Source organism: Aulonocara stuartgranti (assembly GCF_965226115.1).
Source record: "Aulonocara stuartgranti genome assembly, chromosome: 6".
Taxonomy (NCBI): domain Eukaryota; kingdom Metazoa; phylum Chordata; class Actinopteri; order Cichliformes; family Cichlidae; genus Aulonocara; species Aulonocara stuartgranti.
In genome coordinates, this window is record NC_138944.1 from 21,699,163 (window position 1) to 22,242,647 (window position 543,485).

Consider the following 543,485-nt stretch of genomic DNA (forward strand, 5'->3'; position numbering starts at 1 on the left):
TGGTTTGTAATGGATGACTAGATAGTTGAGTGAAATAAGAACAGAGGGACCATTTGTCATGAGTTCTGGGGATATTTTTTTTAATTAATTTCTGTGTATTTTCCATCTCTGTTCTTTATGGTATATGAAAAGTCTGTATGATGCATTACTGTTACAACATAGCAGGCTTATAATACATAGTTAAACACTGTACAAATGATATGTAGAGGACAGTCAACCATCTCAATCAAGCTTGAGCTGAAACCTAATCACAAAGCTTCTTTGAAACTACTTAGAGATAAATGGTTATCATTTGAATCCATCCATCCATCCTTTTTCTTTTGCTTATCCAGGGCCAGGTCGTAGGGTCAGTAGCAAAAGCAGAGAAGCCCAGACCTCCCTCTCCACATAGACCTCCTTCAGTTTATCCAAAATTACACCGATGTAATCTCACCAGCATATCTTGGGTCTACCCCGGGCCTCCTCCCAGTAGGACATATCCAGAATACCTCACCCAGGAGGCATCCTGAACCACCTCAACTGGCTCATTTTAATGTGGAGGAGTGACAAATGACTGTTCTCTTCACCCTATCTCTAAGAGAGAGGCCGGCCAGCCTTCAGAGAAAGCGCATTTCTGCTGCTTGATCTGCATTCATATGACTGGGAAGGCTGAATTCAGGTAGAGTAGCTGGGTTTATGAGTGAAGCTAAGAAGGATCTGGAGACTGTGAAGTGGACAGATAACACACCTGTGGTAATCCAGGTTCTGTTTTGGGGTATCAGTGTGGTAGGGGAGTTTAGCCCAAAAGCAAAGCTCACAATTAAACCCATTATTCTGTGTTCCAAATATCACAAATGGTCATGAGCTATGGGCAGTGGCTGAAATGAGTTTCCTTTACAGTGCATTTGGGCTCACCCTAAGGGACAGTGTGGGCAGCACAGATAACCAGAAATAGCTCCTCCATTCTGTTACATGGAAAAGGACCCAGATGAGGGTGTTGCAACGTCTCGCCACTATTGTCAAGTGATACTGGATTTCTCTGTGCGATGTTGACAAATCTTTACCTTGCAATGTAAAGTGGCACAAGATGAATTGACAAATAAAGCTCAGTTGTCTTCTGCTGATTTACCATACATAGAATCTAAAAGCATCCCATGAGGTTGTTCCCGCCGTAAAGTCAAAGATCACCTACCAAAAACCTATAGCTGGTAGTGCAGGTTTATGCCTTATCAATAATTTGTTGGACAGTGACACCATTTTTGTAGTTTTATTTCTGTACACCACCATAGTGGAAAAATCAATAAAAATCAAACAATCCAAATGTGCTGGGGGTGCTGGTTAAGTTCACATGTTGTGCAGACAACCATATGCCCCAAGGCAAATGCCTCCAACCCAGGGCCCTTTGATGGATGACTGCCCTCACACCTTTTCTCCCTGCTTTATTATTTCTTCTTTATCTGCTATCTATTCAAGGAAAAGAAGATCCAAGAAATCAAAACAAAAGTGACTGAAGTGCAGACTTTCAAATTTCATTTAACATTTAACTATGATTCAGAAATTTGACAACCATTTAAGTATTACAGTCATTTTTTATAGAAAGTCTCCCATTTTCAGAGGCTCAAAAGTAATTGTACAAACTATCAAAATTTTAAATACATGTGAAGGTATGCAAATACTTTCAGGTCAAGAGTGATGGTAAATGTATTTGTATAGCGCTTTACTTTGTGCCCCAAAGCGCTTTACACTACATTCAGTCATCCACCCATTCACACACTGATGATGGCAAGCTACATTGTAGCCACAGCTGCCCTGGGGCTCACTGACAGAGGCGAGGACCACCACCAGAAGGCAATGGGTGAAGTGTCTTGCCCAAAGACACAACGACCGGGACTGTCCAAGCAGGGGCTCGAACCAGCAACCTTCCAATTACGAGACGAACTGACAACTCTTGAGCCACGATCACCACAGATAACCAGGGGACTGGGAAAAGAATGCATATAAAAAAGTTCCAGTAAGGCTGAAGGTACATATGACAGTATGTTACAGGGTTTTGGACTGGGTGAGATAAGGTCCGTGTTCCGTATAGAAAAGATTAATAAACCTTTTATTATTAGAATATTCTTAATGTGTAATAATGTGTTAGTCCCCATAGGGAAATTGCTCCTCTGCATTTAACCCATTCACCCAGTGAAGCAGTGGGCAGCCACCAATGCAGCGCCCGGGGAGCAGTGTGTAGGGATGGTGCCTTGCTCAGGGGTACCTCAGGGTAACCATTCAGTGGAGTCGAACCCCCAACCTTCTGATCATGAGGCCACCACTCTATCTACTGAGCTATCCCTACCCCCAGTTGATTTTGTTGATTTTGTTGATTTCTTGATTTAAGTTACAATTTTACTACAATAAACAAAGGACTTCAGTCAATAAATGATATAAATGTGAACAGGAGGAGTGGGAGCCCTTGTAGATTTTTTATTTTCATCTCTTCAGTATTTCTTAGAAAGCAAAGGCACAGCAGTAAAAGTAATGTAAATAATACAATTACTGTTTCAGCTTCAGGGTCCTTCTGCGCATAATGGGTCCTTGTCACACTTTTCCTAACTTCCTGGAAAACGAATTCCTGAAGATTAGCTGTGAAAAAGAAACTGTAGCTGTAGTTAATAGAGGTGAAAAGAAAAAATTAACTTGGTAGCTTGCTAAGAAAAACAAGGAAAGTCTCAACTTTGGCTTTGGTGCATATTGATTTGATGAGGATATTTACATTACTGTAAATGATAAAAGTGTTTGCTTTTTTTGTAAAAGGAAATTGCAAAACCTATTCCTAATAATGTTTTTTTCAACTATTAATAATAAACTAAAACAGGCAAATTCAATCCAGAAAGATCCAGAAAGAACAAAATGTGATTTTGAAACAAAAATAAAGGGAAGTAAATAATTTTTTAAAAAAATCTAGTGAATCATGCAAAACTATTATAACTGCCAGGCACACATTAATTCTTTATGTATCACGCACAGCGCTGGCTCTCAAGCTGGTGTCACACTATCAAAATATCGAGTGTCTATCCTGTCTAAGATAATCAGTCATAACTTTCTGCAAATCACACCTAGTGTTATCCACACAGCTAATTTAGTAGGCTTGTTATTTATTATTATATTATTATATTTATTTCTTCAATTTTGATGATGTCATAAACACAAATACAGTATATTTTTGCTTAATATTACCAACAGCTCCATCCCGCTCTCAGAGTCCCAGATTTCCTACACCCCGTAGAAGCGCTCGCACACAGGAAGCACGCATGCGTCAACGACGGAGACTCTCCTGATTTGACAGCCCTGGAATCTACCACACACACAGTCCACTATGTTGCAAGGCTTTCCGTTAGTAGCGCACCATCATCTGCACCTGCCTACTCCGTTGTTGTGGTTGGAGCGCTGGGAGGGGTCATTATTTCGCAGGGAGCTGTAGGAGGAGGAGGCACTTCCGAGACACCGACAGAAGCGTGTAGCTTTTAGATTCAGCACCACAAGACTGAGGAAAGCGTCCGGATTGAGTCTATTTGCACGTTTTGCTGTGGCTTTACTGAATAGGAGGCCCCCCCACCCCCTTCGTTTTCTGTTTGGGAAATACTCAGTGAGAACAGGCGCCGTGAGTAGTTTGTGGACCTACAAGAGGTGTCATCTCCAACGGTTAAAGGTATGTAGTTAGTTGTCAGCTGAGAGATTTTTGCTGCTAGCACATTGGTAGCATTACACTTGCTGCACTGACTGACCCGCCGTGCTGCTAACATTAGCTTAGGCGAGGTCCGGCTTTTCATTCATCATTGTGCTTTAGCCAGTTTGGCGGGGCACTTGACTACAACCCCTCGTCGAAATACTTTACGCTTCATTATTACCATAGCAGAATCAAGAGACTTTTATATACTGAGCTGGAAATTTCTCGTTAGCTAAAAATCTCAGTGTCGCCCACTCTGCTAACGTTATCTAAACCGCACTCCCGAGAGCTGCTATCCAGTGAACCCAGTGCTGAAAGCCTGTCTGTGGGGCAGAGCCATGCTAGGCTGCTAGGCTAGTATAGTAGCTAAAGCTAAAAGACACCGGGGTACTTTATTGCCAGTAAAATAACGGACCCACACCTGCATTGGAAGCTGCTTAATTATTCAGGGGCTGCTTAGAACACCTCCCGTTTCTTGTTTTACGCTGAGACAGTGAAGCATGCACCCGCCGTGTTGTTAACAGCACTGTTGCATTTCTTAGATAATTTTAATCCTCTTTGTTTAGCCGAGACTGTTACTTTGTTACTTGTGAGCTCATCACTCTTTTTCTGCGGCAGCCGAAGACTTATTATTAGCTCGCAGCTGATTTTGATTCCGTTATTATAACACCGTCTTCGTCCGAGTCGAGGATGTGAAGTGAAGTGGCAAAGTGACGCTACACAGCTTTGCTTTGTCTCAACGCTGCAAGTGCAAACCCTACTTTTAACGCCAAGTCCGTTTCTTTTTAAATGAGGAATAGCTGTTTTAGTAGCCTCTTTATTTAGCCCACCCGAGTTCACTTACGCATAGACTTTTCATGCCCTTAAATCGCCCTATTGTCACATTATGGCACAGTGGAATAAACTAAAGCGCTCTATTCAGCGGAAGCACTCATACATAGGAATAACATACAGTCGAGTGAGGGTTTGGCATATTATACATTTTTGAGTTTCTGGTTATTTATTTATTTATTTATTTATTTGTAAAATTCTAAGTTTGTGTGTGTAGTGTTTGCGTTCATTTATTACTCTGCTTGGTGACCCAGTGTAGTTTGCCTCATTCCTTTCCTGTAACTGGAGATCTGAGATCCCAGAAGCCTCTAGAGTTCACACAGTGTCTCGATTTAGAATCTGAACTTTTGATTGGCAAGGGGGCATGCTGAGCTGACACTGATGGGCTGTGCTGGTCTCTCCCTCCTATGTTTATCTTCACATTTTGTTTGCTAGAAAGGGGAAGCCTGGAACAAATGAGACAGTCGAAGTTCAAATCAAAGAGGAATCTTGTTTAGAGTGTTAATGATTTGGATTTTAAAAGAAGTCTTGAGGAAGAAAAAAAACTATATGTGTGTCCTCCAAAGGCATCAACAGATGTTATGTTTGCCAGCTGTCACAGTGATTACACCTATAGTGATTATTTATATGTTCAGGTAATTCATTAGTTATTTTCAAATACACAAATTAATCATTTAGTTTATACAGTTCCAGAAAACTAGTAAGCAATTTTATGTAAAATGTGCCTACATTTTAATTTAGTTTAACATTTAACAGTATTACACATATTGAGGATAAATTAAATAAGGCAAAATGTGGAAGATGAGGCAGTCTTGCCTGTAAAATAACCTGAATGATAGCGCAAGTATGAAAACTGTTGACAAAACTGTCACATTAGTTTCTGAAGAATAGTTATCAAATAATCAGCTAATGATTTCAGCACTCAATTAGATTCCCGTGCTTCGATTTGATGATCAAAGAGAAGACGTGTAGCTGCACTAATTTTGCTATGTAAAACTATAAGCACTAAATATGTCTTTTACACAATACTGACAAGAGACAGCCAAAGCAAGAGCTGTGATTCCACGCTGCCAAGAATGGACAGACTCTGTTCTGCCCTTTGGGAAATGCTGCATATGTGTGTCACTGTCTAACCATCTGCCTTAGACCTTATCTTTATGCAGGGCTTATTTGTTTAACCTTTGTGATTTATATATATTTAATTGTTGTCATTTTAACCAATGCTAAGTGTGCTTTAGTCAGTAGCATGACATTGTTTATTTACAGGGTTTTTAATCACATTGATCTTTTGGAAAAACCTAAAGGGGAAGCTCAGTTTCTTTGAAGTAGTTTTGTATGAGGTACTTACCCTTAATCACTGTATTACCTATAGCTTATGCTGGCACTCCCTAGTTTGGAGAAGCAGTTTGTAGTATGGGGACAGAAACTATGCAGTGCAGTGCTGTAGATAAGGTATGTCTGCTGTGATTTTGCCAACAGGCATAAGTAAAATGATTAGCTGGAAGTGACGCAATGCTTTTGCTATTGTCTATTGCGAGCTTGGCCCTTTTCAGAAAAGGACAACAAAAAGGTCTGGTTAAAAAAGTTGCTAAATAGACAACAATGAGATCAGCTGGAGCATGGTGATAGATTCCTTGAGTGAGAGGATTGTCAGCACTCAAGCTGAGAGGGTCCATGTTTCCTTATAAACAAAGCAAACAAGAATATCCAAATTATGAAACCTAACATCAATCTAACAAGCAAATATCTGAAGAGTCTGATAATGTCTAATGATTGGCTAAGTGGTCTAGTGCAGTGGTCCCCAACCCCTGGGCCACGGACCAGTAACAGTCCGTGAGTCGTTTGGTACTGGACCACGAGAGTTGAGGCTCGGGTGTGAAATTTATGATTTTAAGGGGTTTTATCGGTTTTTAGCGTTATTTTTCTATAGTTTTTATTGTTAACTCGGTGGCCCTGGGTCTTTTCCCGTGTGTTATGAATAAATCCGATTTTTTTGGTACCGGTACTGGTTTTATTTTGTTGTATTTATCCGCGACACCTTAAAGGCCAGTCAGTGAAAATATTATCAGACATAAACCGGTCCGTGGCGCAAAAAAGGTTGGGGACCGCTGGTCTAGTGGCTTTTAAGAGATTATAGAAGTATATAACGTTCTCTGTTTCCCGATGGAAAGAGCCGTCTGATGGCAGGATAAAGAGGTGAAATAATACAATTAACACTTTAAATGATATCGTTACATTTCTTTTTAGATAGACCTCTTTTTCGTTGGCTTAATTAGAGTTTGTTTGAGTCCACCAGCACGGCCTGCTGGATTTCAAACTAGAGTTGTTGCATGTGAGGAATACATTTGCTGCGGATAAGTACATCATACACCACTGCTTCGAAGAACTCAAACCTTTCAACAACAATTTGAAATCAAAGTCACACAATCACAATCAGAACATTGTCCATTGTTGAGCAAAATTAATTTGAACTAATTGTGAGACAATTAAACTCTTTTCTTATCCAAATAACAAAAATTGTAGTTTTTTCCAGCCACCTTTATGCAATCATGGAAATATTTTGGCTCATTTAGTGTATGTCATTTACAGTATAAAATCCCGTTTCTGTCACTGGGGGATAAGGAAAGGCCATAATTTATGGGTGTGACTGTGCAATCAATCGCAGCCAGGAGTGCATTGTGTTCTCTGTCTCCTGGGAGAGGAAGTGATATTGGCTGACTACCATGGAACCCCCTGTTGTTGTTATACCGAAGCAGAGCTTTGAGGTAGCCATGGTTCCCCGCTAAGTGGAACACGACTGCTTCTCCTCTTAAGCCCTCTTTCACTCCAGCTCTTGCACAAATATTTGATGGTGTTTAAGAGATGAGGGATGAGGCAATAGCAACAACAGCAAACAATCGATTCTTGTAGCACACTTGTCCACAGTGTCGATTTTAACTCTCCTAAAACTAGGGTTTATATTATCCTGCTGTGCCTTCATGTAGAATTGCACTGTCCAGACAGCAGGCATTTTCACTAAGCATTCATTGTCTTCTATTTTCAAGGCATAATACTGTGCTGCTGCGAAACAGTGTTATTGGTCTGTGTGTGTGGGGACAGATAACTCTTTTTCAGCCTACTCAATAGTATATGACATGGGCATATGTTGCATTGGTTAGATTAATCCTTAACTTTTTATAGAACATTATTCCACAATGGACTATAGAGGAAAAAATAGGACTGAGATCTTTATTTTTTCAAGGGGGACAATAAATTAGATGATCCAGCAGTACTTGAAAATATCGTGTCAGCAGCAGTTTGGCACAGCCACAAAGAACAGGGGTATTCTCTTAATTTACTTTTCATGTCTATTATTCTGCAAAAGACCACAACTGCAGCTACAATGCCGGGAAAAAGGGCCGTTTGAGTGAACATTTATAGTATTCCAGCCAAGCTTGATTCTTTACAAGACTGTCATTACCAAAAAAGAGAAAAAAAAGAAAAAGAAAAATCAATAAACTCAATCTCAATTACTGAGGATGGTCTGTGAGTGGGTGTGGTCGAATAACATTTCCTCCCATAAAAAAATGCTCATGAAGTGTTGGAAGCCATCAGGAGACTCAAGAAGCTAATAAAATTTAAATAAATGAAAAGTGCAATGTATGTGCATCTCTTGTGTCATCACGAATTGACTTGTGTGGGAACAATTGTTAAATTTTAATGTTTTGAAACGTGGATCTTAAAACCAGGTTGCAGCTAAATTTTTAACAGCACTTTGGAATTATAGGAATCCTGCCCTTTTCAGCCACTGTAAGCTGCGAACAGATATTCACAGATTTTAAGGTGTGGGATGGCTTCAAAATCAGAGTGTGATAATATTTTAAAAAACAAAACAAAAAACATCCATATAACCATCCATCTATTTTCTTTTGTTTATTCGGTTCTGAGTTGCAGTGGGCCATGAAACTTATTCCAACTGCCAGAGGGTGAGAGGCAGGGTACACCAGGGACATATCACTAGTCCATCACAGGGCTAACACAGAGAGACAGATAACTATTCATGCTCATGTCCACATCAATGGCCAATTTGGCACTGTGCAAAGGGCTTGAGCCACCGCTCATTTCTTTATATTTTGCTTCCAAGGAGCAAAATATAAAGAAATGGTCCTGAGCAATAGTTCTTCAGATATTTTGAAGGTCTTTCATGGTTTTTCTTTGGACATTGGCTGCTTATTCACCCAATGACTATTTTCAGAGGAATGGTTTGTTTGTTTGTTTGTTAAGCCACTCAATACTGATCTATGAAACATTCAAGCGTACAAGAGACACCTAGTTCAAAGGATGAACTAATGTGCTTGAACATAACAGACAACTTTGCAAGAAGACTGTTTTAAATTGTATCTTTAGGCACCTTTTACTAGCACACTGTCACAAAATTATATAATTTATTCGCATTTCTTTAGTTCAAACTACAAAAAACAAAAGATAACAGGTTGACATTTAAGATAATGTTTTTTTGCCATTAAGGTGATTCGAAAGAGAACTTGGCATATCTCAGCAGGGTGTTTAATATCCTTAAGAAATAAAAGGTAAATGGACATGTGGAGGACAAACGAAGAATTGGCAGGCCTTGAAACAATGTACAACAGAGGAAAAAAGTATCTGGAAGAAATAGGAAAATATAGAGAAAGGATCTGACACAGGACCCGAGAAATGAGCTGACCCTTTAGTTGATCTGTTTAATGATCGCTGAAGCCATGTCAGAAATAATCACAGTGGAACGGTGGCTGTCACCACACAAGAAGTTAACATCAGTGGCATCAGGTGCATTAGTCTCTACAGCCATGCATGAAACATAGTGGTCGTGTTTGGAGCTGCATTTCAGTCAGTAGCATTAGAGATATTGTCAAGATTAATTGAATTATGAACATGAATAAGTGCGATTCTAGTTTAATCCATCAAGCAATGGAAAACGTGGAAGACTGCAGACTTTTGCACACTACTTTGCATTGTCCTACACACTGTATTTGCACAGTGGTTTAATAGAGTCTGCAGATAAACGGTGCATACAGCAGCAGTTTTAACAAAAGTGGATAACATTGAAAGCTTCAGTTTATATTATTGACAAGCTATTAGCAAGTTAGATAGACTGTTACATTCCCCCTGTTTTAAAGTCCCATTGCAATACAGTGAGGTAGAAGGTAAAATTAGATTTTGCACTTATTTTAAAATTCCATTCAGCACTCCATTAAAAATCAAAATATAACTTGAGATTTTATCCTCTTAGGCTGAAAGGTATCCAGGCAGCTGTCACTGCTTTCTGCCCGGTTTTTATAGACTCAAACAAATGATGAGGTTTTTTTTTTAATGATTGTAAGAATTTGAAGTAGTAAGACTGACTTATGGGAATTTTACTGGTAAATATTTCATCACTTTAGTGTTTAATGTCAAGTTAATGTCAGGATGTAATGTTCAGGACTTCACAGGGATGCTCCCTTTACACTGTGCTGATCTACTAAACTATGTACTTTGTTGTAGTCATACAGATACTGTGTTTACTGTGGCCAGCTGCCTGTAAGCATATAGCGCTTATAGATTCAGTAGCAGTAACAGCCCCTTGGGCTTTTTGCACAAGAGCTCTTTTTCAAACATGGTTTTAAGTTTCATGTCAAATTGGAGAAAATGAGAGAAACTTTTGGTGGCCATCTGGTAAACCAGGTTTTTCATAAGTATTCTGCTACAGCTAACCCAATTTTTTTAGCTCATTTAACTGATGTGAATTCATTCGGGAAGTCAGCATAAGGATGGGAAATCTGGAATGTTATATATAATATTTCTGCACAACTGGCCACAGAAAGTAGTGAAATCCATCATCTATATTTTTAAATGAGTCACTCTTCCAAAAGCAAACAAAGATGGCAATACTGTATTTTAAAGATGTTTTTTCATTGTATACCTTGTTGTTTAACTGATATCTGAGACATTTATATTCCTTCATTTAGGTAGTCACGCCCACACTCGTGCCAGCAGCTCTGCCACACAAGGTCATTGTAGTTGACTAAAAATAAACTAAAATTATATCTGGAAAAAACCCCAAAACAGTTATCTAGGATCTGCTGGAGCCACTCGTCCAGTTTGGGGGTCGATGCACCGAGTGCTTAGATTACCACTGGGACCACAGTTGCCTTCACCCTACACATCTTCTTGAGCTTTTCTCTCAGTCTTTGGTACTTATCGTGTTCCTTTTTCCCGATGTTGCTGTCATTGGGTATAGCTATATCTATCACTACGGTTGCCTTCGTCTGCTAATATGTCGAGATAGAGAGAGTTGGGTATGTGTGTGTGTGTGTGACTTTGGATATCTACAACACTGTGATCAACTGCTTTCAAAGGTTCTGTGTTTTTATTGTAATACTTGCACTAATTTCCATAAATCTTGTCTCAGACATATGCTCTCCATATAATAAAATGTAATAAAGACTTAAACTAACACTTAAATTAATAAAAACTCAACTGAAATGAGCAAACTCACCTTGGAAAAGCAAAAAGTGGAACAAAATAAAAATAAAAACTAATTAGACTCACAGAACTAACATAACTTTGCTGCCACACAGTATAAACTTACCGTGGATAGTGTGGCAGCAGCTGGGTCTAACACCAAATATAAGTTATGTCAAATGCAAGTTTTGTTTTTATACAATTCACTGATAAACCCAAAATTTTGTAATCGCGCGTTTTGTCAAGGGAACACTTGCATCTGGGGAAAATGCAGTCTGCTTATTTCACAGTGAGCTGCTAGTTAGATAATGGAAATCTTTTGAATCAGCAAAACATAAAGACCAAGGAGCTCCCTTTACAAAATTAAAGCTGTTCTTTGATAACAACTTTAATTAAGAAGTGGAAACAACCTCTAATGAAATTTTAGTCGTATCAGTGGAAAACAGAGTGGACAGTGGACAGAGTTCAGTTCTCCCGAGAGCTGTATATTTTTTCACAGCACAGACGGCACCTTTTCTCATAGAGGTTCTGAACTAGAGTGTTATGCCACGCTGCTGCCAAGTGTCACACTACTGTTGTAATGAGTCTCCCCCAGCCTCCCACAGATGTCACAGTCTCTTGGAAGCAGTTATTGATTCTGACAAAATTGAATTGTTAATAGCATTTTTCTTTTTGTCTGCTGGTGGCCCTATCGGTTTGAGCGTATAAAATAACAACAAAGCCTAAGTTATTTTCCAGAATTTGTCCAGGTGATTTGGATCTCTCTTTCACCTTCAGAGGAGTGCTTGAAAGAGTAAAAATGAAATGCATTCATGCAGATAATTCATGTGAGATGTTTTTATCGATTGCATCTGTTATGATATTGTTTTGGCATAATGTTGTATTTCAAAAAACAGAAAATTTTATGTCTATTCTTTGAAAAGATATTTGATAGTGACATGTGGAAATTGCCCAAAATTGTGATAACTTTTTCATCTGTTCAGAGATTAATGAACAACTAACAAGCACGTTAGTTTCAGTAGGACTCAACAGCAGGGAGGTATCGCTGTAGGAATCCGCTGTGTTTTGCAGATGTAGCATGTGCATCAATGAATGAGCACTAACAATGTTGTTTGGTGAACTGTATGTAATTTCAGAAATTCAGGGTCATCCTTACTTGCACATTTGTCATTTCTCTAGCCATGCAGTGCCATGTCAACACACTCAGGTTGCTAGAAGGTTCTTTCTCGCCTTCTGCTTTGTCCCTATCCTCTATCATGCGACCTTATTGTTTTGATCATCAATAACGACGCTGTGTGGAAAGTCTTGCTAGAGGGCTTTCAAGTCCCTCATCTTCTCAGTTGTTCTGTGCTTCTGGGGCCTCTCTTCTCTCTCTCTGATTCTTCTTACACCCCCACCTCAGGCTACATCTGGGACCAACATGGGCCCCAAGTATTTGCTAGCTCCTCCCCCACAGTGTGTGTGTGCGCTCTGTCTTGGTGAATTAACTTCTCTATTGTTAGGTGACTGCTTTTCTTCTCTTTTCTTACAGAAAATCTATATGCTGACCAGGAGCAATACATTCATAGCTTAGCCTAGAAGCTTGGAATGAGTGGCTGGGGAAATAATTCTCCCCCCCCTTCAAAAGTTGATTTCAAATGAACCTCAACCTCAGTCAAGATAAGATGGATCTTTTCTATAAATAAACCAAAAACTGGGGTGTTAAAGGCTTAGAATCTGCAGCTGCTTACCGATTTTCACAGAAATGCCCTACAGTGCAGTGGCTGAATGCAGCTTTCAGCGTCTTTCCCAATTTCTCAGAAATTATTCCCATACTTCAGTGTACTGTGCTTCCTGCTGTTCCTTTCTCTCTTGCCTACAGTCGTTCATAGTTACCCAGTATTAACTCACTGCTTTAAAACTTTACAAGAGCTAGTGATCCTGTGTGTGAGTTTTTAAACAAGAGGCTAGCTTTCTTTTACAGTAACTTCAGTGGACAGTTTCAGTTGACTTAGTTTCTATTCCTGTTGATTTAGTGCTGTCTTGGGTGTGGGTTTAGGGTGGTTGTCCTGTTAAAAGATGCATCTTTGGTCCAGTCAGTCAGGTGCTTTGAAACACTAAAAAAAATGTTTTCATGAGATTAAGAACATGTACATTCTTTGCTTTGGTCAACTTTAGTAACCTTGGCTAAACAACTTGTTTCTGGACATTGATCACGTTCGCCATTTTTCTCTGGTTTAAAATAAAACAAAAATGAAGCCAGTTTCTGTTGAGGTCTGTAAGAAAACGTTTACCCTCTTCACATGCTGTAATGAACTAAGTAGGCACTTTTTTAGTTAGTTGATCCTCCTAATTGCTTGTCTAATTGAACACAACATGATTCATTATGTAAGCTATAGTATGGTCCCTGGCCTAAGGAGCCCAGTCACAGCCATATGTCATGTTCCAGAATTTCCATCAATGTATTGCAAGACTGGTGGTCTGGATTGACCTCCAACCGGTTCTTTGGACTAAGGATTCTTTAAAAAAAATCTTTTGTAGACAAAAGTTACCCTATTTCAGTTACCTTACAGTTTCAGTTACCAATTTTTACTGGAGCCAATCCCAGCTGTTTTAGGGTGAGAGGTAGTGTACACCCAGTCTGTTACAGGGCTAACACAGAGACACTCACATTCATACCCGCATTCACACCTCACAAAATGTTTTAAAAGCATTTTAAAAAAATAAAAATTCAAAGAAGAGTACTCAACCATGAAAGATTTCAACGTATTACTGTTCAGCAAGATGGGGGCTTGAGGCTTTAAGACTAAGTTAAAGTTTAAGTTATGTAGCAGGGGACATGTACATTATGTGCATCATGAGAAGCCCACTTATATGTCTTTCAAGCTGACCTGATAATGACCATTATGTTGTTTTGCTACAACGTACAGGGCTATGGTAATAATATTAAATATTAGATGGCCATGGAAAACCTGACCCATGACCTGCACACATACATGTTCAGCATCCATGAAGAACATTTATTACTTTCATTGTCCTGTTTGCTCTTTCCTCCCATCACTTTCTCATCTGGCCAATGAGTTTTGCTGTGCTCAAGTTCTACAGTATTTGAAATTAAACACAAATCAGGGAGCATTCCCCAAATAACATTTAAAAAATAAAATAAAAACAGTAATAAAAAACAAACAAACAGTGAAGTGGTTTTAGTTATCCACTAGATGGTTTGATTTTTTTTTTAGAAGTTGCAGATTGCATGCATCTTCATTCTTTTTAACTGTATTCCACTTCCAAAGGCAAACCTCATGTCTGATGTGGGATTATAAATCTTTATTTATATGTGACCTATTTATTCTAAACTGCTGTCATTAGTTAATCCCAGACAGTAAACCATAACTAAACTGTCATGGGCTGCCATACATCTAGTAATAATATCTATGATTTTAAGTATATAGCTCTGTATTTTAGTGTATGTGTATATGTACATATTTAACTTAACTGAAAACTCAATCGCTGGAAACAAGCTAGCCTTTGCCTGCCTTGTCTTATGTTTCATTACCTACAGGCTGGTCTGGTTGCTGCTGTGGTGGTCATTGATTTCATTCAGCTGTCTATCCAGTGAATCTGTAATCTTTCTTGTGTTCTGTACTTGCGTGCAGCATATCCAGTTCTCTTCATACTTGGAAGATCTGGTTGGCATAGCCTATAGATTGCAGCAAATCACTGGAAACAAATATTACTGTTGCCAGCTGCATTCTAGGACTGTGGATCTGAGCCTGTTTGTGCAGCAGACTCACCATAGAAAAGTGACAATGAGAGGAGTGTTAATAATGATAATCCTGACAGTTTTAAATGACGTGACTTCAGCTGACTGAATGTTTAGATATGGTGTGATGAAGGTCTGACAGATTTTAGACATTTGTTCTAATGAAAATTTTTTTTTTTGACATAATTTGGATTAAATGAAAACAGATTAAAAAAAAAAAAAAGCCCATTTGGGGAATGGCAATGGTAAATGGCAAACCACTTTGGATATAAAACATGAATTGTTTTAGTTGAGTTTTCCAATGTTCAAGTTAATTTGGGTGCACTGAATAATGAGAAAAACAAATTCCTGTTTGTTAGGGAAGAGAATAACAAATTGATTAATGAGTAAAAGCCAATTAGTCTAGGATTTGTTTTTTTTGTTTCTTTTAAGTATTGATGGACTTCACCCTGTGTGATGTATTGTTTTAGTTGCAGTAGAAGGGAGAAATGCCAGTAACCCTTTAAAGGAACATTTGAATGATAATTGCACATCCAGTGCCTAGTCATCCTTTTAAGAATTAGGTATTAGTTGAAAGCTACTGAAGTATTCAGCTCTACGAAGTACATAATGCATTCTACAAGGTATACACACTCATTGGTTTTTTTTCTATGATACTCATCTTCTTTTGTGTTTTCATGATAAAAAAACAAAACTTTTACATTCACCAGCTGTCCTGCACCTTATACTAAAGCTTCTTTTCTTTTACTATATTTCTAGGGTTGCCACTCAAACAGATCCTGATGAGTGGGGTAAAATGCGATATACTCAAGATTACAATTTCCCTTTCTACTAACACCGACTATATCCAAAGGACAAAATGTGACTTTTTGGAAAAGTGTTTCATTTGATTGAGGGATCACTTCCAGTCAGTTGGGGGTAGGTTATCAGAAGACGTTGTAACTCAGCTTTTTGTTGCAGACATTATGTATTTAAAAAAGGGTTTTGAGTTCTTTAGAGAACATGACTGCTTTGAGAATTTCACAGTTTGTGCTCTACTTTGATCAGGCTTTTTTGGACACTCTGAAAACACGGCTCTGGAGAACAGCGATATGACAGTTTGAGCCTTGACTTCTGCATTTACAGATTCCCCTGCTGCTCCACGCATCTGTGTGCATGTATTTAACTCTGCTTTGAATCTGGGTCAGTGCAGTGTTGGCATATTAACTTTACATAATGGCAAATGACAGGGATTGTAGTCACAAAGTTGGTGTCAGAGGGTAAAAAAAGAGCTGATGCCCATTTTATGCATTGCAAGCAGTGTTTAAATGTTGTTTTCTACCTTTGAATAATATGCATGTTCTCAGGGAGAAAAATGTGCAATTTATGGTCCTTTATAACCATTCAGATATTTCATTTGAAATGCATTTTAAATGCCTCAGCCTTGTAAGCGCTAATACGTTTTTTGACTCGCCACTAACTTTCTTTGTTGGAGAGTTTAGCAGATGGTCTAGCAGTAAATAAGACTATAATTTTCCTTTTGAGTGTTAAAAGTATTGCAAGCTCAACTTCGAGGACCTTCCTCTTGTAGCATTATTTTTACCCGGCTTCTCGCCCATGCTTAAAATAGAAATTAGTCAGTACTGATAATATTATATATTACTGATATTAAAACTACTGTAAACATACTGAACAAGGGGCTGGGAAATAAATATGCTTTAGCATTTACCGTTTATGCATTTATATATTTTTGTTTTGCATTTTTGTTTGAATATAGTGTTGTAAATGTAAATATTATGAGTAATCCCCACTTGTTTTAGCACTTGAATTTGTCCTAATTTCTCTGCTCCTTAAATGCTTATCATGTATTAACCTCATTTGTTAATACATTCAGTGTAGTGACGTTAATCCATGTTTACACGCACATGAGGCAGGGTGGCATCTTGATTGTGATTCTGCCTTTAAGACCATCACAGGAGAAAATAGTCAAATCACACATAAGGACTGTAGTGAGCTTGAATATTCTTTTTCATCACTTTGAGATGCAATATGTGTAACTCATGAGACTTTAACATAAATGTCTTTTTAATTGTTTCTTTTTATGCACTGCACTTTGCCAGATTTACAGAATCTGTTAAGAGCTGAAGAGGCAATCCAAAAGAACAACTGAAAAAAGAACAGATTGGAAAAGGATCTATTCAATTTAGCAGTTTAAATGTTGCAGTTGTGGTAAGTGGGGAAGTGGTTCAAAGTTAGTTGTAGCTGGCAGTGAGGCTGGGAAATATAGGTTTGGACTGTTAACAGAGTGAGTTGAGGAGGGTGTCTGCTGGAATACAGATGGGAGAGGCAGGCTTGGTAGCTGGTGGAGTGAAGCTTGGCTGGTGTTGGCAAGAAGCAACTACACTACCTAAAGCACAGGAACAAACAAAAGTTTCTAGAAGGTCAAACAGTATTGGAAAAATGTTGCTGAACCTGAATTTAGTTTGTTGCATTTACACCATACTGGTGAACTTAATCCTCTCAGGGAGAGTGGAGTAGGGATAGCTCAGTAGGTAAAGTGGTCGCCCCGTGATCGGAAGGTCGGCGGTTCGAATCCACTTAACGGCTACCCTGAGGTACCCCTGAGCAAGGTACCGTCCCTACACACTGCTCCCCGGGCGCCTGCTTAGTGGGCTGCCCACTGCTTCACTGAGTGAATGGGTCAAATGCAGAGAAAAGCAAGTAATTTCCCCATGGGGATCAATAAAGTATCCATTATTATTATTATTATTATTATTAAATAGTTGGAGCAGATATAGGCCTACACTGCAAGAGCTTGATTTGTGGGTGAATCTTTGGTGTACAGCTGGATTCTAAATTCAAACATATTATCCAATATTAAATAATATTGTCAGGCGCAGTGGCCCGTGGACATGGGATGGACTCAAGTGCAGATTCAAAACCGGAGGCCAGGGGTGAGGTGTAACGAAAAGAGATTTTATTTTACAATGCTCAGAGGCTAACAGAAAGTGCAGACTAGAATCAATGAACATAAACTAGATGTCTGAGGCGAGAGAAAAATACTGTGATGATAACTAGATGGCAGGGATAACTGGGTGCAGGTACTGGGCAGGGGAAACTGTGGCGGGCCAGGGCACTGAAACAGAGGACAGAGCAGTCAGGGGAATCCCACAGAGGGTTGCGAGTGAATCTAAGGATAGTACACTGAGCTGTCTTACAAGCTTGCAGGTGGGGGTTGCGTGGAGGGGGGAGGCAGGAGAGGTCCAGGTGGGTGCTGCATTCAATGCAGGGAGGCAGGCAGGAGAGAATGGCAGCTCCAAAACGGAGAGGGATTACCGGCGGCAGCAAACTGGTATCCAGGAGAGCTTGGTAGGTGGGTTTCAGAGGCTGACGAGAAAAACAGAGATACGGTTAATACACACGATTAGTCACCAAGGAACGGACGTGAGGCCGAGAACTGACTAAAGTTGGCAGATAATCTGGCGAAGACCAGTTGAGTGCGCCGGTCATAAATACTGCTGGTACGATTGCCATCTGGTGAGGAACAACAAAGACTCCACCCAGTGGGGAGGAGCTGATGCTGTGGAAAACCACCCAGACCATGACAAATATATGTAATAACCTGCAGGCAGAATCTAGAGTCATCAGCATAGAGGAACATAACATTCCTTAACACCTTCAAGTTCCAGTGCACATGTTGGTGACAGCGGCCCAAACCGGCCTAATGGTGAAGAGCAGTCATGATAGGCCTACTGGCAGCTCTGAAGATTGTCTGGGTAGAGAGCCGTATGCTGTATTGTCCAGCAAACATGATTACAAATCTGTAGACTGTGTGCTGACAGACTGACGAAATGGTCTTTTTGTGGTGTTTCTCCCTGTGGGTGCCCACTTATTGGCCTGTCTTTGATGTTGCCTCTCATATGGCCTTCATTTTGGAGATGATTTCAAGGCTCATTCCAAATATTGGTGCAACTTGATTTTGCAAAAAGAACAGCTTGAAGTTGCCCTGTGGCACGGGTCCTACCCATATCAGTGAAATCTGGGATGCTTGGAGCAGACTCGAACTGTAGCAGGGTTCTTGCTCACAGGTGCTGCTAATTAAGCACCAGTCAGACACCTGATGAAATTCAAAACAAGAGTCAAAGCAGTACAAGCTGTTTAGCATTGACAGAGTTCTTTATGGGGACAACCCACATACTGAACTCTGCTGCTCAACCCATAAAGTGCATTTTCCATAAAAATCTGGCACCGTTTAAGGGGAAATAAACAGACTTTCCAAAGGTATAAGATTTACTGCCAAGGAGAATTGTAACAAAGAAATGATCAACTAAACTTCCTAACTTCCTTCATTTTTTTTGTGCTAAGTTTATAAGGTTTGAGTTGATCATTAATTGCAAAAGAAAACATATATAGCACTGCCGATGGCTGTCTGTTGTCTAGGTGCTCAATTATGTGTTTCTTCCCCCCCCTTTTTTTTTGTTTTGTTATATAGACAAAAAAATGTGATTTTTGGGCAGTTGAGACCTGTGTACAGGTGAACTGGCAGCAGTGCAGAAATAAAATGCCACAGTTGTAAACATAAACAAACCCAGAAAGGACAAACACGGAAACCAAAGAACACGAAGAAGAAAAATGCAGCAGAAACACTACGAATCAGGGAGATGCACAGCTGGGACCATGACAGAATTGGATTCTATTTGTGGCTATAGCTGACGGGTGCGTGTGGAACTGTTGCTTCTGCCCTTGCTTGCTCTCCCACAGCAGCATGTTGGCTGCTGTACTCCTCTCCTACATCACTCTCTTCATTAGCTACAGCTTTCTCTTCCTGAACCTCTCCTGCTGCTTCAGCTGCTGCTGGTTGGAGGCTGGAAATATTCAAAACAAATGAATTGGATAGATAATTGCATTGCTTAGACTTTTCATATGCTTGGCACTCTGTTTAGCTAATAACTCTCGTCCAGACTGTGTCTGTCTCTCCTTGGGGTGAGTTTTTTTTTTTATAAGTCTGTCAAAATAGTTATCAAAACATTCTGTGAGAGAAAGGATAAACTCTCATAACTCTTACCCAGTCCACTCTTTTCTCAGTCAATTTAGGCAGCTTTGTGTACAGCACTGTACTAGTCAGGACTGCTCTATTGTTAGTTAGCAAGTGTTTCTAGATAAGTTGGCATTTTATTCAGGTTGTTTTTATATCAAACTATTGGTGAAAGCCTCATTCTGCTAGCAACCAAAGGAACCACATGGATATTTTTGGTTGTACACCCTCTTTGTGACCAATTTCACACAACTTCCAGAAACCACTCACTAACCAGTTAGAGAATACACATTTTTCCCTTACAGGTTATCAGGCCATGGCCCACCAGTCTCTAGGCCTGACTGAGGCCACAGTAGCATGATATGAACATATGCTACCCTGCCAGCATCAGCTTGAATCCACTCTGTTTTGGATACATTTACAGTGGGGCAAAAAAGTATTTAGTCAGCCACCGATTGTGCAAGTTCCCCCACTTAAAATGATGACAGAGGTCAGTAATTTGCACCAGAGGTACACTTCAACTGTGAGAGACAGAATGTGAAAAAAAAAATCCATGAATTCACATGGTAGGATTTGTAAAGAATTTATACGTAAATCAGGGTGGAAAATAAGTATTTGGTCACCTCAAACAAGGAAAATCTCTGGCTCTCACAGACCTGTAACGTCTTCTGTAAGAAGCGTTTCTGTCCCCCACTCGTTACCTGTATGAATGGCACCTGTTTGAACTCATCATCTGTATAAAAGACACCTGTCCACAGCCTCAAACAGTCACACTCCAAACTCCGCCATGGCCAAGACCAAAGAGCTTTCGAAGGACACCAGGAAAAGTATTGTAGACCTGCACCAGACTGGGAAGAGTGAATCTACAATAGGCAAGCAGCTTGGTGTGAAAAAATCAACTGTGGGAGCAATCATCAGAAAATGGAAGACATACAAGACCACTGATAATCTCCCTCGATCTGGGGCTCCACGCAAGATCTCATCCCGTGGGGTCAAAATGATCATGAGAACGGTGAGCAAAGATCCCAGAACCACACGGGGGGGACCTGGTGAATGACCTGCAGAGAGCTGGGACCAAAGTAACAAAGGTCACCATCAGTAACACACTACAACGGCAGGGAATCAAATCCCGCAGTGCCAGACGTGTTCCGCTGCTGAAGCCAGTGCATGTCCAGGCCCGTCTGAAGTTTGCCAGAGAGCACATGGATGATACAGCAGAGGATTGGGAGAATGTCATGTGGTCAGATGAAACCAAAGTAGAACTTTTTGGTATAAACTCAACTCGTCGTGTTTGGAGGAAGAAGAATACTGAGTTGCATCCCAAGAACACCATACCTACTGTGAAGCATGGGGGTGGAAACATCATGCTATGGGGCTGTTTTTCTGCCAAGGGGACAGGTCGACTGATCCGTGTTAAGGACAGAATGAATGGGGCCATGTATCGTGAGATTTTGAGCCAAAACCTCCTTCCATCAGTGAGAACTTTGAAGATGAAACGAGGCTGGGTCTTCCAACATGACAATGATCCAAAACACACCGCCCGGGCAACAAAGGAGTGGCTCCGTAAGAAGCATTTGAAAGTCCTGGAGTGGCCTAGCCAGTCTCCAGACCTCAACCCCATAGAAAATCTGTGGCGGGAGTTGAAAGTCCGTGTTGCTCGGCGACAGCCCCAAAACATCACTGCTCTCGAGAAGATCTGCATGGAGGAATGGGCCAAAATACCAGCTACTGTGTGTGCAAACCTGGTAAAGACCTATAGTAAACGTTTGACCTCTGTTATTGCCAACAAAGGTTATGTTACAAAGTATTGAGTTGTATTTTTGTTATTGACCAAATACTTATTTTCCACCCTGATTTACGAATAATTTCTTTACAAATCCTACCATATGGATTCATGGATTTTTTTTTCACATTCTGTCTCTCACAGTTGAAGTGTACCTCTGGTGCAAATTACTGACCTCTGTCATCATTTTAGGTGGGGGAACTTGCACAATCGGTGGCTGACTAAATACTTTTTTGCCCCACTGTATATACAGGTTCATGACCATTTGGGATTGATTTTATTCAGGGATTCAGCTTCCTGTTTTCTTACAGGGGTAAAGCGAACAATAATCCTTTCTTCCATAAATGATCTTGTTTTGATTCAGTCTGCATAGAGACTGTTCACACAAACATACAAAAACAGAGGGTGGGGGAGAAAGAAAGAGGGAGCTGCTGACCAAAATCAATGCCCAGTGTAGAGCTCTTCACTGGGATTAAAAAGTCTTCAAAACAAAAACAAACAAAAAACTCTATATGGTGGCCTGTGATATTGGTACTGTCACCACAAAAACCATAAAATATGTAAAACACTAGCACTGGCATAGAAATATATATCATATAACTAGCAGTGGCGTTTAGCACTGTCACCTAACCGCAAGAAGGTCCTAGGTTCAAATCCCCCAGCTTTGTGTTCTCCTTGTGCCTGTGTGGGTTGTCTCTGGGTATTTCAGCTTCCTCCCACAGTGCAGAGACGTGCATGTTAGGTTAACTGGCAATTCTAAATTGGTTGTAAGTGTGAATGTGATCACCCCGTGACAGCTGGGATATTGCTCAAGCCACCATGACACTGCATTGCATAGTCAAAAGAAAAATGGATGAATGAGTAGCAGGCAAGTGTTTAACAACAAATGAAGAGGATTGTTCAGTGGCATCTAAATTCATAGCAATAATGATGGACATGTGGGACCTCCTAAACTATTAACCAGAGGGGGAGAGGCAGTGTAGAGTCCAAACAGGTCACCAGTCTGTCAGGGTTAAATCATGTGCCTTTTGTCTGTGTCAAGAAATACAACTGGATAAAAATTAAAAATGGACACTTTGATGACCTTTGACAGTGTGATTTCCTGTTTTTGTTTTTTTTAATTGTTTTATTTATTTATTTTTTACAGTTGAATCATTTGTTAGAGTGCACTTGAGTGTGTTTTGAGTATGTGGATTGTAACATTCATGCACCGTGGGGGATAGCGATATTGTTTTTAGACAAAAATGAAAATTCTAGCTTTATATGCATTTAGATAAAGATACTCTATTCAGCATTTGTGTTATCTGGTAGATGACAAAAATGTATGGGCACATTGTTCTGAAGATGTCTTGCCTCTCATCCAAAAATCCTCTTCAGTTCTAAAACAACTGATGATGAGTCCAAGGTATTAAACCCCTAGTGGGGGTTGTCCCCTTGGAGGTAGTCCACTATTAATCCTGTGAGTCATCACATGAGCCAGAAAAAAACCACATGGCCATTACCATCACAGAGGCCAAGGTGTGAATCCTCTGCAAAACACTCCTCCATCATGTGAGCTATTATCACAGCGCTAACATAGCAAGAGTGACAATCATTCAGAGTTACATCCATATGGGCAATTCAGACTCACTAATTAACCTAAACAATCATGTATTTGGACTGTGAAAAGTAAACAGCAGCACCCAGACAAAACCCATTTAGGCGAGAACACAAGATTAAAAAAAGAAAAGAAAAGAAAAAAACCCTAAAAAAAACCCCCAAATACCTATGCAAGTTCACAATGCTTGAGAAAAGAATACTTCATGCAACCTTGGTGTCTATTTTTATATATTTTATATAATAGATACATGAATCTTTCTCTATATATTTGTATAATATTTGAAATTCTGACCTTAATACAGGAAGTAACCACAAACAGTATATCCGACAGATCCTGGGGTTTGCATGTCAGCAATACATTCGATGGTTGTATAATCTTGAGTTGAACTAAGACAACTTCTGTCATTAAGTGGGAAATTAACACAATTAACAATTAATTATCTTATTCCTTATTAGGGAAAATAAATGTTCATGACATTTAGACTTCTTGGATGCCATAATTTTTAAGGCAGGCAGACTTAAACCTAGCACCTTGATTACTAGCTCTGAAATGCTTCTTGTGGCCTTAAAAATCTCTTCACCATCTTCCCCCTGGAGATTTTGGATTTCTACTCAGTGGTAAGTTCACACAAGCTCATACCAAGGGGAAAAAAAGCCTTGCTATCTCCTCGACTTTGTCTTGCTGCAGTCTAAAAGCACCACTTTTCATTTAGTGCTTGATTTCCTCCTTTGACAGAGTGCTCATTTTAGGTTAATGATAGGACCTTCCTGCTTGATCTTTTCGGCAATATGTTCTTCAGGTGTGAGAGGCATATCATTTGATTTGTCATTAATCAAAATGTCACTAATATGTAAATGAATCTTTCTCTGACAAGATTTAATTCAGGAGTCGTTGCAAGGGCTACTGGTGTTTACTGAGTCTGAAAGGACATCTTAATGAACTGTCACAGCCCTTGTCTGCATCTCTCGCTGCTACTTATTGTTAGTGCAGTTAAATTTATATTGGTCTACTTCTAAACAAGATCCTCAGGTCTAGAGATGTGCATAGTCTGTCACAACTAGGCATTCACAATGCAAGAAAGATCTGTGAAGTGTGATAACCGTATTCAATTTCGCGCTGACAGTGTGACTCGGCATGAATAAATACAGAAATGTCTGCTTTACTACAGTACTACACATATCTGTTTTGATAGGTACACTAGCCCAGTTATGTGCAGCAGAACTCAAGCCTGTGCTCACTGAATAAAGACATGGAGCAAATTATTTTGAACACACTTTATTAAAAAAGGTTTTATTTTTGAAATTTGTTTGTCTCACATTTTAAATATTGCTGTGACATTGAAAATGAAATGAACCAGACAAAACTAGATACGAGCATGAAAACGAGCTAAAAGGTCATACCTGATTAATGTTTATCAGCTTTTACCACAAAAACAACACAACAGCCTAACAACTTTAGCAATTTTGTTCATCTTCAGCAATTATTTATTGGTTACTTTGTTACATAGAATTCGTCAACAAAGGATTTGATGAATTGTCTGTTATAGTAGCTTTCTTATTACTATTATTACTATTAACTTTGTTATTATCAGCTTTTTGGGATTTCTTTACCTGGATGTTTGAGCGTGCATTGTTGAACATTGTTATTACTGGGATTTCTTCATTTTGGTTTTGCTCAAATAAAATTGAATTGGCTTTTGCACATCTCTCAGTTTTATGGGGTGCTTTTTTTTGGTAAAATATAAAATAGGATTCCTGTTGCTGGATTAACATTTAACTCAACAATTGCATTATTTTTCAATAGGCTAGCTAATTGCTTTTGGGTTGTTATTTTGCTGGTTAGTGATTGTATAGCTTAGGTCTTTGTGAGATACTGGTCGGAATCTCAGGGAATCGGCAGGGAATTCCTTGACCAGTATAAAGGGTGCTAGACCAAAACCCTTGTTGTCATCTCCTTGCTTGGCAGTAGAGCACCGCAATGGCGACTTGTCTGTAAAAACTCGCCAAGTATTGACCAAATAGTGAAACTAGTGAAAAAATGCAATGCAAACTGGAAACACAGAATGTTCTCTTTCAAAATAAAAAATGGGTCTTAATGCTGAAATCAACATGTTTCAAGAGGTACAACTTTTACTTTGAAAGTTAATGATTTCTTTTTCCAGTTTCATTTTTCACTATTTCACTAGCACTCAGTGAGCACTCGGCCAGTGTTTCCAGTGAAGTCGTCATATTCCACGCGCACAGACAACTACAGCAACAGGCTAGTGACCAGCTAATGGTGTGGTTATTTTTCTTAAAGCACCAAATACTTTTTTTTTGACCCATTACACTTAGTGATAGCCAGCAACTTTCAGCAACTACTCGCCGCCAGTTGGAGAATATCTATATTTTTCCCTAGCAACTGGTGGTTTCCAGAAGGTCAATTAATGGTTTTAGATGTGAGTGGTTCTGGCTTTAGCAATACTTTTTACAGACATCCAGCCACTACTCATTAGCTTGTTGAGTAAAACATTTTTACCAGCAGCCAGTGGTTGCTAGGGGGTCATCGATCAGTCTTTAGGCCTACAACACCTCTCTATCTTCTGGTATCATTAATTTATATTAAGGTTAGGTATTCTGATCACACCAACTTATGAGGTGATTTGAAAAAGGCAGAAATATAAAGATTCAGGCACAACTGAGTGCACAGAAACCCACCTTTTAAACCCAGACAATACCCAGTTCACATCTGGCTGACTGAGGTAATTACTTTACATCCGTTTTCAGTTGTCTCTCTGCCATGTCATCAGCGTTATTTCAAAGAATAGCTGACACAAGCACAACCAGAGGTAATAATATTGTTTAATGGGCAATAAAAACAGACAGTATCAAGAACACCCTACATTAGGTGACAAATGAGCTGACTTGCAGAGAATGGCAGCATGTGGCGAACTTGCTACGGATGCCATTGTTGCCACTCCCGCATTGCTGCCATCTCTGCACACTAATAATAAAACATGTCATTCAAGCTGAGAGAGAGCACTAAATATCTGTCCTGGTGCTCTCTCCCTCTGTGTACATGACCCTCAGCTTCACAGTTGTTGCTCACTTTCACAATTTTCATTCTGGTCGGAACATTTTGGCTAAAATTAGTTAAAAGGGGAGTTTTGAGGAAGCAGAAGTCAAAGTCACAAAAAAATGTTGGTGTTGTTCTGAATGCTTTTTAATAACACATTCGAAGTTGTAGGAGGTTTTACAATTTGTGGTTGACTTTGTTAATGTCTTGGTCGTCTTAGTTCTTGCTTCTGTGTTTTATTTGTGCTAAATTCATTACCATTCCTAGGTTAGATAGACAGAAGAGGCATGGAAGTTGGAAAATCAAAAAGAACAGTCTGAAGCCCCAAGATAATACACTGGAAATCATGTGTGTTTTGCCACTGCTACATAAAAAATTCTATGGTTAATTCAGTGTTTTAGACAATTTATGAGTTCCCGCATATGGCTTTCAAAGTGCATCTGAAATACTGTCAGTCTGCAGTTCATGCTTGTATTTTAATCCATCCGTTTCCGGATATTATTTTTAAGTAGTCTGGATTCGACCAGACCAACACTAAGAATCCTTTAGTTGAAATAGCTCACCATATATGCCTTTAGACTTAAGCGGAAACCACAGTACCTGAAGGAAATACGCTCTAATAAGGAAGAGTATGGAAATTCCACGTGAGCCTGCTGTCACCGCTAAGCATCTGTGCTGCCCATCTGTGTGAGTGTGTGTTTTAATCAGAAGGTGTTTCTAAGCAACATCACAGATGAGCAACACTTAACCTAATAAACATCTTGATTAAAGTTATGTATATATTTTAGTTGCTCCGGCCTACTGAAGGTTTTCTAATGAGTGCAATTATTGTATAGTACTTAACACTACGAAAATAAATATCTTATTTAATCCATTTTTTTATGTTTTTCAGGGCGAATCCATAATGCTGAAAAAACTGTGGTTCCACAGTAGTTTCTTCAACCGGTAAACAGAAACCTATATTAACGATCGGGCATTGAGTGGGCAGACATAATTAACGTACTAAGACAACTGAAGTATTATAAACACCAACACACAAAACAAGAAACCTAATTAACAACAAAGCTGCAATTTGGTGTGCACTCTTTGCCAAACTCGGAAGGCACAGTATCTGCAAGCTTGTGATTAATTGAGCAGTGAGGATGCTGCTTTCTGGCACTGAAATGAATTGCTGAACAGCAGCGCTTGATAAAACTAGCAGGAACTCCACTTGTGAAGTACTGAGTTAAGTTGGAGTTTGCAGTATATTATATTGGCTGTTTAACCTCTGGGTGGCTTTTTCTAAATTTAATTCAGAGGGGCTTCTTTTTACATACATAAGTTATTATGTACTGAATTACTTTGTGAACGTGTGTAACGTGTCAACTCACAATTTAAGCAGGGAAGCCTTCACCATAAAACTAACACATAAACATTTAACACATTACTTGATAAAAACTGCCCAGTAATTGAAATCAATAGGAAACACAATTATGCAGGAAGACCATGGATGACAAAAGGACTACAAAATGCCAGCAAAAAAAAGAATACCCTATATCGAGAATTCATAAAACAGAGAACAATAGAAACTGAAATGAAGTATAAAACTTACAAAAATAAATTAACTAATATAATGAGATCCTGTAAAAGAGAGTATTACATTAAAAGGTTAGAACACAATAAAGATAACACAAGAGATATATGGAATGTATTAAACAGAATAATCAAAAATGAATCAAGGAATAATGATTACCCTGGGTACTTTATAGAAGGGACAAGAAGTATTAATAACATGGAAGAGATAGTAAATGGCTTTAATGAATTCTTCGTAAACATAGGGCCAAAACTGGCAGAAGAAATAAAGGTTGATGGAATAGAAAGGGACACTGGTGAAAATATTGAAAGGAATAGTAGCTCAATGTTTTTAAGAGCAGTGGAAGAGAAAGAGATTTATGACATAGTTAGAGGACTTAAGAACAAAACCAGTACAGACTGGAATAATATTGATATGGTAACGGTAAAGACAGTTATTGATGGTATCGTAAAACCATTAAAATATATATTCAACTTGTCGTTTCAAAAAGGAGTTTTTCCACAAAAAATGAAAGTTGCTAAAGTTATTCCCATTTACAAAACCGGTGAAAGACATCATTTTACAAACTATAGACCAGTGTCAATACTCTCCCAGTTCTCTAAGATACTGGAAAAACTCTTCATAAAAAGATTTGACAGTTTTGTGGAAAAATATGAATTAATGACAGATAGTCAGTATGGGTTCAGAAACAACAGATCAACAGCTTTGGCACTGATAGATTTAATGGAAAAGATAACGGAATGTATGGATAATAAGAGGTATGCGCTCGGAGTTTTCTTAGATCTAAAGAAGGCGTTTGATACTGTTAATCATGAAATTCTATTAAAAAAAACTGGAAAAGTACGGGTTTAGGGGAGTGGTTTTGGAATGGTTAAAAAGCTATGTAGGGAATAGGCAACAATATGTACAAATAAATGAATATAAATCTAATTTGATGGATATAGCTTGTGGAGTACCTCAAGGTTCAGTACTGGGTCCAAAAATGTTTATTATGTACTTAAATGATATCTGCAGAGTATCGGAGATTTTAAAGTTTGTAATATTTGCAGATGACACAAATATACTGTGTTCAGGTGTGGAGTTGCCACAGGTTTTGGAAATGATCACACAGGAATTAACGATATTAAAGAAGTGGTTTGATATAAATAAATTATCATTGAATCTAGATAAAACCAAATTTATGTTGTTTGGAAACCAAAAGAAAAACATCGAAGTAGAAATATGTGTTGACAATGTATATTTAGAAAGAGTAAATGAAATAAAATTTCTTGGGGTGATCATTGACCACAAGCTCTGTTGGAAGCCACACATTACTTATGTTCGGGGGAAATTGGCACGGGGCATTGCCGTCCTGGGGAAAGCAAAGCATATGTTGGATCAGAAAGCACTGCACATTTTATACTGTGCTTTACTACTGCCATATACAGTGGGGCAAAAAAGTATTTAGTCAGCCACCGATTGTGCAAGTTCCCCCACTTAAAATGATGACAGAGGTCAGTAATTTGCACCAGAGGTACACTTCAACTGTGAGAGACAGAATGTGAAAAAAAAATCCATGAATTCACATGGTAGGATTTGTAAAGAATTTATTCGTAAATCAGGGTGGAAAATAAGTATTTGGTCACCTCAAACATGGAAAATCTCTGGCTCTCACAGACCTGTAACGTCTTCTGTAAGAAGCTTTTCTGTCCCCCACTCGTTACCTGTATGAATGGCACCTGTTTGAACTCATCATCTGTATAAAAGACACCTGTCCACAGCCTCAAACAGTCAGACTCCAAACTCCGCCATGGCCAAGACCAAAGAGCTTTCGAAGGACACCAGGAAAAGTATTGTAGACCTGCACCAGACTGGGAAGAGTGAATCTACAATAGGCAAGCAGCTTGGTGTGAAAAAATCAACTGTGGGAGCAATCATCAGAAAATGGAAGACATACAAGACCACTGATAATCTCCCTCGATCTGGGGCTCCACGCAAGATCTCATCCCGTGGGGTCAAAATGATCATGAGAACGGTGAGCAAAGATCCCAGAACCACATGGGGGGACCTGGTGAATGACCTGCAGAGAGCTGGGACCAAAGTAACAAAGGTCACCATCAGTAACACACTTCAGCGGCAGGGAATCAAATCCCGCAGTGCCAGACGTGTTCCGTTGCTGAAGCCAGTGCATGTCCAGGCCCGTCTGAAGTTTGCCAGAGAGCACATGGATGATACAGCAGAGGATTGGGAGAATGTCATGTGGTCAGATGAAACCAAAGTAGAACTTTTTGGTATAAACTCAACTCGTCGTGTTTGGAGGAAGAAGAATACTGAGTTGCATCCCAAGAACACCATACCTACTGTGAAGCATGGGGGTGGAAACATCATGCTATGGGGCTGTTTTTCTGCCAAGGGGACAGGACGACTGATCCGTGTTAAGGACAGAATGAATGGGGCCATGTATCGTGAGATTTTGAGCCAAAACCTCCTTCCATCAGTGAGAACTTTGAAGATGAAACGAGGCTGGGTCTTCCAACATGACAATGATCCAAAACACACCGCCCAGGCAACAAAGGCGTGGCTCCGTAAGAAGCATTTGAAAGTCCTGGAGTGGCCTAGCCAGTCTCCAGACCTCAACCCCATAGAAAATCTGTGGCGGGAGTTGAAAGTCTGTGTTGCTCGGCGACAGCCCCAAAACAGCACTGCTCTCGAGAAGATCTGCATGGAGGAATGGGCCAAAATACCAGCTACTGTGTGTGCAAACCTGGTAAAGACCTATAGTAAACGTTTGACCTCTGTTATTGGCAACAAAGGTTATGTTACAAAGTATTGAGTTGTATTTTTGTTATTGACCAAATACTTATTTTCCACCCTGATTTACGAATAAATTCTTTACAAATCCTACCATGTGGATTCATGGATTTTTTTTTCACATTCTGTCTCTCACAGTTGAAGTGTACCTCTGGTGCAAATTACTGACCTCTGTCATCATTTTAGGTGGGGGAACTTGCACAATCAGTGGCTGACTAAATACTTTTTTGCCCCACTGTATGAGCTACTGTGTAGAGGTCTGGGGAAACACATACAAAAGTAACACACAAACAATAACTATAATACAGAAAAGGGCCATTAGATTAATAAATAATGTAGGGTACAGGGACCATACAAATGCACTCTTTGTCAAAATGCAAGCTATCAAATTCCAAGACTTGGTGAAGCTTAAAACAGCGCAGATAATGTATAAAGTAAGAAATAAACTGCTTCCCAAAGAAATCTGTAAATTGTTCATAGAAAGAGAAGGTGGGTATAACTTAAGAGGGAGATGGAATTTAAAAATACAAAGTGCTAGAACAACTTTAAGAACTATGTCTATCTCAATTGCAGGAGTTAAATTATGGAACAGTCTAACAGAAGAAATAAAAGACAGTCAAAACATAAAACAGTTTAAAGTAAAATATAAAAACCTAATTTTAAATAAGTATAAGAATGAAGAAAACGGGGTTAACCCAGGACGGTAATGTTGCTGGAAATGGTGTTGCGGTTCTTTTTTGTTTTTTTTGTTTTGTTTTGGTTTGTTGTTTTTCCATAACTTGTGTATCTGCAAATATACACATTCTGTATTTTTCATATGAAAGAAACTATACTGTGGTGGGGCTTGCTAATTTCTTGTTTTGATTTATGTATGTTATGTTTTGTTTTACTTCATATGTTTCATATGTTTCATATGTTGTTTGTTTAATTTAAGACAAAAAAAAATTTAATGAATGAGAGGTAAAACTTGAGGGGGTAGGGACAAATAAGTAAATACTTCAGCCTACTCCTTTTCAAACAAATAATGGAATGATATTTTGTAATGATTGTGAAGGCACATGTTTGAAATGTTTGAAATAAAAATGAACTGAACTGAACTGAACTGAACATGACATGGCATTATTTTATCATTTGGTAGAGAGCATTTCAAAACTGGAATTGATCAAGCACGTGCTTTGTTGATTATAATAATTTTTGTTTTGTAATTTTAATAACGTGGCTAATTAAGACCATAGAAACAAGTTTATAACGAGCCATGGTGCTGCTCATAAAACTTTTCTGTCCCTGATTCTAAAACTTTTTAAATTTCCATTGATAGCTGTTACTGTTCAGCCTAGAGGGTAGATTATTTATGCAAGTGTTGGTGCATCACAGATTTTTTTTTTTTTTTGAATAAATCTAAAAATTCTAGCACATGGCCCATTTTCCTTCTTTGAATTGTGCTACTCTAAACCTTCTGAAACCTAATTACTCTTCCCCAAAAGCCTGTCCTGAGGCAGGAGAAAACCGTTGTGTAATGGGAACGTGATGGTAAACAATTCTGCAAAAACTGGTACATCCCTAGATTGTGTCTGCACATGTGTCTGTGAAAAGACAAAAACACACAAATTTATAGCATGCTGAAAACAGTGTGTGACAAAACTGTAGATTTCTTGTGCGCTTTAAAAAACCTGAATGTGCTTTTTCTGTATTTGCTTTTTTTTTCTTACTCATGTGTTAAAGGCAGTCCCCAGAGCTTTAGAAACTTTTGTGACATCCTCCGTTCTGACTGTATCCCGCTCATCTCAGTGCAACAAATGACCCATTCTGGGTTACGCCCTGTGCTTTTCTTTTTCTTTTTCCTTTTCTTTCTTTTTCTTTTTTTTTTTGAATAGATGTTGCTGTATATTTTGCATACCATTATGCATCTTAGTGATTCTCAGTGTCCAAACAGTTAAAGATAACACAAATCTTCTACATGTTACAAACTTTTTAAAGGTCACTGTGGACTTTCTATTTCTATTTATCAAATAACCTTAATTAAATGATTAACTCCACAGACAAAAAAATGTTAGATGGCTAACTCAAAGGACAATCAGTGTGGACTGAATTTATTTTTATTGCAGATTAACGTGCAGATTATTTTCATGATCAGAATGTTTGCTGTTTGCTCTATAAACTATCAGAATATGGTTAAAAAAACTGACTACCAGAAAATATTCAAAATCAAGAAATTGGAGTTAAGAGATTATCACAGTAGCTTCTGATTGATTCAGCAACCAATTCATCATTGTAGCTTTGGATCAAAACCCTTCATCATGTTTATAGGCAGGTAATTTCTTGCTTTTAATGTGGTTTTTCCAGTCAGTCGAAGACACTTGAGATGCTTTTGAGTAAAACATACTAATTAGACAAAATAGATCCACAAGAAAGAAAATCTGTGCCTTCACAGAGGACACTCTCCCTGGGGTGTTGTGGTACCCTGGAGTTTATTTAAAGTACAAAGCTATAATTGTAGCAAATGTAGTGCCACAATGACAAGTAGATAAACTATTGTCCCACTTCTGTAGCTATCTCTGGTAAATCTAGAAGCTGTTTGTGATGATACTCTTTTTGTGTCATGTTATCTCTTCTATTTTGAATGTGTGCACCTTTTCACAGTGTTGTTAGTTGAGAGCATGATGCCAAATCATGAAAACTGTGAAACAGAATGCAAGTCACTTAACAAACTAACACTTTATACTTGTTTCTTTAATCTCGGGACAGCACTGTTGAGATAAAAATGTGCAGTGAAATGAGAGTGGCTGCATAATATGCACTTGTGGTTCATTTTTATCAATATTTTTCAATGACCTCACATAATAGGCCCCAATCTGGGGCATGGCAATTTATTCCATTGTCCATTACGTATTGTTTTTGCCTGTTTGGTTTGCCAAAGCAGTGGGTAGTTATAAATAAGGCTATATCCAAATATTCCTCTGTTCAGCTATTTGTTAGTTAAGCGGGTATTCTTTTTTGGGACTGGGATCACCAGTCCCAAAAGAGTTGATCTCATTGTTTTTTAAACAACACCTTTTCATACACTTTTAGTGGGCTAACTAAACACATTTCAAAAGTATGTGGGGACATTATCATGGTGCTGTCCAATAGTGTCGCACTCTCAAGCCTAGAAATACTACTCTCTCGTTCTCTCTGCTGTATACATTGTGAAAGGAAGCAGCTAGGCTTCAGAGTGACAGCAGACATGCATGGTGAGAGGAAAAATTAAGGAAAGCTAAGAGCTCCAGGGTTCTTTCTAACTTTATCCCTAATTGACCATTTTATGTATAAATATATCTGAAATCACAGCAAATTAGAGCTAACCTCATCTCACTCACCTGGTGAAACGTATATTATTTGCTGTTGATTACTACTGATGCTTTAAACCCGCCCAAAATTGTATTTGAAATGGCCCTAATGAGATGCACCAATTGCCAGCTATTCAGTTTGTTAACTCATGCTGGTGACGTGTGTGTTATAACATTGCATGCAAATTGCACACTTCTCCTGACACCTGCTGTACATGCATAGTGGTTAAATGACCAAATCTTATCAGTAACCCAGGTTGTCAATTAAGGTTCTTTTGGATTAATGTCATATAACCTTTAAAATACATTACTGTGTCACTACTCCTCCAGAACTCTGACCACATTGACCCTGAAACTAATGACCAATTGATTAACATTAGCTACCTCTGTTTGCTAATTAGCACTCACCCTTGCTGTGACAGTGACGAATTTTGTGCCCTTCACCTGCTTAAAGGGAGCGTTATTGACCTATCCAGATTGAAAATCCTTACAACTGCCTGTACCTTTGTACGTTTTCACTGTGGAAGGATCCTCCGTAAGATATATGTAAACACAGACAAAGTCAAGCTCTGGCAGGGACTTCACTGTTTTCAGTGATTGAAATAATGGAGTTGGTAATTTGTTTTCTTCATTTGTGGTTTAAATGGTAGAAAATTAATGAGCTGGTGCTGCGGTACTATGAAGTGTCCAATGTTGACCAGTTCGTTCCGTCGTGTGGCTCTCAATACCAGCCACCTCATTGAAAACTATGAATATGTGACTCCATTCAGTCAGATGGCAGTACTGTATTACTGATAAACATGAGAGTCTGATTTTTTTCTTCAGAAATGCGTCCCCACATATCATTCTGTTTCATCATATTTGTTGTTACACTGTGCAGCTGAATGTGGTGAATAATGATGTTATAGATGACATCTCTTTGACAGATGGCAGTCGCTCAGCTGTTTATATTCTGGCTCTGTGAAAGATGTAATCTTGTCGAAACATCCTGACTGAATTTCTACTTTCTTTCCTGCTTCTGCTTTGCATCATCGGAAACCCTGCTTTGGACTATTTTTGAAACATTTTGATTTATTATTAACATAGGTGCATTACAGATACGTGGTAGATGACAGTGAACTTAATATTAATAAAAAACAACCCATAAACCATCTGAACATTCACCTTCACTGGCTATATTATAGTAATGTTATTCACTTGCACACGTTGATTGTGATTTATTGTTCATTTGTGGTGTTGCAGTGATGAGTAGTGTGTAGTCATTACTGTGGAAAGCATGCTTTCTTTACTTTTCTCCATAGCTTATACTAATTCAGTGTAAAAACAGGAAGGGCTATCATTATCGGCATGACTTAATTATTGCACTGCAATTTATTATGGTTCTGACTAACCAATTAATTTTCTTTCAAATGCTGCTTGCTGTTCAGACTCTGTTTTCATGGGGTTACCCTAGTAACCAAATGTTTGGTGTTTAAAATGTCATTAAAATGTCAGAGGAAGATGAAAAATGTTCATAACCAACATTAAACGAATCCTAGGCGACATATGAAATGTCATGTTTGGTATGAAGAGCAGTCCACAACTAAAAGATGTTTAGTTTATGATTACAAGGCTTGGTAGTATTTCTATAAATACAAATAACCTAGACAATATGTTGAATATCAAAGTAGCTGGCAGATCGACTACTCGGCCGATTCAGTCAAAATAGTTATTATAAACTTTATAAAGGCTATTTATTTTCAGCACTTTTACTTTAATGCAGTCACCACTGATTTTGACATTTTCCCTTCAGTTGTAACTACCATCTGTGACTTAAAACCAATAGCTCAATAGACACAGTCCCCTTCTTTTATGGCTTGGTTAGATAAGGTATCACAAATAATTTGCATCTTGGTGTTTGAGAAGTTACACTGACATACACCAGTGAACTGTTTATTACATTACAATAGGGCACTGGTATTTTTCACAGTGCTGCTGTTTTCCCGTCTATGGCGTGTTCTTCTGCCTCAAGCATTCACATCACTTCTGCTTATTCTTATTGTACATACAAAGCTCTGCCAGGAACATTTTAATATCATAAAAACTGTCTAACTAGTTTTGACAAGAACAGCTGTCATTTGCATTATCTTGACTCTAAGTAGCAATCCATTACTATTATTAAGTGTTTTAAAATACTGTAGAAATGATGATGTTGTTCTAAATAGCAGACCGTATAGTTTCTTCCTTTACAAAGTCAACATAATGATGTAAAGAGTGAATTTACCAGAAAATGGCAAAAAACCCTTACTCATATTTCAACTAAGTACAGCGGATTAAACCTACTAGTAACACATGTTACGTCATCTAGTAAAATCAGCTATTACAATGAAAGCAAGCTTGCACTCATTTAAATACTGGATTATGGATCTTAAAAATATCTGCCTCATGTTCACTGCAGCAGTAGTTGCACAAATGTCTGTCTTTCAAGGAAGTAAGTGAGAATTCTGCCATATTACAGCCAGCCCCCTACTCTTACCTGCTAATACAAGTTTGTTACATTTTGAAAATGTCAGAGCAGAGAAAGTACATTCATCATTCCCTTAGGTTTTGTCAAAGTGCTGTGCATGATAGATTGATGAGCTGACGCACAAGGTCTGATTCATTGTCCCTCACATTTCCTTGCAGGCGACAAAAATGTAATGACATGAGCATAAGTACAGGCCTGCAAACTTTTTAAAAATAAAGGTCCACCATTATCAGTAGTGCCAGGTTGCTACATTTCCTTCTGTCCATCTATCTTAACCTGCTGTGTGTAGTGTTGGGAGCCTGTGGCCCAGATCTGTCATTCCTATTCACATTATTTATTCCCCTCTGCCTCATTGACATTGGCAGTAGACTTGGCCAGTCCCAGTTGGCCCATTCTGAAATTGCTTACCGTAGAAACATCCCCACAGTACCAACAGACTGCTACCCCCCATACCAGCTGTTCAGTAGTCACATTCACCTAATGTAACCTACTGAGTCCCCCCCAAAAGAACCCTCCAAAAAACAAAAACCAACCTACCCTCAAAAAAATAGTTCTAGTTTAGTACAGATTGTCTGAAGAACTGCCCAGTTGAGACTCATATTGCAGAGCTTAATGTGACTTCTGGTTTTGCCCTTTTCTGCAGAGGAAGCTCTTGAGGAGGTGGTCGGATTAACTGAAGGAGCTGAACTTGGGGCTTAGTTTGTTTCCAAGTTTTAACAAGCTTTCATCCCATTTCCCACTCCTTCTTCACTGTTTCTCTTCATTTGCATTCTCTCATTGTACAGTTGCACAATAATGCAGTGTTTGTACCTGAATACTTTGACGTAATCAAAATGCTGCTCAGATTCTTCTAAAGGAGTGTGGACAAATGTAGGCCAGAACTCTACAGAATGACAAATACCTTTAAAGTGATACACAATAGAGTTCTCTCTGAATTTATTACAGCTATACTCAGTAGATTACAGATTAGCAGACATATATTGTACTGGTGGTGTTAATTATTAAAGTTAATTACACTGTCTTAAGGTTAGAGAAGTGACCACTCTTTCATTGATGGTTTGATGGGATTGTTGACTGAGCTTTTTTTATGTGCAGAGCCAGCATTTGCTGTTTTCAGACTCCACTGAAACTTTGCCTTCCATTGAAACGATCCACAACACAATGCTGCTGTAGAAAGGCTACCCCCCCATCAAAAGCCTGACCCACTCTGAAACCTATTGTGTTTGTGCACTTATCATCTGGCTGGCTTTACATACATACATACCTGCACGTTTTTAATTCTGCCCCCCTGTACCATTATCAGCAAAACATTGCTTTTTGAACACATTATATATGTAAATACCCCAGAATACCTTCAATAGCACATGGGGAAATTTACTTTGTGCAAATTGTAAGATTTTTTTTTCATGTCCAATACATTTTATGTTATGTTTCTAACTTTTAATTATTTTGTTTTTAACAGAGACCATGACGACCGCCACCTCCCCTATCCTATTGAAATGGGACCCAAAGAGTCTTGAAATTCGCACCTTGACTGTGGAGCGGCTTCTGGAGCCCCTGGTGACACAGGTAGATAAATCTATGACATAAACATAACAAACGGTTTTAAGTTACCAGCCATAGCCAGAGCAAAGTCATAACTTTTGGTAATCCACTCATTTGTTTGCAGTAAATAATGTTTGGAGAATTTCTGAAGTCTAATGGTGTCAATATTAATGAACAAGTAAACAAGCTATAATTGTTACAGTTCAGTATCAGAGCAGCAATTACTTTCTGGTTGCACCTTGGCTGGATCACTTGTTACAAGGTTGTTAAACTGTATTGGTTTACAGCCAGGGACTTTGGCTCATCGCAAATGACTTTGCCTTTTAAGCTGAACAGATGGCTGAAGCAGACTTTGATCACGTTGGCTTATTGTGACAGAGTTTCTGACTAGAATTGAATATTGTTTCTATTTAGTAGATTCACTTTCAGGTTCTTGTTTTGTCTATTATAGTATTATATTATATTATATACAGAGATCCCTCGCTATAACGCGGTTCACCTTTCGCGGCCTCGCTGTTTCACTGATATTTTTTTATTGTATTTTATTTTTTTAACAGCGCATTGTGTTCTGCGTCTTGACTGGCTGTAGACCATTGTCAGTCAATCTCGTGCTGTGTCTCCTTTACAGTAAAGAATGCGTTCAGCTTGTCAAATTTACATAAATCTTCGATTGCTAGCAGTGTGACTCTGAAGTGCTGTACTGTATGTTTGTAAGTTTTCTTCTCAACAAACACAACAGTGTCGATAAAATGCGGTAGCACCCAAAGGCAGAGGAATATGCTAACCATCGCACAAAAAGTTGAACTTCTAGACATGCTAAAGGAAGGTAGAAATTACCGTATTTTTCAGAGCATATGGCACAACTGATTATAAGGCGCATTAAGCAAAACAAAACAGTCAGATAAGTCAAACTTTACTCAACTCATTCTTCTTGCTTGCTACTACCATTGATTCATTAATGTTGAATTCTCTCGCAGCTGCTCTATTCCCATGTTCTGGGCCCTGAATATGAACCCCTCAAAACAGGGTTTGATCTTTGGTTTCATTCTATAATACTGGACTTATTTTTCTACGAAGGTTTGAACTTTGAGAGTGTTTAAACAAGAGAGAAAAGTGTGAAAATGTTCCCCAAAAACTTCCACAATAAACGAGGGACCACTGTATAGTAATGAGTTCATCACTGTCGAGTCTGTTAAAGGTAAAATGATTCAAAAGTGTGTCACCTTTCAATAACTGTAGTATTTCCAACAGTTTTCTCTGTTGAAGAAGCAAAAGAAAGACTTTGTAGAAACTATACTGAAATGATAAAAAAACAAAATATACAGTGGGGCAAAAAAGTATTTAGTCAGCCACCGATTGTGCAAGTTCCCCCACCTAAAATGATGACAGAGGTCAGTAATTTGCACCAGAGGTACACTTCAACTGTGAGAGACAGAATGTGAAAAAAAAATCCATGAATCCACATGGTAGGATTTGTAAAGAATTTATTCGTAAATCAGGGTGGAAAATAAGTATTTGGTCAATAACAAAAATACAACTCAATACTTTGTAACATAACCTTTGTTGGCAATAACAGAGGTCAAACGTTTACTATAGGTCTTTACCAGGTTTGCACACACAGTAGCTGGTATTTTGGCCCATTCCTCCATGCAGATCTTCTCGAGAGCAGTGATGTTTTGGGGCTGTCGCCGAGCAACACGGACTTTCAACTCCCGCCACAGATTTTCTATGGGGTTGAGGTCTGGAGACTGGCTAGGCCACTCCAGGACTTTCAAATGCTTCTTACGGAGCCACTCCTTTGTTGCCCGGGCGGTGTGTTTTGGATCATTGTCATGTTGGAAGACCCAGCCTCGTTTCATCTTCAAAGTTCTCACTGATGGAAGGAGGTTTTGGCTCAAAATCTCACGATACATGGCCCCATTCATTCTGTCCTTAACACGGATCAGTCGTCCTGTCCCCTTGGCAGAAAAACAGCCCCATAGCATGATGTTTCCACCCCCATGCTTCACAGTAGGTATGGTGTTCTTGGGATGCAACTCAGTATTCTTCTTCCTCCAAACACGACGAGTTGAGTTTATACCAAAAAGTTCTACTTTGGTTTCATCTGACCACATGACATTCTCCCAATCCTCTGCTGTATCATCCATGTGCTCTCTGGCAAACTTCAGACGGGCCTGGACATGCACTGGCTTCAGCAGCGGAACACGTCTGGCACTGCGGGATTTGATTCCCTGCCGTTGTAGTGTGTTACTGATGGTGACCTTTGTTACTTTGGTCCCAGCTCTCTGCAGGTCATTCACCAGGTCCCGCCGTGTGGTTCTGGGATCTTTGCTCACCGTTCTCATGATCATTTTGATCCCACAGGATGAGATCTTGCGTGGAGCACCAGATCGAGGGAGATTATCAGTGGTCTTGTATGGCCTGGCCTGTATTTATATAGCGCTTTACTAGTCCCTAAGGACCCCAAAGCGCTTTACATATCCAGTCATCCACCCATTCACGCACACATTCACACACTGGTGATGGCAAGCTACATTGTAGCCACAGCCACCCTGGGGCGCACTGACAGAGGCGAGGCTGCTGGACACTGGCGCCACCGGGCCCTCTGACCACCACCAGTAGGCAACGGGTGAAGTGTCTTGCCCAAGGACACAACGACCGAGACTGTCCAAGCCGGGGCTCGAACCGGCAACCTTCCGATTGCAAGGCGAACTCCCAACTCTTGAGCCACGATCGCCCAATTGTATGTCTTCCATTTTCTGATGATTGCTCCCACAGTTGATTTTTTCACACCAAGCTGCTTGCCTATTGTAGATTCACTCTTCCCAGTCTGGTGCAGGTCTACAATACTTTTCCTGGTGTCCTTCGAAAGCTCTTTGGTCTTGGCCATGGCGGAGTTTGGAGTCTGACTGTTTGAGGCTGTGGACAGGTGTCTTTTATACAGATGATGAGTTCAAACAGGTGCCATTCATACAGGTAACGAGTGGGGGATAGAAAAGCTTCTTACAGAAGACGTTACAGGTCTGTGAGAGCCAGAGATTTTCCTTGTTTGAGGTGACCAAATACTTATTTTCCACCCCAATTTACGAATAAATTCTTTACAAATCCTACCATGTGAATTCATGGATTTTTTTTTTTCACATTCTGTCTCTCACAGTTGAAGTGTACCTCTGGTGCAAATTACTGACGTCTGTCATCATTTTAAGTGGGGGAACTTGCACAATCGGTGGCTGACTAAATACTTTTTTGCCCCACTGTAAACCATGTGCAACCACTGATACATAAGCAATAAATAATTATGAAAGCAATGAATATGAGAAACTCCACATGGAAAATATTTACCTGTACGAAATTGGAAAGGTTAGTGACCAGGGGAACATTAGTCAAAACATAGTTGTAGCTATGTTTAGCAGGTAAACAACAAGTCACAGTGCCACTAATTCTAACGTTCAGTTTAAGGAAGAGGAGCCAAATGTAAACCAAAGAGCAGACAAGTTGGTTTAAAGAAAGAAAAGGAAAAAAAAAAAGATAGTATTTAAGTATTTGCCATAACTTGTTGAGCTAGTGTTCTGGCTGAAGAAAAGGGACTGTAACCATAGATCAGAAAGTTAAATCAGAAAATGAATACCACACACAATAGTGTGGAACAGGAACATGTACACAGACAGGTAACAAAAGAAAAGGAAAGAAAACAGTGGAATAGTGAGAAAAGATAAACAAGGTAATGATGCAAGGGGAACACATTTTGCACCAGAAAAAACAAACCAAAGTAAACAAACAAAAAGCCAAACTAAAGAAAAACTTTTTATGGTCTTTGGTACCCCCCCCCACACACACACACACATACACCCAAACAAACAAACAAACAAACAAACAAACAAACAAACAAACAAACAAACAGACAGACAGACAGACAGACAGACAGACAAACAAAAAAACCTTAGTTTCCTCTGCTAAAGAACAAGAAAATGAGTTGTATATTGGAATTATTTTCTATGGTCAGGTGACATGAAGATAAATCTCTCTGTATAAGATTTGATCCAGCACACTTACTGTGAACCTGGCCAGAACTGCCACATTGTTGCATAGTTCTGACAGTGAAGCATTGAGGTGAGAATGCAGCAGTACAAGGCTGCGTGAATGCCAAAAGCTTTTGTGGAGATAGCACTTTGAATTCCTATGGCTATACCGAAAATATGGGTAACAATGTCAGAAGCTCAACAGAACAGGAATATTTCAGCATAACAATCCCAAAACACTGTCAAAAGACTCACTACAGAAGAGGAAAAAAAACAAGTAAAAACCATGACCTCGCTATGTGTGTTGCCTGGAATAGAAGAACTTTTGGGTGTTTTAAAGAGGTAGAGCATCATAACCCCTCCAGCTACAAGCTGCTGAAGAAATCACATCTTTTTTTCCAGAAAATGTATGAAACACTACAATCCTTCATGCTGAGGAGGATTCACTCCTCCTTAGTACAGAGGGTTTTATCAGAGACGTTTTGTCTGACTTCTAGCATGTGTTAAATATGGTTTAAAGGCTCAAACCTTGAACAATAAGCAAAACAAAATGTGTATGTGTTACAGTGATTAATGCTTTTTAAAGAATTGGTTCAAGCACATGAATATGGCATGAACTGCTGTTTCATCCTTGGTGATTGTACTTGTGTGATCACCAATTGTAAAATACAAAATAGTAACACGTTCAACTCCAAATTTTAATCACTTGAACATTTCAAATAGATTACTGACTAATAAGAGTTTGTTAGAGACACACCAATTGCAATTTACTTGTCCAATTCCAATTTAAATTTAAGAACTATACCTGGAAGTATAAACAGAAACACTTTTCTTGAAGACAAATTATTATTTTCATAATAAAAGTAATTCATTATAGTCATTATAGCAATAAAGTGCTTTATAGCTTAAAGTGAAAATAAAGTGGTCTATTATTATTGGTACAAATATTTAACTGTAAATGAGTACAAATGTTGTACTTATTTAAATCTTTTTAAACAAAAGCGAATTTATATAACAATGCAAATGTGAGGTTTCTGCATCATTATTCAGTATGTTTATAAATTTACCAAATAAGATGACATCAATCCTTTTCACTTTTTCACTTATCTCCATAATTTTCCTCACAACTGCTTTTATCTTTTGCTCATACCGAGGCTGCTGGCTTGCAACTGGCTCTGATGAGCTTTAGCTTTAGCCACTTTGCCTTTGTTAGCTTTATTAAAATATCCATGTTTAAGTCATTGAAGGTTATTTAAGTTTCTCATTAGGTTCCTTTGCACACATTGAAAAGTTCCATGCTAACAACATGTTAGCATATGGCTGTGAGTGTGCACAGATCTATTTGCATTGCTGTTTTGCTCATGCATGAAGCAGACTGGCTCATCATCAGACATGTTGGAGGCTGACCATCCGGTCACAGGTCCAGGCCTTATCATCTGATTTTGGTTCCTGGCCATTTAGTGCATCTCTAGAATTTGTATTATTTATTTCCACTCTGAGTGGTTATCAGTGCAATCAGCCCACTTGTGATTTAGGGAAGGTAATGGCTCATAGCCAAAACACATTTGTCTTGCCCAACAATAAATATTATAATTACAAATTCATTATCATCAAATGTTCCAGCAGCCTTGACCAAAGATCCAAGCTTCTTTGCTTGGCTGCACTGTAGGGCTGCACGATTTTGCATAAAATGAGAATCACAATTTTTTTTGCTTAGAATTGAGATCACGATTCTCTCACGATTTTCTTTTCCAATATAAATATTTATTGCACTTATTAACTGCACATCAACTTCGTAACAGTTGAGACTGAACACAAAAACAATAAATGTCTCACATTTTGTCGTTGCCGCAAAATGTTGTACTGTTTGTAATTCCGTCTCCACGGTTGCTCGACACTGCGTGTATAGAGCAGATAGTGCAACATTTTTAAAATAGTTGCGGGACAACACTGTGTAGCGTTTGTCTAGGGTGTTGATCATTTTCCAAAATCCCTCGTTTTCAACAGTGTTGATGGGAGCCATATCTTTGGTCATGTGATAAGTGATAGCCTCTGTAATTTCTTTGTGCCTGCGGGAGTTCGATGGGTATGGGGAAGCGCTGTATAAGGTTCCCGTTAATGATGTTTGGGTGGTTGACCGGGATGGATTTTCTCCTGTCACTCTTGGCCTTTATCATCTCTCACGTGCTTTTTTCCCTGCCAGCTGACTTCTGTATCACGTGGTATAAAGCTCCGCCCTTGTCATTTATTGAGCAGGAAGAGTGAGCGCTTGTTTTCATGCAGCTTATGTCCCGGATCAAAATGTGGTACAATCGTCATCTTTTTTTTGTTTTGTTTTTTTTTGTTGGTTTTTTTTAGTTGTTGTCATTTCGAAATGAGATCGCACATAAGTATGAATTGAGATCGCGATTTTCTGATGATTAATTGTCCAGCCCTACTGCACTGTGCTTTGTACTTTTAACCAAGCCCCTTTCCTCTAATGAATGGTCTCTGCAATGTTATGATAGCTTAGATCTTTTCTTTGAATCTCATTCCTTTCGTCAGCTTTTGCTGGGGCTGTATTTCATTTGCTCCTCCTGCGAACCACTATGTTGTTGTTTTTTTTGTGTGTTTCGTGTCAACATTTGTTAAGACTACTACTTTCTCTTTCTCAAATTCTATTTGGTTGTTGTGTAAGATTTCTTTGTTTGTTGGTGAAGGATATTATATTTTGCAGGCAGAACTATACAATGCATTTTCACATGTTTCAGTGAGTTTTTTCAGAAATCAACAATGAATTTTCAAGAGGCTTATTCACAGAAATCCTAAAATTACAAATCCTAAAAATACAGAATCCCACTGAGTCTGTTCCAGCAGGCATACTTTCTTTCCCCCAAGATGGCCTAATAAAGTTGCCTTATTGCAGGGCCGACCCACTGGCAGTTGTGGATATTGGATCTGTGAAGGTTAAAATTTCCTCACAGGCTGGGGCTCAGTTTGTTTACTGTTTGGTTCTCCAGAGAATGTTTCAAGTATTGATTTTATACTTTTGCCAGCTTTATCTGTTACAACCGCACTACATAGCCCTTTCTTCTCCTATGTCCAACCTTTACTGTTTGCTATTGTAAGCAAAAGATTACTATATTGTCTAGGTTTATCTGAACTTTGAGCTTTTCTGTCAAACCATTTTAAAATCCTTCTGTCTGACTTAAAAGTGGGACCAGGTCTCGAAGGATGCCTTCCTCTTCCTCTTATGAGGCTTTACACTAAAGTCACATAACGTTTTATTTACTGTTTTCCAACTATTTGTTCCCTCTTTTAGTGGCCAGGGGAAAAACAGAAATCTTCATAAAAATAAGTGAACAGTTGAAAGTTTTCATTACATCAGCTTTGAAAATCTCTGCATGATACATATGAAAAGTGATGAAAGAAAGAGTCTATTTGAAATAAGACAGATCATTGGTATTAAAGTACAGACGGTGTTTCAACAATGTTCTGCTGAAATCAAACAAACATAGGATTTTTTTTTAATTTGGTCCGATGACTCGAGGTGAAGCTTGTTGTCTTGTTTGCTGTTAGGGCCTGACCAGTATAGGATTTTTAAGACTGTTACGGATATTTGGTGATTTAGATATGTGTCATCTGTTTGCACATATGAAACATAAACATAACAGTTGTTATACGTAGTTATTTATGATTCCTTATTAAGATAATATGACAGTGTAATTTGTTACACCCCGGCCTAGGCAACCGGCGTGCAACGCAGGAAAATAAAAATAAGGAAAAAACACACGACAAAAAACCCCACTAAAGCTCTCCACCAAATTCCCAAAACGGAAGTGTCTCAAAACGAAAGTATTGACAAAACCCATTTACAGCTATTTGCAACAAACTATTTATTTACAACACGGGGGGAGATCGCGACCATGACATACTGAAACACAAGGCTTAAATACATAGAAGGAGCAATCAGGGAATGGACCACAGGAGGGAAACACAGCTGGGGCAAATTAGACCTGACGAGACAAGGAAACGTAAACTGAACACACTAAGATAACACAGACTTTCAAAGTAAAGCAGGAAATACATGACAGTCACGCAAAAAACCAAAAAACTGACAACACCGAAACGTAACAAATTTGAATATTGTTTTATTATTGCAAGAACTTGGATGGATTACTCACTTCGACTCTGTCCAAGTCTGCTGGAATCAGCGGGTTGTTGTGCATGTGCCATTCCAAACACATGTTGCCAAAAGGGAAGATGTAGACTATGCAACATCATCAGTTAAAACGTAATGAAAGTGTGCTGTGTCTGTGGGCTTTTGTTTGTTTGTTTGTTTTTTCATTTTGTAAATTATTATTTATCAGATGTTATAAATACAGATACTGATACATTGGCAAATAACTAATATTGGCAGATATGATGCTTGGTAACATCTTAGTTTAATGACCAAAGTGTATATATGTCTGTTACCTAACTCCTCCAAGAAGCCTTTTTCAGTATGGAAGGGACTTACTATATAAACTACTTAGTGTGCTAAGATTATCATGGGTCATGGAAATTTTCTTGCATATTTGTAAATAAATGTTCACCTAAAAGTGATGCCAATTGTGCTTTTAATTGATTACTTTGTTCTAAATAATAATATTTAGCTTGTAAAGGAGATGAGTATGTATATATTTTTATTACTCATTTGTTTTGCCATCTTATGATATAAAGTGATATAATGAACATAAAAGGAGTACTATAATGAATTAACATACATGTCTGTTTTTTCATGCATGAGTGAAGTGAACAAAGTCCTGTAGCCCTTGAAAGCAAAATCACCTATAGGGTGTTTTTTTGCTACTTAAAAAAATGCAGAGAACTACTCTGCAGTAAAATGAGTTTCTTCAGGGCTCTGATGTTCACATCAATGTCAAACCAAAAAAAGCCTTTGACAGGGTAGTAAAAGTATTGAATAGGATCAGTGCAACCATGCCTCCATTTTCTAATCCACTAAAATAACCTTGAAGATGACATGAAGTGCCACGTATTGAGTAAAAATTAATCTGTAGCCTATTCATCTGCAAATCCTGAACATCCTGCAGTCACATTGGTGCTGGGCATCATTGTTTTCTTTTTCCTGACACGGCTGACTTTGTGCCTTTCCTGCACCAAAAACTCCAAACTAAAAACAGAAGAAAAGGTAAATTCCAAATAGAATAATATGATTAGCATTAATAATGTTTTTGTATTGTTTCTTATGTTTCATGCAATGAAAGGGAGACGATAACTGTATATGCAGCATGAGTTCAGTCTTTTTAAGCCTGAGTTATTGCTGACCATCAAACTTTACCATCCTTCTGCTTTTCTCTGCCTATAAACTTTATGGGTTTTGGCTTTATTTGTTTTAAAAGGATTACATTAAAATTAATAATGTACCACCATCGCTGTTTACCTGGAAGAAAACCCAGACGTGCATTTTGAACTGGCAGAGTCTCTCTAGTTTTCTGGCATCAAATATCTGAACTTTCCAAATGACTGTGTAATTTCAAGTCAGCCTGAGGTTACAGTAAGTTGTCTGCAGGTAGGAAGTATTGAAAATTTGAATTGCTGGTTTCAATTTAGTGTTGCGTTTTGTGTATTATTATTTTTCCAACATCTGTCAGTCACATCCTATGCTTCTCTTATGCATGGTCATCTAAATGACAGCTAGGTAATTGCTTACTGTTACTAGGACAGAAAGCTGATGAGCTTAGAGTTTTAACATGAAGTGATCATTATTAAATCTTAAATGATGTGTCTTCTGACATAGTCATTTGTTTTTGCTGATTTATATTTAGCTGTTTTTGCTTCAGTGACAACCTAGGTTAATCTAAAAAGCTTCATTCTGATTGTGTGAATTTAGTAAGATGATAGTTATTAATTTAGCCAACATATGAAGTCAGTTGATGACTGTTTTCAGGTTTTCTGACATTTTCCTTTGACTTACTTAGAAAAATCATAGAAAAAAGAGCTTGTATCAGTGGGTGTGAATAGGTGAATGAGGCAAGATTTATAAAGTGCTTTGAGTGCTCAGGTAGAGTAGAAAAGCGCTATATATATAAAAACAAGTCCATTTACCTTTTTGAAATGATCGATATTACAGTTCACATTATTCATCATTTATTCATCTTGTGTGCAGCAACAGTAAAAAGATCATACTCTGGCAAAATCCATTCTCCACACAACCAGGGGAATAAGCACAATAGCTAACTATGGTAGTTCATCTTTTCTGCAATTGCACTGGAAGTGTGAAACATTTTGGGATACAAACCAGACACTGTGATTGTTTTTCTTGTCAATTTGGATGATTCAGTGTGTGATGGAATAAAAGGTTGCCTCAGGAGGATAGACAAACAGGCTCACACTGGCATTGCTGGAGATAGCAGCCTCATTTATCAAGACCAAGCCTCTCCCACCTCAGCAACAGTACTGGGCAAGTCCTAACTAATAAAACAGAAAGGCTTACTTTATCACTGTGTATGAAAGCAGCATGCCTCTGATATAGTAAACATTTTTTATGCTGCAAGCGATGGCATTGTTTTTTTTTTTCTTTAAAAAAAAAAGAAATATGCAAAATTGGCCTTGAGAAGCAGGTACAAGAAGTTAGGGTATTTTCATCTACTGCAATGCAAACTTTAAGCATCCTGGAAGGGGAATATGGGAGTCAAGAAGAGAAACCAGCCAGAATAGTAAATAGGCTGTGTAAAGTGGAAAGGCTTTAATATACCCAGAGAAAATGATAGAAACTGTGAATTTTTAAACTGTAACTTTACTTTGCTTTATTCACAGCCGGACTGTGAATATTTTCCTGAAGTGCTGTTAGCCCTCTTCCTCTGTACATATCAATGAGAACCCCAGATGTAGTAATGTCTTCAGTCAAGACATAGTTGTTGATTCTTGAGGAACGAAGGACTAATAGCCATTGATTATGCAGATACATTTACAATCAACAATATTCTACATTTGGACACCATGGCGCCAGCTGCTCAGGCCCAAGGCTGGTGCCTACCAAAACAACTCCCTGATAACGACTGTGTGATGACTATTCTTCCCATCCCATGAAGGACACCTGGATCGGCTGGAGGACTGTTTACTTAGCCTGATAGGCCGAAGGACACTGTCTCAGCTGAACTCTGGACACGCACACACATACACTTACACTAATAAGCACGCACTCATCCCCCTCCCTTCCAAACGCCTTCGATGCTTGTTCCTGCGGGGGAGGACAGCAGGTCTGTGTGCCGCGCTGAAATGATAGCATGGTGCAGGACGACTGCTGTGTTCCTTCGGATTGCCCCCCCACCACCCTATCCATCCCCTGTGGCTTGTCATGTGCTCTGATGTTGTGATGTGGACATTAATGTGCTCTCTGTGCAGAGGAGTTTTTTTGTTTCCTGTTCTCATGCTGTCCTCCCATAGGTTGCCCAGCGTGTGAAGAGGTCTCTTTTTTTCCTCTTGTACTTTTCCCATTGTTGTGTAATTTTTTCAGTGTTATTCTCCCAACGCTGCCGATCTCCGACTGTATTCCCATGTGATGTCTTTGTTGTTGTGTGTGTAAGTCGGGGGGGGTCCTATTCCTGCATATGGCAACCTGCATATGGCCAATAAAGCATTCATTCGTTCGTTGGTCATAAAAAGATTAGAAATTATTTGTGTGTCTCTGCTTGCTTTTAACTGTAAGGGAGCCCATGTTCATGAAAGGAAAGTACATTTCCTGTTCTTCGTCTTCATTATGAAGTCACTCATACTGATCAGAACTGAATGGAGCATAAGACGTCTGGAATGACGTTAGTTGGTGCATTAAAAAAGTGTATTTAAAATGGCTGATACTATTCATAACTGCTCTTGCATAATAATGTTTTTCTCATTTGATGAGGTGAATAAGTAAAAAATAAATTCAGCGGTTTGTAGGAGATCTTCTGTGCTAGGCAGTAAATTTTGGGGGCTATAAAGAGTAGTATTGACTCCCTGTCAGTGAGAGTGTCCTTGCTGTGCAGTATATCTTGCTTCTTGTATTGCAGAGAAAGTAGACTTATACTTTAATATATGTTTGCTGAGTCCAGGGTTGTAATTGTTTTGCAGCAGGAACCACTAATGAGATTAAAACTCTCCAACTCAAATACTGAGGTTACAAGTTGTTGTCTGTCAAATAATATATCATCAGAGAAAATACTGTTCTTCTCTTTGTCACAAACACACAACACATTGTACTCAATTTTTACTCACTTACATAAGTAAGTAATGCTTTTTTTGTTTGTTATGAGTTCATAAACCACTGACAGGACATCAAGGTATCTAATTTTTGAACAAAAAAGAGATGGACATATTTGGACTGTATTTTTTAAGTTTGTATTGCTTTCAGTCATCTACAGTAGTATATTCATGGAGATGTTTGGCTTGCTTTGGTAATGATCAAAATGTAACATTATATGTAACGTTTTGTTATTACTCTTTAGGTGGCCAGCTGAAAACTGCATTCAGCTAATTTTGCCTTTTTGTTCTAATATAGATTTTTTATTTCTGTCCTCAGCTGGATGTAAAACCACAAGAACACTTTTACCTCTTTAGAAGTGTAGTTTTCCTTCCTTCAGATTGTTTTTTTTCCTCATTCAAGATGAAACTGTCGTCTAAAGGGGTTTTGTACTTCGTTTTATGTTTAATTATAATTCAGTTAGATGCATTAGCTTTGAAGGTCTTTTGCACAGTTCAGTGCGTTCAGCCCGATTCTTGTTATTGTGATGTACATGCCAAATTTAATAAAAAATATTCAGCTGATCTAAACTCAGACAAAGCAGTTTAAACTTTGGGTGTAGATTTTGTGCGTTCCTCTGTTGTTAAGCTTAACATAATAATGACGTGAGTACCATTTGTACATGACAAAAGTGGATTTACTACCTGGTGTCGCCTCCCTAATTCCATCTTTTAGATGGATTTTCCATTATTGGGATATATGATCACTGATGTGACATTCTGCCTTAATGTGGTGTATTGGAGAGCCTCTCTGCTGTGCGGTCTGTCCAGTTTGCCAGATCACAGAGAGCTACTTAGCCAGCTCCTGGTTATGGTTTCTTCCTTTAGTGGTCTCTGACTCCCTAGTTTATTTTTGTTACTCTAATATGGATCAAATCATGGTGAGTAATCATGCTTGGGTTACACAGGAAAAAAATGCAAATAAGTGTTGATTGCTTTTGGTGTTCTTATGGTGTTATTAAGTTGAAAGATCCTTTTCCTTGGCATATTAACTCCACAGCCTGGTAATAGGCTAAGGAAGAGCCTTAATGGCTGTCAGCAGTTGATGCTTTAATCACCTTTGTTTTTGTATGTCATCCAAGCTAACATTTGGCTGCAAGTTACGGTTGGCACCTGACACACATAGACACACTCTCTAGTCAAGGGGCTTAACATAAAGGGAGGGGAGACGACGACGGCGAAGGGATTAAGGCTTCATGCTGCATCACTGTCATAATCCATTAAGCTAGCGGAAAAGGAGGAAGCCTGGACCTCAAACAGACAATATTCAGAGGCAAGAAGGGATGCTTTGCTTCTCCTCAGAGTTTTAGAGTGAAAACACAGAACAGTCACTCTCAAAGTTGGGTAATTTGATCTAAGTTTGGAGAGTAGTCCTAACAGCAGTGTGGTAGGAAGTTGTAACACCTTACTTTTTCTGGCGGTAGAAACTTATTTATTTATTTTGTTTAGGAAAAAAAGAAAATCACTTTAAGAGGTGACTTTTTTGTATTATCCTAGAAACAAGTTTGATGTAGTCTTCTAAGTATTTGCTATTGGAAGACATCCACTTTAATTACCTGAGAAATACACATCTGTCAGATTACACACAAGCCATAGTCATGTGATATTACTCGTCTGAGTATTGCTGCTAAAATAGCTCTAGCGCAACACTTTTGCATCATTTGTGAAAGCTTGGACTTAAGAAAGGAAGAAAAAGTTCTCCTCATTTGAGGCTGAGAAGTCATCCATTCTCTGTACTCTTTTTTTAGATTTTTATTTTATTTATTTATTTTTTAATTCGTTGTTTGAATTTGGATGACAGTATTTCGAAGAGGCTTTGAACACTGTAAGTGATGTTCAAAAGCCAGTCTGGATCCCCTGCTTCTTGGCATACTGCTCACTGAACTCCTGCCATGTTAGAGGAAGGAATCATTAAATTCTTTTGGTGGGGGGATAGAAAGGACATCTGGATTATCAGTGACATCTTGTAAAGGCCAAAGTATGGTTTAACAATGGCTTGACAGAAACATGTGAATAATAAGATTGTTGACAGTTCAGATTTGGTGTGGTATAGTAATGACCTAAACATGTTTTCAATAGACTAGTATTATAGATGTTAAAGTTAAAGGTTCTTTGTGTAATATTTACCAAATCTTTGTTATTTACGAGACCGGTTAACTGAACTGTAATAGACAGGGACACGTGTACAAGTATTCTGGGCAAGGCTTGTTGTGATCAACTCAAATCTATAATATTGATCAATCCTATTATTGCCATCTTAATAAAGGATCTAATTCTAAAAAAACTGTATTATTAAAACATGTTAGAAACTATATTTGTCTCTTCAGCACTGACATGCAATTAATAGAAGATGCTGTACAAAAAAAAAATAAAAAATCTCAAAACATTAGACTATTTTGCTTCCAATTACTCTTCCGATATCTTGTAGTCTTGTTCAGCACATGCAACCACAATCTTAGCAAAGACCACTGACATGGCACTTTCCAGATGGTGATCCTTCCTAGGATGGTTGTTCACAGAGTGCTGTAAGAAAGCACATTAATGGAAAGTTGACTTGATGTAAAAGTGTGGCATGAAAAGATATACAAGTAACAAGCTTGTAGAATGACTGGCAAGAACTTAGGAAAGCTTTTCAAGGAATACGCTGAGGCTGGTGTCTGGAGATGAAGAGCAACTACATGCACATGTCTTCAGGAAAGGGACTTCAGTTGTCACATTCCTAATATCAAGCCACTGCTTCTGTCGAGATAATGACAGAAACATCGTATCTGGGCTAAGGAGAAAAATAACTGGTCAGTTTCTTAGTACTCTAAAGTCCTCTTTTCAGATGAAAGTAATTTTTTGAATTTCTTGTGGAACTCGGTCTGGAGGAAGAGTGGAAAGGCTCATAATTCAAGGTGTTTGAAGTCCAGTGTGAAGTTTCTGCAGTCTGTGATGACTTGGGGTACCATGTTTCTGCTGCTGTGTTGGTGGTGTTTTATCAAGTCCACAGTTAGGACACGATTTAAGAGCACTTTGACTTTCCATCTGGTGACAGAGTTTACAGAGATGCCAATTTTCTTCACCATCAGGACTCGTTACCTGCTCACAAAGTCAAACTCCTAGATTGTTTGCTGACCATGTTATTACAGTTCTTGATTGGCCTGCCAACTTGCCTGAACCCCACAAAGAATCAATGAGGTATTGTAAGAGGAAGATGAGAAATACCCGACCCAAAAATACAGACGAGCTGAAGGCTGTTGTCAGAGTGTTACAAGACCATCACTTCTATGTCACGCTGTAATTTGTAGTCGGGGGTTTCCAACCAAATGCTGCTGTGTACAAATGAACATACTTTGAAGAGTTTTAAATGTAATTTATGAGCTATAAGCCATAATCAAAATAATAATAAAGGCTTGAAATATTTGACTTTACGTGTATTGAATAGAGCCCTTATATGAAAGTGTGTACATTTCATATAAACAAGGGCAATTTCTCAAGTAGAAAATAGGACCATTGAAAACTGTACACATTATGTTCTGTGAATGTCATTTTTCAGCAAAGACATTGTGTCTCGACAGAGATGTTGCAGTTTTCTAAAAACTGGATTTTCCTCCCCTGTTGGGGTGAAATTTTAGAGCAACATTTCCAATTAAATCTATCTAAAGCAAGGACCTAATAAAATTGTTTTATTAAAACTGTCACTGTTAGCTTTGCTACTTTTATTATTTGGAAAACTGCAGGTGGTCAGTACATTAAGATATTTGCTAGCCAGGCAGTGAACTCACAACAGTTTTAGTGTAGTGTTTGCATTCTGATGAAAAATCAAACCACTGGTGTTTCCTTCATATGTGGCTGTCAGACTCAAACACTTCTTCACCTGCCCGTGAGACAAAAATACACATGTGCGAAGGCATAGCACATTTTTAGCTGATGCCTTGACAAAGGTGGTAATAGTAAGTAATGCTTCACCTGTATGATAAGAATGACAGCTGTGTCGTTATGCAGATCGCCTCCTGTTAGCGTATGTCTTCTCATTACTTCTGCCATTGCCTGGGGGTCATTGCTGGATCTTGTGAAACAACACACTCATCTGTCTTTGGGCAGTATCTTCTGACACTTTACTATGTCAGCATATGGCTTGCCCCAGGGTTCTGAACAGCAGTTCTGCACAGATGCTGGTTGCCTCGTTGCCTCTCTGCTACTCTACCAGAGAAAATGCATCACATCAAAAGAGATTGCCTCAGAAACACAGCCCTTCTAGTTTAACTGTTGTTTTTACTGTTCTCTTACCACTATGCCCTCCAGTCAAGAGAAATCTCGGCTTTATTATTCTAAATATAGTGCCATATAGAGGTTTGAAATAGTATTTCTCAAAAATAAGAGGTCTGTGTGATAAATACATACATTTTCATATCTGATAGAAATGATAAGTGGACGACAGGGATCTTTTTCGTATCTAATAGATGTCACAGAAATTAAGCTATACATGCAGCAACAATATAGATGACTGATATTTGACACAAACTTGTTTGCGATGTAGATTAAATAAATCTCACTAAGCAATATGATTAATTATGGCTCGATCCAATTTAAGGAGTGCTATGATATATGAGTTTGGCCATCAAGGAAGCTGAAACTGAAACAGCTAAAGGGAATTCAGCCATTATTTATCTTATTACCTATATTTATGCTTTTCTTACTTTGACGTGTGAGAAAGTCTTTATTAAAATCACATTTCTTTGAAAACTCTGCATTGCAGGGTGTTATTAGGTACATTTACTTATAGGTAGGTAAAAAAATCCCTACAGTCACACATTTTGTATTTTTGTCCTCATGGTTGTCCATTGGAGTGTGAGTAAATTTTACTGAGAAGCACAGCTCTGCATGTTTTATGAGAAGAGCCTTTGGTGGTTGAAGAAAAGCTTGTTGCTAGTTATATAAGGCTGTCTCTTAAAATACTTATCTTTTTCTCCAAAGTAAAATCGGCAGGTCTGGGCCATCTATGCAAATGAGACTGCATGATTGCAAAAGTGTTTTACTTTCCACAGCTCACAATCTATCTCTGTCTACTAGAGCAGGGCGATATGGCCAAAAATATTTATCACGATATATATTTGAAAATTTGCGATAACGATATAACTGACGATATAATTGATGCGAGACAAAATACAACTCCACAACATTACTAGCGCAAAAAGACAACCTTCCATTTATTTTCACTTAAACAAGAAGCTGGTTTTTATGTACATTAAAGCTTTATAAAAATGTAACAGTGCAAATGCAAATTCCTTGCTGAAAGTTTAACCAAAAGGCATTTCCAGTAGAAATGGGCTGACATATCCTGAGCATAACCATGTATAATATCCACTGAAGTTAAAAAGAGGTGCTTTGCAACATTAAACTGCAGTGTGCAGTACGTATTTTTTGGACCATAAGGTGCACGGGATTATAAGGCACATTAAGCGAAACAAAGCAGTCAGATAAATCAAACTTTATTAAACTCATTCTTCTTGCTTCCTCCACTTCTGTACCATTGATTCATTAATGTTGAATTCTCTGGCAGCGGCTCTATTCCCATGTTGCTGCAGTATATTAATGACTAACCTCGTATTGTGGATGGATTATCTCAGTTGTTCTCCTGACTGAAGTTTGGTCCGTTTACAGCATCCTGCCATGCGATTGCATTTGTCTCTAACCATGAAGAACCTTCACGTTCACTTTTATAAGTGGAAAAGTGTTAGTGTTCGTCCTTCAGCTTCACTGTTTATGTTATGCTAACATAGCTGTGTCGCTAGCGATCACGTAGCACATCATTATATACCAGCTAGCCCAACTTCAGTAACCCTTCAAACGTCACTGCTGTTTAGTTTCCTGTCTTCATTTATGTTGGAAGTGATAGCAGAGCTGTACGTTTGATTTTTTTCAGAAATCTCTCAGTCAGAACATGCAATATCATGCTTAGGTAACTAGCGAAACTAGCGAGCTAACTTCCGCTAGCTTCCTGCTAACTTCTAACTCCGTTAAATGTAATAACTTTTGTTTTCATGGATGCCTGGAAGTTAAACTTTATAGTTACACCTGGTAAAGCAGCAATGCTGATCGTTTTATTAAAGATGAAAGAATTTAGACAGTTTTTAACTCTAAGTGATGCTGCAGTGTTGTTTGACCTGAAGTATACGGAGTTTACGGCCCAGATTACTCCCAGATTTAAGAGCATCTTAGTCCGACAAATATGACAATAACAACGGCCGCTTGCATGTTCTGCAAAAAAATGTGCTTTGTTGTGTATCTGACGGACAAACACCAAACCAGTTCCACATCACGGAAGTTGCACCATTTTTACAAACCAATTCTGGTTCATCAGTTTCACTCAACAATCGGCCATGTGCGTATGAAAACAAAGGCACTGCGCATGCGCGTTTTACTCCCATTCTATCGCGATATTTCATTTTCCTATCGTTGCCTAACATTATACCGGTATTACCGTGAACGGTATAATATGGCCCAGCCCTACTGTCTACATTATGGTTAAGCACAACTTATCTCCGTGAAGCATTTTTCTTAGAAAAAAAAAGGTTGACGGTTTTTAAACATCCACTTAACCATAAGATTAACCAAACATCCCCAATTACTTTTTTTTTTTTTTTTTAGCTAAATTTCATTCAGCTTCAGCAGCCACAAAGTATTGATGCTGGTTCACTCTGCCTAGAGTTCATGTGATCTGTTTTTTGTGTCAAAGCTGTAATTTTCCTGATACTTATAGATATACTTTTCCATGTCAGAAGTGTTTATTCATTCTATGTGACAAAACTGTAGAAGTATGTGGGTGCAACAGCGGAAAGCCCAAGGTCAGTATGTCTTGTTTATGTTTGATAATTTGTGAATCAATTTGCTGCTAAATACACTCATGGTGTATCAATATAGTTCTGGAAAATCAGATGTTTTGTGAACCAACACAAACATGATTTTGCTTGTCTGGTACAGAGCCTGGACTGAATAGAGAATGGCAATATGCCAGCCTATGTTGTTTGCGTCTGTGATAATGAGCCCACAGGGGTCAATAATCCGAGATTCTGGCTGGTAGTGGAGTTTGCACAGATGTGGCAGAAATGGGTGTCTGCTTTTTTGGGGGTGATATTTCCTCAATAAGAAAGTATGCTTTTTACAATTTGTTTGTCTTTTATTTCTTGCAGGCAGCCATCCTCTTCCCTTATGACCTATAAACCTGGTTTACCTTGATAAAAAAAGGGTCTTATTATCGTAAGAAACAGACACCAAATAAGCCAATTTTCATGAATAACTGCTGAACAACTTTGGCCTCTACATTTTCTGTTATAAATATTCTTTCAGCGTTAGTTGGTGTTACACTGCTTGAAGGTGGAGTTAGTAGTCGATATAGGTTATTACCTGCACAGGAGTGAACCTAGTAATTATAGGTATTATTTTTCCACATATTGTACAGAGAACTGAATCATTAGATGTTGCCCTCAAACTATATTAGTGTAGCTGTATGTGATTTTGTGCTCACCATCTGGCCAGTAAAAAAGGCCTGAGCCAGTGTGGTAATGGTCTACATTCTTTTTCCATCATCGTAATCTTCACTTTAAACACCTAAATATTATAGTGGACAATAAATAATTCCCTAAATAGCAGACAGAGAGTAATTCATCTACACAGTTGTTGCGTGTCTGATCTGTGTCTTTAAATTCTCGGTTCTCTCTCTTGATGACAAACTTGGGGCACCTGTGGGCATATTTAAGTGGCCTCTATAGCTCCCTCTCTCTTGCTTTTTACCCCTTTCACTTTCCTCATCCTTCACACAGGGTCCCTTTGTTACACTTTTATTTTATTTTATTTTATCAATAAACTTAATTAGAATCTTAACCTGTCTCTTGTCCTAAATGTTTTGGCCCTTTGAGCTTTTTGTAGCAAATCTAAATAAGTTGACGGCTAATCTATTTTTCTGTGATCATAGTTTTCTTAGAGTCTGATTACTATATTTATCCAATGCATTTAGTTTCTACCTTGAGGAAACCTATAGTCTGTTGATTGAGCCAGTGGGAACACTAGTTAGATTTGTAGGACTTTCTGTGTAGCAAGCATACAGCCAGGCCAATTTGTGACTCATGACAGCACTGTTCACATAGTGTGTCCAGTTTTCATTCTTCTTGCATTCTTGTCATGATAACATGTTCACCTGAACTGTTTTTCTTAATAAAATTGCTTTTCATTAAACTTACTACGTTGCAATCTGTAGGTTTATTGACACTTTACATAGTCTATAAGATACAGTAACCCCAAGAAACATGAAAATCAAACCCGACCTTCAGTGTATTGATCCTTTAAGCCCATGTTATATTCATTTAGTACACTGTAGAAATGACTCAATTATTTAGCAGCTTCTAAAATTGAAGCGGCAGCCCTTTATAATATCAGCAGGCTTAATAAAATATGGAACTGCGGTGACAACACTAAGCCTAGTTTAGGTTTTTACTTTTTTGGACAGGGATCCTATTAATAGCTTCATGTTCACAGGGCTTTAAATAGCGGGTAATGAGCATGCTATGCTGCTAAAATGGGTAAATACATGTAGATTACTTGCAATAAGAAAAAAATAAGATCTGTTTGTGAAGTTTCATCATTAGATTAGTGCATGCTGCAGAGCAGTCATATGCAGTCGTTCTAAATCCTCTGATTATTTGTTTGAGTCTGCTGTGAAGAAGGCACAGATACTGTCGATTCAGATGACTTCTGTTGTTAATCATCTCAACATGATATAAAATCCAAACTTTGTTGTACTGTAGTGATATTATTTTCACACACTCCTCGAAGCCCCCTTTTTTCCCCTGAGGATTGCTGCACTGATTCCTTTGACACTGATCCTTGTGACCGTACCCATACCATTTCAGAATGAGATTTAAGAAAGCTTTTATGTGGTTTGTCTTTGAAGTGAGCATCATTTTGGGTGGCACATATTTTGGCATTTGTTATGAAGATTATGCGCCTCAAGGGGTGTCATGCAAAGAAATGAACCCGAGTCAAATGGGGACTCACTGACATTTTCACTAAAGAATAGGTAAATCTACTAAACTTTCTTTCTTTTTTCCTATAGAGGTAGTTGAGAGTTTGACAGTTAAAATGAATGCGCTGTTGCTGAAATGTTCTAATTGGCCAGCCTTGCACACAGATTTAAAACCCACTCTCTCCCACTCTTTGTTTTCCTTAGATTAGTTCCCAAAGGCCTAATCATGGGCTGTTTTGCACACTAGTTGAAATAATATGTTGATATAGCTCTTTTCATCCAAGCATTTTCTTAGGCTTGCTAATAATTTTCAGTGCGCTACACTCAGAGTATGTACATGTAAGCTTTGACTCCTTTTAGACCTGAATGCAAATGTGTTAACACATCAAATGCTCCACCTGAAAACTGCTTCTACCATTTACTGCCCCACTCAGTTTTGTTCTGTCAGCTACACATCACATTGTCCTGTCATTCCTCAGAGTGAAGAAACAGCACTGATACAAAGATATCTGCAGTGAGAATGATAATGAAGGAGTAGGAGGATCAAACAGGGATTTGAGCTAAGGGGTTACTAATGAGGAAATATTATGGGGAGACTGAAAGCCTATTGCTCTCAAAGCAGAATGAATGAATGCTGTTCTTAGAGGTTCACCTTGGGGAATTAAATGTGCGAATCATTATCGCAGAAAATGCTTTTAATTCATTGGCTCTGCTGTTCTACTGAATCATGTTTTCCTGCACTTATTTGTTCAGTTCTGTGAGTGTTCACGCCTGCAAGTTAGAACCACCAAATATGTTCTTGGAGTATAAAGATTTGGTGCAAATATCACATATCAAGAGCAAACACTTGAAAGAATTCAAATTCAAACCTGGCAGTTTTTAGGTGCATGGATATCTTTATTTGTCAGAAAATAAACCAGGAAGTAGAAAAATATTTGACAGCAATGCCATTTTTTATTTTTTAAATTCATACATTTTTTCCCTTCTTATTCATTGTTATATGACACAGTTTCTCTCCAGCATTTGCGTTTAAGTAAGCTGCCAAGAGACTTTTAGAGGATATAGCTGCAAGAGCACATGTTGGGGTTAAGAATGTCAGAGCTTGACACCATTGCAGTGTGACACTTCCTGCTAACATTCTTCCTCTTTGCCACCCGAAAACCTATTCAGGTACCAATATTAATGCTGGCTAATCCTTCTCGCCTTGCACTTCAGGACTTGTTAACTTCAAAATATATTTTAAATAACACAGTATAACACCAGCTAAGCAAAGTCCTCGGGGACAAGGTATTCAGCCTTGCTGAATTTTAGAGCTGTAAAGCCGCCTCTCTGCCTATTCATTCGGTTTGACTCTGTAGTTTGTGTATGAATGGATGTTCAGCTTCCTGGTGATTAAGCGATTAGTAGTGTGTATTGTTCCTGCAGCCAAACACTTGGTGGTCAGCTAGTGTGTAATATGTGGCTTTAGGTCGTCACAGCAGCTACACACGTTTTAGTACAGTCACAGCGAGGCGACTAAGTTGTAGAAGGCCCCATCTTGCTTTCGTCCCCTGGGCTTTTGGACACATTATGCTCTTTACACATGTCTATAAATGGTCTTGTAAAAAAAGAACCTTGAGCACTGTATATCAGTTACTATATAACATGATAAAGGTTAAAATAATCTCTCTGGATATGTGTACAGGATCTTACATGTGTAGTTGGCTATTACGCACGCACACATGCACACGCCCTTCTGTAGTGTTCAGTGGTTAAATCATCACTCATCCTTTGGATGCGAGTCTTAGAGGTTGAAGGCGGAAAATTGAATGGCTACGCAGAGTCAAGGGGATTTACTACTGACGGACGAGTCCACTGGTCAGTCTCTGCAGAGGAGTGGCCACATGGCATTTAAAACTATTGATCAGCAATAAAACTGGAACAAAAGACACAGCAACTCTTTATAAGTAAAAGGAGGCATAAACCTCAGGACTTCTGCAGCATAACTATGATTATAAGTCGTTTTTTTTCCTTTTGGATATTTAAAGGATAAATTATTTCTGTTACTTTGGAGTTAAAATTGTTAAAGTTTGATGAAAAAGCATGGGTAAAAACTGAGGTTTTTTTTGTGTCTACTTGGGTATGGCCAGGAAATTTTGTTTTGGTTTTGTTCTAAGCTTGTTTCTTTCTTGCTCAGTGTCCGGGTCTTGATGTTATCACCCCTGTGCTCATCTCTCTTTTTTCCCTAATCACTTTTTAGTTCCATCTTATTACTGGCAAAACAATTACATGAGCGCCTGCGTTTTATGAAATGTATGTTCAGCTGAAATTTGTTGAAGATGACTCAATCCTTGTTGATCTTCTCGTGGTATCACAGATAAAGCTGTGTATCCATACAGCTCAGGTATACACAGATCCATCGCTAGTTTACTGGCTGTTTCCAGGGTTGTGTTCTTGTGGGTTAGCAATAACTATAAATCAGACACATTTTTAATTCAATTAAATTCAAGTCAAGTCAGATGACTCCTATAAGCAAGCACTTGGCAACAGTGGGAAGAAAAAAATCCCTTTTAACAGGAAGAATCCTCTAGCAGAACCAGGCTGGCATGACCAGTTGGGGGTGAGGGAAGGGAGACAAGACAAAAAACACACTGTGGAAGCGAGCCAGAGATTAATAATAACTAATGCTTAAATGCAAAGTGGTGAATAAACACAGAAAGCGTGAAAGAAACCCTCATGGACACCAATGTCTATGAGGGTCTCGCAAAAGTACCACAGTTTAAGAAAACCTCGACCTTTTATACTTCACATTTTTCATTTCTTACATTGTGCTCAGCTCGCACTAGACATTTGTTGTAAGCAGAAGAACTTTATTTTATACATGCCAGTAAATAAATGGGATCTGACATATTGTGTTTACATCTGGCTGCTGGAGAACCACATAATGTAAAATAGCATGTTGCAGAATCACCATCTGTGTGGAGGGCCCCTGTGGTTCAGCACATAACAACATAATGAACCAAAGCGCTCAGTGTGTCTCTCTTCACCCTCAGGAAGTGTTCAGACAGAGATTTTAATTCTTTCCTCATTCGGAAGCACTAAACCAAATGAGAGTCTCCCTGCTTAGTTGGTTAAGAATAAATATTTTACATTGGTGCATCATCTGTGCAGAATGACTATGCCCCTTTTTTTAAATTTTTCTTTTTTTTTTACATACCACCAATGATGCCATAATTTCTGATCATTTAATTCTAAATCTACTGATTAGACATCTATATTTAGGCTTTCATGTGATTACTAATGTTATGCTGGTTAATACTTTTATGCGCTTAGCGAAAGCCAATTTTAAAATTGGCTTAAGTAAAACTGACAAGTCGGTTCACTGACACGTGCACCTCCTGTCGTTTTAACAATGTATATCATTTCACACATGACCTCAGAGTTGATGCGTAATCTTAAAGAATTAAATACCCTACTAAATATCTTGAAAGAAATACTCACTATTTCTAAGCTTAATGAGACAGATCTATATGGGTGTGCTTTACAGGTTGCATAGAGGATTATAGTCTTGCAAAGGCTGACTGTGTCTCAGCGTTGTGCGTTAAGGCTGAGAGGAGGACATAACTTGTGGTTGTTTGGAATGAACCTCGGTGTGGTCTTGCATAAAGTCCAAACAGTGCTGCTAATATGCACGATAAATGGGCTTACCAAGGGCCAATTACCAGCTGCCAGAAAGGGCAAGGCTGCCTTGCGTAGACAGTGAATTTATTTTGTTTTGTGTCAGAGCATATTTGGATGCACTAGGGAGACATTATTGTGGCTCACTTCATTTTTTCATTTTGCAAACTACTTGTTTCTAACTCTTTCCTTGGGGCATGCATTCGATTATTCAGTGAGCACAGTTCTTATTTTGTGCTTGCAAGTGATAATGTATCATTCAGACTTTCTTGTGTTAAAGTCATGATGTTCGGAAAATATCTTTAAGCCAATGAGCTGAGTTATGAGTTGGTGTCACAGTGCTACAGCAGGTACTATACCTCTCTATGATGTGTACCTTTATTACATACTTTTCCCCCCGATAACAGCTTTAGATGAGCAGCAAGTACCGGGTTATGTTTAATGTGACACACGCTGCATTTAAAGATGGAAACAGCACATAATTTACATTCATTACAAGTCTTAGAGAGTGGCTTTAAGGTCAGCACCATCTCTCCTGGTTGGAGCCAGAACCCTCCAAATATTTTTCCCTGTTTCTTGATTGGCTGAGAATGGCAATGGCTTTTTGTAGTGCACCATATCAGCGTGAAAGTGACCGTGATTGAATTTAAATGACTCAGCCACAGTAAAAATCTTAAGTATCTAAGGACATCAAATCGCTATGTCATTCAGCCTCATGCAAAAGCACTGAAATACCCCCTGCAATGCTTTTTGCTCCCAGTAATGTTTGTTTGTTAAGTCTGATGCAAATTCTTCGCCTAATTAGCATTATCCCCACTGGCCGTTCATGTAGGTCCTTAAAATTAATTATTTGTTTGTGCTTCTTGGAGTAAATAGCCTGTGTAATACATGGGTAACAGTTTTTAACTGTTATTGAAGTTAAAGTTATTTAATATGAACTGAAAATGGTATAATTTTTGCTTCTCTAGAGCTCATTCTTGGGATATTCAGCTAAGCATATGAATGCATGGACAGTTGGGCAAAAGCAATACAGCTAAGTCTGTGTGAAGGTAATGGAGTTGATTCCAGCTCGGGGCCTGCTGTGAGGTTATCACAGATATAATTAAATATACATAATTTTTTAAGCTACTGCTGCAGAACAAAACATCACCTAGGTTTGACTTTAGTGATTCTCTCCCTGTGGAAAGCAGCTTGGCTGATACAGTAGTGATCGCTGTGTGTATTTGACAGGCCAACCCTGTGTTTATGAATGGATGAGGGTTTGAAGAGCAGATAAACCACACAGATTCATAACTCAGTATGTTGTTCTCTTCCATGGAAGAGTTACATAAGACATTATATCAACACTCAAGTTCAAAAAGGGCTGATCAACTTTTAATGCAGGCAAGATAAGAAGGCAACTCTACAAACTTGGCCTCTAATAACTAGTAAGAGAAACGAACAGCAGCTGCTTGCATTTTAGGATAAACTTAATTTTTGCTTATTGGTATGTGGACTGGTTCTGACATAGCTCTTTCTACCCTAGCGGAGCATTCAAAGAGCTTTATAATGACTGTATATGACATGTAACTCTCATAAATCAGAAATGTGTTGAATGTGTATGCATATAAGAGACACTTGACTCTTAACATCAGTTAAATAAAAAAGGACTGTGGGATTGTTTCATTACCGTATCCATACTCTGCAAAAACTTAAAGACTGCTTGGAGTGTAGGTATAATAATATGGCACCGTTAATGGGTTAATAAAATTAGTAATACCTTATTCACAGGACTGGAGCAGAAGTTATTTTAATGTAAGCTTGCAAACTGACATTGGACATATGTTACTATGTGATGGACGACAAAGGGTGAGCTGGCCTCTTCTTTTTCAAATGCTGCAGTAACATGGTGAACTGTCATCTGCATTGTGTGTGCATGCATGCACACAAGCCATTGACGCTAGGCTAATGACTAATCGGCAACAATAGAGCTGGCTAAGCTTAGCTGTTGTGTAACTTTATCTGTAGTCATGTAATTGTAATATAACTGCATTAATTAACTTACAGTTGTTTTTTGGGGTTCTTATCTTTGTCAACAATCAAAAAAACGTGTTGGTGATCTGCTTGAAAAAACCAGATAGTTATTTTTTGATTGTGTTCCTGTGTTAATGAATGGTTTTATTTGAGTGTCACTTAAGGCTGCACGATTTTGCATAAAATGAGAATCACGATTTTTTGGCTTAGAATTGAGATCACGATTCTCTCACGATTTTCTTTTCCAGTATAAATATTTATTGCGCTTATTAACTGCACATCAACTTCGCAACAGTTGAAACTGAACATAAAAACAATAAATGTCTCACATTTTGTCGTTGCCGCAAAATGTTGTACTGCTTGAAATTCCGTCTCCACCGTTGCTCGACACTGCGTGTATAGAGCAGGTAGTGCAACAATAGAAAAATAGTTGCGGGACGGCACTGTGTAGCGTTTGTCTAGGGTGTTGATCATTTTCCTAAATCCCTCGTTTTGCACAGTGTTGATGGGAGCCATATCTTTGGTCATGTGATAAGTGATAGCCTCCGTAATTTCTTTGTGCCTGCGGGAGTTCGACGGGTATAGGGAAGCGCTGTATAAGGTTCCCGTTATTGATGTTTGGGTGGTTGACCGGGACGGATTTTCTCCTGTCACTTTCTCCTCATCCCTGACGTGCTCTCCGTTGTTTTTTCCCTGCTAATTTTAGCATCACACGGCACAGCTTCTGTATCACGTGGTATAAGGCTCCGCCCTTGTCATTTGTTGAGCAGGAAGAGTGAGCGCTTGTTTTCATGCAGATTACGTCCCGGATCAAAATGCGGTACAATCGTCGTCGTCTTTTTTTTTTTTTTTTTTTTTTTTTAAATCGTTGTCATTTGTAAATGAGATCGCACATAAGTATGAATCGAGATCGCGGTTTTCTGACGATTAATCGTGCAGCCCTAGTGTCACTAACTCTGAGTGTTTCCTTATCTCTGAGGTGAAGGGAGTTTTTGGTATTATAGACGAGTGTGAGTTTGTGCGTCTGTGTGTGTGTTTCTGTCCATTCATGTGTAAATATAATGATGAGTTATTGATTTATAACAACCAGGATTGAAATAAACACATCATTGCACTTCATATTGAGCACTAATTCCACTGTGCCAAGTGGTGCTGAACAGATGACCTGATGGTTAAGATGTATCAGAGTTTCTAAATCCTAAAATAATGCTATTGAATCATGAATTCGTTTCTAGACAAATACACGATGACCTAAAAGTTTAACTTGGTCTTTTATCAGCTTTACTATTCCTGGATCCATCATGAGTGAAGCCATACATCATTAACGCTTATATTGCAGGCTAGAAGCCCTGAAGTAATGCCGCCTTGACAGGACATAACTTTGCTCTTAGGGGCTTTTCAGAGTGAAAGCTTCTGATATATTCCTCAAACTAATCATATCACTCTATTGTGCAAGTTCAGCTGCCGTCAGACAGATAGTCCAAAGGCAGTCTCTGACTGGAGTGTGGAATGAGCAATTCTGCCCATGTACGTTCTCCCTGGCTTCAGATGGGAGTGTATAATTATGTACAGCAAATGTGTCACCAAGATATAAGCAGCCAAATGTTTCTAGTCCCTACTTGCCTGTACAAGCAGCAATGATTGGTTATGCTCTTGCCCTCTAAGCTGAGTGACTTTAATGTATTCTTTGTTTCATTATTTTGTCTTAATTATGCTAAAAGTAGGATGTTATTCTTTTAGAGGTGATCATTTTGTTTCTATGATGATATCACTTTTGATACAGTGCAGTGTTTGGTACTTTACACTGATAGCTAAATGGTTTTTTAATGTTGTGAAAGAATCCATAACTACAGTGCTGTGCAAAAGTCTTAATATATACCCTCAGATGTACTCGTAATTGTTTTAAAGGTTTTTAAGGTCTTTGAAAGTTTTTCTTTGTGCATTGGCTGCTTTTTTAGTCTTGTCTTTTTACCTGAAAATCTTCAGAATTGTTACTTTTGCTAGTTAAGGAAGCTAACTCAAGGGATGAACCCGTGTTGTGTCTACACAAAGATGGAAACAGCACATACACAAAATAATCAACAGCAGAGATCTTGTTTTAATAATTTATATTTATATTTGTTATCAATTTTTCCTTTGCATCTATTATTAAAAAAATACCAGAGAGAACACCTTTTGACAAACATGAAGCACTAATCTGTGCACCAAGGTGATTCACAAAGAGCTATTTACTAAAAAGTTGGCACATCTCTGCGCGATGTATACTGTGTCCTAAAAAATGTGCAACTGGACAAGTGGAGGACAAAAGAAGACTTGGCAGGCCTGCAGACTATCTGCAACAGGTGAACAGTATCTGAAAGTCATGGATCTAAAAAAATCCAGCAATCAAACCTGACACAGGACCTGAAAAATACATTTGATCCTTGGGCAAATGTACCTATCTACTGTTCACCAAAACCTAATCAGAAATGCACTCAGTGTAAGGGTGGCTCTCAGAAAGCCATTCATAACGATGGGAAAGAAGAAGATAAAGACTGGTCTAAATCAGTGGCAAAAGGTCTTATGATAGCCATCTGTAACACACAATGAAAACTGTAATGGTTTGTGGTTGAATTTCAGCCAGTGATGTTGGGAATTTTGTCAAAATCCACGGAGTTATTAACATAGAAAATTGCTGTCAGATTTTGATCCACATGCAGTACTATCTGGAAAGTGTCTGATTGGCAAAAGCTTCATTTTTCAGTGTGACAAGGATCCCAAACACACTGCCAATACATTAAAAGCCTACCTGGATAGAAAAACAGAGAAAGGAACACTATCAGTCATTGACAATCCTCCCCAGAGCCAGGACCTCAACAAAAACAACATAATCCTGTAAAACACTGAAGTTTTACTAATACAGTTAGATGGACTAACAGTATTAGTAAAATATATCTGTGTTTGTGCGTTCCTGCAACATTCCTGCAAAAGCACTGATGGATATTGTCAGTGGTTGCAGCCCAAGACAGGTACTTGACTGATGCTGCACACAGTTTAGCAGTAATAGAATCTAGAATGAATAACCTCATTATTGTTGTGAAGGTCCAAATTATGAACGAAGCTTGGACTATTTGTCATCTTGTTTTCGTTCAACTTTTTTCCTTTGTGCAAAACCAGCACAAGTCATACTCCCTGCATTATTATGGAATGTACAGAAACATTATTATTCAGAAAAGAACCAAAGAAAGAAGATTAGTGTAATTACATTTTTATAGGATTGGGAAAATTGCCCATATTGTGTTTCAGTATTACACTGGGTACCATTTGTAAAGTGTTTAGATAACAGTATGTTTACAGAGCTAATAATACAGTTTTTGACAAGATCTTCTTTTTATGCATAGGAAGTCCCGTATCTCTCTCCCCCCCCCCCCCCCTTTGTGATCCTGATTTGCAAAGTGTTGAGATCAGAATATTATAAATCACAGTAATATAATGCTCCCCTATATAATCCCATACTCAAACCACTATCATCTCAGTGGCACTGATCACCATGCCCAGAACAACTGAACATCTCTGCCATCAAGCCTTGAGTAATAATTATATTACTGACTTATTATACACTATATGAACTTGAACCCAGTAATTACTCATGACCTCGTTACTGTTTACATAAGAACATTATCAACATTTCAGCCAGATTGGTGCTGAATAACACAGTAGGGTTTTCACTGCTATTATTTCATAGTCATTTCCAAGGACCAAATGAATAGAAATAAAAATATGTATAAAGTGGGTAAAATGAACTGAAATGTTACTTAATGGTAATAAGTATTTTATATAAAAGAGAGGGTTTAGATGCATTATTATGCTACCATATCAGTGGCATAATGTCATTAAAATTACATAATTACTACTAATTATCACATAATAGCTATCAAAAATATCCTCTGATGGTTGGCAGTATGGCTGTGAGGGGGTTTCTTGGACTGTATTTGGTTTTGGAGGCTTACATAATACAGTGGCTTATGAATGTATAAAGATTATAATCAGCAAGCCCTGTAACAGATACTAGGTTGTAGCAGTTTTTAATGTTTTAGAATAATAATAAAATAATACATACTGGATCTTCCTATTATTTTTGGTGTTCTCATTATCTTTAATTGCTGGGATGTGCAGGTTATGTGCCGTAACCTCAGAAACAACGATGACCATACACCATAGCAACAAGCAGCAAATCAGTGTGTTCAGTAAGTTTTATATTTTCCTCTCCTGTTATGAAGGTGACTACTCTGGTGAACACCAGCAACAAAGGGCCATCCAGTAAGAAGAAGGGACGCTCTAAGAAGGCCCATGTCCTGGCAGTGTCTGTTGAGCAGGCTACCCAGAACTTTCTCGAAAAGGGAGAGCAGATTGCCAAAGACAGCCAGGACCTCAAGGAGGAGCTTATTGCTGCTGTGGAGGATGTTCGTAAGCAAGGTAACTGTTTGTGCTTTCATTTTTGTTTTTAAATTGTGACTGGTCAGATAACAAGATTGTTAGTGTGTGTAATTCCTTATGCTTATTCACTGTTAGACATCTAGTAAATTTTTCTAGATCATCAATTTCTAGAACATCAGTTATTGTCTTTAACCTCCTAGGACCTGGCATCCACATATGTGGACATAACACTTTGGGTTATTTAGACCAAAATATTCAATTTTGCTCTACAAGGGCCTGATATCCACTTATGAGGACATTATACTGCTACTGTTCTATCAAAATTTTAAATGAATATCCTCATATGTGGCTCTTATTTTTCCTAAAAATAAAAGTAAGGTAAAAAAAAAATTGGTAATTCTTTGTTTTTACAATCATTGGGCAGAATGATGAAAATGATGAATGATGAAGAGAAATTTAAAATGCATGCAGTGGAAGAGTTCGGGTCTTAGGAGGTTAAAATATTTTTTCTTCAAAACACTTTAAAAGACATAAAAAATGTTCCTTTATTTCCAAGCATCCAGTTTGGATATATTTACAATGGAATGGAGACTGGGTTGTTAACCTGTTTATTCTCTGTAACATATGAAATCAAAATCTCTGTCATTCATTCTGCTTGAAGTACTTTCATTTACATATGTTTAACTGAGCATCCGTACAGACCACATCTCTCCAGGTTGCAGCTACACATGACACTACTACAGATGAACAGTGAGGAAGTGTGAGATGCATGTGGAATTCAGAGTGTAGTCACATTAATGTTACTGATATGTAGTTGACAAAATCATTCCAATAATCAAAAGTAGTTCTGTATGGGTTATTTAAGGTCTCACTCACACAGGACTATAGACTGGTTGGCAACCACCTGGCAACCTTTAGTTGGTGGGGAAAAATGTGTATTACTCGACTGAATGATTAATGGAGGTTGCTTCCTGCTGCTGGGTGAAATCAGTTGCAAGAATGGTGCTACACCCCAAACCTACTTACGATTACTTTGCCTACTAGCAGGAAATCACAAGATTGAGAAACCAAATGCAGAAATGAAATGAAGGAAGACTCAATAAACAGTCTAGTAATGAAATCCATAAACAAAATAACATAAATGCAGAGGCAGGAGTAACACGAGGAACCACACTGGGAGTTTAAACACACAATGTGACAAAGAGAAGACAGCACTATTTAAGGCAAATGAGAAACACTTGGATAGCAAGACAACGAGACAGCAGAAGTCAAACTAGACATGACATGCTCAAGACTATCTGCTATCTAAATAAAACAGGAAATCACAGACTAGCATACTCAAACTTGAGCTAGAAAGACGCATCGGGGAAGGCTAGAAAAATAACAGAAAACAACAAAATCACAGATCATCGTAGTATCTGGTATAACCATTAAGTCACCACAAAAATGGTGTTGGGAAATGGCTTATGCTAAGACACTGTATTAATTTACAACACCCATGTTCACTACTATTATGACTGAAATAAGGACCCCTACTGACTTCTCTTGCTGTGTAAGTATTAGTATTCTAGATGAATAGGGAGCGTAATTGACATAAATGTAATGTTTTGGGAAAGTATTAAGTGTTTTGAATGTCATAGCAAGTCAGCTGTCTGCTCAACTTTAGATGAATGGAGAGTTAAAAGTGGCAAGCCAAATCCATTAAATATAGCAGATTAGTACCCATTAGATTTAGGCTTCACTTGCAGTGCATGCAGCCTCACGAATGTAATGAGTCTAGTTCTGGAGTTGTTTACCCTAAAGTCATGCATCGTTAAAGCTTCGACTGTCTGTAATGTTGAGGGACCTTGCTGAATTTAAGGGTTTTATAGATGCCCATTCTCATTAACGATTTGAAACTTAGTCGCTGAAACTTCTGCATGGATGCAGCACCTCACTCGAACAACAAATCATACTCTACTTTCTGGCGGCTTACACAGATGGAGCAATGTCACAGTACTTTGTAGTTCTCCGAAGTTTATTTTCTGTGCGGAGTGCAAGTCAGTGAGCCTTTATGTGAATCAAATGTTTGTCCCCAGAATGGAATTGGATTCCCTGTTCAGAAACCACATCAGCAGAAAGAGCAAATGGAGCTCAGCATATGTTGTGTTGTAGCCGTATTCCTCATCCTGCTCTGTCAGCGCGTACTTGGCTGCTGGTACTGTTGAATATTGACTTGACTGCTTTGGCACACCGCTCTTCTGAGGTGTGAAATAGACTGTTACCATACAGGTCATCACCACAGCTGACATCAGAAGGTTCAAGATTAATCTTCTCGCTTGTTAGGCATGCAAAGTGAAGTGACAAGGTGTGTTAAAAAATATTCTTGGACATTTAAAAAATGTAGGACATGCTTTCAACTAACACTGCAGCATTTTTGTGTGCAAATGGCCATATTTATACTGAAGCAAATTTACAGTCCTTTCTGACGCTTAGAAAATATGTCCCTGAAAAGAATATTAGACTAAAATACTTACTTCCTGACTTTAAGAAAATAATAGGACGTCAGTACTAATACCCCACATATTTGGTAGGTTGTATATAAGTACTGTACATACCAGGTCATCAGGGAGAACAGTTCATATTAATAATGTTAAACTTATGAGCATGAGGATATGCTATGTTGTCTGTATCCCACAGACTAAAAAATAATATCGCAGTTTAAGTGACCTTTAGCAGCTGCTGGAAGCGCGCCCCTTTGAAAGGAATTGTCTGCCTAGTTAAAGTCATTGTGAATTATAAAATGGTTTTAAATCTGTCATCGCCTCATCAGGCTCCTCTCAATGTGACCTCAGGGTCCCAGTCCCCTTCATCTTGTCATAAATTAAATTAGAGATGCTGATTTCAGACCATGGAGGGGTTCAGTAATACGCTTTTCTCTGTCACTCTTCACTGGGCTAGACAGACGTATGGCACTACCAGTATCATCATGAGTTCATTTGCAGTTCTGTGTGTGTGTCCCTGTGTGTGTGTTTAGTTGAACACATGCTGTGCATGTTTGTGTTTAACATGCTGAGTTCTGTTTATCTGATTATGAGGTTTTCACTCTGGCATAACATAAACAACTTTGTTTACTCACTAATTCTTATTTATGTTAAGAGAAGTGGTTTGCCAGTTTTTGCCTGTTGCCAGGTTTCTCCTGATCCAGGTGGAACATGTCTAATTATTTAGAGTACCAATGTTTGCATGCATGTGCGTATTCAGATTCATTAATGTTGGAGATGTGGGGGATGGGTTTTGCTCAGAAATATGAGCCATATACATACTAGTATATTGTCTGTACTACCCGGCCTAAGCTGAAATGTCTAAGGCTTACTGTGGTTGCCATGCTAGCAAACTACTTGTTAAGTAGCAGTAAAACTTTGGAAATTTCAATGTAAACTGCAGAAGGAGAACATTTGTCTTCAAACTAAAAGCTGGGTCTTTTGAAATGGAAACTGTGGGTGACTGCAGCAATCAGTTAGCAACCAAAGCAATCCGAAGGTGGTTTTTGGTGCAGCACCCTTTTTCTGATTGATTTAACCAGCAAGCAACTTCTCTCGTGACTGGTTGGGGAATACATATATTTGCCTAGCAACTGGAGGTTGTCAGCAGGTTGCAAACTGGTTGCTAGGACAAGCTGTTTTAATAGAGCGATCGTGGCTCAAGAGTTGGGAGTTCGCCTTGTAATCGGAAGGTTGCAGGTTCGAGCCCCGGCTTGGACAGTCTTGGTCGTTGTGTCCTTGGGCAAGACACTTCACCCGTTGCCTACTGGTGGTGGTCAGAGGGCCCGGTGGCGCCAGTGTCCGGCAGCCTCGCCTCTGTCAGTGCGCCCCAGGGTGGCTGTGGCTACAATGTAGCTTGCCATCACCAGTGTGAATGTGTGCGTGAATGGGTGGATGACTGGATATGTAAAGCGCTTTGGGGTCCTTAGGGACTAGTAAAGCGCTATATAAATACAGGCCATTTACCATGTAGTTTTTCTGACAAACTGCTTCATGACCTCTGAGCTTTATGAGAAGAAGCGTAATTACACTTAATCTCCAGTCAGTTTTAACAATATGGGTGATGATAGTCTGCACACACAGATAATATCTTACTCTCTGCTCCACTTACTGTTTTCTTTTATCCATTTTGCAGGAGAAACCATGCGTATTGCCTCGTCGGAGTTTGCCGATGACCCGTGCTCCTCTGTGAAGCGTGGCACCATGGTGAGGGCTGCCCGCGCCCTGCTGTCTGCTGTCACTCGCTTGCTCATCCTTGCTGACATGGCTGATGTCATGAGGCTGCTGGCCCACCTTAAAATTGTAAGTGCAGTTAACACCCAACCAAGTATACTTCTTGGTTACGTTGTGATGGAGCTGTACTTAGAACTGCAACACTTTAAATATATATATATGTGTAAAAAATACCCACTCTCCAAATCTGTACGTGGTTTTAAGTTTGCTTAAAGAAGGTCAGTAAACGAAAAAGACTTCCTGTTGGTGTACAGTCCGTGTAGTCAGTGCAGACTTTTATAACAACCTCTGCACACATTTGCATTTAGATAAGGGAATAGAGGAGCATCCTGGAAACGGACATTATAGCATAGTGTGATGAACTACTCTCAGTGTAGTCATGTGAAGAACGTGAGCTGTTCATTCACTTAGACAGTAGCTCTGGGCTTTATAACTCGAGTTAATACAGTGTGCCAGAAAGAATGATATGTATTTGGTATAATCTGACTCAAACTCATGCCTGCATCCATCTGCAGTCACTCATTTTGTCCCTGTCTCACAAATGCACAAACACTAAAAATCCTTTTTTCCAGTCTCATTCATCAGGCCCACATAGGGACTTAACTCAAGCCTGTATAAGCCCCACCATCAAAGGCCACTTAACATTATCTCTGTCTCTTCTCCCGTTTTCATTACATCTTCCGCAGCATTTTTAACAGGGATAAACAGTTTATAGTTAGGATATATCAGAAAGATGGATTGACACTTACTGAAATTACACAACTACTAAAAACACATTAGAAATTACAATTACAGAAAATAAATGCTTTAACTAATATTGATTATTTAAGACGTTGTCTACTGGTTTGTGCACAAAGTTTTTGAAAGACTGTGTGCGTATGTGTGTATCAGGTGGAAGAGGCCCTGGAAGGAGTAAAGAATGCTACCAATGAGCAGGATCTGGCCAACCGGTTCAAAGAGTTTGGGAAAGAGATGGTGAAGCTTAACTATGTGGCAGCCCGGAGACAGCAGGTACCTGGAATTCCAATGTCTCATGCTCTTTCAGAAAAATAACGTGTCTCTCTTGGATAAAAGGTCCTCCAAGTGTCCGCCGTTCTTCTTCTGTCTTGATAAACGAGGGAATGTCACAGTTGAAGCCTCAGCCTGTAAAATATTAGAAACTCGAACTCAATTCAAAGCTTTAATCAATCAGATTGCAAGCGTTGTGCAAACAAATGTTGCTATAATCTGACATCACTCTCTAGCAGATGTTAAGTGTTTGTTTCAGACAGCAACCAGTTTAATCTGTTTTGCATTAAGGACATTTGTCTCATTAGAGCCAGCTTTAATACATCCAAATTCTTCGTGCCATGGAGTAAAATTGAAAGATTGCATAGGATAGGATAAAAAAAATACAATAGCCAACACACATTGTTTAAAAATGTATTGTAAAATTCATCATTTTAAAGTCAGAAATATTATACACATTTCTTTTAGATTTTTGGTCATTAACATTTAACACTAGAATTCACAGCTGTTGTAGATTTGTAGCCACATTTGTGTAGTCTCCTTTGTAATGTTTTGGCAAATTATAAATGGTGCGGATTATTAGTGTGTAGGATTTGTTTTAGCTGGGATGTAGAGTAAGCAAAATCTCTGCACCAGCGCTTATTTGATCCTGGAGAATTACACATCAAAGTGATTTTTAATATGGCCCCCAGTGTGACAAAAAGCTTATAGAGGATTTTTTCCTGCATGTGTCATGTTGGCAAGCGCCCATGCTGCCGAGCTGAACCAGAGCAAAACACTGAGGCTAATTCTGCCCAGCTCTATCGTTGCTGATCTGCTGACGCTGCCTTAACTTTGTGAAGTTGAAACAATACCAGTTCATCAGATTCAATTCATCAAATGGGACATGAACTTGTTTTTTAACAATATAGTTCTCCAACTGTGACCTGTTCCTCACACTGTTTTCAATTTCTCAAGCAATACTCCAGGGTTTTGCAAGTTACATTGTTATTATCGCTTGTCTGAAAATCAAAAAAAACCCTTTGCTATCTTCTCAGGAGCTGAAAGACCCCCAGTGCCGAGATGAGATGGCAGCTGCGCGTGGGGCCCTTAAGAAAAATGCCACTATGCTGTATACGGCTTCTCAGGCCTTTCTGCGCCATCCAGACGTGGCAGCCACACGGGCCAATCGAGACTATGTGTTTAAACAGGTCCAGGAGGCCATAGGAGGCATCTCAAGTGCTGCACAGGCCACCTCACCCACTGACGAGAAGCATGGCCATGCTGGCATTGGAGAACTTGCTGCTGCCCTTAATGAATTTGATGTAAGTCAACAAGCATTTTTGTACTGCTTTAAAAATACAAGACTAAACCATACATATATATATCACGTCTCTAGTACAGGACAAGGCTTCTGCATGATATGTTGATACAAAGAGTACTGCGTGATATAAAAGGTTGGGTGTTTATGTGGGCAACTTCTTACAGGTTATCACTGATGCTATGACTACATGGACAATAGTTATTATGTATTTTACCTTTCATTTTGACTATATTTTGACAAAAAACTCACTAGAATATTCTTTCTTTCAACATATAACTCAAAATAATAATAATCACGCACAGCGATGGTTAATCATCTTTATTCAGATTATACACAATCATAGGCCCAATTATGGCCAGAAACCTCCATGAAAAGCATCATCTGCTGCCATCTAGTGGCCAGATGTTAACAGTGCTGTATTGCTGGATGGGCTTTTTGCATCATGTCCTTCAGATGTTGAAAACTATCAGTCCTCTTTTTTTAAATTCCCTGAAACATGTTCTGACAAAAAATATTAACTGGGCTTGAAATCCAGGAATAGTGAGTCACTAAGCCACTAAGGAATAGGTTTAAGGACCCTTATTTAAGGATAAAAGTATTATTCAAGCTTGTGCCATCACGATCAGGATCACACTGTCTTCACATGTAGATTTACTGAAAGGTATATTGCGGTACACGGTATTTAACACATAGCTTTAAGACATGAAATGTTGCAGTGTGTAACAAATTTATTAGCAAAGCCACCCAATGTAAGGTTTATGACACAGCTGCCTTAACTTAACAGTACTGGTAATTACCAAAATAATATTAAAATAATATTCTTAATATTTTTTTGTATTGCTGAAGTCGAGTCCAGTGTTTTGACTCAAATTTGGATACAAACAAACATGAATTCAGTTTATTCTTTGCCATTAAACCAGCTTTGGACAGATTTCTGCATCAACATATGGTGAATTTAATATTTTTCAGTTTTCACTCACAGCTACAACAGTCAGAGTAGAAAAGCGCAATGTTCCACTTACTGTGTACATACAGTTATGTTAATTAGACATAAATAAATCCTATTAAAAAATTCCTTTCTTATCAATGAATGGGTTTTATTGCTGTCTGCATAAAATGTTTTATCATTGATTTAAGTAACTATAATCCTTGACAGTATGAGTCCCAAAAGCTGAAAGAATTAACTAACAAAATCTCTCTCAAATCTCTCAAATCTCACTTAATCTGCTTATCAAAAAACCCATACAACCATTAAAAATCCCTGCAGTCTATTACCTATCACCCAGTACACTAATGATAAACCATTATACCTGATAATGTACGATTCTGCTCGACTGTATTTCTCTGTTTGGTGTTACTGAGCTGACACAACAAGTTAGTTACCTGACAGAAAATCATTTTTTCATGATGAAAGAATATTTAGCTTTGGATTTGTTTTTAATATATTTATAGAAGAAACAAACTGTTAAACTTTACAGCTTCACCCTTTAGGGGCCTAAGATATGCAACCTTATGTGTAATATTATTTAAATACAATTTAGACTTTAAGGATGACAATTTGGTTTGACCCTTCAGAACGGGAAGTGCAATAAACAATGGCCTTTTTAGATCCCACAACCTTGTTGTTTAAAAAATTTACATTAGAAAACTCTCTGTGTAAACTGTCTCCTTAAATGTGAGGAGATAAATCACAATAGACCCTGTGGAATAAAAATTGACTATAATTATGCATTCTCTAATCTCGTTAGCCCCACTTTCATATATATTGTTTGATGTATTTTCAGGGAGATTGTGTTCCATGTAGGGCTTTGAGTAATCAACATTTAACTCGGAGGAAGTGATCTAATCTAGCTTATGTCTTTAAACCCACACTTACATGTTGGAGCTTTCTCTTCCAATTTGATTTATATTTCCAGCTCTTCTTTATCTCTTTGGCAGCTCAGGTTTCCACCCCTTCAAACAAACTGTGTGTGTGTGTGTGTGTGTGTGTGTGTGTTTCCACAGTAAATGAAATATAGTCCCCCAAGTGCCATTTTCAGTACTTTCTTTTGGCCCCAAATATTGCTGGTTTGCATTGTGTTAGTGACACCTTGTGGTAACAGTTGGGAATTAAAAATGCAATGCAGCAGCTTTGAAGAGAACTGAGGGTGAAACACAGGCAGCTGAATATTAGAAAATAAAAGCTGTCTTGTGCTGAGGGATTAGACAGAGACCTATATTTTAGTTTCTTCTGAACTTCCTATCCTATTATTTTGCACAGGGCCATGGCCTAAAGTAATCACATTGACTGTGTTTTTATGTAAAACAGTAGGACTTTTTAGAACAGCAAAAGACGTGCATAATTCGATTCTATTCGGCAGGCAGACAGCCAGCAGTTAAATGAGACAAATTGCCCTTTGCTAGGCCCTCTGTGCTGCCCGAAGCTGGTGCATGTTTAATTCCTAACTTACAACAGAGACACAGACTATGGTAAGGTCCTCTCAGAATAGTAATGAACTGATATACTAAGCTATGAGGCGAGATGCTTAAAGGGTTTTGCGTATGCACATGCAGCACATGTTTAGTGCGAATATATTTAATAACGGCTTGTTCTGAGCGGTAAAACACATGCACGCATACCCACAATACTGTATAGAATATTCAGTTTATATATTCTTCCAATGCAAAAATAGCTGCACATCTTTTTTTTTATACAGTGATTAACATTCATTCCTGTCGGTGCGCATGTGTTTTCGTGTTTCCTGATTTTATCTGTTTTGGAGAGATAGTCCCCGTCTTGACTCGCCATTGATCGGCTTCTAATCCTTTGACTCTTGTGCATTGGTTTGACACATGGATGGAAGAGCAGACTGTAGCACTGACTGCTGTGACAGATATACGGTAAAATGTCTCTTTCCAGTGGGTGGGTTTTTGGAGGAAGGGCTGCAGTATAATGGTACTCATTTCGTTTCACTAATGGATATGAGTGACTACATATAGACAAGTTGTTCCCTCTACCAGAGAGATCATAATTTTGCCTAGACTATCAGCTTTGACTCATTGATTCTGTACTCAGTTACCGCAGTTTCCCACAGTCTCCTTTTAGACACTGACATTATGAAATAAAGGTAATTTGGTTGCACAAAAATGTAGATATATGACTAAAGGGTACAGTGATTTATATCAGTCTCACACTGACTTTTGTGTGGTCTCTATAACATTGACTTTCATTTTGGTTAGAATGAAAGTAGAGTACCCTTCATCTCTGCCATCTTAATTTCAAGAATATCTAATTACCTATAAAAGAGGTGAGAGCATGGAGTACCTGCTGTGTGGGTAGTTATTCGAAAAAAAAGAAAAGAAAAACAACTTGAAGACTCTATACATTTGTGGCTAAAGAAAAACTAGCAAGGATGCCTCAACAAACCCTCAATATCTTTTGACACTAAAGGTTAGCTGAGATTTTTAAATGCTGGGCACAGAGATAGGTCTATAGCTGGAGTGAAAAGGCGGCTTAGGAATAAGACAGGAAAGAAGGAATGACCTCATTTGTTCCTAGACACCTGGAATTACTGACACCTGGAATTAGTTTGAAATAAGTCAACATAGGACACAGACATATAAGATCTATTTAGAGAGAAAAGGGAGGTCAGCGTTAGTTCACATTTACTCAGTTTCAGCATCTTTTGGCATACAACAAAGAGGTTGTATGCTCCCTGTCACCCTTTTACCTTTAAGAGCTCGCCATCAAGGACTTCCTCTAGAGCGTCTTTTGAAATACACTGAATGTCTTGGGAAGAGGTTTAATTTAAAGTACGCAAGTATGAATATAGCTTTCATGTTAGTGACATTGAGTGTTAACACCAGTTTTTGGTTTAGTATAGAAAATTAATATGCTGTGGAAATTCCTGTTGCTTCTAATGATAAATGTGTGATCCGGGATTTTTCCAGGCTCACAATGATGGCAAAGAACTGATTGAACATTAGTGAAGTTAATTAAATTTAATGAAGGCTGCTAAAGAGATGTGCGTGTTTGTACTGGATTGACTATGACAGAGATAAACACAGTTAAGTTTAAGTGGAGCTGCTATCAACAATCTTCAAACGATAAATATCAAAGAGTATTTACCGATTACCTCATACATCATATAAATGCCATCCAGCATGGACGATAACTCACGCCGAGCCTTGAAGTAAGTCAGCTAACGTTAGCAAGATTGACAACGCGTTCTGTTGTGATTTACGGCTAAAATACAGACGGGACTCTCTCTTTTAAATCACGTGACCTCATTTTTACTAATAATACGAGTTATGTTCTTAATTAGCCATCTGCTACCTCGGTCCATTATCTCTTCAATTTTCCACCGGCCCCAGCTGATTCCTTTTCTGCAATAATAGTCGACAGTGACAGATTTAACACCCTTAAAATAGGGGGGGTTTTTTTATATTGCAGACATGGTCAGGCTTTGGGAAAGGCAGCACAGCGTTTAAGAGTGGCTACCTTTAAATTCGCTATGCAGGAAAAACCCTGTCATGTTGGAATGAAAGTCTTTATTCTGAGGATCTGAACTCAGCGGGAGGACAGATGGCGTTGAGGCCCTACAGGGAATGTGGGTAAAGACACACTGTAGCACACACATGCTTTGATTTTTAGGTCACAAACCACATACACAATGTAGCGATTCTATTAGACCTCAATATATGCCAAGGCAGTGTAGGTATGAATTCATTTTAGAAGATGTTCAGACTTGCTATGGCTTTTTATTCATGCTTCATGTAAGCTGTTATAGCACATGCACACATAGAAATGACTTCCTCTGTGGGGAGAGAACGGTCACTCGCTATGAGGATTTATGCACAGGGAGGAAACAGACTGTTGCACTCACCCAGTGTAAATTTTAATAAGCAATCTCTTATTGTCTCGCTGCCTTTCTCCTACTCTGAGCCTCCTTATCTCTGTACAGTCAAACGCGAGAAGGATCTGATGCAGCCTTTTAAAATGGTGACACTGTCGGTCTTTCGTGCTCTCTCACACTCATTTGAAGTGTCACATAAAAGCAGCAGCAGCAGCAGCAGCGAACAGCAGTAAAGTAAGTACTTCTCGCAGAGACCTTCTAAGTATGAAAAAACACAAGATACACTATGACTCGGGTAATGTAACTGAGCTAGGAAGAGCCTGCCAACACAAGTATGAGTTATAGATGGTCTTCCTTTTATTCCTCTGCGGCTGCTGCTGCGGCTGCTGCCGCCTTCGATTAGATGAGCCAAGTGGAGTGGGGAAAAAAATGAGGTTGGTGTCTTTTAACATAATTGTGATTGCATCAAAATGATTGCCTCGTCCTCAGCTTTCATTCTTTCCTTTCAACCAGCAAATTAAATTTGCTTCCTTCTGAGCAGGGATACACGATAGCATTGTTTGAATTTGAACGTTTTTTTTTCTCCTTCTTAATATTATGTCAGATTTGGTCCAGTGCTGTGTCCTTTGTGTGCCACATCTGCTTTGTGTGGATCAGTGCAAACAGGTGGTCAAATGTGCAGCTGTTCAAACATATTACCCTCAGCCTAAAAGCTTATGGTAAGTTCACGCAGTGACCAGCAGGTGGCAGTGTTTAATTACATTTAATACTTGCCCGGTCTCTGTTTTCCTGTTCCCCACCCTCTCTATATCTTTTTCCATTTTTATCCCCTTTTCCTTAGAAACAGAGATTGTAGACTTGCTCAGAGCAAGAGCCTGCATTGCCTTGTATGTTCTTTTTTCTTTTTTTTGCACCGTTAATGAGACTGAAGCTATTTTTTGATTCGGAGACGTTTTGATGCATGTAGATGCCTTGAATTGAGCTCCGTCAAAGAGAATTCACTATTAGATTACCACATAGAGCCTTTTCAATATGGCCCCACAAATGCTGCCCTCTTCTCATCCACATTTCTACAAAGAAAGGGGCAACACAGTTAGAAAACCTCAGCTATACCCTTCTTTCACCCCTACTCCTGTTATGTCCTCGCAACAGCCCCTGACCCGAGTGCACTGTGAATGGTGCTTAGTGCCTGCATGTGTACTGTACGCACATGCAGACAGAAACATATTCCATTCACACACATTGCAGACACACGGGCAGAGGAGAGCTCTGAGCCTGCGGCAGAGATCCAAGTCGCACTGGATCACTTTACCATGGTTTATTTTTCCATCTGCTTGTCCTCTTTCCTCATGTTTTTTTTTTTAAGGGGGTTATTTACACGGCATCTTTTTCACTCTCTCACACCTCTGTCTCCTTTTCTATTTCTCTTTTTTCACTCTTTTTGTTTTCATTGTCTGACGTTTTCATTGTCTGATCTGTTTTGAACCAATAGAGGTGTTAGAAATGCTAGCTTGCTTACATGCGTGCTCTGAGCCTATTTGATAGCACCATTGTATTTTTATGCAAAACCCTTCTCCATATATTGCTGGGCCTCTAGTCACACTGCACAAGCACATGCCTGCATACATTAGGGGCTAACTCTAACCGGATTTACTTGCTAGCTCAAAGAAAGTATGCATGAAAGCCATTCTTTGAATGTCACTGTGGCAAGCATTGGCTCCTAGTGTAAGTCACTTTTCAGTGCTGCACGTCCGTCTTTGTAGCGACAGGTAATTGGACACCTTTCTGTTTATAGGATGACGCACTGAGAATCTTTGAATTACAGCTAATATAGGAATTCAAGTAAACATCACAGACATCACAACAGTGAGGGGAAAATGCTCTTCCCCTTTCTGTCCGTCTGTCTGCCCGTCTGTGTGAAATATGTGCATGTGATGAAGATTTTCACATGTTCTTTTTGACATTTTGATTTCATTCTTTCCTCGTCGTTCCTGTGGATCTCTTCGTCTTGTGGTATGAGCAAAATGGAGAATAGACAGGGTCTTCATTGTTAGTGTATACACAGGGACTGCACACTGATGACCTTTCCGCATACTGCGTTTGTGGATGAGATACTCTTGGACCAGACACAGAGATGGTGGCAGGGAGAAACGCGGCTCTAATGTATGTAGATGTATTCTTAACTGAGGGATAGCTTTCTTGGTAATTGCTATATCAATCTGGGCTCTCCTATCCGTACTATCTCATTTCAGGCTCGCTCTTATTTTTCTCTCTCTTTCTCTCTCTCTCGTTCTCTCTCTCTCTCACACACACACACTTTCTCTTTCTGCATTGTCTCTCTCTCCTGCTTTTGATTATGTGGGTGATCAACAAGTTTTAAAGCTACCCGTGAGCAGCTGGCAGATAAGAAAGAGTATATCCCGATCATCTCAGCGGCACTTTGCTGGGGAAGGTCAGACATAAATATGCCCAATCATGTACAGATGCTCACAGACCTTAAGCATTGTTAACAGTATCGAACATAGTGCCAAGTGGCTTTGCTATTGACAGGAGCCCTGGCGTGTTCAATAAACTCCACTCCCACCGTCTTTTTCACCTTGGCTGAGCCACATGTTAGCCCAGAGGTACACCTCTTAATTACAACATCCTCTGCCTGCCGATTACAACCCTGCCTTATTCTCTATGGACAGATGCACCTGTCAAGAGAAATATGAATAGGGGGACTAAACTGAAGTAATGGGACATGGGAGATAGAGAAGTATTGGTTTGTTTGTTGCTGTACAGTAATTAGCCACTGCCTGTCTTGTCTTGATGGGAATAAGGTATGAGCGAACTGTGAGGGAAGCAGACGGAGAGTGGGAGGGGTCATTGGTAAACAGGATCCATACTCGTTACAGTCGGAGCTTACAGTCTAAGGTCCATTGTTTCTCTCCACCTACTCTTCCCATAAAGCTCGGTTTGCAGCTTTCAGGAATTACTCAGCCCTACTTGTTTATTTCCTCTCATAGTTTAAGTCCTGTTAGATTAGACTGACTGATGTTCTGCCAAGGCACTTTGGCAGTTTGAATTCACATGATGCACACAAAACAATGAAAATACATTATATTGTAATACATCAGATGCTTCGGAAAAACACAGACTCCCATATTCACAGACTTTTAAAAATATCTTTATTTATTTATTCGTTTCATTTCTTGGTTCATATTTAGTAAAAAGAGAGACAGTTTTTTCCTGACCATGTTCTCGGTTAGAATGAAGGAAATGATTAAACAAGCAGTTTGAGTCTCTCCTTAGCACTCTCTTCATATACAGACACTCAGTCTAAGCAACTGAAGTGAAATACTGCATCTTCAGACCTTTCTCCGCATAAAACTCATGGGACCTGATGTCTGAGTGGGTGCAGCAAATTACTTTCTTTTTCTTTTTTTCCTTTTTTTTAAGGTGTCTCACCTTTTAGTCAAGGTCTTCTCTATCAGTGTCTCACATGCCAGGTTGCCCACTCAGCTCTGTTCAGTCTCATGGATGCGGGGGCGTGCTAGCTCTTGCTCATGCAATACATGTATACTGTATGCACACATAAACACACACTCACACCAAGCACTTGAACAGCTAAATGCAAAAGATAAGACCAACTAGGAGAGCCTCTTGGCTCAAGGTCAGTCTCACTGTCCTCCAGAGTCTCACAAAGCAGCATTTGTTTGGGAAACATTTTGATGACTCTGAAAGTGCGACACACTCGCACTTGTAAAGGAATGTTTGTAACGGAATACATCTGGCAGGAAGGAAGTCCTGGTTCCTCATATAAACGCACACGTGACTGTATAGAAGGAAGTCGGAATACATTTACAAAGATTTCGGCAGTCAAAGGTCTATACAATATTAAATAAAGACTCTTTTATCAAGTGCTGGTCACAATAGACAAAATGCCTACATCACGTCAACTTGAGGATTTCCATTATTTGGACATTTTTAGTGAATAACGATGTTCAACAAAATGCTTCCAAGAGAACATTATGCAGCATTTCTTGAAGAAATTCAGGGAGATAAAATTACACTCCAGGTACAAGCGGAGGCACGCGGTACGGGCACTCGTTCAGCATCTCAGAGAGAGAATTTTCCATCTATATTTTGTGAAAGTCTCTATATTCCACATGTTGGGGCTTTCCTTCTTCCTGTTCAAACGTAATTCATACATTCAGGTTAATGTGTTGCTATGTTTCCTTCCATATATTAGATTTTATTCTGTGTAGTCGGAGTTTTCAGCTACCACCTTAAGCTTTTGCTTACTGTAGATAAGTCAGTAGTTGCACAAGAACTCCTTTCACGCTGTTGCCTCTGATTTGAAGTGTCTGACATCAAAACTATAAAAATGTATGTCAAAGTATACAAGGACAGTTCCTGACTGGATTAATACAAGGATGATCCACATGCATGGGTAGATAGTGTTTCTGTTTTATAATAAATGCCAAAAAAAGCCTTATTTGGGTCACAGGGGAAGCTGAATTTGAAGCAGTCAAAAGAAGTACTTTAACACACCATCAATTCTGTGCTGCCTTCTTTGTCAGGGCTTTGTTCCCCGGATGTACCGGGCTTAGTTTTTTCCCCCCTCTTCATCTATAGGCAGTTATAAAAATACTTAAGGTGCCCGACTGGGATTTTGACAAGCGAGGGGAACCAACCAATAGTCGAGCATGCTTACTTAAATAGTGCTGCACTCAGAAACTCTCTAATTTCCCCCTGTGGCATCCAGAATGGAAGCGATGCCCCATATCCTTCATCTATGTTTGGAAGATGCACTAATGCACCAGTGAAGTTGCTAAGATGAATGCAGCTTTGTTGACGGGCCAATTTAGCTGTCATTTTGAGATAATGGAGAGTTCTGTGGCAGTAAGTACATCCACATACAGCAATCATCCAGAGCTCAGCTCCTTCAAATCCTGGAGATCCTGGTCTTCTTTCACAGCAAAACAAAAATCATTTTCCATGTCTATAGAATAACCACTATGGAACTGAAGACTGCAAGCTGGTCCTAAATGTATAAAAAATAAAAATAAATGCAATTTACTTAAATTAAAGATATTAAATACAGTGAAGGACAAAGAGTATTTTCCATTCCCAACAAGTCAAGTGTTCGTTCTCATTAAATTCATGTTTTACATCTCAGAAGTTGAAAGGGAAACACTCCTTGAATGACAACTTAGCAATGAGCCAGATGATGCATCTCCTCTCATCAGCATAGCTTTCAGGACTTCTTTTGCTGCAGTGAAATTGACTGTTCTCTTTCATACTCTTGCTTTCCCAGCATTATGCCTTCATCTTGTTAGTTCCACATCTTTTCCCTTTATCCCCTTTCCAGTCTTTTAAATCTTGTAATGGTGCCTACTAAAGCATCCACTGTGTGTACATTCCCACTGTGTACAGTTGTTTTCTCACTTTCAGCCTCAATGGCGTCCAATTGCAAATCTGTCTTGGCTGAAGGTTATGAGTTCTTCTGAACACCGTCTTGCAAAAGCTGCAGCAGTTAAATTAGAAACTTGAGAAAATGATCCTTCCCTCCTTGCCAAACCCACTGGCTGGCTGTACCACAGCTCCACTGCCTTTCCTCACAGAGGTAAATACCCAGTTGCGTATTTCCTAGAGGATATTCTGATGATGTATCCTCAATCCTTGTCTCAATCAACAAACTTTGTGAAATACTTTAACATTAAGCAAATAATTTTCCAGTAAAGCTGAATAAAGACAGCAATATTATCTGCCTTTTTGAGGACAGGAAGTAGCTTTTTATGCCTTGCAAAGTAGGCTAGCCATGTCCGTGCCTCAGCCATGAATTCTCCTATTCTGGTGTCCTGTCACTTTGCTAATATGAATTATCTTCCATCACTGTAAGCTCTTCTTAAAGCAAGCGTGCTATGACCACATGTAATGATCTTTCTGATGCGTCAGTGTTGTATTCAGTGACGTCTGTTAGATTGATGATTCACCCCCAGCCTTATCATAGGCACTTACTGTTGACTCATGGATCTCCTTTTATGTTTCTTGACAAATGCTCATCCGACCTACTTCACACTCAACACTTGATTGCCTTAGGTCACCGGCAATTCACCCGCAGAGTGTGAAGCAGATCAGATGAACAATTTAGAAGAACACAGAGACACAGAGAAATTTCTTACTTAAATGCAGATGGAATGAGGGAATACTTTATGCCAATGAATAATGGGATTGCATTTTTATCACTCATGGTGTTACATGACCTAACTCATGCTCCAAAGAGTTTTTTGTTAATCAGTATATTTAAATGTTTGTAGAGATGAAATGTTCAGTTTAAAAACAAACCATCTCTTTTTCCGTTGTGCATCACAATTTTCAGTTTCATTATCACTAGTAGTGAGTAGTTTGACTCTTTGCATCTTCCATGCAAACTACTGGCAACCATAGAAATCTGCTAGCAACCAAATCAACTACAAAGAGTTTTTTGGTGCAGAAAGATGTACTTTTTCTTTGCAAGTTAGTGCATACTAGTGATTGCCAGCAACATCTAATAATAATAATAATGGGAAAGACACGTGTAAGTTTGGTACGTTTGTTTGTGAATTTCATGACTCAAGAACAAATAAGACGTAGGAGCCTCAAATTGATACCATACGAGTTTCTACTACGAGGCTGTGGGGTAAAACTGGTAATTTTACCCAAGCCAGCATTTTTAATTTGTAGATTCAGGTTCTTATAGATTCCCTGTGGACCTTCAGGAGTGGAGGGCAGTCATGTGTTAAACTATTCTACTGTTTAACAAAGGGAGGTGACACACAAAATATGCTGTACAATTACAACTAAGACAGGGAAGGAGATCACACTGAGCTAGCAAGCATGGATGTAAACAAGGTTCAATTTAAAATACCTCAGTTCTCGAATCATCACCTCTGGAAATGTTCTGCTCAAGAGACTCCGTCAACATGTTTGTTAGAGCTTTTTAGGTCAAAATAGCAACGATGCCAGTTGATACACTGAGAGAGACACATTTTACACCACTTTCATGAGTGGGACAAAATATGATATATATTTTTCAAATAGGCATAAACACATCAGTAAAACCCATATTTTCTTTTATAATTTAGACCTACATTTTACTGAATAAACAACGAACAACATATGATAGTGTTTAAACATATATTACAAACCCACAGACATTTAGCTCCTGTAAGTTCATCCTAAAGATATAAGCAAGAAAGACAGATTATGATCATGATTGTTGTCCTAGTAACACATAATTTGTGTTTTTAAATGTTGGATTAAGGTTGTATTTGTCTAGTGAGTATTTCTACACAATATCTTTAATCTACAGGAATGTTACACATAAAGTATACCCTCTACCACATTGATTAACATCATCTTGGAGATGTATTCACTCTGCATTTTGCTTTTGTTTTTCTTTCCTATATGTAGTAGAAGCTCTATCTTCTCTTTAAAGAAGGCATGCTTTTGTGAGATTCCTCAAGCCATTGTATGGAGAGCTGATTTGTGCACAGCTGATTTGAAATGGAAAAAAAAAGTGAAGAGGGTTGGGTTATTGGGAGGGACAGAGGCAGTGTCTAGCAAAATGATTTCTATTGAAGGGGTTGGCAGTGAGTGAGGTTTGGGGTTATCGTTTTGCTAGGCAGAATTTGAAAAGGCAGAAAATAAAAAGAAAAGGGTATTCATATTCAAATTGAGACAAGTCCCTGTGTGCCTGTGCGGATTTCAATTATGGGAGATATGTATATTTATGTCTGCTCCAAAGGAAACTGGACAGGCCTCAAAATCCTTTTCTGAGGCTCGGCATCACAATCCAGGTGTGTTATTCTCCCACCAGTTTGAAACCTGTATTTTTGTGTTTTTGCCAGTCGTCACAAAACAGAAATTATTTTTCTGTTTTTTCTTGTGAAACTGTGCAACCCCTTTAACCTGCAACCTGGTGTGTATCGTTATCATTATTTGGTTCATTTATGTCACAAGAAATGAAACATTAAAAAACAAGAAATCAAATGACAAACCAAAAGGGTCCTGGCTGAAGATACAAACATGTAAATCACCACTTTTAATGGATTTAAAAGAAAGTATGTAATGCATAAACATGTATTTGACTTTTGAGGGCAGACTGAGTTTACTACAGCTGTAATGGTGCTCCAGATAGAACGACCAAAGTCAGTATTTAAAAATAATTTGCTGAACTTTACGACTGCTGTTAAATATTTCTGTGTGTTTCTGATAAGCTTCTGGTGGACTTCTGGTGGATTTTAAGCCGAAACAGTTAAATGGCTATAGTAAATGTTATTCTTTGATTTCAGTGCTTTCAATAAATCCCACCCAAGTTTTTCAGTGGCGTTCAAACCGGCAAAAAAATACCTCTCAAATGTATTTCAGGAACAACAAAAGATTTGTTTGGCTTGGTATCACTTTCTTGCTGGAAAGTGTAATGATTACCAAACTATAATTTACACACTGATGACTTGTTCCTCAAAATGGACTGGTACTGTATTTCAAAATATTCAAGACGTCGGGCAAGTTTACGTTTATCTCCAGCAGTAAATGACCTCTCAGCAGCACAGACTTACTTCCTTTTTCATCTGCTTGGATAGTGCTCTAGGCTTTCTTTCACAAAACGCACTGCTGATCATTTCAAAAAGTCCTTTTTCAGTATTTACTTTGTAGTTTTATAGAACATATGCAAGCCAACTTTACTCTCATGCACAAGGGTTTATGGTATGGTTGCTTGTTTTGTGCTCTTCTCATGTTTTTTGCCTGCTTTTATCAGGTCATCCTACAGGTGACTGCTTGTATGATTCTCTTTTGACACGTAGGAAAGCTGTTACTCGTGTGCCATTAGTTTTAACTTTTCCTACCCTGGAGGTCCCCGTGACAGGACTGGGCTGTCACTGATAAAACACAACATCAGATTTGGTAAAATCAGGACCCATGATGTGATACATACCAGTACGATAAATAATCAAAGCAGTAAATTTGATTTAACTCTCTTTGTTGCTCCTTCTCTCACTGCCACCTCACAGGTGAAGCAACCCACTGGGAGAAGTCCTAGTGCTCCAGATTGCCAGCCTGCTGCAGGGTCTGCTAGTAAATACCTTGAGTCTGAATTCTTAAGCATTACCATGTCTGGTATCTCTCTGTCTCTTTCTCTTCCTCTCTTGTCCTACTTCCTCAGTCTGTGCACAGCCGTTTATGTGCTTCTTTCACAAGCAAAATAAACCAAACAAAGAAGCACAGGTAGGAACAGTAGTGCAAGCCAAGGCACCGACTCTACAAGACAAACTGACAACCAGATTCCAAAAACAGTTAAAGAAACAAAACCTTTATTCTGCTATTCTCCTCTGCTCTCTGTTTCCCTGTGCACAGACATATTTGGTAACATAAATAACTTTAAACTAAAAAACAAAAATGGTTCACTTGACTGATTGTTTGAATGTTCCAGACTTTGGTCTGCCATCCTGCTTTCACTTTCATGCTCGCACTTTATGGGATGGCCAGACATGGCAGCAGGGCTGGCTAATGGCTTCTAAGAGAAAAACTCAAATGCACATGGAACATTTACCAAAACACTGAAGACAGAAACTTGGATTAGAGCACATCCATGACTAGGAAATCATTACTCCACTATTATCTCTTTACATAAATAGCTGCCTGCTGGTGCAATACATATTAATGCTTCTCACTCATAGAACCTTTGAAAAAAAAAAGAAACGGTGGAAACAGCAACCTCGAAAGACCTCACTTGGCAGAAATCTGCCATGGGCACACTAAGATTAACACGAATGAATGGTAATAAATGAATCTGTAAATAAGTAGTAAATAAAACAGTTTCTTTATCCTTGATTCTTTGATCCTTCAGCTGCTCATCAGTGTAATTACGCTATACAGTTGTACAGTGAAATCTATATTGACTTTAAATGCCCTTGCTACTCTTTGACTACAGGTTTTATGGTATATAAAGAGTCATATAATGCCGTGGCAACAGCGCTGGATACAAACACATTGTGGGCCAGATTTTCTAACAGTCTGTGCTAGCCCACAACCCTCTTTTAGCGTTAAAAAAGCCAGTGCTGGTATTAAGTAAATAATTCTGTAACTGGAAAAGTGCAGACACAGGTATGTTTGTGTGAGAGTTTAGCTTTTAAAGTGCGAAATGGTGCTATGAGAGTATGTAAATGAATCAAATGTGATTCACTGAGGTTTGCAGAACCGATTTACTGCAAATTGCTCTGAATTTAACGGCCAAAAAAATTGCATGTTCTGTTTTGCCCCCGACGTGGTTGCTGTTGCTGTAGTTGCTGCGAGGAGTGTTCATTTATTTGGAACAAGAGGGGGAGAAGTTATCAGAACTAGTGCATAATTGGCGTGGGTGGATGGCTCAAAGCTGTGCCTAAGCTCTGGCTGTGTCCCGTAGCTCTTCACTAAGCCCTCACCCTGCTTGTTTAGAGCCCAGCCACACATATTTCTGCTCCTCAGTAATACTGGTATTTTGATTGACTTGATTTGACTTAAATGAATTGAACTGAGTGTCGGAGAGAGGGCCAGAATCCTAATACGAGACGCATATGAGAGTGTGTCTTGCTTTAAAGGCCAAATCACTTTTTACAGTGGGGTGATGGGTTTTCAGAGCATTTCAGGCTTTTAGTCACATTTCTACACAGAGATGGGTCCACAATAAAAACGTCTTGTGTGTTCTGGTGTCGGATCTATTACAAACCAGATTGAAACATAGATCAAAATGCAGCACTTAATGCGGGTTGGACAGATCTGATGTGTGTTACAGTTTACCTTTAGATATTAACCTAATGCATGTGATGCTGGACAGTGCAGCTCCACACAACCTGCTGGGAAGAAAAGTGGATTTGGATACCTGACAAAGTGACAGTACCTTCATTAACACAGAGATGGATGAGGATCTGATGGCAAATAATGCTTTGTCTTCTTCTACATATGGATTCTTCTTCAGCTGCCTCTCATTGGTCTTAATTGCCACACTGTTTTCAGAGAGGAAGACGTCCATAAAACCTGCTCTTACACTTTTTTTTGATTATTAGCCTACACTTACTTTCACCAGACTGCTTGTTTTTGAGCTTGCTAATTTGCCCTGCTCTTTATAGGATGCTGGTCATTATTGCAAAGCCGTGTTTTTTGTTTATAAATCAGTGTATTATTAGTCGATCACCCGCAGAATTCTCCACTCTCATCAATGGGGATGGGAATTGATGATAATGTAATGATTCCGATTCCATTATCGATATCACTTATCGATCCTCATTGGCTCTGTTTTGAGAGCCACTGCCATTGCTAAGCAGGAATAAAGAAATTATTATGCTGTGGTTGAAATGTTTGTGCATGTTTGTTGTGATTAGTGTTAGAGTCATTTCTCAAAAATGTAATTATGAAACATATTGCATAAAGTACTTTTCTTAAAAGTTATGCAGTATGGTACTTAATTACTCCTGGGAAAAAGTAATTCGCTATACTACTGGTTACATTACTTTGATGCAATGACATGAGAACTGGAATCAGCTGATTGCAGCGCGAGTGCAAGAACCGGCAAGCGGGCTCGATCGGCAGGCAGACTAAAAATCCTGAGGAATTGGACTACTGGGAACCAGTTTTCTGCATGAACCGGTTCTCAATTCCCATCCCTACTCATCAACACATTTTTGCCATTCCGACCTCCCATTAATTTACCAGTCCTAGTAAATCTGGCCTTGTGTGTCTGCAGCATGTAAGGTAATTTCCTCTGTTTGCAATGAAAATTTGGAGACCTCGCTGGATCTTAAAACTCATTAAAACACAGCGCACTCAGTCTGACACACTGCATATGAAAGGGCCTACTCAAGATCCTGCTGATAACTAAGATAGTCCTCTTTTTCAGTGTGACCCTTTCTGACCTAAACGAGCAGAGAGCAAAACAAAGTATACAGACTCAAAAGTTTTAGGGTTAAATATCTGCAATTTAGCAATACCTCAGTTATTATGATACTAGAAGTAAAGTGGTTAATGAATAAGGATTAAGTAAGCTACGATGAACATAATTAGCTCCCGGAACCTCTGTGGCATATTTCTTTTATGTTTTGTTAGTTGGTGCATGTTGCTAACACTGGCAAAGTCAGGGGAGCTAATTTGTAGTCTTTGAAAATTGGATCTGCTTGAGTTTTCCTGACATGTACCAATACCTTTCTTATTACTGTTCGCAGCTGCAACAGCTCCACAGGGTCTCACGGCCAAAGCCACGAAACAGGTGTCTCGTCATCCACCATCTCTGCATTCCAAGTGTTCTATAGTGCCTGTACCGTATGTGTGCATCATCAGTGCACTAGAACTCTGTTTGTTTCATGTGCTGTGCACAGTTAGTGGTTGGGAACATTATACCCCATGTCCTCCTACACCCACGATCATGCAATCTCCTTCAATGCTCCCCTCATTATGGAGCAGACAGTCAGAGGCTAGAGTTAATACCAGCATACAGAAGCCCCCTGGCTGAGGGGGTAATGTCATCCAAATAACACACAGACCCCATGTGTGTAACATAAAGGTCTTGTATATGAAACGATAGCTGTGGAAACAGGCAACTTTATACATAACAGTTATACTGTTAACAGTTAATGTGTGAAGAGCACTCAGGTGTGCTTTCACAGGTGGGTATGAACCCCTGAAGAAAAGGTTTGCCACACCTGATGATGAGATAACAGAAAATGCGGTGCTACATTGTTATTTTCTATTCCCACTGTTCTTTCAGTGAACAGAAAGGCCTGGCTGCCAGTCATGGCACTGTCTGCGCTTTCCCTTACTATCATCTTGGCCACGGCGAAACTGTGAAGGCCACTGTCACAGGTATTTAGAAATTGCTCCTGAGCTGGACGGGGAGATCTCTGTAACAAGATATTATGGGTAACACAGACTCGCTAAGACTGGGCTAGAGGTCAGTTAATCGTCTCTGCTCCTCAAGCACTATTGTAGCCTCTGCGAATCGCAGCAGGCTGATTGATGTGCAGTTGTTGTCCCTGTACTTTATTGGTATTTGTTTTGTTTGCTTTTGTTAGAAAGCAGACATAATCACTACTTTCAACAATAAGACTCTCTAAGGGACGTGAAACCTGAAGACTGGTATCAATGTCAACTGAATAGCCGTTATCATGTTTTTTTTTTTGCGAGGCTTCTGTTATTTACCTGCTCTGGTAATGCATTTAGTAGACATGGTCAAGATGACCTGCTGACATTCAAACTGAGCATGGAATGGAGACATAAGGTGATTTAAGAGACTTTGAACGTTGCATGGTTGTTGGTACCAAACGGGCTGATCTGAGTATTTCATGGCCTCGATTTCTGCTGCGGCATTCAGATTGTAGTGTCAGAATTTGGTGTAAATCACATGAATTCATCCTTCATTGAATAAACAGGTCAGGCTGCTGGTGGTGTGATGGTGTTGGCGATAATTTCCAGGAACACTTTTGGCCCTTTAGTGCCAACTATGCACTAAAGCACAGGAAGTATTTTTGCTGACCATTTCTGTCCGTTTATGACCAGTGTACTCACTGACAGGTCTAAAGTGTACTGTACAATATAAAGCACCTTGAGGCGACTGTTGTTGTGATTTGGCGCTATATAAACAAAATTGAATTGAATTGAATATCTGCTCCCAGCAGGATATTTGACATGTCACAAAGCTTACATAATCTGAAACGAGCTTCACTGTACTCAAAAGGCTCTCACAGTCAACAAATCTCAATCTTGTAGAGCGCCTTTGTGATGTGGTGGTACAGGAGATTCACATCGTGGACCTGCAGTAGCTAAATATGGACCAAAATATCTGAGGAATGTTTCCAGCACCATGCTGAATCTGTGCCATAAATAATTAAAGCAATTCTGAAGGGAGGGGGGGTTGAACATATGACAGCATATGATATAACTACTAACACGTATATGTTCAACAAAAAGCTCATACGAATGTTTTTTTGGAAATAAAAAAATTTGCCCTGTAAGATAAAAAGTAATAAAGTTAAATATATAGTGTGTGTAAATGCATACAAAGCCATTAATCAATTAAAATGAATGGTTTCCTTTTATGATAATAAAGTGCAGTGAATTTCTCCTGCTAGCCAGGATCAGCAAATCGAAGACACCCCTTTGCATGCTGAATTAGTTAAAAGGTAATTTTAAGTAATTCAGAGTTTATGGATTATCCAATTAGCTTTTAACTTTGCAGGAAAAGAAATCACACCATCATTAATCATGCATGAACTGTTTCCACATATTAATATCAGTTTTGAGAGCAGTTCCATTTCTTTCTTTCTTTTTAAAAAAAAAAATCTTTCTTTTTATATCTTTGGAACAAAAATGGTTGTCTGTAACCTACCAAGATCTAATTATGTCCTTATTTACTGGACTTCCAGCATAATGGGGACAAAAATGACTTCCAGAAACATTGATTCCACATATCTCCTAAACACATCAAGTGAGATTAGAGGGGAAGATGGCAGGTGTGCCTTTGCTGATGACCCCCTGGGATTCGTCCTCTTTTAAATAACCACTCACTTCTGTCAAATAACCATTTGTCAGACCTGCTCTTGCTTGTTTGGCAACTTGGAAGTATGACAGTGATTTTAAAAAAAAGAAGAAGAAAAAGTAAAAGTAGAAAGGATTATAAGGTCGTCATAGATTATAAGATTATAAGGTAACACTACAAATGAAACAGGTAGTAAGTTAGTTCACAGTAAGAGTATTAACTCAATATGTGTTAATATGCAACCTGTGGATGAAATCTGTTTGTCTAAGTGCAGCCTTGTGAGTTTAAGCTGTTCCAGACATAACTCTGGGGCGCTACAGTTTGGTTTTTGACACATGTGGCTGTGCGGTGGGCATGCATTTAAGTGACAGCAAAGAGATGCAACAGGTTAGGTAGTTAAATACCCTTCAGCCAGGATGATCACTGTTTGACAGACGGCCTTATTAACATAACCTAGTGAGTTCTTTGGATAATAACTGAGAGGCAGAGACCTGGGGTGATTAGGAAATTAGAACGATAATTGTCTGACTGCTTGAGCTTCCTCTAAAAGCTTCATTTGACATGTCGTTTGCTCACTGGCCTTAATGACTTTAACTCCGTGGGATCTCATGGGAAAAAAGTGCCTTAAGAGCACTTAGATGTTTTGGAATCAGAGGGGAATGTTGCTTTTTTAAAAAGCAAAGACACTTAAAAAGGTAATGGTTAATTAAATTAAACAATATGTATTTTTTGAGACGAATGACCCTCCTCTGGCAGAAAAAGTATGATGTACAAATTAGGTTTTTTTTCTAAAGATTTTTAGATCACAAGGTCAAAGGAGAACCGTTCAATATTCCCGAGCATCACAGATAAATTGAAGTATTAGAAACTGTCAGCTTCCCCCCACAGCTTACTGTAGTTCCACAATCACAGGCCACTTCAAGAGAGCCTTGGCACTGCTCCAGCTACCATCGCCCAGCCAGGGGAGCATCCTCGTTGGCTTTCTTATGTTACCTTACTGTATGATTTATGACTCTGTCTGTGTGCATCTGCTACTTTAATAAACATTCAGACACACACTTACAATTTAACTGAGTTTTGAATACATGCTGTACCCAGAGCCCAAGAATCAAGAGCGCCACAGCCGAAGATCATAATAGAGGACAACGCTTTAGTGTTTGTATTTTTTATTTTATTTTTATTTTTGGACCTGTTAAGCGACTCATATGGGTTTTTGTTTGTCCAAAGACCTTCAGTCGATACTTGAATGTGCCTGAAAAAAGAAAAGAAAAAAGCTTTAGTCATACCGTTTTATGATGCGGTGTTTCGGAGGTTGTCATAGTAACGTTACCTTGATGCTAACAATGGATGGAGTTACTTTTGTACTTCTGTCTCCAGACATGCCATGGCAGATATGTGTAAGCCAGGAATAGCAGACTGGAACTGCGGTGAATTGAGGCATCACTTTTTTATGCGAATCTGTGAAGGCAGCAAACAGAAAACCAATGAGATATCAAGTAGTGCAAACCCGGGGGAACAAATTACACTTGCAATGAGTCAGGCGTAGAGTTACCAAAGATGGAAAGTTGACAGCTTGAATGATATAAACATTCAGAAAACATGCATTTGAATATGAGTTTCAGGCATATTTTAAGGGCGGATTGCCCACAGAGAAATAAATTTGTTAATATTATGTAAAAATGTTGATCATACTGAAAGTTATTTCTTTTCCCTAATCAAGTTGATTATATGCAGAACCTTGATATTCCCCCTCAGGTGTAGCTGGTAATATTCAAACTTACTTGACACAATTAAACCAGCGGGATGCGCGTACAATCATTAATCAAGATGTCTTGACCACAGAGAAATAGCTTGCGTCTAAATGTGTGTGGGAAAGTAGTAAATTTTACTTCCTCTTTCCCTGAATCATTTTTGCCTTCTTTCATTGTATTTCCAAGTAAACATCATGGCTCAGAATATTCATGTATTCAAGACAAATGGAGAATAGATTCAGATTGTTGTCTGAATATTCTGAATTTCTACCATTTTGCACTAGTTTTTGTTGTAGTTTTGAGCAGTGTTTACAGTAATTCCAGTCTTGTCCAAGCTTTAACAAACACGTGCATGTGCTCCATACAGGTTTCATTGTGAAAATCTAACCAGAATGGACAAAGCAAGCTTAATGGTTCATACAAACACTGTTCCTTTAACAGCAATTTAAATGGTTTTCTTTGTCACTACACTGTTTTTACTTTGATTGTCATACCTTGGTTATTAAAAGATGCTTTAATATTTTATTTTTAAGGTCTATTAAGTTGCATATTTCCCCTTTAGAGTAAATTAGGCTACGTTATGATCCAAAGCAAAGTGTGATTGCACCGAAAAGGAAAAATTCCACTCAGCTTAACAACATATTGTACCCAAGGATCATGGGGAGACGCATCCTCTCAAAAAGTGAAATATTTTTAGTATGCACTATGTGATATGAATGAATCTTTGTAAAAAAGAAACAAAAATCAGAGGTTTACTAATTGCTAAGTCCAATAACGCTTCAAGTAATTTGTACTTAAGTGGCCATATCATAGCAAAATGGTTAAAATACTCACTCTATGACAATTTCATGAAAAATAGTTGAATATACTGTATGTTTCTGTGTACCACGTTAATACGGGAAACCAATACAGCTACTTTTTGGCTCTGTAAATATGTATTTAGCTTTTCAAAATGTTTTAATAATACTTTACAAGACAAAAAAGTACCCACAACTTGTGATTTTAGTTATAATGAAAGAGTTGCCTCCAACAGAATGAGCACTATTTGGTGATTCAGTTGGCTGCAGTTGTGCGCCGCAGTGTTTGATTAAATTTCAGTTAGAACTGATCATTTTTGATTGAACATAATTACACACAGATGCATGTTCCAAATTATTCTTTTTTTACTGTGTTTTGATCTGATTACCTGCATGATAATTATGCATAAGAATTTATTTTTCACATTATGAGGTTAAAAGGCAGTTTTATAAAAGTGAGTTGTTTGATGAGAAAATACTGGTTGAATTTAAATAAGTGACTTTCAGGTAGTTGAGCTTTCAAATCTGGAATCAATCTTCTATAAAATACCAAAACTGCGGTTTTATCTTGTCGTTATTTGATTAATGCTTTTCACATTTTAATCAAAAAATGACTTTGTCCAGATTGACTGCTAAAACAAAAAATGTTAATCCTCTCGGTTATACAACTCTGTAGCCGTTCCTCTATCAACTGCGATGAAATGCTTTAACTTGGATTTGCATTTTCTTCTCTCTCGTATCTTCAAGCTATATGATACTTTTCCTCAGATGTTTTTCCATCGTCTCTTTGCACAACAGTACAGCAGATGCATCTTGTTAGACATTTTAACTCTACTAAGGTCTATTTTCTTTTCTTTTTTTAAAAGATTCAGCACTATAAAGTTTAGCTTACTAAAGAATATCAAATCATGTTGAAATAATATTCAGCCAAATACACATGATCAGGGTTCAACTTTTTTTTGCCTCTTTACTCATGTCAGAACTGTCTGTTTGCACGGTCATAGGCTGTGAACTAATTAGTGTGCTTCTGTGCCTTCTTTCTTTTCTAAATACACTGTGTACTTAAATTTGAACAGGTATAGAAGTGTTGTCTTAAACTGAACAAAATGTGTTTAATATTTTCTGACAATATAACTAAAGCAATAAACGTTTAGCTTTGATTGTGTGCTTGCTGGCAAAGCAAGCATGAGTATTTATAAACTGTGAAATCTGTAATCTAACACATATACAGTGCTTAAAAAATTATTAGACTACCTCAGTCAGTGCGCCCCAGGGTGGCTATGGCTACAATGTAGCTTACCATCACCACTGTGTGAATGTGTGTGTGAATGGGTGGATGACTGGATGTGTAAAGCGCTTTGGGGTCCTTAGGGACTAGTAAAGCGCAATACAAATACAGGCCGTTTACCATTATGACATTTACCTGTCATAAAAACAAGAAAATACAAATACCTCAAAAATCTGTGAAGAACCTGGTCAAATTTAGAACTTATATTCTTAGTTATTGGGCTAATAAAATACTGAATTCACATATTTTTATATCCTAATTTAAGCCGGTACATTGGAATTTTTTCAGAAGGCAGGAGATAATCAAGCATAAAATTCAACCACTAAAACAATTTTTCTATTCAGTAGTGTAAGTGAATAACTGTAATTTATCACCTTAATCAAAACTAATAACCTACGTTACCATATTTTTCTGCTTTTTTTCATAAAACTGTAAATCTGAATATTCATGGATAACAACGTAATTATATTTAAGCATTAAACATATCATTTTGATTAAAGACTGCACATAGTGGTAGATTAACCATTACAGAAAGAATAAAAAAGCATTTTGGTATATTAACCATTATTATTTAGCTGTTTGTGCAGCTGCGACTCAACCCTCATATTCAGTAATGGTGTAATGATTTTGTTGTGGACTGCATATATTACTAAATTTGCTAGCTAACTTCCAGTGACAACATGAAATCATATTTCTGGTACTTAACCAAGATGGCAATCAAACAATGTAATATGTATGTAAGGCCACAGGCAGTGAGGCTGGTTGGCGACCTCCTGGTAACCACCAGTCCCTCGTCTAGGAAAAAAAAAGAAAAAGAGGTTATAAGTTGTTGTTGGAAGTTGCCCCAGTCACTCAGACTTGGAGATCATTCAAGATAACACATAGGGGTGACACTTGCTGACATAATTGCTTTTATTGCTAGCAGATATCAGAAGTCTGCAAACACTCCCTGGCTATTCACTAACTGGTACTGAAACTGTTAAGAGTTTAATGCAAACTCAAAATTGCAACCATTCACCTTCAAAGTAAAAGCGCTGCCTTTTGAATTAAATTAGTTTCAGATTTAAGGAACAGCTTTTACTTTGATTGCAAACATTCCCCTTTCTGGTTTGTGTCAGATTTTCTCAAGTTTCCTTAGTACTCATTCTTTGTATATATGTTGGTGTCTTCCATGCAAATTATAGGCAATTGTGACAATATGCTAATAACCAAAGCAATCACGAGGAGGGTTTTCCAGATTTTACCCAGCGACAGCTAACAAACACTTGCAAGGTGGGCAGGGAATACACCTGTTTCCCTAGCGCTTTGGGATCCTTAGGGACTAGTAAAGCGCTATACAAATACAGGCCATTTACCATTTAGTGACCAGATGTTACAGTGGTCTCTTGGCCTTTCTAATGGAAACCTAAAGTATTTCCACTTAACATGCCACGCATGTACATGAACCTGAAGTGTAAACATAGGAAATTTGACAAAAAGTGTATGAACATTGTGCAACTGTCTTTCAAATGAAGGTGTCAAAAGTCTGTTGGACTACATCATGCAGAAGCTACACGACTGACGAAATGTTATTGGATACCTATTGAACTAGCCAAGAAATCAAGAGTTTCCATATTGGAATGTAGAATTTCTTAAACAGATGGGGACGGTGAAAAAGTATTGCTGTATGGGTATAATATGGAAATTCCTTCACATTCACACTACTAATTTTTGTAGTAGCTGACAATTTGTAGCGTTACTGTAAGTGTGCCAGCGACTGTTACATATCACAGTCTTTATCAAGCTGTTTTAGTTGGCATCCACTGTGGGACAATATAAGGAACTTTTTCTGAGTCAGACACACTTCATTAGGGTAATCGATCACAGAGTGGGTTATGACTAATGTCCCTCATGGGCCACTGTGGGTAGAGCTTTGTCAAACACCATAATAATCAACTACACAACCCTTGAACTATAATGTGGCATCTAGAGGCATTTCAGTGGTATCTTCAGGACTTTGTTGAACTTCTATCTCTGAAAAAGCAGTTGCCATCAAATACTGGAAAGTTCTGGAAGGCACACTTGACAAAGGCTGATGTGGCATGTGCCCTGTCTCTGGTTCATGCCCTAAAGTGGGGTCAAACCGATAGCCTCGCTGTGAGTGAGGCAAATATAAGGTTCCCTCCGGTCTTGATATACTGTCAAATGCAATGGTACATTCACATAGAATTACAGACTTTAAGAGACTGGTGTATAATTAACTAAAGAAAAAAAGAACTCTTCTTTTATAAAACTTGCAGTAAGGACTCTCTGACTGCTCTGTATAAAAATGCTGCTGTATTATCCTCTATATCTTTCCAGACCTTTTAGAAACCAGAAGGCATTAGGAGCCAACACTTGTCAGCAGTGTTATAGGAGTTTAACATAACTACATCATAAGAGGAATTAAAGGAAACATTTTACCAAGCATGATGCCAAGATTCTTCTTCAAGGAAGTGTGAAACTTTTAAAGATTTTGACATATCACTCTGATCCTGAATGCAGTACCAGAAAGACACCAAATCTCCTCTGTGTTCTGGTAGCTTTTTGAATTTCCTGATGAAACAAATACTGTATCTGGATGATTTTAAGTTTGCAGTTTTTGATTGTGTTCTAATACTTTTTAATTAATATTTATTTATAATTGTGCGCACTTGTCTAAAGATTTTTCACTTACACGATGGTTTTGGGCTTTGAAGCAAAGCAGTACAACAGAGTAAGTGATTATTAGGTAAAAGGGGGGAAGAAAAGTGTAACACTGAAACTCACTAAGGGACTAGGGACTATCAGTCACATTTGTGAGTTTCTGGAAGATGACTTTAGCCATTGCCAATTACCTTGAAATCCTCCCAGCCTTTGTCAGCCCAGCATTTGTTGCTATTTCTGCTCTGCCTATTCCCAACTCCCAGTGATAATTGCAACCTGACACCATGTGTGGAATAACAATTCACTGGAGTCCTCAGGGAATGTTCTCAATTTCCATTCATGTTATTTTCTTCTTTGCATCTTTTCATGTTGAGACCTTCACTGTATAGGGCTTTGTTGCATTTCTTGCCTCTCATTTTACAGCTCTAATATATGATATGAATGTCAGCATAATAACCACTGCACAAGTGAGATGAAGGAATATGGGGTGTTTTTCCTGTATAAAGTTGATTAACTTAATCTGAAGTACCAGATGTAGCAGCAACCTTTGATAATAGTGAAATTTTCAAAGATATAATGGCGACATTGTCAGACAAATAGTTCTGTGTGCCATACATGGTTTATTTTTTCCAAATAAATGAACACATCTCCCCTCGAGAAATGAGACTTAGATTCAAGTGTTTTTGTTTATGTTTCACTCAGAGTCAGATGGCATTTAAAAAAGAATTTGACTATGCTTCCAATCCAGATATAGATCGGGATATCACAAAACGCTGATGCAGTTAGCTTTGTAAACAACACCTCAAAAACTAAATAAAAAGTAAAGAAGCAGAGAGAAACTAAGAATAGAACCATCCAGATATCAATGAAATACAGGAAGCTCGTCCGTAACTCAGCATTCCCTATCAGTTTTCCACTTGACATGTCACTCTATCCCAGTGTCAGACTGGTTTGGAGTGACTGAAAAGTGCATCTTTGCTCTTTGCTGTAACTCAACACTGGTCATTTATACCACAGAGTCACATTTAATTACATCAGAGCTATTTAAAGCTTAGATGATGAATAAAAGCAATTCTGAGTTTTATGCAGACCCAAAGCACCTTAGGATCAAAAGACTAAACAATACTTAAACAATACAAGATAAGGCATCGCTAAAATAAATGACTTTATTGCTCCATTATTCACATTGTAGCCAACACTGTAAAGCTGGGCTCTATTTCTGTAGTGATCATAATAAAAGCGAGGATAAAGTCTAAGATTTTGAAATGCTAAGGTTTTGACGTTCAGGTCACTAATTTTTCTTTCTCCTCGTTACCTCCTCGGTAGCCTCAGCAAGTCTTATGCTCAGAGAAATGTGGGTGGGGTATTGTTTTAAATTTATGAACTCGAGCTACCCTGTGTTAGATATTCTTTATGCATTCTTGGTTTTGCCTGACTTAGTCATGGTGGCTGATTGTTGCTGGAATGATGGCAGCCCATCCAGAATTTGAGGCTTTTTGAGGGGATACTTCCCTTTCATGAGAGAAATGCAGCTTCATTTTATTTGTGCTCTCAATATTTGAAAAACCTTTTATGAACAAAGGCCTAAATTTGTTGTAAACTTTCATGAAATTTGATGCTGTGCTTGAGGTAAAACATTTCCTTTGTATTTAGATAAACACGATTTAATCAGAACAGTGGCTGGTCAGTGTGGTGCTCTTTGTCTTCTTCTTTTCAACTTACTCCATCCCGATCTTGTGCCCCAGGGTCTGTGTCAAAGACACTAGTCTGTGATTAAAAGCTGAACTGCCATTTGTCATTGGGTACAGTTTCTGGAACCGGTCATCCAGTGGTGAGTCATTTATCCGTTTTGCCTGGATTACTGTCCTGACCTTCTACATTTCTGACCTACAGAACAAGATCATCCTGGACCCTCTGACATTCAGTGAGGCTCGTTTCCGTCCGTCTCTGGAGGAGCGCTTAGAGAGCATCATCAGTGGCGCTGCATTAATGGCTGACTCTTCATGCACACGCGATGACCGTCGTGAACGGATCGTGGCTGAATGCAACGCCGTTCGACAGGCCCTTCAAGACTTGTTGAGCGAGTACATGAACAATGTGAGTTTTTCTCTTATTGCTTTATTTTCACAACTGAATTGCAACTGCGTTCATTAGTGTGTGCGCACCTGTTTCACATACATCAGTGAAAACTTCTGTGCTAATAAAAACAGGCCTTGTTATTAATCTTTGGCTTTTCTTGGTAAAGCTGACATTTTATTTAGAAGTAAACACTTCTCTCTATTTCTGGAGATATTTCTTGCATAAATCTCTCTGTCCTAAAGGAGGGATGTATTGTTTGTTGCTATTGCATTTTTCTCTGTTTGAAGAGGTTTAATAGACTTTTTCCTTGTTTGATTTGAGGTCCTAGGGATAGAGGTCTTGCAAGGTGTACACCTTGTAAAGCCCCCTTATAGCTGTACACCTTATATAGCCCAAAGCCCCCTTTGGGCTATAAAAATAAAATTGAAGTGCCTTGATGGTAAATGAAGGCAACAGCCTGTATATCTCTATATTTCAGGGCAGTCCAAAGACTGCTGCAAGCTACGTTAACAGTATGTTGGCAATATTCTTACCTTCAATTGCTCTTTGCCCATCCCTCATGCCTTTGGTGCTTTCATTCCCAGAGTATTGCAAGTAGACTCAAAGGTGAGAGGAGATGAGACTATGCGAGGCGAGGTGTGGGTGAAAGTCTGCTCTTTGACGTGCTGAGAATAGATGACTTGAGGATCAGGTCTATTTTCAGCACATATCACTCTTTTGATAACTTTGCATTTCCATCAGGTAATGGAAAGTGACTAAATGACAGAAATGCACAACTGCATGTTTACGAGTGATGAAACTATCATCGCTTTGAGGATTTGTACCTAAATATAGTTAAAAGTAATGAAAATCATGGCTCAGTCGCCCTAGAGTAAAAATAGGACTGCGACCTCCTTACAATTGGAATAAATCGGTGGTTGCCAGGTGATTGCATTGAAGTTTTCACATTTGGTGACCGATTGCAACCTGTTGAACCAGCAATCATGTCACCCAAAGGTTGAGCATTCAATACCCTGAAAGAGCGACAACTAAGAAAAGACTCCCAAAGGTTTGTTAATGATTGCTTTCTCATTTATATACATATAAAAAAGCAATCACTCTGTGGCAGTCTACACCAACGAGAGCAACTCAGCTGTGATGGGTCTCTTTGCTGTAGGGGACTCAACTGATTGTCAGATAGTTGTATTCTATATATGTCTATACAGAAATAAGGCTGTGAGTGTGAATGTTATTTGGCAACTTCCAGCAAGCATGTCACTATTTGTGGAGGAGTTTCAGGATTTTTGTTGCTGTTGAGGTTCTGGCTAGAGCCTGAAAACAGGCGGTGAATGTTAATTCCTGTTTAATGTGATTCTTTTTTTCTATCTGTGGAAGGCAACAGATTTTGCGGTGTATCATAATTAATCACTCATGCTATCACAAACAGATAGCATGTAATAGGCAACTTGAACCCATTCAATTTCAGGCTGACTCTGTCTTACTGCCCTTTTATTTCATACTTCTTGATTTACCAAAGTCACTTTGAAAATGATGACTAAATGTAATGATCACACATCATGTCGCTGTCTTTCAAGGAACCATTGAGACTGTGAGACTGCAAGTTCGTTGCACATGATCACAGTCATAGTTTTCCCTAGTGTGACTGCAGCATTAAGAAAACAAGCTGGGTGTACAAAAGTACTGTATTTTGGGACATATTGTATGGTGGTTGGAAAGCATATGCCCTACATCAGAGTACTAACTGAACATATAATAATGGTCATGTATCCAACAATGTGAGGCCAAAAAAGTAAGGTTTTCACAAATGTTTGCCTTTACAGCTTAAAACTAAGGGTTATGTTATCAATCTCTGAATATTTACTGTATACTGAGTGTGTAAGTCATCGGTCTGCACACTGTGGCTCTAAACCCTGAGGTTAACAGTAGTATTTTCATCCTTGGAGAAGCTCATCTGGAATTTTTCTCTCCATTTAGTGAGCCATTTCTCATGCAACACTGTGACTGGCACAACTGTTTAAAGGTTATGAGGCTGACCAAGACAATGATTAATCATCACACATATCCGATTTATATTCTTCTTCAGCCCACCCTTTTGTGCACAGTGAGCCATGTGAGCTGTGTCTACATAAGGGAAATAGTAGGTGCCCTTGGATACTCTGTCATTGACCTTGCACACATGAATAAGTTCTTGGAAGACTTTGCCATTAAATGGCAGCCCATAAGATTTTTGAAACTTTCAATGTCAAATCTATTAAATGTCTGATCTCTTTTTATCATGTTAAATCCAAGTGTGTTTTACACAGTCGAGTTATTCCTGAATCTGTCTGCAGAGCTGCATTCAGACATTCATTGTTTTTTTTTCTCTCCCCCCTCCACTTTGCATTTACACTGTGCTAATTCCTGATCTGCACTCTAGCACATTCACTTTAAAATAAATGATTAAATTAAGCAACTATATTAAAGGAGCATTAGTCTCACATTTAATTTAAGGTTTGCATTAATGTGGAAAAACTTGTATGGGTGGTGTATAGGGCTGCCACAAACGCTTATTTTGATAGTCGACTAGTCACCGATTATTTTTGCGATTAGTCGACTAATCAGATCATGCATCCATTGGGCGTAAAACGTATGCTGAGCAGATGCATAATAATAATGATGCATCTGCTCTTTTATAACTATCATTAGCTTAAAGCTTTAAGTGTTTAAGGTATGTGCTAACTAAAAATAAAGACAAGATGATAGTTTATTAAATTTTTATTGAAATTTGCAGATTGTTTCGGTGAAGTTTAATAAACTCCTTGCTATCTAAAATATAATGGGACACCGGAGTATATTCTCGAGCATTTCACACTTCTAATCAGTTGTCTGCTTGACGTTTATTCAGCTGTGTAAAAACTATAACTTTAATCTCAGCCAAACCGATTTACTCAGGAACAAATAAAATACTGAAAAAAAGCCAAACAATAACATTTTTAAGTTATCTAAGTGACTTATATATCATCTTTAACCTGAGTAGCGAAAGACGGCGGTGCGTTTGAAAACGATTTGCCGGGAGTGCGGTGTTCTCAAATTCAAATTCAAATCAAATTCAAATTTTATTTGTCACGTACACAGTCATACACAGTACGATATGTAGTGAAATGCTTGGACAACTGCTCGTGACCTAAAGAAAACAAAAAAGGAAAAGGCTATGAATAAGATAGGAAATAAATATGAAAAATTAAAAAGGGTAAATTTAACTAGGAAGGAATAAAATATAAATTAAGGTTAAAAATGAAATAACTGTACAACACAAATTAGAATGAAGGGTAAATTTAACTGGGAGAATAAGATAAAATATATAAATTAAAGTTGAAAATAAAATAACTGTACAACAAAATACACAATATAGAACTATATAAGAATGTATGAAGAAATATAAATAAATATATACACAATAACAGCAGCGTGATTTAAGTAATGAAGTGAAACAATGTCCAGAATGTCCAGTGTGTGTAAGAACTGTATGTGTGGGTCAGTACTGTGTGGTGGTGTGATTGAGAGACCGTATCGCCTGCGGGAAGAAGCTCGTCCTCAGTCTCTCTGTGTTGGTCTTCAGGGAGCGGAATCGCTTTCCTGACCTCAACAGAGAGAACAGTCTGTTGTTGGGATGGCTGAGGTCCTTCACGATCTTCCTGGCCTTGGTCCAGCACCGCCTGCTGTAGATTGAGTGCAGGTCAGGGAGCTCAGAGCGGATGGTGCGCTCAGCTGACCGCACAACCCTCTGTAGAGCTCACGGGCTCTAGTGAGCCCTGCCTTGCCCCCGGCTAGCTATCGAGCTAGTGGGTAACAGACAGTGTTGGTCAAGTTACTTGAAAAAAGTAATCAGTAACTAATTACTGATTACTCCCCCCAAAAAGTAATCCCGTTACTTTACTGATTACTTATTTTCAAAAGTAATTAATTACTTAGTTACTTAGTTACTTAGTTACTTTTTAAAAACACGATTTACAACCTGAAGAGGTGATAAAGTGATAGATCTTTCAGCCCAATTCTACTTTTTCTACATAATCCATCATACAAAATGTAATCAAATGGAAAAGTCTCTTTTTTTAACTTGTTTTATCAGTTTTAATCTTTTAACTTTATGCATCAAGCAAAGGTTTAATTATATGCAACATTCTCTGACTTGAATAAATTAGTTTAACATTTAAACCTATTTTCTACACATTCCAGCACATAAAATAAAATATTTTTTGTGTTTTCACTCACTCTTTCAAACAGATGCAAGTAAAACACAGCAGAAAATAAATAAAGTCAAAGACTCAGCGGTCCTTTTGCTCTATTTTCACCTGTAAAGCAGGAGCAGGGTAGGCGGAGGGTTACCCTGGTGTAGGTGTGCTGCGGTCAGTTGAAGAATCCGCGCGAGTGTCTCTGTGAGTTTCCCATCACGTCGTAGCTACTCGGTGCTTGCTCGGAAGTTTAGGGGTTTTTTTCGCTGTAAAAAGAAGTTTTCTTCCCACGCACAATGGACGCTAATGTTTTTGTCATTTTTTATGGAATCAAACTCAAAGTAAGGTCAGTACTTCCACGCTGCACGCTCATACTCTCTCCCGCACTCGATATATTATCCATTGTTGATCTGCACACAGCTGCTGTCACCAACGTCGCACTTGCCTACGTCACTGTCATGAGACATTCTCGCAAAAAAAATCACGGTTTTAGTAACGCAGTAACGCAGCGTTCCTACGGGAAAGTAACGGTAATCTAATTACCGATTTTGCAATAGTAATCCCTTACTTTACTCGTTACTTGAAAAAAGTAATCAGATTACAGTAACGCGTTACAAGTAACGCGTTACTGCCCATCTCTGGTAACAGACGTCTCTGAAAACGTCGGAAAGCTTTTGAAAATATGTGGTCTTGATAAACTGAGCAGATATTTGAGGTTTACACAGCTACATTCTCGCCTGAAAATATGTTAAACGTTTATTTTGTGACCCAGAAAGAATAATAAGAGTAATATTAAAACTAACTAGCTGCCGCCATTGTTGGAAACTGAGCTGGGCCGCGCTATGAATCCTGAGACAGAGCTACCTCTTCTTCGGGGTTTAACGGCAGCTGGCATCCTTGTACATGCAGTGCTGCCATCTTCTGTTTCAGTCCGTTATTACACTCTTAAATCCTGCTACTTATTCCTGTGTCTTTTGGGATCTTACAAAGCTTCAAACGACGCGTCGACTATTAAATCAGTCGTCGACGATTTTGATAGTCGACTAATCGTGGCAGCCCTAGTGATGTAGCTTTTCTTAACATATAGTAGTGAATGTGAAATCAAACCAAATTATATTTTAGAAATATTTGCAAACCAGTTTCCAGTCAATGATGGTTGAATGTCACTAACCCATGGCATCGCAGTATCCTATCTTTGTTGGTGACTTGCTCTGCAGTCGCAAAGAGGTCTTTCTTCAGAATGCAAAGGATTTTACTGTCACTCACAAGACTTTTTCTGCGTTTCAGTGTCAGGCTTTAATCTGTTTCTTCGTCTGTATGGTCACATTATTGCTACCAACTCAACAGTCAAAAAATTAAGAGCGGAACTGAAAGAAATTAAAACGTTGTCATTCATTCTTTTTAAAAGAAGCTAATGACAGTGTAATATTGGTATTGAGATCTAATGAACTTGGCAGTCTTTGTCATAAATCATAGAGACCATATATTTGTAATTGGGACATTTACTAGGCCAGCATGACTTTTTAGATAATCCCTAGTTTGCCGAGACTGCTTGTGAGTTATTGCTGTGTTAGAAATGATGGCATTATACCCATGTGACCTACTAAAAATGGCTCTTAGAGTCAACATCGGTCATTATAGCCTACAGTCATATAACCATCTGTGAAAAAAGGCAGCTTGGGGGTTACCATTACCTAGTTATACTGCTAGTACTTAATATGATACAAGGAACAATACTCTGCCCTTTTTCAGTTATTCAGAGGTAGTTTTGTGAAGCATTAGTTTCTTTTCAAATGAAAGCTGCAGGATTTCAAAAATGAGGTTGTAATTTAAAGTAAACGATCGTACTGCTCCTGGGAACAAGACTGTGTGAAGTACTGGGATTCACCAAAAAAGGACTGAGAGGCTGAACATCCCATTCACTACTCTAACAATCTAGGCCAGGCTGTGATCAGTTCTCAAGGCTGTCTCCTTAACCCTTTACAGCCGATCGGAGCGGGCACGCTCCATTTTGCGTAACTATTTTTAAATCCCGGTAGCTCTGCAACCACGTAAGCTAGCGCAATAATTTTTTTTGCATATGAAACCGGAGGAGTTGTACTTACATCTTATGCCATCAGCTTGTCCTAGGTCACAGTTTCCTTCCACATATAGCTTTGCAAAAACTGCATAAAAATCACTTGCAGCAACAAAAACATGATATTCCAGAAACACGCTTCGCCGATCCGATCAGCTGTTTGCAACACTTCCTACGTCCATCAGCGTGAACTATCACATGACCGCATGACCTGCCCGAAACCGGAAGTGACGTCATTTTACGGAAATGTAGTTTTTTTACGATCGGGGCCTTATGAGCCTATACTTGTGTTTTAAAAAGTTATGTTTGAGTTTATGACTTTCTGTGTCGTTTCTGGGATGCTTAGGACTCATATTGCACTGCTGGAAATAGTTTATTTTGATGCATATGCTGTTATTTTGCAAATTTGCACTATAATATTTATTTTCGTTTTTCCTGCAGTGTATAAAAATTGGTGTATTTCAAAAATAAAACTATGAAGACACTCAAAATAAATTTCCTGTGGTGGGAAACTAGTTTGTGCAACTTTTTTGTATTTACAGTTTTGAGGGATAAGCCTCTTAAATTTCTCTAACTAGAAATATATGTTAAAAAAACAAAAACGATTTTCAATTTTTTTGTAGTTTATTGCACTTTTTTGCAATTTATGTAATTACTATGCACCTAATGCAGACATATTATTAAAGTTTGGGCTATAATGGTTGTATTGATGTATAGCAACTTGAAATGCTCCCAAAAATGGCTCCACAGCATGTAAAAATATAATATAAGCTCTGGCGGACTTGGTTCTATGGTAGGTCTTAAAGGGTTAAAGAAAGTGAGGAATATTTACCGTATGGAAAAACAACCAAAAATCTGCATTATTATTTAGTGTAGTTGTATTCACAGATCAGAATGCCATGTCAGTGACAATTGAGTGACTTTCATGTGTGTGTTACCTGCTCAGACTGGTGCCAGTGTTTGAATCATTGTGCCCTTTGTGACCAATGAGCAGCCTGCAAGTGTCTATTGATCCAAACAGTATCGCCTTTCCTACTGTGCAGCTAATATAATATGTTTGTTGTGGCATTCGTGGTCATTGTCTAAAAACAATGGGGATCTAATAATGGTCGTTATTACATCAGAGTTCCTCTGTGGTTTTAATAGGATAATTGCAGTACAGTATGTGTCTCCTGGGTAAAATGTCCTTGAATTGATGTCGAAGCCAAAACTGTTATGTTTTTTTAGTTGTGTTTAACTATTGCCTTTGACCTCTTAAAAAAATTTGTAGTAAGGTTTGAAGAAAATTGAAGTAGCGGTGTGTCTCTGTTAATATCTCTGTATATGAGATATTTAGACCACTTTAAGCATGATGTGTTAATTAAACATAATGTTGTTTCCATATTGAATGAGACAGTAAATAAATCAGTAAGAAACAGATCTATTAGCCATAAAACTGTCAACTTTAATTCTATTTACACAGGTAGGTTTGGAAGCTGTGTGGATGGATTGCAGGGACCAGGTTAGTTCGGATTCTGGAGGCCAGACAAAGATTGCAGTGGTCTTTGCTAGACTAAAAAAAAGCAAATCCTAGCTGTCCGACTCCTCTGTCTATCCCTTCCAAGTGTTTCCACCGTTGTTACATATTCTATTTCATCCACTAAATGACTTCTTCAACATGATTGACAAGTGGTCAAAATCACAGGCTGTATAAAAGATAAATGCGCTCTCTAGACAGCTCTACTGTATCTTCCTTTCATGTTAGACTGATGGAAGATTAGACACTACAGTAACTCACTATTGCCCCTTAAGTGACAAAGTCATCGCCTTCTGCATCTACTGTGTATCTGTGCTCAGTGAACGGCAGAGCATTTAGCTGACCACAGGGCAGCTGACATGGACATAAATGAAAAAGAAAAGTACTGAAATCACAGCACATTTTAATCTGTAAAATAAGTATTTTAACAGTGCAGATCAAAAAACACCCTAAATTTAGAAGTGGCCACTGATCAACAAGCAGGCTTAATAAACCTTCAATCCTCCACATGTGAATATGATCAGGGGCTACTAGAAGCATCATACGTGGATCAAACTATTACATATATATATATATATAATATACACACTGTGGTATGCCATTTAACAGTAGCGTGTACTTAAAGTTATTGTTGTCATAGTGTTGGTAGTGTTACTAGAGGCCTGGGAGCTTGAGGGTCCTGCGCAGTATTTACCTGTTCCTAGGACTCGCTCTTCCTGGACAGAGATCAGAGCTACTCGCCTAGCTTGGGCCTGCACCAAGTCCTCAGATTACTACTGGGACCACTGTTACCTTCAGCCTCCACATCTTCTCCAGCTCGTCTCTGAGCCCTTGGTGCTTCTCAATCTTCTCGTGTTCCTACTTCCTGATGTTACTGTCATTCAGTATCACAACGTCTAGTCCCACAGGATCTTAGCTCGGTCATTCTCGACCACCCTAGGTGGCGTCTCCCATTTTGACCACTGGACTTCCAGGCCATACTTGGCACAGATGTGACCAGGAACCTGGGGTCTTGCCTGATGTGATAGACCCCAGTCTCTATGGATCTTGTACTCAGAGCTTGTTCCTGTTCTGCTCTGATTAGTGCCTCTATGCAGTCTTTAAGTCCAAGCTTTGTCCAGCCACTGGTAGGATTTATAATAATAATAATAATAATAACAACAACAACAACAACAACAACAACAACAACAACAACAACAACAACAACAACAACAACAACAACAACAATAATAATAATTATTATTATTATATTATTATTATTATCATCAGTGCTTTTGTTTCTCACAATGTATTGTTATACCCACAGTGATTGTCTTGTTTTATTTACACTTGAAGAAACTATAATCAAGTGAGTGTTTATGAACACTCAAGATGCCCTCTCCCCCTCTTAAGGCAAAGCAGCTTTTTGCTAAAGTAATTGTGCCTTGGTTCATTAGCCCCATGAGTTGTGTTTTAGAGGGTACAGCTGGGAGATTGTTGACAGCCCCTGGCTGTCCTAGCACGAGCACAGAGTAAATCATAGAGACACAAAGAACAAAATGCCTCCACTTCTCTGCTCAGCATCCACAATGAGGTTAAATCAACAGCTGAGCTAAGACTGAACATTGATGACGATGTTACTTTAGCTCTGCTTATAAAGTGCATTATTTAATAAAGATTGGGGCTCTTAAAAAGGTGCAAATTTGTCTAATGAATTAAATTAAAAGTGAAGCTTTGCTAAGACTTATATTAAATTTAGATTTTGATGTATTTGATTACAAAAAGCAAAAGAGTTCTCTCTAAGGAATTAACTTTCATTCCCTTGAGTAAGAAATCATCACCTGAGGCCCTTTAAAGCTCATCAACAGCCTGTTCTAGGGAAGCCATTCAGTAGTCTTTCATGCATGGCATTAGACTCAGAATTTAAGCACATGACCGAGCAACACTGATCAAACAGTTGAAATGTTTGAAGGTGTTTGTAAAAGGCAGAGGCAGGTATGTGAATCTGCCACATTTAACCTATATAGACCGTAAATATCAAACACTATTATATTTATGTTATACTGTAAGATTTGTAAGATTTACAAAGTTGTGATTTACTAAATAAAATTGTTCTTATTTTTCTCGTGTAAAATAATTAAGTGTTAGGAATTAAGTGTAAATGAAAAAGCGTTATTTGTTTCAGAGCCGTATTAAAACAGGCCACTTTTCATGACTGATTATATGAACCTATACCATAAGGCAGTAACATTCATTGCTTGGAATGGAAAAATCTTTTTTTTCCTTTTTCAGATGGCATGTCAGATGGCAGGTAGAGATCAGCAACAGGCAGGGTCCAAAAAGATGCAGGAGGCCACAAATGGCATTCAAGGTTACAGAGCTACAAGAAACAGTTGGTGCAGGCCAAGGGAAAATGGCGATCCATGTAGGTGTGGGAAATCAGGTGACCTGGAAAGGCAGGAAGGCTCAGGGTTACCACAGGGCAGATGGAAGTGCCTGAATATGACAAGACAGTCAGTGGAAATGGCAGAGGGCAGGGAGGGGAAAATATATATAAATATATAAATAAAAACAGCCTTTAGTGGCAGCTGGCAGCACTTGGACACCATAGGATCTGTGAGTCATCACATTAAAGCAGCTTCACACATAACAGATTCAGTTTTAAGGTGAAGTCAGAAGTCTGTGGATAAGTTTGGTTTGTAGGTGACCACACTTTTTATTGTGTGTGTGTGTGTGTGTGTGTGTGTGTGTGTGTGTGTGTGTGTGTGTGTGTGTGTGTGTGTGTGTGTGTGTATACATATAAACAAATAAGGAGCACTTGTACATCAAAAGTTTCTTGGTTCTCAAAGACTTTATTTTCATGATGAAACAAATTGCCTAATGGAACAAAAGCCACCCACCTGCTCCTGGCGGTGTAGTGTTTCCTTTTGTTCAAAGTTTGTTGAAGTAATGTAAACATCCAGTTGCCTTTATGTTTCCTCCTCCTTTTCATACAATCTCCCACGTATTGCCTCTGCCTCACAACACACAAATTTTTATTGGAAGCTTCAACCACAGCACAAGGTTAATCAATGTGGTAGCTGGCAATAAATTAGGTTCAAGTGACAGGAGAATGTCCATACCTGTCTCAGCTGCTGGTGATCTGTGATTGGTGACAGCAGGCCCGGCTCCCTTGCTGGTGCTGAATCATCAGGAGCAGCTGATTTAGTTACGGCAGCTCAGACAGGGCCAATCTATCAATTGATCTGGGGAGTAATGCATTGCCAGCCTGGGTCAAGGGAGCCTGGGCAGAATATAGCCATAGCTAGAAGCCATGGCAGGTGAACAGGGGGCAACTCGACAAAACGGTGAGCAGCAGAGAGAAGGATTTAGGGAGTGTGATAGCAAGCACACAAATGTCACAGTTAGCTGGATGTGGCACATAAAACTAAACGGGAGATGTGAGGTAGGACGATCATTAACGTGAGACTGATGGCCGTCTTGCTCATGCGGCTCCGCCGGGAGTTGCCATGTAGAATGCTCAGTCAACAATTGCGTAACCGATTACATACACACAGATAATATCCTTTCCTTCCTTTACCTGTCACTGTCTTAAAGTGAAGATGAGAGTGTGATAGCGTTAGAACAACGATTAAAATAAAGGGAAGACAATTTACAGATCAATGAGCGCACAAAGGTGTTTGGGGAAGGTGTGGTCACTGAGCCTCTGGGCTAAGAGAAAAAGAAAAAAGTGCATTTTGGAAAGTCCAAAAAAAAAAAATCTTTTTTTCTATCTTTTTTCTGTTTTAGAGGGCACTGCCAAATACAAACTTTAATGCTTTCCTGTTTCTGCAACTGTCTATTTTCATGGATAAATGGTGCCAACAGTATTTTGCTACACTTTATCTACTGGTGATATATAAGACAGGTTTGGAAAAGAGAAAAACAAAACATTGCCGAACCCCCAAAATGGTTTCTAGTGTGATTTTGTACCCTGTGGCCTTGTAATACTGCAGTTTCGACCTCAGACCATTTTGTCTCAGATGAAAAGTGTCAGTCTGGCTAGATGCTCGGCCATCAGCGTTGGCAACTGATGGCTGAGTAAAAAATATGTGCTTTTGCATGTTAAGCCTTCATTTGACAGTTGGTGTGAAGAGAGACAGGAAATGGGGCAAAGAGACCAGGGGAATAACACGCACCAAATGGCTGAGGCTGCCAGGATTTGAACCTGTTCAGGGCATAAGGATCCTGACCCGACCACAGGGTCACCATTTTTAAAGTTTGTTTTCTTACTTAATGAAATCACACAGTGTGATTATAATGAAACGTGTTTCAGCAAATTTTGTTCTTTTGCTTCTCTGAGGTGCTCTTTTTTTTTTCTAAAATCTTCAGCTTGCTGTAAATACAGCTGCAACAAATGCAAGGGGAGTGAATTTAGCTCAGCACACTTTAAGTCTTAATAGTGTACCAGAATTTTCTGCTGGGGGACTAGGTCAGATTTTGGGGGTTTGTTGCTTGAATATTAACTTACACTTAGTTTTTGTAGACGCTGCTCTATGTACTCAACACAGCATTGACTGTGAATTAATAGCAAACCATCGGATCTATCACTATCACCGTAAACACAAAGTGTACATGCAGTGTAAATCGATATAATTCCTGTATGTTTTTCACAAAGTTATAGCACAAAAGGAGCTGGAAAAACATTGTTCATGATGAACCCTATAGGGAATTGCACCACATTTCTTTCTCTCTGTTTGCTTTTAATTTCATTAATCCTTATTTGGTCATAACACCACCAAGTCTCCCTTTTGATTTCCTCATTTTTAACAATTTAATGCCCATGTGTCTGATGACACTACTTTATCTTCAAAGACTGTTCGGTTTTAAGCTTCTACACAAAGTACAAGAACATTATTTTGTTTCTCTCATTCTTTTTTCCTGCTTAGTATTAGTGCCTTTTCTTGTTTTGATTCTGGTTTTCTATTAAATTTTTATGATGCTACAAACACTCTGTTGTTAAATGACAAAACAATAAAATTTGGAATCTTTTATTCAAATAACAAACTCTTATGCCACCATTTCTTTACATTTAGCTATTAAATTGGGAAATGCTGCAGCTAGGGATGGGTATTGATAAGATTTTCATGATTCCGATTCCATTTTCGATTCTGTTTAACGATTTTATTCTTCTCTTTGAACAAGATAGAAATTTAGGAGTAACATGGCCTTACAAACCCAACAGTGAGATCTTAAGAGATCCACAGCCTACGGCTCTTCAATGGGGTGTCACAGGGTCCCTAGGAAAAAAATTGTAAATGTAAAACAATAAAATAAATATTCGTCTGTAGCAATAACAAAGTATAACATAAATTATTCTGTAGCAATTACACAAGAATATCCAATAATGTCCCTGCCTACAATTAATCACATTCACTTAGCGAATCTGCTGTGGCAAATGGGTGCAAGCCTTTGACCACAAACAAATATGCAAATGCTTTTGCATATTCGTAGTGTTTCCTCCCTTAAATAAAATATCTACTTAGCAAGTATTGCAAGTTGCCCTTGTGTCATCTGTTCTCGTAAAGTATAATTAAAGTTTTGAGGCGACGTGTTTCCTGCCAGGTAAATGATGCTCTGCAATGTGGTGACGTCATTCGGGGCGACTGGACTCGATAAGGGAATCCTTTGCAAAAATGACAAACAATTCCAAGGAATTGAAACAGTGGGAACCGGTTCTCAACAAGAACCGGTTTTCGATACCCATCCGTAGCTGCAGCTGATTGATTGAAAACATGTGCGGTCTATGTGAGGTCAATCCATGGCTGATAGTGTTCCACTGTGTGTGTTTCCTGTTACATTCTGTTTGGGGTTTTGTTGTTGTTTTTTTATACAATAAACATTCATCTGAAAGTGGTCAAGTGCAATGACTGACCACTTTCAGATGGTCAGTCAGTCATTAGGTCAAAATGACCTAATGTTTAAAGAAAACCTCTCCTCAGAAATCCTGAAGAACTATTTCTAAAGATCATAAAAAAAAGTTACATCAGGTTCTTTGGAAGAAAAATATAAAAAAAAATGAGGGGTGGCTTAAGACTTTTGCACGGTACTTTCTATTAAAAAAGTTTTTAACAGAATGTTTAAAAAAACCAACATATTTTCACAGCACTACTTCAGTCATGAGCACTTTAATCAGCATGAAATTTCTGTTTAATTTCTCCCTCTCCAAGACTAACAATTAAATAACTGGCTTTCCATTGTCTTAAGATCAGACGCACACCATAGCTTTTGACAATAATCAGCAGCACATAAATGTACAGTAATTACCACACCTCTGCTGGTGATAAAATAACTTAATCTGTTTCACACAGCACAGTGGGGTTTCATACAAAACCATCTGCATTCAGCACACCTGTAGAGATGTGTGCCATGAGGATCTGATTGTGCTGTGAAAGGACAGATTCATCTGATACACAGAGCTGTGCACACCCAGTACTTTAAGTTATATTATTGAGTTCATGAGTACTGTTGAAATGTTGACTTACTAGGTTGTGGACCTTTGATAAGCACCTGATTTCCTTGTTAAAACCTTGCCAGATTTTGCCATGACAGTAACTTCTCACCTATGTCCTCTTTTTACTTATTTCCTTTGTTTATTCCTTCCCTTTTTCCAATTGTCCTCTCATCACGGTCCCTTCAGACTCAGCACTTACACCACATTAGATGTCCTAGACCTAGCTATAAATCACTGGTTCCCTACAGTGTCCCATGCTCTGCCTCCCATCTGTCAACACCTAATGCGCCATACGACAAACCGCAATCCACTGTGCTCCAACAAACCACTTACTTCGAGCAACTTAGCTTTCTCAGCTGTTGAAGCCTGGCTCGAAGATGTAGCCCCTGTAGGAGACTGGCCTGAACATCTAGGTAAAAGCTGTTAGTTTATTTAAAGCCCTTAGGACACCCAGAGGACATGTTTGTTCCCACCCCTTCTTTCTGAGCTTGAGTTGGAAACAGCTGAAGCAGCTAACCCGCAGCGAATGTTGTCCATTGTGATAACAAGGCCACCTCCCTGCAGATGGACCAAATCTCTAAAAGAGTCCCTGCACCAAGCAGCCCACGCAGTCTAAGAAGAAGGATCTCCATCAAAAAAATAACTGTAGCACTTTGCCAAACATACAACAGAGCTATAGTTGAAGATTTGCTATGTTAATTTGTTCTGCGCTTTATATACAAAAGACAAACAATTTTGCTGAAGCTATGAGCAGTCGCTCTTCAATCCTGTTGCACAACAAGTCATGCTTGGTTCCAGCATCATTTGTTTCACATGTTGTCTTTCTTTGCCCATTTTTGAAATTATAATATAGTGCAAAACAAACGCATGTATGTATAATAAAAATAAATAATCTTTGATGAAGAGGTGAGTCATGAAAAGGTTTTTTGCCTTCAAAGTGCTTTACATAAGGTATGCAATGCTTTCATTAAGGTCAGGTATATACAATGCTGACTCAGTGCAGTGCAGCTTCTGCTGATTTGGCCATGAATTTATGTTTACAACCTCCAGTCATTCCACAGACTCCCACAGGTGCTTTTTCCTTCAGCTTCAGACTGTGCTGGCCATCGAGGCAAACTTATATATACTTATAACTTATATTCCCTCCTGTGATGGTATTTGTTGAAATTGTGCAATTTTCTGGTTCGAGTTATTGTCCTTGGACTTAAAAGTCTTAGAAATAGTCTTTGAATTCACAGCTTTGTGTGTAAGAAATGTTTTATATTAATATTTTCCAAAAGAGACAGATGTAGAATGATGAGGATGACGTGTGATCAATGATCACGCTGTAGGTTTTTAAACACTTACTGAGCAAAATGTGATCATGTAATTGTCATAGAGCCAAACAGAAGACTCCTTAAATAACTCAGACTAATTAGGTTCTGGAATCAACTGACTTGAAGGGTTCCTGGGATGGACATGAAGGATATAAAGCTGAAGTCCACACTGGAAGCAATTTGCTGGTTGCTTTGAAGTTGATTGCCAGTTGATCGTGACATTCTGGACGCCGGTTGCCTCAATATCCCTATAATGTATTTACTACAAGATCACACTGAATGTCAATTAACAGTATCCTGTGCTCTCATTGGCAGCCACTTTTAATTGGATGCCTCAAAGCTGAAAATTTTTATATCTGGAGATCTGTTGTCAGCATTTTTTTAACGCCAGCATTTTGTCGAATGTCATTCACTTTCATGACGTTTAGTTGCTACGTATGCTGCAAATTGCATCATGTGTGGACACAGCTTAAGGGTAACCTCAACAGCTGAGGTGATCTCCTTGTATTTCTGCATCTCACCAAAATATACATCTATTTCTCTTTAGGCACTGACATACTTTTTAAGCAAAGAGTTGATGGCAGCAGAAAACAAAGATCACAAGGGTGTCTAACCCCTCATGCCAAACTCCTTTTGAAAGATAAAAGATTGGCCCTTTGACTCTCCAGTCACCTGGCATGTGGTTAAATAAATAAATAAATAAAGTTTTCCACTGATTGATCAGAGCAATTGCACATCACAGCACAATGGTGCAATAGTTAGCACTCTTGCCTCACAGACAGAAGTGTCTTGTGCTCTCCTGATTGCCTGGACCTTCCTGTGTGGAGTTTGTATGTACACTTTCCATCTGATACTGTGACTTACTTTCACAGTCCAAAGAGGTGCATGTTAGGTTAATGGGTGATTGCAAGTAGGCTGTAGGTGTGGAACTGAGTGCAAATGGTTGCCTGTCTCTCTGTGTTAGCCCTGTGATAGAATTGCCTGTCCTGGGTGTTATCCACCTCATGGCCAGCGCTGTCTTGGATGGGCTTCAGCTCCCCTGTGACCTTGGATTGGATAAGCGGTTAAGAAAATAGATTGATGGATTCTGCAGTGTTTGTAAAAAGCTTGCCAAGTACAGCAATGATTGTCAAAATCTGCAAGAAAAATCTCACTGATGTAAAAGTCAATCCGACTGAATCATTAAGTCTAATGATGTCTCACTTGCGTCAGCTTCTATTCTCACACTGTTAAATAGTTTATTATATCTCCTAAAATCTTTGAAGTAATATGCATAACACCTCCTTGTGCATCTGATAACAGCAAGTCCCATGATGAGACTCTTGTTCCATGTGCTTACCAATTGTGCCAATTGTAGCTATAATAGAAGCTGCATGCCGTACTCGCCATTCTAACTTCTTTGGTCTGGGGACGGAGACGAAACAGAATCCTCTGTGGGCGGTAGCGAGCAACCAGCACATGGCTGTCTGAACGCCCTCACATCACCGTCTCCGATTGAGGTGATCGGATAAATTAGACTTTAATTGGGTTTTTAGGCTAAGTCATATTAGGAGATGAGATAGAATTATCCAGGAACATATTAATGTAATAAAAAGCTCTCAGTTCTGGCAGGTCTATTGCATTAGAAAGCTGCCAGCCATTCTCTCTTCCCCGTCCCTCCAGTGCCATTTCCCCTGAAGGGCTTGGTGCTTTGAGCAGTGCTAACATGATTGACATTGATAGCTGGATCAAACTATAGAATCAACCATAATATCATTAAGTGAGCAGACATGGAAGCAAAGACCTAAGTTCTAACTGTATTAGCTGATACATATGTTAGGGTTATGGATTCAGTCAGCTAATTGCATTAGGAATTCATGCTTGCAAGTCACAATTTGCATTAAAAAAGTATACCTGCCTGTGTGTGTGTGTGTGTGTGTGTGTATAATTTGTGCTGCCGCTGGTGTGTGTACAAAGCTGTGTGCAGGTGTAAATGTGAAATGATGTGTGCAAAATAGATTGTGTTGGTATTTGCTTGCTTTTTATATTAATCAGGTGTTATTGTCAATCCTAATGTCCTTTTAGAGAACAGACAATCCCTTATTTTATGTAAATAGACTGAGACCTCGACTAGTCTCACTATCTGTCAACAGCTGTTTCTGAGGAAAACAGGATTAGCCATCAAGGGGTATCTACATGTAGCACCGAGCAGTAATGTATTCTATTTCAATAACTGGGATGTTATTCCCACTAACACTGCCAAATACTTTGGTATTAGTGAACACAATTGATGAAATCCCCCACTTGCTTCATCATACATCCTGCTATTAGTTCCAGGAAACTGATTTATTGTGTCCATGGTGACCCTTTTACTGCCAAGCTCATGTGCTTACTCTAAGTATATCCCATCCATAATCCAAAGAGCTTCTTTGTGATACTGTACAACCTCTAAACAGATGCCATCAACCTTTTCAGCATGTTTTGTAACCTTTTTATAATGTATATACAAGTTTTCAGGTGCCTCCAAATTCCACGATGAGAATTGTTTTTTTTCCCGAACTTGCTTCTTTGTGAATCAACGAAGGAATTATTGGAGGTTAGAAGGACATGAATGAGCGAAATACGAGATAGGAGGCAACATGAGTGAAATGTTTTATAGGTAAGGAACCTTCATATGAGATACATGGGTTAAAAAGAAACCCCCAACTTTTGGCTTTTCCCTAGAGGTCACCACACCACAGCAGGTAGCTCCGCATGTTTGATTTAGCAGATTTTATTTTTTATTTTTTTAAATGCCGGAAGCCCTTCCTGATGAAATATGTGGCAAAATAAATTCCGCATGAGCGAGATCAGCAGCGTGCACTGAGTATAAATTAAGCTCTGCACTTGAAACTTTACTCTTGAAATACTAACAAATACTCTTTGTTATTACTCATGGCGATTAATGGAACTGGAGTCTTCATTATGCTGCTTGCATTTGTGCACAGTTATACTGAGGTAATGTCTGCAAGCTAGTATTGATCAAAAAAAGTCACAAGGCATAGTGTCATATACTACTTTATTATGTTGCACTCTTACATGTACTGTCATGTTTTTTGCACAACAGCTGGGAGACCAGTGTATTCCTGTTACCAGTGTATGAGTATAATGATAACAGCTAATGTCAGTTACCTTTACGTGATTAACTGATGGCTATCAGTAAGTTTAGTAATCAATACAATTTCACATCATACATAAACTAATATAATAGATCATGCCAGCTCATGGAGGAATATGACAAGTAGCCAACTAGGATATACACTCTCATGTGATCATACAGGTATCATTTTGTTAGTCTGCTTGCTGAAACTTACCTAAACTTAAGTAAACCAAACTTAACTATGCTGCTTGTTTCTGTAAGTACTTTAAAAGTAGTCAGAAGAGGCGGAAATGTGGATGAATTAGCCGACCTTATCCATTCAAGACAGCAGTATATTATATTTTAATGCTGTGTTCTGCTTTAATGCCTTGGCTCCTGGTCATTTGGATTTTAGTTTTATGGATAGCACCAAGGCAGAATACCCAAACCACCCTCTGTGTAAAGCAATGATCCCTGCCACACTTAATCCATTGAGGGTCCTAAAATCCAGGACCCAAAGGATCTGCTGCCAGCATCAATGTTTCAGACATCACGGGACACTCTCAGAGGTCCCTTGCTCCGGTGGGTCAGAGCTGTTTTGGTAGGGCCACACAACAGCCACACAATATTAAGGAGGTGGTTTTAATATTGTGACTGATCGCTGTATATCATATTGATTCTTGGTCAACTTCTCCTTTTTATTTCATCGTTACTCAGCAGCAGAGTCAAATTTCATTACACCCTCTGGATCCATATAACAGCACAAACTCATCTTTGTGTCACTAATAAAGCGATTACTTAGATCGAGAAAGGTCTAAAATGCTTTTTCATGGCTTCTGGGTGATAATTCCCTAAAATATTGGAAAAATATGAGTGGCTATAGTGTCAGGGATGAATGAGAGGGAGTTGTGCAGTTGGGCGAGGCTTTATAGCTTACTGACCTTTAAAGAAATAGATTGTTGTTCTGTTAGATCATGTACTTTTCTCCCCTGTTCTTTGATAATGCATTATTGATTTTTGTTAGCTTTATTACTGTATTTAAATGCCAGAAAAGCATTTCTATATAGAGCTGTGTGTCTGTTACATCAAACCTGTAGGATTTACTATGCATTTGGAAGTTCATTTACAGGAATCAATGCAGGTTGGTTGAAAAACCTGCACTATATTAGAATGTTTTGATTGATTTAATGGTCTTTGTGGCTAGCTGAATTGGTCAATATTTATTTATTTGTGTTTGCCTATTTTCCCTTAAGAACCAGGTTTATTGCATACTTCCTTTTTAAACAGATGGTCTAGTTTTACAGCTTTGTTGCAGTTTTCTCATTTAATCGATGCTTCTTATTTCATTACACAAAAATATGAACCCCTATGCTTGATATTGTTTTAAAGATATTTTATGTATATCAGTCTTTTCAAGAGTACAGAGTCCTAACACACATTATTTAAAGACCGCCACACACACTAGGGCTTGAAGAATATGATTTTCATTATTTAACTTTTGATTTCAATAAATGTTTTGGCTTCTAACAATTACAACAATTTTCTATCACTAGTATGCATAGGTAAACTATGGATTTTTATTGGTTTTCTGTAGATTTTCCTTTCCCTTGTCTATTTTTCATGGTGCTCAACACCTGGTTGTCTAATTTGTCCTTTATAAGCATCCTGTACATTCAAGTAAGTAAGTAACATTATAGATTGAACACTCGCAGCTTGTTGCTTAATGAAGCAAATTGTTATTACGCTGACGTGCATAGTGTTACAAGCTTCATCAACATTCATATGTGTTATTGTTCTGGTATAATCTATATCTGGTAAGGAGCTGCATGTCTAAGAGTGAAGTGTTAGATGAGGCGTTCTGGTAAAAGTCGTTGTGCCAAGAATAGACATTCAAGTAACAGCGGCCTCATTTTTCAGAGCATGCACGTTCTAAATCTGTGCATAGGAACTGCCTGTATGCACAAGAAAGTTGGTTAATCATATTATATTTAAGACATGCACACCTGTATGAAATGAACAGTGATAAATCCTGCATGTTGTACAACCATCTGCTTGGGCAGAAGCAGGCTCATTTAGGAAAGAAATACCCTCGATTTGACAACGAGGCGAACAAAAATACTTTTAAGAATATCTAGAAACCTTAATGTAGGACAGTTTGAAAGAAATAGGGGGAAAAAAAGAGTAGGCGGCCGTGGTGCGGTGTTGAATCAAGTGGTGACTGTCCACCAGATTAATAAAATCCTGTTCATGTAAACTAAAACAAAAATTAAATACACTGTCAAAAAAATTAGCACAGTGGCTACAAATGGATTCATACCAGAGTGTTTTAGTTTTGTATTTTGTAATTAGGTTTTATTTTTATTTTGACTTTCAGTTTTTAATACAGTTTAGATTTTTTTTAGTTTCTAGTGTATTTAGTTTTTTTGTTTGAAAATGTTTAGGAGTTCTTATCAGTGTGCTGAAATGAACTTTTCATTATCCAAACCTCGTTTGCAATTTTGAAAGATACATGATCTATTTTTTCATAAGGCATTTGCTTTGAATATAGCCCAGCTTAATGGCAGGCCTATTCTCGCCATCTGTCACAGCTTTTAAGTGTAGGTATACTGCAGTGGCGGGGCTCATTTTGGACAGCTACACAGGCCAGGACTTGGACTCAAATTTTTATGGCAAGACATCAGAAGTTATCAGACATATTTATTGATTGATCTTATTCTCAAATTAATGATAAGAAATTCAGACAGTCAAACCATCAAAATAAACAGTGGCCTTGTGACTTTTCTGTATATGAAGACTGTGTCATCACCCCCAAGTGGATGGTGGCAGCACGTGCTTCAGTCCTTCAGGCTAGAATTTGGCGCTGTGTTCTGGCATTTAAAGAAAAAAGAAAAATGCAGTTATTGGCCTGATTAGGTCTGGTAGTCACCAGAGTTTGAAGCCATTACTGCTTCACCTTAGGTCTAGTTTTAATTAAATTTAATGTCTGTGTGTAAATCGTGGGGAGTGTGAGTGTGTGTGTGTGTGTGTGTGTGTGTGTGTGTGTGTGTGTGTGTGTGTGTGTGTGTGTTGGGGGCGGGGGGTGGAGGTTCATTTTTCAAAACGGAAAGGGTGCAAAGTCCAAAGTAGCTTTGATGATTTTTTTTTTTGGGATTTTTTTTTGTTCCCCAGAAGTTTTGTGTATCTCATTTTAGGCACAAGTCCTTGTTCATTGCTTATCAACCACCTGATGCTGTCATCTTACTACATTTATATATATTAACTTCAAGTACTGAAGTGTTCCTGACTCGGTCAGAGGGAATTTATATGTAATTTGTTTCTCAGTCATTCACATGGACGTTAGTGAAAAAAATGACATCCCAGAGCAAACTCATACAGGGCTCTTTTTGGATTAATATCAAACAAAACTGGTTACTATTAACAACCCTTCAGTTCAATCAATGAGACACCTCTGCAGCCCAAGCTTCAAGTACAGGAGAGTCAAAGATTTAGAAGGAGAAATCCCACAGAGACATGTGAAGAACACTAATGCAATGCACACGCAGAGACCATTAAGTCTTTTACAGTATATTTAAATATTCACTCTTTCGCCCACCTACATCTCTTTTTCTTTCCCAGCTCTCCTCCTTCTGAACAATCTCCTTACACTTTGCGCTCAGCAACGGAGGCACCGATAACCAAGCTTAATCATGCATGATCAATCTAAATGGAGCATATGAGAATACACACTACTAAGTATGTGAAAATCAGCCCGAGGATGTGTGTTGTTTGCCGTGAAACTGGAGCTGTCAGATAGTTTAACCTTACAACAGCCTTGGCTTGCAGCACAGTGAAACTCAAGAAACAGTCTGAGGCATGGCTCAGAAACACAGTGAGCTCGTCCTTAAGTAGGACAAGAGAAATCTCCAGGCTGATGTTGAAATTGAAACAATCCCTCCAGGAATTTTCAGATTTGCAGCCATATGATTTTTTTTTCTTCATTCCACACTTCATCACAAATATTGCAGGGATTAGCAGTTTTTGTATATCAACACGGTTTCTGCCCAAGTCCCTTACATTATTTAGTAGGTTTCGATTTTCACAAACCATCGCACTTTCAGCTCAATCAATACTGCACTCGGAGGTCTGTTGTTAAAGACGGAATCTTTTTGGTTGTTATTCATTAGCTTTATCCACGTCTATTCAAGAAAACTTTCAACAAAATCTTAAAGATAAATGTAAGGATTCTGTTACTGCTGCGAAGCCTTGGGATGGCTGACTGTGCAACAGTCATTCATCAGACATTCATCAGACATTCTTCTATTAAATGTTAATTTCTTTAATTCACATCTAAGACTATATGTGCTTCCTAAGCCTTTCCTCAGATCTCACTGCCTATTTGTAGATTTTCCTTTTCCTGGACTTGCATGGCTTAAAAAGAGAGCTGCCACTCCTTTCTTAACTGAATTTACCCAAAAGTGTCCACTTTGATTATCAATAGCCTAAAAAGACACTTTAGGCTCGTCTAATGAATGAATGAAATGAAGGTAGGAGTCAATGGACTGCATTTGATAGTTGATCAAAAGGGGACAGTTTTTAAATTTGGATGTCCTTATGGATCTCTCGCCTATTAGATTAGATTAGAATTAGTTTTTGACCCATTAGGTTCCGAAAACATTTGCACAACAAATAAATATATACTATCATTATTTCTATTGATGACAAAAAAAACAATAAGAAGACACATAACAATTATTTTTTTTACCCCAGAACACCGAAGAACTGCTATATACATATGACTGAAATGAGGCTGAGTCAAATACATTTCGTTACATCCCCATTAAAAGCTTAAATCAGAATGCAGGGTTCTATTTTCACCCGTAATTTCACCCATATTTAACCAAGTTACACCAATGTGGTTTTCACATTGTCCTCGTGCTCGTCTCAGAAACTCTGCTTGATAGTGCAACTTGCAGGTTGTTTAAAAGCAAGATTATTCTGCCCCCAAGGTGCTGAATTGGTGATAGCTCATATTGGAGTGAAGGCCTTTTTAATGGATATTTTTGGTCATTTTCTCTCTGTCATGATATATTCCCCTCACATTGTGAACTCTCTCGCACTTGTTCAGCAGCGGTTGCACTCCTACTCCCACAGAACAAAACTTTGCTTCGGGCAGAAGTCGGTTTTTCACATTTTATCTGTTCCTTCTGCAGACTTGACTGACGTGTATCAGTAAAACATTGTTTAATTTAGTTTGTATAGTTTTCATGCATACACAGCCCCACTTCCTGACATTGTTTGGAAATGTTATATTTGTATTTTAGAAGAATCACAGCTTTAAAAAAAGAAATCCTGGCACTGCACTGATAGGTGTCACTCCACTGTACAGTATGAAGTTTAGAATCTCTTTCACTAAACTCATCATAGATATTCTTAACTCAGCCAGCAAATGTGGAAAGTTTTATTGTTCATGAACAATGAAAGAAACTTCATGATATTTATATTCTTCATGAACAATACAGAAAGCTTTTCAGTTGAGAATGCCTATTCAGAAAGCAACAGTAATGGAAAAATGAAGCTGTTATTATCAGTAAAGAGGAAAAACACAAGAGTATAGAGATGATATGTTTTTTTCTTTAATTCACTGTGGAAGGTCATCAGTAATGTTTGTTTCATGGATAGCAATGATATTAATAACCAAGACAGCCTTTTTGAGCTTGTTCACATCAGATGATGCAAAGAAAAAAACAAAAAGGAAAGACTTTTCCACCTCTTGTCTGGTGTCCCTCTCAGCATTCAGGTGGCACAGTCAAAAGTTGGCATGAACAACATGGAAGCATGGCTCCATCCTGCTTTGTATGGGTCAATGGTTTAGGCTGGTTGTGCTGGTGTGGCATATTTTGGACTCTTTAGTACCAACTGAGCATTTTATTAAACACCACAGCTTACCGGAGTATTATTTTCCACCATGTCGATCTCTTTATGGCCACAGTGTATCCATCTTCACACTATGTCACGAAGCTCAAATCATCATCCGCAGTGAACATGACAGTGAGTTTCTCTGTACCCGAATGGCCTCCGCAGTCAACACATCTCAATCCAATAGAATAGCTTTGGGATGTGGGACCTAATATGTCCATTGTACCTATTAAAGTGGCCAGTGAGTGTAGTTATTTTACATATTTTCCATTGTAATGGACGGGGACTTGTATAGAGCAGACACCCCCACCAAATAGTCACTTTCAGAAGAATGTATAACCTTCACTGGAATAATTTGAGGTAAATTTTTTCACACTGGGATCATCAGCTCTAGTAACTGTTTGGAAGTCGGAATCATTTCTGATTCAAGCTTTTGAGATCATTGCTTTAAAATAAATGTTTTGATGGAGTATTGATTTGTGAAGCATTTTTCTTGACAAACAAACCAAAAAAAAGTATATATGCTTAAAAAAATAGATGAACGCAAGAGCAAATTGATTAGACTGCACAAAGACCTCATAAGACAGTGCAGTCATGTGAAACAGTAGTAACAGGCCTATACACACTGACAAACAAATAAGTTACACAGCGCATATAAATAAATCAATAAAAGATCAGAGTAAATAAAACAATGCAGCGATTGAGTTTCTCGCTTTAAAGTCTTTCCTTCATCTGGAGGATGCACACTGTAGGTGTCTACTTTGCATAAATTGAAATATGTGTCAATAAACACCCAACAAATGCTGTGATCTGGTGTCATCCTTAGAGCTTTGAATTCAACTAAGCATGTTATTTACCTTGGCAGGAAAGTCTTACAAATAAAAACACAGGTGTGAAGGTGCCTGTTGGATTCCAGTGTTGACATGCAGCCTTTTCATCACAGCAGTGTTCAGTCAGCTCGAAAAACCCTTCAAGGCATCTACTGGTTTAAGGGCAGAGTCAGCAGCATGGAAACATGGTGTGTTTCCTTAATAACTGATTTTATAATAGCTTTCTTGATTTCCACTATAAATTTAATGTGACAGCCACGTCTGGAGTATGTATATGCAGAACATGGCTTTATATAAACTTAAAATGTTCTTCAATAAGGTTTGTGTTAATGCACATTATGAGACACGGTAGACCGAATGGCTCCCAGCACATCCTTTAGTAGCGCTTTTCAGTAGCCTCACTGAATAGTTTAATTTGTGCCTTGCAAATGGAGTCCACATTATATGTGCCTTTTCTTCAGAACACAGCAATAACAGAATCACAAATTGCTTTTGGTTGATATTACATATATGTTCAGTTTCCTTGTTAATTACTGTTATCATGGTTTTTTATTTTCCCTTTCTCTTTCTGTACCTGAGAAACACGCTGTTCAAGCCATGCAACTGCTTGGCAGATACAGTGGGACATAAATTATTCTTCCCGGTGGGCATGCGGCTCTGAGTTACAGTGCATATGGAGTAGATGGGAATAAGTGAACCGTATAAGGGGACAAGGTTTCTTTGTACGTTTATTTACATTTGATCATTCTAGATTTTACATATGAACCTATAAAAAAACATGAAAAAAAGACGAGGAAATCAAATAAAAGAAAGCTCACAGGCCTTTTTTACTGTATGTTTTATATTAAAATTACATTTTGTAATAGAAGAAGTAAGGGAAGGAAGAAGTATCTGATGCTACCTGTATATGAAACAAGTCTACATTTCAGATATATGGCAACGTTACTGGGGAGTCACGATCACATGTTAGCACTGTTTGTAGATCACTGTTGCTCGATGTTCAGAAGTTCAGAGATTCTGAGAAAAATTAAGGAGAGAGGATCAAAACAGATTTAACCATATATGCTTTATGTTACCATACTAACAAGTCCCCCCTAAACTAGCCATTATTATTTTTAGTTGCTTAAATATTTTTAGTTTTATTTCTGGAACCTCTCAGATACTATAGAAACACAGATTTAAGAAAACAGTGAAAAGGGTGAAGCAAAAAAAAAAAAAAATACTGCAGGAAGCACAGATGTTGCATATTAAGTTTATCCATGCATACTTACAATAAAATTTTATCATTTGAAACAATGATTTTTTTTCATTTATATACTCACATGTGTAAAGTAAAAACCAACACATCAGTCATTAAATAAATGCTTATGTTAATATATGTTTATAGTTTAATTTATGTCGTATTTTTCCAACCTGTGTTCAATACACAAATTTTCTGGCTTCAATTCTTATTCACTAAAATGTTCTTATAATCAAGGTTCATACAGGCGTATTTTTGTAACCTGGACAGTCTTTTTTTAAATTATTATTATTATTTGATGCGTGAGCATGTGCGCCTCGAGCTTACTGCTCTTTTTTGCTGTAATAGCCACAAGGACTTGTCACTGAGAATAGAGCTGCAACTCTTGGGCAACCCAGATAGCCTACAGCCAAACAAGACCCATGGATAAACAAGCAAAGGAGAGGAGAGATAGGAGGCCAGTGAAGCAAGGAAGGCAGAAGGGGCAAAAGGGTGACGCAAAGACAAAGGGTTAGGGGGAGGCTGCAGTTCTGGTGTCCTACCTTGAGGTAAGTGCAGTGAGAGATGAGGCTTAATTAATAGCTTTAAGAAGGCCATTCTCATAGAATATCCCTGGAGGTGATTACTCACCTCAAGGCTGTCGCCTTCTGAGAGATAGCTTGTGTCCACACGGGCCTTAGACACACACATGCAAGCCTCATCAAAAGTCTCTTTTCCTTATCTCATTAATTAGAAATATGAGGCATCAAATGCAAGCAATTGTGAAATGAAGCATTTTTGCTATTTCTTAAATTAAAGTTGTGGTTATTCGCTCTGGGGTGGAATGAATAAGTCTCACCCTCTTAATTATGGCAAGCATGCACAGTTAAACAATATTCTATCAATAAGTATGGCACTCATTAAAGCAGAATCCGGAGGCCTCCCCCAGGGATTAGGAAATAAATATATTTATTCTTTATTTGTTAAAAGAGATGTGCGATGTGTTGTAAATGCTCATAAGTAAACAGATCTGAACAATGGGGAGAATCCATAACTTTAGCTCTCTTACACTTTTTTTTGCCTATCTACTCCTTACGGAGTTTAATATCTACTTGACAGTTTCTGGAGTAGAGATTAAACACAAATGACAACTGAACATATCCCCTCTTGGCAAATTGTAGACCCAAGGGAATTTGTTAGGCGGTGCTTTGTTTCACAGACGAGCCTGATTTATTGTGTGAAATGCATCTATGAAAATTTCAGCTCTCATTTCAAACCTTAGTATGAATGGCAAATCAGCAAGAGAGGAGAAAAAGCAAGCTGAGACATTTAGGTTTGTAAAAGTAGAAAGTTTAAAAATTAGTGATATATACAGAGGGTAGATAAGAGAGCAGAGGGAACATGCTGAAATAACAAATCAATCATGTTGTAATTACTGGTGCATGCAAGTAGGCAAATAGAATTGCAGGCTCTTTCACATCAACTGGCAGGAGATAAACCACCACAGGCTCCTTGGGTCTGTCAACTGTTTAAATGGTTCACACAGCGGAAATGTCTTTGGAAAAATGATAAAGCCTTTATGAAATACTAAAAAACTTTATTTTCTTAGTACAAATTGGCTCACTGCTTCTCACACTTGTGGTGTGTACATAGCAGGGGTGGGCACTTAAGACAAAAACACTATTTGAAAGTCAATGGGAACTAAGTGGAAGATCGCTCCCAAATCAAACTGCTCTCAAATGAATGTGCATAGCTGTGGCAGGTTTGTGACATGCTAGCTTAACTAACGCTGGATGCCATTTTTGTTCGTTTCCACACAAAACATTCTGGTGGCTCTAGTGGTCATCAGCCTTGTATGCTTCTCCTGCTTTTACAGTGTCATGTAATCTGAGAATGTGATACACGCTTCATTGGCACCAGTAGAAATTGTAATAGCATTACATCCTACCAGGCACTGCTAAAAAAACATTTTTTAAAACAACAACAACAACATTTTGAATAACTTAATGATTGTTCAAATATTGAATTGCATATTATCCCAAATATATTCCCATACTTAACATTTTAACTTTGTTGGCCACTTGTTTAGAGCACTTGACATCAACCAACTTTAGTTAAAAACTGTTACAATGTCACCTAAATAACAGCTAACCTAGCTGACTTTCATAGTGCTAAAAAGGCACAGTTACAATTAAGTTAATTGTTAAGTTAATTAAGTTATATACGCTTGGATGTTGGCATTTTGTTGAAACACTTAACGTCTTTGCCGTACACAGTACGATTGGGCTTCTTGAAATTATTATATATCAGAAATGAGGAGAGTCCAGAGGTGTATAAGCAGGCTTAGCCACTTCCCCTTCATTTAATGAGACATACTTGAAGCCCTTACTTACAAGGCTAACTCAGCATGTTTAATTTGACAGTCTGTTTTCACCCTGGATGACCCTCCTGATGTAACCCCAAAGGGATTTGTGTAAACCACTGCACTGTACAACCACTCTTTTTATTTAACGGAAAATAAAAACATTGTTTTTGCATCTTTCCAATCAAATATTTACCTGAATGACCTTTTTAACATCGTGCCCCATGACAATTAGCATATGAAAACATATGCTCACCCCATAGCTAACTAAAGTTCGATACAGTGTTGAGACAGTCCCTCCTCCTTCTAATCCTCCTAGTGTCTCAGTATTGCTTTACATTCACTGGGCAGTTGCACATTAGTTAACTTTTACTAGGTCTCTGCTGCAGCATTATGAACCCCTGATTCTGCATTTTATTGTCATGGACTACTTATTGCTGGAAATCTGCTCGTTCATAGTCTCGTCCTACATTCCCTACTTTTATAGCCAGGAGGATAATTTTCCTCTTAATTTAGCTGATTCTTTAATTACCTTTTAATATTAATAACAATAAATTTAAACGTGATTTATGTGCATATGTATTGGCATGTGTGTTGCTCATTGCTGCGTCACAATTCTTGGTTTTATAATCGGCGTAATCTTTGACAGCAGGCAGCTTTATGCAATGCAAAACACTGAGGGAAATGGTGTAGAAATCTGAGTTTGGTATTGCTTGGTTAGGCCTCAGTGCCTTTTCAGTTTTACTGCTTTTGACTCATGTAGTCTTCCGCTTTTAATCTTTGTAAAGCCTATGGCATAGTCTACGAAATTGGCCAACACTGTGACCAATATTTGTGCTTTTAGTTTTTAGTCGTTTCATAATGTTTTGTATGTGATTTCAGCCATGATACAAATGGGAAAATGCTCTTTTTTCCTCTCCTGGATCCCCACTCTTTGTTTTGGCGAGTTTTAATTTCTTTAGAGGCAAACCTATTTGAGTTTTTCCACTTTTTACATTCCTGAAAGTCCAATTTGATAGTTTTGATAGTCCCTTCCCAGGAATTTACTCACATCTGGAGTCCTTGTATTGAGGTAATGATTGTTTTTCTATTCCTGATAAATTCAAAAACTGCTGCAAAAAGTAGCTGGAAATGCACAGGAGGAACTGATGGTACTGAACGGGCCAATCACCATACTTGCGGGCTGCGATGAAGCCATGCATTTCTGGAGAGATGCACATCAGTTAAGGTTGTAGGATCTGTGGTTGCAATATACCTGCAATGTAGACTTAATGAAGAAGGATAAATCCCTGTTATGTAGACCAGTGGCTGTGGCAGTTACCATAACACATGGCAAAATGACTCTTTAAAAAAAAAAAAAGACACTTTAGGCATTTCAATATAAGACCTTAACTGGCGAAAAATTGCATATGACAGTTTTGGTTGCAGTCTAGAGGCTATATTTGTCTGCCCAGCTAAGTAAAGTGGCTTTTAAACTGGTATGAGATCTAGTGGTAGACATGCAAGCACAAGTGCAATTGCATGTCCCAAAAGGCCACTCTGCTATCAAAGCTTTATAAGTACACAACAAACTTCACCACTTAACATCATTCAGGTGTCTGATTTAAGAACATTGAGAGAATGTGAGCACCGCCTGTAACACAGGCTGTTTTTTTTCAGCCGTGAGTTAGTTTAGCTAGTTTTATAAGGCTAACTGATACTTAAATCCATATGTATATAATCCAACTGAGTAGGGGGAAAACAGAAGGGATGAGAGCTGTTGAAATTATCTGCAAGAGATTTTTTTTTTTGGTGATAAACTGAAAAACAAAAACAGCTGGATTGTGATCTGTCTGCAGGTCAGACTTAAACCCCCACACAGCAAGGGAGACACTGGTGCAGTTAATGTAAATCTCTTTCTGTGTGTGTGTGTGTGTTAAACCAGTTAATGATATAATCTTTTTAAAACAACTTTATTACTAAGTAAAAAACCTGCTGCTTCAAGACTATCATGCATTGACTAGTGGCTCTACCCATTTGATGATTTCTGAAGCTGTGTAGTGCCGCACTTCCTTCATTCTGTTTTTCAGTCACGTATACATATATTCCCTGCCAACTTCTTGGAAGCTGCTGGTTTTGGGACCACAGAAGGATTTTCTGAAGACTCTTTTGGGGTTAAACTCCTCTAGTAGTGTGTTTCATGTCTGGATCTGCAAAAATATGTTTTCCAATAATTAAAAAGTGGGAAGACATTTTTTTTTCTTGTTACATACTGTCTTTTTGCCTTTTTTATAAAGTGAAAGGTACAACCTTATGTACGCAAAAGCTGCACCTAACAAAACCTAACAACCTTGTAACCATATAGCCATTTCTAAGGCAAAATGTACATTCTCAGAATATAAAGTACATTGAAATTGAATTTCGGATCTTTATATTTTCCAAAGGGGTCTTTGGGTTTTTTCCTAATACTGGCAATGTTGTTCCAGTCCAGTTCTTAATTCCTCTGTGGAAACAATTATATAACAGCTACAAACATAAACACACTATTTAGGTGACGGGCTTACTCTGTAATATAAGGGCTTGACTTGTTCCATTCAACCTGTTGTAAATAGCTACATACCTAATGAATAGAGAACAACCCTTTTGTTTCTCATTATTGTTTAGATTACAAAGAGACACTATCTATCTATCATTCTGACATGAAACAACCTTTGTAGTGTCAGAGCTACTACTGTGCATTCTCCTTTCAATTTAGGCCTATTTGATGTCTATACTACTTCCAATGATCCATATGCTGTTTCCATCTCTAGGGACAAAAACGGTTCATAAAGAATGAATCAATGCAAATTATAACACTGACTTTGTTATGGAGAATTACACAATACTGCAGTCATCTAATCACTGTTTTTTTATCTCTTTGAAAGATGTTTAACTGTAGAATGGTGAACTAAAAGAGACTCAATGTAGTCTGTCGGTGTTGATCTGAGGTCACGCCAAGTTATTAACCCCTCTGCTTGAATCACTCTGTCATGGGTAAACAGTCAGGGGACAATAATCGCACTCTGCTTGCCTCCTTCTCACCTCTGACTATTTGACATCTGCTAGGACAAACTTCCAGCTGCCTTTTTTCTCTTAACATCACACAAAGGTATTCTTCTAGAATAGTACACAGTCATGGGATTGTACCGTGGGTTGTTTTTTAACAGAATGTGCATCCACCATTTATCTTTTCCATTATTGTAGCTGCCCATGACATCTCTTACATCCCAATCAAGATTTCTTAAGAAATGTGTTCAGGCAGTGATTTGACATGACAGTTAAAACAATAATTCAACAATACATTGTGTGTTAGTTAATATTTCCAGAATAAGATGAGTGGCTGATGTCATTATGTAACTAAACATAAAAAAACCAAAAACAGAATTGAATTGAAATTGAATTAAGTCATCATTTTCATACTGGGAATACTGGTATTTGTATTAACATCAAATATGTTTATTAGGACGCTTGTCTATTCTTTAAAATAGCTTTTAAAACACAAGATACAAAACATCAGGACACGACTAAAGACTGAAACCATGAATGTTGGCCAACTTTTGTCTGGGTGTGTTGTTTGTTTGTTCCTTTGTCCTTGAACTCCTCTTAGACAATCAGGAGCTTTGTAACCAAACTTGGCTCACAGGTAGCCTACTGAAATTTAAATGACCTTTTTTTTTCAGCATTAATGCACCTGTGACACTTCATAAAAGCATAATTTCAAATTCATGACAATAACTTCTAATTTAGATCCTGAAAAGTGGAATTATATGACGCCATCAGCAGTCACCTGGCATTGAGGTGAAATAACTCAGTTTTAGCATGTAAACAGTATCTACCCTTTAGTATTTATTTATATATTCTATATTTGATCATCAGTTTCCAAATACAACGAGTAGGCATATAAAGAAAAAAAAAACAGATTTTGGAGTGGTACGTTTTGTTGTTGTTTTTGCTTCCTAATTTCCTTCCAGCTGTTTGTCACCTACGTACTGAATCTTACAGTGTGTTGTTGTGTGGCATGTGAGCAACAAGCTAAAACATCAAGTGCAGCAAGGGTAGAGTAGCGGTAGAATTACCATAGACTTCATAATGTCAGTTTTCTGGCTGTCATGTCCTTGTCTTAGTGGCAGAACTGTCATCTCAGCCAAGCAGACGAGCGCCGACTCTGGATACAAACGTCGCTTTGTGTCTTTTTTTTACGACTATACAGATTGACGCAGACACATGCACATATACTAATAATGGTTTTGATTCCTTTTCAGTTAAGAATGTATAGTTTTTTTTAGAGAAATAAGAACTTCAGACCAATAAATCCAATAACGGAAGCAAGATAAATGTGTGAGTCACACAACACAACTTTGTATTAGTTGTTTGTTTTTTAAAGAGAACATCAATTTACCATTTTGACCATAAAGCATTGCTCAAGTGATGGATTTTTGACAGCAAAATATGAATGTAAGGGGAAAAAAGAATGGTGGAGAAAAAGGGTGTATTGATAATATTCGAATGTTTTCTTTCTAAGATTTTCCAGAGCCTTATTTCATTTGAATTCATCGAACTAAATCTAACGCTGACAGGAGAGAGCGAGAAAAGAAGCGAGAGAGGGGGGTGGGTGGTGCTGCGATTCTGTCGTGCTAATGCAATGCAGGAGCAATATAACTGATAAACAGAGCCATCTCAATTGTGCTCACTGAAGCAGTGCAATGATAACTGGATCATGACCAGATGATCTGGCGCCGTTTCAAATGATGCACCCTCATTTGGAGCTACAAAGGCCTGGCCAAAATGCCTCTTTAGCCTTAGAACAGTAGCTCACATCTTTCTTCTTTCCTTCCAATTAATATGTTAATTGATGCACAGACAGTTTAATACTCCTGAAATGCTTTGGAAACACTCATGCACAGTGTTCTTAGGTAAGAATAACACTTGCATTAGAATCAGGCAATCTGTTCTCTGTGTGCCCAGAGAGCCAGCCGTTATTATTTCATTGTATTCATTTTTTTGGTTAATACCTGGGTGGTTTGAAACCTCTATGATTTTAATCCATAGATTAGCAAGCTTAGTTCAGGCAGTAAGAGTTAAGTGTGTAACCTGGCTATCACTAAAGCAGTCAGAGTTTCCAGTTTTTACATTTTCTTTGTTCATTATGAACACTATCTATGCTTATTGTATTATCTTTTAAAGAAGTCAAGTGGAAATCCCTTTGTTTTGAAGGTTTTGAAAAGTTATGTCTTGTCATCATAATAGATCATAGACCATTACTATCTGCATATCAATGGCAGTGTTTTCATAGACAGCCTGAAAAAATCATGGAATTTATACATTGCATTTTCCAGCCCTGAAAAAGTAATAAAGGAAAGAACAAATAAACCAGTTTTTATCCAAAAGGAACGGAGATTAATTAGCATATACTTGTGTAACAGAATTTTTGATTTAGTTAAAGTTGTGTGCTTCATTTTTATATTTTGTAATTTCTTTGTGTTCTTTGTAGTAAATGCTCTGGCATTTTTCAAAATGAGAGTGCTAGCTAGCTGCGCTAAAGGAGAATCAGGTTGCTGCTGTGTGAAAATGAGCTCCGTGGATCTAATCACCCACTCTTTCAATATGTTGACCAGCACTGACAAATGCAATGAGCTGCAGTGTTTCCTTCTCATCCACAGCAAACAAAGGACCATTTTGGGTGTTGTATACAGAAGCACAGCTTTCCTGTGGGCGCTACAGGAGCCACCTTTAATAAACCAGCTGTTATTTTGTAGCTGTTATTGTTTTCACTTCACTTAAGTGCGTGCATGTGTATCATGAAGGCAAACATCTAGTGCTACATTAACTACCACAAAGGTAGCTTTGAATAGTTTCACATGGGTTTCTCAGGTGTTTGTATGTCTGCATGTGAATTTTGGTAACGATTTAGCATGAGCATAATGCAAGATGTAGTAACACATCTGTGGAGGTCAAACAGCATCTGGAAGGGTGATGCAGTCTCCATGTCTCTTACTTTTTTGTTAAAATACTGGGGAGAGTTTTCAAATGATATACAAGTGTTTGTCCATCTTAATATTTATCATTGTGATGTAATTTTGCTTACACGATGGTTACAGTTTAGTTGTTCTTACAGTAACAAAAAATAGGTGTTGTGAAGGAATAGGAAGACACGTGTCTTAGCCTTGGCTGTACATTTTGACATTTTTGATTACACTCATTTTGCTTTTCCAGGTCAGGTCATTGCTTTTAAAATTTGTACTTTTATTCAACTGTCAAAAAGTGTTAATATCATAGAAAGGAAACTTTTCAAAGTCTGCCTGACAAATCATGGCATATTTCTCAATCAGCACCCTGCAGCTGCTTTTTTCAAACAAGTCTTTGGAACAATCTCTAACAATGGATTGATTCATGAAAAGATGCATTGTGCTGTTGATTGATTAGACAGTTTTGTAGAATAAGGCATTATTTTATTTAATAATTCAGTTACATATTCCACAAAATATGCCACAGGACACAGGACTCCTAATAGTATTTATACTAAAACAGTAACAGTTGTTGGGCCACTTTTCTCTTGATAGAACTCTGAAGGTAAGGACTATTGAAATGTGACCCTCTTCCCCACTAATGTCTGAGCATGATTAGAAAATGTTGCTGTTATAACAACAGCACTGTTTTTATTGATGTCAGCAGCTCAGAGATCATGTGACCCAGATTGGTTTCCAGTTTTGAAATGAGGACTGTGTGAGAATGGAGAGAACGCCTTGTTTGGAATTTTGTGGAGACTGTTTTAACAACACAGTGACATTTATATATGTCATCAGCAATCACAAGCAGCATTGCATTAAAGATGTATGAGAACTCCATTATCTGTAGGAAAAGGTTATGTTTTGCTCTGTTTTTCCTTTTCTGGGATTATCATGCGCTTTCCCAAACATGAGACTGAATTTCAAGACTCACTGTGTGTAACGGTTCACAGCACCTTCAAATATATTTTCAGTTGATAAGTGGAGTTGTGTTGTCCCATTTAGTTATATCAAGCTTTGATTTTGAATGACTGGCAGTGGAATGCCTTTATACTCTTGTGCTATGTAATTTCACATTGAGTCACTGCTTTCTTTGCTAATAACACTAGAACAGTCCAATACAGGGGGGATATGCAGTCATGTGAGATTTTGGTAACAGAATCAGATTTTCACTAATGTCGTCTTGGTTTCTCCTTCTCCATCAGTGAAGTCCTCTTGCGTGTGTTATGCACATACATGTTGTGTTTTTAGATCAAGTCTTCTCTTTACAATTCGTGCCCTCTTGATTTGTATTATTAGGGCAGCAAAGGAATCTGCCTCCATTCATTTCTCCCGAACGTATAAGATGCAAACATTTTGATCTTTTCTAATCAATCTAGGCTTATATCAACTTATAACATTTGCCTGACTAATTAAAATGCCAGTAATTAAAGAAGACTATAAAGGGTGTGTTATTCAAACTCTGGTAATGGATTTCATGAAGTTTTTTGCTATTAAGAGAAATGTACACTGTAATTAAAATTTCAGTCACCAAAGGAAACAGCACATGGCTCCCACAGCCCACACCTTGGCTGGAGGCAGTCATAATTTTGACCGCCTACCTTTGGATTATATTGTTTAATGGGGAGAGTGCTGATGCAATTTGCAAAATTACTTATGTTTTTCTTCTGTTTCTTTTTCTGCATGCACTTTTAGATATGCACTCTGTAATTACACTCAAAGGTAAATGTCTGTTCTAGTCATTTATCTTTTTTCCCCATCAGTCCATTCATTTTAATCTCCGTTTATAGAGACATGGTGCAAATGAATGATTCAGATATTATTTAGGAAACTGGTTTTGTGTCAAAAACAGAGAGACTAGTAGCTCTGTTATTGTTGACATTTTTATAGAAATGATTCAGTCGTTTTTATATAAAAAGGGTAATTCCTGAAGGCCTGTTTCAAGTATGCACAGTCACTGTATGATGTTTGTTAAGCATCATTATAAACAGACTCTCACGGCATTAAACAAAAATGTTTGCAAAGTAGATTACACAACTTCTTCGGTCTAAATTATTCTCTCTAATAACACGGAGCTGGAAGCAACACAAATACTTTGCCAATTTCCGCCGGGATCGTCTCATTTATTGAAATATGCAGGGATCTCATGATATCTCTGCACATGGGAGATATTGATATCAACTGGAGGCTGTTAAGTTGTTGTGGCAGGAAGCCTTCAGGTTGTTTTTGTGTGTTTTGTTTCTTTGTTTTTTAAGAATTATTACGGGAGATATGAGACCTCTTTAGTGACCTCTACATTTAAAAGTCCCCAAGAATCCAAGACTCATTTCTTGAGTAAAAGTTGGTGGTTCTGCCCTACAGCTCATCGTCTTTGGGTAATCCTGTGTCAGACAAAAAAATACGTTTTGCTCTGTTTTTCCTTTTAAACATTCCCTGTTGTTTTTTGGGGTGGAGGGTGGCTTGATTTGTGAATACACCAAGAAAATAATAGTGTCTGTTTTTGTTGGTTTGCAAAGTATTAAAAAAAACAGATGGTCAGATAGACTCAGAATACAAAATTACATATTTATTAATGCCACCTACTTTTAAATTCAAACTCGTGCAAATTGTGATTGTATGGGGAAATGATGGTCCCACTCCCCTCAGATGTTTTGAACAGAGCTAAGGGAAAATCACCAGCACTGAAAGAAAAAGACCATTTTTTTACCTATTTGTTTTTCTGGAGGTTCCATTTGCCCAAACAAAACAGACATTTCTGTTTGTCAGATGGTTAGAAAAAAGGACATCATAAAGCATTTGGAAGCATGTTTTGGTGGTACAGTTTTAAGCACTTCTATTTATTCTTATTATAAATAGGAAAATATGATGAGGTAGTGCAAATGACTAAACACCATTTAGCTTGCTAAGAAATATGTTTTGTAAAAATGTAACAGTTTTTTAAAAAATTTAATTTTTTCTTAAGATGTTATATGTTAGCAGATGTTAACTTTCAGATTGGTGTAATAAAGATTGGGTTTCTATAAAAATTTCATATGAAAGTTTTTTTTGGTTTGTTTTTTCCCCTCCAGGGTTACTTATACAGTCTTAGATGGAAAATATTCTATGGCACGTGTTAGATCACTTTCCTTTGAAGCATAAGCTTTAGAAGACTGGCTGGTTTATAACAAGTGAACAGATTAAATATTGTCAGTTGCATGTTGTAATGCTAGTGGAATCATTTAATAGTCTGCTCAGTGCTGCGAATTGGCCAAAACTGTGACACTATCATCAATCCCACTTGGCTACTTATTGTTTAGATTCTTCGTCTTAATCATTACCTGGATTTTGAGTCGCCTTTTGTTCCTCTTTTGTATTCAGCTGATCTTCCTGGCCAAGTCTCAAGTAAAAAAAAAGAAAAAAAAGAAGAAAAAATAGAACCTGCCTTAATGTATCAGACTAAAACTTCAACAGAAGTTGAAGGCCCTGAATAGTATCCCTGCTGATTTGAAGCAGCTATTCCTTTTTTAGTGTGTAAGAGGTCCCACATGAGCGATGTATATTGGGTTAGTTTTGAAAGTGATGCTTCCATCAGATGGGAATCAGTCATCTGGTTCAGTGCTGACACTGACAGAATGCCTGATTTAGTGTCACTTTGTAACCAAGTGTGTGGAACGCTGCAGTATTTAATAAAGCATTTTAAACCTCAAATGATCCAAAACCACATATTATATGAACACCTGTATTTTACATGGCGCGAGATAAAATGATCACTTTTCACATTTAAAAAAATATCTATATTGTTAGACCTATCACGGAAGCTATAGTTGTTTTTTATGTTGCATATGAAGTGTTTCTAACAAATATTTACACTTAAATGTGGTGTGCCTTAATGCATGTTCTTTAATCCCCTGAGCATAACTAACATCTCATCTCCACTAGTCTGTGCTGTCGAAAGGGATAAAGCATAACCAGGGTTCCAGCTGTCTGTCCCTCTTTGATATAATAATCAGGGCGCATGATTTGGTGTTTAAGCCAGGGAATAAACACATTAATAAACATTGTGCCATAATAACAAATCCAAAGGTGCTTATTGCTTTGAGTCAGTCTCAAATTAAAATCCCTTTTTTGTCAGTGTTTTGCATCCATTATTTTGAATTTCTGACCTTTTTTCCTACCGACAGCCAGCCACTCTCCTGATTTGTGCTCTGAAATTATGCATTATAAAAACAGATTAAGCTCTGTGTTTTTGATTTGCATTGCATATATAATAGATTAGCAAATCTGAATAATGTCTTTATGGTCTCTCATGAGCCATCTGATCAGACTGGCCATTCAAGCAGACCCCTTTCTTTGCAAAGTTAGTCCAGTCCAAATTGGTATTTTATGCTAAGTATAAGCTTGTTTAGCACAGTCCTTGTAACTTCAATGGCTTTTACACAACCCAGAATAACTGGCTTATGGAAATCATGCCGTCACATTTACAAAAGATTGTGAATGAATTAGCAATTTATTATTACAGACACAAACAAGGGAATGTTTTAATGAAATATTACACCAAATGAAGACCCACACACTGATGAAGTACAGAATGTGAACATACTTTATAGCTTTGTGACCATGTCAGCTATGACTCACAGTCAAGGTCTGCACCACATATCATAAGAGCTACTGTATTTCTTCAGCCTCCTTTCTTAATTCTTCTTAAAAAGGAAGCACTGTAAATTTGCCACATTTTGAGTCAGCACAATAGCAAAGCTATGAAACAAAAATGTGCACACTGCTTGTCATATTGTAGCCTTTTTGCACAATCACCAAGATGCCTAAAGATTCATCTTCTATCACGTCTGTAACATTATTGCAAAAAGGTGGGGGAAATTACATAAACGGATAATGAACTTGTCTTAATTGTAGGCAGTGAAATATATACCATAAAGCATACTACGAGTTGTTTTAAAACTGTTAGTCTTAGTGACTGCCTGTCCAAGAATATACCGTAGTGTTTTAAAACATTTCTGATAAACCGATTATTTACATAGGTCATCCATCCATCCATCCATCCATCCATCCATCCATCCATCCATTCGCTTCCACTTGTCCTTTTCAGGGTCGCGTGGGGCGCTGGAGCCTATATCCCAGCTGTCATAGGGCGAGAGGCAGGGTACACCCTGGACAGGTCGCCAGTCTGTCGCAGGGCTAACACGCAGAGACAGACAAGCATTCATGCTCACATTCACTCCCACATTCACACCTATGGACAATTTGGATTAATCAATTAACCTAACCCCATAAATACGGGGATAGGTTAATTACATAGGTCAGTTTTAGTTTAATGTTATTCACATGGACAGTTGTATACTGGGCTTGCCTGTCTGTATATACAACTGTGTCCAGTTGAGACTTACATATAAAATATAATACAATAGAAACTCTCACAGAGGTGTCCAGGCTGCACTATTCTGGACATGTCTGATCAGGTTTTTTGGTTCTTTCTTCACTGACCTTGTTTGGTGCAGTTCACTTCTAAAACTCACCTTCGGGGATCATTCTGAAAAACATCATATGTAAAAGTAATCACAACAACAACAGCAACTTATTGTGATAGCTAATAGGGTGAAAAAAAGAGAAATGTGCCTAAAACACTACAGGTAACCTGACATTAAAAACATCCTATAAATGTGTAATGGATCTAACAGAAAGATCCTTTTCATGTGAAATTTACTGAACGAACAGTTGTTTCTATGCACAACTGAATTCAGTATCCATGCCTCACCCATTTGGCTACTCTCATCTCTCTGATGAGAATAAGCATCTATGCAATGAGTCTATCCATCCATCTATTCATATATCCATCCTCTACCCATTTTCTTCCACTTACCCAATTCAGGGTCGCCAAGGGCTGGAGCCTCTCCCATTTTTCTTTTGCTGTTGAGTTACAGAATATTTGTATTGGCAGCTGTCCTTTGCAGTCATGGAATTATTATTTTTCAAGGAACTGCAATGCAAATAAGAATGTTTAGAATAGATAGAAATCACTTTATTCTGATACTGTGACGACCTTGTTGTCCAATCTATAATTAAACCTAAACTTAAAAGCCAAGTGCTTTGCAAATGACTTGAGGGTGAAGCTGACTTTTTGTTGCACTTTAAGTGGGCATTTATTACTACATGTCTGTGTTTTCACAGTCTTCAAAACAGATTTTCATAAAAGACTTAAGGCACACTTTCCCCTAAAAGGCTCAGAGATAAAGAAAGCCATCATGCGTATTGCATGAGAGGCACTTCTTGTTTAATTAGGGGACTTTGCTTTATTTATTTAGTAGGTGTTCAAGGGCGAATTTTTCACAGTAGAGAATTTCCCGTGGAAGTGATTTGTAATTAAAAAATATGTATGATACCTCTTAGTGTAAAATTATTAAGATAAGTTGTGGTGCTAGAAGTTTGGCCTTCTCTCCTCCAAATGTGTGCTTGGGGGATCTGTGACAGTGAGGATAGAGGTAGAGCTTAAAGTTTTTACTGCACCTCATCTGCTTTACTCTTCAGGACATTTCAATTGTCAAACTGTCTTGAAGTACTTTCTTTTCCTTCTAGGGGCTTGCTTGCCTTTTGCTCACCTTAAAATAAGATAAGCTTTAAAAAGGTTAAACTGATGAATGCCAGCATCAAAATGTAAGTAAGGTGAGAAGCTCAGTGTATCTGATAAATGTTAAAGGTTGACTTCACTCCAGCTGTCTTTTTTAGTAATATTAAAATTCAATGTGCTGAAGCCTGTCTAAAATGAATAAATAAAGAAAAGAATATTACTTGGTAGGCTGCAAAATTTTGGTGTTTTTTGTTTGTTTGTTTTAGATGGGTAGACATGTTGAAAACCTCCATCAAAAGAACTATCCTGTTTAGATGTTAGAAGCAACATTTTGAATGAAACTGGTCCAGCATTTTCACCATGGAACGGCAATGTTCAAACCTAAAAGGCACAGATTTGATTTGTTTTTATTTTCAGTTCAAGTAATTAAGTAACATACTGTTAGCTAATTTTGTGAAGCAGAACGTACATGCTTTTTTGTAACTTTTAATCTTTGAAGTTGTTTTTATAAAAAGAATAGCAGAATAGCCACAACTTTGAATGAGGGTTCATGTTCCGGTTGACTACATACAACAGGAACAAGAATGTATTAAATGCCTATGTTTCCAGATGTTGCAAGGGTCATAACTGATGAGCAGATGTGTACTTTAGTGTGAAATATTGGAACATCTCTGTCTCTCTCTCTCTCTCTCTCTCTATATATATATATATATATATACACAAAAAAAGTAGACACAGTAGGCACACCTATGTTATGAATTTCCAAATACTTCAATGCTTCGTTGCCTCATCCTATAGTTATCACATTCACAAAGTTGGGTGTCCGTCTGATGTAGTGACAGCAATACCCAAACAATTGTTATTTCATGTTAGATGAATATGTTTTATTTTATTATATTTCTTTTTTGCTTGTCTGTACAAATACGTGTGTGTGTGTATATCTACACATATATTCGTATCCGTAAACGAAAGTACATGTAGACGAGTATATATTGTTTTTTTTGTTTTTTGGTTGTTTGTTTTATTATGTCTGAAATAAATAAAGATACAATACAATACAATACAATACAATACCCCCATCACCCTTTTATGGCTAAGGGTTAAAAAAAAGAAGAAAAAGGGGGATTTTAATTCTCAGTTCACCAACATATAAAGCGCAAAGTTAATCAAACGTTTGCGTCACTAAATAGGCTTATAATCAGTTTGATCATTTCAGAGTACCAATAACTTTGATCAAAAGGAACAGATGTTGAACTGCATACTATCTGCAGTCACAGGCTGGGTGCTGCAGGTCTGCAGGCCTCATGCTGTAACAACTTTTCAGTCTTTACAGAGTCAGAGCAGGTTCTGATGGGCGGAGCCCTGTAAATCTGAGCTTGTGAGGCAAACAAGTTGGCAGAAAAAAAAGATGATGTTTTTACTAGATTTGTTGTAACTGATTCTTTACATTTTTAAAAATCAAATATATGGAACAACCTTATCCACAAATTCAGCAATGTTAAAGTGAAACTGATAAATTAAGACACTGTTAATTAACCCAAATTAACAAAACTTGGATAGGATATATTCAGAGCACAAAGCGTGACATTTTTGAAGACAATCAAAACAAGCAAAAAATAATTACGGGTCATGATGTAAGAAACAGACACCGCATTAATCACTTCATAGATTTTTGGACATTTTGTTTTCATGGGCAAATAAAAAAGGCAAATATGCTTTGTCCACTATGCACACGGATTCAAGGTGGAAACACAATGAGATGCCACCAAAGCTTCCCACAGGTGTGTGTGTACCTGTGTCATTATGATGTTTTGTTTTTGTCATGCTCCCATCTTCTCTGATCTTCTCAGTTCTTAGATCAGGTCTTGCAATTAAAACAGAGTGTCATTGTTCACCCTTATAACTGTGGGAGTTCTGGAGTCCTCCCAGATCCTGTCATTTTTCACATTAACACTTAGATGGCAAACTGAGAAGAAAGAAATTCTCGCAGATTCTCATGGGGATGGCTCATGTGCGTTTTGTCACTTTTATATTTAACACTTGGGTCTCTCTATTATGTTGTTGTGGTAGAATGGCAGTTTGTGAAGCTGTTTTAGTTTTTAATATTTCCTGGTTCCAGTGTCTAATTCAGACCTATGTATGCTTCAGTTATTTAAAATTTCATATATTAAATACATTTTACTAAATGTCACACAAACAGATTACCGGCAGTGAGATAAGTGGGGCTTTTTGTCTCGTGCTAATTGTTTTCATTCTGTGGCACGTGAAGAAGAGACTTTTAATTGCCTAAATAATACAGCAGAGATGCCACGACTTGACTTTAAAGACCAAATTAGAATTTCTGATGAGCCTTGTTAACTATTGCAACAATAACTTTAAAGACCCTTTTCAGGCCTTTAATGTCACTGGCCATTCAACAGTAAAACATGCTTTTTGGTATGAGGATGAAGGCTTTAATATGTCTTCATGTGTCTTTTTAATGTTTATTGCCCTTTATTTTACACAGTACAGTACTAAGTGGTATATGTGTGACCAAAGGTATTCAAGGCAAAGGTGTTCATCTGAGACCGGTATGTGTTCTTGTAAGAACTCATTAATCAACAATGTCCGGTCTAGACAGTGTCGCAAGTCTTGTTTATTCTTAATCTAACAGCCATTATTTTATATTTCAGGATAAACTGTCATTTCATGTCCGTATGGGAAAGTATAATTTTGACATATAATGGGATTTTGCTGTTTTTTCTGTCTGTCTCATTTTAAATCCCAGATTGAAATTACTTTCAGCCGGTTGGTTCATATCCAGCTAGAGTCACAGACAGGTGTAGACAGGTGCTTTTGCTGCTTCTATTAGTTCTGCCTAATAACAAAAGATGCTGCAAACAACACTGAATGGCATTTCATTAACAAGTGGATTTTCACAGAAGGACAAGAGGCAACATCAGGAGCAAATTATACAGTATGTATGTGGAGGTGGGGGGTATTTCATGTCAGCATACCCTGTCATTGGTGATGATTATTAATAGGAATTTAGGTTCAACAAACTGAATCGGAGCATCACGAGTGACTAATGAGAGAACTTGATGATAATAATAATAATAATCATAATAACGAATAAAAATAATTATGTTTGTCATTCTTAAAATAATCTTAGTACCAATTCTGCCATGCGGTTTAAGGAATAGGCCTACAAATTACTTGATAACTGTTACTTCTAGTAGATTAGAGAAAATGTAATATCTTGATGGATTATGTCATCATTTTGCATTTTATTAAGCAAGAAACTTTTGAGCATTTCTTACATTGTGTGTTCAGTGATTCAACAATTTCTTGATTCCAGAAATCCCATCTTTACTATAACTCCATGTTTCATTCTTAATGAAACACAAAGGGCTCAGTTACTGTCCCCAGTCTGAGTAATACATCATAGTAACTGGGGAGTGAAGGAAGAGTAATGGTTATGCCTGTTGCTGCCACAAATCTGAGGATTCATCAGTACAAGCCAAGATGAATACTTTGGCCCACCTGACTTCAAATTTCTTTGAGATGGGAATACTTTTATCCACTGGCCCCTTTTATGATAGTTGCTGTTTTGTGTTTTTAACTCGTGCCTGCAGTCCGAGTATAAATTAACGGCAGCGGTGAGCTGATGTGCATGACATGGATTCGGATTAGGTGTTCATACCCCGTGGTAATCTTTTGTCTGGGCGGGGGTTATTTAGCTTTGCACTGGGGGATTAAAGTTTTTCATGTGTTTTAGCATGTGTAAGGGTACTTACTGATTGTGCTTACACATTCGACAAGTCAATTTTAAAGGCGTCTTGAACAGTCAGGATCCATAATCTATTTTGTATTATGTTCTTTTAAATACCTTTTCATCGGACTTGTGTTCTGTTATCCATAGGGATGGGTATCGTTTAGGTTTTATCCAATATCGGTGCCAAACTGGTACTTTTGAAACGGTAACTATGGCGGTGTTTACTAGTTCATCTTACATGCATTAATTTAATAACGTGGTTAGCCTACTCAACGTAAATTACACACAAACAACATTAAGCTATTCACACAGAGAAGAACGGCTGCTGCTGCATCATCATCCGTCATCATTTCTGCTACACTGGCAGGACTAGGGGCCGGGACTCTCCTCTTCGGGTTTTTGTGGGATGTTGCTAACTCCTGGTCCGATAACAGGCACCACACCCGCAGTAGATGTGCTCGGTGTGAGGTCTCGCAGCAAGCTATCAAGTATGGTGCATTTCTCGGCTTTAAAAAACCCCGCTATGCGTCGCCAGGTGTTTCATCAGATTCGGGGTGTTACCTCCTTTGCACAGTATCACCTTCAAGCACTTGTTGCAGGCTGCTGAGTTTGCATCTTTTGCTGTGAAGTACAGCCAGACTTAGACCGCTGCGCCTTGGGCATTTTTAATCTGAATCTGTAGCTCTGCTCTAAAAGAACTTACGTACCTGGGCCTGCCTACTATCCTTGGAAAGGTAAAATGATTGGCTAGAATCCAAAGTGTCTGACATCTCAGGGGGAAAAAAGCACTGAAATAAAGCACTGAAATGTGTGCTGCTTTTCGGTCTGGTTACTACCGTTTATGTCAGAACTGGTGCCATAATGGCACCGGATACCGGTACCCATCCCTAGTTATCTATGGTTTTATTATGAAAGTTTGAGTAAAATTGAAGTCTTTATGAAATTAAAGACAAATTAGAAAACAGATGCTAGTTGAATTAAACTGTAGTTAAGAAGATCAGGTAAACCAAATATTATTTTTGTCCAAGCCTAAATGTTATATTGACACAGCTTTTGCCTTGTTATGGTGACACATTTTCCAGAAATCCCATTTACATGTTTATTTTTTTGAAAATCAAAACATCTGTCAGCCTTATTTTGCCCTCTCCTTGGCTTCACTCTTGTGTTCATTGCAATTAAGACAAGAGCACTCAGGCATATAGATGTAGGGGGACTAAATATTTAATTACAGAGATGGTGCACATATACAATTTTGATGCTGATGAGTTTATTTAGTAGAGAAATCTTTTTATTTTTGAGAGTCTCCCATTTAGATTGCAATTACCAACGACAAGACATGGCAAGCAAAAAAGCCCTACAAACAATATAATCAAAACAAATCATAGAGGCTTGTCTCCCATTTGCATCTATTAAATATATTTAAATGTGAAAACAAATATATTTTAAAGACATACATTTTATTTTAGGCAATGCTTTCTCATGGTAGGATTACTGGATGTCACCATCATCTCTCTCTCCACATCCAGTGAAGTCGTCATCATCATCATGATATCTCAAAGATGTTTTTTTCTAGCACAAATAAAAGTAGGAGAAAGTCATTTTGACATACAAAAAGAAGCAGCAGTACTTGTGAAGCACAGAAAAGTCAAATTGGGGCTTTGTTTTTATGTAGCATCACTAAATGTTGTGTTTTTTATTTCTTTGTTTGTGTGTGGGGTTTTTTTCCTTTGTTTTCAACCATGAAGGAGGGATTGCAGTGCTTTACTGTTTTACCTGCTGTGACACCAGGATTTGCTCATGGACAGCAATCAATGTGGAGTGTTCCAGAGCTGAAAACCCTGCAGATAAACACAATAAGACAGGCTGATGCACACTGATGGGATTACTCTGTTGTCACCATGGTGAACATGGCCTTGTTATATGTGACCTTCTCTTGGGCCAGAACAAAGTCCTTCAGAGATTTTAAGACAATGCTGTTTGCTACTTAGTTTTTTTTAAGGATGTCACTCTATTTTAAAGAATTTGCCTATTAGCCAAGACATCACCCAGATGGAATCATATTCTTTTGTCAGGTAGCACGTGCGGTGTTTGTACTGCTGCCCTCCTTGTGTGGATGATTTCTGAAACAAAGCTACCCTTGTGTGCGCCAGTATCTAGTCAGGTTGTGCACTGAAACAGAATTTTGTTGCTGTTGTAGAGGCAATCATGTCAAGATTAATAATTACAAGCCAGAAGAAAATATATTTTGAATTACAAGACCACTCACTCAACATTATTATTACTTTTTTTTAAATCCGTAATCATGTCTGACTATTCTGCCCTATTTACATTGTTATACATATCTTTTCTGCTATTTGTAAATGTTTACCAATCTATGAATTACAAGCCTAAATAGCTTAATTACTACTAAATTATTACTAATTATGATTTTGAAACCTAAACGTACATGTTTACGCTATCACTAAAAGAGAGAAGCATGTGGCTTTTAATATTTTGCTACAGGTCAAACACATTAACTCTTGCATTATATCAGTAATAGGGAGTTTTAAGTGTAAATTTAGATGAACTTAAAAGGCAAAGCAATATTTTACCACAAACGAGTAAAGACTAAAAATGCTGTTCAAAGCGACTGCGTGTAGCCTTTTGTGTCGATCATGGTCCTCTGGATGTAGCATTCAAACATGCGGAAAGAGTCCCCTCTTTCTGCCATCTGTTGTGGCTGTTTCACCCTCAGTCAATGGTCTGAAATGTGAAAGGCGTGGCACATAGACAATAGTTATTAGAACGTAAGCCCTCAGGTGACAATTCAAATGTACATGTAACGTCCGGACGTGTAAACGTTACATTTGATTTACTTGAAAAACAGTTATTTAGAAGCAGTTTGAGAATAGATATAGAGACATAAATACACTACAATTAAAATATATTATGGTAATCATGAAGATGAGTATGATAAGAATAGTTATTTATTGGTTGATCGTTGTTGGGCTTTTGCGTTTTGAGCTGCATAATTTCAGCCTTTTTGAAACTCTGCATTCAGCTTCTCAAGTCATAATTATTAAACACACCAGAGATGGTCAAAAGAGTGTATCGAAGGACACTTGCAGTGAAAAATATTCACTTTTCAGTTTCTAATTGATTGCTTTATTTCTTTATTATGATTTTTATCACAAAGTTATCTGAAATAATTGTCATACAGATTTGTCTCTATAAACTGTGAGTCCTGCGCTCTCATCTTGGCATTGTTTACATGTAAAATGATCACTAACAGATGGAGTTTAAAAAAACAACAGATTTTTTTGTCTTATTTATTTATATTCCCATCACACTGCCTTACAAAAATTGTCATTCAGATTTGTCTTTAACAGATGTAAATAATGTGTTCACATTTTGGCATTATTTACAGGTAAATTGATCAGAAATAGTTCAAGTTAAAAACAGACTTTTTGCTTTCCTATCATACCTATCAAGACCGCTTTGAATGTGCAAATAACCCATCCATCCTTTAATGCTCTAATGTTCACTGAATGTTGTTGATCCAGTAAAAGCTCTTTCTACAGTAGCTGGACAACAATACTGTAACATAACTAAATGTGCAAAAAGTGTTGTGAATATTTTCTGGATGGACTCTTAAGGAAACTGCAAACAGTTTTATAGCAAAAGTAAATCTTGCATCTGGTATGAAACCATACAGATTATTAATCTGCAAAAATAGCAGTATAAATGTAATCTACGTCAGTCTGTCAGTTTACGTCAACCTACATCACTCAGACAGATTAGCAGTTTTTCACACTTTCTTGCAAAAATTGTATGAACAGCCATTCATACCACTTCACACAGGTGTGAAAACAACTGAGCTTTAATTATTTGTGTTGGTTTTGCTGTATCATGGAGTCACTGAATGTGCGGGGTTGGTAAATACTAACCTGTTTCCCATTGCAGTGCTGTATTTCCACATGACCACATGACGTTACTTTTCATTTGAACTGTACCATTTGAAAAGGTTAGATTATTTTATTTAAATTTTGTTCAAACTTTTTGCAAATTATTTTCAACGGTTTAGAAGAGGTCCATTTAAGCGTATCAAATGAAAGCATTAAAAAAAAGATGTAATGCTCTGACATGCTTGGCATTTCAGGTTTACACAAATGTTCCTTTCAAATAAATGTTTGTCGTTAGTATTTTGAAATGTTTAAAATTTTAATCATTTCTGCTTTATCAGTCTTTTTCTGGTCAACATAATTCATTTTCTAATACATTTTCTTTTCCTTCTCCCCATTCTCAAAATAAGACAAATGAAAAGGTTGAGGAAGCAACGTTCAAAAACATTTCTGCATTAGGAACGCAATACAACTGCTTGCATAAATAATAGTTATAATAATAATAATAAGTGATTCACAACTGTAACATAAATAACCAGGTAAACCAGCAAAATGTTCCAAATATATAACAGATTACACTTGAACAGTTATTCGTTTCTTTTGTGCGTGCTGGCCTGTACTGTGGGCACTTGCTCTGGATCAGTACTTTATAAAACCTGAGTTCAAAGAAACGGAACTAGCAAACTGAAAGCAATCATCAGAGAACAACGAAAAATGAATTCCTCAAAATTGCAGGTCTTTCTTTCTCTTTTCTTTCTTTCTTCCTTTCTTTCACTCTGCACTGGGGTCAAACAGAAGATTGTATCAGTAGCAGGAAGGCACAGAGGATTTGGACACTGTTTGATTCAGGAGACTGCTAGGATCAATTTCAACCTGGCTGGCTCACTGCTTGGGTAGCTTCTGTGGCTGCCAGTTCAGGGCTCTGACCTGGATTACAATGCTCAATCAATGGGACTCGGGAATTTTACCCAAAGTAAGCAAGAGATAGAAACTCGGTCTTCCAGCATAAATACGGACGCTTACTTGGATTCACATCTGACTTACTTGACTTTCTTTTTATTTCCATGTTTTAAATTTAAAATATTTACTGCTACATGTGCATTTGTAGAATGTCCTTTTAAACTGTGATGTAAACATTTAACACTATGCACGATTGCAGAAGAATCCTAAATTGTTCTTTTATAATTGGGACTTAGACTGCATGGTTTCTATCTGTCTGTCTGTGTCATGTTCAGCCATACTGAAAGTAAGTGTCTTTTAAAATAGCATGGATTAGAGTAGACTGACTGAGCTGTTCTGAAATCCATACAGCTGAAGAAAATGACAGTAATGTTGTTTGTTTGGCTTTGATAGTCAACCTGGTGATTGATTTTATGTTAGTTCTGCAGTTCATTGAATTTAAAAGCTACACTCAACAGCGCAAAACACAGTGATTTTTACAATTAGGGCTGTAAAACTTTCAGATGCCCCTGCTTTTCTGGGTGTACCGTTAGGGCGGGACTCATCACAAGCGAAATGGAAGATGGAGCTGTCTAACGCGTGCTTATTGTTGTGAAAGAGTCTATATAAAACCTAACCAAGCAATGTTTCTGCCTAATACAACCCAAATATTGACTGAAAACAAAAATAATGAAACAAATAATGAAAGTCTTAAAGTGCTACAACACAAAATCTTAAAAAGACAACACAAAAAAAAAGATGAATAAATAAAATGTATAGTTAGGATGCTATGCAGGAGACAACCTTCAGTCTTTTGGGGCATTCTTGCCATAACTACCAACTCAGATTAGACCGTAGAAGTATATAATGTTCAAATCTACATTTGGGTATGGTGTTAGTGCTACCAGGTGACACTTGAAGTAAATTTACAGGGAAGTGAAATGAAAACCTGTTTAACATATTGGAATCAGAGGATGATCATCAAACAGTATCATTTGCAAAAAGTAAACAAAGAAAAAAACAAAAAGCATACCTGTGTGTGCTTGCTTTTAAAATAACGAATTTAAATCCTGCATAAAAACCTCGTCTCGATCAGAAGTATCAGTTGTATGTTGTTGTGAAACTAGACACCGCATCATGTACCACATGTTAACATGCAGAGAGTCAAAAGTGTATGACTGCATTTGTGTGTGCTGTATTATCCACTGTTGACACACTATCACTGGTAACCCTGCTACTCACACACTGGGTCTCTGAATAAGATCAGAGAGTTCAGGTAGTGTTGAGTGCCTGTGGATGGATGGGTGCTTTGAGGCAGACAGCCGTGCTTTATGGCTCCTTGGTTTTGGAGTGGCAGTGTCAGAGTGAAGTGTGTCGACACAACAGCGATCAGTCAGAGCTGCTGATGCAGTCCTCGACAGCAGACCCGCTTGCTTCTTTTGCACATGTATGTGCACAACAAACACAATAAACACCTCTTTGTCAATCCCCAACTAACAGCAGGTACCTGAAGTTACATGAGAATAATGCACCCGTGGATCCTGAATTGTTTCGTGTGTATGTGTAGTATTTGTGCTCAGAGTGTTGCAGGTGGTTTCTCATACTGTTAAACTTTCCCATCACATATCCATTTTCTTTAAATAGGACAGAGGAAAGAGAAAGTAACACAAGGAGAGAGAGGTTCAAGGACAGAAAGGGGAAATGTGATTGATCTAAAGGGAGATGTGTCTGGCCAGGCTCTCAGCTATACCCCCCTCCACCAGCCCTGTTGCAGCCCATAGATCCAGCCGTCCTACCTAAGTCAGGGTGATGGAGGAGCTTGTCTGCTTCTGTGCTGCAATGAGAAAAGAGATGGGGAGAGCACGGTTGTACAAGCAGTTCTGGACAAGTCTGAAAGTTGGCCGACATAGACGGTAGCCGGGGTTTTATGGCCGAGTCTAAAAATGTAATTTTTTAACTTCATATTAGGACATTTTTCATAAGTTTGTGCTGTAAATGCAACTCTATCTGAAGTTAAGGATTTAATAGATTTTATAAGAAATTAATAGATCTCTGTAAAAGATATTGTTTTTGGTACTACATCAAATATGTAATTCTTTAAAAGATTTTGTGACACCAAACCTTCACTGAATCCACATGCACATGTCTGAAATCAAGTTCTAAGTATCTTACTATATATTACATGTACTGTACATAGGCTATGAATTTATGTTACAATTTTTCCTAACAACAGTAAGACTTCACATAAAAATATTACATTTCAGGGTTGCATATGCACTGAGATGACTGTCCACCATTTATTTATTGATCTGTTTGTGGCTTTACTCATATTTTAGATATGGTCCACATACAAGCCACACATGCTAACAAAATCATTTCGTGCTAGAGGAGTGACAAATGTGCCTACTGCACCAGTGACAGGCAGGGAAGGTGTGTGTTTTTCAGCTCATTTAGTTCCCTTCTAAAAATGAATATGTGCATTTTGCTGTTGTGTTGTCCAGGACACCCCAAACACACACACACACACACACAGCCCAAGTGACTTTGTGAGTGCAGTGCTTTAGTGTTTAGTGATTAGCTGGAGAAGGTGTTCTGAGATTTAATGGCTGCCAGCTGAAACAAAAGGGACAGAAGGGTTGACCAAAATAAATCACTTTGCTGGCAGGGAAGCAATATTTGGGATGCAAGGGACATGAATGAATGAGTTAAATTTTCTCATTTGAGAAAATAAACAAGGGCCATTGCTGGTGGACGATAGCTGCTAGAGGAAGAGAAGGGCACCTCCTTATTGGAGTGAAGACGGGGTTTGGTCTGGTGCTGGATCTACTCCAGTATGCCTTCTGGCCCTCCCCGAGGGAAGAGCATACTCTGAAAGCTCCTGGCCAGCCTGTGGACAACCTTGGCATCACTAATGAGCCTAGTGGGCCTGAACCTCTGCAGAAGACTGTAACCCAGGCAACAGGCTAGCCACCACATGCTCCCTGAGATTGTTTACAAATGACAAGTAGCTGAGGTGGGAGTCTGCTCAGATGTGTTAGCCTCAGCTAGGGTTGCCAACCGTCCCTTAAAAAACGGAATCGTCCCGTATTTAGAAACAAAAGTACACGTCCCGTATTGAGCTAATAAGGGACGCACTTTGTCCCGTAATACAGTGAGAATCAAAAGTAGTCTATAAATGTTTATGGAATTAACGCTTTGTTTGAAAACATAATTCCCAGCCCCTCTCCTGCTTTGTGACCAATGAGCTGACAGCACACTTATGACAATTCGAGTATGACAATTCAGATTACCGCTCATCTCATTGGTCGAGGAAAGGTCGCTTACGGAGAAAATACCGGAAGACAACAGATGACCACAACAAGAAGCATGGCCAACAGGGAAACAAACGCCGACACTGCGGTGCAAGTCTCGGACGACAGTACACCTAAAGCTGGGCAGACACTGTGCGATTTTTTTCAGTCACGTTATTCAGCTCCTGCTCAAACTGCACGATTGACTCGCAGGGGTTAAAAGTTGGTAGGTCACGATGCAGGGTTTCACACTATACGACCCGATGCTCTGATGCGACCTGAGAGCTCACACTGTGCCTCCATAAAATGAAGGTTATAACAGAAAATCTGTCGCTCGCTCTCTCTCGCTCTCTCTCTCTTTCACTCACACAGACACACCACTACCACCAACTTTGCTAAATTGCTAATGAAAAACATGATCAGGCAGCTGTGATTGAGCAGCAGTGTAGATCCAACTATTTTCACGGTTGTTGTGGTCGTGATAATTTTGTGATGCCACATCGAAAAGGCTCGGATGAGCTTTCCAAAGTTCTACAAGTTGTGCCTCCATCGCTGGTGTCCAGATCACACGCTGCACAGCCGTGCTGCTCCGTCTTTTTCACAGACGTTTACGTGTTTGCGCGTGAGCAGTGTGTCACCACAGCCGCTTCTCGTTACCCCACGTATACTAAACGATGCACGATGAAGGCCAAAATCGGGCCGATCACCAAATCGGTTACACGACTCAAAAATCGTCTCAAAATGGGCCAAAAATCGCACAGTGTAAGCCCAGCATTAGAGCAGCAATGTTTGTTCGCTCAGAGAAAGAAAAAAAGGCTGCAAAAGTACAGGGAGGACTGGGAAAAGGAAAACACCTGGCTGGAAAAGTGCACGATAACACATATAAAGCGCACTGCACTGTGTGCCAGCGCACTTTTTCCATAGGCATGCTTCTATTGGTGGGCACATGAAGAACATGAGGGGCATGAAAGCTCGGGGAACCCTTTACCAATTTTTTGTCCGCCAGGCCAAGGCAGAAGCAGATATGGTATGTAAACATTGGTTTGTTTTTTTTAAACCCTCTGGTTAAGGATATGGGCATGTGCAGTGAATATCAGCGCTATGTGGCCAGAAGTGTGATAATATAATTTATTTTGTGTAATAAACAACTGCAAGGATAGATGATTACAACAAATAGATGACTAATACATAAAAGTAATACATAGATGAATAATGATGATGAGTTATGATGCTTAATCATGGGAACAAGTGGGTTTACAAACAGGAGCAGCTGATTAGCTTTAGAAAAGCTGAAATAATACCTCAACTGAAGCCAACTGTACTAAATGCATATGTGCACTGTTACAAGAATATTTTTCGTTCTATTGTTTTCTATTAATTTATATAATTTTAAGTTAAGCAGGACAGTTCTTTTAAAGAAAGATTTACTTATATTCTCAAAAGTTAAGCATGACAGGCTTCTGTTTAAGAAAGAGACCTGTTTTACTGTGTTAATGTTATCATTTTGAGCTAAAAATAAATGGCTAAATGATCATTTGTTTCCCATATGGTCATATCACAAAGAATATGCATCTGCTTAAATCAAATTCAAGTCAAATGGTTAAAAAATAATTTCACACACAAAAAAAAGAGCTACAAAATTCACCACACTGGGAAGGGTGAACTGGGTTGCCCGGCCCTGGCCACGAGGTGTCCCTTATTTATTTTTCAGGGAGTTGGCAACCCTAGCCTCAGCTAACCTGGCAGGGCCTATATAACATGCAGGTGCTGCAATTATTTGTCACCCCTTCATACTTTAAACTTTTTTTTATTTTTTCTAAGCAAAGCATTCATAAATCATGCCCACTGAAGTTCAAGACCTTGTGTTTCTTCCATTGCTCCCCTTCCCGTCTTATATCCTAAAACGATTCATTATTGCAAGACTGCAAGTCCTTGAGTAATCAAATTTGATATTTTTTTTGTTTGTATTCATCTACTGCAAGGTCTGCAGAGGACACAAATTCAAAAATGTTTTTTTTTTTTTTTTTTTTTTCTTTTTTTTTGCTGTGCGTGCTAAAGTTTGACAGATAAAAAAAATAATCTACTTGATGAGAGTAACAAATAACCATTTATTATACTTTACCTGAGCACGGTATTACTCCACAGTTGTCAGCTTTGCTTCGTACAGCTCTAAGCTAACAACTGTGTGTTGTTCCTGGATTACTGAGTATTGCTGTTTCTAGCTATTTCAGCTTGTCATAGTTATGTACATTGTTTTAATATTTCAACATATAAACATTGAAATGTGCTACTGGGAGAACTGGTGTGGCAGGCTTCTTAAAGTGGCAGTACAGACTGGCATCCATCTTGATGTGTTTCTGGATTGAAAAGAAGGACCCGGGTACATATTCAGTTACTGCTCTAAAATTGTGAATTTCCCTCTGGAAGAGAAGGCTTGTTGTTTTTCATGTCATTGCTGCCACATGTTAGCTTGGCAGCTAATTGCCACTTGAGATCACATTAACAAATATAAACACATGCACACTAATTAGCTCTCTTCTTCATTAATGAAAAAGAGAAAAAAGTTACAGTGACTATAAGGGAAAAATAAAAAACTATATTAAGTGAACTACAGAAAAAAATAAAGAAAAAAACAAAAATAAATATGTTTCTGTTTATATGTTTATATTTCTGTTTACCTGATAAGCAAATCCTGATATTCTATCAAAGTGCAATGCATTTGGTTAATTAGTAATAGAGAACATGTCAGTGACAGATACAAAATACTTATTTTGTATATTTTAAAGAAGTTTGTGTTTTTGGGGGACAATGATGGACTGGTGAGGTACATTTTGAGCCCTGCTTGTCATGGCTTTTACAAATTTGATCCCATGGCATTAAAAACAAAAACAGGTAGAATGAATAACACTGATAATCTTGTTACAATGCAATGTTCTGGTGGGAAACCTTAGACCTGGCATTTAGCAAGTAGCCACTCCTCCATGGCAACTGATAGCTGTGGCCTGCCACAGTAGGAAAATGGCCTTATAAGCAGCAAAAGCTGCTCAGAAAAGACTGGTGAAACATCGCAAATTGTCAAAGGTATTGACCTGGTCTTCATACTCTCCTGATTCTGTTCAGATGCTCATATCCACCCATATCTCGCAACACACAGGACCTAAAGTCTCAGCAGTAGAAGTAAGCAACAATATGTCAGAATGTAAAGGAGTCTTGACCAGCAGTCAATCAGCATGTGTTGCAGATAAGATATGCCCTGTCTTACTAAGAGAACCATACCACATGATGAAAAACAACAGCCCCTTAGTCATGTTTGAGCATGACTGTGGAGTATGGTGTGAAATTGGTGTGCACTCAACTGTTTAAGGGTGGGATGAACTCTGTACAGCAGTGCAAAAGTTTATATACCTTTTCAAGTCTGGACTGATTTATTATTTCAGTACTAAAAGACATCCAAAAAAGTTAGGGTGCCATGCAAAATGAAAATAAATCTAGAATGCATAATAAACTGAAGAAGTGCCATTTTAAGAAAGAAAAAGGTCATTTTGAATTTGATGGCAGCACAACTCTGAAAAATTGGGACAGGGCCATGTTTACCACTCTATAGCATCCCCTCTTATTTTAACAACCGTCTGTGAACGTGGAAAGGGAACCATCTGGGAACAAGCTGCTGGACTTTCTGCAGAGGAATGCTGCAGTCGTGGGTTTTCTGCCATATTTTACGTTCCATGAAGCACCAAATGTTTTCAGTTGGTGAACGGTCTGGACTGCAGGCAGGCCAGTTCAGCACCTGGGCTCTTCTACTACGAAGCCATTCTGTGATAACAGATGCAGCATCCATAGGCACTCGTACACCCCCATATCATCAGCGATGCAGGCTCTTGAACTGATTACTGATAACAAGCCTTACGGTCCCTCTCCTCTTTAGTCTGGAGGATGCAGTGTGCATGTTTTCCATAAAAGAATTTAAAATTTTAATTTGTCTGACCGCAGAACAGTTTTTCTGCTTTGCCTCAGTCCATTTTAAATAAGCTTTGACCCAGAGAAGAAAGCGCTGTTTTTGGATCATGGTCATATATTTCCTCTTCATTTCTTTAACCTGCATTTGTGGATGGGACCATGAGGCTGTAATTTCTGGAAGTGTTTCCATTACAGAATCATGCCTGTTTTTAATGCAGTACCCCCTAAGAGACTAAATATCACAGAGATTTCTCAAGTTTCTTTATATGACATTGTGCACTGTAGATAATAGGATATTCAGAGTCTTTATTTTATGCTAAGGAGCATTATTCTGAAATTGTTCTATAATTTGTAGACACAGTTTTTAGCAGCTCTGAGAAACTGCCTCTCTAAGATTTACACCCAGTGATGTTACTGACGTCCTGCCAATGAAGATAATTAGTTAGTAAAATGTTCCTCCAGCTGTGTTTTTTCACTTTAAATATTTGATCAGTTTTCAATAAATGATAGACTTATGTGATTTGCATAGACATTGTCCCAAGTTGTTTTTATGAATTGGGGTTGAATCAATTAACAGGTTTCATCTGTTCATTCATAACTACTGAGTTGTGTAAGAGCACAATTATATTAACGGTCCCTGTAGGAAACACTTTCAAAAAACCAAATCAAGTTGCTCTACAAATTATTATTGGTTGTTTTTTCAATAACTCTCTTAAGTGTAACAAATTGCCTTGTATAACAAATATCCAACCTTGTCAATGTTGATTAGATTGTCCCAGGAAACTCAAACTAAATCATACTATCTGACCTCAGCTTTTATATGTGTACCTTTTTTCTTCCCTATTTATTACTATGATGTATAATTTTGGATGCAGTAGAGCATCATTTTTTCACTACCACCTGATGTATTTTTCCAAATGGAAAAGCAAATGGGTCCAAAGAGCAATCTGGATGGGCAGATTGTGTAGCAGGGATGGTTCAAATTGGCATGGCAACCCATCCCATCCCACCACCCCCCACGTCATCGCCAAATTCTCCCTTCAAGCTTCTCAGGCTCACTGAAATAAAGCTTTGAGGCTGTGCTGCAAACCCTGATTTACTAGGCTTTGTCTATGTAATGCACCCATGAATATGAATATCATTATCTGCTGACATCAGGACACAAGGCAGATTAAAACACGATTATCTGGCTTGTTGTTGTTGTTTCAGGCAAGAGATTTAAACAAAAATTTGAAGATGAGGGAGCTAAAATAATTTACATCCAGCTGTGCTGTTTGTTTACATGTCTTGGGGTATCATGGGCCTAGTTAGAGTTTATGTACATGAGCTGTTTTGGAATCTCAGTAATTGCCATCTTCCGCCTCTGTGTTTATAACTGCAGTATTAAAAAAATTCAGAATGGTCCTGTGAATTTGTAACAATGAAGCTAGACACTTATGTTTAAGTCCTTAAGACGTAACTCTGTTGGAGACGTTAAATTATGTAACACCGATGACCTTGGTGGTCTGATACTACAAAGCGGTGTAATATAATCAGACAGTCAATTCTCAAAGACTGTAGAAACACATGTAAATGTGTAATAGTGGAGTACGACAAACCTAGAATATGTGATTGTGATTAAAACCCTTAATGGATAACCTGTACCACGGGCTTGTAGGGGGTGTTTAAATTATGTAACTCGTATGGCCTTGGCAGTCAGATACCACATCGCACGCTGATTTAATCATATAATTTATAGTGAGTGGATTAGATTTGAATCACTCGGATACAGCTCCTACTTTTTCCCCTCTCTCATTGTTATGAATGGGTCAAAGCTATCAGTTTTCTCTCTCACTTTGCCTCTTTGCTACCATTTCGATTCTCAACTTTGTCATGCACATCATCGGGTCTGTCACAGACAGGCAGATGACAAAGGTAATCTTGGAGCCTTTGACAGGGTGTCAGTAGCATGCGCAAAGCCCTTTAAACATTCCCCATCTAAGTTAATGGCACTCTCTGAAGGGAGAAAATGGATAGCCTCAAAGAAAGAGAGGTGTGTTGACAGCCTAAAGGGCACACTATGAGTCATCATGTGTTTCTGACTTGGGTTGTTCTGACATGGGGCACAGTAGGTGTTTCAGAGATTACTCCCCTGACAGCTGCAGAAACAAAGACTTTCATTCTCATTTCCTAAAACCAAAGGAAAAAGAAAAGTGATGATTACTGTTAGTTCAACAGTACAGCCACAAATCTATGGGACACTATACTGATGTTTCAACAGATCAATCATGGCTGTCCAACTGGAACAACTGTGAAATATGCACTGTGCATTTGTCAAAATACGATATCTTTTAGTTACATGAAACCATATCCTTTACGGGGGAAGAATCAGATTGTTGAAGTTCCAAGCGCATCTGTTTTTACAAACAGCTATGATTCCCCATATCCATACCAATTTTTATACCTCTTTCCTCAGTTTGAAGCACTAGGTGCAAAGAAGTGTGGCTCTGCCCCTCAGGTATTCTATTTATTATTTGTTTATTTGTCTACATTCATTTCTCTTGTCCCTGGCAGGGGTTGGGGAGGGTAATTACTGGTGTGGAACAGCAGGAGAAGAAGCCAAATTAGCGTGGGCCCCAGTGAGGTGTGAGGCCGGCCCCGAGAGGCTGTGGTTCCTCACCTGTTCCATTTAGGCCTAGAAGAAGAGAGTGGCTACTGGAGCTCACCACAGTATGGGATTAGACACAGAATTTGGACACACACACACACTCTATCTCTGGCACTACTTCTCAAAATCAATAAATAATAACACGGGGACAAAAAATGTTCCATCCAACAATACTTTTGAGTGACTGATGCATTTCATGCTGTTCCAAAAAGAAAGCAAATAGCAAAAAGAAATTTATTTTCTTATCTTATAACCAGGAAATTTAAATGATTAAACCCTAAGAATGCAAGAAAAAATAATTGAATTGTATTTAAAATGCAGATGGTTACTTTTTTTCTTTGCAAGGTCAGTCGTAGCAGCACAAAAGCACAAAGAAAGGGAACGAAATATTCCTTTAAGATGAAATGTTTGCGCTGTAAGACTTATAGCCAACAGCTGTGTAAATATGTCTTTTGCACATCATTAATACAATTAATGATATATGTTAAGAATGGGAAACGTTATCCAGTGTCATATGAAAAAAAACAAAAACATTTTGAGACAGAAAAAAACACAAGTAACGCTACTTTGAAATAACATTTTAGTCTTAATTGATCATTTGATTGAAACTGATATCACCAAAAATGATTCCTGTTTCAGCTCTTTACTCATAAACAGTTTCACAAACATCCATAATCTGCCAAATCTGGGATATGATCTATTCCATTAAGGATTATTTAGGTAATTATCTTTAAGTACACCCATCATAACTCCTATATACAGTAGGGCAAAAAAGTATTTAGTCAGCCACCGATTGTGCAAGTTCCCCCACTTAAAATGATGACAGACGTCAGTAATTTGCACCAGAGGTACACTTCAACTGTGAGAGACAGAATGTGAAAAAAAAATCCATGAATCCACATGGTAGGATTTGTAAAGAATTTATTTGTAAATTAGGGTGGAAAATAAGTATTTGGTCACCTCAAACAAGGAAAATCTCTGGCTCTCACAGACCTGTAACGTCTTCTGTAAGAAGCTTTTCTGTCCCCCACTCGTTACCTGTATGAATGGCACCTGTTTGAAACTAAACTGTATAAAAGACACCTGTCCACAGTCTCAAACAGTCAGACTCCAAACTCCGCCATGGCCAAGACCAAAGAGCTTTCGAAGGACACCAGGAAAAGTATTGTAGACCTGCACCAGACTGGGAAGAGTGAATCTACAATAGGCAAGCAGCTTGGTGTGAAAAAATCAACTGTGGGAGCAATCATCAGAAAATGGAAGACATACAAGACCACTGATAATCTCCCTCGATCTGGGGCTCCACGCAAGATCTCATCCCGTGGGGTCAAAATGATCATGAGAACGGTGAGCAAAGATCCCAGAACCACACGGGGGGACCTGGTGAATGACCTGCAGAGAGCTGGGACCAAAGTAACAAAGGTCACCATCAGTAACACACTACAACGGCAGGGAATCAAATCCCGCAGTGCCAGACGTGTTCCGCTGCTGAAGCCAGTGCATGTCCAGGCCCGTCTGAAGTTTGCCAGAGAGCACATGGATGATACAGCAGAGGATTGGGAGAATGTCATGTGGTCAGATGAAACCAAAGTAGAACCTTTTGGTATAAACTCAACTCGTCGTGTTTGGAGGAAGAAGAGTACTGAGTTGCATCCCAAGAACACCATACCTACTGTGAAGCATGGGGGTGGAAACATCATGCTATGGGGCTGTTTTTCTGCCAAGGGGACAGGACGACTGATCCGTGTTAAGGACAGAATGAATGGGGCCATGTATCATGAGATGTTGAGCCAAAACCTCCTTCCATCAGTGAGAACTTTGAAGATGAAACGAGGCTGGGTCTTCCAACATGACAATGATCCAAAACACACCGCCCGGGCAACAAAGGAGTGGCTCCGTAAGAAGCATTTGAAAGTCCTGGAGTGGCCTAGCCAGTCTCCAGACCTCAACCCCATAGAAAATCTGTGGCGGGAGTTGAAAGTCCGTGTTGCTCGGCGACAGCCCCAAAACATCACTGCTCTCGAGAAGATCTGCATGGAGGAATGGGCCAAAATACCAGCTACTGTGTGTGCAAACCTGGTAAAGACCTATAGTAAACGTTTGACCTCTGTTATTGCCAACAAAGGTTATGTTACAAAGTATTGAGTTGTATTTTTGTTATTGACCAAATACTTATTTTCCACCCTGATTTACGAATAAATTCTTTACAAATCCTACCATGTGGATTCATGGATTTTTTTTTCACATTCTGTCTCTCACAGTTGAAGTGTACCTCTGGTGCAAATTACTGACCTCTGTCATCATTTTAGGTGGGGGAACTTGCACAATCGGTGGCTGACTAAATACTTTTTTGCCCCACTGTATTTATGTTAAAGAGTACTTGACCTGAGAAGGCCAACATGTTGGACTTTTACTTTTTGTTGTTTTTACAAGAAATACAGATTTATTTTAAGTAGCATCAGTATCATTGTATTAATTGAAATCCCCCGACATTATTTTAGGACAATAAATGTTACATCCTTGCCATGTACAAAAAATGTATAGATGCGTACTTGCAATAATGGAAAACATGCCGAAACTCAAAATATAAAATGTTCAAATATAGATCCAGTTGGTAGAATTGTTAAATTAGGTGAGTATGCTTCTGCAATTTTGCAGTTGATATTAAAAAAATTATAATGGTAAATTAATAAAAAAAAAAAAAAGAATAGTAGAAATATTAAAAAATGAAAAAAGTAAAAGCTGATGTGAAGAGAAACATGCTTTCTTCTTTGTTCCCATTGTGACCAGAACATGATTTATGTCCCTGTTACTTTATATATACTGAACATACAGTTCATAACACTACTCCCCCTCCCACCACCACCTCCCTGTCTGTCTGTGTGTGTGTGTGTCTGTCTGTTTTGCACACACACACAGACCTTGGGAAGGCGAGCAGTCAAATGGCCATTGAACCCATATGTAAGCTGGTCTATGCAGCCAGCCAAATTACATTTTCTCTTTCTTTTTTCCCCCCTTTTTCTTTTATTACACCTCAGCGTGGATGACACTAGTAACAGTACCGTCCAAGGTCCGCTGAGTGCTGACTAAGCTAACCACCGTTGTTTATACCTCATCTCCACAGTACTTGTCTAAGGTCAGTTTTATTTCCTGTATATAATAGTGGCCTGAGGCCCCATGCCATTGAACACTATCTTCTCTATCTGAAGCTGGAAGAATTAACAGCTCTGACAGGGGCACCTATAGAAAAATAGTCTATGGGCTATGGGTAACGCCAGTATTCATTAATAACTCTTACATGAGCCGTTTCACATCCTTACACCTGTTACACATGCCAGACTGGCCTGTGGAGCTTAGACCCCCATCTTGATTGAAATTGACGTCTGTTCTTTCCCTGACTATACCAATACTTCTGCTTTAATTGCAGTAATATATTGGTGTGTCATGGTAATTGCATTACATTTGACTACCAAATGGCCGTCTGCACTCATCCATATTCTCTGATACCCAAAACGTAACATTAATCAGTGGGTTGCTTCATATTCAACCATGGCCTCATTCGTCTCTGTCGTCTGTCTCTCTAAAATCTTTATCTTTTATTTTTCTTTCTCATTTTTCCCCCTTTGACTAATCTTTTGCCATTCTTTATCATTTGTCTGTATTTGTATTGGTGTTTGATTCGGGGTCCTGTTTTTGTTTTTTGTTTTTTTTACAGTTGTTGACTCCTTTCAGGCTTATGATGCTGCGCTATACTAGATCCACGTAGCCTGCTCTTTCCTTTTCTGCTTTTTCTGTTTTTTTGCTTTAGAGATGATGGGATCGATTGCCGGGTTTTTCTTATCATTTCTATAGACTCGTTTCAAAATGTTGGAGTTGCTGTTTTGGAGTAAATTGATTTACTTTATTTTTAATTTTTTTGTTTTTGTTTTTTTGCACTTCCTACCTGTCTCTGATAATCAGCCATGGCAGAGTTTGTTTTCTGCAGCCACTTTGGATTTAATTAGATTCCTGTCACTGTCTCCTTCCCCATGGCTAATTACACACAACATGCCAGACTAAAAGTTTTTAAATTATGCACTGCCTTCATGTGAATATTGGTAACAAACCACCGTAAAGACAGTCCCGTACTTCTGTGCAGAAATGCTACCGTAGAGACAAATACTGGATGGACTCATATGGCACATTCAGATTTCACCCCAGACTAAATCTCATTTGACATTTTGTCTGATATGTTATTTCAACTAATCTGCTCTGAACATCATTCATTTCTATCACTAGAGTTCAAGTTTTTTCTTCAACTATTCCTCTTCAACTAATTCTAAACATAATTATGATCTGAAATAAGTCAAACAGCTCAATAAGACGTGGTTTTTATGTTGAACACATACTATATGACAGAAAATAGTTCATAGATATTTAAACTGAAAACTTGCACATTTAATCAAACATATGTGCTCCACCAACAGAACGCAAAGCAATAGGAAATCAGCACCTGACAATGTGCTTGCATGCGCCAATCACACCATGCAACTAGAAGTTACGGGTAACAGTAAACAAAAAAGAAAAAGCTAAAGAAGGCAAACAGCATGTTCCAAGAAACAGAGCATCATCCATTCTTTCGAATAGATTTAGGGTAAGTGATGTTAACCAAGAAGACATCATATGCAAAGAGTGCTCTAGTTGTGTCTGCGCAGCAAAGCAACACAACTAACTTATTCAACCACCTGAAAAGACGCCACTGACTGCAGTATCATTAATGCATGAAGGCCAAGAAAAACAATGCACCGGTTACGAAGGTGAATCGTCCAACATCAACTCAGATATCTGTAAAAGTGAACCTTTGCAGGAGATCGTGCAGTTCAGATGCACTGGAATCACCAACACACACTCACGTTAAACACAAAGAAGAAAACTGTAAACATACTACAAAAAAGGATATGTTATCCCCTCATCCCATTGTTTTTCCAAAGTGTAAAACCTGCTCTGTGTAGAAAACATTGCAGGGGAAATGTAGAGCTGTCATAGCTGTCAAGTACTTCGCTGTAAGTTTTATTTAGACCTGTCATGCGGGTAAAACGAATAAGGTGAAAGACTTTGCACTTAAGTCACGTGAATAAACATTTGTTTGCAAAGATGTTTTAATCGACAGGACTGCACCACAGTGTACAAATATTATTTGTTATTTCTATTTTTTAAATGAAGTTTTTATGATTAACTGATGCCTCTGAATTGAAGCGAATGAGCAGGACCAGTTTTGTACATTAGCAGGAATCAGTGTTCTGATTGCATAGCAGTGCCACTAAATTCAATGACATATAATTGTGATCGCAATGTTGATCAAAGATAATCGTAATTATCATCATATGATCATATTATCATTTTGGCCATAATCTCGCAGCCCTACTTGTCTCATTTAAATTCCTCCTCTAAGACTCTACAACAGTATAACAACTTAAGTTGTGCAGTATCCACTGCCACAGGCATTCATGTGGAGATTATTGAAAATAAGTTTATCTTCTAAAAAAAGCCCAAGCTAGCAAGACAAATTCATGCTGTCCTTTTATTGCAGCATTGTTTATATTATTGTTGATATTAATATAGCTATATGAGTATTTCATGTTGCTGCAAGCAAAAATCTACCATTCGTAACTGTCTTGTACTGTCTGTTGAACCATACAAATTGACTTAATTTGTTTTGTTGCTGTGTATGCATCACTGTTACTAAAATTATTGGCATGTTTTGTAGGTGTACACAGTACATAATAGAACAAATCTTATATTGTCTAGGGACTCTGTGATGGGTCTCATAAGGCCAGTTTAGAGATAGCACTCTCCTATTTCCTGTTTCACAATGTCAAGTTGGAAGAAGGCAAGTTACACACTCATGCATTAAATGTTTTGGAGTAATCATGCTTCTGACCAAAAGTAAAAAATCTTGAAGGAAGGAAATGGGTAGAAAGAAAAAGAGTGGATAGAAAAGGGATGAAATAAAGACATTAACAACAAAAAAAGGTGTAAATGAGTGCGTATGTGTGGTTTGCTGGGGCGCTGAACTGCCAGTTGGTGGATCTCTCTCTCTCCCTTCCTCCCTCTTTAATCATTTCTTTCTGTGGAACTGGCCTTGGATCTTGCTCACCTTTATTCAAACAGGTCAGTCAGACAGACAGCCTATTACTGATGAAAGCAAAACTCAAGGAATCAGTAAAAGACAGCAAGATCAGCATTCACGGCACATCAAAAAGGGGGGAAAGGGTAAAACAGTAAAGGGAGTGAAAAACATTATTTTCTGACCTGTCATCTTGCGATCATTGAAAGACATGCTAATGAAGTTGTGTTTCTTTAGCCGATTGTGTCACTTCCAATATTTTTCTAGTCAATGCGAAAGTGCCTTTTATGGTATTTGTTACATTTATTTGGATGAGAATAGCATCCAGCATGTGTTTTGATTGCTTTTCTATGCTCCATTTCACGGTTACAAACACATGTTTGAAGCTGCCACAATGATTTTAGGCAGTGTCACCCTGCCTTTTTTTTTTCTTTGACACTTCACTTGACACATAAGCCTTTATGTTTCAAATCGGTCTTCACAAAATTGCAAGGAAGGAAAAGGAAGAATTGCTCAGACGCACTGTCAGCTGGAATTCAACAAAAACCTGAATTATGAGTGGGAGTGAGTGTAGAGTTGGGATGTAAAAAGCCCTACTTAAAAGGGATGATAGAAGACAAGTCTTAGAATTGTGAAGTTGTGAGAAATGGGGGGGGGGGGATACATTTCTCTCGACTGTAATGCTCTTTGTTTATCTTTTTGTGACATCAAAATGTTTTACACTTTACATGTCTTCTCGAGGGAGTAAAATAACAAGAAGATTCACCAAAAAAGTCAGCAGTTCCCAATCTTGCAGCAGGTTACACACTAATCAAAGCAAGCTAGCAGAAAGTCCTATGTGGACTGAACCCATAAATGAAGCAATGAGAGAAAGTCTGTCTGCAAGAGCTTATAAACCAGCTGTGTAGGATCCAATGAGCTAGTGTACATGTGCTCTTGGCAGGAAACCTGATGTTCATTTCCTGATGAGCTATTTGATCATAAGTATCATTTCTAAGTAATTTTCTCCATGCTGGGGATGTGTTTCCCTGCTAAACATTAAACATACTTTACTAACTGAGGCCCACATTTTGCCTTCATTTAGAGGCTAATTTACTAGGACTTCGATTTATGTCATGTCAAAGTCAGTTAGCTAATTGGAACAGCGGGGGGGTCTTCACTGAAGTGGTGGGATGGGAATGCTAGAGAAATACAGAAAAGATGTAATTTCACATATATAGTTTTAATTACATAGTTTTAGTCTTTGTACGATATACCTGAACTACTTCATGTGCAGTGTGTTTGCTTTGGTTTCTTTGCTTTATGTTTTATATTATTTATTTATTATTCTATATGCTGTATCCTTATCATACATATTCCAATAATTAAAATGAAAATTAAACAAAGCAAATAGACTGTTAGGGGATCAACAAGCGGATAAAGAATAAAAGGAATAAATATTCTTGAGGCTAAAATTCATTATCCCACTGCTCTTTCACTGCTGACTGATTTTTAACATCAATCCTTTACCATGTTCCAATACATTTTACTTAAAAAAGCCAAGATTGTTAATTTTATTTTGCCTTTTCCTATCAAATAATCAGGAAACACATGCAAATTTAAGATAAGATAACCTTTATTAGTCCCACACGTGGGAAATTTGCTTTGTCACAGCAGAAAGTGGACAGTGCAGAGTTATATAGCAAAAATTAGAGAACACTGGAATACAATAGGAATAATATACTGTACACAACTGTACAGAATAGAATAGAATAAAATAAAATACTATATACAGTAGAATAAAATAGAATAAAATAAAATATACAATAGGATAAAAATAGAATACAAATGCTATATACAACTGAGTAAAAATACAACTTTGTCAGAAAAGAGTATTGCACTTAGTCTTATTGCACGTGTGTGTTTGTGTGTGTTTGATCAGCTGCAAACAAATATGTAGCAACATTTGCTGTCATATTTAGCTAAACTAAATCTAGCGAGAGTGGAAAAACAAAAAATACTTTATATTTGGGACACATCCATTTATCTAACACTGACGTGTTTGTGTTTAGGTTAAGGGTAAACTGTTTAAGGCGGATTAAAGCAAAATCCGAACTGAACTGAGAGGTTGTGTGTGTGTGTGTGTGTCTTTCTGTGTGTGATGTAGTATTGAGTGCAGGAAAATGTAAATCATTGCATACATGTCAGTGCAATGTGTTGTTTTGATAGTTTAATTAGCACATTATATTTGCAGCAGGTACATGGGTAATGTTTTTATTCACTGCTGTGTTTGAACCCTTGTTCTGGACCAGGTTCAGGAACTCTTATTTATTTATTTAATAGTGTGTAGTGCACATATTAAATTTAAAATAAACCTTGACTGACACTGAGACTCATCACTCTAATTCCAGCAATATTTAAATGTCTGCATCACCCTTAAATTAGATATTTAACTATTCAGTTAGCAAATTGTGAGTGCAACAAATGTTTTATGCCAGCCTGCGTGTCAGTGAAGAGGACTGTGTGAAGAATTTTGAAGAGCTAAACTCAATATAGAGAAGTGTGGTTTACAAAGAAAAAAGTTGCAGGAGACAGTGACGTATTAACTGTGATATGAAAAGGTAGCAACGGAGTCTTCAAGACTGTGATATCTGTGTCATTCAAAGTCTAAAAGCCCTTCTGTTTTTGCAGATATTTCACCTTCAACCTTAATTTACCGTAACATCTGATCAGTAGTAGAATCGGTGTGAGTGAGTGTAGGCGGCCCAGGGTTTACAGTGAAGCTTATAAAAGTAGTTTTCAACTTCATTCACTCCTGTTTCGCTGTTGCAGTATACATTCTTTTTAATCAAATGCCATGGTACGCTCCACATATAGCTGGCAATACTTGGGACAGCTCATATTAATAATTGCATAGTTACCCCATGCGATTCAGAGATAAAGGGTGTCTAATCATTTTTCGCATTATGCTAATACCATGCAGCATATTATGGGAGAGTGATAAAATTCCTGGTAAGCCTTGCTAATCCACCCTAGTGCTAAAATAATGATTGCTTTTTGCTGTTGAGAAAGCAGTCCAAACCATGTGGGTCATACACCGCCTAAAAAATCTGTATCTCCATGCTTCATTTTAATATATTCTCTCTCCATCTCTGCATCTTCGTACTCTATTTGCCTCTACAAGTGAGCCTTGGGCATTTCTATTAACAAACGTCGTATGGGCAGATGTGTGCACGTGTACACACAAACACAAGGAATTTTCTTCTTTCTCACAGATGCATCCCCCCTAACCCCTCGCTGTTCAACACAGTTGTTAAGTTTTTCCTGAAAAATCTGCAGGAGCATAAAAAGAGCATGCAGGAGATCCGATTTAACAGTTTTCACACGGTTATTTGTTTGACTGCCAGTAGACAGAATACTGCAGCAAGTAGTAAAACTTGACAGGGACTCAGGGGTTTGTGTCCTGCTGCAAACCCACCAACACTTCCATGACTGTTGTTGTTGGCATGATTGTGTTACACAAAGAAGCTCTGCTGGAGTTTTGGTCATGTGTGATTAAACATGATACAGCATACCATGCATTCGGTATATATTTCTTTTGTTAGCTTGAAATGTGGTTGAATCGCATTCCAAAAAAAAGCCTATAAACTTTACAGTAAAGTCTGGGGCTACGTTACTGTACAAAAGCCTCAATCACCCATCATTTCTTTGTAGTTTGCTTTTTAAAGTTCCCTTGAACGATATTTCATCATTCTTTCTGAAGTCTTTTTCTTGTTTTTCCTTTGACATCTGCTGCTTTTTACTCATTTTCAATCCAGACTTTGTACCTGACCAGGTACAAGCAAATGATTTACATTGTTAAGCCACTTTACACTGACCTATGAATCATTCGAGGATGAAAAGCACCTAACTCAAGAGATGACCCAGTGTTGTGTCCACAAATAACAGATGAGGAAACTGGACAAGTGGCAGATGTGGCAGTCTCCACTGGTCTCAGTGGAAGTGTGGCACCCACAAAGCCATTCTTAAAGAAAGACTGAAGTATGCCAAATTGCAAAAGAAAACCCTGTTTTTGCCTTATGGCTCATTTCTGTAGGCAAACATTTTTATAAGCTCATATTACTGTGATGTAGTTTTAATGTACACAGTGGTTGTTTTTCCTTTGATCATATTAAGTAACATTCCCAAAGTGGTCTATGTTATTAGGATTGTTCAACTACATATTTGCAGTAGAGTAATGGTGACATGAGTGTCCGCAGTTACAAAAGCCATAAAAGATCAGCATAATAAGTGATCTGTACTGATACATAGCATCAAAGTCTTGTTGTTTTGGAAATAAATTAGAGTTTATGACCTTAATGTAAAATGCCCCCTAAGATCAAAGCATCGCTATTTCAAAGAAATGATGAGGATGCGATCTCAATGTGAATTAGCTCCTGTATACAAATCTGTTCTTCTGTTGGAGAATAGTAAATGCGTTTTGACTGGTCATTATACTTTCCCTTCATAAGGCCGGCCCACATTATGCATTCCCTACTCCAACTAAATGCATAATTAAAAATAAGCATCTCTCTGCATTTCAAACAATCTCTCTCCTTCTCTCATTTCCACAACCAGGCAAAGGGAGCTGGCTCTGTGTACGTTAGCTACTGCAGTGTTGTGCAGCAGCTTGTGCACATGCTGGTGTTTGTTGCTCTGATAAACCCCAGACCACACACACTATCGATTGCTCTTTACTCTGATTTGATGTGTATGATGGCTGAGCTGTATCTAGCTGTGAGGAGGCTGCGCCATCGGTTGAGACCACAGATATCAGCAGAAATGGAGCCTTCTGGGAAAGCAAGGGGGAAGACTGTTTAACTAGAGAATGGAAGGGGGGGGACCCCATGAATCTCTCTTATCTTTAAATGCTGTTGGATTTTTATAAATGGATGGATAACAATTATTAGATAAGACACAGAAAGATTTACAGTACAGTGATGAGCAGTGGCTAAGTGGAAATGGGGAAACAACCAAGACAGACATCAGGGACTGAAGAAAGAAGAGCAGCGTTGCCTAAGCTGCTGGTCATCTGCCATCAATCAGCTCCCTGCCAGCTGCTTGGTTGGCATGCTCTGGGGGCAAGAGGCAGAAATATGTGCGTGTCAGGTGGAGGAGGGTGTTGTCATCACTGGTCATTGCTGCCTTTCTAACAACAGACATCAATAAAATTTCTGATGGCGTGTAAGCCAGTAAGAAGGAAGCCCACAGCTTGAAATTGGCTATGTGTCTGCTGTCCCTTTGTAATTAAGTGGGCTTTTGTGATAGTTTTTGCTCGCCCCTGACGACAGATTACTTTACTTTTAATCATAGTTGCTCCGGGAGGACACCTCAGAAAGCTCTGGAGATGGCAATGTAGAGTACCATTAGAGTGAGGAGCTAAATTAGAGGTTTCAGTGGGCCTGAAAATTCAAGCATTTGCTTAACTGTCCCATGTGAACAGAAGCCGGGCCTTAATTATCCTTAACATGGAGTTACATGAAGAAACCCAATTGCAAAAAAAAAGAAAAGAATGAAAGTGTGCATATTTTCTTCATCTCCCCTGCACCTGAGACCACAGGATTGAAGGCAAGCTTGCAGCACTATAAGGTAATAACAAATCCTAACTAAATCAATAGAAATATATTTACCTTCCACTTTCATTGTAGTTTACCGGAATTAATTGCTGATTGATTTTATGAAAAAACATATTAATCAGAGCATATTTTGCTCCTTAAATAACTGTGTATTACACAGAGATTGGATTAGTTTTATTGATGCCTGCCAGTTCCCCAATTCCTGTCCACTGCCCAGTGAATACATGCTGAAAATACTGATCCAAAAGGTTCTATTTAAAGACACCCAACAGCGTTATTGTAACTATCATTCTGGAAAACCCTTAGACTTGGAGTTAAGTAAGGCAGACTCAACCATGGTGAGTGGAAAACAGCCTGCCAGCTCAATTTCAGGCTAGTAAATGCCACGCACATTTATGCAAATTGCACATACAGTAATGCAAACCTGATACAGTCCAATCTCCCAGAGGGTCGTGTCAGGTCCCAAAGAATTTAGACTTGAATACAAAGTCAGAACTAACTGGAGCCTTCAAGTATCTTCTGCTTAAAATGGAGGTATTCAGGAAGATATAAGTCTGGCTTGTAAAAACTCTGTCATGGTACTCTGCCTTCAGTGGGGATTTTTTTTTCTCTTTATGTATATTGCTGTCAAAATCGTCACAAGAAACTTTTCCAGGTTGTCAGAGAGATAAATGGGTTTCTGAGCTGACATCACAGTGCTTCACCTCAAAGAAATGTCAATTAAAGAGTTATTTCTGTTCTTGAACTTTCACAGCTGTGTCATCCGTATCCATTCTCAATGCGTATTCCTGCAGCTGCTTTTCATGAATGGTAGCTACCTGTAAAGGAAGATGACATTCTCGTTCGTAAGCTGGCACGCACATATATAAGTCGCTGAAACGTGTGGCTAAAGCACTTTCTACACAAAAGGTAGTTTCAGCGACGGCTTTCAAATCTGGATTTTTACCCGTTTGGAATTACGTGTTTCTGCCACAACAGATACAACGTGTTTTTAAATGGTAAATGGACTGGTTCTTATACAGCACTTTTCTACTCTGTCTGAGCACTCAAAGCGCTTTATACAACTAATTTATTAACCCAATCACACCCATTCACACAAGCACTTCTTCTAAGTTTAAGTGCTGAGTATCTAACATTCATATACAGTACATTCACACTCTGATGGATGCATCGGAGAGCAACATGGGGTTAGTATCTTGCCCAAGGATATTTGGCATGCAGACAAGGAGCAGCCTGGGATCAAACCACCGACCTTCTGGTTAGTGGCTGAGCTACAGCCACCCTCCTTCTACTGAACTGTTTTTAATCAGTTCAGTAGAAGCTTTAGGTCTTTCTTCTAGCATTTCCCACATGTAACTAAATTTATCATGTGCAGTACTCTAAGCACTTTAAAATTGAGAGTTCTCTGAAGCTCATTTCCAACTCTGAATGGCTCCTATATCCCTGGCTACATACATACAGAGCGCTAGAGCTGCTGCTGCTCTGCTGCTGTGTTAGTTTTGGTAGGCACAGTTTCCTCCCCGCACTGGTGTTAGAATAAAAAGGAAAAGAAAGTAGAAAAGAATATCCAACGTTTAACGAACCATCATCATATGCCCTCATAGGCTTTAACAGATATACATCAGTAAATTGGTTATTAAAAAAAAGAGTCACCGGTTTATACTTAAGAATGATACGTAAACATGTTTATGGTGTTAATATTTGGCTGTAGTAACCTTTAGTCTACATTTATTGTCTACAGGCATCTGCAGCTCCAGGAATCCTGGCTACCTTATTTATGGCTTGGACTTGTGTTGTTTTAGTTCCTGTCAGTGCATTTGAGCTGAGTTGTCAGTCCATTTGATCTTTCCTTTGGCATTATTTTTCTGTGATTCAATCTTGACTTTGGGCAAAGGAATAGAGCAGCTGATAGGATGAGACACTTTTCGTTCCACTTGTCCCCCTCCCTGCTTCCTGGACAAATACTCAGAGAGGATAAAAATCACAAACCGGACAGCAAGGGATCAAGAAAGGCAAAAAAACATAATTAGGAGAACAATTTGTCTCATTCTATTTTGTGTCTTCCTTCCGTCTCTTCCTCTCGCTCATCATCTAATAACTCTCAAATCAAATTGCATTACACTCCACTTTACTGGTCATTTGGTACCTTCAGGATTGCCTTTTCTACTGGCCAAAAGAGAAGAAGCCTAATGACCCATGATGTATTAATTCAATCATTCCTCTTTGGCCAAATCATTCTGACAATGTGACTACTAAATTCCATAATTGCTCACAATGGCAGCCTGAATTCTTGTGAGTGTCACTGGTGTTTTTGGTGGCTGGGTAAGTTCAGAGGCAAAGTTTTGTAATGCCTTCTATTGCACTTGGTGTATATAAATAATAGTGATGATAATAACACTAATGAGCCCATTAGTAGCATGTTTTGATTGCCAGAGGTGCATATTACATATAACAGTTAATGAAGATTTTTATTTATTTATTTTTTAATCTTTTATAGATTGCATGCATAGTCTGACAGCATGAGATCATCTGAAATGAAAACATTATGGTCTGATAAGCAGGGTTTTCCAAATCCCCTTCTCCATAGCAGCACCTTTCCAGTTACTCCTCGGGTATCCCGAGAGGTTCCAAGGTCAGATGAGATATAAAATCTATCCAGCAGATTCGGGGTCTACCCCAGGGTCTCCTTCAATTTGGGGTTGCCTGGAACAGTTCCACAGGGTGGTATCCACAAAGCATCCTAACTAGATGCTCAGACCTCCTCTGGCTGATCTGGTGCCTTTTGAAACAGTAATGTGGCATCTCTACTTTGATCTAGTAATATAGGAGCCATTCAGAGACAGAAAGGAGCTTTAGAGCAGTCTCATTGTCAGAGTGCTCAGAGCGTTATACATGATAACTGTTTTTGCTTGTGGAAAATGCTAGAGGAAAGACTCAAAGCTTTTTCTGAACTGATTAAAACATGGCGTATCTGTTATCTGCACGTGATTCTGATCATGTAAAAATCCAGATTTGAATATTGCAGCTGAAACTGACTTCTGTGCTTTAGCCACATGGACATAAGTCTGAATATCTATCTCTCAGGATAAGCTGGTCACCCTACAGACTCCTCTGTGAGGCAAGAGTAAGATCACATTTGCAATCATATTATTCGGTTATTACCCGACTTGCATGATGATAGGTTAAAGTTGCAATCAGGTACAGTCCCCTCCGGGGAACAGTTTGCTGTGGGAATACCCTACAAGGCGCTGTTGCCCTAGACAACGCAGTTTCACGGATCACAGAGACAGGCAAACAAACCCTGTACCTTGATGAGGTGGCAGTAACTTGAAGTAAGCAGCAATGTGATTAGAAGGCGTTTGTGGGATATTCACACTTGTTTCCTGATTTCTGATAGGAGAGTTCTTCAAACCATTGTTTAGTGTTGAAATTAGCTGCAGTTGTTTCAGGTTGCTGCTCTTCTTTTCTGTTTGTTTTAGATGAGGAATTGCATGCTTTATCCCTTCTATTTGACACAATATAATGCACATACCTGTGTCTTTCTACTGTATGTGTGCTCACTGCATTCGTGCCTCATCTACTGAGGTGTGCAGTCCCTCAGAGTTTCTGATGCTTATCTCTATAGGGGTGTGAGTGGGTGTCTGTTAGCCTTTTGGTGAACTGATGACAAACAATTTCTTCTCTCATAGGCACATACAGCATGAGCTGAAGTAGTTGGATATCAATGCCTATATAACCTTGTGTCGGTCTTCTGTTTATGTCAGTTAGTCTTTATTTTTCTCCTGTACGTTGATGCGCATTTGATGTGGGTTTAAAAGCTTAACACAAGGCCTGGCAGACTTGGCGTTTGTTTATATGTTAAGTTAGAAGTTTAGAGGCTTCAGTATCACTTGTGTTAGAGATGTGCGCTGGGGACATGTTGGGAGCAGGCCAGTGAACTGCCTATCTTTTGTCAGCCACAAAAGGCTGTAAGCCATAAATCACTATCAGAGACAGAAGTGAATGATGTATTCACTCCACACACGCAAATCATCCATTTGCTTCAGGGCTCAAATGTAAACAAGTATGATTCTGTATTCAAGCCAGTGGATGCAAATGACAGGCTGCAAAAGAAGGACAAAGATATGGTACTTTGAATAAATATTCCAATGTGCCACAAACTTCAATAATAAACCTAATATGAATGTAGCGAGAGTAGACAGCACTCACGGTGCATATTTCCTCCAAGCCTGCACAATCATCTTAATTGGTTGCTTAATGAGTGAAAAATATTTACAAATGTTTAGCCCACATTTGGCTTTGAATTTCCATTCAGGAGCGGCTGATGGTGGCCATAATTTTGGGTATTCATATTGCATCTTCGTCTTTTCCATTGTGTTCACACATGGCGTTGGTGTTGGTGGTGGCTGGGTTTCAGGAAGATGGCAATAATGTGATTGGTTGCTCTTCATTGCAGTTATATCAATGTTCAGCCTGATTCAAGGCTTTAATCCTACAACATATTTAACGCTTCTTCAATAATGTAAAAATAAGCCTACCAATGGCATCAAAAGGTCATTTTCCTTCATTTTAATAAGGTTTGCCACAGCAGTAAACATGTCACACAGCTTATTTTTACAAGATGAATTGGACTGAGTCCCTTGTATGTAAAATCAGTGAAGGTTACAATACAATTTGTACATCAACTGACTGTAAAGTTACAAGTTGAATGACAAAATGTGATTACAGCAAGCTGCAAGTATATGTGTGTCTGTTGATATCTCGAAGGAAGGAAAAGGAAGCCTATACACTCATTTGCATGCAGTTAAAACTTAATTGGTTGCGTTAATGTCTAAGAGGCTCGAGTAAACTAAACCAACTAGAAAAATAAGAGGTCATCACGGGGTGGGGGGTTTGAGATATGAGACCAAGTATGTGTAATTGAACATGCTGTCTTGTCATAAGACATGTTTTATATTCTTAGTTCATTTATTTTTGAACAAGGTTGGATTTCACTTAGTAATGAAACACATCCACCCTGACAATTAATGGCTGGGGGATGCAATGGGTGGCAGCTAATAAAAGTTTATGGACTTGTACATGTTGCAGAGACTGGTTAGTGACTCTTGTAGGAAACGGGCCCCATATAGTTTAACGAGCTCATTATAACACAGGCGTTAGGCATTAGCTTGTGTTATATCTTGTCTCTCATAGACATGGGTGTGAGAAGGTGTAGACACGTTGGTGTCAACAGCCCCACAGGTCACTCAAAGATCACTGCTATTTTATTAATGCAGGCAGAGGGAGAAGCTGAAGTTATGTCTGTGCAGTGGAATATGATGAGGTGCACTAATTGGATATCCAGAACACGTCTGTTGTGGATTACTGGATCATTTCTGTGTGAGCCATTGTGTTCGATATGATGACACACACATAAATGGAGATATTAACAACTGAACTTTTGTTTTGTTACTTAGTGATCTTTAAAAAATGATGTTAAATTGATTTGATATCTTTGGGCAGATCCAGGCAAGTGGTTAATTTCCACATGAGGCTAAGATCAGTATCAGTATGCTCATCTCAGCACATTCCCCCAAATATCAAACAACACCTTTACTTTACTCTGTTTAGCCTGTAATGGTGTAGCACAGCATCATTATGTCCATAATTATAGAGATATCTTTTCTTCCAAATTAGAAAAAATAGATGATTGTTAACTACTGTAGATGCAGCTAATTTGCTATGAATCGATTTTTATTTAGTTTAATCTTTCTGTTTAATGGTGGCCTTAACAAAAGCCCCACAAAAGGAATACAGCCGTTCATAGATGGTGAGGGACAATATGTTTACAAGGTGTTTACAGCTCTCTTGGAGCACAGCATAGTTTAATGCCTTAGACTTGAGATAGCATACAGCTCAAGCTAAATATGGCTGTGCAAATCATCCCTGTGCAACACAGGATGATGGTTTTGCATGCTCTCCCTTTGTGTCTGCCTTTTCCCTTCCTCTTTCTCATTTATTCTTTCCCTCCTTCTCAGAAACACACACACATGAATGTCACATCTGAGTGAATAAGAGAAAGATGTAAGATTTGCGGGCTGACTTTACTGTAAGTACAGCATTGTGTTTAGAGTCAAAGCTGCCCATGAATGGCAGTCCCCATCTGTATTCATTTATGCACTTGTTTAGGCTCTAATTAGTCAACTAGAGAGCACTGCCAAGCCCTCAACCCCCAGGCAGTGAGGCAAAAAAACTTGATCAACTGTAATATTGTAAAATCTTGTGGGTGTCTAATGGATGAGTCCTTTCATAATGGAAAAGCCATAATATGGCAGATAAGAGACGTCTGTTGTAATGCCTTTTTAGAAGGGGGTACATTTGTGTTGTGGCCTGCAGAGGCTACAGGTTTGAGTTTTGGTTCTTTTCTCTAATTCTTCAACTCATCTTTAAATACTACAGTTGTTTTAATAGTTCTGGGGCCAGCTATATAAATGATGTTTTCACACAAAAGGCATGCGTATGCCTTTTCCAACACACAAACTGTTATTTTTTACAGAAGGTACGTGTGGTAAGAAATGTGTGAATCTCACACATACTTCAGACTATGGACAGACTTATTTGGAGTCAAATCTGACTTGTAAAAAAAGAAATTTCTTTTGCATGCCAGATGTGAAACCCACACAGCACACATCCATGTTTCCTGTTCTCCAATTTTTTCAGAGGGGCAAATTGCACTTCTGCTTAGAGTTTGTCTTAATTGTCACATCCAGTGACATTCATTCATGGTTAAAAATGAGGCTCATGCATGTGTAAAATTTCATCATGACTAAGATTTATATGTAAGGACCATCACTTTGTAAACCGGATGAAAAGAATTTGTATGCACTTTTCTACCTTTGTGCCTGGACACAGTTTTACATGTAAATTTCCACCCCGATGTCTGTGGACGTGTTTTGTGACAAAGTGAATTTGTGACATTTTTTTCCCAGTGATAGACAAACAGACGCTAACACTAACATCACAGCCCATTCCCATAAAAATACACGTGGTTTGATTGATGGCCTCTTTGGTTTTTGGGTTTCCTTAGATGGGTTTCCATCTGCCTCAGGATTCTCAGTGCTTACACAGTGATCCTCGAAGGATGGTGATACAACAATTATCACTTGTTAATGTCACTTTTTAAAGATTATTCAAGCTTGTTTCCTATTTTTCTGTTGCCTATTTTTTTTTAACATTAATGTTTTCTAATTTATATGTTGATGTGATGTTGGTTAAGCTGTTGTCAGTCATTCATTCTCTTTGTTTTTTTCTCTCTATCATTGACCCGGTGCAGTGTCTCACTGCTTAACTTGAGCCCAGTTTTTTGTTGCACATAAATAGCATCAGTGAGCTCTGTGCATTTGTATGATTTGTCATTACAAAGGCAGCTCTAGCCAGCCTGTCCATCAGTCAAAGTAAGCGGTGCACTATTGCCCCCTTTTCTGTAAAAGCATTTTCTGCGTATTGACTTTCTAGAATATGAAACTATAATTTAACAAATCCTGACTTTGCGTCCATGCAAATATACCCTAAATGAAGAAAGTGAAGAAAAAAGCTTAGTTAGTTTTTGCATTTTTAAAAAAAGATACAATAAAAATCAGTTTTACTTTGCAGAAATTACAGATAAATGTTTCTGATATTCACTGTTGTTTATCAGTACCCAACAGGCAGGCCTTTTCAGTCCATTTCCTTACTGTAGCTAACACCATTAAGATCTGTCTGTCTGGCACGGATCACCAGTTGCTTCCTGTCGTTCTGCACTTTTGCAGAAACACCCTTGAAAAGCGACTACTTTGCCTCAGTAATACCCATTTAGCAATCTTTTTTTTTAATTCAACATGTTAACGCTAAATATCCAACGCGTGCACTCATTAAAATAACATTATTTCCTAGAACCATGTGATGAAATTCGAGGTGGCTCTCCCTGCAACTCGAGCAACGTTAATCATCAGAAAATCAAACAATGCTATTTAAATCTTCATTACAAACTGTCAAACCACATTGATATTGCAGTTGTAAATGCTTCTTTCCTAACAACTGCATTTGTTTCTCATCTAATTGCCCCATGCAGAGATCAATAAGTATATAATGTTTTGATATGAGCCTGAAATACCAGTATTTAACTAGCATCCCTGCGTCAGACAGCACTCACTAGGCCCACCACTCAAGTCACCATATCTCCCTCTGTATACAACATTACATAATGCATGTAAAATTTATTCCAGCTGTAACACTTTAATGGCCCATTGAATTTAAAGTGCATTATTTGCTGTGTGCTCTTAAATGTCCAGCATCACGTCTGCACTGTGCCTTTCTGAATGGACACCCAGACTTTAAAAAAAAGAAAGAATAAAAGGAAGTGGGGCCTGCATTGTGTCCCATCTTAAACAGCTCTATAATTTATGAAAGATGCATTTATATATACAGGCTTATTGAATATTCTCCAGCTCGAAGTAGATACCATTCCACTACACTGCAGACAGTCTAACTGTTGCCATGGTTTTGAAGAATCAGTCTCTCGGTTCCAATTTTTTTTGTTTGCTCTTTTTGAATTTCTAAACCTATTCAAACCTCCTCCTACAGCCTGAATACTGCAGGTGACTTTGTAAACACAGCAAGAAAGTCTTCTGGCTTCACTTTTGCCCTTTTTTCGGTAGGTCCTCAAGGCCCAATGTGTGGGTGGAACTGTCAGCAGCTGTTACCTTTTCCCTGAAATTATGCCTGTAAAAGTTTGATGGCATTTCATATGGAATAAATCCTTTTGGTCAGCTTCTCTACTGCCACCTCGCTATGCTGGAGAGATTCATGTCCGGTTGCATATTTTTATGTGTGCTGGTGACATGCCACAAATTTTCTTTGCCAGTTTAATCCTGTTAATGTTGACAGTGGACTGTATCCCAGTCCATCAGCAACAGACAGTGTTAAATGTGTTAGATGTGCTGTTAAACTCCAGGACAATGTAAATTCTCTAATGAACTTCTTTTGCATAACTTCAGAAACTGCTACGACCACTTTGAAGACAAGGATAATGTTCATGTAGGAACATGTATATTAAAAACGAAGGGTCCGCGGCCAGATGCTGCGAGGTGAAGGCGTTAATGAGATTCTACTTTTGTAGGTTATTATGAGCATGCAATTGTTCTGATTGATGGCGGCTTTACAAAAACAAGACGTGGATTCAGATATGTGTGAAAAATGATTCAGGTCGTTTTTCCATTTGTACATTTTTGCACTGACATAAGATACAGCCATTGCAGAAGACACAGTTTTACAGCTTCTACTTCCAAGTAGAAATGTGCAGAAAAAAGAAAAGCAATAAAGCCAGAATTAAATGAACTCTTCCTGTGCCAGTGGTAATGTGCAGATATGACAAGTATTTTGATGTTTAGTTTTTTGCAAGTACGTGCATTTCAGATGGCCATTATACTGGAACGCCATCAAGAGCACCCATGACCTGGATGATGAATCGTTCTTGTTAACTGTGGCCGCTGTCACCCGGTTTCATCAAACAATAGCTCAGTGTTGCAGAGAGACTGGGATGCTGACTACATGATGGCTAGTGATGTATTATATATTGGAAAGCAGTAGGGAACATGGTGTTTTCACCAGTTCTCTGTGACATCTATGCAGAGGTCAAGAGCATGAGAACTTGCTTTTAGAATAAAGCCTGCAGCGACAGACTGCAGTTGACCCAGTGGGTCAGCAATTCCCTCTGTTGTGAATAGATGCATTTACACTCTATGTTCCAAACTATTGCTGGTTTTGTTCCAAAGGCAGGCATGATATACACACACATCATTTGGGCAGTTCACAACAGTGATAGAATTTATGCCTACTCTGGGTAAACAGTTCAGTTACTGTTCCCTTCCAGTCCTGTTTCAGTGAATTTCTCTACATGAGTATAAAAGTGCTTTTAAGTTTAACTTAATCTTAGATGTTGTTGATGTCAATCGTTTTTTATTTGTATTTTCTCCACAACTTTATCAAGTGATGTGAAGAAACACACCACACCTCTTAGTCTTTGAATTCATGTGTTTTCAGTCCCATTTCCACAGTATAACATAAAGCCATGCTTTACAATCACTTTTAAACAAATGGGTCATTTTTAGTATGACACATTTTTCCAGTTGTTGTTTTTGCAAATCACATAAAAATGGAATAGAAATGTGTGGATTACTAAGCAATCTAATTCTGAATTTACTCAATGAACTCAGAGATGACTTTGGACCTCTAACCAAGAGCACTCCCACAAAACCAGTGGCAACACTACTTCTTCCATCTCTGCAGTTTCCAGGTTCTTTTTCAATATACTATGGCTTCTGTGGCAGGAATTACACAGCCTGTGCAGGGGTTCAAAGTGAATGGCTTAAGAATGGAGCGATGGCATGCTGACTTAAGGCCCTGTCATTGAAAATAATCAGGCCTCCGATGGACGTCAGGCACAGGAATTCTTATTTATTTGATAGTTTACATTGATAAACTTTAAAAAAAGATATTTTTCCCTTGATAAAAATTTAATTACAGTTTTACTTTAAACTGTTATATTTTTGGACCACAGACAGCGTGGTTTTCATGATGATCTCAAAAGCTGTACTCAAATGCATGGAAATAAGAGCGCTATAGAACGCACTTGAAATCTGCTAAGTACTGGGTTTTTTTGTTGTTTTTTTCCAGGGTGGGGGGATTGTTAAACAAATGCTCTGTGGAAAAGCTTCTGTGTTTATAGAATTAAAAACCCTTTCTGATCAGGCATTTTATTTCTTAAATAATCGTATCCCTAGAAAACTGCACAACTTTGTAAATCAACCACAAACCAACCACAACTATCATTGCTAGGCATTAACATCTGCATAAAAGCTGTTCACAAGGAGCTTCACGGCATGCATTTCCATTGTCGAGTAGGTCCTCTACGTGTAAGTGGCACAGTGCTATTGTAAAGACTAGTGGCAAAAAAAGCATTTTTGGTATGCATACAGATCTATTCAATCTACACATTAAACACTATTTTCAGTGAGCATTACCACTCCTATGCTCTACCTTACATGCTAAATTAGAGCAGTGTATTTTGCCACAGGCGTTCATGTTATCAACAACATCTCTGCTTGACATTAAATGGCAAATATGCGTTGGTACCAAACCAAGGCCATGCTCGTGTGCAGCCAGGCTTTCTCATCCTTTCTCCCTGGCCTGTGTTTTTCATTACAACAAAAGAGGACAGGATATTAGTCTCCCTCAAGGGCCAAGGAGTGACCTGTTAGTCACAGAGCACAGTACTGTTAGCTACGGGGCAATAATATGGAGAAAGAATGCCCTGTAGTTTTGGGTGGGGTTGGGGGATTGGGGTGAGCTATGGTCTGGTCTGAGCGTTACTTGGATACTGAATAGACAGTTTAATGATGTCATGTTGAATCAGCACTGTGCTGCAAAGTGAATCTAAAAAAATTTATAGCCTTTTCTTATTTTTTCTTTTCTTTCAGTCTAGTCATGGCTGAATAAGGAGTAAAAACATATTGTTCAAACTACAGGCTGTTGCATGGATATATAAAGATATGTTTGAACCACTTTTATAGATTTCTCAGAATCTCCGGTTCATCAAAGAAAAAAAGAAGACATAAGAAAACAGTAATTTCTTATTTACTGTAGTGCAAATCATTTTAGAGGCACACATGCCATCAATATATAAAGTAACCTGATATCTGTATAAAGAAATTGTAAGTCATTATAAGTCTTAGTGAGGGCCGCTACTTCATGAAAATGCAAATTTTGCACTACAGGTTAAACATGTAGTGACAAAAACAAAATACTTTTTACTGCTGCGTGAGAGAATTTGTGCTTTGTGTGAAGCATTTGTTTCTGAGAAATTGCTGTTTAGTGTATATGCTTAAATGCGTTTCATGGCATCTGTATGCCTGTTTATCTTCTTGTCTCATTGCATGTGGGATTTTGTGTGCATGTGCTCTGTGGGGGGATGGTGGACAACCTAAAAACCGAAAGCCGCCAGGGTGACCTAAATCAAGAGAGGTGATAACTCAGACGGATAGCTGGAGATTACCCAGGGATCAAGAGGCTCAGTGGCCTCTCAAACAACAATGACTGGAGAGCATATCCCTTCTCACCGCCCCCTACAGAGATCCTTATGGCTGTTATGGACCAAAAACTTGCATGCCAGTATTTTCCATAAAGCTTATCTGTCACATGGCTCTCTAGTTGTTTCCTTGTTTAATGAACAAAGAAGCATCATGCTTTAAAAGGCTCCCAAAACCCCAAAAATACTTTAAGCTCATTTTGTGACTCTAAGATGATTTTGTTGTTTCGGTTTAATGTCCAGACATCGTACTTATCAGTCTTTTTATGCTACATAGTGTAGAATAATAGGATTTGTAGCACACCATATTAGTTTTTTTCAGCAACCATTTAGTAAACGATTATAGCTATTGAATTACAACTGGGTTTAATGAAATTGCTTTTGTGATTTGATTCTGTGTCATGTGTGTCTGTAAGCTGTATCTGCACGGGTGCGTGACTGCAGGAGTGCGTGGCCTAGCCATTAATTCATGATTGATTGATTGAGTCTCCTATACTGTGGCCAATAACAAGCCTATATTCTCTTCTCAGTATATCTGTGAGTGTGGGATGTGTTGGTGCGTGGGCTCGTGAAAGAGGGGCAAGAGAGGTTGCTCACTGATTACTTTGTGCTTTGCTTCGTCCAAGGAAATAAAAACCATTTGTTCAGGATAGTTAGATATGTCTTTTCCTTTCTCAGCATCCTCACCTTTCACTCTAAAAGGTGCTGCAAAGACAGGCTTTTTCAGAGATGGAGACTGAGTGGATGCATAAATGCTTAAAGAAAGAGAGGAGAAAAAAACAATTAAAGCAACAAGATTTTATCTAAAAGAACAGCTCAATGTGCATCCCTTTTATCTAAAAAAGAAATAATAGAAGAATGGCACGGTATCTGTTGCTATGAAATATATTCTTTTTTTTTTTACCTACATATTGAGATAAATCAGCATAAACAGTTTTTCAAAACCGACTGTGGTATCTTACTGTCATTCTTAAAAAAATATTTAAAGCATGGAGTATGTGGATGTAGGCCCATGCTTGAATATACAGTAAATTGTGATGGGGGAGGTAGCTTGCTCTAGGCGATGCTTGTTCCAGGGACCATCTGGTTGCATTGGATTTTGGCATTGTTCACACTGTGTTCTCCAAACCTTTAACCTGCTTTCAGTCTCTGTTGTTCCTTTCATCAGATGTCAAGGTTACAATTAAACTATTTCACAATCTATTTGATTTCATTGCCTTCTAGTTTACAAGAAAAAACAATTTAATATCTGATTCAGTAATATTTTATTTAAAGAGTTCTGTCTATTTTTTTCAGCTTTTCTTTTTGCTTACAAATTGTAATGTGATAGCAAATTACTTTACTTGCTAATCCGTCTCTCTCCTCACACTGCCAAATCTGCAGTTTTAATGAAACAGCAACAGTAACAAGGTGAAATATACTATAAACTACTTACTGAATAGTATGTCAGTTTTATAAGAATTTTAGATGAAAGTAAGGAGACGATTAAGTCGGTAGGATGAAAGCATTTCATTAAGCACTGACAAAAGGCATCAAATTAAGTAACATAAGTTAAAATGCATAAATGACACACTTATACGAGGACAGGAGTAACACAGCAGAATATCTCCGTTGGTCTCTTTGTGAGAAAGATATATTGAGGGGTTACAAACAAATTCTGCAGTTTTATACCCGTACCCCAACGTGGGGAAAACAAATCTAAAATTGTGCTGCAGTGGGTGCACCCCTTTTCAGACATCAGCATGCAAGATGCACAGTATAGTGTTGAACATCCAGTCTCTTCCCTTTATAAATACCTAAGAGCTGCAAAAGTGTCCTTGTACCAGGAAAGCTGGGATTTAAGAAATTGCTGCTTAAAAGGGGGTTATTTGGTGTTTCCAGGCTGTGTACTTTAACCTTTAGAGAGCTAAGCTTTAGCTGCTTGACATATACATTTAAGGAAATCAAATGATTTTGAGAGGCTACAAATATCATGTGGAATAAGGTCACAAGATAATGAGTTATACAGTTGGGAATAATGCCAGTATGTGATATGGCTGTTTATGGTCGTATGGTTTTAGCTGCCACAGATGAATTTGAATATAAAACATTTTTGTTGTTTGTTTGCTATTTGTGTGTGTGCTAAAATTATACTAAATAGCTGAAATAGTTGCTTAAACAATGCCAAAAAAAAAAAATGTACATTAATTTCTGTTCCCTTTATTGCATCTGCAGATTTTGTAGCTCAGCTGAAAATTCAGCCACAGCAATGTTTTCTTTTACCCGGTTATTTTCTGGTTGGGTTCAACTTTGCATATCGGTTTGCATATTTGGATTCAATGTTAAAGCATAACTCGTGACATTTTTAGCTCTAGTGGAATTTTATATTACCCATTTTAATGTTACGCAAGTGCAGTCTCTGAAAGGACTTTTCATGGTTCATCTTTGAATAAATTGCTAACATTTCTGGAATTTCCCCTGAATATGCTGTGAGTATACAGTATTTCATTTTCAGAGTTTGTGTATTAGGTTTGTTCTGCTTAGCTGTTGTTAAATGTCTGCTTGAAGGCTCTTTTTCAGTTTAAAAAACAACAACAATTGCAATATATTCATTTTTATTTGCAGGCATGAGACTTAAAAAAAAAAAGCCATATGGGTGGTTTAAACAGATTTTGTCGCAAAACTCTTTTTCATTGTTGTTGTTATTTATTTATTTTTATTTACTCGCGCTCGCTCCTTTGTGCACATATGGACGCACAGGCAACACCACACACAGAGTACAGACCGGACCAAATACTTTCTCATCAAACATCCTCCCATTGTCATCTCAGGCCCATGGGTTTCATTAGTGCCAGCTTTAAAACAACAACTCTCATTCCCACTCCCACACACTAGTCCCAAATGTTTTCAGTGAAGAAGGATACAACACTCGCCTGAAGGGTAGGTGCATGTAAAATTTCACAAAATAGCGAGAATTGGGAAATGCATTCTCTCCTCTCGTTTGACCGACTCAGAAGAATAACATGCCATCCACACTAACGCCGGTTTACCTTTTTAAATTCATGATCCCAACAAATGCGGTCGAGTAACTGTAGTTTGTGTTTACTGGAGAGATTCCAAATTTGAATTGCAACCAAAGTGAGCACCAAGCGTGTTTATTAATATAAAGCTTTAATTAGAGGCTTTCTGCTCTCTGCTATGAGCAGAGCGGACGATCACTATGGACGTCTTTTTGGCAGCGATTCTTTCCTTTTGTATTTGTTTTCACTGGATCTGAAGGATTTAATATGCCTCTTATGCTCCTAGGGCATCTCACTTTTATCCCTCATCTCACTGACTGTTTTCTAGAAATGCCCTTGAGCACCCCAAGTTGACAAGTTTTCCAGGGTGTACTGAGATAATCTTCTGTGTCACCAAAGCGTGTTCTCTGCATCCTAAACAAATTAGTGCAGAGAAGGTTTTTTTTTTTCTGTTTTCTTGTGCAGCGCTGCCAGTGGTTTAAATGGGAAGAGTATAATAGCGTCTGATTTGTAGCGTCGTGACTTCTTTCCCCCACTTCAGTTGCAACAACTTTAACTAAACAGCAAAGTAGTGGACAGCAGCTGACTTTGAGGTTGCCTAGCAACAAAGTCAAGATGCTTCGAGGGCCTTCAACTGCAGCTTCATAATAAAAGAAGATCAGAGCATCTAATGTTTCACTGTAAAGGATATTTAGCTGTGTAGTATTTCTCACGAACATAAAACATCTCCCATCAGGTTTTTGATTACTGTGTAGGTGATTTTGTTTTTACCTGTAACACACATACACCGTGTGTAACTTGCGCTTCACTCTTTTTGTTGCCTGCCTGAAGTTTTCAGAAGGCCTGTGGGGACTGCATATCTAGAGCGATCAGACATTTTACCATAGGGCAAGGGACGATGAGCCGGATTCAGGAATCCCAGCCCAGAAGGCTGCCTTATTCAGTATTCTGCCAGTGTGTGATCCTGACCTTACTGTAGCATGTCCTTGGTGCATGCGGAGCGCAGCAAATGCCTTTTTGGGGGATTGCATGCTCCAGCCCATTTTAATGTGTCGTTTCATTCTCAGCACACTATCACTAAGCCGTGCAGCAGGGGGCTCGGAGCAACCATTTTGATGATGAGTCTGATTGAATTAATACTGTTGAAGCTGACACTTAATGGTTTATGATTAGTTAGAATCATTAAAAGATGAGGCAGATCTGTGTAAAAGACACCCTAAAACCCCTGTGTTTGCCATACAATGAGGGAATAGGTTTTAAACTATGACCTTAAGCTAATCCATGAAGTCTCACCTATTGAAAATCACACATTTTGTACACACACAACAAGCGTTACAGGTGGCACGAGGTGCTGGACATAACACAACGAAAGCAAACTTCTCTGGGTAATTTAAAGTTGTTGTTTTAGAGTCGCTTGGGGAGGAATATCGATGCAAACAAGATCTTGCACTTCTACACAGGATCACCACAGCAGGTAGCTCCACATATTTGAGTTTGCCATTTTGAATTTTTTATGCCAGATGACCTTACTGACCCGGGCCCACAGGGATTTGTCTTCTCCTGGGATTCAACTGGTGATCTTTTGCTTGTAAATTCGTAAAACACACCACCGTGGAGCTAATTGACTTGGAGGGAATGTATTCAAATTCATTATAGAGCAAATATTGTTAAGCAACAACTTTTCTTATTGTATTTTAAAACACTTTCTCCTCCACTGTTTTTGTTTACAGGGGAACTATAATCATCGATCTAAATGTGCATGATAACTGCTTTCTCATAATTATTGGCAAAACTGCAGTATATTTTATTTGCCTTTTTTTCAACGCAATTTCCTTTTACCTGTTGTCTTTGTTAATAGACTCTGTTTTTTGTCTGTTTCTCTGTGTTTTCAGCACCTATTTCCTCTCTTTCTCCACACTCCCACAGTTCGTCTGGCCATCTGGGCTTTCTCATGTTGAAACAACAAAAAAAGCACTTTTCTGTTTGACTCATACCTACTTCCTGTTTAATGATGCAGTGTGAATTATTTTCAGTTTTCTTTAACATACTTGCTGTCGAAACTAGAGTCAGATGGAATTTGCAATGCCGTAACGAAAACTAATAAATTTGTCACTAAACATTAGCTGTAGCGTTCTGATCGTAAACACAAGTTGTTCAAAAGTGGATTAAAGAACTTTGCAAAGGTTCTTTGATCCACTTTTCAAACAGATTGCTTTCCTCTATAAAACAACTGAAGTACCAGAGTAACAACTGCACTCCTTTCCAGCATAGGTAGACTGATAATCGCTGTATTTTTCACTTTATTCATTCTTCAGATGTCCTCTAAGTGGCAAAATTATTAGATGTAAACTCATAAATGAAATTTCTTTGATTCCCTAAGCATTTTACCAACAAAGGAAAACAAGCTGATAAATGCAGGCTTGTAGTCATTTTAGCTCTTAAAAGAACATCCTGGGTACAGTAAATGCAACACTGTACAGTTTGTTTGAAATTAAATGATTGAGATGAACATAGATCACAGAATTTATACATTTATACACAGTATGAAAAAACCCCACTTTAAATAAAAACATGGCCTGTCACACGTTTGTATTCTTAGAACTGTATTGCCTGTGTATTAAACTAGCGCGCAACATCACTGTGTAGTTTACACATTCAAAGATGATTGACACTGTGGGCAGACTCCTAGAATATCTCATGACTGGTAATTCAGAAACAGTTTTCAGTGTCACACTTTATTTTAAGATATACGTCGCATAGATATTCGAAAGCTCATTTAGCTCCTGGCAGCCTCACGTTTGTTTGTTTTTCTTTTTACTGTGCAAAGTTGTAGCAGTGGTAGAGGTGTTCAGCTGAAATGCTTTTTTGAAGTGACGGAGGGGGTTGATGTCACATTGCATCATCGTTTTTTGTAAAAGAGCAAATAATATTAATGCTGTTCTTTATCTGTATATATTTATCAACCAAATCAACTATTACAGGTTCAGTCAGCCAGTGCTCATCTGTGCCCCCCCACAAGAAACACACACACACACACACACACACACACACACACACACACTCCTTTTACCCCACCCAGTTGAAACAAATGGTTCCAACCCTCATCCCCCCACCCACCCCCATAACCCTACTTTTCTGTAGTATTGTTGTGACATTATGAAGTAAAGTGTCCTGATATGATTTTTGTTGTGATTTGACACTATCTATATCAAAGGTAATGATTTTAAATAAGTAGATTTAAATATTTAAAAAACTGTAGGATTAAAAAAATGAAATTAAAGAAGTTATATTCAAGCATTTAGGCAGGTATGCTTCCTTTCCGGCCATACAACAATATAAATATACCTCCCGGAAACAGCTGAACACACTGAGGCACCTAAAAGAGGTGGTTTCTCAAGGATGTGCCATATGTGTCATGCTAATCATTAAGAAAAAAACCTTCAAACATACTTCTAGTGGCAGGTAACAGTGCTAACAAGCCTACCCAGTGGCACTTTTGTGGTCAAGCCCAGACATCGGTTTTTAAGGCAGTTAGGCTGCACAGAAACATGCACAGATTTATAGTGGGGCACTGCTTGGTTGGCAGAATGTGATCCCAGCGTCGCTGCTGGCCATCAGAGTCGATAGTCAGCAAAGTCCAATAAAAGCTTGTCTTTCTGTTCCTCCTCTTCTTGCTGTCAGGTACAATGGTTTTCACAAGTTAGACATTAAACGCACCATCAGTTTAACTGTGGTACTGCAGTAATGCAAACATGCTGTTTCACTCTGCCATAGGCTGTCTGATCCCACTACCGAGTGTTGCACTCTTATGGTGACTGTCTTGAAAGAAGTGAAGCTTCAGTGTGCTGAGCGCATTTTTACCTTTAAGTGTGTAAGGATGTTGCATCTGACCCTTTCAGAGTTTGCAATGCAGACGTAAATATTTTAACGTTGTTCTCTCTGTCTCTTTCTCTCTCTTTCATGGCTTCCTTTTTGGATCCACTTGTCTTCTGCCCTGCATTTAATATGACAGGTAAGTCCATCTCTTGTATTTCTACCGACGCCTCTGGGCTGGATCTCGCTTGTATGCATCGAGTGTCACACTGAGAATGTTTACCAAAATTGCATCTTAAGTACTGGGGATGCATCTTTAGTCCAATGGTTTTGTAAACAGTGAGCACATTCCCTTTTTCTCAGCTGACACTTGGAGAATGGGGCAATTCCATTTATGCAGCCAATCTCATTGGCTACTGGAGAGATGCCAATCTCCCTCGAAGATAGGGAAAAGAGAGGGAGCAAAGGGAGTAGGAGAAAAGCATTTATTCATCCTGACACAGATCAGATAAATGGGAAATGATAAATGCTGTCTATTTTTACTTCCCCTAACCGGTGTTAACTTTATATTCAAAGGGAAGCTCTTACGAGCTTACTATGCCTCTGAAAAACCTGATCAAAGTTTTGTTAGGGATTTACTTTTATTTTTCGTGATCTGCCTATAAATTATGAAAGATGTAATTATTGTGATTAATAATTTAGCATAAAGAGTGAATATGCTGAGCTAATGATATACTGCTTGGAGAGGAGGGAACAAAAGGTATGTGGTTATAAATTAAGAAAACAAAAAAAGGGCCTTGCTTTAAAGTCAGTTCCCATTATGCATTTAACTATTGCTAATGTTTTCTCATTTGAATTCTTTCGATATCTGATTCCGCCCACATCTAACATGGTAAATTTAAACATTTACCCAGGCAGCTTCATTTGTAGCTGTTGAAAAGGCCAGGGACCTTTTTAAAATGACAGCCAGGGTGACATTTACATTTAAGACAATCTGCACATTTTAAGACTTTAAATTTAAGTCCAGATAAACAGAATACCATTCTGTATTCGAGGAGCGTAACAGACGCTGTGGCTTGAATCAAATTCCAAACCTGTGCCTTTTTTAATATTTTAATTTGTTCTCTAGCTATTTAAATTTAAAGGTTACAACTCCAATTTAGCAGTCATTATAAAAGAGCAATTTATTGTTTTTGTTTGTTTCACTTGTTTAGACACACAAATCCTTGATCGCCTTGGCAAAATTACTAAATGATGACATATGTTTAGTCTTAAAAAAGAAAGAGAAAACATCAAATTGACATTTTGTAGTTATAAGTAAGTGAAGATTGAAGCAGTTTTCATTCCTTTGGATACATAAAGTTTGAATCTGGGGCTCCAGATTAGGAGCCACTGATAGGAGACACCTCAAGGCATGAACGTTTGTTTTATTCCAGGGTCTGGTGGTCCCCTTTGCTTTTGAAATGTGCACTGTCCTCTTGTCGAGATCACGGAAGCTCTCAAAGGCCTTCAAGAAATAAAGACCAAATAGCAGAGAAAAATGACATTTTGAATCAATAGAAGGCTTCGAGAATAACCTTGTCTCCTAATAATTACACACAGTTTCAACTAAACTACAACTTTTGAGTTAGCACAAGTGTGGCTTTCTATGGTAGTTATGTGTGATACAGTATAGAGACAGGCCTTGTTCCTTATTGACATTGTGTGTTTCCGTCTCATACTTCCATTGTTACTGATGTCACAGTCGCCCTGGCAAGTGATGCAACAAATATGTCCTCCATGGCAAGTATTTGTAATAGAAGGTATTTGTTGCTATAACCTTCAAATGTATCCCTTAAATATGATTTCATCCGCAGATTTTTTTTTCTTTTTACACTGAATCAGACTATGCTTTGTTATTAATTTCTACTTTAAGATAAGTGTTAGATATATCTCCAAACATCTAATTTAATAGGACAATGCCCATATCCACTAACATGGAAACAGGAAAATCATTATGTTTAAAATTGCATACCAGACAATGCATGATAGACAACGTGAGGTGTGAGCATTATATCCTATATTGGATTTGTTTAATATCTCATCATCTGAACTATCTGTAAAGGTATAAATAACTATGATAAAAGAACAGGAAATCCTGCTTTCAGTCCTGGATAAAGCTTTGTCGTTCAGCCACCGTAATACTCTGAATATTAGGCACTGACCCACATCTGCCATCATGCAGGTTACATAGAGCCCCAGATGCAGGCCCAGCTGTTGCCATGTATTATCACACTGACTGACCCTGATGTTTTAAGTTAAATGCAAGACAAAACATTAGCATACGCTAATCCAACCATACCATGGCATGTAAGTTAACGTTAAAACAATGCACTATTAATAACAACAACAACAACAACAATAATAACAATAATAATAATAATAATAATAATAATAATAATAATAATAATAATAATACTAAGCCTCTCCCACCCCCTAAGTCAGAGTAATGTCAACCTTGCCCCCATTCTCTAACTAGTTTTACCTTCAGAGTACCACAGCTCTTCCATATGTAGGTAAGAATAATGACTCCTCAGTCATTATTATTAATTCAGTGTTGCTACAGTGTGGTGCATGTAAATGAAGCAGTGGGCAGAGAGAGCTATAGGCTGCCTGGAGAGTTAGCCTGAGTAATGAATGTAATTATTGTGCCCTATTGGACCCGTGTCTGTTTTAGCAAAGTTATTATTTTGACAGTTTGCGCCACATTCATAAGGAAAGGTCTGGAATTAAATTATAAGCTTCCTTTACTTTTGCATCTAAATGTATTATTTGTCAGAGTAATCTCTCTGTATAATTTATGTGTGTGTGTGTGTGTGTGTGTGTGTGTGTGTGTGTGTGTGTGTGTGTGTGTGTGTGTGTGTGTTAAATTCCCCTCTTACTGTCCTCTTTCAATTAATCCCCAGCTTGTACACGCAGGTTATATAAACACTGGGGTTTTGATAGTGGCTATCAGTGAATTTAGTGCTGTAGAATCGCACTTACACCAGTCACATGCGGCATTGGGACTAAAAAGGAGGGAGAGAAGGGGATGTACAATGAGAGAGAAAATGGCGTGTCAGAGGATTTGGATTCTAAGATAATGTTGATGATTATTAGAATATTGATCCTGATAACCCACCTGTTATAAAAGAATCAGTGCAAAGCCACCCACACATTGTCATTAGTCATCAGCAGCTCCTTACAGCCCACTGCAGTACATGCTGCCACCCATGATTTAGCTCTGCATCCAGTTATGAGGGGGTGTTTAGCATTTATTATGCAGCACAGTCCCAGTCCCAGTGAGATGGCAGAATGCTGCCCGATCAATACCCCTCACAGGAACCTAGGTTAATTTATTCATTTTAGAATGTTCTCGTGCCTCTATGGCCCTCTGTGGTCTTGCCTAACACGGTAGGAGTGTTTAGTTACTGACACTCACACCATTGCACAGGCCCTACGTGCTGAAACTCTGACATCATTATGCAAACGCCATATTGGTACGTGTTATTAAGATGTCGTTTTTTGTGATACCAAAAGTCGGGCTGCCCTTTTAATAATACTGAAGCATGTTTCTGAATGCTCGCTGTATAGTCTGGCTAGAATGTGTAGAATTTGAGTCCGCAGGGTCTCTGTATTGTTAGTATTTGACCTTTAGTTCTTACCCTGGCCTTATGCACCTAGTGTCCCACTTTTTGCAAACCATGTCAGAATTTCCTTTTTCATTGTTTTGACCTTTGCTCTTCATCCCTTTGTGGCTTTCTGTCCAAGCACCAGTCGTGTTGTTGGTCTACAACATATCCCTAGACACCCAAATAGTTTCCAAGTCTGTTATGCAGGCAGCATATGCTTGAATTTGCACACACGAGCTACAAGACAATAGCTTCAGCTTGTGATCTGGACAGGCAGCTACCATATATCCTCTAGCTGCCAAACAGCAGCAGCGGCAGCTCTGCAATCTTATGCTCTCCTCCCCGGCTGCTCTTAAGTAAAACAACAATCTCACCCTTTTCCTCTGACTGAACAGTGATCTGATTATGGATTATTGCAGTTATGGATTTCCATGTAAATAAAACATATCATCTCTAACCATCAGTTTACGCCTCAAAATGTGAGGACGAGATGAATACATTTGTTATCACTGTGATCATTTTGGTTACCACTCATCTGTATTGATTTTTACCGAGCATCATCAATCAAGGCACTCATAATGGATGCTGTCTGAGAGCACATATCTCCCTTCAGAGAATTATCACCTCAGGCTTGGGTCAAGCAGAGATTTGATCTCTTGTCAGTTAGATGAATTGATGTCTTACAGACACAACAGAGAGAGGTAGGGAGAGGATTAAGGTAAAGGTGAGGAGGAATAAAAAGAAGTCTAAAGTAGTTAAACTTCAGTCCTGAGGACTCAAAGGTATAGAAATAATCATATCCATTCTCCATCACCATTTGCCCTGGTTGCTTGGTTAAAAAAGTAGTTAAATGAAATCAATAGTGGTGCTAGTACTGGCCTCCATGCCAAGCATCATCCAATATTTATATAAATGAAGCTTCACAACCTCAATTTACCCTGCAGTTGCCTGTTTAAGGGGCTGTGAAGTACCTGAAGGTAAGGGGAATTCTGGACAGGATATGAAGATGAAGAGAATAAAATAAATTTCTGTCCCTATCAAGATGTCCTTACATAGTCATTTGCATTCATGTCATTTGACAGGTCATGATTTCCAGCTGTACCGAGTTTTGAATCAGGGTGCGCTTGCTACAATAAAAAGGAACCAGATCGTAAATTTCGCATGGCAACTTTAAGCCATTGCCAGTCCCTAAAACACATTTTCAGAACTGCTAAATTACTAAGTTGTTCCCAAGGCTTGAACTTCAAGCGTCATGGCTACACTTTGGTTTTTTCTTTTACTGGATCAACTACATAAAAGTGAAATAAATCCAGTACTGAATCTGTGCTCTGCTGAAATTCCATGCCACGCTATCAATAGTCAAAAATAAAAACATAATTTCTATTTATATCATTTTATTCATCTCCCAGAATACTCGCATAAAAACTTTAATTGTAGCCTGAGGCCTCTGGTAACAAGTACAGGTATTTGTTTTCCTTTCACTGACAGCTGGAGAGACCCTCTGGGATTTAAGTTGAACACTGAGGGCCGCTGTGGTCGTTGCATTTCATTATGACCACACCATTTCACTTTTGCCAAGTGCTCAGACTAAATTATTATTTTTCACCCACTGCGAGACATTTCCTCAGACACTGGTTTGATGTTAATGATTCATACAGTGTTTATTGAGATAACTTTAAGATTTAAACTAATCTTAATTTTGGGACGTATATATCTGAAGAGAACAAAAAGGGTCTAGTTTGAAAACCGATTAATGACCAAGTTATACAATTTTATGTTTATGTATGTTTACTGCTGCTTGCATTATGTATAGAATGGGACAGTTCATTCATTTTAGAAAAAAATCACTGAATTCCCACCTTGTCCTTCATAATAATTAGAATGATTTCTATGTGATGGGATTTCTTTGGGCCTGGGAGAAATCCTATGAGCTGTGGGAGGAAACGAAGGAGCTTCGGTATTACATATTCTGTGGCTCACTGGCATTCTGGCTAGCATTTTGGGGATCTCGAGTTTGTAAGAATTAACACAATTAAATAGATCGATGAAATGTTTCAATATAACAATATAGTTTCTAATTTTCTTTTTTAGCCACTCGAATTTTCCCTTCAAAATATTTCATTTAGACCCAGTAAATAGTGGCACACTTCAATTAAATTTAATCCTTACTCTCTGCAAAAATCCCCTCCCCCCTCTCTGTTTTTTCCAGACACTTTATTGCTTAAGGGACCTTAAATCCTCTATACTTCTTCTCAGGCTGGGTTTACTCCCAGGCCTTTATCAACCTCAACAAGTTATAACAATTTAAAATACACCAAAGCATCTCATTTTGTACCACTTATTGCAAATGATTAAAAAGAAGAACAGCCAAACACCATCTCACAATGTTATCGAATTAAAGATTTAAAGAATGTAAACTTATTGTGTAATGATTGTCAGTGAGTTCTTAAAACATTTTTATTCCTGATGACTTACAAGTTGTAAACATTATCTTATTTATCGCAAAATAACACAAAAAATAATGCAAATTGATCTTTTTGTCTTCTTCTCTTTTTTTTTTCTCAGAAAAAGCTGCTGTAAAATCAGTATATTGATGTTGCCCCCGTTGTGAAATTTTTCAGAACATGGTGCACAATTGGTATAATGCTGCCACGGTATGAGAATGTGCACACTAGACAGCAGTCTGTTCCCTCTTTCTGCAGTCGTTGTGATCCTCCATCTCTCTCTCACATAACATACTGTTCATGTCAAAGGACCCAGGAAACACAACATCTGTCAGTGCGCTAATGTACACAATAAACACCAAAGGGAGAAGGATATATACACGCACCTGGAAATGGCCTTGTATTCAACACACATTTTACATCACATGAAAAGAAAAACAAAAAAAAACAAAACAAAGTGACCAATATGTGCAAATCTTCTTGAAGCTGGTGAATAATTCCTTCGGTGGTTTGGATATTATTTGAACAGTATTTTTGATTTTACTATGGATGGTCTGAATGATTGTTGGCTTTGGTGTGCTTGATTCAGTAAGAGGAGGCAACGCTCCTCTGCGACAGCCAAAAGGTGAGAAGCAACGAGAGGCATAGCTTTAGCTCTTTTATACTCTGCTTTCTTCACTTGGATGGAGCACAAATATTATGATATCACTAAATGAAAATATGATTACTGATAAAGGATGAAATAGATCGTTTTTAATCTATTCACAGACAGGCAATGGGAAAGAAACTACACTGATAGAAAGTCAACACAATGAATGCAAAACAAAATGTGATTCAATCCGAGAAGAGGTCCAAAACTCAGATGGTGGGTTTTACACTGGAGATGAGATGCAGATATCCCTCTTCCCCTTTTCTTCTTTTTTGTTTTTCGCCTTATTTTTTTAGGGGGGGGGGGCTGTTTGATGCACTGCAGAGTCATGGCTCTACAGTCCACGAGCGCAAAGACTGCGTCTGTCGTCATTCATCCTCTCTGACAGGCTTCTCATATACAAATGAGTTTCTGTGAATAGCAATTCATTTATTTAAACACTTTTTTGTAGTTTACAAAAGAAATAGATTATCTTTTTTTTGTCCACACTTGCACGTCTTCTTCTTTAACATATTTTACACAGTTTTATTTTTACATTTTTAATTAAACTTAAATGTGTTTTTAATATTTTAAATGCTCAAATATTGTGTGTACCATAATACAAATGGTTTCTTTTTTTCCTCTCCTGTGTCCCCAGTTTATTTTTAAACAATAATTAAATGTCCTGAAATAGAAAGACACATTAAAGCTCAAATATCCATCCTCGAGAGAAAAGCCTCAGCGCTGTATTCCTCTCTCTTTTTCGATAGAACACGAACAGGTCCAAGAGTCCCATGACCATTATGTGACTTCAGATCAGCAGCAGATAGCAGTAGCAGTAAATCCACCACAAAATAGTCAGCCACATGAAGCACACTTCTTCCACATCACAGTGAAATGCTTTGTAAAAAAAAAAGTGTCCAGAAGATTGAATAATTCCTTCTGTCCCCCTCCCCGGTGTATCCAAAAAGGAATTTACTGTATATCCAGATAATCACAGGTAAAGACTTACTCAAAAGCAGGGTCACACTTCACATTCCCGAGAAGCTTGTTGTTGGCAAGTGCAAGAGCCATATTCATTGATGATTACCAAAGCTCCCTCAATATGGTTAGGTTTATAGTCAACATAGTACTCTGGTGTAGAAATTGCAGCCATCTGCTGCATGCTTTGCTTTTGCTTCTGCTTACGGCGCTGACTGCTGAAGCACTGCCTCAGTTGCCTTATTCCAGCTGGAAAGCACTTCCATGCCACGTATAGCATGAGCACTATGATGAGAAAGGAGAAGATGAGTGCCATGGTGCCTGTTACCACCTTGTGGATCTGCATGGTGCTCTCTAGGTCATCATGGCCCACTGTGACAGTGAAAGAATTTGTGACCACTTCACTACCCTCGCCCTCATAGGGGTTGGGAGTAATGGGGCCCAGATCCCTCGTGGAGGCGTACAGGCCTGCTGTGGTCACCTCTACTGGGGGATCCTCACATAGCTGAAAAGCATAGACGGCATCCAACACATCCTCACCCTGTGCTGTGTCAGGGCTTGAACACAGCAGGGAATTGTCATGCTGGCCTCGGAAGGCACTCAGCCAAGAGGCCAAGGCACACACATTGCGGCTGCACTCCCAGTCATTCCCTGCCAGGGTAATGCTGTCCAGAGATGACCACGAATCCAGAATGCGCTGGTCCACAGAGGTCAAACGATTAGAGTCTAGCATCAGTACCTTGAGGTTTGGTGTACTCTCAAAAACATGTGGCTCGATGTACTCGATTTCGTTTGCTGACAGGTCAATCTTCTCTAAAAAGTGCCATGTCCAGTCTAGTGTGTTTACAACAATAGTGGCACGATTGTTGTGCATGTACAGAGTGCGTAAAGAGATGAGGCGTGGGAAGTGGGCTAGGTTGACTTTAACTAGCTCATTGTGCTCAAGATGCAGCTCAGTCAACTTAAAGAGGCCAGCGAAGGAGTTTCGTGCCAGGCTCTGCAGTTGGTTGTATCCCAAGTCCAGAAACTGCATGCTCCTGCAGTCCTGAAAAATCCGCACTGGCACAAATTTGAGAGCATTGTAGCGCAAATGCAAATTGGTGAGCTTTCTAAGGCCGTGGAACAGGTCAGGCTCTAGTACCTGCAGCCTGTTGTATGAGAGGTCCAAGATACGGAGGTTTGGTAGGGGCCTAAAGGTGCCATTTGGCAGACTCTCAATCCGGTTGTTGCTCAGGTCTAACTCCTTGACTCGTCTCAGCTTGTCAAATGCACCCTCCTCTACAACGTCAATGCTGTTGTGATCTAAATAGAGCCAGGTGAGCTGTGACAGACCAGCCAGTTGGCCTTCACGCAGCTCCGTTAAGTTGTTCTCTCTCATGGACAGGCCCATGGCACTGCTCAGATTGCGGGGAATGTCTGTGAGGTTGAGCCCCTCGCAGTACAGCAGCTTGCTGTCGCAGCGGCACAACCTTGGACAAACCCCCTCTACCAAGGGAACTGTTCTTAGAAAAATGCCCAATGAACACAGTATCAACCCAGGGGGCTTCTTCAGTGGCCACTTTAAGTACAGTCCAATTAGAAGGAAATCCATTAGCATAAATATCCAGGGATGTCAGGGAGAAAATGTCCATTGAACCACTCTGGATATCGGTTTTGCCCGTATCAGATCATATTTATCGCATCATATCTATCTCGTTCAACAAGCTGTCTCATTCTATGTATGTCAGCTGAAGACAGTGATAGTATTTTTGTTATCAAGTCCCAAAAAATGCCAAAAAAATAAAGTCTCTTTCCTTACGTTATATATCAAGCAGTGGGTGGAGAGTAGAGGGGATGGAAAATCAAACTGTCCTCACTGATCAATCTTATTCGAAAAAATTCCTACTCACCCCTATTCAAAAGCTGACAATCTCCATTCAGCATCTCGCTTTGTGCCCCAACACTAATTATGTGCGAATCTAAAAAAGACCCCACTGTGGTACAAATTCTCCCCCCCTCCCTTCTCTCTTTTCAGTGGACACCAGATCCTTGGCAGGCTTACAATGTCTTAGTTCTCTTCAAGTGAAAGAGCCAGAAAGAGAAGGAATCCAAGTAGCTTTCAGCGAGATGGTAGGAAGTGCAAGTACCCCTGTCTGCATGAGCTCTGTCTCTCCTGCTCCTCCGCAGTCCTCTGCTGCAACGATCAGAGGGAAGAAGAGACAACCAGCGAAAGAAAAAAATAAGCAAGAATCTTTTTTTTTCTTTTTTAAAATAATCTGTCTTCAGCTCTTTCCTCCTTTCCCTCCCGCTTAAGTTTCAAAAGATCTGTCAAAATGTGTTATCGTCCATCGCTTGAAGAAATCACTGACTTGTAAGGTTTAGATCCATTCAAGCACTTAATCATGATTTCAGTGACGGACGCAAGGGAAAAACAAAAAAACAAAACAGGATATAAAGAGATGAACCCTGTTCACTGTTTTCTTGTGTAACAGTATTCCTCGTCATCTGAGTGGCTCATATTGGTTCGGTAGCCGCTCGCATCCCCCGTGGCTCGCAGGTTTCGTTTACTCCCTTGCTCTCTGGGTGTCTTCTCAGCCAGCTGGAAGAGGCTGCTGAAGGCTGGTGCTGGTAGGCAGGCAGGGGCGGTAAATGTGGGAAGCAAAGGAGCGCGCAATCCCTTGCAGCAGACCAGTACACTGACAGCGCATGCAGAAGCACCTTCTGTTCACTGAGTGTCGTAAGCCACTCACAATTCAGAGTGCTCGCTCCCTTTCCCTCACTCTCTTGCTCTCTTTCCCTTGATCGCTCTCTCACTTGTTCATGCTGCTCCCCTCCTCCTCTTCGCTCTCACATCTTCCCTCACTGCTTTTTTCTTGCTGTGTTTTTCTCTGTGCCTCAGACATTTACATATCCAGAATGGGCTGGGCTTAAACCAGGGGCTTTAATGAACCCCCTCCACCCCCCATATCTCTAGCGCTCTCTCTCTCTCTCTTTCTCTCTCTCTCGCTCTCTCTCTCTCTCTCACTGTCTCTCTCTCTCCCACACATACAAACACTCCTTCCCTCCCTCAATGACTGCAATGAAATCGGCCTCTTGACGTTGTCTGATTTCAGGCTTGCAATGATGAAAATGGGATCTTATATTATTTCTTTTCTTAAACAGATGTTTGCTTATATATCTGTGCTATATAGATGGAGAGGGAGGAAAAGAAAAGATATATAATTTCATCAAAGAATTTCTAAATATCTTCAATGAGACTTAAATGCACTAGTCACCATGTATGTCCTTCATTATATCATAGATGCCACAGGAGCATACGTGTATATATGGTATACTTGTTGCTTGCTTGCCAGCAACAAAGGTCGGCCTGTGAGTCAAGATGATTATGGCGTTCTTCATGTGCTCAAACCACCAGAAATTCTTTGTCGCTGACAGTTATTGCTGTCTGTGTCCATTGTGAATGCAGATGCAATTGTTTCCCACATAATATTAGCATTAAGCTAACATAGATATTCCCTCTGAAGGCTCACTTGTCTTCCTTTGCACTTCTCTGGAATTGCTTCTAGCCGTGTCATTGTTCTGCCCTAAAAGTTCAAAGACAATGAGCTGTGACTGTGTCTTATAGGCTTCACACGAGCCAAGTTTTAAACTTCTGACTCACCTCCTTCCTTTTCTGAGTTAATTGCACATTGGCTAACGGAACTTTCTTGTTCACTTATTCAGAAAACAGAGTCTGAACAAAAAGATAAAGAGTGTTTTTTAATTTTTAATTATGCCCGCTTGACAATCCAGGCTGAGGATATAGAGCCAAGTATACAGTGTGAGAACGAGACGAGAAAGGATGGGAAAGGGTTTACATCGGCGTACGACCTCAGCATTCCTAGCCAAACTAGCAGTTTCCACAAGTTTCTCGAATTTATTGCCTAATTCAAAGTATAGACAGAAACAATTGAGAGGATTATTTCAAAATGTAGGATAGATAGAAAACAGACAAATGTATATTAGCAACAAGTGCGGAAAAAGCAGAAGCCAGAATGATATGGGTAAAAATGAAAATTTGACAAAGCACAACTTATTTTCTTCTTTAAAGTTTTACAGCCTCTGGCAACCGGGGAATTGCATTACTGCCATCTTCTAGAAATAATTGCGATTTGCTAAATAATTCTGTAGAGCAGATCACGAGTCGATCAATAGATCTTTTTCTATGCAATGTTTCTGCTAGTATTTATCTCTGCATTTCATTGTTGCAGGTGATAAGCATACAGAGCCAAGAGGCAGGTGCAAGCATTGATTGGTTAATTGGGAACAGGTGAGGTGGGTGTGATTGTCATGTGGTCATAACCAGGAAGACAGACTGAGGACATCTGGTGGATGTTTGAGGGGTGACATGAAGCAATGTGGAGCACAAATGTGGATTTCTTTCCCCTGCATTTTATAAATTTAAAAACAAAAAGAATGTCATTTACACATCATAAGCCTTTACATTTTTTAATCCCTTTTATTTTTCTTTAAATTTTTCAGTTTTTCTCACCACTGTGTTGTATCATTATATATACAGTGGGGCAAAAAAGTATTTAGTCAGCCACCGATTGTGCAAGTTCCCCCACTTAAAATGATGACAGAGGTCAGTAATTTGCACCAGAGGTACACTTCAACTGTGAGAGACAGAATGTGAAAAAAAAATCCATGAATCCACATGGTAGGATTTGTAAAGAATTTATTTGTAAATCAGGGTGGAAAATAAGTATTTGGTCAATAACAAAAATACAACTCAATACTTTGTAACATAACCTTTGTTGGCAATAACAGAGGTCAAACGTCTACTATAGGTCTTTACCAGGTTTGCACACACAGTAGCTGGTATTTTGGCCCATTCCTCCATGCAGATCTTCTCGAGAGCAGTGATGTTTTGGGCCTGTCGCCGAGCAACACGGACTTTCAACTCCCGCCACAGATTTTCTATGGGGTTGAGGTCTGGAGACTGGCTAGGCCACTCCAGGACTTTCAAATGCTTCTTACGGAGCCACTCCTTTGTTGCCCGGGCGGTGTGTTTTGGATCATTGTCATGTTGGAAGACCCAGCCTCGTTTCATCTTCAAAGTCCTCACTGATGGAAGGAGGTTTTGGCTCAAAATCTCACGATACATGGCCCCATTCATTCTGTCCTTAACACGGATCAGTCGTCCTGTCCCCTTGGCAGAAAAACAGCCCCATAGCTCGATGTTTCCACCCCCATGCTTCACAGTAGGTATGGTGTTCTTGGGATGCAACTCAGTATTCTTTGTCCTCCAAACACGACGAGTTGAGTTTATACCAACAAGTTCTACTTTGGTTTCATCTGACCACATGACATTCTCCCAATCCTCTGCTGTATCATCCATGTGCTCTCTGGCAAACTTCAGACGGGCCTGGACATGCACTGGCTTCAGCAGCGGAACACGTCTGGCACTGCGGGATTTGATTCCCTGCCGTTGTAGTGTGTTACTGATGGTGACCTTTGTTACTTTGGTCCCAGCTCTCTGCAGGTCATTCACCAGGTCCCCCCGTGTGGTTCTGGGATCTTTGCTCACCGTTCTCATGATCATTTTGACCCCACGGGATGAGATCTTGCGTGGAGCCCCAGATCGAGGGAGATTATCAGTGGTCTTGTATGTCTTCCATTTTCTGATGATTGCTCCCACAGTTGATTTTTTCACACCAAGCTGCTTGCCTATTGTAGATTCACTCTTCCCAGTCTGGTGCAGGTCTACAATACTTTTCCTGGTGTCCTTCGAAAGCTCTTTGGTCTTGGCCATGGCGGAGTTTGGAGTCTGACTGTTTGAGGCTGTGGACAGGTGTCTTTTATACAGATGATGAGTTCAAACAGGTGCCATTCATACAGGTAACGAGTGGGGGACAGAAAAGCTTCTTACAGAAGACGTTACAGGTCTGTGAGAGCCAGAGATTTTCCTTGTTTGAGGGGACCAAATACTTATTTTCCACCCTAATTTACGAATAAATTCTTTACAAATCCTACCATGTGGATTCATGGATTTCTTTTTCACATTCTGTCTCTCACAGTTGAAGTGTACCTCTGGTGCAAATTACTGACCTCTATCATCATTTTAAGTGGGGGAACTTGCACAATCGGTGGCTGACTAGATACTTTTTTGCCCCACTGTATATCTCTGTCACATTGTCATGAGCCTGGTGTGTTTTAAACATCAGGAGTGAGTTTCTTTAAATTTGGAACAAACATTTGGCTTGATTCAAGGGTGATCAAAGGTCAAAAGGTCACTGTGATTTTTTTTTTTTTTTGGTCCTAACGCAACCCATGAAGAGTCTTTTTGAGAAGTGGCTTAAATATTTATTTTTTTAGTATTTGATATTCATTATTTATTTGTTTAATAGCAAGTATTTGTGCTTATGCTTGGAGTTAAGAGATTGAATTAGTTTAAATTAGGTTAGTAATCAAGATTAGATCTTATAGTGTAAAGCTCAAGGTCACTTTGACTTCACCTCACTCCATTCTCATAAATGTGATATCCTACAGTTTCCAGGATGGAATTTCATTACAACTGGAGCAAATGCTTCACTTAGACTCGAGGATGAACTGATTAAAATTTGATGGTCAACATTTAAGATCACAGTGCCGTCGCAAATCACATTTGCAGCCATATCTCAGGATTCTGTGTGATAATTTTTCACTTAGTGTCAGACGTAAAAGTGAACTGTGGACCGAGGATCACGCAGATATGTGGAAAACTCTTTGAAGTGTGGATATTCCTTTTCCCACTTTTTTCCTCAGCGTGCAGTTAGCAGTCATACCAGAGGACAGTGATGGCATGCTCTAACAAAGAAGCTGTCTTGATGTGTGTCTGTGTACTTTTTTTTTTACCTGGTTGACAATATTTTTAAATCTTGCGTCATGAGTGTTTTTCATATTGTCAATAAGAAAATCTATTAAAAAAATGTTATATAAGAATCAGACTTTCTAGCTATCAGTGATGCTCATACATAATATAATATAATATATGGTATATATGGTAATAATATACACATAATATCATTATTTATTTTGTAATTCATAAATAGCTTTTAATAACGAAGTGGTTATCAGTTATGGTGTATCGTCAGCAGACTGAACTTGATTTGAGGGCTCAAATATGTCTCAAAATTAGAAGCATCTTTGATTGCAGGCCCATTATTAAAATCATTTATTGAATCAGATGACGTCCCACTGTTTGAGTCCGAGAAAACAAGGCAGATGATAACTAATTGGCCTGCCGCAGCGATAATGTTGATGGGCATCTCGGAAAGCATTGAGATAGGGGTTGGCGGAAACACTTACACCCCAGAGTGGAAACAGCAAGACATGATTTCACGTCCACAATGGACCGGGAATTCTAGCAGATGGAGGTTGTCTCAGTTTGAAAGGGTCACAAGCGGACATGGAGTTTATTAATTTAAATTTTCGTATTTGTTGTGTCTCTTCCTTAGTATTTTAATATCCACAGTAATGATCTGAGGAACAGAGGAAATGTCCTGTTTCCTTCACACTTAAACCCGTAATGACAGTAGCCTCGTGAAGGCTTGTGCAGTCTGAGTTTACTCCACAGTATCAAGAAAAGATCCACTTTGTTCAAACAAAGATTTTAAAGGAGCTTGTACTAACTGCAGCTTGGGTAAACAAAAAGGGGAGCGTCATCATGTTCAGTGGGGCATGTGGCAAGAGGACCGTGGGTGTCACACTAGGTTATAGCTCCTTGAAGTATGCTTTTGTATGATGCAAAGTTTATTTGTGTAAATATTCTGAATTATTAGCATGACTTGTCCATGTTTTTTAGCTTTAGGGCTGATTGTTTGGTTGGAGGGATGATTTACTCAGCAGAATGGATGAACTTAGAAAACTCTTTGTATTTCTCCATATAATATGATGGAGGTACAATAGCTCAAGGCATTAAGAACACAAGCCTGCCATTACATATTAAAATCTTTAATTCCACGTTGCTAACCCCATTTATATAAATGCATGTAACTTTCAAGTCTGAGACAGCTTGCTCTTTCTCTGCTTATTTTTTGTTGTTGCTTGAAACAGCCAAGCTTGTTATTGTTGGCTGGATAGAAGACATTGCCAATGATTGGCCTTAATGGCTGCTTTTTCCATATTGCATATCGTTGAACTGTCCAAAGTTCATTGTACTTTCAGTATCTGGCATGTTTTGAACCACACGGGCACTTTAGTTTAAGCGTTGGATGTATTTTTGTAAACCACAGAGACTTTCATAATTCCCTCAGCCAGACTCTTTTTTAATTTCGGTGGTCTTCTCTGCAGATGCATTTTGCTTTAATGACTAGAGTTATAATTCAGGATTTGATGATTTGCTTTTAGTTTCACCCCACACTCTTTTGACTTATCTAGTCTTTTGAACATGCTAAACACGCACAACATTTTGAACTTTGAACTTCTTATTTTGATTATTTTGTATATACCTTTTTTTCTGTAAACACAGGATATTGATGAAGTATTCCAGGTGGGTAGCTATATCAGAGATGAAACCTCTATGTGGCACTGGCAGTTCTTCCCTTTTAGATGGCATGGCTCTTAACTCTGTCCTCAGTGAAATACAATTATGTGAAGAACTGGACTAACTGCATTGACTAGCATGTTACTTCCCTAAAGTCTAATGAATATAAATTTGTATGTGTATATAAAATCTAAGTTCACTGAACTTTAGCATCCTTTTATGTTAACAAAATGTGTCAAAAAGCAAACAAATAACAAAAAAGTCACTAAGTCAGACTGCACTCATAAACTAAAGAGTTATACACAACAGTCAGATAGATGATAAACATCAAATGCACTTGGTTGTCAGAGTAGGCTCCGACAAAGATGTATAAACTAAAGAACAAGAAAGAAATGCAGTGCATTTTTGTAAGGCACATTTGAAGAGAGAAAATATGCTGCTGTGAGAAGATCTCAAAAAGTAACGCATTATGCCTCTAAAGAAACAACTGACAAAGAAAGTCACTGATATCTATCAGTCTAGAAAGGGTTATAAAGTCATTTCTAAGGCTTTGAGGCTCCAACAAACTATGGTGAGAGCCATTATTAACAAATGGAGAAAACTTGGAACTGTGGTGAACTTTCCCAGGCGAGGCCAGTCTACCAAAATTACTCAAAGAGTGCATCGGTGATTCATCCAGGAAGTCACAAAAGACCCCAGAACAACAACTGAAGCAAAACTGGCATCAATAGCAGAGTCTCAAGGTGAAAACTACTGCAGAACAAAAAGAACACAACACGTCTTGATGGTCACCAAGACTTTTGGTGAAATCGTTTGTGGACTGATGAGACGCAAGTTGTACTTTTTGGAAGGTTAGCATGTCATTAAATCTGTCAAATTAACACATTATTTCATAAAAAGTACATTATACCAACAGTGAAACATGGTGGTGGTAGTGTGCTTCAGGAATTGGATGACTTGCTATAGTTGATGGAACCATGAGTTCTGCTCACTACCAGAAAATTCTGAAGGAAGATGTCCAGCCATCAGTTCATGACTTGAAGCACTTGGGTTATGCAGAGGGCAATGATCTGATCATAACACATCAGATGTACATATCTATCTATCTATATAAGTAGTGGTACCTAGGCCTCTGGGACCCTCAAGCTCCCATCTCAGGTGCTGTTCCCAGATCTGCTGGAGCCACTCGCCTAGCTTGGTCGTCAATGCACCAAGCGATCCGATTACCACGGGGACCACTGTTACCTTCACCCTCCACATCTTCTCTAGTTCTTCTCTGAGCCCTTGATATTTATCCAGCTTCTTGTGCGCCTTGACCCTGATGTTGCTGTCATTCAGTATCGCTACGTTTATCACTACAGTCTTTCTCTGCTTGTCTACCACCATTATGTCCGGTTGGTTAGCCACCACCATTTTGTCCGTCTCTATCTGGAAGTCCCACACGATCTTAGCTAGGTCATTTTCAACCACCCTTGGGGGCGTCTCTCATTTTGACCTCGGGACTTCCAGGCCATACTCGGCACGAATGTTCCTGTATACTATGCTGGCCACTTGGTTATGGCGTACCATGTATGCCCTGCCAACTAGCATCTTGCACCCTGCTGTTATGTGCTAAATTGTCTCAGGGGCGTCTTTACACAGTCTGCACCTGGGGTCTTGCCTGGACCCCAGCCTCTATGGATCTTTCTTGGATTTCTCTTTCCTGAGGTATTCACTAAGCTGATGTACTCGTGGATGTTCGTTGTGTCATCCCGGATAGCAGTTCTGACACTCCCTAGTCCTCAGCCTATGAGAGAGAGAGAGAGATGTACTGCTTCACCAAGCAGTTGAACAGGTGTATTTTTTTGTTGAAATGCATCTGTGTGTATTTGTGTATTTGTTGCTCTGACAGAGTGAGAATTAATATGGTTCTAAATTGCTTCCGGCCATGTCCAAAGCAACACGTTCCCAGTTGAGAAAGAGAGAGAGAAAACAACACAGTTTTCCCATGTCACAACACAGTGCAGTCACACACTTCTTGCTTTTACGCTGAAACGAGATCAAAATTCTTCACCCTCCACCACATGCGCACACATTTACAACAACCTGACACAGCCAGTTTTTCACCCACCTTCAGTGGGTTGGTGTGTGGTTTTTCCATATGCAGTATTTCATTCAATTACTTGTTTTAGCTTTGCTACTTAGTCTGTTTCTTTATGCAATTGTGTTCTGGCTCTAATGTTTTTGGATTCAGAGACTACATCAAACAGTGGCTTGTAACTGGGCTCTGTCTGCCAAAGGAACTTTGTTCAGCTGTCAGATGATGCAGAAATCCCACTGAGCACCACCAAGCCCATTTTCAAAACCCAGCTCTCTGAGGCAGCACCCCCCTCCACTTTTGATAGTCCTGACTACTCTGGCCTATTGCCTCATCCAGAGCCAAACAAGCCTGTACATCCTTTATGTGTCCACTAACCTCTCTCATGTTTGGATGAATCGGAGCAGAATGCAGTGACAGAGGAGTCTCTGATGCAAAAGGCTGAAACACTTGTAAATTTAGACAGAAAATTACTTGTCCCTTTATTCCGTGTCCCTGCTTCAAGGTAAAGTTAGAACACTAACCGAGAGTTTTGTATAAACTTTCATTGAAGGTCTTTGTGTATATGAAGTCCTAACCCTTGGACCGTGAATTGAAATTTAAATCAGCAATGACTCAAGCGAAGGAAAGTAAAACGATTTATTTGACATGGGGCACACAATAAGGAAATGTAGGAACGTATTTAAGGAGGGGAAAAGCGCTTCTCCAAAAATATCCCAGCATTGGTGGTATGGTGGTGGTGCAGGAGTAATGATTTAGATCTCAATGAATGTGATGTGGAGAAGAACTGCTAATGAGCAGAGTCAAAGAACTCACGAGGACTGGAGGATAAATAGTAAGGAGGAGAACAGCATCAATGTGAAACTGAAATGAGAGCTGAAACCAGCAGAAAAAGGTAATCTTTTAAAAAATACAACAGTGGCATGACAGAGATTTCTCAATGGTTTAACAGAAGGTTGAAGACAATCAGTTAGGTGAATAGACTGTACCAAAAGTGCTTATTCTAAGCATGAGATAGAAAAAGTAGATAGATTCTGTTACTCATAAATTAAAACTCCACTGGTTAGCAATGTACTTGCAAAAATTCGGAACAAGACACTGTTTCTTTGTAAAAATCTGATTGTGCTTGAAATTATGTGCACAGTGCTGCATCCTTCTTTTGATCAGCCATAATTACCATGTTAAATGGCTATCAGATTTTCCTCGACTTCATCTAAATGTCCCTGTCATTTATTTGTGTGTGTGTGTGTGTGTGTGTGTGTGTGTGTGTGTGTGTGTGTGTGTGTGTGTGTGTGTGTGTGTGTGTGGAGAAAAACAAATAATCGCAATCCAAAAAACTACAGGGTATTAGCAACGTTTAATGGTTTTTATCTTAACGGATTGTTTAAAAAAAAGAAAGAAAGAAAAGAAAAACAACACAAAAAGAGAAGAACTGATGCCAAGAACCTCCCGGCTGTTCATTCACAGTGACAGTGCCACAGGTGGTGATGTACATGCAGTCCGCTTTCTCCTTTACTGATGACTGACCTTGACAGTAATTAGCTACACGATGACTGAAAAACAGGATGACAATGTTATTCATCACAGGCACAGCTGGGGGTGACCCGGGTTTCCTAAAAATGTCTTATAACTGAAGCCAACTTTATATTCATCATGTGATACTTTAAATGACCTTAAAACAAAAAACACACACAAACACATGCATACACACTGCAGTTTAACAAGATAATTACCATCTTTAATGAGCTAGTATCATATCTCACTGGTTTTACCAAACAAATGGTAGATGCTGACGCTTATCTCATATGACTGTATTATCTCATACTTAATCCTCTGGGTTATTATAAGGACATCTGAATTGTGAATTGGTAATTACTGTAAAATGCATTTCTAAATAACAAATGAATCATAATGAATTCATGTTCATATTTGATAAAATAATACATGATCACTTCATCATCTTGTACTTCCTTTTATTTCCTCCTTGTTCTGATGAATTAGACGTCATGGAGTAATGAAGATGAAATGAATACTATACCTGTGCCAGCATCACATCTGTGCAGCACAAAATGCACACAGTGGCATATATTATCAAGCCTACCAACACAAGTCAGTGTTGCTTTAGGTCACCTGACTGACCAAGTGACCCATATGCCAAATGACACTGCAGAGACCTTGGTTGAAATCCACTCGAGACGATTTCCTGTGTGTCATTCCCCCCCATTTCTGCTCTCCTGTACAATCTCTGTACTCCATTGCCTAAAAAAGGCTGAAAATACCAAAAATTTCCTCATGTGTATATATATATATGTTTGGCTGAGCCAAATAAGACAGGTCAGGGTGAAGAAGTGACAGCCAAAGAAAAGCTTACCACAAAACGGAGAAGTTATGACAAATCAGACTATAAGGCAAAAAGAAAGTGCAGCTTTATGGTTTCATGGACAAAAGAATTTCTGTGGCTGCAATATGATGAGCTAAATAACCAGGGCTGCACATAAGTGGTCCGCAGGTGCGCATTCGCTGTCAAAATAAAAAACACGCACAAGGGTTAGGGTTAAATTTAAAAACTGTACTTTTGAGTTAAAATATATATTTATAATTTTAATAAATGACAAATTAAAAAGGCATGAACATTTTTTTTGTATCGAAAAAATATCGAACTGTGACACCAAAGTATCGAACCGAACCGAACCGTGAATTTTGTGTATCGTTGCACCCCTAATATATATATATATATATATGTACCCGAGGGTGCCCGAGGGCGAGCGTCTGGTGGCCGGGCCTTAGTCCATGGGCCCATCCTCCCACAGGAGGCGCCATAGGGGTCGGGTGCATTGTGTGCCGGGTGGCGGCCAGGAGCGGAGGCCCTAGCGGACTGACTCCCGGCTGCCAAGACTGGCAATAGGGACATGGAATGTCACCTCTCTGGTGGGGAAGGAGCCTGACTTAGTGCGTGAGGTTGAGAGGTACCGGCTAGCTATAGTCGGGCTCACCTCTACGCATAGCTTGGGCTCTGGAACCAGTCTCCTGGAGAGGGGCTGGACTCTGTCTCACTCTGGAGTTGCCCCTGGTGAGAGGCGGCGGGCTGGGGTGGGTATTCTAATATTCCCTCAGCTTGCTGCCAGTACGTTGGGGTTTTTCCCGGTGGATGAGAGGGTTTGTTCCCTGCGCCTTAGGGTCGGGGAACGGGTCCTGACTGTCATCTGCGCTTATGCGCCGAGTGACAGTTCGCTGGAAGGTGCTCCACCTGGAGACTCTGTTGTCCTGCTGGGAGACTTCAATGCTCACGTGGGTAACGACAGCAAGAACTTTGCAACCTTAGTATTAATAACCTTTTTGCCAGTGTAGTCTGAAGGCCAGTTTAAGATGAATGTGTTATTTTAGTTATATTAAATGCATTAGTGGAGGGATTTAGGAAATCCACACAATATCCATTCCATAAGTCAGACTCACCAGCAGCATTCAAATAACTAAAAGTCTGCGACCGCAGAGAGCACGCCACAGTAGAGATGGCATAATTGGTTGAATTCTCATATTAATGAAACCGAGATCTAATTTTGAACTGTGACACATTCCTAAACTTCTTTCACTTTCATTCTGAAATCAGTAAAAATGTATTCATAATGCATGATGCAACAGCAATAAGATCAGTGTAAGTGCTGCAGTGAAATCATCCTGTCCCATCATACACCAGTTTCATACAGGAGAGTTTGTAATTTTGGCTGTTTTAGTTTCATGTCTGAGTACTGTGTGTGCTGGCTTACAGTGACATTGTCATGGATTACTGGAATACAGAGCAGAGCCACCAAAGCTTTAGTGGTGACATCTCTGCTTTTTCAGTTCAAAATAAAAAAAGGCCTACTGTATCCGCTTTCCAACATTGTAACATTTATCTAGGCTGCAAGAAAGTTGCCTTGAATTTTCACACAGAAGGGGGAATTTGTAACAGGGACGGATAGCAATGTGTGATCAGAGTAAAATATTTCTCTGTGTCTATCAGAAGTTTGTAAAAGTGGATTTTGTTCATGAAGAATTGATAGAAAATTCCATCATGTTTTCTTTATCAGACGTCTGCACAAGGGTTATCATAATAATGTTACCTTGGCATTTGTGAATCTTTACTTTGGCATTCTAAGTGTGTACACAGCGTTAACACAAATAAGGTCTTCTTACAAATATTGCAAGAAACTACTGAATGCAACCTCTTCTCTTCATACAGAGAGTGCAGAATGAGTATTTTGTCCACATCATCCTCTTCATGCATGTTGTCTTACTCCAAGCTGTATAGGCTCGAAAGCCTACTACCAATTAAGCATATTAGGTGATGTGCATCTCTGTAATGAGAAGGGGTGTGGTCTAATGACATCAACACCCTATATCAGGTGTGCATAATTATTAGGCAACGTCCTTTCCTTTGGCAAAATGGGTCAAAAGAAGGACTTGACAGGCTCAGAAAAGTCAAAAATAGTGAGATATCTTGAAGAGGGATGCAGCAGTCTCAAAATTGCAAAGCTTCTGAAGCGTGATCATCGAACAATCAAGCGTTTCATTCAAAATAGTCAACAGGGTCGCAAGAAGCGTGTGGAAAAACCAAGGCACAAAATAACTGCCCATGAACTGAGAAAAGTCAAGCGTGCAGCTGCCAAGATGCCACTTGCCACCAGTTTGGCCATATTTCAGAGCTGCAACATCACTGGAGTGCCCAAAAGCACAAGGTGTGCAATACTCAGAGACATGGCCAAGGTAAGAAAGGCTGAAAAACGACCACCACTGAACAAGACACACAAGCTGAAACGTCAAGACTGGGCCAAGAAATATCTCAAGACTGGTTTTTCTAAGGTTTTATGGACTGATGAAATGAGAGTGAGTCTTGATGGGCCAGATGGATGGGCCCATGGCTGGATTGGTAAAGGGCAGAGATCTCCAGTCCGACTCAGACGCCAGCAAGGTGGAGGTGGAGTACTGGTTTGGGCTGGTATCATCAAAGATGAGCTTGTGGGGCCTTTTCGGGTTGAGGATGGAGTCAAGCTCAACTCCCAGTCCTACTGCCAGTTTCTGGAAGACACCTTCTTCAAGCAGTGGTAAATGGTAAATGGCCTGCATTTGTATAGCGCTTTTCTAGTCCATAGGACCCCAAAGCTGGTACAGGAAGAAGTCTGCATCCTTCAAGAAAAACATGATTTTCATGCAGGACAATGCTCCATCACACGCGTCCAAGTACTCCACAGCGTGGCTGGCAAGAAAGGGTATAAAAGAAGAAAATCTAATGACATGGCCACCTTGTTCACCTGATCTGAACCCCATTGAGAACCTGTGGTCCATCATCAAATGTGAGATTTACAAGGAGGGAAAACAGTACACCTCTCTGAACAGTGTCTGGGAGGCTGTGGTTGCTGCTGCACGCAATGTTGATGGTGAACAGATCAAAACACTGACAGAATCCATGGATGGCAGGCTTTTGAGTGTCCTTGCAAAGAAAGGTGGCTATATTGGTCGCTGATTTGTTTTTGAATGTCAGAAATGTATATTTGTGAATGTGGAGATGTTATATTGGTGTCACTGGTAAAAATTATTGAAATGGGTATATATTTGTTTTTTGTTAAGTTGCCTAATAATTATGCACAGTAATAGTCACCTGCACACACAGATATCCCCCTAAAATAGCTAAAACTAAAAACAAACTAAAAACTACTTCCAAAAACATTCAGCTTTGATATTAATGAGGTTTTTGGGTTCATTGAGAACATGGTTGTTGTTCAATAATAAAATTATTTCTCAAAAATACAACTTGCCTAATAATTCTGCACTCCCTGTACATTTATTGAAAAAACATCCCCAGAGATTTTTATTGTGAAGACTAAAGGTTTGTACTAGTAGGCCGTTATTTCTAACTGATTTTCAAACCAGCAAAACGGTGTTAACATAAAATCGTGTGCTCCGAGTGTGATCCCTGCCCAACAAAGAGCAGCTCCACGATTAAAAATGCAGTCAGAGTTGTTTCAGTGCAAACTACACTTGCTCTGTTGATTACAGTGAAAGAACATGTCACCAAACAACAGTGTCAGTTACAGAGTGGCTCTTTCATGTGTTTTTAATGTTTTTTTTTCTTTCTTCAAAGACTGAAGATCTGAAGATAATGTCATCTTAAGCCTTTACTGCCACTCATTGCTTAGTCACAGGCAGCACAGGACAGAGTCAGGGTCACATTGGGCTAAGTTAGGTGATCTTCTACAGCACTTGATAAAATTACACTGACATCAGCTTAGTAGTTAAACACTGTAATCTTGCACTCAAGTATTTGAGTGTGCTTGTGCTTGTGTGGCTGCGCGCACAAGCTGGTGTGTGTACTGTTTTCATGTTATGTCAGGGTGATAACTTTATTTATCTACCACTCAAATTTCTTTTCCAATATAAAATAACATTTTAGGCTATATTAAACACCAGGCTTGTTAAGTGCGTCTTTACTGGAAAGTCTTTACTAATCATTTTGCACAGTTTTACTTGATTTGCTAAATCTTGTTCTTGAAATATTTTAGGTGGAAATGTAATTTATTGTAGGCGGCAAGAACCAATAAAAGGTGTCTGTTTAGAAAGGGATTCTTTTCCTTTCTTAGTATGGGCGATGATGACTAATGAAAATTGTAATTTATGAATTTCCAACGTTCGAGTTTATAAACAATACTCTGGTCAAGGCAAATAAAAGGTTGACTATACAAACTGCATTAGTGGCTCTAAAGTGTAGTTGTTCACACATTTATCTGTCCAGTGAAAGATCCCTTGTTCGATCCCTGGAGGAGACACAAATCCATTGGGGGTCATTCCAAACAAACGGAGCCATTCGCTGTGTCGACCTCTTGTGAAGTCAAAATTAGCTTATACAAACCACAACGGGGGAATGTTTGATAGATAACCCCTTTGTTTCAAACAGCAGTTGTCATAATTGTATCAAGGTATAGATCTATTTCACTGGTAGGTGTAAATTGACGTTGGATTTTATATCACAGTGATTTTATTTCAGGGGTCAGAGTGTAACAGTTGTTGACATGTGGAGCAAATGACACCATTGCTGTTGTGCACGTTTGTATGAGTGTATGGATGTGTGGGGATATTTATCTCGTTGTCTCTCTGGTTATTTATTTATTTTTTTTCTCATATGTTTTACATAGTATATATCAGTCATAAATCAAGTTACCACAGTCAATGGAAATGTGTGCAGAATCCACTTCACTCAGTATATCTGTACCTGCAGGGAAGCAAACATTAGTAAGCCACACTCTGGAGACATCAGACTGGTGTCAAAACTCAGATAGCAGGAGCAGAGAAATTAGTGCGCTCTATCTATGCTGCAACTGATTATTAATGTGGATAACAGCGCTTTAGATGTAGCCTCTAGCACTCACAATCCATAGGTGAATCGAATTGCCTCTATGCTCTTAATGTGCACTGTCTTGTAAGCAGTGCAAGTATTTTATTATTCTCCTCAGCTGTGTTGCACCTGAAGTTATAAAGCTATCATTTATCCAGGGGGAGAAAAAATGTGATTACAATTTGAAAACAATTATTGTAGCCTTGTTACAAAGCCCTAATTGACGTGAATCTTTTTAGATGAAAACAGCTACTGGTTTAACATGGATAATATTTATAAAGTAGACAACAACTGGGACGATAAATTCTTTGACCATATTGATCTTAGATCTCTGCCTTTATTGTGATGTCAGGTTAAATATGCTGAATGAATTTACACAATTGGAGCTCTGTTGAGGTGACTAAATTTCAGAGGTGGGACCAAGTCATTGTTTTGCAAGTCTCAAGTAAGTCTCAAGTCTTTATCCTCAAGTCTCAAGTCAAGTCTCAAGTAATGTCAGGCAAGTCAGAGTCGAGTCTCAAGTCACTGGTGTAAAAGTCCGAGTCAAGTCACAAGTCTGAAACTTTGAATTTCAAGTCCTTTCCAGACTTTAAAAAAAAAAAAAAAAACGAAAAAATAATGTTGCAGTTATGCTAAATGTAAATGTTAGACCATGTAATTTTAAAATCTGTGTTTTTCTCAACACATGACAAAATAGTGAACTTAGAAAATATACACAAATTGTGAAATTGCACCTCTTTAAAATGCAGCTCAATTAAACCTAGCTCCAAGAATAATTTTCACCGACAGTTCTGAGATAAGCTGCATGTTATTCTTGGATGCGGTTGTAGGACCGGCTTTAAAATCGCATGACAAAAATATCATACACATTTAAAAAAACTGTATCACCAACGTAGCCTGGACAACATTTGCTAGTTAGATGAAGTCAGCTATCTCATCTTAGCATATTTATATGCATATTTATAATCATACGGTTCTTGGAGTGAGCGCATACGATCATGAAGTTTAGTAACTTCAGGTCACTGCAACAAGCCGAGGTACAGTTTACCGACGGATGGGTAGTAGTAGTAGTGGGTAGTAGTGGGATGGGTAGTAGTGGAAATAATTTCTGGTAGCATCACAGAAATGTAGCAGTGACAACAATATTGTATGCTGTAATCGTACTGGGCAATTAGTGATACAAAAAACCTGTTTTATCCTGTGAATAAAAGTATATGTTTTTGTCAATGTACCATAATAACAGAAGCGAAACGCAATATTGTGTCAGGACAATTCACTATTTATGCACAATAAATAAAGGAGCATAGCGCGACAATTTCTGTTCAGCGCCAGACTTGCTTGTAACCTATATCACCAATTATGTTAAGAAAAATGACGCATTAACTACAACAGCAGACTGACCTTTGTGTAAATGCTTGGAGCAGACTAACCTGTGAGCTGGAGTGTTCTGGGACGTTATATTTGGTCTTTGAATGGCTGCGATCCAGTCGCCTCTTTGTTACTTCGGAAACATGGCTCGAACAATTTCTCTTCAACGACGTAATCCGATAACAACCGATCTCTTTACTCGTCGGCTTCCCGTGGCTGTCATGCGACCGGCTATTGCAGTTAATAATACAACAGCTTCTTGACATTTTTGTGTTTCTTTTTATCGCTGTATAACTGATTTTAATTGAAAGCCTGCGTGCGCTAGTACCGCTTGCCACGAGTTCCCAGAATCCTTTGCGGTTCTACCCGTGAATGACGTCACAATTTCAATCTCTATATAATATGCATGTTAAATTTTATATTTGGGGTAAAATATCAAGTCTTTTCAAGTAAACCGGTTCAAGTCCAATTCAAGTCCCAAGTCAATGGTGTAAAAGTCCAAGTCAAGTCACAAGTCTTAGAACATTTTTTCAAGTCAAGTCTAAAGTCATAAAATTAATGACTCGAGTCTGACTCGAGTCCAAGTCATGTGACTCGAGTCCACACCTCTGCTAAATTTGTCCACTTGCAGATAGACAGACAGGTACAGCTGCCAAACTGACATTTTGCACACCATAAAAACACATACACACGCATAAAAAAACCCCACAGTCGCCAACAATTGCAACTGTTAAGAAAATGGCTCAGATTACGTCTGTATTAGGCCATCTACCATTAAACATTGTTTTCATAGTGAAACTACCTGTGTCTAGTCTGCTAATTGGTCATTTATTTAGTGAACTATGTCCAGAGTGATGTGCCAAAACAACATGAAAATGGCTAAATCTGCCATTATTATTTTCTCTCTTTGAAGTTGGCCGACAACAAAACAGTCCAAAAAAAAGCAGCAAAACATAGCCTAAAGCTTGGATTAGATGGAAGAACATCTACCTCTTGCTGATAATATCTGTCCACAGACAGACAGGTAAACATACTGTAAACACTTGCCAAGTATCCCAGAATGCTGTGTGTGATGGTTCCCGCTAAAGTAGGTACTTCCAAGACTGTATGCATCTCCGTGATGATGTACACACAGGCAGACTCACCACGTGAAAGCAAGACTGGAAGTTAATTCTTTGATTTTTGTCTGGTTTACGAGTTTTATTCATTTTAGTTTCAATACAAGTGTTTTTTAACATACTTATTCAGCTGTTTTAGCCTTAAAACACCATAAAAATTGTTTGTTTTTTTAATGTTGCATTATGTCACTCACCTCACCCCTTGACCTTATTTTCCTCTTATGTACACTTGATAACACACATTTAGATAAAAGGACTTTCGAAACGTTGCAAGCGAATACTGCAATCTCACGTATCTTGCCTGAGTAAAACTATTAAATTCAGCAGTAATGATTTGTATTGTGCACTATCAAAATGTTAGTTCTGTCCTGTTAATGTGCTTTGTGTCAAATTTATTGCACCACTCAACCCTTAGAAGCCAACATAATTTCTCATCTTCCAGCAATCATGACATGATGTATACCAACCACAAGCACAATGTACAGATAACTAGGGAGTATGGCAGATCTGTGCAATGTGACATTACATGCTGACACCCCCCCCCCCCCCCCCCCCCCCCCAAGCCCCACTCAATAGAAGGAAAAAATACAATAGTTATCACATCATAAGACCAGTGGATTCAAAACTGCACCCTTGATTAATATGCAGAGTGCTGTCTCTGGCAGCAGACAATGCCAGCTAAATCCTCTGACAAGAAGAAAAATTCACAGCCTCGCTTTCTCTCCGCCGTCTCTGTGCTCGCGTGCATTTATTCGTGTCTTGTGCACACTGTCTAACTGCTTAAAAATGTTTTGCATGATTGACTTTCTCCCGCTCAGTAATGTCAACCCTAGATGTCTGTAAGAGAATCAAAATCACCATTTATTTACAAAGCCATGTACCCGTTGACAACCCACTAAAGATTAAATGAATTCAAAGTTAAAGACCTTCGGTTTTAGGGAGTCATTTTAATATGCAAACACCTATATGCGAGCACGCTGACCTTTACGAAACACTAGCCCAGCATCATCAACCACTCGAACCAAGCCGTCTCGGTATCGGCGTGATTCATCGAGTCGTTCTTCTATCAATTCCAGGCTCTCGCAGCTGCCCACCTGCACCAGAGCCTTGTCTACCAGACGGGCCGTGCATAATTAAGATGATAACCCACAACAGAGACCTGACCCTGTCACAGCATTGAAAATAAGTCTGACCAGCCCAGGGGCACACTTCACCCTCTATGTTATGCTCAGAAAGTTCCTATTTGGCCTCTCCCAAGCTACCACAACTTATTGCTTGACAGTTTGCTGAACTGTTTTAATACAATTTTAGAATAAATAAATAAATAACCTGCACACCTATCCTTATTGTCTGTTTAAATATGTGAAAGGTCTCTACTTTACAGACTTCTTAAATATAATGAAATCAATATTGTGACTTTGACCAGAAACTGTACTTAACAAAAAAAAAGTTAATTAGGTTTCACAGAGATTATAAGCCTCTTGTTGCATATATTAAGTATAATTTAGGTGGTATTGGGTTTGGAATACCAAATCCAATATGCAGCATTGTCTGAAATATGCAGCATTGTCCAAAAATGACATTCTACACTGAAAGCGTATGGACCATGGAGATATGGACCATGGGCTCCATTCACACCATTTGCTATGACGTTTTCTTTCTTTAACCATGGAGGAAGTGATGTCTTTGCTGCACAAAGCCAATGTTTTTATAGACAAAGAGTTGCCAAGCTCACATAAATAAAGGTCCATCATATGTAAATAAAAGACTGGTGCAGAATGCCCTTGTTTCCACAGCTGAATCAATTTATCAGTCTGTGATCACATCAGTGCTCATTTAGATGTTGTGCGACAGTTTAATAAATCAACTCTAGAGAGGTTCATATGTCTCTCCGAGTGTTTGAATCTGTGCCATTTCCAAGACGCTTTGATAAATGACGGCCAATATTTTCAAGGGTGATGTCTACATATCATTTCCTGAAAATAGTGGTTGGGCTCCAACAACTGTAACCATTGTAGGAATACATTTTATAAGTCAGCTTAAGGAAGAGAATGGATGTCCTCTGAAAAGACATCAATCTCTAAACACCCACCATGACAGTAAATCCTTTCCCCCAATCCATCCTCACACAGTGCAGTTATATCATGTCTGGATATTCTGTGGCTTTACTGTTTTTATTTTTATTTTTTTATCTTCTTTTTTTATTTCTTGCAGCTAATAGCAACAACTCTGTTAGTGGCTTGCTCTGGTGCCTGGCTAGACTCACAAAGCCTACATTAAAGGACAGTGGGAGAGATAATCATTCCACCAGTGCAGCCAGCTTTTGCGATCTTTGAAGTTGTTGCTTGCTCAATCATTACAGCAAGGAAACACCCTGTTGTCTTGCTCTATACAGTGTATCGGTTTATATTTACACAGTTACTGTCTCAACAGCAGACTCAGATACAATAGCAGTTGGTATGTCTGTATTATCACACTATCATTAGCTAGTTTGTATTTGATCTGCTGTCAGACCTGAGGCCGTTCTTTCTTTTTCTTTTTTTCCTTTTCTTCCCCCTGTTTTTCCAAACTGTCCTAATCCCTGATTAGTGCCACCTACGGTGCTGCAGTGCACCCACAGGAGCAGTTTGAGTCATCATTAGCCTGGTTCACAAAAATGTGCATATCACTCTGTGTCCCTTGCTAACCACCAATTTTACACTGAAGGCAAAGAGCAGCTGGCTCTGGAGAATTGTTGTTGTGTAACCTGAGTGTTTTTCTTTGGCTGCTGTGTCACCTGAATTACCCAGCACCACTCACCGACGCACCCGCCTCTCTTACCTAACAGCGGAGGGGAATAATTACTTGATCCCCTGCTGAAATTGTAAGTTTGATCACTTACAAAGAAATGATTAGAATATCAATCAAAAACCCAGAATGAAACACACATTACATAAAAGTAAGGATGTTTCTTGTAGTCGGTCACCAGGTTTGCACACATCTCAGGAGGGATTTTGGCCCACTCCTCTTTGCAGAAACTCAGAAACCATGTCACCGCTGTGCTTGCCAGGATGGCTTTCTCTACCAAGTACCAAGTCATGCATTGCTGGAAGATCAAATGCTTATTTCGCTAAATGACATGCAAATCAATTTATAACTTTTGTGTGATTTTTGGATTTTTGGTTGATATTCTGTCTCTTTCTATTAAAATTAAACTCTGATTAAAATTGGAGACTGCAGGGGATCCAAGTAATTATTTCCCCAACTGTACCTTCACTTTACCTATGCGGCTCATTTGTTTGAGCAAACGTGTGAGTGATGGAATGGAAACCAAACACATCTGCGTTTGAAAAAACTTGTTTTCACGTCAGTCACTTCAGGTTTCTGGAGCTACCTCTTCGACTTGTCGTCCTGTACTCGACACTGTATATTTAAAAGGTCACAGAATGGTGGGTTTGACAGTTGGGAACGGTGAGCGGAACGAGGCCATCAGCAAGTGTGACGGTGGACAATGTCTAGACACAACAATCTGCTTCCTTATTTCTCTGCCATTGCACTTTTTTCCATTGACTTGGTACCTATACCCTGCATTTCCAGTATACAGTCTTATACTAATCTCTGTTTTGTAGTATCATATATTCTCAGAACTCTTATGTTAAAAGTAGCTGTAACTGGAATATGTCTGTATTACATGATAGCCATAGGCAAACCTAGTAGTAGTGGGATTTTGACAGAGACTAGAGCCTGATTTGCAATTTAATTCACCATTGTTTGGTCTGATTTACTATGGAGGAGTGAAGAATGGAATGATGCAATGCAGGAAAGGAAATTTATGATGAAACTGGGTTATGTATTGAGGTATTAATAACAGGTCCTTGAACCGGACCGACCTATAGCGCTGTGTTGTGGGTGTTCTAGCTGCTCTGTAGTATTGGTTTTACGTTGGAAGCTTAAAACTAAAAAAAAAAACAACAGTAAAAAAAACAAACCCACGTACTTCCAGACAGCCACATCACGGTTGTGTATGCATGTATAGGCAAGTGTGCGTGTGTGTGTGATAAATTGACTTTTTCAGCTCTGCAGTGAAACAAAAGTACATCAATGATACTCAAACCTTCTTCTCACCCCATTGACTCGCTTTTTTTCTCTTTACCACAGCCTTGCTCTCAGAGATATCGCACCGCTCTCTTATTTTCTCACCCTCTCTAACCTATTCTCAGCCTCTCCCTCCCTTCCTTCTCTTCTCTCCTGCTGCCCTTCCTTCAGTCCCTCCCTCGCAAAACTACTTGCTATTCAGTTCAGGGAGGCTGCAGGCAGCATTGCTCTAGCTCCCCATACTGCTGCTGCAGGACTAGACTTTTTTATTCCCTACTCTCTCTCTTTCTGTCTGATAACCAGACATTTCCCCTCACTCCTTTTCTTATTCTCCTGAAACTATGCACCTAAAACCTTGGCTTACGGCCCAACGCACTTAATATTTAACCCTCAACGTTCCGCTGCTTCTACTTGTTTCCTTTTTTCCTTTTTTGGGGCGGTTGTGTTTTGAAGAGTGCATTTCACACTGTACATAGACATACGTGTCTTTTCAAATAGACAAACCTTTTTGGAAACAACACAAGAGTCCAATATCTTCCCATGCTGGGTAGATCTTGCCAGGATGTCATAAGTATTTTATTCACTTCAGAGCCCTCAACAACCCCTGTTATAATTTGACATCACCTTTCCTGTTACCAGCTCAGCCGCTGACTGACTTTTTTTGGGAAAATGGACAGTGATAGTTCAGAGCTTCACAGTGTCGTTGGACTGCATCTGACTAAATGGAAATGGATAATAAAATCTTAATGGCATCTGTAGACTATGGCTGTAAAGGCCACATAAGGTCTGAATTTTCTAGAACAAGCTTATGACTATCAGTTTATTAGCTTGGTTGAGCTTGTAATAGATTCATTCAATCATACATACCCCTAATGTGTGTTCCTTAAAACCAAATCAGTTTATGTGTTTACACTCTTTATTTTAATGTGCTTTGTTCACATCTGGCTGTCGAACAAAGTGCACAGCGAGGTAATAAACTTGCAACCAGATATCCTTTCTTTCCTGCCTCTGCGTGTTTGTTTTTGTTTTTTTAATGGCACCACCTCTGTCTTTGTTGTGTTTTTGCTTCCCTGACCCCGAATTTTCATTTACATCAAGTTACAATGTTATTTGTGTACCTTAAAAAGCTAGGCTGTGCAGTGTTAAACTGAGGATTGTCCTCATGCTCCGAGTGGTTTAAGATGCACACCAGCTTGTGCCCTTTGCTGCATGTCATCCTCATTTCTCTGTGTCAGTGTGTATTTTTAGTGTGTCTTTTCAAAGGAATAACAATGCAGCAATCATTTATGGAGACAAGCCTGGGAGCTCTAGTGAATTTAGCTTTAAAAAAAAAACTATGTTGAGCTCTGTAGTTCTTCATGAAGTCTCTGAATTTAGTGTTTGTGTAGCATCCATCAAACAATTAACATTTAGCCTTTCACACAGGGCGTTAATACTTCCTTCTGTGTTTGCTCCATCCCAGACAAACTGTTCATTTCATACTTACGATGCACTTGATGATAAGCCAGATGCTTCCTCTCATGCACAGCCTGCTTGACCACAGATGCTAATAGCCAGTGACAGGCCCACAGTCTAAACATCAGCCAGTGTAATGAGAGGAGTAAGCAAACGGCATCAACCATTAAACATAAGAGGGCTTGCGCCAGAAGGCACTCCAGCTCCTCCTCAGGCAGTGCCCTCCTAGGCTGCATTAACTGTAACTGACAAGAGACTGCCAAGATAAAACAGCACAGTTATAGATACTATGGTTAACCATGTGAGAGGAGAAGAGACTTGAAGCTCTCATATAAGGACTGCATGACAGGTTGGGAGTCTCGTACTGTCTGCCCAAAGGGTTAGAATGAGAACTTTACTCACTGCTTCATTCTCCCAAAGCAAATGGTTTACGAAGTGTGTGTGTGTGTGTGTGTTTACTGTTTAGTATTGTACTGAATTTGATCATTGACCATTTATCTGACATGCTCATCAAGAGCGTGACAAAAAACCCTTTGTTTAATCATAAGTAATTGGTTAAGCAACTGTATGATCCAGATTTTTTGTTAATCTAAAATAAAATTAATTATAGATGAGACAGTAATTTACCTAAGCATTGTGTAGACCCTCCTCAAAATGATAACTGATGTGTATAATTAGTGAAACATAACAGATAATGAGTAACATGAAGCCGACAGGGATTCAAGGACTAAGAGCCGCTGCCTTGGGTCATTATTGAATTCATTAAGCCTCATTTATTAAAAAAGAAAAAAAAGACAGGTTAGTGTTTGAACCTATGCGCTTGTCTTTACAGACATCACTTAGTGTGCAGCTCATCTATTAATCAGAGCTTCCAGCAAGTCTTTCTTTTCCTTTTTTATTTCAATTTGGTATCATTTCAGCATCAGTTAGTGTAGAAAAAAAAAACTTACCTGAGACTGTCACAAGAATAGCTGAAGCATGTAAAATTTCTGCAAGACAGGGAGTAAATAAAATGTGTCCAGTCAGTATCATTGAAATTATGTATGTTGTGCAATGCAGCTCACCAACCTGCAGTGGTGGGAACACAAACAGCCACTGTCCTTCTGAGTGAACTGTGGGGGCAGACTTCTACTACTACCTACTTTGCATAGGATAAACTTTTATTGACTATCCATATTTTCAGTTTTTTCTTTGTCCAATTTTTTTTCCTGTCTGTCTTTTTTGTGTACTGAACTTTCTTCATTATGTTTTTTATTTAGTCAGAGCTTTTCTAGGACATAATTTGAAATGTACAACTTGTAATTTTTTTTTAAAAAAAGAAAACATTCAAATGGAAAAAAACTGACAAAGAAATAACAATATGACTCATCCTTCATCTGAATTAATGCATCAGAAATTCTAAAACATTTTCTTTTTTTGTTGTTGTTTTTTTTCCCACATGACAACAATTTGCTTGCATATTAGAATTTCAGGAACATTTTATATAAAGACCTTTGTCCACATTATATGCCTGAATAAGATAAAAACCTTTAATGCACATTTTTTCAATGGGCCAACAACAAAACTGCATAATAGAAAAAAAACTAGACTACAGTTTAATGACAAGAGCTGTGTCTTTTCATATGCATAAGAAGCATGATTGCAGACAATGTTTCCCTCATTTTCTAAAGAAAAGCGGCTGAATTATTCACTCCAATTTACCTGTGGTGTCAATATGCGAACGGTCGCCTGTCTGTCTGTCTCTATGCGTTAGCCTTGTGATAAACTTGGATAGGTTCCACGGTCTGCATGATAAGCAGCAGGTGATGGATGAACGGTATAACAAAAGGGCATACCACCTTCACATATGCTCCTAACTTTTTTGGTTGACCTTTAACCCCCCCGGAACAATTTTCAGGTAACTGACCTGTTTGAGTCTGTGTGCAGAGACATTTGAAAATATATGGTCACATGCAGACTGTTAATATTTACTGATGTGCTTCAGGACTGAATTTTGCCTGTATTATGTACCTAGTAGTTTAATGCGAGTTTAGAGGCTTTAATGAGATTATGATATGAGATCTTTTTCTGCACAGCATAGCTCTATCATCTCATTTAAAACGAGTAAAAAGAAAATTCTAATCGGAACGACTGATCTCGAAGTATCCTTTTTTAGCTGTCGGCATTGTAGCGTGTTTTCTTTTTGGGTATCCTGTAATCAAACTATCTGATAGCTGCCGCTGCACCTCTTTAAGATGCACTTAGTGAGAACAAGTCAAATTGGCCCATCTGTGGCACTACGGCTGAGGGAGCACAACTTATCTTAATGAGGATCGAGCTACCCATTATATGCTGGTAACCCGACCAACATGTTACCACTATTATCATCCCCCACCCCTGGCTCTCGCAGACACAAAACATTTTCTCACCCCCTCATTATCAGCTCGCCTCCCCCTTTAAGCCTGCTGCAGACAGTGTAACCACATTGGACAGTAATTGTACCTCTCGCTCCTGCCTAATTGAATTGACAAGGAGCCGGAATTGATATCATTTAACACATTGATCTTGGGAGACAATGAGACACAATGCCTAATGCCCCCACCCCTTCCACCTGACTTCTATTTTCTTCCCTCTGATTCATCTTCCCATTCCTTTTATTTGCCATGTTATTGCCTATGAATTACCATATTCAATCCTCATCTCTTTCACCAGCCATCGAGTTTGGGATTCTTTTTCCATTGTCATTTTAGTTTTTTTTATTGCATTTGTTTGAAGGGAGGAGCAGAGAACAAACAAGAAAAACTATGTAGTTCATTTAATACGTGAATGCAGTCACCCTGTCTTTTTGAATGGCTTTGGAAACTATTGACCACCTGCATTTTCTTTATGTCTGCTCATTTCTTTGTTTCCTAGAATAAAAGCTTTGGTCATTTATTCAGTTATTGCTCAAAAAATGTCATAAAATAAACATACACAACAGTTTGGCCTCAGGAAATCAAAGACCAACAACATAAAATGTATTTTCCCTCAATTCTGCCAAAAACATTAACTTACAAATGCAGGCAGTAGACCTCTGTATGTAATATAAATACATACAGTCAAATTTCAGCCTTGCATCTTTTTTTTAACATTTCAAAGTAACCATAAAAAAAAGGAAAGTCTGTCACATCCTTTCGTGCGTTATTCGGGTTATATGAGACTATTACAGCTGTGATCTCACCCTTATCTTAGACATTAGTATAGCCAAAGGTTCCCTGATTAGACATATAATGCACATGAAACTTCTTCTATGTCTCAGTTGCATAACAAATAGAGTCCAGGTGTTGACCAGGTGTTAGCCTCAGTGCTAACATCTTCTACGTAGAGTCTTGGATTTAAGGATATCAGACTGGAATTATGAGTCCTTATAAATAAACTTTAGCAATTCATGTACTTTCAATGTCTGTCTTTGCTCTGAAAATTGGATTGGTTTGTGTGAGTCATGTCTCAATCGCTGTAACTTTCAAGGGATTTTAGAAGAGGCATTATCAGGTGTGTGAAAGTGCAAAAGTTTGCAAAAGCAGCCTGTCTGTGGTGAGACAAATTGTCTTATTGTGTCTCATCATGAACTGAAGAACATTAATGAGACAAATTGTCTCATCAGAGAGTGGGCATCATACAAAGCCCACACCAGTAGCACGCTTTAGAGTCAAATAGAAGACACCAATAGAAACATCTACAACTTCCTAAAAAAGGCAACAATTGGGAAAAAATGAGGGTAAAAACATTATACGAACACGATGCATGGTTTAGAGACAATTTACTTTTTTAATCGCCTGACGAGGGGGTGTTCAATCAATCCATGTCAGAAATGTGAATGAGGTTTATAGTGAAAGAGGAAAACTGTGGTGAAAGGACGTGCTATGAGTTTCTAATCCAGTGTGTTTAATAAAGGCATTAGAGCACAGCGGTGTGTGTGTGTTATGATGTTTAGTAACACTGTGCTTGACTGGGTATGATCAGTCCACATTTTATAAGAATTCAGCGGAGATTAGAAAAAAAGCTTTTTCTTGCTACCATATATGTCTTATTCCTTTGTAACAGCGTTGAAGGTCAGGCAGTGCTCTGAAACATTTGTGGTGCACTGCACTACTCAATTACACACTTACTGTGAAAAAGCCAGCAAGAGTGAACATGCTTGCAGCTCTCAGCCTTTCCACCAGAACACATAACCATAGTCTTCTGGAGCTGGAAAGAATAACTCCACTTGCTCTGCCTCCACTACCCCACATACACTAGATGCTTATTTCTGTCCTCCTCTCACCAACAGAGAATGAATGAGTGCACACCAGGGGGTGCAGAATAATGGATGGGGGACAGTTGGGAACATTGTTGCCAAAGCACCATGGGGAATTGTGTTTACCAGAAAACCAAACATGCACATTTCATTATGTGGCGGTCAAAAACTAAGCAATCAATGTTGCTATATTGGCGACAATTCAATCAACATCCAAATGTGTTGTCAAGCTTTTAATGGTCGTGAATGTGCACTGTTGCCTACACTACAGGGCACACCTGGACGAGAATGGAGGAAAGTCAAATAGATTTTCAGATAAACACAGTAGATACATAAATCCCATATTGTGACTCAGGCGGTTTTAACCACTCGTATGCACGCACATAGCAAAGGTCGCAGTTTTGACTGAGCTGAGCTGAGTATGAGCCCGACACATCGGCTAACCTATGATTCATCATCGTGGGACCGCCTTGTATATAAAGTTTGTGATGAGGAATTCATGCGTAGTCTTTTTAATTGGGTGTTTTATGTTTTTCAGAAAACATGAGCAATAAATTTTTCATCTCAAGTTGAGGAAGCTTTGACATATTAAAGCGGAAGAGTAATTAAAGGATAAGGGACGCATATTTTCAGTAATGGTCTTTTTCACTTATTGTAGTTGTCAAAAGTGTCGTTGCTGCATCCGTCTTGAAGATTCAAGATCACACAAAACGCTGTAGGAGCCTTAAGAAAATACTCTGCTGCTGCTTAGCTGTCAGTAAGAGCTCAAATATGCGCGTTTAGATTTTCGTAACTTTACCTGACATCACTGTTCTGTTTTAATCTTCTTTACTAAGATTAAACAGTTCAGAGATCTGAGCAATAAAACATCTGAGATTTCCAGTTCTAGTAAATAACATGGTTTGGTTTATCAGTGTGCCTGTTCATCAGATGACTGTTTAGCGAGGGCGTTTACAGTATTTGCACCATGATGATGTTTCTCTTTCACTTCAGTTTGTCTGTTAATGTATTATAATACAAATATTTTTGAAGTGTCCTTAGAAAGGCTCCAGTTAAACGCCTTTTTATTTTTGATGGTGTGCGTTTATAATCCTGCACGTCCCTCTGGAGCCTTAATGACACATTAGGCTCTTCAGGCAAAACAATGACTAATGCTGTCGTGTCCTCTTCTCTGTACATTAACATGAAAACGTGAGGGCACGTGTAAGGGTCTAGTAATAGAAAGAAACTCTGCTGTCTTCATTTCCTCCCCTCCCCTTATATCAATCAGAAAACTGGTTAAAAGCCATTTTCAGAGCAATATTTGCAAATATAATAAAACTGCAAGCACGTCAGATAGCCAGGTTAGGGCCAGATAGAAGTGAATCTCAAACATGATGTTAAAATTATATGTGCCAGTTTGCTTCTTGTCAGTTTCAGATATTGCACTGCAAAACTCCAGAATGCAGCATTGTGTGATTGCTGTTTGATAAGAAAGAGACTAACTATAGTCTAAGCTTGGACATAAATTACTCTTTTTTTTTTTTTTTTAAGCTTAACATCTATATGAGCAAAAACCTTTGGCTAAGAGCAGGTGATAGATTAGACAGAAAATCACGCTGGGAATTATGTTTGTTTGGCTATAAACACATCAGTTGGCTCACAGATATGTGAACTCTCCATAGCAGCGGTCCCCAACCTTTTTTGCGCCACGGACCGGCCTTTAAGGTGTCGCGGATAAATACAACAAAATAAAACTATACCAGTACCGAAAAAAAGAAAATTTATTCATAACACACGTGAAAAGACCCAGGAAAACTGAGTTAACGATAAAAACGATAACAAAATAACGCTGAAAACCGATAAAAACCCTGAAAAGCATACATTTCACACCTGAGCCTCAACTCTCGCGGCCCGGTACAAAACGACTCACGGACCGGTACCCGTCCGAGGCCCGGGGGTTGGGGACCGCTGCTCAATAGCACGTGTCCACAACAAAAATACATGTTGAACTTTGAGTCTGACAAATCCCAAAAAGAAAACACTACATGATCATGGTTGTTTGTCTTCAAGTTGGTATATTTCTGAATGTCAAGTCTTCTGTGAGGCCTGGAGAAAAGAATTTTAGTCGCACAAGTTGCTTTTAACTTCCAGCGCATGGTGCCTGCTCACTACAAATGTAACATAACTACACTAAAATAGCTACCAGAGCTCATGTACTGCCCCGTTGTGCTTCCAGTGCATAGGTTCATAATATCAGTCTTTTTTCGGTTCCTCTGTTGTTCAGCAAAGGAGGCCGTGTTGTAACTAAACTATAATTTTATAACCCGATAGCCACTGAAAGTAAGAATCAGTGTTTACCTTGAGAGCAGTTTATCGTGGGGTGAGTGTCTGATGTGAGCTTTTTTACTTCCCTGGATATAAACGCTGAGTTGACACAGTAAAGAGAATACTAAAGTCAAGTTATCTTTGTAAGTGTCTGAGCTACTGTTAGCCACCCGAACAGCTTCAGTGCTGTTTGCATTGATTCTATAAGCCTCTTAAACTAAAGTCTCTCTAGAAAAATAGATTCTATATATGTAGATTTAGAATTTATAGACATGGGACAGGACCAATTGTACCAGAGGTTTGCAGTTTTTTAAAATATGTAACGAGAATGAGACAACATAGGATTTTAAAAATCAAACCATAGATGCATCTACTTACAGTCTCAGTTTGAATTTCAGTGACCTTGACCTCAGTATACCAAGTGTTCCTCTATTAGGAGACTAAGGACCTGAGCACTGGTGGCCACCAGTATTTTTCAAATTTATCTGTCTTTAAACTATAAACCAGCAGGTAGAAACTAAAATCTTGGCTTAGAAATCTGCTGCCTACACCTGAAGTGCTGGAAAGCTTTCTGTTGCCTTTAAGAGGCCTTGACAGTTGACAGACTTGAGACTTGCACAATTGGTTGCACATTCATTCGCACGTTGCGCATTCCCTTGAAGTTGGTTGCTTGTCGATATTCCACAAACCAGTTGCCTAGATGCTTAAAGTCTGAGTGTCATTCACTGTCTGTGGTGGTCTCTGGTCACCACATTGATGCAAATAGCTTCCAGTTAACTGATACTTTGTTTCAAAATTGAGTTGCACTCTGGTGATTTTAAAGCCTACAATTCACATCAAACCATTATGTGACCACCTCTCTACCCCAGCCCCAGTGCCCCATGGAAGAGGCATTGTCATCCTTAAAGACACCACTCCCATCCAAATCAAACTGTTTCATCATAAAATAAAGGACTCAGACTGAGGAAATACCCTCCACAGCATAATAGAACCACTGGGTCCCCTCACTGCAAGATCCAAGGGTTCAGGTTTTCCTTTAAACCATCTTCACTGTGTTGAGTGGAATATAGCCAAATTTGTCAAAGAATGTTTTTTTTACTTATTTTTTTTAATTGTGGTGTCAATTCATTAAATCAGCCTAAAATGGCTAAGTTACAGAAATCCATCCACCTTAGTCCCTTTGGACAAAAATGTCCACATTGAAACCCATTATAAACGCTATTTTTCACGCCAGAAAAATTACGGTCAAAGGGATCGTCAGGTTTCCAGCTTAGGTTTCGTTTTGGACTACAGGCCTTAGAGTTGTAATTTTTTTATTTGTCCACCGGGTGGCGCCCTTGCTTCACATTTGACCTCTGCTGGAAAACAGCGGGCTGCTTGGACAGACCTGCCAGAAATGAAGCCTCATTTCCGGCGTGCAGCAGCGGCTTCGCCCGCTGATCGTGCGGGACCATTTTTTGGTCCCTAGGACCATGAGAGGGTGCATTTTTTTTTTTTTAGTCAACAGGAAATGACGTATTTGTTGTCACGTGGTATCGGACGTGTGGGCTGGAAAAAGCAGTCCCCGGTGATCGTGCCCCGGTGATCGTCGCGACTTACCCCGGCAACATGCACTTATTTCGGCCTAGAGGAGGAGCATTTGCCGCCTGGAGACCATTTTCTGGTCCTGAAAAAAAAAAAAAAAGGCGATCGAAATGACTCTTGGTGCCAATCTTTAGTCCATCTAAAGGCCTAATTATAATAACAATCAAATATTACTTCAAATGTTTTTTTGGGAAAATATTTAGTTTTTTTTTTGTTTTTTTTTGTTTTTTTGTAATTTAAAGGGTTAAAACAACGAAAATATAATTAAAACTTTATATGAATATTTCAGGGAGAAGTAGTTTTAAAAGACTGACCAATTTAAAGTGAAAAAAAAAATTAATATTTAATATTTTTATTGCACTTTTTGGGCGTGGTCGATAGTGTGCATTTTATGAAATGCGCTCCTGGAAAAAAAATAAAAGGCGATCGAAATGACTCTTGGTGCCAATCTTTAGTCCATCTAAAGGCCTAATTATAATAACAATCAAATATTACTTCAAATGTTATTTTTTTAAAATATTGAGTTTTTTTGTTTTTGGGGGCTAAAAAAACAGGGCGCTCATGAAGTAAAACTGGGATTTAAAGGGTTAAAACAACGAAAATATAATTAAAACTTTATATGAATATTTCAGGGAGAAGTAGTTTTAAAAGACTGACCAATTTAAAGTGGAAAAAAATATTAATACATAAGATTTTTATTGCACTTTTTGAGGAATGGACATTTATGTCCATTAGGGACCAAGGTGGATGTCTTTTTAAAACTAAAAATGCAAAAGACAATAAATGTCCTTAAGACCCCCCAAGGGTTAATTCATTACATGTTTGTTTGTCGATGGGTGGCATTATGCTCCACTTCGTTATCAAAAGGGCAAAAAAAGCAACGCTGAGATAAGGAGGCAGTCTCGTGGAGCAGTACAATCAAAGTAGCCCTTTTTTATTTGACTCATTTTGTACTGGAGTGGTCAGTGTTTTTCCCCCAAAATCCTCTTATGAAGCAGACATAAATGAATTGAACTTCATGTGATCACATGTACGTTTTCCTTCAAGGATAATTTGGGCCTTGATGCTGGCAGAACTGTCAGATGGTTGCCTGGCAACAATACAAATAATATTTTACGCTGGTGTTGCTTTGACAGAAGATGACTATGTCTTACAATCTGTTGATCATCCTGCTAACCCCTCTTTTTTTTTTAATAACTTGACAAAAAAATGTGAATAAAAGGAGCCGTGTGAAGGATTTCTACAAACAAATTTGGCTTTGTTTTGTTTTTCTCCTGTTAACTTGTTTGCATACAGCATGAATCACACCATTCAGTAAACAACAGGACAGGTTTCAAACGCGAGACACATTTTTTTCTCATTTGTCAGTTGTCAAAATAAAGGGGCCTAGTAATTACCAAGAATGAATATTTGTTCTTTTAGTTTAAAGAGTGATGGCTTTTGACTCCACATAATAGCTGATTGAAAGGTATTAAAAACATGAAATTCTTCACTTTTAAGGAACATTTATGTTTTTCTTCATTTCCCAATTGTTACTTGGAATAAGTTTGTTTCTTATTCTTTTAGTGACACCTGTTGAGTGCATATTTTTAATAAAGCAATAACCTTTATTTATTTTAATCATAATAACTTCCAAACCAAGCTGCCATTGAGAATCGGAGAGAAAAACTGGACATTCGCTGTATGCATTTACCTAAAAATGCCTTTCTAAGCAAAAACGGTTAATGCTTTAAATGAACAAGCAGTGACATGTAACTGAAGGTGGAGCGGCTTGCTTAACCACGTTTTTTGATGAACACAGTTGGCATATTGAGTCATAGTAGCTTAGCAACTTTAACTAGTTGATTGGTATGCTGTTACTGGAAAGCATGGAAGTCTAAAACAGCAAGAAGCTCTGCACTGCTTGTTCAGTGAAACTCCCCACAGTCAGGTGAAATGAAGCAGCTTGTGACTCTGCGTGTATCAGGTGAAGTCTACACCCTCCTAAAGCCAGCAGTAGGAGTTGGCACTGACAGGAAGTGCAGCGCACAGGGGCACTGGCAACAACTAAAGTAACACATGCCAGATAGGCTAGTTGCTGGTGACATTACACACATTTTCTGATCTGTTTTCACTGACTCTGCTCAGATTAATGACCTCTTGTAATGTTGGCAAATGATTTTGTGGGGAAGTGTGTTTTCAGTATTTACAATCTGCACTGAATATACCAAAAAAGTGAGAAAGAACTGAAAAACTCACAAGAACTGTAAGATGTATTATATTGTGCGCTGGAACTCCACTAACCTGTTTCTACTTTTTTGTTTTTGTTTTTACAGACTGGCAGAAAAGAGAAAGGTGACCCCCTGAACTCAGCCATTGACAAAATGACCAAAAAGACCAGGGACCTGCGAAGACAGGTGAGTCCTTGCCCGCAACGTCTCAGATCTACTGCTGATGAAAACTGTTTTTTTTAATTAATACACCTCTAACAATAACCTTCACTATTTTTTTTTTACTGCCACTATAAAAAGAGAAATACCAGCAATATTCCAGTCCATCTCAGTGCTATTTCAAAAGATCAGGTCACAGTTATGTATTTTTCTAAGTTACATATTTGGCAAATGTTTCTCAAAGAGCATCACATAGTGTATTTATTAGAGAATTTATTTATTGAAGTTGACTTCATACTTTCATGATTGTTTATAGCAGGCATATACTAAATATGGAATTGAGCTAATTAAGCTTATAAGTATGGCACATAGGAACAATATTCCTTTGATGGTTTTTCGTTGGCTTTGTGTAGAAATGAAGACAAATGCCAAACAGTTATGTATGTATATATACAGCACTTAACTTTATGAGACCACTTGTCACAAAAACTGACAAAAATGTATTTAAACTTCAAATTGTTTTAATTTGTCAGGCAAAAAAAACCCAAATTCACATTTTAATACCCAAATTTAAGCTTCTCTGAGAAGTCAGAAATTAATAACATTCAACCACTGAAACCAATGTTTGTGTTCAGGAATGCAAGTAAATAACTCAATAATTTGGCATCTTGGTCAAAAAATAATGCTGTGATTTACTATTTTTTCTGCTTTTCTTTTTTTGTTATAGAACTGTAAATCTGAAAATTAATAGATAACAACAATAATTATATTTCAGCATTAAAAATACAATTGTAAATAAATAACTTACTGATGGATTAACCTTTACACAAACAAAGAAAAAAAAAGATTTTGGCAATTAGCAATGCAGCTAATATAGGCCAGCTGTAGCATATATCTCTTTGCAGATGCAGGGTTGTAAACACTGGATGGACCGGCAATATGCATATAATAGTATATCATATCATTGCATCTGTAACAAACAGGACCAATAATTGTTATTGACCGAGCCCCTCTGCCACCTAATCGTGATAAGCAGCATCAGTGGTCGTGGGGATTCATTTGAGATGGTGCTTTATCTGACCCTAGACAGGTCACTTCTAATAGGGAAACAACAGAAAAGTGTTCATGTAGCTTTAGAGCAAACAGAACCACCTTTAAGACTCAGACCAAGCAATACCTGCCATCTGCTGACCCTATGTGCCGCAATCTTTGATAGCTAATGATACCTTTAGTCTGGGGCACTCCAGCTCTGCCAGCATCATTCACTTTTCTGCCAGTGGTTTTGTTTTCAAACTGCTTTGAGATTTCCTCTTATTTGGGTTGGCTGCACATCATGAACTAACAACTGACAAGAATTGTAATGAATAAAATTAATATCAGGCCACATATATAGCATTCAATTCTAATATTGTATCATGAATCTGGATTAAAAAACCAAAAAAGATTTCTGAAGCTACCTTCTGGTGGTGAATAAGTACACGATTCCTGCTGTGATACAAAGTGTCAGAACTCAGAAGCAATGCTGGTTCCTTTCTCATCTTCACTACAGACAAGATTAATCTGGCTTTCCACTGCTGGATCTTACGCAGAGGAAAAAAAACAGCCAAGACACGACAACACTTAATGAGTGCGCACAGGTGTCTGTTGATGTAATACTGTGACTGCAGTGTGCTTTAGAGCTACTCTTTCAGTCCTAATCAATTATACTGAAGTGCAGACTTGAGTGCAGTTGAACCATCTTCTTGCCCCCCCCCAAAAAAAAATAAAATAAAAAAAAAATAAAAAAAAATCAGAACATCAGTTGTGTTCAATATTCCGTTTTTCCACCGTCACATCTGGCACTTCTTGGAAATCGACTGTAGCAGCTTCCTGCACAAACGAGCTATGGCTTTGTCTTTCCTGACCTCTGAAGACCCAGAGGATCATTCCAGATGGGAGGCTATAACTCTCCCTCCCATTGGGCTTTTGGTGGGGCTGCCTGACAGGCTGGCAGGCGGTATTCACTCTGACAGGATGTTCTATTGACTCAGGGGTTGGCTTGACAGAATGGGCGGTGTGTTTGAGCTTTGAGTTAAGATGGGAGGGCAAACTTGCAGCACACTTGCAGGCATTACATAGTGCTGTGATACTGTAATTATGTCAACAAAACACATGTTGAGTTTAGCAAGTCAGTGGCACCGTGTAGAGACACAAGACCTTCCTGAGGGGAGGAGCACGGTTTTGCATTTGAGCATCCAAGTTTGCGACATCTCCATTGTGTAAAGGAGGGATCAAATAGCAGAGCAGACAAGCACAGATGACAGACAGCATTTCTAAAAGTGGAGCAGGTAAGACCAAACATGCTGTGCAACAACACCACCAGAGACATGCGACATTGTTTTCTCTTTCATGCTGTTGTGTACACATAGATAGCAATCATAAGCTGTTTCTTATCCGTGGACAATTCAGCTGATATCTTTTCCGCCCTGATTTTGTTTTCTTGGAAAGAATAAACTCTTGCGATGCTTTCTAGTCTGGTAGAGGAAATGCAGTGCGGCTTAACCTCACAGCATTAAACAAATGTTAAAAAAATGTTCAATTGCCAACATTTTATATATATTTTTTGCTTTTCATTCAAAAAGGGAAACTGAGAAATGCACCAACAAACATAGAGCTGGCCTTTATGACTCAAAATTGCAGCCTGGTTCCCTGTTATTCCATTCCCAATGATTACACAGTTGGTCTTTATTCACAGAGTTTCAGTTTTTTGTATCTTCTTATGAGAGACCTTCAGTGAAGTGTGCAGTCAAGTTATTGTTATTGTAACGCCTCAGTATGAATGATGCCCGTAGTTGGTAGAAGATTGCAGCATCTCTTCAGGGAATATTTTTCAGTCATGTCACAAACACTTGTACTTAGCGACGAACCGAAAAAACTTTGGTGGTCAGGGTCAGTGTGACCTTCATCCTATTCTCTTAAACACAATATTGCTTGACAAGTTAAAAGAATTTCTTCAAATTCTGCAGAAATACACATTTGTACGCAAGAGATGAGTAGTCGGTGGTGAGCAACAGCTCAAATTAATCGACTGCAATAAATATGGTATGCTCTTTAATTTACATAAATTAATAGAATTATATAATTGTATAAGTAGTTTGAGGAGCTAATGTACTCCTTTTTCACCACAAGCCTATGCTGTAGGCACTTTTGAGGCTCGTCTGTGGCCCTCAGCAGAGTAGAGTACTGTATTAACCCATATGGTAAATAATATAAGCCTTATATGATTCATTATATGAAGTAAGCTACATCTTATGCAAGTCTTTTATAAGTTTTTTCTATTTCTTTTCCATATGGGAAAATTTGCAGTCACCAACACCCCTTAAAAAAGGCAAACATGTAGGCAGTCTGACTAAGAAAACCACCTGTGCACACACTTTTATTTCTTGACAAAATCAGATCACAAGTTGTTGTTTAGAAGGCAACTTTACATAAAACTGCTTCCTCATAAAAAGTCAGTACCTTACCTAACAAAGAGCAGATGACGCACAGCTGCAATATTGCAATGAACACTGTCTATTGAGAGTAATGCTTACTGTAATTTAAGACACAATTTGCTGGTTAACAAATTAATTGCATCCACGGTAAACTAATATATAATATGTTAAGAAAGGTCCTTGTAAGGTTTTGCTCGGCACATCAAGTAATCTTATTTGTGCTGTGGTTTTCACTTTGCTCCAATACAGAGTAAATCCTTATGTTCTCGTAGAACCAGCCTTATTGTTCTTATTCACTGTTTTAATCAAAGTACACTTGGTATAATTAAGAAGCCACTGCTGCTATGTCTTGTTTGTATTTTTTTCCATAAGTGTGAAACAAATTGCTTTACTACTCACTTATGATGCTCATGCAAAAGAGAAAGTAAATGGAACTCCATTAGAACATTTAAATGCAATTAAAATGTAACATAAAACTAACTGAGCTTTGACCTTGAGGCTTCTTAACAGATTAGAAAAATAAAATGTCAAGGCCGGGCTAATGAGTGATTCGAGTATTCTGAAGCACAATAATTAGCCCATCAACTCAAGCTTGAAAATTAGCAATCCAAACTGGCATTTGTTTAGGAGAGTGGTCATTTCTAAAGTTCAGCTTATTCATAAACAAGCCATCATTTCTTTATAATATTAAATGCACGTTTTAAAGCACTCACTTGACTTTTTCATGACAAAAACACTGTAATTATTTGTTCTGTGCCACTACTGTTCAGAGCTGGAGGTAAACAGCATGTCACTCTAAGGCTTGGCCACTTTCAGACATATATGGGGAAATATTTTGTGAAATAGGGGGGAAATGTTAGATTATAATAAATGTATAAAGATTTGCAGCAAACCCAAAAGCTCTTAAATCATTGGGTCTTTTATAATGCCCCTAGTTTTGAGTTTACCAAGTCAGCCTGCATTTGTGTTCAGCACGAATGCACTAAAAGTAAGTTATTGCATTTAAATTAAAGGCCTGTTTGCCTCAGTGCACAAGTAAACGGTTTCTTATTACAGAAATATCAATCTTATTTCGTCTGTGATCGTTTGACTATCTTTAAAAAACTAAGGTTGGGGTAGGTGCACAGGAAGCAAACTGAGGACCCTGGGAGAAAGTAGTCATTTGGCCTCTTGAACAGAGAAGAGTGTGGAGTGCTTTATTCACTTCAGAATATGTGTGAAATGTGCACCTACTCCACAGATGTAAAACACATTTCCACAAAGAACTTAGTTCAAGCACATCAGTTGCCATCCAATAGTTATAGGTAAACTCCCCCCTTTTCCTTTCTGTGTGTTTCACACTGAGCGAGTTGATGGAGACATTGTTTTCTCCGTACCTGTAATCAACGAAGCAAGCAAAACAATTGAAAAGACATGTTTTGCTTGAAATAGGAGGGTGAGTGGACTTTATATAAGGCAGGCATGAAGAAGCGTGTATGTAAAAAATATAAATAACAACACTCATCAACCCTTTAAACTATAGTATAATTCTGAGTTGGTTTTTTTCTCTCTCTTTATTAACATTCACTTGATAGCCAGACCAAAAAAGCCATTGGAAATGAGCCATGTGTTGAACCTCCTGTCATCTTGTCTGTAATGGATGCATCTGTCAAGTCATCTCTCTGGGCCATTTTTTGACTGATGGCTGATTCCAGGATTCCCTATAGCACAACTGCCTCGCATATTTTGCCTCACAAATTTAGTTTTTTTTCACTCCGTCCCCCTGCTCTCTGTCTGCTTTGGGTTGTTGAAATCATTTCCATTTTTGCTATTAGATTGTTGATTGGTGCAGCTGTTTTTTAATTGTTTAGGGTTTTCATGTTAAGGAGAAACAGCTGGCACGAATCTTGTCAGCTGTAACTCTTTGTTTAGACTAACAATTTCCAAATTATTTTTGAATCCCTTTGATCCGTTTTTTTTTTTTTTTTTGCAAAGTGTTCAAGTATTCAAGTTTCATTAGCTATGGTAGTGAAGATTCCTCTTGGGGGGCTGCAAAACACATATTTTTCGGATTCGTTTATACAATTGTATATGGTCACCAGCCACTTTATTAGGTTAAACTTGCTAGTATCAGGGTGTACTACCATGTTCAGAGTTGCTTTAATTCTTTGTAGCCTGGATTCAGATGCTCTATTGGATAGAGATCCGTGACTGTGGAGGCCATTTGAGTACAGGGAACTCATTGTCATGTTCAGGAAACTAGTTTGAGATGGTTTGATGTTTGTGACATGGCATGTTATCCTAATGGAAGCAACCATCAGTAATGAATGTGGTCAACAGTACTCAGGTACGCTGTAGCATGTAAAAGATGCTAAGTTAGATCATACTGAGATAAGATAATATCCCTGACACTAGAGCAGGGCAATATGACCAAAAATATTTATCACGATATACATTTGAAAACTTGCGATAACGATATAACTGATGATATAATTGACACTAGACAAAATACTTTACAACTCCACAACTTTATTAGTGCAATAAACCCCATCAATGTATTTTCACTTAAACAAGCAGCTGTTTTTTATGTGCATTAAAGTTATATAAAAACGTAACAGTGCAAATGCAAAATCCTTGCTGACAGTTTAACCAAAAGGCATTTCCAGTGGAAATTGGCCGACATGTCCTCAGCATAACCATGTATAATATCCACAAAACTTAAAAAGAGGTTATACACACACAACACGATAATATTATGTTGAAGCGCAGTACGTATCACTCCGCGAGGCTCCTGCCTACGATAGCCGTAATGCTCCGACAATCCATCAAGCGGTGCGGGTTCGTAGCTTAGCAAAGTCGTACTAAAACATTTGACAGATTTTCGTGTACGACATAAATCGTTTCGAGGTCAGTAAACACAACCAGAATTCATACATAAGGCACATTTTCAGAAAAATCAAAGGATTGATTTTAAGTGTGCCGTATTTTCCAAACAACACGGTAATAACGACGGCCCGCTAGCATGCTCTACCAAAAGTAGTGCTTTGTTGTGTATCTGACGGACGAAAGCTAAACCAGTTCCACACCACTGAAGTTGCAGCATTTTTACAAACCAATTCTGGTTCATCCGTTTCATTTAACGATCCGCTTTCGCTCTTCTCATTCTGCGTCTCCGCCAGGTGCGTATGGAAACATAGGCACTGCGCATGCGCGTTTTACCCATATTCTATCGCGATATTTCATTTTCCTATCGTTGCCCAAAATTACACCGGTATTACTGTGAACGGTATGATATAGCCCAGCCCTACCTGACACCATCATGCCACCACCAGCAGCCTAAATTGTTCATATAAGACAGAATGGATTCATGATATTTATGCCAAAGTCTGAACCTACAATATGAATGTCACAGCAAAACTTAAGACTCATTGGATAAGGCCGTTTTTGTTGTTTGTTTATTTTTGGTGGGCCTATGTGAATTGTAGCTTTTGTAGCTGACAGAAGTGGCACCTAGTGTGGTTTTCTGCTACTGTAGGCCATTGAAGTTTAGAAATGCTCTTTTGCATATCTGGTCAGCTCAAAGCATTTAGGCCATTCTCCTATGACCTCTGGCATCAATAAAGCATTTTGGTCCAGAGAACTGCCGCTCACCTTTTCAGAACATTCTCTATAAAACCAAGAGATAACTGTGTGAATAAACCTCTGTAGTTCAGCAGTTTCTGAGATTCTTAGAGAAGCTCATCTGGCCCCATCAACCATGTCATGTTTAAGGTCAATAAAATGACCTTTCTTCTCCTTTCTGATGCTGGGTTTGAACTTCAGTAGGTTGTCTTGGTCATGTCTACATGCATACATGCAAGAAATAATAAGCAGCTTTACTTAATCAGTCAGTGAATGATTGTACATCAAGTTGTGTTTTTACACATCAACATAATCCTAAATCCATGTTGTATGAATGTCCCTGCTGTGATTACATTTGAGTACAATGCAGAAAATGTCCAAGTACATAAATAGAAAGATAAAAAAAATCTAGACATCAATATCCTGTTTTCTATTTTAAGAACTATAAGATGCTTTTTGGGTGGCCCAAAAATCTATGTGTGAAAAACTTCCACTTTAGGACCTTCAGGGCTATTTTCAGGGCAAAAGGAACCTACCCTGAGAAAGTCTTTGGTAGGGCTAGAGGCTGATTGGTTTTACTTGAAGACAGATAAAAGTGACATATTTAAAACTCCTGCAACTGAGTGCAGGCACAAGAAAGAAAAAAAGAATGGGGGGAAAAAAAAGAAAATATAAAAATATAGGTCAGAAATACATCGAAGAGGCGTTGCATGTTTTTTCTTTCTTTATTACACCAGTGATGAAGTCCAGAGAGATTTCATGTCAGAGAAAGCTAAAGGCAGTGAAACAGACAGAGAATGTGAGCAGGAGAAGTAAAAGGGAAAGAAGAGAACCAGTAGCGTTAATGAAAACAAAGCAGTGAATGGGAGAAATAAAATATAAGTGTCTGATTGTTTAATATTGACGACATTCTATAGCACTAAAATTACGTGTCTACACATTTGGCACAACGCTGCAGGAAGGTGCCGCATTGCTGGGTTTTTGCAACTGAAGACTAGTCTTCATTCTGTCCACTGTTGCTGCTTTGTGTGCGTGCACACAGACCTGCAGGTACAGAACAGAAAGAGATGGATATAGTCGAGAGACAGAGAGCAGAAAAGAGAGTCGGAGACAGACAAGAAAATAGTCCGTATGTGTTGGAAACACGGCAACAGTAGTTCGAAGGAGCCTTTTAGCAACCTAAAAAGGTTCCTGAGAGCACAACCTCCGGACTGATTGGAAAATGAACCTTTTCTTCTTTTTCCCCCCATAGTCAAAACACGTGTATGCTAGGTTAACTGGAGAATTTAAATTGGCCATATGTGTGGATTAAAGGTAAAATGCCGTAAAATGTCACTTGTTGAGTGCTTTGCACAGTTAAAGCTAGAAGAGCCCAATAAAACTGCCAGTCCGTTCTATTTGAATCCTTACTTCTGCTGCATTTTATCTTGTTTTAGAACCCTATAAGTTTGTTTATAGTGGTTACTCCACTAACTCCAATGACTAATGAGTCTTGATCATGCCCCAGTGAAACATGGCTAAAGCAGACCCTGTTTGTAGCAAATCATCACAACTTTGTAATCAGACTGCAGCCTGCCTTTTTTCCTACTTTTCCATCTCCAAATGTGGCCCCACTCTTCTCATTACACTTGCTAATAATGTACATTTTCAGTGTGTGACATTAATGATTGAAATGCTACTAATCAATGTAGCAAACTAGGTTAGTTAGCCACTGCATATGTTGTAGAATTTTGGATGAGACACACAGTAGATAAGCTTTACGATATTAAGTAAAAACGAAACAGCTCAATAAAGGTTCATAATGGATAATGTGTAACCTAAAACTATGTATTTAGGGTTGCAGCACAGTTACCATTCACCATGCACCACTTCTGCTTGCCTCCTCATTGAGTAACTAGAGGTAATTAAGCTGGGCTTAGAAGAATAAAAAGATGCCAATCAGAATTCATCTGCTCAGGTTTTAGGACAGACTAGCGATGTGGCGCTGTAACACACTGCGGAGCACAGGAAAACCTGACTTCACACAGAGCACAAATGCTTAGAGCAAGACAAGCACCATTTTTCATGTTGGATACTTCTGTTAGTACACTTCCTTGTAGTACACTGTCTACATAGTGGCTTTGAGCACCCCTGGTTAAAGTTTCGGTTGCTATCAATAAATAAGTGAGTAAAAGATGACCTGATTTCCAAAAGGCATAAAGCAGCCTTCTTATAGCCTTCTCCTGTTTTGCGGTTATCAATTATTAAAATTTTCAGAGTGCTATGCAGTTGCTTAGAGAAGCCCATGGATGCAGATTGCTTAGACAAGGTTTCAGGAGTCTGAGTATTTAAAATGCTTTGAAATTTACATCACTTGGCCTTTTCAAACGATGATTGTGAACTTGCTAATTAAGGTCTGAGACCTTAGTAAAAGTTATCTCAAAGCTCAGATCTCTTGGGGTGCCCCAACTTTTGAGTAGGACTCCTTTCCTTTTATTCATTCTAAAACTGTACAAAGCAAAACCCATTGCTTAAATGTTGAAAAAAATGTTGTATTGTGTTTAACTGTATGCCTTTTGGAGATCAGTTCATACCACCCCACCTCCCTTTCTTTTATTCTGCTCGGCTTAGACCCTGCACCCACCCTGGTTCGGTTCCCCAGCCCCACTCCCCCCTAAACTGCTACTTTGGTGTCTGTTTTTTGTTTGCCCTTAAAAAATAATAATATCCCGGTTTTATTGTTAGAACTGGGATATTTATAGTCTCTCCCACTTTTTCCTTCCTCTAGTCTCTTAAGAACAGATCGCACTCAACTTTTTGACCATTGTGGGTACACCATCTGGATACTCATAATGCACTGCGTGTTGTAATAATTGTCAGCGTGAGCGTGCTTATGCACTCATACTTGCAATTGTAAGTAGGATTCGAGACATGGCAAAGTACTGTGTGAGTGTTTTCTGTTATTGCAAGCAAAGTAGGGAAGGACAGTGAGGATAGAAATGAGTAAAACTGGAATAAAGGATCATAGTGCACCTACACAGTGTGTGTGGATAGAAAGAAAGAAGTATGTTGTGCTTAAAATTGGCTTTATAGATTTCAGCTGTAGGCTGAAAATGCATTTTACAATGATTCCTCAGGTCTTTGAAATCAGCCTGTAAAAATATAAATGTAAATACCAATATCATATATTGATATGATAAAAACCTCTTTTTTCCTCACAGTCACTTCCTATGCTGATCAACTGCTGACATACATAGATTCAAGGCAAACATTCTTGCGTGCGCCAGTCATTATCTGTTGCAAAGAAATGAGTTAACATAACATCATGGCTTTGTGACCCTGAACAGACCAGAGCTTAGAATGAGTCAGTCTCTCTCTGATTTGAGCACACTGGCTTCTTTCCTCATCTCTAACACATTCGTTCCTCTGTACTAAAGTTTCAGATCACTAGTTTCACAAATGATAGTAGTAACTACCTTAAATAGTACATTTCTCTATACCTAAATATTGTAATCACTTTAATGAAAATAATTTTTATATATTATTTTATGAAAATAATATTTAGGCTCTAACATGCTCTATATGAAGAGTCCTGAGGTCCATAAAGATCATCATACCCTAATTGAATTTGACTGATTTCACCACCAAGTTCCTCATCTTGACTCTTTTTGTCATTGCTGACATTTTTAAAAGTGGAAGTTGTGTTATCAATCCGGCCAGATGGGCAGCTTTGGAAAATGTGAAGGACAGGATACATTTTTGACTTTAAACTATATTTTCATAGATTCCTCGAGCTTATTTTTACTATACCAAAGTAATAAAGTAATAGATAAACAATTAAATGACAGAAAGATTCCAGGTTTTATACATTTTTGTTGTTGTTGTTGTTTTTTAAATAGATCCTTACTGGAAAAAATGGGACATCTTCTGTGACTTAACAAAAACTTTCAGTATTATAATTACAGGACAGTCTGGGCAATGAGCTACCAGAACCTTTTCTATAATTTGTATAATAAAATTTAATTCGAAAGAGTTGTGCTCACAGATTTCTTTCATTTACTACAGCAGCTTTTCTTTATCATATAGAAAAACTGAGACACTCTTTTTTCTTATTTTACGATATCTCGGGGAATAAATGAGCAGTTAAACTTCTTGACACCGACAGGAAGGAGAATTTCACAGATGAAAATGGGCTTGAATGTGAATTTTTTTCGCTGAGTTTCCTCTCTGAGTCCTCAGGACATTACAACAGAACTCACTCCAGCGGTTACACGTTTACGGTGCACAACCTGATAAATACTGAATAAAACTGACGAGCAAGCTCATGGTCTAGCTCCCCACCTGACACTTTGCCCTTGGGGTTTAGAAAATGTGGACTCTTAAACTGCTGACAACTGCTTGGTCATAGCTGGAGTCCAGGCTTTCAGCACCTGCCTCAATCCTTGAGATTCACAGGGAGCAGAGTGCAAATGGTCATTAATCTAACAATAATAGCTGAATTGGAAGCTGTCTGGACATGCCCAGGAAGATGACTTTGAACATGATCAAATTTTAATCTGTTTATATTTTTTATAATTTATTGGTAAGAAAAAAAAAGCATTTGAGCGGACATCTTGAACAACGTAGGAGCTTTGTTCATACACAACAGAAATAGCAAAAACAATATTAGATAACAAATAATTACTGGCATTACCAGAAACCAGAAACTTCCTCACTCAGCATTAATCATGAAGCATCTCCACAAGTACGTTTCATCTTCTGCAAACACAATAAGACAATCAGTATCAGTCAGTGAACTGCGTGTTGAGACTATACATCCACTAATGCAGACCTTCCTAAAGTGTGGGGCCCGCCCCCTAGGGGGGGCGCAGAGCCATTGCAGGGGGGGCGCGGTATGAAAATGGGGGGAAAAAAATGCTTGGACACTGCTAGCATGGGGCGCCCACACAAACGCAAAGCAGGAGATGAGATGAGATAGCCTTTATTTGTCAGTTGCAGGTCTTTTGCCCACAACCGAGATGACAGACCTTGCCGACCGTACATACACTACACAAACATCACATTGGGGAGACAGGTCAGGCTAGGTAGCGAGGAAAAAAAACATCGAAATGTGTAACACAAAAGGATAATACAGGAATGCACAGATATCAACACACCATAGCACAATAAACACACACAAGCAACATGGGAAAGTGTTCCAGTGTGTACATCTGATCTGGGACCGCTGCAATCTTCGACTGTGCCTCCAGCTGACCCGATGTCCACATCATGGGGGAGGTAAGCATTGGAGGTGGCGTTGGATCCGGGGTAGGGAATGTGATGCGTCAGTGAGTGCATATGCATGTGTGTGCGTGTCCATAGTTCAGCTGAGACAGTGTCCTTCATCCTGCCAGGCTAGGTAAACAGTCTTCCAGCCAACCCAGGTGGCCTTGCATGGAATGGGAAGGAACAGACTCAACACAGTCGTTATCAGGGTGTTTTGTTCGGCTCCAGCCTTGAGCCCACAGCTGGCGCCGAAGGGGTAGCCGGATTATGATGGTAATTTTTCTTTTGCAACAACTCATGAGAATTTCAAAGCTGTTCTTTAACACTCCGACACTGGTCTCTCAATCTCAAGATGAAGCATCGCTGAATATGTTTCCAAACCAACTTCATTCTAAGCCAAAGACTAGAAAATATGGTGAAGCATATCTGCACTTTGGTTTCACCTGCACAAGTGCCAAGGTAGGTCTCCCCTGCAGAATTGGTTTTCTGGGCTGTTCAAATCACGGACAAACATAGGTGTAAAAATTGTTCTTGTAAAACAAAAGGGGGCCTAGCAAAAAAAAGCTTGGGAACCACTGCACTAATGTAACTGAAACATGTAACATGTACACACAGCGACAATGACGTTGGAACAGTTCCACTGAATCTAATCAAATTTATTTTCTGTCACTCTGGGCTCAACTGTCGTCATGCTGCAGGCTGATCATCGCGTCTGGTCGCACAGTAGATGTTACAGGCAGATGGAAGACATTTGTTTTAAATAAAAGCAGGAATAGTCTCAAAGAATCTAATATATATAGAGAGAAAGAGTGAATCATGTGACAAAGAAAGTACACCCTCTGTCAATTCTAAATTGTAATGCGTGAAGACATGATGAATCATGTGGCACTTAGCAGGTCTCAAACTTAGGTAAAGATGGCCTCAAATTAACAACAACACATGTCATACAAAACATGTCATTATTTCTTTTTAGCAAAACTTAGGCCAAAATGCAGAAACACTGTGTGAAAAATTAAGCACACCCTTACTTCTTCCATAGGAATTAAGAAGGTAAGTAGCAGCCAGGAGCTACTAATAAAATTTATTTGATTAATGAATCATCAGCAAGTGTGACCGCCTCTATAAAAGCAGACGTTTTGGAAGTTTGCAGCCCTGGAGCATCGAGGTGTGTGTTAACACCGTGCCAAGGAGGAAAGACATCATCAGTGATTGTAGGAGAAGCAATTGTTGCTGCCCATCAATTTGGGAAAGATTGTCAGGCCATTTCCAAACAATTTGAAGTCCGCCATTCTATAGTGAGCACAATTATTAACAACTAGACACCATAGACCACTTTCAGTCTACCCAGGAGTGGACATCCTGGCAAATTTACTCCAAGGTCAGACTGTGCAATCCTCAAACACACAAAAACATGCTAAACTCAGGAGCTTTTTTTAGACTCTGCTGTCCTTAGTGTGTTAAATGCTTATGTTCATGACAGTATTATTAAAAAAAAAGATTTAACTTTTAACTAGACTTCTTTTGGATAGATGAGAGCAAAAATGTTTAGCAATGGTGGATGAAAAACAAATAGCATATCATCACGAGTGCCTCATACCAACTGTCAGTCATGATGGTGGAGAGGTGACAAATTAGGCTTGGTGATCATGAACGTCACTGTATCCGGTCTTTAAGTCTGAAGTCATTAGCCATGTCTGGGCCCAAACTTCGCTGCAGGTCCCTAAGTCAAATGATCAGTGCAGCATTACTGAGAGTTGAAAAACTGTCTAAATTCTTTTATCTGTAATAAAATAATCATTGTGGCTGCTCTACCAGTTGTAGCAATTAAGTTTAACATCCAGGCATCCATGAAAATGGAATTTATGACATTTATTAACAGAGTTAGAAGTTAGCAGGGAGTTAGCTCGCTAGCTTCCATCTATATATAATATACCATGTTCTGACTGAGGGATTTATGAAACAAATTAAAACATACAGCTCTGCTATCACTTCCAACATAAATGAAGACAGGAAAGTAAACAGCAGTGAAGTTTGTAGGGTTACTGAAGTTGAGCTAGCTGGTATATAATGATGTGATACGTGATCGCTAGCGAAACAGCTATGTTAGCATAATATAAACAGTAAAGCTGGAGGATAAACGCTAACGAACGGAGGACTTTTTTCCACTCGATAAAAGTTAATGTGAGGGTTCCCAATGGTTAGGGGCAAATGCAATCGCATGGCAGGATGCTGTAAACGGACCAAACGTCAGTCAGGAGAACTACCGAGATAATCTATCCACAGTATGAGGTTAGTCATTAATATACTGCTGCATGGGCTGGCCTGTAGATACATCGTAAGGGTTAAAAACTGAGCTTTAAAATGATTAGCGGTAATAAAAACCGAGAGAAGCAGACAGTGATCACTGACTGTTCAGATTAAACAGAACAAGATGCAAAGCATTAAAACATAAACATATTAAAAACACAACAGCCTTATAAATGCAGACTACTTTGGGCCCGGACGCAGGATTCATCACGTCATCACTTAAAGACCGGATACCAAAGAATTCTAGAGTCAAATGTGAGGTTAGACAGCTAAAAAAGTTATCCGAAATTGTGACATGAAACAGGATAATGATCCCAAACACAGCAGCAAATCTATAACAAGATGGCTGGAAAAAAAGAACTGAGGTGTTGAAGTGACGCAGTCCAGACTTCAATCCCACTGAAATGAAGCGGCAGGACCTTAAGAGAGCTGTGCATAAATGAATGCCCATAAATGTCAATGACCTGAAGTAGTGTTGTAAAGAAGGCTGATCCACAATTCACAAGTCATATCGAAAACAATTATTTCATTGCTGCTAAAGGAGGTTCTAGAGCAGCGGTCCCCAATCTTTTTTGCGCCATGGACCGGTTTATGCCTGACAATATTTTCACGGACCGGCTTTTAAGGAGTCGCGGATAAATACAACAAAATAAAACTAGTACCGGTACAGAAAAAAATAAGATTTATTCATAACACACGTGAGAAGACCCAGGAAAACTGAGTTAACGATAAAAACGATAACAAAATAACGCTAAAAACCAATAAAACCCCTGAAAACCATACATTTCACACCCGAGCCTCAACTCTCGCGGCCCGGTACCAAACGACTCACGGACCAGTACCGGTGTCCGTGAGACCGCTGTTCTAGAGGATAATGAATCATAGAGTGTACTTAGTTTTTTCAAATTTTGGCATTTGTGTTTGTTAAATATATAATAGTCTTAATATGTCCTGTGTCATTGTTCATCTCAAATGGCATTTACCTAATCATGAGACCTGCTAAGTACCTCATGCTTTTGCTTTTTTGCTTTTGTTGTTATTTTTTTTTAATGTCCAGATATATAAAACCTTAGTTTACTTATTTACCATTTTACTGTGTATATTATTATTTACACCATGCAGATGCAGTCCTAGCTGCAGGTTAAATGTAACCTTTTTTTGTCGCTAAAATGAAGTTTGTTTATATAGAAGTCTGCGGGAAAACAGCTTGCTTCTTGATCCATGATCTCAATAAACAGTGGTCATAAACGTAGGCTAAAGGCATGTTAAATACAAGATGCTCACCTTTAAATTATGGTCCCCATTAGAATCAAAAAAGAGGAAAAAGCATGGTACTTTCAAATGGACCTATCTAGTGTATGGTTGTGCAATGTCCCTCCCCCTTTTTTCCTTTGCTCTTCAAAACACTACTATGGTAATAGTTCATGTTTAACATCAAGACTTTGACCAGTAATCTCAGTGCATTAAGCCCATCCCTTATACACAGTATATGGATTTAGTAGAAATTCTAGATTTAAAAAGCCGCTGTTTTGAACATGGAGCCAGTGCACTTCCCTCCAGCACCATCCAGCAGAAAGACAAACTTAGCAGTTAGCTAGCTGTTAAACATTTAGCACCCAGAAATATGTCTTAATGTTATTAAAGAAAAGGTTTGGAGCGTAAAAGAAAGCATGTAATGGGGTTGTTCCTCCAGTTAACCAGAAGCTTCAGTCCACATAAATGCCAGTTTTCTTCCTATTTAACTGTTTACAAGAAAGTGCTTCATAACAATTTATTACCTCAGTAGTGTTCAGGAATTGTCAGACCCCCAAAGTTATTAAAAAACATGCTGCTTATTTCTGGCGATCAGCAGCCACTATATTGAGAGTAAATGCTGAGCACACAATGGGCTTGGAAATTTGGGGAGCGCTACAATGACAAATCAGTGTTTATTCTGAGGTTCCTTGTTTTCAACACTGGATTCCCTGGACGAGTGTTTTATTTTGCAAGATATACTAAGACTCTGGGATTAGGTATCATATGTGTTTGTCTACAGGCTATTGACGCCCTCTCAGTCACTCTCTCACCGTTTCATCTCCGCACTCTCCTCTCACTCATCATTTTTCAATGCTGCCTGATAGATATCATATATGAGGGCTATTATTTAATTTTTGATTTGCTCGGGCTGTTTTCCCTCAGCCATTACTCTAGCCGCTTAAGCTGTGATTGCTCTTGACATTTTAATAAGAAACTTTCCTGTGCTGACCCTAAGGTACCCACCACTATGTGTTCCGAATCACAAGTGAAATGTAACAGAAACTAAAGTGCAAAAGTAAACATTCAAAAATCCACCACGGTGTTCTCTTCCAGATTCAAACCCATATGGAAAAGATATATATAAATCTTATAAAGTTTGTATCTGTCTTGTGTGAAACTTGTATGAAAAGCATATAAGAGTGAAAACAGATATAAGATCCCTTGAAAAATTACATAATGAAACTTGTATGTTTTGGATACTTACTAAAACAATGTATGAAAGTAATGAGAAAGTGGCCACTTTCATGAGTAAATCATGTAAGCCTTATATGATTTACTCATGAAAGTGGCCACTTTCATGAGTAATCACATATAAGTTTTTACTATTTCTTTTCCATATGGGAATCCACGATTTCCACTGTAAACAAGTCAAGTTACTAGAGTCTCTCATGCATGTGTGTGCAATCCTTTGTTTTCCAGTGATACACTGATGATAGTGAATGTTTGCAAAAATTTCCCTCAGGATCAGTTTTTTTTTTTTTTGTGACAGAACAGATGCCTAATCCCACAAACTGCAGATTCCTCACAACAGAGCAGATGCAACAAATGATTGCTCATCTTATTTTTGAGGATCACCCTCTTATCATTGAACAAAGTTATGACAAGATTTATTAATCATTTAAATGTTTGTTCTTTTTTTATTCTTTATGTTAACCACTTCATTGTCAGTTGGGATTTGAATGTATCTTTGGATTAAACGACTGTGCTGAATAAGTAGCATGGTGCAGGAATAATGTAACAATAATTAAAAACCACTGACAGGTGAAGTGAATACCATTGATCATCCTCATGTTATAGGTCCACAAAAAAACAGAAAAAAACATATTAAAATCCAGTTGTAATCACATTTTATTACAGCTAGATGATTTTTTCATTAATGACATGGATGATTTTTCAAATGCCTCTTCAGTTCTGCTCGACAACCAATGTAACAGTGACATTGGGTCATCTATCTACATTTGTTGGTGTGCTAGTTTTCAAAAAAACATGCTTTGCATACATATGACCATTAATGGTAATCTTTATGTATCTCTATCTAACTTTTGGAATGTATTTATTTATTTAACCTTTTAAAAATGGTTTTAAAAATAGTTACGTTGTGATATTTTTGTTATATTTAAGGTGTTTTTTGTGCATAGTGGCTTTTTTTTTTTTATTACCCTTAAGCTAAAAAAAGGGTGATGGGTGTTTGTCATGACCCGGCTGGGCTGACAGCCAACATGGACACCTAAGTTTGTGAATGCGATAACTCAAGAACGACGTGACGTAGCAGCTTCAAATTGATACCATAGGTATATCTACTAGGAGGCTGAGAGGTATCACTGGAGGCCTCCAGTATTTTTATATCTGGTTATGCTGAGTTATTAGTTTACTTTACTGTTCCTGAACCTTTCAACATGTGGAGTTTGTTTGATCATGAAAAAGATGGCCCTACATTAAATCTAATGCTGCACGGTTACTAGCTAGTTCCCCAACAGTCAATGTTCGTTTACATGTTCATTTAAAAGCCAGTATTACATTTAGCTATTAGTATGATAGTTTATAAAAGCATATAAAAAGCTTAGTAAACTAGTTAGAAAGATAAAACTAACAGAAACAGAGTTGCTACAGTTGTTTGCATGCTTGTTGGAGTAAACATACAATCCCAATTGCAAATGCCATTTGATCAGCCTCCACTTGTCTTGGTAGGCTCATTACAAGATTTTGGTATTTGAGTGCAAGAATGTTCTCCTGTTGAGGATCAGAAGTATTTGTGAGGTCAGATACTGTGGCAGTAAAGCCAGAATCACCATTGAATTTCTAATTCATCCCAGAGCTGTGCAGTCAGGCTGTATCTCTCTGTGTGCTGTCTGCTTTTTCACTCATTTTCAGTCAGTGCAATACCATTTTCAAGGGAATGTTTGTCTTGTTGGGGTTTTTTTTGGTTTTTTGGTTTTGTTTTTTTTCCTTAAGCCACTTAACACTGATCTATGGATCATTCAAGCATATAAATGGCACCGAACACAATGGATGAACCAGTGTTGTATCATAACACACAACTTAGCAAAGAAACTATTTTAAATTGTTTTTTAGGCACTTTGTTTATATGTGCTGATGCAAAAACACAGAACATGTTCTGCTTTTTTTTAATGAATGTATGATGAATATAACACAGTTTGACAGGCATAAAATAGTGTTTCTCCCAAAGATCTATTACCAGAAACCAAACCTCACAATTATATCACGATATTTAAAGGAACTCTTCGGGAACTTTACAGCCATGCTGTCACATGATAAAATAGGTTGTTGCAACTTTTGTCAAGCTTTTTAAACAGCTGCTTAAAGCACTCCTTTTCCACCATGTAACCATCCACTGCTTGCTCTTGCTGTCCTCACAAATGCTCACAAAAACCTGATATTTTTTATTTTAAATTTACATATATTTCCTTGTTTTAGCAATTAATAGGATACATGAATGTTTTTCTACTGCCTGTAGGTGGCAGTACTGCATTTAGAAGTGGTTAACCTATCTCCATTAAACAAACAAAAAACCTGTTAACAGCTGCCAGTGTGTCTGAACAGTGACATTTACTTTTTACTACACAAACAAAAGAAGAAACTTAAAGACTAAAAGGTTACAACAACTGTTAAGTGGTTCTGAAAAATTCAATGAAATCTCTGCCAGAAATAGCTAGCATGTAATTTGGGAGTGCAGCGCAATGGACAGCCTTTAAAAAAACAAAAAAGGCTGAACATCCCACCACACAGGTTAGTTTTATAAGAAATGAACTATTAGCATTAAAAATGAGCCCAAATCAATTACCTTTAACTTTTCCGTATACTTCTTTGTCTTTGACATGACAGCAGTCTCACAACCTTTTGATTTTTCTGAGCAGTCTACATTCTTACAGCCAGCAGCACAGCGCTCTATAAAAATAAATAAATAAATAAATGCATAGCTATGAATGGTACTCAGAATTTAATACTCATCTCACTTCTCAGGAAATACAAATACTTTCATAGCTAGAACTGCACTGCTTGATAGGTGAGACAAATGGCTCCCCCACTAACTTGTAATGGGCAAAGCCTCTTTTTTTTAGCTTTTGAAATTCTAGATCTATTTTCTTTAAGTGTAAGTGAAATGCAGACAGGCTGTTAGAGGAGAGACAGTGGGGGTGGAGTATGGAGGGAGGTGAGATCTGAAAAATTGAAGATGGATTTCAGAGGGAGTGGTGTGTGGGCATCAAAATGCTGATGGTGCAGGAGAGCGTGCAACTTGGGAAATCTCTAGTCTGTATCGTTTCTCCACTTAAACATTAGGATCAGTTTCACTGTTAGGCTTTCATGAGTGTCCTAATGCCTCACGCACTTTTAGGTTCATGCATGTCATGCATGTGTATTTATACAATTAACTAATGATTGATCATCATCAACAACAAACTACTCATAACAACTGCGAAGACATTTTACTATGCAGTTGCATTTCAGTAAATGACATCATCTCTAAGATTATTGTTATAACCTTCACATTTAAAATGAAAAGGGTCTGTTTTTTTTTTTTAATTTATTTGTTTTGTTTTAATATAGAATTCAAATTAAACTGTGTTTGGCAAACAAAAGAGAATACCATAAGGAGGTTTCTGTTAACAATAATGCTCAACAGAAATCATTTCACTGAGCAATACCAAGATAATTGAACACAGAGAGAATTATTTTACATTGCTGGCTTTAATGCACAAGTGACATTCATCAGAACGGAAATGACTGAAAGCACATAATTGATGGGAAATGCTTTTCTTTTTCTTTATACTGTTTTGCACTTACAACTCATTTTAATCTTAAGAATTTATAACACAGTCTAAGTCTTATCTGTCTCAAGAAGATAAAAAGTAGATCCAATCACTTTTTTGTTTTTTGGGTTTTTTGTAAGCATATTTGCCTCTGTAAGGCATCTTTCCCAATGGCTTATGGTATTACATTGTGCTGTTATCTGCTCTGGAGTCTGTTCTAATTGTTCAAAATTTTATTTAGCTAATCTAAATGAAATAAATATGATGGAGATACAACACATATGAAAACATACATGTTATATGAACATGCTGCATTCAAAACCTGTATGATCAGTATGGACTTATAGCACAGTGGTTGTAAGGTAATTATTTTTCCACATGCAAAATGCAGGTCACCTTTTATATCCTGAAGTAAGAAGTAAGATAAGACCTCCAGACAACTCTGATCTTTGCATGTATCCACCACGACTTTCCCCTGTGCTGTACCATCACTAGGACAGTGTGAAGATGGTTCTGGCAGTGCAAGATTTGTATCTGGACTGTTTCCTCACCTTTGCACGAGGTGACAGGATAGCAAGGTTACAGAATAGCACTGATGCCGGTCTCATCTCTACAGGAAGAATAAGATGCAATATTCCCCATTCAGAAATGGCAAAGTTTATCAGCCTTTGAGAAAAGCATCATGTTATGGTATTGTGTTGCATCTCAGATGCATTGCTTCACATCAGTGAGCTGCAAGTATATAGTTCTGGAGGAAAAAACAGTGAGAGCACTCCTTTATCCAGAAACCTTTACATGCTTACAGTGAGTGTGGGCTTCAGGGCAGTTACAGACCTGTCCTCACCACTAAACTGTCCAAATCTAGTGTGTTACTGAAGGTAGTGGTGATGGATTATCTGCCCTCCAGAATTCTCAATTATTCTCCTCCCCTCTGTGGACTGGCAATTAAGTTTGTTATTGCCGCAGGTGATTTAAGTGCGACTGACAGACTAACATATGATTTTTTAATTTTTTTCTTTGTAGGCTAAATGATTTTTTCTTGTCACTCTGTGCTGTTAGTCTTCTCTTCCCTTCTGTGTAGTAGTCAACATTTGTTATTTAGGAATATATAAATGACCTAAAAACCAGTTTCATCTTAAAGTTGTTATAATACAATCAGAAATACGAAACAGTACATTATTATTTTAATTTATATAAACTTTAACTATGTTTGATACCATTTTTAATTTCTCATGCCACTGTTTTCTCCTCTTCTGTCCTTCTAATTCGTTTTTGTGAAAACACATCACAACGGTGGTAATTCAACCCACTGGAATTTTAAAGTTGCATTACATATAAGCAGTATTTATTAAAGGTAAATAATTAGAGCATTAGTGTAGTAATTAATTAGTAACAGAGGCTTTGCAAATGAAAGGAGCCTGAAAACAAATATTTGCACGTCCGGGAATCTACTTTCTTTTCCTCTGATGTCGTTCTTGTCTGTCTTTGCTTTGGCCTCATGTGGATATCTCCCTCTTTGTGTAAGATAAAGGACCTGTCTATAGTGGTTTCTATACTGTTTCCTCTGGCATCTCATCAGATATCACAGTGAGCAGGATCAGGATCCATTTACTGTCTTATAAAACAACCGGTCCCTTGCCAGTTTGGTACAAAATGATTCCATAAACAAAGTCACAATGTCTGCCCCAGTAAAAGGCCTTATGGGAGCAATGACACCTTATGAGCAATTTACGCTCCTGGCCTGGAGTTTTTTTGGGTTTTTTTTTAGCTCCACTCTTCTTGTTTTCTCCTCCCTCTGTCCTTTCATCTAATTATGTTACTACATTATATTCATTACAATTCTAAGTGATATGTAATCACTGCCAAATGTAATAGAGTGAAGTCATCTGTAATATTATTAATAATATGACCTCTTTTCTGTGTCTTGTCTCTCTCCCTCTGCAATCTAGTTGAGGAAGGCAGTGATGGACCACATCTCAGACTCTTTCCTAGAAACCAACGTCCCTCTGCTGGTGCTTATTGAAGCAGCTAAGAGTGGAAACGAGAAGGAGGTCAAGGAGTACGCCCAGGTGTTCCGTGAGCACGCCAACAAGCTGGTGGAGGTCAGTCATGAATTAAACACGGGGGCACAATCACACACGTACACATGCTCACTGATTCTCTTACTTTATATTAAATGACGCGTAGCAAGAAAAAAATATAGAAAGTTTATAACTTTACATTTTACATTTAAATGAAAGAGTGAGCAGGCAAACTGCAACTGAACATGTAATAATTAAAAAAATGTAGAGGTGGGGTTTTTTTTACCTTTTCATTTCCCTAGAAATAAACTGCTGGACTGAAAAGAATATTCTGTGTATTAAATGCACTAACAGAAGCAAGTGTGCATGTTCATGTGCACTTGACAATTAGCCATTGTCTCTTTGGCTTTGTTGGCCGAGTAGTCTTAGCTGCATGGAGACGGTATGAAGAGGTTTGACTCTTGCTTAAAGAAGTATTAGGTTAAAAAAATCCTTTTTACTGCCTGACTGCATCCTAATTTGAGGCGTTCAATTATGCTAAGTCATAGACAGTGAATGGCATGCTGACCATAGGTCTTCACAGTGGCCTGTCTGAACTGCTACCAAAATTTTAAGGCTGCATTGAGGAAGTTATAGTCCATCTCTCTTTCTCTTCTACTGACTAAGTCTCCAAGGCCAATCAAAACCTCAAAAACCAGATTACTGTGAACTGCTTCTAACCTTTTGGGGAATAAGTCCAAGTAGTTTAGTCATATGCATCTGATTCCTTTTACTGCTGAACAGCCATTTGCCTCCCTTCATCTCTACATAGAAAGCATAGTGGAAGCAACACACTCACACACATTCTAAACCCAATACACTGTCGCCATGCATGTAGCCTAACAAAATATGCTTGAGGTTGAAGCTATATGCCAATAGCACATATGGTACACGAGCCATTATGGCAGTGATAAAGACAGTGTTACTGACAAACATTTAAGGATAACATCATGTCAGACATGCTTCTGTGTAGTTTCTGTAACGTAATAAAGCCAAGCTGCATCTTGTGCCTTATCCATGTGAATGAATGGATGCTCTCCTTTGAGGGTGCCTAAAGTTCCTGGTTTAAAAAAACCCCAACCTGTAACCTGGGAACTCGGTATGGGGTATGTTTTTTGGTGTAATTTTGGTGGTCTCACCATACGGAGGTTATTTGTGGGGGTCTTGAGGGGGTAAAAGTGTTCCAATAGCTAGGAATCTGGTATTGGGGGTTTCATGGGCAGGCGTTTTGGATGACGAGGTGCCCTATAGGGATCTATTCCAGTCCATTTTAAACGGACTGTCCAAATACTAGGCAGCACGGTGGCATGGTGGAGCACTGTTGCTGCACAGCAAGAAGGTCCTGAGTTCATTCCACCATCAGGCCGGGGTCTTTCTGTGTGGAGTTTGCATGTTCTCCCCGTGTTTGCATGGGTTCCCTCCGGGTACTCCGGCTTCCTCCCACCGTCCAAAGACATCCAATTAGTGAGGATAGTTTAATTGATTAATCCAAATTGCCCATAGGTGTGAATGTGGGAATGAATGTGAGCGTGAATGGTTGTCTGTCTCTGTGTGTTGGCCCTGCGACAGACTGGCGACCTGTCCAGGGTGTACCCTGCCTCTCGCCCTATGACAGCTGGGATATGCTCCAGAGCCCCCCGCGACCCTGAAAAGGACAAGTGGAAGCGAATGGATGGACGGATGGATGGATATCCAAATACTAATTCATCAGTAATTTCCCAGGATCACTGTAAAGACGAATGGAATATCACAAAATATCCATGAGAAATAGTGAGAAAGCTTAAAAATGTGGAAGAATATGTGTTGTGTTTCACTTGAAGTTGGTTTTAGGACATTCCATATTGCTTTTATGAGGTTTTCGTTTATTGCCCATCCACTCAACGGCAGGAAGATAGCGGATGGAGTCCTGTGATAAATGTCTGTGCCCTTTGATGGGAGTTGCCTTTTGTTCTCATGGTCCATTCAGGGGAGCCTTTAGAACCTTTAGAGCCTTTATGTGGGCCTCTCGTAAAATACTGTCACTTAAAACAGCACTCTAGCTTTCGTTGACTTCAGCTGAGCGAGTGAGTGATTTGTGTGCCCTTTTGGTTTCCCCCAGCTGTTTGTTGATGAGAGGAGTCCTGACTGATGCTACACTCAAAATCTGTGCTTTGCATACAGCAATCTTAAAGCTTTCTGCAGCCCTGGGACATTTCAGGCAGATGAATTCTGTTCTCCTTATAAAGGAAAAAGGAAGAAACGTTGCCTTGTGTTTATATGCAGTTGTTTGTATGAATTGAGTTGGCTGTAAACTGCAGTCAAACCTGAGGGTAGTTTATCAGCTGTACATTGGTTTGTTGCAAGTTGTTTGTGGCTTGTTGCAAGTGGTTGTTAGCAGGTACAAAACCCAGATCAGCTGTGTGTGCAAATTATGTTATCGATCAAAATGAAAAATATTTATGACAAAGTTGTTTCTAGCTGCGAACACATAATGTCCACATTGTAATGGTCTTGGACGTTAAAATTGTATAACAGTATCCTGACTGTTGCTGTCTGGTTGTTTCAGGTCACTTATTCTCTTTTAACGGTTTCACAATATGCTTCTAATGGAGCTAGTTCTACACAAACTTTTTTTTGGTATAAAGATGATATTTTCCAATGAAGACTGATTGAGAAAAGATATTTTCATGCCCCAGAGCTCTGTAGGGTTAAATTGGTTCATCAAATGCAACCTGCAGCGCAGCACAAGCATCTAAATTTCCGTTCATGAGATAATGAGGTGCTATGTCAATAAAGTTCTCTTACAGTGCTCAAGCCATGATTGTATGCCTACATTTATGGTTTCCTTTGAGTGATTGGAATTAGTTATTATTGTGGCAGAACACTGACTCGGCTGTCACGCAGTTAAGTTTTTTAAGCAAACTTATTAAAGGAGCTTATAGAATAGTGATCAGCTCATTTGAGCATTTTTCCTTCATCAGATTTAATACTAAGGAAGCATTAAATTTGATGTTTGAATGATAAATTGATTTGATTCTTAGATAAGTGTCATGCTGCAGTTAGAGAAACATTATTTTAAGTATTCCAATTAAAACTTCAAAACATAATGTACAACACATATTAGCAGCTTTGTAAGTGCATGTTTCATCTGAGAAAAGTGAACCACTATGTAGCTCATATGGAAAAGTAATGTACTCACGTGTATCTCACTGACCACTCAAAGTTGTTTAGACTACAAGTCACATTTAATCATGCATGTGCATTCATCCAGCTTTGTATTCTACAAGTTTTAAGCACTTTATCTACATCAATCCAAGCCTAATTTTTTTCGAATCACTATTTTACTTAACATGCATGTCTTTGGTATGTGTTAAGAACCCAGAAACCTTGCTGTAAGGCAGCAATTTTAAACCAATACACCAACCTGAAAAGTATTTCCTGTTTTATCGTTCTTTTCTCTTTGTTCTTCCTTTTTCTCTTCACTTCGTCCTCACCCTAACTAGTGTAGGCAGATGGCCACCTTTCTGCAGCCTGACTCTGCGAGAGGCTTCTCCTTATTAAAAGTCGACATTTTCTTTCTCCACATTGTGACCAATTGCTTTTTTTCCTTTGTTTTCTTCTTCTTAGTATTGTCAGGTCTTTACTTTGCAGGATAAAGTACCCTATAAGTACTGTTAAAGACTGTTTGTTGCAAAGAAAAGGTAATATCATATCACAAATCCCAATACATACCAAATTAAAAAGTGCCATATGGATATTACAAGTTTAGAGTGTGCAATGAGCAGCTCTGCACCTTTGTCAGGGTAAGCATGTAAATTACTTGTCCATACTAGCTAATACACTCACGGCTGTCCTATATAGCAGGCAATATCATTGTCTTTCCTGTCATCATCATTATTCGTGCTATCGTAGACATAGTCATCATAGCCACCATTGCAATCCTCTAATATATTATGGTAATTAACATTCTGATGAATGTCACTGCAGTCATCTCCCTGATGTCAGGGAGGAGCTGTCTTAAGCCATTAGAACAGAGTTTAGACACGATCAGAATCAAAATAAAGTCAAATCAAAGTGCCTCTTTTCATGTCTGCTTGGTTTCCATTTAATTCTGCCCCATTTGGCTCCACAGTATACAATGTGTGTCTTTTCTTTCACCATTGTTCTTTTGTCACTTCGGTGATGAGCAAAGTTTACCCTGAGGACTCCCTTAATCACATCATATTCATTACACCAGCTTGACCACTAACAGGAAGTAAATAAACTTTAAGCTGAGGATGTGATTGCCTTAAAGGACTGTAATGACAATGGACCTGCCATAGCCAAGCAAAGATTGTCTGTAACTTCCAGAATTGATACTCTCAGTTGTATCAATTTGGTCACGTTTCCTTTTCCTGTTTTTTGTATGGGATACATGCACAGAGAAATACAGCGATAGCTCCTTTTCAAGTCAGAGAGATAAATTTCTGGGTATCTGTGTATCACTATTCTATTAGCACAGATTGTGCTAATTAATTCCCATGACTATCCTTAATGAGGACCTAATACTAACCCATCATCAGTCCAAACAGATGCATCAGGGGTAACAGAATAACAAACTTTGACTCCACTTACACAGAAGCTTCTAAGATAAAAGAAATGAAATGTGCAAAAGAAAAAAATATTGTACTATAATATGTCCACTCTCAGGATTTCATGCATACATGCATTACATAAACATTCAGTATATCCTTATATATATTTAAGGCATAACTTTTACATAACCTGTTGTTGAATCACAAATTTACTGTAGTGCAACTATAGTCTAGATATTTTTCCAAGTTGCTTGTTCAGTTCTGGCTGTTATCATTGGAGCTATTTAAATGTTTAGATAGCAATAAACTATTTCAACATGGGGGGGGGGTGGTTAAATATAAATTCATGCAAAAAAAGCCTTTCAGTATGAACGATAGATCTCTTTTGATCTTTACTTCTAACCGCTCTTTCCTGACTAACTGTATTTGTCTTGCTGTAATTGTTTGTTTTCTACTTTCTACTAAGTACATATGTACAGTTTCATTTGGACCTTTTCTATTACATCTGCAGACCGAGCTCACCACTGCCCACATGGATGTGCTCTTGTTAATTTAAACACAAGATGAATATCCAATCTTTTAAAGTTACCGTAGTTCCTTTTTATTACCACTGCAGTGAGATTCTATACGTGCCAGCAATTCTTGGACATCTAAAGGACGTTACGCTCCATCACTATTCTAATGTCAGAATCAGATTTTCCTCTGACCTTGACTCCATCTTGGAGCAGTTCTGTTCAGCAGCTGTGGCATTATGAAGGACACTTCTACATATGCTTTATCTCTGAAATACCTCTGCAGTGCTTTCAGAACCATGCTTGGTAAACACACAAATCCACATGATGTCTGATGCATGATTAGGTTGCTTGGCTACTATCAACCTCTTTGCGAGCTTTATAGATTTTTGTCTTTTTAAATGTTGTTTGATGAGATTTAAAAAGTCTATTTATTTGTCACAGATTTTGCAACAGCTTAATCCCTTGAGTTAAATATGCAATAATTACTCACAGCAAATGTAATATTTCCTGTTTAAGAATTTGGTGTGTTGTTGTCTGCGAGCTGTGGAGCTTTCTCCATACGTGGCTGCAACTTTTGCTGGTCAGTTAATCTTCATCAGTTCATTAGCTTTTCTTACTTTTGATTTACAGCAGCAACCTTACTTTGGACATGGAGTGAATAAAGGGGATAGTCATACCCTCTGTGATTACGCATAATCAATACAAAATTGAATGTAACAAATACTGAACTGGCCTTCGGGGCTCAACGACATGAGACAGACTGCAGCACTAAACATTCTTCTGAGGTCACCGCATTAAGCACTTTACTGGACGGTTAACTGGGAAGTGGATGGATCACTGTTGGAACAAGTCTATTTGTGATGACCTGAACCTGTAGGCCAACATTAATCCTCTCTTTGCATTCAAAGTTTTTAGCCCCCCAAAGAAATCGCCCTTTGAAAGATTGGGAGTGCATTAAAAGGTTCATCACATGCTACCTAATCCACCTCATGTTGTTCCCTTTTGGAGTTATTTTGATAGCAGGTGTGTTGATAGCAAGAAAATTCCATAAACAAATGCAGATACACAAGCACAGTCTCATTCGAAGTGATTTCTTTTATCATTTGGATTCTCCCAATAAATCATGTGATTGGATGCAAATTCATACTGCTGCTTTTAAAATCCACACTTTATGCTTGTGTTCATTTTGAATTCTTTACCATATTCAATATGTGATACACAAATGCATCCGCTATAAACTTGATCAACAACAGCAGCCTTTACATGAGTGAAAGTACATGCAGCTATTTGAAATTAAGCACTTATTATGTGAAGCTAGTTTTTCCACTGGGTGGAGTTTCTCTGATCTAAAGACGCCGTCTTTTTTGTGGTCACCTTTGACTGCAAGTTTAAATCCGCTTAAAGTTTGAAAGGGAAGTTCTTCTCCTCAGTTTTACTTTTCACGAAATGACCACGAGATGAGATGGGAGTTAAGGTTAAAGTTTAGCACAAGGGAAGTAGAGGAAGTACTTTCATTTTCTCAGCAAAGCAGGTAAAACTGTTGAGCGCACATTGAGTGCATGCTGAACATCCCTGGAACTGTGGGTGTATTTTTTATAGTCAAAACTATTGTACTTTTGTATTTCCCTGTGGTACTGTAGCAAACTATAGTCGTGATACAAAGCCAGCTGGCACAAGATCACTGCCCAGCACCTATAAGAGTCTTTGAGGCGGGTGTTTTGTTTTTTGTGTGGTGCTTAGTCCTCAGGCCTCTTGGTGCTTTTGAAACCCATCAAAGATATCTAATGGGCAGCCAAGGTTTTTACACATTGCAGGGCATGTCAGACCTGAAAGTGTACCGTCAGTTCAGTCCATTAGAATTCAAAGACAGAACTGAGGAGAGGTATACCTCTGAGGGAAGTACAAAGGGGATTTTGAAAGAGTGTGGTTTGAAAGAAAAAAAAACAGTTGGTTGCATCATTAGGAAGTAATACTAACTATAATAGACCCAGTAGTGATTGAAATAAACTAGACAAGAGTTTCCCTGGTAATAAAAACAAGTCTGTAATATACTGACAATATCTGATGTCTCCAGAGAGCAAATGTCAATCCCAGTTCAGTGAAGTCTGTAAAAATGTAGTCTGTAAAAGATCAGATCAAAGTTTATTCAAATAAATAAATATAAGATAAGATTATAAGAATAAACCTATTTCTATTGGTAATTGACATGTTCAGTGGTCTTAATTTCACTTAAAAATTATTAATTTTTTTATTTTATAAATTGCAGTTTTAATGATGCAATATATTAAATTTAATAAATGATTAAAGTGGATCCATTAAATTAATTCAGCTGTTTAGCTGTGGCTCCCATGAAGAGTCTTTAATTAACTCAATCTTATAGACTTTAAATTCGCTTCCTAATGACTTCTTGGAAACAGTCTTTAAAAAAGAGTGGCGCAATCTGCACAACAGAGGTCACACAACACTGTACTGACACTATTAAGCCAAAGAAAGTGTGTGAGGGACATGCTTTTAAAGTCATGAATTTAGATTTGTGAACATATGTAAAGAAACAAATTGTCTACATTTAAAAAGCAGAAATAACGCTATTTTTAAGTTGATTTGATTAAACTAGAACTGTAAAGAAAACATTTTAATTTCCACATTTAAAATGATGCAAGTGAGGCTACCAGACCCACCAGACCAGTGGCTGCCACTCTACCAGACTGACCTTGGTCACAAATAACAAAGCACTTTTTTTGTCCTTTTTGTCACGCCTTGCACACACCTATGGGCATCCTCTGACTTATTAATTACATTTAATATTTAATTAAATTACAGAATCATATTAAAACTCTCCCTACATCTCCATAAACACTAATATTTACTGTTTTCTAAAAATGAAAATATTCTGAATTTGATATATAAATACATATTTCGTTTCGGACATGTTTTGAAATGTAGCCTTTTTCAATAAGACAAGGCCACAGACCAGTAATATGGTTTTTTTCTTCTTTTTGTTTGTTTTTTTAGCACATAAGAAATACGAGGCTCGATTAAGGCTTTTTCTTCCGATTCCCAACCCACGGCCTTTTTCCTTTCTATAGTTAACTGTGTACTGCTCACAAAACTGCAAACCAAAATGAAAACCCCACACTTTCAAAAGAGGGCTGTTAATGGTTTGGGGGATTTTTGCCATGATTTTTTCTTTCGTTTTATTTATGTGCAAAATATCACGGCAGACTTTCAGCTATTTCATATTTTACATCAATTGAAGCGTGTGCTAATGTATAAATATTCAAGTTAACAGGCTAAAGGCTAAGGCTTTTGTTATTCTAAGAACATTACATTGGATAATCAGGTCAAAACAAAATTTGCTGCAGATTTAGGAAAACAAAGAAAACTGGCAGCTAAAGGGAGACCCAGTCCCTGCGCTTAGCAGTCATTTCTTACAATTTAGTATTGAGGGTGGTCTTAGGGGGATCAAACCTAAAGTAAAGTAATCTGATCAGTACTGCTACAGGCCACAAACAGTAAGTCTCAGCCTTGAGAGGTTCTCACTGAAAGAGAGTCACTGCTAAAGCTGGAGTCATTGATTTCTCTCAACTGTACTGTTCCATGTTACAGTGGTGCTATGGCCTGATATTTTAGCACTACCATCATTATCACATATTATTCTTGTCTGCTCAGTATTAACATCAGACTTATGGAAATAGTATGACAGGAGATGAGGTTAAACTATTTGCACTGATCATAAGCTTTAAAGGTAAGATGTGTATAATAAAAATAGTAATTCTTTCTCCACAGTGGCAGATGCTGAGCAGACATTGCCAAACATACATATATATATATATAAATATATATACTGTACACATAATGTAGAATTTGGATTCTAATAATAACGCGGCATCTTTGGCAGCTTTTCCTCTTGGGCTCTTTGTTAATTTCTCTCTGACTCATTCCATGTTTCTGAGAGGGAATTTGTCATCATCCCTTTTTCTGATGAAATACCGCTGCGCCCTAGGATGGAATCAAGCAATCTTTTAATCTGAGGCTGACATTTATATTATTTGTGTTACATCTCCACTGTCCCTAAAAGAGGGAAAAGAGAGATAAACAAATGGAAATTACACTGGCATCAAGCATGTATTCACAAAAGAGTGCCCCTAACCTTCCCCTGCAGGCCTAAGGGAGTCAACTCAAGGGTCCGTTATCTCTCAGAGAATACAAGACTTGGTGGCAGTGTTTGTGTGGCAGACTTCGCCAAACCTTGCCTGAGCAAGTTGCCGTGGAGATAAGCTTAGTTCTGAGAAAACAACGTCAGCATTCCCGCTAAGAGCTGGGATAGCTTCTCTAAAGGTGCTACATGACAAGGACTAGAGGAATTCCTGTCATGTTTTTCAGATATGACACTAAGTGGATTACACAAGATTAAGTCTGACAAAAGCAAAAGCAAAAGAGGAATAAGGCTTGACATAGTACCATGGTTCCATGCTTTGAACAACTATCCTTCCTATGGTAATATGAAATATAGCCCAGCATAAATCCTTAATTATATCGTGTACCAGTGGGGCTTTAGTCATATCACTTGAGATGTCACATAATGCCTGTTTCCCTCAGATTCATGTACCATTTATCCAGGATACGAAGAGAGTTTTTTAGCGTGCAAGGCATCCGGACATACGCCTTCTGTCTGTAATGCAGAGCTACATAAAAAGGAATTCTCCTCATTACTCATGCAATGAATAATGTATAGTATGTACTCCTGGGACAACATTTTTCTAAATATCTGGTAAGGAAATGAGTAGATGATGACCTTGAATCGCAGTGTCATATTAGTTGTCCGACCACTGAAGACTAATAAGTAAGGAGCACTAACCTACAGCTGAGCTAGTCCTTTTGTGGTTTTATAGTGAAAAGCATGGAATATGTGTGCTGTGTTTTGAAGAATAGTGCATTAGAGAAAAAAAATATTTTCTTATTCACACCAATGGAATATGAACCTCAATTAGTCATTGATTGTGTAAAGGGCATATACTTTGAGCAGGGCAACAATTCAATATGTGTAATTAGCTGCGCAGTGATGTTATATCGCACACAATAGTCTGTCTGTGTGAAATAATTTGAGTTTTACAGCCAACTTAATATCACAGTAATGCAAAACAATGGATTTGGATTTTTATGGTGGCTGTGAAGATTCACGGCTCTGATGTGAAGAGTTTCTACATGTTCAGTAGTGTGGGAGATAATAGATGTCTCTTATATTAGGAAAGAAGTTTAGCATGCATAGCGTTAAAACAAAGCCAGGGTCAGAGGTGAAGATGTTTAGACTACACAGCTCACACACCTATCGTATGTAAGCTGTGAAGACAACTCGCATTGTAGAAAACCACTCAGTTCAATCTGTTTTTGAGAGGATACACCTGAAACTTATTCATGCCACCTATGTCTTGACTACACGAGCCACAATTGGCTAAGAGAGAGGTCTATTGCTATGAATAGAGTCAGCATGTAACTTGCAGTACCACTGAAGGCCTGGACACATTCATGCACAGAACAGTCCATAATTTTCAATTTTTCTCTTCTCCTTTTCATTGATGGAAAGACCTCCACTAGTCATCTTTTGTCTATTAAAATTTATCATCCATAGAGGTACTGTAATGGATGGTGAAGAGACCACGTAGAACTCTCTGGCAGCTTATTTCAAAGTGAAAATTGACTCTTTGTACCTGCTGATGGGTATTTTTAAAGCGAGATCTTAAACTCAACTCTGTGAATGCTGAGTGCAAAGAAAGATAAATGAAAGAGCTGACTGACAAAATAAAATGTTTTGCAAAACTGGAAGTCATTTGGCCTACTTCACCGAACATACCTACATTCTCGGTAACAGCTTTAGCTAAAAACAAATATGCGACGGGAATTTAAAGGATTTCATTTTCAAATTGAACCTTGCCTCCATAAGTGCTTAGATCTGTACTATTATTGTCAAGGATTTGACCACAAGTATCATGGCGATTCTCTGAATGCTTAGATTGATTGGGACTATTGACTGCTCATCCAATTCCTCACTCAACCTGATCACCATCAACCGTGCTAATACACCAAACCAGGGGTATAACTCTTTTCCTTTGGCTCATCAATTAAACGACCTCTTTATAAAAGGGTAAATTAAACCTCGTCCCACAGCCATTTTACCTCACCGACAGCAGGTTAATGGCTCATCGAGAGTCTGTTCTCTCTCCTCAAACTGATCTCCTCCATCTCACTCCTGCTCGCCATTATATACATGTCTGTTTATGACATTGTGCACATATAGATGTACAGGACAATCTTTTACACATGTGTGGCTTTACTACAGTAAAAGCTGATGTTGATTTTCATGTTGAGTAAGGGACAAGCTAAAATTCAAGGTTTTGGTGTGTAGTTAAAGTCACAGAAGGACAAAAGAAAGGGAGACTCTAAGTATTCTTGTGTAGTGTCACAAGCAAATGAGCCCAGATTTCTGTCTCCATCCTTAGTGAACTGTCTGGGCTGTGGGAGGTGTGGGATTATTAAAGGTTTGTACAGAAGAAACAGAGGACAACTCCCAGTAGACATAAGCTGCCCACAGGAACTTGACAGATCAGAGGAATCAGTTCATACTTTTAGGTGAAACAGGAAAAAAAGACAAATGATCACTGCTTTCTGCAAAAGCACAGCCAAGACTGTATTGTGTTTTTTAGATCACTGAACAAGGCTTCAGATACCTTTCAGTTTTTGTATTTTACAGAAAATAAACTGAAATGTAAAGAAACACATGCCACAGATAAGACGAAGCAGATTTTCTACTCAGAATATCTAATATTCACCCTTTATTAACATTACAGTACTGTGCAAAGGTTGTAAGCGGCCAATGATCTCTTTATATTTTTCATCTAAGGGGTTAAACTTTCTTGTATTTTCAAGTAGTCCTCAGCAGTAGTACTCCAGGCTTTCTGAAGGTCTTTCCAAGTTGGTGTTGTTGTTTTTGTTTTTTTGCAGTCCTTGTACTTGACCATTTTGTTTTCAGGATTTTTTGTGTGATTGATTGTTTGTTTGTTAAGCCACTTTACACTCATCTGCGAATCATTCAAGCATAAAACAGACACATAACTCAAGGGATGGACCAGTGTGTGTGTATATATATATATATATATATATATATAAACACCCAGCACGCCCCTGCGGGCGGTTTATCCTTCAAGCTCGGGTCCTCTACCAGAGGCCTGGGAGCTTGAGGGTCCTGCGCAGTATCTTAGCTGTTCCCAGGACTGCGCTCTTCTGGACAGAGATTTCCGATGTTGTTCCCGGGATCTGCTGGAGCCACTCGCCTAGCTTGGGAGTCACCGCACCTAGTGCTCCGATTACCACGGGGACCACCGTTACCTTCACCCTCCACATCCTCTCGAGCTCTTCTCTGAGCCCTTGGTATTTCTCCAGCTTCTCGTGTTCCTTCTTCCTGATATTGCTGTCATTCGGAACCGCTACATCGATCACTACGGCCGCCTTCTTCTGTTTGTCTACCACCACTATGTCCGGTTGGTTAGCCACCACCATTTTGTCCGTCTGTATCTGGAAGTCCCACAGGATCTTAGCTCGGTCATTCTCCACCACCCTTGGGGGCATCTCCCATTTTGACCTCGGGACTTCCAGGTTATACTCGGCACAGATGTTCCTGTACACTATGCCGGCCACTTGGTTATGGCGTTCCATGTATGCCTTGCCTGCTAGCATCTTGCACCCTGCTGTTATGTGCTGGATTGTCTCTGGGGCATCTTTACACAGCCTGCACCTGGGGTCTTGCCTGGTGTGATAGACCCCAGCCTCTATGGATCTTGTGCTCAGAGCTTGTTCTTGTGCTGCCATGATTAGTGCCTCTGTGCTGTCTTTCAGTCCAGCTTTGTCCAGCCACTGGTAGGATTTCTGGATATCAGCCACCTCCTCTATCTGCCGGTGGTACATACCGTGCAGGGGCCTGTCCTTCCATGATGGTTCCTCGTCTCCCTCCTCTTTCTTGGGTTTCTGCTGCCTGAGGTATTCACTGAGCACTCGGTCAGTTGGGGCCATCTTCCCAATGTATTCTTGGATGTTCCTTGTCTCATCCTGGACTGTGGTGCTGACACTCACCAGTCCCCGGCCCCCTTCCTTCCGCTTATCGTACAGCCTCAGGGTGCTGGACTTGGGGTGAAACCCTCCATGCATGGTAAGGAGCTTTCTTGTCTTTATGTCAGTGGTTTCTATCTCCTCCTTTGGCCAGCTTATTACCCCAGCAGGGTATCTGATCACGGGCAGGGCGTATGTGTTGATGGCCCGGATCTTGTTCTTACCATTCAGCTGACTCCTCAGGACTTGCCTGACCCTCTGCAGGTACTTGGTGGTTGCAGCCTTTCTAGCGGCCTCTTCATGGTTCCCATTTGCCTGCGGGATCCCCAGGTACTTGTAACTGTCCTCTATGTCTGCAATGTTGCCTTCTGGTAGTTCAATCCCCTCAGTTCTGACTACCTTCCCTCTCTTTGTTACCATCCGACTACACTTCTCCAGTCCGAACGACATTCCAATGTCATTGCTGTATAGCCTGGTAGTGTGGATCAGTGAATCGATGTCTCGTTCACTCTTGGCATACAGCTTGATGTCATCCATGTACAGGAGGTGGCTGACAACTGCTCCGTTCCGTAGTCGGTATCCGTAGCCAGTCTTGTTAATGATCTCACTGAGGGGGTTCAGGCCTATGCAGAACAGCAGTGGGGACAGAGCATCTCCTTGGTAGATCCCGCACTTGATGGTAACTTGTGCTATGGGCTTGGAGTTGGCCTCTAGTGTTGTACGCCACATCCCCATTGAGTTCCTGATGAAGGCTCTTAGGGTCCCATTGATCTTGTACAATTCTAGGCATTCCAGTATCCAGCTGTGGGGCATTGAGTCATAGGCCTTCTTGTAATCAATCCAGGCAGTGCACAGGTTGGTCAGTCTGGTCTTGCAGTCTCGGCTGATTGTTCTGTCTACCAGTAGCTGGTGTTTTGCACCTCTGGTATTCTTGCCAATTCCTTTCTGTGTCCCGCTCATGTATTGACCCATGTGCCTGTTCATCTTAGCCGATATGATACCTGACAGGAGCTTCCATGTAGTACTGAGGCAGGTTATTGGTCGGTAGTTGGAGGGGACCGGTCCCTTCTTGGGGTCCTTGGGGATCAGGACCGTCCGGCCTTCAGTTAGCCATTCCGGGTGTCTCTCGTTAACTAGCAGCTGGTTCATTTGTGCTGCCAGACGCTCGTGGAGTGCAGTCAGCTTCTTCAGCCAGTAGGCGTGAACCATGTCGGGCCCTGGTGCTGTCCAACTCTTCATACTGGAGACCCTTTCTTGGATATCTGCCACTGTGATGGTTACTGGACCCTGTTCAGGGAGGTCGCTGTGGTCTGCCCTCAGATCCTCTAGCCACTGAGCATTGCCGTTATGGGTTGCATCCTTCTCCCATATGCTCTTCCAGTATTGTTCTGTCTCCAGCCTTGGTGGTGCTGTTCTCTTATTGTTCCCTTGCCACTGAGAGTACACCTTTGCTGGTTCTGTGGAGAACAGCTGGTTTATTCTCCTGCCTTCTATCTCTCTGGTGTACCTCCTCAAGCGGCTGGCCAAGGCTGTGAGTCTTTGCTTGGCAGTTTCCAAGGCCTCAGGTATGGACAGCTTGCTGTATTTCTTAGGCACCTTATTTGTCGCACCTTTCTGCAACTCCGTTAGTTGGCTAACCTCCCTCCGTGCTACTTTGATCTTGCCCTCTAGCCTCCTTCTCCATGGAGGGTACTGCCCCTTGTGGCTGTTCAACTTGTAGCCAAGCATCTCACTGATCACTGCTGCCGTATTGTAGATCAGCTTGTTAGTGTCGGTAACCGTGGTTGTAGGTATTGTCCGTAGTGCTGCATTAACATCATCTAGCAGACCTTCTGAGGGTACTTCACGTAATCTTGGTAACCGGCTACGGGGGATCCAGGTTTCAAGCTTGGCCATGATCCTATTTTTCAGGTCAGTTCCTCTCGCACTCAACGATCCTTCTCCTATCGCACTTGGGGCTATGTACCCAATCTCGGGTGGGGGTGATGATATCTCCCCCCTGACCTGGCGTCCTGACTCCTCCTTGCCGTAGCATTTGTGTTGTAATTTACAGAAGAAGTGGACTGAAAATCGGTGGCCACATGTCTTATTTTGCTCTTTCATTGCACTCAGTGATGTTAGGGATCTTATCAAAACTGCAATCTCATTTTTTTGGTCACTACCCAGAACTTGTGTCTATAGGCGAGGGTAAGGGTATAGAGTCACTGGTAAATCATCAGATTTGTTTTCCATTGTCAGGTTTTTCTTCACCACAACACCCCACTGTAGAGTCTGATGTGATGCAGATTCTGTTCATCCCCCGTTTTCCGTCCTCATTCACTTGTAAACAAGATCCTGATATACTTAAACTTCATCAGCAACATGTCCCTTACGCGGACAAGCAACCATTCACCATGGCTTCAGAACTGGAGGTGCTAACCCTAACCCTTCTTCACCACCTGATAAAGCCAACAGAAATAAATCATCCACAAAAAAGCAGAGATGAGAGTCCTCTAAAGTGGCAGCCTTTCACCACTTGAGTTCACCTAGAAATCCTGTCCATACAAGTCATGAATAAAATCAAAGAAAAGGCAATCCTGGCAAAGTCCACCACTCACTGGAATGAGTCAAACTTATTGCCATAAGTGCAAACCAAACACTTACTGGCTGTAAAGAGATTGAATGGATTCATAGCAATGGACCAGATAACCAGCATCCACCATAGGAGCCCATCCTCCACTCAGCCGTCTTAATTGTCTTAAAAATAGGAACCACTCCAAATCACCATGACACATTCACCAAGACATCCCCCCAACAGTTAGAGCTTCAAGTATCTCAGGGGGAATCTGATCCAACCCAGGGGGCCTGCTACCAAGGAGCTGTTTAACTGCCCTATTGACCTCATCCCCAGTGATGGGGGAGTCATCCCAATTTGTCTCCAGATTCTGCTGCTGATATAGAAGGTGGGTCTGCCTGAAGACTTCTTAAAGAAATTACGAGAAAGCTTGCCTCAGGGAGTTTAAGTTATGCTGAAGAATAAAGGTGGTCATACCAAATATTAATTTTTAAGCTGGTTACAATTGTCAAAACTCTGTTTTTGCCTTACATACTATAATTCCATGTATGTGTGTACACGTTTCACAGCAAAATGTAAAGAAATGAGGGGTGAGGCTATTGCACATTACTGCATTATTTTAGAAAAGACGTGTATGTAAATCACTGCAAGGAGTGTATACAGTTGATACAGACAAACTAAAAGGGTTTGACTTGCTTCACCAGTGTCTTGATGTCAAATAGCCTCTTGCACCTAACTGTTCACCTGATTCCAAACACCAACTTCAGCTAGCCTTTCTCAGCTATTGGGAAATAGTCCTCATCAAACTTTCCCAGTGTCCGCATTGATGTGATATCAGCCAAGTGCATCAGAGTGAGTACAGTTGTCGATCCCTGTTTAGAAATAACTACACGAGAAACTGTGTGCAGTGATCCCTTAAACTTCCCTGTAGACATATCTTTGATTTTTAAGAACACGCTTCTATAACTGGTTTCCTGTATCATTAATTAAGGCTTAAAAGGAAAGCTACAAAAAAGATGAATGGCCACTATTATAAAAAACAAAACAAAAGGAAAAATGAAGCATCATTTTATAGCCCTAGTATATTTAACTTTCACTACATTTACATTTTGTCACTGTGCTGGTATTTGAAACTAGAACCATCCTATTCTGTAATATGAATGTTAAAAAATGTACCGCTCGACTCCTACCAAGCTAGATTGCTAATGCGGAAGTAAAATCTCGAAGGAGCTGCTCCACAGCCCCGTCTTGCCTTCCCTGAGGTAGAAAGCCCTAGTTTGAGTGTTCACTTACATCATCAAAGGGCCCTTCTGTCTCATGTAATATTAACATGTGCTAAATCAGTGGCAAACAGCAGCAGCAATGTTTACACAGCATTAGCACAGGCTTGCAAAGTCTCATAGACAGGGTCTCTCTTTGTGTTCAAAGATTAGGAGGCTCTGACACCCACATGAAGTGACAGGATTATTGTATATATGGGTTCAGTGTTTTACAAGGTGGTTAATTTAGACTCATTGCATTTGTCCCCTACATGAGCCTTTTTGAGCAGGGGGGGGACATTCCTGTGTAAACTGTCTGACATTTTGACACTGGCTCAAATCTAATAATCAGAAAGCATTTCGAGGTGAAGTAGGCTGTCACCGTGAATTCAGATTTGCTGGAAATTAAGTCCATTAATCACATAGTGTTTCATTTAGTCCTTTCCTATATACAGCTCTGAAGTGTGCCTAGGTGAGAGAATAGGAGAGACCGGTGCCTTCAGTTGGAAATACTGAGAGAAAGAGAGAAAATGCTTGGTAGTGCAGAAGAAAAGCCATCAATTCTCATTATGAACAATAGATCATCGCTCCTAATTAGTACTACAGCTTTTTACCATAGTACAAATGCCAAATAACGCAAGCTAGCGATTGCCGGCACCTCCCATTACTGATTAATGAGATACACGAATAATACCTATAAGGGGCTCGAGTTTTTGCCCCAGATAGCTTATTAAAGATAAGATGTGATATACTGCGGGTCAGGTCCTATTGGAAAATATATGCGGAAATATATCCATTCACAGAACCGTTAAACTCTGCTTAGTCTGAAGCACGTCTTGTTGTTTAAAGCAAAGGCTGTAACTTTTCTTTGGATTAACAACTCGATCTGAAGATTTCTGAAGGTTTCAAGTTACACTCACTGGCATTTGTTCAGTAATCATGAAACAATAGAATAGATGGGGTGACTGGGATTTGTCCCTTGTCAAATTTAGAGTGATGGGTGTGGAGAGGAGAGGAATTTTGGCACCAACAAGAGAGTATTGGTCGAGCAAGGGCCACTATAGATAATTGGGATCTTCCTTTTTAGATGATTAAGATGGTGTTACAAATCTAAAAAAAAAGAAAAGGAGACAGGGAGGGGCTTCATTAAGGTAACAAACTTTTATACTTGTCCTTACTTTGAAATATTCAAAGTACAAGAAGTTAATTTAAAAGCTAGTCTTTTAAAGGCTACTTGTGTAACACATATGCTGTAGTATATAGTACATAAGTGCTGATGCCGTACAGTTTTGATTCATTGACTGTATAGCACACATCTTCTCATCTGTCACATTTGTCCCAGTTTTGCAGATAACAGCCCAACTGGGTCCAAAGACACGGTGCCTTCTGTCTTTTCTACATGGCTATTCACATGCCAGTTTTTTGACCATGTTCACTCTTTAATATTTCTGCTTATGGAAAGCATGCCGACATAGCCACATGTTTGCTTCTGCAGTTCTCGGAATGAAATAAGTAAAGCAGGACTCTAAATCCAGCCAGGCACAAACAGGACATATACCTAATTTCATTTCCTTTCTCTTCTAACCCAGTGTAGTCTTATCTCTCTCCTCAGCACTTTTTGTGCTTTGTTTGTTTATTTCCTCGTCTCCATTTCCTAGTTTCTTTTAAGACTATAAGCGAGATAAGTTGCAGTTTGTTTAGAAAAGGTCGCAGATGGAGAGAGTATCCTGGAAAGGTGAAAACACTGAGCAGTGCAACTCGAGTCTAAATGGACTCATAATGCAAGTAGAACATTTTCTTGTGCATATTCATTAGGCAGGTACTGCTCATCACACTATCTTTGATCCGTTTCAATAGAGTATGCAAATGAAAACACAGAAGCACACAAGGCATTTCTAGACCTCCTGCTGCCCTCTCATATCATCAGACAACATCATCCAGAGTTATCCACAGCTGCTCTTCTCCAGAATTTACATTACAAACACAGTTCACTAGACTGTCTATTTTAAGTTTTACTAAAGATTCGTCATGTGTTTGAATACAATACTACTATTTAACAATGTAGCTCCAGTGGTATTTGAATTTGAAATGAGGAGTAACATGGAAACACAATAGCACAGGTGTGCATACATGAGAGTGTCATGCAGCTGTTTTTCACAGATGGCTATGGGTGGGTGTACAAAGACATCTCAACTTCTTACACAAACCCTGGTGAAAACGTGCACATATGTGTGTCGCGCACACAACTGCATACACATCAGCTAAGTTTTTCACCATTTTAATTTGACAGTGACCTGAAAAGCATGCCAGTAAAAACACAATATCTTCACAAAGTCAAAGCAAACATGTCCTCTGTACGAAAAAAAAAGTCACTACCAATATTACTGTAAAGACACTTTTTATGATTGTATTTGCTTCCCTAATGACAGAGCAGAAAGAAACATTTGCAGGTTCAAGGTTGTCTTGTGTTTTATTGTGTAAGGTTAAAAATAGAACTTGAAAATAATACTTTTTTTTCTATGCACTGACTGTTGCCCCTTAGGACATCATCAGTTCAGAAATTGCCATAAAGTGGAATGCTTCTGGAGCTGTTCTTTCTTTGTGTGTGTGTGTGTATACACATACATACATATTAGGGGTGCAACGATACACAAAATTCACGGTTCAGTTCGGTTCGATACTTTGGTGTCACGGTTCGATATTTTTTCGATACAAAATAAAATGTTCATGCCTTTTTAATTTGTCATTTATTAAAATTATAAATATATATTTTAACTCAAAAGTACAGTTTTTAAATTTAACCCTAACCCTTGTGCGTGTTTTTTATTTTGACAGCGAATGCGCACCTGCGGACCACTTATGTGCAGCCCTGGTTATTTAGCTCGTCATATTGCAGCCACAGAAATTCTTTTGTCCATGAAACCATAAAGCTGCACTTTCTTTTTGCCTTATAGTCTGATTTGTCATAACTTCTCCGTTTTGTGGTAAGCTTTTCTTTGGCTGTCACTTCTTCACCCTGACCTGTCTTATTTGGCTCAGCAGAACTAAAATATATATCCTGCTGCTTTTACACACGCACTCACATAAGCTCAGCGATTCTCTGCGTGATCAACCTCTCACATGTTTAAGCTGCGGGAGATTTCACTTGTCATGTTTGCACAGTAAGCTAACGATTAATAAGACAATGTCAGAGGAATTGGTGCACAAATTATCATCACTCACCAATCAGTGCTGTTGCTCTCTATACACAGTTCACGCGATTGCAAAGTGAAAGCAAAAAACAAGCGCAAATTCAAACACGATTTCAATATGTCACATATTGACAGTGGCTCACCGATGCCAATGACATAATTACCCAGCTACATTTCTGAAAGAATGCAGAAGCATTGACATATATTTTTCCTTCCTACAATAGCCCGACAGGCAGGGCAGAGATAGATTTTGGTAGCCCGACTGAAAAAATCGCTAGCCCCGGGACGTCGGGCTAGCGATTTTGCGAGCCCTGTATCTGATTGAGGAATCACTCATCTTTGGAAAAGAGAGTTTATTACAGAGAAATGTCTCTTTCCAAAATAAAAGCTATACTATCCGCTTCTTCTGGGCTATATTCTCAGCAGCATATTAAACATATCAGGTCCCCATAAGGAGAATCATGTGCTAACGGCTGTCTAAATGACTCGGGTAAAGTTTGTAGCATGCATGCTTGTTGTTTTTGTCTTTGCACTAGGATGATGTCGGCGTAAATGTGCAGTCATATTTGTTGTGTTCCCACTAGTGCTTTCAGGTTAACCTCATTAAAATGACCTTAACGCCACAACACGGCAAATCTCCGTTAACGAGCTACCCCTGATAGCTCCGTGCATGGGGCTAGACGGCCAACACGTTAACGAGCTAACTGCGCTAACACACTAGTTCCCACCCATGTAATTAAGCATTGCGTGGCACATCCAACATACTGTTTTACTTTAGTCCATGACGCGCTTACCTTCAGGGTCATACGTCACATGAAAACCAAAATAATTCCAAACGCCAAATCTGAATGAGGGTGGGGGAGGTTCAATTTGCCATGTTGCAAGGAGAGCTTAACTTCTGTCTCGCTAGCTTGCCCTGCGCTCTTCCTTCTGATGATGCTGTCTGTGTGGAGCGCTCAGTGGATCTGCGCTCGACAGTGCAGCCTAGGCGGAGTAGTCGAACGCAGATTCACTGAGCGCTCCACACAGACAGCATCGTCAGAACGAAAGTTGATAAAATAAATTACAAATGTTGTATTGTTCGATACATATGCGTACCGAACCGAAAGCACTGTATCGAACGGTTCAATATCGATACGAATATCGTTGCACCCCTAATACACATATATATGTATATGTGTGTGTGTGTGTGTGTGAGTGTGAGTGACATGTATATATGTGTGACATGGCAGCGCACAGTAGAGCAGCGGCTACTCATGCTCCCGGAGAACACGTCTATTCTAATGTTTTTAATGTTTGTAATACTGGTTCTGACTTTGCCCGCTGTAAGCGTGTGGCATATAATCGTACAGAACTTTTGAGCTTAAGGCACAGTACGACTACAACAACAACTATAGACCACAGACTCAGAGCTATGCTAGGCAGACTGCAGCTGCTACGGTCTTGGAGGAGCAGAGCGCAGCGGATAACGGGCAAGAGGAAGCGCTGTGAGCGGAGGCAGAAGAGGAGAAGCTAAAGGCTAATGCTAGGAGACCGCTAATTCCGTCCCTGTTCCTGGCGAATGTCCGCTCTCTAGACAACAAGCTGGACCTTCTGTGAATGAGAATGAGTGTTTCGGAGGAGATGAGGAACTGTTCCATACTCTTTCTCACAGAAACATGGCTAAAAGACAACATGCCGAACTCAGCCTTCCAGATCTACGGCTGACAGCTCTTCCGGGCCGACCGCAATATGCTATCGGGGAAAGATCGTGGAGGCAGCGTATGCGTCTGGCACTGCCACGGTATCTGTCGTCTGCATTTACCACATGTGTACCTGTAGCAGTGAACACATCGCACAGTGGCCTGATTTTTTTTGCATCTGTGTACTTGGATTTTAGGTCGCAAGCCACCCAAAACTTGCTCCATGCACCACTCAGCAGGCCATTTGTAAATATGTGTACAAATGGTTGGTTTTTTGTACTGTTTTTATCAATAAATGTCAGCAACAAAGGACATACACCCATGTGTGTTGATTTCTCCCTAAGATGGCAAACTGAAACACTCCAAGTTGGTGACTTTTGGAGATTTGTTTCCCTGGATGATTGAGAATGCATCAAGATGAAACACAAAAGGAAGCTCACCGCTTTTAGCAGCTCCCCCACCCCCTCAATCACTCAGTGAGTGATTGAGGGGGTGGGGGAGTGGAGTGTTTCAGTGTTTCAGTTTGCCATCTTAGGGAGAAATCAACACATGTCCTTTGTATGTCCTTTGTTGCTGACATTTATTGATAAAAACAGTACAAAAAACCAACCATTTGTACACATATTTACAAATGGCCTGCTGAGTGGTGCGTGGAGCATGTTCATTGGTTCATGGACCTCCCTGAACTAATGGCATTTATTGCAATTGTCATCTTGCGGGGGGTTTACAGGGTTCCATCGGTAAATGACTGCTGGTCAGCAAACCTGGGAAACCCACAGATAATTGGAACTATGGCACGAAACCGCTTCCAAGACATCATGCAACACTCCACTCCCCCACCCCCTCAATCACTCACCCCCACTCCCCTCCCTCCAGAATTCCTAGGTAACGACCTAATATACATATGAATGACTCCAGCATTTGACTGACTGCTCTCCGGCTTTTAAAGGTAGAAACGCAAAATGATGACTCCGCAGGGGTCTAAGGTAGAAAACCAAAATGACTGCTCTCCGGGGGTCTAAGTGATAAAGAAAGGTTGGTGCACGAACTGTGTGGTGATAAACAGCCTGTTCCGAGGATGTGGAACTCATGACTGTGAAATGTCGCCCATTCTATTCACCTCCTCGGGTTTTGGTCATGTTTGTCATAGCAACCTACATAGCACCGCACGCTAACAACGCACTGAAGGAGCTACACAACAACATCAGCTCACTTCAGAACAAGCACCCGAAAGCTTTTTACGTAGTGGCTGGGGATTTTAACCATGTAAACATGACAGACATCTTGCCAAGGTTTTACCAGCATGTCACCATACCGACACGGGGAGATAACACACTGGACCATGTTTACACCAATATGCGAGCTGCATACAGAGCAGTACCCCGCCCCCACCTCGGCCTTTCCGACCACATCTGCATTATGCTGGTCCCTGCCTACCATCCCCCACTACGACGCTCCAAACCCACACAGAAAACCATCACTGTGTGGCCCAATGACGGAGACTCTGTACTACAGGACTGCTTTGAATGCACAGACAGGCAGGTCTTCAGGAATGCTGCGGTGTATAAGGACAAGCTGGATTTGGAGGAGTATACATCTGCTGTCCTCGGCTACATTAGTAAGTGTGCGGAGGATGTTACCACCACCAAATCCGTGATGTGCTATCCAAACCAGAAACCTTGGCTGAATGCAGGAGTCCGTGCCCTCCTGAAAGCCAGAGACGCCGCCTTCAGGTCTGGTGATGCACAGAGACTCAGGAGGGCTAGGAGAGAACTGACTGCAGGTGTAAAAAGAGCCAAAGCCACATACGCACGGAAGAGTTCTTCCCAGGACCCACGCAGTATGTGGAGGGGTATCAAGTGCATCACTGACTACAAAACCAGGGATGCACAATGCCCCAGGGACCCTTCTCTTACTTGTCATTTCTGTTTGTTAAAAAAACAAAAAACAAAACAACAACAAAAAACGACTATTTATTATAATTTTAAGAAACAATTTTGGTTTCTTCATTATTTTGTTTCTTTTCACTCTGGATCGTGTGTACTCAATTTCGTTCCACCTCATGTTAACATGCGATGCGAATGACAAATAAAGCTCCTTGAATCCTTGAATATATAGATATATTCATATATATATATAGACATATAGATATAGATATATATACATGTATATATTTATATATATATGCATGCCATGTGACATCAATTCACTGATCCACACCATTAGGATCTACAGCAATGAAATGTCATTTGGACTGGGCACAAGTCCTAACACAAGTCCTGAGGAGTCAGCTGAATGGTAAGAACAAGATCTTGGCTGTCAACACATAACCCATGCCCATGATCAGGCACCCTTCTGGGATAATAAGCTGGTCAAAGGATGAGATGGAAGCTACTGACATCAAGACCAGGAACCTCCTGACCATGCATGGAGGGTTTCACTCCTAGTCCACCACCCTGAGACTGTATGCTAAACAAAAGGAGGGAGGGCAAGGACTACTGATTGCCAGAGCCACTGTCCAGGATGACACAACAAACAACAAACATCCACGAGTACATCAGGAAGATGGCCACTACTGACCATGTGCTTAGTGAATACCTCAGGCAGCAGAAACCCGAGGAAGCCCAAGATCCATAGAGGCTGGGGTCCATCACACCAGGCAAGACCCCAGGTGCAGGCTGTGTAAAGATGCCCCTGAGACAATCCAGCACATAACAGCAGGGTGCAGATGCTAACAGGCAGGGCATACATAGAACGCCATAACCAAGTGACCAGCATACTATCTATATACTACTACTAGTGACTAGCATACAAACATCTGTGCCGAGTATGGCCTGGAAGTCCCGAGGACAAAATGGCAGATTCCCCCAAGGGTGGTGGAGAATGACCTAGCTAAGATCCTGTGGGACTTCCAGATACAGACGGACAAAATGGTGGTGGACAAGCAGAGGAAGACAGCCGTAGTGATGGATGTAGCGATACCGAATGACAGCAATATCAGGAAGAAGGAACACAAGTACCAAGACCTCAGAGAAAATTTGGAGGCTGAAGGTAACAGTGGTCCCGGTGGTAATCGGAGCGCTAGATGCAGAGACTCCCAAGCTAGGCGAGTGGCTCCAGCAGATCCCAGGAAAAAATCAGAGATCTCTGTCCAGAAGAGCACAGTCCTAGGAACAGCTAAGATACTGTGTAGGACCCTGAAGCTCCCAGGCCTCTGGTACAGGACCCGAGCTTGAAGGATAGACCACCCACAGGGGCGAGAGGGGATTTTTTTTATAAGAATTTTCAGTTCTTCATTGCAATGTAAGATTTTTAGTAATGCCAAAAAAAGGTTTCAGACCAGATATATCTCTATCAAACATTGCATGTGTTCTACCAATCTAGCTTTGTTAAACTCTTGACACAGTGCCCTCTAGCATTTTAATTGGATACAAGTGACATGAATGTATATTACAATTTATAGCCCCAGCACACAATCTACTCATCATTTCCGAAAATTGCTGACATGTACTAAGTAAACAATTGCAAGAAAACTGTGACAGATTGTAATGGTTTTTGCAGCACATAATTACTGTACCTGCAATAACAGGCAAATGACACAGCAATGTAAAAACTTTTAATCCTTGCCTGCCTGCCTTTCAGAATGGCAAATTATGTTTCATTTTTCTCTTTGTTCAGTCAGTAATGAAATACTGTATTAGCTCCCTGCTTTCTCTATCACCATGGCAACAAACATTCTTCTTGGTAATAAAGCAGAAGAACACTCAATCATGCCTGAGTCACTGAGGTGAGAACATTTTTACCCCCAAACAACATGGAAATAGGAGCCGCGCTCTTATGGCTAAAGCACTTAACGTGAGATTTCACTGTATAATCAGCTTTATACTTGAAACACGGCTTCATCGATTGACTTTGAGTCAAAATATTTGATTGAATGCCATTTAACTGGGGGATGGCTTTAGATAAATACAGAAAGGGTTTCCTTTCTTTGTGTATCTAACGTGGAACCTTTAAAGACCTGTGCGTTCATGAATAAACAGTTGCAGTCTTTTAATTAAAAAATTTAAATCAGATTATGTTATTTATTCTCATCATAAACAAAATCTAGTGTTATGTCAGCTTTTCAGCCATTCTTTTTTCAAGAACGCTGGTTTTGACCATTTTTTCTAGCTATTTCTTTCAGATAATTATAATTTCCATTATATGTTAATGCCTCATAATGTGAGCCAATACCAAGTGAGCAACACGGGGTTTGCTCTGTTCCATTAACTCTTAATGTGAGTTAGAATGTTTGGCATTTAACTTTACTAGAGTGTCACACATGTAGTTAAGAAGCCTTGTCTGCTCTTGTTGTGTGGGAGGCCTATTTTTCTACACTGACCCTGTGCTATTCTGGGCCAACAGCTCTGCTATTTGACAGCCAACTTCTGGTTGCTATTTCCCCAGAGGTTTGGCTGAAGCGGACATCTCTCCTATGAGACGCTAGACTAACATAGACACAGTCTGTGCTCCTTGAGGACATCAGCAAGCAAAACATACACCACAGAGCGCTGACGTTCCCAGAGGTGTCAGATGGAAGGGGATGTTTCTACTACCTTCTACACAGAACTGAACTAAAAGTGCATCAACGTATTCTAAAGCATAAATTACAGTTGAGGCAGTGCTACAGCTATGCTGTAGGTGCAGTGTGACTAGCTAGTGACTCGTCGCTCTGTGTAGACTGCACCCGTTGACTGTTCACTGAGGCACATTAGATCGCAGTTTTGCGCATTCATGCTGTCAGAAAAGTTGTAATTATGTAAATACTCTCAAATACACTGCATGAATTTACTGAGTTGTTACAGTAGCAACAAAGAAGTGGTTTGAATCGGAATCATTGTCATTGCAATATGACAAAAAGCTGTTTTGTTTAGCGTCACTGAGAAAAGACAAGATTTTGACCCATTAAATGCTGTCGAGCAGTGCAAGCCGACTAATGACAGTGCTCGTGACATCTGGGTAGCCTGCATGGCTTCATGACTGACGAGGTGAACAATGGCCCTGCAGACTCCAGAAATCCTGTCAGTTTTTGGGAGCTATTTATTTATCTTTTCATTCATCCATCCTTAAATCCATTACAGAATTATTAGTTGATAGGAATGTTTTCTACTTCTCATGAGGCCATGTATAATTCCACTACATTGATAATTATAGATGTGATTTAGGGAAATAAATAACCGGACTTCTCTTAACTTTGTTTTGACAGTTTTCCAGTTTCTATAGTTCATCAAACCCTTTATCAGTGCTGCTATGTGACATCCCTTGGTAACCATGGACACCAGTGCAATATAATCTGGCCATTGTTTGTCTCTACTCTGTCTCTCTTTATTTTCTTTCTCCTCCTCTTTTGCTGTCATTGCCCCCGTTGCATTCATGCATAGATGGCATGCTAAGTGAAAGAGGAGCCAATGGGGATGAGCAATGCCTGCTAAGCTGGTCTTAGTCACGGGGCATTGTCATTAGATTAATGGAGCAGAAGGAGCCATCCCTTCTCTCTCCAGAGGGGAGTTTTACTTTTGGTGGGGTAGGGTGAGGAGAAAGTGAAGGGGAGTATGTGCCTCAAACAGAGGATGATGATGGCAGTTAGCACTGTCCCCCTTCTGCTCACGCCTCCTGCTGATCTCATATATCTACAGTGATGTTTTTGGTATGGTTTCTTGTGATCCTAATGGGCTTCTAGTATTCTCAGAGTGGGCTTCAGCGGACATTAAAAGAAATATACATTTTTAATCTATGTTTTACTTTCTCTGAAAGTGCTTAGAAATTTTAGAAAAAAACAAAAGTAAGATAAATATTTCGTTCTAGCAGAACATCCCTTCACTTTGTTTAATTATACTTTACATTTTATATTAATATGTTTAAAATAAACAGACAAAACAAAGTGACAAATCCATTTTACTGTAATTACATCATGTCTTTTGTACAGTCATTAACACCTAATTACACATTAAGCTGTCTGTAATTACTGTTGTCTTTAATGAGGCTCTGCCCAAATTCTCTAAAAGAGCAACTTTACAGCTTTGCCCGTAGCATGTAAATTTATATCAACACACTTCATGCAGTGTGGAATTAGGATTTTGTTCTATTGAATTAATTCTGGCAAGAGGAAAAGCAATAAAGTGGAAACCTGAGGAGACTAAAGTTGCACAACAGTGTTAGCTGAGAGGAGAAAGAAGAAAACTGTTACTATGGCAAATAATTCAGAACTTCTTTGCTTTACCATTTTCAGCCAATTACCTGGAGACGAGTGTGACATCTAGGTGGCAAAGGTTTTCAGCTATAAATGTACTTGTATCCAGGATGAATAATTGAGCATATGCTACATCTGAAGATCTTAAATTTGAGTTGTTGCTATGGCTTCTTTTTTCTTCTACCTCGAGTTGTAGATGCACATCTAAAACTTACTGGACTATTTACTTGTTTTCCTAAAATCATTCAACCATAGTTATGTGGGATGATCCTATGTCTGATTGTTTAATGATAGAAAACCAGGACAGGATATTGCTCATAATTTCTTAAGTGACTGCATTTGAAATGTGAACAATTTGACAGCAATTTGTAGGCTGTAGGGTTACGGACTAGCATCGTCAATTATAGTTTAGCATGAATGAATATATTGCTATAACTGAAATGACTGTTTACATGTTTTCTTATCCTTTACACTGTAAAACAGGGAGTAAGGTTATTCTGTGGCAAGCACGTGAGGGTTTGGACAGCACTGAGTCATCATCTTACCGTCATCATTCATAGCGCTCAGTTGCATTTTTGGCATTTAAATAAATCAAGTTACTGCAATTTTCTTCATAATATTTTAAAATGTTAATACTTTTCTAAGTATTTGAAAATACCATACAAAGCTGAAGTTAAGACACACTCGCTATTTGGGTTAGTTTTTGTTGTTGAATTTTGTCTTTATTCCCCCTTGCAGTCAGCGAGAAAACTGAACAAATTCCAGTTTTTTTTTGTTCTTTTATTGGAATGATGATTGTTTATCAAAAGTTCCTTAGTCCCCCTTAGTTAGACTCTTGCATGTTCATCTTGTCTCTGTGGGGTGCTGTAGACGTCATTCTAAATATTGTAGTGATTGGACTGGCAGACGAAGAACTCTAAAGAGAGCTGTGGTGTTAAAATTGAAACAAGCTGCATCCCACTGAGACCAACAGCAATTAAGGCGCATTCAAAGATAATGCTGCTTAATGCTATTCTTGTCTCTTCGTTTTCTCACAAAGGAAATAAGAAGCAAAAATTGATGGAAATTAATTATTCATCTAATCAGGGGTAAACAGCGTTTCTATCTGTCTGTCTATCGGTCGCTTCTTTAATATGGTGTCAATATATTGAATTGACCAGTAGTGCTTTGACAATTGAGTCATAGCCAGAAGGGTCATCTGAGCTTGATCTGAGCTGTGAGAGAAAAAGTCAAGTAAGTGAAGACATCGGCTCATCAAATAACTTTTAATAATGAACAAAGATAACCCAAATAAATTCGAAAGACAGTTTTTAAATAATTATTTCATTTTTTAAGGGAAAAAGTTTATCCTAATGTACCTGGCCCCTAAACTTAATAACACTTTGTGCCACCTTAACTCCAAAAACCGCTCAGGCAGTGACAGTAACTCACAATGTGTTTTTTACGTCACTGTGGAGGAATTCTGGTCCACTTTTATCTAGAATTAATTTAGTTTGATTTTTCGCATATTAACAGGTAGATTTGGATCTGATTTCCTGAAATCGTCATTTACAAACTCCGTGTATATACTCAGGTTATCTTTGTCTAGTAGAAAACATTGTTCTGTAACATGTAAGTATGACAAATATACAAAACGTGAGTGGCAAACACATTACATGTGACATAAATTTATAACACGTTGCTTCACAATTAAACCAGAAATAAAATATAATTTCACAGGAATATAAAACTTTAAAAACAAAAAACAACATTACTAGTTCACATGTTAATACTATTCCCTTGTAGTAAAGTTTCTACTGTGGCTCTTCTGCAAAGCCAAACGGACGCATGATTTTTAATTCAAATGTCCAATCACATTGTGACGCGGCAACAGTGAGATTATGCCCTTTTAGGTGACTCTCTCTTACTGCTGTTTGTTATACACTGGCTAAAAAATGCAGTGCAATGTTACTGGATGGACCCCGGCTGATCATAAGGCACCAATTTCTGAAAGGTAGTTGATGACAGCAGCATGCTATAATGAGTTCTTTATATGAAATAGCATTTTCAAGGTTGAAAGAATAGTGGGCGAGCAATATTTACTGTGCTAATGTCTAGACGCTACTCTCCAAGGAGCAATAGGTGCAGCGGTGTTCAAGTCCCACAGCTTAATTAAACCAATCCTAAACGAATTGGACTTACAATTTATAGTTTGCCATTGCTATGTAAGAAAAGTACCTGTAACACATTTGGTTGCAGGGTTCACATTAATTGGCAATCCAGGGCAAAAGTTATGCTTGCTCCTTAATTAAGTAATTAGATAAAGTCATTGCATCAGTGGGTTGTGCTGATTGCATATTTGACTTTGTCTGGCCACTGGTCCTCAGACCTGAGATTCATTTATTATTTTGGTGAACATCCTCTCTTCGAATATTTGCTGATATCACAGTTTAAAATTTAAAACCGCTAAGACATTAAACGTAAATCAAACATAGATATGCAGTTCCTCTAACACTCCTCTTTCCAAAAACTTCTTTTCATTAGGGAATAAAATGAAAAATGAATGTTGACATTGTGATATTTTTTCCCCCCCGAAAATGTGACCAGAATATTTAAGGGCCAGGAAATTACCCGAAGACAAAATGGCTTCTAGAAAAAGAAAACTCCCAGAGGTTGTTTTTTATCAGTTTCTGATTTACCCTCTGTCGTCATGACAGGTCTTTATCACTGCTAAAAAAAAATACAGTGTACTGTGAAATAGAAACTATTTATAAAACTATTCAAATATCACCAGCCTCAGTGCACACTGCATTCTACACTATGTGTTATTTATTAAAACCCTGAAAGGTTAAGGAAGACTAATGGCCATCTTTATGTAGACTATTTAATTGTGCTCTTAATTCCCTTTACAGCCAGTGCCATCATGGCCTTTCACGTCTTCACACTTCTTTGTTCTCACCTGAGAGAAAATTACACAAGCATAAATTTAAAAGCACAGGAATAAGTGTGACATTTCCACTGGCACATTTAGACTGCCTAACACACCACATACTGTAGCTCAAATCAAGTCTGACTGATGCATCTCTTTTTTTCTCCCCGTCTGTCTGTGTATATATATATATATATATATATATATATATATATATATATATATATATATATATATATATATAGATATATATGGAATAGGAGCAATTAATATTATTATATATTTTTATAGTTTTTTCTGCCCCATGCGCTGTGATATTTACATTTCCCTGCCATGCTTTACATGCACATGATATAGAATGAGTAATTATTGTCATCAAGTCATGTCCTCACTGCTCATGTTTTTTGTATTTCATCTCTCTTTGCCCATCCCCCAGTTTAAAGGTTGAGGCATTAAGGACTGACAACCGCTGACCTTTCCCTCTGCGTGCATCTATTATCCAACAGGACTAATCATGTTTTTCTTGTGCCTTAGATAGATGTGAGAAGGCAGAGGGGTGTGATATGGAGAAATGTCAAGGTCTTGCTGTCTGAGATTGGAATATGTTGTTATAGATCCATTGGATCAACTGATAATCTAGTTCTGTATGAAATAGGATGCTATTCTCTGATCTATTAAAGGCCTTTGACCAAGGTTATGTAGATTACACACAAACTTCTGAAATATCACAAACATGGGCTTTAACTAAAGTTTCAGGTAATAAAAATGACAACATCTATGATGTTTAATCTAGTAACCAAATCTGATCCTGATACTGAAACCGATGACTCATGACACTGATGTTTTGGGCAAGAAAACCATTTACAGACTGCAGCTACTGTAGTCAGCAGGCATGCTACGTCAATGTCTAGAGAATGAGCCTGAATTTGGAGATGTCACTCACTTGCAGGTTGTGGAAAGAGCAGCAGTTACTGTCTACATCAAGGAATTTTGTCATAGCTGTGTCACAGAAACTATCAAGCAATACAATCTCACGTTGATTTGGTAGTTAGACATCTGTGAGTACAGTATACGTACCTTTGTTTCTTTCTAATTTTGGCTAAATGTTACAATGCAGCTGTTACACCTGATTTAGACAGCGACCAGTGTTGTGCTACGAGTAAGTTTACTGTTCTTTACAGTGAAGTGGGTTAAACATTTCAATTCCCCTGAAACAGTTTTAAATGGCTTCTGTTGCAGAGGGACTGTGGAATGTACAGACAGATTAAAACAACCCAGAGGTCCATTTTCATAATTATGTTTTTGGTGCCAAACCCAACTGCTTGGCCAGCACTCCCAGAAAGGGAGGGTGGGAGAGAGAGGGAAAGCAAAGAGAAATCAATAGTTCAGTTGAAACAGCCCTGGCTGTGTATTTTTTGGGCGGGAGGGGAGACGGATGGAGAGGACCTGTGTGAGAGAGGCAGTCTGACCCCTGTGGCTACAGTACCAGCTGGAGCAAAAGGCAGAAGATTTTGTAAGATGAACAAACTACTGTACTACCTGGGAGACACAAGCTTTTTGACTATATAGGTGGCACCGACCACCCAAAAACCCATCACTGGATGCTCAAAGCAAAATCGAGAGCTATCGGTCTACCCAGCCTTTACTCCCCCTGACTTAAGCACAGGAAATCAGCAAGACACCTTTGCCAGCAAGAAGTGTGAGTAGTTGCCCCCTGCCGAGGGCAAAGTGAGCCAGCCATTTGTTCTCCTCTCCCTTCCTTCTTTAATGCTGTGTCACTCACAGTAATGTGAACAAGATAATCCAATATCCAGGACTGAAGCTATACAGTAAGGCACTCATCTACAGCATGTGCAGACACATGATTTGATTTGTTTATATTGCTTTCAATTACCTCTCTGTGTCCCTTGTTGAGCTCAATAAAATTTTATATTGTGGATATTTATCTCTGGGTGCCCATTCTCTCGTCTTATGGCCTTCTTCATTTAGGCATTACAATTTCCATGTAAATAAATCATGTTTTGAAGCCTCTGTATTTGGTCACTGAGGAAGCCAGTCGTCCTTGGCATTTTATAAAGGATCAAACAAGCAGCGTACAGAGTGCTTCAAACAGACTGTTAGCATCTTCTTGTGTGTTGCATCAGATGCCTGTTTTCTGTTTTCCACTAGTCTGAGTGTGTACACACATAGCCATGTGCGTGTGTCTGTGCTTACTGTGTTGTCATCCACCCCTGCTGTTGTCTCATGTCAGTTCTAACCTCACCCTGCTAGCAGTGCTGGTTCACATCCCCAGGAGCCTGCAGCAAATTATCATATTTATCGAGAAGCGAGCCATAGCATTAGCAGGAATACACAAGCCCCGGCTGTGGCTCCGGAGAAACGACCACTGTAAATCACACTGTCAGCCTTTCATGCAAGCTCAGTCACGGTTGTCAAGGAGACTGTGATGTGATTCTGAAGGCTACTCTGTTTCCTGGAGGATTCAAGGATATAGATTATAACTAACATTTGATTTTGCTTCTTCATAAGTTCAGGTCAAAATCAGGCACTTGGGAGTTGCATATTGGGGCATTTTCATACTCAACTTCTAACGTTAAGTCAACAAAAACTTTGATTTATGTTAAACACAGACTTCTGAGAGTTCTAAAAACATTTCAGAATCACAGAAATGCTTAAAAAATCCATGATAAATAGGATTTCTAACATTTAGCCACATTTTATAAAAGATAAAAATATAAATACGGTTTGCAAGTCTGACTATATGAAAGTCGCAGTGAGAGCTGGTATTGCTTCAGTGCGGCTGGGAGCTTATTCACAAAGAAGACTGAATGATTATTCAACACAAATGTCATCTGGTTTTAGACGTTATATATATATATATATATATATATATATATATATATATATATATATATATATATATATATATATTTTATCATTAGATCTAAGACTTTTAGATGGCACACCATACAAATCCACTTAAAAAAACATTTATTTGTTCCGTTTACTCCACAGAGACTAACAAAGCCTTTGAGATTTAGAGCTGAAACGTGAACGACACACTGGGAGAACATATGAGCTTTTCATAAAATTGTTAAAAGCCATACTTTATTGGATGGTTTTATTTTTGCCTTATTTTCGGGAAGTATTGAGGTTTTTGAACCTTCCTATTAAAGAATTTTGTTTCAGCAAACTTGTGGTTTCTTAGCATTGTAAAGAACAGGCCTGAGGTAAGATTAAAGAGAATTTTTAAATGTTTGTTTTTCTTATAAAACCCTTATGAGCACTTGATCTATACAGACTGCAGGCGGTGTTGACCATGAAATGGGAATACCAAAACATTAATGCAAGGTCTTTTACTCCAAATGCTCGTCTCGATAAATGCAAACAGAGGACGGAAACTGAACACTGCAGGACTCAATTAAAATTAGTGCTGTCAAAAGACGAGCTTAATCACTTAACACACCGCGGAGCCGCATTAAACACATTACAGGGTAATTAATGTGGAAGCCTTTTTTTCAGTCAAAGAAAGTCATAGTATATTAGTATAATCAGTGTACTACAAGCCTCGTGACTTCCGCTGTAGCCCCAGTGTACGTCTCCACTTCAGTCTGACTCGCATACACGTGTTCATGTTGTAAAGGTTGGCTCAAAGGAGATGTGTACAATTGCTAGAGCTGACCTAGTAGCAGATTTGTTAAGGATTCATTGACCGCACAGAACAAGGTCACTGAACTTCTATGTTCCTATCAAGGCGTCATTTTGGATGCCTTAACCTTGGTTAGTTACAGTTTAGGAGCACAGAACATGAGCCAACTAGGGGCAGTTCTTGCAGCAATACATAGAAATTAGACCATTTTTTAAAAAGAAATTAATTTTATTTTAATATAAAATGTATCTAGTTTTTTACTTTTTATATCGATCATTTGATTGTAATGTTTGCGTTACAGAAAGGCATCTTTATATTTCTTTATATTGTTTTCATGTGATTTATCAGCATTGTAATCTTGCATGCTCAGTATAAATCTCCCATCCTTAAGCCTAGGGTCATTCCCGATGGCTCTCGAGTGAGTGAAGCCTACAGTTAAGGAGAACTTCTATGACAAAAAATTTAACAAGAGATACTCATGCGCTCATGTGCTGTCGTGTGTGTCTGCATCTTTGCCGGCTGGCTACATTGGTATGTTGAATAAAGGGTGCGTAGAGAGACTGTGGAGCAGACTGTATCCCAGTCAGCCACATATTAGTGGAACCGTCTTGGTAAACACTGACTTAGACTCATTTCCATTCTGAGTTAGGAAGTGTATAGAGAACTCCTAAGTGCATTAGAGTCACTCGCAATTTAGGTCCACTTTTTCTTTCAGTCGAGGGTGAATGGGGAGTTGGGGAAATAAGGTAACAGAGGTAGAAATTTAACAGCGGCCTGTAATCAAAGTCCTGCAAAGATGATGCTGCATTCTCTTCATACAGACTAGCAAATGTCATTGCCAGTCTTTTGCTGTTTTTTTTTTTTTAAATATACGTTTTAAATATTAAGTATGTATTGTTATTTTTTTTTGCTTCCTTATTAGGAACTAATTACTTTTGCAGGAGATGTCCGCCAATCGAGAAACAGCTCCATTGGAACGAGATCCAAGCATTAAATAGACATCAAAGTCATTATGATGCCGAACTTGCTGGAAAAAAAAATCTATTCCTTTTGTTCTTGTTATTTCACACTTTTCTTGTTTAATATTCCACAAGTTCTGGCTTTCGTTTTGATGTTGCTGCGAGCCCGGTGGGCATTCTTCCGGAGGCAATATGCACTTCACTCTTTAATAGGGATTGATTTTCAAAGGCGTGGTTTGTAGTCATTCACAGCAGGTCGTAAACTCCTGCTGCTTTATGTCCCCCGTAGACTTGAACCTCACGCAACTTTGACAGCTTGTGTTATCTAGGGTCATGCACCTTAACCCGTTTATGTCACCTCTGGTCCATACACAGTATGTAAAATCTTTACTATTGGGAGTTGGCAGCTCCTGACTATAGCAAATAGAATTGCTCCTGTGAGAGCTGGCCTGTAATTGTTTCACACTGCAGTTTGTATTCCCCTGTTGCATGTTCTATTCCATCTATGTTGACAGACTGATTTATTTACTGTGTATGAGTGTATGTCGGTGTTTATGTGTCTGCATAAGTATCAAAGAGGCAGTAAAAGGCAGTGGTTTTGTGAAAGGGATGTAACAGAACTAATAGACCCCCACTTTAAAAAAAATAATACCATCCCTGCAACTAGTTAACAGCTAGATAGTTGACTGTAACGGAAAAAAAAGTATTTCTTACATCATATACAGTGACTGAAAGACACTGTATAAGCTGCCTTCCTGCTTTGACTCAAGGCAAAGCTGTTTTGCCTTGGCAGCTCAGCTAGTTGTTCTTGAGAGTAGAAGTAACTATAAGTGTTATTTGTGTAGTGTAACTGCTTTGGGGCTCTTTAACTTTTCTCCTTCTATCTACTCTACCAAGAAATTGTAAAGATTTTGTTTTAAAGGGGAATAAAAAAAGTTATTGATTCAATGGTACATTATATAAAGAGGTACAACAGAGGATATTCATGAGATTACTCAAAGACTGACTGATTATGTGCACTGTATGCAGTCAGTGCGGTAATAAAGAGAGACTGCTGAGATGTTATTTATTGTATTACCCTCATCACTTTGTGGCGATAGATTTGAAGTCCACCGCCACAAGCTCATGTTTAAAAAAACTTGAAAAAAAATTAACACTATCAGAGCTATTTCCAGTTACTGAGCTCCATTTAGGTGATTTAGATAGCATACATGAGAATGCCCATCTCTCCAAGTGCCATGGAAACCTTCATCAAATTAGAATTGAAGTGATTATCCAGGGCAGGGCAAAAGGACAAAATCGATAGTTCTTTGTTCGAGGCTAAAATGAAGAATGGGCATTCAGCGGGGATCTCTCCCTCTCTATTTCTCCCTTTCTCTCTCTCTCTCTCTCTCTCTCACACACACACACACACACACACACACACACACACACACACACAGGCATGTGCACTCCCACACGAGCCTCTTTGAATTGCCTATTCTGTTCCAACATCCTTGACCGTATCAGCATTAGGCTTGCGTGGTGTAGTCTCAAACCTTCTGTCTTGATTTTTCCCTCCTTGATAGGGAAAAAAATCCTCAAAGAAGAAGTGCTTCCCTAGATAATTGCAATTAGCAGTTTTGGCTGGATTTTGTAGCTTTGGCCCTGACCTGGCTCTCTGTGTTAGGTAAGAGGGAGTGGGAGTGGGCTTGTTAGGCATGTTTCCAGCCTCTAGAAAGCCCTCTGCCCCTTTGCCACACACAGGGCCAACGCTGCACTCAGAAAGCTGGGTAGAAGAAGAGATAAGAAACTATGTAAGCAAATAAAGACAGAGAGCAGAGTCTTGCTTTCTGCTGGTTAGGTGCTGCATTTATACTATAATTGCAAAAAGCTCTGAATGGGAAAGGTGCTGCACTGTGGTTTTATATCTTGAGAACTTGTTACTTAGCAGAGACAAAGCAAATGACATGTCAACACTTTGCCAGCAAAAATGTTGCTGTTTCCAGAAAGGCTGTGTAAAATACACTGCCATATCTTAACTTTATAAGTTTAATCCCCATTTGGAATTTGTTGTTCATTTTGAATTTAGAAGAGTGGCAATAAAAGACAAGAAATTGTTAATTGCCACAAAAGGAAACAGACAGGTGGAACATTTCACAACAAATTGTGTTAATTAGTAACATGAGTATGAAAAGAGGATACCAGAGAGGCTGAGTCTTTCAGAAGTGCAGGTGGGGAGAGGTTCACCACTCTGTGGATGAAAGTGTGGGTAAATATTTTAAGTACTTAAGAAAATTCGTTTTCTGATGCAAAATTGTAAAGAATTTAGGAATCATCTGCAAAAATATTATGTCATTAAAAGAGAAAATGCCTGTTTGGAGGAGATAACCAGTGCTGAATAGCTGTGATCTTTGGGCCCGCAGACAGCACTGCATTAAAAACAGACACAATTTTGTAGTGGAAATCACAGCATGGCCTCAAGAACACTTTTGAAAACAATTGTCAGCAAACGCAGCGTTCCCTGCATCCACAAATACCAGTTAGAACTCCATCCAAAGATAAATCAAACATATATGTACGAAATTAAGTAAAACCTTTTCTGCATTGCTGAGTTATTGAGTTTGGCGACTGATCGCAAGAAGTTGCAATGATGAGCTGATCGCCCGAGACTGAGCCTGCAATGCTGTCAACCAATAAAATTCTGGAATTAAGTAATAATGCAAAATAGGTACCAGTGATAATGCTAAACCACATTCTGCAAGTGTCACAGCAGCATGATCAGTTTACGCTACTTCAGTAAAATATAGTTTTAATCAAGTATTAAAGTCCTTGCATTCTGTTTTACAAATTCCCATTCCCATGTATTTTTAAGTTAACTGGATAAACAAGTTAAGCACTAAGAAGTACGACTGTACAGCTAAAAATATCCTGTGACAGAGAGGAATAGGTCCATTTACTCCAATTTCATTTTTCATATTAATGTGTTTAATGAGAGAAATTATTTTAATTGCCAACACAATAGCAAGTGTTTATTTTTCAGTTAGGAACTGGGAATAGCTTTAGTCCACTGCAGTAAAATGAAACTCTTAAGGGCGTTTTAACATCAGTTGAAGTATTTTTATAAGCTTGTACATTTCAAAGGTGCTTTGCAAACAGAAAAAGATTTTTCAAAAATATTATAATATTATAAGAAATATAGAAAGGTTATGCAAATTTAGCTAGAGCTGTAACTCAGGTAACTTAATTTGTGATTTGTGTAGCTCTCAAATATGCAAACCGTCTTTCACGTTTATGTGAAGTGAAGGCTCTCACTCACCCCCCCCCCCGACACACACACACCGCTTTAAACACATACACACACTGATTCGCATAAAGGCCTATAATCCATCAATGTGCTCATTGCTGTCATGAGTAAAGAGACAGAGCTCTAAGCAAGAGTCCTCTAACACAAATTTGATTTACCTCAATTTGCCTCAAACAGTGACGTGTGAGTACTAGAAGTGCTAATGCAGACTGGCACCTTTTACTGCCAACCGGCATGTGTCTGTTTAGCTCAGTTTCAAAGCCTGGGCTCATGCCGAAATGTGATTTGTTTAGAGATGGTGTTGGGTTTTAAACAGTTTAAAGTTATGAAAATTAACAGTGAGAGACAGTGATATTGTGGATGACTTCACATGGGACTAGCACAAACTGTGCCCCTGTTCCTCATAGCCATAAAGACAAAAAATTGCTGTGGTGGTTTCAGATATTTTATAGGAATACTGCACGCAGACACTAAAATATAAAATCTTGAAATGTTGTCAAGCTCTTATAATTAGTTTAAAAACTAGAGAGGCATGGGATTTTCTAATTTAGTTTTTAAAGTGAAGCTTTTTAACAACAAAGTCTTTAAAAGTTAACTTGGATAAGCGACTCTGTGTGTCTCCCATAAAGGATTCGAGCTGAAAGCATGTGATCAAGAAACTGTGCCTTGATATAAAGAAAGACATAAATCAACCTAAGGGTGTGTCATACATAAAAACCATCTGGCAACATAATTATATAATAAAACACCTCTCTCCACCACCACCAGGCCCCGTGATTATTTAGGCATGCCAGTCATGCTTTATACCTGAAATCCTAATTGCATATACATATTTGATAAGCTTGGCCGTTCGGATCTGAATTAATATTATTATCTACGTTCAGCCGGTGCAGCAGTACTCTACTCTCTCACAGACCTACCTGATGTGCATGCCCTAAATAGTTATGTTACTGTAATACTTTAGACGTCTGTGCCATTATTTTCCATAAGAAAATGTCCACACACAAAAACATCTGCTTTATGTCACCTGCTGCTCATTTACAAATCTATGTGCACCGCCTGTCTAATGAAAAATGAAAATGAAAGCCCTGTAATCTGATCTGATACCAGCTAATTACTGCAGTTAAAAATAAGACGGGTAATGCTACTCTGTTGTGCCTGCCTTTTGCCACTTTTTGCCTTCAGATGTGTCTTAATTTTTCATGGCAGAGATTCAGACATTTTGGTCCATATTGATGTGATAGCGTCACACATCTGCTGCAGATGTTACGGGTGTTCATACATGAGAATCTCCTGTTCCACCACATCCCAGAAGATGCTCTGTTGCATTGAGATCTGGTGACTGCCATTTAAGTGCAGTGGACTCATTGTCACATTCAGGAAACCAGTTTGAAATGATTTGATATTTGTGACAGGGCACATTTATGCTGCTAGAAGCAGCCATCGGAAGAGTGGGTACACAGCGGTCATAAAGGGATGGACATGGTCAGCAACAATACTCTAGTAGGCTGTGGCATTTAAATGATGCTTATTTGGTACTAAGAGGCACAAGGTGTTCCCAGAAAATATCACTCAGACCATTACTCCTCCAGTAGCCTTGAACCATTGATACATAGGAGGACATATCCATGCACTCATATTATTTACACCAAATTCTGACCCTGTCATCCAAATGCTGCAGCAGAAATCGAGACTTGTCAGTCCAGTCAACATTTTTCCAATCTTCTATGAGCCTGTGGAAACTAAAGTCTCAGTGTCCTCGTCTTTGCTTACAGGAATGGCACTCGGTGTGGTTTTCAGCAGCTGTAGCCCATCTGCTTCAAGGTTTGACCTGTGGTGCATTGAGCAATGCTTTTTTGAATACCTTGGGTTATTTGAGTCACCGGTGGCTTCCTATGAGCTCAAAACAGTCTGGCCATCCTCCAAACTGCCGCTCACTGGATATTTTCTCTTTTTTGGATCATTTTCTGTAAACCCTAGAGATGGTCGTGCGGGAAAATCCCAGCAGAGGATCTCAGCAGTTTCTGAAATACTCAGACAAGCCTGTCTGGCAGTAACAACCATGCCATGTTCAAAGTCAACTAAATCACCTTTCTTCCCAATTCAGATGCTCGGTTTGAACTTCAGTAGGTCCAGCCTGCAGGTTGTCTTCACCGTGTCGAAATGACTAAACACATTGAGCTCCTGGGACAGGACTTATTAGAGATTGGTATTAACAAGCAGCTTAACAGGCATACCTAAGAAATGAATGTACAGTACAAACACAAATGTTTCAGTTGGACAAATAATGATACAAAGATAACCCAGATTTGCATATTAAATGATAGGTAAACACTCATGTTCATATGGACAATGAAACACAAACCCTTACTTTTCATTTGCAGATAATAGAGAATAAAATCTTCTGTCCTCTTGTTGTTCAAAATTGCTTTCTAACTTTACAACACACCAAGTGTGAGTCACAATTACACCAGTCAAGTGGGATTTTATCACAGTTACAGTATTTTTAATACAAAATCCCCCCTCGTTTCTCACTGATGCCTTGCTGTGCTGTGGAGAGAATACACAGGCAGGGAGTTTTGTACACAAAGAATAGACTGTACTGGCCTGTACTGGAGTATAATTTTGGAACTTGGTTGCTTTAATTCAGACTGTTGAATTCTACCTTCAACTACACAATAAAACGTTTTGCCACTTGTGGCCCTCAAACTTAAATTGAAACTGGTTTAGACAGGAATTTATGGCCAGCATGCAGAAATATTTGCTGCAGCAAAAGTCTTGAAAAAGATGAAGATATCCTTTTTGGAGCATGACCGCTTGATAGAGGCACAACATTTTTTCTTTTTGTTTTCCCCAATGCTAACAGTTTCAAGATTAAAACAGCTAGGTCTCTTTTTTGTGTTTGTTTTATTCAGGTGGCCAACTTGGCATGCTCCATCTCCAACAATGAAGAGGGCGTGAAGTTGGTACGAATGGCCGCCACCCAGATCGACAGCCTGTGTCCACAGGTGAGGATTTTAAAACACCTACATCACATAAAATTAGTGCTGTCAGCGTTAATTTCGTTAAAACGACATTAACCCCATAACCGAATCAACATTGCAAATCTCAGTTAGCAAGTTAGCGCAGATTGCGTGGGGCTGCACGGTGCTAACGCGTTAACGAGCTAACCGTGCTAATGCGTCGACGCCGTGCAGCCCCACGTACGGGGCGTTCCGCGCTAACTCGCTAACGGAGATTTGCCGCTTTAAAGCCATTATGCCGTTAACGTCATTTTAACGAGATTAACGCTGACAGCACTACATAAAATACAAATTCTTAACATAAGATCAAATCAAAATGTTCTTTTAAGGAACTTTTCTATATTTAATTACTGATTTATGAAAGTGTAATATTTAGGAATATTAAAGGAAAGAGGTTGTAGTTGTCGGATTTGGAGGAAAAGCTATGAATAATGTGTAGAAGGACATTGTAGTCCTGTTTCGCAGGAAGAAACAAAGGAGGATGTTGAAATCCATCAGTTGTTTCCAAGGTTAACAGTAAGCCTTATCCACACAGGACCAAACATTGTAACGAGAATGAGAAATGGAGAAGGGAGGTTGATTTTAAGATTCATGATCTAATGTGCAGTCTCCTCTACCCGTACCTACCGAGACCAACTAACTTATAAAACTTGGAGAGGCGCTGTCCCCTGACACTGCTTGGCACAGCTGAACACAGGCAGATTAAAAAACATAATAGACATAGGCTTTGTGACTGGAGTAGAGGGAACAAAGAGGAGGTGCAACAAAGAGAGGTATTTCCATCTGTTCCAAGTAGAGTTAAACCAGACTGGTTATTCTTTACACGTGCAAATGCACGCAGTCGTGCACACACACACTGCCTCAGTGACTGCCATGTTCAGATCATAATCTAGATCAGATTCATTTCACTAAAAGTAAATCTAAAAAGCACAAAGTGAGAAAGCAAAGGCACAAAAAAAAAATAAACTGGTCCTTGTTGTTAAAGTGGCAGTACCCAAGTTATTTGCTTTAACTTTTCATTATGCAGTAAGTGTTTATTGAACAATTTATTGGTGGTACTAACTCTGCTAACTGCCTCCGGGTATGAAATCCCCCGGGAAAGTGAGGGTTTGACTGTGGAACAAAAGCAGGAGGAGGAGAGCACTTTCATTTTCCAAAGGAGCTATTGCTACTTCCCTTGGGTAGCTAAAATATTGTCTATTGGTATTTCAAAGTACACGATAAGGCCGGTATTATTTTTATCATCCCTATATCCCTGTGAAGTATTTATCTTATTTTTTTCTTTGTCCTAAAGCTGAAGGGTTTACCTTGCACATATCAAGGTCTTGTGCTTTCTTTAAGCCTTGCTTTTTTAAGCTGTAAAAGATTCTGCATCATTTATTACATTTGTGCAATTAACAATATATTTTAAGCATATCTTTTTTTTATCTCACAGCAAATGTGGCAAACGTTTGGTTGCTAAATCCTTTTAGTCTGTAGCTGTAGCTGCTACTAGCAGGCCACAGCATAGACTGAAAACCTTAATGACTACGAGAAAGAGCATAGCACTCAGCTACTGTGCCACTGCTGCCACACTGTTCACCTCACAGTGTCAGAGTCTTGACATGATAGCCAGACTTTGTTTCACCGTGCTGTATGTTCTTATATATCTTATATATAAACTAGTACAGATGTCTTTTCTCCTGAAATGACTCACAGATGTGCAGAAATGTCTTTAAGACTTCATTTTAAAAGCACACATGTACACCTACGCTACTGCAAACGTTTCTTGTCCCATATCAGGTCATCAATGCTGCACTCACTCTGGCTGCCCGCCCCCAAAGCAAGGTGGCCCAGGACAACATGGATGTTTTCAAAGATCAGTGGGAGAAACAAGTGCGCATCTTGACTGAGGCTGTGGATGACATCACTTCTGTGGATGATTTCCTTTCTGTGTCAGGTATGAGCCAGCACAAATTCCTCACAGACTGACTGATTGAAGCAAATGGTCCACATGCTCCTGATTTTCGCTTGAAGCGAGTGAGTTATTGAGTGTTGTTGCTTGTGTTCTCTGGTACCAAATTTTCACAAAAAATCTCTATGGAGGCTTGATGTGAAAAACAAAATTACTATTTAGTTAATAAAAAATAAGAAATCACAGCATTTGAAGCAAAATACAGTGAACTAGAAAAAAACCATCAGGCAGAAGAATTTTTTTTTTTTTTTTGGACGGGGGTGGGATGGTGTCCAAAAAAAGCAACAGGTATTAAATTTTATCCATAATCAACATGTTTCTTGGAGAAATAAACTCAACAGTATATCCACACTCAAAGATAAAAATGAGTTTGATTTCCAGGAAAATCTGTTTATTAAACAATAATTATGTCTCTCAACAACAGAATCCTTGGGTCTTTTTCATTTTTTGTTTCCCACTTTCATTCACTGTCATCTTTTCTCTCTCTCTCACTCTCAAGAGAACCACATCCTTGAGGATGTCAACAAATGTGTAATAGCTCTCCAAGAGGGCGATGTGGACACTCTTGACCGAACTGCTGGAGCTATCCGGGGCCGAGCTGCTCGCGTGGTCCACATCATTAACGCTGAGATGGAAAACTATGAGCCCGGGGTCTACACCGAGCGTGTGCTGGAGTCCATCAAGCTCCTGTCTGAGACTGGTTAGTGCGCTGTACACAGAGCCTGTGTAGCTGCAGAAGATCCACAATGAGCCATAGCTTAATGTATTACTAGTACGATGCATACACTGTGCTTCACCCTGTGTCAAAATATTTTGCTGCAAGCTTTTTGGCAAGCCAAGCTACTTTTAGGAATAGCCTAACATATAGAAACACATACGTATATGCACCCACACACACACACACGCGCACACATGTAGAAGCTACATTAGTTCACCAGTCTGGTCTCACAGATACGACTTGACTGCTTCTGTGTCCAGTGTCTAAAGTTTTGATTAGTTTCCTGGCTCTAACAGAAAGTCTTATCCGCTCTCACTCTTTTATTTATTCATTTACAGCCTCTGTCCAATGTCATCTTCCAGGAAAGTTGCATTTGTCTCAGTGCCAGGCCGATCAAACAATGAACACATTTCCAAATCCTTGTTTAGGAGACAACTTTGAATTCTTATATTGTCTCAGTAGTTTTTACCTCTGAACATACTGGGGGAATTCAATCAGCAGCACAAGGGTCAAAAAGAAAAGCAGATTGTAGATATATATTACAAAAATTTAATAATAATAGTAAAAAAACAAGGTACAACAGAAAAATGCTTTTAATATGGTGCTGGAATACCCGTTGTTGCTATAACAACTTCAACTCCTCTGAGAGGGCTTTCCACAAGGTTTGGGAGTGTGTTCATGGGAATTTTTAATTTTTAATTAAAATTTAATTTTAATTATTCCAGAAGGTCAGACACTGATGTTGGACAAGAAGGCCTGTGTTGCAGTCTCTGCTCTAGTTATCCCAATGGTGTTTTGTTCATCCATGTTTTTATGGACAGCTAACAGCTGACTGTGGAATATTTAGTAGCGACGAAGCTTCACAACTGGACTTGATGCACAGGTGGCATCCTATCACAATGCCACGCTGGAATTCACTGAGCTCCAGAGAGCGACCCATTCTTTCAAAAGTGTTTGTAGAAGCAGTCTGTATGCCTACCTGCTTAATTTTATACACTGTCGCCATTAAAGTAGTCGAAACACCTGAATTCAGTGGTTTGGATGGGTGAGGGAATACTTTAGACATTGCAGTGTAGTATATTGTAGATCTGAGTCTACTTCCTGACTGTGGTTACAGGAAACAGTGTAACATATACAGAAAGCATCTGTGAAAGTGAGTATGTACAGGAGGTGGTAACATCAGCAGGGCTGAGTACACAGTTAGTACAGCCGGCAAGCCCAGAGGAGGAAAACATGTATCACTCAGTCACCACCTACACCACTTAAAGCTAAACTTTGACATTGCTTCAGCGCGTTTGCAACGTTTCCACTTTCAGCGCAGGTGTTGAGCTGCAGCCTAGTATTATTTGCGAGTTGGAAGAAGGTGAAAGCTTTTGCAGAGTTCTTGACGATATGTGCACCGGTGAAGACGTGCCACATGAAAAATGCAGAGAAGTCTCAGTAGAAACAATTTGTTCATTTTTGCCAGGGCCGTTCACGTGACAACTCCAAATGTTACAGCGATTGTTCATACAAAAACATTCCTGCAATACTCAGAGAAGCAGACTGGTGACAGTTTCTGTTTTTAATGTGATTTTGTGTTACTTTGTCTTGTTTACAAAGTTTCTAGACACAAGCAAGGAAGATAGAAAATGTGCAGCGTTTGCTATGAAATACTGTCTTAGCCAATCCCTTAAAAATATACCATAATACGCCTTTAAAATGTGGCATCATGAAAGAAGGCCAAACCCTCCCCCCCCAAAAAAAAATGCAGGATGAAAGGAGAGAAGTAATTTAGCAATTACCTGTCCACGAGAATAAAATCTGACCACAATCCCTTTTCACATCAGCACAGCAGCAACTCCCCTCCTTGTTATATTTTCTCCATTCTCACCCATCCTTCCGACTCGGCTTTCTATCTCTCCCATTAGAGCCCATTTAGCGAGGTGGTATATCTATTGTTTCGCTCGTTACTTTCATCTGCCGGGATAATTGAGAGACACAATCAGCTCCCCTCCCTGCTAGCTGATAAGTCGCAAACAGCATTAGGTGTGCCACGTGTGTTCACACCGCCATCTGTCTGAGACCCTCTTCTGGCGCTGAACCCCACCATAACAGTCTACTTACAGTATTAGTTATATGGTACTTTAAACACATTCTGTTCACTTATTGCATGATTCAGTTTAATTGATTGGGGTAATTAATTGATAGAGTTCAGCGGTGATTATCTTACAGACACTTGAGGTCAATTTTGTATGACTCTAACCTCGTCACATGCTTTTATTAATCCTCCATGGAGCAAGAGTCAGCACTATGAAGAAGCATTATGTCAGTGTTACTAACACCAACAAATCGAGAGCTGTTGATGGGGTGACGTCACTTACACAGTTTCCTACTTCACGCAGGCTGTATTTTGCAGCGTTTTTGATAGATGCAGGGCGGTAATTTCTCCTGTAAATTTAGCACTGTAGGCAATGAAAGGAAATGATTGTTAACTTATGTAACACTTCCCATTTTGCAGATGAGGATTATGTGTGCGCGCAAACTTTACACTGTTGTTCGTGACAGCCTCAGATTTCAGGGGAAAGAAAAAAGTAAATCTAAAGGAAATACATTTTCACACCTTGATCTAGTTTTTGGTTTAGATTTAGTCAACTGTGGTGACCTTGCACTTTGCTATACCCACAGATAAACAGACTTGTTTAAAACACAGGTTCAAGGCGACTTCACATTAAGGTCAGGGCTGAGGTGATTTCTTCTTCACAGAAAGAATATGCACCAAACAAATTTTTGTTGCGTTTTCTCGAGATGCCGAGCCTTTGGGAGGGCTTCTGTCTTTAATTTTAACAAGGTCTCCTCATGATTTGGGCGCTAATTGAGACGTTAAGGTGGGGAATTAGCAACCGTGTTAGACGAATGTTTCATTGGCTCCATATTTCTCTTTGATGAAGAGCTGTTGTGTTTCCCCTTCCAGTTTCCGTCTTAGCAGTAGTTGGGGGGTTTTAAGGGCTACCATGCACATCTGATCTGGACCATAAAGCACTTATTGATCCTTGTGAACTTTTGCCTCCCTCTCCCCTCCGTCCTCACAGACCTGATGTCTATGGATTTGAACACAGTCAAGGAGAAATCTATAGCTAGGGGGAAAGATGATTAAGTGTAGCTGAACAAAGGGAAGGGATATAGGACCACACAGTTTTTAGAGGGTACTGAGCCCAATTAACTAGACTCCACCAAAAAATCAATAGCTGTCACCAAGGATTTCACTAAGCGATTTGCGCAAGGATTTTAGTGGAATTCATTGATGTGTTCTCTTTTTCTTAACTTTCCTCCAGTGGTGAGCATGTGTAAAACATTTATCCCTTTACTCTGTCTCTGCAAGTGTGTGTGGGTGTAAGTGTGCGTATGTGGATAGTTGTGTGTTTTGCGTTGGCTATTTGTGTTTTTATTGGACTGCTCCTGTGTTTATGCCCACAGCCACTCATGCCAATCACAGCCACTTGCCTTTCTTTCTGACAGCTGGCACACAGCGCTCATCACAGCTACCTACCCTTTGACCTTGTCTCAATTTGCCCATCCCTCTTTCTCATTTCGAGTGTGGCCAGATTTATGCCGAGGCCAAAACACAAGCAGCCAAGGCTCACAACTCTTCAGTGTAAAGCTTAGCTATAGATTCCTGACAGACAGTCTACACATGGGCCCGGGACTGAAGCGTGTCCTTGAGAGAGAGAAAAATCAATAGCCTAATGGGAAAGTGGTTATGGCTTCCCTCTCTTTCCTCCTCTCCCTCCTTCCTTACTGATACACTATTCTGCCCACTAACTGCCTTGGTTTAGACTAATCTTCTCCTCAAAAGAAGGGACAAATTTTTAAGTTGGTCATTAATGTGGTGCCTGGAGAGGGTAGATTAAAAAACTGATATATTGCCTAAGTCAGAGTGCCATTTAGGTAGCAGGGTGATGTTGCTCCTTGTTATTACATCAGGGCACAGTAAATAGGATTTAGCCAGGGTTTTGCAGTGAGTGCAGTGAGTAATAACACACACGGACACACTGCCACCCACATGTCATGCCTGTAAATCAGTGGATCAAGAGCACTAAAAGGAAGTGCATCAGACACTAAGGCTCGGCTCATACCTGGCGCATTAACATGCGCCTTCAGTGATCTGATCTCAAGTAGAGTGCTCAAGCTACCACTTCCTCGCTTTATATGCAGAAAAGGAAAAAGGAAGCCTGCAATTGTTTCTGTTTGGAAGGCTAAATGTCAGTCCAGACCACCGGAGTCCTTAACTGCCAAAGTTTCCAAGTGTAGGACACATTCACAGAGATGCACGTGCTAATGGAATGGGTCCATATGCAGGAACAATCTGCTTTTAATGACTCATCAGTGTGTTGGGCACATTCACACATGTACTCAAAGAAGCCAGTTGTTAATGCCAAGTGGAGGGTCTAATGAAGAAAACTAAAGACCTTTCATTGACTGTGTCTCTAAAAAATAACTGTTAAGGGGAAATGTGGAAGTGAATCAGTGGTTTTTATCATTTTTTTTAACACTGAAAATGGCGTTTTTTATATGGCCCATAAGTGTACAACACGGTTGTTGAGATAAATGAGTTATAATTTTTGAATCTGTGTCTATTGTTTTAATGATAGGAAAAGAGTCTTTAACCAGAATGTGAAGCAGATGGCAAACTAAGCTTGCAAGGAGAGGAGGTGGGGCCTTTCAATCAGTGCGTAAAGAGAGGCAGAAGTTGGGAGAGAGTACTGATGAGGAAATTGCTATGAGAATAGCAGTGCAGTAGGAAGAGGTAGGTGGAACAATTTAACCAAGGTTAGAGTGAAGGAGAGGAGACCAGTAAGCAGGAGGAGCATCATATACAGCACATTCTCTTTGTGGTTCGACCGCCGATCATCAAAGCTGTTAAGTTCAACGTTTTCAAAATTAGGAAGTGGCTATGCAAGCTGTGTGGATATCTTAAAGCGCATTTAGTGATTTTGCTTTATGTAAGTGCAGTAGCATTAGATTTTAAAGGCCTTGCTGAGTGTTACGTAGTGCATGCCAGAAATTAGCCTTTTCCCATTCATCACCTGCACTAAATTGAGAAAACGCAGTTTTAACTCTAGAGAATGATCTGATTGAACAGATAAATTGCAACGCTCTTGAATATCTAGCCAATATGAGAGAGGAAGTGGATCTGACCTCTCATTTGGAAAACACTGATTGTTTCTTTTTGGTCACATTTTTGTGCCTACCTGTGCAGGGAATTAATACAAGCAGCAGATAAGGGGCGATGCTGCTTGGCCGCAGTGCGTGTAGGACAGGGATGAAGGTTAATGACAGTAATATGTTTTATAAAAGCTTCTATAATTTTCAATTTCGTGGGCTGCTGTTATTAAGCCCCTAGCTATTCTTGACGCACCATGTTTTGCAACCCTTCCCACCCTGTTTCCTCTCCCATTCTGCTTTTGTAAATTACACCAGGCGAATTATGGTCCGACTAAAGAATTAAGGTTTAGTCACATGGTATTTCGTGTTTTCAAACATTTGCCCTTTTCTCAAATTCTCATTCGGTCACACGTTCCCTGTTTGAATAGGTGGATGTGCTCATTTAGCAGACACCAGTGTACTGTACTAGGAGGTTAGTATTTACGCTTGTTTTTATCTCTAGATTGTGAGTGTTAATCGCATTACCAGAAAACAAAACTGTACCACTGGTCTCATTGTCTATATGAATCACATCTCTGGCCTCACTGGCTTTGAAATAACTGTGCCAATTACAGTGACGCATGACAATTACAGCTCACCAAATGGGCTGAGGCTTCTTGAGGAAAACATTTTATTCTATCATAGTGAGTGAACACAACACCATCCACAGCCAGAGGCAGATGGCAGGGTTTTTTTCTTTTTTGTTGCTTTTTTTTATATAACTTGTGCAGGGATGATGGAAATAATATTAAAACAATGCGCATGAAATTGTTCATGTGACCATCATTAATTCAGCACTGTTCCAATTTCTCCCTCTGTATCCCATCAATAGTTGTCAAAAAACTATACATTTGAATACTGATAAGGTTTAAAGCCTTACCAGTATGAGAGTTGCTGGCTAGGCCTTATCCCTACCAGTGTAAGTGTAGTAGTTTAGTAGATGCGTTTGGTTTATGAATGCAGATTCCTAACCAAACTTGCAACCCTTGATAACGTTGTGGCAAGATCTGACAACTGCTGTTCACAAACGCTGTCCATCTAATCTGACTGAGCTGGAGCTGTTTTGCAAAGAAGAATGGGCAAGAATTGCAGTCGCTAGATGTGCAAAGCTGGTAGAGACATACCCTAAAAGACTGGCAGCTGTAATTGCAGCAAAAGGTGGTTCTACAAAGTATTGACTCAGGGGGCTGAATAATTACACACACCCCACTTTACAGTTATTTGTAAAAAAAAATGTTTGGAATCATGTATGATTTTCGTTCCACTTCTCACGTGTACACCACTTTGTGTTGGTCTTTCACGTGGAATTCCAATAAAACTGATTCATGTTTGTGGCTGTAATGTGACAAAATGTGGAAAAGTTCAAGGGGACCAAATACTTTTGCAAGCCACTGTATTTGAAGTTTACACAGCATCATGTGACCCAGAAAGAGTAATATTTCAAACTCTGCCACTCTGCGTTCCTGTTGCTGACACAGGTAACATTGTGGAGTAAAACTTAATATATATTACTTTGTGAATTAATAGTCACACTTTTGGTTTGCACGTTATGTAGCAGCTTTAAATGTCATGTAATAACGTGATAAAGTAAATACCATGTAATTAAATAATAAGCAGTACCCAAGTAATAGCTTAGTATTAACGATGTGTCTGTGTTATATTGTCTTAGAATGTAAGTAACAGGGCAATAAAGAAAATGAAAACAATAAGTAAATGGGTGGATAATTGTAAGAGTGGTAAACAATGGCATTATATTTTTCCTGTTCTTTGTAGAGTTCTATCACCTGTCCCTCTAATGTCTCATGTCTCTTCGGAGAGTCTAAAGTTAACAAAGAAAGTAGAAAACCCCTGTCGAGATAACCATTATCTTTTAATATTTAGAATTTATCAAGTCAGCTAACAGAAAGTAAGGCAGCTCTGTCAAACCTGCTTCATACTACAGCATTGCTTGGGAGTGCTTTTATTTTTTGTTGTTGTTTTTTCTGTTTTCTTTTGAAACAGACTGTGTTGGGGAATTGTGGAAAGAATTGATCTGAAACTGGATAAAATGCAACTTTGTTGCTGTGATATATGATATCTTACTTTAATATCCAAAGTCTCTGTCTGTCTGTGTGTTTATTTTTTGCTTTGGTCGTCAGGAGTTGAGCAAACCACCTAGCAACAGGCTAAAATGATCCGTTTTTGTTATTTATGCATCACTAACGCTTTATAAAAGCCTCACATCATTTACATTTCACAACACTATGATCTAATTTATATCAGCAGAAGTTGAAATATCGATTGTATGTTATGGCACCATCACACCGCCTAGCAAACACTTAGCAAAGGGTTCAAATCTACCACCCCTTGTTTTTTTACTTCTCTCACTATGATTAAATAGCAGTTTGCTATCATCATGAGTAGGCCAAACAATGTTGTAACATGCAGGTGTAGTAGTGTCACACAATATAAATAATTGTGTTCAATATGCAAATGCTTATTTTTTTTTATTTGTTTGTTTTGATTTTTTTTTTGCCACAAAAGTGCAGAAAAAGTACCACAGATTTGGAAACCTTGTTCACAAACTTGTACTTGTTAAAATTTTCCGTCCGAGTGGGCCAACGTCATCGATTTGGAGATATTTTTGTGTTCACCTGTTGAATGTAAGTGCGTGCTTCTGTGCAGTTTTGCTGTGTGTTTGATTGTCTAAATGTAGCCGTCTTAATTTGAATCTTGTGGCTTAGAAATCAGGAACAGGTGCGCACCGTGTTAGCTTTGAGGTTTGAGGCATTCATTGTACTTCCATAACTTCTCACTTAAAGTATGCTTAAGCTTAGAGGGTGAAAAAAATCCATCCCTACATGGTCACATTTAATTCCCTTCATCATTTTTCAACTGGAATGAGTGAAATTGCTCCTTACCATCAGCAACTTTGCTCATTAAGAGCACAGAGAACATTTAAATATTTCTATTTAAAACGCCTTCCCAGCAATTCCCAAAAGCCTATTTTACGCTTCTCCAGTAAGTGGATTAAACTGAATTAAAAATGAAAAGAAAAGGGGAGAGACTTTTTTGTAGTGCCTTTTATGTTTGGTGAAATATACCGTATGTTTTATATCAGACAAATAAGCACACTGCAGATTCATACACCTTTAGTGCAAGCTAGTTAATTGATTTAGTTCACTCTTCATGTCAGAATGAGGCGAGAGTGTGGAAGATGCTAATAAAATCACAAACATGGCTCTCTGGCCAAACTGCAATACCTCATTTGTCTTTTCCACAGTTTTTCTTATCTCTCTGTGCTCATTAGAGCTGTCTTCTCCTCTAATGATGTTGTCTTAAACTATTCATAGTATCAGCACTTCAAAAATCCACTCCATTGATACACATTTGTTGCTTATTACTTCTAAAGCAGCTGAATGTTTTTTTCCCTAAAACACATAAAACAGTATGTCCTTCTCTTTGTCTCACCCAGTCCTTCTGTACATAAAGTCATTTTCTAATATCTATTCCGGATTCAAAGAAAATACTTTTCTATTTGTGCTACTGTAATGAAATGTTTGAAAAGAGACCCACAAATCTACAGTAAATGGACACCTTTTTCTAGCTGGCAACTGGCTTTCTAGGTAAGCCTTTGCTTTTGTTATGATAATTTGCTACAGCACAAAGTCCATAAGAAGAAAAAAAAGTACATTATCATAGCTGGAATTCAATTATTGTGACACAACAGGAGATTACTTGGAAAGGTGGCCTGCTAAATATTTAAAACCTTCAGTCTGTATTTTTGGATATTAAACAATGTCTATGCATATTCAGCACAATTCATTTGAAGACACAAAAACATAAAGCTCTTCCATCAGGTCTAGCCAATGGGTACCGACAACAAAACCAACCATTTTTTATGGTCAGTAGGGACGTTTCTTTTGTTGCTTGGCTTTTGTCTGCCTCGAAAAGACTTTGATGAAATTGTTTCCCTTCGTCGGCATTGTGAATTGACAGGCTGAGCTCGCGTCCTTGCGCTGTAACACTGAAGCACACAGACATCTCTGAGCGAGCTCCCAGGTTACGCACACATACATACACTTCCCCGTGCCACATGGCAGCAAACACACAAACCGATCTGGGAGAGACAGGTCAGTCTCCGTGCCGGGTAAGCCGATGTGGAGTAGCTAATTGGTGTGCAGTGTGTGAATGGCATATTGTTGTTTATAAAGAGGTTTAGGGTGACATTCCAGAAGTGAACACAGACTGATGAAGAATGTGCTGCGAGACATTTTGAAGACAGTGGTAGCCATGTCCTTGGATAGAGAAACAGCACAGTCATAGCTGTGTTTTCTTATATATTTTCCTTTACTTAATCATAATCCTTCACCTATCATAGAAAAAAGTGATAAACCCATACCTCCTGTCTCTCTTTTGTTCTCTATCTCTACTTCCATTACCTCTTTCTTCCTGCAGTAATGCCCCGATTTGCTGAACAAGTGGAAGTAGCTATCGAGGCACTGAGTATGAATCCCCCACAGCCCTTTGAGGAGAACGAGTTCATTGATGCATCCCGTTTGGTCTACGATGGCGTCCGCGACGTCAGGAAAGCCGTCCTCATGATAAGGGTACGTCCATTATGTTCTGCAAGAGAGCAAAAGGGAAAGACTAGCTGAGATACTTTGAAATGCTTCTAGAGCTCAGCGATAGTGTCAAAGTGTTTTGAATTGCCCGTCAGAAAAAAAAAGCAAATTGCACCAATTTCCCATCTTCTTCTGTGTATTCAAAATATTTGATTGGGTTTTTTATTTTAAACATCTGAACAGTTTGCTCATTTCCTAATGTTGAGCTTATTTAGTTTGAATATATGCTTTTTTGCAGCTTCACTGCCATTAGCATATTTTAAATTTGGTTTAAATATCTGTCTTGTTGAGGTAATAACCTGTGTTTTGTGGGGGGTTTCTATCATAAAACCTGTTACATTAAAAACTTCCTGAATCTACTGGTGAACATGACAAATTTGTGCTTTTTTGCTTTTCATCACAGGGACCTTATTCCCACTGAAAACTGTGCTGCTGTCTGTCTTGGGTGATAGTGGAAGTTTTGTGACAAAAATACATCCGCCCTAAGGATGAAGAAGCGCATAATTGAAATCTTCAATTCTCATTTGGAGTGTCACCACTGTCACATGATCTGTTTTATGAATCTGGCAGAACCCTTGACAGCGTGTCACGATAAAACGGCTCCATAACAACAAGATACCAGCTCTGCTGTTTCACGTACCAAATCTGATGTTACAGTATCTGCACCCCCACCCCCCCCACCCCAACTGTCCCTCCTCTTTCACCACGTAATTCATTTATTCAACTTTATGCAGGCTGGAAGGTTTCCCAGTTCAGCTTCGGAAAGAAAAAAATCTAATTATGGAAAATAATTTGATGTTAGTAAATAATGTAAAACAGGCAGCTTTGAACTGCCCGGGACCAGCTGGCTTTATAATCCTATCCAAGTACAATTACTTTCTGGGGAAACAACTTGGAAGATCCTTGCTTTCTCTGTCGTCTGACTTCATTGTATAAATAGCAAATGTTGGTGCCACGTGTAATTTTTATTTTATTTTTTTTAAGTGTACTTTTTTAAATTTTTCCCCCACTTAGACCGAGTAATAGCTCCTTTAGAATTTTTACAGCACAGATCTCATGAGCAGTCAGCGGATTAAGAAACCAATTCTCCACAGTGTTTAAAAATTGAGGCTGAACTTGAGTAGAGTGGAAAGTTATTATGAAAGTTCTTGGAAACATAGTTTTTGTCCAGGCCTTTATGTACCCGCAGACACATGCACGCAGGAGTGCAGGGGGGGAAAGTAGTAAGTATTGCACAGAATGGAAGAGATATGAAACTGAACAATGGGTGGAGACTGCAATATAACCAATATTTACGCAGTGTCCCAGTCTCAGGAAACTGACCTACAGCCTTTCTCACCTAGAAAGTTCAAACTTACCAGACATTCAGATTAAAAATGAAATCAATGAAAGGAGCTGCTGTGATCTGATGGGGTTAAGTTGTTTCATGGCCTGTGTAAATGCTAAAATGTAATCGTAATAGCAGGCCTCTTTTATTGAAAGATCCTTAGGATTGTTAAAATCATTACAAGGTAAATAGCAGAAACCTATACACATAGCAACACAATCTCCAAGGTAACGCAACCTCTGAGTTGGCACCCCCACGCAATGACCTGATTGAAATCAATGAGGGGGCTGCTTTTGTTTTGTTTTTTATTACAGTCTGTGTGATCACAGCTCTAATCAGACTTTTTTTTTTATTGACGAAAAGCAAAACCGATCATCTTCGCTGCTGCACATTCACACAGCTGGCTCTTTTCTTTTTTTTTTTAATTGGCTATCATGAATAACCTGTCTCACAAAGATAGTCAGCAACTGGTTCCCTTATCCTGGATATTTTACCCGAGACTTAAACAGCTGCACCAGCAATACACTGCATTTAATTTGTGACAGGATAACACTGTCATATCTATAAAATGAAAGTAAAGAAACAAGATCCTATAATTTAGTGAAGCTACCAACAAAAGAAATGATTAAAAAATGATTTTATGTTCAATAAAACAGTAAAATAAATGAATTGTATGCTAGCTAAATTGTAGGTGTTTGCAGTAGAATGAGTTGATAAAACATTTGCTTTTATAAAACCTATTACAAATGGATATGCACGAAATGGGCTATTATGAAACTATAAAGAAATTGTATTCCCACTATTGTGAGCAAACAAACTGACTTGAATTAAAGAATGGATAATGAAGCTCCATATGGCCTGAGATTTGTGTGAATAAATTATAAGTAGCAAATTTCCAGTGTGTAAATGCTCTTCCCTTTTGCCTTTTATTTCCTTAGTTCAACGATGCAATTAGGGCAGAATGGGCACATTTTTTATTTTTATTTAGAGAATAATCATATCACTGATTGAGTTGAAAGAAAATCATTCGCATTGTACTAAAATTAAGAAGGAAATTTAGCACAGTTAAATGTAGGCCTTCTAGCAACCTGTGGTTCTTTTGTGGTCCTGTTTTATACTGTAAGTGCTCCTTTTGAGAAAAACGAAACTACTGTTAGTTTATTATAATACCGATATAAATAACCAGGCAACACTATGCACTTCACAAGCATAGCTGTGACAGAACTGTGAATACAGGCTGTCACCATGTAAGAATAATTTTACACAGATACATGTCTATATTTGATCCTCTGCTCCACAGAACCTAAGCCGCCCAGCTGTGTTATCATTGTGATGCTGTTAAAATTAATCCATCTGCGTTAGATCAACTACTTGCTTTGAAGTTACCTGGCAAACTAACAGCCTTTGTCATTGGGACGTCACTTAAAAGACAGCAGAGAGGAATAACGATGCTTATTAATGATTGAGTCACTCGCCTCGTACAGAAAACACATACAAAGTTATAAACAAACTGAAGCAGATATTCTCTCATTTCTTCTTCTTGCTAATTCCTCTGAATTCTTTATTTGATGAAACACACAGGGATTTTTCCCCAGCTTTGAAACTATTTTAGCTTTGAATTACATTAAGAACTTACAATCACTGCACAGCAGTTTTTAAATCTTATGCCAAAAAAAAAAAGCAGTCAGGATTCAAACAGTAACTTAAGAGTTTGGCTAAAGACTTTAAGTCAAAATGTTTCAAAGAAAATTAATAATAACACTGATTATAATATTTAAGCGATTGAAACATATTGGTAGCATCTCTGTTATGCTCATTTGTAAAGAGTTTTGACTTTGAGCTTTTCTGTTTCACAAATACTCTGCTGCACCATCGCTTTCCGCCCCAAGCTGCTTCCTCCCCTTAACTGACTAAAACTTGGCAGCCCTTTTTGGCTTCCTTTTTAACATCATTCTGTATAAACTGCAGTTACAATCAATGATCTTGTGGAAATGGGTCCAGATATTTACCTGTGAATAATGCACAAATGCAAGTTGTTCACAGATTTATTCTCCTGCAGTTAAACAACATGCTTTGGGACATGTTACAGTAAATGTATTCGCAGATGACTTTCTCTTTCCTCCCAGTTATCTTTTTAGCACTCAGTAAATAATGCATAAATCATTATGGTTGTGAATTTGATTTGGAAATACCTATTGGATATGGTTTTTAATATGACGGAAGACCTTACGTAGGAAAATGGCAGAGACAATTAACTTTTCAGGGATCTTTAAGCCATTCTCTACGCATCAGAAGGACATGATTTCAGCACATTGGGGCTTGAAAGCAGAAAAAAATGCCCTTTTCAGCTGTCTATTTCAGTTTGTTCCCTGATCTCTGACTTTATCTCTGTCTTTGTGTTTGCTGCAGACACCAGAGGAGCTGGAAGATGATTCTGACTTTGAACAGGAGGACTATGATACTCGCAGCAGGACTAGTGTCCAGACTGAAGATGACCAGCTTATTGCTGGACAGAGTGCCCGGGTGAGTGGATGTTCACATCCCTTCTGTGCTGCAACTGCTCAAATGCACATCAACATCAAAGCTGACATAAAAAATAACATATATTTGTTTTGGGTAAAGAGTAGCAGAAATACCAAAGTGACTATAGTGTTGCTGCTTTGTATACATTCGTCCCCATTCCCTGTCTACTCATAAATTGATTCATCCAACTGTGTCCATTTACATAGCATATAAGTCCATTTAAATGGTCCTAACAAGCTGTATTATTTTAAATAAACACCGTTCCGGGATGGCAGGTGTAAAATTGCAATCACAAACACAAAAGTAATTACCAAATTCCCTTCAGACACTAGCCACAACACAAAATACAGTGCAGTGCTGAGCCAAGGCTTCAGTCGTGATCGCCATGGTCTGGGCTTTGTTTCACATTAGTGATTTTTCACTTGGGCCCAGCTTAAAGGACATTAAGAGGGTATCAGTGCTTGCTCCCCTCCAGCAACACACACAGAGACTAGCGGTGTGTTGCATGTTGAATGGATTGTGGATGGCAGGAGTGCGACTTGGCCCGACACCTCTCTCTGTGGCAAAGACCTGCATTATCCCGCCCGTGTCTCTCCACAGTGTGCACGCATGGGGCTAATGCATAAAAAGGGAGAAATAAAACACATCAAAACAGCAGCTTGTTATAACTGAATGTGCTACATGTGACATGTGGTGTCTGCTGACAGGTAAAACAAAACAGCTAACTCATGACTACTGAACCCTGTGCTGGACAGTAGCCTGTGTGACAGGAACTGACTCAGTTAGACATTTAGTCGCAGTAGTCTACTGGTCATGGCTTCAAAGTAAGGCCGTTATCTGGTTTTTTGTTTGTTTGTTTCTTATTTTTTCTGGGGTGGGTCATCTACTTATCAGAAGTTCAGTGGTTCGATCCTTGGCTCATCCAACCTGCACATCTCTGAACCCCGAGTTGACCCCAATGCATTCATTGTGTGCTTTAACATTAGGGCAAAAGTGCTTCAAACTACATAGAAAAAATGAATGTAAAAGTAGGTGAATGAGGATTGTAGTAGGAACGTGCTTTGAGTGCTCAAATTGAGTAGAAAAGCACTCTATAAGCACCAACTCATTTACCATTATTGGATTTTAGAAACTAACCCATAAGTGGAAGTTTTCTATGAGAACATGTTGTATAACTTTTCAATATCATCACATGATTCCTGCCAACAAACCCTTGAAAACAGAACCGAAAAAATCTTCTTTTTTTTTAATCATTGCCTTGGGTTAGCTAAAGATTATTTTCATAGTTTAAAGAGAGAAATGCAGAAGGAAACAAATAGGCTCCTGTGGGCAAAGCTGCATATCATGTTGAACCATCCACCCACCCCAACCTCTTCCCTCCCACATTACGACTCTATGACACCATCTTGCTACTTCTGCCTTTGCACCTAAAAGATGGAAGTCACAATCAATACTGGAAGTGCTTGTGAGTGAAATTTAATTACAGCTCATATCAGGCATCTGATCGAACACCTGACACTGTTTTATTTCTTAATAAAGCACCCAGAACATCAAGAACTAGCAGCACGTAGAAGAAAATGTTTAAATGACTCAGGGAAATTCAAATGATATATTTTCCATCCTTAAAAACAGACCAATAATGTACACTTTATATACAAGCATGGAAGAATATTTTAGATTTGATTTCTGTCAAGAGAACAAATGTCAGTCAGTTCAAATGAAGAGTAAGAATTTATTCTAATTATGAGGATTAAGAACAGGCGCAGGCTTTTGGGTGCACAATAGCCGATCCAGCACTGTAGGGGTCCTGGGTGCGAAGTACTTTAAGTTTGCTGTATGTATACTCCCACTAAGGCACCCGCAGTGTAACGTTGCGTGGCCATCTGAGCTTAGATGCACCAGCCTTTGCACACAAAGGAGCTCCACAGCACCAAACTGTTAACTAGTTTTCCTGGCATTCAGCTGTGATTTGAGTGGGCAGCTCTTCTTGGAAACAGTCTGAAGTCACAACATGTCCCTTTGTCATAACTTATTACTGCGATATAAGGATATAAGGTGGTTTAAATCAAAAAGCCATATATCACATTATCAAATGTGATTACTCGTATTTGTACGTTGAGTTTGCATCGTCATGTGCCTTCTTAGTATCTGGCGTGCTGACAAAGCCTCTCACATAGTTAATTGATATTGCCTGTTTTACTCATGGTTACTGTTATGCCCTCAGAGCTTAAACATGCATGAGGCAAGTGCATTCATAAAAGATGTTTTTGCTGTGAACCGCTGGTGATCTGCCCAGTCTGCCTCATCCAGTTGTGTCAGGATAGAGCTTGCTATCCTCTCACGGTCATGCCAAGTCCATGCTAGCGAGCTGTGTTTCTATTCAAAGAGACAAGAGAAAGCGTAATCTGGTTTTGCCATAGGAGTTGACACGAGCATACTGGGGTTTACAGTCACGATCCCTCCAAGGCCCTTCAGTATGTCGTATCACACACAGGACACAGGCATGATATCTTCAGTAAGTTCCTCAATCTCTTTCTTTCTCCAAAGAGAGGGGGCGAAAATCAAATTAAGTCTAGGGCAGTCCCAGGAGCCTTTGTTCCCCAGGCTTGTGTGGTGCTCTGCTTTTCACTTGTATTATACTTTTGCATAAAGCCAAGTTATTAAAGCAAACATGTATAATGAGGGGGCAGAAAAACACAGAGGCGAATTGGGTCTGTGTATAGTGTCTCTTTCTATCAGAACATGCCGAAGCAAACTCTGCTGCTATAACAAGCCACAGATAATGCACGGGGAGCCAAACATAAAGCACCCCAACACACGGCAAACATTTCTTAACACTGTGATTGGATAACAGCTGATAGGTCATCCATAAAATTGAACTCTGAGTGTCTGGGCAGTTTATTTCAAATGAAACAAATTAAAGTCATTTCAAGATGCCGCACTTGGTGAAGAAACCCGGAAAGCGCTCTAATCCCTGCAGACGTAGCCGAGCCGCAGAGTGTATTGGCACAGAACTCCCTCGGCCGGATTTGCCACTATGTTAAGCTCCAGAGGCCCGCTCCTTGTTGTTATCAGTAAAGTAGGGAAAGGGATTTGGGGATAAGTGAATTCTAGAGTGCAGGATAGAAGGAGGAGGAGGATACGACGGTGTGTGTGAGTGTGCGCGCGCTCATGTGTGTTTGGCAGGGGGGGGGTGCTTCACCAGGGGCCCTTCCTGCTCCCCTGACGTCCCAATTGGCTCGTGTGTTTACCCCTGTGCTTGCAGCTCTCTTTTGTGTTCAGAACCTCTTTCTCTCTCTTTTCCTCCCTGACGCACTCTCTTTTGTCACGCCGTTTTCAGAGTGAATCGGTATACTAACCAAATCCCTCACTTTCTCTCCCCAACTTCCCCTGATCCCTAATTTTAGAGAAGGAATTTTCACTCTAAATTGTTGAGTTCAAGAGACTTTTTGCTCCCTTTAGTTGTTTAGGAGAGCAGTTTCACTTCGTTTTATGTAGTTTCTACAAGCAGAAGATGGGGAGAAGGAAAAAAAACAAACATTTTTGGTGCATCTAGAGGATCGCTGATTCTCAATTTACATTTTTATTTCCCTGCCTCATTGCAGTGGCATTTTGCAAAACCATACCATACCATACCATGTGTTTCTCCTAATGGCGTACTCAGCCTTTTTGACACTGGCAGCATACCATTCAGTATAATAATAGAAATAAGTGAATTATTGATGCCTCAACAGTTGGGTGCAGGAAAGATGTGAACAGCAAAGATGATAATGACCACCTTCGAGACCTGAGGTCAGAGAGCTCTGCCTGTCACAGCACAAGCACCAGTGTCCCTATTACTGAGGCAGCACTCACAGTGCATTATATTTTTGGCCACACTAAGATGTGAACATGTAATCAGCAAGTCATATCCAAGGGGGGGCTATTGAATCGTCAGACCCCACCTGCTGAGAGCACAAGCACCTTTAACGAATCTGGACTAAAATATCTTTTGTTGTTCTCAAGATTATATTTGTGAATACTTGAAGTATTATTCAGACTCATTTGAATTTAAGAACAGGTTGCAATTCAAATCAGCAACATAAATAAAACTTTCTTAGAGCTGAGAAACAGCAAGCGGTGTTACATAGAACAAAGCAAAAAAATCAGCCGAGAATTTCGAGAATATAAATGTAGAATGTGGCTAAGTGTTAATACTTGGCATTTAGACTTTGACCTTGTCATTTCCCACATGAACACACCTGAGGCTCAGCTCAGCAGGTTGTGACTTCCCCACCAGTGGACTGTGGGGTTTAAAAAGCTTTTGAAATGCTGTAAGAACAACTGTAACACCAGTGGCAGCGACATAGATTCAGGTCAGCGAGAAGGAAGCAGGTGTGCATGAAAAGAGTGAGCAGAGCAGTTCATGCAACATATTAGTGTGGCCACCATCCAAGAATTTTAAACTCGATACTGATGCCCACAGAAATACTTGATCCTTGACACCATTTTTGATATCATGGAGGGGGGGATGACATGTAATTATGAGGCTTTTTAAAAATTTTTTTTTAAAGATTAGAAGAAAACAGCAACATTTTTAAGTGGCTTACACAGTCCAAAAAATGTATATTAAAATAACTGTACGGTTATTTTAAGGCAATGTGTTAAGATGTGTTCAGATTAAGATTCTTAGGTAGTTTTGAAGAATAAATTGAAAATTAAAAACAGCTATATTTGAGGTTGTCTGAGGTGAGGCAGTGCCGTGCTGCTGGTGACTTGGCTCCATGTTTTCATTGCTGATAAAATAAAGTTGTTAAAGTAGGCTGTGACTGTTTCTGGGTGAGTTTCTTCCACGTCAAAATAATGCCAAAATAATAAAGAAAAATAGACACAGTATCCTTGTTTAATTGGCATAAATTCGTCCCATTTTAATGTATTAACTTTTTTATCATGTAGCACGGTTTTTACGATTTCTGCAAATTGCCATCCATAAAAAAATCATCATTGGGATGCTATGCGACACAGACACCGCTTTAAGAACCACTCGTGACTCTAATAAAATAATACAAATCTCCTTGGTGAACTAACATTTGGACGTGTTTTTGATGTGTTGACGAGCGAGTGCAAAGTCGATGTTCAGCCAGTCAGCGGTGCCGAGGACCCAGAGCCCCTGAGCAACGCGCGCAGGCATACCTGCAGTGCGAATAGAAGTTTGCCCTGCTGGAATCACTTGTGTGATTTAAATGGTTTATTCCTCATTGTGCAGTCTGAATACATAGTAACTTGGTATTTGTTTTAAGTATGAGCAGTGTTTTCACCCCACATGCTGTTAAATGGGATTTGCTTCAGCTCTGTTGTTTGTGTGTCTTGGCACAAGCAGCAGAGGAAATCTACACTGGGCTTGAGGGGGCTGGTTTTGCTTGTTTGTTTATGCCGTATGGGCTTTTTTCTTTCTTTTCTTTTTTCAAGCTAACCGCCATCAAAGCTTTGCAGCACCCCGCTCACAAAGTGATCAGTAGGCCAAAGCTCATGGACGCATCTGCTGGCCTCTGATGAGAAAATTGTGCCTCCATGCTTCCCTATTTCTGTCTGTAATTTCAATTTTCTCTTTTTCATTGTTGGCCCTCTCCCCTATGCTTATTCGCTTTCAAAGAATTTCAAGAAGACAAGTCGTCTATGGTTTTCCCCCCCTCCCGTTTCCCTCCTCACGCATCTACCAGGGGCACTGAGCAAAGTGACGCACTCGCTCATCAAGCTCGCCCCACACCCCCACACACCAGCTTTGCTGTGAGAGAGGGAATAAGGAAGAGGGAAAGGGAGGAGTAGGGTGATTATTTCATTAAGAGAATGGCAGTTCTTGGAGGGCAGTCAATAATAGATGAGGTTAAAAAACAATGGTGACTTTCCTTTTTTCACTGTACTCGTTTTCTCTCTCACCCTCTCGAGTCAATAGAATCGACCTAATGGAAACCAGGTTACTCTTCCTTCCATCTCACCTCCCTGACATAATGTTGAACAAATGCATTATTCATTCTCTGGTCTAAGAAGCGAGGTAATTATACATTTATCTCCCAAATAATACTGGGTCCTTACTGCTCCTGTGACCTTGCCACAAGATTTATGCCATTTTGGACCTGCCCCCAAAGGCCGCTGAGAGAGCAAATGTATTCTCTTGGAAGGAGAAAAAAAAATGAAGGCGAATAAAAAAAATGGATTTGCTTTTTATGGATATAAGATGTCAAGTGGTTTGAAAAGTTCCAGTCATTAAATATAAAGTTTAGAACTTTATTTTGAAGTGTTTCAGAGGAGCAAGTCATCAGACCCCAGATTTAATGTTTAACTTTTGTCCAAGTTTTTGTTGAGTGGATAAAAAAGTGTACCAGAAGGGAAAAAAATGAACAAATGGTGCAACAGCTCTTTTATAAATGCCCTCTATGCTGTTTCTCTTAGCATAATCCCCCTTTCTTTCTCATTTCCTTCTCATTCTCTCCTTCCCAACTTTAGCTCTCTCCTTTATTTTCTCCACTGTTTTTTCCCTCATGAGCCATCTTCCCAATTTATTCAGCTCAAATGTACCCTTTCATAATATCTTCCTCCTCCTCTAATGCTTTTTGCTTCCTTCATACTCCCGTGTTGCCTGCAGGCCATCATGGCACAGCTTCCCCAGGAGGAGAAGGCAAAGATTGCTGAGCAGGTGGAGAGCTTCAGACAGGAAAAGTGCAAGTTAGACGCAGAAGTTGCCAAGTGGGACGACAATGGCAACGACATCATTGTGCTCGCCAAGCAGATGTGCATGATCATGATGGAGATGACAGATTTCACCAGGTAAGAGTGACACACAGTGGACATTTTTATTTTAAATGTGAAAATTATGCAGATGGAGATTGTTTGAAAAGCAAACTATATTCTGTTTTGTTGAAGGCAAAAAAAGCACTTTGTTATGATCAGACTGTAATGGTTGTCATGGTTCAGAGACGGGCTATATGTTGACTCCTGCTTTTTTTTAAAGCCATCCTTAATCTGAGCGTTCAGACAGTCACATTAACCCTGCCACAGTACTTAAGCCACCTGTAGTTCGTGATCCGTAGGTGTCCTCAGGACCACATTTTGCCACGATGACACTTACTCACGCGCACAAACACTCACAAGGTGAAAACAATACCGGTCACACCATTGCGGCTGGTGAAAATCAGAACCATGATTAGTCATGAGTGTTTGTGACTGCGGTGCTGTGACTGCACCGTTATTACTTGGCAGTGACCCCGTTGACTCACGCTGGCATGAACAAACTGAATGGAAGTTTCAACTTCCAGTGACTAAAAATGAGACATCAGTGAGAGGCAGGCACAGTTCTCTTATCCACATTAACTCTCCCCTTTGTTGCAAAAAAGAAAGAAAAAAACCCCAAGTTAGATCACAAACGATCTGGTTTCCTCTCCTGTATTTTTTCCCTTTTACCGTAACTTCTCTGAAAATTCATGTTTTGCTTTTAAAGCATAAATTGTTTCCTTCTTGGAGAGTGCTTCAAAGCATGTCTCCAAGATGGATCATTAGGGATACAGGTAGACTGTATTTTTTCATCCATTATCTGGGAATGTCTTTGTTATTGTATTGTGTCATATTTTTAATGCCACAAACAGCAAATTAGCTTCCCTACATGCCTGTGCAGCACTGGGGTGAGCGCAGTCTTTAAAGGGAAGCTCTGCATGCCTCCTGCCTCTGCAACTCCACCCACCATCCCTTTTTTCCCTTCTTCTCTCCTTGAATTTTCCCAGAGGCAAAGGCCCCCTGAAGAACTCCTCAGATGTGATCAACGCGGCTAAGAAAATTGCAGAGGCTGGTTCGAGGATGGACAAATTGGCCCGTGCTGTTGCAGATCAGGTAGCTTTGCAACTCAGTTTGTGTCTGCTTAGTTTAATTTTTTGCCATTATACACGTACTTTGTATCAGACTAAATGTGTCTCTGACTGTGTCACGGTTTCTGGCGGAGGAGCAAATTGTGAATAAGCCGGCATGGCCGATGGAAATCTTTACTGTGGGCATTGATGAGCCTTGCCGAAGCAGCAGGGTGTGTTTCTGCATGACTTTGTCTCCCAAAGGGACCAACACTGAGAGAGCAAGACAGCAGAACCAAGTTGTGTCTCTAATATAATTAGCTCCCAACCGAGGTGTTGCATTCATTATCAGATGAGTACCTCTCTAAAACACGCTGACAGACCATTTTCAATATCTAATCAATCAGCGCTGCGCCGGGGGAAGATGGAAGTGAAAAGCAATACGTGTGTATGTTGTGTATGTGTGTGTACAGCAAATGAAGTGGGAGGTATTTCAAAATGCTAGCAGCACTCCAGGTAATGCATAATGTTCTTCTTCATTTCATCTGTCTCTAATAAGAAGTGAGAATAAACTTAGGCTCAAGACTCACTGATTCATTAAGGCAGCCTGTTGTCATTGTAATTGCTGCTGCTGTTAGCTAGCAAACCTTTGGAATAATTATTGTTGGTTTCACTAACACACACTGGGCTTCCATCCATTGCTGCTTAGCTGAAGAAATGAAGCTAAATTTTAGAGTGAAATCTTTTTCTGAAGCCTCCATAAAGCGTCATGCATCATCACACACAGCCACGTTAGTGAAAAGCACAAGGTTTTTATAAGTATAATCTCTATACTTAAAGTTTATTTTATATGTTATATGCATAATAAGTGTGTACATCCATGAAAACTGACCAGATAACATTGCCACATACACTCACTAACCACTATATTATGTATTATTCAACTTTATTCACTTTGTTGTTCATTTTATTGTCCAGTTGCTTGTTAATGTCAATATCTGATCAGCTAGTCCCATGGTAGCAGCTCAGTATGTTTAGGCAAGGTCAAGACAAGCTTTGAAGTTGAAACGGAGCATCAGAGAGGGATTTGCAGAAGGTGATTTCAATGCCTTTAAATGTCGCATGGTTGTTGGTGTCAGGCGAGAGGGTCTGAGTATTTCAGAAACTGCTGATCTACTGGGATTTTCCCACACAACCGTCTCTAGGGTTTATAGGGAATGATCTATAAGATATTTACTGCTGCTCCCCCAGAAAATATCTAAGGAGCAGCAAGTCTCTGGGTGAAAATGTTTTGTTGATGCCAGAGGTTGGAGGAGAATAATCGGACTGCTCTGAGTTGATAGGAAGGCAAAAGTAACAAAATAACCAGTCACTACAACCAAGGTATTCAGAAGAGCATCTCTGAAATACACATTGAACCTTGAAAAGGATGTGCTACAGCAGCAGAAGGGCACACTGGCTGCCACTCCAGCTAAGAACAGTAAGTTGAGGCTACACACAGGCTCACCAAACTGGACAATGGAAGACTGGAAAAAAGTTGCCTCATGATGAGTCTTGATTTCTGCTGCAGCATTCAGATGATGAACGAGAGAGTCAGCAGCTCAGGCTGGTGATGCTGATGTAATGGTGTGGAGATATTTTCTTTGCAGACTTTTAGTACCAAAGGTCTTTAAATGAGAAAACCCTTTTGTTGTGGCCTATGACCTAACCTTCTGGAAAATTAAAATATGCTGAAAAGCTATTTAGATGTCCGACATCTTAAAAAAGACCAAAAAAAGGAGAAAAGAAATAACCTTTGTAACATTTTTCCTTGGATGTGGATTCAACCAAAGAGGATTTTGACCAACTCTTTTAAATGTTCTTTATCTTGTGCCTTCTTGTGACAATATGTGATTTCACAACAATATATCAACAAGCCTTCTGCTCCTACCACAGCACAGAATGCCCACTAGTTTTTAAGGCTGCAGAGTATGTTAAGCTTTCAGCGGCCCAGAAGGAATCTTTAGTCAAAGCTGGCACTTTTCTGCTCGTGTCACACTATCCTGCTCTCCAGACCATATTGCACTACAGAACAAAGTTTCAGGCTCTTTTGCATGTTTCCATGTGTGAAAACATTTGCCTCTGTTTGGTGTCGCGTATGCTGTTGAGAGAAATATCTGGGACAGAGACTACAAAAGAAGCACGGATTTGTATTTGTGTGCCTTTGTATTCACTTCTTGGCTCGTAGACTGCCAAGTGATGATCAGTGTTTAACAGGGTTTAGGTAGGAGTGAATCTGTCACATGGCAAATCACTTCCAGAGCCTGTGTCTGAATCAACAGTTGCCGTAATGAAAAGAGCAGGTGGCTTGCCATTTTTAATTCTCACTTAAATGTTTCCTAGACCAGTGTTTATTGAATATTCAGAACCTTCTGCTACGCTTCCAGGGACATCAGCACTGTGTACTGAAAATAAAGTGGGACTTGAGGACCTTTTCATTTCCAGCATGTATTTATTCTGAATGTGGGCACTCGGTCCATTTGCTGCCATGCCATCTAGTAATCGGAGTGAGTTAATAAAAGTTAAAAGCTGAAAAGTTTGCTTATATCAAGCATCTTAATGGAATTACACAACAAATCAAATGACCTTTATTGTTGTGGATAAAGACAAGTGTTTTGCATTCGCACATTGTAGTCAGTAACCGGTGCTTGTCGAGAGCGCTGTGGCATGACAGTAAAAGTAAAGCCTTCTCCGCTGCATTCAGACAGGTCCCATAAGTAGCAAACCTTGTCACCATGACTCCACGTCAGCCCTATTGATGAGCACATGTGAGGCAGAAGGCAATTCAATATGGAAGTGGGGGACTTTCATAGTCGTTTGAGCACAGCACATGACATAGAAAAAAACCCTAGAGGCACTTCACCCCATTTCACTCCAGCAATGTCTTTTTTTCGACTCTATTTCTCCCTCTTCATTTTCTCATGGTGCTTGATTTGTTAACCCCTACATGCATACTAAAGATCTAATTCATCATTTCATTCAGTTTAAGCGTCCAACACCCCGATTTTCCTCAAACCGTGTCTCTAATCCAAATGTGCATTTTTTTCTCTCTTGAAGCATCTTTTTGCTTGTGTTATGTGTTTTTAACAGTACTCTGAATGCACATGTTGGCAAGCAAAAACTGTGTATTTTCCAATATAGCACAGTGGTATTGTTGTCCCACTGTTGCACAACAATAAAGCTTATGTGAACACAGCCAGACGTTGAGGCTTGATCGCGGTTTAACATAATTCAACTCAGTTCAATTCAATTTTCTTTGTATAGCGCCAAATCACAGCAACAGTTGCCTCAAGGTGCTTTGTATTATGAGGTAAAGACTCTAAAATAACACAGAGAAAACCCCAACAATTAAATGGCCTCAAAGGAGCAAGCGCTTGGTGACAATGGGGAGGAAAAATTCCCTTTTAACAGCAAGAAACCTTCGGCAGAACCAGGAACAGGGAAGGGCAGCCATCTGCCGCAACAGGTTGAGGATGAGGGGATGGAGAACAGACACGCTGTGTAAGACAGCCAGAGATTAATAATAACTAACGATTAAACACAGAGTGGTATATAAACACAGTGAGTGAATATGAAATATTCAAGCTCCCGGCAGCTTATTGCAGCGTAACTAAGAGAGGATTCAGGGTCACCTGATCTAACAATCATTATAAGCTTTATCAAAAAGGAAATTTTTAAATGTAATCTTAAAAGTAGAGAGTGTGTCTGTTTCCGCAAGGCATACCCATTTAAAGACAGGAAGTGAGCTTAGAAGACATAACTGAAAGTATTTTTAAGAAAACAGGAACCTGATGCACCTGATGAAAATATGAAACATTTATTTATAACAACAACAAACACAGACGCAACAATAACGCCACAAAGATGCTAATTACGCATGAATAATAAATGCAGTTGATGAATGAAAAGCATTAAACATGAATGTGCCGCAAATTAATAAATACCAAAAAGCAGTAGCCGTCACCTCAAACAGCAGCTGATAAATGGAGTTTGGAAATGCAGCAAAAGGTAATTTGAGGTTCTGAAAAGCGAGTAAAGTTGAGGGAAAACCGTGGGTGTGTCGTCATCTTGATGGAGACTGAGGACAGCATCAGAGATCCTTCCAGCTGTTGTTCCACACAGCTAGAAGATCAAAGTTATGGTGTCTTATATGTACAGTTCTGGAGGCAAATTCAAAGATGCATCTGACCGATCACAAATGTTTTTATCATTCGACAGAGGAGCGAGTGTTGACTGCCTTCTGTGGACATAAATGGGTCACAACATAGCAGCTTTTCAGGTGACTTTGAATGTCCCGGCAAAAGAAGTGAAACTGGGGTTTGAAGATCTCAGCGAGCACATCTTTGGACTCCTCACGCTGTTAGGATTCTTATGACACCAACCGCCACCAAGTTTATCTTTAGGAGTTTGTGTAGCGCAGAGCACAGCGTTATGAAAAACTGTGACATGTAGCAGTATGAATAACTTGGCTTGAGGCAGGCACACTTTGATTGCCGAGTCATTCTGTCAGCGCAGGTACTTGGTATCTGTGTTGACAGTTGTCGTAGGTGTCTTTACATTTCTGTGTAGCATGTCAAGTTGAGAAAATATGACCACACCTGAGATGGTAAGAACTTCAGGTTGGAGCTATTCTTAGAAAAGCATCATACAGAGTGTAAGTGTGATACAGTGCCCATATTCAGTGTAATATTAGACAAAGTAGATGTCTTTGAATGATTGTGGCTTGGAGAGTGCTCAGGTAGAGTAGAAAAGCACTCTATCAAAACCAGTCCACCTACCATCCCTGTCGCCGAGTGAAAAGCTGTGTGGAAGATCTTCCGTGTGCTTTGTTTGATCATTTGTTAAAATCCTTTTTTTACCTAAAATATTATGTGACCACATTGCAAGTGTGTGAAGTGAAGAGGATGTATCTGACATTATAAGTTTGGTTTTTTTTTTTTTTTTGGGGGGGGGGGGGGTCTGTAGTTCTTATAGGTAAGACACAACCTGAGCAGAAGATTCAGTTAATAATAATTTTAATTCTGGGCAGAAATTGCACATTTTAGATGTAAATCAATAGTCACATGTTTTAAAAAATCATGAATGGTACTCAAGGTCACTTGAATTATTTATTTTGTCGATGGTGGGAAATTGTAATTTATCTTTTAAGACTTTTCCTGTGCAACATGCCAGATAATGGAATAAATCATAAAAAGAAGATGCGGTGCATTAGGAATGCACTAAAATAGAATAAGTGATTTTAGTATGTATGAGAGCACAACAGTGCTCGGCCTTTGGTGGAGATGCAAAGACTGAATGAGCAAATAGAAAGATTACCAGCTATCTTGACGTAACTGACAAGTGACAGTTTACCATCAGAGAGACTGTAGCTGTCCAGTCAGCTAGAAGACATATTGTGTAACTGAGTGTAACATGCTCTATTTGAATCTGTCATCGTACCATCTTCAAGTCAGCCTTTTCAGATTTCAACCTTGTCTTCGTCTACTGTTATCCATTTAACGCACAACAAAACGCTACAATAAAGGCAAAACCACAACAGAGCTCAGGCTGCGAGCGAAACAGTTTTTAATTACTAATTACTACTTCTTACAAAGTGAATCATTTAGGAGAAAAAGTCCAAGCCTGCTTATAAATGCAGCATCAGCGTGAGGTGTGACTTGTGTTTTGACAGACTGCCACACTCTGATGGTGTTGCCCTCATCTTAGCAAGAGAGTTCACATCATCTTGCTAAATTATCCATTTGGAGCATGTTTTATTCATTTAGGGCCAAATTATGCAAAAACAAAAAAGAACTCTCTTTCTTGTTCCTCTGGACACTAATATAAAATGTTCATATAATAGTGAAAGAAGAGAGAAGGTCAGAGAGAGTTTGGCGAAGGCCGAAAAAGTCCAGTTGTCACTGCACGTTGTTTCCTGACTAGACAGTAATGGATCCTATTTCGCTATAAAGAGAGAGGGCTTCAATGAGCCAGGCAAAGTAATGGGCCATACAATTTATTTACATCAACAGGGAATCTGTGGAAGAACTGGGCTATTAGTCAACTGTACAATAGGGAACAATTGTGTCACGTCTGCATCAAAGTTGCCTCGGGCAATAGTGTGAAGTGCCAGCAGTGCGAAGTGCAGTTAGCAGTTATTCTAGCCAGGACTGGCGGTGCAGTGATAATGCCCAAAGAGACGCTTCACCCTCACTGGCTGCTTTATGAGCTAGCAGCTCGCCCTCAGTCTGCACTCAGTGAGAGGAAGATGGTGCTTTATTGTGCTGTTGAAAGTCCTGCTCTCGCCGTAACTATGCCTTGAATTGCTTTTTGCAATTATATTTGTAGGTTGGAAAGGAGAAAAAAACTCCAAACATTTCACCAAAGACAAAAGACAGACTTTTGCTATCCATTTGTGAGCATCAGTGAAGGGCACTTTGGGCCGGTCGATGCAATTTTTCCTGGCCCAGGAGGCCTTGTCTCAGGTAGAAGGAGATGAAACAGGAAGCCAGGAAAGTTGTAAGTCCTGGAGGGGGTATATTCATGTCACAGCTCGATGTTTAACTTGCCATCCCCATATACCCGAGCCCAGAAGACAAGGAAATGAGCTGTGCATTTCCCCACACAGTGGTGCTGAATGTCCTAGTTAGGACCGTTTAATATTAATGGCTGGAAGAAAGGTGCTGCTACAAAATGATGCTCACAGTGTTTAAGCAGCTGATGCAGTGTTCTTAACCCACTGGGAGCTTAGTGGGCCATAGCTGACTCCTGGAAGACTTCCAGATGGAATAATAGGGGCAAACTGTGTGATAGTAGGATACCTGAGGAGGCTGTCCTCTTATTCCCTGTTGGTCCATTTGCTGCTCTGTATGATTGGTCTTTCTCCTGTTGAAGTAGCACAAAGGCCAGCAGGACCAGGTCAGAACTTCTGATTCAAAAAAATAATATAAAAGTGGGCCACAGGGGAAGAAAGGCTGCTGTGGAAGCAAGTTGTTCTGGGTTTTGAAATATTGTGTTCATTCATTGTGGATTGATCTGCTTTCTTCTTCTGCAACATGCTGTGACAAACTTGTTTCATGTGAAATGAATGTGTTTGACACCCTGCAGTGCAGCTCAACTCGCCTTTGAAACCCATGCCTGCAACAACTAACAATGGGGGAAAAAATATTGAGCAACAGCCTTCGTGCTTCGCGCAAAGATGTGTAATTAGCAACCAAAAACGCCGGAACCCCGCTGTTCCTATTTTTTTGTTTGGTTTGTTTAGGATTGTTTCTCTTGGTGTTATATTTTAAAACCGGCTCAACTTCAGACACCATGACTATTATAACAATCCAATTTGATGGAGGACTTGGATCTGAATTATTTTTTGGGGAAAACGTACCGCCTTTAAATCCAGATGGTAGTTCTGCGATAGGCATAGACTTAGATTTTGGCAATAATGTCTGAAACAAGTCCTAAGACCATTTTCCATGGCTTTGACTGGATCAAAATGTAAAAACATTTTCAGCCATGTATACAAATTTCACTTCATACAGTGGGAGAAATAGTTATTTGATCGCCTGCTGAATTTGTAAGTTTGCTCATTACAAAGAAATTAACAGGTGATAGTTTGATTTTAATGGAGAAAGAATATCAAACAAAATTCCAGAAAGAAACAAAAAAACAAAAGTTATAAATTGATTTTCCTCTCATTGAATAAACTATAAAATTAGACATTGTTCATTTCTTTATAAGTGAGCAAACTCACAGATTCAGCAGGGGATAAAATAATTATTTCCCCCACTGTAGATGCAATAATCACATTTGCATGTCACTACACATCATTGTGATGATGCAGGAAGATGTATGTAATTCTCTGTGCTTATATCCTTTGCATTGGAAACTATTTCATCAAAACAGTGTACATTTCAGGGCACATCCCTTTATTTGTATTGCAGAATTTCTGAATCATGATGCACAGCTGTCAGTGTGAGGAGGCTAAAGATGAAAAAGTAAAAACTGTTGGGTTTTGTTGCTGTTAATTTAAAGTCTAATTGCCATGATCATATATAGACTACATGTGTCTTTGCACCTCTTTTCCATTCAGTGCCCTGATTCAGCATGCAAGCAGGATCTGCTGGCTTACCTTCAGAGAATTGCCCTGTACTGTCATCAGCTCAACATCTGCAGCAAGGTGAAAGCTGAGGTCCAGAATCTGGGTGGAGAGCTCATCGTGTCTGGGGTAAGTGCTTCACTATCACTGATGTTGTAGACACGCTTTAAGCGTAGATTCACTAGACTTGATCCATTTAAGACCTTTTTTATGCTCCGTGCTGCGGATGGGCAAATCTTTTTTTTCAAGGTCATAATGAAGCTTGGAAGATGAGATAAAGGATCATGTAGATTATGGCTGATGCAATTATTTCAAAACGATTGCCATCTAATAATACCTGAAATATGCACCACGGGCTTTTTTCCAGTTGTAGTGTTCATGCCTCATGAACTCCTAATAGTGCTCCAACCAAAATCAGACAATTATTCCATGTTGCTTGGATTTAATATTCATGAGGTTCTTAAACTTCTTATCCACCATGTTTTTCAGTGTATGGAAATATAGAAGTTAATACAAAAACTACAACAATGCACAATTTTATGAACCTTTCTAAACAGTATCATTTGTATAACTTATAAAATAGCTGGTATACGAGTCTCTTCTATCATCATTAGTGCAGCATGTGTGGACTTTAAACACATTTTAAACTATTAAAGTTGAGCCTTGCAGTTCTCCTTACTGACCAGTTTTTGTGAATTTAGATATTATCAGGGGGAAAAAAATAAAAGATCTGTTTCAATGGAGCCAACTAAAAACAAATTTGACTTTTATCTTTGCTTTGGATTTCCCCGCATCCTGCGTTAATTTCTCAGGACTCTAATGTTTGTCTCACATGAGATATGCAAGCCCCGCTGAGATTTTAACCTTTTCATGGTGGCCAGCTGGAGTCCACACTCATTAAATCTAAACTGTTGACTCGTCTCAGTGTGATGTAGGAGGAGGCCCACTGGCCACGACCCTTAAATGTCAGCCAAACAAAACAGACGGAGACAGAGGTGCACCTGACCCCTGCCTCTGCTAATTAAGAACTGCTAAAATAAGATGTCATATAGTGAGAGCCGTGTTTTTATCCTCTCTAATTGCTGGTTGCGGCACAGACCTTCTAGGTGTTGTATCTACACTGCTGTGCAAAAGTCTTGAGTCACCCTTCATTTCTTCATATTTTGATTCCAAGGAGCCAAATGTTATTGTGATTTTTGGTTTTAAACAATAGTTGTCCAGGCTTTGAAAGTTTTTCGCTGTTTTTTACTAACTTCTAGTCCAGTCCTTGTACCTTATCATTTTTAAAGAAGCATTTTTGTTGAACCACTTAACACTGAAGTATAAGTGGAAGTATAAAAAAGGCACTTAATTCAAGGGATGAAGCAGTGTTGTGTCTGAACGTAACAGACAACTTACAATTTAAAATTCATTCTTTGCTATCTTTAGTCACTTACTTGCAAAAACACATCATTTGTTCCCTGCTCTTTAGTTGAATCCATGAAAAATGCCAAAAATAACAGAGTTTGACAAGCACACGATACAAGTATTGCAACAACAACGTAATTCTTAGAGAGCTGTTAGCCACAAACAAATTCCATTATGGTGTGCAGTGTGGCCTTAAAAAATCTGAGGAAACTGGACAAGTGGACAGTTTCTAAAAGACCCTGAAATCTAGAGCAGATGAACAGTATCTAAAAGTCATGTCCTTAAGAAATAGGAAGGAAGAAATGGAAACAGGAGAAAAGTCTGAGACACGCCAAATTATGTAAGAACTAGACTGAAATTTTGTGGTAACAGGTTATATTGCAGTGATGAATCCATTCATCATCATTTGAATCATTTGAAATTTGTGGTTCAAATTGGAGCCGCACTTCAGCCAGCAGTGTTCAGGATCGAAAATGATTGACTTATGAACACAAAAAGGTACCATCACAATTTGATCCACCGTGCAAAACCATCTGGAAAGCTTCTGATTAGCAACAGCTTCATTTTTCAGAATGATCCCAAACACACTGCTAATGCATTAAAATCATAGCTGTGTGGAAAAACACACAATGCAACATTATCATAGAAATAGAGAGATAGACCTTATGAATTACAGATATATTATAAAAATAAAATAGAAAAATAAATAGATTAGAAAAAAATTGGGTACCAAAAAAAAAAATATGCCCAGAGCCTGGATGTAGCCACAGCAAGAAGAGCTTTGAATGTCCTTCAAGAAACCTGGAGAACTATTCCTGAAGAAGACAAATTAACCAAAAGTCTGCCCAGGAGAGTTCAGGCAGTGTTTAAAGACAAGTGATCAGTGTTGGGTAAGTTACTTTAAATTAGTAACTTAGTTACATTACTAGTTACTTCTATCAAAAGTAACTCAGTTACTTCAAGTTACTCGTTCTTTCAGAGTAACTAGTTACTAGGGAAAGTAACTTTGGTTTTTCTCAGAATTCTCTTGTTAATGTGCTGCTTCCGTAACTGGATATCCAGCAAGATTGCCAGTCTTCTAGCTTGCTTACTTGCCACAAGTGCACTGTGCCACCTACCAATAGAAAGGAAAAAATAATGTGCACATTTCCACGAGAGAAATCCCACGCCTGATTCTATCCTAGCCTGCTTTTTACATCCAACACAAAAACTGCAGTCATGGTGCTTTCGATTTTACTCAGAACTCGGAAATTCTGCCTTCTGTATAGGAAGATGTAGGCAACACCAGACTGAAGATGAACTGCATACAGAGCTGGACTGGGACAAAAAATCGGCCCGGGCATTTTGACTATAACCACCATTATAGGAAAAATGACAAAGCCTTTGAATGAAAACAAACACTGTTGTGACAGTGATGTACACTGTTCTGATGGTATATATGTATCAATCTATCAATCGTTTGTTGTAAGACTCAGATAATTATTTTTTTAAAAGTGAGACATTTTAAATGAGAATAAGAAAGTATTTCCTTGTGCCCCCCTTTCCCTTTTAATGCCCTACATGGACCCCTGGCAACACTTTGCTAGACCCGCCCCTGCACAGTTACCAGCTGTCAGCTACCTAAAAAAGGATCCTGGTGTTATTTGTCTCTCAGAAACAGTTCATAACTTCCCTTCAACTCATTCATGTCACCTAAAAGGTAAACCTGTTTCTCCATCACAGCTCTGATGGTTCAGTAAGGACATCTCCTGGTTTCATCTTCATGTTTCCCTCTCACCACATAACCAAACCATATCATGACCAGCAGCTTTTTTTTACAGCTGTGGCTCCAGCCAACATCAGCTGATACTAGAAATTAATATTAAATAAATTCTAACAACAGCTGATCAAGCTTAAACGTGCTGCTGTTGTTTACCGCGACATCCACTGGTTTCCTCTTTCTGGCGCAAAGTGGGCGATAAATAAACAAGAGAGCCGATCAGCTGATCATTGATCAGTTTCATGATTGAAGTAGAAACAGGAGGGAGGGGGAGAGAATGAGAGAAGAAGAGGCAGCTGTGCAGCGTAAACACAGAATAACTCCAGCTTTGTGTCTTTTTCATTGTAGCTGAAGTCCGGGACAAACTGTTCCTTTTCACCTCAATACGAAACCTGTAATATTTTCTCTGAATACCAGACGATTCAGTTTTTTACGGGACGGTTGGCAACTCTAATAATTAACCTTATGAACAAAATAAAGTTCAACATCAGTAACATAGCACCCACACAGCTGTATAGAAACTCCGTCATGCTAGCTAGCACGCAGTACGAAAAAGTCAGCACAACGAAAATAAACTCCACCTAAACTTGGTTCATATCTGACCCAGATAGACTGCAGGTCATAACTTCTTACCTGAAGTTCAGTTCACCTGACACTCTCGGACCAGCGGCCGCTTCGGGTCTTTCCTCTTGCCTCCCTTTTCCTTCATCCACCTGCTGGCCTCCACCACTTGCTAATGTTATTGAATCTGTGGAAGCTCCGCGATAGCCACCACACGAAGTAACGAATAACGACCCTATCTAAATCCCAGTAACGACTAACGCGTTCCTGATTTTGGCATAATAACTAGTTACCGTGCTCGTTACCACAATAATAACGTAGTTACTGTAACGCGTTACTTAATAATGCGTTAGTCCCAACACTGCAAGTGATCATACCAGTGTTACTTTTTCTAGCTCAACAGAACTGTACACACTCTGCTGTAGATAGAAATGAGAATGAGGAAAGAAATGAGGGTGGCTCAACACTTTTGCACAATACTGTAACTGATATGTTTCAATGTTGTTTAAGGCAAGAAAATTTGTGTCCTTTTCATTCTAAGACAAACTGACTTTTGATGTAATATTTTTCTCTTTCCCCTCCAACTCATCGTACCCTCTTCAGCTGGACAGCGCCACCTCCCTGATCCAAGCGGCCAAGAACCTAATGAATGCAGTGGTGCTGACTGTAAAGGCATCTTATGTAGCTTCCACCAAGTACCAGAAGGTGTACGGAACAGCGGCTGTTAACTCGCCCGTTGTGTCTTGGCGCATGAAGGCCCCCGAGAAGAAGCCTCTGGTAAAAAGGGAGAAGCCCGAGGAATGCCAGACTCGTGTACGACGAGGCTCCCAGAAGAAACACATCTCCCCCGTCCAGGCCCTCAGCGAATTCAAGGCCATGGACTCCTTCTAAGAAGAAAGAGAAAAACGAAAAAAGAAGTCATGCTTAAGAAAAACAACTCAACATGACGGCGAGAAGTTGATGAAAAAGTTCCCTTTTTACATTGTGTTAACCCAGCTCTGTTTGCCCTGTGTGTGCTTGGTGACACCTCAGGAGGACTACAGTATATATTAAAACTGCCACACTGTGGCTCCTGTTAACACTGTGGTCCTCATGGCTCACAGACAGCCAGCACACAATCCAACAGTATTTATCGATCTTATTGTAGCTTAATATGTGAGAGCCAAAATGTGACAAAGACAGAACGACATTTTGAAAATATGGAAGTTAAAAAACAAAAAAAAGGGGAAAGAAACATATCAGAGGAGGAAGTGAGGCATTTAAAAAAATAATAAAATGAATTGTGGCAGTTGATATTCTAGCTGTATCATTAATGTGCTACTGACTGGCTGCTTGTATACACACTTAAACAGTCTCAATGGAAATCTTACATGGTTCAGTAAAGGAGTTGCTCTAAGCGGAGGATATCAGTGGTGGTATGATCCTTGATGACTTTGTTTTTTTTTTTTTCAACTTGAATGTTAACCTGTAGTGCTAGGAATAACCTATGTTTAAAATACCTGGAAGTGTCAGCATCCGAGTAGTTCCCCCATTCCCGATGATTATAATAATAATAATATTAATAATAATCCATATGGTGTTGTTTTTTTTTTTACCAAAGCACACTTATGGTCTATTGTATTGCCTTTTTAAACCCCTTTTCTTGAATGGTAACGTCACTAACTATGATGACCTTGTTTGGAAGTCGTGTAGCGTATAATATAGACAGAGAGGTTTGACTAGTTGTGGTTTGCTCAGAGAATAGAACCCCTGCATACGATACCTTTATATCCACCCTTCTCTAATAAATCCCCCAACTTGACACCTCAAGTTTCCTGTGTCTTTATTACTTTCATATAAGCAGCAGCTACAATATCAATCAGAGTGTTACAGCCCGTCATTAGTCAGAAGGATCTGACAACTGCTCGAGATTCACGTGCAAGATGAAGGAGGAGAAAATATCCATTAGTGCCACAAGCTTACAAGAATAGGTGTATTGATTTGGGGTCACAGGTCAACTCTGCGCTGTGACTGGAGATAATTGGTCTTGGCTCAGCACGGTTAGTGCTGTCGTTGTGATATTTCCACACATTCTCCACACAAGCAGTCCTAACGCATGTGATCGCTTTAGCCTTGAAGATCTCAACACATCTGAAATGGATCCCCATGATTTTTACTGACATTCATGTTCAGCAGGTGTCATGTATCCTTTGTAACAGCGCAGCGTCTGCCACTAAAGTTGTATGTTTGTCCTCAGACATCATCATCATATCCTACCTCCTTGGAGAGTGTGGGGGAAGTGCCCTGACCTTTCTGCTAATGCCTCCGCGAGACTGATGCTTAACCGAAATGTCTTGACCACGATTGTATGGATTGATATTGAGCATAGCGCCGACATTCGAGTCCCGCCTTCAGGCTTTGATGGTTCCTAAACGTTTCCCAGAGCACCATTATCGACCCAAAAACGAACACTTAAATAAATGGACAAATTCCGCCGTCACTCGTGGTGAAGCCAAAACATGGCAAACATAAACACCAGCTCACCATCACCACGTAAGCGAGCGCTGTTCCCACTTCGCTCAAATCTTAGTGGTATTGTATTCTCTTAGAATACACTTTGCCTATTAAATTGACATTCATGTGATGGGTGTGATGTGCTGCCAAAGCTGTATCAATTCCTCATTGTCTCAAAGTTAACTGCTGACTCCATGTCAGGTGTATAAGTCGGTATTGATTACTGAAGTCCTTATCAATCTCTCTTAAATCTGCTGAGCTGTCAGAGAAGGAAGGAAAGGATTGGTTATGAAAGAGGCGCAGCTGTTGGGGAGGCAAGACGAGAAGCCCCACAGTTCTCTGAATGAGGAAGTCGAGCTCTCTTAAAGAAAGAGATCAAAGATCAGCGTGAATACTACCACTATAAACTTTATACAGGAGCAAGACCTGATTACGACCTCCTGTTTTGTTTAATTCCAAGAAATTAGCTCAGTTTTAGAGAGGAGCAAAACATTCATTATTTATATATATATATTTTAAAAAGTCCCCAGAGGCATTTGCACACTGTGGCATTACAACACCAGAGAGCAAATCAACCAACTGCTTAACACGACCTCGATCTCTTACGAATCAAATCAAAAGCATCGACATGCATAATTGTCCCAATAATGGCTCATGCAACATTAGTTTGAATAATTCTGCAGTTCGGTCCCTGATAATGAATAAGGTTCTTTATGTATCCACATTGTGCTGCTAATGACCATTAAACACAACATGCATCAGGCATCCGTGCATCACCAGGCCACCCTCTGTTTAGGAAACAGGGCCACAGGGGAGAAGTAGTAACACAATCCAGTTAATGGAGGGATTAATTCCTGGCTGTTGTGCTGTCTTAACTAAAATTATCCCTGTGTGTATCCATCCCTCCTATCCAAATAAAGCGGGCCGCGATGGCTGACAGCTTGTTCTCTTCGAAAATTAAAAATAATTAAAAAGAAATAACGACGGTGGCGGAAATGCCAGTGCAGTGTAGGGTTTTAGCACTTTGATTTGAGATGGGATTCGCTGCATTAAAAGGATTAAAACAGAGTTCTAATCTAGTTAAGCAAACCTCCCTCAAACCAACTATAAAAATAGACGGAGAGGAAAATGACTGTCAAAGTCCCAGAGGGAGAATGGTGATGAACAGCACACAAGCAGCTGCCGCAATATGCTTTTTTGGCTTCTGGTCTATGGTGTCACAATCCTTCTGACACCAAGCACTTTGCCATCTGCACACGCGCGGACATCAGCGCTGTAAAGGGACCTCTTTATGGCCGTTGTTGTAACGTCGAGATTAAATCTGGGAAACCGTCTTAGTGTGACCTGATGACACTGTTGAGTCTCTCTCTCATTTTTTTTCATCCATTCGCTAAGACAAGAAAGGTTATCAGCGAAATGCATTTTCTGAAACGTCCTTAGCTCCACATTAGGTAGGCAGGAGGTGGTTGTTTTCTTCTTCTGGACAAAAACATCACTAATGCAGCGCACAAATATTTACCACCTGATGAATAATTCCGGTCTGAACCCACCGACACATTACTGCTGCAAATTAATTGCGGGCGGTTTTTGGGGAGATATGAAATGAAACCTCAGGCTTTGTCTTCTTTATTTATTTATACCTTTAGCTCTTTGGATGTACTTCCACAAAAGGGTTAAACCTATTTCTAATTCTAATTTTCTCAAGAAAGCCACGAGGTATAGAGAGTCTAGACAATTCATAATTTCTTCAGAATGCTGGCCTATGCTTTTAAAAGAGCCTGAGTAACACAAACACTTCAAGTCCTCTGCCACTGGTTCATACCTCTTTCAGGTTCAGCTCAGCTTCTCGATCACGCCTGGAGGTCAAGCAGGTGTGGCTTCCCAGAAGGTGCATTTTTGCACTTTTGCATATTGATATTTCAGTTTTAATCACATTTGAAATTTACCCAAAACACAATAAAACTGATACCACAGGACTGTATTGCTATTTAGTCCCAAAATACCGGGACTAAATCATAAATTTTTAAATCATAAATTTATGATTTAAATCATAAATTTAAATCATTACATTTATGATTTAATATCATAAATATTAAAGAAAATCATTATCTCTATAAATATTCAATATTCTTCCTTTAAAGTTCCCTTAAATAGCTCTTTGTTTAAGGCGATTGCCAGCTGAGGAAGTGCAGGTTTCAGTACTGACTCGTCTACAAAGGAATGCACATTTTGAAAATTCTTGTAGATTTTTATGCCCTGGTTAAGATAAGACTACTAAAAAAAATGGGTTAAGATTTATTTATTTATTTAAAACAATTTTTTCTGTAACTGTTGCATTGAGACAGGATGCAAGCTGCAGTCTCCTGCATCAAACTGCATATGCTACACCCCCCCCTACTGCTTCCTGTGCTCCATAAAGGGCACACTATTTCCAGCATTTGCTTTGAGTATTTGCGCTGGACATAAATCATGCAAAGAACAAACATCCAAATATGAGTGTAATACACAGGCTTTCTGGACTGGATATATAGTTAAAGGATTATTCCTTCGGAAATAAATCTTAAGGTCATTCATCTTACCAACAGTGTGGAGCACTGTTGTGTGACCCACCTTATAAGGACTGCCACACATTCTCATTTTCCTGCTGTACGTCTCAACTGGCTCAGTAATGCAGGAGATTTCATTCTTAGAAGTTACTGTGGCTCTGAGCTTTTATGTGTAAGAAAGGGATGAAAACATTTCCCTGGTTGTGCAACACAACTAAGAAGTAGTTTTAACGAGTTGAATCGAAAAAAGAAAAACTTTTTTTTGCTTTATGTGTTGCTTTGCGTTGTCTTTTCTGGAGGCACCGGCATTCATGATGTCAGAAGGTATGTTGAACAGATGCCGTCAAACCACCTCTGGCTGTCTGGTACATCTTCTGTGCACTCTAAATGCTGTCAGAGGCCACTGCTCTGCTCCGACAGAATCTCCTCAATTACCTTCTCACCTGGATGGCAGTGATGGACAGCTGGTGGGAGGGGGCAGGACCTGGAGCGTTGTCTCCAGGTGTGTCTTCCTCTCTCACGCACGCACTCACACACATGTGGATTTGCTGCTTGGAGAGACAGCACTCAATTTTTATCCAATAATCAAACACATTTAGTATTTATAAAATGCATTTAGTAATTCTGTTTTTTCATCCACATTTTAATCACTTGAAAGCCCGCTTCCTCTAATTTTCACCGATTTGTTATGTTCTTCATTTAGGCTGTTTGTCATTGATGGCTCACAGCCAATGAGCTCATTTTTAGCCTAATTGCATCTCTCTGTTATTTCAAATAGCAAACGGCCATAAGCTAATACTAAAGGTAGGACCAGTGGTCCATCCTTTCATCTTTGTGCTTTATCCACGTACTGTGATACATACAATCATAGTTATGCCAAATATGAAAGTCAGTTTTGGCAATTCAGAGGAGTTTGATTATGGATTTACAGATTTCTCTATCTAGAGTTCTTTAATTAAAACAAAAAAGCCCTTTAGTTGCTGTAGTTTGAAAAGCCATCAGATCAGCATCAGTTACTGTTGTTTTACGTGCTTGTAATGGAACTGGATGTGGAAAGTTTTCACTTTAGAAGATTTTCTACACTACATGGCGTCACCAAAACAACCTTTGGCTATATCCTGCATTTTGAAGCAGCAGAGTTTCTCACAAAATCTCTCATTATAAGAACAGCTTGACATCTTGGGAAAACAACCTTTTTTTGCTTTTTTGCCAAAAAGTTCTAAGCGATCAATACCACTGTGGCCACTCTGTCCATTAGATATAAAGTTACTGCAGCAAAGAAAAAAAGAATAACATGACATGAAATAGTGAGATGTAAATATGCTGAGAGCTGGATTTAATTTTTAGTCATTTAATCAATTTTTAAGTAGTGTTTTTGCATTTGTGTTTTTTTATGATTTTCATGCAGTTCATCGCTGATACTGTACATTTTATGTCTACTTCTATAGTACTATAGTCACTCATCTGCCTTCACAGGAATATAAACATGAGTGTTATTTGTAATCCATAGGGTTTAATATGATATCAGCCCACCCTTTGCAGGTATAACAGGTTTAACTCCACAGGATGTAGGAGTGTGTTTATGTGAACCATTGGAAGCCTTCTTCAGAGGTGCAAGGTCAGACACTGTTGGAGAGAACCTGGCTCACAGTCCTCGCTCTAATTCATGCCAAAGGTGGTCTCTCAGGTTGAGGTCAAGACTCTGCAGGCCAGTCAAGTTCTTCCACATCAAACTCGCTCATCCATGTCTTTATGGACCTTGCTGGTCCTCACTGGACCACCTCACTGGTGTGCAGTCATATTAGAACAGGAAATTTTCATCCCCAAACTGTTCCCACAAAGTTGGATGCATGAAATTATCTTGGTATAGTGAAGCATTAAGAGTTCCGTGATTTTACGCTATTTATGATTTCATGGCCTTTCGTTCCCAATCGCTTCCACTAACAGCTGACTGGAATATTTAGGAGTGAGGAGGTGTCATGCCTGGACTTGTTGCACTGGTGGCACTATGATGTTTGTAGAAGCAGTCTGCATGCCTAGGTGTTTAATTTTATACACCTGTGGCCATGAAAGTAACTGCAACACCTGAATTCAATCATTTGGATGGGTGAATGAACACGTTTGGCAGTATAGTGTATATCCTTTATACATTCTTACTTCTGTATACTCTCTTTGTGCAGATCACAACATTATTTTCTGCAAACCTAACTGAGAACACTGCATACATTTCCCTCTTCACGTGCGCTAACACGTGAGGCGCTTTACAGCTGAGCTGCCCCATGGCCCATCACACAATAATCAGGACAAACTTTGCCTTCGCCCTCATAACAACTTTTAATCTATCTGGAACATTGTTGAAAATAATGTTAACAGCTTAGAGAGGGGATTATTAGAGCCCACTGGAGGTCTGCACTCCACTGTTTTCTTCTTTTACAGTGCATTTCACCAGATGGTACCTTAATGAGCCGGAGCTGTCAATGTTTAAATTACAGAGAGGGAGGGGTAGAGTGGCAAGCAGTAAAACGACCTTTGCGAATTTGAACAAGGTCATAGTAAAGTGGTCAGCAGATGCTCAAAATAGCTGTAGAAACCGTGTGATTAATGTTTTTGGAAATTAAATGAGGAAAGAGAGTGACCTCTTCTTGACCAATCAAATGGAAAGCGATCACACACGAATGATGTGGATCGCCTTTTTTTCCCTCTTTCTATCACCAACTATTATCATCCCTTCAACTATTAAATATATACTATTAGCTTTAAAAGAGAGCAGACATAAGAGCAGCTCTTCGGCTGGAGTCCATATTTACCCATCAGAGGGGATGTGCTTTCTCATAGAGGCTGAAAAGTGTTTGACTGATAAAACTTTAAACACTTCTCTGCTTGGTCAGCAGCTTTTTATGGGTTATTCGGCTCAAACAGTAAAACACAGATAACTACTGATATAAATCAAACTATGGTATAAAACCATTTGTTTTAATGTTTCATCAAATTATGGTCTTTTATGCCCAGGCTAGGATTCATATGCTGAAAGCTATTAGTGCCACATGGGGCTGGAGTGGATGGATGCCCCTCGAAAAATAATTCAACACTACAGTGAAAAATAGGCACATAAGCACACTGTAACAGGACTAACATAGGCCCTGTGCTCTGGTAAGTGGCCTCGGAAACCTCCGTTTAATGCTCCTGAAATGCCCCCACCGCGTACAATTTTAAAAAGCCCATTATTTCTCATGATATTCGTCCCTCTGAGTTTATGGTTCTGTGACGGCACATGACTCAGTGTGTTGAGCTTACGTGTCTCATTTATCTAGAAACAGGAAATAACATTTCAAATGTCTGTGAATGAAGTGTTTCATAGTCTTTCTGTAACCCATTCCTGCTAATTACCCATTCTTTTTCTAAGCATCTATGTTGCATACAGTATCTTTAGTTCATTATATTGTATTTCAAGTTTTTCCTTAGAGGAGGTATTACTCTTGTTATTTCGGATTTCAACATCTATTTTTTTTATTTTCCAAGTTGTACAAGTCCACAAGTGACGTTTTACTTTGCATTGCCTTATATGCAACAGAGAATCTTCACCAGCTAATAGCACTAGCTGGAGCGAGGTCTTCTCCTAGGGAAGCTACCGAGGAAACATACTAGTGCTGTTGCTCTTCCAGTGATCATCACAGGGAATGTGACATATACATGTGCTTTATGTAAGATTCTGCTGCACTCCCACGTGCCAGATCACACAGTGACTGTACCTGGCTTCAGGACTTTCCAGGTTAGCTTCATAAAACTTGCTTCTACATGCACACCACCAACCCCCCCAGCAGGGCCTCTTGCCAACTGATAAGGTGTGATATCACATGAAAATTCATTACCCAATTTCCAAAAGTCAAAAAACAGAAGCAATGTAATAAGTTTAGAGGTTTTAGAGTATTCTCATATGTATTCCCCCAAACTTCGTAACTAAAGTATGGAAAAAACAATGAAAAAAATAAAATGCGCATTGTTTTGTGGTCTAATAAATCTCTTACATTTCCCAAAATATAAATGTTTTTAACCATCTTCTTTCTAATATACTCAGTATGTGATTTCCACGTCAAATTTTTCATCTACTATTACACCCAAAAAGCGAAATTTAGTAACTCTTTCAATTAATTCTCCATTAATGGACACAATGACTTCTTCCTCCTTTGCACAATTGCCAAATATCATGAATTTTGTTTTTGTCAGATTCAAAGATAATTTATTTACATCAAACCATTTTTTAAATCTTAACATCTCAGAAATCATAATTTCAACCAAATCTTTCAAATTCTCTCCAGAGCAATAAAAATTTGTGTCATCTGCAAATAAAATAAAATTTAACCTTTTTGATTCGTCACAGATATCATTAATATATAAATTAAAAAGTTTAGGTCCCAAAATAGAACCTTGAGGAACGTCACATACAATCTTCAATCTTTCAATGTGGATTTGCTGCTTGGAGAGACAGCACTCAATTTTTATCCAATAATCAAACACATTTAGTATTTATAAAATGCATTTAGCAATTCTGTTTTTTCATCCACATTTTAATCACTTGAAAGCCCGCTTCCTCTAATTTTCACCGATTTGTTATGTTCTTCATTTAGGCTGTTTGTCATTGATGGCTCACAGCCAATGAGCTCATTTTTAGCCTAATTGCATCTCTCTGTTATTTCAAATAGCAAACGGCCATAAGCTAATACTAAAGGTAGGACCAGTGGTCCATCCTTTCATCTTTGTGCTTTATCCACGTACTGTGATACATACAATCATAGTTATGCCAAATATGAAAGTCAGTTTTGGCAATTCAGAGGAGTTTGATTATGGATTTACAGATTTCTCTATCTAGAGTTCTTTAATTAAGGCAAGGCAAGGCAAGTTTATTTGTATAGCACAATTCAACAACAAGGTGATTCAAAGTGCTTTACAGAGACGTTAGAAACAAGAACAAATAAAAAGCATGATTTAAAATTGAATAAAACAAGCAAATAAACTAACTAACTAATTAACAAACAAACAAACAAACAACAGTATATAAAATCAAAACAGATAAAATCAGAACAGTAGATAAAATCAGTAGTTAAATGTAAGTTTTGAAATTTAAGCTTAAAGTGTGGATTTGGTGCTTTATTCAAATGCAGCTGAGAACAGGTGAGTCTTCAACCTGGATTTAAATAAACTGAGTGTTTCAGCTGATCTGAGGCTTTCTGGGAGTTTGTTCCAGATATAAGGAGCATAAAAGCTGAATGCAGCTTCTCCGTGTCTGGTTCTGACTCTGGGAACTGATAAAAGACCGGATCCAGATGACCTGAGGGATCTGGATGGTTCATACTGGGTCAGGAGGTCATTGATGTATTTTGGTCCTAAACCATTCAGAGCTTTATAGGCCAGCATCAGAACTTTAAAGTCTATCCTCTGACGGACAGGCAGCCAGTGTAAGGACCTCAGAGCTGGACTGATGTGGTCCACTTTTTTGGTCTTAGTGAGGACTCGAGCAGCAGAGTTCTGAATGAGCTGTAGTTGTCTGACTGATTTTTTAGGTAGACCTGTAAAGATGCTGTTACAGTAATCAAGCCTACTAAAGATGAATGCATGGACTAGTTTTTCCAGGTCCTGTTGAGACATCAGATCTTTTATCCTTGATATATTCTTGAGGTGATAGTAAGCTGACTTTGTTATTGTCTTAATGTGTTTTTCTAAGTTTAGGTCTGCATTCATCACTACACCCAAATTTCTCGCCTGGTTTGTGGTTTTTAGATGTATAGATTGACGTTCTCTGGTGACCTGTAATCGTTTTTCTTTGGCGCCAAAGACTATTACCTCAGTTTTGTTTTTGTTTAGCTGGAGAAAATTGTGGCACAACCAGTCATTGATTTCCTCAATGCATTTACCAAGAGCCTGTACAGGGCCTCGGTCTCCTGGTGACATTGTGATATATATTTGTGTGTCATCTGCATAGCTGTGATAGTTTATTTTGTTGTTGTTTATAATCTGTGCCAGTGGGAGCATGTAGATGTTAAACAGAAGGGGTCCCAAGATGGAACCTTGGGGAACTCCACATGTGATACTTGTCTGCTCAGATGTGAAGTTACCTATTGATACAAAGTATTTCCTGTTTTCTACGTATGTTTTGAACCAGTTTAGTACAGTTCCTGAAAGACCTGTCCAGTTCTCCAGTCGTTTGAGTAATATGTTGTGGTCAACTGTATCAAATGCTGCACTGAGATCCAGTAAAACTAGGACTGACATTTTTCCACTGTCTGTATTCAGACATATGTCATTAAACACTTTGGTCAGAGCGGTTTCAGTGCTGTGGTTCTGTCTAAAACCTGACTGGAAGGCATCGTAGCAATTATTCTGTTTTAAGAAGTAACTGAGCTGTTGGGAAACTGCTTTTTCAATGATCTTACTTAAAAACGGGAGATTTGAGATCGGCCTGTAGTTGTTCATTTGTGTCTTGTCAAGATTGTCCTTTTTCAGTATAGGTTTGATTACAGCAGTTTTTAGTGATTCTGGAAACACACCTGATAATAAAGAAAAGTTGACGATCTGTAACAGGTCTGACTCTAAAGTCTTTGAGACCTTTTTGAAAAAACTTGTTGGCAGGACATCTAAACAGCAGGAGGAGGAGTTCAGTTGACCTAAGATGTCCTCCAGGTCTTTGCTGTTAATAGGTTGAAACTGTTTCATGGTGTTTAAACAGTTTTTTGGTGGACACAGTACATATCCTGGATCTGCTGTTGATGTACCAATTGCTTGTCTAATTTTTTGGATTTTTTCAGTGAAGAATTTGGCAAAGTCATTGCAGGCCATGGTCGAATGAAGTTCAGCTGCCACTGACACAGGAGGGTTTGTTAGCCTGTCAACTGTAGAAAATAAGACCCGAGCATTATGGCTGTTTTTAGTGATGATGTCAGAGAAGTAGGACCTCCTTGCATTCCTCAGTTGTAAATTATAATTGTGAAGTTTCTCTTTATAAATGTCATAATGAACCTGGAGGTTTGTTTTTCTCCATCTGCGCTCAGCTTTCCTACACTCTCTTTTTTCATTTTTCACCAGTGTGGAGTTTCTCCATGGAGACTTTTTCCTTCCAGAGATAACCTTCACCTTAATGGGAGCAATAGTGTCCATTACATTTAACATGTTAGCATTGAAGCTATTGACGAGCTCATTGACTGACCCTCTGGACAGGTCAGGTGTTAATGGGAAGACCTGGTTAAAAATTGCACTACTGTGTTCAGTTATACACCGTTTTGTGATCACTGTTGTTGATATATTTGTGTGGGCTGAGATTTTACTTTCAAAGAAAACACAGTAATGATCAGACAGGCCCACATCAGACACAGTAACCTTTGAAATGCTCAGGCCTTTGGAGATCAGTAGGTCAAGAGTGTGTCCTCTATTATGTGTGGCCTCTGTTACATGCTGAGTCAGCCCAAAGTTGCCCAGAGTGTTACTCAGGTCTTTAGTCCCTTTGTCCTGAGGGTTGTCCACATGAATGTTAAAATCCCCAACAATAACTACACAGTCAAAATCAACACAGATCACAGACAGCAGTTCACTGAGGTCATTAAAAAAGTCTGTGCAGTATTTGGGAGGCCTGTAAACATTAAGAAACACAACTTTGGATGGGGCCTTCAGCTGTAAAGCCACATATTCAAAAGACTGAAAACTTCCAGGAGATAGCTGCTTACATTGAAATGATTCATTAAATAAGACAGCAACCCCTCCTCCTCTCCTGCTCACCCTGGCCTCACTGATAAAACTGTAGTTAGGAGGGGTCGTCTCGATGAGAACAGCTCCACTGTTACTTTGGTCCAACCAAGTTTCAGTTAAAAACATAAAATCAAGGCTGTGCTCAGTGATTAAATCATTAATTAAAAATGTTTTCCCAGCTAGAGATCTAATGTTTAATAAAGCCAACTTAAGTGTTTTAGAGGTATTACTTGTCCCCTCGTGTTTGGGAGCAGTCTGTGGCACACAAGGTATGTTTACTATGTTTAAAGATCTTTTAGAGTGCAGCTCTCTGTGTTTTGACCAGGCCACATGTCTCCTGTCACCTAAAAGTACAGAAATTTTAAAACCTTCTAGTAAACAGGGTCCCAGCTTCTCCTGGGAAAAGTCATCACTGCCATAATCCTCACAGCCCGGACCCTTCACACATCACGCATCAGACTGCGGAGACAGGGCATGAAGAGGAACTAAGGGGGGTGAGGCTGGGCAATGTGACTTCGATTGCTCTGTTGAGGGTGGGGCTCGATGGCGAACCTTTGGCCGCTCTGGTGGGGGGTTTATGGGGGACAAAAAGGGATTGGGACGGGGGGTAGATCTGAGCCCAGCATTGACCCGCGCCATCATCTCCTCAGTGAAAATTAAAACAAAAAAGCCCTTTAGTTGCTGTAGTTTGAAAAGCCATCAGATCAGCATCAGTTACTGTTGTTTTACATGCTTGTAATGGAACTGGATGTGGAAAGTTTTCACTTTAGAAGATTTTCTACACTACATGGCGTCACCAAAACAACCTTTGGCTATATCCTGCATTTTGAAGCAGCAGAGTTTCTCACAAAATCTCTCATTATAAGAACAGCTTGACATCTTGGGAAAACAACCTTTTTTTGCTTTTTTGCCAAAAAGTTCTAAGCGATCGATACCACTGTGGCCACTCCAATCTTCAATCTTTCAGAGGTATTGCTGAGATAATGTACATATTGCAACCTATTTTCTAAATAACTCCTTAACCAATTCAATGCCACTCCTCTCACACCATAATTATACAATTTAGAGTTAAAAGCTTTTTTTTAAATCAATGAATACCCAACGGTGTATTTATTATTATGGGTTGCAGATGAAATATCATCAATGAAAGTCAACAATGCTAATGCCGTTGATCTATTTTTACAAAATCCAAATTGATTTTCATTTATTAGTTGATTTTTTTCAATAAAACTATCAAGTCTTTGCGCAAAAAGTTTTTCAAGCACTTTTGAAAACTGTGACAAAAGAGACACTGGCCTATAGTTGTTAAAACTATGCTTATCTCCTGATTTATATAAGGGTATCACTTTTGCCACTTTCCTTCGATCAGGAAATACTCCTGATTGTAACGAGAGATTAAAAATATAGCAAAGAGGAATACTTATACAGTCTAAAGTCTTTTTAATTATATACCATCACAGTCAGTAGATTTTGTATTTCTAAAATTTTCTACATTTGCTACTATTTCTTTTATGGTAATATCAGCTAAGAATATAGAATTAACCACTCTACTTTCTCCTATCCAAACTTCATATTCTGGGTCATCATTTTTTCTAATTAAATTTGCTAAAGTAGGTCCAACATTTACAAAAAAGGAATTAAATTCGTTTGCTACTTCAGTCTTATTATCGACAACTTGATTATTCCTAATAAAATAAATAGGCCGATCTGAGGGTGTGTTCTTGTTACCCAATACTTCTTTAAAAATATTCCAAATGCCCTTAATATTATTCTTGTTTTCCTGAAAAAGTTTATTATAATAGTCTTTCTTGGCTTTCCTCAATATTAATACCAACTTATTTTTATAAACTTTATATTTCATTTCCGCATTCTTAGTTCTCTGTGCTATATAGTCCCTATATAAATTATTCTTCTTTTTACACGCATTTGCAAGACCCTTAGTTATCCAAGGTTTCAAATTCTTATTCTTTTTCCTATACTTAAATGATACCAATATAATAATCATAATCATATAATAATAATTTTCATTTCGCAACTTTTCTCGGTCATTTTAGTGCAACTTTCACATCACTGCTGTTAATGCATTTCCCCACTGGTATTAGACTGATGTAGCACATTAGTACTACTGAATCTCACAACCCATTGCACTTTTGTCAGTCAGAACTCTAGATCTCTCACTTTCCCGAATACTCAAGCATTGCATCATTGTTTTCAATCAAATTACTTCAAACTTTTTGTGCCAGTAACACACCATGAGTGGTAGCGAAATCCCCCTTAATTCAAAGCAAATATAAACATGTGTGCGCAGAAGAATTTGGGGTTCAGCTAATAGAAATACATACTCTTGTGTCACAGGTGTCATGTTGCTAGTACCAGCTTGGACACCCTTTCGTCTATGAACTGGAGAATGGCCAGACTACTTTGAAATGATAGAAGGGCTATGGTGACTCAATCAACCACTCATTACAAACAAGGCATGCACCAGAATATCTATCAATGCACAACACTGGATCTTGATGCAGAGGGGTTCCAACAGCAGAAGACCACACAAGATGCCATTCCTGTCAGCTACTACAAGGTGTTGAGGTTGCATTTCACATGGACTCACCAGAGCACCTTTGAGATGTCCGAAAGTATGTAAAAAATGTTTCCACGCCATTACACCATGAGCCTTGATTCTGTTCTTCAATGTTGTTTACACCAAATTGTGACCCCACCATCCAGAAGTTGCAACAGAAAGGGAGACTCCTCAGACCAGGCAACATTTTCCAGTCTTCTGTTCTTTCATCTTAAACTTGATTTGGACAACTGGAAATCTACGTCTTAACTGATGTTGTAACTGGAAACTCCTACACCACAAACTTGCAGGTAATTCAAGTTGTTGCGACTTGACATGTAATTACATTTCTCATAAATGTAAAAGGTGCAGAAGCTTGTGGCGTTGCATTAAAATGGGGTTCCAGTTAAGTTAAGACGCATAAGTATAGTTCATGTATTAGTGAGCCCATGTGAATTGAAACCTCAGTTTCCTGTTCTTAGCTAATCAGAGTGGCACTTTGTGGCGTCATCTGCTGCTGTAGCCCATCTAAACCCATAACATGTCAAACCTTCATCCAGAAATGCTCTTCTGCGTACCCCGATTGTAAGAAGTGGTTGTTTGCATTTTTTGCTGTCTGTATTGACCGAGAACTTTGCACAGAGAGCTGCCGCACACTGGAGAGTTTCTGTTCTTCTGACCCTTCTCTGTAAACCCTGGAGATGGCTGTGTGGGAAAATCTCAGTAGATTAGCAGTTTCTGAAATCCTCAATGAAACTATGAAAGGTCATTTAAAATCACCTTTCTTCCTTATTCTCATGCTTACTTTGAACTTCAGTAGATCATTTTGACCATGAGTTGCTGATATGTGATTAGCTGATTAGATATTTGCATTAATTACAAATTAACTACCGTTCCTAATGAAGTGATCAGTTTGTGTATATTCATATTGTCATAACTACATTCTGCAAAATAAATTCTTGTTTCTTGACCTTGTTTTTTTCCACTTTGTAGTTAAGTGTAGTGCTGAGAATAATTATTCAAATGTCATTTTTACCAAAGCCAAGCACTTAATAACCCACACTGAGGCCAGGTTGGATGATGCATGTTGACCTACTGCAAATGACAACCAACATATGTTTAAGTTGTGCGCTGTGTTTTGAAAGTATAACGACATTTGTCCTGACCTAACACTGCATTAACCTCGCTGCTTATTAGAGCAGCAGGCATGCCCTTTTTTCCTACAGAGAAATGCAGATGTGGCTTTATATATCATCACATAAACACCGTCCTGTTGTGATGGATTCCATTGGTGTTCCGTTAAAATTAACCTTGCCAAGTCTAGAATCTAATGTGGAGCCTGTTTTCACAGCACGCTACTGTCACGTTAGCCAGTGCCTAATTCTATCTAATTGAGTAATGACAACAACTCTGCAGAGTGACACCTCCACTGCAAGGTCAGTCCATAGCATTGCCAGCTTCACACAGAGAAACTGAGTCAAACCCACTTGTACCACAGAGCACATAGCAGGAGACACCTCCGAATCCAATAAATCTAACCACAGGTATCAAACACACACATACAAAGACACATGCGTGCAGGAATGCACACGCAGTCAGATACCAAGCAAGTGTCAGTACAAGCCAGATTCTGCAAGGGGGTTTTCACGACTCCATGGTTGGCGTTGTATCATCACAGCAAGATGGATCTGAGTTGATTCAGACTTTTTTATGTGTGTGTGTGGTTTTTGCATCAGCTCTTGTTTCTGCCATCATTGTCTTGGTACACTGAATTCATCTTTGGGCATAACCATGAAGTGGAACGTCTTCCTTCCTTTGTTGATCCCATTGATCTAACCATTCAGGGAGCCAGATTAATCAAAATCGCATATTTTTATGACAAAGCCTATGCAAACTCACAGAAGTGTTCACGAAAATTATTTTGTAAGATTTAGCTGAGTACATGCATTTTTTATGACTCTTGAATTAAACCGGTGCTCCATTCATAGCTTAGTCATCATTATTTAAGATTAGAAACCTGATCAAGGATTTAGCTTGTAGCGTTCAGGTCAAATCGCATTCGCAGAAAAGCAAAAACTCATTTGTTGTGTAAATGTGTGTTGTTACATTTAGATAACCTGATCCCCTAAAAGAAAGAGCCTTCAAATGTGCAAAATATGGTAAAAAGGTAACCTTAGAAGTATTTTGGGTGCATGAATCTATTCTGCTGTGACTGAAAACTGAAGAAAAAGTGAATTGTTAAAACAGGCTGGTAAAAATGGAAGAACTGGTTTGTGGTTCAGACATTAGAAACAACTGACCAATATTTTATATGAAGGAAATGTTGAATAAATTGCAGTTTGTCTATATCTCTTAAAGGAGTTAAATAAGAAGCAGAAGAAAATGGATGAATGGACTGAAAAAATGAACCATATATCCAAAGGCTTGATGCTCCATATGTCAGATTTGGCCCTGCTGGTGTATGTTTGCTGAGGAATAATGAAAAACATATGCTGTCCAGATTGTAAAGTCCTCTGAGGTAAATTAGGGACGTTGGATATAAATTAAATTTCATCGACTGACACACATGAGAACTGGTGGTGTACTTCAAGAATAAACGCAGGAGGACAAGAGGACAGTCGCACCATGCCACTGTTTGTCCACTGATATTCTCCGGGGTAAGGATTCAGACGACTAATTTCCTTTAAACCTTGTTCATTACTTTATAATTCCATTCTTGTTGCACTTAATAACAACAAGCGCTTAGAGAAGGGCACCAAGGTGCTCCTCTAGCCATTAAAATGTTCCACCGCCCATTAAATGCATCTATACCTTTTTGTAAGTAGCTCCATCCATCAATATTATGACGGGTGAATTTTCATTCACATGGCACTGGAGAGACCATCAACACTCAGCTTAGGCTGAACACAGAAAATATTGTCTACTTAAAGCCATGTTTAAGAAAGGAAAAAAGGAAAGATGGAGGAAAAATAGGGGCTGGTACTGAGCACGAGACCAACCCCCAGCTGAAAGCCCCGGTCGTGAGCAAGCAAATAGAGCTCTGGTGAAGCTGTGTAGGGTAATTCTTCATGTGGTGGATGAAGCTGGATTATAAAATTATTGATTAACATCAATGTTGAAGTATTAAGGATGCAATAAATCATCAAAATGATTCCCCCAGAGACAAAAATGACTAGAGCTGATTAATAAAGCCAAATATATGGTCACAATACAGCATTGTTTCATATTCTTTGATATTGGTAATAATCACAATATAAAATACAAAACAAATGCAATAATGGGATAGCATTATCAAGAAGGTTCTGGGTTCAAGCCTTCCTGGGGCCTTTCTGTGCGGAGTCCGTTATGCCTGGTAGGTTTTGGTCCCCGGGTCCAAACGTGCTAGTGTTGTGCTGTGTTACCCTGCGATGGGCTGGGTGTACCCGGCTCAGTGTCAGCTGGGATGGGCTCCAGCTAAATAGTTTGCTAAGCAGTTTCAGAATATGGTTCCAGGAATGGACATTTAATACTATTAATGAGGGGAAAGACATTTTCAATACATCAGTTCGATGATAGGGATTTACAAGAATCTCTTTCTTTTTGCTATTATTTCATTTTGTTGCAAATTTGAGAGCTCTGTCATTTTACCTTTGACATAGAAAAGCTATTTTTTAGTTACACTATCACAGTGTGTTTTTACAACAAAAAACACATTTATTTTGTATCCAACTTTACTAGAGACAACTCATTGACGGTCAAGGTGGTCACAGTCTATCCTCCTGTGCTCATCAGCAGCAGCTGTGCTTCTAATCCTCACCACAGTCACCAGTTTCAGGCGGGGTGTTTAACCAGCATGATTATAGGAGAACAGGCTTTTCCCCCCTCACAGCACAGGAAAAGCAGCTATCCCAGTTAACCTGATTTATATATAAAATCTATGTTTAAGTTATACAGTGGGCAATGCATATGTCGAGGGATCAGTTAACCATAAGCCCATAATAATATGTCAGTGAAACAACATGCACAATACTCCACAGAAGTTAAAAGAAGCCAACAACGGTTTTATAAACTGCTCAGCTTGTCCTGCAACATGGTGATTTTAGTAGGCACTGTAAGTTTGGCTGTTTAATGTAGACTTTCCTCAGCAGTATGGTATTTCTTGTCATGTCTTCTGTTATTGATAGTTGATTAGTCAAATGTAGTCATGCACCGAACACGTCTTGATAACATCCCACATAACCACGCTGAGAAAACACCTGCTGTTATTTCAGTCTGTCAAATGCATATGTAGTCTTAAGGTCTGACTTGGTATGAGAGATATGAATATTGCTATGAATTATAATAGGGTGTTTTGGTAATGAAAAATTGTTGCTCAAGAACAGCATGTATTGTAAAAGAAGAGGCTGAACCAATAGCCAGGCTTTTAAGGGCTTTTGTTTTTGCTTAAAAAAAAAGCATAATGATGATTTTTTTTATAAAGTAGGTTCGTTAGGTAAAAATATTTGGGTTTTTCTTGCATGGCATCAAAGAAAAAAAGAAAGCGTATCAGAACCATTAATAATGACTTTCCCCCTCAAATAGGTTGCCACATTTTCCATTTGATCTCTGACTGTGGTTATAAAAGCCTTCTGCAGAGAGCTAACTAAATTCTTTTTTCTGCATACAGCCCCCCCCCCATCACCATTGTTCCTGGCGCCAGATGTGAAGTAATACCTCTTCATCTCTTTGACAGGCACTTGGTAGAAATGAGGCTTTTAACTTTAAAAAATGACTTAATGGAAAGCTAAAAGAATACTAAAATTAAAAAAAACCCATTACATCTAAACTGAAGCATTTTCTTCATCAAGCCAGCCCCAGGTGCATCACTTTACTTGGCTATGCATATGAAATTGCACCCCCCCACACCCCAATCTATATTAACTTCACAGCTGTAGCGGTGTCAGCTTGGGCTAAGCTGATGTGTCCATTTCAAACAGCATTTCATTGCTATTCAGAGCCCCTTTATTTCATCATCTCTGTGCTTACCTCCAGTCCCTCTGGCTTCGAAGTAAACTGCAACATATTATGGACAATAACATGCTCAGAAATGTCCTATCATCAGACAATGGCCTATTCATGTGATAAAAGGTTCTGGATGGCAGGCGAGGTGCTGCCCAGTGTTTCTGACAGGAGGAGGAATACAGGGCAGCCGGCTGAGCACACCAGCACTAACGACTTCAAAATGCAATCTTTCATCTCACCAGCAGTCACGGAGACATATCATTCAAGCATCAAACGCAGCAGACGCTCTGATGTAGCAGAAAAAAGGCCCGAGGTATTTAAAATCTGATGGCCCTTTTGCAGTTACCCTCTCTGATTAACAGTCTTAAAGAATACACATCTGTTGTCATATACCGCAAAGATTAATGAATCGCTGTATTATCTAATATCTAACAAATCCTGCATCTGATCGTGTCTCTAGCGATGACCACCGTCCAGAGCGAGCAACAGTCGAGGTCATAGATTTGCTAAAATGCATAGGCAACACAAACAACAAAAATAGCACATGTCAATATACACAATGCGACATAACTCATAAATTACAAGGTCAGCATAGTTTTTGCTTCTGAAAAGGTCAGAACTAGAATCTTAAATAAGTTACCACAGAAATACTTGGAGGTCTTTTTTTTAAAGAGAAAGTTTAAAAGAAAAAGTTGCAAAGTAGGTCTTTGTCACTTTAAAAAAAATGGAGCGTGTATTGTCCAAGCTCAGTTGCAAACTGTAAAATAGTCTACAAAAGTCCAGTTTGCAGTATGGAAGGTGATTTATTCTGCAAGCATAACAGCAAAAGTTTGCTTTAAGTGCCTCCTTCGATACGTCCTCACTTTGGCAGACTGTTGATCATAACTGTTTCAGGGGAAGGAGGCAATAAAATATGAGCCCAAGACACCATATGTCTCTTTGCACACATGCGTATGCCTTAATTATCACACGCACGCCAACACAAAGCGAGCGCACGCGCGCACATACAACGCAGCAGCAACTCCTAATTTTGATAAAATAAAACGCTACCATCCCCTGTGCAATTCAATACTGGGCTTCCTCTGAGAACAACAAGCTAAATGTTGGCAGTGGGGCCTCTTTGATTTCCAATTTGGAGTCAATTTGGAAAACATTGAAATTGCCATTGTTGCACAACTTGCTTGATTACATTTTTCATTTGTGTGTTGTATTTTCTACTCAACAGGGAACAATACTTGATGTCTACATTTGCATGGTGTACATTTTGCAGAATGTTCTCCCTTTAAACGAACACTGCAAGCATCAGCTTTGTTTGTGCTGAATGATTTTTGCATGAAATGAGCCAATGTTTTCCCCGAGTTATCAGAAACACAGAAATGGGTTCCAAACACGACAATATCTGATCGCATACGTCAAGTGAAGTCGCCATGTACTTTCTTAATATAATAAAGTAATCAGTTTAACAGGTATGCAGTGCTGCTGCGGTTATTGCAGAGGAAGACAATTCTTCCCTGATAGTTATTAGCTCTCATCAAATTACAACAAAAACCACAGATTAAAAACTCTACTACAGATCTGCGGTGCAAATAATGATTGTGATTAAAGCACGAGCACGGATTCTGCAATCCCATTAGGTTGGAAAATCAGCCATGTGAAGATAAATTGAAAAATCTGCTCAGTGTAATTCTCAAGGATAAAGCAACAGTATACTAAAAGGCTATAGAGGAGCCTTTGAAATACAGCTTCTTTAATCTCTCTACTAGCATTGTGCTCCTTTTCCTGTTGTACTGCAGCACACCCCCATCCTTCCTTCATTTCTCTAGCCTTGGGAATCTGGATGTCTCCAGAGACCTCCACTTCAGTACAAAAACGGCATTAATGAACTCTTTAGACTGCACAATTGCTTTCAGGAAAAGAAAAAAAATACTTCTATTTCTTTATTTTTTCTCTTGATTTTCTCAAACGATCAGAGATATTCGTGAGCCACTAATTTCTGGCAGTGATAGGAACAGTTTGGCTGTTTCATCCCCACAGAGTTGGGGAAATAGTGAGAGGGAGGCATAGAGAGCAAGATCATTCTGCTTTGACTGTCAGATAGGGAGAATGGCAGGACTTGAATGAGCCTGGGGGCCCGCACTCTGGATTCTCTTTATAGCTCTGCCATCCCATGCAAAAAGGAATTTTGAATGTAGCTCCTACATATTTAATAAACAACTTGTTTCACAGATGTTTCTCCAGACATTTTCTGCCTCATAAAACAGGTTATATTATTTTTTAATAAGCCAACATCTCCTGTTGTTATGAGGATAGTTTATGAAGCCCATCAGCGTTGCTTTGATGTGAATGTTGACAGATATATGCACAAGCTGAAATGACAGGGCAAAAGATGCACGCAATGCTTACAAGCAACTTTGTGAGCAGTAATGGCTGATGTAGATCTTAAAATAATAATAGTAATAAAAAACAATCATGCAACATATCATGAGAACTGAACTGAATACTTAATTTACTCTCATTTTACAATGAAAGGTATCATCAAGAACATCGTAGAAAGCTGTAATTACTGGAGAACATCAAGAGAACGTGATTTATCAACGGTGGTGGTAAATCCAACTTACAGGTAAGAACAGCAAACAAACAAAAGAAAGCCCCACATGAAGTGTGACATTTAACATTTCAGTTGGATGACTGGCCAACTGAAATTCATGGAGGTCAGCAAGGACAACCAAGGGATGTATTTTACCTTTAGACAAAGATGGCTCACTTGGTCACGCCTTTTCCTTCCGTAAAGTGATGGCTACATACAAAACAAGTGGTTACTTTTTTTTGGCTACTTAAAATGCACCACAGCAGGTCTTTGCAATTTTTAAGTATGAGACCACTTGCTCAGCAGCACTGCCCTCATTAGAAATCTGGCACTGCAGTGGCAAAGGAGGGGCCGAATTATCTTTCCTTTTGAAAAATTAATTAGTAGTTTGTCCTACTGTCACCAAAGGTCCAAGAGAGATCAAGAGAAGGATATTTAGGGGCCGGACAAAAACCGATAACATCAACTCGACGTGTTAAAAAAAACCAAAACAAAAAGAAAGACATTTTTGGCTGTTAGGCTGGATATGTACATAAAAGATGAATGTTGCTTTGGTCTGCAAAGTGACACCAGTGTGTATGTGACCTGAAAATGAATTCTTTCTAATCACCAGAAACATTTCAATAGCTAAATTTCAATAAAATAAGTGGACAGGCCTACAGCTAACATGATCTGAAGGGTTTATGGTCTCAGTCACTATTTTTATCAAATACAACATAAAGGTAATTAAAAAAAAAATTTACTGGCCCCTAATGTGGTCTAAAAGGACGGCAGCATGCTTTAGGGCAGACTTACTTTGTTATTCACAAGTCAGTAAGAAGTTGTCAGACGTTCCAGCTCACAAAGGTCTATACACTGCATTTGGTGTCAGTACATGAAACATGATTTAGTGCTTCGAGTCTGTAGACTTTCGAGTTCTGTTAATTATCGATATTTTCAGTTTTATTCTTTGTTTCCTTGTCGTCTACACTTTCTTCTTCTTGTACTTCCTTAGTGGAATTTAGTTATTCACTTCAGCTCAATTCAGTTTTATTTATCTAGCACCGAATCACAAAAATGTAATGTGTCTTAAGGCACGTTACATTGTAAAGTTAAGACGCTACAATAATAGAAAGAATACAACAATCAGATGACCCTCTATGAGCAAACAGAGAGTGGGAAGGAAAAACTCTCTTTTAACAGGAAACAGCCATCTGTCGTGACCAGAGAGAGACAGGGCCAAGGGGCACTGTGGAAGAGAGACAGAAATTAATAATGAATGATTCACACAGTGGGTGAAAAACATGGGTGAAGAAGAAAAACTTTGTGCATCATGGGAAGAACCCAACAGCAAAACTAAGCAAGGATACAGGGTCACCTTATCCAGCCTTAACCATATGCTTTGTCATAGAGCACATGTACACAAAGTACAAAAACAGCATTTATCAGAAATAGAGAAGCTGTCACTTCTGTATTTTAGAGTTTAGTTTCCCTCAAGTTTCCCTATGCTAAATTCACTCACGTGTGTGTATTTCCCCCTTTAGTTTTTACAGCAACGATATACAGTTCAGATTAGTACCGACTTGTATATCATGTAAAAACTTCAGGTGGGAGCAAGAGTTGGTGTACATGTATTACATGTGATATGTTAACCTCTTACCAAGGTCACCTAAAAAAATCTGCATTATTTCTACTGGGAGTGCTGAAGCTTCCTGAATGTATGAGATCAGATTACATTCAGGAAGCTTGAGTCACTAAAATTATCATCCAACATAAATTTACCAACATTCAGTTTAATTACACATAACACACGAACATGAATAAATAAGTTATTTTTTTTTAAATCTTTTTTTAAAAAAGGTGCCAAGAAGGGAGCAAATGCGGACAGGTAAACAATGAAAAACTGTCTTCACCTCCTCGAAGGTGTATTCATACTTTAGTTTCTGGGTCTTAGATTTACTATTCTATGAATTTAATTCTTGCAGTAAATCCCATTATAGTGGCTGAAAGACTGGCTGCTTTCAATGAATAGACCTACAATGTACTTTTCTGGTTTTGCACAGTGGCCAGTTTTCACTAGGTGGCTATTCCTTTCACCCCGCTTGGAGAAGCTTTTGAAAGTGTTGGACGTTTATTATGAGCCTTTTAGCAGAGTGGATTCATGCTGAGCTGTGAAAGTGCTGGAAGAGACCATACCAGGTCCTTCTTTACTGCAGCATCTAGGGCTCAGGAATAGGTTAGGTTTCTCTGAGACGGTAAAACACTTTATTTTCCTATGTATTTTCAGTGAAAGAGTCTGCGTGTATAGAGATAGACCAGACAACACTACAGTGTTTTTTTCTGCATCTTTCCTTAAGAGCAGTTTAATGGTCGTAACAGAACCACAGAAAGTGGAGGGTTCATTTGGAAAATGTTCCTTGTTAACATGGTGAACTCTGCACGCAACTGATTAATCTACAATCATTAAAAATTAATTACACCAGTATGCCACCTTTATATTTATATATATATTTATTCTAAACCTGTTTTCCATAGCTCATGCTACACCAGAGTCAAAGTCTAAAAATCCATCTAAACCTCTTCTCCTCTCTTTCATTAATTAAATTACTCGATAAATCTGGAGAAATGAAGACTCTTACCTTCAACAGCTGATCCAGTCAATGTATTTAAGGAAAAGGCAGTAAATCCCAATACAGAATATAATAAGAGTGAATATGACCGTAGAAGATGGAAAGTTGTCATTAGTAAGGATGGGAAGTGAAGATAAGTGGGTGAATTGGACCAGTCTTAAAATCTTAAAATGGGGATGTTTCAGTTGTAATATGCTGACCTTGAGTATGGAAACAGATTTTTAACATTTCAAATGTGGTCACATTTGAAGTTGTGAAGAAAGTACCCCCTCTGTCAACTTGAAAGTTTTACATATCAGGACATAATAAACCAGGTCTTAAATTTATATAGATGACTCAGATGAAAAACAATGCACAGTGTATTACACCGCTTCTTTAACTATTTAACAAAAATTAACAAAATTCAGAAGTAATTCAATTCAATTCAATTTTACTTATACAGAGCCAAATCACAACAACAGTTGCCATAAGGCACTTTTTTTGTAAGGTAGACCCTACAATAAAATATACAGAGACAAACCCAGCAATCATATGGTCCCCTATGAGCAAGGACTTTGGCGACAGTGGGAAGGAAAAACAGGAAGAAACCTCCAGCAGAACCAGGCTCAGGGAGGGGCGGCCATCTGCCACGACCGGTTGGGGTAAAGTGCACCTCATGATTCAGTAGCTTGTAGAACCATCATCTTCATTGTCATCATGAGTTCATCAGTCTGTCACATTGTTGTGGAGGAATCTTTGCCCACTCTTCTTTAAAATGTTGCTTTGGGTTGTTGAGATTTGTGGGCATTCATTTATACACAGCTGTCTAAAGGTCAAACCACATATTTCAGGTAGCTGAGGTCTGGAAGACTTTATTCTTTTCTTTTTAATTCATTCTGCTGGAGATTTGCTGCTGTGCTTGGGCTCTAGTCATCAGACAAACTTGCATTTTGCTTCAGAAGTTTTTGGTGTACAGAACATATCCTGGCTGACTTAGTGACTGCAAGATGCCCAGGTCCCGCGGGTTGTAAAACAAACCCAAATCATTGCCCCTCCACCACTGTACTTGACAGTATGAGGTATGAGGATTTTGTGCCAAAATGCTGTGTTTGGTTTTCTCCAAATGTGGTGCTGTGCATTAAGGTCAAACACTCTCTACTTTGTCTTGTCTGTTCAAAGGGCATTGTTCCTAAAGTCTTGAGGTTTGTTCAGATGCAATTTTGCAACCCTAAGCTGCCATGGTTTATTGTGTGTTTTTCCAATAAAAAAAGTCTTTCTCCAAATAAAACCTCGCTCTTCAGCCTAAACCTCACATGTAATTAAATTTAACATTTCATCTGCTAACTGTGGCCTTTAGATTCTGATGATGCTGTTGGGTTTTTGCTGTTTCTGAGCATTGTGTGGTCCAACCTTGGGGTCAATTTGCAGGAATGTCCAGTGGCAACTGTAAATGGTTTAGAAATGGCTTTATCCAAGACTGATGGGCAGCAACAACTGCTTCTGAGGTCGATGCTGATAACTTTCCTCTTTGGCACCGTGTTAATGCAAACCTGAATGCTCCAGCACAGCAATCTGCCAAAATGCAATGAAACTGCTCACGGTTGCTGATGATCAGTGAATGTAATACATCTGATTAGCAGTACCTGCCTGCTACTTACCCTCTTAATTCCTATGGATGCAGCAAGGATGTGCTTATTATGACACATCTAACATGCAATTTTCATAGTTGAGCTGAAGTTGTATTTACCTAATTATAAAAACTGTATTAAGTAGCAGGTGTGCTCTTACTTTTTACAACAAAAACAGTATATGATGGCTAACCTGGCAAAACCATATGTGAATGGAAATACTAGACCGAACCCTTTTATCATTGACAGTCCCAACAAAATCATAAAAAATGCAGACATTAGTTTTTAAAATATTAATTGTGATAGAAGGCTGAGTTTATTTACTAAAAACTACTATGATATGCCTCTCTACCAACTAAAAGTGCAGATATCTCTTAAAACTGTGTGCTAATTCACTGCATTACAGATGCATTGTGAAACAAACTCAGTGCCAAGAAATTGTCTGCTCATGGTGTTTTACTGGTCACGGCACACAAAGAGATGAGACTCGAGTGGCTCTCGTATCATGGCATGGTCTCTCCTCTGAAGCTAACCAGAAGGGATGAATAATATTTGCCATGTGGATTCATGTAGCAGCGATGCTATAAGCACGGACACATCCTCATCATTATCTGCATAATATGCTGACAGCATTGGTCTAGATTTTGCTAAATCCAATTGGAGTTGCTCTACTGTCCTTCACTTACTGCTGAATTAAGTCAGGGCGCTCCTCTGACAAACTGTCATGCTAATAAACTTGTCACTTAGAAGTATTTCACTGTAATTAGCTTTACTTTTTTTCTAAAAAGACACAGCATGGTAGCTTTAAGTGTTTCATCTCTGGCATTGAGCCACAACATGAGAATAAGCAGAGCTCTGCTGGCTGTCGAGGGGGTTTGGACTTTCTGATGAATTATCTACAGCTGCAGAGCCTTCTGGCAAGTAAGACTGGACAAGGTGCCCTGCTACAGTGCTTAGCATGACTGAAACATATAGTTCAATCAGAGTGCTCAGAGGGAGTCTTCTTTTAGTCATTCACTCTGCAAAAAGATATAACTTAAGACATAAAGACATTCTTTAGGACATAACTGGCCAGAGAGCAGAGTTGAAACGGCAGCATGCTGTTAACTGTTAGCAGTTTGAACAGCAGTGTGATCATAGAAATCATACAAATGCTACATTAGAAACGAGAAAACTAAATTACTTTTTGCTTTTCATCGTTAATTAGTTAAACCAACAAAACATCTTTGACAGGTTTTCAAGTATTTTGCAACAGTGTTTTTTGAAAACCTGGAATTGAAATGCACTTACCTGAAGAGCACTTTGGATCAGCTTCTGTTGTTTTAAATGTGCTATATAAATAAAAAATAACTCGGCTTGACAGTTAACACAAAAGGATTATTATATCCAGGCATTTTCATACTTCATGTCTGAGTTGTACTTTTTCATTGAAACTAAAATAATTCACTTAACATAATTCAGTGGGATGAGTATATTGTTTGAATGTCTGAACATAGTCCCCAACTAATGAGCCTGTTGAGGTAACAACTATGATGACCAGCAGATTTACAGTCTGTTAATGATAATTGCACTACCATTAGCACGAATTCTACTCTGCATAGTTCTATTCTTTTTTTTTTTTTTTTAGATTACTTTTTTTTCTATCACTTTTGGATATAAAACTTTTCACTACTTCACTCTCTCAGTCAGATAGAAAATTCAACAGGAGCTGTGAATGAAACATCACTTTTAGTAGTTGTAATATCTGGATATTTGTTGTCTTTCTGAAAGCTTCTGCTGGTGGTCTGCCTGAGATTTTGTTTCTTCTCTGTTTCTTTTCTTCCTTGTTCCAGGAAAAAAAACATGTTTTCACAAGTTTATATAAATTGGTGCTGTTGTGCCATATGTAGAAGTTCCAGTTCAGTTTTTTAATTTACAGCTATAAACTTTTTCCACCCAATGCTCTTCTTTTCTTTCTGCTGACATGACACAACAGAGCATGGGGGGACGAGTTGTGTGATGAAAGGTGAGCAATGTAATGAACTTAATGGAGAGAAACAAACTAAAGCACTAATTTTATCATTATTGATTTGATGCCAATACATTGGTATCGCTCCTATCACTAGTTGGATCATCCTCAATTCACAGCATCAACCTACAAATTAGATGTGTGAGGTAGTGATTAAACTCTTACAACTAAAGTGTGAAGTGCTACAAAATTGTAATCTATTTTTTTTTTTTGTTAAATTGCAGGCAGTTAAATGGTGCTAAAATACTGTTTCTCAGACTTTTTGAGTTACCCAGGAAGCTTATTGGAATAAAAAAGAAATTCTTGGAGGGAGGTCGAAAATTACATAATAATTTGTAGATGTGCAGCTTTGAAAAGTAGATAATTCTATGAAAAGCAAACAAATGAAAAAGTTTCAGTATTTTTTTTGCCAGTTATTTATTTCTTATTTTTTTAGGATAAGATGAAAAATTCAGCCCCTAAAAAAAGTTCAGTAATTCAAACAAACTTGTATTTGTCACGGGGTGCCGAGGCAGGCCGTGTGGATTAATAACGGACCCAAGATGCAGACTGCTTAAGTGGAGGGTGAGCTTTATTAACAACAGGTGAAGTACAACAAAAAAGGGTGGCGAGAAACAGAACGGTAAAAACTCTAAACTGGGAAAACTAAAACTAAACACAAAGCCAGAACACGAACGAGGGTGCCTTGCAGGGAGAATGACCAGGAAGCCGGAGGAATAAACACAGAATGACGGAGGGGAATAACGCAGACGAACCAGCAACTAACAGAGGCAGACACGAGGTTAAAATACACAGAAGGATAACGAGGGGATGAGACACAAAAGGAGGGCACAGCTGGGAGTAATCCGACCTGACGAGACAGGGGAAAAGTAAATTGAACACACTGAGAACAGACACGGACCTTCAAAGTAAAACAGGAAACACATACATGTAATGACATAACACACCAACTTAACACAGACTGGGGGAGACAGAACATAGGAACATGAACCATGAAACAGAAGAGTACAAACACTCAAGGTAAGCAAAACCACAGAATAATAATAAACTAAACATAAACACGGAGTCACAGACTCCGGACCATGACAGTATTTGCTTATGTCTGAACAATCACCATGAATACATGGGCACAACTAGTGATGATTTCACATCAGAGATTGAACTTGTAGAAACCATTTTTGGACACATGATTTTAAGTTAAAGAGTTGTAGCCAAAAAGAGCAAATAAACAGGAGAAGAGATCCAGAGAACTCTGAAACTCACAAAGCAGTGCATCATTGAAGCTTGCAATGTAACAAGTTCAACACAGATAAGGTTTCAATAAAAGAAAATCAAGCATTTCCTATTCTAGTAATTAAATGCCCCTGGAAATGCAAAGCAGCATGCAGTTTGTAACTGCACAGCTTCTTTTGGTAGAATAAAAAAACCATACAGTTCTAAATCAAACGTATAGAGGTCCGACCTCTTACTGACCTTTAAATGTTTGAGAATTCATGTCAGAAAGAGGGAGACATATGCTCCTCTTCATTACCCCCAGGATTATCCTCTCCAGAGTGCAGCGCAAGCATGTACAGTGATTGTGTGAGATGCTTTGAAAGCTGACCCGCTGCTATCTCGCTGGCAACCTCCGTGGCCTGCTTGCACTGTGTGCCTTTTATGAGATCTACTGAGAATACATGGAAACACACTACTGTATGACCTTGTGTTGCCCTACTAATATCCTATAATATATTCTAACTACTAAAATGACTCATAAACCATCTTCCAGAAGCTTTAAAATCATATTTGCGCCCGATATTCTTTGACATGGCATTTCATCTTGAACATCGGTCCTTGAGCAGTACAAGTTTGGACATCTTAAAAGCAAATAGAAAACACCTGCAACAACTTCATGTTTTATTTGTGCACTTTTTTGAGCATATGCTATGGTTATGAGAGAACAACGTTAGAATATACATCAATTATGCAAATAACACAGCACTTGTTGTGGGTAATGTTTTTTCTGTGTATTGAATCAGCAGGACAACAGATGTATACATCATCATCTTTTTGAGTAAGAGGGGAAGTGTGTGGGTTGTAAGACTAGTTTCTTTACTTTAAAAGTGCATTAGGAGCATCATTTCTTTCGTGTTTGATGTACTGCATGCAACTGTTAGATGCATATGCTCCCTGTTTTATTCATACACCTCTAGATAGTATGCTAATGCAATTTCTAAAATGATGAAATACATAAAAACAGTTTATTGCAGGTAGTGAAATTCAAATATCTGCTTGCCCTCTTCATTTACTCCATTCTCTTTTAATCACACTCCTTTCTTTTTCTCTCCTCTTGGTATTTCTGCAGGTCGTGAGGTGTGATTTGAAGCTGTTCATGTTCAATATAACCCTTATTGACATGTGCGCAGAGGCTACTTCCATCACATCTGTAGTAACTGTTGTAGTGCTTTGAGTTTTATTTATTATGTTGTAGAGCCAGAGGTTGCTGAATCTACCAGCTTCTTACTGTATTATTAAATTCCTTGTTGAAATTGTTCCAGAAAACTCAACCAATTACTCCGGATCAATTCAACACTAAGTGAATGAAAGTATAAACTTCTAGGGAAACCGAATTTAAGATTTACCCTTAATTCTCCTGACAGAACCATTTTTTAATGCTCAAATAAAGTTTCTCAGTTACCTATTACCTGTTATGCGTGGCTCATTCAGGGGAGCAATAATGTTAAACTGTTACATTTTACACTTATTAAAACTAAGTGAACCCAAATGGAACAGATGAATTTGTGGCTTAAACAAAGAATAACTGCGACACAATCAAACCAAAGAAAACTAGTCTGGGTGCCTGAAAAGCACAAGTCTTCCAGATTTGCATGCAACAGTCATCAGTGAGGGAAACCATTCCTCCCACTATAACCCTTTGCTAACACGAGAATCACGAGTAATTTTGACTATAGTAATCTAGATGGATTTCCATGACATTTTGTACCTTATACTCATATGGATTTTAATTCTTCAGATTCCTGGGTTTATTATGTAGTTCCCAGAACTAATTGCTAATTGCTAAGGGTATCATATCCCAATCCCATGTCGGATGCATCATCTGTGTATGTATTTGCCTATTTGTTATGCGTAGACCTATAACTGTCAAGAAACCATAATGTTACTTATTAATTGATGAACGTGGCTAGGCGTTTACATGCAACTGTCAAGATTAAAGCATGTGAGACATGAATCACATCTATGGAAGGCTATATGAGGTATGCTGACATGTCAGAAATAATAACAGCAACAGTAAAAAGAATTCACAGCGTGCACGACATCTTTAGTGCCAGCCTGCAGAGACAGGTCAAGTCAGATTAGTAGACACGATGTTAGATTAAGGTCATGTTTGTTGTCACACAGCTAAATATCACAGCATTAATTAAAAAGGACACTGTGGCAATTTATGCAGAAAAAAACATAAATGAAATGCATAATTGAGAAATTAATTTAAATTAACAGATTTATTTTTAAACCTTGAATCAGATAAGACAAGGACAGTGAATTATTTCCAAGATGTAAAGTAAGCACTGGATGATTTGCAGTGTCGGTCGTAAAGGAAAAGCTTATATATATTTATACATATAGAGCCCAGCTTTTGCAGTGTTAGGGATACTGTATGTTGTTTTCAAGCTTCTCTTTTGTTTCTGTGTAATGGAGATTTAGACATAAAATGTGCTAACACGTCAACATTTAGACAAAATACCTGCATTCTGTAAGTTCCATTTCCTAACAGGGCTTTAGGCTGTGCGCATTGGTCAAGCTCGAATGCTTGGCTCTGGCAGAGTCAGCAGACAACGAGCTGACAAGGGAAGTCTCCAGGTCTGTCTCCCTGGAGAGCACCTATGGCTAAGGAGGTTGTTATTGATCTAAGTAGGGGGAGGAAAGAGAGATGCGGGGCAAGCAGGGAAGAACCTCTGCCCTATTCTGCACTCTAGTGTCCCACTAGACAGGGCATTAAGTCTTTATCAACTCCACAAACTGCCCATGTGAAAAAAAAAAAACCAACCCTGGAAAAGGAGGCCCGTGATATCCACAAGAACAAAGTTCAAGAAAATAGATAAATATTAAAAATGAAGCAACCATTTCTCGCCAATATTTTTTCCTAAGCATGCTGATCATTTGAATATTTTTGCAATGCTGAAACAAATTTCAATAAATAAAAGAGACACAATTAAAAACATGTTGAACATTTGCATCAACAAAAATTTGCATAAAAAGACATTGCTTACTTCATACACTGAAAAAAGAACATTTACTTAATGGATTTACTTAATTCAGTTGACATTGGTTGCACACAACTGTTTTGCTTTGGCAGAAACTTAAACAACTGAATTAAATCACCACAACTTATTCATATTCAATAAACCTGTGCATTTTGTGTTGATAAAACATGATTGAAACATGTTTAGATGAAGTAAGTTGAGCTCATAGAATATTTTAATCCCTCACAATTTCGTCATTTTATTCCAGCACTATTCAATAACTTTTACCCCAATACTACTTGGTTACTTAAATACTACATGTTGTCTTCATATTACATAATGTTTAACAAAGTCTAGAGTCTGGTTAACATAAAAAATCCAATGAATTTAGAACGACTTCCATCCTCCTAGCTTTATTTGGGTTGCAGGGGGGCTGGGGGATAACCCCAAACTGATAGGTTAAGAGGCAGGGTACACCCTGGATAGCTTACAAGCTTATCACATAGAGACAAACAACCATTTGCACTCATATTCATGGGTAATTTAAAATCACCAATTAACATAACTCTAATAACTGCAGGAGGAAACCAGAGTTCCCAAAGAGAACCCACTGCAAACTAGCCGGATTGTCGATTTGAACCAGCAACCTTCTTGTTGGGAGGTAAGCGCACAAACCACCACACCATCAAACCCGGCTTGGACAGATTAAACCTCAATAAATAGCGATAGCATACACGTGGTGTGTGTTAGTTGTCTGCCTCTTATAACTCCAGTAATTTTCCTGGAGTTTGAGATCTCATGTGATCTTGTGCATTTCAGCAACTAACCACTCTTACTATCATGTCCTCTCAACAAGAACAAATTAAGTTGTTGAATTTCATACAGATCCTACATGATTTAATTACGTTCACCATAGAAACATAAAATTATTTGTTTCAAATTACAAGTTAGACTTTTGTAAATGTAACAACCACAGAGTTTACTTTTTCAGTATATACCGCAAAAAGTAGAGGTGGCTGCTTGACGTGACTGAGATGGATGCCTTCCTCAAACTATGATCCAAAGCGCGCGAAATGAAATCTTGATGCGGTGTCGTGAGATTTAACATTGCTATATTATTGACTTACTTCACTCGAACATGATAGGAAAAATTTAATATGCCCTCTCTGCATATCATGTAGTTTCTACACTATATAGTTACACTTAATTTTAAAGCATGAGGCAACTGTGTTAAATACACACAAGATGCTTACATAAATCCAATAGATGGCCAATTCCTTTTTTTCAGTGTAGTCTCATGATGGATTATAATGCAGTATTTAACTAAAAATATGTTTAAAAGACAGTGTTATTTATTTATGTGTATTCTTTCAGGCCTGTTGGTTTTCATCAGTCTGAAACAATAAAGAACCAGAATAAAACCAGATGTAGGCTTAGTCTACGGGCATGGCGATATGAGATCAGCAAGTACAAATAGGTTTCCTGCATTGGGATCGATCATATATTAATCTTTATAGAACAACAACAAAAAAAGACCTTAGACTCTATTAACAAACAAAGGCCTCCTACTGACTTGCCCATGGAAGTTCAGGAGTCTTCGAGGAATGGTGACGAATTGACAAATCGGTGGCAGATGATTTCATCTGAAGGTAACTGTCGGCTCACAGCAAGTGAACCCAAGTTACCATGATGGTATTCCTCAGTAAGAATGGAAACCACCTTCATAGTACAGAAAATCGAGACTTAACGCTGAAGTTACCTGAATAAGTTCAAAGCCTACTTTGTAATACAGAGGGAAATACTATGAAGGAACTTCAACAAAGCTAGCTTCTCTTTGCATTGTCTGTTTTGACCAAACCTAAGACCTCATTTGGAAATGACGTATATGATGACAGTGGTTATTAACTTGCTCTGGCTGCTACCTGGCTCTGGGTTAGGTGACTCTTCCTCACCACCTGTGAGTGCCACTTTGTCATCATCTGATAACGTCAACAATCAGAGACATTATCAGGTGATGATGATAAAATGGTGATTAAATATAAAGGACTCAAAAAATAAAAAATAAAATGCAACACTGCCAAAAATAGGATGAGATAAATGCTGCAGAAAATCTTTAATCTTGGGATTATGCATAAAATAAACATTTTAGTTCCAATTAATTGTTTAACACACATTACAAGCCACAACCTGAGCAGTGATGACCCTCCCAGGAGTGAGGAAAACATCACCTGCTAATGTGACTGTTCAACTCTCTGCTGGAAGATCTGCTGGGAAAAGGTGTTACCGTTGCTGCTGAATCACAACAGGAAAGTATCAACAGTTTCCTCCTGCTGTCACATGCTAGCACAGCATGAGGTAAATTGTGTGCTACAAACTGCCTCTTGTGTCTGATTAGCTTTAGCTGTTTTTGGTTGTTTCTGGTCTCTGTACAACCACAGGAAGAGCTTGGTTCATGTTGCGGTAAATCAGACTGGGCAGACAGAGCAGACCAATTTTTATCACAGTTTTCTTTTTGCAGATGATGTGGTTCTGTTGATTTCATCGAGCCATGACCTCTGAGTCGCACTTGGGTGATTTGAAGTTGAGGGTGAAGTAGCTGGGATGCAATTTAGCAGCTCCAAGTCTGAGGCCATGGTTCTCAGTTTAACAAAGGTAGCGTGCCCACTCCAGATCAGCAATGAGTTGCTGCTCTTGGAGTTTTGTTCAAAAGTGAAGGGGAAGTGCAGCAAATGATCGATGAACAGGCTGGTGTGGACGCTGAATCTACAGATGCTGTCTCCCATTTATGGTCACAAGCTGTGGCAAGGGACCAAAGGAACAATATTGCCAATGCAAACAGCAGAAATGAGCTCTCTCTGAAGGGTGCCTGGTCTTGGCCTTAGGATGAGGAGTTTAGACATTTGGGACTAAAGTCCCTATGCCTTCACTCGATATGAGCTGGCTGGGGTGGTGCCAGCCTATGACCTCCTGGGTACCTCCAAGGTCAGGTGTTTTGGAAATGTGACGGAGGCCCCGGGGCAGACCCAGGGCAGTTATTTTGTTTTGGGGCTAAATTACCCCAAATGGTTTCATCATATACAGTGGCTTGCAAAAGTATTCGGCCCCCTTGAACTTTCCCACATTTTGTCACATTACAGCCACAAACATAAATCAATTTTATTGGAATTCCACGTGAAAGACCAACACAAAGTGGTGTACACGTGAGAAGTGGAACAAAAATCATACATGATTCCAAACATTTTTTACAAATAAATAACTGCAAAGTGGGGTGTGTGTAATTATTCAGCCCCCTTTGGTCTGAGTGCAGTCAGTTGCCCATACACATTGCCTGATGAGTGCTAATGACTAAATAGAGTGCACCTGTGTGTAATTTAATGTCAGTACAAATACAGCTGCTCTGTGATGGCCTCAGAGGTTGTCTAAGAGAATATTGGGAGCAACAACACCATGAAGTCCAAAGAACACACCAGACAGGTCAGGGATAAAGTTATTGAGAAATTTAAAGCAGGCTTAGGCTACAAAAAGATTTCCCAAGCCTTGAACATCCCACGGAGCACTGTTCAAGCAATCATTCAGAAATGGAAGGAGTATGGCACAACTGTAAACCTACCAAGACAAGGCCGTCCACCTAAACTCACAGGCCGAACAAGGAGAGCGCTGATCAGAAATGCAGCCAAGAGGCTCATGGTGACTCTGGACGAGCTGCAGAGATCTACAGCTCAGGTTGGGGAATCTGTCCATAGGACAACTATTAGTCGTGCACTGCACAAAGTTGGCCTTTATGGAAGAGTGGCAAGAAGAAAGCCATTGTTAACAGAAAACCATAAGAAGTCCTGTTTGCAGTTTGCCACAAGCCATGTGGGGGACACAGCAAACATGTGGAAGAAGGTGCTCTGGTCAGATGAGACCAAAATGGAACTTTTTGGCCAAAATGCAAAACGCTATGTGTGGAAAACTAACACTGCACATCCCTCTGAACACACCATCCCCACTGTCAAATATGGTGGTGGCAGCATCATGCTCTGGGGTGCTTCTCTTCAGCAGGGACAGGGAAGCTGGTCAGAGTTGATGGGAAGATGGATGGAGCCAAATACAGGGCAACCTTGGAAGAAAACCTCTTGGAGTCTGCAAAAGACGTGAGACTGGGGCGGAGGTTCACCTTCCAGCAGGACAACGACCCTAAACATAAAGCCAGGGCAACAATGGAATGGTTTAAAACAAAACATGTCCATGTGTTAGAATGGCCCAGTCAAAGTCCAGATCTAAATCCAATCGAGAATCTGTGGCAAGATCTGAAAACTGCTGTTCACAAACGCTGTCCATCTAATCTGACTGAGCTGGAGCTGTTTTGCAAAGAAGAATGGGCAAGAATTTCAGTCTCTAGATGTGCAAAGCTGGTAGAGACATACCCTAAAAGACTGGCAGCTGTAATTGCAGCAAATGGTGGTTCTACAAAGTATTTACTCAGGGGGCTGAATAATTACGCACACCCCACTTTTTAGTTGCATTTCGTTGCCCTGTACCTGTGACAAGTTGAATTCTATTCTATTCTATTCTAGTTATTTATTTGTAAAAAATGTTTGGAATCATGTATGATTTTCGTTCCACTTCTCACGTGTACATCACTTTGTATTGGTCTTTCATGTGGAATTCCAATAAAATTGATTCATGTTTGTGGCTTTAATGTGACAAAATGTGGAAAAGTTCTAGGGGGCCGAATACTTTTGCAAGCCACTGTAAATACAAACACTGAACACAATTACTGAAAACTAAACTATAATTGTAACTTCATGCAATAATAATATTGAGTTACTATTATTACTATTATTATTATATAAAAATGCTATAATATGACATGTTATATTAATATTTTTTTCAGATTCATTAAAAATACGGCTCAAACAAAAGAAGAAAAACACATCACATCTCACTAGAAAAAAATCATGCTGGCTATGTTTAATATTTGGACTGGGTAATATATTAGGAATGAAATGATGCCACATCGTTGGATGGAAATTAAAATAAGCAACCTACAAAGGACTGAATTCAACGACATCCTGAAAATCAAAATGAAAACATTACACTGCAGTCTATTTGACCAAAATTTCATTGCAGCAACTTAATGTGGTACTCAGTAGTTTGTATGGCCCCTTATGTGCTCCTAATAACACTACAGATGGTGTCTTGAGGTCCAAGGATTTCATCCCGATACTTAGGGGCACCCTAAGTGCCATTATCTAGCCTGTAGATGTTTGTGCATACCTTCATGGATATACCTCCCCACACCATCAATGACCAACCACCAAACCAGTGATGCTGAACGATGTTAAAGGCAGCATAATGTTCTCCACAGCTTCTCCAGGCACTTTAACACCTGTTACATATTCAGCTTTATTTATATAGCATCAAATAAAAACAGTCACCGCCAGGTATTTTATGCTGTGAGGTAAAGTCCACACAACATATGCTCAGGCTTAACCTGCTCTCATCCGTGAAAAGCATAGGGCATCAGTGATGGACCTGCCAATTCTGCTATCCAGGCTCTGCAGTGCCAGGCAGTAAGCACTGGGCCCACTACAGGTAACTGACCAAATTGATTGTTTGGGATGAGACATTCACGGCAGTGGCCTGCTGGAGTCCATTTTGTAGCTTTGGCAGGGGTCATCACAAAACAGCAGATAACAGTCCTGCTTATTGGTTAAGGACCTTCTATAAGCCTCGTCTAGCTCTACTAAAGTAATTGCCTGAGTCCTGGAATCTACTCGCTGTTCTTTAGAGTGTGCTGGAAAACCGCAAACCTTTTGATAATGGCACCCACCCATGGGATGATCTGATATCCTTGTGTCGGTGTTGTTCCCACATCATCATAATAAATGTTGTTCCAGGTTCAACCTTGCAAGTGACCAATCACATTGTTGTGACGTCATACTTTTGCAAGCCAAGCGATTCATTCATTTATGAAATTCCAATGTTGCAAGGACAATATGTATATTGCTTACCGTTTATTAAAGAACAGTATCCTGAAATGCAAAGAATTCAAATTGCTGGAATGGCGGACAGGGCTGCCCACATTCAGGTCCAGACCAAAAAGGCTAGGCAGCGCCTGTACCACCTACGACAACTGAGGAAGTTCAGGGTCTCTCCAAAGATCCTCAGGATTTTCTATACAAGCGCTGTGGAGAGCATCCTCACACAGAACATGACATCGTGGTTCGGGAACAGCTGTGTGAAGGACCAAAAAGCTCTCCAGAGAGTGATCCGTACAGCAGAACGCTGCTGCAGGATTGCTCTCCCCCCGCTTCAGGACACCTACACCAGGAGATGCCGGACTAGAGCAGCGCAGATACTGAAGGACCCGTCCCATCCTGGCAACAAACTGTTCCAACTTCTGCAATCTGGTAGAAGGTTCCGCATCTTCCGGGCAAGGACAGAGAGACTCAAGAGGAGCTTCTATCCCCAAGCCATCCGTGCCCTAAACACACACACCCGCCCTCCCACATCATCTATAATTGACTGAGACAGGACTCTTCCAGACACTAAACCAAGGAACAATGTACATTTCAATTCCTTTAATTTTAAATATGTTTATATTGTCTATCCTGTAAAATAGTCAGATATCTATTCATATTAATGTACAGAATTCACCTGCTTGCTGCTACTACTGCACATTCACCCAGTGTATATATGTGTATATATATATATAATGTTCTTCCTCTACACCCCCCCCCCAATTTTTGCACATGTCGAGGAGCGTGTCAGGCTACATTTCACTGTGTGTTATACTTGTATAACTATGCATGTGACAAATAATAAAGAACCTTGAACCTTGAACCAGATGCAGTTTCTCGCAAGTAGATTTTTTTAAGGCATTTTTTTCCGAAGTCGCAAAAGTATGACGTCACAACAATGTGATTGGTCACTTGCAAGGTTGAACCTGGAACAACATTTATTATGATGATGTGGGAACAACACCGACACGAGGATCTCAGATCGTGCCCCATCCATGTGCCATCCTGGAGGAGTTGTATACCTGTGTGACCTTTGTAGGGTGCAGGTATCACCTCATGCTACCAGCAGGGACACAGATTCTAACCAATGAAAAAACTAGTGATAAAATAGTCAGAAAATATAAGGAGGGAAAAATGTCAGTGGCCTCCACCTACCTCCCCATTCCTGTTTTGGGGGGTTGTCTTATTGTAGTGCACCCGTTGTTAATGTAATTAGCACCAAAGAAGCTGAAATTGATTAACAACACTCTCTATTTAAGTGACTAGATCAATATCCCAGAAGTTTTATTGACTTGATGCTATACTCTGATTATAAAGTGCAATTCTTGAGGAGTATGTGTCACTAATATTAACATGAGAAGTAATATTTTTTGGTATTACTATTTTGCTCCTATCATTGATTCTCACAGTAAATTATTCTTGATGTCCCCAGAGATCCCTGTCAGTAGTCCATACATGTTAAATATGCTGTTAGGGCGAGAGTTAGAGGCTGAGTTTGCTTTTGGTGGTGCTGTTTGTTTCTAATATGATAGCTGCACATTAGAGGCCTGAAAGTTTAAATGCATTTAAACATTAAAGGTAACTGTTCCACAGCCTAATAATGGAGACGTAAAATTGCTTCAGTTTGCATTTAGATAAAAAAATAAGATATTGATTAAATGTATATTAGTGGGTTTTCTGTGGTCTAGTAGCTGCAACTCCAGCAGTGGAAAAGAGACTAAGCTAGGAGTAAAGAAATATAATAAAATTATACATTTTCTGCACCACCAAACAAATATATGCTCATTCCAGAAACAATGTAACAGTTTGTGCAGCTATAATGTTCTATCTTGGTTTCATTTGGATGCTGATGAGTTACACCTTAACAACATACACCTATAAAACATGCAAGTCTCAAGTACTGTAAGTCTCAAGTCTTTATCCTCAAGTCACAAGTCAAGTCTCAAGTAATGTCAGGCAAGTCAGAGTCGAGTGTCAAGTCACTGGTGTAAAAGTCCGAGTAAAGTCACAAGTCTGAAACTTTGAATTCCAAGTCCTTTTCAGTCTTTAAAAAAAAAGAAAGAAAAAAAGAATGTTGCAGTTATATGCTAAATGTAAATATTAGACCATGTAATTTTTAAATCTGTGTTTTTCTCAACACATGACAAAATAGTGAACTTAGAAAATATACACAAATTGTGAAATTGCACCTCTATAAAATGCAGCTCAATTAAACTTAGTTCCGAGAATAATTTTCACCGACAGTTCTGAGATAAGCTGCATGTTATTCTTCAAATCAAATCAAATCAAATCACTTTTATTGTCACATCACATGTGCAGGTACATTGGTACAGTACATGTGAATGAAATTCTTGTGTGCGAGCTTCACAAGCAACAGAGTTGTGCAAAATACAATAACATAAACAGGCAAAACATACGAATGGCTAAATCTGAAACTAATAAATATATGTACAATATATAATAGTATATGCAAAAAAAATTTCTGGATGTGTATACTAAATGTTTTTCTACGTGTGTGTGTGTGTGTGTGTGTGTGTGTGTGTGTGTGTGTATACACATATTTTACAGATTAGATATAGTGTACAATAAATAAAATATATAAAAATATACAGAGTTGAGACATGTGCAAAACAGTGGCATTACTGTACAGTATGGAGTGCAAAATGTTGATGTTGTTCTTGGATGCGCTTGTAGGACCGGCTTTAAAATCGCATGACAAAAATATCATACACATTAAAAAAAAAACACTGTATCACCAACGGAGCATGGACAACATTTGCTAGTTAGATGAAGTCAGCTATCTCATCGTAGCAAAAGAGAAGCACCACCTACCATTCTTTATGCAACTTCAACCGTCGGAGAAAGTTGGAAGTTGTTCCATCTCTGTCTGTGATTCTCTTCTTGCATGTTTTGCATATTGCATTTCGGTTTTTGTTGACTACTTCATAGTTTATGTACCTGAAAAAACATATCTCCTTGCAGCCTTTTTTTTTTTTTTTTTTTTTTTTTTAAATCTGGTTAATTTGATTGTCTGTGCTACAGCTCACGCACACATACGTACGGAGTGTGGTTTGAATAAATGAATGAATGAATTGAATTAATGGTCCACACTTTCTATATAATATGCGTGTTAAATTTTATATTTGGGGTAAAATATCAAGTCTTTTCAAGTAAACCAGTTCAAGTCCAATTCAAGTCCCAGGTCATTGGTGTAAAAGTCCAAGTCAAGTCACAAGTCTTAGAACATTTTTTCAAGTCAAGTCTAAAGTCATAAAATTAATGACTCGAGTCTGACTCGAGTCCACACCTCTGCTTCCCAGCTGAGAATCTATTTTGCTCTTAAAACATGTTTCAAATAACAAAATCGGTGAAAATGTGGTATTATCTTTAATTTAAATTGTGAATATAACCAGCTCCTGACCAGGTTATGTGTTCGGTGTAAATGATCAATTTATCCAGGATAAGAGGGCCACTTTTATGATTCAGAAAACTTTAAGCTAATGCATTAATCTCACTTTTTAGCAAACAGCTCAGTGTTCTTAGTTTTTACTTCATACTTTCCACTTGTGGCTTCTTTTTTTTTTACCTTTGTAATCAGAAAACCATTTTTTAATACTCTATTTTAACGTTTGAGCTTTTGCACTAAATTTATCAGTCTGTTAAAATAAAGCTTGTCATTAATTTGGACGTTTTTTTTCCACAATGGCACTTAACAAGAGAAGGTGCAAACCACTGGAAATTTCAGTTTCTTAAGTGAGGATTTTGTCATTTTCTGTTTCATTTATTGATTCAACAAATGGTATAGAATGCATCTTGGTTTTGACGTCACAGCTAAAAATCTGCTTTATAGATATTATTATACAACTGATTTATAAGCAGGGGCGATTCTAGGATCAGAGCTTTGGGGGTGCTGTGCCCAGCCAGGCAAGATAAACTTTACTCGTCACGATGAGACGTCTTCCCCGTGTCTGTCAGTCCCTGCACCCTTAAATGTCTCCAGTTGTCCCGAGTTCCCTGTGACTGTCTCCTTGGTGCATTTAAACCCCTGTTCCTCCCTGTCCTCATCGTCTGTTGTCTTCGTTTCCATTATCAGTCATCATAATTTTACCATCTCTGAGTAAGTCTGCAAATTTCTTTATTAAATCATAAGATTCTTAAATTCATCAAGTCTCTCTGTGCCTTGGTCCTCGTCACAAAACATGACATCACTGTTTTGTACATTTTAACACAACTTAATCCCCATATTTGAGAAAGAAAAGCAAAAAACTTTTTTTTAAGTCTGTAACAAAACCATCAAATCTGATCAAGGTTATTTAAATGCTGCAAACGAAGAATGGATTGGAATAGAAAAAAATACATATCCTAACCTTAATTACTGGGGGAGAATAATGAATGATGCTCATAGTGAGTAAGAAGTAAATTGAGTGCATTTTTTGGACAGAGATTCACTTTTAATGTGTATGTATAATATAATACAGATATATAAAAATACACTCCAAAAATAGAGTCCTTGAAATGTACAAATGTACAAAATAAAATTATAAAAATGGAGGCAACTTTGCCTGTGGTACAATGTACACAATGTATGAAAAGATCTTTACTGCAGATACTACTATGGCTCTGCAGATTTTTTCTTTTCTTTTAACCTATGTCGCCTCACCTGAGGCTGGCAAATCTGTCTATCACTGTTTGGTGGTCAAGTCTCTCAAGCAGTTTAACAGTTTCTGTTTTGCCTGTCACTTTTCCCTGTCTGTGTTCTTACCTGGTTCTTCCTGACCTTTCTCCTCACGTTCCCCTCTTTCCTCTCTCCCTCTTCGGACTGACAATCATACACAAATAGATTGTATTCAATTAGATGAAAAAAATTACATTAATATGAGACAACAAATACTATTAAGATCACTAATAAAAAAAAGTCCTCTCTCAATGTACTTTCAACCAAAAGGCAAATAACCAAACCACATGAACATCTAATAAAAGATATAAATATTGAAACACTGATCCAACATTATCCTTGATTGACGGATCATTTGATTTTACACTTTTACCTGAATGTTGCTCCTGGGTTTAATCTTGGCACATGCACATATGACAAAATAACAAACTTCTCTCATTCCATTTCAAATAGGACAGTGGTAACAACAGCAGGCTACAGACAATTTTAAGTTTTAGATTTTAAATAGGTTATATAAATTTTAATGGGAGCAACAGGGCGGTCAAATGTCGCTGATTTTACTACAGAGTAGGACGGATTGTAGGGTAGCAAACATCGTCGGAAAACACGTTTCCAACACTGCAGGTTACCTGGTGTAATGTTTTTCAGCTCAAAAGAAACATGGTCTGACTCCTACCTAACTATATAAAGAGTAACTGAAGGTTAAATGCAGCTAATATGTCCTGTTTTAAGCCAAGCACTCACACCTCCGATCCGCTGCGTCTCTGCCACCATCGCTCTTGCAGCAACGGTAGGGGAGAGGCGAGCTGGAACAAACCATTTTGGGGGGGGGTTTATCTATACTTTCGTTGTTAAAATGTTACGTCTCAAACAAGTACTGAATGCTTTTTATATTTTTAGTAGTGTGTCGCAAACAGTAAATATTGTCAAAAAAAAGTAAGAAGTCTTTGGGGGTGCTATGATTCAAAAACTGGCTAAAATCGCCCCTGTTTCTAAGTAATTTCCCCCCACTCTGGACTACTAGAATCTAAGGGTTGCCTTACTGACCAATTAGTAAAGTTAATAAATTACAGCAATTGTTTGAATACTGTGGGTATAATTGAGATGAAATAAAAGCAAATTCTGAAAAAGGAAAAAGACTTAATCTACAATCCATCTAAACCAGAAATGTTTTAAATAAATTTAAAAAAAAAAGATATGGTTTCCATATACAAATGATACAAGTTCAGTAATTAATTGGTTGCATGATAATGTCAGTCTGAACTTCAGTTCATGTTCCAGAGGGGTGAGAAAAATTGATATGATCTCAGTGACTTTCACTATGGCGTGACTGACAGTGCCAGAAGGGGTGGCTTAATTATTTCACAAACTGCTGATCTCCTGAGATTTTCACACACAACAACGTGAGTGTCAGTTCTGTGGACAGAAATGCCTTATTGATGAGGCCAGACTAGTTGGAGTTGACAACCATTACTTACAATTTCCGTAAGCAGAAAACATCTCAGGATACACACATATTGTACTTATAACACGAGGCAGGTGACCTACAACCACAATTGGCTCCACAATACTAAAGTAAAAAAATAAAAAAAAACCTTTAAGGAAATAGGAAAATGTTCATTGAAAACTGGACACTTAACCACAAAGGTCCAAACTGGGTGTAAACCATAGTTTTCTGGTTAACCTTTCTTGGTAAACGTGAGACCACAGCTTCCTAATGTGGTATTTGTAGTTCCCTAAATCAGGATGGTTATGGCTATACAGCTTGTTGGTTATGTTGGCATCTGACAAAATGGGATTTATCACAAGCTAGGATGATAATATGTTGGCAGTGTAATGATGTGGGCAATGTTTTCCTGGGAAAATAAGCAGATAAGCTGGTTTTATTGGAATACACATTATGCAGATAATCCCTTTATCGTCACAGTTTGCTAATAGTCACTATTTATAGAATGATAAATCGTGCAATATCACAAACTGAAAATCAACCAGATTTTTTTTTTTTTTTTTTTTTTTATCTTTGTGTTACTGCACAATGAAAAATTTACAGGAATTTTTGGCTATTTGCTGTTGAAACTTAAATTCTGTTTATTTAAATTTATTTATTTTATTTCTTTATTTTTTATTCATTACTTTAATTCAAACCATTGCTTGTTTTTGTTTTACATGAAATTTCCCACTTGTGGGACTAATAAAGGTATCTTATCTTATCTTATCTTCTCACTGAGGTTATTCCATAGTATCTTAGCTACACTGTGCACTAATATATATACAGTGGGGCAAAAAAGTATTTAGTCAGCCACTGATTGTGCAAGTTCCCCCACCTAAAATGATGACAGAGGTCAGTAATTTGCACCAGAGGTACACTTCAACTGTGAGAGACAGAATGTGGAAAAAAAATCCATGAATCCACATGGTAGGATTTGTAAAGAATTTATTCGTAAATCAGGGTGGAAAATAAGTATTTGGTCAATAACAAAAATACAACTCAATACTTTGTAACATAACCTTTGTTGCCAATAACAGAGGTCAAACGTTTACTATAGGTCTTTACCAGGTTTGCACACACAGTAGCTGGTATTTTGGCCCATTCCTCCATGCAGATCTTCTCGAGAGCAGTGATGTTTTGGGGCTGTCGCCGAGCAACACGGACTTTCAACTCCCGCCACAGATTTTCTATGGGGTTGAGGTCTGGAGACTGGCTAGGCCACTCCAGGACTTTCAAATGCTTCTTACGGAGCCACTCCTTTGTTGCCCGGGCGGTGTGTTTTGGATCATTGTCATGTTGGAAGACCCTGCCTCGTTTCATCTTCAAAGTCCTCACTGATGGAAGGAGGTTTTGGCTCAAAATCTCACGATACATGGCCCCATTCATTCTGTCCTTAACACGGATCAGTCGTCCTGTCCCCTTGGCAGAAAAACAGCCCCATAGCTCGATGTTTCCACCCCCATGCTTCACAGTAGGTATGGTGTTCTTGGGATGCAACTCAGTATTCTTCTTCCTCCAAACACGACGAGTTGAGTTTATACCAAAAAGTTCTACTTTGGTTTCATCTGACCACATGACATTCTCCCAATCCTCTGCTGTATCATCCATGTGCTCTCTGGCAAACTTCAGACGGGCCTGGACATGCACTGGCTTCAGCAGCAGAACACGTCTGGCACTGCGGGATTTGATTCCCTGCCGTTGTAGTGTGTTACTGATGGTGACCTTTGTTACTTTGGTCCCAGCTCTCTGCAGGTCATTCACCAGGTCCCCCCGTGTGGTTCTGGGATCTTTGCTCACCGTTCTCATGATCATTTTGACCCCACGGGATGAGATCTTGCGTGGAGCCTCAGATCGAGGGAGATTATCAGTGGTCTTGTATGTCTTCCATTTTCTGATGATTGCTCCCACAGTTGATTTTTTCACACCAAGCTGCTTGCCTATTGTAGATTCACTCTTCCCAGTCTGGTGCAGGTCTACAATACTTTTCCTGGTGTCCTTCGAAAGCTCTTTGGTCTTGGCCATGGCGGAGTTTGGAGTCTGACTGTTTGAGGCTGTGAACAGGTGTCTTTTATACAGATGATGAGTTCAAACAGGTGCCATTCATACAGGTAACGAGTGGGGGACAGAAAAGCTTCTTACAGAAGACGTTACAGGTCTGTGAGAGCCAGAGATTTTCCTTGTTTGAGGTGACCAAATACTTATTTTCCACCCTAATTTACGAATAAATTCTTTACAAATCCTACCATGTGGATTCATGGATTTTTTTTTCACATTCTGCCTCTCACAGTTGAAGTGTACCTCTGGTGCAAATTACTGACCTCTGTCATCATTTTAAGTGGGGGAACTTGCACAATCGGTGGCTGACTAAATACTTTTTTGCCCCACTGTATCTTGCCGAACAACAGGGAAATTTTATATCCAACTGTGGTTGTCTCCATTAAAAACTCTTCCCACCAGAGTACTTTTTGACCTTACTAGTGGCACATGAACCAGAAACCATTCACAGTCTCCTACAGCATTTTGTTCTATGACTATATTTACATATAGATATCAAACAAAAGAGCAGAAAGCCATCTTTATAATATCATTGCTTACACTATTGTGTAAGAGTCCACAATATTAACTCTTCAGTCCTCTGTATGGACCCTTGAATCCTATGCACATATAGTGATAGCCAAAGACCATCAATATATGCAACATCACCATGTTCACTTCCATTACCATTCTGGATGGCTGCCAACATTATCCCTGTAGAACATTATTGATATTTTCTGTTATATTGTGTCATTTATACAAGATGAAGGACACCATTCTGCCCAGCTGTAGCAAATATGACAACATTTTCCCCACACTGACACTGGCATTTGTACCTTGGCTAGTGATATTCATTAAATGCCCCCTTGTCCAGCTTCATCAGTAAATGTGTAATTTGTGTGGGTGCAGCATTCTAGCCCATTATTCTAAAAAAAAGAATCAGAATAACCAAGAATCATTGATGAGCTACATGTAGTTGACATAGTTTACGTCTGTACAAAGTATTGCAAGATGAATATCTATCGAATAGGTCCTTGAATCTCTCTTCACTCAAAGGCAACCATGTATATCTGTTACATATGTACTCCATGCTGTTGTAGCACACAAGCTAGTGTTGACAGGCCAACCCTCTTTATGTTGTGATATGTAGTGTTGTTGTCCATGATGCACTCATGCATTTGTCTCGGGCAAATTCTCTTGTCGGCCAAGGCTACGTTTACAATAGCTGTTTTCTATTCAGCTGTGATCATCTGCTGTATCCCACCAGAAACCATTTTTCTAGTGCCCTTCACAAGAAACAAAAAATGTTTTACAATAAATTGTTACCGACCTTTACTGATCTGTACTTTAAAAAAAAATTTTAGTTGGGAAATTAAAATGATAGTTTTTACCGCTTAGAGACTATTGAATAGTTTTGCAATTCTACATAATAAACCATTATAACAAGAAAATTGTAATAAGCTGGTTAAAAAACAAGAATTGTACCTTCATTTTGGTGCAGTTTGTAATAAATGCATCAAGATACAATTTTTCATGAATTAAACATGATACAACTAGAGCAAAACCTCAGTCCAAATCAGCAAAGAAGCTAGAGTTTCATAGTGAATGTAGTTCTTTGTGGATGTATATAACTTAATTCAACCAGATGTCAGCAGATGTTTATCCTGGCTGATTTCCATCCTCTACACTGACAGTATAATATTTATGCTGTCTTTTTTCTAGATGGTATAAAGTTGGTATGAAGGTGGAATTCAGTCAGTGAATCTAAGCATCATCAGCTAAAATTCATATGAATCTCTGCCATAACCAAACTGACCATGAAACCACATCCACATTGTACCAATCACAGACTGTTCTTTACTTTAAACCCATCACAGTACAATAAACTAACCTGTTTATCCTGCGCTATGTAGAAGATTTTCATGCAACCTTTAAGTAGCAATTAGTCTACCTCAGTTTGCTTTGCATATTGTTTCACAATGTGAAAAACATAATATTGTGTGTACAGACCCAATATCTGATTTAAAAACTAGGATTTACATTTCAGCTTTAAATTTCCAGTTTATGAAATCCCACTTCTTCCTCTCCTGTCCAATCTTTCTTATCTTTCTCCACCTCTCTGTGAAATACAGCAGCTGGACATTTAGCTAGGAGCACACTGTGAGACAAACTGAACACAAACAGTTTGTGTGCTTGCTGATGTTTGTTGAGCGGATAGAAACACTGCATTTCGAATTAGTAGACACTAAAAACGTTACAGTCTTCATGCTTGCTCCTCTTCAGTAGAGCTAGCTAGTTGCTAAAGCACCTCGACCGCAACTTACGGACACTGCAAGTCATTTCAATGTTGTGCCAAAAATGCAACAAAAACATTGTCTCCCTTTTAACCCCTGACTTAGGCACATGTCATCTCTTTTTATACCATCCTCTGGTGATTAGTACACGAACAGGATTGCCTTTCATCTGTTACTGATTATGCTTTGATGTTTGGAGGCTCGCAGTGACAAAATAACAACTCACCAAATGCGTTAAATCAAAATTAGCAAGCCTGTTTTGAAAATGTAAGGAGTAGAAAGTACAGATATTAGTTTAAAAATGTAGGGAGTAAAAGTAAGAAGTAGTATGAAAAAAAAACAACTGCTCAAGTAAAATGAGTAATATTATTCATTATTATTTTTTCCTTTGCCACTTCACCATGTTAGGTTTTATTGCTATAGAATGTTTTTGACTTTTTTTAAAAACTTTTTTTAAGTCAAAATTTCCTCAACTTACACACAATTTTCCAATGTAATTTACTGTTCTTGAAAAAAGAAGTTGTTTTATTTTTAATTGTCATGCATTATGTGATGCATTACCAAAGGCACAAGTGGCAGAAGTTCAGTGCAATTACAGAAAACAGAAAATTGATTGCACACAGCAATGCTAAATTTTCACAGTAATCTGATGAAACCATTATATGTGAGTGCAAAAAGCACAGGAAGCATGGGGGAGTTAAGTTTGGTATCTTTTCAAAACTGCAAAAGCAGGGGAAGATTATAAGTGGTGGTGGGCGTGGGGTAAGAGGAAGATTACAGAAAAACCAACAAGAGTAATTTTAGACTTAATTTGACCAATTGTGATGACACATGTTCCTGTTTGTAGAATTATAATAATAAAAGTAGAACAAGGAGCACACCTCAATCTCAGCAGATTCATGAATTCACAGAAATAAACTTTTTTTTAAGTTTGGTTTTTGGTTTGGTTTGAGCTATTTTATTAATTTATTTCTTTGAGCATTAAAGCATTGCAAAATAAGGGGATGAGAGATTTTCATAAATACAGTTGATAGAATTCAGCAAAATGGCTATTCAAAACAATGCTGTGCAATAAGGCATTGAACATACATAGTAACTTTTGCGCATAACAAAAGTGTACAAAATAGCCTTTAAAGCATATAGGTTAAAGCCTTCTTGTGGTCTAACCTGCGTGCTCTTTTTTCAGGGTGCTAAATAATGCAGTATTGCCAATCGCTGTATGCACCATTACGTACATAGTGTCCTAGTGTCCATGGGGACTTTGGTGACTGCTGCACTATCTGACCATCAGGAGTTAATATCTGTTTGTGAAACTTGCAAAAACTATACTTATAGCTTAAAGGGGTGACATTGGCCTTAGTTATAGGTTTATGAACTAGGAGGCTGTGGTTTTGACACTGGTGTTTTGCGCTTGAAAAAAAACCCACTTGCTCTGCACTAAATTGAAAGGTTTGGGTCAAACCTCTGATAATATATCTTCCAGCATGATGTACATTTCATTCATATGCTTCCAAATGAGCCTTTTATTGAATTCTCTTACAAGACACAAAATTTTGACAGGAAACTGTCGAAAATGAATGATCGCAGTTGCATTTTGGGTACATGGACTACTGCCACTCCAATATGTTGCTCCTCATATTAAAGTCACTTGATGACTGTGTTTCTATGGAAACAGCAGGGTGGAAATAAATATTAGTACAGCTATTTTTCCAGTGACAACAGGATCCAAATGACCATACATTTGTTTATACCATTAGATTTGTTTTTCTTATTTATATGTAGTCATGGTTTGATGATGCTCCTATTATTACTGCTGATCATATCTTTTTATTTTGACTTTCTCATCAGTTTTCATAAATCACTTTGTATTTCTTGGTTAAATATTTTTATTATTCTTAATTGTATCGTATTGCTGTTACTATTATACCACTTTCTTTTTTTATCTCGACCCTAGGTGTTTTTATGACATATGTATTACTTATTTATTATTGTAATTTCCCAATAATATGATCAAATTTGTTAAATACTTAGTTAATAGAGAGTAAAACAAGATTAATGTGATCAATTCGTAATTTGATAAATTGTGAAATCTATGCACAATATTGCTGTTTTATAGACCATCATTTTAAAAATGACAAACATACACATATAGTTGCTTATATTTTGCATACATATTAACGTTAACGCTCCCCTTTTGTTACAAGATGGCTCGGTTTATTTGAGCTGTCAAGGCTTTGGGCCTTGACAGCTGCTTTAATAGAGAAAACTTAATAGTTGTTCCAGAGAAGTGTGCAGACCTGACCCCGTGGAGTAAAGGTGTCTTTTGTATTTTCTTTTAAAGATCGACCTTTAGTTGATCTAACTCACTTACTTGACATTAGTTTGGACAGTTTGACATTTATGTACAGTTTGACATTTTCTTTAGAAAGTGGGCAACTTTCAAATAGTAGAAATATAATAAAACTGAACATCTCAAGTAGGGCAGTTAGTTTACTATTTAGGAAAAAAAAGATAAATTGGGCATGACGAATCTGGTGTTTTTTTTTTTTTGTAGTTCTGTTCCTGCTTTCAAACTGTTTGCCTAGCCAGCTGAGCCACTGTACTATTTGTAATTACTTCTTTGCTCACAGGAATGATGCTTTCAGTAAAGGAGAGCCAAAGGGACATGAGCGAGGCATGTACCACATGCACATCTTAGCTTTCACTTCACTAAATAATTTACAAAAAGATAAGAAGAGGAAAATGGCATGATAGAGTTGGGGTGTTCACAGTTTGTGCTGGGAAGCTAGCATATTTAATATGACACATCTGTGATTCACTTTGATTTTGAATGGGATTTTGCAGTTACAGTTAGTCCATGTATGACATGTTTCACTGTGTTATTCTTAAGTTTTCCCTGCTTTTTATACTTTCATTTAAAGAATAAATGAAGATTGGGAGGTTGTTTGCCTCATGTCTAATGCTTAGAACAGGCTACTTGAGGACGCTGAATTTTTAGTTTCCAAAATAAAACACTTAATGTTTAAGGTCCTGGAAAACCAAATCTTCTAAAAGGAGGTTTTACTGAAACAAGATATAAAAAGACATATAGTCTTAGCGTTTACATATGATTTTTTTGATGCCTTTTAAAGTTAAAAGGAACTCATTGGGGTATGCTTATACTATACCTGTATGTGTCCTAAAAGTTACAGTTATACAACATTTGCGTACAATATTCATACGAAAGAGCTGTGACCTGAATGTTGTGAACAGTGCTAATCTTGCCCTGAAGGTTAATGGCAGTGATACATATTTTTACCCCCCAAAATGTTTCTGCTGTGGGATTTAAAATATGGCACCATGCACCTTGGATTATTTTCCACACAGCTGCACATTTTGATAATTAAAAAGAAGGAAAACCAGTTCATCCATGATAGATGCATACGTTCTGCAGCAGCAAACTGCTGAACTGTTGTAATAAAGTGTCCAATGTCCCACTGACTATTCATCTTTTACATGACTTTTGTAATCTGTCATCGTCACCATGTGTATGTGGTTGAATTAAGTGTGTCAATTGTTTTTGTTGTTGTTAGTTAGTTAGTTAGTTAGTTAGTTTGTTTTTGCGTGGTTTTGATTATATGCAGCCAATTTAGTGATTTGGGAATTTTAGTGACTTTCTTCTTTTTAAACAAATGCAAATTTTTAGATTTCGTTTAACTCACTTAGCGGCCTGGCAGATCATCAGAGGACCCTAGCCACTCAGCATTTGCCAGGTCAGAAGGGGGTGTGGGTCTTCAATACTTGGTGAGTCTCAGAAAATGCTATTGAGTCAAATCATAAGTGATAATTGATAGTTGATATGGTAAATCAAGAGATACTTTGTATTATGTTGTATGGCATGCAGAAAATAATACACAGAAGTTAGATATACACAGAAAAATATTTAAGCTAGAGAAAAAGATAAATGAAGATCTTATAGGTTTTCCAGTGGAAGGGAGAAGTGAAATGCTATCTATCTTTTGCCAATCTTTTAAGAACCAAAGTTCTTAAAAGATTGACAAAAAAAGAACTTTGGTTGTTTTCCTGAAAATACTATCAGTCAGTGTGCAGGTAACCATTTTGGCCAGTAGTCCAGTATGATGCTTGGTTCTAGGACAATGTGTCTGTGTAGGTTCTCAATCATATGGGTCATTTTAGTTGTAAGACTTTGAAAAAAAGACTTCTTTAAGTTTGAGAAGATGTTTCACTTCTCACCCATGAAGCTTTGTTAGTTCTAAAAACACAAAATTTGGAGAGTCCCAGATAGCAAACTCTTAGTTGGTGTTGTCCTCTTTGGAGGTAGTTGCTGACCTACCATTACTTGAGCTAAAGTGTGAAAAAAGCGTGGATCATTACCATCACTGGGGGTTCAGGGCAATGTTCCCTCTAATTTTTCATGTGTCTGAGCAAACACACAAACTCCCTGAGCGGTCCCTTGGACCACTGTTAGCAACATTAGACGTGTGCACTGTGGTCACGCCAGCATTGAACATGGTTTATTAAAATAATCAAATTACAGCATTTACATTTATGTTGGACTACTTTTAAATAACTGCTTTAGCCCACTTACCATGAAAATGTAAAAAAAAAAATCTTGTTTATGACCTGTGTAGTATGTTAACACTATTGGAAGGGAAAATAACTTGAACTCCAATTTTGAAAACAAAAATTTCTTTCTTTCTTCTTCTTCTTTTTTTTTTTTTTTTTAATAAAGCTCTGACTTGTATTATGAGTCTGAGTCTGTGGTCTGGGAGAGAGTCCTGTAACTCTCTGTCTGCAAAATACAGTATATAATGACCAATGTTGGGCAATTAATTATATAGTTACTTCTAAAAAAAAGTAACTGAGTTTTGCAAACAACAAAGTTTTTTGCGGCTATTTAATGCAACCAAGGCGTTTAAAATAAATAAATAAATAAATAAACATTTCAAAGTATTTCCAGAATACAAATCTGATGCTACACAAATTATTTGTGTCACTCCAAAAAATAATTTCTGTCCACTATGAGATAAAGGAGCCTGATTCCTGCAGGCCTGACAACAGAAGATGTATCACTCCTGTAACACCTGTAACATTCAGCAGTCGCCTCATTGTTCTGACACACATAACAAAACTATTGACTACACTACACATTAACTACACAACACAACACACTAACTTTAGACTCCAAACACGCTAAACGACGCAAATCTCTCACATCTCAAACCACCGCTGTCACTCTTAAAACTCCCCCCCTTCCTAAATAACTAAATGCCATGTTGCCATATAATTTTTGATTGGTCGACATGGTACATTTTTCCACCAATAGGAAAGGGTGGGGTTTTGGTTTTGCTCACAGGCGGAGAGTGCTTTTGAGCGCTTTACTTCTAAAACGCCGTTTTTACCGTTTCTTCCTGCAGTAAATATAAACAACGATAGTATTCAGGAAAAAAACAAACATTGCATATATTTTTATCATAACTCTGGTTTTACGTGGCCTATCAACACAATTTAAAAACTGGTATAAGGTCCACACTTTTTCTGTCAATTGTTCCATCTGTCTTGCTCACATCTCCAATGGTTGTCCACGTTGTCATTTAACGTGGCTTCACTCCATATCAGCCACGCCGCTTTGCTAGTGTAACAGAGTTAGAAGATAGCTTAATGAATTTCCTCAAATTGATGCGCTTTGTGAATAGTCGGAGCCACCTGGTGGACAAATACCGCAACTGCAACTGTTAAGGTTCCAAATTGCTGCACAGCCCATGCCTCAGCAAAGGAAAATACTCCCAAGCTGGTGGTAGGTGCTTGTGAGTGATGCTGTTGTCAATTTTGTATGTGTATTAATGAAAACATTCTTACAGTGGTAATTGCCAACATGTATTTTGATTGTAAGCAGTACTAGCGTGTATCCTGAAAGTTACAGGCATTTTGATGCATGGGTAGTAACTTTATTCACCAGTAGCTTTTTTTTAGTTAGCATGCTAAGCTAATACTCGTTAGCTAGTTGGGTGCTTTTTGACTTGTACTCAGCTCTAATGTTTCTCTATGAGATTGTAATTGTTCTAATTATTGTTAACAGAACTGAATGTTGCAGTTGCTTTTCACACTGTTGATGACGACTGTGTGCTGTTTTCATTGTACCAGGTAGGCGCTGTTAAGTATAAGTTTTAGTTGATGCTGTTGTATAGGGGGAAAAAAAAGATGAACAATGATGATTGTTTTATTATAGAAAAGCTGTTTTTATATGTTATTGTTGTTGTTAGTTAGGAAAAAGGAGATATAATGTCTCTCATCTCTCAGTTACCACAAGGAGAAAAATAAATAAATAATACTGCCACTATATGATCACAGGTTTGGTTTCAGCTAGAACCTTTAAAGAAAGACTTTGTTGATGTTGTGCTGTATAAATATATCTTAGTGATTTGTTAAGTGTTATGTTTGGAAAAAAAAAAGGAAAATACTCCCAAGCTGGTGAACTGAGTGTTGCAGTTGCTTTTCACACTGTTGATGACGACTGTGTGCTGTTTTCTTTGTACCAGTTGCCAGAATAAAGAGGGAGCCCAGAGTAAGGGCAAGTCCAGCATCGCAGTGCCGTCCTTTCTACATGGGCATATCACACCACTTGCACCATAGACTCACAGAACAGCAACAGCTACACTAGCTAAAACACCGGTGTCGGCACATAAGGACGCTGTCATAGCCTGTCAGCGACGTTGATTAGCTGCGTATATACGAATGTGAATTTTGAAAGCCAGGTTATATAATTAATGCAACCTGTTCATTTTCAGAGGAATTGTGTTATTCATCAAAGGTACGAGTATGCCATTTGTATTTCTGTTTCCTATCGTGTGCTTACACTGTGATCTGAGCGTGTTCATTGTTTTGTATTTGTTCATCAATAAATCTTTTTGCTATTCTTTTAGAACACTCAGCCCTTATAGCTACATATGAATAATTGAATAAGTCCTATTTCCCAGTGGTTTAATGTAATATAGCCACAACACACACCCATGCTTGATTCAAAAAGGCTTCCATTTGGTCAAATCCACTTTGTCTGTCACCTCTTCATATGGATAGAAGGATGTGGTGAATTCTAAAGACTTCTAAATGTGGATGGGTTATTAATATGGAAGACCAGGTACTGTCTAGCCATGGGATAATTAACATAGCCTTCATGTGCAGCATACTTGTGTTCTGGTATACTATCCTGCAAATATCTTTAGGTGCTTCCAAAGTAAGAGAAAAATTAGCCTATAGATAACAAATTAGGCTTTATAGTCAAAGATGAATAGCACCTTTTGAAAAGAGAAATCAACAAATGTCTCGGTGTGTTTTGCCTTTGTGTAGTGAAACAGACTAATGGTGGTTCAGAGAAGATGTCTCTCAGTACATCATCACTCTTAATAATAGCTATTCATTGATTGTTTAATTTTCTCTGTCTCTGTACTGTATGTTATAACAAGAAACATCTATCTTTGTTGTAAGTTTGTGTGTCTGCAAAGTGTTTGGCTCTAGTGCACATTATACCCTAAATCTTGAAAACATGACACTGTGGTGAGATTGAGCCTCAAACTCTACCTGGTCACAAATTCTCCTTACACATTAGAATTTCCCATAAGGAACATTTTTGTTTGAGGCACTTCAGATGAAAAATGCTGGCATGTTGTAAAGTAGATCTGCTTAAAGTCCTTTTATTATCTTTAAGGATCGAACCCCTTAATGCCTACTGTATAATATTTGATACATACAGAGTTGTTGTGAGTTTTTGAGACTTCTGCATCATCATGAGTGATGTGCATTGCACAATACATTTTTAAGCAATCACAAGAAACAGATGTCGCAAATATAATGTAAATTGAAAGTCATATATCGGAATAAAAGAAAATGTTTAAACAAATTGATGGTTCAATAAACTCTCGATTTTCAAAAAGCTAGAATTTTCTGGCAATTTTTTAATGGTACACACTTTAAAGGGTTAAGAATTAGGCCTGCAACGCTTGTTGCTCTTTGAAATACAATCACAATGAACTCTTTTCCGTTTAAAGACAGATTCATTAGTATAGGAACATTTTAAATTAAGTGCATTGTTATTTAAAACATTATACTTTGGAGTTGATGGTAATGTTTAAACTTATGCCTTATCATTTATACCTTGTTCTAAGAAGCACAAAAGCTATTTAAGTCCAGGAATCAACCCTGGTCAACAGCTGTTCAAGTGCAATATTATACTGTCTCTACTGGGTTCAAAACATTGATGTTATCACATCACATCACTATGACATTTATTGTGTAGCAGTAATGTTACTCATTACTGTGCTAAATTCCTAATCATTCAACTATGTTTTGACTTCTAGCTAACTTTTAAATATTATTTCCATATTGCATGGATAGAAAAATCATAAAACAGTTCCTTTTATTGCACATTTGCACTACAACTCTGAGTGAAAATGATTTATTTATTGTACAGAAGGCCAAGAATGTGAGAGTAAAGTACATATTGCACCAACACCAGAAAAACATATCCACAGCTGATAATATGACCTTTATTATTTACAAACATCTGTGATGCTATCACAAAGCAGATAGCACAAAAAAAATACTCCCACTGTGTGAATGCCGACCCCACTCAGGCAGCCAGGACATGATTTTTAACAGGTAAGTAAAGGAGTGTTGAGCAGTCAGGTTTTAGGCAGGGCTCAGAAAGATATGAAACAATATCAATAAAAATGTCAACCCACAACAAAACAAAAAGTAAGAGCAAGACGGAGAGAGAGACAAGAACAGTGGAAATGAAAAAAAGAGGCAGAGAATAATAGTCAGCCTGTGAGCATAGGAAATACACAAGCTGTCCTGGCACACAAGACGAAGATGAAGTAGGCGAAACCCACAAGAGACGAGATTGAAGAGACTCTCATTAAAGACGCTGGCATTGATTTGTCTGAATTTTAAGTAGAATTTAAAATGTTTAAAAAGTTCAGAGATATAATAAGACTGTGCAGCCAAAGTTGCTGCTACCATTAAAAGAAGTACAGTAAATCATAAGCAACACATTTCATCAGACTCAGCAAATACCTTCTCACAGTCTGCTCGCTGTTTATTCTGTGTGCAAGCACTGCCCTGTCTCTGTAAATGGGTTAGAAAAAAGTGGCTCGACTGATCCACCCAACACTTTTTTAGCTTGTCAGCAGCAACAGGCTACAGTATTGTTTGTTCAGCGTTCTCTTTGGTACAATGACATGTGTGTACCGTACTGTACTGTTGTGTTTAGCGTAGAAGTAAGAGGTACAAGTATAATGTAAATTTTATTTGGGGGCAAAGTAAATGAATTTAGGCTCATTTTTATCACATGTGACTGACGATTGTATACATGCAATTCAGGGCTGGACTGGGACAAAAAATTGGCCCAAACAACTATCTTCATATCTACAACTATCTAGAACTCTGAGTGCCCAAGTCTTTGTGGTATAATAAAACACACACACACACACACACACACACACACACACACACACACACACACACACACACACACACACAGTGAGAGAGAGAGAGAAAGGGAAAAAAAGAGGCAGAGAGTAATAGCCTGTGAGTGTAAGAAATACACATGCTAAAGCTGTCCTGACATACCAGACAGAGATGAAGTAGACAACACTCACAATAGACTAGACTGAAGAACTGGCATTAAAGCCCTCCACATGACACCACAAATGCCCCGAAGACAAGGAGACAGAGGAAATCATAGACAAATGTGGCCTGTCTCTTCCATTGTGCATTTTTCTTTCTGTGTGTGTTCCATGCACATACTGCATCACTGTGTGTGGTTGTAATTCTGTTTGAGAAAGAATGCAATGATTGCCAGAAGTTCTACAGTTTGTATTTTTTTCACCAAAAGGCTTACTCTTTTAGCTTCTAGCAGGCTATATGGGATGCCATTATCCACTGTACAAAGAGAGCAACGAAGATCATGTAGACATCTAGTGGTCATATGAAGCAGTGCACATAAACTCTCGAGTGTTGAATTGTCGCATATTGTCATAAGCTAGCAAATATAGTGTAGCACGCATGACGGACCCAGCCACACAGTTCATACATTTCAGCACCTTTATTTGGTTGTTGCCATTTGCAGCACTCGGCTGGTGACAGTGAAAAGCTGCCACCACACAACAACAACCTCAGGACCCAGTTCATTCTTTTTATGCAGGTGAGGCGTGATTGCTGATGGCGCTCTGGTGTGTCGGCCTCCCCTGCTGCCGCGCTGCAAACCATGCCTGCCACATATAGGTTTATAACATGACCTTTACCCAAACAGTGATTTCTTTTTATAACACTAATTATGTACTTTGAGGGACTAAATCAAATTTTTCCTAACTAAGTAGGTTTGGTGCCTAAACCAAATCAAATATCTTGTGAAAATGAAAGCAATGCTGCACAGTAATGCCAGTTAAAATACAGATTTTGAACCTGAGCGTTTGAACGTGGATTTCTGCTTCTATGTTAAATTGGAAATACAGTAGAACGCTCGTTATTGCATCCATTCAGCAAGGCAAACTGACCTCACTGAATGAGCTGATATGAGGTGACAGCCTCTCTGTAGGCAGAAGAAGCCCTGATAACAGCTGTCAACAGCCATTCAGTTGTCAGGTACCATCAAAACAGGTGATTTTGTTTAAAAACTCTAAGCAATTTCTCAGTGATCACAAAACCAAACATGAACCAAAGCACAGAACTATTTGATAAATAAAACATCAAATGCAATGTTAAGATATGTAGGAGGTGAAAACCCTGCTGACTAGAAGATCGATAACCCCAGCAGATTTATGTGGAAGCTTTGACTCTTATTCCTGGCCTTTTTTATCACAGGTGATGGGTTAATGTTGTCACACCACCAACCGGATGGACAGACGGGTGGGTGGGCGGCATAGATGAATGAAGCAACGTAGGACCTTTAAATTGATACCACAGCTGCATCTACTAAAATCTACTAAAAATCTTGGAGAACCATGAATCTCAGTGACCTCAACCTTGAGGTCAAAGTTAGAGGTCAGTGTTTCTGAAAATCTTGTGAATGTAATGACTCAAAAACAAGACAGTGCAGGATTTTGAAATTGATATCATAAGTGTGTCTACCAGAAGGCTGAGGAGTAACGCTTTTCCTACTAGCAATGTGGTTTAAATTTCAAGAGCAAAAAAGATGGAGATACATAAAAAAAACCATCACTATCCAAGTCACCAGTGATGATTAATTCAAATTAACACCCTTTATTAGAAACTGTGTAATCCTCAAAGCTCAACACTTAAAAGCATACAATACCTGCTAGTTCAGTACAAAGCAGAGGCACTTGATGCAAAGTAAATCTGAATGTGCTGAGTGTGTGATGCTCATGCCTACAAAGCAGACAACAAAGAAAAGGGGAGAGTTGATCACAGTGTGTAATACAGCTTCAGAAAGATCTCATAAAAATTCACTTAGTAATGACTGAATATTTAAATGGGTTGTTTCACTTTTAATTTAATTTCTGATTTAGTTTTATTCTGTGCACAACAGCTGTGTCAAGGCACTTTACATTGGGAGGAACGTTTGCATGAAACTGGAGAGAAAACCCCATCGACCACAGACAACCTATGTTCAAGTACCTAGTGACAGTGGAAAGGAAGAACTCCCTTTTAACAGTAAGAGACCTCCAACAGAACCAGGCTCAGGGAGGGGCAGCCATCTGCTTAGGGGATTTAACAACAGGCAGTTTTGTGTTTTGCAGTCATCTCTATGTTCTCCCTGCTTTCCCCTTCACCCTCTCTGTAAAAATAGTATTCCTAACTCCATGCATAATAACTGCATAATCTGCAAAAACACTGTTATGAAGTATGGAGATGGGACACAGAAGGTTGTCCTCTTTATAGTGATCAACATGAGTCTCTCGTTACGTGTAGGCTTCTATTTCCTGTTCTCAATTTCCTACGCCTGCGGAACAAACAGTGTTTTAGACAAATAATACGCATGAAGATGCAGAGAGGTTAAATTGGAGAGGAGCACAGAGCCTCTATCTGTATGCAAAGGGAGGACATTGTCAGTGCGTAGGCCCTGCTTTCCCCTACTGTGACTCACTGCTATAGTCTGAAGGGTCACTTAGGGGTCTGGATGCAAAATGCAGTGAGGTTGTAGCTATGTGTTGAAAAACATCCTTTCGTCTGGTGGAAAGCTGACAGCAAAGCCTGTTAGCAGTCTACCGAGCTGCAGGCCTGGATGTTTGTGTATGAGTGTGTGTTTGTGTGGTTTTTACAGATGTAAGCATGAGTTTGTGGAGAGATAAAGGGAAGCCAAGAATTTGTGCTAGCATGTTCTAAAATGTCGGTTAAAGGCATAAACTGAATATTGTCAAATGAGGGAGCGATACTGTATTTTATTTATTTTTTTTACTATACACAAAGTTGTGCTTGTTTGAGGATTTTTGAAAAGCTTTATTTCTTCTTTCACAGCATATTGTGAAAACTTTTTCATCAGATAGCTCTGCTCTGTAGTGTACACACTGATTTATTAATTTGTGTGGCAGCTTAAAAGATTTCACTGATAATTTTTTGCAAAGATGTAACAAACCCTTTCACTGTCTCTACTTGGTCTGTTTTTTCCTCAGTGTCTCTCTCTCTCTCTGTGTGTGTGTATGTGTGTGTGTGTGTGTGTGTGTGTGTGTGTGTGTGTGTGTGTGTGTGTGTGAGAGAGAGAGAGGGAGAGAGAGAGAGAGAGTGAGAAAGCGAGAGAGAGAAATAGAGAGGTCCTGGTTTTCCCACCCTTTATAGTATGCTATATGATATATAATTTGGACTAATAATAATCATAATAGCAAAACTTCTTGCAGCCGCATACCCATGAAAAGCAATCACTAGACATCTACCATTTGGAAATCTTATTTGGGTAAATCATTTTGTGATGCACTGTTAATTTTCAGGCCCCCCCCCCACACGCACACACATCTCTAAATGCTCTGGTTTTCTACCACAGTTTAAGGTCAAGGGTCAAATTTATTTATATAGCACATTTCAAACAGCCGATGCTGCACAAAGTGCTTAACAATATAAAAATGGTATTAAAAAGCAACAATGTAATACAATAATAACAGTAAAAAACAGTAAAAGGACAGTAGAAGAATTAAAACAATAACGAAACTAATTCAAATAAGACCAAAATGCTTGGGTCATAGTGTGTTAAAAGCCAGGGCAGTTTAAGGCCATATTATGCTAAATCGAATTAACCTAATATTCTTAATTGACTGCAGGTGTGGATATGAGCATGAATAATTCTGAGTGTCTTTCTCTTGATCACCCTTGTAATTTGTCTAGGCTGTAACCCTTAAAATGTTAGCTAAGCTCCAGCCCTAGTTCAGAAAAAAACGCTTCAGCAACAAAGTGGTGAGTGGAAAAATGGCGAGGCAAAATATAAGGTCAGTTTAAAGATTACATCCCCGGCCTAGGGGTACCCTAGACATACCATGAAGTACAACTCCTCACTCCTATCATTCCCAAGAAAAGACCAGCAGTGCGAAACAACCCAAGATGCTGAGCACCAGTTCATTCACGTTGGTGGTGAGCAATGCCAAAACAAGAACAACTTCTAATGATCGCTATTCTTCTCTAACAAAAGTAAAACGCAAACAAAAGAAAGTTCTCTAACCGACACTGATGATCATGTAAAGCATTTTAACAAAAAGAGCCTCTCAGTCCTGCTGAACTGCTTCAAACTGCCCAATATGTACAATGTATAAGTATTTACTATTTACAATGACTATTTGCAAAAAGCCTTCAGCTAACCACAAAGAAGTCAATTCTCACAATTTAATTATTAACTTCTACTCAAGGCTTCTCACTTAGTCTCATTTTAACAGGTGGCTCCTTGTTGTTGGCAGAAGAGTGGAGGAGAGGGGCAGCTGGAGGTTAAGAGGCTGTTGTCCATTTACTGATCCAATCCACATACAGCATCTTGTTTAAACTGGCCAATCAGCAATCTTTACATGTTTCAGCAGCAAGCATGCAGACACGTTGGAGGGAGGAAAGAGAGAGAGCAGCACACACACATACACACACAAGCTACTGGGAGGAGCCGCACATGTAAACAAACATCCCTTTTATGTCTTGAAAACTTAAACTTAAAACTTCATAAGCCTATTAAGCTGTTTTGGGTTATCAGTAAAGTTATTAGTGCTTACTAATTCCTAATTCATTTTCATTCACATTTCACACTCAAGAATATAATCAACGGTTAGAATTACATTTCTGTCAGTGTGTTTTAATAAATGAGTTAAGCTCAAATTTATTTATTTATACTGTACAGCCCCAATTCACAACATTAATTGCCTCAAGGTGCTTTATATTGTGAAGACTCTCCAATATTCAAGAAAAACCATCCATCCATTTTCTGCTGCTTATCAGTGTTTGGGTCGCGGGAGATATCATCTCTCCAACGAGTCCTGGGTCTGCCCCGCAGGCTCCTTCTGGTAGGACATGGCCAGAATACCTCACCTAGGAGTTGTCCAGGAGGCATCTTAGTCAGATACCTGAACCACTAGCTCCATGCCCTCCTGGGTTTAATTGCACCTTAGAACACACATGCATCAACACTACAATGAGCGGGTGGAGGGAGGTTTGGAGTCTTCTCCCACCCCCATTCTCTGCGGCCTGCTGGAGCGGGAGGGCTAGGAGGAGTAGGCCGTCCGACTGCGGTCTGGAGTGTGGGGCCTCCCTGCTGCTGCGGAGTCGGGGTGGTCTGCCTCTCCCCACCGCAGGGAAAAGGGTAACACCACCTGGGTCTGGGTGCAGTTCCCCCCTCCAGAGGCAAGGGTACCTAGACCCGGTTTGTAGAGTACGCTTGGGGAGTGTGATCGTGTGTACAGCGTCTCTTTATGTCTGTCTCCACGTTGGTTGAGTGTGGAGTAAGTGCATATGAGAGCATGAGGGGGGGAATGTATTTTTTTGTCTGGGGGTGGGCGTCCGGGTACACACCGGCTCACTCCTTGGCGGCCGCTTATCGGGGCCTGGAGCCTGGGGCTCGCTCGGGCCCCTTCGGAGGTGGGGTGCCCCCGGCCTCTCGGCCTGGGGCTCGGTCACTCAGGCACAGCTGGCTGCAGGCGGAGCTCACGGGCGCGTCACTGCAACTCCCCCTGGCTTCTGCTCCGCGGCTGCTGAGTGAACCCTCATCTGGGACTCTCCTCAGCTCTTACTGGAGGACGGGGCTGTGGCCCCCCCACACTCCCTAGCAGATCGTTACATGGAGAAACCTTTGGAATACAAGCGCGCTGATCCACACAGGTATGCACACGGGTGTTCACTGCTTGTAGACCCAAATTACACCTTTCTTGGAGGACGGGCCTGTGGCCCCCCCACACTCCCTAGCAGATCGTTACATGGAGAAACCTTTGGAATACAAGCGCGCTGATCCACACAGGTATGCACACGGGTGTTCACTGCTTGTAGACCCAAATTACACCTTTCTTGGCTGCTACTTCGAAGCACATCTGTCCTGCGTGCTGCACAACAACATTGAATATTTAGTATTTACTGCTGTTTACACTAGATTAATGCGATGGTGTTGTGTTTAGTATGTTGCTTTGTTTTTTGTTTTGTCTTTTTTGCTTGTTTTCTATTCTTCTCTCAACAGGTGATCCAGGAGATTTTTATTTTTTTTTCTCCCCCCCTTTCTCACTGTCCCTCTCCCCTTCTGTTTTTCCTTTCCTTCCTCTTTCTTTCTCCCTTTCCTATCCCTCACTCATGTCTGTCCCGTCTGTAACATCTGAAAATAAAATATAATAAATAAAAAAAACAAAGATCGACCAAATGGACCAATACGGCAATGCCACGATGATCCATTTGGCAAAGTAAATCCATTGGGTATCCTTGTTGGTTTTCAGACAACAATTCTGATGGCTAAAGAACCAAATGGGACAGGCGAAAAGAAAAAAAAAAAAAGATACCTGAACCACTTCAACTGCTCATTTTGATGTTGGTGTTGCATGTAACTGTCTTTGAAGAAGCACTTGGTGACAGTGGAACTGAAAAACTCCCTTTCAACAGGAAGAAACCTTTTCCTGTTGAAACCAGCTATCTGCTGTGACCGGTGGGGGTTGAGAAGGAAGCAGAGAAAGAGAAGACAAAAGACTGTCAATTAATGAATCACTAGAAAGTCTGCAATTTTGAATATCTGTAGATTGCTTGTTTTAGCGAGGTTAATACATTGAGCAGTTTGTAGAGTTATATTATGGTTTATAGTCTGTAGAACAAATGATTAGGAGACCTATTAGCCAACATCTGTTTCAGACAGAGAACAACAAAGTAATAAGGGAAAGCTGTCAGGGCTTAAGCTTTCGAGTAATGTTTTAAGTAACATAGGAAACATAGGAAATACCTCTTCAGTATTTCTTAAACTCCTGATACTGGCTTAACAAAGGCAGACCTATACTCCTTCTACTGGCAATTAGTAAATGGTCAAGTATTTGACCTTGTCATGTTTTTCATGCTGAAACTCAAACTGGTGAAAAACAAAACAAAAATAAATTTATGAAAATCATGTATAAATTGCCTCCAAAAAAACAACTATGATCTGCAAATTATTGCAATCCAATTTTATGTTGTATTGAAGGAAGAAGTTCCTCTACTACTACCACTACTACTACTAATAATAATATTTGCATAGTAGAGTTTTAACTTACATTTTTTAATGCGCTGACCACTGTGTTCAATGATATTTTTGAAGCCTTCCTGATCACATTCTTCTGTTCCAACTGCAGAATAGTGTTACGCCTCTCTGCCCGAGGGCCTAAAGATCACAGCCATTCAATATTATCTGATTTTGTGTTAGAAACCTTAGGCTATTTCACAAAACCCTACAAACAGACCACAAAACCTAACATAAAACCAATATAATGTTTCATATTTAATAAAACAAAATGTGCAGTTTGTTTTTCTTTTTGTGAAACTTCAAACACATAAAATGTGATTTTTTTTTTGACATTACACGCAAATTAAAATCAGAATCAGAATCAGAATCAGAATACTTTATTGATCCCTGGGGGAAATTATTTTTTGTTACAGTGCTCCATTTTAAACCAACATTAAGACAAGACAGACAATACGCTAACTAAGAATAGTACAATATATACATATATATACATACATACATACATAAGTCACTTATAAATAAATATTTGGAAAAGAAACATGTGTAGTTGTAGCAGCAAACAGTGTGTTAAGTGGATGCGTTGTACAGGGAGATAGCCACAGGCAGGAATGATTTCCTGTGTCGTTCAGTGGTGCTTTTCGGTAATCTCAGTCTCTCACTGAACGAGCTCCTGTGACTGACCAACATGTCATGGAGTGGGTGGGAGGTGTTATCCAACATTGTCTTTATCTTGGACAGCATCCGCCTCTCCGACACCACCTTGAGGGAGTCCAGCTCCATCCCCACAACATTGCTGGCCTTACGGATCAGTTTATTAAGTCTGTTGGCATCTGCGACCCTCAGCCTGCTCCCCCAGCATGCAACAGCATAGAGGATCGCACTGGCCACAACAGACTCATAGAAAAAAAATGTCCCACCTCCAAAACTGCAGTGTAAGAACACGAAAATATTTGTGCTCGATGAAAGCACATTAAAAACTTACCTTTAATTTCACTTTTTTCATGGGTCTGTCATACGATTTCATTCACATCGAATGCAGTGTTGGCTTGAGCAGAGGCTGCATGAAAAGCATTGCCTGTCATGAGAGACCCCTGATTCATGTTGCCACAAGCAGCTTCCACTGTCTGTAGCAGGGTTAAACAGGGATGGTGATCATACACCCTCCAACACGCAGCAAATAATTCTCAAAACAACTGAGGAAAGGAGAGTATGGACAGTTGGCAGTCCAATGAGAAGTGGGTGAACTGTATTACACTGCAGCACTTACAGTTACTGGATGATACCTCTAAGAGTATAGTGGCTTAGATATGGCTGAATGATTTTTCCAGCCTCCCTCATCCCATGCTTGACTTCAAGGTCAACCACAGTCACACTGATCACCAGGTATTGTGCTTCTAACTCCCCATACTCTTTCCCTGCTCTCCCCGTCTGGCCTGAACGTCTTCATTTTCCTCGTCCTACAGATTCTCACGTTGCTTACTCTCTGCCTATTACTGGCCTTCATTTTTAGTCAGAACCAGATATTTACCTGTGGCCTTTTTATAGTGCTCAAGGTCTGATTATTAAGTAAACTTATTCAATAAAATAGTCTTTAGAAAATTGACAAATGGACTACTCATTGATTGCTCATTCAGTTTGTCATACTGGGTAAACGTTTTGATAGTTTAAGACATAGTTCTTCAAGAATCAATGATACTGTTTAATCATTCAAAACAACTACAATGTTTGGCCTTGTCCTTGGCTTACTTCAATTTCTCCAGATTCCCATTATACCTTTGAAATGACCAGAAATAATGAAATCTCCTCATTTATCCTTGCATCCTTTTCTTGGATGTTTTACCCCCATATTACTCAAATTATTCACTCTTTCCGCTAATGTTGCTGTTCTGTGTGAGTTTGCATGTTCTCCATGTGTCTGTGTAGGTTCTCTTCCTCCCACAGTCCAAACACATATATTATAGGCTAATTGCTGACTGTAGGTATGGCTCTCCGTGTTCACCCTACAATAGATTGATACCTGTGACAGACTTCAGCCCAACCGTGACCCTTATTTGGGTAAGTGGAAGAAAATGTATGGATGGATTATGCCAATTAATCGAATATTTTGCAAGCTGTTCCAAACAAGATCATTTTAACCCCTTCCCCAACATTAAACTCTGTTTTTGTTTTCTCTAAGATCCTTAACCCTAAGCCTTTGAGCTGAATCAATAATATAAAATAAGCCTACTTGGGCATATTGCATATCAGAGACTTTATTTTTGAGGGCTGCTGTTTTTGAGAAACTACACAACATCGAACACTGATTAATATGGTCAGTCATGTTTCCTTTACAGTCTTCAGGGAGACCGCAGCAGAAATGGGAAACATTTTATTTTACTGTAGGACTTTGTTGTTAATAAAAAGCTGTCTGAAATGATCATAACTTAACCAGAAAAGCTTGTAACCTGTTTGGATAGATTTCTGTGAGCCCGTTAAATGTCATGGTTGCAGCACACCCATGGCACCCATTGTAGCACTGCTTACTGTATTTCAGCTTAAACCATAAAGCATATGGAGGCAGTGAAAGCTCAACAGACATTTATTGTTAATATCACCTGGAAAGGATTGTATCCTTACAAATAAGGACAGCTAGTAAAAACGTCTCTGCGTGGAAGTGAGTTTCTACCTCGTGTGTTCTGCTACATTTTTGTGACTAAATAGGAAGTCATATTAAGTTAGGTTTGCTTGTTTGTGGAGTAAATATTTAAAAACTGATAAAGCAAAATAAAGAATACTTAAGAAACACATCCATTCTGTGCTTAAACCCAAGAATGTTTGTTCTCATCGATGAAATGTTACTGAGCAGGTTTACTTGTGAGAGTTCCTTTTAGTGGTTTTGACTTTAAATACTTCAGTGATCTGCCATGTTCAAGCACTCTCCTCACCTCCTTAAGTGATTAAGGTATAGTAGGTGGTAGCAGAGGAAGGCCAAGAGACCATCCGAAATTCATGAAGACATCTGTCAGTGGTACGCATGAGGTAATTGGTTCAATAATAAAAGAACATGTCAAAACTCATCAGATGACATTGTAAATTGTGTTTTTGTTTGTCTGAACAGTTATAAAACTGTTTCATGTCACTACATCAATGTCAAGCCGAGTGTTCTCTCCAGGCAGTTCGTGATGACACCTTCACAGCATCATTTATCTTTCAATATTTCTTCTAAGACTTTGGCCGACTGCCACTGATATACGGGGAAATTCTGTATTTTATTTGACAAACATCTGTAAGCCCATACGAGTGTAAGCTTTACCTGAAGAGAAAATTTAAGGCTCAGCTAACCCAAGTGAAAAAAGGTATTAACCCTACTCTGGATTTGATTTACATGCCTAATAAATCAGTGCCAGGACAACGGTGAATGTAATCTGTGGGGTTTGGGGAAAACTATGTTTTGAGCCATGTGATACTATTATCTTGTGACTGTGCTCACAAGGACATCAATAACACGTTATTAAGAATTTGGTTAACAAACCAAGTAAAAATCTGACTGTCTGGTGGTGCTAAAGAAGTCAGGGGATAATCAGATTTAATGACAGTCTGCTGAATGGTCGTCCATCCAAAGATATCGTCTAAGATAAAAAAAAAAAACACTCTATTCAAGTGGAAAATATAAGTGCAAGTAGATCAAAGCACAAAAGCAGTGATCTACTTGCAAATATGTGCAGTGGCGCACATATTTGATTTTTTTCTTCAATGCTCAGATGGAGTTTACTTAAGCCAATGCAAATATGTTTGAGAATACTGAGTATATATATATTTTTCAAAGTATTAGGGTACATATTACATGTATTACGGAATGTCAAACTCAATTTCATCCCTTCAGCATTACATTTGCCCTGTTGCCAAGTGAGTCCACACCAATCATCCTATCAGGTGCAGCTGCTTCTGCTACTAAAGTAAATAGAGAGGAGTGAGAAACTTGGAGGATGGGCTATCACAAAACTAAAGGGCTATAAGGTTATAATTCTAAGAGTCTATATATGTACCTACTCTTTATAAGAGTACTATATTAATGGATTGGATTTATATAGCGCTTTTCAAGGCACCCAAAGCGCTTTACAATACCACTATTCATTCACTCTCACATTCATACACTGGTGGAGGCAAGCTACAGTTGTAGCCACAGCTGCCCTGGGGCAGACTGACAGAAGCGAGGCTGCCATATCACGCTATCGGCCCCTCTGGCCAACACCAGTAGGTAAGTAGGGTAAAGTGTCTTGCCCAGGGACACAACGACCAGGACAGAGGGCCCAGGGATCGAACCGGCGACCTTCCGGTTACAGATGCGATTCCCAACCCCCTGAGCCACGGTCGCCCTTGCAGTGTTTCCCAACTTTTGGGAGCCATGGCACATATTTCACATTAGAAAAATCACACATTCATCTGGGTCTGAATTTTCTCATGGACCCCCAAGATGCTGCGGCCACAGTGGTTGGGAAAGACTGCTATTTTGAATTTTGCAATGCTCGGCTACTGCCAAAGCCCCTACAGCTGTGCCACACCCGAGTTAAACCATGTAAAAGGGAACAGTTTAGTAAACTATGGACAAAACTTGCACTTGGACTTGAGATAATTAACCAACTGCTTAGCTTTTGTCATGAGCTAGATGAGATTCTCCCTGAGTTTGTCAAGGCTCTAGATATTTACAGGCTGTCCTGGCTGTCACATTTGTGTAACACTGACAGAACATTGTGGTGGTTTTCAACAAGGAGAACCACAGGATGTTCTCTTACTTCAGTCTCATAGCTTTAGTCTTGTATGTCAGGAACTTGAGTTGAACTGTATATTAAGAAGGCACAATGCTGTTTTTGCCCTTGTTGTGGAACACTGGACCAGCTCTTTATTCTCTCTCTCCCTCTCCCCCTCTCTCTCTGAAGGATTTATACATGAGAGTTTGTCCAAGAAACTTGGCCAGTCCATTCCATTAGAGCTGCTACTCCTCCACAATGAAAGGACCCAGTTGTGCATAACGCATCTGTCTGGAATGCCTCATAGGTGGCTCCAAGGGGAGGTTTTTTGTCCTCCCAGGAGGAGAAACCTTGACAGACCCACAACATGATGGAGAGATTATATCTTTGGCTTGATTTGGGAACACCTTGGTGTCTCTCCAGAAGAGCTGTAAGGGGTGAAGGGGAAGAGGGAGTGCTGGGCATCTCAGCTTAGACTGCTGTTCTTGCAACCTGGACCTGGATAAACAACAGGAAACTCGATGGATGAAAAATTGCCTCTGGGTTTGCTTATTATTATATTTAAGCTTTGAAAGAAAAATCTAGGAAAAACAATGACAAGAAGAAAATTAAGTGCACAACTATTGTAAAAGCTATTTAAAAATATTTTTGGTAACAAGACATACTTGTGTGTTTACATATATGCACCTCAAGATAACAACACTGTATGTGGGCAGACATTCCCAAATTCTCTGTTCTTATAACATAAACCCCAATAATTTATGAGATTAAGAATACCTTATCTATTCCATCAAACATCAAAATTTACAGTGATTACGTTTTTTTTAACTACCAGTATGTGATATGATGTCACAGCATGGCACATATAATACACATTCCTTGGTAAGTGGTTAAGCATATATCAACAAACACAAATGAACAAAATGCAAACATTAAGATTAAATTTCATAGGTTACTTTGTGCCTTTTCTCAGTTGTAAACATTGACATACATGAACGTTTTAAAGAAACATTTACCTGTTTGTTTTTCTGGATGGATAACTGACACCGCTTTGCATTTATTTTACGACTTGTTCTTGTCAGCAGCTGTACATACAGTATGTCTTCGTTGTAACTAACTTTACTAAAAGAGTGCAATAGTGGAAATCACTCTGTATAACAAAATAACTGATCACTGAAGTCAGCCTATTTTTAAACTCCAAAAGCAGATATGAATATCAGAAGCATTTTTCATAATAACTTCAGTGCACAGTAAATTGATACAGTAATGAATGCAGTGTAAAAGTCCTCTGCTTTTAAGTCCATCTGATGCATTTTTAATGCTTGGCCATTGTATGACTTTTGCAAGCCGAAAGAAGTAGGAATATTTTTTATGACTACACAACAGTGTGCAGTCTTGTTAACGTGTGAATATAATGTAGTATTATTACATTTGAATACACCATGTGGCTAAAGCTTCTGTTTTATTGAAAGGGAGCACTGCACTGGAATGATAATAATAATAATAATAATAATAATAATAATAATGAATGTTTACAACTGTGCAAAGATGTGCACATACCATGGTAAACGTTTTTGAAACTATGTTTAGCTTTTTTGACAAGATAAGTGAACATATCTTAAATATTTTGAGTATGATCACTATTTTATTTGCATCTTTTTCATTCTGAAATAAGAAACAGTTTAAATAGCCTAAAGATAAAGTTAGTCACCCATTATTTCCGCAAGAGGATTCTGGTTTTCGGACTTTGGTCCCTTTTATTTATGTGCTGCTCTTGTCCCAACCACACTGACACTTTCGGACGGGGCCTGTTGAGGTGGCTCAGTGTAGATTTCTAAGGTGCAATTAGAAATATTGCCCTTTTCAGTATCAACCACTTTTTGAGACTTTGATTTATGCCTCCAGAATTTGCTGGTGTTTAATTGAATTTAATGCTCGCTTTTACCAGCAAATATTTCTCTGGTCTACTAGCTGCCACACGTTGCTGACCAAAGCATAACCGATACAACCAAATGTATAACAACTGGAAAAGTGTTCTTTTCATTAACTTTTCCACCCTTTTTAAAACCTTTTCAACATATCTGTGCAAATTCGAGGCAACAAGTTTCATTTTAACATCGTTAGTCCGCAGGACTTGTTTGCAGCAAGCTGCAGCATACTTGTTTAGATATTAACTTGCAAACATCTGATGCTGATTTGTTGTGAATATCAAGGAACAGGCTTTCTTCTGGCAAGTCCTCCATAAGGGTCATATTTGGGCATGTATTGCTGCTCCGAAGAACAACGCTCCACTATACTGAATATCCTTGACGGTCTTTTGTGGCAATGAGAGATTTGAACATATCTTTATCAGTTCTTCAAGTTAATATTATTTATTTTTTATGGTCTTACACACTCCCATTGTTAGTTTACTGGAGTTTCTTAGTTACATTACAAACTGAGGAAACATCTTTGCATTGCTTTGCATTCTTCTTATATCCTCTTCCTGCTTTATAGGCGTGGATTGTTTAAACCTTCAGATAGTTAGTCAGATGATTTAAAGAGGCTGATGATTGTTGGGTCAAGGTTCAAGTGAGTGAGTATTTATAAAGCGTTGAGATGTGCATCACTTGGCCTTTTCTGCTGATGACTTAGTCCTAACAAGCTCATTAAAAGGCCCAGACCTTGGGAAAAGTTATCTGAGTGTTCAAATCTCTTGGGGTGCTTAAACCTTTGCATAATGACATTAAATTATCTTCCTGGAAAAATGTTTTAGAACACCTAGATATCGATCACTAAGTGGTAATAGTCTTAGTGATCTAGACAGATGTAATTTATGACTTCCATTTATAATTGGTACTGCATTGTTTTTGTTCAGAACATTAAATCTTAATTTATTTGCGTTCAGAATGTTTATTAACTAAAGATTTTTTTCTTGTAATTGTACAGAAACAAGCAAGTGGCCTTGTTCTCCCCTCAGTATTCTGTGTTAAGCTTATCCTTTTGGATATATCCTGGTGTCCTGAAACCACAACTGAGTTCTTGGCCTGAATTCATACAACTGAGTCCAGGCGGTAAAGATGTGTTTTAGTGTTATTGTGGTAATTTCATAAGTAAAAATCCAAGATCACATTACTCACAGTTTGACCCACAGTCAGCAGAACGTCACACACAGAACTCTCCAAAACGATAAATCAACTTTAATATAACAATAAACCTCAACTGGGCCCATTTCCCATTTCCGTTGAGTGGTTACAACCCATGCTGCAACAGCAGGAGGTAGTACAAATCTCACAAGATATAAAACACTGACAAAAAAACCCCTCCACGAACTGTTTGCAGCTCTCCTTGGAGAGATTCATCCAACAGTGTTTCCTATACCATTGCCTTTGACAGTTTCTCATCTGGCTTTGCTGTATTACATATTTAAAGATTAAAAACACACACATCACATTTCACAAAACAAACTGCAATATTGGAAAGAAAATTGCAAATTATTTAGCACTCATGCCCACAACACTGCATTGTTGACCTGGGTATTATAGTGGCAAGAAGAAAGATAATTTTAATTGACCTCAAACTACCAACTTTTCCCGTATCTCCTCCTTGTCTTTCTCCTTCCCTCTCTCTCTGCGTACCTCAGCCCTATTAGCATAGTGCTATCTTTAACCTCCCTTTCCCATTAATGAAGCCAGGGAATAGGTGAAATGTATTTAATGAAATCAGAGTGTGACCAGGCCTTCTAAATCATCTGCACAGGTTAAAGAGCAGATGGCTTTTTACATTTCATTATGCAGACTATAAAGCTCCGTATTCTGGATAAATTCTGATGATCAAACTAATTGTGGAATTCATTTTAAATGGAACATGATCTGATAAAGACATGAAAGTTATTACAGTTTTCACATAACCTTATTATAACTGCATCAAAGGCCTACAGTAGTAAAGGCTCATTTTTCATGACTGGTTTTTTTTTTTTGGTCATATAATGCGTAAAGGAAAACACATTTCTCATTTTTATTAACGATATTTCTTTGCACTAAAAAACTGTATATAATTTAGAAAAAAACAGTGCTATTTATTTTTAAAAATGAAACAGGACTCCATTTGTTTTTGGTCTCTACGCTTTGTTTACACATCTGTTCTGAGGTATAGTGTCTGAAGCTATTAATCGACCCCTCACCTCCCCATCCCCATCTCCAACACATGCATAATTACATTTTGATTTGCTACAGTGATGACCAAAGGTTAGATACAGTGATAGTGCACACAATCTCAATTTAAACATTTAACACCCCCCAAAAAACATTTTTAGACAAATAAAGCTTATCTGTGTATTTTCCATAAAACTACACTATTGCATCTGAGCACTAAGTGTGAGTGTTTGAGGAAGGTCACTCGGAAAGTGGGACATGATTGGCGAGTGGTTATTTGCAGTCAGTCATCGCTGTGACGTAAAAATCCATAGGGAAGAAGAGTTGCCTCTCTCTCCTCGGCTCGAACGGACCACCAATCGATGGTGGAGGAAATTGGTCGGTGGTGCACGGCTATGGGGTATGGAGTGAGGGGGGCTGAAACTGTTTGGTGAGGCATTAGCTAAAGATTATTTATGATCACACGTATATTTCTGCTGACACATCAGCAGTTATATCCTGGATTACTGGTCTTTCATTATTCGCCAAATGTTTCTGTTTTCTTATTTCAAATGGCAGACTTGGAATTGTATTTCTCAGTAAATGGCTACTCTGTGATTACATGCTGGAGTCCAAATGAGGATCATTTACTCATCTACATTGTCCTCTCTTCTGGGCACAGGTCTGCAAGCCCAAATGTGATGGGCTCTCTTTGCCATTTTCTCATTTTATCTCTCTTTCCTCTGACTTACTCCCTCTCCCTCATTTCCCCTGGTCTAATTTTTTTTCTTTCATTCTCTCTCCCGTTCTCTCTTATTTTCTCTCTTCTCCCAGTACCACAGAAACTTGGAGATGAGCTTATCACTTTCTGCATCACAGGACCAAGCTGTCATGCTGGCTCTGAATAAGCCACTGTGTGCGTGCGGAGAAAAAGAAGTAAGGAACAGCTTGAGAGGTATGCTCTAGAACAATACATTTTTGCTCAAGCCTTACTTTCTTTCTGGATATGTGTATGACATGCCATAATTTGATTGTATACATGCTTTTTATACTATAGTAAGGAAAAATATTCTTAATTACAAACTAGTTATCTGCACAGGCAGGAAAGGGAATGGATACAGACTCAGTGTGGCCCGTACATCCATGATGATGCAAGAATAGATACTGATATTTCAGCACGTTTTATTTTGGAAACTAAAGCATATTAAATTGGACTTTACTCTTCCTTTATCCTTTTAATAAATGAACAAAGTTACTTTTCCTCAAAGTACTTTGTGCAAAGTAAGAAAAAAAAAACCCTCTGGACAACCAATTTCAATCAAAAGGTGACTGTACAGGTCATCTGGTGGGAGGCAAGCTGTCCCCCCACAACAATCAGTTCCACAGGCTCCCAACTGAGCCCCACGTCCCCAGTATCTCTACCAATCCCATGAATGAGTGGCACCCACCCCAGAAAGCTGGGCACAGGGACAGGGAGCTGGAGACAACACAGGATTAGCCACATTATTAACAGCCAGATGTATTCACTAATTTGACCCTATTCAATATCAAAGTGACAGTAGACTGACTCTGTCTAAATACCACTTTTTCATAGTCTTGATGCACCAAAGCTACTTTAACAATAGCAGCTGAGGTTGCAGACCTAGTCCGCATTTTTGAAGCAACCATTTCAAAGGCAACAAGTTCATTCAGTTTTTAAAATAATGCACATCCTGATCAATGTCTGGATGTCACCATTATCCTACAAGTAGCTCAATATTATTGTCACTATACTTGGACACTGGATAAATTGGATAGTTCGTCTGTAGTTTCCTGCCTGGGTATAGCACTGACTTACTTTTTTCCCCTAATCCCTTCGTATTAGTGACAAAATGCAACACATTTGGGACAGGTTTTATATTTTTACAATGCTTGCCATTTGGCTTGACCATCTTTCCATCTGTCACATTCTCAACAACTTGGTAGTTTGTTTAGAAAATATATGCAGGCAGAAGGAAAGCATACAAATACAAAGGTCTCGGCTGGCAGATTTGAAATTAAAACCTTGTTGCTGTGAGGCACTACCCTTCAAACATTACTAATCAGCACAACATTTCGGATCTAGTCTTCTACAAACACAGCAAGGAATACTTTTTATTGCAACTGTAAATACTGTTTCTATGTTTCTCCACCCATACATCAATGTACTTTTAATGTATGATTTTAATTACATTAAATTAAAATAAAAATACAGTAAATAATAAAATTAATAGTCCACAGAAAGCTTCAGTTCCATTACCTCTTAATATTGGACCTATTTTTCGTTTTCCCTTTCTTATTACTTAAGATATACGTGGATGGATGACCATACTTAATTTACTATAACTGAATACCTTTAACAGCATTGCTCTATATTTGAACTGACAGAAGCATTAGTAGCACCGAAATAGTTTTGGTGTTAAGGATATAAACTGGCTCGCCTGCTATGTCACAGCAGAGTGCTCTGATGTCCTGTTTTCAAGCAAGCATCAACAAACAGGATCATAGTTTCTGACAGTATGAGTCCATAGTGGTTTTTGAAACTGCCATAGCATAGTGAAGCTGAGCCTCAGACTTTGTGAGTAGTTTTTTCAGCCCATAAGTTTCAGTTTTTTATAGTTACAAAGTATCCTATCCTGGGTTTGTATAATTCCAGGGAGTAATAGTTTAAGAAAAGTTAAAAGAAAACCTGTTTGCTTTGGGGCTTTTTTTTTTTTGCATCCCCACAAGCTGCAACAATGCAGCAGCTTTTCCTTTTGTGGTCAGCAAAAATATATATATTTACATAGTGATAATGCACCATAAAAACCTAAACAGTGTCATATAGCATTAAAAACTGAATAATGACTAGAGCATAAATAAACACAAATAGCTCCTAATAATACCATCGTACCATATAAACTTTAATGGCCTTAATGTTTTGTGACAATGCAAATATCAATATTCTTATTAGCACTGCATTTCAGCAGTTCAACATAATGAAGGCAATTTCCTAAAGCACACATATTAATCCCAATTAAAGTAATAATTTCATTTTCTTTTCAGCAGTCTAAGCAGACACATCCAGATCCCCCTCTCAATACACCACAAGGTGTTCCTATCCCAGCAGGGATCACTCCAGTATTTCCTGAGTCTGCACTGGGGCCTTCTGCTGGTAGGACAATCCTATAACTTCACCTTTGAGGAGCCCAGAATGCATCCTGGTCAAATGTCAGGTCAACTGCCTCCTTTGGATGTGGAGGAGTATTGGCTCCATTATGAGTCCCTGCTGAATGACTGAGCTCCCCAAGCTATTGCTAAGATAGACTCAGAGTGCCAAGACGCCCTGCAGAGGAAGCAAAATTCAGCCAATCTGTACCCTCATTCTTTCAGGCTTTTAGTTTGTGGCCATAGATGAGGTTGGGAATGCAGAAAGACTGGTGAGTCAACAAATTGGCTTTCATGCTTAAAGTTCTTTACTACAGATGGGTGCAGCATCAGCATGACTGCGGACACTGCATCAAACCCCGTGTCAGTCTTCCCTCACTTGTGAAGAAGACTCTGAGATATTTGAATATATCCACTTGGGGCACCAACTCATTCCTAACACACAAACCTATCCTACTTTGCCCTTTTCAGGTTGACAACCCTAGCCTCAGACTTGGAGATGCAAATTCTCATCATGCAACTTCACACTCAGTGAGGCAGGAAGTTACGGCTTGGTGAAGTCAATAGAAGCACATCATCTGCAAAGGGCAGAGAACAAATCCTGACAACACCAAACCTGACACCCTCTACCCCTTGGCAGTGACTGGAAACTCTGTTCATGGCAAAGGGCAACCCGGGAAGAATGCAACACCCGCCAGGAAGTAGTGTGAGTCACTTCTGACAATGCTGTCACTACAGCTGCAGAATAGTTTGAGATAATGGGTCTAATACTGCATTCTCCCAAAGCACTGGGCACAGAAGAAGAACAAGAATGCTTTCTCCAAGTCCACAAAACATATGCAGGCTTGTTGGACAAAATGCCAAACACTTTTGATACTCTTGTGATGATAAAAAGCTGGACCACTGATCCATAGCCAGGATGAAAATCACAGTGTTCCTCCTAAATCTGTGGCAAGGAGATTGGGGGATGAGATCCCCCTGATGTGGGCACACCCTTCTCAAAAGAGGGAACCATCACCCCAGCCTGCTAACCCAGAAGCACTTTCCCAGACCTCGGGGTAGAAGTTAAAAAATCGTTACAAATCCTAAGAACCATCAAGTGACTTCATGCTGGTGTGGCTATGGGGATTACTGCTCTTTGTCAATTTATTGCTAAAATCAAACTAACTGTGCAGGAATAAAATATAAATACTAAGACCACACACAAAATAAATCACAAACAAGAGGAAAATATACAAAACCAGAGGAAGACACACAGTAGAGAACAGGTCGCAAAGAGCTATAGAAAATAAATTTCAGCATTAAATTATGGCTGCTCCACCTGACTAACAAGTGACAATGGATGCTACACCCTGCCCTTTATAATTAATTGTAAATTCCTTACAAAAATACTGAAAGCTACCAAGTTTCATGGTTTGTTGTTTAAACTGCACAGTATTCTCATACAGCTTCTAAATGGCAAAAAATAATTTATTGTCAGAGACATTTCACAAGATGAATTGCCCACTTAAGCACATATATATATCTACTATCCGATAAAAGAAAAAAGAAAAAACCTTAAATGAACTGCATTGCTTATTCAAGCTCTGAGGTTTTTCCAGTTCATGAAACGTAATTTGCTGAACAGTACTTCACCTAATCTTTTTCTTCTCCTCTGGCCTTCTTCATCTTTCTCCATCTTTGACAGAGGAACTATTACATATTCATGTTAATAATATACTTTCTAACACAGAAATACATCTACTATACTAGTAACTAGCAAACATAGTTGAGTTGAACATCAAATAAGGCCCGATTTTTATATTATATCTTATTTAAAAACAGTGGTTATTTTTTAATTATTTAATTATTACAGGGTTACATGCATAAAACAACATCTTGTCTCTGTTAGCTTTTTCAGTCAAATGTTTTATAACTTAAAAAACTCATCATTAAATTCACTAATTATTTATTTTTATAAATGCCCACTCACTATTGGATAGCAACTCTCTGATTATAAAAGCCTCAATTCTTGGTGACATGCACTGAAATATTTCTTAAAATGTGGGGCAATTGCATATAGTGCCATAATAGATAGCTTAAATGCTACACATAAAAATATAAAGTGCTGTAAATGATAATGAAGTAACTAATTATATAATAAAGTCAATTATGCACAGTTGTAAAATGATACTGCACAAACTAATGTACAACATAAGTTAATATCATATTCTACACAACTTAAATACAAGTGCAATGACTATAGTTACAGTAGGTCTGCACTTGGTTTGGCTCTGTACACGTTTTGTGGTCACCCAGTGCCGAGTGAGAGTATGTTCCAAATTTCCAGTTTGGGTGAGCCTGTGCCCTCTGCAGCCTCTGATTTTTGTTCTTGGCTGATAGGAGAGTAACCCAATGTGGCCATCTGCTGCTGTAGCACATTTGCTTCAAGGTTAAATGTGAATTCTCAATTGTTTTTCTGCACCCCAGTTATCAGTGATAAAGACTGGTAACATAGAAGAACAATGTGTAAAAATACAGCTCTATACGCATTACAAAAGCAGGTTGTTTATCAATTAATTGTTTAATGAGAGAGAATAAGTTGAGGGTTGAGGGTATGCATCATTCCATTGGAGAGTCAAACTGACTCTATGATGTCCCTGCATGTCAGTCAGATGCTATACTCATATTTTTGGATTATTTGTTAGGGTCATAAAGGGTTGCGGTGGAGTGTAGTATCACACCAATCTGAACTGTAGCATTCAGGCAAGCTTTTCCTCACTGAGTCTGCCCTTAGCATTTAACAGTAGCTTAAGTTCTAGCCAATCCATCTCTTGGCCTGTCTATACCTTGCTTGCTAGCTGCTTCCAGACTATGTGTTGTGACTTGTGACCAACAGAAATAAGAGCAACTATTTCATCTGAAATACTCAAAACAAATTGTCTTGTATCAATAATTATGCTATGATCAATTCATCACCTGCTAAGTTTTAGACCTACACTATACTTACACTATAGGCATTTCTAAAAAGGGCTTAATAACAAAACCTTTGGGTAAAGTTTTAGTATTTTGCAAGTCTGTACCAGCTGTAAACCAGTGGAGCAGTAAGTAGTTAAAGTCAGTGCATGCTTGCAAAACCACAATTTTTAGAGGTGTTACCTATCAAAGTAGCTGTCTAAGTCTCTTAAAAACATGAATTTACTGTATGTCACTACACAAACACCATATAGCATAATAATTATACAAACTTCATAAAAAAATCTTTCTTCAGACATTTTCATGATCATATCAAGTTAAAATCATTGTTCTTCCTGAACATATTTTATATTAACTGGATAACTGTAATATAATTGTATATCTCTTGAGGCAAGTGTCACCCGTGTGCAGTATTGGCCATCTGGGTAAATCTTCAGTAATGGAAGAGACAATAGTGCAGAATTATTAATTGAATGAGGCACACAGGAGGAAAGAGCAAGTATGATAACATGATTAGACATTAAAGCAATGTTTGCTGGAGATGTGGTGTTTCTCTCTAAGGATTATAGAGTAATATACTCTATATGGACACTTAGCGTTTATAAGACGTAGTCCTTTATTCAGGCAGCCATTGACCTTCTGATGTCACTATTGCTACTAATGATGAAATAAACAGATGGTGTCATAGCCTGTATTTTTGGGTCATGATGCCTTGTGATTCAGGAGTCAGATGAGTCATAGGTTTAACTCTCCAGAGCTTCAGCACACTCCTAAGATTAAGAGAGTGACTATTGTAGAAAATACATTCATGTTCAAATTAATCTGATGACTCAAAAATGATATTTTGATGCAAACATCATGACTCTTGTTAGTTCTATCCACTTATTCTCTTGTGTCAGGTAGACAACATCTGCTTCACTTCTTTTCTGTATTGTGCAGTCATGTTCCTGTTTTATTTTGATAGTCTTCTGTTTCACTTTAGCTTCCCCTGTCTTGTCAATCAGATTAGTGCCACCTTGTCCCCTCGTTATCCTCCTAGTGTATATATTGTCTGCGTATCCCTTTGTTCTTTGTCACGTTCTCCCTCAATGTAGGTAGTGGTTCTGTCTGTTTTCCTTCCTATTAGTGATTCAGTTTAATTTTGTGTTTTGTTACTGTTTAGTTGGGTCGTTTGACAGCTACATTCTATTGATCTTGGTCACAGAGGTGTGAAATATGTTTTTAAGTGTTTTGGTAATGTTTCTTCCACTTACTGATGAAGATCTAAATACAGAATGAATAAAACTATACAAAATGTAAGGCTTACACAAAATATTCTTAAGTCTTTCCTTTATGACAGCAGGAGGGAAATTCAGAAAGGCTGTAATACTAATGTGTGTGTGTGTGTGTGTGTGTGTGTGTGTGTGTGTGTGTATGTGTGCATGTGTGTGTGTATATGTATATACGATGGTGTGAAAATTATGCTTTCAGATCATCAAACAAATTTAAATATTAGACAAAGATAACACAAGTAAACACAAAATGCAGTTTCTAAATTAAGGTGTTTATTATTAAGGAATAAATAAGAAACAAAGTAATTGGGATCTCTCAGTCTGGAAAAGGTTAAAAAGCTATTTGTGAGAGGTCTTATCCACAAATGGTGGAAACATGGAACAATCGTGAACCTTCCCCAGGAGTGGCCGGCTGATCAAAATTACCACAACAGAACACCAACAAGTGATCCAAGAGGTCACAAAAGACCCTAGAACAACAATTAGAGAACTGCAGGCCTCATTTGCCTCAGTTAAGGTCAGTGTTCATGACTCCACCATAAGAAAGAGACTGGGCAAAAAATGACCTGCATGGCAGATTTCCAAGACGAAAACCATTTCTGAGCAAAAGGAACATAAAGGCTCGTCTCAGTTTTGCCAGGAAACATCTTAATGATCCTCCAGATTTCTGGGAAAATATTCTGTGGACTGATGAGACAAAAGTTGAACTTTTTGGGAGGTGTGTGTCCCATTACATCTGGCCTAAAAGTAACAGGATTTCACAAAAGAAAAATCATCAGTAAAATATGGTGTTGGTAGTGTGGGGCTGTTTTGCTAGACCTGGAAGACTTGCTGTGATAAATGGAACCATGAATTCTGGCGTCTAGCAAAACATCATAAAGGAGAATGTCTGTCCATCTGTTTGTGACTTCAAGCTAAAGCGCACTTGTGTCCTGCAGCAGGACAATGATCCAAAACACACCAGCAAGTCCACCTCTGAATGGGTCAAGATAAACAAAACGAAGACGTTGGAGAGGCCTTGTCAAAGTCCTGACCCTAATCCAGCTGAGATGATTTGGTATGACCTTAAAATTGCAGTTCATGCTCAAAAACCTTCCAATGTGGCTGTATTACAACAATTGTGGGCACGAGATTCCTCCACAGTGCTGTAAAAGACTCATTGTGAGTTACTGCAAATACATGATTGTAGTTGCTGCTAAGGGTGGCCCAACCACCTCTTAGGTTTAGGGAGCAATCGCTTTTTCTCACAGAGCCATGTAGGTTTGGATTTTTCTTTCCCCTTAATAATAAATACCTTCATTTAGAAACTGCATTTGGTGTTTACCTGTGTAATCCTTGTCTAATATTTTAATTTGTTTGATGATCTGAAACATTTAAGTGTAAAAAAAATAGGAAAACATGAAAGGGGCAAACACTTTTTCATAGGACTGTAAATATGCTTTGTACATGAAAAATATACATCACTATTAAGACAGTATGTGTTTGCAAAGAAAAGCGTCTGGACTTCTTTAAGTTGCTTGAAGATGTTTCACCTCTCATCTGAGAAGCTTCTTCAGTTCTAAGGTCAAATGGTGGGGAGTCCCAGATTTAAACCTAGTGGGAGTTTCCCCCCAAAGAGGGACAAAAGGACCCCCTGATGATCCTCTAATCGCCTGAGCCAAGGTGTGAAAATGGGTGTGGGTCCCAATCAGCCAGGGTTTCGGGTGAGCTCATTGTGAAACCTGGCCCCACCTCATCATGCGAATTCCTGAGGTCAGATGGCCCAGGGTGTGAGTGGGCGTTAAGGCATCTGGGGAGGGATCTCAAAACTGGATTATAGATGGCAGACAGCTGGTGTCGTAAACCCCCGCCTCTGTTCAAAGATGGTCGCTCACAGTGGACATAGATGGCTTCTTTCACTCCTCTTTCAAACCATCTGTCCTCTCTGTCCAAAATGTGAACATTGGCATCCTCGATTAACAATGTGGTGTATGCTGTACAGTGCAGCGAGGAATGCTCAGACCTCTACATTGGAGAGATCAAACAGCCACTTCACAAGCGCATGGCACAACACAGAAGAGCCACCTCCACAGGACAAGACTCAGCAGTCCATCTGCATCTTAAGGATAAAGGACACTCTTTCGAGGATGCCAATGTTCACATTTTGGACAGAGAGGACAGATGGTTTGAAAGAGGAGTGAAAGAAGCCATTTCTGTCCACTGTGAGTAACCATCTTTGAACAGAGGCGTTGGTTTACGACACCAACTGTCTTAACACCCACTCACATCCTGGGCCATCTGACCTCAGGAATTCGCATGATAAGGTGGGGCACAATGAACACACCCGAAACCCTGGCTGATTGAGACCCACACCCATTTTCACACCTTGGCTCAGGCGATTAGAGGATCATCAGGGGGTCCTTTTTTCCCTCTGTGGGGGGAAACTCCCACTAGGTTTAAATCTGGGACTCTCCACCATTTGACCTTAGAACTGAAGAAGCTTCTCAGATGAGAGGTGAAACATCTTCAAGCAACTTAAAGAAGTCCAGACTCTTTTCTTTGCAAGCTCCTTTGACTACGATGACCTGGATGACTGAGAACCTCCACAGACAAGACAGTATGTGGTTGGTCTGTTGGAGGGAATTTTAATCTCAGTGCAGCTAAAAATTGTAGATAATTACACCAGGAACTTACATAAAAATGCTAATTATCTAATAAATGGCCTCTTGTCACTCATAAATAAACTTTTAATGTTCTTCCCTTATATAATGAGCTTTTATGTTTTTCCCTGAACACCTCGTATAAAATTAGAAAAAAAGTTTACTGAGATGCAGGTTACAGGTCACCTGTAGAGATTCAGATTTAAAATAGCTTTCTTAAATGCAGCTGCAAGCAAAGTGTAAGCAGTTATTTTGTTTTGCCGATATATGCTGGAGAACATACTAAATATTCGAATGGGGTAACATGATTTATAATTGTATAAACATTGGTAAGATAAAAGATAAAAAAAATATGCACACACTTCCTGTGTGCATATTTCTTGATGTGAGAAGCCTGGAGAGCAATGAGGCGATGCTTTAATGTTGTTATTGAGTGATCCATAATAAAAAGAAATGCAATGTCTGAAAACAGGTAAGTGGTTCACGTTCGGGACAACAGTGAAATCAGAGTTCCTGTAAAAGCTCGCAGTGCAAAAGACATTATAAGCAGCAAAGTAATAAGCACTTGCTTGCTTTTTGGTAGATAACTGCAGGCCAAACTGGGAGCTCATTCTTTGGTCGAATAACACCATACATTTATGATATGTTTGCTCATCGCAGCTGGAGTCCAGCACGTTTGCCTTCAACCTGGCCAGGACTAATACAACCTTACTATCTAACTGATAGTAAGGTACAGATGATGTGGGGTATGTGTGCAAAGGGTTTTGGGGAAATGACATTTATCGATGCCACTATGAAATGCCTGTGGATATACCAGAATAGTGGCTGAGAAGATGACTCTCTGTTGTCAGAAGCTTGGCAGAAAAGCAGTACTCCACAATCCAACTCACACTGACAAAAACACTGAAAAAAGTAAAAACTATCTGGCCTGGTATGCCGCCTCACTTGAATCCAATAGAAGAACTTTAGGGTATTTAAAAAAATACATCTACAGCGACACTTTGATTTGTCACCTTTTTTGGCAAATTACATTGAAAATTCAAGTGTAGGGAGGCAGAGACAGAATGTGGAGTTAGTATTTAACCATTGCTAAACAAAAAGATACAAAGGGAACAATTACAAAGCAAAAATGTGGGTGGAATGTGTCACTCTTGTTTATCAACTCATCTGAGTCTGACATGACTTTATAGAAGAGACACACTATAGTTGTAGCTACCTAAATATTCACTTCATCTTTTCGCTGGTGGGAAATACCACAACTTATTATGTTGGAGCATTCCATTAACTGTGAAATCAGTAATGAGTGGACAAGTAAACAATACACCCCCCCCCCCCCCCAGTTGTTATGTTAATGTGATATAAGACCTAAAGTGCTTGTGGTGTCTGCTTTTACTTCACACATTAACAGTAACACTATCATTTAACTTAATCCGCGAGGCGTTTTTCAAAGTGATAAGAAACGTTGCATCCTGAAATCTGAAAATGAAAACAGCATGACCATTATCATTAGCTTGTAGCCTACTCAGAGTAATTTTTGTAATCTAGGAGTTAATAAGTGAGCCTGACAATAAATGATAAATGGGTGCTAATCAGTAATCACTGAAGCACAACAGACATGAAGTCTGCATGCACTCAAATGTGACAACCAATATAAGATGCTTACTTCCTGAAATTCACCCTTTACCTTTTGCATCCACAAAGAATTAATAATCGTCAATTTTAAATGGGCTAATAAAGTACCAGTGCCCTTTGACAAAGCTTTATATAACTTTGTGCAAAGTGACAACCATATGTTGATGGTGGAACATATAAAGAAATAAAACGAGAGTCACCTAACTGTATATGACAAGGGAAAAAGGGAGCTTGAAATAGCTCTCGAGTAATTACCCTGTCTACGACTCTCCATGCACCATTGCAGAACCATGATGTTAATGTCTTGTGGCAATGGAAGTATCTGATAAAAGACTACAGTGAGAAGCATGCCACTTTTTCATGATTGCAGTTTTCACTCTGTGTTACCTTTGTTGTGCTTTGTTTGTAGATGAAATGGCTTAGATCTTCTTAAAACTGACAGGCATGCTGGACAAATTATTCTGTTCCAGCTTTGATCCCTCGCATGGCCTTCCAAGGGTGCGAGACATCAAAGGGTACTATAACTGAAAAAGGACATGCTACTATACAAGAGGCCTTCTCCACACCCTTGTTAACCAAGATGCAGACATGGTCACATTTGCAATCATCTAAATATCTTATACTGTACAAGGTACATATGCAGTGTTGGAGAGTAACGGAATACATTACATGTACCGTCGTTACATATTTAAAATACAAAATATGAGTAACTGTATTCCATTACAGTTACTGTTTTAAAAGATGGTATTCAGAATACAGTTACTTTGTTGAAATGAATGGATTACATGGCGGTATTATCCTGTTTCATAAGGCTATGAACTCTATATTTTTGGTGTCCACGCCGGTGGAAACCCAAACAAAACACGCATTAAGAGGCTCTCATGTATGTGTCTCAATCTCGTAGCCCATGTCACCTCTACTTGCGGCCCGCATAATGACGTAAAGAAATATTTCAAAAAATATTCACAAAAATGATTTAATATGAAGGCAATAGGCAGAGTGTTACAAGCATAGCCCTAAAGAATGTAGCCTCATGGGCAGTGTAGTCTGTGCTGCAGGGAGAATGGACTGCCATACCTGTTATGTGCCTGTGAGCACAAGGAGGGAGAAAAAGAGTCGAAAAGATGTCACCGACCAGAAACGGGAGATGGAAGCATGTAAATAGATAATAAATATATATATATATATATATATATATATATATATATATATATATATATATATATATATATATATATATATATACAAAGTTGGTTTATTATAATAATATTTGGTTTATTACCTAATTCACAATACTGTGCAAAAGTCTTGAGCCGCCCCCTCATCTTATATGTTGCAGGAAGAAAATGGGAAATAGTTGCAGCAATTTATTCAAAAATGCAAATATACATGAAAATTGTCACGACTGGGGCAGCAGTCGTGTTGTGGAATGAATGAGGACCCAAAATGCAGGCAAGCGACTGGTGATGAGAGTGACATTTGTTTACAAAGTGGCAGTGGCAGAAACAGGCAACGAAGCATGAGAAATTACTAATGGAAACCTAAACTGGGAAAAACTAAAGAGCAAACCTGAATCATAACGAAACGGAGAGAGGAGCAGAGAGACGCAGACTAAGGAACAGGATACCAAGAAACACAGAGACATAGACATGGAGATAGAACATGAACTTAACCTAACCAGAGACACGAAACATGACAGGTAGACACACGGGCCAGGGAGAGATGACAAAAGGGACTAAGAAACCAAGGACTAAACTGCAAACTAGAAAACAACTGGATGCGTTAAACTACACATGTGGATACAAAAACAAGCATTAGAATTTAAACCCTGGGCCTCATGGCCCAGTACCGTGACAAAAATAAAAAAGTATATAATGCAAAAGCCATATTTTTTCTTCAACACAGCTTGAATTTTCTGAGGCAAGCATTTTTGTAAGCTTTTGCTTTTTTTCTTTGACTCAGGAATACGTCTCCAGTGTTCTTAAAGAAGCTCTTCATTGAACGGGCTGCCTTTTGTTCGTCATGTTTCAACATGATGGTAGTTCCAGATGGTGTTGCATAGTGGATCACAGTCTGATGGTACTTTCCTGTCTGCATATTTCCATCCATTTTCATGAGGTCCCAAACACCACTGAAATGCAGCCCCTAACAATGACATAGATGGCTGTAGACACGCAATACAGTGTGTCTACAGCCAAGAATTTGGATTCATGACTCCATAAAGCCTGTTGCCACTAATTTTAAGTGCATTTTTTATGTAATTTGGGATTCCAAAGGGACTTTTGTCCCTGTTTCCTTTCCTTAGGAATGGCTTCTTGACAGCCACCCTCGTCGAGTGGTGATGACCGTTCAGTGAACAGTAGATGAATGAAATAAAGGGCCCAACGCATCTCTTAGGTCCTTGGTCCAGTCTTTGCTGAGACTTTCACATAGTGTTCCTACTGTACATAGTGTTTTTAGACCTCTTCTTTTTTTGTCTTCCATTTTTCCAGTTTCCTCAAAATTATTTAAGGAAACGCTGGATACAATACCAAATGTTTGGTTAGTGGCTCTTAGAGATTCACCTCGCTGGTCCAAAAATACAGTTTTATGCCTGTCAATATCCAAGCCCAGAGAACTATTTCTTAAGGGTACTTATAAAATGACTACAAAATCTGGCTCTTTGCAGGCAAACTATAAAGAAATGAGGAAAAGCTCAAGACTTTTGCACATTACTGTATTTGAGGAGGATAAAATAGTTATTTCTCTGGTTCAACATTTTAAGGAATATTCTTATCCAGGGATGTACTGGCTAAACAGCTTTGTTATTAGCATATCTACAAATATGACATGACGGCCTTGGCCAATGTTTATCTGTTTTATCCTGTATAACCCATCTTGTTTTATAAATTTATGCTGAAATGGGTCTTTAAAAATGATTTATTTAAACAGATATTTTATTTATTTTCCTGGTATTCAGTCCTTGTGTTACATGCAGATCTTGGGTAGGCAAATGGTCAGACATAAGAACGGCTGACCTTGGCCTTTTCAAATCTTACAGGATTTAGAAACTGCAGTTATTTGCTTGATGGGATTTTGGGTGTTATTTGTTATTCTTGCAGAACAATACACAGGAATGGTGTCCCTTGTTATCACAGAGATTGACATGACAGCAGTTCACACGGGTGTGGAAGGATAAACTGTTGCTGGTGGATATGCAGTTTTAGCTTCTAATTCCCTCTAAAACCAGAAATTGTCATTTTTCAACATTTCTGTAAACAGAATTACCAAACAAGATACAACATGTGATTAATGCTTGTAGGCGTATGTTTGAACACAGATGGAGCCCAGCTAACAGTTTTTCTTTGGTTCATTGGCTCATTACTTAGTACACAGACATGATATTGGAACTGATAGACTCATCTAACTTTCAGCAAGAAAGTTTATAAACCCAAAATGTTCAACTACCCCATTAAATTGTTTTTTATAGCCAATCACAGCAGTGATTATCACAAGATGTATCAGAGCCCAAATAACTTCTAAAATGTGTGCAGATCTAGCTGCTGGGATCAAAAACAAACTGCATGACCCAAATCTTGTGTCCCAGTATGACCGCATTTAACACGTGTGAGAAAAGGCGTTCAAGAGTTTAATGGTTCACCCGAGTCCTTGCTGATTCAAGCACAGACAAACCTAAATTCAAAATTCTAGTGCTTAGTCAACATGTAGAAATATATTGTCCCTTCCAGCCTATATCTAATCATCTCTTAATTCAACACCAGTAATCTTGTACCTAAGCTGAGATGTGATATTTAAAGGGAGGTTGAAAAGAGGTTGTCCTGCTAAGGATCAAAGGGGAGAAAAGTACTTATTTGATAATCTTATTTTAAGAGAAATTTCCTGAAAAGAACAGAAAACAAGTTTGTGGTGGGACAAAATAATAAGGGAAAATGGAAAACTGCAGCATCACTTCATTGGGGTGTTAATGTTTTTTTCTAAGGCAGCTATAATTTAATCAGCCCTCTAGGGAAGGACTGAACTCAAATAAGTCAGACACTGGTGAGAAAGTCAGTTTTTGACTCATATATTTGCTATGAATGGTTAGTAATGTTGTTCGACGAATAAAATCAGCATGATCCACAATGCACTTTAGTTGTGAAATTTCCTTTTACCTTTCCTGCAGAAGTAGGGCTGTCAAAAGACCTTTATGGTGAGGTCTACAATCAAGGAGTATAGAAGTGTAGAAATGTAGTAGAGAGAATTCATGTAGGTAAAACTGCAACATCTTAACACAAAATAGAGCCTGAAACACACAGTGAACACAGATTAATAATAATTCAATGGCAGTACAATTTCCCTTAAAGCATTGTCATTGATTATTCACATTGATTATTTTGAGATAAATATTATGTGATGCTTATTAAGAGCATTATAGAAGTTGAGATGAATATAGCTGCTGGCTGAGTGAGAGCTTCAGTACAAACAATGAGTGTTTAATTATTTATGGTACAACGTCACAGTGGAAGCATAGTGCTATTCATTTATTTTGCTTCTGGGCGAATAGCTCTTGTTTAAAGGGTCACTGCCATTTTACTGCGTCTCACTTGAAATGTATTTCCTTTCCCTCATGTAAGGACTTTGGACTAAGATAATCAGCAATTCAAAAGTGGTCACCAGAATATCAAATCTGAATGACAACACAAAAAAGTTGAGGAGCAGTTTTGAGTGTTAAAAAGGTTATATTAACACATATCAGTAGTTTTAGCATGACTGATATAACTGAATCTGAAGGTACTAGTTTCTATTGATTTTGCTGTGGTATTATTAACAATATTCATATTTTATCCTAAAATTATACGTGCACGGTTAAAGATAAAGCATACCTATGATGAGTTTAGTTTCAAATATCCCTGGATTAATTCACAGTGGAGTAAACAGCAAACACCTGTGGCTCTGTTTACCACGGTCATTGCTTTTTATCACAGTGAACAAATGACTATCAGAATGATTACTTACGTGCTTGTTATTGATGACTGTATGATCAGGAACACCTTCCCCTTGTTCTGTTGGATTATTCCAACATACTTTACATGATCCAGCCACACTATTTCCTCTGGAGTAAATTGGTCTTATTATTGTTAAAACTAAAGTTTCACACACATCAAATTGAGCTCCGGCAGCTAACTGGGTGAGGACAGACTAATTGCATTGTGCGCTAATGACCCAGTTTAGTTTAAAATAAGTATCCTGTTATTGTGAAACAGGGAGTGATAGGGTAATATAGATAATAGACAGACAGAAATAGCTGAGTTTAAGGTAATTACAGCACACGCTGCTTATTACAGCCCATAAAAAATACATCACTAATTAATGTTTCACCAATTATAATATTACTCACTGCGAAATTTTAAATGTTACATGGTTTTATGTTTTTCTGGTGACTGTCAAACCCATCTCATTGTAAGGACGATGTATGAAAGAGTTATCACAATTATTGTGGGATATTAATTGCAAGCTGAAAATGAATGCCAGATCTGCATGATACCAATATTGCATGACTCTATACTATGATGGAGAAGTTAGAATTCCACATTCATATTTTAGCAAACATTTATTTATTACATGAATTTTCACCATTAATATAAAGTTTCTTTTCTTTTCTTTTTGTGTTGGTGGAGAAGCCCTAAAATTAGATGTGGAACTGCAGCATGGGGTAAGGAATTCTTTAGAAATAAGTCACATAATAATTTGTTTTGTGAGCTGTAGCAGATTTTTCATGTGCTGTTACTTCAGTATTAGCTGGTCTTAGTGAATTTAGCCAACTGACCTGACCAACATATGTTGGAGATGTTAATTAACTTTCAATTCCCACCACAATATAAAGCTAGTGTAGGAGGAATAATTTGGTGAGCAAATCTATTTGTGTTATCACCTTAACTTTAAATTGATATCTGCTTCCTTAATGTAACCTAACATTGACCATGAACACCACAGCCTGTTCTACACCAGTCCAACATAGTACTGCTCTGAAACTTCATCCCTATATCCTGCACTTTACTGTACCAAAATGTCTTGACATTTCATGCAACCCTTGAATAAAATTTGATAAAATCAGTAAACTTCACCTCAACATTAAAATGTTACATGTAAGCTTTATATTTCCATCAGTTCCATGTATTAAAAGGAATACTCTTATTTCAAAAGGCTATTACTTGTTGAAGTGATGGACATAGAAGCTTGGCATAAATTTTTAAATACATTTTAGACCTTAAGGCCTTAGGTCTTTTTTTCCTCCATCTTTGACACCAACCTAACAACAAAGCTGAAAAATGAATTAAACTTCATTTTTACAGGATGAATAAAAATGTGGTCTTCCGGAATTTATTAAACAATTCTGCAGGATTTTGTCAACTGTTTGGCTCCGTTTACTACAGTGTACTGTGCCAGTACCCAATATTTACAAAGACACTTGCTAATCCAGTGCTCTGCTATAACTACATTTAAGTACTTAATGGCCTACTACTTAACATCTCTGTTCTAATCACTAACTCTGAAGTGGGTTGTGGTTGTTTTTGCAAACAGTATGTGCAGAATATGAAATGCCAAGTCAGTTCTGCAAGTACTAAGATGGCCAAGATTCAAAGGAGTCCCTTGGGGCCAATTGCATATGCCAGTACCTCTCAGATATGGACCTCAGTGCCAGGAATGGGCTCCAGTTTCAAGCTCACTGGTGAAAGTCAACAGGTTTAGAGAGAAACAGAACATGTGATGGCTTTATATTTCCTGAAGCTTTTCCCTGTTCGTCCTAGAAAGATGGCTTCCTCACAGCAAAAAAGAAAAAAAAGAAAAAAAAGGAACTATCCAAAAGTATTTTCAGTTCAATTATTTACATGAGAACACATTTTCTCTTTTTCTTCACTGCTAGTGTAGTAATAATTAACTATTCAATAATTCAGTTATTTATTCATTATTAATAAATTTGTAAAATTATATGCCAAATCCTTATACATATTTATCTATACAACTGCTGTTGTAATGTTGTCTAATATGCATAACTCAGTGTCCAGGTGCCTCTCTGTGATTGGGGTATCCAGAGGCTGGACCGTAACGATTGGCTACCTAGCTGGAGATGTCTTATAATGATGACACCACCATGGAAAGTTATTCATTCATCTTTGGCTCATCTCAACCAGAAGACTTTTTGCAACATGCCCAATGCTGTTCTTTTGATTAGGTATGTTTGGTAAATCCTATCGATAGGCTCCTTTTGTTTGTTGTTTTGGTGTTAGGTCCACTCTGGAGCTATAACCAGCTCCTTTTTTACTGTCAAATACGCTAACCAATTAACATATTGTAAATAAACCACTGTCACTGTTTATCAATTGTGTGATGTGGCTGCTTAGGGTCTAACGAGGATGGATCAATTTTATTTTGTGGTCTGGTCACCCCTAGATGGTCCATAACAATAGACAGATAGATATAAGTTGTAACATTTATGCTAAAGCAGTAAATTTATACATGTTCTACTTCAAAAAAAAATTTTTTTCTTCTGTTTTTGTTAAAATTACACGACTAATTTCAAAAAGGTGGGGTGCTGTCTAAAATATAAATAAGAACAAAATGCAATGATTCAAAAATCTGTTTATTCACATAAGAACATAGAAAAGACATACATTTTTTTAAACTGCAACTTACTCTTTCATGAAAAAGAAAAGATTGTTGACTGATTGTTGTATTTTTAATTTCAAATTCCATCCATCACCGGTCAAAGGTCTGGACTGCAGGCAGGCCAGTTCAGCATCTGAACTTTTCTACTATGAAGTCATCTTGTTATAATAACAGGAAAGTTTGTCTGGATGGGAGCATATGTTCCTCTAAAACTGGTCAATACCTTCATTACTTATAGTGCCTTACCAAATTTGCAAACTGTCAGTTTCATTGTCACTGATTGTTACTGACTTTTTACCAGCTAACCTAATTAGTTGCAAATGTTCCTCTAGCTGTTGTTTTAGTACCACATATTTTTCCAGATTTTCATTGCCTGTCTCAGTTTGTTTAAGATGTGTTGCTGCCATTGAATTTAAAATGAACTGATATTTTTCTTGAACAAGCAAAATGCATCAGTTTAAATTTTTCACGTTTTCTTTGTTCTATTGTAATTAAAATGTGTATTTATGAAATGTGCAAATCATTGATTTTTGTTTTTATTTGTCTTTTACACAGCACCTACTTTCCTACCTTTTTTGAAAATTGTGTTTGTAAAAATTTACACATCCAAGTCCAAACAAATATATATCAAACCTAGAAGTAACATGAAGTGTGCAACCTTTGTGAAGGCAGATGTCCTACCAAAGGCCAAAGGTGTTTTTAAAAGCCAAATTTGGTTCAACATTTAGGAAATCTTGATACTCAACAAAAAGCAGTTATGATATACGTTTGGCTCAGTGAAAATAAATGTTAACAATTTCTAATTATTCAATCTTTTAGTATTTCACCAAGGAAGAGTGGCACACATAAGAGTAGCACTTTTCATGCTTAATCCAGAACAAATTAAACAGGTTTTAGACTGAGTGGAAAACAACAGCAAAATGAAAAAGAAATATAATCAGCTTGACTTTTTATGTTTTATGCTGGAAAACAAAATTTGCCAAATTAGCCAGTTAGTCTACGTCCTTACTCTTCTACCTGCAAGACAAACAAATACTATTGGAAAAGACTTCCTTTGATATAGAATTTCGCTTTTTTTTTTTACTTAGTCTCATAATAACATGTTTCCATTCTACCATGAAATGTCTTCTTTCCTGTGTCTGTTTAATTTAATAATAACCTTACTGTGTACATAAATATACAATATAAAAAATTATGCCACTGCTTTTTTATTTGCATAATGTTAATACATAATGCAGTTTTGAGTTAAAATGTACATTTTGAATGTCAATGAGTGGTAAACAGTATTATATTTACTAAAGACATAATACTTTGTCTTTAATAAACAAAACAATCAAATTCAAATACCATTTACATAGCAGTATGTTTACATAGAGGTAAGCTTCAAAGCACTGTTGATGTGCAAAATTAACATTTTGCTATAAAACCCTGTAGGGCTGCTCAATTAATCGAATTTTAATCACGATTACGATCTGGGCTTTCAACGATCATTAAAAATGACTGAGCCGATTATTAGCCCCTCCCTCGTGCTTTACTCTCGCGCTGCTCCGTGTGGCAAATCGAGCACACCTCTCTGCATTTCGAACACGTGTCACAACAATTAAGAGCAGCGGTCCCCAACCTTTTTTGCGCCACGGACCACTTTATGCCCGACAATATTTTCACTGACCGGCCTTTAAGGTGTCGCGGATAAATACAACAAAATAAAACTAGTACCGGTACCGAAAAAAAGAAAATTTATTCATAACACATGTGAAAAGACCAAGGAAAACCGAGTAAACGACAAAAACGATAACAAAATAACGCTGAAAACTGATAAAAACCCTGAAAACTATACATTTCACACCCGAGCCTCAACTCTCAACCAAACGACTCACGGACCGGTACCGGTCCGAGGCCCGGGGGTTGGGGACCGCTGATTAAGAGGGCCCGAGGGAAGCTCGGGTAGCTAAGCAAAAGTTATTTGGAGAGGAGAGTGACTGCCGCTGGTTGAAAAGAGAGGTAAAAAAAAAACTTCAGTGGTGTGGAAACATTATGGGTTCGCGGAGTCAGACGTGGATCAAGTAGACATAGTGTGTAAACTTTGCTACAGTGTCGTAGCTGCACCACAGAGCAACACTGCAAAGTTCACTAAACATAGCTGTTTACATTTTTCATTTATTTTTTATATTGCAAATATTTGCACTGTCATCAGTATTTGCACACTATTTTATATTATTTTTTGACAATCTTTAAAGTCATTATTCAATACATTGTTATTGTTAAATAAATATCGTCAAATAATCGAGATCTCAATTTCAGTGAAAATAATCGTGATTATCATTTTTGCCATACTCGAGCAGCCATAAAACCCTGTGTTTTCCTGTTACTGCGCCAGATGTAAGAATTTAACCACTAACAACATCTTCCACACAAAAATACATGCATTCCTGATGGGTACATTTTCTAGAAGTACACTGGAAAAAAAGGAATTGACCATCTCTTGGATTTATGTAAGCATCTTGCGTGTATTCAACACAATTGCCTCATGCTTTAAAGTTAAGTGTAATTGGGGTCTGGAATGTGGAGCATCCCTGCTGCGGAGTTGGGCGGTCTGCTTCTCTCAGGGAAGAGGGTACCTCGACCTGGGGTATAGAGTATGCTTGGGGAGTGTGATTGTGTGTACAGTGTCTATTTATGTCTGTCTCCACGTTGGGTGAGTGCTGAGTATTTGCATATGAGAGCATGAGGGTGGGAATGGATGTTTGTATCTGTGTGTGCCTGTTTGTCTGTGTCTACATGTCAGGTTGGGTATCAGACGCCACCTCTCTGGGAACATCTCAGGCCCTCCAAGGTATGGAGGCCTATCTCCCCCCACCACTCCCCCTGCCAGTGGCAGACGCCTTCAGACATCGGTGTATTGGTGGTTCTTGGTGTCCGGGGATGGGCGTCCAGGTATACACCAGCTCACTCCTGGTGGCTGCTTGTTGGGGCCTGGAGCCTGGGGCTCGCTCGGGCCCCTTCGGGGGATGGGGTGCCCTCAGCCTCTGGGCCTGGGGCTCGGTCACTCTGGCACAGCTGGCTGCCGGCGGAGCTCACGGGCACGTCACTGCAACCCCCCCTGGCTTCTGCTCCGCGGCTGCTGAGTGACCCCTCATCTGGGGCTCTCCTAAAGCTCTTTCCGGCACAGTTGCCCCTCTGTTGGTCTTCCTTGGTCTCTTGTGCTCTGAGGGTTTCTGGATGTCTGGATCTCCTCCATACCTGCTTCATTCCCTGGTGGACGGGGATGTGGCTCTCCACACCCTCTAGAAGATCATTACGTGAAGGAACCTTTTGAATACAAGCGGGCTCATGCTCACAGGTGTACACACGGGTGCTCACACACACAAACTACACCCTTTTTGGCTCCTACCTCAAAGCACACTGTGCGCTGTCGATCCTACATGTTGCGCAATAATGTTTAATATTTAGTATTTACTGGTATATTCACAAAGATTATCGAGATGATGTTGTTTATTATATTGCTCTCTTTTTTTGCCTTTTTTCTCTTTTTTCTTTCTCAACAGGTGATCCAGGTGATTGATATATGTATTTTTGTCTGTTTGTTTTGCTTGTTTTTGTTTTTTGCCCTTTATCACCGTTTCTCTTCCCCGCTGTTTTTCTTTCCCTACCTCTCTTTCTTTCTCCCTTTTCTTTTCCCCAGTCATGTCTGTTCTGTGTGTAGCAAGTGAAAATAAAATAAAATAAACAATAAAAACAAAGGTCAATGAAATAGACCATTACGGCAAGGCTGGGATGGTCCATTTGGTAAAGTAAATCTGTTGGGCATCTTTCTTTGCCTTTAGACAATAATTCTAATGGCAAAAGAACCAAACGGGACAGGCGGAAAAAATAAATAAATAAATAAAGTTAAGTGTAACTATATACTGTAGAAACTACATGATATTCAGAGAAGGTAGATTAAATTGTTCATATCATGTTCAAGTGAAGTAAGTCAATGATATAGCAATGTTAAATCTGACGACAGCGCATGGGATTTCAGTCTTGCGTGCTTTGGATCGTGGTTTGAGGAAGGCATCCATCTCAGTCAAGTCGAGCAGCTGCCTCTACTTTTTTCGGCATACTGAAAATTCTGCATCAAGCCTTGAAATCATAGCTTTCCTACGTTTGTTAAGCGTGGATTGGTGGCATGGTGGTTAGTGCTGCTGCCTCACAGCAAAAAGGTCCTGGGTTAAAATCCACTATCTGGTTAGTTTACAGTGGTTTCTCTCTGGGTATTCTGGTTTCCTCGCACAGTTAAAAGTCATGCAGTTGTTAGGGTTAGGTTAATTGGTGATTTTAAATTACATGTGAGTGTAATCATATCTGTTATTAACCTCTGTCTCTCTTCCATAGCATGTCTTTTATCCTGTCTTCCTTCTCTCACCCCAACCGGTCGCAGCAGATGGCTGCCCCTCCCTGAGCCTGGTTCTGCCGGAGGTTTCTTCCTGTTAAAAGGGAGTTTTTCCTTCCCACTGTTGCCAAAGTGCTTGCTCATAGGGGGTCATATGATTGTTGGGTTTTTCTCTGTATCTATGAAGCGCCTTGGGGCGACTTATGTTGTGATTTGGCGCTATATAAATAAAATTGAATTGAATTGAATTGAATTAAATGGTTGTTCGTCTCTATGTGATAGACTGGTGAGCTGTCCAGGCTAACCTATCACTTCAGGGTTATGCCCCAGCACCCCTGATACCCGGATAAAGGATAGTAGTTGTTGTAGATCCAGTCAATTCTTATGTTAACCAGATTCTAGACTTTGTTGAACATTATGTAATATGAAGACAATTAGTATCTAAGTGACCAAGTAGTATTGGGGTAAAAGTTATTGAATAGTGTTGAAATAAAATGACAAATTGCGAAGGATTAAAATATTCCAAGAGCTCACCTTACTTCATCTAAACATGTTTCAATTGCGTTTTATCGACACACAATGCACAGGTTTACTGAATATGAATAAGTTGTGATTTAACTCAGTTGTTTAAGTTTCTGCCAAAGCAAAACGGTTGTGTGCAACCAATGTCCACTATTAAATTAAGTAAATCCAACATGGCCATTTTTTCAGTGTACTTACTGAAAGTTACTGAAAGCATGTAACATGCAGAATATGTGCATGAACCTTTTCTGCTTCAAAACCTTTGGGAACTATAACTTCTTTATCCAGACCATTGTTGCAGTATCCCTGGTAATACCAGATTGTCCTTTGTTACAATAAATTGACAACATGCAACTTTGTGAAGACATCAACATATCGTTTTTTTCATTTATTTATTTTTTTGTACAGGTTGTTGTAGCTTTATCGTTTAGTATAACGTTTTCTGATGCTCTGGTTTTCATCACAATACTGCAGCTCTGAACATAGAATGCAGTTTTGTTTATGGGGCTGTATTGTAGGTATTTGTGGCTGTGGATGTTTATGATGTCTATGCAGGAAACATTAATATATGTGATTGTCCAAGGGACTGTCTGTAAAAGAAGGTGGAGGTGGATGAGTGGAGACCCTAGTAAATCTGCCACAGCCTTTTTAAAAGATGAAATTACAACTTAGTATGGATTTTTACGCAATTTATTTTCATTTGTTTTGGCCAAAATCACGCAGGTTAGATGGTTCAAAATGAATGTTTTAATTCGTTGAATGTTTTAAATCTTTCAATAAGATTCTGAAAAGTAAATGATTGGTAATTACACTCTCCTCCATAGAGAACATATTACAAATGTTGAAGTTGAGGTGAAATTGTGGTACCCTGATGAATACATTCATGTAAGACAGTTTGATGGATTATGAAGATCATGACTTTTGATGCAGATTTTGGTCTGTAAATAAGTGATTTCTGATGTTATGGTTAAGGCTGAGCTCAAATCAATGTATTTCCCTGGACACAAAGAGTTTTTCAAACTGAGCGAGGTTGTAAATTCAAAGAAGTATAATAGTAATATTAAGGCAACAAATAAGGAAGTTGTACTAACCAGTGTTTCCCTTACATTTTTTCTTCTCCATGATAATTATTGAGGAACCAGAGTGGTCCTACTCTCTGAAACCTATCATGTAGTATTTATAACTGCTGCCATTATTATTTCTGTAAATCAATTAAAAAGTTAACAAGTACACAAGTTCAGAACTACAACATGTAATCATGAATACAATATTGTCAGAGTCACGTGTGCCTCTTCCAGACACAAGTGATCTGATCAAAGGTCATTTTAACACGTCAGATTGAAATTCCCCTTCATAATGACATAATCTCAACTTTCAGCAGCAAGTAAATACTATTTTACAGTAGTTTTCTGAGACAACAGTCTGTCTTGATGACTTTTTCTCCTTTAATGTGGACGCTCTTCACATGAAGGTGTGTCGGTCCTCTTTTAACCGCATCTAAAAATCTCTAAATAGGGAGAGAGGCAATTCTTGTTGCATTTACTGAGTCTGAGAGTCAATAAATATCTGAAAATGACTCGACTCTATAATATGCTTAAAAGCTTCATGGACTGCAGGTTCTAACTTATGACTGCTGCACTCAGTGATGGTAAGGTTGGGGTCATTCTTTTAAAAGTAGGAGTGAGGTTGCAAAGCCAACAAAGTTTGGAGCTTGGCAATGTCTCCAACTGGGGATACAAATAATTTAGCACAGACAGAGATATACCACTTTGTTAATTAATTTCAATTTCAGTGAATAAGGGGAAAAAACTGTTCAAACTTCAGCTGTATCTATCATACAATGACTTTGACATAAAGCATGGAGCATTCCTTTCCTATTTCAATTTCTTATCTTGAGATATTGTAAAAACATGTATTTAAATATTAAAATACTAAGTTAAAAGAAAAAAATGTCAGCTTTTAATAGGTAGTTTAATAAAAAGCATCAAGGAACCAAAACAGTTGTGTTTTCAAGACAATAAAGCAATATAATTACACACAGGTACGTGGAAGGATGAACATTTTCATTGTCATGCTGTGTTCTGGTTATATGTATGTCTGAAGCACACTTCTATAGACATCATTCATGATTTGTGAGGAAACTGTTGGGTTACACTATTCCTCAAAGAGTAAACAAATATCAAAACATATTAAAGTAAAAGGCTGCGAGCACAATATATTGCTTCTTAGCTTTTGGCAAAAAAGTTCATAATCTAATCATATAGCACTTGTTCTTTGGATAAAAATGCAAAAATTATGTGCTAATCATTTGTGTTCCTTACATTAAGTAATTAATTTATTTAATTTTTTTGAGATAGATGATAATATTTTTTAAAAAGATCATCTTCAGACAAGTAATTTGCCTGTGTTAGGCCACTTACTTCCTATGAGTGGATTAGCAATGAAATGTACAGATCTCATTTGTGGTTTAACAGAATTTTTTTACAGGAGCCTCTACAGATGCCCTTTTCCTGAAATTAATGATACCCCTGAAAATGCACCTGCGTTAAACAAAATTACATATTTAGACTTTTAATGACATTTATCAAGAAACACAATCATCACAAAACATTACATGTTTTACAAAAAAGAATTAAAAAATCCTAAAGGGAAAAGACCTTCATAATAAAGTACCTTACTTGCACAGACAATGAAGATAAGATGGTGACAGAGAGCCTACATTCCCACAGTGTCATTATATTGACAGACACTGAGTGTGGCATTACTTTTCTTTAGCTGCTCAGTAGTTGCTGAGCCTCATTAAATCCTCATTTGAATGAGATTAACAGATTACGTTCTAGAGTTTTCAAGAAAAAAGAAAATGTGACTTTTTGTAAAGCAGAATAAGCTGACACATTAATAGATTTAACAGTGTGCATAATTGGTGTGTTCGAGACAAAACACACTTGTGGACGATGAAGACCTCACAAAGACCAAAATACACCAGTGTGGCATTCTTTTGTACTGTTGCTGTCTTGCAGTTTGGGAAATATAAATGTATTATAAATAAATGTATTTTACCCTGTGTATTAGTTAGCAATTTGCAAAGCTTTTCTAAAAGAAATATTCTCTCCTTCTCCACATTTACTGTATACAGCATGACACATCCATAACGACTACTCTGCAAAGACACATTAAACCTTACAAAAAGCAAGCTCAGAAATCAAATAATGGATTGAAAAATGGGGCAAATATAGGAAAAAAGGCAAGGGTAATACAGGAAAAAGTCATTATTTACTTTTCTTTCAATATATGCTCCTGTAAACTCCAGTAGGGTTGTTTTACAGTAACAATATTTATTAAATACTTCTACCCTTAAGGGATTTTTCTTGGCAGAAAGAAGCCTTTTCATGCTGAATGTTATACAAATACGTATTCACATTTTTTAAGAACAGGCTAAGGCTGTCTAAAAAATAAGAAAGAAAAATGTATTACTACTATCCCAGACTTGATTATAGCCCACCCAGAGAACAGTTTTTTTAATTTCAGAAATTATGAGAAATGTTGGGACAATTCAGTGCATATATTGGCATAAAAACCGCTTACTTTTGTGAAGCCATGAGGAGTTCTTCTTTAATTACCATTTAGTGTCACCACCCAAGAAGATTACAATAATTTAAGTTTATGTGATTGACTTTTATATAGCCATTTGTGGGGTAAAAATCAAGCGACAAAGGTCTCATTTCTATCATCACTGAAGATTATTCTTACATGTGCAGATATTTCTAGCTGTTTATAGATGTTAAAAGACATTGTAAGTCTGGGGAATAGCACAGCAAGGGAGCAAAGTAAACACAAAAGTGCTGTTTATTTGTTTTAACCTCCACTGTGCTTGCGTTATATAGGGCAGAGTCTTCTATATTTTATCAGCATCCTGTTATACACATGACATCAGAGAGTTAATGGATAACTGCATATCAAAACTGATTTGAGCAGTTTAAATTAATAATAGCATCTTTAATACATATTAATTTTGCAGTGGCTGAAAATATTTGCAGATTCTAATTAATTAGTTAAATAATTAATTAATAACTAATTAATTCTTTTTCATTTCTTGAAATGAAAGTGGGCTGAACTTTGAATTTATATTAATGTAAACAGTAAAGTAAACAGGTCAGATTGAAAGTTTACATTCACTAAAAAGCACTTTACATTACTCATTAAAAGTGATTATACATATTTACATTGGTTAAGATGTATTTTATAACTTGCTATTTGCAATTAAAAACTTTTTCTACTTACTCAGAGGTTTGAGGGGAAACAAACTCTGTGTGTTTGGGTAGTTTATTGATCCACTACAGACCAATGACTGAATACAATGCAGCCCTGCCAATATGCTCCAAAGGCTAAACATGGTCAATTCTGGCTTCAAAAAACAATGTGGTGACATAACTAAACTCAAGGACTCAAAAACAGGACTCACAAAGCAGTGAGTGATGTGGTCTTGGCTTGATAGTCCATACCTTTCCTGGGAGACTTCTGTGCTCACATGGCTGTCAATGAAGAATGACAGACAATAATAAACCACTACAGAATACTGTTATGTTATTGTTTGGATTGGTTAGAAAACCACCTTCAAGCTCATAAATGTTCTTGGCCTCGTGTCAAAAGTCAGTGTGCCAGATATGGATGGGATTCCTACTGGAATGTTAAATCCTAGGGCTGTGCTATGAAGTATAGCATCTTTATTTATAACGCACTTTACATCCAACAATGTTGGCCAAAGTGCTACAAACATAAAACAAAGAGAAAACTGTTTAAATTACATATAGAATATCTTAAAACCCTCAGTAAAACCTGGGACCATTTCGTGGCCTTTGCATTTTTCAATTCCACGCCATTTCCACTGTGTTTAATGGAGTATAGCCAAATTTTCAAAAATGTATTTTTTTCCCATTTTATTTTAAAATTTCAGTCTGAGTTTTTTAAATGAGCTTAAATGGCTGAATAAAAGGCATACATCCACTATCGAACCTCGTGGCCGATTTGTGCCCCATTGAAACCCATTATAAACGCTATTTTTCACGCCAGAAAAATTACGGTCAAAGGGATCGTCAGGTTTCCAGCTTAGGTTTCGTTTTGGACTACAGGCCTTAGAGTTGTAATTTTTTTATTTGTCCACCGGGTGGCGCCCTTGCTTCACATTTGACCTCTGCTGGAAAACAGCGGGCTGCTTGGACAGACCTGCCGGAAATGAAGCCTCATTTCCGGCGTGCAGCAGCGGCTTCGCCTGCTGATCGGGCGGACCATTTTTTGGTCCCTAGGACCATGAGAGGGTGCATTTTTTTTTTTAGTCAACAGGAAATGACGTATTTGTTGTCACGTGGTATCGGACGTATGGGCTGGAAAAAGCAGTCCCCGGTGATCGTGCCCCGGTGATCGTCGCGACTTACCCCGGCAACATGCACTTATTTCGGCCTAGAGGAGGAGCATTTGCCGCCTGGAGACCATTTTCTGGTCCTGAAAAAAAAAATAAAAGGCGATCGAAATGACTCTTGGTGCCAATCTTTAGTCCATCTAAAGGCCTAATTATAATAACAATCAAATATTACTTCAAATGTTTTTTTGGGAAAATATTTAGTTTTTTAGTTTTTTTTTTAGTTTTTTTGTAATTTAAAGGGTTAAAACAACGAAAATATAATTAAAACTTTATATGAATATTTCAGGGAGAAGTAGTTTTAAAAGACTGACCAATTTAAAGTGAAAAAAAAAAATTAATATTTAATATTTTTATTGCACTTTTTGGGCGTGGTCGATAGTGTGCATTTTATGAAATGCGCTCCTGGAAAAAAAATAAAAGGCGATCGAAATGACTGTTGGTGCCAATCTTTAGTCCATCTAAAGGCCTAATTATAATAACAAACAAATATTACTTCAAATGTTTTTTTTGGAAAATATTTAGTTTTTTTGTTTTTTGGGGCTAAAAAAACAGGGCGCTCATGTAATAAAACTGGGATTTAAAGGGTTAAAACAATGAAAATATAATTAAAACTTGACATGGATATTTTAAGCAGAAGTAGTTTTAAAAGATTGACTAATTTAAAGTAGAAAAAAATATTGATATATAACATTTTTAGAGCACTTTTGGGGCGGGACCATTTTTTGGTCCCGAGGTTCACGAAAGGATGGGATTTTGAGGTCCTACCAAGGTTAAAATTAAAAATAATATAATTAATAAGAAACATATTAAGAGACATCAACAAGTCCTGCTGTGCTGAAAGCCAAGGTAAATAGATATGTTTTAAGACGTGATTTAAAAACAGATAAAGAAGGTGCCTGTCAAACATTTAAAGGCAACTCATCACAGCAAACACCACAGCAAACATCCAATCAGGTCTGAGCTTACGATTTGTCCTGGGCACGCTCGGGAGGAGCTGGTCTGCCGACCTGAGGGACCGGGAAGGCATTGATGGATGAAGAAGCTTAGAGAGGTACAGAGTATGGGTTACTGGGAAGGATATTATGAGACATCAAGTCATAAGACAGAGCTGTGTCTATGTTCTTGGCATGTTATCAATGGACATTTGGGGACATCACAATTTTCTTTGTGGGTATCTCAGAATTGTTGTTCTGTTAACTCACAGTAATTGCCACATGCCCATTAGGATGCATGCATGAATTTTCAGATGGTTTCGCTGCGGTCGGTATAAGAATCAGCGCCTCAAAGTCTGATCCCATGGTTCTCTGGCAAAAATGGCATAAGTTGTTTACTGCTTACTGGCAGCAAGAAGGTCCTGAGTTCAGTTCCACCATCAGGCCAGGATCTTTCTGTGTGGAGTTTGCATGTTATTTGGCTGTGCAGGTAAAGATAAGGCTCATGAAAAGACAATTGAAAAATATAAAATATATAGGCTGAAAAATATAAACCTTTGTTTGCTATTTTGAATATATTAGCTGTACTAGACCTTAAGTTTAGAGTTGAAATGCTACCCATGGTAGATTATTTCCTCCCAGTCTCACCTGTTTTCAGTATACTAGGAACAATACATTTTGCTTTTAGAGTGGAAAGACTCTCAAACGTCCTTGCGTTGCTGTGACTGGCACATTTAGGAAACGAGTAAGTACTTAGCATTTGTTTATTGTGTAAACTATTTAAAACAGCTTCCTTGCTGTCTTTAACTTGCAGAGTGTGGTGTGTGGGTGTGCATGACAGGAAGGGAGAGAGATAGAGAAAGAAGGTGCAACTTTTCTACTAGATTTTTTTATTGTCCATTTTGTAGTGTGTCTGTAAAGAACACTATTAGTCTCAAAATCGAAATCGTTTGGGTTAAAATTAACATGTCACTCTTGTTTAGTCTATGTAGTAATCTCTAAATCTTGTTTGTTTGTTTTTCAAATCTCCAAGGTTATGAAAAATCTTTAATAAAATTATGTCTGCTGAGCCTAATTATCAGTTGATAATGATTGATAATCATGCCTATGATATATGTATAGCAATTATAAAACACAGTTCCCAGGTTTAGGATTTCAAAATAATCAAATATGTCTGAAGCTGAATAATTGTTGTTCTATTGTTATTCTACAATTTCTTTTTAACAAGTTTTGGCACTAAGTGCAAATTTAGAGAGCTTTAAATCGTGTGATTTCCAACTATAAGGTTTTTTTTAAAGCTTTCATGGAGTTTGTATCTTGTTAACCATCAGGTTATAAAGTGCCTTGAGTGATCTGTAACACCAGAAAAGTGTTTTATAAATGTAATTATCTTCTTGTGCATCTACTATTTTTTGTTTGTTTTACTATTCTGCTTTATCATTATGTATCCAAATACAGATTTTTGGCAAACGAAGTACTTTGAGATTTGATTTCTCTGTAGTCTTTCTTTGGCACCTTTGATCATTTTCAATTTGTTTTTGACTAGGTTGGCTGTCACATACTTACTTGATGTACATATGACATGGAAAGATTCAACACAAGAACTTCACTTTCTAAAAAAGGGGATTTTTTCAGAATAAATTAAAAAAAAAAAACCCACAAACTTTTAAAGGGGTTGATTTAAGGTGAAATAGACGAGAGAGCCCTGAGCAGATCATCTGAGCCAGTTTTATACCCAGGAAGGCCCAGATGAACTGCATCAACCAAGAACTCTCCTGTGTGCGTCACTTTTTATGCAGTGTACGTCAAACTGCCTCCAAAACAGTGAGAGGGTTTTTTAAGGTTGCATTATGCAACTTTTTAAAAGCAGTTGCAATAGCAGTTTCACTGGACACAAGTGGATTTCTGTGCATTAAATTGAGCTTGATTCCCACAAAGCTTGAATGGGAAAAAGAACTGAAAACCAGCAATTTAACTGTCAAAAGCAGCAGGTAGATGTTGAGCATGTCATTCAGGTGAATAAAACAAAAAGTTTTCTTTTATTGTCACTAAAACCAATAAAAGTTTGCTATAGAAACCAGGGTAAAAACAGATTCTGTTGATGAGGTAAGATTCTTGCACTGGAAGATTTTTGGCTGCTGTTTGTAGTTTGAGCAAGCATGCATGTAGTTAAGCAGCCAATGTGGAAAACAAACATATGACATGACAGGCTGGCTTTAGCTACTGGAGGACAGCAACAGCAATCTCTATTTGAATACATCAAAAGCCTCCAAAGCTTTTGGTAACTTATCCCAAAGGATAAATCTGTTGACTTACCAAACTAGCTGATGGATTTCCCCAATTTCAGTTCTATAAAACAGATGCTGTCTAGTCTAGTCTCTGCCTTCCTTTAGCTTACTAGTTGTCCTGACGTATGTTCACTTCTGTTACACCTGTAAAAAGAACTTTTTCTTTTGTGTTTTTATTTGAATAAGGAAACTGTCTACAATGTAAATGCATTCTAGCTAGCTTCTCTTACATTTAAAAGGTAGATAATAGTTGTTATAATATGTACTACATGATGTAATGCCTTAAAAAATATAATATCTCTCTATTAGTGCTAGAAATGTACCAGAATGTGTTCTGTCCTTGTAATTACATTAATGAGAAAATTATGAGCAGCCTTTATCATGCCAGCTGCTACACAACAACTAATGTTGTAATATTGAATATTTGAAATTTTCATGCTTATTTCAAGAACTGACATTTCAGGTATTCAATTCAATTCAATTGTTATTTATTATATTACTAAATCACAACAACAGTTGACTCAAGGTGCTTTTTCTTGTAAGGTAAAGATCCTATAGTAATGTCCCCTTTGAGCAAGTACTTGGTGGCAGTGGGAAGGAAAAACATTTTAACACAAGAAAACTCTGGCAGAACCTGCAGGGAGTGGCAGCCATCTGCCACGACTGGCTGGGGGTGATGGGACAAAGACAGGATAAAAAACACTCTGTGGAAGAGAGACAGAGATTAACAATAACTAGTGATTAAATGCAGAGTGGTGTATAAGGACTTACAGAGACAAAAAAGGTGAATGAAGAAGAAACAGTGCACCATGGGAGGCCCACAAGAGCCTAGGTCTATTGCAGCGTAACTAAGAAAGAACTCAGGGCCATCTGATCCCTAGCTATATGCTTTACTAAAAAAGTAAAGTTTTAAGCCTAATCTTAAAAGTAGAGTGTGTCAGTCTCTCGAATCCAAACTGGGAGCTGGCTGAAGAGGGGCCTGAAAGATGAAGGCTCTGCCTCTTGTATCCTAGGAACCAAAAGTAAGCCAGCAGTCTGAGAGCAATGTGCTCTATTGGGGTGATATAGGACTATGAGGTGTTTAAGATAAGATGCTGCCTTATTATTTAAGAACTTGTATGTGAGGAGAATGAGTTGAAATTGAATTCTGGATTCAACAGAGAACCTGAAATATGTTTTTGACTTCTAGTCCCTGTCAAATTCTTGCTGCAGCATTTTGGATCAACTGCAGGCTTTTCAATGAGTCTTTAAGACAGTCCGGTAATAATGAATTATAATAGTCAAGCCTAGAAGTAATAAATGCTGAGGTAGTTTTTTCAGGATCCTTCTGAGACGGAGTGTTTCAAACTTTAGAGATATTGCGTAAATGCAAGAAAGTAGTCGTACATATTTGTTTTCCTCACAGTGTTACTTGGAGGCCAAGGTAATGCCATCCAGAGTAAGTACCTGGCTAGACACCATGTTTTAGGGATGAGTGCAATAAGACTTATTTACTAGAAAGAACATTAGGGGGAGGGACAACCCAGTATCATGGCAAAATGCTAATAGACACGCCACTCCACCATGTCCATTTCATGCCTTGCTTCTTCAAAATGTGAAATGGACATGCATGCAAAAATTGCACTACCAGTAGGGGGAGATAATATATTAAAATCAATGACTGTTTTCTACAGTCATTGATTTAAAGCTATGAGTCTGATAGTGAGCAAAAAATGTATTAAATACATGTCAAGGTGTTAATCATCAGAAACGTTTAAGATAGGCAACTAAAATGTTTATACATCCAAATGTGTTTATAATGTCTGTTTATAATGTCTGTGTTTATAATGTCTGTGTTTATAATGTCTGTGTTTATTTTCATGTTGGCTTGAAATAAAATATCTCCCTCGGCTGTTACTGCAGATTATTGCAACTTCTGCATGCGTGTACATTCCACGTTTCCAAAATGTGGAATGTACAACCATGCAGAAATCCAACACGTGGAAAAACACTAAAGCAAAGCATGAAATGGACAAGGTGGACAGGCATGTCTATTAGATGCTTTGCCATGATTTCAGGTTGGGAGGGATGCATACACACTGGACATATCATCAATTAGGTAATGACTAAGTACAGCAGTTATCAGTCTGGCTATTTCCTTAATAAAGTTGCGCTTATTTTTAAGATTTTGTACTAAATATGTAAACCTTCACAAAAACAAAACAGGCAATATATTGCTGCATGCACATGGTGGACGGTAATGTAACAATAGTTACTTAAGATCTGAGATTATGTTTCTTTTTTAAGTTTTCCATCTGCTTTTGAACATCACTGTTTTTCCATTTTTAAATCTTCAGTATGTTTCACTACAGACCCAATACCAATACAGACTAGAAATAATAAAACAAGGATAAGAATAGTACACAATAACATGAAACCTTACTTGGGGAACACAGGGGGCACAATAACAGATAATTCAACAAAGACAACAAGGAAGAAAGAAGTATTTATAACAGGGAAGTGCTGAATAAGGCACAGCTTAAAATGCTCAAGGCAATCACAACAAGTAAGTAAAACTCAAAACAAGACAATCAGTAGATGTATCTATGACATGGAAATTATTAACTTGAGCACCTTTAAATTTTTAGAGAATACTTACTTCAAAAATATGAACTCCCTCCATACTCGATGGAGAGGTTAACAGGGATAACAAAGTCTCTATGAGTACACATGCTTGGTTCTTACAAATGAGTAATAGAACATTGTAGTTCCTCTTGTTTTACGTAGTGCTCTTATTGTCTCATAGCTGCTTCTGTTTGTGTTCATACATGCTGTAGTAAGCTCTTGTGGAAACAAGTGCTCATCAGTCTTGGCACGAGTATGGAGCGATTTATAATGGTGAGCTATGGTGGCATAGGCCTGTGGCACATTGGGCTAGGTCAGCAATCTCTCCCAAGGCTTAGGTAATGAACAGATAGAGCCGTTATCATCACAGTGATAAAAGTGGGACAGTGCCACTATATCAGTACAAGAGCACGTCGGCACGGTTTGTCAAACTTTTCATTAGAACATTTTTGGATTACTTACACAGACTTTATATATATAAAAAAATATAAAGTCACTCAGCTCATTCTTCTTCAAACCTCAGTAATTTATTTACATTTTATGCAGTTTTTTCACTGTATGACTAAATGCAGTGTTGGGTGTAATGTGTTATAACATATTACACTTCTGTAATTACATTAAACTTTTCAGTAATGCAGTAATGCAACAGTTACAGTACTAAATTCAGTATTTACATTGTTATAATTATGTCATTATTTTGGTTACTAAGATTATTCAGTAATCTGCACACCTTTTTATTGCACAAAAAGACACGAGTGCAATGGTAAAGTGGAAACTGCATTCAGGACAGAAACAAAAATTACGCAACTTCAGCTCTTTACAAGCATTTGCATTAACAGCATGCTAACCCAAAGCTAGCCAAGAACTGGGAGTGTTTTTAAAGCTAAGTGCATGCTGACCCAGGCCCAGCAGCCAGAGCCTGATCTTCAATAAATAAAAAACTAACAAAAAGTCAGGCCGTTTTGATTGCTTTTAAGTGTCTTTAGTTTTGGAGTCTTTTTAACATTTCTTTTTCAAAAAACTAAAAGGTAGCTCATATTTGTGTTGCCCAAGTTTCTGTGATAATCTGTTTCAGGTCATTTTATGGAGTAACAAGAAAGTAATGTAGCAAATATTGTAAAAAAATAAAAATAAAAAAAATTCTCTGGCAAGTAATGTGTTGTATTACTTTTAACAAAAGTAAAAAGTAATGTGCATTACATTAGTTTTCTTGATTAACAACCCAAACATTCACTAAATTTTACTAATAAATGTGAGTTTGATGTTGTTCCTTTGATAATTACACTGACTTCAGTTATTCAGTGTCTACCTGTGATGCAGTATACTGTCTTGTTGAGTAACACCAGTACATTCTTTCAATTGGGATGTAAATGACCATCCTTAAAATCTTACATCTCTTGTTAAATCACTTTATTTTTTCATGAAGCTTAAAGTAAGTATGGTTACATCCAAGCCGAAAGCTCTTGGATCATGGGAAAGCTTTTGAATGCAGTTTAAAATACAAAGAGTGCCATTGAAATTTCCCCCATCCATTTCATTTCCTTTGTGTAAGTTTCATGATATATGTTTCTGTTTATTCTTCCCTATTTGTATTACCAGTTATTTGCTTCTCTTTACACCCACTCAGTTATTTTATATAATTACCCTCCTTCTCATTCTCAGCAGTTTTCGTTCTCTCTTGTTAGCCTTTCCCAGTTTTTTCTCTGATTCGTTTTTGCCTACATGTCACACCCCCACGCAACTTCATCATTCCATCTTTGTACTGATGCAGCTGCAAAAATAAGACTTGGCTGTGACTAATCCGCTGGCAAAGCCTCCGAGGGCCCCATGTGGTGGAGCATCTTCACAGAGGACACATGTGATTGATTGAACCAAGGGAAAACTTTGTCAGGCTGGCTATCATGACTGGATCTTATTCCTGATAATAAATTCCTTCTTCCTAGTACTATGGGAGGGGTGCAAGTGTCACATGCTGCATTTTTAAGACCCCTGGGTTATTATTATGGTTAATCTACATCTTCAGATTATGCTTCCTCTTGTATATAAGTCAATTTCTCTTATGGTTGTGTTATTCTATCTCTTTGCAGTCATATTTAAATATATATGCATATATATTTATATATTGTTATATTGTCTGAGTGTGTATCAACAATAATTTAACAAACACAGCTAGTGCGCATATAAGATGAGTACAGGGAAAGAATGAGAGAATTAACTTTATTGGTAAAGTGTCATGACAAATCGATTTCTTCACGTAAATCCCAGATAGTGGACAAGACATAGCAAGTTGACTGTTTCTCTCCCTAAATGGCCCATTTTCTCTTTTCCTTCACAGATCAACGGCACAGAGTCATCAAGAATCACATGGTAGATCCCAGTGCCAAAACCAGTGGGGCTACTGCACCAACTCTCTCTCCCTCCCCCCCTCTCTATCCCACACATGTTCATTAATCAAGCTTGCTACTGATCACTCTGGAGCATACGTCCATGTATTTTATTGCAGGCTAAGTCACCCATTGTAAGAGATTCATGTCGATTTGTCAATGACTGCAAGATTCATGGCAAGATTAGACACAAATGTCTGAGAAAATACATTTATCTAGGTTACTGTAAAGTCATGAAAGTTAATTTTACTGTGCTAAAATAAATATTCACCAACAGCCACACGGATCTTGCAATCAATGCATAATTTGTAATGATTAATAACAAAGATCATTGTGATCTCAATTCATAAATGCTATTCAAAAACTAATGTAGGCACATGACTTTTATTCCAAAAGTTACGGGGAAAATAAAAAGTTCCTAAAACGCTATCCCACAAAGACATCAGAATATCCCAACACTCTATTTTAAACATTCATTCCCATGAACAGAAAGGCCGGTCTACCTTGACCGCTGTCAGTATCACACTTCCACATTCTTGTACACTGCCCTGCAGTCCTTGTATCTGATAAAGAAACACCTGATTAAAAGCCCTGTTCCCTGGTTTCATGAACAGAAATATATAATTTTTTACATGTTTAATTCTGTGAAAGATCTCCCCACAAGGTAGTAGGACACAAAACAGATATGCAACATCTTTTAACCTTCCCATTTATTTTTGGTAATTTTCAGTTTCTTCAACATAGGCATCCAAATGCATATATTACTGAATTGATCCTTCATGCTTTGCTAGATGTCTTTAGATGTGGGAACAGTCTTGGAAATTAGACGTGTGATTATGTGTGGTTGTATAATTCATGTAAACTGTGGCATTTACAGTCATACAGGGAGTGCAGAATTATTAGGCAAGTTGTATTTTTGAGAAATAATTTTATTATTGAACAACAACCATGTTCTCAATGAACCCAAAAAACTCATTAATATCAAAGCTGAATGTTTTTGGAAGTAGTTTTTAGTTTGTTTTTAGTTTTAGCTATTTTAGGGGGATATCTGTGTGTGCAGGTGACTATTACTGTGCATAATTATTAGGCAACTTAACAAAAAACAAATATATACCCATTTCAATGATTTATTTTTACCAGTGACACCAATATAACATCTCCACATTCACAAATATATACATTTCTGACATACAAAAACAAATCAGCGACCAATATAGCCACCTTTCTTTGCAAGGACACTCAAAAGCCTGCCATCCATGGATTCTGTCAGTGTTTTGATCTGTTCACCATCAACATTGCGTGCAGCAGCAACCACAGCCTCCCAGACACTGTTCAGAGAGGTGTACTGTTTTCCCTCCTTGTAAATCTCATATTTGATGATGGACCACAGGTTCTCAATGGGGTTCAGATCAGGTGAACAAGGTGGCCATGTCATTAGTTTTTCTTCTTTTATACCCTTTCTTGCCAGCCACGCTGTGGAGTACTTGGACGCGTGTGATGGAGCATTGTCCTGCATGAAAATCATGTTTTTCTTGAAGAAGGTGTCTTCCAGAAACTGGCAGTAGGACTGGGAGTTGAGCTTGACTTCATCCTCAACCCGAAAAGGCCCCACAAGCTCATCTTTGATGATACCAGCCCAAACCAGGACTCCACCTCCACCCAGAGATGGGCAGTAACGCGTTACTTGTAACGCGTTACTGTAATCTGATTACTTTTTTCAAGTAACGAGTAAAGTAAGGGATTACTATTGCAAAATCGGTAATTAGATTACCGTTACTTTCCCGTAGGAACGCTGCGTTACTGCGTTACTAAAACCGTGATTTTTTTTGCGAGAATGTCTCATGACAGTGACGTAAGCAAGTGCGACGTTGGTGACAGCAGCTGTGTGCAGATCAACAATGGATAATATATCGAGTGCGGGAGAGAGTATGAGCGTGCAGCGTTTAAAGTGTGGAAGTACTGACCTTACTTTGAGTTTGATTCCATAAAAAGTGACAAAAACATTAGCGTCCATCGTGCGTGGGAAGAAAACTTCTTTTTACAGCGAAAAAAACCCCTAAACTTCCGAGCAAGCACCGAGTAGCTACGACGTGATGGGAAACTCACAGAGACACTCGCGCGGATTCTTCAACTGACCGCAGCACACCTACACCAGGGTAACCCTCCGCCTACCCTGCTCCTGCTTTACAGGTGAAAATAGAGCAAAAGGACCGCTGAGTCTTTGATTTTATTTATTTTCTGCTGTGTTTTACTTGCATCTGTTTGAAAGAGTGAGTGAAAACACAAAAAATATTTTATTTTATGTGCTGGAATGTGTAGAAAATAGGTTTAAATGTTAAACTAATTTATTCAAGTCAGAGAATGTTGCATATAATTAAATGTTTTGCTTGATGCATAAAGTTAAAAGATTAAAACTGATAAAACAAGTTAAAAAAAGAGACTTTTCCATTTGATTACATTTTGTATGATGGATTATGTAGAAAAAGTAGAATTGGGCTGAAAGATCTATCGCTTTATCACCTCTTCAGGTTGTAAATCGTGTTTTTAAAAAGTAACTAAGTAACTAAGTAATTAATTACTTTTGAAAATAAGTAATCAGTAAACGGGATTACTTTTTGGGGGGAGTAATCAGTAATTAGTTACTGATTACTTTTTTCAAGTAACTTGACCAACACTGCCTCCACCTTGCTGGTGTCTGAGTCGGACTGGAGCTCTCTGCCCTTTACCAATCCAGCACGGGCCCATCCATCTGGCCCATCAAGACTCACTCTCATTTCATCAGTCCATAAAACCTTAGAAAAATCAGTCTTGAGATATTTCTTGGCCCAGTCTTGACGTTTCAGCTTGTGTGTCTTGTTCAGTGGTGGTCGTCTTTCAGCCTTTCTTACCTTGGCCATGTCTCTGAGTATTGCACACCTTGTGCTTTTGGGCACTCCAGTGATGTTGCAGCTCTGAAATATGGCCAAACTGGTGGCAAGTGGCATCTTGGCAGCTGCACGCTTGATTTTTCTCAGTTCATGGGCAGTTATTTTGCACCTTGGTTTTTCCACACGCTTCTTGCGACCCTGTTGACTATTTTGAATGAAACGCTTGATTGTTCGATGATCATGCTTCAGAAGCTTTGCAATTTTGAGACTGCTGCATCCCTCTGCAAGATATCTCACTATTTTTGACTTTTCTGAGCCTGTCAAGTCCTTCTTTTGACCCATTTTGCCAAAGGAAAGGACGTTGCCTAATAATTATGCACACCTGATATAGGGTGTTGATGTCATTAGACCACACCCCTTCTCATTACAGAGATGCACATCACCTAATATGCTTAATTGGTAGTAGGCTTTCGAGCCTATACAGCTTGGAGTAAGACAACATGCATGAAGAGGATGATGTGGACAAAATACTCATTTGCCTAATAATTCTGCACTCCCTGTATATCACCCATTGCAAGCAGGTCTCATGATAATTTATAGGAAATCATCTGAAAAACCTAGCACTTTGCTTATGTGAATCACCTACTGTATGATTTACGTAAAGAGGGAAACAAGTCTCACTACAACGAAAATGAAAACAAAACACAGTAGCTGTTATCTACCATATAGTATTACATTTTAACGAAAATACTTTCTGTGACTCATCTCTTACCAACATTTCAATTTTTGTGTATACTAAACACCCTGAGTTGGCTCTGACTGGATGTAGTGCTTACAAGTTCTCTGCTGGGAGGAGTTTAGATCTTTATGTACATTTCTTGTAAAGGTCTTAAGATTTGCTCTTGTTTTTAATAAATATGCAATTTCAAATTTATTTTGAAGGACATTTCCTGAAGTGCATAGAGCTTTAGTCTGACTATATCTCATGACAACTACCCTGACAACACTAAAATGATCATGAATAAATACAGTATATTGTGTTATACATCTTACATTAGGAGCTGATCACTGACAACGCAGAAATGTAAATATAAATTTTATCACTTATACAGACATTTGTTTGTCTAATTTTCTTAATTACCCTGAATCATACACAATGAAGTCATTAGTCACCTTTTCCTTCTGCCTATATGTAGTGGCCCCATTTGTACTGCACACTTGTGAAATGCTGACTTCCATTCATTTAACCACAATAAAGCGGCTAAAACTAGCCACAACCTCTAAATTAAACTCCAGTAACTGCTTTTGTCACTCAAGTAAAACAAGTTGAATCTTTTTTGTTAGAATTTTTTTGACACAGCAGCAACCTATACAAGCATATACAAGTGTCTATAAAAGAAATTTGTCAAGGCATATTTACAAAAACATGCAGCCAAGACTCTATCACAGCCAGGAAAAAGAACATTTCATTGGGTTGTCATCTCAGTTTCGCTCTCTGTGTAACAGCTTTTCTCTATCCAGACATTTGAATGGAGGTGTAAATGTAATGAATGTAAAACTCCAGTATACAAGGAAACATTCATGCCTTTCGAATGAGATGTCAGATAACCCTAAAATGGTGTTTCTGTGTCTGTGTTATGGTCTGTGGGTCTTGTATTCTGGAGTTTTGAATTCTTTATATTTGAGTTTGACTTTCTGGTTAAATATTTCCTATTATTTTTGTTTACTGTATTTTCAAATGCCAGTCTGTTCTCTTCATTACTTTTTAAATTTTAGTTTTGGAAATATTCGTTTTTTTTCTTTCTGCTTACTATTTATCTATTTGATATTTCTCATTTTACTTAAATAGTTGTCTCTTGCCTTGATTTGATTTTTTCTAAACTTTTCCACTGAATTACATGAAGGAAAGGTTAACTATTTAGTGACTCCAGACATGGGAAGGAACAAAATACAAATATTTGTTGCTGTACTTAATTATCAAAGTGATTTGAACTTAAATGGATGCCACATAAAAAAGACTATCCTATTTGTGCCCTCCTCACTGGTGCCATGTTTTGATGCATGCTCCAGGTAAGAAAAACCCAAAAGTTGATTCTGTTCATCTGGACGTAGCGTTTTCAGTGGGAGAAACGTTTTGTTACTCATCCAAGTGACTTCTTCAGTCTCAGCTCACTGCAGGTTTCCCCAACCTTAAGAACAGGACATTTGCATAATGACTAAAATCAGCACCACTGAAGGAAATCAGTGGTGCTGATATGCAAATTGTCATGAACATAGATCAACAACCAATGATCAAAGACCACTAATCAATGGCCATAAGTACTATTCACAGAGAATTGAGGTTGGCTCCAACAGTTTCAGTCACTGTGAAAATGTACTGATTACAAGGTTGGGGAAACCTGCAGTCAGCTGAGATTGAAGAAGTCACGTGGATGAGTGATGAAACGTTTTATCCCACTGAAAACGCTACATCCAGATGAACAGACTCAAACTTTTGGGACTAACTGGTGCTAATTTCACATTAGCAGATGAAAGAAACACAAATATATAATTTATGCATCATTTTGTAGCAGGGGTTAAAGTGGGCTGTACCAGTCCAATACGGCATTTTTATCTGTAGTGGTAGAGGACGAGAGAAGCAAGCATAAAGAAAGCCATGTGTGGAGGGCAATTTCAAGTGAAATATTGAAAAAATATCAGCCAACACACAAACTGTGTGTCTGCTAGCTAAAGGAACAGCTCATTTCCCAGGGAGAGAAAGAAATGCGAGATAGCGTCACATAAGATAGGGAAAAAGATGTAAGGCAGACAGAACAGGACAGGACAGAAAGAAGAGAGATTATTTTTAAAGGAAACTTACTCTGTTTTTACAGTGGAAATTTAAAGTTACCTTTGCTAACAGTTCACTATGATGGATTGCTGCACAGCAGCTGTGATATTCATGGTCAGTGTTAGGTTACATCAAGGGTAGCATACATCTAGGAAAATTTAAGCTAATGATGGTTGGATTAACTCACTGAGTTCTACCTTTATTTTAGCTTGTGTGGGAGGGAAACAGCCATGATAACTCATGTGACATCAACTATAAAATCACGGAAGAATCTCAGAGCAACAGCAGCGCAACTCAGCAGCATAACATTTTTTTAAGTGATTCTTTTCCCCATGCTGCAGCGCTACAGCCTTAGGTTTCTATCCATCCGTCCGTCCATCCCTTTTTTCTCCCTTATATGGAGTCGGGTTGCAGGGGCAGCAGCCTAAGCAGAGAAGCCTAGTTAGATGTCGGAATTGACAAATTCACGCTCAAATAGCTCCTCTCCATGTGGTGAAATAGTGGCATTGCTCTGAGCCTCTCTTGAATGACTGACCTTCACCCCCTAAGAAAGCTCATTTCAGACTCTTGTATCTAAAATCTTATTCTTTCTGTCACTATCCACAGCTCATGACTATAGGTAAGTGTAAGGACATAGCTCAACTGGTAAATTGACAATGTCACTTTTTTGATCAGGTGTGTCACAGCTGATTGGTACCAATCAATGAAATAATCTCCTGCTCCCCTCACTCATGAACAAGATCCCGAGATTAAGTTAAGGGACTCCTCATCATTATCCTAGAGTGGGCAGTCCACCCTTTTCCCCCTAAGAAATATACCTTCAGGTTGGGAGTTGCTAATTTTCATTTCCGCCACTTCACACTCAGCTGTGCACCACTCCAGTGTAAGGTTGAGGTGACCATGTGATGAACCCAACAGAACTGTATCATTTACAAAAAGCAGAGATACTGAGGCCACCAAAGTGGAAGACTTCTGCCACTTGGGTCTGTCGAGATAATAAAATTTATGATCAGAATCACTCACTGGGAACAAATGGTAAATGGCCTGTGTTTATATAGTGCTTTACTGGACGCTTTACAAGACTTGGTACCGGAACCAAATGGCTTGTAGCAACAGAGCAGACGCACCATAGTCCCAAAACACCTTCCATAGGATACCAGAGAGAACAGCGCTTTATCTTCTCAGTGATATTCCTGTGTATATGGGAGTTGCCCGACCAGTCTGGAAGGCATTTGATCTTAGGTTTTCCCCGCTTGCCATATCTCACTGAATATATTTAATTTCCTGTTTAGGTGTGGAGGCAAAGTTGCATCTACAATGTAGGCATCAGCAAATAGAACTTTTTTTTTTTTATAATTTCCTTTTGTCCAGTTAGCATTGCACAAAAATAGCCTTCTGGAAGAACTACTTTTTACTTTCGGTATATTTAATTGCCTGTACTTTTTCACTTTTACTTGAATGAAGAAACTGAATCGGGATATCATCTTTTGCGACACAGTTTCTAACAGGTATTTATACTTCTGCTTAAGTGAAGAGTATAGATACAGACTTTACATGTACTTTCACCAATATAGCATAAGCAGCCATGCTTGTGTATCTCAGAATAAACGTCAATGATATTTTGCAATGTTACATGGTTGGTTGCAAAACAATGTGCCACAAGAAAAACTTGAGTTACTATATTTTAATACCTGCTATGTATTATGTTAATATATACAGTATTTACCTTTGAGTATATCTTGACACAATGGACTGTTAATCTGTTAAAAATATGGATGTTTGTTCTATGAAATATGTTACTGGGAATCTATGTAGTTTTTATATTTACAGAAGCCAGTGATGAGTGCTTTAACTTCTGTTTTTGCAAAATATATGTGAAATTGATCAGTTGGCACTGATCAATATGAGGCTGTAAATATTGTAGAAAAACCTATTCAGAAATAGGACAATTTCACTATAACCAAGGTGACCGTGTTGGGAGCTCTCTTTCAGTATATGCTACAGTAAGATCGTAGAGATACTGCTTTTTTTTTTCTAATTATAACACTAACAAGCACAACCCTGTAGTACAGGAAATTGGTGCTTCTCTTGTATTCCTGTATCCTCTCTATGGATCATTAACTGGTAGGTTAAGGCCTGAAACAAGTTAGCTTTAGCCTCAGTCTTTTTGCGCATCATTACACCACTCTTAATTAGGACATCATGCAGTATTTAAATTCATAGTTGAGATTCTATTGTAATTTTTCTTTCTTTTGAGAGTTGGAGAGCTGCAGGGACACAAGCAGGCAAGGGTGAGAAAACTGACCTCAATTAGGTGGATTATTATTATTGATTATTTTAAAGTCACACACACACACACACACACACACACACACACACACACACACACACACACACACAGATAAATCTTCTAATGTCCTACTGTTAGGGTGGTATAGAGGAAAATCCCCTGAAGCGCAGATGCAGAGAGCAGATAGTCAGCAGAATCAACAACGAGTACCACATCTTGCATTCGAAATGATCCACAAACAAGCAGTATGGGGAACTGTTCTATCTTCTGCATGAACATTAAATACGCCTACCATTAGCACTTCAGGCCAAGTTTGCAATCACAATTTTATTAAACATGGTGTGGTTACACTTTACCTCACTGTTCATAACTAAGAAGCATTTAAAGGATTTCAAATATTGTATGTAGTTCTTTTATGTTGCTTATGTAGCAGAATTAATATTATATTTTAATACTGGTTTGTCAATCACCAGTAACCTGACTTCCCTAGCTGTTGCAGGTAGGAGTCATGTAAATGTCAAGTTGCCTCAGTTTGAATTGGCTACTTTTTGTAGAGATCATTTGTGGATTGCCTCCCTTGAAGCCTTCCCTCCATCAATTGCTGGTATATTTTTATTTTGTAGCGTATGTTCAGTTAGTTTACTTGGCAGTACACTGGTGTGTATAGGTTGTAGATGCAGAAACCTCCTATTGGCCACTTTACTTGAAAATCATCGATTTGTAAATTTCCACTGCTACACTACTGCAATGAGGCCTTTTTTCTAGCTGCAGATCATCAGTGTATTTCTGCAGTAGGCTTAACCACAGAGGGTGTATTTGATTTTAAGTTCTGGATATATTAATCAGAGGTGGGACCAAGTCATTGTTTTGCAAGTCTCAAGTAAGTCTCAAGTCTTTATCCTCAAGTCTCAAGTCAAGTCTCAAGTAATGTCAGGTAAGTCAGAGTCGAGTCTCAAGTCACTGGTGTTAAAGTCCGAGTAAAGTCACAAGTCTGAAATTTTGAATTCCAAGTCCTTTTGAGTCTTAAAAAAAAAAAAATGAAAAAAGAATGTTGCAGTTATGCTAAATGTAAATATTAGACCATGTAATTTTTAAATCTGTGTTTTTCTCAACACATGACAAAATAGTGAACTTAGAAAATATACACAAATTGTGAAATTGCACCTCTTTAAAATGCAGCTCAATTAAACCTAGCTCCAAGAATAATTTTCACCGACAGTTCTGAGATAAGCCGCATGTTATTCTTGGATGCGGTTGTAGGACCAGCTTTAAAATCGCATGACAAAAATATCATACACATTAAAAAAAACTGTATCACCAACGTAGCCTGGACAACATTTGCTAGTTAGATGAAGTCAGCTATCTCATCTTAGCATATTTATATGCATATTTATAATTATATGGTTCTTGGAATGAGTGCATACACTCATGAAGTTTAGTAACTTCAGGTCACTGCAACAAGCCCAGGTACAGTTTACCGACGGATGGGTGCAGGACCTTGAAATGCACCGTGTAGAACGAAAGACCATCGTACCTATCATAAGTTTACCAGTCTCACAAATCGTCTTCATAAATACACATTCGTTAACCGTTTATTAATAGGACCTTTGAGCTCAAGGGTAATTAATTAGTAGTGGAAATAATTTCTGGTACGCATTACAGAAATGTAGCAGTGACAATAATATTGTATGCTGTAATCGTACTGGGCAATTAGTGATACAAAAAACCTGTTTTATCCTGTGAATAAAAGTATATGTTTTTGTCAATGTACCATAATAACAGAAGCGAAACGCAATATTCTGTCAGGACAATTCACTATTTATGCACAATAAATAGTGAATAAATAAACAATTTCTATTCAGCGCCAGACTTGCTTGTAACCTATATCACCAATTATGTTATGAAAATGACGTATTAACTGCTAAAAAACACTGACCTTCGTGTAAATGCTTGGAGCAGACTAACATGTGAGCTGGAGTGTTCTGGGACGTTATATTTGATCTTTGAATGGCTGCAATCCAGGCCATCCGTCGCGTCTTTGTTACTTCGGAAACATGGCTTGAACAATCCGATAACAACCGATCTCTTTACCCATCGGCTTCCCGTGGCTGTCATGCGACTGGCTATTGCAGTTAATAATACAACAGCTTCTTGACATTTTTGTGTTTCTTTTTATTGCTGTGTGACTGATTTCAATTGAAAGCCTGCGTGCGCTAGTACCTCTTGCCACGAGTTCCCAGAATCCTTTGTGGTTCTACCCCTGAATGACGTCACATTTTCAATCTCTATATCTCACCACAAGTACTAAAAGAACATTCTGAAAACATTCACATTTTTGAATCATCTACATGCAAAATAGATGGTGGTCTGAGATGCCCGGAGAAAGATAAGCGCAATTTCAACAATATATTATTACATATGCATTACAACTGACAGTGGATCTACATGTACAAAGGCAAAAAAAAAAAAAAAAAATATTCAATCAATTATTTTGTAGTATAAATAAATGTTTGTTCTGTATGATTCAAACAAGTTGTCCAATTCCAGAACTCTGTATGTGTGACTTTTCAACAACAGCGGTGTATTTATATGAAAAACTGAAAAAGAAATCATTGCTATTTGCAAACTTTGCAATGCCAGTGCATCTAGCTCAGTGTGCTAGATTGAATTCATGCTTGAGACGACTGAAAATAGCAATCTATTGTTCAAACTAGTATTTTTACAAGTGAGGTGCAGTTCAAATTTTAAAAGTTATGGACAAATATTTTGTCAACACACTGTGAACATCCTGTAATTTGGCACAAATGGAACATTATCTTTTTCTTCCTGGGTGCATGCAAAGGCCTGTTGCTTTCATAATTACAAGGTTGACTTTCTTTTTTTTTTGTATTTCACAAATAATTCACTATGCAAAGAACTATATGTAAATAAATATGGGTATTTGCACCTCTCTTTTATACCCTTGTGTTGGGTTTGTGTTCCTATTCTCTACCTTCTTTATGAGTCTTTTCTTGTTGTGTTGTACTGTTCAGAATTTGTCACTGCAGTATTAATAATCACTTCAAAGTGAATTGTTTGAGGAGTCAGATCTTGAAAGCCCAAGAAAGCACAATCAATTAACATTATTAGGGAGACTTGCTTTCTCACTGACCAGAAAAATAGACTACTACTAATTCCCCTTCAGAAGAGTAACACCATTTCAGCATCACAAATTCTTAGAGTGGCTTTAGGGCTGCTCCCCTCTGCAGCCTGTCAGCATACTCTCAGTGATGTCTTACTCTAGAGTTCACTGTGTGATGTCCATCCAGTAAAGCAAGGATTCCCATGTAAAGCTGCCTCAGTTTATCATCCAGACCATGTTTCTCTGTGTTCTCTCTGGCTCTGTTCTCCCTGGTGACCATGGTATGACATGTGTCAGTGGTGCGTGTTAGTGCTGGCCGATGGAATGGGGAAAGGGCAGGGTTAGCCTCCCTTGTATCAGAAGCAAATGATTCACTGGGGTGAGAAGGACATTCTGCTACAGTGAGCAGTTTCTTTAGAGTGCTCTTTTTCCTCGCACACATTTCAAATCCCTCACTTAATGGTGTCTGTTCTTTCCACTAAACACTATTTATCAAACTGCCATACAAAAATGAAATGAATGAATAGCTAAATTATGAAACAACGTCAAACTATAATATAATGAAGATAATAAATAAGGAATTTTAACTCATGTCGAGGACAAACCCCATTAAGTATTGAACAGTAAATTTAACAAATAACTTTGGTTTACTTAGATGTGACTATAAACTAGACAGCAATGCAATATACTGCAAAGAGCACATAAATACACTAAAGAAACTATAGAAACTATTATAACACTTAACATTTACAAAACAAAAAACAGCTTCTGTGATCAGTGGTAAGCTCTTTTGGTTAAATTAACGTTCAAGTTATGTTCAACCAGAACTGACTCATACAGTGTGCTGTCCAACTACAAAGGAAATCACAAGCATGTATAGCCATGTCAAACAGCTAAACTGTGGAGATCAACAATATTAATTCCATATAAAGAGGTGGAGATGTAATTAAAAAAAATGTAGAAATAAGAATTCTGCCAAAAGACTTTTTTGGTGTTCACACCAGAAGTGGTGGTGATAAACAGCAGGTGTGCTCAAAACATCATACACTACCAGCAGCAATAAATAAAGAAACGGGTGTTCTGCAGCATGCGAACTGTGAATTGTTTTCTGTGTTAAATATTTTTCAGCCTTGCACTTGCCCTGCATGGCGGTGAGAATGTAAGTGGATTTTTTTCCTGTTTTACACTAGAAATAAGTATAGTGCACCCAGAAAATATTCACAGCACTTCACATGTTCCACACTGTGTCATGTTACAGCCTTATTACAAAATCATTTTTCACCTCAGAATTCTACATACTATATCCCATAATGACTAAGTAAAAAAGTTTACTTGAAAACATTGAAAACATGGGCGATCGTGGCTCAAGAGTTGGGAGTTCGCCTTGTAATCGGAAGGTTGCTGGTTCGAGCCCCGGCTCGGACAGTCTCGGTCGTTGTGTCCTTGGGCAAGACACTTCACCCATTGCCTACTGGTGGTGGTCAGAGGGCCCGGTGGAGCCAGTGTTCGGCGGCCTCGCCTCTGTCAGTGCGCCCCAGGGTGGCTGTGGCTACAATGTAGCTTGCCATCACCAGTGTGTGTGTGAATGGGTGGATGACTGGATATGTAAAGCGCTTTGGGGTCCTTAGGGACTAGTAAAGCGCTATATAAATACAGGCCATTTACCATTTACATTTATATGTTATGTGTATATATATACACACACACACACACACACACACACATATATGTATATATAAAAACACCCAGCACGCCCCTGCAAGTACCTGGGGATCCCGCAGGCGAATGGGAACCATGAAGAGGCCGCTAGAAAAGCTGCAACCACCAAGTACCTGCAGAGGGTCAGGCAAGTCCTGAGGAGTCAGCTGAATGGTAAGAACAAGATCCGGGCCATCAACACGTACGCCCTGCCCGTGATCAGGTACCCTGCTGGGGTAATAGGCTGGCCAAAGGAGGAGATAGAAGCCACTGACATAAAGACAAGAAAGCTCCTGACCATGCATGGAGGGTTTCATCCCAAGTCTAGCACCCTGAGGCTGTACGCTAAGCGGAAGGAAGGGGGCTGGGGACTGGTGAGTGTCAGCACCACAGTCCAGGATGAGACAACAAACATCCAAGAATACATTGGGAAGATGGCCCCAACTGTCTGAGTGCTCAGTGAATACCTCAGGCAGCAGAAACCCAAGAAAGAGGAGGGAGACAAGGAACCATCATGGAAGGACAGGCCCCTGCACGGTATGTACCACCGGCAGATAGAGGAGGTGGCTGATATCCAGAAATCCTACCAGTGGCTGGACAAAACTGGACTGAAAGACAGCACAGAGGCACTAATCATGGCAGCACAAGAACAAGCTCTGAGTACAAGATCCATAGAGGCTGGGGTCTATCACACCAGGCAAGACCCCAGGTGCAGGCTGTGTAAAGATTCTCCAGAGACAATCCAGCACATAACAGCAGGGTGCAAGATGCTAGCAGGCAAGGCATACATGGAACGCCATAACCAAGTGGCCGGCATAGTGTACAGAAACATCTGTGCCGAATATAACCTGGAAGTCCCGAGGTCAAAATGGGAGATGCCCCCACGCGTGATGGAGAATGACCGAGCTAAGATCTTGTGGGACTTCCAGATACAGACGGACAAAATGGTGGTGGCTAACCAACCGGACATAGTGGTGGTAGACAAACAGAAGAAGACGGCCGTAGTGATCGATGTAGCGGTTCCGAATGACAGCAATATCAGGAAGAAGGAACACGAGAAGCTGGAGAAATACCAAGGGCTCAGAGAAGAGCTCGAGAAGATGTGGAGGGTGAAGGTAACGGTGGTCCCCGTGGTAATCGGAGCACTAGGTGCGGTGACTCCCAAGCTAGGCGAGTGGCTCCAGCAGATCCCGGGAACAACATCGGAGATCTCTGTCCAGAAGAGCGCAGTCCTGGGAACAGCTAAGATACTGCGCAGGACCCTCAAGCTCCCAGGCCTCTGGTAGAGGACCCGAGCTTGAAGGATAAACAGCCTGCAGGGGCGTGCTGGGTGTTTTTTTTTAAATATATAACATGTACCTCAGCATTCACAGCATTTGCTCCATACTTTGTTGAAGCACTTTTCACAGCAATTACAACCTCAAATCTTTTTGAGTATAATGTCACAAGCTTGGAACACTTATTTTGAGGCATTTTCTCTCGTTTGTATAACCCCTCAACCTCCATCAGGTTGGATGGGGCAGTGCACAGGCATTTTCAGATTTCTTCACAGATGTTTAAGTGGGTTTTAGTTGGAGTTCTGACTGGGCCACTCAAGGACATTCACAAAGTGGTCCCAAAGCCACTCCTTTGTTATCTTGGCTGTGTTCTTATGGTTGTTGGTCTGTTAGAATCTTTGACCCCAGTCCGAGGAGTCTGGAGCAGGTTATCATCAAGGATATTGGGGTATATATAGATTCATCTTTCCCTTGATCTTTACTAGCCTTCCAGTTCCTGCTGCCATAAAAAATCCCCACAGTGATGCTGTCACTACCATGCCTCACTGTAGGGATGGTAGTGGCCAGGTGACGAGCGGTGCCTGGTTTCTTTCAGACATGACGCGTAGCATTCAGGCCAAAGAGTTCAATATGTTTCATCAGACCAGAGAATTTTGTTTCCAATGGTCTGAGAGACTTTCATGTGCCTTTTGGCAAACTCCAGATGGGCTGTCAGCAGTGTTGGGTAAGTTACTTTAAATTAGTAACTTAGTTACATTACTAGTAACTTCTATCAAAAGTAACTCAGTTACTTCAAGTTACTCGTTACTTTCAAAGTAACTAGATACTAGGGAAAGTAACTTTGGTTTTACTCAGAATTCTCTTGTTAATGTGTTGCTTCCATAACTGGATACCCAGCAAGAGTGCCAGTCTTCTAGCTTGCTTACTTGCCACAAGTGCACTGTGCCACCTACCAATAGAAAGAAAAAAATAATGTGCATATTTCCACGAGAGAAATCCCACGACTGGACCGTCGTTGACGTTTATATCTGATCCAGATAGTCTTCTTACCTGAAGTTCAGTTCACCTGACACTCGGACCGGCGGCGGCCTCGGGTCTCTCCTCCTCCTGCCTGCCCTTTCCCTCATCCACCACTTGCTAATGTTACTCAATCTGTGGAAGCTCCACGATAGCCACCGCGAGAAGTAACGAATAACGACCCTATCTAAATCCCAGTAACGATTAACGCGTTCCTGAAATTTAATGTTGCTGAAACAACAAAGGGATAAAATAATAAATCTATCTGATCGAGAAATCACTCATCTTTGGAAAAGAGAGTTTATTACAGAGAAATGGCTCTTTCCAAAATAAAAGCTATACTATACGCTTCTTCTGGGGTATACTCTCAGCAACATATTAAACATAACAGGTTCCCATAAGGAGAATCATGTGCTAACGGCTGTCTAAATGACTCGGGTAAAGTTTGTGGCATGCGTGCTTGTTGTTTTTGTCTGCTTCCACTTGTCTTTGCACTAGGATGATGTCGGCGTAAATGTGCAGTCATATTCATTTTGTTCCCACTAGTGCTGTCAGCGTTAATCTGAAATGACGTTAACGCCACAACACGGCAAATCTCCGTTAACGAGCTACCGCGGATCGCCCCGTGCGTGGGGCTGGACGGCGTCAACACGTTAACGAGCAAACTGCGCTAACGCAGTAGTTCCCACCCATGTAATTGAGCATTGCGTGGCACATCCAACATACTGTTTTACTTTTGTCCATGACGCGCTTACCTTCAGGGTCATACGTCACATGAAAACCAAAATAGTTCCAAAGGCCAGATCTGAATGAGGGTGGGGGAGGTTCAATTTTCCATGTTGCAACAAGCTTAGCTTCTGTCTTGCTAGCTTGCGCTGCACTCAGTGGATCTGCTCTCGACAGTGCAGGCTGGGTATCGTCACTGATTTCTAGAATCGATTCGATTCACAAGGTCCTGAATCGATTCGATCCACGATTCGATTCAATTCGATTCAATTGGATTTGAATCTGGGAAATTTTGCCTCAGTCAGAAATATTATAATTCAGATCAGTACATTTACATATTTTTGTTTCTATAAAAAGGAAGCTGAGACTTTATCAAAGGTGTGAGCATCACAGCAGATGCCTTTGTGTCAAAGTAGCTGAAGATAAAACACAGAAAAACATGAAGGTGATTTTCCTGGCCTGGGATTTTATAAAAATATTCCACAGTACATCAAAAATGAAAGAAAACCATTAATCAGCATATGAACATTACCTCTGAAGTTACAGCGGTTTTATTAGAGACACGGCTAAGCGTTTTGCATTTTGCATAATTTTAAAAAGTTTACATTTGTTCAGTAGCCCATTGAACAGCAGAAATTAGGCTTTCTTTTCGGAAGTAAGTAAAAGGGAAAAAAACACTGGCCGACAGCGCTGTAAACAATGGTAGTCTTGTGCATAACAAGCAAGCGAATAATGCAGAAAACAGATTTCGGGGATAGACGGGAAACACTGAGAGAGAGAGAACTGTGCATGAAGTGTGATTTTATCGTGGTGGAAGCAAAACAGCAAAAGTAAGAGGGAATTCATGACGCTGTTTATGTGAAGCGTAGTTTGGATCTTCTTTTGCTGCTGGTTCAGTTAATATTGTTTGGAGAGAGATCAAACTAACAGCTTTAGAATCAGCGCAAAAAGGGCGTGAACACAAAGCGCGGACCCGTCGAAACATCAGAACCAGCGAGCTGTCGGCTTTCAGCCCCGAGCGTGTCCGTGTCGTCGGGTGAGAAAGCCACATCTCTCTGATTCTGATCCGCGGGTCCGAGCTTTGTGTTTACGTCTTTGTGCAGAAGCCGTGTACCTGCTCTCATTTACTGTTTTAGCTGTTTGGTGGTTGTCAAAATTTTGTGAGGTTTCACCTGAGATTCTGGGCAAAATACATTTATATTAAAAAATCGATTCAGGATTTTAATGAATCGATATCACGTTATCCAAGCCAGAATCGATTTTAATCGATAAATTGATTATTACAATCCACCCCAAGTCGAACGCAGATCCACTGAGCTCTCAACACAGACAGCATCGTCAGAAGAAAAGTTGATAAAGTAAATAAAACATTTTGTATTGTTCGATACATATGCGTACCGAACCGAAAGCATTATATCGAACGGTTCAATATCGATACAAGTATCGTTGCACCCCTAATATATATGTAGTTTTCTTGAAATTCTTGCTAAATTTGCAAGAATTTCAAGAAAACTTTGTTCACTTTGTCATTATGGGATATTACCATATGTGTTGAATTTTGTGAAAAGTGAAAAACTACTAGCTTTTACAGATTTGCTGCCAAAAAAACATCCAGATGCACCAACAATGAGAGAGTGACAACCAGCAATGGTAGTAGTCATTATTATTTAAAGATAAAATAAGATGAGAAAAGGAATACTAGAGTATGTTACAATGAAAAAGCCTAAAATTTGTCTTTTAAGTTTTAAGATTTTTTTATGTGCAATTTAATGTTTCACCATTAGTTATTCAGTTGTAATTCTGGTGGCATATAGTGTCTGGAAAGCTGCAAACAATGACCGAAATGAGTGTCAGTAGTAACAATAGTAGTGGTCAGTTTAATGATATATGCTTAGAATTTCTGCATTAATTATGTGTTCATGTAATCAGAGAAACATGTAAACTTCTTCATAGAGCACAAACAATTTCAAGTACTAAAATACAGATGAGTCACTGATTTGTGCACAGATTATTATAGATGGGGCCCATTGTCTCAAAGGGGGGGAGGGGGGGGGGGCAAACACGAAATTAACATACCGTCTGTTCTCGTCAAGTGTGAAAGAAGAGGAATAACAGCTTGACTTCTGAATTCATCCTTGTCACTATCTTAAAATTTAATTTGATTTCTTATTGACAAATAGTACTGAATAATCATTATAATTTTTCCATAATTTATGTTTAAACTTCATAAAAAAAAAGATTTATGTTACCATAGAAGAGAATAAAATAGGATGGGAAATGAAAATCCACCGTTACAGTATTTAAAATTTAAAAACAGTTTTAAATTTGAATATTCATTTTGTAATTGCAGCTGAGAGTAGTGTAATGAGCAAAGAGAAAGTCGATTTAGCCATTTTGCTCTTTGTGGGTAAAAAAGTTTATATTGTATGTGTTTAATGTAGCTGCCATCATATGACATTGCTGTCTCCCTTGACGGTTGTCATAATCACCCTGTGCTTGTTCGAGTGGCCTTGAGGCTGTTAAAAATGAGGACTGTTGGGTAGGTGACATGAAACTTCTTTAAAAATGATGGAGAAACTTTGATAAGTCTTCAACAGGGAAAGCGAACTGTCAGGAAGGCAGATACCTTAAGTGAAGCAGGGACCTTTCATTAATGTAACACAATCCCTCTACCATCTGTTTTTGCTGACATCAAGAAGATTCTCTTAAGGTATTCTACCCTTAAATCTCCAGGTGATTAACCATAGCATTTACTTCTGTTTTAACATAAGGGTGTGTATATTCTTTATTTACTTAATGTGGGGCACTGGTTTATATTTCAAATCTAATACGTACCTTAGAATAATCTTGAATGAGGTTTCATTATAAAGGGGGTGTGTTGGTTCAACAATGACGTGGTCGTAAATATTTGTGTCAAGAAATACAGAAGCTATAAGACATGACTTATTGGAAATCTATGTAGTTTCAGAACCACAAAAGAAAAGAGAAAGTGCTGTAATTGCTGTTTTTGTCAAAAATCACCAGATATTAAAGGACTATAATTCACTTTTCAACAGACCTTTTAAAACATCACAAGGCTGTAAATTATACTGCAAAACCCCTCTTATAAGCTAAATTCCCTGTAATATTGCTGTCACGTACTAAAATCTCTTAGTGAACTTTCAAAACACATTCATTATTTATTCTGAAAACCGTTTTAATTTCAAATTAAAACATAATTCAAACCCTTTTATGTTCGTCCAAGTAATGCCTGTATATGTTTTTCACAAGTACACTAATTCTGTTAGAATGTCTCATGTGCCACCCTGCAGTCGAGAACAATTTTATTTCTTGTATTCCTGTTTCGTCAACCATTTAAGAATCATTAACACATAGGTTAATGCCTGGAACAGGTTAACTTTAGCCTCAGTCTTTTCATGACTCATTATCCAGCACTTAATTATGATATCATTTAGTATTCAAATGCATATTAGAGACTTCTTCAGGTTCCTCTTTTTCATGGTTGACAGATCATGGTTCAGTGAGTCCATTTTGCATGGAAAATGTATGGCTATTTACAAAAATAGTTTTTTTTGTTTTTTTTTTCAATTTACTCATATCCACATCTTACCAATCTAATTTCAAATCAGCATGTACACATGTCTTGTACCTTGCTAACTCTGCAATTGGTATTCCAGGCACAGGGCAAAGACACATTTTCAAAACAAAGCAACTGTAGCAGACAAAAAGCAAGGTTTGGAGCTCACCGGGGAAGGCCAGAAGAGGAGCTAATTTTTCATAATCAGTGACAGTTGCACTGATGTAATCTTTGAACACAAGCGCAACTATCTTAGGAGGTGTCTGCTAGAGTGACAAGGGTCTAAAGGGGAAAAGGCTGAAGTGGGAAGGCGAAAGCACTAATGCATGTGACAGGGCAAAAGAGAGAAATGTGAAGAAAAATCCAGAACCTCTAATGAGCAAGGGTAGACACTAATTAAATTTGAGAGGAAATCTCAATACAAAACTTCATATCGTAGAAATGTCTGATAAAAGGGACTGCTCTTTACTGTTCTTTGAGTGAGGTCCAATTAAAATTGGTGGTCATGCATGACCGAAGATGATGTTTGGCAAAGCAGACAGGCATGTACACACAACCTGAGGGACGCAGTGCTCAGTGTGATAGGTGTGAAGTGATCACATGGTGTTGGGGGGAAAATGAGCTTTTACGGTAACTGAATGTAAAAACATAACAGATTAATAGAAACAAGTTCTTTCTTTAGAGTCTCATTTTTAAACATTAAATTTTTTCAGTGTAGTAGGGCAAAAGCTACCCTGTACCCAAGAATACGTTTTTGTAAATGGACTCTCAAGGTAGAATTAGCCTGAAGCTGAATAGCGAAAATTATTTTTATTATTTTTTTTATCTGACCAAAAGGTGTTTCTGCTGATTTCACTAATGGATTTGGAAAGTTCAGTTAATACTGAGAAGGGGGGAGGTACACTACAGAAGCAGACAAATTACCATTCGGGACTTGACAGTGACTTTTCCTGGAAGGAACACAAAGAACTTTGGGAGTCCAATTAAAAATGTATCAGAAGTTAGCTTTTTCTTAATAAGTGGGTCTCACATATGCATGCACAATCATTTCATTTATTTAAATACAGAAAGTGCACTAGGTTAATTTATTTTTCCTTCAAAGTATTAATTTAACATTTTAGTGTTAACTGCTCTAAACTATATAAACAGTAAAAACCACAAGAAAAAAAACTATTCTTTCTCAGTATTTAGGATGACACTACTAGGATGACACTGCAAACTCACTATGGCCTCAGTAATATTGCACTACAACAAATTAAAAATACCAATAAACTAAATTATATTCTTGTCATAAAAGCCGTGAGTGAAGTTTAGAAAAAAATTAATTAAAAAAAAAAAACCACGAGTCATCATCAGTCATCTTGTCCTCCTCCCTCTGCTGCTGACGTGATTTCATTGCCTACCAGTAACACTGGTGGAGACAGGGGGAGTCTGCCTCCTATTATGATTGCACATTTTACGGTTTTGTGTTAGCTTATTTTCAACACTTTACATGAAATGCAAAAAGAAAATATTTTGAAAATATGACTTTTCCACATGTTCAATCTTCTCGTTGGGTTTTTTTACTCACAAGAGGTTTTGATCGCACCTAACTGTAGTAATTGTTGTCAACTCAAGTACATTATCTTTCTCTTCAGTGGCTTCATTGTCTCCATCATTGATCTGTCTGTGTCTGGTGTGTGTGTGTGGGTGGGTGTGTGTAGGTAGTTGTGTGTGTGTGTGAGAGGGAGAGAGAGAGAGAGTTTGTGTGTACTGCAAGAGAGGCTGCAGCAAAATCAGCTAGCGAAGACTGTCATTATCATTGATGCTGTGTTATCGTCTTCTTCTTTTTTAAAGAAATACATACATTTCCGAGCCATTTTAGCTGCAAGCATGACTAAACACTGTCCTGCTACTATATAAAAAACATAACATACACACTGTGACTGCCACGTCAGATCCAATAATTACAACATGATATTGAGAACCTATGTTCATTACCATCATTCAATCAGTGGAACTGGGAATTTTCACAATAAATTGAAACAAAAAGCCAGATGTAACAAATATGATACAAATGAAAACAAATATATGCAAATTAAGATATTTTTTTGTTAGAAGGTTCAATAAACACTTGTAGCAATAAAGTGCACCATTATGTTGATGTAACATTAAATTTTACTGACTCTGTGTCACTGCCTCTCAATTAGAGAAGTCCCAAGCTGATCCTAAGGATTAGTGTATTGACCAAGCCGCACATTTTGTTGTACTGCAGTGAGTAAATGAAGGTGATTAAAATTAGTTGTTGTCCACAGCCACCTGCTAGTGTTGCACTGTTGCTCTTGAGCATATCACTGCATATAAGAATGGAAAATACAGCCTGTGCATATTTTGGTCTTTCGGTCAGAGCAGTTCTGTTCTGACACTGTTTTGACAGGCAAAATTCACTGAACTCAGGCAGTAATACAATCCATTATCTCTTGTTCATCCATTCAGGCATTGGGTTCTCATTTTAGCCTTCGCTGATTGTCACTTTTACTGCTTAAACTGAAAAAATGTTGCCAGTGGCAGCTCATATTAACTGTTTTAAGCTGACTTCTTTCCATGATTAACTTGAAGACAGGCCAAAAAAAGGGCCTATTGTTGAGTGTGTGTACTTTCTGCATTTTTGTACTCTGCCAAAGTTTCTTTATAAGGGAAAGAAAGTATCATTTTATCTTTTCTGTAGATCTCCAACAGAGAGACTTGATGGGTTGTTATGCCACAATTGCTGTATTTTTGGATCTATTAAAGGTGCAAGCAAGTACAATGCTAGCAACAGTTTTGTTGTTTTATTTGTCTTCCTTTGTGGATCTAATTTCTTCTTTTTTTCATATCTTGTTTTTTTCTTTGTCACAGCTACAGTCATTTTTCAGGAAAAAGATAGAAGTAATAAAAGTAAATATGTAGCCAGCTCATCAGCAATGCGTCTTGTGAGTGGTTGTGTGCTGATTAGGCAAACCAGAAAACACCAAAGTTAAAGGTAAGAAATCACCGCAGATCCCACTCATTGCTCCTAACAAGCCACTCCCTAGATACAAGCAATCACAAAAACAGGAATCAGGTCTAGGGGCCTTAATATGTGCGTCATAGTTTGAACTTTGTATTTCAGGTTGCTTGATATTTTTGCTATCTAACATTCTATGTGTTGTTGTTCATGGTTTAGAGATTTCAGACATTTGAAATTAACTTTTTTTTCAGTCTCTGTCTTTATTTTTCCAAGCAACCTTATGCCTCTGCATGATTTACATATAATTTTTTTTTTTTTTTTAAAAAGAAGAAGTACAAAGTTTCTGTCACATATTCTTAGCTCAAAATGTCAGTCTTTCAAATGATTACATATATCTTGAGGACTGAGCGTCACCCCAAAATTAGCAGACATGTTATCAGCACAGCTACACCACCAACAAAGGCTGTCACATGTGTAACTGTTGTCAGTATACAAAGTTAATTTGAATATATTTTTGATAGTGAAGTAAAGATAACATTGTAGATGATTTTTAGACTTTGTTCCATTTAGTCACAAATGCAATATGAATAACTTTCCCTTGGTACATCAGCACAAAATGTCTGAACTGAAAAAAGTGTGATGCAACAGAAGTGCAGACTTTTACATTTAATTCCAGCATTTTATCAAAAAACACTGAGCCTTAGAGTCTCAAATGAGCTAAGACAAATGAACATAATGCTCATTTCTAAAAATGTGTTAAGAATCTTTTGTTAACATCAACTACCTGAAATCTGGACTCCATGACCAATGTTGATTACATGGGTTTGTCTGTAAAGGTTCTCAGTCATCCAGGTCATCATAGTCTAAGGAGCTTGGAAAGAAAAGCATCTGGACTTTTCTAGTTTCAAGTTTCCTTGAAGATGTTTCACCTCTCATCCAAAAAGCTTCTTCAGTTCTAAGAGCTACTGGTGGAGAGTCCCAGATTTTGAAGCCCTATTGGAAGTGTCCCTAAGAGGGTGGTGGACCCCCTATTGATCCTGTGCCTAATCACACGGTCACAATCAGCCAAGCTTTCGGGTGAACTCATTGTGAGACCTAGCCTCACCCTATCATGTGATTTACTAAGGTCAAATGGCCCAAGATGTGAGTGAGAGTTAAGGCATCTGGGAAGGGATCTCAAAACGGGATTATAGTTGGCAGATCATTGGTGTCCTAAGCCCTGCCCTCTGCTCAAAGATGGTCGTTTACAGTGGACACAAATGGCTTCTTTCACTCCTCTTTAAAACCATCTGTTTTCTCCCTGTCCAAAATGTCAACATTTGCATCCTCGAAAGAGTGACCTTTGTCCTTGCAGGTGTACAGCTGAGTCTTGTCCTGTCGAGGTGGCTCTTCTATTTGTGCCATTTGTTTATGTAGCTGTTTGGTCTCACCAATGTAGAGGTCTGAGCATTCCTCGCTGCACTGCACTAAGTTTGTGTTTGGGAGATTTGTCTTTGGGATGAACCAGTTTTTGTCTGAGTGTGTGGTTGGATCTGAAGTACAATGGGATGTCGTGCTTGAACAAGACTCTCCTGAGTTTTTCTGATAAACCTGCTACATAAGCGATAACAATATTGTTCCATTTGTCCTTCTGATTCTCCCTAGTTGGTGTCTGACCTTCTTTTTTGTGGATCTTTGCTGATTACACGTGTTTCCTCATTTTTTGTGGTTTACCAGGCCTTTACTACAAATGTCTTCAAGAAAGTTAGTCTTTTACAACTGAAATGTGTTATGCACCTGAAGAAAGTGGAGGAATAAAAATAGTGTCACTTAGAACTATTTGAATAAGGAGCAGTCCACTTGGTAAGCAGGTGGAGATAAAAGCAATGAATTTCAGCCTACCTGATTCCAGCCACTTTGCAGATTAATTATAATATTAATATAACTGAATTTATCATTGTAATATTCTTTTTCAATATTTATATTATGATAAGTTCATTCTTAACAATAAAGAATGATATAAACTAGAGATGGCACGATACCACTTTTTTATGTCCGATACCGATATCATAAATTTGCATATCTGCCGATACCGATATGAATCCGATATAGTGTGTTTTTTAATCAATAAAAATGTTTTTTTAATATCTTGCTGCTTGCCATAGTTCATACTCAAGTTACAAAAAAACCCAAAAGAAAACACTAAAGCTATCCTGTTATACCTACACAGCAAATTCAAAAGTGTTAAATGTTTTGGTGTTAGTAGTCTTCTTGCAAAAGTAGAGTTAATGTTTGTTTCCATTTCAAATCTGGAGGTGTTACAATGGAAACATTAACTCTTGACCTCTTAACTTTGAACTCATACAGGGGCTATGACACTAATAGAGTAAATTCACAGACTCCGCCCCCAGCACCATAGGCTCCAATCGAAGCTGAAGTGAAGCCGTTTCAGAACATTTTGCTCTACATATTTGAGTTGTTTGCCATGTTTGGTAAGTCATTTTTTCAAAGATTGTTTCAATTATTATTATTAGCTTTTACCTCTGTGGCTCTTTGGAGTTGAGACAAAGCTGTGTGAAAGGCATTAGCCATGTTGCTCGCTGATAGCATAATATTCTGTTTTAGCTAGCTGAAAGGTATTGTTTGCGGGCAAATACCACAGCCTTGAAAAAAAGCTTGCATGTGAATTTTCAGTCAAACCTTTGGTCAAATACACCTAAAACAATGTCTAGAATGTGGAATGTTGGTTTAATGGTGCTACTTGAAGCCTGAAAACGATCTCCCATAAAAAAAAACGAGCAAACAGCAGTAGCAGATGTCCTGACTGGGTTCTACGTTAGCATTTAGATCCCTCCAGAGTTTTGTGCACACGGTTTAAAATTTTTTTAAAAGGTTGAGGTTTTACATTTAGTTCAGTATTACCTGTTGCCTGTGTCCTTGTCTTTTGGGAAAATACTCTACACAAGTACTGGCTCAAAGAGGATTCCTTTTTTTTTTACTGTGCTGCAATTGATTTGTGCCATTAATTAGTGTCAGCTAATTTTTATTCAATCTCCACATAGGATATGCTTGTGAAGATGGAATATGGGAGAGAGCAGAAGTGCATTGAAGTTCCACAAAGTGATGAATGAAGGACATGCATATTGTATTGAAGAAATAAGTGATGCGAATGCTGTTATTTGCATTTACCAGCTCACCTATGTCAGACCTTTTGATAAACAAAATTCTAATGAAAGTGAGAACATGTACACTGTTACATCTTTCAGAAAATGTTTTGAAATTGTGGTGCACAGTTCAGAATAAATTTTTTTCAAAAACCATTGCGTCTTTTTAGTAAATGTTTATTTCCAAAAGAAATATCTAGAAGTTCAGAACAGTAAAATTCCCGCTTTTTAGAATGAATTAGAAGATAACTCTTACGTAGTTAAACTGAAATACTCTTTGAGAGTTACTATATAAACTCTTAACACCTAGTTAGCATTAGTAAGTGTTAAATTATCAACTCCAGACAGATTTGGTGTTTAACACTATATCAGAGTTAATGTACCAACTCTCCAAAAAGAGTTAAATTAACACTTTCTGGTGTGGACCCATATAGACACTTTAATAGTGTTGAAATCAAATCCGACAGTGTTAATTTGGACATGCTGGATTTGCTGTGTGTATGCAAAAAATATACTGCACCCAAAATATTTCATAGTTCAGCAATACTGATCAATCTAATAAACTTAAACCTACTCCATCCTCCCTATTCTGGTATTTTAAAGAGTACTTAGCAGAAATATTAAGCAACCTAACTAATAGGGTTGCAAACTCCCAGCAAAAGAAAAATAGGGAACCACCTTCCACCTCATGATGCTTAATTGACGTAATCAACTTTAATTTGATGCAGTGTGAAAAGAAAATGCACAGAACTGAATTATTTTTCAAGAATAATTAAATAGATTCAACATCTTTCTTCAACAGAATTGCAGACTGCACAGATGGTACCTTCCCAAAGGAAAAAGTAGTATAGCTTACCTAGGGTATTTTAGACTTAATAGTTACTATATACAGTAATGGACTTCTATACATTTTTCATCAGATTAAAACTTTGGGTGTAAGATTCGGATAATTATTTATTAAAAGCTAGACATTTTAAATGAGAATAAGAAAGAAAAGTATGTCTTTGTGCCCCCTTTTCCCTGTTCATGCCCTATCGGCCCCCCTGGCTAAACTTTGCTAGATCCGCCCCTGCACAGTTACCAGCCGTCAGCTAGAAAAGGAGCCTGGTGTAGAAAGTAATATTAAATAAATTCTAACAACAGCTTATCAAGCTTTAAACGTGCTGAAATAGCAGCAGGAGAGAGAGGCAGTCGCTCCATATATCGGCTGTTAAACTTAACGCGGGAATGCTTTACAAACATTCAGAGATGAACTTACACACTTGCTTTACTTCTCTCTGGGATAACTTTGTCGGAGATGAAATGCCAGTTTGGTAGCGAGGATCCAAATGCTCAACCAGACCACCGACAGGTCTCCACAGCCGCTCTATCACGTGACGCATACTGCTCCGACGTGCTAAGGTTATGAGCTGAGTTACGGCGTGTCACAAGTTTTGTGAGGTGCTTTTTTGATATAACGGATCGGATTAAATTTTTTATTTCTCTCTGATATCCGATCCAGTAATTTAGGTCAGTATCGGACCGATACCAATGCGTAATATCGGATCGGTCTATCTCTAATATAAGCAAGAAAAACTTGTTAGTTTTTAACTCCTTTTGTAACAAGGTGAGATTTTTACTTGTTACTGAACCGTTTTTAGGCATCTCTTATAAACTGTCCATCATAACTGTATGATCCTTTTAAATTATCAATAGAATAGAATGCCTTTTTACTGCCACTATACACATGGACAATGAGATACAGGGCATCTCCTACTCAGTGCAGATGTGGGAAAAGAAAGGGGGTGAGGTGCACAGTTCTTCAGCACTATGTACATATGAACAGTATGAAAAAATATATATAATGTACAAATATACGAATCTGGAAAATAGAGTATAGAGGGAGTATAGAGGGAAGTCATTGGATTGGAGCGCGGGACTGTGTTTTCAGTGCATGTGTGAGTCCAGGGTGGTTATGGCTTTTGGGAAAAAACTATTTTTGAGTCTGTCGGTCTTTGTGCTGATGAACAAGTCAAAACCCTGGTGGGTGCTGTCCTTGATGATGTCTGTTGCTCTGCTGAGGCAGCGAGAGGAATAAATGTCCATCAGGGAGTGGAGAGGGCAGCCAATGATCTTCTGTGCTGCCTTGACTACACTCAAGGCAGCACAGAAGGCGGTTTTGAGTGTGGCTGCCGTGATGCAGTATGTCAGCAGGCTCTCAATGGATGAGCGGTAGAAAGTCAGCAGCAGGTTGGGGTCCAGTTTGTGGCAGCTGCTGGGCCTTCTTGACAACCGCTGTGACGTTGTCTGTCCAGGAGATCTCAGTGGAGATGAGGATGCTGAGAAACTGGAAGGTGTGGACACTCTCCACTAGGGCTGCCACGATTAGTCGACTAGTCACGATTATGTCGACTATTAAAATCGTCGACGACTAATTTAATAGTCGACGCATCGTTTGAAGCTTTGTAAGATCACAAAGGACGCAGGAATGAGTAGTAGGATTTAAGAGTGTAATAACGAACTGAAACAGAAGATGGCAGCACTGCATGTCCAAGGATGCCAGCTGCCGTTAAACCCCGAAGAAGAAGAAGCTGTGTCCCAGAATTCATAGTGCAGCCCAGCGCAGTTGTCAACAATGGTGGCAGCTAGTTAGTTTTAACTTTACTCTTATTATTCTTTCTGGGTCACAAAATAAACGTTTAACATATTTTCAGGTGAGAATGTAGCTGTGTAAACCTCAAATATCGGCTCAGTTTATCAAGACACCACATATTTTCAAAAGCGCTCCGACGTTTTCGGAGACGTCTGTTACCCACTAACTAGAGCCGTGAGAACACCGGACTCCCGGCAAATCGTTTTCAAACCCACCGCCGTCTTTCGCTAGTCAGGTTAAACATATATATAAGTCACTTAGATAACTTAAATGTTATTGTTTGGCTTTTTTCAGTATTTTATTTGTTCCTGAGTAAATCGGTTTGGCTGAGATTAAAGGTATAGTTTTTGCACAGCTAAAACTGTCAAGCAGACAGCTGATTATCAGAAGTGTGAGACGCTGGAGAATATACTCCGGTGTCCTGTTATATTTTAGAAAGCAAGGAGTTTATTAAACTTCACCGAAACAATCTGCAAATTTCATTAAAAATTAATAAACTACCATCTTGTCTTTAGTTTTAGTTAGTACAAACACTTCAAGCTGTAAGCTAATGATAGTTATATAAGACCAGATGCTGCTGGTGCAATAAGCTGTACGTCCAATGGATGATGATCTGATTAGTCGACTAATCGCAAAAATAATCGGTGACTAGTCGACTATCAAAATAATCGTTTGTGGCAGCCCTACTCTCCACACACTCACCGTTGATCTATAGGAGGGCTACGTCAGTGCTGTCCCTCCTAAAGTTGACTATGACCTATTTGTTTTTTTAATTGTGAACAACCTGGCACTAAACACCATGCTACCAACTTCAGGACCTTCTCTCTTTAGGCTGCCTTGTCTCCCTTTGAGATGAGTCCAGCTACCGTGGTGTCATCAGCAAACTTGATGATGAGGTTGTTGTTGTGGGTCAAACTGCAGTCGTGGGTGTATGGGAAATTAGGCAATACAGGAGCAGGCTCAGCACACAGCCTTATACGGAGCCAGTGCACAGCATGCGAATGGAGGAGAGATGAGGGATGAGTCTTACAGTCTGGGGCTGGGTAGTGAGAAAGTCCTTTATCCAGGCACATCTGAGACCAGGCATTCATATGTCATCACTTAACAACCTGATGTACTTTCATATTTCTTCTTCATCTTCTTCTATTTTGCAGGCGGTTGGCAACTAATTGGAGCAAGAACTTGTACTGCCTTCTAGTGGAAGAGAATCTAATTGTTCTGCCTGTCACTACATAATGCTCGCTTAGAGTATCAATCAGGTGAAACTGGGCAATCTTCCACGGCACACCTGATGATTTCTCATGGCACACGTATGTACTGTGGCACAATGGTTGGAAAACACTGGTTTAAGGAATCCAGAACCTTACCTGCTCAGATGATGGAAATTAACAAAGAAAAAGCCCAAGCCTGTCCATATAAACAGATTTTGACTCAAATGTCTAGCTACATTTGCTCCCTTAAAAGCAAGGTCCTGCAATAATTATGGAACTCTTCCTCCAATTTTAAAGTCCCCAAAATTAAGCTGAGAGTCTGCAAAATATGTCAGCTTTTATGTTTTAACTGTAACTAGTATATGTTTTGGTAAATGGCTAAAGTAAAAGCCTATGTCAGAGTAAAAGACTCTGTCATTGCACCAGCATATAAATGATGCACAAAAACATTGTATGGCCAATTTAAGAATAGGCATTGAAGCATGTGTGTGTTTGACTGTTCTACTCTAAGCATACCATACATAAATGATATAATTAACTGTGATCACTTGAAATGCCTGTGTGCGTGTGTTCTGAATAGGACTCCCAAGGCTTGTTAGGGTGTATGTGCTATTTGCACAAACTTCACAGAAGCCTAGATTTCACTTAAAACCAATACCAACTATATTGCTACTACAAAATTCAGTCTAACAAAAATAATGAGAAATTAGTCATATTCCAGTATGTTAGCTCATCACATAAAGCTGTCCTTGCATGTTCGTGTTGGATGATTCGTGACGCTTTCTGCAACCATATCTTCTTTAGTTCCTACTGCTGTGAAACAGCTGCTTTTTTTGCTGAACCAATCAAACGCAGTTAGCATCTTCTGTATAAACACCTTTTTTTCTTTTCTGTGCACACATTCACACAACTGCATGACTTCCCTCTTGCCTATTAACACCACTTGCCTGTGGGGAGACGGCAAAGTTAAGTGAGCTCTCCATCTGTTAAATTAGAGAGTGTCAAAACTTTTAGCTGCTGAGTGATCCAGAGACATAATCCCATGTCTCCCTGGGTAATGAATTGTACTCATGCTAATTAGCATACACATGGCCAGCAGTAGCAGTGAGAATGTCCTAATCAAACAGACTTGCGGTTTTGTCATGTCTATGGTTACTCTCTTCTCTTTCTGGCTGGCTGGCTGAGCCTCAGTTAAAGCCTTGTGGCTCACATTTCCCCAACATGTCCCACTGAAGGACCGGCTTTTCTAGCATAGGGCAACTTTATATTAGCAAAGGCCAATGGTATGTGACAGCAAGTAACAGCAGCCTCCCTTTGCGCTCGAAGGCAAGCAAATGCGCAATTTCTGTAACTAGTGTGTGTGTTTGTGTGTGTCTTTCTCTCTCATATATATATATATATATATATATATATATATATATATACACATATATGTATATGCATATACATATATACATACATATACACACACACACACATACATATACACACACACATATATACATATATATATAGGTCCATCATCCTATTCGTGTAGCCCCTTCCGCCGGGGTTACTTGCGTAGTAGCATTCCAACAACGCCCTGTTTTCGTCTCTTGCCCACTGATGCCTTCTTGTTCCAGTAGCCCACTTTTCGTCAGGGTGCCCTGGTTCCTCAACACCTGACGCGGACCTTGTTGTTCCGGGCGACGTCCGAGCCGGCATGCCTTCATATATATATATATATATATATATATATATATATATATATATATATATATATATATATATATCGCGTTTTAGCATTTGTAAGAGTAATATAATCCGTCACTGTATTGATATCAGCAACAAACAGATAATTATTTCCAGAATCAGTATTTACCCCTTATTCATGTGGGTCTGTGTGGTAGTTAATACAATGATAGAATGAGAGTTTGAGATATGGAGAAGTCTTGAACAGTGAATGGAGCAGAGGGTGTCTGTGTTGCTAAACACTGGGTATAATAGAGGCCAAGGATTAGATGGCAAACTTTATACCTCTGCACCCACCCACACACACACACACACACACACTGCATTTCATCAGGGCTTTATCTGGCCTTTTATTTGCCTTTATCGAGCATGGCGGAGACAGCCCGCTCGGCGTTAACAATGTCGGGCTAAAGTCATTTCACACAACACTACTTGGTCATGTAAGCTGACAACTTTTATATTCCCTTATGTCCTTGGCTTGCTCTGTCGCGTGGGCTTATCTGGAGCGAGCAGTGGCGCAACCGGTTGGTTTTCAGCACCACGACGTGCCACAGAGTGGGGTAAATTGTGCTAATTTCAAGCCTGGAGGAACCATTACTGGGAGGTGAGCATAACTCGTAGTGGCAGACAAAACTGCTTAGAAGGAGGGAGCACACATTGCTCATGGCTCTACTACATGCTGCACTGGGTTTAAGTGTTCAATACAGGGCATTGGTGTGCATCAGTGGTTTCACGTGGTATTTATTCTTTAGTGATGCGCGGGGTGGGGTTGTTGCTTGTCTTGTATGTGTATCTGTGGTGATGGTGCTTTTTGGTTGGGGTTCATATGCACAGTCTTTTAATTAACCTTATGCCCTGTTACTCTCCACACTGCCAGGACACTGTTGACCTTACACCGATTTATGCAGCAATAAAAATGGCAAGGTTATGGAAATACAGGCTGATATAGGATGTGACAGAGAGGTTACTGGACCAACCTTTAACAGGCTGACTGAGGCCATTATCCTTGATGTCAGATGAAGAGGTGTGAGATGGAAATGCCCCTTGCATTTCATGCTTCACTTCTCGCTTAATGAAATGTGTTCTGGTAATTTAAGGCTGACTCAGACATGTACACAAAAAAAAACAAAAAAAAAAAACATTGTCATCTCTTGAAGGGTGAAGAATAACACTGATAAGGAATTTAAACTCACAAAGATCCTATGAATGTTACTACTACAAACACTGTTTTATGTGTATATACTCTTAACCAATAGTTTTTTTAATCATAACAAATTACATATTGATCTTTTTATTAATCTTTTTGTGTAAATTTAGTTAAAAGTCTAAAACTATCTATCAGAATTTCATTGTTTTATCCAATAAAGTGTCCAGAGTGTCAAAATGGCGGTGCGATCATGGCTCAAGAGTTGGCAGTTTGTCTTGTAATTGGAAGGTTGCTGGTTCGAGCCCAGGCTTGCACAGTCTCGCCCAAGGTAGTTGTGTCCTTGGGCAAGACACTTCACCTATCACCTACTGGTGATGGCCAGAGTGGCCGATGGCGTGATATGGCAGCCTTGCTTCTGTCAGTCTGCCCCAGGGCAGCTGTGGCCACAACTGTAGCTGCCTCCACCAGTGTGTGAATGAATAGTGGAATTGTAAAGCGCTTTGAGGGTCTCGAAAAGCGCTATATAAATGCAATCCATTATTATTATTATTAAAATATTCTGCTTCCTATCACCAGAGAAAATGGGATGGTTAATATGTTTGTTGGACAAATGTCAAGGTCCTTTAAATTTTAATTTACTTCTTGACACTCAGTAGATTACTTAATCAAACTGCATTGCACATGAGTTAGTTGAATAAACTGTGGGCCTACATGGTATTTATATATGTGTAGAGCTGTCTTTTGTAGCCACACAGCAAAATCTCCAGTGTTAAATTAACACTGGAGAGTGTCTATATGGGTCCACACCTCTGAGTGTTAAATTAACACTTTTGACAGTGTTATATGTTTAAAAGTAACCTAGTCAGTTTTGAAGATTAACAATGGCTAACACTGAGCAGTGCTGATTTTCTAACACTGGAAAATAACTCAAAATGTTAGAAATATTCCAGTGTTAGAAAATCAGCACTGCTCAGTGTTAGCCATTGTTAATCTTCAAAACTGACTAGGTTACTTTTAAACATTATATATATATATATATATATATATATATATATATATATATATATATATATATATATATATATATATATATATATATACACACACACACACACACATTTTCTATTGTGTTTCACTTATCAGATATTGTATTTAATTTGCTCTGCACTGTATTATCAATATTATTGCTTTCTCTGGTTGCCGTACGCTATTAAAGTAATTGTATTAGATTAGTCATTTTTACATTTTTTTCTTGATAAGTCCTTGTTTTACGTCATCATTATATAATCCTAAATCTAAAATGACATTGGACACAAACAGCATATGAATTGCTTAATATAAGAACTGTCTTAAAACTACTGTGTTTAGTAAGCTAAATGAAAGAAGCATAACAAAAAGAACAGCATAATCCAAATCCAATTCAGTTTTGGATTGCTTCTGTCTGAGTGGATTCAGAGTGACACTGCTTGATTGAAAATTGTGTGTGTGTGTGTGTGTGTGTGTGTGTGTGTGTGTGTGTGTGTGTGTGTGTTCCTATCTCTCTTTCTCTGCATTGCTAAATCAATTAAAAAGTGTGATATGGGTCCATTCAGCAGTACATAATTATGTTGTCATTCCAGTTAATTAGCTTCCTATAAGGATTCACAGCCCACAAGGTAACTGCCTATCAAACAGCAGGGCAGATGACTACATTATAAGATGAGTTGAGGGAAGCGCACTTAGGTCAAAAGGTAGGTCTCTTTCCCACTGGAACCTGGGGTCAGGTATTCAAACTCTTAGTCATGCATATTAATATCAAATCCACAGTTAATCATGAGACAACACGTGCTGCGTGCACATACACGGACATATAAACCCAATCCGTAGGACATAAACTAATAAAGAGTGCTAAATAAAAAATCTAAATTTTTCATAATTTTCTAATTGTGTATGTTTTTTTCTGATGGTGACCATTTTGGACTGCATTTAAGGAAAAAAATAACATTTAATATGTACTAAATGAATTTATTGTTACTAATAGATCAGGATATCTCTGCATCTCTACCTGGTATGTGCACTGCTTTAGCTGAATAAGTAAATACAGAGCTGTAGCTCACAGTCTCGATTGTTTCAGTTTCTAGAATGATGGATTATTTCATTTCCAGATTAATCAAAATTGTAGAAAGAACTGGATTGTTTTTCTGCCCAACAGTGCAAATAATCATCTACAGTTTATTATAATATAAGGCAAGAGCACCAATTAGCAGCAAAAACCAAAAAAAAATACAACAACTTTTGGCTTCTCCATTACTCACAAGGGGTCAGTTTTATACAGTAGAGTAATTATAGTAAATATCATTTGCTCCGGTAGTTTAACTGAGAGGAGATAAGAAATTTGATGCATTACTTTAATATTTGTCTAGAAAAAGAAAAAAGAAAAAAAGAAGTTTCCTGAATTGTGTTAATACTCTTTAGGATTACTGTACACGTGTCCTTGAACACGTGTACAGTAATCCATTTTAACAGATTTCTTTAATCTTTAAAAAGCTTATGGCAATTTTCATTGATCTGCTACACATTGTGAGAGGATGTTGTTTTGGAGATTGGGTAGGATGAAGCAGCTTATGTAAGCAACAGCTGAAGTCATCAGGGGAAGCAGAGATTTAGCCATACATCTCTGTTAGGAAGAAACGATATTACCAATATCAACAGACTCACACTGTGCTTAAGCACATCCATGGACTCCAGAGGCTGACATACTGCTGTGGAATGGCAAAACATCAGTCCTCTGTATGAACATCTGTTCATTATACTGAAACTGCTATTACCAGTGGTAAAATTAACTGGGATCTTGTACCATAATGACACTCAAGCTCTAGGAAAATAGAAAAAAGGTATTCAAATTATTTGTCAGTTAATTTAATTATATTGTATTATAGTTGCAAACAAAAATATGCATATACCGTAGGTTTTCAGATAATAAAAATGAAAAAACACTTACACTGTAGTGTACTGTACACTGGAAGCAGAAAAAAATAATTCCTCTAAACAATACATGTGTATAGCAAAACGACAGACTCTTGCTGTACAGAGAATATATATAATAATTTTCTATAACCATAAATTATTTCATTTGTCCCCAAGAAATAAGAATTAATCTTAACTACAGTGGAAAAAAATCTTTATATATTCAGGGCTAATATGCATGTATGTTTTTTTATTTTATTTCATTATTCCTATGTGCCACTGGGCCGAGTTGAAAAGCTGTTAACAAAATGACAACATGACAAAATGACAACTACCTTACAAAAGGTAATTTAGTTAATGTGCCAGCTTATTTAATGATAGATTAACCAGGCAAGTAACATTACGGCTTTGTGTCTTTGGCCAACCAGTGAACAAAAACAAAATGTTCAGTCTCCATGTGTCCTCCATAGGCACTTGCTGAAAGAGGTGTAGTGGCCCTAGTGCCCCTGTGACCTCCAGTGAAAAAGAACTAATGTTTATGAATAATAGATGGACACCTTGAATAAAACTCAAGCTCGGTGTAAACTGTGCTTGCTTGCACTCGCAATGTATTACTTGTCTCATCACAATGTTGCATTCTATGAAGCCATCCAGGAAATTAAATACTGTTTCTCAGATGGTGCACACGTTTCTGCTTCTCATTCAGGAGACTTCAGTTTATATCCTGTTTTCACTTAGTATTTGTTTTGTATTTGTTTTCAGTCAAAGTTTGTTAGGTTTAGGCACTAAAACTACTTCAGTAAGGAGAGATCATTAGAAGGAATTGAACATGCCTTATTTATATACAGAATTTAATTAAGGTTTTGGTGATTACACTCCGATGGCCCATTGGACAGACTCCCAGTGGTGATAGGAATTAGGGCAGTACCCAGTCTAGAACCTGGTGGTGGAGATAAAGATGGAGGCTTGGAAGAAACTTGGGTAACATGGGAGAGGTGGGGATGACAAAGGCATCTCTAAGGTAGAATGACAGATACACAGTGAGCTGAATGAACAAGTGCAGTGATGTCAGCAATGAGTTTAACAGCGTGGGAAAGTGGAAGTGATGAAGAGCATGGATTAGCACCAAACCCTCAGGAACCAGCCACTGGACACAACACTAACCATGTTAATTATTCAGCCTTTATGTGTTTTTGTTTGGTTGTTTGTTTGATCTGTTACCCTTGTTTAGGCAAATCTGTGTGCACAGTGTGCACCTGGCAGCCTGCGAGCAGCTAGCTATTACCTTGTAATTCTGTTTCAGTAAGTTGGACGTAGGAGTAAGAATAAAAATAGTCAGTGTGCATGTTTTACGATCTCAAAAGTAAATTCTTTTGTGTAATTATGTTTTTGAAAAAGGCACATGCATACACTTAAGGCAGCTGCTGTTGTGACTAGGTGCTATATAGATAAAGTTGAATTCAGTTGAATTAATTCAACTGAATTCAATTAATTGAATTAATTTTTAAAAAGTTATTTCAATTAATTGAAAATCAATTTTTTTTACAGAATTAATTGAATTCTGTACAGAAAAAAAGGAAAATGAAACAGATGTCTGTGAAAAATTTTTTTTTTTGCTAAAATAGAATTAAAAAGAAAAAAATGATTTTGAAAAGTTAATACAGAAAATTCTTTAACACATTTTGAAAGTGCTACTTTGCTTTTTTACATACTACTAAATGAGGCCCATTGGCTTCTTGCTCATAGTAAAACTATAATAATAATCCTTAAAAGGAATAATATATTGTCTTTGATGCTTTCAGATGGATGTAGTGCAAAGCTGTTAGTTTTAAATTTAGTATTTAGTATTTAGTATTTATTTATTTATTGTCATTGTCAAGAACAATGAAATTGCGTTTGGGGCTTCCATACAACCCAAAAAAAAGAAGAAAATAATAAATACCCCTTAAAACCCAAGTGCTACCTTTAGCTGCAACTAAACCACAGCTGAGTTTTATTACCATGTGGTATTTATAAAATTCTCCTTTTCTCTGGAAATCTTCAAATCAAACTTGAAGACCAACCTACTGTCAAAGGCTTTCAAATCTCTTTCGAATCGTTTATTCTGTCTTAGTTATTCTGGTCTTTTATTTCATTGGATGACATATGCATGTGTATATGTATACATATATTCATGTCCACCTTTGTACGTGTGTGTATAAGCATACATATATATGTGCATATGTATGTGTACGCATATACTTGCATACACATTTGTATATATGTTTTGTAATCCCTTTTCCCTCATTTATTTTAATTCTTTCCTTTATTTGATTACATTGTTCCTTTGTTCAGCACTGTGGCTGACACTTGATGTCTTTTAGACCTGCTATACAAATAAAGCTGACTTGACTTGACATGACTTGACATCAACAGCCAAAGGTCACACTGCCTACAGCTGTTTTGTTAATCATCACATCCATTTCAGGGTAATTAATTTTTGTAAAATACCATGATGTATAACAGGGAAAAAGTTGTGACATTTTGGTGTTTAAGATAATTTTGCTTTCAGTTCAATGCACAAAGAAAGAAAAATCCTTAAGAAGGTGAGTCAGCTTGACATTTCATGTCATGTAAACATCTTGGTCTTATCTATGAATTGCTCAGTAATATCCATAATGTCTATATGTCCTTCAAATTATGCATTAGTGACATTATCGCTTCCTCTCTGTCACAGGGTATTTGTTGAAAGCAAAAAAAATCCATTTTTGGAACAACAAAGCAAAACAACTTTAAGCCAGTTTAATATTAGAACTTTGCAACTGAGTTTTATAGAACAGAATAGAGAGGAGCTCAGTTTTCCATTTCCAGATGACCATATTAAAAGCATTCTTTAAATAAATATGCATTGAGGAAACTCAGAGCATATTTCTTCCAAGACCAAAGAATTGGTGAATTCCAATTAAATAATGCCCTTGGACATTTTAATACCAGTGCTGCAACTGCATAAAAGATACCTGCTCATCGGGCCAGTGGTAATGAAATAAAAATGAAAACTACTAACAATGAAGTCGGCCTCTACCTATAGCTAAGAAAACCTGAGATCATCAGAGCATATTCAAAAACTTTACTTCTTTTAAAGATTCTTCAAGGAAATATGGCTGTTGTCATAGAGAGTATTTAATGTTTAAACTGCTTTCTCTTGGCTAAAGAACATAATCTAGCTTTACAAAAACTGGGTAGTAATTGATGAAGCTAAAAAACTATAATGGATTCTCATTGATTATTAATTACATCATATTTAATATTTAAGATGTCTATTGCGCTATCCAACATCCGGTAAAATTCTTAAGATATGAATTCAATGAACTGGAGTTCTGGGCAGGATGTAGAACAAAAGGTTGCATAACCAATGTCAAGTCAATATATCCAGCTGACAGAGCAGTGCAATGTTCTTTACTATTGAGGCTGATTAACATGGCAGACAACAACTGACTCGGTGACATGGGAAATATCAGTTGTTGCAGAGCCAGAAAGAAGGAGAATGTTGGACCTGGAAAAAGCTGACTATAGAGCACCCAGGGTTTTGATTGATTTGGGATCAGGAAAGGTGCTGGCCTGTCTAATTAGTCTTTGTGTTGACAGACTTTGACCGTGACTTAGGAACAGTCTCTGGAACAGCTGACTCACATTCTGCAGTGAGTATTTTGTTGGTTACAAAGGAACAGTCTTAGCTAGGGATGGGTACCGGTGTCACCGGTTCTGACATAAACGGTAGTCACCAGACCGAAAAGCAGCGCACATTTCGGTGCTTTATTTTGGTGCTTTTTTTTCCTGAGCTGTGATACACTTCTAGCCAATCATTTTACGTTTTCGAGGATAGTAGGCGGGGCCAGGTACGTACGTTCTTTTAGAGCAGAGCTACAGATTAAAAATGTCCAAGGCGAAGTGGTCAAAAGTCTGGCTGTACTTCACAGCAAAATATGCAAACTCAGCAGCCTGCAACAAGTGCTTTAAGCTGATACTGTGATACTGTCAAAGGAGGTAACACCTCGAATCTCATGAAACACCTGGCGATGCATAGCGTTTTTTTAAAGCCGAGAAATGCGCCGTATTTGATAGCTTGCTGCGAGACCTCACACCGTGCACATCTACTGCGGGTGGGTTGCCTGTTATGCAACATCCCCCAAAAACACGAAGAGGAGAGTCCTGGCCCCTAGCCCTGCCAGTGTAGCAGAAATGATGATGGATGATGATGCAGCAGCAGCCGTTCTTCTCTGCGTGAGTAGCTAATTTACGTTGAGTAGGCTAACCACGTTATTACATTAATGCATGTAAGGTGAACTAGCAAACATCATCATAGCTACATGCGGCTGTCTTCTTGTTTGATGGCAGATACTCCCTTCACCCTGGCCAAAAAGGCTAAAATGACCAAAGAAAAAGTGGAAAACAGTTAAACATGAGAGGTTTAGGACAAAGTTTGTGTTTTTTCCATTGTTTAAGCACTGCTTCCAGCCAAGAGTGATACCATATATGCCCCATAGCTGCAGAAAAGGCTAACATTGTTATATTTTTACAAAAAACAGCTGAACATGAGAGGTTTTTGGACCAATTTTGTGTTCTCGATTCTTTAAGCACCGGTTTGAGCACCGTTTGAGCACCGGCACCGTTTCAAAAGAACCGATTTGGCACCGGTATCGGATAAAACCTAAACGATACCCATCCCTAGTCTTAGCGGAGTACAGAGTTACATAAGGAAATGAAAATACAAAAGTCTACACAGACAACAGGAACCAGATGAGGCATCGTTTGACTTTGATTGCGGACAATTACAGGAGTATTGAATGACTCCGAATCAAAGAGGAGTTAAACAGGAAAGGGGGCGGTCAACTGAGAAGATGGCGTGGAGGTGATTCAACCAGAGACTGTAGGGACACTGGCTCTGAGGCACTGAGTGGACATTGTGAACAGAGTCACAATACAGGCAATAGTTGCACTTAGCATCACTGGCCTTTTGTTATTAAACCAGTAAAACTGAGCTGTTACAATGACCTTAATTCTTTTATAATTGAAACTGTTATAATAAGTGCTGCCCTCTTGGCCAGGTCACTCCTGAAATTTTGATACAGGTATTTAGTCTCAATTACAGTCTAACCTGAATGAATAAAGGATATTATTATTCGTGTAAAAAAAACAAAACAACTTATTATTGAATTGAATAGAAATTGATTCTCTAGAACTCTGGAAATAAATGAATTTCAGGTGTTTAAATAAAGTGTTAAATGCAGTCTGCCAAATCATGTGAAGCCCAGGATATATCTGTTTTGGGACACTATGACTATGATCACCCAAAACGTATTGGACGTGTTTGTCCAATTTAGTGCTTTTCGTTTTTTGTTCACTTTCACACAGGCTCATATACTCAAAGCTGCCATGTATTGAAAACTCCATCCAACCATTAGTTATACCTATTTAGCCTTGAGGGTCTCTGGAAGCTGAAACAAATCCTGACACTAGTGAAGAAGCAGGATTCACACTCACGGTTGTATTGTCTCCATACCACAGATCAGGTTGGCAACAAAAAGGCTCCACATGGATCAGTTTGCATTAACCTGGTTGCACCTCCCCATTTCTACGTCTATTTCCTGCTTCCATGTCTATCGTGATGTGTGTGAGAGAGAGTTAGTGGAGCGGCACCGTTTACCTGCCCCTGGCTCCTTTCCAACTAGCATGTACACCTTTCCCGTGGTCCTCAGGCTTCAGCTGGAAATCTTTCTCCACAGAGGCTCAACTCACCACTCACAGTATATCTACCCCACACTTCCAGTCACTGTCTGCCAGGTCTTTGTGCTCCTACAGTTAAATAAGGTTGTTCCTTTGTTTTACTTTTCATTCTGTGGTCTTCTATGCTCACAAGCCATTCGTTTACTTCCAACTCTGCCATACCTTGGTTACTCTGCCACCATCATCAGCCATTAGTTACGCTGCATCCTATCTCTGCACTCCGTCCTTCACACTCATTTTCCAAAGATCCATTTTATCTTCACCCTGTCTATGTACCACATATATTTAGGACAGAAAGTCCTGTTAAACTTGTGTCCTGCTTTTAGGTCCAGAAATTGTCCTTACTGGCCTCGACACAGTTATGAAAAACAGGTGAAGCCCAGCACCCGAGAGGAAAATAGACAATACAACTTCTAACTTGGGGACATGGACAGTCTCGCATGACCAAATTACCAAACATGTAAAAAAAAAAAAAAACCAACATGTACTTGGATTTTTTGTGTTTTGAAGCTGTTGAGTTGACTACAATTCTCAATTGTTCAACAAATTTACAAACAGTTGTTTTTGATTATGAGGAGCAAAGTTACTGTGTTGATTATACCGTCTTAACTTTTCTCCAAACACAGTAAACTTTCTGTTGTCCCAGTAGCTTTAAAAATTTGCATTCAAAGGGATGTATTCACCCAATGGGACATACACTGTTATAAACAATGACAAACACTTTCATGAATAATACAGTTGCTGGGACTGCTTCCAGAATACTAAACTTGTAAGAGGACAGGCTTGCAGTTTTATAGACTCTATATGTTTAAATAAAAAAAGGCAAAAATGCTTGGAGACCAAATTTATCAATCCGAGAAAGAGATCGTCACGGATAACAAGGAAGTATAGTAATAATTTCAATACATGGTTTGCTTTTTGCTTCATGTAATAATTTCATTCATTTTTGTTTCCAACTGTCCCCTGGCCTAATGACTTCATTATTTAATCAGCTATTAAACTGCAACCCCCACACATGCACATAATAGTGACTGTTCCTATACAAATCTGTTGTTTTGAAAAAAAAAAATTCTCATTTTTGAGAGACGCAGAGCAACACAGGAAGAAAAAGACAGGAACCATATAGGCAAATTAACATTAATGAAGTGAGTTATACAAAAGGGCCAGGTCACAAAAGGCACTCAATATCAAGTGACAGAGGGAGGTGAGAGGGAGGCATGTATTAACACGCAAGGAACTTCCTTGACACTTTTTAATTGCCACCTTAACCTCTGATGTCTGAGCCATTTAGTCACCACAAAAGCATCAAATGCAAAAGGGAGGAGAAGAAAATCCAAGCTGTGCACTGCATCAACCTCACTTATCCTCCTTAGCCTCTGACACTGTGTTCCCTTATAGTGCTTTGCCAATAAACCACTAAAACTCCCCCAAGGCTCCGGTACACATGACAAGCCCACACTGCTATTATGACCCCTCTTGCTTGGCACTGGTAAATGTGGCTTTTAATTGCCATCTTCTGTCATCTGGGTGAACTGTAACCACAGGCATCACTGGTTGCGGAAAGTGTATTACATAACATAAACTCAGTCAGAAGGCACAATAAAAGCCTCTTTGCTCCATTAATTACAGGTAGGGAACCACACAGGATAAGAATGATGCAGAAGATGAAAGATAAACAAAAAGTTTTTGCAATACACACAATACAGTCTTCCCCATTTTTAGGTACATTGATTTACCAGCTTATTATATACACCTTGCTACAATGGGTGTATTCTGAAAAAAAGTTGTTCAATAAATCCTACCATGTGGTTAAGGTGTTTAGTGTTTTTAAAAACTCTTTTCAAGAGATGCTAATGATGATTTATCTGGATGGGGTGAGATGACTTCAATTTTATCTGCACTGCAGTGATATTAATCATGGCTAGAGTGAATATCTGTGGCTTTTCCCCATTTTTTTTACTAAGCACTCCAGCAGTAATTAGAGCCCCAAATTTTAGCAAGAAGTAAGTTTACTAGATTGTTGCAACCTACTTCTTATCGCTGCATAAGGTTAGTGGTTCAAAGGAAAAGAGCTGCTGCTAGCATAAATCACCCAAATCTGTCAGTAATCAAGACACATTGTTGGTAATGCAGGCAGTGGAAAGAAGCTCAGAATACCAGAATATTGTTTCTTAAGTTTTACTTTAGTAAAAGTTTCTTTAAGGAAACAACACAGATATATTCTTCCACGACTACAGAAGTCCACCTTTGAAGCTTTGAAGGAGATGTTTTCCATTTCTCCTGTTCATAATTAAGTGCAAATAATCACTTTTAATACACATATTAAAATAATACGAGGCTCACTGAAAGGTTCCTTAATTCGCTCCAGAGATGATTCATCTTGTTTTAATGTGATCTTGTCAAAGTGACAGGGCAGAAGTCTCATATTATTATGTGGGATTTTTCATTATTTATCATCAGTAATGTAGATTGATTCAATACGAAAAAGCCCTCAGTTTTAAAAGACAATTACCTCTTCAATCTCAAAACAATCAAAAGACGTGTTCATCATTTCATCATACTCAATTTATCTCTAAACCAGAAAATTAATAAACCTGGAAAGTAATCATATAGAAATGCAATGAAATCCAACGGCACACTTATATATCTATCTTTTTCAAATACCTAATCAAAAGACTAATCAAACTGATATCATTTAAAAAAGTTTTTAAAAAAATGAGTTTCACCAGTCTTGTCATCTCTTCAATGTGAATAGTAATGCGCTATTTAAAACCAACATGTTCCAGTGCAGGACTCCAATGTATTCTATATTCATCTGTGTTTGTGGTTAGTCCTGGACAGTTCAGCAGACCATGATATTTCCTTAAACTAAATGTCATGAAGTCATTCAAGCATGAAATGTCAGACTAATTCAGGGCACAAGCACAGAATGTGAGCTTGCAAAGGACGTGCTCAAACCATACAGAGCAATTCATCAAAGCGAAAAGGTGGCTCAAGAAGAATGACGTAAAAAACAAATGGTCAGCAGACAGAGTTTCAATTGATTTTGCAACAAAAATTGTGCTTAAAATCTATCTCAATTTCAATGAAACATTGTTGCACACAAATTCTTAAAGCAAAATCTATAACCTCTGCCATTTTATTATAGGCGTCTGAAATAACACTGAGGACATTCTGTCCTTGAAAGATTATTATTGACTACATATTTGGCAGGGATTAAATTCACAGTAACATCAGGGCTGCACATCAATAATAACTTGGCACAGATTCCAATATACACAAGATGAATATTTTTGAAATCTTTTCATATTTATCCTGCAAAAGTTTTTTTTTTTTTTTTTTTTTTTTTTTGGCACTTGTGGTCTTGCCAATAATATATCTCTTGTGAGCTTCCTGCCAAAATAAATAAATAGAAAGAAAAGAAGATAGAAAAGAAGATAAAAGCTGCAACCTGACTTTAGGACTCTTTGGGCCAGAATAGAATATATAATAATAAAAGAATGATGAAAGCTTTTATTTAAACGTATGCCATGCTGGACTAGTCGATCTATCTATCTTTGTAGACAGATCGATCAATTGCAACAAATTGCATTTATTATTTTATATGAGCTATGACTGGGACATTCACCAGGAACCATATCTTTTGAAACTAATACATTTTTCCAAGAGGGATCCTCACCACACAGAAATAAAAGTCAAACCAAGTGACCATGTATATCCCATAGATCCCAAGAATAAGACCATGTTTGAATGTATTGCTGTCAAGGAAATAATTTTCTGTCAGTTGCCATGTGATGCACTATTACTTTTAAATTCACTGCATAAAGCGTCTTAATATAAGTGTGATTTTAAAATTCAATTTCAAAACACAAAAGAATTGTCTGTTTATTTGAAATCAGTTGTGAAATCTAAAAAAAAAAAACATTCTAGTAATCAGTGCTATCAAGTGTTCTTGATACATAAAATGCATCCACTCATCTTATTAACCATTTATCCATTAGAACTGCAGGGAGCTAGAATGGTCAGAGGGTAAAATCTTGCCTGTTCAACACAAAGCAAACACACAGCAAAAGGTAACTTAGCCTGACCAGTTCACTAAAAGAAACCAGATTCCACATAGAAAGTCATTGGATATTCATTAGCCAAAACCACAGAATCCTCACAAAAGTGTGGAAAAAAGAATAAAACTTTAATATCTATTGTAGCGAGTGAGGTTAATCCTTTCAAAGCCATCTTCCAGGTCTTTCTCCTACATAAAAGAACACAGTAAGTCGGCCTCCCACAGTGCTTCACAAAAGGACTCTGAGACCTCTCGGGGTCAGATGCCCAGTAAGATCAATGCACTCCACTTACGGACCTATACTGAGCCTGACTTTTTCAGACCTCCTCCTGTTTATTTATTTACTTTTATATAAGTAGTGGTACTGAATACTTGGAAATATCTTTGAGTTGTAGCGCTGATGCTGTCAACAGAGCAACTGACTACATTTATTTACTTAAAGATTTGAAGTTTGCGAAATACTACATTCAATTATACTGCCACTCTATTCATGCTGTACCAAGGATACTGTGAAACCTATAAATGTATTTAGATGACTATGATTGGACTGTTAAAATGCTCTTAGGGTTTGGGTGTGGGCAAGTACTTAATGTGTTATATAACAATCAACAAACAAGGTGCATTTAGCATAATTTTAAAAATAGTGGAACACAGTGCTGTGCTAGGATGCATTTTTTCCATATTTGGTTGGAAACAAATCAGTGTTTATGGACAGACTGAATGACAAAAACAACTAACTGGAAGGGAGCCAAGCCATATTCCAGCACACCCTGCAATCTGTTCCCTGAAACAAATCCATTAAGTTTTTAATCTCTTATTTGTAGGGACCATCAATTATGATGCAAGGGAGAAACACAAATCTTTAAAATGCATAAATTACACAAGTGTAGGGTATCTATAAGAAGTTCCAATACATTAATGCAAGAAATTGTCCAGTGAAATGTTGCAAACATAAATGCAATCCATGTTGTCCACTTCAGGATTCCTCAGTAATCATTTGGTGAGTGCTGATATTTCTCCATGACAGCGTTAATGTCCAACATCAACCACCCTGATGCTCTGGTGGTCATTGATCACCAAAATTTATAGTGAAAAATTGCTGAATCAGACAGGGACCTTATTTTACTGCTACAATTGACAGAAAAATATCAATACTCAAAGAGAGAAGGAGGCGAGCTGAAATGAGCAGAATGATCAGGAGAAGATGTAGCTTGTTTTTATTAGGAAGTGGCTGATAACATCAGATGATTAATTACCATCGTCCTCTTGGCTGTAATTCTTTACATGAGCTGGAAGAGATATGTAGCAACCAGTCACAATAAAGTATTCTCCTTGGTGTAAATCAGACCCACACAGTACATGTCCAAAAAAATAAATAAATAAAATAAATGTGAAACTGCTTGGTGTTTTAGTGGTAACTGATTCAAAGCCTCAGTTTTTTTTTTCTGAGCATACGAACAAAAATCTGTCATGTAAAAACACTTGAGCATTTATACAAGCAGCAGACATTTTATTCCTGCTGGTTAGACAGGGGAGAAAAATGTTATCTTTGAAGTTTGTCTTAATCCTTTAAATAAAGTAGTTCAGAAAACAAGTGTCATACATAATACATGGTGAATTCCTCCCACAGAATTCATTTTTCTGTATCTTTAGTTCAGCTGGAGGCACATGAAAAAGCTTGCACAAAGTAAAAGCTCAGTTTTCCTGTGTTTGTAGTGGACTAGGGCATGCTGCTCTTACAATGGCCGATATGCCAGGCTGGTCTGATTTCCCTGGGGACATAAAGGCTATCATATAACCTGCCACTTTCTTTCAACTCTTTCCCAGTTCAATTTATTGGGTACAAACATAGTTCAGATCCCAGCTTTGCGAGATTCAAAAAGATGGCTTCAAAACTACAATAAACATGTTGAAGAGACTGTCTCAGTCATAGATTTACACTCTGCAGGATGAACTTCAGGGAGAATCACTGCTGGTACTTTAGTAGTAAAAGAGAGGCGGAGAATTAATAAAATATAATATCTTCAGGCTCTAGTATTAAACATTCAAACACCTGGCCAGCAATTTGATATGTTAGGAACACAGGTGTATATTGTGACCGAAGGTAACTTTCAGAAATCTCAGATAATACAATATCTTGGACATCTTTGGTTTGTATTTAATTAAATTATAACTCTGGTGATGTAAATGCTGTGAGACCCATCCCTTCTGCTTTCTTTTGTAGACAATTCATTCGCAGGATTTGTACCAAGCTGCAGTTCTTTTTCTGCAATTGCCATCAAAGACATCAAAAAAGATGAATATACCTATTGACCGCAAATATAGTCTTCCAGCTCTGAAGTTTATTCTCCCACAGAGAGTTTTTATACTGAGTTAAATGTTTACTCTTTCTTCCAGATAAGGAAACACAGCAATATCTCTTCAATTAGATAATAAGCTACTGAGCTGGCCTTTAAGTCTCCACATGATTGAAGATGCCAGGGCAAAGGTCGAGAGGTCATCCACAGAGTCACATCATCACATTTCACAAAGAGGCTCTAACTTTCTAACTAACCTAACTTAATGAAAGTGCATTACTATATCATGTTTGGGCTTCTGCAACTCTTAATGTCTCTGTAAGAGTCAGTAAAACCTTTGTTGTCTTCTAAAACTGCTTACCTGTTAACCTAATATCATTACACAGGGCTCTAGAGTGCGACCAATTTGGTCGCAATCGCGACCAAATTTTCAGTGGTGCAACTAAAAAAAAAAAAATTTGGTTGCACCTGTGCGACCAACTGTTCAGGTAGCAAAACAGCAAAAAAAAAAAAAAAAAAAAAAAATCTGCAACGTTCCCTGTGGTCAACAACAGACACACATTTTGCCCCTATCGTGGACTAAACCAATCAGAGATAGTAAGGGGCGGGACCTCTCTGATTGGCCGTGGTCCAGTTGAAAGTGCAGGTGGAAGTGGGAGGTGAGTAGCTTGAATAAAGCGATACTGGGGTGTGGGGCCTCCCTGCTGCTGCGGAGTCGGGGTGGTCTGCCTCTCCCCACCGCAGGGAAAAGGGTAACACCACCTGGGTCTGGGTGCAATTCCCCCCTCCAGGGGCAAGGGTACCTAGACCCGGTTTGTAGAGTACGCTTGGGGAGTGTGATTGTGTGTACAGCGTCTCTTTATGTCTGTCTCCACGTTGGTTGAGTGTGGAGTGAGTGCATATGAGAGCATGAGGGTGGGAATGGATGTTTGTGTCTGTGTGTGCCTGTATGTCTGTGTCTATATGTCAGGTTGGGTATCAGACGCCACCTCTCTGGGGACACCTCAGGCCCTCCAAGGTTTGGAGGCCTATCTCCACCCACCACCACTTCCCCTGCCGGTGGCGGACTCCCTCAGGTGTCGGTGTGTTGGTGGTTCTTTGTGTCTGGGGGTGGGCGTCCGGGTACACACCGGCTCACTCCTTGGCGGCCGCTTGTCGGGGCCTGGGGCCTGGGGCTCGCTCGGGCCCCTTTGGAGGTGGGGTGCCCCCGGCCTCTCGGCCTAGGGCTCGGTCACTCAGGCGCAGCTGGGGGCCGGCGGAGCTCACGGGCGCGTCACTGCAACCCCCCCTGGCTTCTGCTCCGCGGCTGCTGGGTGAGCCCTCATCTGGGACTCTCCTCAGCTCTTACTGGAACAGTGGCGCGGCTGCCCCTCTGTTGGTCTTCCATGGTCTCTTGTGTTCTGGGGGCCTCTGGATGTCTGGAGTTTTGATCTCCTCCATACCCGCTTCACACCCTGGAGGATGGGGCTGTGGCCCCCCCACACTCCCTAGCAGATCATTACATGGAGAAACCTTTGGAATGCAAGCATGCTGATCCACACAGGTATGCACACATGGGTATTCACAGACGCGGACTAAAGCTTTCTTGGCTGCTGCCTCAAAGCACACTGTGCGCTGTCTATCTTGCGTGCTGCACAATATCGTTTATTACTTAGTAAATACTGATATCTATGACTAGCTAGTTTATTGTGATGGTGCTTTGTTTTCTCTATTATTATGTTGCTCTTTGTTGTTTGCTGTCTCCTCTGTTTGTTTGTTTGTTTGTTTGTTTGTTTGTTTTTTCTCCATACAGGTGACCCAGGAGTTTTTTTTTTTTTTTTGTCTCTCTTCCCCCCCCTTCTCACCGTCTCTTCTCCCCTTGGGTTTTCTTTCTTTCTCTCCCCCTCTCTCTCTCATTCATTCCCCCTGTCCTATTTATTAAAAAAAAAAAAAAAAAAAAAAAAAAAATGACAAAGGATGAACTGAAGCTCTGCCATCACGTAATGTCGCATACTGCTGTTTCTGATGTCATTTAAAAAAAAAAAAAAAAAAAAAAAAAAAAAAAAAAAGATATTAATTCATTAAATCCTGAATCGACTTTTAAATATAACTGTGTTTTGCCAGAAACGCCAGATTCTCAGATTAAAGCTTACAAAACCATTTCAACAACAACCAAACAGCAAATGAGAGCAGGTACACGGATTCCACACAAAGACGTAAACACAGAACGACCCGACGCATCAGAATCAACTCTGTCTTTCTCGGCTTTCTCACCCGACGGCCCGTAGACGGACACGCTGTCGGAGCTTAGCGATCCTGATGCATCCGGTCCGCGCTGTGTTTACGTCTTTTTGCGCTGATTCTGAGCTGCAGGTTTTGTCTCTCTCCAACCAAAATTCACCAAACCAGCAGCAAAAGAAGCAGCAAACTGCGCTTCACATTTGATCAATGTCGTCATGAATTTTGCTGTTTTGCTTCCACGACTATTAAAATCACACTCCATGCACAGCTAGCTCTCTCTCTCTCTCTCTCTCTCTGTACTTCAAGAACAGTTTCCTGTCTCCAATCTCTGTTTTCTGTATTATTCATTCGCTTATTGCCCACCAGTCTACCATTGTTTACAGCGCTGTGGCTGCTGTCTTTTTCTTTTCTTTTTTTCACTTAAATGACCTCGGACAAGAGAGCCTGTTTTTTCTGTTGTTCAATACTGAAGAAATTTAAACTTTATATGCAGAACATTGTAGAATATTTTTAAGGTTATCTGCTATAAAAAGCCAGACCAGGAAAATCTCCTTCATGTTTTTCTGTGTTTTATTCTCAGTTACTTTCACACAAAGGCATCTGCTGTGATGTTCACAATTCTGAAGAAGTCAGTACTGATAAATGATCAGAATTATAATATTTCTGACTGTCTGAGGCTAAGTTGAATTGAATCGGGACTTTGAAAACCGGAATCGAATGGATTATAGAAATCAGTGATGATACCCAGCCCTAGTGAGCAGCCTAGGCATGACAGAAGTGGATGTAGCTGTAATAGGAAACGAACTATTGCTAACTTTTCTGTTAAGTTAAGGCCTGATCCGTCTGAAATTCATAGCCAGTGCTCTGACACGGTGTCATCTATCTTTGAATGCTGAAAAAGCACAGTGTATCCAGAAAAACACATTATATTATATAAATTATTATAAAATTTGTGTGCGCCTAACTTTTGTGCCGGTACGCCTAACTTTTTAAAGTTAGGTGTACCGGTACGCCCATAGCAAAAAGTTAGTCTAGAGCCCTGTTACAGTATATTGCGCTACTGACTATACACTGTAAACTAAAAGATTTAGTTTTCTTACTTTAATAACATGCAATTTACATATATAGTTTACGGTATTTTTTTTTTATTATTATTTTAGAACAACAGACTTTCCATTTAAGAATAGCTGGGAAATCATCTGATGAATTCTCAGCTAATCAGTGGTCATCCTGCGTCCTACCTGCTGCTTGCTCTGATATGTGAAAAACTGCAGCTTCAGGTTATGTCCCAGTCTGATTCTCATTACACTGTCTAGAAAAATTGCAATTAGGGTCAGCTATCTAGTGTTGATGGCCTGGTGTCATCATGAAAATCCAGATCTCTATTTTTGCTAAAAACTGTGGAGGAAAAGTAGGTGACATGATGCTTATCATGCATCTATATTGCCGTGTTAATACAGCGAAATATGACAAATAAGTATAATAAATATTATACTTGCCACACACAGATATCAAACACGGGAGAGTGGGCTGCATATATTTCTTTAATGGAACTGAGCTATATTGAATTCTAATATATATACACATACAGGGAGGTACAGTGGCTTGGAAAAGTTGAACTTTTCCACATTTTGTCACATTAAAGCCACAAACATGAATCAATTTTTTTGGAATTCCACGTGAAAAATCAATACAAAGTGAGAAGTGTACACGTGAGAAGTGGAACGAAAATCATACATGATTCCAAACATTTTTTACAAATACATAACTGTAAAGTGGGGTGTGCGTAATTATTCGTCCCCTTGGTTCAATACTTTGTAGAACCACCGTTTGCTGCAATTACAGCTGCCAGTCTTTTAGGGTATGTCTCTACCAGCTTTGCACATCTAGAGACTGAAATTCTTGCCCATTCTTCTTTGCAAAACAGCTCCAGCTCAGTCAGATTAGATGGACAGCGTTTGTGAACAGCAGTTTTCAGATCTTGCCACAGATTCTCGATTGGATTTAGATCTGGACTTTGACTGGGTCATTCTAACACATGGATATGTTTTGTTTTAAACCATTCCCTCGTTGCCCTGGCTTTATGTTTAGGGTTGTTGTCCTGCTGGAAGGTGAACCTCCGCCCCAGTCTCAAGTCTTTTGCAGACTCCAAGAGGTTTTCTTCCAAGATTGCTCTGTATTTGGCTCCATCCATCTTCCCATCAACTCTGACCAGCTTCCCTGTCCCTGCTGAAGAGAAGCACCCCCAGAGCATGATGCTGCCACCACCATATTTGACAGTGGGGATGGTGTGTTCAGAGTGATGTGCAGTGTTAGTTTTCCACACATAGCGTTTTGCATTTTGGCCAAAAAGTTCCATTTTGGTCTCATCTGACCAGAGCACCTTCTTCCACATGTTTGCTGTGTCCCCCACATGGCTTGGTGCAAACTGCAAACGGGACTTCTTATGGTTTTCTGTTAACAATGACTTTCTTCTTGGCACTCTTCCATAAAGGCCAACTTTGTGCAGTGCATGGCTAATAGTGGGATGTTCAAGGCTTGGGAAATCTTTTTGTAGCCTAAGCCTGCTTTAAATTTCTCAATAACTTTATCCCTGACCTGTCTGGTGTGTTCTTTGGACTTTATGGTGTTGTTGCTCCCAATATTCTCTTAGACAACCTCTGAGGTCGTCACAGAGCAGCTGTATTTGTACTGACATTAGATTACACACAGGTGCACTCTATTTAGTCATTAGCACTCATCAGGCAATGTCTATGGGCAACTGACTGCACTCAGACCAAAGGGGGCTGAATAATTACGCACACCCCACTTTGCAGTTATTTATTTGTAAAAAATGTTTGGAATCTTGTATGATTTTCATTCCACTTCTCACCTGTACACCACTTTGTGTTGGTCTTTCACGTAGAATTCCAATAAAATTGATTCATGTTTGTGGCTGTAATGTGACAAAATGTGGAAAAGTTCAAGGGGGCCGAATACTTTTGCAAGCCACTGAATTTGCAAAGAGTTGTTGATGCTTAAAAAGACAGAAAATGCTACAAAGCTTTCCCAGAGTTTAAACTCCAGTTATCCACTGTCATATATGCTGTGTACAAATGGAGGAATTTCAAGATTGACAAACAAAAAATCATTCAGAGAAAAGTGAGTCATTTTTTGGACGTTAACCAAGGACCTACACTTATCCTTTGAGCAACTAAATTCCTGTCTGATGTTTAGGCTAGAAAGACAGTGAAAAACAATGTTATGCAGGGTTCAAAGGAGAAAGCCAGGGGGCTAAATACAAAATAGAGGGCTGTTTGAACAAAGTTTTCTAAAAGGATGGGACTGAAGAAAGTAAGTCATGTATTTATTTATTTATTTTTAAATGGTGGTGCTCATGTCATGGTTTGGCTATATATATATATATATATATATATATATATATATATAAGTTATGACAAATCAGACTATAAGGCAAAAAGAAAGTGCAGCTTTATGGTTTCATGGACAAAATAATTTCTGTGGCTGCAATATGACGAGCTAAATAACCAGGGCTGCACATAAGTGGTCCGCAGGTGCGCATTCGCTGTCAAAATAAAAAAACACGCACAAGGGTTAGGGTTAAATTTAAAAACTGTACTTTTGAGTTAAAATATATATTTATAATTTTAATAAATGACAAATTAAAAAGGCATGAACATTTTTTTTGTATCGAAAAAATATCGAACCGTGACACCAAAGTATCGAACCGAACCGAACCGTGGATTTTGTGTATCGTTGCACCCCTAATATATATATATATACTTGTAACTGTCCTCTATGTCTGCAATGTTGCCTTCTGGTAGTTTGATCCCCTCCGTTCTGACTACCTTCCCTCTCTTTGTTACCATCCGACTACACTTCTCCAGCCCGAATGACATCCCGATGTCATTGCTGTATATCCTGGTAGTGTGGATCAGTGAATCGCTGTTTCGTTCACTCTTGGCATACAGCTTGATGTCATCCATGTACAGGAGGTGGCTGACAACTGCTCCATTCCGTAGTCGGTATCTGTTTTCATTTGTGCTGCCAGGCGTTCATTGAGTGCAGTCAGCTTCTTCAGCCAGTAGGCGTGAACCATGTCAGGGCCTGGTGCTGTCCAACTCTTCATACTGGAGACCCTTTCTTGGATATCTGCCACTGTGATGGTTACTGGACCCTTTTCGGGGAGGTCGCTGTGGTCTGCCCTCAGATCCACTAGCCACTGAGCATTGCCGTTATGGGTTGCATCCTTCTCCCATATGCTCTTCCAGTATTGTTCTGCCTCCAGCCTTGGTGGTGTTGTTCTCATATTGTTCCTCTGCCACTGAGAGTACACCTTTGCTGGTTCCGTGGAGAACAGCTGGTTTATTCTCTTTCCTTCTATCTCTCTGGTGTATCTCTTCAAGCGGCTGGCCAAGGCTGTGACTCGTTGCTTGGCAGTTTCCAAGGCCTCAGGTATGGACAGCTTCCTGTACTTCTTAGGCACCTTTCTCATCGCGCCTTTCTGCAACTTCTACAGTTGGCTAACCTCCCTCCGTGCTACCTTGATCTTAGCCTCTAGCCTCCTTCTCCATGGAGGGTACTGCCCCTTGTGGCTGTTCAACTTGTAGCCAAGTTATATATATATATATATATATATATATATATATATATATATACACTCAACAAAAATATAAACGCAACACCTTTGTTACTGCTCCCATTCCCCATGGGATGGACGTAGAGACCTAAAATTCATTCCAGATACACAATATAACCATCCCTCCCAAACAGTGGTCACAAATCAGTCCAAATGTGTGGTAGTGGGCACATCTGCTATATTGAGATAATCCATCCCACCTCACAGGTGTGCCACATCAGGATGCTGATCTGACATCATGAGTAGTGCACAGGTGTACCTCAGACTGCCCACAACAAAAGGCCACCCTGGAATGTGCAGTTTTGTCTCACAGCAAAATGCCACAGATGCCAGAAGCAATGAGGGAGCGTGCAATTGGCATGCTGACAGCAGGAATGTCAACCAGATCTGTCGTCCGTGCATTGAATGTTCATTTCTCAACCATAAGCCGTCTCCACAGGCGTTTCAGAGAATATGGCAGCACATCCAACCGGCCTCACAACCGCAGACCTCGTGTAACCACACCAGCCCAGGACCTCCACATCCAGCAGGTTCACCTCGAAGATCGTCTGAGACCAGCCACCCAGACAGCTGCTGGAACAATTGGTTTGCACAACAAAACAATTTCTGCACAAACTGTCAGAAACCGTCTCAGGGACGCTCAACTGCATGCCCGTCGTCCTCATCGGGGTCTTGACCTGACTCCAGCTCGTCGCCGTAACAGACTTGTGTGGGCAAATGCTCACATTCGATGGCGTCTGGCACGTTGGAGAGGTGTGCGCTTCACGGATGAATCATGGTTCACATTGTTCAGGGCAGATGGCAGCTGAAAATGTCCCAGTTCTTGCATGGCCAGCATACTCACCGGACATGTCACCCATTGAGCATGTTCGGGATGTGCTTGACCGGCGTATACGACAGCGTGTACCAGTTCCCAGGAATATCCAACAACCTCGCACAGCCATTGAAGTGGAGTGGACCAACATTCCACAGGCCACAATTGACAATCTGATAGACTCCATGCGGCGATGTGTTGCACTGCGTGAGGCAAATGGTGGTCACACCAGATACTGACCGGTTCTGGGTCCCCAGACCCCCAGTAGCGCAAAAAACTGCACATTCCAGGGTGGCCTTTTGTTGTGGGCAGTCTGAGGTACACCTGTGCACTACTCATGATGTCAGATCAGCATCCTGATGTGGCACACCTGTGAGGTGGGATGGATTATCTCAATATAGCAGATGTGCCTACTACCACAAATTTGGACTGATTTGTGACCACTGTTTGGGAGGGATGGTTATATTGTGTATCTGGAATGAATTTTAGGTCTCTACGTCCATCCCATGGGGAATGGGAGCAGTAACAAAGGTGTTGCGTTTATATTTTTGTTGAGTGTATATATATATATATATATATATATATATATATATATAATAACAGCACCACCAAGGCTGGAGACAGAGCAATACTGGAAGAGCATATGGGAGAAGGACGCAACCCATAACGGCAATGCTCAGTGGCTAGTGGATCTGAGGGCAGACCACAGCGACCTCCCTGAACAGGGTCCAGTAACCATCACAGTGGCAGATATCCAAGAAAGGGTCTCCAGTATGAAGAGTTGGACAGCACCAGGCCCCGACATGGTTCACGCCTACTGGCTAAAGAAGCTGACTGCACTCCACGAGCGTCTGGCAGCACAAATGAACCAGCTGCTAGTTAACGAGAGACACCCGGAATGGCTAACCGAAGGTCGGACGGTCCTGATCCCCAAGGACCCCAAGAAGGGACCGGTCCCCTCCAACTACCGACCAATAACCTGCCTCAGTACTACATGGAAGCTCCTGTCAGGCATCATATCGGCTAAGATGAACAGGCACATGGGTCAATACATGAGTGGGACACAGAAAGGAATTGGCAAGAATACCAGAGGCGCAAAACACCAGCTACTGGTAGACAGAACAGTCAGCCGAGACTGCAAGACCAGACTGACCAACCTGTGCACTGCCTGGATTGATTACAAGAAGGCCTATGACTCAATGCCCCACAGCTGGATACTGGAATGCCTAGAATTGTACAAGATCAATGGGACCCTAAGAGCCTTCATCAGGAACTCAATGGGGATGTGGCGTACAACACTAGAGGCCAACTCCAAGCCCATAGCACAAGTCACCATCAAGTGCGGGATCTACCAAGGAGATGCTCTGTCCCCACTGGTGTTCTGCATAGGCCTGAACCCCCTCAGTGAGATCATTAACAAGACTGGCTACGGATACCGACTACGGAACGGAGCAGTTGTCAGCCACCTCCTGTACATGGATGACATCAAGCTGTATGCCAAGAGTGAACGAGACATCGAGTCACTGATCCACACTACCAGGCTATACAGCAATGACATTGGAATGTCGTTTGGACTGGAGAAGTGTAGTCGGATGGTAACAAAGAGAGGGAAGGTAGTCAGAACTGAGGGGATTGAACTACCAGAAGGCAACATTGCAGACATAGAGGACAGTTACAAGTACCTGGGGATCCCGCAGGCAAATGGGAACCATGAAGAGGCCGCTAGAAAGGCTGCAACCACAAAGTACCTGCAGAGGGTCAGGCAAGTCCTGAGGAGTCAGCTGAATGGTAAGAACAAGATCCGGGCCATCAACACGTACGCCCTGCCCGTGATCAGGTACCCTGCTGGGGTAATAGGCTGGCCAAAGGAGGAGATAGAAGCCACTGACATAAAGACAAGAAAGCTCCTTACCATGCATGGAGGGTTTCACCCCAAGTCCAGCACCCTGAGGCTGTACGCTAAGCGGAAGGAAGGGGGCCGGGGACTGGTGAGTGTCAGCACCACAGTCCAGGATGAGACAACGAACATCCAAGAATACATTGGGAAGATGGCCCCAACTGACCGAGTGCTCAGTGAATACCTCAGGCAGCAGAAACCCAAGAAAGAGGAGGGAGACGAGGAACCATCATGGAAGGACAGGCCCCTGCACGGTATGTACCACCGGCAGATAGAGGAGGTGGCTGATATCCAGAAATCCTACCAGTGGCTGGACAAAGCTGGACTGAAAGACAGCACAGAGGCACTAATCATGGCAGCACAAGAACAAGCTCTGAGCACAAGATCCATAGAGGCTGGGGTCTATCACACCAGGCAAGACCCCAGGTGCAGGCTGTGTAAAGATGCCCCAGAGACAATCCAGCACATAACAGCAGGGTGCAAGATGCTAGCAGGCAAGGCATACATGGAACGCCATAACCAAGTGGCCGGCATAGTGTACAGGAACATCTGTGCCGAGTATAACCTGGAAGTCCCGAGGTCAAAATGGGAGATGCCCCCAAGGGTGGTGGAGAATGACCGAGCTAAGATCCTGTGGGACTTCCAGATACAGACGGACAAAATGGTGGTGGCTAACCAACCGGACATAGTGGTGGTAGACAAACAGAAGAAGACAGCCGTAGTGATCGATGTAGCGGTTCCGAATGACAGCAATATCAGGAAGAAGGAACACGAGAAGCTGGAGAAATACCAAGGGCTCAGAGAAGAGCTCGAGAGGATGTGGAGGGTGAAGGTAACGGTGGTCCCCGTGGTAATCGGAGCACTAGGTGCGGTGACTCCCAAGCTAGGCGAGTGGCTCCAGCAGATCCCGGGAATAACATCGGAGATCTCTGTCCAGAAGAGCGCAGTCCTGGGAACAGCTAAGATACTGCGCAGGACCCTCAAGCTCCCAGGCCTCTGGTAGAGGACCCGAGCTTGAAGGATAAACCGCCCACAGGGGCGTGCTGGGTGTTTATATATATATATATATATATATATATATATATATATATATATGCGTGTATTTTTTGTTTGTTTTTGGGGTTTTGCAATGGAAAACTTAATTAACTCAAAGCCAAAAGAAGCTTGGGTTATGTACCTAACCTGTACTCTGTGGTCTCATGAGGCCTGCACTCCATACATCTGTCATCATTGTGATTCTGATGGTGATTAAAAACTTGACGCAAACAGTTCAGTTGATGAAGCTGTTGCACAACAACATTTTTTTGTTCAGCTTCATTATTATGTAGGTTACAATGTCCACTGAGGCAATGAGGCCAACCTCAAGTAGGGCCAACCAAAATTACCGTATTTTAGGTAATTTTGACGCACTTAAAATCACGTAAAAATTTTCTCAAAAATCGTGTTAGGGAGTTTTTATTGTTTTATTTGATTATGCTTCAAATGTTATGTTATACATATTTCACCAGACACAGTTTTCTGTAGAAACAGGAAGCTGACCCTGTGACACTGACATTTACCGCAAGAGACCAGTACAGAAATACATATCCGCAGAAGTTGACTTGCATTATATTATTCTTAGAAATTGACTTGCAACACACATACTTTGTGACACACACACACACACAGCTTACACACAGACAGCATCAGGACCTGCGTAACAGGAAATGTGATTATATTTGCATATTGACGATGTAACCTATAAAAATAAACGAATACTGCAGTTCGTGGTGATTGCTCTCTGAGTATTTCACCCGTGCAGCACGTTAATTATCTCGAGTGTCTCAGTGTTGATCATTCACCTGACTGTTTGTTAACTGTAAATCTCTGACAAATCGACAGTGCGCCTTATATTCCGGTGCACCTTATGTATGAATTCTGGTTGTGCTTACAGACCTCGAACCAATTTGATGTGGTACACAATGCTCAAAAATCTGTCAAAAGAGTTAGAACGACTTTGGTAAGCTACGAAGGCGCACTGCTTGATGGTTTGTCGGAGCATTACGGCTACCGTAGTCAGGAGCCTTGTGGAGTAATCTGTATCCTAAACTCCGTCTCCTTCAGGTCCAAAAGTCAAACGAGCACCGCAGCTGCTTTACCAGTGTAACAATTAAGTTTAACATCCAGGCATCCATGAAAACAGAATTTATTATATTTAACTAGCTAGAAGTTATCAGGAAGTTAGCTCACTAGTTTCCACCTAACCATGATATAGTTCTGACTGAGAGATTTGTGAAAAAATTAAAATGTACAGCTCTGCTATCACTTCCAACATAAATGAAGACAGAAAACTAAACAACAGTGACTTTTGTAGGGTTACTGAAGTTGGACTAGCTGGTATATAATGCTGTGCTATGTGATCGGGAGCAACACGGCTCTGTTAGCATAACATAAACACAGTGAAGCTGGAGGATGAATGCTAACTTTTTTCCACTCAATAAAAGTTAATGTGAGGGTTCCCGATGGCTAGGGACAAATGCAGTTGCATGGCAGGATGCTGTAAACAGACCAAACTTCAGTCAGGAGAACAACTGAGATAATCCAACCACAATATGAGGTTAGTCATTAATATACTGCAACAACATGGGAATAGAGCAGCTGCGAGAGAATTAAACATTAATGAATCAATGGTACGGAAGTGGAGGAAGCAAGAAGAATGAGATGAGTGAATTTTGACTTATCTGACTGTTTTGTTTTGCTTAATGCTCCTTATAATCCGGTGCGCCTAATTATGAAAACAGCCACGTTCATTGACATGCGCCTTATGGTCCGAAAAATACGCAAATGAAATATTCAGCTAGTGAAAATTCCATAATTTGCCTTTTTTTTTTATTGGAATATTTTTAAAAACTATATTTCTGCACTCTGTCTCTCTCTCGCTCTCTCTCTCTCTCACACACACACACACACACACACACACACACACACACACACACACACACAGCTAGATGAATTGTAATCAAATCAAATCAAATCACTTTTATTGTCACATCACATGTGCAGGTACATTGGTACAGTGCATGTGAGTGAAATTCTTGTGTGCGAGCTTCACAAGCAACAGAGTTGTGCAAAATACAATAACGTTAACAAGCAAAATACAAGAATGGCTACATCTGAAACTAATAAATATATGTACAATATATAATAGTATATGCATTTCTGGATGTGTATACTAAATATTTTTCTACATGTGTGTGTGTGTGTGTGTGTATACACATATTTTACAAATTAAATAGAGTAAACAATAAAATAAAATATATAAAAATATACAGAGTTGAGACATGTGCAAAACAGTGGCATTACTGTACAGTATGGAGTGCATAATGTTGAATTAATAATAAGTGCATTCAGGTGTTGAATAAAAAAGTTTTAATGTTAAGATTTTGTCAGTACCCTTATTTCATTGTGTTGCATCTCACCCTACATTGTAAAAGGAAAAATCCTAAAAAACAGTAATATTCCAGCAGCTGGGGCGCCAAAATAATACCATAAAATAACAGAAAATAACTTTCTCATAAAAATACGGTTATTTTCAGTAATGACAATACAGTTTGTTTCCCTAATTTTACATGGGATTTTGCCTTTTTCAAGTGCTTTTAAACATTAAATTAGGAACATTTTAACGTGATTAAACAATAAAATTACCTATAAACAAGGTCAATGAATGTGGCAATATGAATCATAATACGTAAATGTGCAGAAATATACAGTTAACAGTTGGTTTAAATAATAATAATAATGGATTGCATTTATATAGCGCTTTTCAAGACCTTCAAAGCGCTTTACAGTTCCACTATTCATTCACTCTCACATTCACACACTGGTGGAGGCAAGCTACAGTTGTAGCCACAGCTGCCCTGGGACAGACTGACAGAAGCGAGGCTGCCATATCGCACCATCGGCCCCTCTGGCCTGGTAGGTAAAGTGTCTTGCCCAAGGACACAACTACAGAGACTGTCCGAGCTGGGGCTCGAACTGGCAACCTTCTGATTAAAAGGCGAACTGCCAACTCTTGAGCCACGATCGCCCTAAATAACATTATATGATGTGAAAAAAGTTTATAAGAATCATTTTATATATTTTTCCATAGCATTGCATTTGAATTTAACAGTTCAATCTAACAAATATTTGTGAAATTATGATACATTTGTGAATGTATTTTAACAATCTAAATATGCATATGTACAGACAAATATATTTAAAAAGCAAGAAAATTATGTATTATTACATTTACAGTGATTATACGTTATTTTACATTTGAAATGTAAAATCACAGTCTATTTATATAAATTTAATGCTATTCTAGAAACACAGTACAAAACTGTATAATACACAGTAAAATAATTTTATATTACATATTGTCTTTTACAGTGTAGGGTATGTTACAACTAACCCAGACTATGGAGTTAAGAGTAACATTTCACTCTTTGTGTTTGAGACCATACCATGCAATTAGTAATTGTGTTGCAGAGAAAATAGCTGTGCGATCTAATAGCAGTTACATGTAAATACATTACATCTAGAATCCACTACCTTAAAATGTTTCAAACTGCAGACAGAAATGTCAGAAATGTTACAACTATCCCAGGGATAAGTGTGGTACAGGCCTTATACAACTTGTTGTTTTTTCCTAAACACTGAAAAAACACCAATGCAACTTCCAAATATGCAAGGCAGAAGTCCTATATTTCGTAGTAAAATTAAGCAAAAAGAAATAGAATTTATCATTTCCATACTTGACATTCCTGAAGACAAGACACTCCTTATTGAATACGAAGTATTTTATTTTATTTTTTTATAAGAACGCGTGTATCCACAGCCAGGAAACTCTTACTGCCCTCTAAATCTTGCATGCAAGTACTTACCTTATTACATGCTGGTTTTAATAAAGCTGTCAGTTGTGCTAGTGACCTCTCCAGGGACCAGTTTGGTTTATACTGCTGCTGCCAAATCATTCAGTCAGACACCTATACCCTTCCCTTTGTGAAGTTTATAGACACTATATATCATTCAACCCTCTTTAACTGAACAACTCTTTACTGCAGATAGAACAGCATCATCGGTCAGTGAGGAAACACATCTGAAGCTTTCATTTTTTTGGTGTTTTTAAGTCTCATAAAGAATAATTTGCAATAGATTTAATTGTTTAAAATGAAAAGATGAGACGATTTTAGTCTTTAAAAACTCGCCAAACAAACCTATATGCCCTTTATTTGATACGTTCAAATTAAATATGCCATCTGCATACATTTATACATGATGGCTGTGAAATTATTATTTCTTAAAAATCAAAACGTGCAGTCAGTTACCAACCAGCAAATTATAACTAAGAAAAATCAGAATGTAATTTGAAACTTGCATTACAGGTTATGATATTTTTTTAGATACTTAGTGGTAACCACAGAAATCTTTTCTGTGAACAAAATCCAATGTGCAGTGATTTTTCAAATAATATTCAGTACTACAAAACCAAGGATGTAACTCATCTACTTTCATCTCTGAATTATACAATTTTATTTTTAAGTCTGCACAATGCCAGTAGTTCTCTAGTCATTAATATACTGCTGCATAGGCTGGACTGTAACTACATCGTAAGGTTTTAAAAACTGAGCTTTAAAATGAACAGTGGTAATAAAAACCGAGAGAGGCCGACAGCGATCACTGACTTTTTTAGGGTTTGTCCAGATTAAATAGAACAAGATACAAAACATGTTAAAAATACAACAGCCTTAATAAATGCAGAGTAGTTTGGACTTGGAAGCAGGATTCATACGTCATCACTTAAAGACCAGATATCCCACCTGCTGTGAATGTTTTAGTACAGTTGTAATTATTATCACTTGTCACATCCTGTTTATGACAGCTAAAATAAAAAAAACATTCATATAAGAAATAAAATTGTCTGGTGTAAACTGTGTATAGTGTTAAATAGGCCTATACTACTGTACTTTAATGTTGGTCACAAGGGTGGTGCATTAAGAGCCAAAAGTTTGAGAACCACTGTTCTAGAATATAGAAAACTGTTCAGGATTTTCTGATTGTTGTCTCTTTTATGTCTCTTTGCTTAACTGCAGGTCAGCAAAGGTAAAATAGAATCTGTTGTCTGGGTGGTGGCTGAGTTTGACTTATCTTTAAAAACCTTTGTATACATACAATCATGGATGGTACTTCTTCAAGTAAAAATACACAAGTTGCATAAGTAAATAAATAACTTTATTAGACTCTATAAAAGTCAACACATTTCTCTCAGGAAGTGTGTGGTTCAAATAGAGATGTATTGATTTAAGGATGGATCCCCACTAAAGCCCAGACAGCATTATCAGACAGAAGAGTAAGTGAAATAATAATTAACTTTAACAGTTTTTGATAGAAAAGGGTACTACACAAGTGTGAACACTTAGATTGTTAAGTTGGATATATAATGATTTCAGACTAACTTTCTGCACATAAATGTTTCCCACACCAAAATACTCCTTGACACATTTTGGGTTCTTGTTAAGGGTGACAATATTTGGCTTTGTAATTCTAATTAAATTTCACAATTTAACTAATGTGTTTGATGATTATGCCACTGTTGCCACAATCTGAATGACATTTACCTCACCCTATTCAAATAAACATGGACTTCAGTGTAATATGTTTGAGATAATACATGTATTGCCCTCCATTTACGGGGCTAAGCTAAGTAGTGTAGCTTCACTCTTGGCAGATTGTCAGACTCAATTCGTGCCAGCTAACAAATCTCTGAGCTCATACCCATATACAGATCCTGACCCAGAAAGATGCTAAATAGAACCAACAATGGACATAAGTGGCTATAATTTGTAGGTGCAATTACGAATCAAGATACTAGCTGCAGAAAGATGATCAAAAAGCAGCATTTTTCCTGGTACAACAGCAGCAAAGCAATGGCAGAACATCACAACTCTAAATCTAATAGTGACATTAGCAGAAACAGACAAAAATAATACTCAGAGGCAAAAGTTGACTGTTTCAACACACAGAGAACCGTACAGCAGATGTTTTCATTCGGATACACGCCTGCCTTGCCTAGAGGCTGTGTTGCTTTCTTCAAGTTCTTTCTCATTGTACTCATTCAAATGAAGGCTTGTCTTAAAACTCTCGGAAAAAACTGAAATCTGACACTAAACATATATGAAGTGCATCTAATAATGTACTGACAGTACTATACTTAGAAAATTGCAAGGCCTCATCGTTTTAACAAAGATTTAACAACCGCTCTTTTTTCTGTTTGACAACCGTACCTCCTATGCATCTGACATAGATCCGTTAATAAAGTCATAAGATGGCACTGTGCTCTCATATACATGACATTTTAGAAGACATAGACTAATTGGTAAAATGAAAAATGATCCCTGCCTCTAGTTGGGAAACTAATTTGGCCTTATTAATCGTGTGATTAATGAGACCAACAGTGACTACCAGGAAAAAGAAAAGGAGATGCTTCAGATTTTTCTCTCTTGCTAAGTCAATCAGTAACTAAATTGCCTTTGATTTATCTACAGCCACAGCAAAAAAAATAAATAAATAAATAAAAAATTATAAATTAGCTAGCCTGGATTTTGTAAGGGAGAAAAACAGCAAAACAACATTCTAACTGTCCAAATCCAATACAGCCACAGCATTTTAATAAAGTCTCACTTACAGAGTAAATGTCATCACAGACTTTCAAGCTTTACAATATATGAGAAAATAATCCCCAAAATAATTGACTGCCACTGATTGTATATTGCAGTGTATTTGAAGTGTATCTTTCAACCATAGCGAAACTGTAGTTAAGCATTGTGGTCAATTATGTTTGCTCCCAAACATTCAGATTAGTCTTAATGCTTATTTAATCTTATGGGCCCACGTGAAGATACAACCCGATATCATGGCAAAGCGTGTAGTTCACTCATCAGTCCACGGTGTCCGTTTTATGCTTTGCCTCTCTAAAATGTGAAATGTACACGCATGCAGAACTTGCAGTAAGAGCAGAAGGAGATATTTTATCTCAAACCAACATGAAAATAATCACAAGAAATGCACATATATATGTGGCTTTAAATGTATTATCTCCCCCTGCTGGTAATGCAATTTCTGCATGTTTGTCTATTTCATGTTTTGTGAAGGCAAAGCATGAAATAGACGTGGTCGACTGGCCTGTCTATTATACACGATTGGAAGGTGGGCTTACATTTACTTTGACTAAAGCCAAGTGGACCAAGCAGGCACTCAAAGGTCTGTTGTGAATATCAGGAAAAAATAATTTTTACAAATATTTTTCACTGATGAAGCAAATCGTGATCGACTGCTCTCCAGGTTAAATTTGCCATAGTGACTGCTATTTCCAGACAAAAGTATTTAACCCTTTAAAGCCAAGACTATCATGTTTGATAAACAAGTTTCTGAGACTTTACATCATCAGTGTGAGAGCTGAAATTACTGACATAAATTACAAAAATAAATTAAAATTCATATATGCAAATTCATCTTTAATTTGTTTTTTAAATTTTCATCAAAAGATTCACTAAACACTCCATTTTCAAAAAAATTAACATTTTCTGGGAAATATGTCATGTTTTAGACTTAAAAGGGTTACAAATTGCACAGCATACTAAAATGAGTAAAATAGAAAAATTACTGCTTAAACTGCTAATCCATTAAAGCAATTGGAAGTATGCTGGCAATGTGCAGCCATGTGAGTCTGAGGTAATATCTTTGGGTACATAGCATTCATTTTGTTCTAAGCACCAACTAAAACTGAAACATGAAATACAAAGAATAAGCACTCTGTGCTCCATGGGTATTCTGGTAGGCGCACTTACTTCTTCTGTGTAACCAAACCGTGTTTAGTAAGTAATTAAAAACAGTGTCACAGAATCATTTTCCTTATTGTGATGAGAAAGTTGTATAATCTCTCTGTTAGTCCAGTTTTATTTGCTTTCTTTTAAAAATTGTGGTATGTAGTTGTAAATCTATCACACTTTCACATTTGCTAAAAAACAATTTCTCTTTCAGGATTGTTTAAGTTGTTTTTATTATTGCGCATACATTATCAAAAGGACTGTGTTAATGAAAAGCACTTCCCACATCATATATGACAGTGTATACAGTCACACACACACACTCACACACACACACACACACACACACACACACACACACACACACACACACACAAAGCCTGAACTGTGAAAAACAACTGTTGTAATAGTCAATATTTAAATTGATTTTGTAGTACATGAAAAATATACAAGGTTTTGAGACAGGCGGTGTCATGCAAATGGTGCTTTTCACACTAAATAAATACAAAAAAGAGAAACTTACTGCAGATCAAAACTAAAAAAATAGGCCTAACTCTCTAACAACTGACTAAAATCAGTATTCCCATATGGGATACAAATCCAAGCCAAGTGGATTATGCTAATGTTTATGTCCCTGGGAATTTACATTTGAAAAGCAACCCTTATAAATACACTCATAATTCAGTTCTACAGGCACTCACCTTATATCACATGCATTGTATAATTCAGAAAACTATAGTATGTCAGTAAGACCAAGGGAACAATTCAACCTGTCCAGGATGTGGTAGCATGGGCCCTATCCTGAAGTCATTGCTAGCATAGGGGCTCATGGGTGGTGTCTTAGGGTTTAGATGCATTGTAATTTGGATGGAGTCATGAGAGTTAATAATGAGATATAGTTGGGCTCACCTCAATGCACAGCACAGACTGTGGAAACAATCTCCTGCAGAGGAGCTGGACACCCTGTTTTCCTGCTAGTAGAGTTGGAGGAGGTAGCCAAGTGATGGAAGCCTGGGTGTTAGACTGCTGCCTCCCCACAACCCGGACCTGGAGGTAGAAAATTGATGGATATTTATAAATCTTGCTTCTTTGATATATTTAGACAGTTTTGCTGCGGGATATTGAATTCAATTTAATTTTATAAATTCCTCACTCGCCCGGTGGGGTACTCTTTATCCTTCAAGCTCAGGTCCTGGGAGCTTGAGGGTCTTGTGCAGTTTCTTTGTTATTTCTATGACTCTCCTCTGATTTTACTATCATTCAGTATAGCTACATCTATCACTATGGCTATCTTCCTCTGCTTGTCAATCACTACTATGTCCGGTTGGTTAGTCATCACCAGTTTTCCGTCTGTATTTGGAAGTCCCATAGGATCTTAGCTCTGTCATTGTCAACCACCCCAGGGGGTGTGTCCCTAGGACTCTAGGACTTCCAGGCCATAGGACTTCCCCACAGATGTTCCTATATAATATTATGCTAGCCACTTGGTTGTGGCATTCCATGTATGATCTGCCTTGTAGCATCTTCCACCCTGTTGTTATGTGGCAGATTGTCTAAGGGGGACTTTTGCACAGCTTGTAATTGGTATCTTGCCTGGTGTGTTAGACCCTGGCCTCTGTGGGCCTTGTGCTTAGAGCTTGTTCTTGTGTTGCCATGATTACTGCCTATATGCTGTCTTTCAGTCCAGCTTTGTCCAGCCACTGGTAGGATTTCTGGATGTCAGAAACTTCTATCTACTGGTGGTTCACAGCATGCCTATCCTTCGATGATGGCTCTTCTCCTTGCTTCTTTCTTCTTTCCTGGGTATTTACTAAGCACACTGTCAGCTGTGGCCATCTTCCTTACGTACTCATGGATGTTCAGTGTGGGTAGAGGTTCTGACACTAACCAGTCCTCAACCACTTTCCTTTCGGTTAGCGTGCAGTGTCAGAGCGCTGGATTTGGGGTGAAACCCTACATGCATAGTAAGGAGCTTCCTTGTCTTGATGTCAGTGGCTTCTATCACCTCCTTTGGCCAGCGTATTATCCCAGGATATCTGATCACCGGCAGGGCATAGGTGTTGATCCTTGTTAGTCCCATGCAGCTGATTCCTCAGGTCTTGCCTTACACTCTGCACGTGTTTGATAGTCAGAGCTTTCCTAGCAACCTCTTCATGGTTCCCATTTACCTGTGGGATTTACAGGTACTTGTAGCCAGTGTTGCCAACTCCTCAGTAAGGAAAATCGCTATTGGTTGTCCTAAAAGTCGCTAGAAGTCGCTAAATGACGTCATCGCCTAATTAGCATAATTGGTCATGCTAATGTAATTGTAACCTATGTTGTTGGAGAGAGAAATAACATCGTGGAAGAGACATAAAGTGAGTAAAAAACGTCCTAAATGCATTAAGAGTTTATTTAGAACTACAAATTAAATTTCTTTTAGCAATTATTGTTTTTTTTTAATGTCACAATTCCAACCCTGCTCCTTTACCCGGGCTTGGACCGGCAAAAGTGACCCGAAATAGGCACTCTGGTGGAGTTACTTTGTGTGTGTTTATAAGTAGTTTTAAACCTTGTGATCCACAAAACAGCATACGAGTAAAAGAGTAAAAGAAGAACTGACTGCGTTACAGCACCCGCTGCTTGTTGAGAGTAACGCTTTCACGTCTTTTTTTAGCGACTATTTTTTAGAAAAAAAGTCGCTAAGGGGTCTGAAAACTCGCTAAATATAGCGACAAAGTCGCTAAGTTGGCAACACTGCTTGTAGCTGTCCTTGATGTCTGCAATGTTGCCTCCTTGTAGCACAATCCCCTCAGTTTTGACTATTTTCCTTATCTTTCTTTACGATCTAATCCAAGTGGTGTGGATCAATGACTCGATGACTCATTCACTTCTGGGATACAGCTTGATGTCATCCATGTAGGAGGTGGCTGATTATTGCTCAATTCTGTAGTCGGCATCTGTAGCCAGTTTTGTCAGTGATCTCACTGAGGGGGCTCAGGCCTCTGCAGAACACCAGGGGGGACAGGGCATCTTCTTCGCGGATCCTGGACTTGATGGTGACCTATGAAATTGGCTAAAAGTTGGCTTCTAGGGTTGTTCACCACATCCCCATCGAATTCCTGGTGAAGGCTCTTAGTGTCCTGTTGATCTTGTATATTTCTCGGCATTGTGGGATCCATGTGTGAGTCACTGAGTCACAGGCTTTCTTATAGTTATTATATTGTATTATATACATATACAATATTGTATTACATTGTATCCACAAATGTAAACAGTAAAATTTGGATTATTAAACATTCAGTGTCTCTCTTCTAAGTCCCTGTTAGTAAATGAATTAATAATTGATCAACAAATTGATTTACTCTACCTGGTTACAGCATGATGATTATGTTAGTTTAAATGAATCAACAACCCTAAATTATACTCAGCTTGTTGATCAACCAACCAAAACAGAGTTTCAATACACTTCAAAACTTGAAACAGACCTTGTCCACCCTAGTTGGAAAACTCAAAAACAGTTTTATTTGTTGTTATCTATCATCCACTTCGGCCTTACTTAGAGTTTCTGTCTGAATTCTTACACTTTTTTTTCATTTAGTGCTCATTTAAGATAAAATAATGATTGTGGATGATTTTAACATCGACGTAGACAATAAAAAATGTCTGCCTCAACACAGCATTTAATCTGTTATTAAACTCAACTGGCTTCATTCAAAATGTAAAAGAACCCACACATCACTTTAATCACACTCTAGATCATGTTCTAACATATGACATAGAAATTGATCATTTAAAAGTATTTCCTAAAAAATGATGGTTGTTCCATCATCGTGGAAGGACAGACCTCTGCACTTTCTCGTTGCAGTGACCCCCAAGCTAGACTTCAGTAGATCCCAGGAACAACAACATCTAAGATCTCTGTCCAGAAGAGAGCGGTGCCAGGAACAGCAAAGATACTGCTAGCATCTTGCATTATCAAGCTTCCAGGCCTAATTTAACACAAAGACATCTGTGGTAGAACCAGACTCAGAGAGGGGCAGGGGCAAGGAGAGAAAGACAGGACAAAGACATGCTGCGGAAAAGAGCCAGAGATACAGTATCTAATGCTAGGTACATTATAAGCAGTAATGTGAAGAGACATTGACTAACCCTCATTAAAGATGTGAGGCCAGATAGCATGTTGCCCAAATGTCCTTGAATGATCTCTAACATGACACATCTCTGAGCGAGTATATAACACCAAAGAAAAAGCACTACTTCCACTAGACCTTACACTGGATATTAACTAACGTGAGAAACATGAAACGTGTAAAGTGAGAGCTTATGAAGCACAACAAACAATTGACACATTTTAGTTGATTCTAATTGTTCAGTGTTTCTCATTAGATGTTTGAAGCTTATAAAGCATGCTGACTAAACAACTTTGTTTGACCTCCAGTAGGACCCTTCTCAGAGTAAAATTATAGTGGCAAAGCAAAAGAATTGACTCCCCTATGTCTTGCATCAGATTTTGATAACTGTAAAACAGCTGCATGTTTGACACGGACAGCTCACTCAAATGAAGCACAAATAAATGGTTTGTCTCAGTTAATTAACTCTCTGTCCATGCAGTCAATATTGCAAAACATGTATGGTATATTGGTATTGTCTATTTAATATCTATTTCTACTTATGATTTTCATGACTTTCCGCTGTCACTGCAAATACTATATTTATATGTATTTTCCTAAATTTACTGATCTGGTTTCCCCATAAAGAATTTTCTTGATTAACATACTCATTCATCTACAAGTAATTGTAACATAATTTGAATCCAGGTAACTGGATTTGGGAGTTGAATAGTCATTATGTAATAGTCATTATGTAATAGTCATTATGTAATTGCAGTTGTAATGTTTTATATAATATATATTATATTATATATTATTATAGATTTATACAAATATTATTTCTCCATAAATAATATTTTTGTGCACCTTGGCGTTAAAATTCTCCATGATTCATAAATATTTAAGATACTGAGATCAATACTTTATGATGCTATAAATACATACATAGTATCTTGCGATGAATTGGACATTCTGCAGGTAATCTCTAGTCACAAAATATGAGGGGCTCTTGTTGTGACAGGTATATTCCAAAAAAACTCCTTATAACCTCTCTGTGAAAAATGGGGCTTTTCTGCCTGGCATCACTCTCCTCATGTGGTCAGCTATTCTGCTGTCATGGTCTGCTTTCTGGGCACATTGAAAATATTTAAAAGTGAATACTATTGGTTTTATTTATTCATTTTTATTTATTTATTTCTTTTAAATCTTCCTTAGTTTTGGACATGCCAACACAAGTTTTCGTTAAAAAAAATCCCTGTAATCAATGAAGTTGTGTGGCTAAAATAAAATTGTGTCATCTGAAATCTATAATCTGTTTTAAAAATACCTGATTTCTATACCCATGACATGGGATTCCTGTTAAAATTAGAGAGCTTGATAGGAGAGAAGGATTGTGATACCTGTTGTTTAAACTTAAGGATGAAATCACCTCAGACACAGATTTGACAATAAAACCATTAACAATAATGAAACAACAATACAAAAGTATTTGCAAAAATGAATCCAATAATTATATTTCACTGTAAAGAAAATGTCATATTTAACTAATTTCTGCTGTGTCCATAGGTCAAACACGACTTCAAGGTGTTCCTGATGACATACAACATCGTAGATATGCCTGTTTACAGCTGTCTTGAAACTTAAACTCAAGTGACACACCTTTCTATTTTATAAGAAAGCTTCTGCCAGTCTAGTCTGTTAAAATACTAGTCAGTAGGCTGCAGGGCATTGTCATATGTCTTTCCTGGGAAATAACCTCTCAGCTGACATCAGACAGACAGAATCTGATGAGACCTGTGGATAACAACTTAAGGGATAACCGCACCCTTAAATTCTGCTAGAAGCCTCTCTACTGGTGTATCCTGTGTATGACGTGAAGCTTGGAAGACACTATCACCCCGCGTAGCATGGATGCCAACAGCTATGAGAACCTTCTGTCAAACTCTGCTTTTTCTAAGAAAGTCTGGAGGAGGTTTGACAATCACTGCTTGTTTTCTAGTGGAGCTAGAAGTGCTTGGCTTGGCAGTGTATGTTTCCTGTGTGTAGCTGTGTGTAAGTAATTATTTAAATAATTAATTCATTTTCATTCATAATTTAATTAAATTAATTATTAAATAATTAAAGACAGCCCTATCCAATTTATAATATGTGACATTAAGAGAACAGTTTTTTTCAGATAGAGTTAGGACTCAACTCTTAAATCTGCTACTTTACATCATGTGCTGATTGACAAAAACAGTATTTTGATAGCTGCAAGCTGCATTTCAATAAAGCTGCAAGGTAAATCATGTTTTCTTAAATAGTTATCTTTGGGCTCATTTGACATTCATGGTACAATAAGTTGTCATGCACAATGCAATAATTTTGCCCATTTCTGCTATCAATTACAGCATGTTTATTTTAATGAAGAATGTCTATGAAAAATGTGTCAGCTAGCACTTGGGATACAAATGACTAATTTTTTCCATGGCTTCTTTAAATTTGACTTTGGGCACATCTTTAGGGGTTCCACAGCTCAAAACATTTCTGCTGTTTGAAAAAGGTTCATTAGGCAATTAGAATGTTTTGTGGCATCAATCTGCATCAGTCTCTGCAAGCAAATGGTCGCTCGCTGCGGGGGTGTATATTACCGCCAGAATACTTGGAAAGATGATTTAATGTTTCCATTTGACTGCCAGTCTGCAACAATGTCACATTAATTGATCGAATCTATTTTGAAGTGCTAACTCGATTGAAAACAATGTGTGCAGTGCAGCTGAACACATCTTGAAATCAAACAGAGGGCTTGTGGCATACCCTTATTTCATGTGAGAAAATATACCATCACTACATTTAGTCTTTCAAATGGATGTCTGCTGATGATGTGCTTCCCTCCCACCGGCTAAAAGGCTGAGATGACCTTTGTTGGTGTTGCCAGTTAGGTTCTTCTAGTTCAAGCTCATTTCAACATGATATGGCCTAAGAAAAAACATGAATCAAAGAAAAAAAAAATTATAATATAATTTTCTACTGAAAAAGTTATAGGAATTGTAACATTATTGTTCCTATATCTCAAGAATTAACCGATATTATAAATTTGAGAAACTCTGATCATGTTTTCACTTAAATGTAATGTAACTTATGCTGCTATACATTGCTTGTATATGTGTGGTGCACAGATATTCATCTTTTATTTTAACAATAGGTCTTGTCACTTCTTTGCACAATTCATTTCAGTACCAAAAACATATTCAATTAGCTTTTGTCTCGTGTCTTCATGTGCTGCAGTGACAAATGCAGATATAACATTAGCAATACTAATCCCATTCTTTTGAGTTTTTAAGAGCGCTTTTGGAACAAGAAGCACTCCAAGAGCATAAACCTCCACCAAGGCAGCTCACTCTCTGGTCAGTATTTACTTTCAAGGGAATAGTACTTTATTTTCTATATATTCATTTTGTTTTCTTGGTTTTTTTAAACGTACTTTAAGAAGTTGGCGTTTATCTGAAAAATCACATATGGGTAGCATGACAGATTTTTACTTTAATTGTGCAAATAAGGTGTAAGTAATGGATAAAAGGAACTGTTTGTATATAACTGGACATGAATAACTTGAGGTTATTATATATTATACTTAGGGATTTGAATCGAGAGTAGTAGTAGCAGTCCAACTCCTTGGAATCATTAGTCTGCCTGCCTATCAATCCCGCTTATCGGTTCTTGCACTTCTCACTATGGTCAGCTGATTTCAGTTCGTGTGTCGGAGGAGGAACATAGTGGCACAGTCTACAGCATGGATATGGCCATTACTTTTAATAAAATAAAACGATGAGAGTGCGATGGTAAAGTAGAGACTGCTCCAGAACAGAAACAACTGCATTATACTGTTAACACAACTTCGGCTCTTCGCAAGCGCCTGCACAGACAGCATGCTAACGCATGAGCTAGCCAAGAACCCAGAGTTATGTTAAAGCTAAGTAAATGCTGATCCCAGCCCAGCACCGTGATAAAGTGAACTGTCATTTGTGGTGAAGGCAGTCGCTGCTTAACTTCAACTGGTAACAACCTGTTGAGCAGTCAGGCTGCAGCCTTCATTTCCCCATGCACCAGGGATAGTGGAATTGGCTCAGTTTGTGCCCCTTATACCATTTTTGGGTTCTTCTGACCACTTCTCATGCTAGGGCCTTCATCTGGGTCGGAATTTTCTCCAGGACCCAGGTCAGATTGACTACTTTTTCTTTTCAAATATTTATCTATTGCTATCAGCGCTGTCATCTCACAGCATAGCTGTGTCCCAATCCAGTGACCGCACGCTTCGGAGTACGCATTTTGAGACCTATTATGTCAGAGTGACACAACGACGGCTGTCCCAATCCGAAGTGTACTCCAAATGTACGCTTCGTGGTCCCATATATCCCACAATGCATAGCGCGATGGAGCCAGGTCAATGCGTAATGAAGACATCAGCTGCGGAGGAGGTTGAAACGGCGGCGGAGGACAGCTACACCTTAAAATGTAAGATATGTGTGAAGGAGCGAAACAAATGCCAAGATGTAAAAGTCAATGGAAGTTGAATAGTAAATGTCAAGGTGAATCTTGTGTAGGGATGGGTACCGGTATCCGGTGCCATTCTGACATAAACGGTAGTAACCAGACCGAAAAGCAGCGCCCATTTCGGTGCTTTTTTCCCTGAGACGTCATACACTTTGGATTCTAGCCAATCATTTTACCTTTCCGAGGATGGTAGGCGGGCCCAGGTACGTACGTTCTTTTAGAGCAGAGCTACAGAATAAAAAGTGCTTTAAGGTGATACTATGCAAAGGAGGTAACACCTCGAATCTGATGAAACACCTGGTGACACATAGCATTTTTTTAGAAGCTGAGAAATGCACAGTATTTCATAGCTTGCTGCGAGACCTCACACCATGCACATCTACTGCGGGAGTGGTGCCTGTTATCGGACCCGGAGTTAGCAACATCCCCCAAGAACCCGAAGAGGAGATTCCTGGCCCCTAGCCCTGCCAGTGTAGCAGAAATGATGACGGATGATGATGGCAGCAGCAGCCGTTCTTCTCTGGGCGAGTAGCTTAAAGTTGTTCGTGTGTAATTTACGTTGAGTACGCTAACCACGTTATTACATTAATGCACGTAAGGTGAACTAGCAAACACCGTCGTAGTTACATGCGGCTGTCTTCTTGTTTGATGGCAGGTACTCCCTTCACCCTGGCCAAAAAGGCTAAAATGACCAAAGAAAAAGTGGGAAACAGCTAATCATGAGAGGTTTTTAGACAAAATTGGTGTTTTTTCCATTGATTAAGCACTGCTTCCAGCCAAGAGTGATACCATATATGCTCTATAGCTGCAGAAAAGGCTGACATTGTTATCTTTTTACAAAAAAAACAGCTAAACATGAGAGGTTTTTGGACAAAGTGTGTGTTCTCCATTCTTTAAGCACCGGTTCGAGCACTGTTTAAGCACCGGCACCGTTTCAAAAGTACCGGTTTGGTACTGGTATCGGATAAAACCTAAACAATACCCATCCCTAATCTTGTGACACCTGTTGGACCCACGTGACCGTAAATGCACAGTCCTGCAAATCTGTGAATCATTTACCAGACAGAAGGCAGTATAAATAGAAGTATCACCGCTACAAGTGTAATCAATTGTACCAATATTACCCTTCCTGGGCCACAAACCGAAATGTCAACATATACCAGGCAGGAATGTAGCTGTGTACACACCAAATATCTGCGTCCGCAGCACATCACATATTTGCAAAGGTTATCACACCTGCCGTGTCAAATATGACAGAGAACCACCTGACCCCAACCTAGGGCCTGAAAAAGTGAATGTTTTGCCTCAGTCAGTGCTGCCCCTGTCCCACAAGAAATCGTTTTGCCTGACATTGCAGTTTGTATGTCCCACACAGCTGAATATGCTGAACATATGGCAAACAGGGAACTGATAAAACAGAAGTGCAAGATGGTGGGGAATGTAATCCAATGTCCAGCTGCATTTCAGGGACCAAGGAGCAGACGGGTGTTCACGGGTGCAAAACAATCAGCCACAGTGGGTTGGGGGTACAGCAACAGCATGAGGTTTACAATCATTGAGGCACAAGGGACAGTGAACTGTCTGCCCTGTGGTCCCAATCTAGTACATTCTGCTGTGGATGCCATTCAGGGAATAACCTGATTTACATGTGCTATCATATTTCGTCTGTCAGAGCAATCGTGGAGAAGATGGACCTGGTGGGGAAAATCTCCCCTGTGCAGGCCAAACGCAAATGGGAGAACCTAAAGAGGAAATACAAAGTATGTACAGTGGTGGTGACAGATGTATCTCCACACGGAATACTGCGAAATCATCTATGTAAACCTGCACTGTTGCTGTTTTTGCCAACTGCCACTTGTGATGTACTCTGCCCTCAGGAGTGCAAGTATCCAGCGACAGGCGAGGGTGCAAGTGGGAAGCCCACTGCCGCAACATGGCCCTGGTTTGATGCCATGGATGAGGTGCTAGGACAGAGGCCCTCTACCAGGCCTCCTGTCCTAATTTCCTCCATCCAGGAGGACACACCAGGGCCCAGTGCAGTAGTGGGCAACCCACTTCCTCACCAGAAGGAGCAGGAGGATGAGGAGCTGCTGGAGGCACGAGTGGCGAAAAGGAGGAGGGACGGGAAAGATGAACTCTTTGCTCTAATAAAAGAGGACATGGCACAGCAACATCAAATGGAGGAACGGAGAGTCGAGAGGATGGACAGGCTGATAGGTGTCCTTGAGAAGTTAGTGGAGCAGAAAAAGGATTGAGTCGTGTTCACAGACAGCTAATGTACATAGTTGCACTTATGCTGGCATCCCAACCTTTGTTTTGTACAAACAAGATGATTTCAGTTATGTAAATAAAACATTCAGAACATCCCAACTGTATTTGCAACCTGAATGTCCCAGTATGCACAGGCATTGTTAACCAGGCCTGACATTTGGCTGAGGAGGGAGTCTTGGGCAGTGCTGCTGGATCCGCTGGACCAGGACCAGAGAGATGAAGGAGGTGCCACAGGTGAGACCCCTGGTCTGCGTAGCCAGGTACCGAGTGGAGCATCCCACATGGGCGTCCCCAGATGTTGCCCTGGCATGCTCATTCCAACTATCCACTGCCTCATCTTCCACCTGGGTCTGCAGGGCTGGTGAAACTGACGGCTGCCATGTCACTAGAATGTAATCATAACGATGCAAAAACGACATGGTGCCAACAATCATGTTAATACAGATGTCACGTGAAATTCCAGCACTTTGAAGGTGCACCACTGCCTGATGACAAGATCGTGGTCTGGGGGTACCTCCTCCAGGGTAGACATCTCAGCAGATAGCTAGTCCCGCCAGTGTGCACCACTGAGTGCTTCCACACCAGTCTCCCACTCATCTTGGGCATCATCCTCGGGTTCCTCATCTGGGGCCACAATGTCACCAGCACCGATGCAGATGTTATGCAGAACGGCACATGCTGTTATGACCTGCAACAGATGTTTTGTCTTGTAAGTACAGTGTACATGCCAGATTATACACTACAGTTGCCATTATGATTTGACAAACAACAATGATGATTTTATTAGAGTGACGTACATGTGGCACGAAGGTGTGGTGCACCTCCAGCGCTTGCAGAAAGATGACACGGAACCTCGTCTTCATCATTCCAAAAGCACGCTCTATGACAGAGCATGCCCTAGAATGATGTGCGTTGAAGCGCTGGGCTCCCACACCATGGACTGGCCTCTTGTAAGGGGTGATGAGGAGGAGTGGATGTTGGAGACATGGGTACCCTCCATCTGCAAGGATGAAATGCCCTGGGGGAGGGTAACGGGCCTGTCGGTACAGTGGGCTGTGGCAGAGGACCCTGGAGTCATGCACTAACCCTGGCCAGCCCACATGTGTATGAACAAAGCAGCCCTGATGATCACATACCGCCTGCAAGACTATAGACGGGAACAACTCCCTGTTCCTGTAGCACTGACCATCAGGGCTGCTGGGGGGCTTGATGTGGACATGGCAGCAGTCAATTGCACCAGCAGCTTTCACAAAAGCCCTGTGTCCTGCCAGCTGTGCAAACCCACTGGACATGGAATCTAGGTCTTCTGGGGTCTGAGGGAGGTGGATGACCTGATGGCGAGTGGCCACCACCTCCTCTGTGACCCTGTGCACGATGCGGTGAACAATGGAACGGGGTATTGCAAACACCCTGAACACAACCCTGTAGGCTGCTCCACTTGCCAGCCAGAAAAGGAACATAAGGGCCTCGATCGGGGCACCCCAACCATGTCTCCGATCCTGGTTAAGTAGATTCATCAGCGCTGTCACGGACTCCCTGCTGAGGCGGAAATCAGGCCTGGTGTCCTCATTATTGAAGAATGTTTCCAGGACTGGGACACTAAGGTTAATCCTGCAGTACAGGGGTCTGGTGAAGGCAAATACAGGAAATGACAGACATTGTTTTATTCTTGTCATTATTCTGACTGTTGCTGTTCTTCTTTTAGCAGACAGTGGACACTGTACTTGTGGGAACATTATTTGGGTTTTTTGTTAATTGCACTTGTGTGGAATGTCCTAGGATATACTGCTGCAGTTTGCAGGCTACGGGCACAGACACTCCTATTTGGGATTCACATCTACAGTGGTATATATCAGGGTGTTACACTAGTACACAGGTACACACGTCAAATATCTCATGTCGACATGTATTTATCACTGTACCTGCACGTGGTTGTCTCGTAGTCGCAACAGGATCATTCGTCTGTGACAGGTGGGTTGTTGGGGCTCTTCCATTAGCAGAGAAATTACACACGCAAGGACGTGGTCTGTATCCATGTTGCCGATCGGGAGGGGTGGTATGGGAAGGCACAGCTGGTGACACAAATGTGAAGGGTAGATTGTCCCATTTCACAAGCCTCTCACTTCCGCACTTCTCATACTTCGTAGTACTTGCTGTACGTAGTACGGGGACTGCGTGTACTCCGGAGCGTGCGGTCGCTGGATTGGGACACAGCCCATGACTACTATGTAATTTCTTCTTCTGTTTTACTGGCAGTTGGCAACTCATTTAATTAGAGCAGGTAGTTGTACTGCCCTCTAGTGGAAGATAATGCAATTGTTCTGCCTGTCACTCAGACCAGTTGTTTAGAGTACTAATCAGGTGGAACCAGATAATCTTTCACGGCACACCTGATCATTTCTCAGAGCACACCTACGTGCCGCAGCACACTGGTTGGGAAACACCGGTATAACAGATGTCTTTATCCTGGGTGTAATTAACCCTTTAAAGCCGGTCGGAGCAGGCACGCTCCGTTTTGCAACCACGTAAGCTAGCGCAATAATGTTTTTTACATATGAAACCGGAGAAGTTGTCTTATGCCATCAGCTTGCCCTAGGTCACGGTTTCCTTCCACATATAGCTTTGCAAAAATTGCATAAAAAGCACAACAAAAACATAATATTCCAGAAACACGCTTTGCCGATCCGATCAGCTGTTCGTAACACTTCCTACGCTGTCAGCGCGAACTATCGCATGTCCGCCATTACCTGCCCGAAACCGGAAGTGACCTCATTTTTGCGGAAATGTAGTTTTTTACCATCAGGGCCTGCCTGTACTGGTGTTTTTAAAAGTTATGTTTGACTTTATGACTTTCTGTGTCATTTCTGGGATGCTTAGAAATCAAATTGCACTGCTGGATGCAGTTTATTTTGATGCATATGCTGTTTTTTGCAAATTTGCATTATAATATTTATTTTCGTTTTTCCTGCAGTATATAAAAATTGGTGTATTTCAAAAATAAAACTATGAAGACACTCAAAATAAATTTCCTGTGGTGGGAAACTATTTTGTGCAACTTTTTTGTATTTACAGTTTTGATGGATAAGCCTCTTAAATGTCTCTAACTAGAAATATATGTTAAAAAAACAAAAACGATTTCCAATTTTTTGGGATTTTATTGCACTTTTTTGCAATTTATGTAGTTATTAAAATTTGGGCTATAATGGTTGTATTGATGTATAGCAACTTGAAATGCTCCCAAAAATGGCACTACAGCATGTAAAAGTATAATATAAGCTCTGGCGGACTTGGTTCTATGGTAGGTCTTAAAGGGTTAAGTAATGTACTGCATTACTTCTCAGAAAAGTGTTCTGTGTAATATGCGCAATAATTACTTTTTTGAATAACACTGATCACAACAAGGGGAAATAGCTCCAACATGCACAACCATTTGACCATGCAGCATGTAATTAATTTGCATGAATATAATGCCTTTGATATGCTGCTCAGAGATGGTGGTGACTCTCAAAGTGGAGTCAATGAGAATCAGTAAGGGAATTGATAGGGAATCAAATCGATAAATGATATCCACAATTGAATCGGAATTGCTAAATTCTTATCAATTCCCATCCCTGATTATACTATAACATATATTCTCACCAACCAGTTGACTCACTCTCGTTGACTTGACGATACTTTCTTAACAGTGGGATCAGAGGTCAAATGTAAAATGATATTTGGATGCAAACTATAATGTGATATTTAGAATACCCACATGTCAAAATTATTTACTTAAGGCTGCAAACACAAAGTTGGCAAAATTTTAAACAAAGTTTTAAAGCTTAGGAAAAGTTTGACCTTATTTGACCTTGAAGAAGAAGTCAGGGATCCAAAGTAACGTGATATTTAGAATCCCCATAAATTATTCTCTATATGCCTACATGTTGTCAGTACAAACAACAGCATTAAGAAACGTTGTTTTAAATAGCATTATCATGGCTTTGACCTTCATATCAGTCTACTGACAATGAAGATGAGGTCAGAGGTCAAATGTGACATAGTATTTTAAATCTTTATACAGTACTTTCTATATGAATACAATACACACCACATTTGTAAAATTCATTGTTTTTAAGTTGTACGAGTTTTTGTCAGTTATGAACCAATAAATCATTAAGCTGACCTTGAAGAACCTGGTGGACGTAAGACAAATTTTAATGGATTGTTTACATGACCCCACTCTACACTCCTACAAAGTTTTATCAGAATTCATTCAAAACTTTTCGACCTATCGTGTTTACAGACAGAATATTGATATGCACACATGGATGCACACATGCTACCAAAAACATAAGCTAAGGTAACATAAGGTAACATAAGGTAATCAAAGTAAGCCATAAAATAAAAACCCATAAAATAGTCAACTAGATAACCTCTGTTTGAAAAAGTATGCAGGTATTGCCATTATTGTATTAGATAGGGATCTTAAAGTTGCCTTTACATAGATTGCTTCCAGACTTTGTGATTTTTTCGCTTGTAATTTAAAAAGGTCATGTGCTATGTTCTGTGAAATCTGTTTCACAAACTGGGAAATGGGCAGAGCCACTGAGAGCCTTAAAGCATGATTAGAAATGTAAAGGTGATTTTTCAGTGACAAGGGAATAATCAAAAAAGGGGGAAGGACAAGATTGAATTGTACACATATGTATAAATATATCTGTAGCCTTAACCGTTGACTTAAAATTATCCAGCCACCCATTCAACCTTCAGTCATCAAGGAAAAATGTATATTCTCTGACCAGTTGAAGGTGAAATCAATCACAAAGAGCATGCTGTGAAGACTGTTACAACAATTACTTCAGTCACTAGCCTGTAGTTTGCATGCTAGATGCCATCTTGTCTGCAAACACGTGCTAACTAACCACTGACTGGTCGCAAAACTGTGAAGAATGGGAGTCAAACCAGAAACAGAAAATATTTACCTTCAAAGTAAAAGCTGTGCCTTAGCCCTGTGTAGGGCCTAAGGCTGTGGTTCCCAAACCTTTTTTGCTGGGCCCCCCTTTGTTTTACAAGAAAAATGTTCGCCCCCCCCATGCACGCACACACACACACACACACACACACACACACACACACACACACACACACACACACACACATCCTCCAACCACACACCCATATTTTGCTCCATTGCAGTTTATTTCACACCTCAAACATTTAGTAAACAATTAAGCAAATACAAGTAATCTGCAATAAATTACAGGTAGTGATAAAATAAACTACTAACTCTTTTACGCTACGGTCACACCTACACGGGTATTTTTGAAAACACAGCTGTTTCGTCCACACGTAAACGACGTTTCGAAACACCGAAAACAGATTTTTTTTTTTGCGTTTACGTGTGGACGAGGAATACAGAGTTCGTCACGCAACGTCAAAGGTATGTGCCTTTTTTCACGTCACGCTGTGCGCCACGTTATTGTTTACATGAGATGAATTGCAGAATGGCAGATAGAGACTAAATACTGTTACTCTAACTATCTTCAGGTTTTACACGCTTACATACACACAGTCATTGTCCCTCCATTTACAAAGGCAGAGGCGTCACGATGTGATTATTTTACGTGTAGTTGTTTTTTTTCCTGTGTAATAATCAGAGGTGTGGACTCGAGTCATATGACTTGGACTCGAGTCAGACTCGAGTCATTAATTTTATGACTTTAGACTTGACTTGAAAAAATGTTCTAAGACTTGTGACTTGACTTGTACTTTTACACCAATGACCTGGGACTTGAATTGGACTTGAACCGGTTTACCTGAAAAGACTTGATATTTCACCCCAAATATAAAATTTAACATGCATATTATATAGAGATTGAAAATGTGACGTCATTCAGGGGTAAAACCGCAAAGGATTCTGGGAACTCGTGGCAAGAGGTACTAGCGCACGCAGGCTTTCAATTGAAATCAGTCACACAGCGATAAAAAGAAACACAAAAAATGTCAAGAAGCTGTTGTATTATTAACTGCAATAGCCGGTCGCATGACAGCCACGGGAAGCCGACGGGTAAAGAGATCGGTTGTTATCGGACGAAGTAACAAAGACGCGACGGATGGCCTGGATTGCAGCCATTCAAAGATCAAATATAACGTCTCAGAACACTCCAGCTCACAGGTTAGTCTGCTCCAAGCATTTCCACAAAGGTCAGAGTTTTGTAGTAGTTAATACATCATTTTTCTTAACATAATTGGTGATATAGGTTACAAGTAACTCTGGCGCTGAACAGAAATTGTTGCGCTATGCTCCTTTATTTATTGTGCATAAATAGTGAATTTTCCTGACACAATATTGTGTTTCGCTTCTGTTATTACCAGAAGCGACAAAAACATATACTTTTATTCACAGGGTAAAACAGGTTTTTTGTATCACTAATTGCCCAGTGCGATTACAGCATACAGTATTATTGTCACTGCTACATTTCTGTAATGCGAACCAGAAAATATTTCCACTACTAATTAATTACCATTGAGCTCAAAGGTCCTATTAATAAACGGTTAACGAATGTGTATTTATGACGACGATTTGTGAGACTGGTAAACTTATGATATGTACGATGGTCTTTCGTTCTACACGGTGCATTTCAAGGGTCTGTACCCATCCGGCGGTAAACTGTACCTGGGCTTGTTGCAGTGACCTGAAGTTACTAAACTCCATGAGTGTATGCACTCACTCCAAGAACTGTATGATTATAAATATGCATATAAACATGCTACGATGAGATAGCTGACTTCATCTAACTAGCAAATGTTGTCCAGGCTACGTTGGTGATGCAGTTTTTTTAATGTATATGATATTTTTGTCATGCGATTTTAAAGCCGGTCCTACAACCGCATCCAAGAATAACATGCAGCTTATCTCAGAACCGTCGGTGAAAATTATTCTAGGAGCTAGGTTTAATTGAGCTGCATTTTAAAGAGGTGCAATTTCACAATTTGTGTATATTTTCTAAGTTCACTATTTCGTCATGTGTTGAGAAAAACACAGATTTAAAAATTACATGGTCTAATATTTACATTTAGCATAACTGCAACATTATTTTTTCATTTTTTTTTTAAGACTCGAAAGGACTTGAAATTCAAAATTTCAGACTTGTGACTTTACTCGGACTTTTACACCAGTGACTTGAGACTCGACTCTGACTTGCCTGACATTACTTGAGACTTGCAAAACAATGACTTGATCCCACCTCTGGTAATAATATTCAACATTGCTATCAATACATTTTTCAAAAAATGCCTCTCTGTGCAAAATAGGTTTAAAAAACATAACCAGCTGTGGGATACTGTTTGTCCGTGATTTGAACCGAGGGAACAAATCGTGGCAGGATCAGCCTGATATTATTTGTATCCCACTGTAACTTTACTGTATAAAGTATAGTATAGTATGTATATCTCCAAAATGTCAGGAGTAGTTAGTCATTACAAGAAGTGTTTGTGAACTAAAAATCACGAATGTGAGAGGTTAATAACAGATATGATTCAATGCAGAGAGGTCTATTAATACATAGTGAGTGAGAAAGGTGACTTGAAAGGAAAAACTCAATGCATCATGGGAATCCCCCGGCAGCCTACGTCTATTGCAGCATAACTAAGGGAGGATTCAGGGTCACCTGGTCCAGCCCTAACTATATGCTTTAGCAAAAAGGAAAGTTGTAAGCCTAATCTTGAAAGTAGAGATAGTGTCTGTCTCCCGAATCCAAACTGGAAGCTGGTTCCACAGAAGAGGGGCCTGAAAACTGAAGGCTCTGCCTCCCATTCTACTTTCAAATACTCTAGGAACAATAAGTAGGCCTGCAGAGCGAGAGCGAAGTGCTCTAATAGGGTGATATGGTACTACAAGGTCATTAAGATAAGATGGGGCCTGATTATTTAAGACCTTGTATGTGAGGAGCAGGATTTTGATTTCAGTTCTAGATTTAACAGGAAGCCAATGAAGGGAAGCCAAAACAGGAGAAATATGCTCTCTCTTTCTAGTCCCTGTCAGGACTCTTGCTGCAGCATTTTGGATTAGCTGAAGGCTTTTCAGTGAGTTTTTTGGACATCTTGATAATAATGAATTACAGTAGTCCAGCCTGGAAGTAATAAATGCATGAACTAGTTTTTCAGCGTCACTCTGAGACAGGATATTTCTAATTTTAGAGATGTTGTGCAAATGGAAGAACGCAGTCTTACACATTTGTTTAATATGTGCGTTGAAGGACATATCCTGGTCAAAAATGACTCCAAGGTTCCTCACCGCGTTACTGGAGGCCAAGGTAATGCCATCCAGAGTAAGAATCTGGTTAGATACCATGTTTCTAAGCTTTTCAGGGCCGAGTACAATAACCTCAGTTTTGTCTGAATTAAGAAGCGGAAAGTTAGCGGCCATCCAGGTCTTTATGTCTTTAAGACATTCCTGCAGTTTAACTAATTGGTGTGTGTTATCTGGCTTCATGGACAGATAGAGCTGGGTGTCATCTGCATAGCAGTGAAAATGTATGCTATGTCTTCTAATGATGCTGCCTAAGGAAAGCATGTATAATGTAAACAGAATTGGACCTAGCACTGAACCCTGTGGAACTCCATAATTAACCTCAGTGTGTGAAGAGGACTCTCCATTTATATGCACAAATTGGAGTCTATTACAGGGAGTGCAGAATTATTAGGCAAATGAGTATTTTGTCCACATCATCCTCTTCATGCATGTTGTCTTACTCCAAGCTGTATAGGCTCGAAAGCAGAGGTGGGACCAAGTCATTGTTTTGCAAGTCTCAAGTAAGTCTCAAGTCTTTATCCTCAAGTCTCAAGTCAAGTCTCAAGTAATGTCAGGCAAGTCAGAGTCGAGTCTCAAGTCACTGGTGTAAAAGTCCGAGTCAAGTCACAAGTCTGAAACTTTGAATTTCAAGTCCTTTCGAGTCTTTAAAAAAAACAAACGAAAAAATAATGTTGCAGTTATGCTAAATGTAAATATTAGACCATGTAATTTTAAAATCTGTGTTTTTCTCAACACATGACAAAATAGTGAACTTAGAAAATATACACAAATTGTGAAATTGCACCTCTTTAAAATGCAGCTCAATTAAACCTAGCTCCAAGAATAATTTTCACCGACAGTTCTGAGATAAGCTGCATGTTATTCTTGGATGCGGTTGTAGGACCGGCTTTAAAATCGCATGACAAAAATATCATACACATTAAAAAAAACTGTATCACCAACGTAGCCTGGACAACATTTGCTAGTTAGATGAAGTCAGCTATCTCATCGTAGCATATTTATATGCATATTTATAATCATACGGTTCTTGGAGTGAGTGCATACACTCATGAAGTTTAGTAACTTCAGGTCACTGCAACAAGCCCAGGTACAGTTTACCGCCGGATGGGTGCAGGACCTTGAAATGCACCGTGTAGAACGAAAGACCATCGTACGTATCATAAGTTTACCAGTCTCACAAATCGTCGTCATAAATACACATTCCTTAACCGTTTATTAATAGGACCTTTGAGCTCAACGGTAATTAATTAGTAGTGGAAATAATTTCTGGTAGCATCACAGAAATGTAGCAGTGACAATAATACTGTATGCTGTAATCGTACTGGGCAATTAGTGATACAAAAAACCTGTTTTATCCTGTGAATAAAAGTATATGTTTTTGTCAATGTACCATAATAACAGAAGCAAAACACAATAGTGTGTCAGGAGAATTCACTATTTATGCACAATAAACAAAGGAGCATAGCGCGACAATTTCTGTTCAGCGCCAGACTTGCTTGTAACCTATATCACCAATTATGTTAAGAAAAATGACGTATTAACTACAACAGCAGACTGACCTTTGTGTAAATGCTTGGAGCAGACTAACCTGTGAGCTGGAGGGTTCTGGGACGTTATATTTGGTCTTTGAATGGCTGCAATCCAGTCGCCTCTTTGTTACTTCGGAAACATGGCTCGAACAATTTCTCTTCAACGACGTAATCCGATAACAACCGATCTCTTTACCCGTCGGCTTCCCGTGGCTGTCATGCGACCGGCTATTGCAGTTAATAATACAACAGCTTCTTGACATTTTTGTGTTTCTTTTTATCGCTGTGTGACTGATTTTAATTGAAAGCCTGCGTGCGCTAGTACCGCTTGCCACGAGTTCCCAGAATCCTTTGCGGTTCTACCCGTGAATGACGTCACATTTTCAATCTCCATATAATATGCATGTTAAATTTTATATTTGGGGTAAAATATCAAGTCTTTTCAAGTAAACCGGTTCAAGTCCAATTCAAGTCCCAAGTCATTGGTGTAAAAGTCCAAGTCAAGTCACAAGTCTTACAACATTTTTTCAAGTCAAGTCTAAAGTCATAAAATTAATGACTCGAGTCTGACTCGAGTCCAAGTCATGTGACTCGAGTCCACACCTCTGCTCGAAAGCCTACTACCAATTAAGCATATTAGGTGATGTGCATCTCTGTAATGAGAAGGGGTGTGGTCTAATGACATCAACACCCTATATCAGGTGTGCATAATTATTAGGCAACTTCCTTTCCTTTGGCAAAATGGGTCAAAAGAAGGACTTGACAGGCTCAGAAAAGTCAAAAATAGTGAGATATCTTGCAGAGGGATGCAGCAGTCTCAAAATTGCAAAGCTTCTGAAGCGTGATCATCGAACAATCAAGCGTTTCATTCAAAATAGTCAACAGGGTCGCAAGAAGCGTGTGGAAAAACCAAGGCGCAAAATAACTGCCCATAAACTGAGAAAAGTCAAGCGTGCAGCTGCCAAGATGCCACTTGCCACCAGTTTGGCCATATTTCAGAGCTGCAACATCACTGGAGTGCCCAAAAGCACAAGGTGTGCAATACTCAGAGATATATAGCCACCTTCCATGTTTTTGGAAGTAGTTTTTAGTTTGTTGTTAGTTTTAGCTATTTTAGGGGGATATCTGTGTGTGCGTCCCTGAAGCTGCAGGTTCAGCGCATCGAGATGGCTCGTGATATCACACAAAAAGGCCAGCTCACACAGAAACTCTTGCTCCCTGAGCTCAGCTGTGTCTTGCCCTTTGCTTTCCAGAAACTGAAATATTTCCTCGCGTAGCTCGAAACATCTGTTCAGTACTTTCCCTCGGCTTAACCACCTCACCTCCGTGTGATACGGCACGTCTCCGTATTCCGAACCAAACTCCTCAAGAAAAGATTTGGATTGGCGGTGATTCAGACCTTTGGCTCTTATAAAGTTAACTACTCGTGTTACTGCGGTCATAACATGTTCCATCTTTAGGGCTTTGCCACAAAGTGATTCTTGATGTATGATGCAGTGATAAACAGTCAGCTCACCTGCACAGTTCTCCGCTCGCATCTTCTCCCGTACCCTGCCCACCAGTCCGCTCCTTTGACCGCACATCACTGGTGCATCTGTGACACACTAATGTGTGATCCCATCAGAAGTAGTACTTAAAAGAAAGAGAGATTTGTCACCGAAGTGAACTATGTTTAATGAGGTAGTTGCACCTCCCAGCCTCCGGGTGGCGCATTGTTCAGTGAGACAGAATAGCGAGGTCATAGGTCCTCCTCTCCAATATGGCAGAAGCGAGGCAAAGAGAAACTTCACCAGTCGTCTCTGTCTCATCATTTCCCTGTTTTGCAGGTTTGTAACCGGTAAAACTATATTAAAACGGTTGTAAAATATTGATAAGAAACACAGCTAAATGTGGGGGTATAAATCAGCAGGTAAACCCTGTTATTTGTTACGTTTTATGAAGTAGAAGGACTGAAAAAAAATGCCAAAGCCTAGCCAGCCGCGGGCGCCATTTTGGTTTCCTTTCTCCACTTATTTCAGGTCGTTTTAGCTGAATAAGCTCCTTGTCGTGTCCTGATTTTGTGAATATGAATGTTAATCTGCTGTTGGCAGTGAAGAACGACTGTTTACTGGTTCTGAAAAGTGATTTTGAGAATGTTAAAGCTAAAGCTAAGCCTGCCAGCATACACATGACTCTTTCATGTATTTGTGAGCTACTAAGCTAAATTGGTTTAAGACCAAGCACTGGTATGGTGGTTAAAACAATCAGAATACATAGGTATTTGGGTTAAGAGTTAAATAGAGGTAAAAATGTATTTGAACATGCATTTCATATTGTTTTGAATTGTCATTCAGAGAGAATAGCCGAGTAAATGATTTGAAGGTCACTACACGTGAAGTACTCTTGTTTCCCATGAAAAGATCGTGGTATTGCAGCTTGAACATACAGACGGTTTTATTGTTATTTCTGTTGTATATAGAGAATGGTGATGCTGCAAGTTAAAGATACATGTGATTGTATAAATAAATATGGCAGAAGCGAGGCAAAGAGAAACTTCACCAGTCGTCTCTGTCTCATCATTTCCCTGTTTTGCAGGAACATTTAATCTGTTTTACCGGCCCATACTCTGGGTCGGTTACACATCATCTGTCGTTAACCCCACAAGTTTTTCCCATGGCAACTTCATTTCAGTTAGACATTTGGAAACCTCTTCAAATATTTCCTTCCATGTGGTTGTTCCATGCATTGATTTTAATCCTAAAAGTTCTTCCGTAACACAGAGAGTTGAGTCCACACCACAGATGAAGACTGAAAGCTGGGCAGTATCAGAGGCGTCGCTGCTCTCATCCACAGCGAGGGAGAATGCAACGAAACTGTTTCCCTTCTCCATCAGCTGGTTATTTAGATTGTTGGCAAGTTCACGTGTGCGATCAGCTACTGTGTTTCTGCTCAGGCTAACATTTGAAAATGCTTGCTTTTTCTCTGGGCACACAACGTCGCAAACTTTCATCATACAACTTTTCACAAACTCTCCCTCACTGAAGGGCCGGGCTGATTTTGCGATCTCTGCTGCCACAACAAAACTAGCCTTTACAGCAGCCTCACTTTGTGATATGGCTTTTTTGAACATAGTCTGTTGTGAAACAAAACTTCTTTTCATCTCTTCTGCTTTCCGACACCTTTGAATCATGTCCTTGTACTTCTCTTGGTGTTTCGTTTCATAGTGTCGTCTAATGTTGTACTCCTTGGTTAAAGCCACATGAGCTCCACATGCAAGACAAACAGGTCTCTCTTTTACATAGGTAAACAGATATTCTGTCTCCCACCTGTCCAGAAAGCTCCTGTTTTCGTTCTTTCTTTTCGCCATTTTGGGAGAGGTAGCGCGGCAGTATTCGCGCGGTTGCTATGACTACAGTCAACAGAGGAGAGAACATGGGTCCTGTTCTGACTGACGCACCAAAACGCCAACAGAGCATTCTGGGAGTTGTAGTATTAGCAGTACATGCGCTGTATAAGACCGGCGGGCCAGCTCTAATAGTAATTTGGTATGGCCTCGCGGGCCAAATGTAATTAGGCTGCGGGCCAAATTTGGCCCGCGGGCCAGAGTTTGACACCTATGCTCTAATAGGATATTATGGTCAACAGTATCGAATGCTGCACTAAGGTCGAGCAGGACAAGCACAGAGATGAGTCCACTGTCAGAGGCCATAAGAAGATCATTTGTAACCTTCACTAAAGCGGTTTCTGTGCTGTGATAAGCTCTGAAACCTGACTGAAACTCTTCAAATAAACCATTCCTCTGCAGATGATCTGTTAGCTGTTTGACAACTACTCTTTCAAGGATTTTTGATATGAAAGGAAGGTTGGAGATTGGCCTATAATTAGCTAAGACTGCTGGGTCTAGAGATGGCTTTTTGAGTAAAGGTTTAACTACAGCTAGCTTGAAGGCCTGTGGTACATAGCCGATCATTAGAGATAGGTTGATCATATTTAAGATCGAAGAATTAATTAATGGCAGGACTTCTTTGAGCAGTTTTGTAGGAATGGGGTCTAAAAGACACGTTGATGGTTTGGAGGAAGTAATTATTGAAGTTAACTCAGAAAGATCAATTGGAGAAAAAGAGTCTAACTTAACATCAATGGTACTAAGAGTAGCTGTAGATAATATTGCATCTGTCAGTGATGAATAGTAAGATGTTCTGGCTTTGCGGAGGGCTTTCTTATAAAGCAGCAAACTATTTCTCCAGGCTAAATGATGATCCTCTAAATTTGTGACACGCCATTTCCTCTCCAGATTACGAGTAATCTGCTTTAGGCTACGTGTTTGAGAATTATACCACGGAGTCAGGTACTTCTGATTAGAGACCTTAGTTTTCACAGGAGCTACAGTATCCAGAGTCGTACGTAGTGAGGAGGTGAAATTATTGACAAGATAATCGACCTCTGTTGGAGTAGCGTTCAGATAGCTGCTCTGCTCTGTGTTGGTACAGGGCATTGAAGATGATAACAGTGGGTGGATTATATTCTTAAACTTAGTTACAGCGCTTTCAGAAAGACATCTACTGTGATAAAGTCTACTCTCCACTGCTGTGTAATCAATTATTGTAAATGTTATCAGGAAATGATCA

At 38.9% G+C, this 543,485-nt stretch overlaps 4 protein-coding genes and 1 long non-coding RNA gene across 5 annotated transcripts; 3 read left to right on the top strand and 2 right to left on the bottom strand.

Moving 5' to 3' along the window:
- The first annotated feature begins 3,225 nt into the window (after positions 1 to 3,225).
- ctnna2 (catenin (cadherin-associated protein), alpha 2) lies at positions 3,226 to 341,054 on the top strand. The gene is made up of 18 exons (XM_082535406.1): positions 3,226 to 3,673; positions 37,850 to 37,956; positions 69,144 to 69,339; positions 73,459 to 73,625; positions 74,448 to 74,567; positions 75,602 to 75,868; positions 103,629 to 103,832; positions 238,582 to 238,662; positions 261,274 to 261,426; positions 303,185 to 303,277; positions 305,075 to 305,231; positions 305,746 to 305,946; positions 315,586 to 315,737; positions 319,489 to 319,602; positions 326,225 to 326,406; positions 327,357 to 327,462; positions 335,521 to 335,655; positions 339,857 to 341,054. The coding sequence occupies exons 2-18, from the start codon at positions 37,855 to 37,857 to the stop codon at positions 340,142 to 340,144; spliced, it is 2,718 nt and encodes a 905-aa protein (XP_082391532.1). The 5' UTR covers positions 3,226 to 3,673; positions 37,850 to 37,854; the 3' UTR covers positions 340,145 to 341,054.
- LOC309707853 (uncharacterized protein) lies at positions 17,676 to 56,858 on the bottom strand. The gene is made up of 4 exons (XM_082535422.1): positions 55,797 to 56,858; positions 54,162 to 54,395; positions 17,939 to 18,107; positions 17,676 to 17,856 (listed from the first exon to the last, which is right to left on the bottom strand). Exons 2-4 carry the CDS (start codon positions 54,237 to 54,239, stop codon positions 17,795 to 17,797), a joined length of 309 nt encoding a protein of 102 aa, XP_082391548.1. The 5' UTR covers positions 54,240 to 54,395; positions 55,797 to 56,858; the 3' UTR covers positions 17,676 to 17,794.
- On the bottom strand, positions 200,568 to 205,023 carry lrrtm1 (leucine rich repeat transmembrane neuronal 1). Its single transcript, XM_082535366.1, has one exon. The coding sequence runs from the start codon at positions 203,772 to 203,774 to the stop codon at positions 202,221 to 202,223; it is 1,554 nt and encodes a 517-aa protein (XP_082391492.1). The 5' UTR covers positions 203,775 to 205,023; the 3' UTR covers positions 200,568 to 202,220.
- A 63,419-nt stretch (positions 341,055 to 404,473) lies between the features above and the next one.
- Positions 404,474 to 404,924, top strand: LOC309707868. Its single transcript, XR_014277105.1, has 2 exons — positions 404,474 to 404,545; positions 404,759 to 404,924. It is a non-coding gene; the product is annotated as an uncharacterized lncRNA (long non-coding RNA).
- Positions 404,925 to 524,484: 119,560 nt separating this feature from the next.
- On the top strand, positions 524,485 to 529,262 carry LOC309709390 (uncharacterized protein). Its single transcript, XM_082537995.1, has 3 exons — positions 524,485 to 524,532; positions 528,458 to 528,545; positions 528,663 to 529,262. Exons 2-3 carry the CDS (start codon positions 528,474 to 528,476, stop codon positions 529,038 to 529,040), a joined length of 450 nt encoding a protein of 149 aa, XP_082394121.1. The 5' UTR covers positions 524,485 to 524,532; positions 528,458 to 528,473; the 3' UTR covers positions 529,041 to 529,262.
- The last annotated feature ends 14,223 nt before the right edge of the window (positions 529,263 to 543,485 follow it).

Coding starts and splice junctions, on each gene's coding strand:
- ctnna2 (XM_082535406.1), top strand. CDS start 37,855: ATGACGACCGCCACCTCCCCTATCCTATTGAAATGGGACCCAAAGAGT. Junction 238,663..261,273: donor CCAGGGACCTGCGAAGACAG/GTGAGTCCTTGC, acceptor TCTGCAATCTAG/TTGAGGAAGGCAGTGATGGA. Junction 335,656..339,856: donor GAGAGCTCATCGTGTCTGGG/GTAAGTGCTTCA, acceptor TACCCTCTTCAG/CTGGACAGCGCCACCTCCCT.
- LOC309707853 (XM_082535422.1), bottom strand. CDS start 54,239: ATGGCAGAAGTAATGAGAAGACATACGCTAACAGGAGGCGATCTGCAT. Junction 18,108..54,161: donor CTGTCATTCTTATCATACAG/GTGAAGCATTAC, acceptor TTTTCTCGTCAG/CCTCTGAAACCCACCTACCA. Junction 17,857..17,938: donor CAACCCCCACCTGCAAGCTT/GTAAGACAGCTC, acceptor CCTCTGTTTCAG/TGCCCTGGCCCGCCACAGTT.
- lrrtm1 (XM_082535366.1), bottom strand. CDS start 203,774: ATGCTAATGGATTTCCTTCTAATTGGACTGTACTTAAAGTGGCCACTG.
- LOC309709390 (XM_082537995.1), top strand. CDS start 528,474: ATGGACCTGGTGGGGAAAATCTCCCCTGTGCAGGCCAAACGCAAATGG. Junction 528,546..528,662: donor ACCTAAAGAGGAAATACAAA/GTATGTACAGTG, acceptor CTCTGCCCTCAG/GAGTGCAAGTATCCAGCGAC.